Source organism: Lissotriton helveticus, chromosome 10 (genome assembly GCF_964261635.1).
Source record: "Lissotriton helveticus chromosome 10, aLisHel1.1, whole genome shotgun sequence".
Taxonomy (NCBI): domain Eukaryota; kingdom Metazoa; phylum Chordata; class Amphibia; order Caudata; family Salamandridae; genus Lissotriton; species Lissotriton helveticus.
The window spans coordinates 24,138,926-24,553,072 of record NC_136071.1 but is presented as its reverse complement, the minus strand read 5'-3'; the positions used below and the strand labels follow the sequence as shown (position 1 = coordinate 24,553,072).

General features: G+C 46.0%; 1 protein-coding gene across 3 annotated transcripts; it reads right to left on the bottom strand.

Moving 5' to 3' along the window:
* Positions 1 to 118,947: 118,947 nt before the first annotated feature.
* Positions 118,948 to 386,466, bottom strand: MECP2 (methyl-CpG binding protein 2). 3 transcript variants are annotated; one of them, XM_078664600.1, is made up of 3 exons: positions 386,416 to 386,466; positions 149,413 to 149,769; positions 118,948 to 125,411 (listed from the first exon to the last, which is right to left on the bottom strand). In XM_078664600.1, the coding sequence occupies exons 1-3, from the start codon at positions 386,445 to 386,447 to the stop codon at positions 124,352 to 124,354; spliced, it is 1,449 nt and encodes a 482-aa protein (XP_078520726.1). In that variant the 5' UTR covers positions 386,448 to 386,466; the 3' UTR covers positions 118,948 to 124,351. The 3 variants fall into 3 exon arrangements, with proteins under 3 accessions (XP_078520726.1, XP_078520727.1, XP_078520728.1); XM_078664601.1 differs by lacking the exon at positions 386,416 to 386,466 and adding an exon at positions 215,826 to 215,928; XM_078664602.1 differs by lacking the exon at positions 386,416 to 386,466 and adding an exon at positions 214,766 to 214,801.
* Between the last annotated feature and the right edge of the window lie 27,681 nt (positions 386,467 to 414,147).

Genomic DNA, 414,147 nt, shown 5'->3' with positions numbered 1-414,147 from the left:
TCTTGGTGTCTCCCCCCTACGCGTTTCCTTTACTTTGCGCATGCGTGTTTCTCTCTGCACATGTGGGTTCTGGTGTGCAGGTGCATATCATCCCATCTGTCCGCATGCTCACAAACCATGACCAATCACAGGTCTCACACACAGTGACATCATGTTCAACCCATCATCGTTCTCCAAAGCATTCATAAACGCCTAACCTTCTAGAACTTTTCCTCTTCAGCAGTCACAACCCTGCCGATAGTGTTCATTCCTCGCAGCGCATTGCTCATCGAGTGCCACTTGTTTTTCCAGTTCTTTTGTTACTCATCGAGTGCCACTTGTTTTTCAAGTTCTTTCGTTACTCATCGAGTGCCATTTGTTTTTCCAGTTCTTTGAAGGTGAGCATTTTACATTTATTGTTAGTGAAAATGTACATGTACCACCTTTTCCCTCTGTTGAGTCTGTTGCCCTGCACTGCCTGCCGGACTCCTAAATGCTGCCTCACTCGCATGTTAAATTTTTTCGAAGTGGCAAAAGCTAATATGAACCAATTTGTAATGTTACCAACGAATGCCCCCTTTAAGCTCCAACACGCTTTTTCTGTCCAAATGACGTAATTATCCTGTGGCCGAGTCTCGAGTCCAGTGCAACGTGCACTGCTGCGTCCCCTGCAAGTTAAGTTAATTTGATTTGCCAATTGTATTATGAATCTTAGTTTATTGTTACTTAAGAATACCTTCTTTATGCACCAAACGCTTTTTTTCTGGGTAAATCACGTAAGTTTCCTGCGGCCGAGTCTCTGGTCCAGTGCCACGTGGCCGATCACTTACTGCTGCGTCACGTGCATGTTAAAATAATGTGATGTGGCTAATGTAATATGAATCACATTTTATTCTGACTTAAGTATGCCTCCTTTAAGCACCAACCTGTTGTTACTGGGTAAATCACTTTTCCCTCCGTTGAGTCTGTTGCCATGCGCCTGCCCGACTTTTAAATGCTGCCTCACTCGCATGTTAAATTATTTCGTAGTGGCAAAAGCTAATATGAACCAATTTGTAATGTTACCAAAGAATGCCTCTTTTAAGCTCCTACATGCTTTTTTTGTCCAAATGATGTAATTATCCCTTGGCCGAGTCTCGAGTCCAGCGCCACGTGACATATCCCTAACTACTGCGTCACGTGCAAGTTAAGTTAATTTGATTTGCCAATTGTATTCTGAATCTTAGTTTATTGTTACTTAAGAATGCCTCCTTTATGCTCCAAACTCTTTTTTTTCTGGGCAAATCATGTAAGTTTCCTGCGGCAGAGTCTCTAGTCCAGTGCCACGTGGCCGATCACTTACTGCTGCGTCACGTGCATTGTATTATGAATCTTAGTTTATTGTTACTTAAAAATTCCTCCTTTATGCACCAAACGCTTTTTTCTGGGCAAATCACGTAAGTTTCCTGCGGCCGAGTCTCTAGTCCAGTGCCATGTGGCCGATCACTTACTGCTGCGTTATGTGCATGTTAAAATAATGAGATGTGGCTAATGTAATATGAATCACATTTTATTCTGACTTAAGTATGCCTCGTTTAAGCACCAACCTGTTGTTACTGAGTAAATCAAGTACTTTTCCCTCTGTTGAGTCTGTTGTCCTGCGCCGCCTGCCCGACTCCTAAATGCTGCCTTACTCGCATGTTAAATTATTTCGAAGTGGCAAAAGCTAATATGAACCAATTTTTAATGTTACCAAAGATTGCCTTTTTTAAGCTCCAACACGCTTTTTGTTGTCCAAATGACGTAATTATCCTGTGGCCGTGTCTCGAGTCCAGCACCACGTGGCATATCCCTAACTGCTGCATCACGTGCAAGTTAAGTTAATATGATTTGCCAAATGCAATATGAATCAAGCGCTTTTTCTGGGCAAATCACGTAAGTTTCCTGTGGCCGAGTTATATGGTGCAGACGAGTGTCATTGGCATATTGATAAACTGTGTTGTAGATATGCATCATACTCCCTAGTGTCTCCCTGCAGAAAACGAAACGTTCAGGACAAATAATTGTTCCTTGTGGTACTTGAAAGTTCTGTGGTAATGTTTCTGGTTTGTAAAACTCAGATTTTTCAAACTCTAGTTCCAATACTTTCTAATGCTTGAACTTATTATTGCATTTATAATTATTCCCATTCTGAAGGCCAGACTGGTTATGGCCATGATAGAGTTAGGGATTGGTTTAGAAGCTCAAAATAACCTGTGCTGCCCTCATCTTAAATATGTGGAACGCCATTGAGTATTTAACCCCTTCGACGCTCATGACGAGCTCAGCTCGTCATGAGGTACACCTCTCGTACGCTCATGACGAGCTGAGCTCGTCGTGAATCGCGGGTTTTTAAAAACTTCAGCGCACAGCGGGAAAATGCCCCGCACGCATGGAGTTAAACGGACTCTGTTCTGTGCTGCATTTGGGAAGAAAGGAAGCTTGAAAGGTGTATAACAGTTTGAAGTTGGAAAGGTGGTCTAGGATTTCTGTTGAGACATCTTTCCTAAGAATGGAAGCTTGGTAAGCAGTCTAATGTTCTAAAACTTCGACGAGAGGGGTAAGTATGGAACCCGCCACTGTATCCCAGTGACTTCAAGTTGTTCACCCCATCTCACACCCCAGCCCCCCACATTTTGCAGTTTCTATTGTGTCCATTAGTAAGTAATGCTCCGAGATAGCTGCTTGTTCTTCCGTTCTTTTCCTCAACGACCCCTGAGACCTGGCATCCGCATTCTGCAGTTTCTCTAACATACACCCATGACAGCCCATACACAACCAGACCACGGCACTCGCCGTGTTTGGGGCAAATCACTTAATCTCCCCCTGGCCGATTGTGAAATGCTGCACCACGTGGCCGTGCCATGTGTAGGCCTCGCTGCTGAAGCTGCCTGTTTTCACAGAAATCGTGTATGTCTGTGATGCATTTTTCTTTTTTGGGCTGGTGGTATCTAGCGCTGCTCCTGGTCCCTGTGGCTTATTGTGAAGTGCTGCACCACATGGCTGTCCATCGCTTAAAGTTCGTTGGCGGAGTGAGGGGTGAAGACGGGGGGACAGTTGTTATAGTACTCGTGTGTTCACTCACATATATAGTTATTTTTGGCTTTGTAAAACAATGTGAGTATGTAAAATTGCGTACTGCATATCTGACAGTATTTACTTTACATTCTTTTTTCCGTTTATCATTATTTTAAATAGAAATGGATGCCACTAAGTACCAAGAGCTTCTGGATTATGTAAGCCGTAATGTGTATCCTAAAGGTTTCAGTAAAGTCCAGAAGCATGGATTGCGTAGACTGTCTAAAAAATTCACCTTTGAAGGTACTATCATTTTCTAACTATTCTTTTTTCATTGCAATGTGTTCAGGCTGTTTGAGAAAACGCACGTTCTCAGTTCATGTAATTCTTTTTGACATGCATATTTACTTTTGCACATTCATAGTTACTAAAACACTTTTTTGTTTTCTCTTTGTTCTCTTTTTTGTTTTGTCAATAGATGGGAGCTTGTTCTACACTGGTAAAGAAAAGAACACTAAAGTTGTCATTGGTGCTGAAGCTGCCCAAAACATTTTTTCTGAATTTCATTCGTCTCTTATTGGTGGTCATTCCGGTATCAACAAAACGAAAAAAAGCATTTCCTCCCGATTTTATTGGCCAAATATGTCAGTTGAAATTGAACAATGGGTACGTTTGCATTTTTCTTTCTTCTCTAAATACCTTTTTTATTAAAATATCATTCTCCATTGTGCTAGTCTTATAGGCCATTGTTTTTTGAACCCATATATTTTTCATTTAAATGTCTCACGTTGTGAATGACATAATATTCTTTTGATCATGGGTCTGTTGTCCCATCCTATGATCTTAATAATGTTGATTAATTTATACGTTTATAAAGGATGTAGATTTAGAGAGATTCTTTAATAGTTTGTTTAATGTATCCATTGTGCCATTGTGTGGATAAACATAAAGACTGTTTTCAAAGATAGGTTACTTTAGAGGCTATGCTTTTTACATGTACTCCGTCTGCACTTGAGATACAACGTGAAAATGTTGTTATGAATTTGTTTTTTTTAAGACACGTCTTTAAATTTTCCTTGAGAGATCTTTATTTCTTTATTTTTAGATCAAAGAGTGTGATGTTTGCCAAAAGGAACAACCAGCCCTCCAGATTTGCTCAGAATTAAAACCAATCAAAGTATGTCCTAAATTTGTTACTTTTTGCTTTAACTGTCTGATCATTAGTTATGATTCTAAAAAATTAATTAAACATGTGACACTTGCATAAAATGATCCATTGTTATTGTATAATTATTTTTATTTTTATTTTTTAATATTTTTATTTGTGTATATTAACAGGTGGAAGAAGTTTGGGAACTTGTAGGAGTGGATTTGATGGGACCTTTACCTACCACTCCTACAGGATATAAATATATTCTGACTGCAACAGATTATTTTTCTAAATGGGTTGAGGCATTTCCCCTAAAATCGAACACTGCAGCCGAGGTTGCTTCAAGACTGTTGCAAATGTACTTACGCCATGGAAGTCCGAAAAGGGTTCTATCTGATCAAGGCCAGGAGTTTGTGAATGAAGTGAGTGACCAATCTTGGCCTAACAGAAAATGCAAGGATGATATTTTTTATTTTGCTTGCCAAATATATTTAAATATATATAGTATCTTTTTTTAATCAGTCACATTTGAAAGGTATATTTCACCAAAATTTATGAATTTAATATATATATATATATATTTTTTTCCAGGTTAATTCAGAGTTATCAAAGCTCTTAGAAAGAGAACGTTCTGTAAGTGCTGCCTATCATCCACAGACAAATGGTTTAGATGAGCGTACTAATGCTAGCATTGAAAGGTAATGATAATTCTTCTTTTTAAGTTTGTAAGTACTTGAGAGGTCTGACGTGGTCTGACGGTCATCTTTCGCTGCAGTCCAATTGTAAGGGGAAAAAACGTGATTAATATACTGCCAGTAACAGTCATGCCACATGTCAATCTTTTGTAATTTTACAGCACGTTGTCTCAGTACGTGAATGAGCATCAGAACGAGTGGGATCTATATTTGGACCAAGCATTGTTCGCTTTACGATCGAAGCCACATACCACAACAAAAGTTTCCCCCTTCCAACTTATGTACGGCCGAGAAGCAAGATTTCCTAGTGAGGTGGCGGATGTTCTGGTATGAAATTGAGGTTACTCCAATGTATATTTTAATCTACAAATTTATGTTATGTAATTATACATACATTTACTTGGTGGATACTTTTTAACTTTTTATAAACATTAAATCTATTTTTGCTGTGCTAATTTTCATGTTTTTTGCGTAACATTTATTTATAAAAATGATAGTTATTTTAATTTTGATTTAACCTCATAAGAGCGTCGAACGTTCAGCGCCCAGTGCTGAACGTTCGAATAACGAATGCTGGCCCGTCGGCCAATGGTCGTGCGCAGCACTGGGGAGGTAGTGCACACGACGACCGTTGGCCGACGGCAGCGCTTAAGGGGATAATATATATTTTTAAATGGTAAAAATTAGTGATTGAGTTTTATGTTTCCTTTATTAGCTTGAGTTTGTACTACCAACTGAAAGCGAATATGCAGGCATTATCGCAGAAAAGAAAATTAGAAAAGCAGACAAAGTAGAAGCAGACAAAGCAGAATATTGAGGTTGCCCAGGAAAAGCAGAAAGCAAAATATAAAAAGAGAGTTTCAAAGAAATATAAACTGTGTACCTTCAGAGAAGGAGAGTTAGTGCTTCTGAAAAATTGCAGGCGAACAACGAGAAAAGGAGGCATTTTGGAGCATAACTTTACTGGACCGTACCGTATTGCCGAAATGCAAGGGAAGTGTGTAAAGTTACTCAATGCTAGCAACATGCCTTTCATAGAACTTATAATCTCGACATATTGAGGCCTTATAATTCGAGCGTCAAGGGTAATCTATTGAAGGGTACCTTTTTTTTTAAAGTAATAGGACAACATTTGGATGTGTAGTGTAATGATGTTCCATCAGCCTGTGTAAATGTTTCCTTAATAGGTGAAAAGGTAGTAGGTTGAGCAAGAGAACGTGACTTCCAGTTTCTGCACATAATATGTTTTGTAAAGTACAGTATTTTACGAAAGGGATTCATGAATAGCTATTTTTGTTTGAGTAAGGTTTATGGTAGGATGTTTGAGTAGTCTGTTTTTTTTTAAATGATACATTTTGTAAACCGTCCAAAATTATTTTGCAGGAAGCATGACCAGTGATAAATCTCCAGCACCTCGTCCATCTCCAGCACCTCTTCCATCTCCAGCACTTCTCCCATCTCCAGCACCTCTCGCATCTCCAGCATCTCTTCCATCTAAATCCATGAAAAAAGTTTTGGATGTATGGAAGAAACCAGTGAAAAGACGCTTGGAAGCAATAGTGTAGAGCTTCAAGTTGTATGATTATTCGTTTTGTTCACTCAAAACGGACCAATGGATAATTGATGAGGTTGGTTCCTATAACATCTAAACTCAGTATAGTATGGATAATGGCGTAGGATGTACATGGTGGTTCCTCTAGTAAAGCTCATGTGTTTTCATATTTTTTGATAGGTAATCGATGCGTACCTTTCAAAAATATGTATGTCAAGACCAAATGTACGTATATTTTTTATCAATAACACAGACAGACCTAGCCAAAAATAATAATTCTTTGTGTGTAATGAAATCTTTTTATTTTAACCTTAGTGTTCAGCAATCTCCGCAACAGTGTCGTCCTGTATATTCCTGGGCAATTATCGTTCATCTGCTTTTCGGGTAAATATTCATATCTCTTATGTGACTTTTCACTGTTACTGGTTCTAAGGAACATTCAAAGTTACTGATTCATTGAATTAATGTCGGAGTGTAAAATAGACTTAGTGTAACGTTTTGAAGAGTATTAAAAATTTAACATGTCTTCCAAGTGAATATTGTTGAGTTGGAATTTTGATTGAATTGACATTCACCTCTTTCAATTTTTGTAAGTGTAAACGTATGGATGTTGGATGTCATGTAAAGTTATTCGTGATCACATTTTATACTCTACAGGTACCTTATGAAAAAATGGAAACTGTTCTTTGTCCGACAAATACTGGCGTTCATTGGATACTTTTGGTAAGTACAAGTTTTTTCAACATTTATTTATCAGTCAGTTTTTTAACTTATTGCTGAAAAATATAACTGGTTATAAGTGGTTAAAATTTGAAGTGCTGAATAAAAAAAAAATTGCTGTTATTCTGGTGTTCATTATGCCTCGAACCCTCCGAAGTAAAATTCCGCAGAGCGCTGAAAACATATCTCTTCCGCTCAGCTTTGGTATAGCCTCCCTGTCATGTCTTCTCACCTTCTCTCCTAGCGCGGGGACACGCCGGTGTGCGTAATGCCCTGCGCTTTATAAAATTCCAAAATAAATAAATAAATACTTTTGGTAAGTGCAAGTTCTTTAAACATTTATCAGTCAAGTTATTGTTAAAAAATATGACTGGTCGTAATAGTTTGAAGTGCCTAAATCTTTTTTAAAAACAATTTTAACTGTCATTTTTTTACATGATTTTGTTTTGCAATGTATCAAGAACAGACATCTCTAGCATAAAATTTAAAATTTCAATACTAAAAATCTAATTTCTTTTATATGATTTTTTCAGATATTGAAACCTTTTTCAAACACAACAATAGTTTGTGATTCACTGCTTATCAAACTTCAGACCTACCAAGACTTTTTACGAAATTGGAGGTACCCTTTCCCTAAAAAAGTTTCCATTATCTATTTAGTACTTTTTGTATTGCAGAAGTATAAAAATGTCAATATGAGTTTTCTTTTGGAAATTGAACATTATTACCGACAAACCTGTCAAATATTTATTGTTTAGTTCTCATAGAGAAACTGAAATATTTAACATAACCATTCGTATGTCTCTAAAAGGCTTCCTACAGGCACTGAAGCGTCCCGACTATGAGCTATGGCAGTTAATGGTAGAATCTAACCAAAAGCAACAGGACCGCTACAATTGTGGTGTTTTTTGCATGCTAGTAATGATACTTCCATAATGGTAATATAAACCTTAATTTGTTGAAGATACATTAATATATGTTAATTAATAGCTTACTTCTTTGGAATAGTTGCAAATAGTAAAGAGGGTTTTTAGGGATTACACTTGTGAACGCCAACCGAACGAGGCCATAGTGCCCATCGGAAGCATATTGGTATTCGCCTGTAATTTTGTCTGTGACCACTAGTATGGTCTTAACACGGTTGGTCCGAGACCTCTGATGATGGCTTTCCAACCCAAATCATATTGAGAACAATTGTTTTTATGTCCATTCAAGCTCAGCTTGGTCATTTGCATAACATATACATTCTTAACTCTGTTTTCAGTTTGCGGATTCTTACATAAGTCAGCATCCAGTTGCAAAGATTTTAATAAATGAAACATTTCTGGAGGAGTATAGATTCAAAATTGCAATGGACCTAATGGAGTCATCAGGGTTGATTTTAACATTTCATGATAGAAAATATGTTATACCCTAGTGTCGTCAGAAAGTTTGGATTATTTGGTAGCTATTTTTGTCTTTGAAAATTTTAATAAAAAGGCACAGCATAAATTTTGTACATAGTATTAAATATAGTAAGATATGGCAATTATGTTTGTGAATTTTAAAGTCTGTTTGTTGTCTTGCCATTAGAAATTGTTTTGAACAGTTGAGACTGTCCTATGTACTGAATTGGAATACACTTGGAGACATGTACGAAATATCCCAAATTAGGTTTACAATTTTTACCATTGCAGTTAAGATGCGCTAATGTTCATCTATTTTACATTTAGAGCCTGTTGAAAAGTTCTTGTGGTGTCTGCAAGCTTAAAACTTCAGAATTTTTAAGGAAAACTTTATGGTAAATACCCTCAATATGCCTCTAGTTGACTAAGTAAAATATAACTAATATAAGTACTTTAGGGGTTTGTGACGGCAGTAAATCTCCACTTCACACTTGTGCGTATGGGTCTGATTCAGGGTGGATCTAAGGATAACTGAGGGATTTGGAAGGGGCTTTACCAAGTTGCGTCCACCATGTTGGCTCGCTGGCCATGCACCCTTCCTAGTAATGTTGGTTCGCTGGCCATGCACCCTTCCTAGTAATGGTCTCATTACCATTTCAAGACAGTGCATTTTCCAAAAGTTTTTTTCAAATACTATGGAAACAAATTTAAGTTAGCACATCAAAAACCTATTGACCTGTATACAATCCGAGGAGAATAACATACTTTTTTTCACTCTCTTCCCAACAGGCACTATGTGAAGAATGCTGCCGATGGATCCACATTGAATGTATTGAAACAAATGCAACATCCTGGTTACCTAATGAAGGTTTCAAATGTACCGAATGTAATTATTGAGAAAGTTGTTTTCCTTGGTAAAGATGTTTTCGCATGTCCGCTGTAGATTTACATGCTCTGCATACTCCTGTCATCTAGTGTTGTGCCCGGATTATCATAAGTTGTATTTCTTTGAAGAAGTCTTTCAAGTCGCGAGTAAGGTCACTCCTCCTTTTGTAGTTAGTCTGCTTGGGCATCGAGCTCCATTGTTAGATTGTATTCCCACAAGAGGTTGAGAATGGAGTAAGTAAGTGTAATATAGAGTTGTCCATGCGTATGTAAAGTAAATACTTACATAAAACAACCACAGGTGTCGGGGGGGCAGAAGGGCACATGTGAATCAACAGCTCAACATTCCAAGAATAGATGCTGACACTGATAATGCCCCAGATAATGCCCCAGTTTGCAGATTCTTACATAATTCAACAGCCAGAACCTGATATTTTAATAAGTTCTACATTTTGGGAGGATTTTAGATTCAAAATTGCAGCCCTTTATTCACTCAGTTCTACAAACACTGCTAATGAAACAAGGGTGGGACACACTCCCTTCAGCTGTCAAGCCTTGCACAACCCATTTAGAGGTTGGCCATACATCGGATAACCTCCATACTTAACCAGCCCTTTGAAATCGAGCAACTTTTCGGCAAAGCTGTTGAAACCTTGCTTGAATTTCTCCTCCTCTTTCAAGGGGAAGGTTAATGCTAACTTTCGAATGGCTAAATGGAAACATGGTCATGTTTGGTGTAAAACACTTTGGAATGCTACCCCCCCGTCAGTCCTGGCTACGGGGGTAGAATTCCACCCTTCTAGAGGGAGAAGACATGTACACACTGACCTAACTGGTAATAGTCCTATGTACTGGATTGGAATGCACTTAGAAACATGTACCAAATTGCCCAAATTAGGGGGCCCATTATGATCGCGGACGGACTTTAGTCCGTCCGCGATCACCGAGGAGGAGGGAACCTCCGCATGGGCATGCGGAGTTCCCTCCTGTCCAATTAGGATGTGACCGCCACCCTGGCGGTCACATCCTCTATTTGTAACATTGCGGCGGGTGCGGCTTCAAGCTGCACCCGCGGCAATGTTACAAATGCATACATTGCATTTGTATGCAGAAAGCGTCAGGCACCGCGCGGTGCCTGCCAATTTCTGCATACAAACGCAGGGGGGTACCCCCCATGTGCACCACCCACCCCCCCTTCACCCAGGGGGCCCTCTACGGGCCCCCGAGGTGAAGAACCGCATGCTTTTCCTCGGCGGAGATGCCGCCGCGGAAAAGCATTTCTCCTCAGCCATCCTAATATGTCTGGCGGTGTCTGAGAGACACCGCCACCATATTAGGCCTTTCCCGCCGCGGTTGTAAGCCAACCGCGACGGACTGAAACCAGGACCCACCAGCCATCCTAATGTGGCGGTGGGTCTTTGGTGGGTCCGCAGAGGATTTTCCGCATCCTCCGGGCCGGCAGTGGCTTCTGCCGGCCCGGAGGATGCGGGAAATCCTCCATCGTAATCTGCCCCTAAATTTTAATTTTTTTCTTACAATTGCATTTAAGGCAAATGTCCGGCAGGGGAGGCCTGGACAATAGGTTTCCTGTCACAGTGTTGTGTAATCACCTCCTAGACAGACTTTAGTGTATTGGGGCTGGGTGGGTGCATTCTGAGAACACTTTACAGACAGTTCTGGGGGCATTCTGAGAACACTTTACAGACCGTGCTGGGGGCACACATGGTGTCCCTGTGCATACCCCACTCCCTCAAACTGAATGGGGAGAAGACTGAGGTGATGGTGTTTGGTGGGAACGAAAATATCTGGTCCTCCAGTTGGTGGCCTGACTCGCTAGGTGTATGTCCCTCCCCCACTACATCTGCAAAAAATCTTGGGGTGATGATAGACCCTGCCCTGGATATGGGCAGACAGGTGAGTAGGACCATCTCCACCTGTTGGGGCCTTATCCATACCCTGCGAAGGATCAGGAAATATCTTTCTGTGCAGTCCAGAAAGCAAATTGCGGTTGCGCTCATCGGTTCACGCCTGGACTACTGCAATGCGCTGTATGCGGGGCTAAATAAGACCCTCCTGCAGCGCTTGCAGGTTGTCCAGAATGCTGTGGCCAGATTTGTTCTGGATGTTCCCAGACGTTCCTCGGCCACTTTAGCCAGAAAAATGTTGCACTGGCTTCCTGTGGAGTACCGAGTACGGTTTAAAGTCCTGTGCATGACATATAGAGCCATCGCAGGGAACAGTGACTCTGGAGTGGGTTCTATCATCTCCCACTACATCCCCGGAAGGAATTTGCGTTCCTCCGGGAAATTGCTTCTCTCAGCCCCTCGTGTGCGAAAGGCTAGATGGGGTGGCAGGGCTTTCTCCACGTTAGCCCCCAAATGGTGGAATGATCTTCCTTTGGATCTTAGGTCCCTGCCTTCCCTGCAGACCTTTCGCGGTGCTTTAAAAACCCGCCTTTTCTTACAGGCCTATGTGTAATGATGATTGACTCAGACTTCTGATGTTATTGTTAGGCGCCTTGATACCTTCGGGTTACTGTCTTGCGCAATATAAATTTTTTATCAATCAATCACTTCAAATGGGGTGATGGGGTGTGACCATCCCTCTCGCCAGACCCTCCCATAGGTGGGTCCACAGAGTATGTCTAACCCCCTATCTTAGTACAAGTATCTTACTATAAGTACTATCTTAGTACAAGTATATCTTATATATCTAAGTATATAGTATAAGTATATACTATATATAAGTATATCTTATATATATCTAAGTATATCTTGGTATGTGATACGACATCCCACCAAGAATACCATTGCCGCCAGAGAGTCCTCCTCTGCCAGCTACTGCTCTAACGCCTCCTCCTCCACCTCAGCCTGGACCCGTGTCTCATGTACATTAAGTACAATCCTGATTGGTTACTCGGTTAACCTTGCGAGTCCCTAGTATATGGTACGTTAGGTACTAAGGGCATAGTTACCGCAGAGGCCTACCATGGAGATTCCGGAATGCCCACTAATAAGAGATGAATAAAATACACACAAAAAAAATTGGGCAGCTTCAGCACCAATGACAACTTTTGTGTTCTTTTCTTTAACATTGTAAAACAAGCTCCCATCAATTTACAAAACAAAAAGGAGAAAGCTAAAGAAGTGTTTCAGAATCTATACTCTGAAGCGACCTCTGACCCTGTTCGCAGGCAGGTCGCTCCCCACGCTGCTGCACGGCTCTGCCTGCATTGTTTTTCCATAATCTTGTATTTTCCCCCTGTGCCTAACTTGCTTTCTAGCCCAGACTAGTCTTTATTCTGCTGTGCCTGTACTTGCTTTCTTGCCCAGACTTGTTTTTTTCCCCTGTGCCTGTACTTGTTTTCTTGCCTACACTACAAACACGCCTCCACAACGCCAGGATCCAAGAGAAGGCCCTGGACTGGACCACCACCTCCTTCCTTCTCCGGCAGAACACAGAGCGTCCGTCTTCCCCCTTCCGCTCCGAAGCCACCGAGATCATCTGCGGCGTTCCCCAGGGCTCATCCCTCAGCCCAACTCTGTTTAATATCTACATGGCACCGCTCGCCCACGTCGCCCGTCGGCTCTACCTCAACATCATCTCCTCGCTGATGACACCCAGCTGATCCTCTCCCTCACCAAGGAACCCCACACCACCACGCCAAAACAAACCTTCACGAAGGAATGAAGGCGGTCGCTGAATGGATGAGGAACAGCCGACTGAAACTGAACTCGGAGAAGACAGAGGTCCTCATCCTCGGATCCACCCCTTCGGCCTGGGACGACTCCTGGTGGCCGACCACACTGAACCGCTCCAACACCCACCGACCACGCACACAACCTAGGGGTCATCCTCAACTCCACCCTCTCTATGACTAAACAGGTCAACGCCATCTCCTCCTCCTGCTTCAACTCCCTCCGCCTGCTCCGCAGGATCTACAAGTGGATCCCCACCGAAACAAGAAGAACGGTCACCCAGGCCCTAATCTGCAGCAGGTTGGACTAAGGAAACGCCCTCGACGCAGGAGCCTCGGCCAAACTCCTGAGATGGCTCAGACGCATCCAGAACGCCTCTGCACGCCTGATCCTCAACATCCCTTGCCGCAGACACCACACCCCACCTGAGAGACCTGCACTTGCTCCCGGTCAACAAGAGGATAACCTTCAAGCTCCTCACCCACGCACACAAGGCACTGCAAAACACCAAACCAATGTACCGCAACAGACTACTCAGACGAACTGGTCTAGCTACCTCTAAACAATCCATTTCTAGGTGAATTGTTTCATGTATTCCGCTGTGTTATCAAAAAGCAAACAAACCTTTATTTTGGTAAGCCTAGGATGCACTCTACTAGAAGTAAAACAGCTACTCTGGCTTCACTTCACAGTGGCTTCACCGCACAATGTCCCCGTTTCCGAAATCTGTAAGGCTGCTACTTGGAAGTCATCCCACCCATCTATTGACAAAACAAAAAGGAGAAAGCAAAAAAAGTGTGGCTGTTCTTTGATGCAGCCAGACCATAACTACAGTTAATGCTAACTTTAGAATGGATGTATGGAAACATGGTCATGTTTGGAATGCTACCCCCCCTCCCCCCCTGTCAGTCCTGGCGTCGGGGTAGAATTCCACCCTTTTAGCGTGAGAAGACATGTACACACTGACCTAACCGGTAATAGTCCTATGTACTGGATTGGAATGCACTTGGAAACATGTACCAAATTGCCCAAATTAAGTTTACACTTTTTACGATTGCAGTTGAGATGCGCTAATGTACATCATTTTTACATTTAGATTCTGTTGAAGACTTCTGCAGTGTCTGCAACCAAAAAACTTCAGACATTTTTAGGAAAACTATGTTTTAGAATGGCTGCATGGAAACATGGTCATGTTTGGTGTCAAACATTTTCGAATGCTACCCCCCCCTTCAGTCCTGGCGGCGGGGGTAGAATTCCACCCTTTTAGCGTGAGAAGGCATGTACACACTGACCTAACCGGTAATAGTTTAACAGAGCCCTACCATAAAAAAAATGGGAGATGCAGCCACAGATACGGGTCTGACCTCCTGCTGCTGGACAGCAATCTAGCAGGTGAGGCCTGGATAATAGGTTTCCTGTCACAGGGAGGGTACCTCTAATTTTGTAAAAAGTCTTGCTAGGTCCGAAGTTTGCTAATCAGTGAATCATAAACTATTATTGTCTTTGAAAAAGGTTTCAATATCTGAAAAAATCATATCAAAGAAATTAGATTTATAGTATTAAGAGTTAACATTTTATGCTAGAGATATCTGCTCTTGATACATTGCAAAACAAAATTATTTTTAAAAAATGACAGTTAAAATTGTTTAAAAAAATATTTAGGCACTTTAAACTATTACAACCAGTCATATTTTTCAACAATAACTTTCAAAACTGACTGATAAATGTTGAAAAAACTTGCACTTACCAAAAGTATCCAAGTATCCAATGAACACCAGTATGACAGTAAAAAATGTTTGTAAAAAATTTCAGCACTTCAAACTATTATAACCAGTTATATTTTTCAGCAATAAGTTAAACTCTAAATGATGAATAAATGTTGAAAAAACAGTCACTTACCAAAAGCATCCAATGAACGCCAGTATTTGTCTGACAAAGAACAGTTTCCATTTTCTCATAAGGTACGTGTAGAGTATAAAATTTAAACATGAATAGCTTTACATTACATCCAACTTCCATTCATTTACACTTACATAAATTCAAAGATGTGAATGTCAATTCAATCAAAATTCCAACTCAACAACGAACGATAATTGCCCAGGAATATACAGGGCGACACTGTTGCAGAGATTGCTAAACACTAAGGTTAAAATAAAAGGATTTAATTACACACATTGATAAATAATTATTATTTTTGGCTAGGTCTGTGTGTTATTGATAAAAATGTACATACATTTGGTCTTGACACATATTTTGGAAAAGTACACATCGATTACCTATAAAAAAAATATGAAAACACATGAGTTTTACTACAGGAACCATCATGTACCTCCTATGCCATTAGCCATACTAGACTGAGTATAGATGATATTGAAACCAACCTCATCAACTATCTATTGGTGCGTTTTGAGTGAACAAAAAGAAGAATCATACAATTTTATGCTGGACACTATTGCTTCCAAGCGTCCTTTCACTGGTTTCTTCCATACAGCCATAAGTTTTTTCAGGGGTTTAAATGCATAATCTTTCAGGTCTGTAGATCCATAAGTGAAACAAATTTAAAACAAGCAAACTTTCACTGGTTTCATTTTAACACTGACACATATAAATCTATCAGTCACTCCTATGGCAGGCCTTAACAATTGTGATGGCTGAGTGCTTGGTTTTGTGTGAGAGGGTGCCCATGCATGAACAGGACCCCTCAGCAGATTTCGGAATCTATTCTCTGATGCTGTTCTGTGATGCAGCCAGACCATATACTCTGAAGTGCATTATAACCTTGCGGTTCTAGAAACATGTCTTTTTTCCTGTCATACACTCTGGAATGCTACCACCCCACCAATCCTAGCGGTGGGGGTAGAATCCCATCCTTCTACAGAAAATAGAAATTGATGCCACTAAGTACCAAGAGCTTCTGGATTATGTAAGCCGTAATGTGTATCCTTAAGGTTTCATTAAAGTCCAAAAGCATGGATTGCGTAGACTGTCTAAATAATTCACCAAAGTATTATTGTATGGTGTCCCTGTGCATACCCCACTTCCAACAAGTTGCAGGGGCACTCAGCCCCTGATCTTGCATGAAACTGAACAAACGGAAAGGGGTGTGATCACCCCTCTCTAAAGACCCTCCCATAGGTGGATCCCCAGAGTATGTCCAACCCCCTATCTTAGTACAAGTATGGGACCCCAGTCAGATTACACCTGGACAAAGCTCTGCACAATATATCATGGAACTTCGACATTCTAGTTCGACTAGAAGACCGAAGAATCTCCCTTGGGGTTATACTCCCCATGGCTGAGTATGTCTTCATTAGCGCCACGTGGCCGATCCGTAACTGCTGCGCCACGTGTATTGTAAGTGAATTACATGTGGCTAATGTATTGTAATGCACACTTTAATTGATTTGACTGGAAATGTAATGTTCTTTGACGCGTTCGGCATTCTTACATATTTAAGCAAGGTTCGTCTGTATGCTCTTCAGCAACGCGGCCTGTGCTTCTCTTCGTGTTTTTGAATGGTAACTGCTGCGTCACGTGGAATCTCTATTGATTAGATGTGGCAAATCAATTGTTTAACAAAGTGTATGTATGAAGGATTGTTTCCTTTCAGCTGCAAGCTGCTTTTTCTGGGCAAATCACGTAATTTTGCAGCCGCTGAGTATGTCCCATTACTTAAACAAGCATTGGCATAGCCAAAAGGTTTCGCCTTTGGGACCTTATAAGTGTTTAGGCATGCAACAGTTAATGTTGTTGCACCAAGGAAACCTAAACACTTATAAGGTCCCAAAGGCGAGACCTTTTGGCTAAAAAAACCGAATAATGTGTGTTTGCACCGTCACATGAAAACAGTGTTCTGCCTATGGGTGTGTCACGTGCCAGTGAGCTGGGGCTGTACTCCGGAGGTGACTGCCCTTTTACAAGTGACCATCAATGGACACTGACAAGCCCACCCATTGGACTCAATTTGCTGTTGCGGAAATCCATCATAACGGTGGAATGTTCATATTACCAAATGGTTGGATGCCACGTCATGCCAACTGTACCCACCCAGAAATGTGGATGACTCCACGTCCGTGGCATTCAGAGTTTGTGAAGTATGTTTGTATAGCCGGCAAATTTTGCAGGCACCCAGCAGTGGCCCTGGATGCCCCAGGGATGAGGATTTCAAGTTTTAGTTTATCCCTTGGGGAAAAATAGTTTTTAAACCATCACCCTGCAGTTGACCTTGAGGCCACCAGATACAGCTTCAGCAGTCAGAACAACTTCCCTGGGTAATCAGTCATTAAAATGAGGCTACGATGCTCAGGAGACGTCCCTAGCCTGTGTATGCCCTGCTCATCCTCGGAGGCAGAACTAAATCAAGTGCACGCCCGTGTCATCCCCTCAGAGGAGGAGTAAGTGCGCGCCTGTCTCTCCCTCTCAGAGAGGAGTAGGTGCGTGCCCGTCTCACCCCCTCAGAGAGAAGTAAGGGTAGGTGCACGTCTGCCTCACCCCCACAGAGAGGAGTAAGGGTAAGTGCACATCCGCCTCACCCCCTCAAAGAGGAGTAAGTGCATGTCCGTCTCATTCGTCAGACAGTAGTAAGTGCAACCTGCTGCTGCGCGTCGGTCTCATCCTCTCAGACCGGAGTAAATACAGTCTACACATGCCCGTCTCACTCGTCAGACAGGTTTAAGTTCTGCCTGTGCATGCCCTTTTGTTGCCCTCAGACAGCAGTAAGTGCGGCCCGCTGCTGGGCGCCCGTCTCGTCCTCTCAGACAGGAGTAAGTGCAGGCTGCTGCTGTTTGAACTCTCGCTCCGTACCCCACAAGCGGGTCGGGGTGAAAGGGCACGGAGGCGCTGCTGCGGTCGCACACGCATGCCACTTAGTATGTGCTTATATTTAGACGACCAGCGCCTGCAGACGTACGGTGACAGCACAGTGATGGACACCCCGTGGAGATTGCAATTAAAAGGAGTCTCAGCCCTCTTAGCTTTCGTTACTCTTCGCTGTGCCCATTTACCGCTCCCAGGATGGGTCTGGCTTGGGGTTTCCAATGGCATTGCTGTCTTATTGACGTGCCGGTCCAGATGCACAGCTGTCTGAACATTCATCCTTCCCTCCTCGAGGCGCTGTGCATCCCAGGGGCCACACACACTGTGTGAATTGTAGGAGGTTGGACAGTTTCTCCACTGCGGAACCTGTGGAACGGACGGCGGGAGGGGGCGGGAGAGGACACGGACGGCGGGAGGGGGCGGGAGAGGACACGGACGGCGGGAGGGGGCGGGAGGGGGCGGGAGAGGACACGGACGGCGGGAGGGGGCGGGAGTGGACACGGACGGCGGGAGGGGGCGGGAGTGGACACGGACGGCGCAGTGGCCCTGGATGCCCCAGGGATGAGGATTTCAAGTTTTAGTTTATCCCTTGGGGAAAAATAGTTTTTAAACCATCACCCTGCAGTTGACCTTGAGGCCACCAGATACAGCTTCGGCAGTCAGAACAACTTCCCTGGGTAATCAGTCAATAAAATGAGGCTACGATGCTCAGGAGACGTCCCTAGCCTGTGTATGCCCTGCTCATCCTCGGAGGCAGAACTAAATCAAGTGCACGCCCGTGTCATCCCCTCAGAGGAGGAGTAAGTGCGCGCCTGTCTCTCCCTCTCAGAGAGGAGTAGGTGCGTGCCCGTCTCACCCCCTCAGAGAGAAGTAAGGGTAGGTGCACGTCTGCCTCACCCCCACAGAGAGGAGTAAGGGTAAGTGCACATCCGCCTCACCCCCTCAAAGAGGAGTAAGTGCATGTCCGTCTCATTCGTCAGACAGTAGTAAGTGCAACCTGCTGCTGCGCGTCGGTCTCATCCTCTCAGACCGGAGTAAATACAGTCTACACATGCCCGTCTCACTCGTCAGACAGGTTTAAGTTCTGCCTGTGCATGCCCTTTTGTTGCCCTCAGACAGCAGTAAGTGCGGCCCGCTGCTGGGCGCCCGTCTCGTCCTCTCAGACAGGAGTAAGTGCAGGCTGCTGCTGTTTGAACTCTCGCTCCGTACCCCACAAGCGGGTCGGGGTGAAAGGGCACGGAGGCGCTGCTGCGGTCGCACACGCATGCCACTTAGTATGTGCTTATATTTAGACGACCAGCGCCTGCAGACGTACGGTGACAGCACAGTGATGGACACCCCGTGGAGATTGCAATTAAAAGGAGTCTCAGCCCTCTTAGCTTTCGTTACTCTTCGCTGTGCCCATTAACCGCTCCCAGGATGGGTCTGGCTTGGGGTTTCCAATGGCATTGCTGTCTTATTGACGTGCCGGTCCAGATGCACAGCTGTCTGAACATTCATCCTTCCCTCCTCGAGGCGCTGTGCATCCCAGGGGCCACACACACTGTGTGAATTGTAGGAGGTTGGACAGTTTCTCCACTGCGGAACGGACGGCGGGAGAGGACACGGACGGCGGGAGGGGGCGGGAGAGGACACGGACGGCGGGAGGGGGCGGGAGGGGGCGGGAGAGGACACGGACGGCGGGAGGGGGCGGGAGTGGACACGGACGGCGGGAGGGGGCGGGAGTGGACACGGACGGCGGGAGGGGGCGGGAGAGGACACGGACGGCGGGAAACGTGCACAGGACAGCGAGGGGGCGGAAAGGCACACGGAGGGGGCGGGAGTGGACACGGACGCGGGAGGGGGCAGGAGAGGACACGGACAGCGGGAAACGTGCACAGGACAGCGAGGGGGGGGCGGAAAGGCACACGGAGGGGGCGGGAATGGACAGACTTTCAGTGAAAGGGGAGGGAACGGGAAAAAACGTAACTCCGCCCTGGGAAAAAATCTCGGGAACGCCCCCGAATCTGGTCCGGCCTTGACGGACAGATCTCTGTTCCAATGGCTAGCCTCCATTTATGGAGCTAGCCAATGGGACGGGGGGGCGTATTCCATTCTCCTTACTGGAAATCAAGAGATTTCTCTGGAGGCGGAGCTAAGAGCTCCGCCCTCCAGCGAAACCTAAAAAAGAGGTACCCTTGAATAGATTACCTTTCACGCTCGAATTATAAGGCCTCAACATGTCGAGATTATAAGTTCTACGTAACGGGAGGTTGCTAGCATTGAGTACCTTTACACGCTTTTCTAATTAGGCAACTTGCTTTCTAGATATAAAATATAGGTCCAGAATAAATGACTACATTTCAGACACATTGATTCCCAGGTGTACGGTTAGGGCCTGCCCTAAAACGGATTGACCGGAACAGCACCTTGGGCGGAAAGAAAATGTGGTGTTTGTTGAGGGTGCGGGAAGGATATTATGGTGTGACAGCAGGAGGTGTGAGGAAGATGGGAGGGGGGCAGGAAGTTTATGGGGTGGTAACAATTACGCTGAGGTACATTAATGGATGATTACAAAGTCTATAACGGAACCCCATTGAGACCTAGTGGGATGGGTGAGATGCTGTTTGTATGACATTAAGTCAGGCAGCTCCCTGCTGCGCCCCTCACAATATTGTTGCCCTTAGCTTGGCCCAACTCGCCCATGCACAAGGCCTGCGCTGTATAGTAAGCACGTTTCCCTGTTGCATTTACTTATATATATATATACATACACACACATAGGTACAACTATATTATCCTCGTAATAACTCTATTCTCACCATCTGCGTCCAAATATACTAACAATAGAGTCGATTCCCATGCAAAATATCATCGAAAGGAGGAGACAGCCTTACCACTTGACTAGATAGACTTCTTCGAAGAAAAACAACTTTCAAACATCCCAACACAACACAAGATGGCAGGACTATGGAAACCATGTGAATCGACAGCACTACATGCCAAGTAGAAATGCTTACTGTGTAAGTGATATTTTCCATCTGTAAGATGTAAGATCTGTCAGTAGTAAAGAAACATGTTCTCAGTGAAGTGAAAGGAGTTATTCTGATACATTGAAACTATTTTCACAACTTGTTTACTGTTATAACTGTGTTTGTGGTCCTCACGTGTAATATTTTGAGCTACACTCAAACTATTTTACAACTTCTTTACTGTAATATCGACGTTTGTGGTGCTCACCTAAAATATTTTTTTGATACATTGAAACGATTTTTACAATTTCTTTACTGCAATATTGGCGTTTGTGGTGCTTACTATAAAATGTATTTAATATTTATTTTTGAAATGAAGGAAGCAAGTTTGTACCTGAGTGGAAATTATTTTGAAAACATTCAATAAATAAATACGGTGTCACTATGCATTGTTTTAAGTGCTTTATTTAAAATATGCAGGAAGATGGTCCCTTTCATTGTCGTGACACACACAGCCAGACAAGAATGGACAGTGCAACTCAAGCGCATTACGGAACGGTAGCAAGCATGTAAATTGATGATTGGGTATTAGGAAATTAATGGAAATGGAAAGGAGTAAACTACATGTCTACAGATGTACTGGTATGTTCAGGGCACTAGATCAAGCACGGAAGAACGAAGTTTGGACATAAAAGAAGAAGATACACAAAAGAAGGCTGCACAAAAAGGATGGCGGATCTTGTACACAAACAGGTAAGTCAGCAAAAGAACAACAAGGGAACAAGTCTAAGAACACTGGAACGGACGCTGTGGAACAGATTGCGATAAGGGGTAGAAAGATACTGTAAAAATAGCAGAGTTCAAATAAAGAAAGAAGTTGGAAAAGATGTCATACATGGTGACAAAGATGCTGGGGTAACACTATCTGTTGTCCAACACAGAAAAGATCTTGCGGAAATCATCTATTAGAATGTTTACCGAGTTGCAAAGGGGGTACACAAACACCATCACCAAAACAACGGGGAGCAGAAATACTATCTGCTCTCCATCATTAGGGGAGAGGTGTGGCGCCGCGGCCAGGGCGACTGATGCTGGAATCTGGGGACCCCGGTTCGATCCCCGGCTCCGGCGGCAGGGTAGCCCAGCACCATGTGACTCTGGGCAATAGCTCGCTTAATCTTCCCGACGGCCCCCAGCGCCTAGAGACCCTTACGGGTGATTGTGCGCTTTACAAATGTGGACTTTACTTTTACATCCCCGCCAGCCAAACCCTAGTCCACGCACACCGCCAACCTAGAATAGGCCTATATAAGCTCCCTTCTGACATAGGGGGTACACAAAACAACGGGGAGCAGAAACAGTATCTGCTCTCCATCACCGCCAGCCAAACCCTAGTCAAAGCTCACTGCCAACCTAAACAAGCATTTGCAATGCAATAGGTCTCGCATTAGGAAAGTTTGAGCTATTGGTATTGTAAATGACACATTTTTTATTTATGTTTTGTTTTTGAAAATAGCAAAATTAATAGCTTTGTCATTTACAATGCCAATAGTTATAACTTTCGCAAATGTGACACCTATAGCATTTGTAATGCAATATGTGTTGTATTTACGTGACTTACATGTATTGATATTACAAATAACAATGGCTTTTAATTTTTTTAAATAATTAATACTTAAATAATAGTTATTGTAATTTATAATGGCAATAGCTTAAACGTTTGTAAATAACTTTTGTGAATATTATGTTTAGTGTATTTTATTGTGACGAAAATCCAAAGTAAAGTAAAGTCCACATTTGTAAAGCGCACAATCACCCGTAAGGGTCTCTAGGCGCTGGGGGCCGTCGGGAAGATTAAGCGAGCTATTGCCCAGAGTCACATGGTGCTGGGCTAACCTGCCGCCGGAGCCGGGGATCGAACCGTGGTCCCCAGATTCCAGCGTCAGTCGCCCTGGCCGCGGCGCCACACCTCTTCCTCAATGGCAATAGCTTAAACGTTTGTAAATAACTTTTGTGAAGATTATGTTTAGTGTATTTTATTGTGACGAAAATCCAAGAACAGAAGTGAAATATTAACATCTTTTTGTTACATTTGTAATAAAGCTTGAAACATTGAGAGAACATATTTGAACCAGGTGTTGTTGAATGGTTTCACAGATTGATTCTGTGGTGGCGCTGAGTGATGTGATGGCGAACGAGTGGTGCTGTGGCGTTCAGTGATGCTGTGGTAGCGCATAGTGATGTTGTGGTGCCCCTGAGTGATGCTGTGGTGGTGCTGTATGCTATGTTTTGTTTTGCTATCTTATGTTTTGTATTGTTATGCTATGTTTTGCTATCCTATGCTTTGATTTGTTATGCTATGCTGTGTTTTGTTATGCTATGCTATGTTTTGTTATGCTATGCTATGTTTTGCTATGCTGTGCTATGTTTTGTTATGCTAGGCTATGTTTGTTGTGTTTTATTATGCTATGCTTTGTTTTACTGTGCTATGTTTTGTTATGCTATGATATGCTATGTTTTGTTGTGTTTGGTATGCTATGTTTTGCTATGCTATTATGTTTTGTTTTGCTATGCTATGTTTTGTTGTGTTTTGTTAAGATATGCTATGTTTTGTTATGCTATGTGTTGTTGTGTTTTGTTATGCTATGTTTTGTTATGTTATGCTATGTTTTTTATGCTATGCTAAATTTTGTTTTGTCTATCCTATGCTTTGTTTTGTTATGCTGTTTAGTTTTGCTATCCTATGCTTTGTTTTGTTATGCTATGCTATGTTTTGTTGTGCTTTGTTATGCTATGCTATGTTTTGTTATACTAAGCTATGTTTTGTTGTATTTTATTATGCTATGCTTTGTTTTGCTATGCTATGTTTTGCAATGCTATGTTTTGTTATGCTATGCTTTGTTATGCTATGTTTTGTTATGCTATGCTAAATTTTGTTTTGTTATGCTATGCTTTGTTGTGTTTTGTTATGCTATGTTTTGTTGTGGTTTGTTATGCTTTGCTATGTTTTGTTGTGTTTTGTTATGCTATGTTTTGTTGTGTTTTGCTATGTTTTGTTATGGTTAGTTTTGTTATGTTATTCTATGTTTTGTTATGTTATGCTATGTTTTGTTCAGCTATGTTTTGTTGTGTTTTGTTATACTATTCTTTGTTTTGCTATGCTTTATGTTATGCTATGCTTTATTTTGTTATGCTATGCTGTGTTTTGTTGTGTTTTGTTATGTTATGCTATGCTATGCTTTGTTGTGTTTTGCTATGCTATGTTTTGTTATGCTATGTTTTGTTCAGCTATGTTTTGTTGTGTTTTGTTATACTATTCTATGTTTTGTTTTGCTATGCTTTATGTTATGCTATGCTTTATTTTGTTATGCTATGTTTTGTTATGCTATGCTATGTTTTGTTATGTTATGCTATGCTTTGTTGTGTTTTGCTATGCTATGTTTTGTTATGCTATGTTTTGTTTTGCTATCCTATGCTTTGTTTTGTTCTGCTATGCTATGTTTTGCTATCCTATGCTTTTTTTTGTTATGCTATGCTATGCTGTGTTTTGTTATGCTATGCTGGTGAGGGTGAGGGGGTGTGAGGGTGAGGGTATGTGAGGGTGAGAGGGTTGTGAGGGTGAGGGGGTGTGAGGGTGAGGGGGTGTGAGGGTGAGGGGGTGAGAGGGTTGTGAGGGTGAGAGGGTGGTGAGGGGGTGTGAGGGTATGGGGTGTGGGGGTGTGAGTCTGAGGGGGTGTGAGGGTGAGGGGGAGTGAGGGGGAGGGTGACGGGGGTGAGGGTGTGTGAGGGTGTGGGTGTGTGAGTGTGAGGTGGTGAGAGGGTGTGGGGTTGTGAGGGTGGGTGTGAGGGTGAGAGAGGGTGAGAATGAGGGTGGTGGGGGTGAGAGGGTGTGTGAGGGTGCGAGGGTGAGGGGGTGGGTGAGGGAGTGTGTGAGGGTGACGGTGTGTGAGGGGGAGGGGGTGTGAGGGTGAGGGGGTGTGAGGGGGGGTGAGGGTGGGTGAGAGGGTGTGAGGGTGAGGGTGAAAGGGAGTGAGAGGGTGAGTGAGGGTTAGGGAGGGTGAGGGGGTGTGCGGGTGAAAGGTGTGTGAGAGGGTGTGTGAGGGTGAGTGTGGGTGAGGGGGTGTGAGGGTGAGGGGCTGTGAGGGTGAGGGGGTGTGAGATTGAGGGGGTGAGGGGGTGTGAGGGTGTGTGAGGGTGAGGGGGTGTGATGGTGAGGGGGTATGGGGTGTGTGGGGGTGAGGGTGAGGGGGTGTGTGAGGGTGAGGGGGGTGAGGGTGAGGATGTGTGTGAGGGTAAGGGGGTGTGAGGATGGGTGAGGGGTGTGTGAGGGTGAAAGGGTGTGTGAGGGTGTGAAAGGGTGAGGGTGTGTGAGGGTGAGGATGTTTGAGGGTAAGGGTGTGAGGGTGAGGATGGGTGAGAGGGTGTGTGAGGGTGAAAGGGTGTGTGAGGGTGAGATGGTGGGTGAGGGCTAAGGCGGCCCATTGAGGGTAAAATCAGCCTTCCATGGGTGTTTTCTAGCTCAGGGTGGACATGGCCTGACAATTCATGTTATGCTGTTCATACTGAAGCAGGACCAATACAGATTTGCATATGGCTGCGGAGAACGGTTAATTAGAAAAATAAAATTGTGTGTTGAACATGGAAGGGATGCAAATGGAGTAAATGTATTGTATTTTCTTAATGACGTTTTAAACTTGCCAGAACAAGGCCTCAAGTGAGAGCAGTAAAGCAACAAGCTCTCTGCATTGCTGTGGTGGGGGCAGGGGAGCGCATTCCTTTGAAGTCTGAAGCTGGGGAGCACATTCCTTTGAAGTGTGATGCCGAGGCCGATGGTGTTTGATGTGCACACGCCTGGCTCACATGAACTGTACCAAATCCGCAGTTTGGGTAGACTTTTAGGAAGCCTGCTATAATCTCGCCGAACAATGCTTACGCATTGATTCAGCGAGACCTAAAAAGGCCTGTATGAGCTCCCATCTGACATAGGGGGTACACAAAACATAGGGGAGCAGAAATAGTATCTGCTCTCCATCACCTCCAGCCAAACCCTAATCAATGCACACCGCCAACCTACAAAATGCCTGTATAAGCTCCCGTCTGACATAGGGGGTACACAAAACAACGGGGAGCAGAAATAGTATCTGCTCTGCATCACCGCCAGCCAAACCCTAGTCAACGCACACTGCCAACCTAGAATAGGCCTGTATAAGCTCCCTTCTGACATAGGGGGTACACAAAACAACGGGGCGCAGAAATACTATCTGATCTTCATCACCACCAGCCAAACCCTATTCAACGCTCACTGCCAACCTACAAAAGGCCTCTATAAGCTCCCGTCTGACATAGCCTGTATTAACTCCTCTCTGCCGAAATGGGTGCACAGACCAACACGGGACTGGAAATAGCTAGAACATCTGTATTTTAATATCATTTATATCATATGATATATATATATATATATCTATACTAATATAATAAAGAGAGAGCCCAAACCTTTGAGGCGGGTAATCTCAGGAACCACAGCACCAGTCACAACACCCAATACAGCGTTGGAAAGGGCAGTTGCAGCAGAAGGACATAGGCTATGCAGACGCCCACCATATACATTTAAAAGGTAAGAGAACCGTGCCAGCAAAGTAGTCCCTTGTGGGCGTGTCTGCGTTGTGCTGTGGGCGTGTGCTGGGGGCGTGACAAACACTGGGGGTGTGCGGTACGTTCCGCTCTTCATGCCTTGTCTCATATCGTGTGCTGTGGGCGTGTGCTGGGGGTGTGGGCGTGTGCGGGGCACGGGATTACAGAGAAAAAAAAAGCGAGCGTTGTGCCCAATATTTCATTGTTTTTTCTTCCCAGGTTCTGTACATTCCAGCTCCGGGTGTCCACCCTGCTCCCTTTAAATACCCCTGCACCCCATAATCATAACCCACCCTTACTCCTTAAAATACCCCAACACCAACCCATCTTAACCCTATAAATATACCCTGTACCCCAAAACCAAACCTATCCCTAAACCCTAAAAATACCCCTGTACCCCAAAACCCAAACCTAGCCCTGAACCCTATAAATACCCCTGTACCTCAATAGCCAAACCTACCCCTGAACCCTAAAAATACCCCTGTACCCCAAAACCCAAACCTAGCCCTGAACCCTAAAAATACCCATGTAACCCAAACCTACCCCTGAACCCTAAAATACCCGTGTACCCCAAAACCCAAACCTAGCCCTGTACCATAAAAATACCACTGTACCCCCAAACCTAAACCTACCCCTGAACCCTAAAATACCCCTGTACCCCAAAACCCAAACCTAGCCCTAAACTATAAAAATACCCCTGTACCCCAAAACCCAAACCTAGCCCTGAACCCTTAAAATACCCCTGTACCCCAAAACCCAAACCTACCCCTGAACCCTAAAAATACCGCTATACCCCAAAACCCAAACCTAGCCCTGAACCCTAAAAATACCCCTGTACCCCAAAACCTATACCTATCCCTAAACCCTAAAAACAACCCCTGTACCCCATAACCCAAAACTATATCTGAACCCTTAAAATACCCAAACACCCCAAAACTATCTCTACTGATGAGGGAATCAATCCCGAAACACGAGCTAGGCTCGTGTCTGGAGATGATCATAATACAAGTACTTACTTGCACCGATTGAGGTGAAATACTTTGGAAATTTGAACTTTGAACTGTTCTTGAAAATACTTGAACTGCACAGACCATGATGCAGTGGGGCGATACGGCGGAAGAGGTCAGCGGTGTGCTCCCAACTCCGGAATCCCCTTTTTCTTGGCTCCTGGTAGCCATGTAAGCTGACGAGCTTGTTGGAGATGCACCTGCGCGCCAGAGGGGCAACGAGGCCCGTGACGGATGTTTGGCGACCTGTTCTGCAACCCCGAAACTATCTCTACTGATGAGGGAATCAATCCCGAAACACGAGCTAGGCTCGTGTCTGGAGATGATCATAATACAAGTACTTACTTGCACCGATTGAGGTGAAATACTTTGGAGATTTGAACTTTGAACTGTTCTTGAAAATACTTGAACTGCACAGACCATGATGCAGTGGGGCGATACGGCGGAAGAGGTCAGCGGTGTGCTCCCAACTCCGGAATCCCCTTTTTCTTGGCTCCTGGTAGCCATGTAAGCTGACGAGCTTGTTGGAGATGCACCTGCGCGCCAGAGGGGCAACGAGGCCTGTGACGGATGTTTGGCGACCTGTTCTGCAACCCCGAAACTATCTCTACTGATGAGGGAATCAATCCCGAAACACGAGCTAGGCTCGTGTCTAGAGATGATCATAATACAAGTACTTACTTGCACCGATTGAGGTGAAATACTTTGGAAATTTGAACTTTGAACTGTTCTTGAAAATACTTGAACTGCACAGACCATGATGCAGTGGGGCGATACGGCGGAAGAGGTCAGCGGTGTGCTCCCAACTCCGGAATTCCCCAAAACATATACCTCAGTACCCCAAAACGTATACCCCTATACCCATACTTACCTTATCCAAACATAAAAAAAAACATGCTTTTACCATTCATGCATTTACAACGAATTTCGTTGTAAATGTATGCGTGGTAAAGCATATAAAATGTAATGGCATAAAATGTAATGCCATGCGTTATGATGGCTTTGCGGAGTCATGGTACTTTCGTAATGAAAGTATGCGGAGTGATGGTATGCGGAAAGAAAGTTTCGGAATAATGGGTGTTTACCCTCCCCCGGTAAGTACATTGGTGGCACGGCGGCCCACATCTCCAGCAGCATACTCATATATTTTCACCACCGATTTGAAAAATGCACAGGTCTCTCTCATTGATGGCCAGCACCGACATACGCTTTTAGACACACCTCCCGCCACAAGTTCTAGAATTGCGAACTTTAGAGCTGGGGAGCTACATTCGAATCTCGGCATCAGCTCAACATCCTGTGATTCCAGGCAAATCGCTTTGTCTGCCCGTGCCTACCACAAATGAATGTGTTCTTCTGTAATGTAAATTGTGCTCATGCCATGTTGTCGAGTGTGCGCTATATAATATTGCAAGGAAAAATAAAGTAGGGAAACTCGAGTTCACACACTACTGAACGCGCACTCTTAAGTGCATCAGCAGTGCACTGTGAATCGGAGCGTTTCACGGGCCTGTCACAGATAAGAAATGCTATCAAAACGAAATCCTACAAAACAATATACTACTGTCCGGCAGCAATTCATACCCGGACAACGTCGGGACGGGCTGCTAGTGTATGTATATGCATATAAATCTATTTATAAACACATATATGTGAGTATATTTATAAAAAAATATATTATAAATTAAAAACAAAAAAAACTTGTTTTGACAACATTTAACTACTTAAAACACAAGGATTATGTAAATATGTGAAAACAAAATAAAAATAATTTCCTTTCAAACATGGATTTGCCAAGTTACCAAAATTAATTCAATTTATTGAAAATATTTGCTTGATATACTTATTTGGGACTCTTTACGCAGGCCACATAATTTTACTGTGAGGTGTAGTGAGAAAGCGCTGACGCGTGTAGGGAGCACAGACAGATAGGGGAGCAGCAGCAGACAGACGGAACCTGTCTATATCAGCTCCCCTCTGACGTAGGGGGGTACACAGATCGACGGGGGTCCACAGATAGATAGAATACCGGCGGTAGCATTTTTCCCCGCGATCACTTTCACTTTGGCCCCAGCGTGCCATCTGGTGCCAATACGCTTTACGGTTTTTTTTGGGCAGTCCCCCCGGGGCTCAAGCAGGCATCCACTTCTGTCTTTTTTGCTGCGATCAACGGTCCTGACAGAAGTGGATGACTGCTTGTGCCCCGGGGGAACTGACAAAAGGTTTCTTTCTTGACACTGCCACCATGCAGGAGCCAAGGGACGTGAGGGTGCTGAACTCGCCTGCGCCGGGCCGGCCTGCTCGCTAACTTCTCCCCCTGCCAACTCTGGAGCTGCAGCAGGTCAGGTCTGTCTCCAATCTGTGACAGAGACATTGCTCGCTGCTTTGCCTTTTTGCTTGCTAGAAAACCCCTCACAAAGGCTGTCCGCTGTTAATGGCCCCAATCTGTGATGGAGACATTGCTCTGGCTGGGAGGTTCCGGTTCGCTGTTTTAAGCAAACTTTGAGCCATTGTGATGTAGTTCTCTCATTGGTGCGAGTTGATGTTAGTGGAGTTTGCCACTGGAGGAACTTGTCGGCATTTATTCACGATCTCCCAGAATCTCTTCGCGTTCCTGGAGTTGCTTTCAAAGAAGATAGTTGCCCAAAACTTGTCATGGGCACTGAGAGGGAGTGTCCCAGCAAATCGAAAAAAGATTTAAAATGAATAGTAAAGGTATAAAGCAAAATTAGATAACAAACAATTAGCATACATTGTTGTTTATTCACAATGTAGACCCGTATTATATATCACAATAGTGAGTTGATAATATACTCCAACGATATTCAAAAAAGTGCCCCTGGAAGGGAAGGGAATGGTGTAGTGAAGGATAGTGCAAATGAAGTAGTGACATAAAAATGCTAAATAGCCACACTGTACTATGTATATTCAATTAAACATAGATAGAGCCATCATCAACACAAAGTTCCTTAAAAACACAAAGCATACTCCACATAATACATTTAATGTTATGTTCATGGGGTGGAGCTGAAAACAACAGAGAGCTGTCAAAAACTTGTCATGGTCATGGGCTAAACATCTGAATGCCCTATTTCTTTTTAGGTCGAGCTTAGAGCAGCGCATGCGATGCATGCTCGACATTTAGTAAAGGGTAAAAAAAAGTCCTACCTACCAAAGTTTTGCTGGCCTGAAGCTTGAGTGCACGTGCACGCGCGGAACAGCCATCTGTCTCCTCCGTCACGGGTCATTAAGCTGCTTTCTCCTCTGCCTCCGTCCGATCACTTTAACTTTCGCTTTCCTGGCTTGGCTTGTTTATACTGGTGGGGTGATGCAAAGCTCCTTATTTTTGCCCTTTGAAAAGCTTGCAATGTCCTCGTTTCCCTTGCCTTTGTAAAGTTTGTGTTTGCATTTTGAAATAACTGTCATTTTATTGCGAAATAATGTCCCACTCAGCCAAACTTCCGTCCCCTTTTCCCCTCTTTTTTGAAAGAAAAAATATACTCCAGGTCCAGCCTCTGTCCCTTGTTGCTAGTGCCAAAGTGAGGCGGCCAATCGTGCCACATCCACCAATCATGCCACGTCCACCACCACCACATCCACCGCCACCACCACGTCCACCACCACCACGTCCACCACTACCACGTCCACCAACACCCACACGTCCACCACTACCACGTCCACCACCACGTCCACAACCACATCCACCACCCCACGTCCACCACCACCACCACATCCACCACCACCACGTCCACCACCACCACTACCATGTCCACCAGCACCAGATCCACCACCACCACGTCCACCATCACCACTACCATGTCCACCACCACCACGTCCACCACCACCACCATGTCCATCACCACCATGTACACCACCACCATGTCCACCACCACATCCACCACCACTATGTCCACCACCACCATGTCCACCACTATGTCCACCACCACCATGTCCACCACCACCACATCCACCAACACCATGTCCACCACCACATCCACCACGACCCCCACATCCACCACCACCATGTTCACCACTACTACCACGTCCACCTCCACCACCACCACGTCCACCACCATGTCCACCACCATGTCCACCACCACATCCACCACCATGTCCACTACCACCATGTCCACCACGTCCACCACCACCACGTCTACCAGCACGTCCACCACCATGTCCACCACCACCTCCACCATGTCCACCACCACCCCCACATCCACCACCACCATGTCCACCACTACTACCACGTCCACCACCACCACGTTCACCACCATGTCTACCACCATGTCCACCACCACATCCACCAACATGTCCACCACCACCATGTCCACCACGTCCACCACCACCACCACTATGTCCACCACCACTATGTCCACCACCACCATGTCCACCACCACCACATCCACCAACACCATGTCCACCACCACCTCCACCACATCCACCACCACCATGTTCACCACTACTACCACGTCCACCTCCACCACCACCACGTCCACCACTATGTCCACCACCATGTCCACCACCACATCCACCACCATGTCCACTACCACCATGTCCACCACGTCTACCACCACCACGTCTACCAGCACGTCCACCACCATGTCCACCACCACCTCCACCACGTCCACCACCACCCCCACATCCACCACCACCATGTCCACCACTACTACCACGTCCACCTCCACCACCACCACGTCCACCACCATGTCTACCACCATGTCCACCACCACATCCACCAACATGTCCACCACCACCATGTCCACCACCACCACGTCTACCACCACGTCTACCAGCACGTCCACCACCATGTCCACCACCACGTTCACCACCAACACCAACACCACGTCCACCACCATCACCACCACCACCACCCGTGACGGGTAAACTGTCACTGGTGGGCAGGGGTAATAGGAGTGTCAACCCCGACTGTACATGGGACATTTAAGGATGCATTAGGTGCGAGAAGACGGGAATAGGGGCTAGAAGTATTACACCAGACCCAAGATGCATTTTGAAGAGGCGCAATGTCACAGGGGCTCCTGTAAAAGCACTCACAGTATCTCTACCTCACAGTGACATACCTGCACAAGCCACGCACTCAAAACAAGCATTGGCATAGCCAATAGGTCTAGCCTTTGGGACCTTATAAGTGTTTAACCTATGCAACACTTGATGTTGTTGAACCAAGGATATTGTGCTGGATAACTAAAGAGTTATAAGGTCCCAAATGCGAGACCTATTGGCTATGCCAATGCTTGTTTATGAATGTTCCTGGAGGTTGCGATTCTTGCGTATAGGCCCATCTCCACTGGATTGCTTTTAAGGCACTAATGCCTGTATTTTCTGAAAGCGAAACATTCATTGTTAATGTACCTCCATTAGGATTGGCTCTTTCTGCTGACCATATTTTTTTACTACAACATCTCTTGCTTCTGTCTAGATAGAATGGAGTCTATTCTCTTTGCTCTCATCTATGCCAATTTGATTATTCCAAGGATCAAATAAAACATGTAAGTTCGCCCTCTCCTTCCTTCATATTTCATACCTTCATATTATTACTGCAGGCACCATTTCCATATTTTTCTATACCTTCTGAGTTTTGTAGTTTTGCAGTTCTGCAGCAGCTATTTCCTTGTAGTCTGATTTGTGTTATCCGTCTGCTCTACAACATCTTCTCATGCTCCAAGTCTCATTCCAAATGGTCCAGATCCTCACAGATACAGTTATACCGTCAGTCAGTTAGTTTCATGCATATGTGTTTCAAAGTTATTTTTCCATTCCTAGGAGTATTTTGTGAATTAAACTGTTACTCATCCCAGAGATTACTGCTGAGCTTGTCAATTTGTCATGTGCTTGTATGTGTTTCATTGAATGTCATTGTCTACTTAATTAATAAAAACAACCAGATGCTGTTCCTCTAACCAGTTACCCTTCCCTTGTGTTTCATCAGTGAATTACAGCACTCCTTCTCAGGGTCTGTCATGGTCCCAATGTTCTTTGCATGTGAGAGCACGGTAAAACGCATTCTGTAGTATTTCACCTCAAAAGTTTAAAATTTCCAATTTGTAATTTCTTATCCTGTTCCAGTGGCATCTATGACCGGGTGCAGGTGTCTTTATGTGGTTTATCACCTGTTCAGGCTTGGGTAGGCTGTCCATCACTTGCAGTTTCTGCTTCCGATTAACAAGTTCTTATCCTACCTGCTACTGGCTCTGAGAATGAAGGGTGGCTAATGGGCCACAAATTTGTATATCCTGAGGAAACCCCTGTATCTAAATAGTCTGTGTATCAGAGTTGCTTCAGTCTTAATGGGGGGTCTCTTTAGTAATACCTGACCTCCAATCTTCTGTGGCTCTTCTCATTTAGTCTTCACCCATCATCAAGGATCGCTAATACGACATTGGCAAACCTAGTTTATGAGACATGAAGTTTAATTTCCTCACCTGCATCTGTTGTTATTTGTATCTACTTGTACTTGTTACCTCTTAATGTCTCCATGCCCCATTTTCAGGTCTCGCCTGACCCAGCGCTTGTGCTGCTCTGGCCAGACCTTAAGTAAGAAGGGCTTCAGAAAATGCTACCCCGGCTACAGCTTGCAGTGCATGTGCGCGGGCGCGCGCTTGAGCAGAGGCCCATATGGTGTAATTATTACTGCTGCGCGCGCACCACTCGCGCACATGCACTGCAAGCTGTGGCCGGTGGTAGCATTTTTCCCCGCAATCACTTTCACTTTGGCCCCAGCGTGCCATCTGGTGCCAATATGGTCAGGTCTGTCTCTAATCTGTGACGGAGACATTGCTCCCTGCCTTTGCCATTTTACTTGCTAGAAAACCCCTCACAAAGGCTGTCCTATGTTGATGGCCCCTCTCGCTGCCTTTGGGGTCCCACATGCTCACTATTAAAGAGCATGAAGTCCCTCTTGATATGCACTGTCACAGTTTCTTATCAGCACTGAAAAGTGCTTACTGCCCTGAGCACTGATCCTTCAGGTGGGGCACCAAGGCCAAGAAGAGACCGCAGGTAGCCAAGAACATGTATAAATAGGACGCTCGGTTTCATTGTTTTTATATTTTTTATATTCCCATCTGTAATTATCTTTATTTATTTTTCTCACAGCTTACTGGTATTCATACATATTTGGCGCATTGAAAAAATTAAGTTGCAACTAGCATACTTCAACATTTATGTAACTATGGGCAAATTTTGCGAATTCACAAAAAAATCTGCGAATTTGTAGATTTCCCCACGAAATCGCGGATTTTTTTGCAATTGCACTATACTCAACTGGAGTACTTTCTACTGGCTAATCAGTAAGTGCTACCTCGTTGGGTAAATGTATCGTGCTTTTCCTACACTACAGCTGCGTAAAGGCCCAGAAGAGTTGTCCAGTCACCACGTGTGTCTGTAACTTTGCCACCGCGCCCATAGGCGCCGAGGTCCCTCAAGTGAGCTGTCCATCACAGTGGGGGACAGGGCGGGAAGAGGTTGCATAGCCTAGTGTGTGTGGGGCCGGGCTTCTGTGCGAGTTCACATGCCTCTTGTCAGTCACCAGGTCTGTCTGTAACTTTGCCACCGCGCCCATAGGCGCCGAGGTCCCTCGAGTGAGCTGTCCATCACAGTGGGGGGGGGGAGGGCGGGAAGAGGTTGCATAGCCTAGTGTGTGTGGGGCCGGATTTCTGTGCGAGTTCACATGCCTCTTGTCAGTCACCAGGTGTGTCTGTAACTTTGCCACCGCGCCCATAGGCACCGAGGTCCCTCGAGTGGGCTGTCCATCACAGTGGGGGAAAGGGCAGGAAGAGGTTGCATAGCCTAGTGTGTGTGGGGCCGGGCTTCTGTGCGAGTTCACATGCCTCTTGTCAGTCACAAGGTGTGTCTGTAACTTTGCCAGCGCACCCATAGGCACCGAGGTCCCTCGAGTGAGCTGTCCATCACAGTGGGGGGAAAGGGCGGGAAGAGGTTACGTAGCCTAGTGTGTGTGGGGCCGGGCTTCTGTGCGAGTTCACATGCCTCTTGTTTATAAAGGGTCAGAGAGTGAGCCCGATCAGAGCAGCAGATGAGGAGAAAGTAGCCTCCTGGTCACTGGAAGTACAGGGGGATTGCGGTCGAGAAACTCGTGGATGCCTAGCCCTCCATCACGGATTACAGCTATTTGTAGATGGTAGATTTGGGGAGAAAGCACACCTGCCTAGCATCGACCATGCTCACTAGATTCTTGGGCTGATTATTATAATAATGCGTTACTGAATTTGAGCTTCAACTCAAGCACCTGCTTTATTTATATCTGTAAGTGCTTCCTGCTGAGGTTTAAATTTTGTGACAGGAGCCTCGTTGCCTAATTGTAACTATTCTCTGACCCTGCTTCGAGGGTCAGAGCAGGGTCAGAGAATAGTTGCAAGTAGGCAACGAGGCGCCGCTCAGGAAGCACTTACAGGGTTACAGCACGTGCCCAAGTTGAAGTTAATTTCTTTGTAACCCTTTTGTAAATGGTTACAAAGAAATTAGCTTCAACTTGGGCACCTGCTGTAACCCTGTAAGTGCTTCCTGAACAAAATTCATCCCGCTCGCGGATTCGGCCGCAATTTCGCGAGATTCGCGGATCGCGAAATTGCGGAAAATCCACAAATTCCGCGAGCGGAACGAAATTTTGGCCCATACTTACATTTATGTCCAGAATTATAGGGGTAACAGGAAATTTCACACCTGGCCTCTACTTCTGTTTTCGAAGTGCATTTTTCCGTAAGTGCTGAACGATTTCGAATTAAAGGTTTTTCACTATTTCTTTCAAACATGCATTTCAAGCTAAATATGTGGAACGTTCTATCCAGATTCTGGGGGAGTGTTTGTAATTGGCTGAATTAAAAAAACTGCTATCCAACTCTTGCAGCACCGTCCAAATATCAAATCTCAATCCATTGGAGGTCTTCTGTGGAATGGTTCCTTTTTCTTTAGAGCTAAGGTTCTGAGGTTAAATAGTGTGTTATCACTCAATGTACATATCCAATGTATAATTTGTAGCCAGCAAAGTATCCAGTGCAGTCTTGGCCTCACATGGCACCCACCCTTGGGGAAAGGGTTCTTAAAATTAGTGAGGCACTTTTCTGGGAAATTCCCCTTCGTATGGAGAACTGTGGCTTGAGAGGGTACTGGGGACATGTTATGCTAAATTAGGGGAACTCGTTCCATCGAATAGAGTTGACCCCCCTTCCCTCCCTTGCCAGTGTAAAGAAGAATTGAGGACTCTCGCCAGGAAACAGTTTGAGGCAGTAAAAAAAACAAGCATTGGCATAGCCACTAGGTCTCGCCTTTGGGATCTTATAAGTGTTTAGCCATGCAACAGTTGATGTTGTTGCACCAAGGATATTGTGCTGCATAAGTAAATACTTATAACGTCCAAAAAGCGAGACCTATTGGCTATGCCAATGCTTGTGTAAAATAATTCAGGGATATGCCTTTCAAACTTCCTCCCCTTGTTACCTGGCGAATAAACTGAAAATGTCTGGAGGCTTGGGACTTCTCGGAATGCGGAAAAAGTTTCTGCTTGAGCCCCCCTCCTTCAAAAGGAAATAAATCGATGGCTCAATCATTCTCAGGTAATGCAGTGAGAATCTGGAACTCGCTTCCGCCATTGCTCCGTGCCACCACCTCTATCCGGATCTTCAAAGCTGACTTCAAATCTCTTCTCTTCCAAAGACGCTTTCAGAACTAATACCTTCATTCTCAGACCGCTCTAGGAAGTTCGTTAGTCATTGTAAATTTGTAATATTTTCTTGTACATTCCTCACCCTTGCCTGCTGTGTTTGATATTGTGTTCTTGCCTTCTATGTTTTACCCTACCTCTTCTTGATTCCTGTGTTTGATATTGTGTTCTTGCCTTCTATGTTTTACCCTACCTTTTCTAGTCTCCTGCTATTTTTGTAACATTCTATTTTGTAACATTTCTCTCATGTAACGTAACTGGTTCTATTGTACAGTGCTCTGACACCTTCGGGTAAAGTCCGTGCTTTATAAAAATGCATTCAATAAATAAATATGTAGACCTGGTTTTAGACTAGATTAAATAGGCTACAAGTGCCATAATTCCAAGGCCTAGGTCTCTATAGTGTTCCACTTGACACACACACCCAACATTGCATCACAGTGTCAACATGCATGTTTTAATTGCACAAATAAATACAGTGGCCCAGTCAAGGCTGGTGTCTAGAACATTTACTATGCATACGTAAGAGAACTTGTCAGTACGTGTATTGATGATGCAGCCAAAGAAGTGAGTGCCCAACTAATACAGGAATGCCGATCCTCAGTTGTTGGACAATTCATCTTATGCAAACCAAGAATAGCCTTAAATGACATTCTAATCTTGGGTCGATCCCATGAACGATCTGACGCTTTCACTGTCACAATGGAATACTCGCTGGCGAGAGTGAAAGAAGAGGAGGCTTGGAAAACAGTCGAAGCTGAGATGGTAGGAGCAATTTGATACAGTCTCTAAAATAGACACCACAAATAGGCGATGGAAGCCCAGACGAACATTCCACGTGTGAACAATGCACAGGTGACAGACATCCGATAGGAGACCACCCTGCATAGGGTAGGACATTCTGTACCTGTGGATACCAAAACCACTTTGCCAGACTCTGCGATATGTAATGCAATTCCATGGGAAGGAGACATCACCCCGTACATGCTAATAAGAATACGAATTAGACATCTTCCTAAATATCAATAGTCAACAAAGACTTTGAAGGCAAATTGAAACCTCACAAAGGCAAAACGACCATTCAAGGTCCCAAAATGGACCTTGGAGAAGAACGTGAATTCTGTATCATCGGGGTGCTTGTTGCACCATAAGTCTACCAAGCCAAGGTCCTTTATCTCCCTCAGCAGGGTTGGTGACATCATGCCATGCAGGTAGAGGTCTTGTGGGCGTCGGTCCTGAAGAGCATTAGGAGCCAGATTGAAGTCGCCAACTCACAGCAAGCTAGATTATCCCATTCTCCAAGCAAGGTCATCATGTGGGCCAGAAACTTCCTGTCCCTGGTTGAGGGTGTATGTATTAAGGGTGGCACAATAATAATAATCTTTATTGCTTGATTAATTAAAATCATTGCAATCACAACATCTTATGTCGCCAAGAAAAACACATTTACATTTAAAACAAAAGAACTTCTCTTCACATAATACAAAAAACTGTCCCATAAATACTATTTAAAACCTTATCGCTAAGCCCAAATCTAGCCACCTTGCATCTTTAATCACAGAATATTATTGTACATTATGCATTTTAAAGTGACGGTGTGCTTTGCATACTATTTCCATGGACATCACAGAGAAATATTATCAACCAATAAACATTCATTTCCCCTTCCTTTCAAAGTGCTAATGTGCAAAAAGTGAATCATTATGATGCAATGGTAACCCAGCTGTTATTACATTTCAATAACATTTATAAGCTGTTAAAACTAATAGTACCAATGCCATAAAAATAGAGGGGATCTGCCCTATATTAGACATTTTTCTACTGTCATTACATTTTTTACCAGTTGACATAGTAATGAAACCAATTCAACAGACAATGACATGATTAATGCGTGTCGTGCAGATCTCACACCACTCATCAGAAAATAAGGTCTCAAAAATAAACTTCTAAGATTAATCAGCTTCCGGCATACACAAATTATATGTACAAGAGTTTCCTGTGGCCATCCGCAAAATCTACAATTAGAATCTGGCCACTGTTTGAGCCAAGATTGAGTGCCCTCCATTGTTGGGTTTTTACTAAGCATGGGCGTAAAATTCGTTCCGCTCGCGGATTTTGCTTATTTTCGGTAAATTCGCAATCCGCGAACTCTCGCGAACTTACCGAAAATTCGTAAATCCGTGCGAAGCGGATTTTTTTGCTTGGTCGCACTTGCCAACTAGAATACTATGCAATTTCGCGGGAGTAAACACTCGCGAAAACGTAGATGCGGCGGGCAGCGACAATCTCGCAATTGCGAGATTGCAAAATTTGCAATTTCGCACAAGAAATCCACCAGCAGGCAGCATAAACCTTGAAAATTATGATTTTTATTAGAATAACTCCTCAGGTTGACATTTGCCTGCACTTTTTTTTTTGCAAGGAGTCCATTTTGGGGTGGGGGGGGGGGTGGGAGGAAGGAAGTGCCCCACAGTCTCCAACTTCCTGTTCCTGTCCAGCAGGCTCCTCTCAGTGCTTTCTTCATGTGCTGGTCACTTTGATTTGGATCTTGACCTGGAAGCACTCAGCAAGTGCAAAAGTTCAAACTCATCATTAGTAACCATTCCATGTAGTGCTTCCTGAGGGGCCCCTCCAGAGTTCAGTTGCCTACTTGCAACTATTCTATGACCCTGCTCTGACCCTCACAGCAGGCTCAGCGAATAGCTACAAGTATACAACAAAGGTCCTGTTAAAAAAATTACACTGCAAAAGAAAGCAATTACAGATAAGGAAGCAGGTGCCAGGGATCTTGACCTGGAAGGATGACTTTTTGTGGATGCTGCTGGATATTTGGATTTTTGCAAAACTGAAAGCACTCAGCAGGTGCAAAAGTTCAATCTTATCATTAGTAACCATTCCCTGTAGTGCTTCCTGAGGGCCCCTCCAGAGTTCAGTTGCCTACTTGCAACTATTCTATGACCCTGCTCTGACCCTCACAGCAGGCTCAGAGAAAGCAATTACAGATAAGGAAGCAGGTTCCAGCCAGGAAGTTCAAATTCAGTAACATATTAATCAGCCCCTAATTCATTTATGTCAGTTGAGGCAGGGCAGGTGTGCTTTTCCATCCATAATCTACAGTGATGAACTAGAGGGTGGCATGGGTGAGCCAGAGGGTGGCATGGGTGAGCCAGAGGGTGGCAGTGGTGAAACAGAGGGTGGCAGTGGTGAAACAGAGGGTGCTGTGATGAACCAGATGTAGAAACAACATGTTCGCAACCGTTGCTACCCGAAAAGTAAGTTCGCGTTTGCGAACTGGTACAAAATCCTCGCGAACTGGCAGAAATCCTTGCGAACACAAAAAAAAATCCGCAAATTCGCAAGAGTTCGCGGATTTTGCAGATTGCGAATCCGTAAATACGCAATTTCGCGGATTGCCAATTCGCAAAATCCGCCCATGCTTAGTTTTTACCCATACGTAGCCTTAGAAACATTTTTTAAACTTTACAGAACAGAAAACATTTAAATATGGCTGAACACGCAGGGATTGATATGAGTGATCACGTACCATGCATAGTTTTTCTCAGCGAAAGCAATTTTATCTAATTTAAACGATTCAACTTTAATATGCTTTTTTAAAAATTATTTATAGTTGAGCATTTTCAGAGCTGGCAGTTCAATTTGCAGGCCGATATCTCGTAGGGATGTTAAAATATAAGCTCTCCGTTTCGCAGTGTAAGCAGATTTATCAATTTATTGCCAACAGATATTCCCTAAAGATGCAGGGGCTGATGTTGACAATGCAGCCATACATTTTAGGAAAGATCCTTTTAATAAGAGGCACTGTCTTTGGAGACCGAATTCCAATCTAATTGCTGCTTGACACACTGACCTGGCAATTCCAAAGGTTACTTTGAAAACCTTAACAATCAGTAAGTCAAGCACCTTCACATCTTTTCCTCTAGTAATCGGGGAACCATAAATGAGGGTAGGTTGTAACTTGGTTTTGATTACTTTAAGAATAAACTCATATGATTGACAGTTCAGTGATTTCTTTAACCCCTTCAGCGCGGCGCGAATTTTCGCGCTGTGCTGAAGGTTCTAATGAGCCTATGGGCTCATGACGGAACGGTTCCGTCATGAGCACAGCTCAACCGATACTCATGACGGAACCGTTCCGTCATGAGCGTCGAAGCGGTTAAACATTTAAAAGCATGGATCAATGTCACAGTCTTGGCCCTTAGATCTTTAAGGTGAAATTTAAAAGACATATGATTGTCAAATATCACCCCTAAGTATCTATACGTCTTAACCATATCAATTGTACCTGCTCTGGCTTTCCAGGGATTAAACTTCTGTTTAACTACACCAATTTTCATCACTTTAGTTTTTTAACATTCAGTTCAAGACCATTCTGCTGTATATAATCATCAAAGGCAGTAATAAGTCTTTGTAGGCCGATGGGGGTATGGCTCACAAGAATCGTATCATCAGCATACTGGAGGTAGCTAATTTGCACTCCCCCATCCTAGGAACATGCCCATGAACAACATCCAAGTGCTGTGAAAGATCTGATAAAAATAAATTAAATAAGCATGGGCATTAAGGGTGTTGCAAGGGAGTCACTGGTGCCTCCCCGCTAAGTAAACTAACAACCCTCTTTAGTGTCCCTAATCACTCTAGTTACCTCAAGTTGGAAATCCCTATGGATCCCAATAACTACTCCCTCCTTTTTTCTGCAGTGGTTGCAAAGTATTGTTTGGGGTAGAGTTTATGTCTCATCAGATGGATGTCCGCTGTTTTCAACACCTGGGTGTGCTTTCCTCACCTTCCTCCATATTTTATGGCACATAATGGGCGAGTTCAGCCCATTAATGTTCCTTGAAAAGACTTTGACCATGGTGTCGGTGAGGTAAATAGATCTAACGGTGCCCAAACATACCCTGAACCCTTCTTGCTGTGTGTGTATCCTTATCTATGATGTTATGCCTAATATACCTCCATCACTGCTCACTCTGACCCTTAACTATCAACAACCCATCCCCATTTCTCCCCTGTCCTCCTCCAAATATCTACCCCAACATCCGTCTTACAGGGGTAGGGATCAGATGCAAGCCTAATGCAATGATAAGTTGTGTTGTAACCTGCGTCAATCCACTGATACATCCCTACCGTGATGATGAGTTGCGTTGTAACCTGCTTTTGTCAGCTCCTGACCTCCCTTGGGCCGTAAAGTAAGTATACACAACACATTACGAGTTTCCGAAGCTGTTCCAGGGAAAACATCCATGGCATAGTTCAGCAGCATAGGGTCGGTAAGTTCACTGTGTCTAACGGATCTTTTCACTTCTGATTCGTTGGGCTCTGTAGTTTGGATTTCTACCATTTTTCTATTAGTTTCAATCTAGGATTGTCCTCCTCTTTTGCCAGGGATTATAGGCAATACAAACATGGGCACAAAATCTCTTGGGCCTCCTCCCCAGTGCACACCAATTGAGTTTTCTTGACTAACTGGAACCAGAGGGCGAGTGGGAATACCCATTTGTAGCTAATCTGTAACCCATGCATATCCACTGTCACTGGGGCTAAAGCGCTTTTTGATGAAGGCAGCCTGGAGGGATCCTGACTCAAATCTATGTTTTGGTTCCTGGTAGGTGATTGGGTCTAGATTCTTGGCTGTCTTCCACCTACGAGGAACCTGCTTTTGTGATAATGTCTCTTGGTCTTGCCCCAAGTGCAGACCTAGGGGCTCCCATTCTGTGGGCTCGGATAATTAGAATGTCAAACGCTGAGTTTTCTTTGAGGCTCTTACAGAATTAGACCACATCATATCCCTCCTTAGCTTACCGGACATTGTGGATGCGTATATTGTCTCAGCGTGACCTGTCCTCTAGATAGGCTGTCATGTGATCAAGGCAGAAGGAGCTGCCGAAACGCGTCATGGCGGCGTGCTTACAAATGCAATAAACAAAACTTAAGCACTTACTTGGGTCCACGCTCGTTTGTTTGATGGTAGAAGCGGGAGAACGAGAATTCTTCATATGTCCTCTAGATCAGTGCACTTCTCCCACAGCTGGTGGACCTTGTCCTCCAGTTTGGTACCAGAGTGCTGCATCTTCTCCATCTCCTGACTCATGGTAGTTATGTTGTCCTCATTAGTGGCCGCTCGTTCACCCTGGGCTTGAAGTTCTTTTGTTATGCTGGTGAGGCCAGTCACCAGATCAGATTTGAGGGCCTGGATCTGGGGGGTCACCATATTCAAAATGTTATCCTTCAGATCGCTTACACATGCCTGGAGGTCTTCTTTTGTGAATGGAGTTCTCCCCTGACCTTTCTTTGAGGTCATGGCACCTCCGTCCCACAGTGCAGCTGTAGGTTGGGTGGGGGTTAAAGCCAGCAGTTGCTCAGTGGTCACTGGCATTCCCTTCCCCACACACTCACAGAGAAGATTTTGTTGCTTTGATTTCCTGCTCATAAGTGCCTTGGAGAGGAAACATCCATTACAACACAAGCATTACAATGCAATACCTATACAACAGTTAATCAACGCAAGTTCCATTACAATACATGCCATTACAACGCATGCCATTACAACGCATATACCTCACTGACCAGCACCTTCCCTAAGGTAAGCACCCAGGGATGTTAGAATAGTAATTTTTGTTGTAATGGAACATGCGTTGTAATGGATTGTGTTGTAATAGCATGCATTGTAATGGAAGATGCTTTGTAAAAACTGCATTGTAAAGGTATTTGTTGTGATAGTTTGCGTTGCAATGTCATACATCCACCTTGGGGGAATAGTGGGAGGTGGCACCCCCTAAACCAGTTAGGTGCCAGTAAATTCAAGGGTCCGTAGTGCTGCTCCCAGGTCTAGGAGGGTCATTCTAGGGTAGGTATTGGGTGCAATGCCCCTGGCTGGCCTCCACTCAGGCTGGGTAATGTATGGGTAGATACCAGTCCTCAGTATAGATGGAGCCTCCCCAGCGGGTCCCTCGTTTGCTCCTCCATGTACCGGGTGGGCCACTGTGTGCTTCCTGATGCGGGCTCCAGCAGAGCTAACAGGCTCACCACGCCCTGCGGCTGTTGTCCTGGTGTCTGTCAGCGGCCCCTCTCTCCCTTTTGGGAAAGGATCACTCAAGGGTCAGCCTAGGTAGCTGGATTATTATGAGACAATGGTGTTGGTGCAGTTCCCGATGGAGCTGCTCTTCCCTCTGCTTTCCCTGGAATAAAGGCCTACTCGCTCTCCCTGAGCTGGCTGTGAATGATCAGTTCATATTATCTGGGAAAAAAGCAACCATGTTGTGTTCACTTACACACTCAAGCCTAAAGCTAATGTGCTTTTCCCTAAGCAGCAACCATTTGAATAAATACACTGAGGATATCATACTAAAATCCTACTATCAGAATGTTTGATAAATGTAACATACAATGAACGTAAATGTATTAATTATTGCAAACAAATATTGGCTTATATCACATGAGGACTCAATAAGCAAATGGGCAAAGGCATGAAACAGGAGGGCCCAGAGAAGACTGAAATGCAAATATATAACACCCCCAGAATGGCAGTAAGAATTGTAGAGCATATATTAATCATACAAAAGCAAATTATATGTTAGTATCGAGGAATGCATACTGATAAGTGATTAAGCAATACCTGCTGTTCCTGAGGAATCAGTCTCTTATTGGTCATGTGTAACAAATTCCCAGCATCAATTTGTACTGTTATGGTTTAGATTAAATCTCATACCCTGTATGCTGGGTTAGCCCTCTGGTATTTACCCGCAGCAAGCTTTGCCTTTTTAGGTCTCGGCCTAGCGTACACTGCGCAGCAGTGTCGCGCAGCCAAGATTTTATGTTTTCCTAGAGTGGGGCTTGAACCCGACCCTCTTCTCCATTGGCTGGCTTCCTAAACGGAGGCCAGTCATTGGAGGAGAGGGGCGTTACTCAATTCAAGACGGGATTCGGGGGGGTGTTTTTCGTGTTCTTTCTCTCCCTGACGTCATCATAACAAAGCACGCCCCTCATCACACTGCCTGCACGCTCAAGTCGGCTCTCTGATTGGTGTTCCTTATTAACCAATCAGAGGGCCGACTGGCACGTGCAGGCAACGTGAGCAGACTCTGCCTCGCTTTTCTTGTTTTCGTCGCTATGCCCTTCCTACCCAGACGTGCACCTCTGTTCTGCCCTGCAGCGCCATATTAATATTCGAGATTCAGCTCGGCTCCTCACCTGTTCAAACCCCGCGCCCCCATATTTCACGGCTGAGCATCCCCGCTGCAGCCCTCGCCTCTCCGTCCCATCTGTTCACCCCTCCCTCGGCATCGCAGCCCTCCTATCTCCACCCACCTCATCTCTCCATCTCTCCCCGACACTGCCAGCCGACAGCCTCCATTTTCTCCCTGGTAAGCGGGATTTTATTTTTTATTCTTTGCACGCGGCTTGGGAGGCTGTCACTCACTACTGCCCGGGTTGATCCTCCTGCTTGTCGTCCGCCTCCTCGCACTACTCGTCGTCCTCGTCCGACAAGGAGCTGGAAGTCGAGCAGCTGGAGCTGAACCCGAGCCCGGGCTTCAAGAGCATGTGCCCGGGCTCCTCGGCGCTCGACCGGGACCTGAAGATCACCGCACCGCCCTCCCCCCTGCCTCCGAGATGCCGGAGCCTGAGCTGGCTCGAGGGCCATTACGCTGTGCTCTGGGACGTCCTGCCACAGCACGGGGAGCCGACTCCCAGATGCAGGTCTGCCGGTTTCCCTTTCACCACTCCCTCCCTTCCGCTCCGTGGCAACACATCTCCCTCCCTCTCCCGCTCCTCAGGCCGGCTGCCATATTACGCACCGGCGAGGGAGTGAAAGGAGGAGGGGCAGCGAGTGCAGAATGCGTCCCTCTGGAGCTGGCTCTGAGTCTCTCCTGGTCGCGGCCCGCAGCTTGGATAACGCAGGTAAGGGGTTTGTGCTTGCTCGTTGTGCTTGCTTTACTGCCCCCTGGCTGTGCTTGCTCTCCTGCCCCCTGGCTGTGCTTGCTCTCCTGCCCCCTGGCTGTGCTTGCTCTCCTGCCCCCTGGCTGTGCTTGCTCTCCTGCCCCTTGGCTGTGCTTAGTGCAGCACGCGTCCCTCTGGAACCGGCGCTGAGTCTCTCCTGGTCGCGGCCCGCAGCTTGGATAACGCAGGTAAGGGGTTTGTGCTTGCTCGTTGTGCTTGCTTTACTGCCCCCCCTCGTTGTGCTTGCTCGCCTGCCCCCTCGTCCGTTGTGCTTGCTTTCCTGCCCCCTCGTTCGTTGTGCTTGCTTTCCTGCCCCCTTGGTCGTTGTGCTTGCTCTCCTGCCCCCTCGTTTGTTGTGCTTGCTTTCCTGCCCCCTCGTTCGTTGTGCTTGCTCTCCTGCCCCCTGGCTGTGCTTGCTCTCCTGCCCCCTTGCTGTGCTTGCTCTCCTGTCCCCTGGCTGTGCTTGCTCTCCTGCCCCCTGGCTGTGCTTGCTCTCCTTCACCCTGGCTGTGCTTGCTCTCCAGCCCCCTGGCTGTGCTTGCTCTCCTGCCCCCTGGCTGTGCTTGCTCTCCTGCCCCCCTGGCTGTGCTTAGTGCAGCACGCGTCCCTCTGGAGCCACGCGCTGAGTCTTTCCTGGTCGCAGCCCGCAGCTTGGATAACGCAGGTTAGGGGTTTGTGCTTGCTTGTTGTGCTTGCATTACTGCCCCCTGCCCCCCCTCGTTGTGCTTGCTCTCCTGCCCCCTCGTCCGTTGTGCTTGCTTTCCTGCCCCCTCGTTCGTTGTGCTTGCTTTCCTGCCCCCTCGTTCGTTGTGCTTGCTCTCCTGCCCCCTGGCTGTGCTTGCTCTCCTGCCCCCTGGCTGTGCTTGCTCTCCTGCCCCCTCGTTGTGAGCGTTTTTTCTGGCCTCTGTTCCCTGTGTGTGGCTGTGTGTGTGTGTGTGGCTCTCTGTGTGTGTGTGGCTCTGTGTGTGTGGCTCTCTGTGTGTGGGGGGGGCTCTGTGTGTGTGTGGGGGGGCTCTGTGTGTATGTGGGGGGGCTCTGTGTGTGTGGGGGGGGCTCTGTGTGTGTGTGGGGCTCTGTGTGTGTGTATGGGGCTCTGTGTGTGTGGGGCTCTGTGTGTGTGGGGCTCTGTGTGTGTGTGGGGCTCTGTGTGTGTGTGTGGCTCTGTGTGGGTGCAAATAGAATAGGTCTCGCATTTGCGAGTGATTAAGCTATTGGCATTGTAAACGACAATACCATTTATTTATGTTTTAAAAACAAAAACAAATAAAAATAATGTCATGAGCAATGCCAATAGCTCTAACTTTAACAATGCCGAGACCATTGCATTGTAAATGCTTGTTGCCCATGCGATGGAGATTCGACTCAACTGATCTTAATTTTCTCTTTTTTTGTAAACATTATGCACTTTATCGGAAACTTTTATTGTTCCAATTATGAGTAAATATAACTTTAGGCAATGTCAACCAGCCTTATATTTTCTGCAAATACTTCATGATCATGTTTGTTAGACGGTAGCATCTTTTTTTATGTCTATCGATAAAGGCAAAAAGGCTTATTAAGTAATTATGACATAGCTATTTTTAAGCATGTATTTTACCTGACTTATTTTACTCCTCTTTGTGGATGATTTCCTATCATAATTGTGTGCTCTGTTCTTTGATGATGTTTGTGTATTTTAGATAGAATAAAGTATTTTGACTTTTGATTAAGCAAGGCAATAGACTTATATCTAACTCACCCTTTTAGCATGGTGCAAATGCTCAATAAACAGTCAAGTATCAAAATGTGGAAGCAAAATATGGCTATATGCAAATAGCATCTGAATTTTGTTCTTTGGTTAAACAGAGTTTTTTGTCAGGGACAGGCCTGGACCATCCAAACCTGAAGCATCAAATGTCGATGTAATTACATTGGTGAGAAGCAAACCATGGAGACAATGGAATGAGTTGGAGATGATGCAGGAGATTCGGTTGTTGTTGGATCTGACAAAAATGACCAAAGATTTCATTAGAAAAAGCTGCTGCTGATAAGGCATCATATTAGGTACAGAGGAGCAGGACCTAATATGAAGGTTTGTGGTGCCATGACAGAAGCAAAAGTAGCTGAGCAGCCAGAAAGCACTGAGTATGCAGGAGAGTCAGCAACATTCTATACGTTGAAGGCATGTAAGGCAGAAGCGATGGTGGGCCATAAGAAGCAGATGCGATAATAAGTCCCACAGAGTGCACGATGAATGACCAGTGGGTGGTTAACTTCTCATCGATCCCCAGGAAGCACAGATGGATGTCCCAATGGAATGTTTACAACAATTGCATGAAAGTGTGGCACTGGGATCAAGGTGTCACTGCCGGTGGTATACGCTTATGAAAGCTCAAAGACCAGTATTCATTCAAGCTTGAGAGCAGCTTCACTCCCATGTAGAAATCAAATTCCTGATAACTGCTACTCAGATTGGTACAGAGAATTAATTGCAATGGGAGACTGACCAAAATAGCCATATCTGTAAGAAACAGAGCCATGGGAAATCCACCAGATTGGAAAATTGTAAGCCCAACAATACATGTACACTTCTGAGTATGGATTTGAAAATAGGTCATAGTCCTGAGCCTATTTACTTAAAAATGTTATGCCACTGCAGCGGCCGACGTCACGGCCACCACTGCATAAAGAAGCAGCCCCGGGCAGGCAGGACGTCTCATTCTTCCTGCACCGTATGTCCTGGAAGGATCAATACAGCTCCAGCGGGCCACTCCATCCCACCTCTTCACATACCTGGAGATGGATGACAAACTGCTGCAGTCCTCCAGGTCATCACTCTTTCCCACTGGGTTGGCAGAGCAGATAGCGTTCTAACCTATGTTGACTACTCCTATATCTATTGCCCAATCCAAGATGGCCACCTTATTATTATGCTCCAGGTTTCTCTTCCCAATCCAAGATGGCGTCTTTTGTTGTTCAGCTCTAGACTTTTATTTATTTATTTATTTATTTATTTAAGGGGTTATATAGCGCTTGAATCACTCCGCCAGGAGTATCTCTGCGCTTTTGACCGGTAATCAATGACATACTGTTGGGAGTGGTATTAGATTTCATTTTTGAATAAGATAGTCTTTAGAGATTTTCGGAATGTTAGGTGCTCGTTGCATTGTCTTAGAGCCAGGGGTAATTTGTTCCACAGCTTGGGACCCATAGTAGACAATGCTCTACCTCCATATCTGACTCTTTTGACATGGGGGACCACAAGGAGGAGATTATTACTTGATCTGAGGGATCGTGCTGGAACATAAGGAACAAATCTCCGCTCAAGATAGATAGGTCCCTGTCCGTTCAAACATTTATGAATCAGGCAGCATATTTTGAATTTTGCCCTTTGTCTAACTGGGAGCCAATGTCATTGATCAAGGAGGGGTTTGGAGGCAGTTCTTGGGGGAGCATTCAGAACCAGGCGAGCTGCCGTGTTCTGAATGACTTGTAGCTTATCCAGCACTCCTTCGTTGGCAGAGAGTAACAGACCGTTACAGTAATCGATCCGACTCAAGATCAGTGCTTGAACGAGAGTTTTTCTTACTAAGTTAGGTAGGAGTGGAAACATTTTGCGGAGCAAGCCTATGGTGTGGAAGCATATCCCTGAAATGTAGGCGGTATGTTGTTTTAGTGACAGGTCGTGATCGAGCCGAATTCCCAAATTCTTCACGACCTGTTTAGGTTCAGGGACTGCTCCTAGCTCTGATGGCCACCATTCCGGGGTCCACAGTATCTTAGCCTCCCCAAATAACATGATCTCCGTTTTACTAACGTTACATTGGAGATAGTTGGTAGACATCCATTTTGCCTTTAAAAGGCAGTCAATGCCTCTATTGCATGGCAAAGCTTCAAGTAGTGGTTTTCGTCATGTTCCTTGCTTCTGACCTTGCTTCTTGCCCTCCTTCTTACACCTGCCTTATCTCTGAATTTCTAGTCTCCCCATTCCTGCTCAGGCTGTTGGACCCTCCTTCAAGTGCTGGGAGTTAAAGTTCCACAACTTTCACCCAGCTAGCATCTCCAGAGCCCTTATCTCCAGTCATCAGGAGTTTTTTTCTTTTTGGGGCTTCTTCCGAAGGCACTTACTACTAGGTGCTTCTCTGTGTCAGAGGCACTTTGGCTTCTGCAAGGGGTTGCACTTACCTCTGGCAGACCAAGTCTATGAAGGTCAGGACACTCAGGCATAGAAGCACCTTCAGAGAATCTTCCAAGCATCAAACCCTTGACACCAGTGTTGTGTTAGAAGAGTAGAAGACAGCATCAAACAGGTCAGCAAAATGAGTTGGAAACTCATGGTCTGATTTAGAGTTTGGTGGACAGGTTACATTGTCACAAATGTGACGGATATACCTTGCACTTTACTACAAGTGCGCATTTGTTAGTGAGCCTTTTATCATGTTCTTTGTACACTGTGTCAAAGGCTTAGGAGCATTGAATGTGATGCCCTTGCATTTGGTTGTCTGGTTGGAGACAGTTCTGAGTCTCAGGACAAACAATCACATCAGCATTGCACCTTTGACACAGTGTGATTGGAACAGTGCTTTTATTATATAAACCACCTCTGAGTCAAATTCAGCAGAGGAGCACTCCTGCGGATTATCATGGAATGTTGTGCCTGTGACTGAGATGCAGCACTGTAAATTCTATTCTTTATCCTGCAAAGGATGGCAGTCTGCTCTACACTGGATCGGTTTCCTGATACATCATACACAGGTATGGGGGGTTGGGTTGACCAAGATGCCTGGCAGAGGGTACTTCCAGTATGCTCTCAATAGTGTAGGTAGTATTAGGTAGGAGTATAAATATAATCATAATCACCCTGTAATGTTATAATGGTTGAACTGTTTATTGTTTTTACCATTCTTGTAATGCTGGTTACAATGCTTTGTTTCACCCTACTAATAATAGCAGCTTGTGCTTTTTACACAAGAATACATTTGTTTCAATGTATGTTCGGAAAACCAATTTGTATCATTTGTGTGTCTCCCTTGGGCATGCATGAGTAACAACAAAAGGGTAGATCTGTTTCCACAATTTCCTTGAGGACTTACAGTAGTCATGTTCTGAGGTTGCAGATACCATTTGGTACCCTAGGAAGGTTATGGGGTTCAGATGGCGCACTAGGAGCTAGCTAGGAGTTGGGCCAACATACTCTGATGATATACGTGGACTCAGTTATGTGGTCCTAATACAAAGTCCTACTTGACTCGCAGGGACCGCATGACACCATAGGATATAATGTACTTGTAATAAGGCGGATGGGATATCTGCAACATTTGTGTGGGGCAACCCATCCATCAAACTCTAAAACAGGCCATTAATTTTTAAAAGATGGTGTGTCTCCACTTCAGAATGTGGTGTCTAAAGGCCAAATGTCTGTGCTGCAGAAGTTAAAGGAACTTCTCTTGTTTATGACTACTAAGAGCTTACTAATTCTATCATGGCACGTAGGGAGCAAATTAACCATTTGCCAGACAGGAACATCAGAAGCCCTTGCTGAAAGAGGATACAATTTCACCTCACAACATTTTATAGACTTGTCCACAGTAACTAGATAAACACCACCACAATAGAAAACATTAATACCGAAAAGATAGCTACCATTGTCAGGAAAAGCATGGTTTGAGGGAATAACAGATGCAGGGGCAGTCAGTAACTTGCAAGCAAGGTCAGGCTTCAAAACGTCACAAAAGCTGTATAATGTGACTGCGTTACATAACAGTGAATTCCGTAAAGGATTAGTACTTGAAGATGTGGTAAAAAAGACAGGAGTATCATTATGTAAGTAATTCAACTGAATTCCCCTTGATACAATAGGTAGCTATTTTATAGAGAGTTCATACAATCCTAAAGAGGTTTATCATGTACACCCATAAAAGTGAGAAGTGGTGATGGGCAGAGACCTAACTTAATGTATCAACCACACTATGAGGTCAATTAGGATGACGGACGGATCGCCACCGCCATGCAGGCGGTGGCGATCCATCCGCCATCCTTGCCCGTCCACCACCTATTTCCCCCGCCATATTACAATGGCGGGGGGACCGTGACGGACAGGAAGACCGTCCGCCGCTTTTCGACCGCGGCGGAAAAGCTCTAATATGGTGGCGGTGTCTATCAGGCACCGCCAGCCATATTAGGATGTGCTGGGGGCTATGCATTTCCGTGGCGGCAATGCCGCCACAAAAAGGCATACGGTCCTTGCTTTGGGGGCCCGTTGCGGGCCCCTAGGGTGAAGGGGGGGAGGTGGGGGGTGCCCATGGGGGGTACCTATGGTACCCCCCTGCATTTCAAAATACAACATGGCAGGCACCGCGCGGTGCCTGTCATGTTGTGCTTTGAAACGCACAACATGCATTTTTAACCCTGCGGCGGGCGTTGCTTTCAGCACCGCCCGCCGCAATGTTAAAAATGCGGGATGCACCCGCCACAGTGGCGGGTGCATCCTAATTGCAAGGATGGGACCTCCGCACCTGTGGCGGACGGTCCCGTCCTCAGACAGGATGGCGGACGGACTTTGTCCTTCCGCCATCCTAATTGACCTCTAAATTAGGAGAAAAAGGGGCCCTCCTATTTGTTGTATTGAGAGAATATGATAACCTGTTTCCTTTTCACACAGTATCGCTGACCCGAAGTGAGACTGTAGGGTGCAAAGAGTGAAGTTCCATCAAGGAGGGTCCAGGGACCCTATGTTATTTGGGAATTTGTAGAGTCCAAAACAAATGTGTAAGTCCAGATGTCAGAACTTGTTCTTGACGTAATTACTATAAGCTTTGTCTAACTAGTTTCAAAGCTAATGAAGTCATAGTAAATAGAAATAGTATAAACGTGTTTAGATAGTGTTGGAAATATCAGTGGCAGCTTCTTTGTCAGAATAAGCAGCATTCCCTTGCATCACAAAATACATGAAAACAGAAAAAACACTTTTTTTTTCTCCTTCAGCACCTTGACCTGCAATTTTAATTCCGGACATCCTGTATATTCATCAATTTTGTTCACAGAATGAAGGTCAAATGTCAACAACCATTATTGGCATAGCTTCTCAATGTTATGTGTGGTAACTGTAACTGGTGAATACCTAGGACCAGCTCTGTTTGCTAAAGAGCCAGAGGTCTTTGATAAGAATATTTGAGAACATGGATTGTTATAGATGATCCACAATTCTACTCCATTTAAAGCACATGATCACATATTAAATGTACAATGTTTAACCAATGTATTCATTTCATCATTGGACAAAGATCTTCCCCACTTTCAGCCTGGAACGTCTATGTAATTCGTTTGGTGAGCTAGTGGAATTTGTAAATCTTTAAGGGAAGCAAAACCCTGAGATGTAGTTTTTACAGAACAGTTTCACAGAGAAATGTAAAGTCTCTTGCATATAAATAGCCAGGAAATAATGTACCAAGGGCCAGATGTATCAAGCCTTTTTGCGTTCACAAATGGGCAGATTCGCAGAATGTGCCCGTTTGTGAACGCAAAATTAGCTTTTCCGATGTAGCAAACCTAAGTTACTAGGGGGTTGCAAATTGCAACCTACCCCATTAATATTAAAGTCTTTTGCTACACCCTTGGAATCGCAAAAGGTGTACCATACACCTTCATACATTGCATTTTGCGCTTCCCTAATTGCAAATCCTTGTGATTCGTAATTAGGGAATCACAAAATGCTATCTTGATACATCCGGCCCCAAATTCTTTAATTCATCACAAATCAGTGCGCCAAATAAATTTAATTGGAATTGTATTACGCCAGTACATAAAACCTTGTTCTAAACAGAATTCAAGAAGTTCAGGGGAATCCATAGCTTTATGTCTGGTGAGCAAAAGCTTTAGCAATAACTCAGGGTTGTGCAAATAAAAATAAGCAGACAAAGGCATTCTGAGGGCATTCTGCACTGCATGTGTATGTGTCTGAGAGTTCAAATTGCTATATATCAGAACTATACAGTAGGAAAGAAAAGAGTTTATTAGTGAATAACAGGGTGTTATCACTCTCTGATACTACAATTGAGTCAAGATTATTTTTTATATTGCCCTTCACTTTAATGGATATTGAGTAACCCTGGGCGGCCAACTACGCTACGCTTGCGAAGTTTGCGTAGTTTGTGCTACTGTGCGCTACGCAAATTGCACGTAGCACAGTGCAAAATCGCGTAGCGTAGTTGGCATTTTTTGCTCGCTCGCGGTCCTCACCGTCAAGTTGCCGACCAGGAGCGAGCAAAATGACATCCCGGCCTGACCTTTTCCTCATTTGCGATCAGCAACATCAAATTGGCGATCACGAACGAGGAAAATAAACCTCCCAGCGAGATTCTCAATGCGGGGAGGTCAGATTTCTTATTGCGAGTGGTCGCGTATGCCCGTGACCACTCGCGATGAAAAACTACCAGTCCGCGTTGAGAAAGGTGCTGCTCGAGTAAAAATCTACTTGAGCGGCAGAAAACGATAGAGTGCACTGTGCGAGATGCCGTTTTCAATGATTGCACAATGCTGACAGCCATCCGGCACTTTGCAATCATCGCGAACAGCGCACTACGCAGTTCACGCAGCGCTACGCGTATCTCGCGTAGTGCGAAGTGCACTTCACGTAGCGCAACTACGCGAACTACACCCAGGGTTAATATTGAACCTGCACCAATGGCTCACCTGGAAGAGGAATCACATGTGGCTCAGAGTCTTTTTCCCACCCAGTCTGGTTTATATACAACACAGGAGTTTGTTTCAAAGCCTACTCGAGAGCCAATTTGTCACTGAGATCCATTGACCGTCAGATCACAATAATTGGACCATTAGACCATGCTGGAAAAGGAAGGTGTAAATGAGATTCCTCATAGTGGGTTTCCACTATAATGGTAGCAATGAAAATATATTGGGGAACATAGGTTACGTGGCAATGTCAGGTCCTTAAATAAGAACATTCTAGTTGATTGCCACCCCCTATCTAAAGTTTTAGAGATTGCTGCCTAAGGTAATGCACATTAGTTCACTACTATTGACCTTGAGCACAACAGAATTGTTGATTGAGTGTTAGAAATATTAGGTATACATGGCATTACTGTGAAAATTAACAAATACAATTTCTTTTTTACTGAACAAGTCAAATGTTTTGGTGTTTGTTTGGCTCCAGAATGTGCTAAAACCAAAGGGGATTTATCTACAGTTATCAATGATGGTCCTAGTGTGTGCAAATATTTTTTTGAAGAGGTTTATGGTATTTACTGAACCTCTAAAGACATTATTGTGTAAGCTAATGACTTTTGAATGGGGGAGAGTGAATGTCCAGCATTTTAGAGTATTAAGCAACCAGTTACTACCCCCCATGTATGGACTGCAGATGATTTTGGAACCTATGTGTGGATAAGAAAAATTACTATCTGTGATGGCCACTAACCTCTGCAATATCTCTTAGATGAAAAAGGCATCTCCCTGCTTAGTGAGATTGTTATCAAGATTACAAGAATTTAATTTTCAAATATTGCATGGGTCCGGTAAAGACAATGCAAGGGCAGACATTTTATCTAAGTTTCCTGTGGTTAAAAGTGGTGAAAGGGGAGAGTCCAATGGAGAAAGCGAATTTGTGGTAGGAACAGTGGATGTGACTGAAAATTATAATTCTTATGTTACAGAGGATGAGTGAAAGAAATTTCCTCTTGATGAAAAGGTTCTATCTAAAGTCAGAACATTTTTGGTGAAAGAGTGGCCTAATGAATGCTGTCTCAGTGGAGAATTTCAGCAATTTTTCAAAGTTCAGTATGAGTTACGTAAGGAAGGGGATGTTATATTTAAAGGTTATAAAGTGGTACTACCTATATTTTTGCGGAATAAGTTAATACAAATAGGTCATCAGGGCATGAGTAGCGCCGGCCGCGACCTGCGTGCTGACGTCAGGAGCGCAGGGAGGAGCGGCGTCCAGGAGCGGCGGACTTGGCGCGGGGGAGGAGCGATGACGAGCGGTGAACAGGCGGTGAGGACCGGCGGACAGGCGGGAGGAGCGGTGACCAGCGGCGAGGAGCGGCAGAGCGGTGATCTGAGGAGCACGGGGGAGGAGCGGCGGCTGAGGTAAGGCTCTGGGGGACCCACGAACAATGTCGGGGCAGGCGGGGTCGGAGTAGGCGGGGGACAGGGCGGGCGGGGGCCCGGGCTGCTGGACAATGTCTGGGCGGGCGGGGGTCGGGCGGGGTCCCGGGCTGCTGGACAATGTCGGGGCGGGCGGGGGTCGGGGAAGCCTGATTGCTCCCGGGCAAGGTCGGGACGGGCTGCTAGTCTTTCAATGAAGCAAGAACTGTTTCTATATTCTTTAAAGATACCTGTATTGTTAAAGTTTTCAAGGGTTCTGTACAAGACAGTTCATGGTGAATTAAAAGATGTGTTACCAAAAGTGGAATGAAAGAAAGAATGACCCAAGTTTGTGATAAGGAAAGATTTCCTTATATTAAAAAAATGAGTGTTGAATCTGAGTGCACACACTTTCTTGTCCGAATTTTCAGGTGCCAGAATCTACATCTTCAAGTTGCTTGAATGAAAGTTAGACAAATGTTGGTCTGCGTGATTCAGATTTTCAAGTAGCATTAGGAAAGTAAGATCCGGATGGTTTTGCTTTACCTCAAATAATGGATCTGAAATTGGCATCAATATTGGTTCAAATTCTTGGGTAAGTACCAACTCATATTCTCTTATAATGAATGAAAGGCACTTTGAGGAGAACTCGACTTATCTTGTTGGTCGTTCAGACGTGGATAAAACAGATGTTAGAAGACTCAACAGAAGAGTGAGAGTTCTAAGGTATTTGAAGAATTGTATTTGTTGCTAATTTCAGGCATGTGCTTTATTTAGGTATGTGTTATGTTGTTAATAATACATTTAAGTGCTTATTAGTATGACGTTCCTCTTCTAATGCAACACAAAAAGGTGATAGGTGGAATGCTGAACATTGTCAACATTCACACTCATTCACAGATCTGGGCCTAAATCCATTGTTTTTTGCTCCCCATGCCATTTCAGTTTGGACCCAGGCATATGGAAATAAACCATGACACTGCTCCCCATTGGAACAGCCAAGCCAGGTCCTCCCTGGAATAGAAACAAGCATCCTGGAACCGGTTTCAGAGTATCACCCCACATCAGCCAGGGTAGCTTGAATCCAGTGGCGCAGTGAGCACGAGACACCCGTCTGGGCCTACCCTGCCAACTTAGGGTAAAAATTGGAATACAAAAAATACAACGGATGGAATGGTGAACATTGTCAAACCTGTTCTAATGAACGCATCGTGCCTCATGGAAGGAGCACTGGTACTGGTACGTCAGTGAGAGTGAGAGACTTTTAGGAGCAGAGAGATGGAAGGAGCTTCTTACGAGGCGCAGGTAGCAGGCATCTGTATCTTCCTGTAACCTGGGATAAAAGCCTAAAGACTTCATACAGCTTTTTTTGAGTTTATTGTAATAATATCACAGCATTGTTGCTATCCTATATTTCTCCATCATCGTGTTTGTCAATGGTGTGTTCATAGTTGTTGATCAATATTTTCTCAGCGGAACAGCATTTTGGCTAGTACACAAATCTCTAGTTGGCTGGCTACTGGCATCTTTGTAGACATATTGGCACATAGACTCAATTTCAGCGGTGAGAGTGTTCAGTGTAAATGACGGAGTGTTACCATATCACATGCGCCACTATATTTGGTAACATTTACTTCCTAATCCACCCCTGAATGCTATTTAGTAAAACTTGTTTCGGGGAACCTTACACCCACTGAAGGAGTCTGACTCGTTCACGAGTTCTATACTCTAGTAACAGCAATGTTTTCTAAAGGGAACAAAACATCCTTAATGAGCGACCACCACTGCCCAGCACCCGCACTCTGAAAACTGTTCCAGTATCACTGGCCAACGGCACATTCTAGAGTGACAGGTCCAGCACTCTACCTGGAGAAAGTTAACCATGGAATAGTAGCATCACTTGATTATTGTGCCAACAGCAGGATGCGGTCATCAGATGTGTGACCCCTGGCAATGAGCCCCTATTTTGGGGCAGTGTTGGACTGGCCTTTCTGGTAGTCTGGCATTACCAGATGGCCAGTTTGAAAGGATAAGTATGTGGGCTGTTTTTTGGTTCAGTCCCACACATAGGCCATTTCATGGTAATCCATCTGGCAGGTCCAGACTTGCTGAAAAGCAAGTGCAGCGCCCTTTTAGGAGTAAATTGCCCTTTAGGAGTACATTACCCTTTAGGAGTACATAGCCCTTTAGAAGCACATTGCCCTTTTGGGAGTACATTGCCCTTTAGGAGTACATTGCCCTTTTAGGAGTACATTGCTCTTTAGGAGTACATTGCCCTTTAGAGGCATATTGCCCTTTTAGGAGTAAATTGCCCTTTAGATGCACATTGCCCTTTTAGGAGTACATTGCTCTTTAGGAGTACATTGCCCTTTAGAGGCACATTGCCCTTTAGGAGTACATTGCCCTTTAGGAGCACATTGCCCTTTAGGAGTACATTGCCCTTTAGGAGCACATTGCCCTTTTAGGAGTACATTGCTCTTTAGGAGTACATTGCCCTTTAGGAGTACATTGCCCTTTAGGAGAACATTGCTGTTTAGGTGTACAATGCCCTTTTAGGAGTACATTGTCCTTCAGGAGCACATTGCCCTTTAGGAGTACAATGCCCTTTTAGGAGTACATTGCCCTTTAGAAGCACATTACCCTTTTAGGGGTACATTGCTTGTTAGGAGCACATTGCCCTTTTAGGAGTACATTACCCTTGAAGAGCACATTGCTGTTTAGTAGTACAAAGCCCTTTTAGGAGTACATTGCCTTTTAGGAGTACATTACCCTTTAGGAGTACATTGCCCTTTAGGAGTACAATGCCCTTTTAGGAGTACATTGCCCTTGACGAACACATTGCGGTTTAGGAGTACATTACCCTTTAGGAGTACATTGCCCTTTTAGGAGTGCATTGCCCTTTTAGGAGTACATTGCCCTCGAGGAACACATTGCTGTTTAGGTGTACAATGCCCTTTTAGGAGTACATTGTCCTTCAGGAGCACATTGCCCTTTAGGAGTAAAATGCCCTTTTAGGAGTACATTGCCCTTTAGGAGCATATTGCCAGTGACCATATTTGGAGGAGCATATTCACCAGGCAATCCTCAGGTGGAAGAATGTCCACATTGGTAGTCAGAATGTCCAACAGTCAAAATTCAGAAAAAGCCAGGCAAGCGTTAGGGGCTAGAACATTCTCTGAACAATTGTCTTACAGCGACTAGAGTACACATGTATGCCAACAATGATATTTGGATTTGAATGGATGTCGGAAACGTGGTATGTTCCTCTTACTGTTGTATTAATGCTAATGTTGCAAATATATCCTGTCTGTATATGGTGAGCAACCCAGTGTGCATACGTGCTACAGATCACCGTACTCAGTCAGACACTAGAGTGAGGAAGGACGTGTAAAGGATCCTATCCTGTCACACACGCGTGCTATCCTACTTTGTGTAGGTATATATGTGGCGTTTATATAGTGTGAACCTAACTGCAAGGCAGGAGAGCGCCCTGCAGGGTTGAAGGAGGATATACAACAAGTGAACACATCTAGTTGCGGGCTCCTGAGTTCTACGCAAGAGTGTGGAGAAGTTATTCTGTTATTCTGTCACACAGTACTCTTTGAAGAAGAATGCCCTTGGCTTTTTTCCAAGTTGGAGAAGAGCAGGGTTGGTCGTGATGGACAGGGGGACATCATTCCACAGTCTGAGTGTGTAGCTGGATGGGCCTGCTGCCTAGTTTGTGCTTTCTTACACTTCTTTGTCTCCAGTAGGATGGTGTTCTAACTGACGGTGTGCTGAGAATCGCTGGAGACGGTAAAGTCTAACCAGTTGCCAGATATGCGGGGGTGGTGGCCATGAAGGCTTTGGACGTGGTGTGGGCTGGCAAGTGGATCCAGTGCAGTTCTATCGGGGTTGGGTTGATGTCACCTTTCTTTAGACATGATTGAAGCCAAATTGGAAAAACATGCTGAACAACGTATGGGACTGCTAAAATATGATATAGGATTATTTTGAGTCCATGTTTACATTTGTGAAGGTTTTCACGATGATAGCCATGCGAGTTGGACTTGTACGCTAGGCTGCTTGCCAGTCTGCGACAAAGCTTCGAAAGCCTGCAGCCTCTCGGTTGGTGGAAGACCTTGGCTGAAACCAGTCGTCACTAATGGACAAGATTCAGAACACTGTTCTTAGGAAAATAGCCATTACCACTCAGGTCATTCACCAAGCAGGTAAGTACTTACTATAGGGTGTAACCTTTACCATACATCCTTTACCTTGCGGTTCTTTACCACCCAGGTAGGTGGTTTTTCTTCGTAAATAATAATTTTTTTATGTTATTTAAATAAAAAGAAGAGTTGTAAACTCACTCCCACCACACACAATGTTGTTATCATGATGTAATTTCAGATATTGCAGTGATGTTATCAAGGGTGTCATAGAACATGTCATGAGTGATGCAACATGGGAGGTAATTAGCTGTACATGGTGAGAGTATGAGTTTTAGTTACTTTAGGGCACGAGTTATAGCTATTTGAGACAACTATATGTGGAAGGAAGGGCGGAAATATGGCTTTGGAGGCTTTTCTGTTCTCTTAACCCCTTGGGGGGGAGGGGGGTGGGCCGCACAGCGCCCCGGTGCCCGTGACAGCACAGTGGCCGTGTGCTCATGACGAGCTGAGCTCGTCATGGCCACACCCGTTTCTGTAGAACACTCGCACAGCGGGGGAGTTAGCCCCGCGTGCGAGCGTTGCGGCTGTTATGACGAGCTGAGCTCATCATGAGCACCCATGTGGTTAATGGTGACTTTCATTGGGTTAAAGGTAGCACATGAAGCATGGACAAAGAGGAGTCTTTGTAAAGTCAGCCTTAAGAGTAGGCTATTGATTGTTCTGGGCCTTGATCTGAAAGTGATGTGAAACACTGAGGACTGATGAGATTCTGCTTTAATCTCCTCCTTTTTCTTAGGGCTCCGGAATGGTCGCTGCCAGAGTCCTCGGTGGAACCGAAAAACGTACGGGTAAGTATTAGCAATTTTCAAGGCAGTCTTTACTATCTCTAGGGAAGTGTCATCAGTCACCGGTGAAAGAACTGAGGCAAAGCAAGTTCCCACCAGGGAGAGAGATTCAGATGTAGTGTAAACTGTTTCAGTCAATTAAAGGTGTCGCTCTTTCAAATTCCCACCAACTGAGGAAGGTGCAATTGGCGTTCTCGTAGTGCACTTATAGTGGCTCTAGTTGATAGTACCCCATGATTTCAGCCCCTCTTATATTCTGCAGGTGAGCTGTAGTTTGGTGTAGAAAAAAAACCATACAGTACCATCATTACATAAAAAGAATACAATGTTGGGTTATACTGATAAGTGCCCCAAACTAAGTATATAGTGCTACCCTCCGCCCCTTTTCAGGAGGCTTTGCTCAAGTCACTCATCCAAGGGCCACAACTCTCCTGAGTTGTGGCGGCTAACACGCGGAGGCTCGCGGCGTCCACCAGTCTTCACTCAACACCTTTCAGTCCTCGTCCGTCTCCTCCTCTGTGTCTCAGTCTTCGTCAGACTAGTGCCGCTCCTCCAGGTTCTTCCCGTTCCTTCATGAGCTTACAACTTTGGTCTCCTTATCTTGGTCCGTCGCTTTGCTGTTGGCATCTTCCTGGAAAACGGGGGAACCTCCTTCATAGTCCCTCTTCTCTTCTAACTGCCCTGGCTCCTTCCGCTATCTCTGAAAAAGAGAGTCTGTTCTTTGTGTTGCCGTGGGGACGTGGATTTGAACTAGTCCTCCTTTCTAACTCTGCATTCCTTTCACTTTTTAGGTCTCGCTTACGACGAACGCGCTGAAAGCGCGTTCTCGCAAGCGAGAACTATAGTCGTCGTCTCAGCAGTCTGAGAGCGACGAAGGGAGACAAGACCTGGCTGCGCGCAGCGTTTCCCCATAGGATAACATTGTGCGCGCAGCCAGGTCTTGTCTCCACAGCATGCCAGCAGACCGGATCGCGTCGCGTACCTCTCTGGAATGCAGAGGAGTCTGCAGAGAGGGTTGCGCGGCGCTGTTCACGAGGCGCGCTGAGCTGATAAGCAGGCTAGTTCTTTGTGTGAGCATTCCACGAGAATGCATGTTCTTGTTTTAAATGCATACATATTCTTCAGGGCGCCCGTTTCCGGCACTCTCTAATGTCTGGTGAAAGTTTGAATTTCTTGCATGCAACAGTCTCAGCTTCTTTGATACTAGATTGTTATGGGGAGGAATGTGTACAAGTCACACGTGAGATGACGGCGTGGGATATGCATTCAAAAGAGGTAGAAAGGAACAGATGGCTGAGACTCGTCTGTGTATTGTCTTAAACTGCTCTTAGGACTGGCTACACTCCGAGGCAGCTGGAAAGAATTTAAATTGGTCACTTCCTTTCATCTGAAAAATCTGAATGCATTTATTTCCTCTCTCTGTTATCAGCGTTATAAACAGGACTTTGTGTTTTCATTTGTTTGTTCTCTAACTTTGTTGATATGTTATTTCAAAAAGACTCGTTGAAATTCTTTCACAGTCCCACCATTGCAGAATGAAATCATTGTCAGTACTATATATAACGAAGCCAAAGTTGTTGCTAATTTGATGTTATGCAAACTAACAACCATTGGCAAAGCCAATAGTCCTGACTTGTATGTGTAGTGTCACTTGTTATATTAAATATCTGAATGAGACGGTCGTCCCCCCAGGTTAGTCATCTCATTTAAAGCCCTGCGTAAAAGCCTATGGATTTACCTGGTGTTTTACAGACCAGGACCTATATTAAAAGTTGTCCCGGTCATTTCGGGGGCGGGAATTAACAGGGCCGCTCGTAAATAATCCCAAAGCGAAACGTCTGTACAGATTATTTATGGTGGCTCGCGCTGCGAGACGAACAGCAGATAAAGTTGGCCTACTGTCTGCTTTCTGTCAGCCAATATGCATCACTGTGTTTGATAGACACTCTCGCTTTTCTTTGTGTGCCCTAGTCCTGTGTTCTTCTGCAACTCGCCTTCTTACGCGCAGCGCCAACAAGCACATCATTTGTTAAAAGAGAACTCAGAGTTCTCTTTTAACAAATGATGTGCTTGTTGGCGCTGCGCGTAAGAAGGCGAGTTGCAGAAGAACACAGGGAGTAACCTGTCTGCATCCTTCAGGTCTGCAGCTGAGCTATATTCCTGTCCGCCTTGTCCCGTCTGTCGCCGGTGCAAATGCACTCCTCCCGCTGAATGCAGGCAGCCCCTCGCCAAAGCCCTGTGGGTGGCATTTCATTGCCAGGCTCGGGTCACTGACGTCGTCTCCTGCACGTGTCATTGACGGTGTCGCAGTAAAAATGAGAGAAGTTCCGGGAAATTAAACATATGCATTGCTTTCATAAATTGGTCGAGGCGGAAAACTTTGTCGTGCAATCTCTGGTCGTTGGAAGCCTGGGCCTTTTATGTTTGCTGGCAAGAGAGAAGAGACACATGCCGAATGGAAGTCATCGATGGAAAATGTCAGCTGGCAGCCAAGCATTTACAATGCAATGGGTCTCGCATTTTGTGAGTTTAAGCTATTAGCATTGTAAATGACAATGGCTTTTATATATGTTTTAAAAACAAACATAAAAGGCATTGCCATTTGCAATGTTAATAGCTCAAAATCGTGTAAATGCGAGACCTATTGCATTGCAAATGCTTGTTTTTAGGTTGTATTGGCAAAGAGCATCGTGTCGGCGGGGACCCGGCGCTTACTCCCAGGTAAGTTTTGCACCCTGCCAGGCCCCTTTTCACAGTATATCTGGTAAATTTCAGTGGCTTTGTTTGTTTACAATGGCATGTTTTAACTGACATTGTCACCCAACTATAACATATTTTTTCCCCCAGTGAACTTCTAAGAGTTTTTTAAATGTAAAGATACATATTATTACAATTCCGAACTATAACATCACTTAGGCATTTGTTTTCTTTTTAGTGAATTTTTATCTTTTGTTAAAATGTAAAGTAAGATGTCCATTGCCATGAGCTGCATGGGGTCGGGTGCAGGGCCTGGCCTGCTGCCAGGCCCTTAGCCCATACACCCACGCAGGCGCCAAACCCCCACCACCCTGCATGGCCTCTGGCTGTGCGTGGCGTTGTGTGCATGGCCTTTGGATGTGCGTGGCTTGGGGTTGGGTGCAGGGCCTTTGGCTGTGAGTGTCAGGGGGTTTGGTGTATGGCCTTTGGCTGTGTGTGACGTCGGGTTTGGGTGCATGGCCTTTGGCTGTGTCATGGGGTTGGGTGCATGGCCTTTGGCTGTGCGTGGCATGGGGTTGGGTGCATGACCTTTGGCTGTGAGTGCCATGGGGTTGAGTGCATGGCCTTTGGCTGTGCGTGGTGTTGTGTGCAGGGCCTTTGGCAGTGCGTGGTGTGGGGTTGGGTGCATGGCCTTCAGTTGTGCATGGACTTTGGTTGTGAGATCCATGGGGTTGGATGCATGGCCTTTGGCTGTGAGTGTCATGGGGTTGGGTGCATGGCCTTTGGCTGTGAGTGCCATGCGGTTGGGTGCATGGCCTTTGGCTGTGAGTGTCATGGGGTTGGGTGCATGGCCTTTGGCTGTGAGTGCCATGCGGTTGGGTGCATGGCCTTTAGCTGTGAGTGTCATGGGGTTGGGTGCATGGCCTTTGGCTTTGAGTGCCATGGAGTTGGGTGCATGGCCTTTAGCTGTGCATGGCCTTTGGCTGTGTGTTGCATGGGGTTGGGTGCATGGCCTTTGGCTGTGCGTGGCATGGAGTTGGGTGTATGGCCTTTGGCTGTGCGTGGCGTGGGGTTAGGTGCATGGCCTTTGGCTGTGTGTGGTGTGTGGTTGGGTGCATGTCCTTTGGTTGTGCGTGGCATGGGGTTGGGTGCATGGCCTTTGGTTGTGAGAGCCATGGGGTTGGGTGCATGGCCTTAAACTGTGCATGGCCTTTGGCCGTGTGAGGCATGGGGTTGGGTTGCATGGCCTTTGGCTGTGTGAGGCATGGGGTTGGGTTGCATGGCCTTTGGCTGTGCGTGGCGTGGGGTTGGGTGCATGGCCTTTGGCTGTGCATGCCTTGGGTGCATGGCCATTGGCTGTGAGTGGCGTTGGGTTCATGGCCTTCGGCTGTGTGTGGTGGGTTGGGTGCAAGGTATTTGGCTGTGTGTGGGGTTGGGTGCATGGCCTTTGGCTATGCGTGGTTTGGGGTTGGTTGCAGGGCCTTTGGCTGTGTGTGGCGTGGGGTTGGTTGCAGGCCCTTTGGTTGTGCGTGGCATTGGGTTGGGTGCTTGGCCTTTGGCTGTGCGTGGCATTGGGTTGGGTGCTTGGCCTTTGGCTGTGCGTGGCATCGGGTTGGGGGCATGGCGTTGGGTGCGGGGCCTTTGGCTGTATGTGGTGTTGGGTGCAGGGCCTTTGGCTGTACGTGGTGTTGGGTGTAGAGCCTTTGGCTGTACGTGTTGTGGCATTGGGTGCAGGGCCCTTGGCTGTGTGTTGCATGGAGTTGGGTGCATGGCCTTTGGCCGAGAGTGCCGTGGGGTTGGGTGCATGGCTTTTGGCTGCATTGCCATGGGGTTAGGTGCCTGGCCTTTGGCTGAGTGTGGCATCAAGTTGGGTGCATGGTCTTTGGCTGTGCGTGGTGGTGTGTACATGGCCTTTGGCTGTGCGTGGCGTTGGTTGCATGGACTTTGGCTGTGCGTGGCGTTGGGTGGATGTCCTTTGGCTGTGCATGACTTGGGTTTGGGTGCAGGACCTTTTTCTGTGGGTGGCATGGGGTTAGGTGCATGGCCTTTGTCTGAGCGTGGCATCAGGTTGGGTGCATGGCCTTTGGCTGAGTGTGGCGTTGGGTGCATGGCCTTTGGCTGTGCGTGGCATGGGGTTGGTTGCATGGCCTTTGACTGTGCGTAGTGTGGGTTTGGGTGCATGGCTTTGGCTGTGCATGGCGTTGGGTTAATGACCTTTGGCTGTGCATGGCTTGGGTTTGAGTGCAGGGCCTTTTTATGTGAGTGGCATGGGGTAAGTGCATGGCCTTTGGCGGTGAGTGCCATAGGGTTGGGTGCATCCCATTGTTTTAACTACCCAGATTGCCAGTGTAACCCATGCACCTGTGGAAGAATACAGCCCCCATGTTGTTGTGCTTTTCCTCGCCATGGCACCTGCCACAAGGGGGTTGCCGCAAATAGACAGTCAATAAAGTATCTTTGTTTGCAGTTCCACATTTCCCCATTCAACCATGCATCTCAAATGGGCAGCCCTACAGTACGGAAGAATGTAAGGTAATGCCAGTCCGCCTTGTTGGGATGGGCAAAATAATCTCCTAATCACTATATTTGGGGTTGTCCCCTGCCAGAAGAAAATATTAATCACCGACTGAATGTTTTCAAGACAGTGGTGGGGACAGCCTGAGGAACGGGTTGAAACACATAATAATATTCCGAAGAGTATATTTATTTTAACTGCAGCCACTCTGCTCAGTCAAGAGATGTATTGACATTCTGAGAAGCACTCCTGAGGCGGAAGCCGGGAGCAGGCATTTTAACTACTTGTGACTAAATTTTTATTGTGTATAATTGTGATTTTAACTCTGTGCACTTTAAAACGCTTTGCATCTCCTGACTAGAGCTTAGCAGCAGACTGCTTGTTGCTTCGCTCGGGGATCGCGGCTTGCCGCCACTTCCTGGTCGAGGGACCCGCCAGACACGCCCACCGCGGCTGGCCACGCCCCCCCCTCCCCAGTTCATATAAATTGCGCGCCAATCGCCAGCGCTTCATCTGACATTCTGAGAAGCACTCCTGAGGCGGAAGCCGGGAGCAGGCATTTTAACTACTTGTGACTAAATTTTTATTGTGTATAATTGTGATTTTAACTCTGTGCACTTCAAAACGCTTTGCATCTCCTGACTAGAGCTTAGCAGCAGACTGCTTGTTGCTTCGCTCGGGGATCGCGGCTTGCCGCCACTTCCTGGTCGAGGGACCCGCCAGACACGCCCACCGCGGCTGGCCACGCCCCCCCTCCCCAGTTCATATAAATTGCGCGCCAATCGCCAGCGCTTCATCTGACATTCTGAGAAGCACTCCTGAGGCGGAAGCCGGGAGCAGGCATTTTAACTACTTGTGACTAAATTTTTATTGTGTATAATTGTGATTTTAACTCTGTGCACTTCAAAACGCTTTACATCTCCTGACTAGAGCTTAGCAGCAGACTGCTTGTTGCTTCGCTCGGGGATCGCGGCTTGCCGCCACTTCCTGGTCGAGGGACCCGCCAGACACGCCCACCGCGGCTGGCCACGCCCCCCCCTCCTACGCACGACCTCTACTATATAACATGAGTCCCAACAGGAAGCGCAGCGGACGAGCGCAGCGGGCGCGACGATTGCGCGCCGAAGGCGCGCATAAGGCAAGCTCGTCTGCGCTCGTCCGCGCCTCAGCAGCGACTGGAGCGGATTAGGAAATTCTGGCCCGCCAATCCACCTCTGCCCATCCGCTACTAACTCGTGAGTCCTTACTCCGACTCAGAGACTTTGCTCACGAATGCCATCTATCCTTTTCAGATACTGCCTTCCCCCTGCATGACTTCGCTAGTAAAGGCTTGCTGTTGGGCGGCCTGCTGAACGTTAGGTCATTGCCTAAACACGCTAATGAAATCTCCCAGCTCATTGATAATCATCACCTCGATGCACTATTTCTTACCGAGACATGGACCCACTCCGACTGTAATATTGATTTGGACTGGGCCTGTCCACAAGATTTTAAAATACTGCATCTTCCCAGACCCAAGGGTCGAGGTGGGGGAGTCGGTATCATCTATAGAGCTTCTTGGTCCATAAAAATCCTCGACATGGACCCAGTTGCAGACACGGAAATACTCGGCCTCTCCATCAACTGTCACTCTGGAATCACCTTCACGGCCATGATATGCTACCGCCCCCCGGGAGCCTTCAACTCCATGCAGCAAAAGTCGCTTCTTACCACAATCACCAATATGGCTACCACTCACAACAAGCTGATTATTCTGGGCGACTTTAATCTCTGGCCAAATGGCAGCCTAGACTCTGCCCTTAATAATATTCTACTTTCTTGTGAAGGTATGGGACTCTCCCAACTAGTCAATAAACCCACACACACTGCTGGGCACCAGCTTGACCTGATTTTCTCTTCGCCCCAGCTAGTATTCCTGAGTGATATATTGCCCATGTGCTGGACCGATCATGCACTTATTAAATTCCACATAGCTGGCAGCAGAGCTAACAGGTCGCCACTTAGCCCCTCCCCTGATTCGCTGTATAGAGATTGGAAAGTTTTGGACAAGCTAAGATTGGCTGGCCCCGTATTCAATGTGGAGAACAGTTTTTCCACCTCGCAGTCGGTGGAGGACAACTATACGGCCCTCTGCACACTGATCTCCAACACCTCGGTTTCTCTTGTCCCCCAGAAAAAGAGTAAACCCAAGAGAAGAGTACCAACCCCCTGGTTTGATGACTCACTGAGAACCCTCAAATTAGCTTGTAGACAATCTGAGAGAAAATGGAGGCAAGGTTACGCTGATACCAATAAATCTATCTGGAAAGATAACCTCCGGGCATATAAAACTGCCATAGTGCAAAGTAAGGCAAATTACTTTTGCACTACCATCGCCAACGCCCCCAATAGCTCGAAAAGTATCTTTCAGATACTCAAAAACTTAACTCACCCAGAATGTGCCACAATGACTCAGCCTCCTACTCAAGCACTTTGTGACAGTCTTGCTGCTTTTTTCGTGGACAAAATTAACACCATTATCCACAACTTAAAGGCCCCCCCCTCGCTGGGATGCTCCAATAACCCGGGAGCCATCACCAGCTTCCAGGACTTGACTTCCTCAGGCCCCATTCCTATGGCTAGGTTACGGGAATTCCCCCCTATTCCTGAATCCGAGTTTGAAAGACTGGCGCTCGGAATTACCTCGGGATCTCCTCTCGACGCCCTTCCTCCCAAAATTTTGAAAAGCTTCGGATCAGAACTCTTCGGCACTTTGCGACGAATATGCAACTATTCTCTACACTGCGGATATGTACCAACCCCCTGGAAACAAGCGCTCGTTACCCCGCTCCTGAAGAAGCCCTCCATAAGCCCTGACTGTCTATCAAACTATCGACCCATCTCCCTCCTGCCTTTCCCTGCAAAAGTGGTCGAACGATGGGTAAGCTCTTGTCTCTCCATGCACCTAGAACAGAACAATCTCTTGGATAAACTCCAATTCGGTTTCCGCCCCGCTCACGGCACCGAAACAGCAGTCTTGACAGCCATGGAGGATCTTCGCATGCGTGCAGACAGGGGCCAGCCAGTAGCACTGATACTGCTGGACTTGTCTGCCGCATTCGATACGGTCAACCACGGGACGCTGTTGGACAGACTCAGCGAGGCAGGTGTGGAGGGCACGGCCCTGCTATGGTTTCATTCTTACTTGCAGGACAGAAGACAGGCTGTCTCCCTTCCTCCATTCCAATCCGCATTTGCACCAGTGCCCCAGGGAGTAGCTCAGGGCTCCTCCATCAGCCCCATTCTTTTTAACGTGTATCTTAAACCGTTGATCACGTTAATTAAGTCATTCAGGATAACAACGATCAACTATGCTGACGATACCCAGCTCATTCTCTCCTGGGAGGGAGAAGGCTCCATCCCCTTATCCTCCTTCCATGATTGCCTAAGAGAGACGGCTGGGTGGTTGCACAGGAACTCCCTACAATTTAACTCCTCCAAAACAGAGGTTCTGTACTGCGCGGGAAATTATATTTCTTGTCAGTTCCCGAGCGATTTCTGGCCTCCAGAATCTAGGGACAAACCACAGCCAGTAACCTCGGCCCGCAACCTGGGAGCCATGCTCAATAACAAACTGAATATGGAAACCCAGGTCGCCAAAACAGTGGGGACGTGCTCAGCTCTTTTACGTTCCCTGCGTAAAATTATGCCACTCCTCCCTTCACAAGCTCGTGCGTTGATAGTCAGGTGCACTATACTTAGTCGCCTCGACTATTGTAACGCTCTGCTACTTGAGTCTCCAATTACGCTGTTAGACCGGCTTCAAAGAATTCAGTCAGCCGCGGCTAAGCTGGCTCTCGGCTGGACGAGGAGATCCTCGGCCTCTGCGGCCTTGGCCGAGCTACACTGGCTACCTTTGAAGCAGCGGGTGGCGTTCAAGTCCCTCTGCATTGTCTTCAAGGCGCTGCATGGACTTGGACCCAGACCGCTGCAAGATCTGTTCTCATGGTACATTCCCACCAGAGCCCTGCGATCATCTTCAGCCTATCTGATAAAAGTGCCCAGATATAACAAAGAGAGAACGGGGGGCAGATCATTTAGGGTCGCAGCGGCCAAATTATGGAACAGTCTGCCTATCGACATACGCCAAATCTCTCAACTCCTCCCCTTTCGGAAACGGATTAAGACCTGGTTATTCCCTTAATTTTCCTCCCGCTTGTTACCCGCTATCGTTCATCCTCAGTTGAAGTATTCTCCAGCGCCAGGAAGCCTGCAAGGTATCAGCTGCGCTATAAAAATTCCAAAAATAATAAATAAATAATAATATTGCATTTGCCTAGACAAAAGGTAGTTTATGATTTCTGTTAATAAGCGTGCATGGTTCACTATTTGGGATGTGGTATGGGCTAGCTTGATACCCCTTTTACTAATACAGGTTGACGGAAAACAGTAGCCTGCTAGTATCCAGGACTAAAATTTCTGTCCAAACCCTGACCTTGCCAGAACCAGTAACACGTCCATAAACCCTACTAAACATTTTTTCAGTGCCTGGTGATAGCCGTGATAGCAGCTGGGTATTGCTCTGTGTTCTCTGAGCTCCTTCGATGATATGAACCGGTGTAGGAGTATCATCCGCACACTGGCGACTCACTATGAAGTCACGCTGTTGGGGGTCTATCATCGAGGACATAAGGGGAATGAGGCTCGCTACTAGTGTGCTGGTAACAATTTTAACGTCCAGGTTTAGGAGCGATAAGGATCTATAAGACAAACATAGGCTTTGATATTTGCCTGCCTTAGGCAAGACCAGTATCGCTGCCTCCTTCCTCATATCAGCTATCTCTCCCGATCCCCTAAAGCTGTTCAACAGTGTAGTCCGTGGGTAGTCGCAAAAATTTTCCCCGGGGCGAAAAGTTTGGTGTGACTCAGGACCGCACTAATGCAAGCAGGGTGGTGATGGGCGGGTGGGGGTGTAAAGTGAGTGTAGGGGAAGCGAAGCATGTACATCTAAGGCTGAACTGAATTGCACAAAGTGGAACTGGACAACCTGGGGTGCAGTACACCTTAGTTACTTCCTTTCTTTAACTGGAATGAACCTTTAAATAAATGCTTTGTTTATTTAACATTTTTTTTATGTTTGTGCTGAGTCCAGTAAACAGCGGCCCAATGCTGCTGTTACCCATGGGGCCACATGTAAGGTTCAGGAGGGCCGCATGCGGCCCCTGGGTTGTACTTTGAGTATCACTGGTCTAGTCAGTATTGGGCCAGTTTTGAGCAGAACATTCTATAGAATATAGCAGGGTGAACACCTGGTCCCGGGATTTTGCCAGGTGTGAGCTTGGTAATAGCAGTCAACAACCTCTTCCACCAAAATGGGTCCGTACAGTTGTTTCAGTCATCCTCTGGATGCTATTGTTTTGAAATTTGTGTCCACGCGTCTATGCTCACGAGGGCGACACTGCCACACCTGTATATAACGTTTCGTAGAAGAGGTCAAAGGTCTTGGCTATTTTCCCATCTTCAGTAACTAGATCACCCATGGGTGTGTAAATTGCAGATATCACAGTGTGGAAGAATTAGTTTTCACCCCAACTCTATTGAGTGTTTAATAGGTGGCCAGTTGGAAGAGACAAATGTCACCCAGCGAGTCTCTTAACAGATTGATGATTGTCCTCCGCTTTATTGGTGCATTAAGGCCTTTGACATTGAGGCTAATTAGATGCACCAATTTTATTTATTTTATTTACTTAAAGAGTTTTATATAGCGCTGGCTAGACCCGGAGGTATCAGAGCGCTTTACACGAGAATCAACAATGTAACAGAAAAAGTTCAACAATTACACAATAAATCCCCCCCCAAAAAAAGAATAGGCAATACAATTAGGAGAGGGGAGAAAGGAGAGAGAGAGAGGTAGTGGAGGGGGCAGGGGAGGTGAGAAAGGGAGGATAGGGGAAGAGACAATATGGAGAGACGAAAAGAGATCTGTCTAAGGACCGACAGGGTAAGCTGAAGACCAAGGAGAGTATCCACGGCCCATCGCACCTATAGCTAAACCAGGTAGCTCCATCAAGCATCAGACAAAAAAGGTTCAATCTCAATACATTGAGAGAAGGGAGAAGGAGAGACATAAAAAGAGAGAGGATGCGGGAGGAGACAGCAGGAAAGACGAAAGGAAGTGCAACAATGTGGTTTAACAGTATAACAGAAAAAGATCAACAATTATACCTTACAACGAACAGGTAGCAATACGTTAGGAGAGGAGAGAAAGGAGAGAGAAAAGAAGTGGGGGGGTAGGTGAGGTGAGAAAGTGAGGATAAGGGAAGAGACAACCATAGAGACGAGAGGAAGTCTGTCTAAAGACCGATTGGGTAGGTGACGACCAAGGAGGGAATCCACGGTCCGTCTCCCCTATAGCTAAACCAGGTAGCTCCATTGGGCATCAGACAAAGTAGTTCGGTCTCAGGTGTCGAGGGAAGAGGTTTGCAGGAAAACAGGATGGGAGGGAGATACAGCAGAAAGACGAAGGAAAGTCTGTCCAGAGACCGGTTGGGTAGGTGACGGTCGAGGGGGGAGTCCCAAAACCCATCTCCTCTATAGCTATCAGGTAGCTCCATCGAGCTTTGGCCAAATAGCTAGGTCTCAATAAGAGACAAATTAAGGAACATGGATGGCAAAATCAATAGAGCGTAGAAGGGAGGGGACAGGGAAGGTGAGAAAGTGAGGATAGGGGAAGCGACAACAAGGAGAGACGAAATGAAAACGGTCTGAAGGCCGACTGGGTACGTGACGACCAAGGAGGGAGTCCACAGCCCATCTCCCCTATAGCTAAACCAGGTAGCTCCATCGGACATCAGACAGAAAAGTTCAGTCTCAATACATTGAGAGAGAAGAGAAGTAGAGATAATAAATAGAGGGAGGAAGCGGGAAGAGACGACAGGAGAGACAAAAGGAAGTCTGGCTAAAGACCGACTGGGTAGGTGACGTCCAAGGAGGGAATCCCCGACCTTTCTCCCATACAGCTAAACCAGGTAGCTCCATCGGGAATCAAACAGAATAGCTAGCTCTCAAATGACGCGGGAAAATTCACAGGTAAACAGGGTGGGGACTAGGGTCAGGACAGGTAAGGGCAGAAATCAGTAGCAGGAAAGTGGAGAGGAGTAGAGCGGGGAGGGGAAGGGGGTAGGTAGTTCAGTAAAGTTACATGATTATAAACAGTTACTGGATGTCTTGGCTGAGGCCCTACCGAAGTTTTGTCTTAAAGTCCCTAAACATGCTCAGAAAAACGTCTTTAGTTAGGGCCATGTTGTCAGCTACCTCCACAGGGTTCGGCGAGGGGCGCTTGGCCCAGATCCTTTAGTTGCCCCTTCCCTCCTTTATCCCGTCTGCTTCGCATCGCTGCATCTAGAACTTGTTTCGTGAAGCCATGCCTTTGTTCCGGCAGCCGCCATTTTAAAGTCATTGCACCTACAATGCAATGTTATATTAATGTTCTGTTATCCATATATTAGTTGGGATCATCATGGTTCAAGAAAATGTGTGGAAGCTATGTGGAGTGACACCTGAGCTTCCACTCTTTATGTGTTTCTCCCTGTGTGCCTGGGATCTTGTCCCCTTGCACACTACATAACTGTGGTCCATGTCTCAATTCCTATCCCCTGTATGGTTGGATACCTCTTTGTCCCCTCTGATGTTCCATCTCTTTCCTAGGTATGATATAACTCCTATGAGTGAATCCGAATTCCCTTTATCCACAGGATTCTCCACACCCCTTCCTTTCCGCTCCCTAACCCAAAACCCCAAGTCTCTAATGCGGAACTTGGTCATGGTTATCATCACACTCGAGTGTCCTCAAAGGCCCATGCCACTCTTATAATCCCCCCGGGCAGTTTGGGGTGCCCCAATGTTGTTTCATACCACACTCTGGTTAGCCATCAACCTGTTTATCTGACCCTGAGCTTATGCCATTGTATCGTTGGGGTTTGCAGTTTTCCAAATTCTTCCAATGCTTCTTTTCTCGCTTTCTCAACTCCTTAGTTTGTGGGGCTCGGTCCCCTTTTGGAGGTGCGTACGGTTTGCCAGTGTCACCCCTGTGTGGATCTAGCCTGGCCTCTTCTATTCTCACTCTCCGAGGGTGAGTCCTCCTGCAAACCTAGGATCAGAAGGCCTTCCTCTATTGCGTTAACATTTTTGGTTCGTTCCACGTGAAAATTGGGTAAAAGGGATGTCCCCATTGGTTGCGATATTTCATTTGTATGAATGATCTGTCACTTGACGGAATTCTCTCCTTCTGTGCCGGGTTGCTGCTGCGAGTTCATGGTATAAGTTTGGTCTTTGACCCTCATATTCCACCACATCATTGGTTCTGAGCAAGATGTCTGCACCCCATGGCTGCAGACATCGGATTCTCAGTGTCCTGTTGTTCTGAATGCAGCTCTGTAGGATGGTGCTGGGTCCTGAGGGCCGTTGGCGGGGAGGACTCAAGGCCTAGAGTTTGGGTCCAGAAAGGCTTGAACCTTCGGTTACTTTCTGCCTTAACCAACATGCCCCCCATTCTCTCTATAATCTGTCAGTTTCCCAACTTTTAATGGTGGATTGGTTTCTGGATCGCTCCAAACTCTTCCAGGTCAAGCATGAATATTTAACTCAGCCAGTTACACTTGTTGCCTTTGGAATTCTCCTCCACTCTTCATCCCAGAGTCCCTAGTTTCTGTCTTTCCCAGCCTCTTGTTCCTTCCTTCCTTTTGTTCCTGCTCTTCCGCCCCTCTTCACTGCACTCTTCCATCTGTTGTGCCTTTGTTTTGCTTCCATGCTCCAGGAGTTTTTTTATACCACTTTTTTAGGTACTCTCCAGCTTCGTGTTTTAGTCACTTGCTGGCAAAGTGAAATCTTCAGATGATTATTCCACCTTCAAGGCATGGGCCAATCGATCAAGAATTCAATTTTCTCATCTAGCACTTGGGAGATTTTTGAGAACAGACAGAAGAGCACCCAATGGCAGTGAAACAAGTGTTGGTCAGACTGGAAAAGTACTTTATAACTTTATGCAAAGTTAAGTGTAAGTTTCTTGAGAAAGAGGTTGAGTATTTGGGCTAGACTATTTTAGCTGATGGCATGAGGCCAAAGGCAAGTTTGTAGAGGGCAATAAGACTAGCACTTACACTAGGAAAGAACCTTTGAGACAAAACAGCGTCCGTGATAATTCTGTCATGCAAGGTGAAATAGTCTGAGTGGGGAAAAGTGGTTCAGAGAAACTCCAAATGCATCACGGATGAGATTATAAATGAGAAAGTTTAATGTCCACAACAAAACGTATCTGACTTTGCTGCCTGTGCCCAGGGTGTAGGTCCTGCCTTGTCGCAAACGCACAATAGAAAAGACAGTTCCCATTGTATTTTGGTCTCCAACCTCAGCCGAGAGGAATTACTGGGTCATTAATGGGGAGTCATTGGGAGCAACGTTTTTTTATTTAGAACTTGAGTTTTGTGTTGCAAATTGATCATAAGCATTAGTGAAGGTGTTTCAGCCTTAAGGTGCAGGTAATGGGTCGCCGAGGTTGGTGAGACTCATGGTTAGGGTAAAGAATTTGTATACTCTATGCAATTCATTTCAAGTTGATGTAACCAACAGATGGAGAAGGTTACCAGTGAGAAGAGGATATTGCGGATGACGGTTAAGGGAGGCCGAAGGAGTTGTGGTCAGGTATAGAGGGTGCAATAGAAAGCTGTGATTGCAGTGACCAAGGAACTGTAGATTAAGGCAGATGGATGAGATGTTGTGATGGAGGATGTTCAGAAGTTGGTAAAGGTTTGTGTGCTAGTGAGATTTGGATGTGGGTTGAGGTATGGCCATATTTTAAAACTCTTTTCAAAGGAGGTGCGGTCATATATCTGGAATAGGGTTCTACCCCCTGAGAAAATTCAGAGTAACCTCACTAGGCAGGCACATCAGGGACATATACAAAAACAACGTGGTGAAGAAGAACTTTTGGTTAGGTGGCCACGTCTTGATAATCTGGAGTCAAGGTAGATGAAGCAGTGCATTAAAGACCCTGGCGGTTCTTGGAAGAAAATCTGTTGGGGCTGTTAACGCAACAGGGATGTATGACGTTACAACGCATACTTTTACCACGCCTACCATTACCACGCATTTTTTACAACGCAGGATCCATTACCACGCATGTATTTACAACGCAGTTACCTTTACAACGCATACAATTACAACGTAAGTATTGGTAAGTATATAATATTTTTTAATATTTAATTTAATTAAAATTAATATAATGTAATTTAATTTAATTTAATTTAATTAATTTAATTTAATTTAATGTAATTTAATTTAATTAATTTAATTTAATCAATTTAATTTAATTTAATTTAAATTTAATTATATTTAATTTTTACCCTGTACCCTTTTACCCAAAAACCCAAAACTGACCCTGAACCCAAAAAATACCCATTTACCCAAAAACCCAAAACTGACCCTGAACCCTAAAAATACCCCTTTATCCAAAAACTCAAAACTGACCCTAAACCCTAAAAATACCCCTTTACCCAAAAACCCAAAACTGACCCTGAACCCTAAAAATACCCCTTTACCCAAAAACCCAAAACTGACCCTGAACCCTAAAAATACCCCTTTACCCAAAAACTGAAAACTGACCCTGAACCCTAAAAATACCCCTTTACCCAAAAACTGAAAACTGACCCTGAACCCTAAAAATACCCCTTTACCCAAAAACTGAAAACTGACCCTAAACCCTAAAAATACCCCTTTACCCAAAAACTGAAAACTGACCCTAAACCCTAAAAATACCCATTTACCCAAAAACTGAAAACTGACCCTGAACCCTAAAAATACCCCTTTACCCAAAAACCCAAAACTGACCCTGAACCCTAAAAATACCCCTTTACCCAAAAACTGAAAACTGACCCTGAACCCTAAAAATACCCCTTTACCCAAAAACTGAAAACTGACCCTGAACCCTAAAAATATCCCTTTACCCAAAAACTGAAAACTGACCCTAAACCCTAAAAATACCCCTTTACCCAAAAACTGAAAACTGACCCTGAACCCTAAAAATACCCCTTTACCCAAAAACCCCAAACTGACCCTGAACCCTAAAAATACCCCTTTACCCAAAAACTCAAATAATATTTTTAATAAAAGAATATACTTACCAATACTTACGTTGTAATGGTATGCGTTGTAAAAGTACCTGCGTTGTAAATACATGCGTGGTAATGGTATGCGTTGTAATGGATCCTGCGTTGTAAAAAATGCGTGGTAATGGTAGGTCGTGGTAAAAGTTGCGTTGTAAAGGTTGTATACCACGCAACAGATATGCCAGATTGTGAGAACCTTGATGCAGTGGTTGTAGATGTGCAGCCCATGTAGTTCGAGGTGATGTTCCTCAGAAAATGTATCTCATTCAGCACTGTAAAGGTTTTAGTCTTGTTTTTGAAGGAAGGTTTTCTGACCCATTTGGAAACTGACAATGGTACACAACTAACATCACATAAAATCTGTTTTCCGATGATTGTGGTATGAAGCATAATAGGACATCAAATAACATGCTTGTGAGTGCCAGCAGGTTGATAAAGAGAGCAATACAAATGGCAATTATCAGTAGATTGGATGTATAAAGTGGTGTTGCGGACACTGTGTGGACATATGGCACGCCAATGAAGGCAACTACGGGCAAAGTGCAGTTTGTTTAATTGGGGGAGAGAAGTTGGGACAAACCTAGTTCCAGCTTGGTAGGTGTGATTGGTTAAAGGCTCATGAAAACTGAGTGAGCATGGAGAAGATAAATGGACAGCAAGAGTTGGTGACCAATGTAGAAACATTTGGGTGTAGGAAGGGGATCTGGTGAAGTTGGGACGTATTATCAGAGTGATAGTGGTGACTGTAGTAATGGAGTGTATAGAGTTGAGATTACACCTATACGTTTGGCAGGTTATGTATGTGGTAAACAGTCTCAGCCTCATCCTTTGGGTATATTTTTTATAATTTTACATGTGGGGGGACAGCCTAACTCTTTTAGCACATGGTTATCATTTCACAGGGGTTTTGTTAGATGTTCTTCATAATGCTACTTTTATTTATAGAATGAAGGAGAGGTATTGTGCCTCAAACGTGTTCCAAAGCTTTTCAAGGATCTGCATTCTTTGGGTTACATCTGTGTGAGGGTTGCAAGGTCAGTTGGTAAGTTGAATGGCACTAATCATACCATGCCTGGGTTGCAGTCTCAATACGTTCTTTGCTTCATCAATGCAATATCCGTCTCCTTTGCAGCAAATGTCTTCCAGTGCACTTATCGGATTATGCCGCTGTCCAATTTAGTTTGGATCTACCCTGGATTTGAGAAAATTCTTAGGACCCTAGAAAAGAAAGTACCTGCAAACCGTGTGATTTTTTTTAAGCTAGATCGTGGTTCCCGGTGGGATTACTGCAGAACCTTCCTCATAGAGGGACCGACTTAACTGATGCTCCATACCACCCAGGGAAAAGAAGAATTTCCTGATGGGGTCACAGGTTAGAGAAACATAGGAAGCGTCTTGAGTGGCTCAATACCAACTTTGCATGTACTGTAATGCTTCAGTGACACATCTACTTGCACACATCCTCCTCTGTACCTCCTAGATAAAGGACAGAGGACATTTGTAATACAAGGCAGGACCACCTGCAGCCGCAACCCCGACTTCAGTCCGGGAATAACCAGGTTCTCAGTAAGGAAGTACTGGCAACCGGCTAAGAGTACTGGTAAGTCTCTGGCAACCCAGGCAGCCTGAGCACTTGGAAGTGAATGAGTCGATGGGCAGCAGCTATGAAGCCAGAGGAGTGCTACGGGAGGAACATGCCAGCCAGGAAGGTTCTAAGCCTAACGGGTAAAGTTAGACAGCAGATGCAGGAGCAAGAAGCAAAATAAAGTAGACAGCTACAGAGAGAGGAAAGAAGGAAAACAGGGGGAAAGTAACAACGGTGAAGACAAGAAGTACACAATTGGCAAGACCTACAAGTTGGAGAGCCATACATCTAAGCAGTTGGAAAGTCAATGGCCAGAGTTTCTATATGGTGCCTACCTTCTCCTGGAAACTCCTGCCTTGCCTCTGGACTTCCCTCCGATTGGTCTCTTGTGGTACTGACATGGATGGCCTGCCCAATACCTTTGCGCCTCAGCTGCCACTGCCCAGCCCTCCAAATCCTCCAATCGCACTTCTTTCTGTTCTTTTGCCTGTAGTGTGTGCTCTTGTTGGTCTTGTGCATCTTAATTCCTCTGATCCTGACACTGTCACTGAGGGATTAACCGGGAGTCCCAGATTGTTTATAGGTTCTTTAGCTATTCTAGTATGGATATATGGTTTTGTATTCTGGTGAGACCTAATTACTTATAGTCATCTTAGACACTGGGAGCCTATATGGTTGGCATCTTGAGGTTCAAATATTTCTAACCGAGGTCATGGGCATCTTCTTTGCAAGTTTTACGGGATTGCAAGGAACAGCCAATTTTGATACAGCATTCAGGTTATGAAGAAAGATAACAAATGAGGTGGAAAAATTATAAAAATCTTTCCAAGAGACTTGCTGTGTCACACGTCTTTGCCCTAACTCCATTACGCGACCCCCAGCGTATATATATGTTGTATATATGTATATTTTGTGATGTGCTCTTCCTTGGATTAATTCTGTGTGCCACTTGTTCTTGTGATATGTTTATATGTCCATATAAATTTTGTTTAATTTGATTTGTTTACATTAAGTTGTAAAGAACAAGATAATTTAATTTTTCTTGGATCCAAATATTAAATGTGAAATGTATCCCTTTATACCGTTTTTTCTACTTTCTCATCTTTTTGATGACCCCTGCTCCGGTATGGGAGGGTGATGTGGGCAGAACCCCTTCAGTATAACCTACTAACTCCATGTCTGTCACAGATTAACTCTTCCAGCACGGGTGGGGAAGAAACAAGTGAGCGGCACTGTGGCTGTTACGGCGGCGACCATCACAACAAGGGACCTACCTAATGGTGGCCAGTCCACTGGCGCCGGCTGTCTAGCAGATTCTCATTTCCCTGGAAGCGACAGCTTCAGCGTGTCTCCCTTGGTTGCAGGCATGGTGTGTTCTTGCTCTTAGCAGGCCCTGGGAGTAACTGGAAGTTTAGTTCTTTCTAAAGCAAGATGGCAGAAGTTAAATGGAGAGAAAGGGTTTTCTTCCCAATCCAAGATGGCAGTGGGGGGGCGGGGGGTGGGAGTCTGTTCCTTCCCTATAGAAGGCATTTTCTGCCACATCTTTGGGCTGCAACGCTTTGGATATTCTTCGACATGTACTGTGATCTCTGGTCTCCAGGTATCCTTGGATGTTCCAGCTCTGTTCTAGTCCTTGCATCTGTCCGGCTCACAGGTTAACATGTCTTTGAAAGGGTTTGGCACCTACACAGTTCGCAGGTAGTCATGTGATGTTTACTTGCTACTAGGAGCTGAGCAGTACTCATAGCATGTTAATTTAGGTGACTTATCACAACTATTCACCAGAGGGTACATGTTAGGGATGCAATATTGCCAAGAAAATGGGTGAGATGGAAACCACTTCACAAAAAACAAACAACTTCATTATTTACACCAATCCTTCTTAGTTTACCCTGATCAAATTTGAAGAAAACACTTACAGCAATGTCTTGGAAGGAGGAGATGAAGGAGATGACAACACATGGACAAAACAATTCGGCCTTTATTTCATTGCACATATGTTTATAGGTACAAGTTTAACAAAGCACAGGATACAGTACTTACTAAGAAAAAATGCAAACTAATCACTCGTAAACGCATGCTGGGTACTTCAATTGCTTTAAATGTGTAGGATAAAAAATGTGCTGTTTTAAAATATTGAAAGATTTCTTTAAAAGCCCACTAGTTTTACAATGAGACAAAACAATTAAAGGATCTTCGAAATTGATAAGGCAAACTTTTTTATATAATAAATAGATTATAGGTTTTTTGAAACATACATTCAGACAGTTACTGAAATGATATAAAGTTTGTTAATAAATTGCTTCATTTTTAATATATTAGTGCTTTTAGTCATTTGGCTATTCGCAAAGAACATTCTTTATTCACGCTACAAAAGAGAAATCCTTTTCTTACAATCTCCTGTTTTTAAAGCAATTGTCAGAAAAACTAACACAAGATCCAAAATTCTCTGTGAAAGTGATTAAAGAATGTGTTACTATCACATACGAACCTTGGCAGAAGTAGCTACAGATTTCATGTGTGCCTGCTGCAAGACCCTTAACATATCCTTTCTAAAATTTCTAGTTAAATCCTCATTTAATGTCAATTATGATGGTCCCCTGTGCCACTGTTAGCCGACTGATGCTAAGCATTCCAATTTACAGTAAATGTAAAATGGAACACTGGAGTCTATAGAATGCTCTACCACTGTAGAACCCCCCACGGCAGCTGGAAAGGATTCCAAACCTAAAAAGCAATCAATCTGAAAGAGATGAAAGAGGAACCTGAAGTTTAACAAGGGAAAAAATAGTGAATCTCTTGAATCGTGAGGCAAACAATGGGACCGACTTACAGAAAGCTTTTACTCTTGCATGTGTCATCTAAAACCAGGAAGAACCGGCATAGAGTTGGGTATTTCTCATTTGAATTGGTACGTGGGAAGGACAAACAGAGAAAAGAGGCGAGGTGGGGTGGGGTAGGAAGGTAGCTTAGTGACCACGCAAAAGAATTGTGCTTGCACACCCACAAAGACGTAGTCTGTGGTTATTCACAAAACCTTTGCAAGTTGTTTTTCATACGCATGCACAGATAGACTTACAAGGAATAGGTTGTGTGAATTTTGGTGCTAACATACTCAATCACCCACATTTTACATGGGGCGTAACAGAAAATATTTATTGGCAGGGAAAATAATGTCCCTGCGGAGGATAAAAACAGTTACAAAGCAAATTGTAATGTTGGATTAAGCTTACCCAGCAGTAATTTCCATAGCTTAGCAATTCACCTGCCCTGAGCACGTGGTTTCCATTGTAATCATGGACGTCTATTGTCGGAGGAGAAATGGGAGTTTAAAATAAAACCACTGCTCAGACTGTGATGCATACCTTTGCGTCACTAGATGAGAACAATCATCTTAGGAAACCTGTTTTGGGGCTTTATTTAGATGTGGTTACTACCTTGGTTTCAGGAGGAAGAGGTACATCTAGAGAAAAATACACTACCGAAATTTTCTCCACAATAATATTTCTTTAGTCGAGGAAACTCCTTCAAATGGGTTCCTCTCATTTAGAACTCACTTTCTTCAGAAATCGAATGATTTTCCATTACCACTCCACTCCAAATAAGACCCTTTCTGTGTTCCAAGTGCAGCAATATATACAAGCATTAAATGCCTCCTTTAAGATCCAATTCACAAAGTGTGGCTTTCAAAAGTAAGAAACATACTCCTTTAGGGTTTATCCGACATTAGGAGCAGATTTCCTCATTTTAGGGGGATTCTCAAACCTCCTAATAAATAGTCCTGAAAATTTAAGACAGTCATAGATTCCCAATCCAAGAACACCTTAATGACCAATCTTTATCCATGCAGATTTTCTAGTGAGTAGAATAAATCAGGCAAAAATGTGCGCTCAAACCTTTTGTTCTCTCAGGTAAAACATTTTCCCCTCTATGGAAACCCCTTACCATAACTTCGAATTAAATGTAGGGGTGTTTCCCTCTGGAAACAGATACTCTATCCCTTTTTAAGGAAACTTGAAGAGTGTTTCCAGGGACACAATGACATACAAATACCCACATACATAGTTGAGTGCGTTCCATACATTTTCCATGGCCACCATCACTTGTAATTGCCACCAGCCATGTGCTGGTTGCAATGGTCATATTTTGCCAAGATTTAATATGGTATTATTGTACTACATAAATTCTTTCTTTTTCAGTAGTTGCCAACCAGAGTGGAACTATGTGGCGGAGAACGTGTACATCTGAAGTCTTCAGGAAGTTTAAACACAGTGTAGCTTGGACTGTAGGGTCTGAAAACAGTTTGGACTTTTCATATTTTAAGCATCAGTATAGCGCAGGACACTTTTGGGTTGTAGTATGCTCTTCAAATTTACAAATCAATCAATCCATTACACTCCTAAACCAACTGTCTTACTATGACTACCCATTGCCAAATGCGAGAAACACCAAAAGCAGGTAACACAGGAAGACACTGGAGGCAGCAGCCGATATTAAAGAAGCTTCTGAAAAATGGCATCCGAAAGAACTATTGCCCTTGAGGTAGCATCCAGTGATAAGTGCTACAGAAAGCAGGTAGGGTTGCTCAGTTAACTTCCTTTCATATTATTTTGAGTCTGTCTCTGAAAAGCAAACACATTTGCAGAAAGACTTCTTTACGGGAGGACTCTCTCTCCAAGTGGAATCCATCCCCACTTGAAAATGTATTTAGATAGGTAGACGGCAACCGTGGAACTAGTCAGTGCATCCTAACTCAGACTGCCTACTAGGAGCCATTTCTCCATTATCACCTAAGTCTGGGTAAAGCTCTAGAGGCCTTTGGCGATAAATGGGACAATTCCAGTGCTCCACACTTCCCAACTGTGTGATGCCTTCTGCCATGAAATCAAGTTGTCTGGGTAATTAGGTAACATGACTAACCCATGGTTTAAGTGTAAATCAGTAGGCACAATGCCAGTTTCTGCTAAAATGTTTGTTGTTCTGGAATGTCTTCAAACTTACATGACCGATGAAGTCTTAATGGGGTGGCAAAATGGCGGAACATAGTTAAGTGCTCTCTATGTTCAAGGAGGGCTTTGCATCTTATATTAAATGCCCCCATAATTGATGATGAAAGTTTTAGAATAAGAGCTATCAAGGGTTTTGATAGTGAACCAGGGTTCTTTCTACTAATTTCCTTTTTACCCGTGGTTCTTGCTAGAAACAAATAGTCTTTAGAAAAAACTTGCTACTGGGGTGTTGTCCAGTCCTGGTGTTTACAAATCATGGAATCTAACAGTCTCTGTACAAGTTGGTATATTAAACACTGGAACTGATAGAGACCGAGCAAATATCACAAAATGGGAAGCAGTCACGGAGAGATATCGGGTTAGGCAGATTCCTTTGTGTGACAATACTATCTTCTCTCTTGAAAGCACTGACGATCTAAAAATAATCATGGATGAATGAAATTAATTGGTACCAGAGGAAATATCATGGGATCCTAGACCTTGGGATGCACCAACAGGTAAGTGGAGCATCTGCATGGCTCAGAAAAGGGCCCACAAACAACAAGGAGACTTTCTTTTGTCTGGCACCAAGTCGGCCTGGATATCACGCCAGAGATAGTTGAATAAGCACTGATAGCAGAGTTTCAAACTCCTCTAGAATCTGCAAGCTGGAGATCTGTCATATATCTCATGAAGTTCTGGAGAGAACATAAGTTAAACTTTACTCATAATACACAGGATAAGAGGGCGTGCCAGCAAAGGAGGATGTACATACATGGCTTTAAATGTGAGCCTCCAAGGTCTCACACTTGCGTTGGCTTAGTCACAGTGAGAGGGGTGCTGAGCTCAGGTACCTTGTGCAGACATTAAATCAACACACATCCAGCTCCATAGGACTACAACACAATCAGTCATCACAGATTAATGGAAAAATGTAAAAGGCTTACAGCATGCAAAAGACACATGTTCGGGTGGGGCTAGTGGGTGAGGGAGGGCCAAACGTCCCTTCCATCTGACCAGGTGGATCTATAAGAACCTATGTACTCATTAGGTCGAATTATTCGCATGAGTTTACTATCTGATCAATGCTGAGGGATCATCTTTATTCAGGAACTTGTTGTTCTTCAAGTGTTGGAACAAATGAAAGTGAAACTGTTTCCTATGGATACTAGTGGGGCTGCCACCACTGCTCACCCAGTCAATACGACCAACACACATCAAGCCATCAAGCAAAAAAGGTACTAATAGATTGGAGGACAAAGAGCAGGAATGTGCCTTGAGGTTTATTTCCCTAGCCCCAAACCTTTTATACAAGACATATGCACACCTTTGAATTATAGATCTTATGTGCTCTCTGCATCCCATCTTTATTGAAATTGATGTGGAAGTTGGGCTTGATGGGAGGCCTTTTACTGGAGGCTATCCAAGTGGACTCTGGCATTATGAAAGTCACTATCCTACAATGAAAAAGAATCTTTACTTGTGGCTGCTAAGGCACGCCTTTCTGCTACCCGAAGGTTTGATTGGCAAGTATAAGAATTGGTGGTATTAAGTTGGCAAGATGGCTTAGTTAGTCAAATACTTACCGCAGTCATCTAATCAGACCTGAAGGTCGCAAGATTGAATCCCATCAACTCTGCCATCCATCTTTCCAAAGCCAATATAGTGGGGTACTTTTAATCTGGACGTACAATCCATTAGTAATAGAATTTACAGACAGTAAAACTTAGGTACAAAATACTAAACAAAAACATTATTATTTATAATAAAGTTCCTCTCTGAGATTTAATAAAAGGTGAGTTTCAGGCTCAGGAAAAGAGAGTTATGGGTTTCATTGAGGGTATTTTTACAGAGCAAACCTGGAATACGTGTGCATCATGCAGGGTAACAAAGAGCATGTGTGGACGTCTACAAATCTTGAGGAGAGGCGGTTACACAGTAATGCACTGGGTGACTGCAGACAAGCAGAACAGGAGTGAAGCAGGATGGGGGAAATCAGAAGAGCCATACTGTTATTCAGTGCCAGAGCATCCGAATACTGCTTCAATGTTCACATTGAGTGTTCCTGGGATTTCACATATTGTAAGGCAGGCTGTGCAACCAGTGATGGAGCCGTGGATCTTCCTTGCTGAGTAAGTCCGTGTATCTGTACTTTCGGATTTGTATTTCACCCGGTACCCTTGTAAAACATGAAGCCATTTTGTGGTTGAGGTGATGCGTCTGAATTAAATAGGCCATCCTATTTTAGGTGTAAAACTAATCCTATAATAACTGTGAAAACCCCACCGAAAGGGAAACGCCCCTCATCAATGTAAACATATAAACACTGATGCACACCCGCACAACCACAAACAAAACTGTCATTCAAGCCAAGAAAGTGAAATCGAATGAGTCATTTTAATTTCTTACTGAAGCGGCCAACTCAACATAACTTTGTTAAACTAAAGTAGCAGCAAGAAGGACTGGTCTAAGATTATTTTGAAAAACACTGAGAAAACTCCACTTAAAGTCACAAAAAATTAACACTAAATACAGGCCAACCTAATCATGATATTCCATTATGTAAGAGAGGCCGTCAGTGTGAAAGACGACGATGGGCTGGCTCGTAGAGCAGAGGTTAGACAGTTGAAGGAAAGGCTTGATTTTACCTACTATGCTAAGTTGGAACCGGGCTGCCATTGCGTTTTCTTCAAATAGTCCAAGGAAGAGCTGGGTGGCGTCAATAGGGCTCAGGTCACAAGGTAGCATCACAGCCTTCAAGGTCCATGTTATCAAGAAAAGCCTACACCTGAGGTAGGAGTAAGCTTCAATTGTTGATAACAAGCTCAGACTTGGCGGAGTTGAGTTTGATGGAAATGTCAGGCAACCAATCATGGCCTGAGCCTATCAATATTGCTCGCTGATGACACTTTGAAGTACTGTTGAATCCTAATTGGGTATTGTTGGAAGGAGATGGGCCTGATGACTCAATAATGCTCTTAGTGGCTCCATGTACTGGCTGAGTATCAAGCACTAGGGCATGCCACAGGTGATCACGAGAGGTGGTGAGCTGGGTAAATCCATTTGGACAAACATTTGCAGAGGAATTAAGTGAAACATTTTATGAGTGACTCAGTGATTCCACTAATATGGATAATGTCTCTTGCAGAAATAAAAGGTATTTTCAAATCAAAGAGTACCAGGAAGCAGGGGTTCATGTGGTAGGCAATCTTTAGGGTATTCCATACCACCTAGATTATTAATATTTCAAGGCTAATACTTGGATGAAACCCACGAAGCTGTTTCTGAACATAAAGGTGAACTTGGAACTGCTTGGCCCCTGTCCTCGTAAGTATTTGTCATAAGAAAGGCGGGTGAGTGAAAGGGGAATTGTTTGATATTTTCTCAGTTTCAAGCTTGGAATTTTTGAGGTGGGGAAGAATTGGCCTTTCTTTAGAGAGCAAAGGAAAATGTCTGGCAGGAGTGAGGTGTTATGTTGAGGAGGGGGGTTTGGCGCTTAGGGGGTAGGTTAGGAAGCTTTCAGCGGAGAAGGTAGATTTTTCAGGGTTTTTATTATACTGGACAGAGATCAGATGGGTCTGAGAACTACCGCCATATTTCGCTCTTACCAAGTTTGGTCAAGGTTTGCGAAAAGGTGGTCACATCTCAACTTACTAACTATGTTGAGGTATCAGGCTTACTCCATCCGGCACAATCTGGCTTTTGTGCTTCGTATAGCACAGAGTCAGCTGTGCTAGAGGTGTCGGAGGTGATTCGGGAGTGTTTGGATGCTGGCGGGAAAGCTGCGCTGGTTATGCTGGATCTCTCGGCGGCATTCAACACTGGGTATTAGAAAACGTGGAGTATTTGTGATACACTTTTATGTTAATGCTGGAGACGTCAATACTATGCCTGTGTTTACTTTTTTTAAAGTTCTTTATGTTACTCAATTTTTGAACTAAGTTAAGGATGGGGCGGGATGGGGCAGGGCTTTGCAGCCTTGGTCAGTGCCTTATTTGCTCTGCTTCAATAGGGACTTTCTTCGCCCTTCGCTGGATTTCAGGATGCATAGTAGGCGTCGTCATGCATGAGTCCTTTTGTAAGAAAACACCCTAATCAATCTAGAAGATACCAGTATTGTACGGCATATATTCAGGCCGGCATGTGCCATTTGTAAAGCACTGAAACACAACACACCCAAGAGAAGAACCTAAGATTATAAGGCAATTGAGGTATCTTCGGAATACTAAGAATCTCCAAATAGAAGCCAAATTAGAAGCAAGGCTTTCATTTTGGCTCACTTCTTCTCTGATTTCGCCTGCAAGATCTAAAATATACACACTGTGATAAGGCAATAGACCACCTTTACCTCTTTCAAAGCTGCACAACACCTCCGCCACATATCCTAACAGCAATGTTTGATCTGTGCTGTCTATTTCTGCAGAAACTGTCCCTCCTCTCGTGCGAGCACTTGATGTCCAGTATCGGTGATCAGGACAGTTACAAGCTATGTATATGAAACTGGCTGCATCGTACATACACAGCACTACCAAGTACCATGCATCAGACATTAGACTAACACATTTCAGTGTGGTGATCCGCATCACCGCACTTAAATGCAAAGTCACACATAATAGGCATAGCAACCGCCTCGGCTGTCAAGCCATTACAGCTAAGACTAAACTAAAGCTGGAGTGGAAGCACGCCGTGAGGTCCGCGCTGGTCTCGGCAGGCTTGGGGTCTGGCTGAGCTAGTAGTTGCTAACGCACTGGCTGCTTACAAAGTATCAATAGAAGGAATCGAGATTCCCGCTGCGGCGCGGCATCAGTGACTTTAATAGGCTGTGGGACGTCACGTCCTCCTGCTGCCAGCTGGAGTCAAAAGTTTGAGAGGCTGGCTAGGCTGCGGCTAATCATGGCAGCGCTGCTCACACCACAGCGCAGCAGTAAATTAAAATCAATGATGACCCGCCGGACCCAACCCCACAGACCACGGCGGCCGCTGGAGCCCACTCTGCAGCTCAGTTCTGAGCTGCACCTGTTGCTGAACATGAGCGAGTCTGATGCCAGGGTGGCACAAGTTTGCCATGCTAAGGAAGTGAGTTGTTGCAGCCAGACTCTGAGGAGGCGGGCAGCCAGCCCATGAACCGAATGCCATCGCTCACCTCGCAAGTAAGTGTTAGACAGACCGCCAGCCGAGTGTTAATCAACAATTGCTTTTTAGCGCTTTTCGTGCGATCCGCTGTCTTCTGGCCAGTGTTACTAGCTGATTACATACTGATACAATCGACTCTGCAGCTTTTCTGGATGCCCTGCACCTGGCCAACCTTTCCCAATGGGTTAAAGTCCCCACCCATCAAGGAGGTCACACATTGGATACTATCTGCTCTAATTTTAATGTATTGGTGGTGAGGCCAAGGCCGGTTGCCTAGTTTGATCAGTTTCCCATATTTTTTTCATGGGACATTAATCATTACCCACGACCGGTCAACTGTCATCGCCACCCTTCCACTAGGAAATTGGACCCGGCAACTTAGTAACTCTATGGCTGCCCCCCAGCCCCCCCTTCTGGGGGACCTGGAGGAAAGCTGAAAACATTGCTGTTTTAGTCTTTGATCTGTGTGAATTGGCCTCTTTCTGTAGTTAGCGCCGGGACACTTTCGAGTAGCTGTGCGTTGTATACATTAAATATAACATAACATTAAGTTCTACCCAGGCTGAGGCTCACTGAGGCTGCTGGCAGGCTGTGACCTTTAAGTGTGTGCCTCAGACTGAGGCTACCTTGCCCAAATTCAATGCCTGGTGTGTGCTGCCGGGCTCAGGGCTGTCGAGTGAGTCTGCCGCCGCGAGTACACGTGTGTAGTGTTGACCGACAGTGACTCCTCAGCGAGTCCACCTCTTCTTTTCCTTCCACCTTGGCTAGTTTTCACAATATAATACTTCACACCCCCTTGGCCAGCCAACAGTGAAATACATATCCAGTCTTCTTTAGTTCATTGCCAAAATGTGGTGTTGTCTTCCTCATAAATTCCACTTCAGACAGTGATTTCAGTGGAAAATACTTTATTAGAACCCAAACATTAAGCCAGCAAGCTCCAACTGTCATTTTAGGCAACTCAACTGTACCGCTGGCTATGGGGCTGGGCAGGTAGCGGTGCCCCAAACGGGGCAGACAACTTTGTGGTAATTTTTACTAGTGTTGAGAGTACTTTTTGAAATATAACACTACAGCACCCTGACTGCCAGCTGTGACCTATGTGAGACTGTATGTGCCTCTACCTGTCTGTGAGTCAGCTGACTGTGTTGACTCTTAACTAGGCATCTGAGAAGGGATCCGTGTTGTTCATCTTGGGGTCTCACATCCTTCTGTTGTAGGCCAGGTCCCAGGGGGGGGCAGAGAGACCCGGGAGTCCACACTGATGCTCTGCATCCTGATCTGATTGATTGATTGCCGGCAGCAGGGAGGACCCAGGAGGGCAGCATGGGCAAAGGCTGGCTAGGGCATCTGTGTTTTAGTAATTCAGATAACTTGCTATGGCTGCTATTAATAAATAAAATGAATGCTTCCATCATTCTGAGTTGCCTGCGCCCCAGGCCTGTTGTGTACCGAGTCTGAGAACAGTGCGGTCACGCAGTCTGAATCTGCTGTGTTCAGCTGCCTGCCGTTAGCGCACTTCATTGCTCAAATGGACGTAATTTCTGATATTTATATGTTTCCCTCGTCTTCATTGCTTGATTTTGCTGCGAGAAAGTGTCACTCATAGACGTTGAGATGGCACTCATAATTACACTGAAATTATGAAAATGTCACACATAGCAATCTGAAACCCATGAATACATCTGCTGCACTGTGATGGGTTGGGATCTATCTTGTGCAGAAATCATGGGGTGCAGGAGTCTGTTTAGAAATTGTAAATGTTTCAGTTTGTCGGTAATTGATGGAAACCAGCCTAGTTGTTTTGGTGTCTATTTGACACTGAATATCAGTCTCCTATTATTTTAAGGTCAGATTATCTACAGTAACACAACAATTAGTGCATGTTGAAAATAGTTTATTAGTCAACAAAAACCATAACAGTAACATAACAATTAGTGTATAACTGGTATAACCTAGAGACCCATCCTCTTATCTTCATGGAGCAGATCAGAAGTGTCACAGGGGCGAATTCCTATGTCTCTTGGGAACAACTGCCAAATATATTAATATGACCAAGGCGTTTACACTCTGAGCTTCTTGGAACCCGCTCCAGCATACAGAGGTGCCATTAGAGAACAATTATTCCACTATAGCCATCAAGCATGTTCAAGGCTGACCATAGCTGCTTTATTGACGCTACTTTATTGAAGACCAAGTAGTTGGCTACACACAAAGCTGTAGTGGATAGCGACTGTGCTGTATTAAAAAATGTTTTATGCGAGGGGCTGCAAACCCTCCCCTTGCATATGGTATTGTTAGTTCGTTTCATTGGAGAGAACTGCTTTAAAGTAGCCATGGTGAATATATGGAGTCAAGAACCCCAACTCTTGCTCCCAAGTAAAAGTACATGCCTTCGAGGAAGCTTCTATTGAGAGTCAGAGAATGGAGCTGTGGCTGTGTAATCTCTACACATTAGAGGCACCAGAGGAAAGGCATACAGACTGTCCAGATTTAAGCTGCCCCAACATTACTACATCACACTTAAGAACAATATATACAGATAGGTCCACTCCTATGAGAAAGGTGGATATAATATGCACGGAAGGTGTGGCCTAACTACAGTCACATTTCAGGACTCTGGGACCTCTGTAGGCTGTCCTGTTTCGGATGATTATTGTTTGTGGATTTCATTGGTGTTTTTTCAGTATTTTCCAAACGTCTCGAAATCAGTCTTAATTTAGCTGCCTAATCCGCAAAATAGACACAATTTTTAAAATTAACCTCCCTGAATTAGACACAAACGGTGTTTTAACAGTGTTTACAAAGTATGTTGGTTTTTTGCAGATTGGTACAAGCACATAATTAAAGGAGAAGTAATGTTGAGTATGTCGAGTCCTGGCTCGGCAGTTCGGGCTGGACTGTTCCCACAAGGCACAGGGTCAGACTGATTTGCATATAGCCATGTCTGAACTGGGGTGGTGGAGTGAACTAAAGAATGGTGATGGATTAAACCCAGATCAGTTGACTGGGGGTGAGTGTTTGATTTGTTCAAACGCTCCGTCCATCATCCCCTTTTGTATCGCTTTGAGTATGTTGAGTCCTTCCATTGGCAGTGTGTCCAATAAGCTTATCTCTACGGTTTTAAGCACGGAAAGTCTGTGTATTGCACCCTCACATCTGATTACCTTTCACACTCATTCGGTTTGGTTTATAAGACTATTAATGGATTAAAAATTAAGAGTGCTATAAACAAATTCCTGGATACAGTTGGGGGTCATTCACCTACTACTTACTGAAAATTATGACATGGTGGGGAAGTCAACCAGGCCATCCACATAACTTGTAAAACCTTAAAAATTTGGAACTACACCACATTAATTTGTAGCCCAGAATTCTATGGCAGTTGAAACCTGATGCTTTAAGCACGCTCCCAGCTGCTTGTCAGCACAGTTTGCCGGATTACATTAGGGTGGTGCAGGTGCTGCTTTCTGTGGATATTCATAGCTACCAATTGTCCCCATGGCAAACGTCCTATTTTAAGTCAGTCCTGACCTTTTAACAGACATCACCTTGTATCCTGGGACTTGACATTGTGCTGCAGACATCTTAATATGGGCTCAAAAACTCCAGCAGTAACGTGTAGTTAGGTAAAAACAAACAAAAAAGAAAAACAGGATTAGCTGAAGGTATCCCACATAATAAGACACCTTGCATCTATTGATTTTGCTGGTGTGTGGAAAGGCATGCGTCATGTTTTCACCATTATCTCATATGCATGGTGACAGTACTCCCTCTTTTCACAGGTACCTGCCACTGTAAGTTGCATTGAATGCCCAGGGTGCCTGGCAGGTGATCTGCTAACAATACTGACTTGTTAGGAAATGGTGCTGAAATATCAAAAGGTTTTACCAATTCTGTACCTGTGGGAAAATCTGATAGTACGAATTGGCCAAGTTTTTTATGAGGCAGCCATTTCATCAAGCAGTGGAAGAATTAAACACCTCCAAAAGATGAAATATGATTTTAATATTCCCATATTCTCTGCAGTGTATAAATATTTAGATAAGACCTAACACATGCTTGTAAACCCTGCACTTTTAATCTAAACACACACAATTGGAGGAAACAAAAGGAAGAAGAAACAATATTTTAGTGACATCCCTAAATAACAAAACGCTAGCAGAATAATCCTAGGCCAGTATTTCTTGCTGCTACCTTGTACAAAAGCTATATTATGTCACACTTCAGAAAGAAGTATGCTAAAGCTACTCTGTGTCACCCCCTCCAGAAATAAATAAAATGAGTCATTCTCTCTTCCTTTCCTTTGTTTGTGGTTGGGCAGGTGTTCATCAGTATTAAAATGTTTACACTCATGAGGGCTGTTTCCCTTTCAGTAGCTTTTTATCAGTTATCATAGGTTTAAATCTAAAACTGGACAGCCTATACACTTGATAGGAGGTGAGTGTAAGCCAGTCTGGCACAGTATATCCCGGGGCAGCTGAATAATAAAACCCATCTGTCCAAACTAAAATGACCTATTCCTGCTGCACCTAATCCTACACATTCAACATGCACTTCGCTTTTTCTAGGCTGCTCCACTTTTCCTTTCTTTCAACAGTAGGGTAGCTGTGGTCCAATGGCCGTGATAGTGGACTCCCCTTGAATGCCAGAGTTATTATGCGGACATCTATGTGAGGTTAGAAAGTGTATGACAGCCTGGTCACTAAGAGTGGTCTCAGTGACCTTAGCAAAGCCAAGGAAAAGTTAGCTAATGCAAGGACCCTTACTCCGTTGATGCTTCTGTAATGGAGAGTCCTACATGTCATTAAATAGTCAGAGATGTTTTGTATATATTTGGTACCTTGTGTCCATTAGACTGAATGAGTGGAATAGTGTTTTGAAGGATAAACATAATTCAAACTAAAGACAGAGAAGGGCTATCAAGATTGGCTTGGCATAGGGAGTCTTCTTTGTGCTCAAAATCAGCTTGAATCATGGGTTTCATATTCTTTCTTTGGTACCTGGTTTCTGTGATATTTAAGCAGTTAAGTTTTGTTTTCTGGCATTAAAGCAGAGGGCAGTTGTCATTTAAGTCTTTCTCACCATTGCATTTAAGAATCGACAGACACTGCTGTATGTTTGGCTGCAGATGTTAATGGATGTGGTATGATCTATGTGGAAATAGTTAGGAGAATAGGGTGAGGCGCTGATAAGTGATCTAGCCGCATCAAAGTAGCACTACTCGTGTGAATGCTCTTGTTTAAAGTGTTTATGAGCGAGATGGATCAGACTTCATACACCTTTGCTTTAAGTTAAAGGTTTGAGCTTTTGTCAGGAAGATGCATTGCACTGATTTGCATTGTAGTTCATTGCTTTGAAAGCTGATGTTTTTTTCTCAAAGGCTGCTTATGCATTAATTAGGGCCCAAAATTTGAAAAGTCTGCAGGCCAGGTCTGGACTTCTTTTGCCATTGGCCAGTTTTCCCTTCCAAGTTTTTGTCCATGTTGAGATTAAGGTGACTGGCAGTCATCCAGCCATTCACTGTGATCAGGCATGGTAACAATGTGAATATTGTGGTGTCACTAAGGTTCTCAAATATAAAGACCATCTGTGCGTTGTCAGCGTGGTTGTAACAAGACCCACCAAATGATTGAATCCGTTCGGGTTGAGGTAGATGTTGGTTGGTATCAAACTTTTGGGGTTTGTAGGTAAAAGGTGGTAGTTATGTATGTTTTGTGGCTCTTGTTTGGTTTGGTTTGGTAGGAAGGGTGCAATCCAATCCAATCCAAGGATGTCCTTTGATGCCCACATTCTCCTCTCTGGTCAGTGGTAGATCGTGTCAAAAGCAGTGGACTCTAGTAGGATCAGAGCAGCCACTCCAGTAGCATCGTTTCACGCTCCTAGTTTATCCAAAGTAGAGGCTAGGTTAGATTCTGGAAGCATAGGCCCATGCATTTAAATGACTGCTTTTTCTTCAGCAAATTCCCACATTTGGCTGTTGGCTCCCCTTTCAATTATTTTAACTGGATATTATCCAATTGCTATTGGTCTATGGATTGCAGAGTTGTTTGCACCAAGACCAGGCATCTTTAACAGAGGTTTTAAAAATGAGCATTTGAGCTCCTTTTTCCTGGTTATGATTGAACGATTAATGACACTAGCACGCCCTTCACCACTGTGATAGTTTGGGGGTGAAGGTGGCAGTGTTGAGTGCTCAGAGTGGAGGACCAAATGATCGGGCTGTGGTGACACTTGTCTTGCATTTGAGTATGATCTTGAGGCCAATGCTTGAAGACTCCCTTTCAGTTTTTGTTATGAAGAAAAGGCAATAGGTTACATTTTAAAGGACCTTAGGTCTTTATCCAATATGCAAGTTGTGCGGCGCCCCCATAAACTTGGAACCCTAGGCTACGACGTTCAATTATGTTGGTCTATGGTTTGAAAAATATATTAGAGAAGAGAATTGTGCTAGAACACAGCCTCGGAGCATGAACAGGTCATAGTGCTTTTCTAACTTATTGTTTTGTGTTCTGCCTGTTAAATAACACTAAAATGAAATGATACAGAACGTATTAAACATCTCCAAGTAATCGAACAGTGTCATATGAATCACTGACTATTGGCAGATCCAGTAGTATTAACCCTGCACAGTGTACCTGCTTCCAATAATTTCTCTCTCTGGTACCATAGTAAGAAACCTGATGAAGTATCATCATGCAAATGGTTCTCCAGAGAGTAAATTCTGACAGCATTCTATTTTTTGCTATGTGAGGTTATATTTTCATGGCTTGTTAGGCGTATCAACAAAGTTTTTGATCACACCTAGTTTCGATAATATTGGGGCTCTTAGTTTTGCAAAATGTACATTTTATACCTAATACAGTCAGGCATGGGTTCTGAAACTATTCTTTTGAGTAAGCACAAGTCCCACGGCATGGCAAGGTGTGGAGCACAACGGTCCGTCAATAGACCTAGTACTTCCTGGTAGAGAGTGGGGATCAGAATAAGGACAGAACATACTCTTAAGGTTCTTCCTCCAAGTGATTGGTCAGTCTAGGCTTTTCGAAGGAGGAATTACTCCATGTTTATGTCAACAAATAGAAGGACAAAGTAGGGATTGGTAGAATGACCCTGAGAGATGAAATCTGAGCTTCTTTCAGCTGGACTAAATTCAGCCCACCAAAGCGTTTTGTGAATGCTAACAGATACTCCAACGTGTTTTACAAGTGCAGCTGCTAATCTCCATCTTTTGAGACCTGGGTTGGTCTCAGAAACTGACAGTGCCTTGCTTAACCTCTTTGCCTGCCAATCAATGGCAAATGTATAAGGCTTAGAAGTCTGGTCCAGTGGCAGTTTTATTGAACCAATTCTATACCAAGATTATCAGGGTCAACAAATATAACAATGAAATCCTGTTACATAGCTAAATGTAATGGAATGGAAGACACCAAGCATGCAAGTGGGTGGGGGCCATATTGGACTAGACAGTGCCTCAAACTGTTCTCAAAAAGAAATATTTTTGCTAGTTCCTCTTGGACACCTCTATTTCTATAAAGCAGCAGCTTGCTTAACTGCAGGTGTTTGGCATCTCTTTTCTGCTTGTTCCCTATACAAAGTCTATTGACTTGGTCCTTGGCTCTGAATCAATTATCTGGGCCAAGCCACCCATTTCGACTTCACCTATAGATCTGGGGACTGAAGTGTAAGCATGATTAGTAGCTTAGCTGGGTGGGTGGTATACAGCTCTAGCACAGATTCTTTCACGCCTCTTCTTAAAGGAAGGATGCTAGCGTGTGTATGAGCATGTGACTCTCATTGTATCTTTGTAGATTTGTTGTTTGGATTAGAAAGCTCTCCATAAGAATCAACTATTGCACTTTGTGTCCAGACTCTCTCTGTCCCTAGAGGAAAGGGTGCTTTCAGAATCCACTAAATCTCACAGTTGGGCATCCCTGTCTCAGCGCTCAGGTTGCTATGTCTATCTGAAACTCTTTTACTTCGCATGCCACATTTTTTGCAGACTATTTCTGTTTAAGGAAAATACCAAAAGACCGTACCCTGTTAGTTTGTGTGTGTTAATGTTAGTTGAATATTTTATTATATAGGGGTTCTGATTTGTCCAAGCGTTCTTAATATTATTATGCTTAAATTTTAGGCTGGTTTAAATGCCTGTCAAGTTAAATTTGTTCCAAATCCTTTACTTTGCATTCAAAAAGTGCAAACAGAATAAATATACAGTTCAAGTGTGTGGCCAAAGAACATCTAGGAGGGACTTAAAGAGAATCTAAGACGGTATAGTTCCCTCCGAAGTAGATGCAAGCTAAGTTCAAATGTTTTGCAAAAAGGGAGGCATACGTAAACACAAAGGGGCATCATATTGCACAATAACATTTGGTGAAACTGCCCTTTCAGGTGTATAGGGAGAAATAACCACTTTAAGGATTAAGTGTTGAGGCCATACACTTTCTATTTATCTTAGAGACTAAGGTATTACTTCAGTCACTACTTCAGATAGCAATGCTTAATACTGATCAAGATTGTCTTTTAGGCATATACCATGGCTTGGCGTTAATGCCAGAACCAAGACACTTACTTGACGTTTTGAAAAAGGTTTGAAGGCGAGGGCCAGAATTCATAACTACCCAAAATCATTATGCCAGAGTAACGGCAGACACTGCCTTGGATCTTTAGTATACATGAATACTCTTAAAACAGACTGGAGCTTTCAGCTTTCCTTTTAAATGTTGACATAATCAGAAACAAACAGAATAAAAACGGGAGAATAAGAAAACAAACTTGAAAATGAATGCAGTGAAGTGAAACATTATCAACAAGCACTTGCAACGCCACTAGATCTCGCCTATGCGAGATCTATTGGCTTTGCCAATATTATTCTTTAATGCTGCTGCTGTGAAGCATGGTTGAAAGTAAAAAACAAACAAATAAGGGGTATGTGGTGGTCAATGCTTTGCAATGCTTGTTGTTTTTTCTAGTGGGAGGGGATGGGCCAAACAACAAATTGAAAGAAGGGGCGGTGCAAGCAACACGGGAGGAGGGTGGGTTATGATGCAAGCAATAACATGGGAGGGATGAGTCAAGCAACAACAACAACAGGACAACAACAAAGGGCAAGCAACAACAACACGTACTGGGAGGGGAGGGAAGCGGGAAACAACATGCAAACACATGCACAGTTGTAACCTTCCTATACAGTATTACAACTGAAATTAAAAACAGTACCTCTTCAAAGCACGCAAGCAGTGGAAGGACACTGGTGGTAAAAAGAAGCAGTACTTGGGCCATGCTCCAGGGGAGGGACAAACTCACGAAGAGGAAATGGAGCCAGCACATGTTGACCAAAGAGATGCAAGGAAATGAGTGACAGGACACAAATGAATGGTAAGCAAGGGGAGAGCTCTAAGCACACTGTAACCTAACAAAACGTCTTGCACGCGCTGTCTCAGGCAAGACCTAAAAACTGAGTGAGTAGGAAAACCATGCCCCTCTATCAATTGACAAAACATGTTAGTTTTTGAGGTTGTACACTGAAGCCTCCCCTTGGTATGAAAAAGAGCTAGAGGCAGCAATGCTGATAGATTCTATTCTTGAAAATCGTAGCCAAAAAGAGGACATTTTTCCATGTCCTATTTTGAGAAATAAGGGAAAATGCCTCATCAAGGAGATCTCTTGGCCTGTGGATGGAAGAAGGAAGCTCTAATTACCATAGTAACTGTAACTTGCAGTCTCAAATATTTCCAAATGAAATGTGTTGATCAACAAGCTGCCTGTAAACTGGCCCTGAAGAAGTCTACTGTGATTATGTTGTGCAGATTTGCAATTCTAGAGCCATTAACTTCAGCAACAGGAAAAGGAAACTCTTCAAGAGCCCTGACAGCGTCAATACTTTATTTAACTGGAGGACGAAGTTCCAAATGGTTTAACTCCACCTGCTCAATTATCTGACTTGGTCTTAGCTCAACAGTTTTGCTGTGTCTTCATAAGTTACCATGGCATTGAGTGGATGGAGCAGTGACACTGAAAGGCGTCAACAGAGACTGAAAAGGGTAAGAAAGAAAAGTGATTCCAACCTGCCACACTCAAGAGTATTTTGTATGCACCATTACAGTACGAGTCAAATCAATGTCATTCATCATAGTATGGAGTCTGGCAATGTAGAGATCTTAAGGTAAGAATGCCCTAATGTATGTGCTAATTAATGGGGATGTAAAGAACACATGCTGCAATGTGAGAGACTGAACATTATGCTATTTGCATAGATTAGATCTGAAGAAAATCAAAAATACTATCTACTTTTGGACACCCAAATATATCTACGTTGATGGCAGTAGAGCAAATTCTTGAACGATCTCTATTTCTGGGCTGCACATCAAATACACGATATTCCAAATCAAAGAGCTTAATGATGAGCAGGTATCCAGTCAGAAAGCTTCTCTACATGCAATGCTCGTTGACAGCCAGCGTTTTAACATTCTATAGATGGATCTGGAGAAGGGGATTACATAGTCTGTGTATCCTTCCTGTCCAGGTCAGATGCTGCTTTAAATAGGTCCGATATAAGAATTCTCCTGGGATTGGAAGGTAAAGTGCTCTTAGAGAGGATCTGCACCGAGGCTGGAACCAAAAGGCATCTAATAAATACCTATAAGATCTTACTTTCAGGACAAATACTAAGTAATACACTACTGTCTTTCCAACACTTTTCTGGGAAGTTCTATATTTATAAATAGGCTTTAAATCTTTTTAGCTTGGGTAGGGATTATGAAACATTGCACATTAGGGGAAAAAACAAGAAACAGACATAACATATAAACAAAACAAAGATAATGGTGTCAATTCACAAAAATACTTAGAAGTATGTCAAGTAATACTACAGTACTACTTCGCTTTCTCATTAATGCCTTTCCTAATTGGCTTCATACTGTTCAGTTAACTATTGTTAACAGTGTATCTACGGCACAGTCCCTTCTATTTGTACCTACTGTAAATTAATATTCCCTGACCTTTCCATTGTAGACATTTTGAGTCTACTTCACAAAGGCATTCACAAGTATATGAAGCAGTACTAAAGGAGTTCTACTTCATATACTAAAGAAGAACTACTTCATATACTAAAAGAGTACCACTTCAAATACTAAAGGAGTACTACTTCAAATGCGAAAGGAGTACTACTTCATATACTGAAGGAGTACTACTTTAAATACTAAAAGAGTACTACTTCATATACTAAAGGAGTACTACTTCATATACTAAAGGAGTACTACTTCATATACTAAAGGAGTACCACTTCAAATGCTAAAGGAGTACTACTTCAAATGCTAAAAGAGTACTACTTCAAATGCGAAAGGAGTACTACTTCAAATGCGAAAGGAGTACTACTTCATATGCTAAAGTAGTACTACTTCATATGCTAAAGGAGTACTACTTCATATGCTAAAGGAGTACTACTTCAAATGCTAAAGGAGTACTACTTCATATGCGAAAGGAGTACTACTTCATATACTAAAGAAGAACTACTTCATATACTAAAAGAGTATTACTTCATATACTAATGGAGTACTACTTCATATACTGAAGGAGTACTACTTCAAATACTAAAGGAGTACTGCTTCAAATACTGAAAGAGTACTACTTCAAATACTAAAGGAGTACTACTTCAAATACTAAAGGAGTACTACTTCGAATACTAACGGAGTACTACTTCAAATAGTAAAGGAGTACTACTTCATATACTAAAGAAGAACTACTTCATATACTAAAAGAGTACCACTTCAAATACTAAAGGAGTACTACTTCAAATGCTAAAATAGTACTACTTCAAATGCGAAAGGAGTACTACTTCATATACTGAAGGAGTACTACTTTAAATACTAAAGGAGTACTACTTCATATACGTAAGGAGTACTACTTCATATACTAAAGGAGTATCACTTCAAATGCTAAAGGAGTACTACTTCAAATGCTAAAAGAGTACTACTTCAAATGCGAAAGGAGTACTACTTCATATGCTAAAGGAGTACTACTTCATATGCTAAAGGAGTACTACTTCATATGCTAAAGGAGTACTACTTCAAATGCTAAAGGAGTACTACTTCATATGCGAAAGGAGTACTACTTCATATACTAAAGAAGAACTACTTCATATACTAAAAGAGTATTACTTCATATACTAAAGGAGTACTACTTCATATACTGAAGGAGTACTACTTAAAATACTAAAGGAGTACTGCTTCAAATACTGAAGGAGTACTACTTCAAATACTAAAGGAGTACTACTTCAAATACTAAAGGAGTACTACTTCGAATAGTAAAAGAGTACTACTTCAAATAGTAAAGGAGTACTACTTCATATGCTAAAGGAGTACTACTTCAAATGCTAAAGGAATACTACTACATATGCTAAAGGAGTACTACTTCAAATGCTAAAGGAGTACTACTTCAAATGCTAAAGGAGTACTACTTCATATGCTAAAGGATTACTACTTCAAGTACTAAAGGAGTACTATTTCAAATACTAAAGGAGTACTGCTTCAAATGCTAAAGGAGTACTGCTTCATATACTAAAGAAGTACTACTTCAAATAATAAAGGAGTACTACTTCAAATAATAAAGGAGTACTATTTCAACTATATACTAGTTGATGGTGGCTCAGCACTCACAATATTAATTACATTCAGTCAACTCACATGAGTTCGGCACACATCTCATTTCACTTGTGACAGTAATTATCAACAAAACATAACACATGGTTGGCACATGAAGAGACATCTGTAATCATTTATTCCTTATACATGTTCTTCTTAAAAACACGCCCATTGAGCAGTGATCAAAGTAGCCTTCATATACTAAAAGACTACTTCTTCAAATACTAAAGGAGCACTACTTCATATACTAAAGGAGTACTACTTCATATACTAAAGGAGTACTACATCAAATACTAAAGGACTACTTCCTCAAATACTAAAGGAGTACTACTTCATATGCTAATGAATGCCTTTCTGAATTGGCCCCTAGGTGTTGGGTCAGCTCTTCCTTTGAAATAAATATTCCTGTGTTCAGAGGACTGATTGGAAAGATTTGAAGACATTCAGACTCATCAAAACACTTAGCTCCTTTCCCTACATGATGCGCTCACTTTAATGTAGAACATTGGTGGAGAAGATGAATGCATTCTATCCGCTTGATTGACATTTGTAACATTCACAAATATTCAGAAAGGAAGTCCCAGCTCTTTTAGGTAAGAAGTGGAACTGGAGAGGATGCAGGTCTTGAAATATCCATGTGTAACTTTGATTCTACACAGTAGTTTTCAATGTGATGTGTGCACGAGAAAAAATTAAATAGAAAGAGACTGCATATTACAGAATAGTGACCAAGATTCTGGGCAAAGACCATGCTAGTTACCATTTCACGTTTAACAGACTCATAAAAATACAAAGCACATAGGATCCAAGCAGTAAATTTAGGGTATAGAAAATGTTGTTTACACTATTAAATGGAAAGCTCTTATTTAAGCAGCAGCATTTTCTATCAGTCAGATCACTTGCAACATGAGAATTTACCTTTCATTTGGATCTGCCTATAAAAAGCCCGAGCAAGTGCCTAACCAGGTGTTTGGTGGCAGCCATCATTCATATTCTTGTCCACCTCCATGTTGAACACTACAAGGGTAAACTCCCCTTTTGCCAACTCAAGTAGGGCCCTGGAATATTAGGAACTGGAGTGAGACAGTAACTGCTCTGAAATACAGGCATATTGAAATTCTATAATTTCGTGAGTCTGACATAGAAAAGGGATTCTAAGTTAATTTAACACAGGAAGTTCACTACATCACTAACGGCAGTGGTGACTGTTCCAAAGAATAATTACCCATTATATGCTTTTTTTTAATGATTTGCCCTATATTCACCAAAACTCTGCAAGGCTGTTCAACACTGCATTACTACAGGGTTGCCACCTAATCTGTCGGCCTCATTGCTTCTTGTCTTAACTCTTTCTGGTACTATCTTGTTGTATGTGCAGGTGAAAGTTACACCCTTGTGCTTGCCAAGCAACTTGTATTTATCGACCTAACCCCTCGGCTTCTCAACCACCCCTCACTCCCCTTGTTTAGCCACTTACTCTATCCATTTAGGGTGGCTGCCATAAGAAGCAGGCAGTCATGGTGGATGTGACAATGGTACCAAGCCAGCTTGGAACTCAACTGTGCTGAGGATTCTGCTGTGAATTATCTGTATGGATATTACACATTCATTTATTAGTTTGGAGATTTACTGAATAGTTTTGTGCACTTAAAATGGCAGTAAGTGTGGGGTAAATTAGCAGGCAATATGAATTGAGAAAAAACAGATCTGTTTAAAAAGCTTGGAATAGGTTTTCCTACTTTGTAAAGCCCTGAATTGCATACAAGAGTGAAAGAGGGTTGCTTCCTTCATTAGTTGGTGTGAAAGGGCTACCAAGTCCAAAAGAATGAGATCAAAGGCCGGCCTTGAATTCTGCAGAAAGAGAAGTGCGTGACTAGAAATTTCCAGAAGAAGGGTGACTCCTTTAAGGGAAAAGGTAAAAACACAAGGAACTGGAAACAATACCACCTCACAGATCTTTTGACTTTTGGCTAATGAATTAAACCTATTTTCCCCTATTTGTGATGATGTAAAAAGCCTGGCATGAGCTAAGTCTTGCCCTTTTAGATCTAACCAATCAGGAAAGGATTGTAGTCGTATGCTTATCGTCCATGAGCACTTCTAATTGGAAACAGTAATGAGGTAAATACTACCTCAGCCCTCTTTTTTCAGCTGTGGTTTGGGATCAATGGGTGTTTAATGTGTAGCTAACCGAACACGGTAGACTCAGCTCAATTTCAGGGACAAATGCACAGATCTACCAGCCCCTTCGGTACGCCAAAAGTGAAAGTTTCCCTTCTGAAAGCCAGATACAGAGGGTGTAGCTCACTCTTTGGCAAATGTAACTGCTACAAAGAGAGTGAGAGCAGTATATCATACAAGCAGTTTTGACACAACAGCCTCTATCATTGGATATTCTTTTTTAAAACTGAGCTTGGGATGTGTTTGAGGTAGAGTGCTGAGACTGCTTTTATGTGTATAAAATAGATCCACCTCAACTCTTTTAGCTACTGCTTGAAGGTGGTCAACTGGAACATGTTCGTAGTCAGTAGATGCTTTAACTCTACATTGTACATCTTACTCGGCCATCCAGACACCCCTCTATAGTTCACAAGTTTGCGGTCAAGAAACGTACACATGCAAAGTAATGGCCTAGACGTTATGCATTTTCCGCCTCATGGTCTTAACTCATAAGGAGGATTCAGTCAGTAAGATGCCTAGGAGCATGTACAGTGAGGTACTAAAAGGAGCCAAGGACACCCAACACAAAATAAAAATCACATTCCTTTTAAATGGGTATAGCAACTGTTACATTATTATTTTGTTTTATTTCTTAAGAGTGATGTGCAGAGGAATCATCTCACGATAACAGTTAGCAGTCCTTCACACTGAAAATGGGCTTCTTCTTTCATAGACGGCTATCACCTCTAACACAAAAAAGCAATCCCTTCTGCACGGCTATGAAGACAACGGATCATCATGATGAACAAAGACAATAGATTCCTTCTATAAACCCAAGACGTTTCCCATGGTCCACACCAAGTAATTACAAGGACAGTGCAGACAGAGAGAAACAATAGCATTTTGTAAAATACCAAGTTTACAAGCAACCCCGGTATTGCGACATTTCTGCATCAGAAAGATCATTAAAAGGTTTGAAGGTCTGTGATTCTGGCAGGTCCAGATGACAGAAGATGGTGCTATTGTTCATCAGAGTTTATGGGCATGATTTCACCTTTATTTTTTTTTAAAAGAGTCACAAAGCATTTCTCTCTGGAATAATTATTTTCAGTTTTCTATTTTTAACAATACTAGCTTCAGATAAAACACTTAAGCGTACTCATCAACGATTCTTTTTCCCCTCATCATGAGTTACACATAAATATTTAAATTTCGACACCACAGTTGAAAAGACCATCATAGAACTTCGTTATGAATACAAAATAACCTTAGAGGAAGCAAAGGAAGACTAGAAAAGAAAAACAACAGCATAGTTAACATATCCGAACTGTACAGTGAAAGCACTCAGCATACATTGAAATAACAGTCCTTGTATATTTGGTCATATGGTGATCACTACAATCGGTTAAAGCAAGGCCGTTTTAGAAGCGGCTGTTACCACTGACGGAAGCAGGTAAAGAGGGCCCCAACACCATGTGAAGGAAGAGGCTGCAGATCTTACAAATCTTACAAATCTGTAAGATCTTACAAAAATACCTTTAAGCAATCCCAATCCTTCCCCTCTTAAAGTGAATGCAGACAATCCAGCCACCCCACAGAAGGTTTAACAATATTTTCTTTTGTCCAAATTTGAGTTGTTGTCAGCAATGCAGTTACTTCACTTAACATTTCCTTGGAAATTCAGAGGACCTTCTCCATCCAGTTTTAAACATATCTTTCCATATCTTTCCATAAGTCTTTCCATAAGTAAAACATCGAGCAGGGACGTACCATATTAACCATTACTCTTACAACTGGCATCTTGCAGCTAATGTTTAAAATATACTGGTAAAATGTCTCTGGAACCTTTTTAGAGTTAATATACAAATTAAACATGCCCAACTATACCAGCAAAGATGCTGCAATTTATTGATGAGAGGAAAGTTGGTTTAATAAACGTTACGCGTATTACAGACTACATAAAACATTGTAAGTGCCTATGGACGTTATGAAGACTGGTTCCCCTCTTCAGAGTCTTAGAATGTTGAAGTACGGTGGTGCCAGCAGACAACAGTCCAAGAATATGCAGACTGAATAGAGGATCAGTGCTTAATTTGAGCCGGTGGTTTCTGGTGCTGGGCACCGGCACTTAATTGTCGGCAGCATTACTTATGACAGTCCACCACATTGTGGTGCTGTCTGTCCAATTTTTAAATGAGCACAACAACAGTTGTTTAATAATTATTTACACATTAAAATTGACTAATACCAGCTTGCCCAAGCCCTTCTTATAGCTTTGGGCCGCCCGGAATAATCCACATTTTCACCCTTGCAGAAGTGTCTTGGTTAGGTGTTGTTATAGTTAGCGAAGGCAGGGGCAATGGGTGGTAGAAGCTGCAGTGGCCTCCTGACAAAGGCTCTGGCACTTTTTTTTCAAACTAAGCACTGTACAGAATCAGTTAGTTCCATTATCAGTTAGTTCCATTGTTACCCAAAGTAGATAACGTTCTTCCAATGTATACTATACCCTCTGCAAATTATCGCAGAAAGATTTGCTCGGAATACATAACAATTTGGAGGGAGGGCATTGGAAAACTCAGAAAATTAATAGAAGGTGCCTAAAAATACGCTAAAAGATCTATTTTCGAACCAAAGGTACCATGGCATCTAATCCAGGCATTGTAATTCACAAAAGATCTTTTGTTTGCCTTACACATTTGCTGCAAAGGCATCCCTCTCAAGATAGCAGCAAGGCCACGATGTCCCTATTAAAGTGCACAATTAGCCCCCGAGGCATAACAACCACACCATTAGAAGCCTTTCTTATGATATAAAAAGTTGCTTGCCAATACCTGTCAGGATGTGCTCCATTCGTAAAGATCCTAAGAGGACATTAACCCATGTAGGCTCACATCAATGGTCAGTGCAGGTTTCCTACATTCTTGGAAACCAGCAGAGGCTGTTATAGCTTGTCAGGAGTATTTACATGCCTAAGAAGGCATGCATTGGAGAATGTAGAGAAAATGCAAAAGTGAATTTGCACTTTTAAATTCTTTCGTGCTCTCTTTCAATTTCCCCGTATCCTTGTCCTATCCATTCCAACTTGGATACGGACTTGCTTCGCCTCTGACAAAGGTACATCTTTGTCCGTCTATAGTATGAAAATGTGCTTGGAAAATGTCTGTTAGTACCTACTACCCTGCAAGGTTTCCCAGTCCTGAAATTCCAATAACCTGGCCTTTGAGCACACTTCCTCACATAGGAAATTCTGCCATACTTGTAAACCTTAAGGGTGAGAAAATCCATTTATGAAGGCAAACTCACGTTAAGTATCTGTTAAATGGGCAAATATCTTTGTGAAGCAATCCACCAAAGTCTAAAAGTCCTCTTTGAGTATGAACTATGTAGCCTGTCTCTGATGGATGTGGTGGAGAGAAGAAAGGTTGCAATAGGTGGATTGGTTCAAATGAAACCACCTTATGAAGGAACAAAGCGTGTAGCTCCAGTCTGTCGTAATCATCACTAGAAAAACGTCTAGAGGATATGGGTGCTCACATAGGGACAGGGTACGGACTGACAAAAAAGAAGCAAAATATACTGAGTTTTCTAAAATTTGGCTGGAGGGAAATTAATGCATTGGATTAGTTTAAATGGAGCTTCACTGAAAATGTTTGAATTGGGATCAGGATTAACCAGTTTGTTGTTGAAAAATGCCTTATCATATGTTACACTGTTTATAATTTAAAAGTAAGAAGAAATGTTTTATTTGCTTTGATCAGACTTAAACGTCCACATGGATTGTACGCCCCCATTATACACTAACAGGATAGGAGAAAAATAGAATCTGATGCGACGAAAATGCAAGGTGTGCATAACTGCATGTAGCCGAGCTTGGCCAATACCTAATTGTTATATTTGAGGTTTGACCATCTCTTTGCACATGCTTGTTTGCACATTTCTGAGCCTTATTTAAACCTGTATCTCTCAATCACTTTCAAAATGGTCTTCACTTTGTATGGAACTGCAGGTGCAATGGGCTTGATTGCAACTCATGGATCTCATCTTACTTTAAATAATGGTACGCGGCTGGAGCCTGACTCAGGAGTGGAGTGCCAAGAAACCCAATCGATGGTAAAGTGCTATAACAAAATCAAATCTCTCTGTTGAAATATTTTACATATGTACTGTACACCATAAACAACGACAGAGTAAACTACATAATCTGCCAGCACTGAATGGTTAAATATGAAAAATAATGAATGATTGTACAGTGACTTTGATTGGTAGATATGTATTAGTTTTATGATTTTAAATTGGTTTTGAATTCTTCCTTCTTATTGTGATGTATGCTTTCACATTGTTGTTTACGTTGTACGATACATATGTAAAATAATTCAACAGAGCGATTTGATTATAATAATAATATATTTATTTAATGTTGGTTTGCAAACCCTGTCCCCTTGATTACGGGTGGTACTCATTCATTACCAGTGGCAGCTCCTCGAGGGAGTGCTGCAGGGCGGCGGGCGGGGCAGGGGAGGGGCTGGTTGGGGGTAGTAAACTCCAGCATACGGCCAAACTGAGTTCAGTAAATAAATAAATACATAGGACAATTTGCATTGCGTGCACTGCAACAGCAACTCGACAATACAGCGCGCGCAATGTAAATTGTCCTGTTTATTTACTGAACTCTGTTCGGCCGTATGCCGGAGTTTACTACCGCCCACTCTTGCCCTCCCCCGCCCCACTGCCCGCAGCACTCCCTCAAGGAGCCGCCACTGTTCATTACTCAAGATGTCTCTGTGGCCTCCATCTCTCCCTCTCTCTCACACAAAGCCTTTGGATGACAGTGACCACTCCGGTCCTGGGCATGGGAATGCATTTTCCAAGGAACACATAGTAAATGAAGGCTCTGCATTGGCGAGTACACTCTCAGTCCCCCCACCAGATCCTGAATTATATATATGTATCACAAAAACCAACATCAGTGCAAAAAGCCTACCCGCTCTCCCCTCGTACCCTAAACCCCAGCATCATACAGGCTTTACTTCACATAGTGTGGGGCGGGGATGTGCCTTTATTATATACATATCAAAAACCAGAAGCACTGGAGAACCACGAGCACAGATCTGCTTGTAGAGACATGTGGTCTCACTGGCAGGGCATATTCCCCCTGTTCTAGACTACGGAAATTGGGATATTGTGAAGAAGCGACAGCTATAATTCCACCAGGCCCCTCTAGAGCTAGAAGCAAATGATTTTATTTTGAGATATACATACTTACATATATTAAAAGCATTTACTCTTTCACGTTCTCCAGTCGGTGCTTAAAAAACCCACAAACCTACTGCTCTCTGCAAACAACTAGACTTGAACATAAATGCGGCCTGTGATTGCTCGACGTGTTCGTGGATAGTTGTTCCAAATCTAGGAAAAAGTTCATTTGACAAAAAATCACCGGAGAAAGGCGACACTACTAAGCCGTGCTGTCTAAAGTAGGATTCCTTCATGGAGCAATGTCTGCAGGCACATCAGGTGACTCTCACACAGCAATCACAGACCTGCCAAGACAAAGGCTGTGAAACCCACTGTCACCTCCAACTGGAATGAAACCACTTGGCCTACTGCCCTGCCATTCCGATGGCCCCACTGCTCGAAGTTTCTCTCTTTAATTCTGCATGGAAGTTCATACAAATATTGGTATCTATTTTAATTTCGGCCACAGTATCCAACAGTTTATATAAAGATTGAGTTGGCCTAATCCCATCCCCCCCAATTACAGCTTTAAAGAAATGTCAAAAACAAAGCAGGAGGACGAGACACATGGGCACAAGTGCAAACATGGCAAACAGATCAGAAACAATGACTTCAACAGAGGCTGCCACATTCCAGACCATTGTGCAACACAAAGTTTTTCAGTAAACTGTGCAAAATTGTCCTCTGTGATTGTGCGCACAGGGAATTAGACAGTTCCATTTCACCTAGCAGTGCCTCTAGTTAATGAAACAATGTGAAATCAATTGCAAAGATGCAACCCTCTCCCTCCCCTCACAAAAAGGTGCTTGTAAGAAAAGCTGCTCTCTCGGACAGCAGTGGTCACTTGAGACACACCAACCAGGGGTCTACCTCTTAGGTGTCTGCGAGAAATAGGAAGAGTAAAAAACTAAACACAACTCTATTATCTGCAGGCTCAGTGCTCATGCTCAGAGACTTAACAGATGCCTTGTCTATTTATAGGAACATACCAAAAGTTCTACGTGCAACGGCGTAGCTACGAAGGCACAGACACATGGTTTGATTCAGACACACTCTCTATCAAGGCTAACGTTAACAACACAGTGTAATCCAAGGGCAAAGAAAGGCTTGTTAAATCTTGTCCCCAAAGGACGCCTTGAGGAAGGTTCCAACACGGGGCCTGTCCTGAGACTGAGGGACTGTATGAGGAGACTCATGGAGAGAATGTAAGATCGGGGACAAGACAAGGTGCCCCAGTGTAGAGCCAAGAGTTCATAAATACTGAGGTGCTTTCCCCTGGAGATGCCTTCTCAGATATTCCTGAGTGGCAAAATGAGTGAAGTGCTCCACCTGCACTGAGCCACTGCTTCTCATGGAGAAAAGAATCATGGGAGTGAGCGAAACATCACCATGCAGCAGGAAAAGGATCTCATGCACAAGAAATGGAGCATCTGGGAATAACAAAGGAAGTCAGGTATAAACTATGAGTATCTAAAAGGCCCATCTATGTATTCCTTCTCCCTATTTTGAATACAACTGCCATTTCCAGGGTTCAACATTCTCTACAGGAAGTAACCGGTTACAAAGACACTATACAGTAACAACTGTAAGGATAGATAGGTTCCATGTAAGGATTCCTATTGTAACATACATTCTCCATTTCCACAAGAAAGTCTCAGGAAGGCAGCCATCTTTGTGTGGGCAGGTCATCTCTTCCCCTTTTGTTGGTCTACATGACTCAAAGGCCTCCATCAGACATGGACTTGCCACTGTCAAATGAATTCATCTGCCCAATTATATGTGTTGATACCATAGCGCGCACGATGGAGTTGAAACAGTGGCGGTATGGCAAGACTACATTACATGTAAGTTAACCATTTGAGGGAAGCAGCTTCATTTTTTATTTGATAGGTGGCAGTAGGAAGATCCTTATGTTAAAAATATTATATATACTGAAAAGTAAATCTATGAAGTAAAATCAATTGTGCAGCAAGAATGCATCTTACGATACATCTTAGCTTTGTCCTTACATTTCGATGGACGTTAAAAGTGTTTGCGTAACATGCTTGCAGGCTGTACTACTGGCGGTGCAAAACCCAGGCCAAAGAAGTATTATTTGTACATCCAGACATAGTAACTTGCAATAAACAGGAAGAGTCTTCAAGAAGATATTGGAACAAATGCAGTAAAAGTGTTCATTTAAAGTGCAAATAATATCTTGTAATCAACCAAGCAACAACAAAAAGGCAATTTGTAAAAGAAAGGAAAAAAATCATCAAGGAAACAGGAGTGTTTTAAAGCAAACACTTATCAAGGGGAGGGGTGTTTGGGCTGAAGTTAAACAGGCAGTGAGAGGTAAAAATGCCTCATTTTTTGTGACTAAGCACAGCAATTATAAGGAAGCTCTTTTTTTGTTACATAAGTATTCACAGCCTGGTATCCAACCAACTACTTATCACTAGATGTCTGTGTTCTCTACTTCGGCAGGGCCCTAGGGAATCTCGGATGAGTGCGGTGTTCTGCATGGACACAAGCACAGTCGGAAACATGGCAGTGGGGGCATCCACATGTGCAATCAATCTCAACTGCACCAGAGAGAAGATAGAAACTCAAGTGAGTGCCAGAGGAGGACTGTGCTCCCAAAAAACAAACCAGATCTCTTAAGAGGCTAGGAGGGCAGGTTCCCAAATCACTAAGCAGTACACGACACTGTAAGGAAATGGATTCTACTGATCTTGGTTTCGAAGCCAAATTAGCGAAAGGAGACACAACATCAAAGCAACATCACTGCTCTACTGAGCTCAAAGTGTCTACAATAGCGAACAATGGACTAAAACATCTAAAATACCATAACATATATGAGCGGTGCAACAAACTTTTCAGGGCTCCGTGCTCGTTCTGCAAAGCGCTTATATAGATTTTGAAGCAAGCCTGTCCCATTTATTAGTGATAAGGCAATTAACATGACGGTGCTAGAAGACGGGGTTGCAGTGTTTTCTTTTTGTTTGGAAATTATATTTTTATAAACTTACAAATAGGTGCTCATTACATTTTTGACTCTAACCCTGCAAAAAATTCTGAGATGTCTGCTTACAAAATTCTTAAGAGGAAGCAGACCAGATGCCTCCTGTTACCAAGAGCTAGCTCAATACAAGCTATCCTAACTGATTTACCTGGCCAGAAATGGCCCTTCTTAAGAATACTAATGGAAGAAAGTCAGCACGAGAAAATGAACCATGTGGCAGACCGCATGGATTTTTGCTTTATTCCTGGAGCCCGGCTTCAGAACCTCCAGATGGCTGCAGCTGAAATGTCGCTCGTCAGAAACGTTTTACTGGAATTGAAGAACGGCTATCAAGATGAGTGTGTACCAGTTATCGGTCTATAGATTGGAAACAGCCAGTAACTTGCTTTTTCCCTTAAATATTTAGCTTTGTCAGAATCCTGGCTTATTTAGAAGAAATTACCAAACGTATGCACTAGTTGGATGAAAGCGGGAAGACTACAGTACACACTCTGAGCGAAAAATAAATGTATGCTTCACAATCTGTTTGCAACTTGATCACATTGATCAATGGTGCCTTGGGGAGCCGCCTGGGATGTTGCCATGAGCAGGCATTATTTTAGAATGTCACAGTACTTTAAAACCAGGGAGAGCGGCTATAACACCTTTAGGTTAAACTTAAGAGTATTCTGAAATAACCGTAAAGTGAACTGTGAACTAGATGGACCAATAGGCAAATCAGGTTTGCTGACCACAGGGGAAAAAATCAGCATGACCTAAAGCCTCAGATAAAATCTAATTGCCATTTGTGGCGCTAATAAAATACAAAGTCACCTAATATTATATGCCTTTGAAGGTGCGGGGGCTTCAGCTGTACTGCAGTCTCCTTGATCTGTATGCATGGCCAAGCAAAATCTCAAAGCTCTCAAACTTGCGCACTGAAATAAATGACACATGCTAAGCTGTCCGCTCACAGTACACCATGGGCTCAAAGGAATGATTTACATCTACTCAAAAAAGGATTAGATTCCTTAGCAGGAAAACAAAGATAGACATGACCATCAAAGTGTTCTTTGATACATATATTATTATATTAAGGTGAACACGTGCCTCTGCAAAAACCAACAGATAATACTTTTAGACAATTAAGATATATGGTTATTTGGCTCTTCTATTGCACATATTCGTCAATTAGTATGGTGCCAGAGAATCTGGTAGTCTGGAGATGACTTTCTATACTGTTCAGAGGGGCCCATTTCAAGGAAAAGAAGATAAAGAATTGAGTCAATAAGGTTTTTGGTATTTTGCTGAATTGAAAACACATTTGCAGCTTTGTGGAAGGCTAGGTAGTTTAAGAATAATCTAAATCTGCTGTGAAATAAGTTTCTAAGGTTGGAATGCAGGAATAAGGAAGAAATGGCCAAATGATTGTCACCTGTGAAATAAGGGAAATGAATAGAAGATGTGGATAGAAAAGCAAAGATTTCTGAAGGGTCCGCAGTGGTGGCATCTAGTTGTAATGAATAGTGGGTCTTGTTTGTGGTAAGGGGATAGAGGGTCTTAATTGATTGGTACAAGATAGACTACAGGGAGCCAGTTAAGAGCAGAAAAGACGTAGGTGGTGCAGTCACTTCTTCGAGATTAAGCAGTATATGGCTAGCAGCATTTTGAACACTGGGATCTGTGGATGAGGAACAAGAAAGTTAGAAGTAAACGTTTTGGTTGCTGATTGTGTTGAATTTCTAAAAAGACGATAACCTTTTGAAGAGTAACTTTAAGCCGGAAGTGATCTTTTAATATATTTCGGTGGCAATAATAGATCTTGGTCCACTCATATGTCAAACTTATAGAGGCTCGGGAAGAGTTTGGTGCGTGGGTTGAGATTAGATGGCCAGATGAGGAAATGCCAGTAAAGAGGGTAGGGCCTTATGAGTAGGATCTCGATTTTGCCTTCATCCACCACTGGACGGCCGTAATACATTAATAGAAACTGTTGGAGATGACGTCAGGGTTGTTATCTATCAGGACTAGAATCTAGGGACTGTCAGTCTATGAAGTGAACACTTGGCAGAACAAGCAAACCAGGAAGTCTAGGGGGGGGGGGGGGGTAGACGGATGATATAGAAGAGGAGGCAGCAAATGAAGACCAGCAGGACAAAAGTTCATGGCACAGCCCTACATCCATCGGAGAACGCCCACATGCTATCAGGGACTGGGATGATTACTAACTCAATGCCTGGCATAACGACATATGTTTAAGAACTAGTTCTGCACTGATGACCTTATTAGATCACTTACTGCTGACATGGGTAAGTGAATGTCTTTTAGTCCTGGAAATGTTCGACTAGGCATCTGAAGAAGCAATAAGTCATACAGTTGGCCAAAAAGAGTAAATCCATGGTCATGGCTGGCACAAGGGTCAAAAAATGGGGCAGGAAGGCAAACCCAACAAGGCAACGCAGAGCACAGTTGGGAAAGAGGCATCTCCTGGGGGTGGGGAAGCCTTCCCTTCTTGTTCACTGCAATGATCCTTCTGACGCATATGGTTGCCTCCCATTCTTCATGTTGGGTTCTTTTGGTTGAGAGTTGATTAATTTAGAATCCTTCAACCCTCAGTGTAGCTCACATCTGGAATAGGTGCAGTTTTAAAACTATGGATCTAAACAATTTTGACTGCTCCATCTGCGGACATTAAATATTTTTCCTGGCATGCCTACACTTTTTAAACACTGTTTGAAAAGTGTAGCACTCTGTGCTATTTATGTGTGATATACCCTTACCTGTATCTCTTTTTAAGTCTTGGGGCTAGTCAAATATATCAATAAAAATTATACAGACTATAAGTTGAACTACAAAAAGAGCTTTTAGCAAGGTACTGTCCCTACCCAATGCTCAGCTCGAGCACTGCGCGTATGCAATTAATGGACAAATCAGTTTTTCCTAGCTGAACTAGTCTACGTTCTCTTTGGAAAAAGCACAACGGTACAATTTAAGTTCAGTGTCTATCATGAAGAAAGCCATATTAAGAAATCCCTAACTTGGAAGACGGTGCCAACTCTGTACTGAGGAGAGTGTTCTAAGCGAGTTAAAAAACTGAGAACGGCCACGAGCACGCAGAGCATTCTATACTACTGATCTTTTCTAACACAAATAAAACATGTAGCTTTTGATTAATCTCACAATTAGAGATGTATGCCGGAACGACTGGACACCTGAATGCTTCTTCGGAATTAATGAGCTACGCCTCAGGTAAAGGCCATCTTCCAACACGGACACAGGCCTGGATTCCTAAGCTTATCATACTGTGTAAAAACAATGCACGGTCTCCGATTCAATTCCCATCATTGGTTTTCCTTTACTTTATTGACAGATGTACCAGGATCAATATTGTCTACTGGTGGCCTTTGGCATTTACAACTGCTACTTTCTTCCAGCTAACAGGGTCCCTTACTTTAAACAGGAAAGGTATCTTCATTACTGCTTAGCAAGCCCAACCCAGGTCGGATATTAGATTCTCAGATACAATGATTGTGACCGAGGTCATGCACCAGCAGTGAGAAACAAAGTGATTGTCATGAATTTTACCACACAAATATAAATTATGGGGTAAAGATCTTTTTTTCTACAGATCATACAACAAGTCTTATCTAAATAGGGAGGAAAATCCTTTCGTGTAAATAATCGCACTTAAAGTTAAAGTGGCGCTTCTCTACGGAAGGCTATTTACAAACGAGCCAAAGAAAGTGGGAGGTGCACGCAAAGGCCGGTCTCAAGGTTTGGTTCGTTTTTTTATATAACTGACAGATTTAGTTTAGTATTTCTTGACATTGAAGATTCTCAGCACTGCCACATCCCATAATATATATTTGTATGCACACATCATATCAAACTAAAGTCTCCAAGTGCAGACAATGCTCCTCTTGAGTTTGTTCACCTTTGTATTATCAACACGAATTTGAAAAGTTTGGTTACTTATACTTCAGTCCTATCAACCAAAGGCAGGCCAACTTTAAGTTTTTACAGTCAACTGTAATCACAGAGTATTCCATAATTATGGGACGCCAAAAAAAGCCATTAAGCAAAGAACAAAAGTAAGCCAACAAAACCAGATATTCTTCTGTTTCAAATTAGGCAAGGACTCTGCTAACCAGAGGTTGAAGTGGACAGAATGTATGGAGAACGACGTGCCAATACATTTAAACATTTTTTATTTTTTTTAAATGCTATAATTGTTTGTTAAAACATAACTGTCCCTGGAATTTAATCGCAACCTTAAGATGCCACCAGCTGAAAGCAAAGGGAGTGAGGTCTCCTGTGCTGTCAAGGTGAGGGAGTGACAGCGAGCTAAAGAAAAACAAGTCTTCTCCCCAGGGTGCCTGATGCCAGAAAGAAATGTAAAAGTGCAACTGAGCAATCAGCAAATATAAAGGCTCCCTGGGAGGCAGTTTAGGCTTTAATTGATGGAGTCATTTTATGTATCAAGGTGACAAAGATTCTTTCGTTTTGAGTGATAATGCAACGATCTTATCAGCTGAGTTCTGGAGTGCGTCCTTTTAATGGACACTTGCTACAGTTGCGTATTACAAAAAAATATATACCTTGAAAGCACTTGTTTTATCTTAAAAACATAATCTTTTTGCACAACCTATCTTACATGTATATGGAATACAATTTTAAAATAAGGAGTTACCTATTCGCAGTGGTTTCTGTCACAGAATGGGACTCATCAATCAATCAATCATTTTATTTGTAAAGCGCGCTACTTCAAGGCGCTGATGGGGGGAGCTGCTACCGTTCGAATAGCCAGGTCTTGAGGAGTCTCCTGAAGGTCAGTAGGTCCTGTGTCTGACGTAGGTGGAGGGGGAGGGTGTTCCATGTCTTGGTGGCGAGGTGGGAGAAGGACCTACCGCCGGTGGTTGCTCTTCGGATGCCGAGGACAGTGGCGAGGGCATGGTTGGCGGAGCGGAGCTGGCGGTGTAGAAGTTGAGGCGGCAGTTGAGGTACGCTGGTCCGGTGTTGTGGAGTGCTGTGTGTGCGTGGGTGAGGAGCTTGAAGGTTATCCTCTTGTTGACGGGGAGCCAGTGCAGGTCTTTCAGGTGGGGTGTGATGTGGCTGCGGCGCATGATGTCGAGTCTCAGACGTGCTGAAACGTTCTGGATGCGTTGGAGCCGTTTGAGGAGTTTCGTCGAGGCTCCGGCGTAGAGGGCGTTTCCGTAATCCAGTCTACTGCTGACGAGAGCCTGGGTGACCGTCCTTCTGGTTTCGGTAGGGATCCACTTGTAGATCCTGCGAAGCATACGGAGGGTGTTGAAGCAAGAGGAGGAGACGGCGTTGACCTGCTTTGTCATTGAGAGGGTGGAATCTAGGATGACCCCTAGGTTGCGTGTGTGGCCGGTGGGTGTGGGGGCTGTTCCGAGCGAGGAGGGCCACCAGGAGTCGTCCCAAGCCGAGGGGGTGGACCAAAGGATGAGGACCTCTGTTTTGTCTGAGTTCAGCTGCAGCCGGCTGTTTCTTATCCAGTCAGTGACGGCTGTCATTCCCTCGTGGAGGTTGGTTTTGGCTGTGTGAGGGTCTTTGGTGAGGGAGAGGACCAGCTGGGTGTCGTTGGCATAGGAGATGATGTTGAGGTTGTGCAGTCAGGCGATGCGGGGCCATGTAGACGTTGAACAGCGTGGGGCTGAGGGAAGAGCCCTGGGGTACGCCGCAGAGGATCTCGGTGGCTTCGGAGCAGAAGGGAGGAAGGCGGACGCTCTGTGTTCTACCAGAGAGGAAGGAGGTGGTCCAGTCCAGGGCCTTCTCTTGAATCCCTGCATTGTGGAGGCGAGCACGTAGAGTGTGGTGGCAGACCGCGTCAAAGGCGGCCGACAGGTCCAGGAGAATGAGGGCCGCGGTTTCACCGTTGTCTAGCAGGGTTCTGATGTCGTCGGTGGCGGCTAGGAGGGCTGTCTCGGTGCTGTGGTTGCGGCGAAATCCGGACTGGGACGAGTCCAGAATGCGGTTTTCCTCGAGGAACCTGGTTAGTTGTATGTTGATGGCCTTCTCGATGACCTTCGCTGGGAACGGGAGCAGGGAGATGGGTCGGAAGTTTTTAAGGACCTTGGGGTCAGCCGAGGGTTTCTTCAGTAGGGCGTTGATCTTGGCATGCTTCCAGTCCTCAGGGAAGGTCGCTGTCTCGAGGGAGCTGTTGATGGCCTTCCGGAGGTGGGGTGCGATGACGGTGCTGGCCCTGTTGAAGATTTGGTGAGGGCATGGATCTGTCGGGGATCCGGAGTGTACGGAGTTCATGATCTTGCTGATGAACTTGTTGTCTATGTTGGTGCGAGTGGTGGTCGTGGGTGTCTCGGCGGTTGCCGGGGCGGTCGCGGTGTTGAAGCTGTCGTGGATGTCCATGATCTTGCCGTGGAAGAAGGTGGCCAGTGAGTCGCAAAGTTTTTGCGAGGGTGGGATGTCGTTGGTGCTGGAGTTGGGGTTGGAGAGTTCTTTCGTGATGTTGAAGAGCTGTTGTGTGCGTTGTTGTCTAGGTGGTCTTTGAAGGATGCTCTCTTGGCGGATCTGATGAGGTGGTGGTGGTTGCGGGTTGCGTCCTTGTGAGCTGCGTAGCTCTCCGGGGTTCGATTGCGGGTCCAGTTCTTCTCTAACTTACAGCAGGTTTTCTTGGATGCCTGGAGGTCTTGGGAGAACCAGCTTGCTTTCTTCCTGGTGTGGCTGGCGGAGGGTTTCTTGATTGGGGCAAGGGTGTTGGCGCAGTCTTCGATCCATTGTCTGAGGTTGTGGTCTGCGCTGCTGGGTCGGTCGGGTCTGCGGGTGGGTATTGGGCGAGGGTGGTGGTTAGCTGGTCATCGGTGACTTTGCTCCAGCAGCGGCGTGGCATCTGTTGGGTGCGGTGGGGTGTGACGGGTTTCCGAAAGGTGAAGTGGATGCAGCGGTGGTCGGTCCAGTTGAGTTCGGTGGTGTGGTTGAACCAGACTTGGGTTCTTTCTGAGAAGATGGGGTTCAGCGTGTGGCTGGCGGAGTGGGTGGGCGTCGTGACGAATTGTCCGAGTCCGAGGTTGGTGATCAGGGTGGAGGAGTTGGGGTTGTTGTTGTTCTTGAGGTGGAAGTTCAGGTCCCCGAGGAGGATGTAGTCCGTGGAGGCGAGGTCGTGCGTGCTGACGAGGTCGGCGATGGAGTCGCAGAACTGTGGTCGGGGTCCGGGGGGTCTCTAGACGAGTGTTCCTTTGAGGGTGGTGTTGGGGTCGGTGTGGATCTGGAAGTGCAGGTGTTCGGCGGTGCAGAGGGTGTCCGCGTCATTAGTCGAGACGTTGAGGGTGTTCTTGTGGATTATGGTGATTCCTCCTCCTGCTCCGTAGGTGCGGTCCTTGTGGATGATCTTGTAGCCTTCCGGGACGGCTATGGTGATGTCGGGTGCTGAGGAGGAGTTCAGCCAGGTCTTGGTCAGGAATGAGACGTCAGGGGTGTGGGTGTCGAGTAGGTCCCAGAGTTCGACAGCGTGTTTCCTGGCGGAGCGGGTGTTTAGGAGGATGCAGCGAAGGTGATTGGATTGATTGGCGGATGGGTTGGCGGGCTGGATGCTGGTGTAGCTGCAGTTTCGGCAGGTGAAGGGTCCGTGGGTGCATTTCGGGGCGGCCAGATAGCAGGTGCTTGATCGTCCGGTGTTGAGTATGTGGAGGGTTCCGGTGGCGTAGTGGAGACGGGTGTTGTGGCGAAAGTCACTAATCCCCTCTGCACCAACCAGTATTCTATTCAATAACATTCTGATCACACACAGCTGCAGTGTACGCATTAACCAGCTAAGATTCCATTGCGTAAGAGAGTACATTTCCGACCGATTAATTTAACTTGCATTTATTTTTAATTTAAGGTGTGTGTTATTTTATATGCAGTTACCTGAAGGTAAAAGGCCAACAAAATAGTTACAGAATATTTTGTTTGTTTAAGCCATGAGCCACCCTCAAACTCACCGACCCTGCCTCATTGCACACAGAACCACAGTCCAATATTCTTCGTTATGCACTACAGCGCCTGCTGCTAACAGACAGACGTTCTGGCAGCTTTTCCTAAATACATAATGTTGAAGAAGAAATGTAATATATTGTTTAAACTCCTTTGCTGAACTTGATTACATTGCCAAGGCGATTACAGTTTGAGCAAGTTTCATAGTGCCTCTTTACTACAAAAAGGCAGCTCTGAGGACTGTGTACTTGCATGACTACTCTACATCCAGCTCGGCTTAAGACAATCTCGCTTTTCAAAACAGCAAGAGAGTATGATAAAGTAATGTTTATATGTAAACTGAGTAGCTCTAACATTGATTTGGTATCGGAATCTCAGACGGGCCCCACAGTGATCTTCTTGTAATTGAACTACGTAAGCAGCGCTTAAATTAGACACAGAACTGTGTTTTATGTAATCGTTGGAAAGGAGCACTATAAATGATTGTAATGTAAATGAATGTATATGACGAGAACATCTGACAATGCGGTCAGTGTTGTAAAACAAGCGAGAAGAAAATGTACCTTATGTCTTCTAAAGTTTTCCTGCACTCATCTCCTGCACAGATAAATCAGCATTCGGATGGGAGGGCAATCTGGCTGGGGTTGAGATGGGGCGGGTGGGACTGAGAAAAGGGCAACAGGGGATAGAGGACAGAGAGTAAAAACAAGAGCACTTGTGTGGAGGGCTTAAACAGAAAGAAAACAGTAACTCCTAAAACTTGAGCAGTGATAGACACAAGTGTTTGGTCCATGCTCTGGGGGAGGGCTAAACACAAGAAGAGGTGTGACGCATACATGCCATGGACAAATGGGAACAAAGGATATAGGAGTGATGATGGAGTGAGCAAATGATAAGCCTATGGCGGGCTGAAGCCCACAGATTGAAAAAAGTATGTCTCTTCGAGACGGTGCATGCACTGTCTAGCCGAGACCGAAAAACGGAAGTCAGATGCTATTTGGTTGAGGTGCCACAGAAGGCATGGCGGTCAGTGGGGTTTGTAGGAGCCAAGACTGCGACACATAAAGAAGAGGTTGGTAGGGACTCAGCAAGATGCAAAAAGGACAAATGTATTGAAGTCTTTAACTTCCAAGCGTTTTTTGGCTTACACTGCCTTTAAAAGTGATCAAGATGGTCTCAACTGACACATTGCCAGAAAGTGTGTGTTTGACTTTTAAATAAGGCATTTTAATGTATTTGATCACTTAACTGTAGCATAAAGAGAAGTAAAACAATTAGTCGGGAGGCAATCAGTAACAGCAGAGGCACTGCTGTAAGTTGGGAAAGATGCCCCTGCACAGTAGGTGACCGCTCACTCCACCTATCCCTCTTAGCTTTAACTCAAATTGATTTCTTGTTTAGTGAATGGATCTCAATATCTAATTTTTAGCCTCTTATTCGTTGACGATGGAGAACCTGAGAACTGGACCCATCCGACAGATTGCCAAGTAAATCTAGATGGGAAGAAAGGATGAGCAATTTGCGCTTCAAATTCAACAATCTTCGAAGCGCACAAAAACAAGGGTGGAAACAGAGCATAAGGGTTCACGTGCAATGGTCTCCATGAAGTCTGTTGAATGAATTCAGTTAGCAGATTGAGTGTTCGCATAGGGCCCACGCCAAGCCCCTTGGGCATCAAAGGTAACCCTGATCACATCTTCAACTGCTACCAAGCCTGTCCCTTGGGTGGTGCCTATTTATCAACTCCTCGTCTATTTTAGTGCGTGAAACGACAAATATCTCACATTTTTTGCAGAATAGGATGCCTATGCTTTCTTTATTCTAAATATCAAGCATTTAATTTACGCATGCCACAACAGACTATGGGATGGAACAAGAAGTCACCCTAGTAATACCCCGTCTGACTCAGGACAGCCTAAAGCAACCTCTTCTCCTTCATCTCCAGACTGTGGGCCACGACATACGTGCGAACGAGTGTTCAGTAGTGATCGCCATGCAGAGTCATAAAGGAATCCAGTTATTTGAGGAACAGCACGCTAGTTGTACACACGAAAACAGTCCAACAGAAGCTCTACTAGGGACTTGTGCTATATAGCGTAATGTTACAGTGCAATGTTAAAGGATGTGCCCAATCATCAGGGGAGAGAGCAAGAGAGAAGACAATCAGAAACGCGATGGGAGAACTTCCAGTACAAAAAGGAAAGTGCAGAGATAGGCAATGAACCTCTTTCAGCTGGTAGGGAAGGAAGCCTGGGGTGCATACTAAGGAGACTACACATCCTTGACAGCTGGGTACAGCAGCAGCTCAGAGTGCCTGTGCGTGCTGGTGGAAGCAGGGCCTTCCACCTTCTTTTTGCTGCTTTATGTAAGGTGCTTTTTTATTTTCCTCAACAGATATACTGTGCGTGAGGGAAAGACATCTCTGTAAACACAGACAATGGTTTATTTTTCTATCAAAGCAATGGCGAGGTGCAGGCAGAGATACTTTTAAAGCACAGGGTGAAGAGCACAAGCCAAAAAACAAGAAGCCCAACTCCTCCCATCCATGGCAGACTGATTCCTGCTAGCCACCACATCCTTGTATGGAGGAATTTATCCTTGGAAGCAGGGCGAGGACAGAATGGGACAACGCATGGTCTCCATCTGGGAAGGATCGGCTTCCACACGAGGTGTATTGTCCATCACAGACATACAGTCAGCTGCTGCTCGGCTTTGCCTCTAGCCATGAACCACTGGCTGCGATTCTGGGCTGCGATTCCCGAAGTGGAACCAGATGGCAAACAAAAGCAGCTAGGCCCTCAAACAGCTTCCTGGAGAGTGGCCGAAGACCTCTAAAACAGTGAAAGTTGTTGGGCACTGCTTGGATGGGAGGAGGTGTCTTGTACTCTACACGCTAGGCCAGAACCCAGCACAGGGCCATAGGTATATTGCTGCAAAGTGCCAGAAAACATGTTCGCTTGCTGCTCAAGCAACATCAAACATGAGGTCTTCTACAGGTACATCAGCGATGATCACTACATCGCTGAGGAGGAAAGTTCTTAAAAAGGTGAAGTGTTGGCTTAGAGTTTCGGGGCTTCATTGGACTCATGCAGAAGTATCCCCACTTTAAAACAAGCGCAGATATACCTCCGCACGCCCTCCCACAATCCCCAAGCTATTTCTGGAACAGAGAGAGTGTCTCTGGGAATACAATGTCAACTGTGTTGTACGTATGTAAATGGACAATAGTGCAAATGGTTACATTGGACAGTTACTTACATTAAAAAAACAAGAATTGGAAGAACACTCCCCTGCTCCTCTTAGCTGCAATTTTTCCAAAACTATAATGCCTCTTTTAGGACTGTCCAGAGGGTTAGCAATTATATTTATCTTTACAGAGTAAGCGGACGTGCCCATGAGACTTTCCTTCTCTATTGGTGAAAAAACAAAAATCGGTTTTATAAGGTACGCTGCAGCCAAGTTGAATTGTTTGCTAATGCGCCCTGCTCTTTTATATCAGGATACGTTCCTTAATGCAGTTGTGAAGAAGCACGTCTGGCGAAGTACATGATTTTTGTTAAGGGACGCCATCTGAATCTGTAGTAACAATCTCAGAATGCATTCTCCTGAAGGATTTTCTTTGGCCCCCATAAAGTAAAAACATAACAACAACCTCAGAGGATGCCAGTTCTGTGATGGGGACACACTGTGCCTATTCACAGATTCTGTCAAGTCTCCAAAGAGCTAGGGGAAACGAGATTTGGTGCAGCTAATAAACCAGGTAGAAAGCTGTTCTGGGTCAGTAGTATAGTACAGAAAGAACACATCTTTGAAAAAGGTGGAAGGGCTTGTACACCAGAGGACAGTGTTGACCTACCTCACAGCCTGCATCCACCTCACTCTGACTGTAAGAAACAGCTGAGTTTCCACCCATCTCCCCATTCTGAAGCCACGAAACTCTAAGTTACAGAAGATAAACATGATTTTCTTTTCCTATGTTTCAGTCTTGGGAAGCCTTGTTACAGCCCTACTCACAAAGAGAAACGACAACAGCTGCCTTGATTATTTTCCGCTTTTTGTTTTCTTTCTCCACTTGTTTAAAGTCAGCTAACCCTTTCTGTCACCGGCGTCCTGGTGTCCACAGGCTCATCCCTGCCTGGCCTCGGCATGCTTGAAGAAACCATGTCTTTCCTATCACACTGGTCTGTCAGCTGAGGTTTTGCAGCCTCCGTGGAGTGGCTGTCACTCTCAGGGCCACATCTCGGCAGCTTATCATCTCTGCAAGCTTTGCTGCTCAAGTCCTGAGGCTCATCAGCACTGCTGTCGTCCCTTGAGCTCTCTGGGTTAGGCCCGGTGCCCTTGGGCTCCGAGTGGTGATGGTGGTGGTGGTGATGATGGTGGTGGTGGTGATGGTGGTGCTCCTTTGAGCCGCTCTTTCCTTTCGGACTCCCTTCTTTACTTTTCCGAACTGGGCTCTTGGCGGACTTCTGTTCTTTGTTGCTGTTCTCCTCCACTGCGACAAAACTCTCCGGTGTTGTGGTCTCCTTGATCTCTTCGCTGACTGTCTCGCGGGTTTTGCGTTTTTTGATGGGCAGCACAGTCTCGCGGTTTGGCTGGCTAGCAGACTCTTTCACTGGCTTTTTTGTTGCAGCTTCTACAACGGCTGTGACTGTTGTAGCTGCTACTGTTGCAACAGCCGCAGCGGCCACCACTGCAGCATGAGTACTACCATGTGTACTACCGGGCTTCCTGCCCCTCTTCTTCGGAGCGGCTTGGTCGCCAGATTCAGATTTCCTTTTCCTTCCTGGTCGCTTGATTACCAGAACCTGTTCAGAAGTTGTTGCTCCTTCTTCTTCACTGGTCGAAAAAGGCAATTTGACCAGCAGCTTCCCGGGGCTTTTCTCAATAACTCGTTTGACTTGAACACCCTCTGATGCGAACTTCGGCTTGGCTTTCACACTCCCTTTTGGTCTTCCCCTCCCACGACCAGAGGCAGTAGCTTTTGGAATTTTTACTTTTTTGGGAGGTTTCTGCTCCCGCCGGGAGGGGCTGCCTCGCCCAGTGACAGTAAAGTCAAAATCATTGGGGTCAAGCGTCGTGTCTCCTACCTTTTGGAAGTAGGCAATAAGTTCAACTTTGGACCGAAAAGCTTTTCCTTGGGGACTGCAGAGAAGGGAAAAAGAAAGCAAATTAGTAATTTGAAGTTGAGAAATGTTAAGTCATGAACTATTCATTCTGAAATGTGTTAATTAAGCTGAGCTCATAGATACCAAGGCCATTCATGGCAGATCCCTTCCTGTCTGTTCATCTTCCTTTAGTACAACCCAAGCACTAATCCCATAATTTCCTCCTACTTCCTTTGTAGTTTCAATGCCATGGATCTGATCTAAGTGCTATAACATTCTATTGATGTATTGCTCCACTTGGAGGCAGTTTTCTCTATTCACTATCACACAGAGGATGGAGTTTTTAAAAAAGACCTGGACACATGCCTTCTGATCACTCTAGTAACCCTTTGATTAGTCACTAGAAAGCAGGAAAACAACTTGGTTGGAACTACAGTGGAATACTGAAGGCCTGCCAGTATCCAATACATCCTTTCCATGACAAACTACTTCCTCAACTATCACTATCAGTTATTCCAACTAGTTCTACCAACCATAAAAAGCTACGGCTAGGCTGGAAGGGTATGATGATGTCCTGCATACCTAACAGAGGCCAAGGCTTGAACCTTACTGCTTAGTTATATCGTCACTCGGGGTCCCACCATCTTCAATGCACATCTATACTCTGTTCTGGTGGACAGTGTGGATGAATGGAAATCTTTGCATTTATCAGAAAAGATTCTGGAGAACTGCTACTTTTATTTAGCTCAAAGTAGACCCTGGAAGGGCATCAGAGCGCTTTCTAAATGTTACATCAAATAGATAGAGTGAGAAACTAGGAACATGTATAACCTTAAAACATAAATGATGTCGGTGGCAATGCTTTTATCGGCCATGCTCTCAGAATCCACCAGAGGATAAATAAGTGAGAAGTTGTGATGTTACATCTACAGTCATCTTTCAATCTTGTTCCCAGAAGAAGAACATGCAACAGAAGTTATGTTGAAAAGCTGTGCCCTTTAGCCCTCCCCCTTAAATAGAAGCATCTTAGAATTCTTGATGGCATCCTTCTTGGCAATGCTGAGAGTATCTCCCATTTGTCTTGCTGAATGTCTTCTATTTTACCAAAGAACAGTAATAAAAAAGAAAGGATTCATGATGTGTAGTCCTGATTCTGCTTCTTAGACATCTTCCTTTAGAGCAGAACCAGTGGAATAATACACCGCTGCATGTGAGGACCCCAGAACACTTTATAGCCAAAATATATTTTAGTGATGTTGAAAAATGGAGCATATTTGCAAATGCAGAGGAGACACTTCAAAAGCATATTAAGGCCACGACTTTCTAAATTTGATACAAAACAAAAACCCTTTCTCAAAACAATATTACAGTAATTAGAGAACTCATGTCTAATATGTCTAAATAATGAGGAAAAGAGCAGCCGGGTTGGCATTACTATCATAAGAGTTAAAAAAGCTATGTCACTTTTAGAGTCTGAAAGGTTTCATTACCCATGATGTACCAGTTGCCCCTCAGAAAATGATTCTTTTTTGGAGAATACATTGAGATAGATAGAGAATAGTCACTTGATTAATTTTTTTAATCCTATATAGGAGAGCTAAAAAGCCAAAGAGGAAGGTAAGTCAGTTATGACTTAAATGAAGAGGTCTATGATGCAGAAAAACAAGTTACTTACCTGTACACTGTGGTTCTCCACTATTTATATCTTTTTTAGATTCACATGCTTGAATCTTCCCCGTCGTTATGGTGGGACTCCCACCATGACGATGGGGAAGATTCAAGCATTTGAATCCATAAAAGATACAATACTGGAGGACCAAAACTACAAGTAAGGAAGGAGTAGTTTCTGTCCTGTAACTCCAGTTCTGTAGTAGGGGTATCTCTGTTATAGTCATAATCTAGTGAATAGTCCCGCCCATGTGCGTGGACCCCGGAGCAATCAAAAATAATCTCTTACAGTGTCAAAAAATGCAGAAATGCATAGACACTTAAGAGAGAATTTAAAGACAGATAATGCAGCCAAAAAGGCTACACTGTCCAGTACTTCAACTAGAAATTCCACCACAAAATCCACAAAACAGCAAAGCCTGTACAGATTTCCCTTGCTTAACAGCAAAATCCCTCAGGAATGATAGAGAGAAGAACCTGGACAGACAAGCCCCATAGGCTGCCATTATGTGGCTTAAATAGGATACTGTGCCTTTAAGGAACCTTCCAGAACCTTCTCCCAGTATCCCAGAATGCATAGCAGGTCCAACTTAGTTTCAGTTCTTTTTGAAGGCGTAAACAACGCCAGACCTGTAGCATTATGTACCTGAACAAATCTCCACCGGGGAGGCGGGAGGGCGCTTATGACTATAACAGAGATACCCCTACTACAGAACTGGAGTTACAGGACAGAAACTACTCCTTCTGTAGTAGGGGATCTCTGTGTATAGTCATAATCTAGTGAATAGAATGGCAAGCCCATCCCCACATCAAGCGGCGGTGGAGAGTATGAAATTACGCCACTATTGTGCGAACAAATTCCGCAGCGAAGCCTGCCCAACCTGAGCGTCTGCCCTGGCATCAGTGTCCAGGCAGTAATGCTTAGCAAAGGTATGGACCGACTTCCAAGTGGCCGCCTTGCAGATCTCTGCAAAGGGAACATTACGAAGCATAGCTGTCGTGGCAGCTTTGCCTCTGGTGGAATGAGCCTTAGGTTTACCCCCTAAGGTCTTATTAGCTTTGCAGTAACACAATTGTATGCAGGACACAATCCACCTCAAGATGGACTGTTTAGAGGTAGCGAGACCTGTCCTGACTGAGCCATAATTAATGAACAATTGGTCTGACCTACGAATATCTTTAGTCTTATCAAGATAAAACTTCAGCACCCTCCTCACATCCATGGAATGTAAATACCTTTCCGCTGGAGATGACGGATTCTGAAAGAACGTAGGCAAAGTGATAGTCTGATTGATATGAAAATCAGAAACAACCTTGGGAAGAAATTTAGGGTGAGTACGCATAACAACCTTAGCAGCATGAAACACAGTATAAGGTTCTTGGCAACACAACGCCTGAATCTCACTCACCCTGCGGGCCGATGTAATGGCCACGAGGAACGCCGCCTTCCAGGACAAGTGCTGCAACGAAGCCTTATGAATGGGTTCAAAAGGCTCCTTCATCAATCTGGACAGCACCACATTCAAGTCCCACGAAGGCGAAGGAAGCCTGACAGGAGGGAACACTTTCTTCAAGCCTTCCAAAAAATCTTTGATCACAGGGATCTGGAAGAAGGAAGTCTGTGAAGGGCCTTTCCTGTAGGCAGTCAAAGCAGCCAGATGAACCTTAATGGAATGGACATTAAGGCCCGACTGCGCCAGATGTAGTAGATATGGAAGGATGACATCTTCCTTGCATGTCGTAGGGTCATAGTTCTTAGACTTGCACCAGATGCAAAACCTCTTCCACTTGTAAGCATAAGAAGTCCTAGTGGAAGGTCGCTTAGCCTCCTTCAGTATGTCCATACAATCCTCTGGGAGATTCAGATGGCCATATTGCACTATTTCAGGAGCCATGCCGCCAAACTCAAAGACGAGAGGTTGGGGTGAACCATCCGCCCCCCAAACTTCGTGAGAAGGTCCAGCCTGCACGGCAGCTTCATGTGAGGAAGGAGAGAGCGGTGAAGCAGGTCCGTGAACCACCACTGTCTGGGCCATTCCGGGGCAATCAGGATCATCCGTGCCCTGGACTGGGACAGCTTGATGAGAACCGCCGGAATCAGGGGAATTGGTGGAAAAGCGTACAGAAAGCTGTTCGACCAGTTGATCCATAACGCGTTCCCCAGCGTCCCCGGCTAGTAGTACCTGGAGGCGAAGCCTCGGCATTTGCTGTTTTCGGCGGTGGCGAACAGATCCACGTCTGGAGTCCCCCACCTTGCGAAGACTTCTCCTAGTACTTCGTCGTTTATGACCCATTCGTGGTTTTCCTGAATGAGTCTGCTCAGTTCGTCTGCCTGAACATTCTGCACACCTGGCAGATGGGTGGCTGTCATCGACAGTCCTCGAGCCAGAAGCCAGTGCCAGATCGCCTGCGCCTCCTGCGACAGAGTGCGCGATCTCGAGCCCCCCTGCTTGTTGAGGTAATACATCGTCGTCGTGTTGTCCGTCTGAACAAGCAGAGAGTTGGTCTGAAAGGACGGGTGAAAAGCCTTCAGTGCCAAGTGCACAGCCCTGAGTTCCAGGAAATTGATGTGGTACGTGGCCTCCGCCTGGGACCACGCCCCTTGAATCTGCAGGTCTCCGGAGTGCGCTCCCCAGCCCTGGAGAGAAGCATCCGTCACGATAGTCTGTGTGGGAATGTCCTTGTGGAAGGGAACCCGTCTGAGGAGATTCTCCTTCGAGCACCACCACTTCAGAGACTGAAGAGCATGTAGAGACAGTCGTATCTTGTCGTCCCAAGATCCTCTCCTCTGGTCCCATTGATCCTCCAAGCACTCCTGCAGCGGTCTCATGTGCAGCCGCACATGTGGCGTCAGGAAGATACACGAGGCCATCGATCCCAGCAGAGAAGACACCGTCCTCACTGTCGTGGATGGAGTAGACAGGAGAGTCTGAGCCTTCCGAAGGAGTGATAAACGTCGCTCCTCCGAAGGAGACACACTTGCTGACAGCGTGTTGATGGAGGCTCCCAAGTACTGGATGCACTGGACCGGAGTCGGGACAGACTTGGACATGTTGATGTGCAACCCCAGCTTGTTCAAGAGAACGCACGTCTTCTGGAAGTGTGCTTGAGCTTCCGAGAAGGAGGAGGCCTTGATCAACCAATCGTCCAGGTACGGGTAGACAAACACCTTGTTCTTCCGCAGGTGTGCCGCTACCACTGCCATGCATTTCGAGAATGTCCTGGGTGCAGACTTCAGCCCGAAGGGCAGCACCGTGTACTGATAGTGATTGGTGCCGACTTGAAAGCGCAGAAACTTCCTGTGTTTGCATGCAATGGGCACGTGGAAGTATGCGTCCTGTAGATCTATGGCACACATCCAATCTCCTCGTTGCAGCGGAGGGTAGATCTGATGCAACGACAGCATGCAAAACTTTTCTCTGCGAATCCATTTGTTTGCCTGTCGCAAATCCAGAATGGGCCTGAACTCGTTCTTGTCCTTCTTGCGGACAAGAAAGAACCGAGAGTAAAGACCTCTTCCCCGTTGAGACAGAGGTACGTCTTCTATCGCCCTTTTCCTTAGCAGAATGTCTGCCTCCGCCTGAAGCTCGCGCAGTTGATACTGCGAGCTGACGGGAGGAATCGATGGAGGAGGGCTGGTGAAACGCAGACTGTATCCATTGCAAACAATATTCAGCACCCACTTGTCCTGAGTAATTTTTCTCCACTCTGCCAGAAAAAATTGAACGCTTCCCCCCACCGGAGCGGGTAACGGACGAGGGGGAAGTAACCGCTCAGGGTCGAGACCCGGCCGGGCCCTTAGACGCGGTAGAGGACTGCTGTCCACCTCTACCCCTCTGACGCTTCTGGAAGAGGCGTCTGTATTGCTGCTGCTGTTGCTGCTGCTGATGTTGTCCGGTGGACTGCCCCCTTCCACGACCCTGCGACCCAAACCGCCGTTGGAACTGGCGGTAGGGTTTCTTTTCCTTGGGCTTCTCCAAGCCCACCGCCGTCAGTGTCTCCGCCTCGGCCTTCTTCCTGGCCATCTCGTCATCCGCGTGTTTTCCGAAGAGGGTATCTCCGGAAAACGGGAGATTCGCCACACGTTGTTGTGCTTCTGGCTTAAGAGACGTCAACCGGAGCCAAGCATGGCGCCTCTGGTTAATCCCGTGGCAGTATCCGTGCGCAGACAGCAAGGAAATATCCGCCGCGGCGCTAATGGCCTGGTTAGAGACCAGCATCCCCTCCTGGACGATCTCCATGAAGTCCTCTTTGCGGTCTCGAGGAACGAGGTCCGCAAACTGCTCCATTGAGTCCCACAGTGCACGGTCGTATCGTCCCAACAACGCCGAGTCACTGGCAGCCTTCATTGACGAGGAGGATGTACCACACGCTTTTCGCCCAGCAGAGTCGATCCAGCGGCTCTCCTTGTCCGGAGGCACCGTGGACGCAGGGGAGGTGGCATGAAGCTTCCGGGCCGCCGTCACAATGACCGAATCCGGCGCCGGGTCCTTTCTCAAGAAGGCTGGGTCCGAGTCCGGAGCTCTGTATTTCTTGAGGAGCCTGGAAGGCGCAGACTTCACAACCGCCGGCGTCAGGAAAAGCTGTTCAGTCGGCTCGAGGAGCCCCGGCACCAAAGGCAGTAGGGGGCGAGACAGGTGTTTCTTGTGTAACGTCTCAAAGATGACAGAAGTCGAAGGCGTAGGCGCTTCAACTTTGATCCCCAACTTCGCCGCTCCGCGCAGGAGAACCTCTTGGAATGTGCCGATATCGTCGATCGGGGACACCCTAGTCTCCGGCGAATCAGACAGCGTGGGCGAGTAAGAACGGGTCCCAGATGAGCGTGACCTGGACCGACGCCTCCTATGGCGATGCCTGGATCTCGATGAAGATCCGCGTCCACTCCTAGACTTGTCCCGTCTCCCCGAGCGAGACCTCGATCTCTTGGGCCTGGGACGGTCCGCCGGCCTCCCCGGTTCCGGAGTCCGAGGCTTCGGCTTCGATTTAGGAGTCTTCTTCGGCGGCGGCGGAAACTTGGGCATCGACACCGCCCGCGGTGGAACCGGGGGTGGGGGAGTCACTGGAAGCGGGGCCTGCGGAGCCGGTCGAGCAGGCAATGGAGGGGGGGGTCGGAGCCTTCAGAGGCGGACCCCTTGGTAAAGGAGGCAGTGAAGGAGGCGCTGAAGGCTTCTTCGGGGTATATACCTCGGAATACGCCGTTCCCGGCGAGCCATCATCCTGTCCGGAATGTGGGGAGCCCCCCACAGTCCTGGGCCTGTCTTTTCGACCTCCTGACGCCGAAGATCGGTGCCCAGACGGCGAGCCTGGGTCCCTAGACGTCGAACGGCCCTTCGGCGTCGACCGTCTCTCACTCCTCGACGTCGAACGGTGTCGACGTCTCGACGTCGACCCCGACCAGATGGACGAGCCACGGAATCTCGACGACGGGCGATGGTGCCTCGACGGCGACCTCGACCTCTTCGGACGTCTCGACGTCGACCTCTTGGATCGTCTCGACGTCGACCTCTTGGAACGTTTAGACGTCGATCTCTTTGAATGTCTCGACGTCGACGTCTTCAGCGCCGGAGACTTCTTCCGTCTCGACGGCGGCCTCGACGACGAGGATCCCCTCGACGACGATGTCCTCGACGGCGAACGGCGGTGTCGCCTCGACGGCGAGCGCCGACGCCGGGTCCTCCGATGTCGACCACTCGACGCCGACGACGAGGAGATCGACACCGGCTTCGACCGGAACACGTCCCTCGACGTCGACGGGCGACGTTTTCTCAACCCAGAGCCCTGGGGAGACCGGGAACTGGCCGTGGACCTTCCCCTCGACGGCGTGGTCATCGCAACTGACCCAGACGGAGATCTTGGGCGCGGGCTGGACTTCCTGCCCCTGGGGAGCCCCCCAGAGGCCTCAGCATGGGCAGAAGGAGCCCCTCCTGACCCACCTCGTGCCTTCAATCTTCTTTCTTCAAGTCCCTGAAGTCTGATTTTCCTCCTGTCCTTCAGGGTCCTTCCAGAGAAGCCTCTACAGATCACACACTCCTCAGGGATGTGGGAAGAGGGAAGGCAGAGGATACAGACCTCATGGGGGTCTGACTTGGCCTTCTTCCTGGAGCACTCCGGGCATTTGTCAAATAATGCTGGCATTATGGACAATAAAAGAGTGCAGGAACCCAAGAAGAAAGTCACTAAAGTACTTTAAAAGCACCACAAATCGAATTTAGTGTAAAAACATCAACAAAACCCTTGAAAAGGGAGAGCTCAATGCTCCAGGGTCCTGCTTGCAGGAGCCGGAAAAAAGAACTGAAACTAAGTTGGACCTGCTATGCATTCTGGGATACTGGGAGAAGGTTCTGGAAGGTTCCTTAAAGGCACATTATCCTATTTAAGCCACATAATGGCAGCCTATGGGGCTTGTCTGTCCAGGTTCTTCTCTCTATCATTCCTGAGGGATTTTGCTGTTAAGCAAGGGAAATCTGTACAGGCTTTGCTGTTTTGTGGATTTTGTGGTGGAATTTCTAGTTGAAGTACTGGACAGTGTAGCCTTTTTGGCTGCATTATCTGTCTTTAAATTCTCTCTTAAGTGTCTATGCATTTCTGCATTGTTTGACACTGTAAGAGATTATTTTTGATTGCTCCGGGGTCCACGCACATGGGCGGGACTATTCACTAGATTATGACTATACACAGAGATCCCCTACTACAGAACCATGTCTTATTATGTATTGCTGGATATTCTTTAATGTTCGAATAGAATAGCAAGCAATGACATCATCACCACCACCCTTGCTGCTCTCAGTGATAAACGATAAAAAAAATAACTTGCCTTACATACTAAAATAAAGTCCAAGGAGAGCCTCTTCCAAGAGGATTTCTTAGAGTACTTTGACCTTCATTAGGCCTTGCGCTCTCATATGAATCAAGACAAAAGTGTGGACTGATTTCCAAGTGGCCGACATATAGATATCTGTTTATGAAATGGTTTTCGGCCAGGCTGCAGTCAACTCGTTCCCTGGTGGAATGTATTCTAGGATTTCCTGCAGCAAGTTATTAGCCAATTGATAACAGACAGACATACAAGACCATAACAGGTTGGAGAGAAGCAGGAAAAGCATTGCAAAAGGCACCTCAATCATCGATACATACATGCCTGACATCTGCCTTCTTCCAAGAGTAACTGGAATGGACAGGAATGTCAGACTATTAAGAGAAGAAACATCACGTCAGGCAGAGGCAGATTTGCAAGACCCAATCAAAGTCACCAGGTACTGGTGGAGTCCCACTGAAGTAGGGAAAGAGGAAAACAAGGGGGAGGGGAAGGGGGCTGTTCCAAAAGTGTCACTGGAGGAGAACAACGTACGAGGAGTCTGTCTGGAGGAGTGGAGCTGGACGCCTTCATCATCCCAAGGCAAAGAAGATATTAAGAACCACAAACATGGGGGCGTGGCAAAGGCGGCGAACATGGCGGACGCGATCAAGAGAGCTCCGTCCCGCCGGCGCAATATCCTCACCTATATCCTGCATCGCCCTAGCCCACAACTGCCCTGGTGAGGAGTCTGACTGCTAGAGGCGAAGAGGGAGCTCCGGTGGCGATTTGGGCGGGACCTCAAGTTTGCCCGCGCCCGGCCAGAAATGAGCCGACGCGGCGGAGTGGGGTGTGCCGGATCCCACTCTTGGCGGCGGAAACCCTGAGGCTGCATGGAGACTTGCTGACGGCCACCGCGAGGGGATCCCAGCGCCGTCCTGGGGCCTGACTGTCATCGGAGGCCGGGTAAGCCGCCATCTCAGGCGGGCGACGCTGCGGGGGGAGGGGTAGTCCCCTCGGCTGGGACGGCTCCCACTCGGCGGCCTAATCGGACCGCGGGAGCCTGGTGACCCGGGTGCAGTGGGGAGCTCAATCCTCTTGCCCCCCCCGACCATCTCCCCTCCCCCCCGGCGGAGACCCGGGAGCCGGGCCGCGACCTGAGGGACCTGAAGGTGGGGGCGGCCAGCGGGCCCGGTCTGGGCCGTTGGCCTCTGCACACGCGGGGACGAATTTCTAGAGACGGTTGGCTGGCCGACGAAGTGTGAAATTGGCCGGGAGCTGGCGCTTTTGCCCCCTTGCTGTGCATCAGCGACGCTGGAAGCAATAACTTGCGTGCTAGTGCCTGTACCTGGGGATGGTGGGCGCTGCTGTGGCGCTGTGACTGTGTCCTCCTGAGTGGCTTGGTCGTACCTCTGTGGCGTCTGAATGGGACGGGGGGGCTGCTGCCGGAGGCCCACACCCGGTGTGAAGAAAGCGTTAATCCGCCGCCCCTGCGGCCAGCTTGGACTGTATAACTGTGCTAGTGGCTCACCATGACGAGGGGCGGCAATAGTGGCAGCACTGCGAAACAAGGCCCGATTGATAAGTTCACGGGGCCGAGTGGCGGAGCCGGTGCCGCAGGAAGTTCACAGGGACCAGGCCCGGACAACGCGGCCTTCATGGCTGCCATAACGTAATCCAGGGATATGCTTGATGCGAAAATTGGGGCCGTAGGGGCTGATGTCACCTTACTCCGGCAGGATCTGCGCAATGCAGTGGCCCGCATTACTGAAACTGAGACCAGAATCACGGAGGTTGAAGATTATGTGGTTATCCTTAAAAAGAAAGTGGCTACCATGGAGGGGATTCAGAAGGGTCTCGCGCTCAGGGTTGAAGACGCGGAAGGTCGGGCCCGGAGAAATAACCTAAGATTTGTGGGATTTCCGGAGGACAGTGAGAAAGGCGACATGGCGGCGTTCCTGACCCGTTGGTTGGAGGGGTGGCTCCCCCCGGAGTCCCTGTCGCGCTGCTTTGTGGTTGAGAGGGCGCACCGAGCACTTCTCCCGAAGCTGCCTGTAGGTGCTCGCCCTCGGCCAGTGATCGCCAAGCTGCTCAATTACCATGACCGGGACGTTATTCTGCGACAGGCTCGCGCGAAAGAACCCCTAATGTACGACAATCACAAGATCCTCATATTTCCCGACTATACTAAGCTAGTGCAGCAACAAAGACAATCCTTCACTGAGGCAAAGGCGCGTCTACGAGAACTTAAAATTCAATATGCCCTGCTGTACCCGGCCCGCCTCCGGGTGGTCTTCCAGTCCCGGACCCAGTTCTTTAATTCGCCGGAGGAGGTCTTTGCTTGGACAGATGAAACAGTCCGCATCAGGGTGCATACTCCTCCGGGTCGTGATTCTGACTCATCTTCTACGGGCGGACCTTCGAGAACTCCCCGGAGGTCGCGTAGCAGGAGCAACTGGCGATCGCGCTCTCAGAAGAGCCAACCTTCCCGCACTGGAGCGACGGGGGCAGCTGATGAGGCGGACAATCCAATGTCGGCGTCTTGAGGCCCCGCGCCTCTCCACAAATTCTTGACATGGGGCTCGGGGGTTTTCCTAATGGAGCATGGTTGTATCGGAGGCGAAGTTTCTACTTGTGACTCACCGCTAAACTGATTGCTTCATGATGCATATGCACAGGGAGGACGTGGGTTAGGAGATGCCTGAAGGAGGGCGGACGTACCCACGGGGTTATTAGGTTAGTTGGGTGAGGGGTAAGTAGAACTTGAGTGGGTTGTTGGTGGGGATCCATTGGCATAGTAGGTCCCTGGCCTCCCGTTGGGGGCTGGTGATACCCTATTCCGCGACAGGTACTTCAATGTTTGTGAGGTATGGGGTTGGGGGGTGGACGGGTAGTTGCGGGTTTGAACTGGGGCGTTGGAGGGGTGAAGATGCTGTTGGGGTGCCATGGGGGGATGGAGGGGCTGAAGGGGGAGATGGGGATGTTGGGGTAGCTTGTTCTGACACAGTGTCCACTCGAGTCCAATTAGAGTCCTATGTGTGCGTGTGGTCCATGACATCCAGGGCCTTGCTCTACTTGCCCCCCGATGGCGGGTGACACCCATGAAACAGGGCCCCCGCTGGCGTACTTGCGTGTAGTGAGCTGGAATGTGCGGGGGATGCTTGATAAAATCAAGAGGGGTGCAGTCTTGTGGATGGGAAAGAGGGAAAAGGCAGACGTACTACTCCTGCAGGAGACACACCTTCTGGGGACCAAAACTCTAAGCTTGCAGCGCTATGGTTATCAGCAGGTATATCATGCTGGTTTTGTGCGGGGGTCACTGGGGTTGCGATCCTTGTCCACCGCAGACTGTCCTATTCACATGAAGCGCAATGGGTTAATAGCCATGGCAGGTATGTTTTCATCAAAGGAAAGGAGGGAAACGAACCTATGGTCTTTGGGAGTGTGTATGCCCCACCTGCGCTGCAGGAAGCTCTCGTTGAAAAATTGTTTGATGTGTGGGCTGAAATTCCGAATGTGATGGCGATGGTGGGTGGTGACTGGAATGACGTGATGAATGGGAGTATGGATCGCTACAGGCCGGGAGGGGGCCAACTGGCGGATACCCCAACTAGATTGAAAAGCATGGTGCATGGGATGGGCTGGATAGAGGCATGGAGGTACCATCATGCGCATAGCCGCGAATACACGTATATCTCTGCAGTCCATGGGCCGTTCTCTAGACTTGACTACTTGTTCATCCCCCACGACTGGATAGGGCGGGTGGCCTCCACATCCATTCTCCCACGCGGTCTATCAGATCACTCCCCGATTACGATGGACCTGCACCTAGACAGGAGACGGCAGCCTTTTAGGTGGCGTCTCTCCACGTGGCATTTACAACAAGATAGCTATCAATCGCATATGAGGGAGGCAATAGCTCAATACTGGGACAACAATGACAGGCCAGAAACGGATGCTTTGACCCTCTGGGAAGCCTTAAAACCCGTGCTCCGGGGCGTAGATATTGCCTGGTGTGCCGCAGCCCGGGTGACCCGAAGGGAGGCTATAGTTGATGCGGCAAATAGGGTCCGGGACCTGGAGGTGGAGTGTGGGGCTGGATGTGCTGCTGATGTCATAGGACGGTTGCTCCTTATGCAACAATCATACACCTCTTTGCTGATGGACGAGGCTCGTCAACTCTGGTTGGCTACACAAAGTAGGATCTATCAGTGGGGGGACAAATCTAGTGCCATGCTATATCGGCTCTGCCAAAATACATTCCAGGCGCCATCCCTACCGGGCCACTGTGATGAGGCGTGAGACGCGGTGACGGCCCCGGCTGCTATAGCGGCCAGCTTTGCGCGCTACAATGCGACCCAGTATGCCCCTCGGGAATCTCTTCCGGTGGAGGATGTAGACAAATTTCTGGCGGACCTCCCGCCACGGGCACTTTCCGATGAGGGACGTGCCAACCTTGACCTTCCGCTGTCGGCCGAGGAGCTGGGCACGGCGCTAGGGGAACTGAACACTGGCAAGGCCCCTGGGCCCAACGGCTTCCCCTGTGAGTTCATGAAGACATTTCATCTCCAACTGGGAGTCTACTATAGGCGGGCGCTGGAGGCGGCCAGGGACTGTGGTCGCCTTCCGGCAGACTGGCGACACGCAGAAATTGTGGTTTTCTGTAAACCGGGGAGGTCTCCTGCACAACATGAGTCTTACAGGCCGATCTCGCTCCTGAATGTTGTGGCGAAGCTGCTGGCAAAGGCCCTGGCCAATCGTCTGCTCCCATACATAACGGATCTGGTCCATCCGGACCAGGCCGGGTTCATGCCCCATAGGGCGACACGACACAATATGAGGCGTGCACAGGTGGTGGTGGAGGCGGCTAGGGCGGCCGGGATTCCGGCGGCGCTTCTCCTGGCGGACATCGACAGGGCGTTTGACTCTTTGAGTTGGGTCTACCTACGTGCCCTCTTGTCTCGCCTGCACCTTGGGCCCCGATTTCTTTCCTATATACAGCTGTTGTACACCGATCTGACAGCATCTGTGAGAGTGGCGGGAGCAGTGTCCAGCCTCTTCCCTATAGGCCGGGGCACCCGTCAGGGCTGTCCCCTTTCGCCCTACTTATTTGCCCTGGCGATGGAACCGCTTGCAGCATGGGTGCGAATGGATGCACGACTGCGAGGTGTGGAATGGAGGGCGGTCCCTTCCGACAGAATAGCGCTCTACGCCGATGACGTCCTTTTCTTTCTTACAGACTTAAACAGATCGGGGCCAAGGGTCCTAGAAATCATGCGTATATTTGGTGAAGTGTCTGGCCTCTACCTAAACCTACGTAAGTCAACGTTGTAGACGCTGGGCGATCGCAGGGGCCTGGGGCCTTGGGCGGATGCATTGCAGGAGGCTGCTGGAGGCATTAAATACCTGGGGATATTCCTGACGGATGTCCCGGGGGTCTCATGGGCATGCAACGTACTGCCTGTTTGGGACCACGTGCGTTCTGACATGACGACATGGTCCAGAATGCCCCTGAACATCTATGGCCGTTCGGCCATATTCAAAATGGTGGCTCTCCCGCGTCTACTATACCAGCTGCAAAATCATCCATACCCTATTCCGCTGCAGTGGTTTCGTCGAGTGAACTCGGCGCTGGGCCAGTTCCTTTGGGCAGGTGGGTTGGCGAGAGTGGCGCTTCGTACATGCTTCCTCTCCACTTATTGTGGGGGATTGGCCACGTCGGACGTTCTGTCCTATTATCAGGCGTCTCATCTATTGATACTGAATGAATGGTGGTATGGAGATCGGAGCGATCCGGCCTATGCCCTTGAGAGGTATTTGATGGACCCGGACACGCTTCACACCATCTTATATTCAGCGGCGGTGCGGAAGAGGTTTCCGGTGGTCACACAGGTAGTCTTTCGGGTGTGGCGCGGAGCACTGCGCCGCATGGGATGGTGGAACAGATTGACGAGGGAGACTCCCCTATGGCAAAATGGGCGGTTTCCGGCGCTGGCATCCCTGCGGGGCTTTAGCGGCTGGGATGCTACAGGAATATCGGCCCTGGGCCATGTAATGAAAGGCACGACTCTTAAAACGTTCCAAGCCCTGCGAGAAGAATACGATATGCCCGGAACGCAGTTCTTCCGCTATCTGCAGCTCCGACACGCTCTATCTCCCTCATTGGTCGGTCTGGACTCCTTGCCCGAATTTAGCCCGTTGGAGGCTAAGGTCTTCATGGGTGAGATAGACACTAAGAAAATCTCAAGTATATATCAGACACTGGACACACACTGCTCCTCATCCCTAGATAACTTACGCTCTGCATGGGAAGGGGACATAGGAGACCTGGAAGAAGAGGACTGGAGAGAGGCCTTGGAGGCCCCGAGAGGGGCGGCAATTGCGGTTCGCCTGCGTTTTATCCAATTTAAATACTTACATAGAGCCTACCATACTAGGGACCGACTGTGGAGAGCGGGTCTGATAGCCTCCCCTGATTGCCTGCGGTGTGGTCATGAGGTGGGCACCTTTGTCCACACAGTGTGGGCGTGTGATAGGCTGCTGAGATTTTGGACTGGTGTCTGGGATTGCCTGTCTGAAGTGTTGGGTTGGGACCTCCTCCGCTCACCGAAATTGGGCCTCTTGCATGTTATGGAACAGGTGGGAGGTAACATCTACAAACGCCACCTACTACTCCTGGGCCTCACAGTAGCCAAACGTGATATCGCCCGAGCCTGGAAGGACCCAAGGGCTCCCTTGCTAGGGGTGTGGAAGAGGGGATTGGACTTCTGTATGGGGCTGGAGCGCCCAGTGTTTGTTGCCAGGGTCTGCCCCCAAAAGCACTTTAAAATTTGGAAGAGATGGGCGGACTATAGAGGGCTGTGGCTGGAGCCGCCAGCACATCGGGATATTGATGCAGGACACTCGCTTGTGGACCCGGGGTGAAATGGTACACGCACAGACTGTGTTACTGGATTGTACTGAATACTGGACCGCGTTGACACTGTGAGGGGCTGGGGGTGGGACCCGGGCGGGAGAATAATGGGACGGGAGGTGGGGCGAAGGGAGTTAGGGGATGTGTGTTCCTATTGAATGTTGCTTGTACTGATTGATGATGACGATTATTTCTTTGTACACTGCACATCTGGTGATCAGAGAGCAGTGCCCTCTCTGTACTGCTTCAAACACAAAATAAAACAATAAAAATTGTTCTGGAAAAAAAAAAAAAGAACCACAAACATGAGGGAGCTTCCAACTGCGATGTCATAAGTTAACTTGAAATGACTAACTCGCCCATCCTTCACAAGGAAAGCGATGCAGAGTTCCCGGATGCCACAGTACAAGAAACAGGATGTGACCTGAGGCAAGTGGCTGAAAGTGACAGGGACATCTCAGATCATAAAGAATGGGGTGCACCTAAAAGTGGGGGAAGGGATTGTATAACACTCAAGTGCCACAACATTCAGACTCCAGGATTCATAGATCAAACAGATATATTCTTTTGTAAGATTGAGAAAATAGGCGTTCAAATCAAAAGACCATCATCCATTTTGTTTTCACAAATGGTGAAACCCTGCCCTTAATATTGTTTTCTCATCTTAGTTTTTGCTTCTATTTCTTTCATTCAAGCAACATGCTTCCTCCTCTGTGCGGAAGACAGGTGGAGCCATGAAGATCTCATCCCCAGGAGCCTACTGAAGACACACTCATTTGAAAGTCATTTGTTTGCTTGAAGCAATACCAAATCAAAGAAAGTACAATTATTGAAATGAAGTATAGACTCAAATGTCCTTGAGATATACATCCTGTACAGATACCCAATCTAACAAGAGATAGATTGCTTTGAGGAAACGAAGCCTATGAGCATTGACTCACAGTGGATAAACAGTTGACTGGACTTTCATAATGGGTTTGTCTAAATAACATATAACACCCTCCTAACATCTAGCAAGTGCAAGGAACTCTCACCTGGAGTACATGGACATGTGAGAGTAGTAGCTTGTTTAATGTGGAATTCTGAAACCACCGATGTAAAAAAAAGTGGATAGGTCCTCAGTAGTTCCTTACTGGAGAGGAATATTGCACAGGATTCAACAGCCAAAGAGCACATATATCACTAACTTTGCAAGCGAATGTGATCGCCTCTACAAAGCTATCTTCTATGACAGATGCTACAATGAAATTCCAAATGGAGGACCCATTCATTTTAAAATAACTACATTGAGTTCACAAGGCTCTGAATGCACCCTTACAGGATGAAAACGTTCCTTTAGGCCTTCCAGGAAACGTATTATCAAAGGGACCTCACTGAAGAGGTCTCATGATGTCCTTTATATAAGCTTTTATCGCTGCAAGGTGGATTTTGAGTAAGGAAAATTGCAACTATGATTGAGCAAGATGTCACTAAAAAGGAAGAATGAAATCTTCTTGGTAGAAGACGGGATTAAGACCCTGCTGTTGGCACCATAAATTAAATATGTTACTTACCTGTAAATATAATTATCCAGATTTGGTTTCTTTCATAGATTCACATGCTTGAATCATTCCCCGTCGTCGAAGTTGGAGTCCCACTATTCCATAGTAAAGAAATATGTATAACTATCATAGGCTATAATGGCACTAGACCTTCAGTTTAATAGCATATCTATGTCCTTTTTTAAAAAAAGGCCCAACTCCCGCAACTCTAAGGACCTCTTCAGCATCATACAAGAATTCATCAAACTCCCCAGCGAAACCTCTGACGCCCCTCCCTCCCAGGACATCTGCAACAAACTCAGCTCCTACTTCCATCACAAAATTAGGACTCTCTACGATAACTTCGATGAACTGAACCAAGGCACCGACACTACACCCACCGCCGGCAATGCCACCCAGCCTACCAACAGAGCCTGGGTCCCTGTCACCATAGAAGACACAGCTAAGAACATGAGGAACATGCACTCAGGAGCTCCCACCGGCCCCTGCCCACCGCACCTCTTCCACTTCCGCTATAGCACCCGAACTAAGACGTACTATCAATTTCACCCTCAAAACAGGCACACTCCCCGACGACTGAAAATGCGCAGAAGTCAAGCCCCTTCTCAAGAAGCCCTCCGCAGATTCCGAGGAAGTGGCACAAGGGTAGGAATAAGGCATTGCTCCGCAAAGCGGTTATTACACCGCGGAGAAAACCCTTCGTTTTGCCACCTCATGAGGCACGCTAGAAGTGTCTAATCAAGACCACATCAGGTCAGATTTTTTCATGCTTCCCAAGGGCCCACTCAAGCCCGGAAGCTTAACTAGGTAGCCGATTTTTGCTACTCAGTTATAGGACTATAGTCATATACTCTTTAGACTTTAAAATTGAGTTAATTTTTCTTTGTAGGGACCATTAGAGGTCCTGATGAGTAAGTAGTAGGGGACTACTTACGAAACATGTCGACCAGGTAGTTAGCAACTCGCTCTACCTACACAAAACCCCTTTTTAATGTTCCCAGCTAGAGAACCTAATAAATTCTATTTTTTCTACCAGCCAGGGAATTTTTAAATTTTCTGCAATCACTTAAATAGGTCCCTACACTTCACTGATATCACTCTCACTGCACCACACATAGCCTATCGTCACAACTACTAGTGCTCCCACGTAGCTCGTAGGTCGTAGCCCGCCCCGCCCCGTAGAGGGACGGGAAGCCCCCGATGATGAAGCATGACACTAAGGGGTTTCTTAGTGTGTGAGGGGTATTTTAAAAGCACATAGTGCCCTCATCTTGTCATCACAAGAAAGGGCCATGCCTCACTTTTAGACCCACAATCACTAATATTAAGTCTATTCACTTGTACACATTGATAGAATCCTGTGGTTTATATAGATTAGTCAGGAGGGTGATTCTATCATTACCTCTACACTTCCTCTATTGTTGTTTTGGAGTACCAAGTATCTTCACTCATCCCCACACTCTTCAACATCTACATGGCCCACCACTCTACCATCGTCAGAAAACACGGAAAGACGAAAGACGTCGCATCCTGGATAAGCAGTAGCAGCCTGAAGCTCAACTCGGAAAAAAAGAGATGTCCTCGTTTTAGGATCCAACCCCACTACATGGGACAACACCTGGTGGCCCACCACCCTCTGCAACCCTCCAACACCCACGGACCACGCCCGCATCCTCGGTATCATACTCAACTCCTTCCTCACCATGAACCGACAGATCAACGCTATATCTTCTACGGCTTCAATACCCTCCGCATTCTCCTCAAAAGACCTTCAAATGGATCCCCGCTGAATCCAGAAAGACTGTTACCCACGCACTCATAACTAGCAGACTGGACTACGGGAACGCCCTCCACGCCGGGAAAAACAAATCTATATTCCTCATACTCCAGACCATCAGGAACACTCCAGCCACACTCGTCCTCGGCATCCCACGACAAGACCACATCACTCAGCACCTACGAGACTTCCACTGGTTCCCGGTCCAAAAGAGAGTGACCTTCAAGATGCTCACTCACCCCCTACAAATCCCTCCACAAAGCCAGACCCCAATGCCTCAACGAAATAATCTCCTTCTACGCTCCCAAGAGAAACCTCTGCTCCGCCAACAGTGCCCTGGCAGAAATCCCACACATCTGCAGAGCCAAAATGGTAGGAAAACCTTTTCCTACATCGCTGCCTATACCTGGAACGAACTCCACCCTCAACATTAGACGAATTCCCACACTGCAAGCATTCAAGCAGAGTTTCAAGACCTGACTCTTCGGATCAGAAAGAGCTGCTCGTATCCCCCTCCCCTCAGCGCCTTGAGACCCTCAGGGGTGAGTAGTGTGCTTCACAAATCCCTGATTGATTGACTTGAACCATGACCAATCAGGTGCACCCTCGAGAATACTCCCAAGAGAGACTGAGTTCCTCAGGTTTTCAAGCACAAGTGGGAATACCATCCATAAGGGGTGCTTCTCAGGGGAGGAGGGTGGGTTGCATGTCAATCTATGAAAGATACCAATACAGGATTATTTGCAGTCACAGGTAAGTAACTTATTTTCTTATCCAGTATTGGATCTTTCATAGATTCATATGCTTGAATCAGAATAGCAAGCAGCATTATAGGTAATTTAAGTACCCTTAGAGGATGGTGGGTGACAAATATATATATATATACATATGTATATATACACATGTTCTCATATTCATTCTATCTCTCTCTATTTCTCCCCCCTCCGATAACCAGTAGGTAGTTATAGTTAGGACCAATCTTCCCATAGGAAAAGCATTTTTTGTTTTGCCAGGTTTAGCTGCTGTGCTGAAAGCTCCAGGGTAATCTGTCAAGCGGAGGACGAGAAAAAAGGGGGTCCCAAATTTCCCCATGTTATGTCTATGGAGTATTTCAAAGCCCGAAATGCTGAACGCAATTACACCAGATCTGGCAGAAAGCAACATGTTGGTACAGAAACTTTGTATTCTGTGATTTGGTGTAAATCCGTTGAGTAGTTTTAGAGATATTTAAGTTGAAAAGATAGAGATATCTGGGGATGCGAGGCTGTGCAAAATTAAAAATGTCCTGCTCTTCTAGTGACTGGGTCCCGCAAGATATTTTCAATGGCAGAGCTGTAGCTGAATCCTAGACAATGTCAAAGTTTACATTATAACATTTAATCTGTAGCTTTTGACAGGCAAAGTTTCTCTGTCCTTGAGGGTTCCCCTGGACAGCTTCTTACAATGCTTACAGGTCTCTGGTGAATGAGAGTCAGGGAGACAGAGGATGGACACAGGAGGTGCATCAGACCTGGCCTTTTTCTTGGCACAGGAGGAGCAAGGGTCAAAAAGAGATGGCATTATGACAGAAAATAAATCACTTTCAGTCAACAAAGTTGTTGTACCTCACTCTAGAGCCTAAAAGATGTCGAGTGAAAGGTAGAAAACCACAATCAGAGAAGAATATTCTGACAAAAAAAGTCAAAAAAGACAGAGCTGTGAATTCCAGGGTCCTGACTGAAGAAGCGGGAAAGAACAACTGACCTAACTGTTACCCCTGAGGCATGATGGGAAGCTAGGGGTCATGGCTGCCTTGAAGGCATGGTGCCAGTTTTTATGTGCAATTGCTTTCATTTTCTATACTATTGATTTCCAATGCAACCTGTAGGCTAACAATGCATGCTCTTTTGAAGCTTTCTTTCACGACTCAGCTCATTAAAAGGAGTACCAGTTATACTTGCCTTCCTGTGGGGTATGTATGTATGAGTATATATACAAAAGATGTTATTTGTTTGTTTATTATTGCATTGTTTAGCCTCCTATATGGGGGCTGCATTTGGATGAGAAAAAAGGATATATATACATATGTTTTCATTTTTTTTAAATTATTTCCGGGGTCCCCGCACATGGGCGGGAATATTCAGTGCTTATGATTATTGATGAGGATCCCCTGAAAGAGAAGTTCATGTTACTTCAACTCAATCCTAAAAAATTAGGTTATCCCTTTATTAAAAAAACCTGAATGGGTTCCTCTAGGCAGAATATTGTATATAGGATGAAATCACAAACTGTAACCCGTTTCAGCCAATGTAAACTAAGAGGAGCAAAACATTTAACACATTCCCTCTTATTTAGAAAGCATTATGAATCTTTGCGCCCAAATTATATAAAACTAATGCTTAGATAAAGTCTCAGAAATAACACAGACCCCCAATATAAGTTAAAAGAGTAAAAAAAAAAAAGGAAGTGGAGTAGTGACATGTAACATTGATCGCCTAACCTCCAAAGCATTAGGAGTAAGGGTTATCAGCTTTAGATCAAATAATAGTAAGAAAAAACTTTTGAATGTTTTGCATGGCTTATCCAATAATATAAGAGAAGAGAAGGCGGATTAGTTGTAGTCACTGTATTGTCTGCAAGATCTGAAAAACGCTCATTCCTTAGGAGGCAGGAGATTACTCAAACTAAGGAATTTATGAAGCGGCATTAGGGAAAATTGTTATTTTCCTTTAATCCTAGTTCTTTTTCAAGGGAATTTTCACTATAGTCATACCAAGTGAACTGTCCCATCCACATGCGGGATTCCCAGAGCACTCAAGACAGAATCTGATGTCAACTTCAAAGGCTTTGATATCAAATCAGCTCCTCATGGTGATCATACTGTTACTGACCCTACCTTCAACGGCATGCACCTCGACGTCAAACGGGTGCGTTTTGGTTTCCCTCTCTGAGATCTTTCCCTGGATCTCGCTTGTGAGGAATGCTTGATAATAGTGGAAGGAGCTGTGGTGAGGGAGCACCCTTTCCGCATCCTTCAGATCTCGTGGACACTGTCTCTTCACACTTGTGCTGTTCTTTCTACAGCCTATGCAGTCGCATCTTTTTGCGCTTCAAAGTCCTCGTGGATAGCTTCAAGCAGAATAGATAGGAGTCTGGATGATGAGTGGCAGGTCGGCACAGGGTACAGGCAGCATGAAGGTCATTCGGGATCTTTTTCATGCACAAGGTAGACTCTTCACAAAAAGAGATGGCTTTTTTTAAGAAAACATTATTTCTTCCTGTCTGGAAACAGAAAAAAGTACTCTCTGTGCCTAATGATCTTGTGCAAAGCATCTTTTTAAAGGTTTGGAAAGGTTTTTTTTAAAAAAAACATTAAAAAGGTCAATTTCTTAGCTCCAGGATCACATCAGGAACAGCCAGGAAAGAACTCAACTGTTGGTTACCAGGGCCGATGGGGGTACTAATGATAAGCTATTTGTTAAAGCAGTAGTGGGGGTTTTCCCAGCCTGACAGTCCTCATCCAACTAGACCACATATACCTTATTTTCTCTCACCCTTCCTTAAAAAAAGGTTCATGAATGTTTCCTCATACCTGGATTGTTTCTTGTGACTATCTTTCTGCATTTAAAAGTTTTTTTCTGTAAAGTAAATAGACGAAAATTGGCAAATACAGCCTTCTATAAGCTGTTAAAAAATAGTTTTTTGACAAAAACCACTGACCACCACGCGTTGGTGGTGGTCAGTGGTGAACATATGCATGAATAAAAATCCTTAAGTAACAGCTTTGTTGGAGTGCGGTGTTTCCTTTCATATGAGGGAACCTTGGTGATTGAATCTATGCGAGGACAGGTCCGTCCTCGGCACCGGCACCCGCTACGAAAAGTGCGCTCTCCTTGGGGTCATTTGTGTATATATATATATATATATATTATATATATATATATATATATATATATATAGACACACTGCCTTGTGTAAACATAGGAACATCAAACTTTTAAAATAATTAGTAACCTTTGTCAGTGTTATTATTCTCTCAGCGCCGTGCATTTATCATAATACTAAGCAACCAAATTTACATTTTTCTAATTCCGGATTAGGATCCTATTGTTCTCATCATATATACGGTAAACAGCCTTTACAACGAAACTTTTACAACAAACTACCATTACAACGCAACTTTTACAACGCAAACCATTACAACGCATTGCTCTGGGGGGCGCTCTAGGATAGGGAATAGGTTAATTTACTATCCAATAACCTTCCCTAGTGTCCACGGGGACTGGAGTTGGAATAGTAAATTAAACTATTCACTATCCAGCACCCCAAAGCACTATGCCTTGTAATGGACTGCGGTGTAAAAACCGCGTTGTAAAGGCAGGCGTTGTAATAGCCTGCGTTGTAACGTCATACATCCCATATATACAATAATCTGTTTTCAGTTCTTGCGAAGATTTCTAGTTTTCTCTCCAAGTTCCCAAAACGCTTGCCTAATAAACAAGGCTGCGAGTTCATCTTGAATATTCTATTGAGAATTTAAATCAATGCCCGACCAAAGAGGTGAAGGATAGGGTACAGGTTGGAAAACCAAAATACACAACACAGGCCTTCTGCTTTTTATGAATGGCTACACCCATTAGAATAACTCAAACAATTTAGTTAATGGAATATGTAACCTGTATATATTCTGTTGTGCTGATTAAACATGACAAAAAGACATGATTAAAGCTATTTGGTGGCCAACGCCCTGCATATCTTCCAGTAGTGAGCAAAGCATTAAAGAAAAAGGGTTCCCTCACTAATGGGTAATTCTAGCCATGTAATGGAGAGTTTGGGGGCTGTGGACTTCAGCCAGTACATTTTACTTCAAATGAAAAAAATTACTCTTTTATGATTACTGAACTTTGTTTAAAACCCCAGCTAAAACAGTCTACGAAGCTGTTCTGGCTTTATGCAGTCAATAAAGCAACTTGACACTTTCAGTCTTTCACTGCTTGTAAATGTAATGCATTAGGGTTAGAGGCGAGATTCTCCATTTTTGCTAATTGTATTAATTTTTGTTGCCAAATGGATGACATTAAAATGGTATGGAGACTCAAAACCTCATCTCTGGCAGCTTAAACAAAAAAATAATCCTGGACACATGGGTAGTATAACAACACAAAAGATAAGGTTAGGGAATGGATAGGGGCAAATGGGGCTTCTCTTAAGAAGATTAGATATATTTCTGGTTTTAACAGAGTTCAAGAATGGTGAACAGAGCTTAAAAGTGCTCATAAAAAGGAGATCTCGAAAAGTGATCCCTATCTGCCATAAATGTGGATGAGCATGTGGTAATGAAATACTTTATTGAGCTGCTTTACTTACTTTATCAAGTAGACATCGAATTTTCCAGCAGAACGGCCAGACTTCCTTTGCTTGAGTTTCCTAGTCCAGCCTTCTGGAAGGGTGGGGTCACTGTACAAGGGCCCTCGGTCACGGATAATGGACCGCCGCTGCTTCGGGGAGGCGGCTGCTTCAGACACTGTGGGGGCACTAGCATCGCCTTCTGGGAGCTCTGCTTTGTCCACCTCAGGGACCTTTGTAGGCTGCTGAAGGGAAGGCTCTGGTGGTTCATCTTTCATGTCACCAGTCTCCTTATTGTTTTCTGAAGTCTCCTTCCTGAGTTTGGGTGGTGCCGTCTCATGTTCGCTCAAAAGTACTAGCACTCCTGGTTTTTCCTCCCTGTGGTACAAATAAATGTTATTAACTTTGATGTCAATATACAATGGCAATTTAATTTTAAATAACATATCTATATATGTTACTCTTAATTTTAGGTATTACATTATTTTAGCCGCTGTGCATGAAAACTGTTTCTCTACATTATTTGATTGTTGTGCTTAATCCCTAATCCTAGATGTATCACTCCTGCCAGATAAAAATAAAGAACGTAAAGGCAGGAAGAAAAAATGAGGAGAGGAAAAATTACCCTTCTTTAATACTCCTAGATGAATTAAGACTTTTTAAGAGTCGCAAGGGACCCAATTTGCAAAATTGGACCATTTGATACAGCAAAATGGCCTTTATGTAGGTACCAAACCAAAGTTGCAGTTCAGTAATACAATAAAAGATTGCAATTTGGATTTGCAGCTACATACCAAACCAACATTTGGAAGGGGCGTGTTTTGATTGTCCTTTCTAAATAGCGATTCTGAATGGGATGTATTAATGTTTTGCAACTGAAATCCAGACGCAAAAAAAATATTTTACTGGTTACTGAAATGTAGTCGTAAACCACTTGCAAACTGAAAGGGATCCTCACTGGACCTCTTTCCCTCTGTGATTGTTTACAAAAAGATTATTTAAGACAGCACTGCCTAGTGTTTAAAAGAATGTTTGTTAAACTTTTTGTTTTTTTAACACAGCTCATTTTCCTGAGAAAAAAATGGATTGTATTAAAAAAAATAAAAAAAAGACCCAGCAGTGAATTAGGTGTGCACCCTCAATATCGAGGACGAAACATCCGGGGGTGTTTGGGGGGATATCGACACCTAAGTCTAGATTTCCTATACCTAACTCCACACATTTGTACCTACACAGTACAATATATAAAAAAAGTATTTCCTCCCCTTCAGATCCAAAGAAATATTGCCCCATCTTGTGCTTGCCTCTTCCAGACAAAGTCTTGAATAAAGTATAAAACCTTCAGTTATCGGACTTCATTAATGCAAACAATCTACTCAATGCAGACCAATTTGTTTTTTGCAAAGAGCACAGTATCGAAACAGCCCTTATATTTGGCTGCAGACAACATAAGAACTATCATTGATCAAGGTGATAATGCTGCGATTTTACTGGATCTGTCTGCTGCTTTCGACACTGTCGGCCATAAGATCCTAATGAAACATCTGCACGATCTGGGCATCAGAGACACCGCTTTATCTCTCCTAGCCTCTTTCTGATCAGAGAGAGAATATGTCACCATAAATGGCTTTGTATCACAATCCTTCACCCAACCATGTAGCATCCCCTGGGGTAAATCTTTTAGTCCAACTCTTTTTTTTTATTCTGTTGTTATTTTTTTGCATATACAACTTTGGTAGGTAAATCAGAATGTACAGAGTCACATGGTACAGCTAATTTACATAACCGCTTTGAAAAATCAGCACTGTTTAAACATTATACTTAACACATCTCTCCTACACACTTCAGACATCATCATCAGAACTGTTGTCGTCATAGTCAGGTATTGGCTCACATATATTCCACCGGTATGTTCCATGCTTCCCATATTTTGGTCCATTTCTGAAGGCATCCCAGGATTATGTAAACCGTTCTTTCGGCCATCATAGCTAGGTCTATATCTTTGCACCAGGCCGCCAACTATTGTAATTCCACGGCTCCCCATTTTTGTGCTATATTACGCTTTGCCACCATGAGCCCCAGTGTAACCCACGTTTGCGCCAGGTGTGTGAGATCATTAGGTTCCCACATGTTTAGCAAGGCATCTTCGCGGCTCCGGAACCAGTGACACACCCATGGCCTGCGAAATCGTTCTCAGTACCCCACTCCAGTAGTCAGCTAACTTGGGACAGTCCCATAATGTATGAAAAAAGGATCCCTCCTCCCCACAGCCCCTAAGGCTAGTCCCACTCTTTTTAACCTCTATATTATACCATCAAGCAAACTTATTAGGAATTTTGGTTTCACAGTGGTTTTGTATGCAGACGACCCCCAAATCACTGTATGGAAAACATCCGCTTGTGGAAGAGTGAGAATTGCCTGATTCTTAAATCAGGCAAAACTGAAGTCCTGCTGTTTGGAAAAAACAGCCCTTTCTGCTCCCCAGACTGGTGGCCAATAAATCTTGGCTCTCTTCCAACACCAACAGAAAAAATTAGGAACCTTGGAGTAATCTTTAATAAAAGACTTACGTTTGAAAACCAAGTAAATCAAATCACATCTGCGGTGTGCTACCTTTTAAAAATCATTAGGAAAATCATGCCATTTATTCCAATTCACCTTAAAAAACTGGTGGTTACAGCACTTATGTTGTCTAAAGAAGACTATTGTAATGGGCTGTAGGTAAACCTACAACAGAAACTGTAGATGAAACTTCAAGCTTTACAAAATGCGGCAGCCCACCTTATTTTTAACATTCCTAAACATCAGTCAGCTTCTGGGGTCTTCCTGTGGAAAAGTAAATTTTGCCATGTTCTGTGTCCCTACGCCTCATCCATCATATGTTATGTGTGCATGACCAATATGCATATGTTATTCCCCATGTCCGATTAATGACGCAATTACAGTTGTGTCCACCTCTAGTATGCCAGTTTCCAGTCCTCGTGAATACTACGAATATCAGGCCTATGTAAAGTAATGTTGCCACGTTTCTCAGTGTGCACGTTATTCCATTATAAAGTCCCCGTTTCTAGGCCTCAAAAGGGCCCGGACATCAGATTCAGCTCCTGTCTCCTGAAAGCCTCGCTGAGGAGCGATACAGCCCCCACCTGTATCCTCGACCCTTCACTTACTTCCTGCCTCGCAGAGCCCGGTGCAGCTTGGCTCTGCCTCTGAGTCTGCCAAAAGTATGTTATGATTCCAGCTATCAGTTTAGTCCTCCTTCTCTGCATTCCTAAGCTACTGAACTGCATCAATAGTTTCCGTCATTGTCTAGCCTTCTCGTCTCCATGTTAGAGAAATACTGTATTAATGGTCATTTAATATTCTTCATCACGCACTACATGTAGAATAATGCATGGTCCAGTCTTAGAGTCAAGTTAGCTTTTCCCCTCATGACTTCTAGTTTATATCAACATGTTCCCTAAACATCAGATACCAGATAGGGCTTAGGTACATGTCGCTCCGACCCTCCAGACTCTAGTCTCTGCTCCTAGCATAGAGTTCGTAGCCCCCAGCTTCTCCTAGTAACACGTCATTGCCAGTTTACGCGCACCATTAGGTTAGAGGTCCCGGCTCCTTAGGTAGCCCCCTCCAAAGTTTCCGCCCATTCATGACATATTCTGTTACGTTTGCATCACATGTCTAAGTATACTCCCAGTTACACCTCTTTTTACTGTTATCTTTCGCGATTGCTATGCGTCACGCCTTCTGCTCCACCCACTGCTACGCCTACTGCAATGTAATGCTATGTGTTTGCGTTATGTATATAAGTCAATGTATTGTTATTAAAAGTTAGCGCGCTCATCCCAGACCAAGCCCCAGCAGCTGCTGGGTCATCCTATGCAGGTTGTCCTGATCCTGTCCTTATGCTGTAATAAACCTGCAAAAACTCCTACTACCTCGAATCTTGACTCTTATTTTATTGAGCTATCTGTTATTCATTCATTCATTCAAAAATAGATCCGGTATTATTTATTTATATACCACATAATGGCGCCCGAACAGGGACTTGCCCTTTCCCCACGCGTCGGTGAAGCCACGCCGACCCCCTGACCCTCTGCAGTCGTGACGGAACCATACCGTGCACTGGCAGATATTTCTGCTTCAAGTATCCCTCAGGCCCACGGAGGAGACGGAGGAGGCGGTCCAGCATCCGAACGAGACGGTGGAGGAACGCGGCGAGTCCCGACCAGAGCCCAAGCCAAGAGTCCAAGGTCCGAGGTATCCGGAGGCCCACCTGTAACTGAAGTCCGAAGTTCGTCGTCCGTCGTCCAGTCCAGTCCGAGGCCTTCCGTTCCGTGCTGCCCGGTGAGTACCATTGCTGGGGTAGTATCTAGACAGGACCAATCTAAATTGACTCCTGGTCCGTGGGTTGGTGGTACCCAGACTCACAAACGAAGTGTTCACCTAGGTGGATACGGGTCTTGATGCGTTCCTTTATGGGACCGGTATGTTCCGTACTGTTACAGCAGTGCATCCAGTAATTCTAGTCTGTTCTGTTCTCGAGAAATTCTGTTCTGTTTCTGTTCTCAGTATTTCAGGTGATATTCTGTTCGAACTGTTATTTATAATGTTCTTCATGTATTTTACTGTTGTGGTATGAGTGCGATGTGATTTCGTGTTTTTATTGTGTATTGTATTGTGTCCAGATTACAGTTCAGTCATGCCTATATTTTCCAAGTTACGTCAGTTAAAAACTAGAAAGGGTCTGTTAGAGGAAGCAGTTCCTGTCCCGCCCAGGGACAGTCCAGGTCATTTTATGTATCAGAAACATGGCATAAGCGCCATAATGTATCTAGATTTATGGGTAGAGTATACCAAACAGTTAGAAGAAAAGTATAGATGGCCCGTATCGGGTACATGGGATGCCGAATGTATCATGCGAGTAGAAGAAGCATTATGGAAAAAGAAAGCCAGACAGTCACAGAAAGATGCCATCGAGTTATGGCGTAAAGAAGCGCATAGAAGAACGGAAAAGGAAGTCAGAAAGTCAGAGTTAAGTAGAGAATCCCAGGAACGAGCCCAAGAAAGAGAATTAATCGAGATAGGTGAACAAGTCAAAGCCGAACAGTCAGACAGACAGAGGCATGCCCTTATTAAGGGTATGTATCCTCTCCTTGCCGAAGGTTTGCCAAAAGCGACCCCAGAGGCCTCCAGTAATTTCCCGCCACCATTAATTCCGACCAAGCTACGTCACAAACCGACCGCAGCTGATATTTTTATTTCGTCCTATCTGGACGACACAGTCCCCGAATACGCAAATCCTGTTCGCGCTCCGCCAGTCCCTGTAAACCAGGTAATTCATGCTCCTCCAGACACCGGGGTGCCCTTAACAGCTCCCCCGGCCCAGTCCGCCATACAAGTCCAGCCCACGTTACAATTACCGACCCTGCCAGGACGAAGAATGTCAGTTGACGATTCTAGTCTAGGGGCCGCAGGAGGAGGTCTTCCTCAAACCCCGCCGCCACACAAGCGTTTAACATTACTCGAATTACATGCTCAAGCGTTACAGCGCACGCCTAAACATCAGTCTGTTACAGAAATCAGGCAAACCCTTAACGAATGTGTCTATGATCCAGTTCCAGGCGAATATAATATGGTTTTATATTCCTTACGTGTAAGGAGAGTGACCGAGTATCTAGTCACCTTGCCGAATATGAAAGAAGATCTAGACAGAATATATCGTTTCATCCGTACAGGGGATGATCCAGAAAGTATTGGCGAGATTATGTCTCAAAGGAAAGCCGAGATTCAGCTCATGATATTAAAGTTCCTGATCAATTGTCTAATAAGAGAACAAGATTACCCGTCTAAAGATCCCGCCGAAATGAGAATCCTGACAAGGTGGAGTGATAATATAGCCGAGGGTAAGCACAAGACCGTCGGTGCCATGGAGAGTATGTACAAGAAAATTCGTAAAGAAATAATAAGGTTACACGACCAGCGTAAAGCAGCACAAGTAAGCGAGAAAGAAAGTATCTCTGATCCTGAGGAGGAAGACGAGAATTCCGCCAGAATAGCGTATGTAGGAAAATCTAGATTTCCAGATCGTCATTTACGTCTAGAACCCAAGTCTATTTTTCATCATCCAGCACCAGAACAAGGTTCTCTAGAACAAGTATTTCAAGCTACCGATCACATTCTGAAATCACGAATCGGTTATAGTGAGTTAAGTACCATGCATGAACAAGAACTAGCCCGATCAGCAGTCCGATGGATTACTGATTCTACCACTTTTCCAGACGAAATAGTGGCACAAATGTTTCTGAAAATGCCCCCAGCCGAGCAGCGACTGGTGGGTATGTATATGATCCAGCACCTCATTACTCTGTATGAGGGTCAACATTCTGATCCAGGTCCGTTGCATGATGTCCTGAACGAGTTACTCCAGTACAAATGGAGAGGTCTAGGTACCGATTTAATTAGTGTCATTCTAGAACAGCGCCACAAATATAGAACGTTTCTGAACCCGCATTTTGTTCATGTCTCACCCCCAGAAAGTAAATCATTTTACATAGACAGACAGAATCCGTTACGAGAAGTCCACCCAGTCCAAGGGGCGGGTGGCGTAATGCAACGAGTGTTTGTATACACTCCGATTTCAAAGATGGAACTTCTTGAAATGAAGAAATTAATTCCCTGTCATGACAAAGATCCAGCAGGGTTCCATAGAGAATTAAAAGACATGCTCCGTATGGGAGAATACACTTACCCAGACATCATTAAAATGTTAAAGGTCCTGTTACCCGCAGGGGTGTATGAAAAGCTAAAGGAAAAGGAATGGGAGGTGGGAGAGAAAAAGATCGATTGGGCAGTTCTAGAAGCTGAAGACAAGGCACGAGTACCAGGTACCGGTCTTGGAGATAAATGTAAAGAATTACCAGAATTACTGATTCAAGTTTTACCCAGATTATTGACAACGAGAAAAGAAGACTGGGATGCAATCTCAGCCTGTAAACAGAAACAAGATGAAGATATTAGTGATTTTTATTCTAGATTTGAAAAATGTTTTAGTATTAACAGTGGTCTCAAGACAAGTAGTGAGTCATACCCTCACCTTTTCGTTACTAAATTAGTCGAGAATTCAAGTCCACAAATTAAAAACCGAGTTTTGAAAGTCGAAAGCACCTGGCAAGCAAATACCCCGTCCCAGATGCTCCAGATGCTCCAGTACCACCAGAATAGAATCAGGGAAGAGCAAGAACACGAGAGAAAACGTATGAAAGACACGAAAATGAAAGTGCTAGTTGCACAATCTGTTCCTCAAGACAGTCAGAAGAGGGGTCCGAATCAAGCCAGTCATCCTGCAGCTCCCGTTAAAGGGAACTGCAATTATTGTAAACAGCCAGGTCATTTTATAAACGAGTGTGCAGTTCTGAAACATAACATAGCTACTGGTAAGACTAAAGAAAGACCACGTCCGCCGAGACAAGAACAAGTTACACAGACTCCTCAGTCACAGAATGCACCACAGACAGTTACAGCACCGCAGCCTATTGCTGCAACACAGCACGTTACATCACAGATGTATCAGTATGCACAGTCCGAGTATCCAGAGTACCAGTCATATTCATGAAACAGCCTAGAGAGGGAGGTAGGTTTGCCTCTCATCGAGATACCTGTAGATCAAGAAGGTCCCTATGTTCATAGTCAAGTATTAGGGAAAGACAGAAAGTTTTTGATCGATACAGGGGCAAGTAGGACCACAATTAGTCATGCCGAAGTTCCAGGGGCTCCGCTCTCAGGCTCAAGAAATGTTTCCCTTGGATTTTCAGGAAAGCCAATAGTTAATGAGATATCAAAGCCAGTCACTCTAGAAGTAGGTCCATTGTCCCGTACTACTGATCTGTTACTCACTAAGTCATGTCCAGAAAATCTGTTAGGCATTAAGACACTGAAAGAATTAGGTGCAGTTATTTGCTGTTCCCCAGAGGGAATACGATTGTTCCTACGTGACTTTAAGGGTCACTATGTATTACGAGATTTTGATTCGAGATTGTCTAATGTTCCGCAGCACTTATGGGCGCAAGGTCCAACTGATGTAGGTTACATGCAAATCACACCCCATCGTGTGACTCTCAAACCAGGTGTAGTGTTACCCCGAATCAGACAGTACAGATTGCCACCCGAGGCTGTAGCAGCCTTATCCAAAATTATTGACGAGCTCATGGCTCAAGGAGTAGTTGTAGAAACTGACTCCAATGTATGCAATTCTCCGATCATTCCAGTCATGAAACGTACTGATCCAAATGCACCCCCAGTATATCGATTAGTGATTGATTTACGAGAGCTTAATAAATGTATTATTCCTCAGTACCCAGTTGTCCCAGATATCTCTTCCCTATTAACAGCCATTGATTCCGAAGCCATGTTTTTCACTGTCATTGACCTCAAGAATGCATTTTTTAGTGTTCCTATTCATCCAGACAGCCAGTTTCTTTTCGGATTTTGTTTAAATGGAAGGAGCTATATGTTTACACGCGCTCCTCAAGGTTTCACAGAAAGCCCTAGTATTTACAGTCAAGCACTCAAGAGACAACTAGACAACATTCACATGCCAACTGACACTGCCCTACTCCAGTATGTCGATGATCTACTGATCACAGCCCGTTCTGAACGTGACTGCGAGCGAGCATCACTTACAGTCCTGTATTTCCTTGCCGAGATGGGGCACAAGGTGTCACCTTCGAAGCTTCAATTCTCTGTCCAGCAAGTGGTATACTTAGGACACTTACTGTCCAAGAGGGGTAGGCAGTTGACACCCGACCGTATCCAGTTAATAGCGAGTCTTCCCCAGCCCAGAACCCAGAAGGAGGTACGTGCCTTTATCGGCCTTACTTCTTATTGTAGACAATGGATTCCCCAGTATGCATTTCTAGCCAAGCCACTGATACAGTTAACGACACAGGAGGCAGCCGTATCGACTGTCCTCCCTTGGACATCTGACCATACACTTAGTTTCAATGAGTTAAAGAAAGCCCTATGTCAAGCTCCAGTTCTAGCCACACCGAACTACAGTAAGCCTTTTACACTTTTCGTTACTGAACGTGAAGGTACAGCATTATCTGTTCTCACACAAGATCAAGCAGGACAATACAAGCCCTGTGCTTATTTTTCGAGCACATTAGATCCAGTCGCCCAGGCGTTGCCTGCGTGCCTCAAGTCAGTTGCAGCCACAGCACTAGCTATCAGACAAAGTGATTCCATAGTTTTAGGACATTCCCTGACAGTACAAGTTCCACATTCCGTGGAAGTTCTTTTAAACCGAACACAAACTCAGCACTTGACAATTGCACGTTTAACAGGTTATGAATTGACACTGTTCCAGCCACACATAGAAATTAGACGCTGCAACGTTTTAAATCCTGCTACACTGTTACCATCAGTTAGTTCAAATCCTGACCCACATGACTGTGTGGAAGTAGTTAACATTACGACAAAGCCAAGACAAGACCTGACAGACATTCCGTTATCAGATCCTGACCTGACACTTTATGTGGATGGTTCATGTATGAGAACTAGTACAGGAGAACTAGTCGCCGCGTATGCAGTGACTACTGACACTGAAGTTATTGAAACCCACCGTATTGATACCCTGTCCGCTCAAGCAGCAGAGCTAGTCGCTCTGACACAAGCCTGTATACATGCCAAGAACCTGAAAGTTAATGTTTACACAGATTCACGTTACGCATTCGGAGTTGTACACGACTTCGGAGTGCTCTGGCAGGAGAGAGGTTTCATGACTTCTCATGGAACCAAGATTCAGCATGGTCTCCTTATTCAAGCCCTGTTAGATGCCATACATTTACCGACATCCATTGCTATCATGAAATGCAAAGCACATACGAAAGTTACAGACATTATTTCCCAAGGTAATGATCTAGCAGACCGCACAGCTAAGCTTACAGCACAGACTCCAGACATTCCAGTTAACATGACACATACTCCAGATCCGATTACATGCATGACAGTTAAGGACCCTACACAAGACGTCATAGATATCCAGTTACATGCTACCCCCGAGGAAATCAAGAAATGGTCTGAACAAGGAGGGGTCCAGACAGATCAAGGATGGTTAACGAAGGGTAGAGCCACATGGTTTCTCCCCGATTCTATGGTTCAAGTCATTATCAATACCGCACATAGTCCAGCACATTTAGGAGAAAAAGCTATGTTAGACAGTATCCAGAACATTTGGTTCAACAAGCATTTACGAGCTGCAGCCAAGCAGAAAGTCCGCACCTGTATGATATGTTGTCAGTTTAACCCAGGTAAAAGTGTCCCGGTGGAACAAGGTGGTTTCCAGCCCCCTGACCACCCTTTTGAGGTCCTCCAGATGGATTATATTCAGATGGAGCGATGTCGAGGTTTCAAGTATGTCCTTGTAGTTGTATGCGCTTTGTCCAGGTGGACAGAAGCATATCCAGTCCCAGATTACACAGCCGCGACCACTGCCAAGCAGTTGGTTCGTGAATTCTTCCCTAGATATGGACTCCCTAGAGTCGTATATTCTGATAATGGCCAGCCATTCTCCTCAGAGTTAATGAAGCACGTTTCCCTTTTGTTAGGGTACCAGTGGAAGTTCCATTGTGTACGCCATCCTGAAGCAGCCGGTCTCGTAGAGAGACATAATCAGACCCTGAAAATCCGTATTGCCAAAGTTTGTAAAGAAAAAGGTGTAGACTGGCTAGTAGCTCTGCCAGTCGCCCTGTTTTATATGCGCATGGTCGCACATTCTAGATCAGGTCTGTCCCCGTATGAGGTCGTATTCGGCCGCCCCCCTAACATGTGGGGTACTCCTAGACCCCGAAGTATTACCGATGTTTCATGTAATATGCTGACAGATTACCTAGCTTCCTTGATGTCTGCCCTCAACTCATGTCGTTCACAGGTTGCTGCCGCATTTCCAGACAATACCGAGGTGGCACCGCATGAAATCGTTCCAGGTTCCCTTGTGATGGTCCGAAATTTCGACAGATCAAGTCCGCTGGAGCCTCGTTGGAAGGAGCCACGTCAGGTCCTCTTGACCACCCGTACCGCCGTCAAGTTGGAAGGCAGAAAAGGATGGATCCACCTTTCTCATGTTAAACTTTTTAAAGGATTAAAATCCGTTTCTAAAAACCATTCCCAGGATTTTAAAAACTGTCAAGACATTGTTTTAAAGGACTGTCCCGCACAAGACATTACTACAACCCCTCCCTTGTTAGAGAAAACTCCGCAGCAGGAGTATAAGTTAAAGCTCAGGTCTAGTAAAATAAGTCAGTCAGTTTGATTGTATAAGTCCTCCCCTAGGTGAAACGGTTAGACTGTTTCTGACATGTATAAAATAGACCCCCATAGTGAGAGAGTCAGTAATAACTCAATTCAATGTATCGTTTTTCTGAGTTTCGTATTATTCATCAGCATAATGATTTCCTGCACCAGCTATGCGTTCTATTTGTATTTTCCAGTTCCTCATGTAAATATGTCTGCTAATGCTACAGTAGAGCACACGTTTAGTGATCTGCCTCCTCACGAATATTCATACCGCCTCGCTATGCGCAACAACACATTTATCCGTATGTTGCATTATTCACACCAGACCAGCAATGCCACTAATTGTTGGGTGTGTGGTCGACTCCCCCCTTTCCAGACCTCGAAGGGAGTTCTGCCACTCTTTCCTTATCCATTCTCACACAATGGTTCGTGTGGAGCATGGTCCACGTTAACGTCATCCTCAACAGATATGTCTTTTCTTAACAGTACATGTTTTCCAGACAAGCAAGGTTTCCCCCACAGAACAGGTTTAGATCTAGAAAATGAAGTTTATAATTTAGGTAATTATTCGTCGAATTTCATGGTCCTGAATGTTCAGTCTGATACTACTCCAGACTTACCTGCTATTTCAGTACTACCTGTCAAAGGCGAATTATGTGTCCGTAGTTATGGTTCCATACATGTAGGTCATAGTGATTGTACTACTGTTGTCCAGTATAGTGACAGTGGGAAATCTGTTTTCAAAGCTTCACGTCATTCTTATTTTATTTGTGGTCAAACTGCATATGTTCGTCTGCCCCTCGATTGGGAGGGAACCTGTTACATTGCTTTCTTACTGCCACCTGTTTTCCTAGCCCCATCTGATTATCACAGAAACACACATCTAGTACACATTAGACATAGAAGGGAGTCCCCAATTGTCGATTATACTGAAACTACTCTAGAACAGTATACAGATTTCAATAAAGGTTTCTTCTTCTTTGTAGGACCTGTCCAGAATAGTAAACTGATCCGTAGGTTAACAAGAACCCTTGAAGCTGTAGTAAATGAGACTGCCTCTGCTCTAGGTAACTTAACCGAAGAACAATCTGCTATGAGATTTGTCGTTTTGCAAAATCGTCTCGTCCTTGACGTCATACTGGCCGATAGGGGCGGGGCCTGTAGAGTCATCGGATCTAGTTGCTGCATTTTCATTCCAAATAACGCGCCGTCTGTTTATTCAGCTATAACCAGACTTCATAAAATTGCCCATCTGTTACATCAAGATCCAGGCACCTGGACATGGTCAGGTTGGTTCTGGAATATAATTTCCGCATGGGGATGGAAAGTCCTGTCCTTTCTAGGTATTGCAGTAGCGATCATATTTAGCTGCTGCCTCTGTATACAATGTGGCCCTGCGATTTGCAGCATGTGTGCTACCTCTTGTATTCCTAGTCCCAAGCCCCGTTCTAAATCCCGTTCCAAGACAATTCGAGACGAACAAATGGTACTGTATGAAATGATAGACGGTATCATGAATATTGATGTTTCCTGATGGAAACGTAGTGACAAGGAGGGAATGTGGAAAAGTAAATTTTGCCATGTTCTGTGTCCCTACGCCTCATCCATCATATGTTATGTGTGCATGACCAATATGCATATGTTATTCCCCATGTCCGATTAATGACGCAATTACAGTTGTGTCCACCTCTAGTATGCCAGTTTCCAGTCCTCGTGAATACTACGAATATCAGGCCTATGTAAAGTAATGTTGCCACGTTTCTCAGTGTGCACGTTATTCCATTATAAAGTCCCCGTTTCTAGGCCTCAAAAGGGCCCGGACATCAGATTCAGCTCCTGTCTCCTGAAAGCCTCGCTGAGGAGCGATACAGCCCCCACCTGTATCCTCGACCCTTCACTTACTTCCTGCCTCGCAGTGCCCGGTGCAGCTTGGCTCTGCCTCTGAGTCTGCCAAAAGTATGTTATGATTCCAGCTATCAGTTTAGTCCTCCTTCTCTGCATTCCTAAGCTACTGAACTGCATCAATAGTTTCCGTCATTGTCTAGCCTTCTCGTCTCCATGTTAGAGAAATACTGTATTAATGGTCATTTAATATTCTTCATCACGCACTACATGTAGAATAATGCATGGTCCAGTCTTAGAGTCAAGTTAGCTTTTCCCCTCATGACTTCTAGTTTATATCAACATGTTCCCTAAACATCAGATACCAGATAGGGCTTAGGTACATGTCGCTCCGACCCTCCAGACTCTAGTCTCTGCTCCTAGCATAGAGTTCGTAGCCCCCAGCTTCTCCTAGTAACACGTCATTGCCAGTTTACGCGCACCATTAGGTTAGAGGTCCCGGCTCCTTAGGTAGCCCCCTCCAAAGTTTCCGCCCATTCATGACATATTCTGTTACGTTTGCATCACATGTCTAAGTATACTCCCAGTTACACCTCTTTTTACTGTTATCTTTCGCGATTGCTATGCGTCACGCCTTCTGCTCCACCCACTGCTACGCCTACTGCAATGTAATGCTATGTGTTTGCGTTATGTATATAAGTCAATGTATTGTTATTAAAAGTTAGCGCGCTCATCCCAGACCAAGCCCCAGCAGCTGCTGGGTCATCCTATGCAGGTTGTCCTGATCCTGTCCTTATGCTGTAATAAACCTGCAAAAACTCCTACTACCTCGAATCTTGACTCTTATTTTATTGAGCTATCTGTTATTCATTCATTCATTCAAAAATAGATCCGGTATTATTTATTTATATACCACATTCCGGGAACTCCATTGGCTACCTATACAAAAACGAATTACCTTCAAAGCCCTATGCATCGCCTATAGGGCCCTGCACAATTCTGGACCAAACTTTTTTGTACAAATTTTCAACTGGTATTGACCCTCTGGAGCCCCTCGGTCCTATAATGCAAAAATATTGACAGTATCTACCTTCAAGAAAGCGTTGTGGCGGCAGGGGGATTAGAGTTTTGTGATTAGTATGGCAAAGATCTGGAATTCCCTTCCTTTTAATCTTAAAGTTTCACAAAATCTTCTTCAATTTCGAAAATCCCTGAAAACCTGTCTTTTCAATCATGTCTCAGGAAGTCCGCCCCACTTATCTGATCTCAATCTTTTCTCCAAGGCGTGCAAAGACACCTTGGGGTATTTGAGCGCTTTATAACACATTAAAATATATATGTCTTCGAGGTCCTTAGATGTGGGGCTAGGAATAGTAAATCGATACTTCCCTAAATGTACTTATCTTTCAAAATTTTCTCTCTCGATATTCTGGCCTCGATACTGTTGTACAAGGAGCCTGTTTTTTAAAAAATAAATTACTTTTTTTCATTTTATACCACGGAACAATCAGCAGTATGGAAGTCATACATGATACAGTAACGGAAGTAGAGGCAAATCGTTGCAAATATAATCATTGTACCAGGATACTGTTTGAGTCGATATTCAGTACTTGTGAATCATAGTGGGTGACAATTTAATATCTACCTCATGAAGTAGGCTGAATTGCGACCCACTATGATTCAGGATTTCACGAACCGACCTATCGGTACATAGGTCGGTTCGCAAAATACCACACTGGTTGCATAAATACCGGTCGCAACTTGAGAATAGTATTTAGTACATTCGGCTCATTCGTCATGGTCTCCCTCGTCCGCTACGGGCTGCTAACTAATTATATTTGTACTGCAGGAAAGAAAAGAAAGCTTTTCTAAAACAATAATTTCACTTAAAAACGGTTTAATAGAGTTCAATATGTGAGTATCTCATCTCCCTGTGAACTCCGCCGGGACCTGAGAGTTATCAACCTTTCCTCATCCACTTCCTAAATGTTATTTTTCTCACCTGCAATCTTGAAGCACGGTATACGCTCAGAGAAGATACCTGGCTGAGCGCTGTGAAGACATAAGAGAGCAGAGAGCGAAGACTAAGAATACTAGATTCACCCTGAAGGCAATTTCTCTTTACTCTGTCTACCTCTGCTTCCTCCTCAACTGGTTGGGAATCTCAATCTACAGCTTTAAATTCTGGCTGCAGGAAGGTGGTTAGTACTAGCCAGTTTCAAGCAAGGCCAAAAGTGTTGTGTGTTTTCTGGTTTAAGCTCCCAGTGAGTAATGCAGGCAAGCAGCATGCAAAGAGGCACGCATGGTTAACTAAATAAGGTAACTTTGAGGAAAGAGTCAGAAACTATTTAATCCAGTAGGCGTAAAAGATAACCACATATGACAGCCAACTAAGTATTATTAATAATACACTCTTTCAAAAACTAAAATTTGTATACATTTTTTTCTTTAATGTTCAATGCCACTTTAATGCCCGAAATCTCAGACGGCAGTCAAATCTTGCTTAGATGGAAAGAGATTTAAGAGACCTAAGACGAGACAAAACACAGTCTCAGTTTCAGGGAAAGGTATGATTGGGTGTGTTCAGGTAAGCACTAGTGTCCTAGAGATAATGTCTGAAAGAATCAATTAAGATTCAAGTAAGCTTTGAGTGGATTAACGTTGGCGTCAAAATAGTAGTAACTAAGCCATTTGCTTTGTACCGATTTATGGTGTATTAGTTTCTAACCGGGTGCACAAGGTGGATGCAATCTTCAGAGATGTCCAAGCTTTTTATGAAAAATGACTGAAGTTCTGCAATACAAAGTGAATGCAGGGGGTAGTTAAAATATTTTGAAGGGCAGGTTTGAGAGGATAAGAAAAACATCTAAACTAGTCCAGGAGGACAACCTTTCTCAAGGACTTCTTATATTTCCTCTGCTGGAGCCAAACTCTGGGCACAAATGTGCTTTTATATTTCTAATCATGGAAACCCACACTTCACTAAAATTGTTAGTAGAACTGATTTTCAACTGATGTGGAAAGTAATGGATTCTGATCCACTTAGTCACCACTGTAGTTTTCTTTTCCTTTAAAGGGGAAACAATCAGACGGATATTATTCCAGCGAGAACAGTCCTCTAGCAAGATGGCAAACAGAATGAGACTTTGTCCATCAGTTTGTTTAAGTAAACCACGACAGCAATTTAGTGTCTCAGAACACCCTCTGAGTAAAGAAAGGAAGGCTAAGAGACCCAAAAGCAAGGCCCTGGAGATGGTTCACTTGAACGGTGCTGTCCTGAGCTGATAAGACCGATGAGTTAGATAGTTTGGACGATCTGCTTTCCAGCTTTACTCTGATGAAACAGTGGCCACCATGATTTAAGGTATCCTGAGTCCATCAAAGAGACTCCACTACTTAATTTGGGATCCCCGACGTTTCGGACTGTGTTTCTCAGAGTGATTCAGTGTAGAGCCACACATGGCCAAATGTTGCTCTCTTCAACTGAGTCAAAGTGATAACATACCTTTGTGCCCAGTAGTGTGCATGAGCACTATGCTGACATTACAGGGTTAGTCGAGTACTGCTGAATATTCTGATCCGGAGCCGAAACTAGATTTGGAGATGGAAAAGGTAGACATAAAGAACAGTCTATTTATTAGTGCTGCTACAAATCAACGCCTTTGTGAAGGCACTAGTTTGAATGTTTTTAAATTGATTAAAAAGTGCAAGAGCCAGGGATATGGAAATGTATTATAAAAAAATATGCTTTTCCATGAGACTATTTGCTACAGAGCATGCCAGAGCTAGTGGTCAGGACTGCAGTAGAAATCCGATTATGTCGTCTTCCTAATAATCCCAGACTCGAAATAGGAGCTCTATTTATATCAGGGCTGTGGAGCGGTTCCTTTTATGCATGGCCTCGGTTTAGACCAGTATTTTCACCGCAGAAGATTCCTTTATTATGCCAACATAACTATACCATAGCTTTTTGTAACCTTAGTTTTTGAGCAAGGGTCTTGTCAGAAGGAACCGGAGCACTATAACAGGTTCAGCTGAGTAGAGAAAAGGTTGCTGTAAATAAACTTGAGTTGAATGGGACTGCCACAGTCTGCTCCTTCCCACCTGTCCACATAGTGTAATCTTGGGCAAATCCATTCCTCTCGATAAGACTTCGTTCTCTTGCTTGCCCAGATTATGAACAGTTACCATGCGTTCTGTCTGTCTGTACATCCGCTTTTATACTGACGCTCCAGCACTGGGTTCTTACTTAGTATTACTGAAATGCATTAAAAACATATTTCACTTACTAATACCTTTGGGTAAGAGTTAAAGAGGTCATAAGTTACACACGTTAGCCAAACGTTCTGCTGCATTTGCCAGTTTTTCAAGTTGCCAATATATGTTGCTACCTTTGATTTCTAAAGGAATCACTTATCTGGTATACGTTTGTGTACAGATATTCTATTCGTGACAGGTATGTTTTTTATAAACTGATTATTGAGGCTTTCAGAGAAAGGATGGATTCCAGCTGGAACAGACAGAGAATGTTCATGGTGTACTCGTGGCAAGGGCAAGCAAGGGCTTCTGGGAGAGACTGATGTACTTATTGAAGAGTGCTTGGTGAGCAGCAGCACCGGGCCGGTTTGGTGACCGTGCTGCAGGTCTTCCCTTTCATCACTGTACTGATAGCCAGAATATCACTGGCAGCCATCTTCAATCTTCCCATTGGCTTTGCATGCCTGTCGTTGTTCAGGCAGGCAGAAGTGGCAAGGGCTGAAGTGGGAGGCTGGAAATCGCTGCGGAATCATAATTAGCATTTCCTAAATCTGCTGATGATCAAGGGGCATCACTAGGGCATTCGCGGAGCCACAAATTAATACATTTTGCAAAAGCATTACACAATTTTCCTCTGAGCAAGTTGAGCTCATAGTAAATTGTATCTCTTTACAGCGCCTTCTTTAAAGCCTTTGCACTAATAAATCGTATTCTGAAGATTTTAAACTGCTTTTGCGGCCTCAAACCTCTGAGAGCTGAGCTATCCTATAAATAGGGCTCCCGGTACTATAGTATTTAATCTTTTGACATTTCCGTCCGTATTTATCCATATTTAGTTTTTGTCAACTTTATCTGTATTTAACCATATTTACAATGGGTTTTGTGAAGAAAATAAAGCTGAAACTGGTATATTTCCACATTTATTCAACCAATAAATATGCAATAATGCTTGAATGCCTGCCAGGATTCAGTGATATGAACACCTGCAGGGGATAAACCAATGCCCTTATATGAAATTATAAATATTACAGTATCAGACTTGTGCATATCTAATGCTTTTTAAGCCTTTAAACTAAAATTAATTTCTTTTTTAACCCCCTCAACTATCAAACCACACAGTTAGTGGCCTGGCAATCATGGCAAAGTGCATTTAGAATCAAAGAAAAAGCACCCAATTTCCGTTTTTATCCCTTTTTACTACACCGATCCCCTAAAACAAAAATTTCTAAACTCTCCCCTCTGACTCTTTCCCTCCAAAACTCATTTTTACTCATCCAAAAGCCTCTTCCTACACGCTAAGACTTAATAAAAAATAAAAATAAATACAAATATCCTTCACTCTTTTATCCCTCCACTATCCTTTTTCAATCAAAATTAACAGACTAACATGTTTCACTCCTCAAATTCCATATTCCATATTCAACTATACTAATATACTGCCCAAATAACTGAATAACATATCTACTACTCAAATTACTTCATATTTATACTATACTAATTTTCAACACTAATCCTTTATGGGTTGCGGAGTGGCGTGCTACTCGCCAGAAAAGTGCTTCAACACCCATCAGGGGTAACAAGTGCTATATGAATGCAAATCTTTCTTCCCCTTTTATCCCTCTTCTATCCTTCTCACTCCAAGTAACAGAATAATATCCACCACTGAAATTACCTCATATTTCACCATATTAATTCACCACTAATCCTTTATAGGCTCCGTGAATAGCGTGCGTCAACAAGCGAGCGATAAATAAATACAAACCTTTGTCCTCCTCTATCCTTCTGCTATCATTCCAAATCCAAATAACTGACTAACATATCCACCACTTAAAATGTACTTGCATGTTTCACTATACTAATTCAACACTAATCCTCTGTGGGTCCCGGAGTAGCGTGCTACCTGCCGAAAAAGCGCTTTGACGCCTCGTCAGGGGTAGTAAGCGCTATATAATTACAATACAATACAATACATTTAAAAATAAATACAGACCAGAAAATAATTGGCTTTCTGTCTGTATTTATCTGTAAAAATCTGTATAAACATAAAACAGGGAGCCTTACCTATAAATTACAAGGAGCTTGTAGCCTGAAGGTAGGGTAAGCAGAGCTATCCTCAGATGAGCGAGACCCCCAGGCCAGGGCCACTGAGAGCTGAGCAATCCTATAAATTACAAGGAGCTTGTAGTCTGAAGGTTGGGTAAGCAGAGCTATCCTCAGGTGAGCGAGACCCCCAGGCGCAGGGCATCTGACAGTACAGCTAACCCAAGAGCAGAGGATCTTAACCTTTGGGCCTCTTTGGACCCGACTGAATCACCACTGGAAGCCAGGCACCCCCCTCAGCAATAAATAGCTTTTATTTCAACCTGAAAACAATGCCCAAAAAAACAGAAACAAGTGTACATCAGGCAAATGCACACATTCAGAAATATTTGATAGAATTCACATAAAATACAAACATTGACGTTTTCATGGGAAGATCCGGGCTTTTCAAACTGGTTTTATTTGTAAAAGGCACAGCGGTATGATTTTAGCACATCACTGTGTCTTTCTGCTCCCAATAAATGTGCTTTTTGTTGGCACATACTAGTGCTTCCGTTGAGGCCACTGACTGCCTGGACTATATTCTGTTTGTTGTACGTTTGCTGCTCTCACCAATCGAACTAAAGACACCAACTTCATTTTAAGCCTCTGGTTTCAAATTCCATCGCATTCACAGACCCTTCAAAATGTTTCCATTTTACATTCTGCTTTTTATGTATATAAAATCGAATATTATTTCAGTTTCTAAACAGCTGCGGACACCAGGTTAAGAACCACTGCCCCAGAGTATATTGAGCTACAATGTAAGGTCTCGGGCACCGCAATCATTCAGTTTACGACGGTTACAAAACTCCGAGGAAAGCAATCGACAGGTGACACATATCATACATGATCCGGTATCTGACACAAGTCATGGGTCCAGTTTGCCACAGCAGAGCTATCCCCAAGGATAAACAGATCTTGAAGGCCCAGTCCTATGGTGGCATAGTTCAGACATCCTGCAGGAAATCTAACCCTCGTGTTTCAGAAATCTAACATGCCCTGGAACATGACAGCAAAACTATGTTGCAAGTTTTTTATCTGGACAACTATTCACATTTCTGTGAAACAAATGCTTACAGTTTTAATCTATCAACACCACACGACTTTATTCAATCTTTTTAAAACAGATCATAAAAGCACATAGTTAATCTAAATATTACAAGACAGGTTATATAACCATATATACAAAAGTTAAAAAGGCCAATATATCAAGTTAGCCATGTTAAAATAAATTAAAATCCTAAATATCTCTTAATACCAATTAGCCCCATGTTGCGTAGATGAGTCCAGTTCTATCCTAGGTGCTACTAATTAAGGCAACGACCCCCGCATTTTCCTCTTTCTAATACGAGCCCACAAAAATGAAGTTAGGGAAAAATAATGAAGCTAGGGAAAAACACACAAAGGGATCTGGGAGAGCATTTAACTACTTCCACGTGGGGCTAAATCCCCCGCGGTGCAGGGGTGGGGGGCGGGTGTGTGGTGAGGGGCCGCGCGCAGTGCCACGGTGCTCGTGACGAACCCAGCTCGTCATGCTGCACAGTGGAGCTGTGCTCATGACGAGCTGAGCTCGTGACGACTCCCCCCAGTCCGTCAGAACGCCCGCACAGGTGGGGAATTATCCCCGCGTGGGCCGTACGCGGCCGTTATGACAAGCTCAGCTCGTCACGAGCACAGCTCCACTGTGCCTCATGACGAGCTGAGCTCGCCATAGGCATGCAATGGGTAAAAAATACAGAGCCACCCTGCATTGTGTGAATTTATGGTACCTCAGAATTGGGAGAATAAATGCTTTTCTTTCATCAGTGTAGTACTTGAAGAAAAATGTTAAATGAAGGTCTAACTGTGCAGAATGATTATTACATGGGCAAGGTGATAAATCTGAGAGTTTGTATCTCTTTTCTCGCTGCCCTAACATTAGTGGGATCAGGTTCAGTCGAAAATGCAACAGAATTAATCTATGCTATGCACTAGTAATAAAAGAGAGGTAATAAAAACCTTCCCGTGTTCTTGGAGGAACGAGATCATATGCAAGGAAAGATTTTTGAAGGTGATTTTTTTCCCTTTGGGCGTAGTTTGCTCTCTGCATAAATAATTATGTTATCTTTTTTAATCCACTTTTGCAAGGCTGTAATGTGAAATCCAGTAGAGAGCAAGAAGATGGGACCCCCTCTAAAATTTACTTTAGGCCAGGGAAAAGAGAGGACAGTGTAAACAAGATTAAGAGAGATTCCCCTATGACCTTATATTTTCATGTTCGACATAGTTCAAACTATAATTCATATTGACAAAATCCCATTAGGCACCACAGATAACGAAAAAAATATTTTTTCATTGATTTCTTTTATTATTTTACTTTTTTACACATAGGTTACTTTCCTTTTTTTCCTTTTTTGTTGAATATTTTCGTCATATAAACATTTAATAAATACTGTACATAATTCAAATATCAAAAAAGACACAAACAATACTTTAGAAAAAGCCCTGTTATCCACACATACAATGACAATCACTCACTATTCATGCATACTTGATAATATTACCCGCTCAACATACAATCCAACCATACATATTCTGTGTTTGAGGTAGTCCAGATGGTTTGAATGACTAAATACGCCAGGTCTACGCGTTTCGGTGGAGTGTCACCACCTTCCTCAGGACCAACAGATTTTCTCCCTTTAATTCTTGTGGGGACAGGGTATCTATATCGTCTGGGAATAGATATTAGTCAGGGATACAGGTGTTGCTTGAAGATATCAATAAGGTCGATGGATAGAAGATAATTTATATCCTTGTATCAGGACGTCAGAGGCATCGCTTTCCAAGTACAAGCTCTATTTAAAGGTCTGTTTCTATTTCCTTTATTTTAAAGATGCAAGGACGAGAACTTTATCACCTCATCAGAAGGTCATTAGAGTGTCATGGGGAAATCGTAAAGGCGTTATCGTATTTATGGGTTAACGTCCTGTGTCCTCACCGTAGGGCTTTCTCAATAGAGCTGCATTCCCTCTATTATTTCTTCCCGTCCTATTCCTCTGGTTATTCAATTTAAAATCCTTTTAGTCGTCTTATCGCGAGTCGTCATGCTCCGAAACGTTCAGCAACACCCATCAGCTGCTCAGGGTGTTGCTGAACGTTTCGGAGCATGACGACTCGCGATAAGACGACTAAAAGGATTTTAAATTGAATAACCAGAGGAATAGGACGGGAAGACATAATAGAGGGAATGCAGCTCTATTGAGAAAGCCCTACGGTGAGGACACAGGACGTTAACCCATAAATACGATAACGCCTTTACGATCTCCCCATGACACTCTAATGACCTTCTGATGAGGTGATAAAGTTCTCGTCCTTGCATCTTTAAAATAAAGGAAATAGAAACAGACCTTTAAATAGAGCTTGTACTTGGAAAGCGATGCCTCTGACGTCCTGATACAAGGATATAAATTATCTTCTATCCATCGACCTTATTGATATCTTCAAGCAACACCTGTATCCCTGACTAATATCTATTCCCAGACGATATAGATACCCTGTCCCCACAAGAATTAAAGGGAGAAAATCTGTTGGTCCTGAGGAAGGTGGTGACACTCCACCGAAACGCGTAGACCTGGCGTATTTAGTCATTCAAACCATCTGGACTACCTCAAACACAGAATATGTATGGTTGGATTGTATGTTGAGCGGGTAATATTATCAAGTATGCATGAATAGTGAGTGATTGTCATTGTATGTGTGGATAACAGGGCTTTTTCTAAAGTATTGTTTGTGTCTTTTTTGATATTTGAATTATGTACAGTATTTATTAAATGTTTATATGACGAAAATATTCAACAAAAAAGGAAAAAAATGAAAGTAACCTATGTGTAAAAAAGTAAAATAATAAAAGAAATCAATGAAAAAATTTTTTTTTCGTTATCTGTGGTGCCTAATGGGATTTTGTCAATATGAATTATAGTTTGAACTATGTCGAACATGAAAATATAAGGTCATAGGGGATCTCTCCAAATCCAGTAGAGAGGCAAGATTTTGATGGCTTTTACTTTTCAGTGCCAAAAAAAAGATTTCTAAACAGATGAAATTCTGTTTTTAGCAGTTTCCATCATTACAACTGGTTAGAGATAAAGGAAAAGGGGGTATGGCTTGGAACCCAAGAGTAATGACAGCTTATCTCTGACCTGCGGTTGCTTTTCAGCTTAGGAGCCTTTCGCTGTCCATCTTCCACAGATCTGATCACAGATCCCGCTCTGGCAAGGCTTATGACGAGTTTCCAACCTACCGTCAGACTGGTTGCCGTTGGTCGGAGGAGTTGGAGAGCATGTGGCAGAGGTGTGCTGCGATGTGTCTGACCCTACCCTGGCGGCGCCGCTCCCCTAGCTCGCTGACAGCCTGCCCTGAAGTATCACCTGGGCCCCATGATGGTTGTAGCAACCACCACATCCGGGATAGAGATGAAGTAGCCTGGGACACTAGTTCTACGGATCAGTGGGAGCTTGCGAACCCAAGCGAGGTCAAGACGTGACGACCTGCTTGACTTCAACATGGCGGCGCAGTTCACTCAGTTCTTGATTGGCATGCCAGGGGCGCATGGCCTAGAGCCTTGGCTGACACAGCAATCTACTGCATTCTTTGTGGAGACGAGGTTCACCCCACCACGCACTGTTGAATAATAGTAATTCCTCATCGGGTAGAGATTAGATCTAGCTGCAGATTCCTTACGTTTGACTTATCCCCAGGTGCCAGACTGGATCCGAAAATTTTTCTACAGCAGTACCTCTGGCAGTGGGTAGAAGGCGTCAAATGAATTAGTAAAGTCGTCGTCCACTGGATGTGATGTCGTCAGAGTCCATATAAGCCCTCCCCTGACGCGCTGACGTCAGTTTGTTCCGTAACTACTTTCCACGCTAAAACACAGAGCCATTTATAGAAACTGATATGGAAACAATGTGCCCAAAAAAAATCCTCTTTTTGAAAGACGCTTATATAATAATCTTCTTTTTTTACCAACGAAAGGCACAAGAGTATATAGAAGGGATCTGGCAGAAAAAGAGAATCAGTTCGCAGAGCAGGGAGGAGGGGTGAGTCAATAAGGAACCTGCAGCTAGATCTAGTCTCTACCAGATAAGGTGTTACTGAAGGTAAGTAACTTATTCATCTGAAAGACATCTAGAAGCAGATTCATTACCTTTGAAGGAGATAAGCAAGCATTATCATGTCAGAGGTGTGTCTGCGAACCGATTACAAGAAAGATCCCAGACTAGGCTATCCGATCTGCATAAGAAAAAGAGAGAGAGTGACCAGACCGCTTACCAGGAAGGGAGGATGAGGAAGAAAACATCCCACCAGAAAACTCAGAGAGGACACCGAATCAGCACCTGTGCAAAAACACAGGAAAAAACACCATGGCAAGTGGGGAAAACACTCCATATAAACATAGCCCTACAACGGACCTGGAAGGTCAACCAGCACAAGAGACAGAGGCGGAAGGTTAAGGACAGCAGCTGAAACTACTGGGCCACAGCTCCTAGCCGTGGAAGTAGTTAATGCATAGAGGACCAACCAATAGCTGGAATAAAAAGCATTGCGCACAATAACAGCAATCATGACCACAGACCATGTGAGGTAGAGGAAACACTTAGAGAGAGAATGAAGCCCTCTGGGACTATGCAACGCAGAATCCCAAGAAAAGAGGTTATAAAACATATATAAATAGATAGGTTATATAGACATATATACATATTAACATATACAGAAAGCGCACTGTACAATTAAATGTGCCCAAGAAGGGTATATACAAACGGCCACAACAGCGTCCATGGGCCGAAAGTGAGACAACGGCGAGCTGGAAACCAGACACATGGCCGTCTAAATGGAGAAGGTAGGGTGGAATTCACACACCCTAGAAAACCAAGTGAGTAGACAGAAACAGCACTACCAACTGAACGGGTACGATTAGGCAGTCAAGAGGCAATTGAAAAGAAAACCTTAGGAGAGAAACAACCCCGCTACAATAGAGAAATAAAGACCACAATGAAGTACTGAAAAAAGGGTCGAGTTGAACAGGGCCAACACAGGGAAGGCCTATTCAGATAACTAGTTCTCATCATAAAAGAAAATAGTATTGGAAGACCAAAGCCTGAAAAGAAAGTCCAAACAGCCAGTGTAAAGAACTGAAGTAACTGATGAAGAGGCAGTGCTCACAATCTAACAAACATGAATGCCAGAATCAAAAGAAAATCCTTGTGTGAAGAGGACAACCTGTGCCCAGACAACCAGCCATGGAACAAAGTGAGTGAGGATTCAGTCGCCACCTAAGATCGTACTTGGTATGCTTATTAGTACAAGGGTAACAAACCCCCAAAGGGGTTGAAACTGCAACCGCGCTCGCAAGAAGTGGAGGAAACTCCCCTGGAAAGAGTCCCAAAGGATCACAAACATCCGTACGAGCCAACCTAGAGGGCACGGGTCAGGAACCCATGTCTGAGAAGAACGGAAGATAAAAGATAGCCATAAACCCCCAAAAATGGTAGAAGACACATCTGAAGAACAGCCAGGCCAATAACGAAACGTTGGGGTTGGTATTGGAGGTGTCATGGAAACGTCTCCAATCGAAAAGTAAAACAACTGCAGCTTTGTGGAAGGCAGAAGCAGAGGAAAAACAAGTCATGCAGAGGCATAGAACTGGTTGGGCGGCTGAGTATGCCACCCATGCTAGGGTATGGACAAGGTATGGCCTAAAGGAACCTAAAAGAGAAAAGAGAGCGGGCAGAAGCCCTTCTCGGCCGTGTTTAGCTAGAATTAGCTCAAAAAGTGCCAATGCCTGAAAAAAGAAAGAAGGAACACCACTTAGGGCAGGACAAGACAATGTACCTTAGGCCAAGAACCATGCCCCTTCTCTTGCGTCTGCTAGAAAAGAAAGGCACCAGACAGAGTGGAAGGAAAGAAACCGCTGGCCGGTGTGGAAAAACATTGAAAAATGGAGGAGGGGGGAAGACAAGAAGAATCCTAGTTCACCTCCATCGGAATCTTCGGTAGCATGGTGGGCGCTGAATTGACCCACACAGATATGTGATGCCAGAGCACTTTTTACGAAACATACATAAGACGTTTTCTTTTTGAATAGTCAATACAAAATAAAATGTTACAGGCCAATGACAGACTACTTTACAAACAAAATTTGTATTAAAAACGGAATGCTGATTGTGTCTGCCTACTTTGAACCCATTGTGCGTAAGTAGTAACACATATGCAGTTCAGTGATTTTTCAAAATACCCCACATGAAGGACTGTAAACAAAGTGAAGAACGTTCAGCTGCCTGCAATTATTTGTAAAAACCGTTAGATGGCGCCAACACTCTACATACGAAGCCACAAAAAGCGCAAGGCCCTCTGTAAAAGCCAATGAGAGGTGCCCTATGGAACATTCCTTCCCTTATTATCTCATTCGAGACTGAGCTCGTCCCCGCAACCCTGAGGAATGCACCCGCTCTCGCTCCTCTTAGCCATCCACCTCACCCTGGACCACGTCTACACTTCCAGGAATGATCTGCTTTAAATGGCGGAGTGGGCTGAAATGCTGACAAAAATCCTTGACCCCTATAATAATAGACCTCCGTGATCGGGAGGGGGGTCAGATTACTGAGCTGGCTGGGGTGGCACCTGGCTGCATTATGCACATTTGATTTGTAATTACGTCGGACCACAAGATAAACATCTGTTTCTGCATCTGTGGTCTTTCTCTTTCTGTATTCTCTGCGTCATGCGTGTGCTCGAGACGCGCGCGTGCACGTGTCTTTGCTCGTCTACGTACCGTTACTATACGAATAACGCCAAATACTAACTTGATGATCTATAGGCAAAATGGGTGGCCAGTGAGTTAAACATTTACAATTCACGTCTACTGGGAACACTACAAGTTTAAATTCGGAGAGGCCAACTCAGCCTTTCACCATTTTGGATGCAGTAAATGTAGGGTGACCAGATTCTCAAAACAAATAACGGGGACAGGTCATAGACATAGAAGTAGGACTATGGTTTGCAGTAACCATAGACATAAAAGTAGAACTATTTGACAGCTGTCATAGACATAGAAAAAGGACTACAGTGACAGCTCCCGCCACAGACTGAGATGAAGCATTACAGACAATAAATCCGAGGTCTTTTATTGGCACCCCTCTCCTTTACGCAGCAGCATTAGTACTTTTTATTACTTTTTATTACATTTACACCTCCTGCTATAGTGCTCAACTCAGTGACGACACACGACGTAAACAGTGCGAAGAGAGCATGCGCGCGCATGCTCAATCGGAAAAATGAAAAACAGGGACATTTCTGTGTTTAACCAGGACACTGTTTGAAAACAGGGACATTTGAGTCACTTGGAGAGAAGTGTCGGGACACTTCTCCAAAAACGGGGACCGCCCTGGGAAAACGGGGACGTCTGGTCACCCTACCTTATACGTGTCATATGTTTGTGTACTTAAATAATCACGAAGCATAGTTAGAGAGCAATATGGAGCAGATAGAGAGGTTCAGACGCTTATCTGGAGCAAAGCTAAATTTGGGGAAGTCACTGTTGTTCTCTTTAGAAGAAGAGATTGATGACCGGATGCAGCCCCTGATAAAATGCTTAGGGGCTCTTTAAGTTAATTGGGGGTACAGGTAACAATGTGCTGAGCACTAAGCTGCACTCTAAATATTGAAAAGGTGATTCAATTGCTAGGTTAGTTGAGTAACATTACCATTGGTGGCAGGAAGAGTAGAACTAACAAAGATGATCTTCCTACCAAAATGCTTGTACATGCATGGCGACCCAACCGAAGACAGTCTTTGATAGACTACACAAGAGGAGGTTCACTCTATAGAAAGATATTAACTGGCATCTCAGCTACAATCCATGGTAGAACGGTTGGCAGAAAGTGATGGCTTATATGAAAGTATGAAGTGGCAATCTGCCATGAAGGGCTCTCAAAAGTCTGCTGTTCGGAGACAGTCGTCACAGCCAGGCTTACGGCTACATTGTAGGACTGGGGAGACAACAATAGCTGCGCTTCTGCAAAAAGAAAAAAGACAACTCAGATGGCCTCGGCTATATCTATGCGCACTAGAAGCACCTCTATCGGAACTGCGGACATTTGACGAAGCACAAAGGGGTGCTAACGACACAATGGGGAGAAATGGTTGATTGGACTGCATAGGGCATTCATTTGCCGAAAATACCTTTTTGTACTTCCACGAAGTGAGACAGGGTGATTTGGGATCACCGACACAGTTTTTACAATATGGAAGAATTGAAAGCTGGACACAGTATGCAGAAGAGCCTGAACCCTGAAAGACATCACACATGATGGTGGGGGAAACACGGGTATCAGCCGCATCCAGGGGTGCAACTAGACACAAACCTCGGGGGGTGGGGGGGCTAACACTCCTAGCCAGGGCTAGCCCTAACACTGGTCGCAGATGAAACATTTTTTTGGCGCCCCCGCCCCCATTTCCTCCTTCTCCATGAATTCTCTCAGTACCACTCACCAACAATGCACCTCATCTCTCTATAGCACCTTTCTGACAAACATTCATCTTTTTATAGCGCTACTCATAGTTTTCTCTTACTCATGAGAAGTCACATTACAGATTAATACATACTTTTGTATTTATAACCCTATTTAGTGTCAAGACAAATTTTTTTGCAGGCTCTTTAAAACAACACATGGCTGGCATTTTTCTTTTGGCAACCCTACTTGATATTAATTTTCATGAAATGCATTCTCACACTACGGCAGTAAATGTAAAGTACAATGTAAGGAATAGGCAGAGAGGGCCCAGGGGGTACTGGAACCAGAAAAGAAAACGAAGCCTTGGTAACCAGTTTACAAAGGTATGTTAATATGCAAATGGTCTTTAACCCCTTCCATGCTCATGACGAGCTGAGCTCGTCATGAGTAGCGCCGCTCGCATGCTCATGACGAGCTCAGCTCGTCATGTAACGCAGCTTTTGAAAAAAAGCCGCACAGCGCAAAAATGACCGCAGCACGCATGTGGTTAACCCCTTGCCCGCGGCCGGAATTCCGCTCCTGTGCTGGAGCACTGTAATGCATGACGGACGGGAGCCGTCATCAGGACGCAAGGGGTTAAAGACCTGTGAAAACCTCGGGCATGCAGTAGATAAGACTCCAGACACTGCCCAGCCGAGCCCACAGCAGATCACACTGCAGCAGCCCGGGCTGAGACAAACAACGGGGAGGCTGAAGCCCAGGCGCTGCACGCCTAGCCGCATCTATGTGACAATAGGAGGTAATGCACCAAAAAAAACATTTGTTATAACACCAATACACTGTGTATGGGCAGTTTTGTCGTAGGCTACATCTCGTTAAAATCGGAATACGGTACACAGTCAAATGAACAATAAACACAATTATCTGCTACAGCTGGATACTTAACAAATGTCAAACGCACTCATAGTATCATTGTCACATAGAGAACAGTACATCACAGGTCGAGTTCACATTGCACATATTTTGACCTAAAACCACCCAAGATTCAATGAAATCTCGGCTTGACTAATTGGCAGCTTGTTTGCAGATAGCACCTTGTCTCTAATTTTCTAAGCCCATTGCAGAAAACGGGAAACGGCAAACTAAATCCGTTCCCTAGTATCACTTTTAAGATTCTTAGGTCCTCCCAATAACGGCCCACAACATTAGTGTTTAATCACCAACAAAGCTATGGGGGGTCAGCAACATTCTGGACAGGTCCGAGGCAGGATTTATCCCCAGTAGCGTGACTGAACTGGCCATCGGGTCAGTTCTTGACCTATGGAGACTGTTGGATAGAGTAGTAGTGAGGGCCTTTACCTCCTTGATCCTTTGGCTGCCTTGCATGTAATCAATCACTCCACACTAGCCTGCAGTATCCAATCGATCACTCCACACTAGCCTGCAGTATCTAATCGATCACTCCACACTAGCCTGTAGTATCCAATCGATCACTCCACACTAGCCTGCAGTATCCAATCGATCACTCCACACTAGCCTGCAGTATCCAATCGATCACTGCACACTAGCCTGCAGTATCCAATCGATCACTCCACACTAGTTTGCTGTATCCAGTCGGTCACTCCACACTAGTTTGCAGTATCCAATCGACCACTCCACACTGGTTTGCAGTATCCAATTGATCACTCCACACTGGTTTGCAGTATCCAATCGGTCTCTCCACACTAGTTTGCAGTATCCAATCGACCCCTCCACACTAGTATGCAGTATCCAATCGGTCACTCCACACTAGTTTGCAGTATCCAATCGATCCCTCCACACTAGTCTGCTGTATCCAATCGGTCACTCCACACTAGTCTGCAGTATCCAATCGATCACTCCACACTACTTTGCAGTATCCAATTGACCACTTCACACTAGTTTGCAGTATCTAATCGATCACTCCACACTAGTTTGTAGTATTCAATCGGTCACTCCACACTAGTCTGCAGTATCCAATCGGTCACTCCACACTAGTCTGCAGTATCCAATGGATCACTCTACACTAGTTTGAAGTATCCAATCGATCACTCTACAATAGTTTGCTGTATCCAATTGACCATTCCACACTAGTTTGAAGTATCCAAATCGATCACTCTACAATAGTTTGCAGTATCCAATCGATCACTTCAAACTAGTTTGCAGGATCCAATAGATCACTCTACACTAGTTTGCAGTATCCAATCGACCATTCCACACTAGTTTGCAGTATTCAATCGATCACTCCACACTAGTTTGCAGTATCCAATTGATAACTCCACACTAGTTTGCAGTGTCAAATCGATCACTCCACACTAGTTTGCAGTATCCAATCAATCACTCCACACTAGTTTGCAGTATCCAATTGATCACCCCACACTAATTTGCAGTATCAAATCGATCACTCCACACTAGTTTGCAGTATTCAATCGACCGTTCCACACTAGTTTGCATTATCCAATCGATCCCTCCACACTAGTTTGCAGTAGCCAATCGACCATTCCGCACTAGTTTTCATACTTTCGAACATCATCTTATCAAGAAGTAGTACTCCAATTACTGTCCACAAATCGTGACACCGTCACTGCTCAGAATCCAAAACCATCAGCAGCTGCATCCCTCAGGGGTCTTTATTATCACATCTCATATTTAATATCTGTTAAATCTAAGGTCAGGGGACAATCGATATTTGCCCGGCGGTATCGCCTCTTTAACCCACGAATTATTAATCAATGAAGAGGCAGGCGCTGGAGACGGGAAGGCAGGAAACAAGGTTTATTCTCTCCGGAGGAGAACACATCAGTTCAAACAGCAGGTATCGTTCTGAGGTGCTCTAACCGCATCTCTGAGGCCTGGCCTCTTATACACAGCTTTATTGCTTTATTACATATAACATATTCATGGCAAATGCTTTGATGTACGGAAAGACATTCTCGGAATCCCCGCTCCAAGCCCGTTCCCACACACATATACAGCAGAAGTCCCCACCCCGGTCACGACAGGTGATGATTATCGCGCAGCTGGACATTCCGCCGGTTCACGGAATGTGGGGGTTTGATCGGATCTCATAGGGTGGGGGCATCGATCAACTCGAGGGTCCTTTGATGAGGGAAGCTTTCTACTGTACGGGGAGGGGCAATAAACAGTATTGGCAGAGCTAGGTGTCGGCCTGGGAACGAGGAAGACAAACGGGCACACAGGAAAAGGGGTTTTGTATCAAAAAAGGGCCTGGGACCATAAAAGGAAGGAAGGGAGGTGTCGCGCTGGGGACAGGATGGGGTTCTGAGGCAGAGCTGCGCTGAAGAGGGGTTTATGACCCAAGGCATGTGCGAGCGGGGGTTGTCAGAGTGCGGGCTTTGTGAGGGAGGAGGGCTATGCCGGGGGCCAATGGCATGCAAAAAGGGTTGTTCTGATCGAGGCACCTAAAATGGCGGGTGCGCACGACAAAAAGTGTGGCATCAGGGAAAAAAGGCAAGATGGCGCAGATAATGTTTACCAGACCGTACTAATTTTCCACAGTCCTCCCTTTAACATATCCAAGACATCTTGCTGGCCTATTCCCAATTCATTTCGACTGTGGTGGTCATAGGAAAAGAAGTAGGTACCCAGGTAAAGGAGTTATAAACATTACATTTTAAAATCTTTCATCTTAGGAGGCGGGTCTATCGATAAAACTCGTTTGCAGGAAAGTCATAGTAATGCAATAACAGACAAAAATGATTCTGTAGTGAGAGCATTGGGTACATTTCACAGCTACTTATAGTCGTTTTGAATGTAAATTGATAGGTCATTACATATGTGAGTTCTGTTCATGTTTGGTTGGGGCATAATTAATACAATGGTGGCTGGGAGAGAAATGAGACGTAGCAAAAACGATGATTGAGGGTGTCAATGTTCGAAGTTAAATGAGTTCTCAGCATTCTTTGTCGTCTTTTGTTGGCGCTGTGGAGCACCGGCGGTGGAGCTAAGGGTCCGGCTCTGTTCTAGGTCCCGCGTTGCAGGGCACGACCTTTTCCTCGCGTTTCTGGTCAAAAAGGTCTTTTTCGCCCTGTGTCCTTTGAGTTGATTGTCAAAAAGGTTCAGATGGAAGAAATGTGCGTGTGAGCAGTCCTTTAGGGTAGGTCGGAAAAAAGGGGGATGGAGCAGGGCCAGATCGGGAACAGACTAGGGGGACGGAAAATTTCAGGTAGGCGGGCTCATGACCGAGTTTAGAGAGCGGGGACTTTTCGGCATACATTGAACATCGAGCAGGGGCATCAGGTCAGCCCTTTCCTCTTATTTTGTCGAAAACAGTGCCTCGTCCTGCAGCTCCTTACTGTCGCGGTCTCGCCTTGGCCAATGTCGCAGATGTTCCATAGTCTGTAGTCAGGCCACGTGCTCCCACATCCGGTCCTTCTTTCCTCCGACAGTCGTACCCTTAAATGAGTTTGAAAAGACAGTCTTTAGAGAATTGGCAGAGGAAGGTAATCACATAAGTCTATTTCTCTCCCAGCTCCCGGCAAAAATGGAAACGTCCGTCATATTAGGGTTCGCAAATAACATATAAATGATTGATGATGGGCCTGCTGGATTTACTATAACTTTCCTTCACAACCATTTCTTTGGTGTTTGTTGGTCGTGGGACGAGATCTGGTACCTTTTATTGCGTTACAGTTACGTCAGTTCCTCTGACGGAGACCCACCTTCCTAGTACGAGCCTTACAAAGCTATACCGTTCTCCTGGGCTTTATATCAAAAAAGCGCAATGTGCTATCACCATGGTCTGATAGGTATCTTTCTGAGAGATGAACATAGGCTAAACATTTTTCATTCTATCAATGCATCCTGCCTTTCAGCTAAACATTTTACTTTCAACAGGGTTCATTGCAACGACTTCTTCACTTCGGTCTAATCTTAATTTCGCAAACATCGTTCTAGTTTCTACATGGCCTCTTACAACCTGACTACTTAATTAAAAAACCGGGGTTTTATGGAAAACAACTAGGGACATAGAAAACTGTGGTAAGGGCGTAAATCGACCCATCTCTTACAACCGGGGGTGAGGGACAGTTTTATAACTCTCGTCTGGGGCAGCTGATACGAAACAGGGGGCGTTCCGGGAACATGAGGATGTTTCGATCACCTTTACTGTTTGGGTATTGCGACAATTCGGGACGGGGAAGGTCGCGTTATCTGAGGCATCTTTTTATAACACAGGAGCCGCTGACATGTAGTTCCCTTATTTCGGGTCAGATTAGGGAACCTCAGTCGTCTTACCTGTCCTTTCCCTAATGGCCAAATCTCGGTTTCATCAATTTTTTTTTTTTTTAGCAGAAAGGAGAGGTAGTGACACGGCGTCAGGGTGGTTTTTTATTTAGGATAAATTTCGAGCAAATACTTGTGGTATTTGGGGCCAATTGGTGGTGCACTAGGGGTGGCGGTTTGCCAATTTAGGTGCTAGTCGTTCGGAAGAGCGAGAGAGAGAGAGAGAGAGAGAGAGAGAGAGAGAGAGAGAGAGAGAGAGAGAGAGAGAGAGAGAGAGAGAGAGAGGGATGTGCAACAACAAGCTAAATAGTACACGTGCGACATGGGGAGTGGCCGTGCATTAAGATAGGCTATTCAGCGCATTATACAACATAAGACATTACGGGTCCGTGTTAGAATGTTGAAAGCATGCAGTTTGGGATGGACGAGCATTAGGCCGGGTACAGGGGACATGCATCGAGTAAAAAGGGCACCATTGTGTCGCATTTCTTACATTCTCGGTCCTTTAACCAGTTAAGTCAACGCGTCAGTCATACACAAACATCATCTCATAGTTTCAGACATACGTGACAGGTGTCCATTCACGCAACACGGATCAAGGGTGATCGCTTTCATCATGTCATACAATTTATTGGCTCTTCTGGTACAAGAGCAGTTTGTGGGTGTGTTTAGGTGCCACCAGGCAGTGTTAGTCCGCTTCGTGTATCAGACATGGCGAGGCTTCAGATCTTCACCATACCTTGGTCGTGATTCCGATGTGGCCTGCAGGGGGGAAAAAAGAGGGGAGGGGAGGGGGACAACATTCGAGCACATCAAAAGCACGGGTACGAAGGTCTTTTACTTACCTCATACTCGTCTTATCTCCTCGGGATAGAATCCCTGGGGTTGTGGTTTCTGGAGCCAAAAAAAGGGGGGGGGGCAGTGTGTCCTTATAGGCTGTGAGTAGGAAAACGTTAGAGAATCAGAAGCACTTAGCGCGAGGTTTCTAGTTGGCAGGTGGACTTAGCTATCGGGGTCCTTAAATCTCTTCCAACGCTGTGATGTTCTAAGGTTTATCAGCTCTTCGGTCAACTCTGTTCCCTAGTACCTTTGAGTGTCGTATCTTTATAATATTCTATCATTTACATCGTTTCGCTTTACCCATCCTTTATATTCCATCTTTTACACCGTTTCGTCTTACCCAACCCCAGAAATCGAGGTCTTTCTCCATGCGCGAGTCCCTGAGTCAGTCGCATATTTGACTGCAGAGTGTCGTGTCTTAGATTCGATCCTCCATCCGGGGCTGGGCAACCATCTTCTATTAACCTTAAAGAGAGAGCAGAGTAGGGTGCACAGAAAAAAACTCTCCCGCCGATCCCATATTTTAAATAAAGCATGCAATACCCGTTCATAGTTTCGAAAACCTTTATTTGCACAATCGTTCAGCATGTCGATAGGACAGTGTGATCGGGGTTGGCCGGATACGGCAATGGCTAAAGTGCGTACAGTAGAGGGGGGGGGGGGGGGGGGCTATCTTGTAGGATTAAAAACATGTTTAAAAAGGTTCATTCATTCATTTGCAGGGAACTAAAAACGTCTATCGAATAGTTGAGGGACCAAGGGGCATTCATTTCATAATTGGAAACACAGTTGGACTAGTTGTAATCAAATTCCTATAGGTATACCATGGGAGTGTGTCATAAGCGAGGTTACATGTCAGATATGATAATATCATAATGAATCGTACATTGAAAAACATTTTTCACGAGGTCCTTTTACATGTTCGTCGAGTGAATCCTTCCTTTTTTTCCGTCAAGTGTACAAAGGATCATATATATTTTTCAGAACATCGAGTCTTTTTAGCTAAAAAAAACACCACGAGGTGTTCGTGAGTTCCTATTGATACCGGCGCCATTTTGGGCGGGGCCGGGTTAGTCCGGAAGTAGCGTCAGGGAAAAATGTCTCCTACAACCGGCAGTTGGACCAGAGTACTTTTCGGTAGTTCGAGAATTCATGCTAACAGAAGGAGTGGCTATGTCATGCTTATTTCGTTAGCGACCAAGGCAGTTGTTCCTCACCGGAAGCCTGCAGGGGCCGAGGGCTCCTGGGACCTTTGTAGAATCTTCAAGGCTGTGGGGGTGCTGTTGGAGGTGGGGGCTCGTGCTCCGGTGGGCAAGCGCCCGAGTTACGTTGCTGTTCACAGTTACTCTAGCGGCCGAGACCCGCCTTCCAGGGGGCCCAGACGCCATTTTGAGGCCTGCAGCAGCCGCCCTTCGTCGAGTCTGCAAGAGTGGAGGAGACCCTTTGGAATGAACCCATGTCCAGTGCTGCGGAAGTATGGCCACCTGCGGTGCATGTTCGGTGCTGTGCAAGTATCGGCACCGTTGCATGTTCGGTGCTGCGCAAGTATCGGCACCGTTGCATGTTCGGTGCTGCGCAAGTACTGGGGCGCCACCATGGTATGTTCGGTGCTACGCAGGTATTGGCACCACCGCCTGGCTGGAGGAGTTCGGCGCTGGGCCGGGGGCTGGGAAACCTCCTATCCGTGGAGGTGGGAGAGGCTCGTCCGCGTCGCCTCTCCCTCCCAGCCCGACCTGGACTAATTTTCGCGGAGGTATGTACAAGACATCCCCCCTCCAGAGTTGTCGCAGCCATTATTCAAGAAAGAAGTGGTGCCTGGCGTGTTGCTGCCGCCATTACGGAGGAGAAAAGAAAGAAGTGGCGCCTGGCGCGTTGTCGCGGCCATTACGGAGGAGAAAAGGAAAAATGTCCCGTCCGTCTCTGGGCCGGGCTTCCGGTGGATGTCGGCCGGACGCCTCTTGCTCTGGCCCCATGAACGGGTTCCTTGGCTCATCGGCTGCAGCCGGATCCAGTTGGCCCCAGTCCCTGGCCATTGGTGGCCGGACCGGGAAGACATGTGGCGGGACTATCTGCAACTCTCACGTGCCACCGTGGCCGGACTGGGGGAGAGAGAGAGGGGGGGGTCGAGGACATAGACATTCCCCCCCCCCTACAACTCTCCGGTGTGGTCATGGTGATCCCCTGGCTGGGTCCCGCTGGCCCTTGTCTCTCCTCCGGCTCCACCCTATGTTACGATTTCCTGGCCGACTGTTGGCAGCAGGACCCGCCTTATATGGGTTGCTGCCGGTTGGGCGTAGCCGTAGCCCTGCCCTACTTTGGAAGGTTCCAGAATGGGGGGGGGCGAATGTTCTGCCGATTTTCATTTTCTAGTTTACCGTTCTTGTTTCAAACGTTTTCTGTTGTTAGGGCATTAATAGGTGTTATTATTACGTATTGTTATTTGTTTCTTGTTCGTTATGTTAAATAAAAGTTCAAGTTCATCAGTGGCCTACGGATTTCGTTTTCCCATTCCTTTCTTTCCAGGTTGTTCCATGCTAAAGCTTCTGTTTAACAGAAGTTTAAGTACCACGGTAACACAGGCAGAGGGATGACGCAGATTCATGCATCACGTACACACAAACTCAGACGGGGAGACAGTACAAATATTATATAAAAAGACCCAAGACAAACATAAAACAGTTATTGGCCATAATTATCTTATTTCTATATGCTGCGCATACTTTTTGTTAGAGCAATGGGGCAGGCTTTAGTTATATGCCTATAAGGATGCGGGAGAAAGGAGGTAGTAGGTTTTCAGACATTGGCAATATCCCTAGTCCTCTCAGCGAAGGATACTTGTGTAACCCTTACCTTGAAATACCCTAAACCTTTCCCTACTTGGCTAAACGTAAGGATGCTTGATCATGTGTGTACATTATTCTTTCTGTTTTCTTCGGGGTTTGTCGTCTGTCAATTTAGAGCTACACTGGGTTTTCCCGTCTTATCGTTGTTTGATCTATGAGGACTCGAACATGTCGCTGAAATCGGCTTGGCGAAATCTGTGCCATCGGGCGTAATCGAACGTGGTGGTTCTATCTGGCCTGTTCAAGTCAGTCTGATTCATCTTTGTCTCGCGCCTTTTCCCTTTCTGCCGGCCTGTTATTCCTGTCGGTCCTCTGCTCCTACTCACGTTCAGTAGAGTCGGGCATTGGGCTTTCCAGTGCCCGGCATATCTACAAAAAGCACATTGGTTTTGCCCTAAGTCTGGCCGTCCTGTGCGTAGTGTCGGGGGATTACTTTCGGGACGTTGTGTTCTGGGGTCGTCCTGTCGATATGTTCCTTTACCTGCTCTGTCCTCGTCTCTATTCTTTCGTTGCATTGCCTCTTTGCGCCACATACCGAGGCAGTCGAGCATAATAGGCGTTGTCTTATTATCACGAAGGGCTATTTCTAACGTTTCTATTTTATCAAGATCGAAGGATCCTATCAGTGGCCACTGTTTCTCTTAACTTTCTTTGGTATACCTGTGCCACAGTTTACTATAGGCTATGGTAACTAATCCATAGTTTATGAACATGTCTTTATTAGGGGTGCCTTCCAGCGGAGCTAGATGATCCACCTCTAATAAACGGTCCGGGCTGAACCAGCTATCGACCAGTGGGGAGAAGACAGACATGACAGCTCACAACGAGGGACAAAAGTCAGCACTGCCTATCTTATCACTGTGTGCAAAGACTAGACAGAATATTTCTATTCTACGTTGTTTGCAGGCAGTGAATACCTCATGAACCAATATCAAATGAACAAAAAGAGGACCAGTGGGAAGAATAAGTAGATTCGCAAAAGATCTGCGTCCTCTACCCTTTCACTATCTGCAAAGGGGAACCTGTTCTTTCCTGTTTGTAGACAGAGAATCTCCAGGAAACAATCCGCGAACAGTAGCTCGGGGTCAAAAACAGTTAATCAGTGGCCGTTAAGAAATAATCGATTCAGTGGGGGAGAAAGATAGGCGCGACGGCTGCGTTACCTATCCTTCGCTGTTTGCAAAGAGAAAGAGCCTACTGTTTCTTCGTGTGCAGACAGTGAATCTCCAAATAGGTCAACAAAGAGTAATACTAGTATTTTCTGAACAATTAAACAATTATTTCGTGTTTCGTCGTGTCTACACGACCTTACCCGGACCGTATGGACAGTTTCTTGTCTTCCGAATCCAGCGCCCGATCGTCCTCTTTTCTTTGTATTCCTCGCAGCACTCCTGATGGTTCCCAGTCAGGACCGTAGATCACTCGGGAGAGGTCTGTTCGGAACCAGTGAAGTTCGGATGATCGGCTGCCAGACGAGGGTCTATTGGGCAAGAGCTCTCCCGATCGTTGCAGTCGTTCACTCTGTCCTCAGGACCTCTCCCACTGGATCCACGAGTCGCTGATGGGCCCCACGCTTGGGACGCCAATTGTTAAATCTAAGGTCAGGGGACAATCGATATTTGCCCGGCGGTATCGCCTCTTTAACCCACAAATTATTAATCAATGAAGAGGCAGGCGCTGGAGACGGGAAGGCAGGAAACAAGGTTTATTCTCTCCGGAGGAGAACACATCAGTTCAAACAGCAGGTATCGTTCTGAGGTGCTCTAACCGCATCTCTGAGGCCTGGCCTCTTATACACAGCTTTATTGCTTTATTACATATAACATATTCATGGCAAATGCTTTGATGTACGGAAAGACATTCTCGGAATCCCCGCTCCAAGCCCGTTCCCACACACATATACAGCAGAAGTCCCCACCCCGGTCACGACAGGTGATGATTATCGCGCAGCTGGACATTCCGCCGGTTCACGGAATGTGGGGGTTTGATCGGATCTCATAGGGTGGGGGCATCGATCAACTCGAGGGTCCTTTGATGAGGGAAGCTTTCTACTGTACGGGGAGGGGCAATAAACAGTATTGGCAGAGCTAGGTGTCGGCCTGGGAACGAGGAAGACAAACGGGCACACAGGATAAGGGGTTTTGTATCAAAAAAGGGCCTGGGACCATAAAAGGAAGGAAGGGAGGTGTCGCGCTGGGGACAGGATGGGGTTCTGAGGCAGAGCTGCGCTGAAGAGGGGTTTATGACCCAAGGCATGTGCGAGCGGGGGTTGTCAGAGTGCGGGCTTTGTGAGGGAGGAGGGCTATGCCGGGGGCCAATGGCATGCAAAAAGGGTTGTTCTGATCGAGGCACCTAAAATGGCGGGTGCGCACGACAAAAAGTGTGGCATCAGGGAAAAAAGGCAAGATGGCGCAGATAATGTTTACCAGACCGTACTAATTTTCCACAGTTCTATATGCACCTTTGGGCGAAACTACTCCATCCATCACATGGGGTGAGGGGGGGTATTGTTACATATATGTCGATGACACAACTGATTCTTTTGTCCGGCCAACAAGCAAACATAGGCAAGTTCCATGTGAAACCATATGGCAGACTGCCTTTCAATCACTTAGTCGTGACTGGCTACTTTTATTTTAAATTAAATCTATCCAATCCTTGGACCAGCCTCCTCTCATGCACACTATACCACATGCTATTACTGTGGCCAGTCTCCGACACTCAATGCCACATGCCTCTACCATGAGCAGTATATAACCTCTGCATTTATACTAATGCCAATCAGTCTCTGAAATACTGTGAGAGCTGCTGTTCACAATACCTTAAAAAGTCTATTACTTCTTACCAACAACACGTTACCGTCTTAAATACCCAGGGACAATCAAGATTAGGTTATGGGAATGGCTTCATCTTAATTAGCTGCCACAGTAATGCCTTTTCACCAACATCAACGGGTGCCAAATGCCAATGCCTAATATGTTACCATTATAGCCAATTCTCCCAAGTTTTAGGCTTTTTCACCAACTTCAACGGGTGGCAAATGCCAATGCCTAATAGGTTACCATTATAGCCAATTCTCCCAAGTTTTCACACGTCTCTCTCCTGTGATGCTTCATTTACACTGACTACCCCACAAAATATGCTTTACCTTTAAATCAATGGTCATAGACCACAGGGCTATTTATAAATGATCCCCAAACATTTTACTTACAAACCTTCCCTGGTACACCCTGAACCGAGTACTGAGCTTTCACATCAGTTTCTGCTACCTGGTCCTAAAACTCGCACACTGAAGTAGTAAAAAAAAGTGATTGCTGGAAGGCTTGAATTAATTTCAGCCACTGTTAATAACTAGAGGCCGCAGCCCAGTCGATCATTATTTTGCACACCATGCCACCTAGGCTTGGACCCAGCATATGCAAATCAGTCTTGACCCTGCTGCAGTGGGAATAGTCCAGCCTGAACTGCCAGGTCAGATTCTTGCTGAACCAAAACACAAACACACCCAAGACTGGTTTTGCCCTTATTAGGACTCATCAGTTGTAGTTGTCTTCAAGCATTCAATCCCTCACTTTTTAGGTCTCACCCTGGCGATTACAGCGCGAAGCGCTGTCTCGCCGCGAGACCTATAGCTAACGGCTGTGCTTCCCAGGAGACAAGAGATGGGCACGCGCAGCATGCCGGAACCGGATCAGGTCACGCGCGTGAACACGCGCTCTGATTCCGGCATGCTGTTCAGGCACAATGGATCAGGACGCGCGCACGCACACACAGACACGCACGCCCACACACATGCACCCACACACACAGACACACACACACACACGCACACCCAGGCACACGCGCGCACACAGACACACGCGCACACACACAGACATGGGCGCGCACACACATCCCCCCACTCACCGGGCTCTTTCCGCGCGTCCCTCTCCCTCGGCAGCGGGTCAGTCTCGGCAGCAGGTGGGGCTCTCCACGAGCACGGGAGCCCCGCTAGCTCACACGCTGACTTCCGGCTGGCTTCACGGGCACAGGGGCGCGGGGTAGGCTCCAGTCTGCTTCCTGTCTTTTTGCAGCTCCGCTCCCGTCCCAACACAGGTTGCCTGGCTTCCTGTCCAAGCTGGGCTGCGGCGGTGAGTTTCTCAATACCTGACTTGTTGATACAATGACTTCATATGTGCTCATATATGAAAACTGTCGGACTCTAATTAATTCTTGTAAAATTCGATTGACATTCAAAAATATTAAATATATGTTTAAGTGGCCAGAATGAAGCACTATTTTTCTGCAAGTGTCTCAAATTGAGGTTTTGCGGTACCCTGTATAATGGTGCAGGTGTTTGCGATAGGAAAGATATGCCACAGCCACTCTTGGTTAAATATAATTTTTCCAAGTGCTCTATGTATTTTCCCCTGGAGCACAGTGTACTTGGGAAAGCAACAAATCTTTGGGTAAATTGCTACTTCCAAGTCATCAGGTCTGCATATCCCCTATAATAGTCATTCGAACATGGCTACGTTGAACCATGTTGTTCTTAGAACCATTTAAACATACCTCTCTGTTTATGCTAGCAAGTCGCTCTAGGTCCGTTTCTAGTCTGTTTTCAGTTTCTGCTGATTGAGAGGCATTGCAAAAGATTTCACACAAGCGGGGACCACCGGATTTAATGAATTCTTTCTCAAAGTAGTTCTGGGTGTCAGCTAGCTTTTCAGTGGGAAAGAGCTAGGTGTCAACTTGCAATAGAGATGGATACCAAGGCTTTCATCTAATGCTTGGGCATCAGAACTCTCCTCAGTCCAGGTCAGCCGGGCACATGCTTACCTAGTCAATTTACTTTGTAAAATAATGTGTTTCACAAATAAGTGCAAAGCATTTTCACAATATATATATATATCCAGCGAAAATCCCTGCTGATCATGCAGGAAAAACGAGCCACACTAGGTTGCAGATCGAAAGAGTTTTGCGGGTTTACTTGGCAAACAACAATATATATATATCGCCAAGGGACATATATGTGGAATGTTTACAATTGTAAAACTATAGCTGCTTACCCATACACGCCAGCATGGCCATTGAGCGTTTCCACCATGCTGGACAGCGGTGCCCTGCTGTGCTCCGGCCGTGTAGGCACGGCCTGGGCTCAAGCCTGTGCCTTCATTTCCGGTGTACCTTTAGCGGTGACCCCTTTACTTTGGGGGCATATGTTCAGTGCCGCTGGGGAAAAAACGCGACTGTGTCATTATGCAGTCATGGCCTTTCCCATCGAAATCTGGAATATTTTTTAGACACTCCTCATACAAGCCATCATTGTATTTCTGCATAATTTGCCGACTTTAACAAAACTATTTCTAGGTCTAAAGGATCAGGGGTTGTTTAAGGTGCGGCTCATGTTGATTACTGCAGAGAGGCATTTACAGAGGCGGCAGTGTTACCCAGATAGGGGTAGTAAGCTCCATATAAATACAAATAATCATCCCCACAATTCTTGTATTCTTGCAGAATGAGTTGAGCCTGCCACTTTGCTACAACCTATTTTCCAGTTATACTACCCTTGAAAATCAGTTAACCCTGGCTTTTAATGGTTCAGCCTACACACCCTCTGCCCTCTTTCAGACGATGCTGCCCTTCAGGAACATGCCACACTTTGCGCTCGGCAGGCAGTTCGTGTCTGTGATTGTTGAACTAGCCAGAGGCCCTTGAGGAGGGTCTGTCTGTTCATTCAAAGAGACGAGCCCTGATAGGACACCGTCCGTAAAGGGGCGTCCCCCCGCGAAAGTGTCACAGTGAGCGTATATGTCCTTTGATAATAGTTGGGAGGCGACTATTTCCACATACCCCCTACCCCCCAACCACGCATACCGTTGAAAAAGTTATTTTGGCGTGTCACCCATTGGTATGCACAGGCTCCATGTATCCTGGGAGGACGTGAGAGCGGAGGGATTGCACCCCCCGGAGAAAGAAGGTATATTTTTTGTAAATTATTGTGTTCAGGAAGTTGAACCCTGGGATGCCTTCTTGCCTAGCGTCTGATTTATTTCATCGCCCATTGTGCGCCAGTTTTTGAGCCGTGAATTCGGAATAGAGGTGCACAGAGCTGTTTCTCTGCTTTTTCTGCCTTCAGTCTATGACATTCCTGTCTGGGTTGATTGCTTGGCTGTAAGATAGCAGGCTGGATTAATGTTCCGGCTGCAGCGATCTCCGTGTCCTGGCGGTCGCAGGGTTCCACCTATCGCGCCCCCTCTTCTTCGGCAAGTAGGCAGTAAGAGAGCGCCGAGTGCAGCGCACTGAGGCAGGTCTGCTCCAGCACCTGGGAAATGTCGCACGTGGAATCGTGGCTGGTGAAGAAAGGGTCAGACTGAAGCGAGGAATGATGCACAGTGGCCAGACAGGTGCTGCCCAGCTCCGAGAACCCTGCCAGGACTGATCACTCTGCCAACTCCAGACACTGCCCTCCATGCGCTCTCTCAAACTGCCCAGCGGTGCTAACTCTGCCAGTGGGTGTAAACTCGCCTCGTGGCAGCCCTCCCCGTGAGTGCTTGCTGCTCGCTCTGCCCTCTCGTGCCACTTCCTCAGTCTGTTCACCCGGCCGTGCCAGTTTACACTGCCCACAAATGCCAGCCCTTCAACCTTTCCACCGGTGCCACCTCCTCAAGCTACCTGCTGGTACTAATCTACACTTCCCACCGGTGTACAATATCCCGTTGTTCCAGCTCTTCTTCCCACGGTCTACTGGTGCCAGCTTCACATACTGCCCACGCGGGCCCACTTCTTTACAGCGCCCACCAGTGCCATATGCGATCTTCTTACATCAACACTGCCACCGGTAGCAGCTCACCAGTATGCCCAGCAGTGTCCTTTTTGCACACCTGACTGTGCATACTTACCCAGCCCAACCATGCCAGCTCCTCGCCATCCACTAGTGACAGCCGCTGCCACCTTGTTTACTGGCACAAGACCGCACCCTGGTCCCTAGTGCCACCTTCCTACGCTGCCCACTTGTAACAACTTTTTACTCGGCCTACCGATTCCAGCATCCTGCTTTTCCCAGGTTTTCAAGTTGGTAGAGCTGTAAATCCCCGCTGCTGTTATCCCAGTTTATCGGTACTCGTTTTATTATTTCGAAACAGTGAAAAAGGTGAGTCGTCCCTGCTTGACTTGAAGTCCGTCCCTTTCAGTTTCACAGAACTTTGCAGCGGGTGCATTAACCTACTGTGCTGTCTTACCGAGTATCACATTTATTTATTTGTTTTAACATAAAAAGTAGTGAGTCCACAGAAGCACTAAATTCATAAGAGCAATTAACCACATTAGAAACTCGTAGGGCATAAAAATACCAAATACTTAAACCCTCCCCGTAACCCAAGAAGCTGTTATTAAATAGGTCCATTATCGAGGTCTCTCCAAACAGCAAATGCCATTAACTACGCATGCTAAGTGCTATAAGGAACTATTACAATGGTACAAAGTCCCTGGATATAGTTTTAAAAAGGACATTAAAAAACTCTTCAGGCAATAGCAAATGCTTGCAGATGGCGAATTACACATATAAATAAATAACACTTCCTCATATGGTTCACACAAGTGCGTTTTCCACATTGGAGCACTATGTTTAAGTCTCCAATGCCAGGCAAAAGAACAAAACAGGAAAACCATCCATGCAAGACAGAATTGACTACTTTGGGGCCCTTGTGCTCCTACAACCTTTGCCCAGGGGTTAACACCTAATGGAAACAAGCAAGATTTAAACTTCATATAGATGTTCTGAACCAAAGCTTCTTAAATGGCTTTTCAGTAAAATTGCACTGGGCCTTAAATAAGCTGCTGACAATTCATTTGTAACCTTGAGATCTGTCTACAGTGCTCTACATCACTTTAAAAACCTTTGGATGCCAATATCCCATTGCTCTTGTGTCTTGCTATCATGTATACATTTCGGTCAGGTGTACATAGAAAAGGTTAAGACTCCATTGATAGTTTTAATGCAGATCACAAGGACATATGGTTCTTACAAGCATAAAGTACCATTAGCTTTTAAATTGCTTTCAATCGAAGACCGAATTGCTCACGAAAATGACTAAAACAATAGAAAAAATGGATAAAGACTGGAAACAAAAGCAAAGTAACGTATTGGGCCATCAGCCCTTGTACTGAAATACACTTCGTTTTAGGTGGATATGCATATGTGATCAGGAACAATGCTGACACTCACGCAAAGAGAACCAGAGGCTGATGTAGGTTGACACATTATAATTTATGATTTGTATATTAAATTAGACTGATGAGAGAATTAGAAACTGTATCTAGGCCAGACTTAAAAAGATTGTAGATTGCTTCCCGGCTTGAAAGGTAATAGAATAATAAAAAATCGGAGACAGCAACCGGGGTTGGTAGAGTCAGCAATAAGTAAACTAGCATTTACAATGCAATAGGTCTCGCATTATTAAAGTTTGAGCTATTGGCATTGTAAATGACAATGCCTTTTATTCATTTGTTTTTAAAACCTGCAATCGGTGCATCAACACGCACTTTGAACGTATAGTCCTTGCTTACGATGAGCAAGGCTGGCAGTAAAAGAGACTGCCAGCCTTGCTTCTCATAAGCATGGACTATAAGTACAAAGTGCTTTTTTACGCACCGATGCAAAGGAATAAAAGGCATTGTCTTTTACAAGGCCAATAGCTCAAACTTTAATAATGCGAGACCTATTGCATTGTAAATGCTAGTTTGTACACCTAAAGCTCACAGTCATTGTCAGAGAAGGTGTATTCTTGATTGTTGAAGCAAAGACCTGGAATTCCGTGCCTCTGCACCTATGTCCTGAACGTGCACTATATGAGAAAAAAATCTGAAGTCCTATTGATTCAACCCTCAATAACATTTTCATTTCAACTGTGTTTTGTTACTGGTTCAGCGCCATGATGCTCCAGCAAGTGTGCACTTTATAAATAACTATCATAGACCATATCAGCCAAATCCACAACAACAGAATCTGATCGGAAGAACTTCCCCTTCTGGGTAAATGGAAGGTTTTTATGAAAAAGGACAATCCAGAAAGCAGGCCTGAACCTTTTATTTCACCACTGGTATGTTGGTCGACTTAGAAGGTGGAAGCAGTGCCAAGAATGACTCCATGAGTTGCACTGGAGATGGCATCATAGGCAGCACTGAAAGACCAAGGGCCAGCACCTTTGAAGACAGAAGCATCTCTGGAGGTAACACAAAGGCTATAGCCAGTGGAGGTATGGAGTTGGGTGGGGGGACCCAGAGGATCAAGTACACCCCTAGGTACTTGGCCAGACAGTTGCAAAGCCATCTTGATGGTTTCCAAAATGGACTGTTGAAAGGCCTCGACATGGGAAAAATCAGGCACTTCCATCTTTTTTTAGGATTGGATTTGGCACCAGCATCGAGGAAGAGGTCAGCATTAGTGGAAAGCTCCACCGAGTCCACAAATGGATGTGGAAGTGGGACTGTTTCCTCAAGGAAGACATGGAGTTCTCGTTTCTTTGTTGTTTTTTGTGTGGGATTCTTGCTGGAAGATCCTATGGGGGATCCTTCTCTGTCTAAATACTAATCTGAGGTAGAGGGCAGGGACCACTTAGAAGTGTCTTTGCATACTCTTGCCAAAAATAGCTTTGCATCCGCCTCCCTGAAGTCATTCTTGTGCAAAAAAGACCAAAAGTCACAGTCCAATAGGATATGGTCAGCCCCGAGACACCACATACAAATGCCACGTGGATCTGATAAGGATACCTTATTATGACATAGTTGACAGGATTTAAAGCCAAAAACCTTAGATAGCAACATCTAACCTAGTTTAGTTAATAAAATACTGAGATATGATCTTGATCAGGTGATCAAGATGAGGTGTAGAAAAATATGAACTGATACGAGTGTGCCAGGTGTCTTTACATCCGAAGTATATTGACCGCCAATTAAGGCCACATTGTGCCGCCTGGCAGGAGTGGAGTTATTGCTGGAGGAAAGTTTTCTGGATCTATTCTGGTGTCGCGATGATATTTATAAGGTGAGGAATCTGTGAGAAGTACTATCCCTCTGAACTTTTCCTTACATGCATTTTCTAAGAGCATTCACCCCTTACCATTCTTTAATCTGTACCAATTGTTCTGGGGAACAAATCTGCAACACGCCCAGTAAATGTGTTGAAAGGTGGGCAGAGGTCATTTATGGCTCCAATAAAGATTCCATATGGTGCAGAACCAGGACTACAAATAAGTAATCGCTTCTTCTACAACACAGGGTCTTCATTGATAGTCATAAATGTCTGAACAGATGGGCAAGTGGCAAGGTTTAAGAAAAAAAACAGTGACTGTTCAGCAGAAGGAAATTCAGTTAGCTACACTAAGTAAATAATTATTAATAATTACACACACATATATATGAATATGTGAATAATGTGGACATCCAAAACTATATTAGGTCGAAAAGAAGGAATTATCCTCATCACTACCATATTAGCATGACAAATTGTGTTGGGTTTTATAGAGGACAAGACTTTTATTTTGCTCAATCTGTAAATTGAAGTGATAGCAACTATGAAGGCTGTTTCCAAAAAGTTGCTTCAATGTAGCCATATGTATGTGCTCAAAAGAAGGTGCTGTTATCACTGATGTAGTAGATTAAGTTCTACAGGGGTTTCCTTAAATTAGTGGAAAACCTTTCTTCCAAAAAATCTTTAAGTGCCTCCACGACGCAGGGATCCGAGGCACTCTCCATGACCAAGCAAGTTAAAGCAGTCTCCTCCTCCTGCTTCAACACCCTCCGCATGCTCCGCAAGACCTACAGGTGGATCCCGACAGATACAAGAAGAACAGTCACCCAGGCCCTCCTCAGTAGCAGACTCAACTATGGAAACGCTCTCTAAGCGGGAGCCCCGGCCAAGCTCATCAAACGACTGCAATGCATTCAAACCGCCTCTGCACGCCTGATCCTTGACGTACCACGGCACAGCCACATCACCCCCCACCTGAGAAACCTGCACTGGCTCCCCGTCAACAAGAGGATTTCCTTCAAGCTCCTCATCCACACACACAAAGCACTCCACAAGACCGGCCCAGCCTACCTCAATAGATGACTCTTCTTCTACATCCCCAACCGCCAGCTCCGTTCCGCCGACCTTGCCCTAGCCACCGTCCCTCGCATCTGAACAACAACCACCGGCAGCAGATCCTTTTCCCACCTCACCGCCAAGACCTGGAACACCCTCCCACTGAGCCTACGACAGACCCAAGACCTGCTGACCTTCAGGAGGCTACTCAAGACCTGGCTGTTCGACCAGTAGCGCCCCCCCAACCCCCTGTTCCCCCAGCGCCTTGAGACCCTCACTGGTAAGTAGTGCGCTCTACTAATTCTTGATTGATTGACTGATTGATTTAATTGCAGTGAATTCAAAGAAAGAAACCCTCTTAGGCTGTTTTCTGTCAGCTGTAATGGTCGCTCAATGTACTTCTGTAGATGGAAACAGCAATTTGGATGGAATCAAATGAAGCAAATATGGCAGTGGAACCTCCTCTTGACAGGTAATTTGATGGTTGCTGTTGTTCTGACATCATATGCAAAAAAGCTTTCACTTCATGAATAGCAGCGTCTAGTGGAGGGACTTTTGGAATCTCTTAAAATTTCTATGCAGGCTGGAGTTCATCCTGCCCGTCCTGACTGACCTCAGGAGCCCTCCTGTCAAACTCAACAATATTAGGTTGAAGTGATAACCTTGGCCCTGAAGTCTCAACAACTGATTTAAGTGGAAGCTTCCTGTGTGGTTTGCTGAACATTTGAAGAAGATCCAGATACCACAAATGGCTTGGACAGTCCAGAGCAATCAGGATAATCTTCCCTAGAGATCTTCCCAATTTCAGGATTACCAATTGGATCAACAACAGTGGAGGGAACGTATACAGAAAACTATGTGACCAAGTCATCAAAAGGGCATTAACTTTTGCCCATTGATTGGATTGCCTGGATGTGAAATTTCGCATTTACTGGTTTGTGCCGTTGCAAAGAGGTTTATAGAAGGTGTAGCCCACTCTTTGAAGATGTTGTAAAGAACTGCCATCTAGCAGACATTTGTGGCTCTCTTTGTTGTGACTGCTTTGGAAATCTGCGTGAGAGTTCAATCTCTCTGGTATGTGTATTACTGTCAAAGATGGCCTTCTTGATTTGGCCCAGTGCCAGATCGTTTCCACTTCCAATTAGAGTGTTCCCAATTTGGTGCCCCTTGCTTGTTGATGTACAACAAGCTGCGAGTGTTCTTTGTTTGAATCCTGATTGTTGTATCAGTTTGTAGTTATGTTAGGAAAGGTCTGAGTGCACGGGGAATAGTTCTTAATTCCAACAAGTGTATGTGGAATGTCTTTTCCCTTCATTGACCCTGGATAGTGACAAGATGCAGGTGGGCCCCTAATCCGGTGAGAGAGGTATCTGTGATAGTTGTTGTTCAGGATTCTCTTTTAGAAAATGAACTCCATGTACCAAATTGTTTCTGGTGAATCACCAATTTAAGGACTGTCTTGCAGTTGATAGCGTCAGTTGATGTTTCAACGTGTTTTGTTTCGGACGCCATTGATCCTTCAGACACAGCTGGAGCAGTATTATCTGTAATCCTGCAATTGGGCTAATGCAGATCCAGAATGCCACAGAACATAGGAGCAATGTCCTCTCTTTTGAAGTTGGTTTGAGTGTTTTTTCCGAAATGTTGCACTTGTTCCATACGTATGGCACTCTCTCTCCTGCAAGATATACTCTTCCATCTACAGTGTATATCTTTGCTCCATTTTGGTGAAGCCTTTGCACTCATACCAATTTTTACTTCCAGTAGTTTACTTGAAGATCTCGGTTACTCAGAAGCCAGCAAGCTCATTCAAGGTTCTGTTTCACCTTTTTGATGGCTGGTTGCCTTCAGGATCCAGTCATCCAGATAGGAATGTATGTTAATTCTCTGCCTTAAATGAGATGCTATTACTGCCACGCGTTTTGACTTGAGGCCAAAGCCAAGGATAGTGTGTTGATATTGCTGGTGTCCGACTACAAATCTCAAGAGTTTCCTGTGATGTAGGTTCCTGGGATTGTGGAAGTATGTATCTTTGAGGTCTATGGAACACATCCAATAGTTCTGTTTAGACGGGCAATAATTTGATGTAATGTCAACATGCATAATTTTTCTCATCTGATATACTTGTTTAGAAATCACAACTCCAGAATTGGTATGAAGTATGCTTTGAGGCCCCTCACTTCCACTAAGAGAATCTGGAATACACACTTTGACCCTTTTGACTGTATAGGACCATTTCTATGGATTTTTTCAAATGGAGAGCAGATGTTTCTTTTCTTAGCATTTTGAGCTGGTATCCTGATGACTGGTTTGGAGGCACAGATAGTAAAATCTTCTTAAAATGAAGAACATATCCCTTCAAACTGAAGTAATAATAATACAATCTTGTTTTTAATAGTTTTTTTAGATAGTCCCGATTTTTATGCTGGACTTTATACTTTTTAAATAACATGGCCGTAGCGACCTTAACTGCTGCTGGTGTCAAAAACTTACCTTGCTCTATATTCAGTAGTCTGTATACTGAAGAACAAGGGCTTTGGCACTGCCCTTGTTTGAAGAGTCTCAAGAATGATAGAAACAGTTGGTGTGAAGTCGCCACAGGAATATTTAACGTATCTACCTCTAGCCAAGACCTCATGAAAGGTGTGCTATCATCCACAAGGAAGACATGTGAAAGGGAAGCTGCAGAACAGGTCGAAGTGTAGGAAGAGTGGGAATCATCCATATCAGAAAAGGATGATCTCGACCATAGTAAAGGGGCAGGTTCTCTTCTTTAAAAAGTTTGTCATGATTCCCTGTGAGATGAAGGAGGTCTCGGTGGAAGCAGACATGGAGGAGACATCAAGTTGGTCTTAGAGACCATCCTCCGAGGAGACAGCTGCAGAGAACAAAGAGGCTCTTGATGGCCTAAGTGGTTAAGGATGAGGATCTGGTGTTAAAAGTGTTCTCACTGAGGAGGTTTAGAAACTGACTGAGCAGTGGAATGCGACTGCCTTAGTAGTGGCAAACCCGCTGAACCTTGTAATGTAAATGTAAATGTAAATGTGTTTGTATTTACATAGCACACTTCTACCCAAAGGTCTCGTAGCGCTGTATTCATACCGCTGTGGAACCCTTCCTGGCTTTTCCTGTGAGATGTCCACTCCTGGGCATCCCCAAGGTGAAGCCAGGCATCCAAGCGCTGCTGGGGCCGTTGTGGAGATTGGGCAAGCTATTGCCCAGAGTCACAGAGTGGGACCCATGATTAGACTAGGCACCGAGGCGAGAATTATCAGGTCCGGGGAGATTGAGTCAAAGAGCCGCCGAGGCAGGAATTGAACCCTGGTCCCGGGCCAGACCTCTACATCAGGGTCTGCCACTCTAACCATTGAGCCACGCTTCTCCACGTGAACCTTACAGACCAGTCATAGGAGTGGTGTTTTGTGAAGAATGAACATAGGTTATTAAGAGCCTCACTAGAGAAGGAGACATTGAACCCTCCAAATTTGGTGTGGAAGAATGAAAAAGCTCTGCACTTAAATGTGGTGAAACCACTAGAAGCTCACAAGACTTGACGCATTTATTCGGGAGTACAAAAACACAACTCTTCTTAGCCAAAACACTGAGTTGATAATCAGAAGGATAACTTTCCTCAATTCATCATTTTATTTACTTCAAATCCGTTAATGATTAATTCCATTATTTCTTAGGAATACACAAAGCAATTGATCACATATATATAATCAACATTTCTAGAACTTCCACACAATTCTGTACGACATTGTGATCCCGATCACTCTGATCACCCTTGATCCCTTCATCACACATCAACATGGCACCAGAACATCCTTGTTCTTTTTTCTCCCTCTTTGCACACTCTCCCCCCTTCTGGTACAAATCCACATTACTCAAGTTCCACCTTTCTCCTCCTTCTATTACTGCAAAAAACGTCCATACATTTTCAACAAGAATAGGACCTCTAAATTTGCACAGCCCTCCTTTCATGCTCCCGGATTATATTTTGACCCAATCACCTACTCTAAACTTGACACAACTTGGTTGAATGAGATATTCACCTCCTGCGACAACCCATTCCTTTAACCATGCAGAAATAATCTAGTTCCCGGGGAATGTCCTCGCATTTGTTGGAATGGATATCTATGCATAGCACTATGACCAGTATTGCGATACAACTATAGCATATCAGCCCTGTGTTTCTTGATAGAACCTCCGTTGGAGAGTGCAAGTTGAATGGTCCCTTTGACTAATCTATTGGCCCTCTCAACAATACCATTTTCCCTAGGATTACAAAGGGACGTGCAAGAGTGTTTGAAATTGGAGCATTTCATTGGAGGTCAACTGGGTGCCAATATCTGTAAGTAATACATTAGGGATACCTTCTTCCTCAAACAATTTCTCTAAGGTTGCTGTGGTTGATTTGGTGTCAGATTTTTCATAAATTTCACAATCAACCACCTGGAATTGATATCTACTATCATTACAGCAAACCTCATCTCATATGGCATCTCAGACATGGGGCCCATAAAATCTAAACATATGGTGTGCCAAGGTACATGTGGATCTTCAATGTGTCCTCCCACACTTTGAATGCCAACTCTCAATCTCTTCTTACTTTCCTTGCAAAGGCTACAATGTTCTACCCATCTCGACTTCATCATCCAGTCCCAGCCATCAAAAATCTTTTTTAAGTCTCCTACTCGTCAGACCCTGTCCTACGTTACTCTCATGTGTCAACTTGAATATGTGAAATCTAACCCTAAAGCAGCACAAAGTGATCACTTCTCATGACAATGTCCCGGCCACTTACCAACGACTCCTCCAACACCTTCAAGAAAGGCCTACCTGACACAGAAATAGTATTCTCCCTCACAGCCCCCTTTTTAATCATATTCATCGCCTTCTTTTACACCTCATCTGAGCTCATCTCCTCCTCCCATTTCAACCTAGTGAAAGCACCTAAATCACTCTGTACCACATCCTGAACAGACTCTACTGCTACCTCGACATCCAAGTTTTTCACAGCTAGTCCATCTACTGCTTCCCAATCTAATTACATCCTCGACAATCAGCCTGCACATTCTTCCATCCATGTACAAACTCAACATCATAGAGATATTCTTGTAGTCTAGCTGCTAATCTATCAAGCCTTGACAATCTTTTTCAACCTCACCAGCAGACAAAATCTTGATCAGAAGCTATGATCCATTCTTAGTTTAAAGTCTGTTTTTATTTCACCCCCGAAGAAGGGAGTACACAAAGAAGGGTGACATATACACAGCGATAAGCCTACAACCCCAAAGGGGCCGGCCGCGTCAGAGAAAATGCAGTAAAACTAACTTGTAAAGTGTGTTTGCTTCTCAACATTATACATAGCGTTCCGCCTACAACCCAATAGGTCAGAAGATAGAAATAGCATTCAGTCATGCCCAATAGTCACTGCAATAAAACCTAGTCCCTAGGGCCAAGTATAGACCAGGAACCAAAACTACGAAAACTACCGGACCAGAGTGGTCCAACTTACAACCAAGTGCCTACGAGAAGGCAATAGGACAGCCAGGATAGCAGAAGAGAAGAAGAGGAAAGAGTCAGGAGGGAGGAGAGAAAGGACCTAGAGAACAGCGAAGGGACCGTTGGGAAAGGAGACTTCACAGACCCCGTAAGCAGCAGGAGCATCCACCACGTGCCACAGTACGGGCTCCAGGGCAATCACACCACAGGCCTGCGTGAGGTAGGAGGAAGTATAGCATCGTCCACTAGATGCAGCGCTCTCAGTCTAGGGGGCATGCTTCGCGCATGTTCAGATTTGCACAAATAGGTCACCAGAGGTTGCCATACCACCTTGAAGCGCATATTGCGAGACTGCAGTCTAGCGGAGAGTAACTCCATAGTAATGACATGCCAGAGTTTCACAATCCACGCAGCAATAGGGGGCGCCTCCGTTTTCTTCCAGTACAGGGCAATGAGTTGTCTGGCAGAGCCCAGCATCTGTAGCGCTAGTGTCCAGTCACTCCGGGTCAGAGCTAGCAGATTCGCAGGTTTGATTCTCAACAACAATGTACTAGCGGCATCAGGCAGAGAAAACCCCAGGACCCCCTTAATGTGACTCAGGACCTCCTTCCAGAAGACGGTAATCAAGGGGCAAGTCCACCAGATGTGTAGAAAATCCCCAGGCGCAGCTCGACACCTCCAGCAGTCGGGAGAGGAGGTCGGGAAAATTTTATGTAAACGCTGAGGCGTGTAGTACCACTGGGTCCTCATTTTATATGCGTTTTCCTGTTGCGGTATACTACGGTATACTTTAGGGATATCCCGCCACAGACGAAGCCACTGCGTTGGTGCAATCTCGGTCCCCAGCATCGTGTGCCACCGCTGTTGATAGGTCTGTGAAGGCGGCACCTGAGGATGTTGCAACATCTGGTATATCTTGGAGATCAAACCCTTCGCGTCGGCCCAAGAACGTGCCAGGTGCTCGAACGGGGTAAAGTCTCGGGTGGCCCCCGGGTACGTTGCATCCAACAGGACCCAGTGTCGCAGCTGGAGGTATTGCATCTCGGCCTCAGGCGGGAGTCGAAACTCCTCCCTGCAGTGGGCGAAAGACTTAAGGGTGCCTCCATCAAAGAGGTCTGTAAGGACCCTACAATCGCCTTGTGACCATCTACGAAAAGCTCTAGTACGGAAAGCTGGCGGGAACCACGGATTGCCCTCAATAGGGGTGTGCGGGGAAGGGAAGGTCGTGAGACCTCTACGTAGCGCTATCCTGTCCCATATTTCCAATACTGTCTTCGTGGGCACCGCCAAATAGGCGCTCAGAGAACGCCCTGCTTTATGGTTCCACGCCAGGTCCCAGATAGTATGGCCGGTTACAGCCCTATCCATGTGAAGCCACCCCTTTTCACTTTCTCTGATACTCCACTCAGCCACGAAGCGCAAATGGGCAGCCCAGTAATAGTCCACCAAATTAGGACACGCCAGCCCTCCACGGTCTCGTGGTGCCATAAGAAGCGCCTGGGAGAAGCGTGGCCTCTTTTCCCCCCAAATGAAGTTGGTTAATTCCTTCTGCAAATTCCGAATATTATGTAAGGGGATGGGTGTGGGTAGACACTGGCACAAATAAAGGAGCTTGGGTAGGACGGACATCTTTATTGCATTGAGTCTACCCAACCATGATGGTATTAGCGACTTTCATCTCCGTAGGTCCTCAAGGACCGATCTGCGGCAGTCTCTCCGATTAACAGGCGACCACCCATCTAACGAAGGGGTCAGGTGTAGGTCGAGATACCGAATGTGGCATTCTGTCCAACGGTACGGGCACAACTGCTCCAGTGGGAGGATTTCGGGTTTAGGGACGGTAAGGTTGAGTGCCCAAGATTTGCTGTGGTTAATCTTCAGACCAGAGACACGTTCAAAGAGGCAAAGCGTAGAATGGATTGCTGGCAAAGACTCCCGGGGCTCACTGAGGGTGAGGATGAGATCGTCTGCATAGAGCGCTACTTTATGGTCCCGTCCACCCAGCGGAATGCCGTGTATGTCCGGAGCCCGATGGATCATATCCGCCAGAGGCTCGATCGCTAAGGCGAACAGCAAAGGCGAGAGGGGACAGCCCTACCTGGTCCCTCTCCCTATGCTAAACGGTTCTGTTAGCTGTCCATTCACTCGGACCCTGGCCTTCGGGGCTACGTAGGGCGCCATGATTCGAGCGACCATCTTTGGGCCAAGTCCTATCTTACAGAGGACCGCCCGGAGGAATGACCAGTCCACACGGTCAAATGCTTTTTCAGCATCCAACGAGAGTAGACAGGCCGGAATCTGCCAGTGGTGCACCTTCCCCACCAGGTGGGCGACCCTGCGCACATTATCAGCCCCTTGACGGCCGCGTATAAATCCCACCTGGTCCGGGTCAATCAGGTCAGGCATATGGGGGTCCAACCGCTTCGCCAGCACCTTGGTGTATATTTTAAAATCTGTATTTAGTAGAGCAATTGGGCGGTATGATGAACAAAGTGTGGGGTCTTTCCCAGGCTTTGGGATTAAGGCAATTTCCGCCATTCCCATATCCGGAGAGGGACCCTGTCCGTCAGTGAAAGAATTGAAGAGCCGAAGAAGGTACGGTCCCAGCTGAGCCTGAAACAGGCGATAGAAGGAGAGCGGGAGCCCATCGGGACCCGGCGTTTTCCCCAGGTGGAGCTCACTAAGAGCCAAGGCCACCTCTTCCTGTGTTATCGACTCCTCCAAGAGCTCCGCCGAGTGGGGGCACAACGTCGTCCCACCGTACTGCTCCAAGACTTCTTCCACCAAGTCAAGAGGTGGCGTCTCCGCAGTGTATAGCGAAGCATAGTAATCCCGGAACGCCTGGCATTTATCCTTAGCCGTCGCCGCTCTGGACCCATTAGGTAGCTGAACATTCACTATATGGGACTTAGCAGCCCTAACCCGCAGTCTCCTCGCTAAGAGTCTTCCAACCTTATCTCCCCCCTCAAAATGTGTCTGTTTTAAATCCAAGAGGGAGCCTTCCGCCCTATTAGCACGCAACAACCGCAATTGGCCTCGAAGATTCGCCAGGTGGCGCCTCGTTTGCAGGGTAGAGGCTCCCTGGTCTTGCGCCTCCGCCTCCTTTAACTCCTTCACCAGGCCATCCTCCACTGCTCTCGCCTCTCGCGTCCTCGCGATCACAAGAGACGTAATATGACCCCGAATCGTGGCCTTAAAGGCGTCCCAGACCACCGGGAAAGGCGTCTCGGGCAAGTCGTTGTTCTCAAAGTAGGCGGTAATGGCCTCACGGATTTCCTCAACATTTGCTGTATCCCGAAGGATGCCTGGCGGCAAATACCATTTCCTTTCCCGAGGGGGGCACTCACCCGGGGCCCGAAAGAGCAATTCCACATGAGCATGGTCTGAGATTGAAATGTCAGACATCTCCACTCCCGCTACATCACGGACAAGGTCGTGGGACATAAACAGGTAATCGATGCGAGAGTAGGATCGGTGAGCACTCGAGTAAAAGGAGTACTCACGTTTATCTGGGGAGAAATACCGCCACGCATCAAATAATCCTAGATCACCGATCTGCTTACGAAGTGCCAGAGACATCGCTCCAGCCCCACTGAAGGAACCCTCGCTCCGATCCATCTTTAGGCACCACACCATGTTCAAGTCTCCCCCCAGAATTAGAGAGGGCCCGCCCTGAGGTATCTGATCCCGCAAGAGGTCCCCGAGGAAGCGACCCTGCGCCTGATTGGGGGCGTACACGTTGCATAGCGTTAAGCGGCGACGTCCCACCTCGACAGTCACCCTAAGAAAGCGGCCATCGCCACTCCGGAAGGGCCTGCCTTCCCCCCGCCTGATGCCAGCTCTGCACATAATCGCCACTCCTGCTGTTTTCGTGTCCGCCGCTGACCAGAACTGAAGAGGGTATCTAGGGTGAGTCATGCGCCCAGTGTCAGCCTGTAGAAGGTGGGTCTCCTGCAAGAAAATGATATCCGGATTGTGCCGCAGGAGATAGTGCCAGACCTGTTTGCGCTTGTTGGGCGAATTAAGACCCTTCACGTTGAGGGTCATGATTTTCAGAGGACTAGCCACATTCATAGCCACGCCAAGGTGTCGCAAAGCCTAGCCCGATCCACTCAACAGACACATCACACTCAGCCCGTCCGCCCGCAACCCAGAGCCGTACCTTCCTACCCCCCACCCGCAGTCTACCTCCCCTCCCCAGGCCCCCATAAGAAGAAAGGAAAAGACAAAGAAAGGGCAGTAGGAAACCAAGAAAGGCAGAAAAAGAGAGAAAAGAAGCTAAGAGCCACAAGGCCCTTCCATCAGGAAAAAACATTCGCGGCCAACCGGGCCGCAGTACACTGACCCACTAATCTTTTCTCTTTTCCCTAATTCGTTCATACACTTCTGAGATTCTTCAATGACTTTAGCAATGTCCACCGTCTCCTTCAAAGATGGATAAATCACAACCCATAACTTTTCTTGGATTTTTTTCTTTAGACACTTCACTATTAGTTGGTCACAGATCAGCTGCTTAGTCACATTGCCAAAGCGACACTTGCCTGACAGTTCTCGCAGTCTAGCCACAAACTCATCTATAGACTCATGTTCTGCTTGAGGTTGGGTATAAAATGTATATCTTGACATCACCAAGTTAACTTATATGGCAAATCTGGTTTCCAATCTCCTAAATGCTTTTTTTATAAACATTGTCCATAGGTTGACCATTAGATCCAACTGCCAACGGCAAGTACTTAAAAATGTGTTGTCCTTCGCTACCTAGTGGACTCAACAGCATGGTCTCTTTCCACGCAGATGAACATTTTTGGCCATCAAGTGCTTTTATGTAATTCTCTAACGTCTCCACCCAATCCTCCCAAGAAATAGCAGGTGTGCAAGGCTGTGGTAGAAATACAACAGGCGGCATAATTATATTACACTGCATAGCCATGGTAAAAGGTAAGTGAAACAACAATATGAATTATATGTACCACTGTGTGACAATAAAATATGTGAATGTGCAGAAAACCAAATACACTGTGGACTAGATCTTGGATGACTTTAAGAGTGAAAAATCACAATGGGTGAAGTAGAAAATCTTGTCATTGGTGTGTGAATCACCGATTTACTGCAAGATGTTGGTTAAAATAAAGGTGTGCGGATCACCGATATGAGAAGCTGCACCCGCTGTAACCTGGCAGGAACAAGTCAATGAAACAAACACCAATTCCAGAAATATGATATGGTGTACAGATGCGTGAAAACTGAACTGCACTCGCTGTCACCACACATCTCTTAAAGAGATGTGTTATGGTGTGAAGATCACCATGAAGAGAACTGCACAACAATGCGGGCTGGAGGTGAGCAGATCACCACAAAATGGTACTGCACTCGCCATTATCTGAATACATCCTGCTGATGAAGAAACTCCCATAACTATGCTGTGGTGTGTGCAGATCACCGTGCGAGTAACTGCACCAACTGCTGACACAAAGAAAAACCGGCTCCTCACCCAAAATGGCAGTACGTATACATAACGTAGTTGCAGGTCACTTCTGACATGCCAATGTTGAAGAATTAGAAAATGTGGGTTCCTCCTACCACACCCAAGATGGCGCAATGTTGCGTCAACAGCATATCGGTTCAATGACGGTAGTGCACAAGCCTCCCAACTGCAAGGTTGACATCACAGCTACTTCCTCGCGACAATGATCCGGCCTCTGTCTCAAGCCAATTCGCACCTGAATCTGCTTCTATACTAGCCAACACGCTGGGACTCAAGCACGTATTATGTGAGTGGTAAATACCTCCACACCTCCCACATGACTAAAAACAGTGCCTTGAGTCTTCTTAAGGACACGCCACCTGGGTTCACTCCAAGTGTGAGAGACGGCAGTGGAACAGGTCTGCCCTTCAGACTACACAACACATTCAGGAATCACCAGGTTGAGTCATCCAAGAGCCTAATCGTCGCCAAAATGTTGCAAGCTCGTATCGAGGGAAACACTGGACACTGGTTGAGGTTTCCAACTGAAGCTTTAATGGAGTACACAATTTGGCATCGATCCACTCCGAGGAGCCAGGGTAACTCACTACTATAGAGTGTTCTCAGTCTCACATTCTAGTACACTACAAGTACCAACATAACACTACTGATGTAGGCAAGCGTGTCAGCGCTCCATATAGGAGTAGTAAACGCTATATAAATGCTGTAATACAATGAACGTTTTCAACTCTGTGGTCAATAAGGGCAATTTCCCCATAATATATTGGGCAGGGTGTCATGTTCAAACTGGTTTAGTGTCAGGTTATTTTCCTTTTCTCCTCTGTCCTATTCAAGGGTGGTGCCGCTTTTCAATAAATGTTTCCTTCTAGCATTTATCCATTTCAGCGTCAGTATGGCTCCAATTAACAAGCACGTGCATTAATCCCTTCCCTGCAACCATCATGGTTAATAACAACTACATTACTTGAGGGCTAAAAGAAGGATCTCTTTATTTCCCATTCATTACTTGCGCCACGTTTAACCAATGTCACCCTCTTCTGTAGTTTGGGCCATTAAGTTGCAAATCCATAGAATTATGTTGGAGACTTTAAAATATAACCAAACATTGATTTTGCTGTTTTACAATCTGACAACCTACCTGTCTCCAAGTAATTCCCACATCTTTTTGCACTAGGCGTGTGAGGCTAGCACTATACTTCAACCCGATCATATTCCCCCAACTAAACACCTGCTATCACCCAACAGTTCCTAGAGGATAAGCTCCCAACAGTACTTGATACACCAGCAGTAAGCTGCTCATTCGCCACTCTGAGCAAGTGTACACCGGGGTCCACGAATGCAAGAGGGCTTCAAATAGTAGTGTTTTATAGAGTGCCTGGGTACCGAAAAGGTACAGATGTGCTTTATGGAGAACACTAACTATGAAGTGAGGAAAACCTAGAGAGACAGGAATGTTTGATGGAGGCGGTGAGAGCCTCAGGAGACGCAGAGGGAGATGGGGAGGAAGGTGGGAAACAACAGAGGTGAAGTTAAGGAGGAGGTAAGGAGAGGGGAGAGCGAAGGAGGCAGAAGCAGGGGAGAGTAGGAGGACTGAAGAGGGGGGAGGAGAGGTGGAGCAGAGGACAGGGCAAGGAGGTTGCAAGGGAAGCTAGTGAAAAGGGAGCAAAGAGACAAAGATAAGGAGACGAGGGGAAGACCAGGAGTGAGGGACAGGGGTTGGTAGGGAAAATGTCAGAAAGTGAAGGGTGGGGAATGCGGGAAAGAAGGGGGAGGGGGGAAGGTTGGGGCGGAATGGATGGTAGATGATGAGGGGAAGGTAGGTATAAGAGTGTATTGAAGCATAAGAGCGATCAGGGGTAGGGTGAAGGCAGTGTAATGGGAGGAGGAGAGGGAATGTACATATACAAGTTACCAGTTTAAAGGTGGACGGAGTCAGTGGGGTTAAGAACATCCACATCTACATTACAAAAGAATGAATGGATCAGTTGGGATCTAAAGAGACCCGTCTTTAGGAGACGTCGGATGTACAGAAGGGTGGATCATCATCTGGTCCTAATTCCCATAGGTGGACATCCAGTTTAAATCTGATTCTGGCCTCGCTAGGGAGCTAGTGTAGCTCAATTAGAATTGGAATTAAACAGCATGGGCACTAAGAAGAGATAAATGCCCTTTAAGGTGGTCATGAACTACAACACAAGGATTATGACATATTATTTCACGTCTTTCTCTGTATTATCCCAAGTCCAGTAGCAATAACCTACTGCGGGATAGTTTTGTATACGACATTCAAATGTACCTTCAATGGAAAATGACCACTTCCAGCGTGCGTCTCAACCTGCAATGCAGCACAGTATTGTGATTGTCTAATAGAAAGGTATAGCATCTGTACTATTGTACTACCATGACTGAATGAACTTTGTAGAGAGCTGATGATTCTTAGCAGGTGCAGAGGAAGAGGAGACTCCATTACAACAGCCACTACACAATGCGAGTATTCACATATATCGCATATACTGGTGCTCCAGTAGTATGGGGAAAAATGGATAGCGACATTGATGCCAGCAAACCACCTCAAACTGAACACATCAAAATCAGAAATGCTAACGTGGAGATGAGCAAATCTATGATCCATTAACAATCTGGCTTCACATGGGCAAAACCACTCATATTTGGACTATACCATGGATTCCCGCACTTTGCACAAGGCAGTGCTGAGTGCAGGCCCAAATGGAGTGTCATTGTAGAGAATCCTTAGAACTTGCCATGAAGCATCATAAGGGGTGCTGGGGCACGTGGCTTAATAACTGTGAGCTACATCCAAGTATTGCAAATCACTGTGTTCTCTTTTTACATTAATATATTTTAGTGATATAGGTTGTGTTTGGGCAAAAAAAGGCCTGCTTTACATGGGGCCCCCCAAACCTCCCAACCCCCGCCCCCACACACAGGCTGTCTAATATTCCGAAATGTCTAGGGTTAGGACCCAAATCGACAAAAAGTGTCGGGTTTCATTTAAAAAAAATATATATTGCCACATTGCATTGTGTGGGCTTTTCCTTTGTGGACTCTAGGCCCACCCATACAAGAGGGTTACTTTTTCTATTGAGAGACGAATGGTAGAACTTTTGTTATTACCAAACTCTCTCTGATGGACATAACTGTAGATTACTTAGGTAAATCGACCACTGAGGCAAACATTTACAGATAAAAAGGCTGTCACCAATTGCTATTTTCTTCTACTTATTATTAATATTATTTTTTTATTTCAATGATTAGCTTGTACGGGAAAACCATGAGACATCTACACAAATGACCCGTTGCTAAATTGTGAATTTCATCTAGTTTTCAGAAATGTACAGCTTTCTCAGTTCATCCATAGATTTCACACTTGTTTCCTCCACGAAATGCAAGTATGCTAAAACCTCAAAAAAGAGGAAAACTGGACTACCTGTTAGAAAAATGCAAAAACTGTGGTAAAATGGTTTTCTTTTACAATTCTACCTGTTACTGAAAGCTGGGATGATTGTGATCTTAGCACAGCAAATCTTTTGTTGACATTACTTTTTCAGAAAGAATATAAACTTTCATGCACAGCTGTTTTTTCAGGGGTAACAAGTGCTATATGAATGCTAATCTTTCTTCCCCTTTTATCCCTCCGCTATCCTTCTCACTCCAAGTAACAGACTAATATCCACCACTGAAATTACCTCATATTTCACCATATTAATTCACCACTAATCCTTTATAGGCTTCCGGAATAGCGTGCGTCAGCAAGCAATAAATAAATACAAACCTTTGTCCTCCTCTATCCTTCTGCTATCATTTCATATCCAAATAACTGACTAACCTATCCACCACATAAAATGTACTTGCATGTTTCACTATACTAATTCAACACTAATCCTCTATGGGTCCCGGAGTAGCGTGCTACCCGCCGAAAAAGCGCTTTGACGCCTCGTATGGGGTAGTAAGCGCTATATAAATGCAATAACAATACAATACAATACAAGCTGTGGTGATAAAAAAGACGCAAATTTGACATGGATACCTTTTGTGGGAAAAATGTAAGGTTTAAGCACAAAGTGGCCCAAACCTTAAAAAAGAGCTCAGTCTGGGCCAGAAAAAGAATCAGCAACTATCAGCCTGATTCATCATTCTCCCGTTTTGCGAGCCCCTAATAGCGATTCATAAGGAATCGCTATTAAGGACTTGCAAAACGGGATTCATGTAGAAATTGCATAAAGAAATGCGATTCCTACACATTCCTTAATTGCGATTAGCAATTAGCTAATCGCAAATAAGGATGCATTTCAAGGGTGCAGGGGTGTCCAAAGGACACCCTGTAGCACCCCTGAAATGTAATCTACATTGGTGTTGCGCACACACATGTCCTAAGGACATGTGTGTGTGTAACATGCAACTTAGAAAAATGCATTTAAATGCATTTTTCTAAGTATTCGCTATTTACCACGCGGTTTGACTTCGTGGTAAATAGCGGTCCTAAATTGCGAATTCGCAATTTTTTTAATGTTTCATGAATAGCATTTAAGGAATCTCTAATAGAGATTCCTTAAATGCTAATCCTCGCAATTTAGCGAATTCTTTATTAGCGATTTTTGCATTTGGGATGATGAATCCCAAATGCAAAAATTGTACTCGCAAAGGGCCAGATTCTCAGAATCTGGCCCTTTTGCGAGCGCATTTCGCTTGATGAATCAGGCTGTATATGGGTTAAAGGTGATCCTGCTAACAGAGGTTGAGGCACATTCTAGCTGTCTGAGAACAGTGGTTGAGGCATATTCTGGCTACTTGGTTTAGAAGTCTTTGGAGCCTGGGGGTGAGTTTGTTGATGAGACCAGAGTAGATAACACTGCTGTAGTCGAAGCGTGTCACGAGAAGGGCTCTCATCAGGTGTACAATGTGACCCAAAAATAATACTGCTGGATGTTCAAGCCATTTGTTAGTGTGTTAACTTGGTGAGTAAAAGTGAGATGAGCATAAAAAGCTCCAGATTCCTGCGAAAGCTCGCAGGAGCATGTGCTTTCAGTGGCTCTTTTGCTAAGGGATCCCAAAGACCATGTCATTTCAATTCGCATTTCAATTCGCAAATTGCTAAGCACCCATGAAAAAAAGTAGTAAATCTTGTCATCTTTTTTTAAGTTCAGACACAACCATAGGCGGTTCAATTTAAGGATAATCTGAAGCGTTTTTTAATTCCAAGTAAACATATGTTGTAATATGGCACAGGAACACACATACTTACTAGATGCATGAATATTTATGTAAATAGATTCAAGAGCTTGGTCAGTATCTTTATCATAACATTTCCCCATCCAGATTAGTCGGGTGTGTAATGAATTTTAAATAAAATAGGTCTTAGGGTCTTTGTAAAAGTTGACCTTACCATTATTACCCATTTTGAGGTGCAGGGGCACAGCAAGGATGCAATGTGCCCTAGTGCAAGCAAGAAAAATGGCCGCTACCCCTGTTTGGATGGAAAATGCAGCAATAACCAGGGTTCAGTCGCACCTCTGACCTCTCTGCGCCAGCGCATCATTTATAGATGCACCCCGGTTCAGATTGCCAATTAGGCACTAAGCTAGTGTCACAGGGGCATTTTACCTTTTAGGAGTGCTGAGGGCACGGATGTTCCCTTGTGTTGACACCACTTTGTTTTAATTAAGGAACATTTGACATGCCTGCTGATCTATTGCTTCCGAAATAAATATAAATTCTGAAATGTAAATATGCCAGTGGCCTTTAATCGCTTCTGAGTTGGCATGTGTAGCAGAACCTTGAGACTGGCACAGCACTCACAAACTTACACCTTACATGCTCAAGACCCTCAGTAATACGCAGGGCACAAGGGCACGCTGCCAGCGAGCACCGACACTACATAGCTGGGCGCACGTTAGTCTGAAAATACTGGTGGAATTCAGAAGCACAGGAACCAGGCCTCCGTCCGGGGGGCATCATACCATTGCCAGCCCAACTAGACATTAGAAGGTGCCCACAGACTATGGGGCAAACGCCTCGATGCCAGTTGTCGCTTCCTTTTCGAAGACTGCACACACCGACTGAAAGACACTCGAGTTTTTGCAGCCTGCGCCGGGTGCTGCGGTGGCATCCGCTGCCCACAGCCGCCGTTTCCTGAAGCAGCAGCGAGAAAAGGCAGAAATTCTGCATATTTTCTTGCGGCCTGCGTGCACCCCAATTGTGTCCTGCTAGGGTGTTTTCAGTTCAGTCACGTCAGATCCTTTCATCGCGACACAAGGCTGGCATCAGAATGTGATGCTGCAGCTTTCCAGAAGCATCGGTGTTTAATCCTTTCCTGCCGAAGGAAGGGTCGACAGAAAGGCACAGGGCTGGCAATCTGAGACATGATCACAAATACACACAGACGTACAAGGACAGACTCCACAGCGCAGCGCCCAGAGGCGCCCGGGCCCGCGGGAAGCACCTACCCGGCGCAGGAAGGCATGGTTGCCACTTGCTCGCTGCATGCAGTGACTCGGTGCCAGCCGGTGGGTGCTGCCAGCCACTGCTCGGTGACTCACTCGCCGTCAGTCCATTCACTGGCTTTCTAAAGAGCTGTCCCCGTGTCTGCGTCACCGAGGAGGCACCGGCTGCTGCCTGCTGCTGCCTGCTGCTGGCCCCATTTACAGGTTGGCCACTGGGCTCCGACATGCAGCACAGGCAGCCGTGCCAGCCCCCTGCCCATGCTAAGCCGGCTGTGAGGGAGGGATCCTGCCACTGGCATCTATGCTCACAATGACGTCATCACTTCCTGCCCACTGTCCTTCACAGAAGGCCTCCAGGAAAGGCCTGTCCAAGCAGCTCCGTACACTCAGGGGTGAAGAGCAGCGCTATGTGAGTGAGTGATTGATTGACTGACAGCAAAAGACAGCTGGGAGCAGAACATGTCGTCTTATTGTTAGGAGCCCCTTAGAGCGGGTTCGTCGAAGCAAAGCAGCGACCTGCAGGTTCCCGAGGGTGCCGAAGAGCAGGGCTTTAAGTGGGCCGGGTCTCACTGGTGCTGAAGCACCGGCAGTTTTTTAAAGGGGGCCTCGAAATGGGTCTCTATCGGGCTCTGTTTTGTGTCCGGGCACATGTGCGCTGCTCACACTGCTCACTTCTCACTTGTGGAGAAGTTACGGCATGACGTCATGCCAGGTGAACGTTGTAGGGGAAGGGAAATCCTTTAAAGAGAGTCAAGGCTGTATTTTAGCTCCTTTTTTATTTTCCTTATATATCAATAATTTGGACATGGAATTATGCAACCTAGGAGCGGACGTTCCGCTGACATGCAAGCACCAAAACAGAAACTGTGCATGACTTAAGGTTTTGGCTCTTAGGATTGGTATAGCCAGTCTTAATGCTGATGAGGAACAGAGCAGGCATGTGTCCCTTTCAAAGGCAAATAAGCCTGCTCCAGTGGCTAGGTGTTTTTGTGTGTGCAGCAAACCGGATAACAGAGAAGACCCAGCTGGGATCAACAGTGGCACTGAGGTTGGAGGAGAAGCTCTTTCAGGGGTCACAGTGTGGCATCCCTGCTCCTAAAAGCATGGCATAGTCAGGAAAGCATCTATAGCAGAAAGAGAAATCATCACTCTTGAATAGCTCAAGAAAAAGAGAGTTTCAGTTTGTGTCAACGGATAAGTTAGTCTCGCTTTCTAAGAACTCTGTAAATGCGACCATCAAAACAGAGCTTGGGAGGCTCCTGTGCCTGCAAGACTGTAGGAGGCGTAGAGAAGAGCAGACCAGAATCTAGCAAAAACCAACAGTTCTCGAAGAAAGCAACACGACGGCTCACACTGGGAAATACATTCAGCCAGTAGATCCTGCAGAAGGATTAATCAGGAAAATGTATCTTTCTCGAGATCATGTGAAATGAAGAAATGAGTTGCCTCACAAAATATAAACAAAGCCCATTACTTTTTCTGGTTACTTAAGAAGTTCAACAATGATGTACGTAAGTACTCATAAGAGGTTGCAGAAGGCATCTGAAAGCTCCCAGTCCAGACTTTTCCCCCTGTTTGGCAGTCTGGAGAAGATTTATTTGCATGGTCAAGGTAGATTCCATCTTGTCCAAGATGTCAGCCGATTCTTCTGTGACCCTAGAGAAATCCTTACCTGCATACCGAGGGGAAACGTGTAACTCCTGCATTACATAGGATTTACTCATTGAAAACATATAACTGAACTATGGCATGCAGAGCCTCTGCTGTCAGATGCACAGCATAGATTCCTGCATGGAAGGATCATTCCCTTATTCGTCAAGGCCAGAGAGTGGTGTCACTTTTGATAGTCTAAGGGCGGAGTCTTCGGCATCTAAGGGTGCAGTATGTGCCAAGCATAAAAACACAAAAGTAGACACCAGCACAGTCTAAAGCTGCACCTGTTTATTCTGGGCAACAAGCTGCTCAGTCCTCAACTTATGTTGAAAATGCTACAGAGGATCAAAATAAACCGATTTCTTTCAGCGCAAAGACAAACAACCATTATAATCATCATCTTCATCCAGTAACACCAAACTCCCAAAGAAATACTCCGAGGGAGTTGTGCTGGAGATCCCTTTTGAGGGAGCCATGCTGTTGTAGCGGATACTCTGGACTGTGTAGGTAGTCCCGCATGAAAAGCAAAGCAATTCTCAAGCATAATCCAAGACCTGTGAATTTATTACAGAATTTTACTGGTGCAAACAGATAGAAGCATTTTATGCTATTTTGCTGCGTGAAACAAAATTTGCATCAGTCTATTATACAAAAATAGTACAATGTTTGGCTAATAAATCATTTCACATAGGCACAATATTTTCAAAATTCTGGAAAATTAAATCTCAGCCCACGAATAAACAATTTTAACAAAAACAAAGAACCAGAGCAAACTGAACGTTCACCCTTTTTGCTACACAAGGAGAAATGACACTAATGAATATTGCACAAGCTCAGTTACATTTTCTCATTTCTCTAAATGTCTTGTTCTTGGGCCGTGGTTTGCCCTTTTGAAAATATTGTTTGCACTATTTTCTTTTACGCAAGTAATGCAAACGGCTCAAATGGATTAGCCCTCCTTTGTTTCTATTAAGTGCTTTCATATTCCTAACGGATTTTAACAAAGAAATCCTATTCCTCAAATAACACTTCTAATAATGAATAATATTAATATTGTAAACTGATTTTTATATCTACAGCTATTAATTAGAAACATTGGCAAAGCCATTCTGTCTCACCATTGTGACCTGTAGGAAAAAAAAGAAAAAAGGTGTAATGGCGCTGCCATGTTATTTCCTAGGCATGTGCACGGGTGATGACATGAGTGCACACATGTTTCACCACACATGTGCGCACTTAGGGAAATGACGTGAGCGCGTTCTTTATTTACCAATCCAAGATGATGGACAGGCATCACTTGGCTCAGTAATTAGGTAAAAAACAAAATGTTGAGGGATTTAATGAAGACAAAAGGCACCCTCGAAACCCCTTGGCTACAATATATCTCACCATGATGTTGGAGAATGGGGATGAGAAGACTCTGCGATAGTCCTGAGAAAATCCGAAAGTCTGAGGCTGCTGTACTCAAAACCAGGTATTGGGCCTTCCGGCATGACCAACAACTAACACCGGCTTCCTTCAGTCGTCTGACCGATCAGTTCTTTGAATTCACAACTAGCCCAAAGTTTAAAGTTTTTCTTGATAACATTTCTCCTCCCCGATCGGTTTGTGAGATTTCGGTAGGGTAGCCTGCCACTAAAAACCTTTGAGTAAGTGGACAAGAGAGCAAAATTCGGACAAATGCCCTGCCGGTGGGGAAGTTCCTGAGACGGAGGAACACATTTTGTTTTTCTGCCCAGACTACCATGGCCCGCATGAAATGGATGCACCCTGTCTGTTTAAACCTGAAGGTTAATTCTTATAAAATTGCACACAGAATGTTAAAAACCGACACCTCTGAAGCAATAGTCTATTCTGCAAGTCGGTTTTTAGCCAATGTTTGGCGCAAACGCTCTAAGGCTGTATTCTAGCGAGAGTGCACTACTTCCTTTTTAGAATTTAATTCTGATAGCTGGGGTTAGTGAGCGTGCAGTATTACATTCAATATCTAATTGGAGAGTCACACAAAGTTAAGTAAGGATACCTTAGTCCTCTGCTGGATTTTTCAGATTTGCTCAGACGTTATGTCAGAATATTACATCTGTACCTTTGGTATTTTATTTGATTCTTTCTTTGTGTTAAGATCATGAATGGCTTCCTCTACACACTTTACCTTTTACAGTGCATGAATTGTATTTTAGACTTTAAATTATGCTTTGAAGGTTTTTGGCAAACCGAATAAAGCTTATTTTAATTGAATAAAAACATATTTCAGTGATGTAAAACCTCTTTTTTATGATGGAGTAGCCCAGCTATCAATGGTAGCTGGCCCCCCTCACCTCCCAAAAGAATTTAAGTACTCCAAGGGGTTCAGTGAGCATTACAGGCATGGGTGGCGACAGCAGGTGTGGGAAAGCAACAGGGAGTGGGTCGAGGTGGCCACTGAGGCGCTTGGGGCTGGGCAAGAGGACGGTCAAAAAGGAAATTATTAAAAATCCAGACAGGGTTGGAGAAAGTAGAGGACGACCTTAGAGAGAGGGATGGAGGAACAACAGGGAGCACATAGAAGGGGGCGGCTGTTTGGGGGAGGAAAGCAGAACACGAGGAAAAGAACTAGTAAACACATGCATTTTCATGGATTTCTGAAAGAAAAAAAGTTGTTCCCGAAATGTCAACAACGGAAGGATACAATTAGCCAATCAAACGGATGGAAACAGGCTATGCTCCATGGGAGGAACAAAACAAGAAAAGGAAAGCAAGCCATCGAATAAGAGGCAAGCGAATGAGAATAACAATAAATCCAAACAATGATAAGAAATGGCCGGGCTTTAACCCCTTCGATGCTTGTGACGGAACCATTCCGTCATCAGTCACGGTTGAGCTGTGCTGATGACGGAATGGTTCCGTCACGACCACACCCTGTTCTGGAATGTCCAGCACCGGGGGAGAATCGGCGCCGCAGGCAAGGTGTTAAGCCAACTGTAACATTTACAGTATGCGCCACAAAAGGTTTTCACATACAGATAGCTAAAAGCAAAAAGCTATCTGGTAGGCGAGACCTAAAAAGACAATAACTGATTGTACGCGTGCAGCTTGACTACTACAGTTGCCGCTCTTGTAATTTTTAAATCACTTGCACTCTGCTTTTTAAAAATTTGTTTGTTGATATCACTTACTGCTCATTTATGCTTTGACCCGCATTCTGCCCAGAGGCCCCATTCCGACACGGCTGGTGCCGCTTGATCGGAGGGCTAGACCGGGAGCTTCCCCTCACCTCTGCACTTCCGGCGGATGCCGCAGGTAGCGCTCCAGTCTCTGGACGGCCCTAGAGTACATAGGGCAGAGAGCAGCTTGACTACTACAGTTACCGCTTGCTGCTCTTGTAATTTTTAAATCACTTGCACTCTGCTTTTTAAAAATGTGTTTGTTGATATCACTTACTGCTCATTTATGCTTTGACCCGCATGAGGCCCCGAGGCCCCGTTCCGACACGGCTGGTGCCGCTTGATCGGAGGGCTAGAACGGGAGCTTCCCCTCACCTCTCCACTTCCGGCGGATGCCGCAGGTAGTGCTCCAGTCTCTGGACGGCCCTAGAGTACATAGGGCAGAGAGCAGGGGCGATCTCAGTGGACGCGTGCAGCTTGACTACTACAGTTGCCGCTTGCTGCTCTTGTAATTTTTAAATCACCTGCACTTTGCTTTTAAAAAATGTGTTTGTTGATATCACTTACTGCTCATTTATGCTTTGACCCGCATTCTGCCCCGAGGCCCCGTTCCGACACGGCTGGTGCCGCTTGATCGGAGGGCTAGACCGGGAGCTTCCCCTCACCTCTCCACTTCCGGCGGATGCCGCAGGTAGCGCTCCAGTCTATGGACGGCCCTAGAGTACATAGGGCAGACAGCAAGCGCAAGCGCAGCGGACGCGCGCAGCGGGCGCGCCAAAGGCAAGCCCGTCTGCGCCCGGACCGAGCCGAGGGCCCCAACCCCTGGTGCTTCCAACTCAGTCGTCAAACACAGCTATTCAGGAGCGGCCCTTCTTAATCTACGCTCTTCAGTCAAATGCTTAGGTACCCGTTTTACATTTTATGAATCCTCATGCCTTCCTAAAACCTGCCCATTCTGTCCTTTCAAAATGCACCCCGCTTTAAGACCATGCTGCACCAACCCCTCTACAGTTGCCAGCAAACAAAAAGGGACCAACATTGCAGCAGCACTCATTAATGCAAGATCTCTGGGCAAACATAAAGAAGAAATAGCAGAACTCATCAGCACCCATAAACTTGATCTCCTTTTTATAACAGAGACATGGACCAGCCCTTCATCAGACCCAGACCTGTTAGTAGTCGTCCCAGAAGGCTATAACGTCCTCAAACAAGATAGAGTCACGAAATTAGGAGGCGGTATCGCCATAATATATCGCAGCCACCGCAAGACGTCTATAAACCTAGTCCCACTCTCTACATGTGAGGCGTTACAATTTTCCATCGCCATAGGCCCTTCTCAACGCTTCAAAGGTATTCTTCTCTACCGCCCACCAGGCAGCAAAGCACAATTCTTAGCTACTTTTGTCGATATGGTGGAGTCTCTAGCTACAGATAATTCCACTACTATCCTAGGCGACTTTAACTTTCCGTTGGAAAATCTTGAACACAAAGATACTAACACTCTTATTTCTGACCTAAATTCCCTGGGTCTCACACAACTAGTTACTAACAGTACCCATGAAGCTGGACATACTTTAGATGGTCTATTCTCTAAAGACAAAAACATTAAAATGACAGAGGTCCTACCTCTCGCATGGTCCGACCATCATGCAGTGATGTTCGAAATCTCATCGGACTCTTCCCCACAATCAGGGACTATCACTCTTGTGTCTGGCACGTTTAAGTCTTGGAAAGCTCTCGATAACCAACAACTTATGGAGACCTTGTCCTCCCTGCAGCCAAACTTCTCTAATGACCCTAAAATAGCTGCTGAAAAATACACACACTGGCTTACCACAGCCATGAACAAATTAGTCCCCACAAAATCAATTTCGAAAACTCGTAGGTCCCCCTCGGCACCCTGGTTCACTAATGTACTCAGACAGCAGAAACAGATATGGAGAAACCGTGAAAGACATTGGAGAAAGACATACTCCTGCGAAGAGAAAGCGCATTACAAAAATGAACTCACCAAATATAAAGCTATGATCCTTGAAGAAAAAAGTCACTACTATTCCTCTCAGATCGAGCAAGCCAAAAACTCCAATAAACAACTCTACCAGGTTGTAAATAAACGTTCACACCTACCCCCTCAATAGATTCCCACTCCTTCACAAGAGTTTTGCAACAACCTTGCTAGCTACTTCTTTGACAAAGTAAATAATATATATTCCAACTTTTCCGATAGAGTCATAGACGACCCTCTTCCCCAGCATCCTACCAAACCCCAATCCACTTTCAATCAGTTTAAAAATACTAACGTTACTTTTGTCACCAATGCAATCACCACCATTAAATCGGGCTCTGCCTATGACCCCTGTCCCCCAGCTATACTTCTCCCAATAGCTGACATTGTAGCTCCCCAACTTACACAAATCTTTAACTCCATGTTCCATACTGGGGTCTACCCCTCGCTCTGAAAAGACACTCTTCTCAAACCACACCTAGACGCCGAAGACACAAAAAACTACAGACCCATTGCTAGTCTACCATACGCAGCCAAATTGGTAGAAAAACTGATGAATGCTCAAATATCCCGGTACATTGAAGATCATCTCTTACTGGATGATACCCAGTTTGGCTTTCGTAAATATCACAGCACCGAGACAGCACTCATCAAAGCCACCGATGAGATAAGAACCATCCTGGATCAAGGAGGAGCGGCTGTGCTCATCCTGCTGGATTTGACCGCGGCCTTTGACACGGTCGATCATAACATTCTGATCGACCGTGTCGATGCCATTGGCATCCAGGCCGAAGCCAAAGATCTTCTCGCTTCATTTCTCTCCAATCGTACCCAGACGGTGCAGCTGGGCAATTTCAGCTCTGCCCAAATGACACTGCCCTGTGGCGTCCCTCAAGGCTCATCCCTCAGTCCCACGCTATTTAATATCTACGTGGCAGACTTAGCAAGAGTCATCAAGAACTGGGGGATGAGCCTAACTTCTTACGCTGACGACACCCAATTGGTGTTGGCCATAAAATACAATGGAGAGAAAATACCTGCTAATTTCCAGGATGGCATGCTGGCCATCAGTAACTGGATGACCACAAACTGCCTCAAACTAAATTCCGATAAAACGGAAGTAATGATCCTTGGCAAGCTCAGTCCTGCTTGGCCCGGATCCTGGTGGCCTGCCGAACTGGGCTCCCCTTCCACTCCAGTCACTAAGGTAAAAAACCTGGGAGTACTCCTAGATGATAAGTTAACATTTTCTGGTCACGCAAACTCCATTGTGTCCACATGTTTCTTTAAACTTAAATCTATAAAAAAGATTCTCCCTTTTCTTCCCCCTAACTCAGGTAAAACATTGGTCACAGCTTTCGTCATGTCCTCCCTGGACTACTGCAACGGACTTCTTGTCAACGCCCAGCACAAAGTCATCAACAAACTGCAGTCTGTACAGAACGCTGCAGCGCGAATGCTTTCGGGCACCCCCAAGTTCAAGCCCATTGCCCAAGTCATCAAAAGCTATCACTGGCTTAAGGTCAAAAACCGAATAAAGTTCAAAGCCCTTTGTATCGCCTATAAAGCCTCCCGCAAACAAGGGCCTCGCTTTCTTTTAGACTCTCTTGCATTCTATGTCCCCAACAGATCACTACGATCTACCAACGCTCTTCTAATGGCAGTGCCACGAACCAAAACTGCTTCCTGGGGCGACCGTCGATTCACCGTGTCAACAGCCAAACTCTGGAACTCCCTAGACCTTGACATAAGATCTTCCCCCACCTTAACCATCTTCAGGAGGAAAATAAAAACATGGCTGTTTGATCAATAATCTCTAGACCCCTCTTCTCTGCCTCGTCCACAGCGCCGAGACGCCCTTGGGCATTTGTTCGTGCTCTATAAATTGCATAAATAAATAAATTGGGCCACAAGCACAATCACCATCGGCTGAGACAGCTTGCCGGGCACACACAGCTGCACCCGAGTACTAACGAGGATTTGCTGCGTTTTCACCCCTTCTTAGAGCCCTGCATTTCCACTCTGCATATCGCTGGTAGAATCAGCTCCACCCCCCCCCCCCCCCCGAAATTTTTAGTACCCTCCCCCCGGAAATTTGGCTCTAGTTGCGCCTCTGGGTGCACACCCTATTTTCCCCTCCTAGGGAATGTCCCCCAGATCTCCAGTCTGAACTGCAACCCAAGTGCTGCAGCCAAAAGTTAACATTTCCTTTCACAGCCTATCCATCAAGCCCCATCCCTTGGTGAATTATCTATGCTTGCTTTCTTTTCCACTATTTCGGAGCAAAAATCATTGACCGCACTTAAAAGGGTTCAATCACCTGGGGTGGCTCCGTCTCCTTTCATTATCCCTGCGGTGCTTCTCTCCTTGCCATGCTGAAACGGTTTCACAGCAAAGAAGTCCTCCCTGAATCGGTGTTTATCAACCACAGTCACCAAAGATCAAGAAATTAGGTGGCCCTGGATTGCTATTGGCCCTCAAAAAGGGTTAGATCACTGGATTCATGGACATCTAGCTCAATGCTCCTAAAGGGTTGCCGCCATCTAGCCTCGACGGGTCTTTACTCCTCCCTGGCAAGACCCCATGCCATCTAGTGCCAGCACTGGGCACCACAGCCCTTGTTAACTGTGCCCATCCATGGAAAAACCTCGTCACCGATGTCGAGCCCAGAAATGGCACTAAAAACCTGTTACCCCACCCCCGAAGGGTTTTCACCCCATGCAATGGCTTCTTAAGGGGTTGCCACCACCGGACCTTGATCTAAGTTCCTAATGTTCGATGGGCGTCAACATACGCAGGTCTGATGCATTGCATTGGAAGCTATGCATGAAGCGCCATCGCAGTGGCGCTGAACTCTTGATTCTCCAGGGTGCCTGTTTCTCAAGCACCACTTTACCCAATCAGATTTCAAGATGACCCCCCTAGGGCTTGCCACCACTGCTTAAGATATGATCCTGCTCAGGAGTTCCGAAAGAGCGCCGCAATCTTGTCTCCGACCCCCATTAGCTACATTCAAAAGATTCAAAAAAAATTGTCTTGAAAAAAGTTGCACATTTACAACTGGAACATTTCTAATGATTGCAGTAATTGGTCACCTTTCTATCAATGGAACTAGTACACCTACAATTGTGAACAGAGTCTTAAATGCGTTACCTTCCCTTTTGGAGAGTTTCACATTTACAGCTGTCGAATATTTAATCTCCAGATAAATCCGTACAGTATTTCTGTTCACAAGTGTCATTAGGCAGCTATAATTTAACTGAAACGTGCTGACGAATTTGCTTCCTGGCAGACACACACAGTGCATTTCAAGTAACTGATTTAATGAGAGCTGTCTGCCACTTGAGGATGTAAGCATGGTCATACAATTATTCTGTTCAGTCTACCTCCATCACATCTGTTTCAGGAAGCGGTGAGCCACAAAATGGTGCTCACGGCTTATGCTATTGCCATTGAAATATCAGACACTGTATTTAAGGCTTGTACACAGTAACAACTACAAATCAAACCTAAAATCAATATTTCTGCTCAAGTTACCAAATGATTGAGTATATTGGTGCCTCCAATGACCAGGAAAAAAGTTAGGTTAAAAAAATATATTTGGGACCACAAATGGTGTATTTTATTTTAGTTATTTACAGGGTGTTTCCTTAGCCCCCCCCCCCCCCCCGACACAAGGCAGCATAGCGCTGAACACTGGTCAGGAGGACATGTTCAGTTATGTTAAAGTGACTTGTAAAACTGATGGCTACTATGTCAGGTTTTCCAGCACTGGCCTCCTCACCAATCTGTTAAATCATACTTTACGGATGAAACAACCAGATCTTAAAGTTCTGCTGAACATCATGCTATGCCAATAAAAACTGCCACGTCTTCAGTTTTTTCTGAAACACTGAGTGCGAATCACAGGCTCTCAGTGAAAGTGGTAGACCATTCCACAATTTAGGGCCAAGATATGCAAAAGACCGATCACCCTGCAGGGACTTCCTGATCCTGGGAATCATGGCCAGGTCTAAATGGCTTGAACACAGGGCGAAATTGGGAGCGTATTCAACACCAAAGATCTTCAGTAGGTAGGCCCTGTATTAGCAAGGCATTTATGCATATAGCATAAGGCCTTAAATTGGACCCACTGCTCAATAGGCAGCCAGTGCAAGGTACGAAGCAAACTAGCTGTAGAAGTCTACCTTGGAGGACGCAGAAGTATACGGGCAGCCACATTTTTAACAATTTGAAGCTGTTTGAGCAGAAATTTAGCCAAACCTAGATATAGAACGTTTCCATAATCCATTCTGGATATGCGCGGGTTACACATTCACAAATGGATGTGTACCACAGTGGTGGAGTATTTCCACCTCAAGAACAACAACGACGCCAAATCCGCCACCCTGATCGACAACCTCGCCAACCTCGGCCTCAGACAACTCGTCACCGCACCCTCCCACGCAGCTGGCCACACGCTGGACCCCATCTTCTCCACAGGCACCCACGTCGCCTTCGACCACACCACCGAACTCCACTGGACCGACCACCACTGCATCCATTTCACCTTCAACAAACCAACTACGCACCACCGCACCCAACAGCTGCCTCGCCGCTGCTGGAGCAAAGTCACCGAAGACCAGCTGATCACCGCCCTCGTCCAAAACCCGCCCACCAACCCCACCAACCCAGACACCGCAGCCCGCAACCTCAAACAGTGGATCAACGACTGCGCCAACACCCTCGCCCCACTCAAGAAACCCTCCAACAACCACGCCAGCAAGAGAGCTACCTGGCTCACCGATGAGCTGCAGACCTCCAAACGTGCCTGCCGGAAACTGGAGAAGAAATGGCTCCATGAACGCACTCCGGACAACCACGCAGTCCACAAGGACGCCACCCGCAGACATCACCACCTCATCAGATTAGCCAAGAGATCCTCCTTCAAGGACCGCCTGGATAACAACACACACGACAGCAAAGAGCTCTTCAGCATCATAAAGGAACTCGCCAACGCCAACGCCAATGACATACCGCCCTCACAAGAACTGTGCAACTCACTAGCCATCTTTTTCCACCGCAAGATCACTGACATCCATGACAGCTTCAACACCATGACCGCCCCGACCACACCAGACCCCACCTCCCCTGTGAACACCACCAGCGCCAACCGCCTGACCTCCTTTTCCAACGTCAACGAGACACGCAAGGTCATGAACTCCATCCACTCAGGATCTCCGTCAGACCCGTGCCCACACCACGTATTCAACAAAGCAGACGCTGCCATCGCACCCCAACTACGGAAGGTCATCAACATCTCCTTCGAAACAGCGACATTCCCGGAAAGCTGGAAACACGCCGAAATCAACGCCCTCCTCAAGAAGCCCAAAGCGGACCCCAAGGACCTCAAGAACTTCCGGCCCATCTCCCTGCTGCCGTTCCCGGGGAAGGTCATCGAGAAAATCGTCAACATGCAACTGGCCCGCCACCTGGGAGACAACTACATCTTGGACCCTTCTCAGTGGTAACAGTTAGTATGAGCGCTCAGCACAGTAAAGGTACAAGTGAGATCTAGAATCAAAGTAAATGTGGTGCTCAAAGAATGAGGGGGCTGGTTACCACAACCCCAAAGATAACCACAAGGGTACAAGCTGTAAATTGTCCATCCGAGCACTCGTTCAGTATCACAAAAGTCTTTTACGGTTTTCACCAGTCCATTTAATATCCAATTTCTTCAGTTGTATCACAAATCATAAGTCCCAGTTGTATTCCAAATCATAAATCCAACATATGAAACGATGCAGCCAACACGTGTTTCGTCTGGTCAGTAGGACCATTGACTTCCTCAGGGCTGCAACCCAAAATATCCACAATAAGTAACATTCTCTATATACATTATTTACAATTTAACCAAAGAATATCCTACTCTCTAATAGATTTCCTAGAGAGAGAAAAAGAGATACATCCACAAGCCGTAAGATACTTCATAGTGTGTGCGGAAAGAGAGGACATGTAAACCAAAGTCGTGTTTTCATCAGTAATGCCTTGTGTTCAGACATAAAGTAAAATTAACTTAGACAACTAACGTTATGTCATGATCAAAGTATCCTAACTAAGGGTCCCTGGTGATGCCACAGATGCTAGGTCCACGCCCAATGAGACTGAATATTACAAATAATAAGTCCTCACCCTAACTTAGCGCAACAACATGGCAATCCGTACTTCATCTAAAACCATGAATTTGAGGACTCTCACCTCCAAACTTTAGTATCCAGCACCGTATTCCAAACTGTGTTTTCGATATCTATTCACGTAACATCCTGCAAGTATTTCCAAAAATATATATATATATGTCTCAAATGTACGTACTGTAATACTCTCACATAACACAATATTGTATTTATATGCAAAGTTGATTATGACTTCATTGGTCTCTGTTAGACCACATAACGTTACAGAAACTTTAATTCTTACCTCCTAGTCTCGATTCAATATACTCCTTGTATTCCAATCCTATCTCTAATCACCACACGTGTACGTGTCTGTAAGTAAAATACACCATAATAAGATATATACTCTTATGTCCTTGATAACGTGAGAGCAACCCCTTTCTTTGGCTTACCGTTTGTATTAGTTCTCTCGCGTGTCAAATGGCGTTCTGCGCCAGCGCCATCTTGTAATGGCTTTTTATACTACGTTACTCCTCACGTCCTATCTCGCTGTTCACACTTATTATTCCTGTAATTACTATCCGTGTTTATTTAGACCGTATTTGAACACAAATACTAGTAAGTTCAGTTCAAAGTGAATCTCAGTAACTGAGCCGTGTTACTATACTCGTAATTCAAAAATCAACTCCGCACTCGTAATTTCAAAATCATAAATCTAATGCCTTTAGAGTGTTTAAAGTCCGCATCGTATTTTGGGTTGCAGCCCTGAGGAAGTCAATGGTCCTACTGACCAGACGAAACACGTGTTGGCTGCATCGTTTCATATGTTGGATTTATGATTTGGAATACAACTGGGACTTATGATTTGTGATACAACTGAAGAAATTGGATATTAAATGGACTGGTGAAAACCGTAAAAGACTTTTGTGATACTGAACGAGTGCTCGGATGGACAATTTACAACATCTTGGACCCGTCCCAGTCCGGGTTCAGACGAAACCACAGCACTGAGACAGCCCTCATCGCCGCCACAGACGACATTAGGCGCCAACTAGACAACGGCAAAACATCAGCCCTCATCCTCCTGGACCTGTCAGCCGCCTTCGACACGGTCTCCCATCGCACTCTAAAGACAAGCCTCCTAGAAGCCGGAATCCAAGAGAAGGCCCTTGACTGGACTACGTCCTTCCTCTCCGGCAGAACCCAGGGTGTCCGCCTCCTGCCCTTCCGATCCGAGGCCACTGACATCATCTGCGGCGCCCCCCAGGGCTTATCCCTCAGCCCGACGCTGTTCAACATCTACATGGCCCCCCTCGCACAAGTGGCCCGCCAACACGACCTCAACATCATCTCCTACACCAACGACACCCAGCTCATCCTCTCCCTCACCAAGGACCCGCACACCGCCAAAACCAACCTCCACGAGGGAATGAAGGCCGTCGCCGACTGGATGAGGAACAGCCGTCTGAAGCTGAACTCGGACAAGACGGAGGTACTCATCCTCGGACCCACCTCCTCAGCCCGGGACGACTCCTGGTGGCCGACCACACTGGGAACAGCACCGACACCCACAGACCATTCACGCAACCTAGGATTCATCCTCGACTCCTCCCTCTCCATGTCTAAACAGATCAACGCCGTCTCCTCCTCTTGCTACAACACCCTCCGCATGGTCCGCAGGATCTACAAGTGGATCCCGACCGAAACAATAAGAACGGTGACACAGGCCCTCATCAGCAGCAGACTGGTCTACGGCAACGCACTCTATGCAGGAATCCCAGCCAAACACCTACGAAGACTACAACGCATCCAAAACGCCTCCGCCCGACATCGCCAACGTACCCCTCCGCAGCCACATCACCCCGCACCTGAGAGACCTACACTGGCTCGCCGTCAACAAGAGGATCACCTTCAAGCTCCTCACCCACACACACAAAGCACTCGACAACGCCGGACCAGCCTACCTGAACGGCAGACTCCGCTTCTACACCCTGACCTACCAGCTCCGCACCGCCAGCCTCGCCCTCGCCGCTGTCCCCTGCATCCAACGAACAACCTCCGGCGGCAGATCCTTCTCCTACCTCGCCGCCAAGACCTGGAACACCCTCCCTACCCACCTACGGCAGACCCAAGACCTACTCGCCTTCAGAAGACTACTCAAGACCTGGCTCTTCGAGCAGTAGCGGCACCCCGTCGCCTCAGCGCCTTGAGACCCTCACGGGTAAGTAGCGCGCTTTACAAGTACTCTGATTGATTGATTGAATACCTAGAATATAAAACTCCTAAATAAATGTCTCCATGCACACATGAGGGGAGAGCAGCAGAGATAAGAACACTGAATATTCAAGGGCAAGAAGAAAGAAAGCAAGGCGAGACTGTGCCCAGATTCATTGGGGTTCTGTAGAGGGGTAGACAGAGGAAGGACAGTATTCCTATCTTTCCTGGCACACATCAGAGAAAGGTTTAGTTTCAGAATGAGCGGGTGTTTGTTCAACAGGGTGAGAGCAGAAGGCTAGAAGGAATGTCATTTTTTGCAATTACGTGAAATTTTGGCAGATGACCCTGGGACTCCAAGAACCTGTGGGATCATTTCTTGGACATCTAGCATTTTCCAAAGTTTGAGCCATTTTTAGTTGTATATATACGAGATTTAGATATGACATCTTACGTCTAAGAGGCTTTGCAAGTAATTGGTCAGCTTCAACCCCTCCCCCCCCTGACTGTTGCCCGAGATGTGTTTCAGAGAAGGAAACTAAGGCACATTGTTTATTTATTTATGCATGCGTTTTTATATAGCGCGGACTTTACCCGAAGGTGTCAGAGCGCTTCACAAGAGGAACAGAACTGATACATGAGAACATTACAAGTGAACAAATTAAAAAAGCAAACGTTACGTTACATGAGGCAAAAGTGAAAATCGTGAGCAAACAGAATACAAGAGGTAGCAAACGGTGCATTACAGGAGGAAAAAGTGAAATGTGTGCAGGTTACAAAAGCGTCTTTTCTTCTGTCCAGTATGTGGCTTGACCGAAAAAGAGGGTCATACACATATATCAATTGCTTCGAGTTGCACAGAATAAAGAGGCCTTGCGGATTGAAACCAGACATCATAAGTGCAATCGTTTTTTAGTCTGGTTTATTTTTTATAAACAACTTGCCACATATGAATAAAATGTTATTATGGAATGAATTGTTTGTATTTACAGATGTGAAATATTTCGGATCTTGTTGTATACTTTTTTATTCCTCTTTTAAACATGTATTTTAATCATGATGTGTTTAAGTTTTTGCTGTTTTATGGGGAATCTCTCCGAAACAAAAACATTTTTCACTCTTTTTTTCCCCAGGAACCTCCAGTACTACCAGGTTTCAGGATTCGAGGACGGCGAGAGTTTACAACAAGTAGTGTGATTTTTGTTGTTGTGGATGGCTTTTTAGATCATGCAGTTCCTTTTTTTTTTTTTTGAAGACGTTTATTAATGTTCAAAGGTGCAATACATATAGCAAAGCCTACAACCCTGCGGGCCGGCTGCAAATGAACGGTAAATCGTGAGGGTGCAAGTCTGCATAAGAGGGCGTATCATTGCGCCCCTTGTGTCCCCGGTACATTAGGTCATAGACGGTATAGTCACATTATCTTAAGTCAAGAAAAGAATAGGTCCATAAATGACGTCTTATTTTTCAGTTTTTCTAGAACTAAGCCATGAATTCAGCAAACTAAACAAAACAGTTCGTATCGGTATGTCCCAATGTTCCTATCGTGGCTACACCACATCAAGTCTGTCCCATTTGCACGGTGTCGATAGGAGTCACCTCTGACCAGTGTGGTATGTGTCGATGATGGTACAGTACAGCAGGGGGTCAGTGGTGTGCATGCGCAAGTGTTCTTAGACTTAAGGTGGGACAACTCCTTTGGGCCACGGTATTTCGCCGGTCGCCGGCCTGGTTAGTGGAGCATGTAGCAGTCAGGTGGAGTAGCCTCGCTGTCGGTGTATCAAGCGGCGTCTACGCCTGCAGTCGCCGCCTGGAGCGCCGTTGACTGCTTCCACCCACCGTATCATGGGGGGTTGGAGAGGCCACCGCCGGTGAGCAGGGGTCCGATACTACAAACATGTGAACATATATGAGGAATGGGGTTTGGGGGGGGGGGGGGTGGAGTGTACTTGCGGGGGCGATGTCTGCAGCTCTGCGCTGGGGGCGTGTTGCTGGGCAATGACTGCTGGTGGGCGCCCGCGTGGGCGTCGAGCCGTTTCTGAGGTCTGCGCGCTGGGTGATCCACGTCGGTGTCGGGGGGGGGGGGCGGCGCTGCGGGTGGTGGTTCCTGCAATAGGGCTGTAGCCTCTGTGGCCCACCTCCGGTGTCGCTTATTCTACGTGAGCCCCCTGACAGTGCCCTCCCCCTGCAGGGACCCCAGGATGCCATCCCAGAGCTGTGCGATCGGGAACTGCCTCAGACCCGCTATTTCTTCCCGGTGAAGCGCCGTGCCTTCCGCCCTGGCCCAGTTAGTAAAGGATGTGAACCAGTGTTTCGGGGTAGGCGGTTCTCGCCGTTTCCAATGCCTTGTGAGCAGCCGTTTGGCCGTGATGAGGCCCAGATCCCAGAACCGTGCCTGTGTTTTGTTCAGTTTGGTTCTTTTATAGAGTCCGAGAATGCACGCCTCCCACGTGTCTGGCAGACCCGGGCCCGTGCTGTGATTCAGGAGTGAAGTCACCTCCCCCCAGTACGCGGTCAGGGTTGGGCAGTGCCAAAGCATGTGTAGGATATCTGCACCCAGCAGGTCACATCTGGGACAAACGGCAGTGTCGATCGCGAAGTATCTGTTTATTCTATCTGGCGTTAGGTATGCCTGGTGCAATATGTACAGTTGAATGACACGGAAGCGGGAATTGCGGGGGACGTTCACGGGACTAGCTAGGACTAGGTTCCACTCCTTGTCTGTCCAATCCCTCCCTCGGTGCGCCGCCCATTTAGCCCTGATCTGCTGTGTGGGTTTTTGCGTGTGGATGAGAAGCGCCTGCGCTAACCAATGCGTGATGTGTGAGCCTCTGCCCATTACATGTAGATATTGGATCAGGTGGTGTATCGGCGGCTCATCCTGGACGTCTCCCCAGGAGTCAGTGTATGCCCGCAGTACCGACGCATGGAATAGGAATGGCCCAGCCGGCAGTCCCGTGGTTTCCGACAGTTCCGCAAATGGGAGCAGGGCCCCGTCAGCATACAGGTCACCCATGGTCTCTACTCCGGCCGTAACCCAGTGGTCCAGATTGCGCGGCGTAACCATCCCGCTCCTCCTGGGGGTGCCCAGCAGGGGGAGGGCAGGAGCATACGGTCTGACATTTTGTGTCAGTTTCAGGCTCCGGAGAAAGCATTTGCGGGCCACGGCCATATGCAAGGGTAGAGGACGGGGTCCTTTGGTTAATGGGTGAAACAGGGCGCAAACCTGGGGGTGGGTCCATTGGCAGTCCGCAGTGGCCGTATCGTCTAGATGCGTATCACTGAGCCAGTACGTCACCCATTGGAGCTGCGCAGCCAGGTAATACAGCTCCATGTTGGGGTCAGCCAATCCTCCCTCCGCAGTCGGGGAGTACAGTTTAGCCAGCGCCACTCGAGGTCGTCCCGCGTTCCAGATCAAGCCGCGAAGCATTGATTCCAGGTCGCGGAATATCCGTGCGGGGACATACGTAGGGATATTCGCGAAGTGATAGAGTAGCCTAGGGAGCGCTATCATTTTGGAAAGAGCTATTCGGCTGGGCACGTTCAGCGGCAGAGTTTTCCAGAAGGACATCTGGGCTCGCAGGGAGGAAATGGCGCGCACCAGGTTGCCCTCCAGTATGTCTTGTGGGTCTCTATAGATGTGCAGCCCTAGGTATTTAAACGTGGTCGGGTACCAAGCGAGCCGGGCCCCTCCAAGGTGCACATCACATTCCTCCTGGTCTCGGCTGAACGAGTATATTCCGGACTTGGCCCAGTTGACCCTGAGGCCCGAGACCTCCGCGAAGGTCTGGAAGATGTCAGATAGCTCGGCTGGTACCGCGGTGAGGTCCCGCACATAAAGCAGCAGGTCGTCTGCATAGAGTGAGACTGTGTGTGTTCCGTCAGCCAATGGGATCCCCCATTCCGCTCCTCTGACCCGCAGCAGAGCTGCCAGTGGTTCAATGGCTAAAGAGAAGAGGAGGGGCGACAGGGGGCAGCCTTGCCTGGTGCCTCTGCGCACCCTGATCCTCTCCGACAACAGCCCACCCGTCCTCACTCGGACACTGGGTCTCTGGTAGAGCAGTCCGACCATGTCAGCAAAGGCATCTCCCACCTCGAATCTGTCTAACACTGCTCCCAGGTATGGCCATTCTACTGAATCGAAGGCCTTCTCCAGGTCTAAGACCAGACACCCCGATCTAGGCCAATGCGTCAAAGCCGCTTCCTGAATCCGGAAGAGGCGGCGTAGGTTACGAGACGTGCTCCGCGCCGGCATGAAGCCGTTTTGATCCGCATGCACCAGAGTTGGTACCTCCAGGGCTAAGCGGCGGGCCAGGAGGGAGGTGAAGATTTTATAATCGGTATTCAGCATGGCCAACGGCTTATAGGACCCCATGAGTGCGCCATCCCTGCCTGGTTTCAATAGCGAGACCAGGTTTGCCTCGTTGAGCGAGTCTGGGAGTGCTGATTCCTCCATCGCAGTATGGTACAATTTGAGCAGCTCCGGAACCAGCGTGTCCGAACACGCCTTAAAGAATTCGGCGGGTAGTCCATCCGGGCCAGGTGATTTGCCGTTGGACAGTGCGAAGATGGCCTCGCGCATTTCTTCCGGGGAGAATGGCGCCCCCAGGGCGTCTTGCTGCGAGCCTATTAGGGAGGGCAGCGGGATGTCTGCCAGGTATTCTGCTATGTAGGCCGCGGAGACTCTCAGTTGCGATTTGTATAGGGCCTGATAGTGCCCCGCAAACGCCTGATGTATCCTGCTTTGGGTGTACACTAGCTCTCCCTCAGCCGTGCGGATGACGGATACTGGCTCCGTGCGTTCCTCCTGCCTGACTAACCAGGCCAATAGCCTACCGGGCTTGTCACCGTGTTGGTGCACCCGCGCCGAATGGGCCGCAAAGTTGACGTGTCGCAGCCGTTCCAGTAGTGTTTCGTGCTCCGCCCGGGCCGCCTGCAGCCGGTCTCCTGCGCCTCCCACCGCCTCCTGTTCCCTGCCGAGTAGGTCCGCTTCCACCTTGCGCAAGTCCTCCTCCAACTTCCACCGTATGCTCCCCTGAGTGCTCAAGCAGTGTCCCCTTACCACCACCTTGAATGCGTCCCACTCTACTCTTGGGGAGGATGCTGTATCGGAGTTGTCAGTGAAGTATTGTGCTACGCAGGTCTGCAGGGAGTCTCTAAAGGGGCCGTCTAGCAGTAATGCAGGTTGCAGTCGCCATGTGGGGATTGGTGGGCGCGGGCGTTCCCAAGCCATGTGGAGTGTATGGGGGTTGTGGTCCGAGTGTGTCCAACCCAGGTATTGGGAGTCAGTGATGTGCGGCAATATTTCCGTTGATACCATGTACCTGTCAAGGCGTACGTGTAACGTATGTGCTCCCGAGAAATAAGAGTACACCCTAGCGTCAGGATTGTGCGCACGCCATGCATCCCTCAGTTCCCACTGTGCCGCCCACTGTGTGGGTGCCCTCGTGGCCCCCTGGGATGTTGCCTCTGGCCTTGGCGGGACCGAGCGGTCCAGCACTGGGTCTAGTACCGTGTTGTAGTCGCCTCCCAGTATCCATGGAACGCCGTGCCAGGGCGCCAATTTCTCTGAGATGCGCGCCAGGAAGGTGCCCTGATCCGTGTTTGGAGCGTAAATGGACGCCAGGACCACTGGTTGCCCGTCTATGCGACCCTTCACTAGGACATACCTCCCCTCCGTATCTGTGTGAACTTCTGACATTACGAAGGGAGTTCCCGGCTTTACCCACAGCAGCGCTCCGCGGGCATATGAGGAGTATTCAGTGGCATACAGTTGTCCCCTCCATCTTCGCCTCAGCGCTGTCACCTCCGCCCCACTCAGGTGTGTTTCCTGCAATAGCGCGACTTGCACGTTTTGCCTTTTCAAGTAGGAGTATATTTGATACCTGCGCGCGGGTGTGTGCATACCTCTAATGTTCCATGTACATATTTTTATGGCAGACATTTTGGCAATATACATTCCTCCCTGACATTCCCAACAGCAGCGGCTCCACCAAAGGCCCCAGCAGTGGCCCTCCCAGCTCTCCCGTTCCCACCCCCCGCAGCACACTCAGCAAAGTTCGGGAAGACGTTAGGACAGGGAAAAAAAACAATGAATAACAACAACCAACAGCGGGCTATCCCCACTAAAATACCAAAAGGGCAGTGGCGAAACGGGCCACCGTCCATGCTCTCAAGGGAGAGGAACATTCTTACTTGTCTAAGGGGCAGTGTGTGCTAAGCACAAGTTCGGCAAAAAGGATATATAGTCAGTTAGGGGAAGCAGGTCACTTCCCTGAGCCACTCGATACAGGGTGTTAGTTGCCACCTACTACGGTCCAACGCTCCGAGTAACCCATCCCGTGAGCGGCCAGGTGCGGATGTGTGCTGAAAGACCACCCCGTCATTTCCCATCCTGCTTACCACTAGTGCCACTAGGGCATTACTCACTGTTCCAGGTGTCCACTATTCGGTCAGCTGGCAGGGGGGGGGGAGGGAGATGGCCCCAGCAGTGGCGGGCGCCAGTCGCGCATCATCGTCCAGTCGACCACCGCCAGCCCCCCCTTCGTTGCGGCAAGGCCAATGCAAACATCACCTCTAGAATCAGTGGATCAAGTCAGAGGTTTGCGGCGTGACTATAGGCAGTTCCACCGAGATCTGTGAGTTCGGGATCCCATATATGGCCTCGTCGTCGTCGCTTGGTACCGGCGGTTGGCCGTCCTCCTGGGCTGTCTCTTGGGAGGGTGAGTTACTCATTTGAGAAACCTTCTGTAATGCATTGCGTTGTTCTTGGAGCATCTGGTCTAGTGGGGGAGAGTGTCTCGCCCCCTCCTCCGCGTGTTGGGACTGTTGGGTCCTGTGTCTGCGGCGGCGTCGCGGTCCTCGTGGCCTGTTCCTCGTCTCGCCCCCGCGAGAGTGCTTGGGTGCCGTGTCCGTGCCCCCGTCCAGCCACTCACTGGCCTCCACAGGTGTGCTAAAGAAGTAAGTGTTGTCTCCCGCCACTACTCTCAGCTTGGCAGGGAATAGTAGGGAGTACTTGAGGCCCGCGGTGCGTAGCCTCCTCTTCACTTCCATGAAATCGTGCCTCTGGCGCTGTACCTGGATGGTGTAATCGGGGAAGAACATGATCGACGCATTGTCTATGCGTACCTCGCCCAATCGCCGGGCCTCTCGCAGCACCGTGTCTCTGTCTCTGTAGTTCAGTATCCTGAAGAGCAGTGGCCTCGGGTTGGCGCCGGTGGTGTAGGGCCTCGTTGGCACCCGATGTGCGCGCTCCACAACGAAGTGCGGTGACAGCGAGCCCTCGGGCAATAGTGTCCGCAGCCAGTCTTCCACATGTTGGGCCGGGCGGGCCCCCTCCCATTTTTCAGGAACCCCCACAAGTCTGATGTTATTGCGTCTCGCCCTCCCTTCCGCGTCCTCGGCCCTGTCCTCCAGGAACTCCACTCTGTTCAGGAGGTCCTGCATTTGCCTGTCTGTCTGAGTGACCTTGGGCTCGATCTCCTTCACTGCGCCTTCCAGGGTCTTGGTTCGGTCGGACAGTTTCCTGTGGTCGTCGCGCAGGAGGGTCAAGTCCACTGCGACCCCATCTATTTTGGACTCCAGGGAGGTTCTAGTTTGCTGGAGGGACTGTTCCATTCGTTCCATCGCTGCCAGCACGCTGTCGAGCCTCGCAGCCAGTTGCCCGGTGGCCATTTTGTGTATCGGTCTGCCCGTCTTCCCTTTCGGCGGGGCCCCACCAGTCCCGGTGCGGGTCCGCACTCCCCCGGACATGTGCGGGTGGCGTCTGTCCGGCAGGGTCGTCCCCGGTGCTGCTCCAGTGATGGTGTCCCCGGATGCGCTGCACTCCTGGGTGGGGAACTCTGCGAGTGCCAGCTATTCCCTCAGTTTAGGCCGTCGTTGTTGCCCCCGGGGGGGGGGGGGGGATTAGGGGGTCCACCAGGGGGTACTTCGCCTTATCGCCCCATGGCTGCGCCACACCGGCCCGAATGCTGCAATGGCCGAGGGGGCGTGTGTGACACGTGTGCCTGTGTGGTCTGGGCAGGTTGGTCTGGGCCAGGTCCTCTCTTCACTCATGCCACACTGTCTCTCTGGCAGCCGTCGCCTCCATGGGGGGGGGTCCGCAGGTGCGCCCCTCCGTGCGTCTACAGTGTGTGTGTGGGGGGGGGGGGCGGCCGCTCCGTTCCCGATGGTTACGCAGCCCCCCGGTCAGGGTTCCAGGCCCTCAGTGTCTGGCTCGGGGGCTGCTGCCTCCCGCCGGCCCCTCGGTGTCCGCTTCAGCGTGGTGGGCTCCCCGGGTGGCGCCGGTTGCTGTGTGGTCGCTCCGGGGGGGGCTGTCTGCTGTTGGGGCAGCCGCCGTCCCCTGCGTCCCCCCTGGGTCGACCACAGCCTCGCTATGCCTCACCTTGGTCCGGGGCAGGTCGTGCGTGGGGGCCGCGGCGCGAACGGGGGGCGCCTGTTCTCCCCGATGTCCGGGCTCGTCCCTGGCGGTCTGCAGCAGTTCAGGGTGTCTTCCGGACCACCGGCGGGTCCACCCGGCAAGGCAGTGGGCAGCTCGTGAGGTCCGGGCAGCTCGGTGAGGGTGGGCTGTCGGGCCTGTCCTCTGGGCCCAAGCCTCGGTCTCTCTTGGCTGTGCCGCCGGCCCGGGAGTGCCCTGCCCCGCAAGAGGGCTGTGGGAGAGGTCGGGGTCGGCCCCGTCGGAGCTCGGGAGCAAAAATTCGCCAGATGTGCCGTGGCGGGTTCCGGGGGGGTCCGCTCGAGGTTTCGGGTGGCTACGTTCAAAATTGCCGGATAATTGGCTCAGGGAAGGGGAGCCGGTAGCGGAGCTCTACCCAAGAGCGTCCGTCGCCATTGCGTGCTTAGCCACGCCCCTAGATCATGCAGTTCCTTGAGATTGATTTCCCGTTTGGGGGAGCGAATGAAGATTCAATTTGCGATCAGGCGAGCTGCAGCAGGTAAGGCAGCCATGAGCAGGGTGAGAGTATGGGAGTTTGGTCAGAAGGGCCTTACCATAGATCATGAAGAAGACCTGTGATTGTACTGTAGAGTGAAATGTGTCTGTTTGAACATGGGGCTTGATTCAGCCGTCTCTCTTTGTTAGTGCTCTTTGAAGGGGAGGAATATTTGGATAACAAGGGTCTTGGCAGTGTTGGCGAGAGTAGAGCAGAAGCCTTAGATACATTGAATTTAACAAATCTGCATTCAGGGTTTTAAATTTGCCACCGCTGGTTGGATTTAATTTAAGGTAGACTGCAAGCATGCATGTAATGCTTTAGGAGCTGCATATCAACTGGTAATTACTTCTTTTTTCATATGTGAGACTTCTTGGGTTATATGTTGGACCATGTATGAGCATTATTATAGAGCCATCTACCTTTATTATGACACTAAAGTGCCTTTTTAATCTGGAGGCCATCTCCGTACAGTTCCAGGAATTCAACTGTGCGGTCGTAAATGATTACATGGAAATTGGTGGAGCTGGAGGTTTGAAGGAAAATGTTACCTTGTTAGCAACCAGAATAGGTGTACAAACCATTTTAAGGGTCAAAATCAGGACTACCCGCATCAATGGAATGAACTGACCAAGACCTCTTTACTGGAGGAAACCAGGCCTAGATTAAGACCCGTAAGAAGGGAATTTGATATTTGATATTTATTTATTTGTATAGCGCTGAATCACCCATGAGGGTATCTTGGCGCTTCGGAGATCGGTCGACCTATGGTCAGAGAGTGAATCACGGAGAGGACCACAACCAAATGTCATGTTATACTATGTACAATTTATGTACCCATCACTATTACTATCCAAAACTGCTCTATGAGGGACCAGCTGTGGTGTGGAACATTTCTTAGATACATCGTGGGCCTGAAGGGTTTGCGCCCCTGGAATATTACAGGCATCTATAAGTTAGGCGACATCTGAGATGGTGATCATATCAGATCATCTGCACAGGTGACAGAGCCATACATCACAATTCTATCAATACCTACAGCTGCAGCGTGCTTGGGAAGCTCACAGGAGTAGCCTAGTTGTCCCTCCTAAAGTCCAACCCCTATTGAAGATTACAAAGTCAGAGCTGAGGACAAAAGGTATTTTCAGCTTGTATCCGTTGTTGGTGTCCAACACCCTGGCCCCCTTAACACATCTATGTGAAAGATGGGAGCAAGATGTGGTCCCCATAGAGGACGGAGAATGGAATAAGGCAAAGATGTCCCCTATGATCCTCACTGTGCCTATGTGGATGAGATTCATCCAAAAGAAAGTATACATCAAGTTTATTACAGCCTTCCTAGACTTAGCAGGATGAAGGGAGAGATGGGTCTACTTTAGGTGTGGGGCGGGGATGGCCCTTTTTTTCCATACGATATGAGAGTGCCCAGTCATACAACAATATTGGTCTACAATATACAATACACTGATTCAAATTGTGGGTAGACTAGTCATACTCGATCGTAAGATGGCACTACTGACTCTGAAGGATGAGTAGAGCACAAGCTAGACTTTTGGTGCCACTAGGTCTGCTAATTGCAAAGAGGGACATCACCATCACTAGTTGTCTGCTTGGACGCCCCCCATGGTAAAACGTACCTGTGGTATTTATTACTGTGCAAAGGCAGAGGAATGCATCTACAGGACAAGGGGTGTCCCCAGAAAGGTCACAGAGCGTGGGGAATGTAGTGGAAATGCCAGCAGGGTCAGGATCCTGGACTGCGGCTAGCAGGTGGAACCTCAAAATGTCAATTTCGGGCAAAGATCAGGACTGTATTTCATGTATCTGCTCTAAGCAGAGCTTCAGTTTGTCATGTTTGGCCCAAACGGCAACATTTAATAGCCCACAACATTAAGAAATTATCTTAGCAGGTTTTGTTAAATTTCGACTTAAACTTGCGATTCTCCTGAACTGAGGAGATGTCATCTGGAGCAGTCTTTCAGCAGAAGGAGGGCTGAGCAGCTAAGAGTCTATCAAGATCTATCTACATGTGGCATTTGATAACAGCAAGTTTGTTTTCATTAGTAGTTCTGTCGTCTCGAGAGGGACGGTTATTCTTTATTCTAATCTGAAATTAAAAGAGAGTTTCTGAACTTGCAGAACTTAAACCAAAGGCATCAGGCAAATGACCTTCGACCATATTTGCCAATTGATAAAAAGTCACTGGAGGTCTCTGGACCTTTGAATGTTCGGCCTCTATTTCATTTAAGAGATGCTTTGTATTGTAAAATCTAAACTTCCCTTATGATTTTTGGCTGGTACCAGTGACCGTTTCAGTGGATATATTCTTGCTAACATTAATATAGATTCATTTTTTTGTTTTATTAAACTTAAAGATGTTCTTTATAATTGATATATTAAAGTGACACATATCAAAAATAATTTACAAAGGAGACAATAAAAACTGCGCCTGTTTTGCATATTCAGGGGTAGTTCGATGCAAAGTCTCCCAGCTATGCTCAGTTCTGGTGATACAGATGTGTCGAGGACTGATTTCTTTACAGTGTCTAAGAACTATCAAGAGACACCTTAAATGACTGCTTCGTTTCTCACATAGCTGGTCGCCAGATAGTCGCAGTCTTTATCACTGTAAAATTACTTATGAAAGAGAACTACAATGAAGTGCCATTGGTGTACATTTTATTCACTGTAAATTAACTATGCCTGAACAGAATTTAACGTAATTACGCTGGATTAATCTAAGTAATTTAGCTAATTCCTTGTTACTTGTTGATGTGGAATTTCCGATAATAATGAGATTATGGCCGCTTTCATAATTAAAAGCAATCTAAGGGGGAAAAATCCGACCACAAGAACACATTTAGTTGCTGTTTGTGTTCTGTTTCAGTTAGCACTATTTTCTAGTGCAAAATGCGTCCTGGAGTCCATTTTGAATGTGAGGTTGCATTGTGCGTTAAGAAACTAGCACTACAGGCAGGGTGTAAGTAGGGAGAAAATCCTACACCAAGTGCACATTTAGCAAGCGTAAGAGGCAGCTTGGGCTCACTATTAATATTATGTTGCATTTAGCACTATTTCCTAAGGCAAAATGGACTCTAGGGTCCATTTTAGACATGAGGGCGCATTTTTTTGAGCTACAAAAATAGTGCTAAATGCAGGATTACTCTTCTCACTTAATTCCATGTAATCTCACAGAATGTTTGAGTAATTCCACATGATTACGCTACATATGATTATGCTACCCTGAATTACACAAGTTACATCCACTCCTAAAATTAACCTTTAACTTTCAATTCCATTTGAATTTTCAAAGCATAGTAAGACGCAAATAAGGGCATCCTTGTACTGAAGAAAAACGGAGAATAGGAGAATAAAAATGTTGAATTACAGCGTTTTAATGCTCTTTCAGATTTTCTTTTTTAAAGAGCAGTGTCCATTAACTGTGTCCATAACGAGACACTGGAGAATGTAAGAATCCTTTTAAAGTATTTAGGGACACTAAAACACTGATTAGACGCTAAAAAAGCCTCAGTTTGCGGATGAGCAGTAAGCTAGGAGCACTGAAAGCCAGTCAAGGTGCTGCAGTTGGAGAGAAGGGAGGTACCTAAAGAGAATTCAAAGTATTAAAACTAGTTAAGAAATACAATTGGCCAGGCCAGTGGATTTCTAGGATGAGCGCAGCTCCAAAAAGCCCTATGCCTTTAATCATCGTCACTGAGCCCTAGCTCAGTGTGGCATATTCTGAGCTGAACCAGGTATAAGATCTTCTCTCCTGAACTAAGTGAGTTTGAAAAATGTTTGGATCAGGACCGAGAGCCCTCTCTTCCTGCCACGCCCCAGCCCATGAGTTTATAGATTGCCCGATCCTCAGATGCTGTGACAAGGCTGGATTCCACAATGGTACCAGAAATGTCTGAGAGTAGAGTGTGAGGACACATTGCAGCTGGACCAGGGCTGAGATCTGCTCCTGGGCATCTAGCAGGTCTTATGACAGCAGAGGCACGCTGGCAGGTGATGGTTCTTTCCTGCCGATGTGATGAGGCTCATCTCATGGGGAGGGTGGAATTCAAGTGCTTGGCTTGAGAGTGGTGCACTTCTGTCCTTTGGACACCGCATGGGAATATCCCTGGCTTCATTTCACATGCAGGAGTTCGAAAGACTGTGGAGTGCACTTTATAGCACTGACTGGCTTGCACCAGGGCATTCTATTGCACTATGGAGCTAAGAAATAGATGGGAAAAAACTAAGCAATACGCTGGGGACTTCTTTAAGGCATATGGTTCCTCAGTGAAGGACAAAAGGAGGTTCAGAAGCAAGAAGATCTACAGAGGGAGTAAGAGTGCTCCTTAGGTCTCTCAATTTTCTCCACAGTGCCCCCACATCCAGATCAGAGGCCAGTGAACAGTCTGTGAAAGCCACTGAGTGAACCATGGGTCATCACAGAGCCCTGCTCATCTGTGAACCGTGAGCAGGACATCTTGGTGAACCCAACATTGTATAGTCACAATATGACAATTATACACTAATGTAAACACCAATTAGGTTATTCTTAGTAGCCTAGGTCACTGTGTATGGTGTATCAAAAATCTGATCCAACAACATAAATGTCCAGAGACAGCAATTTTCAGTTGCCCTCAAAGACCCACAGAAATTCCTTCAGAAGGTCGGAGCTTGGAAATAGACCACAATTTCTTCAGGATTCCCATAAATTGAGGTTAAAAGTGTAAAAGCCAGGGGTGGGTAGAGTCATAAGTGGTGGCGTCTGACAGTCCAATTATACATTCATGTTACTTTTATAAAACAACACCATAAAGAAATTAGCAAAACGGACAAGCGTGACAGTAAACTTGTTTTGGCTTACTTTATTAGCCACAAAGAGGCTGCAGAAATGTTTCTGTGACCAGCATTTTTCAGGAGATGATAATAACAGTAAGATAATTCAGGTGGTTAATGTACCTGCTAGAGAGAGCTGTGTTTTTTCGAGTCACACTTTTAACTCATCATAAAGTAGCATAGAGGATTAATGTTCCTGCTACTAAGCACAACATGTTACAGGCAGATCACAGATTTGTATTTTAGGTAGGTAACTTAGAGGGCTGCTGCTTTTCTCACAGAGATCCTTTTGTTACTTGCAATTATAGCACGGTGAGCAATGAAGCGGCATCAAGATGCTGCATGCAAACCGTAAGGCATAGGTTTAGAACCTTCTTGTTTTTCCCTCAAACTTTGTTATTCTGAAGTTGCTAAAAAGGGTTCTTCTGGTTAGGAATAAAGTCTTATTAGTAGAGACAACCCCGAGCCTGGGATTACGTTTTAAATCCCGACTTTGTATTTCTCCAGACCAAGCACTCATAATATATCATTCATATCAGTATGGAAGATTTGTGACTCATACACCATGTAACCCTAATAACTGTCTTATGTAACATTTCCTGTATATTGATTTACAGACTTGTATGATCCATTTTCTCTGTATAATGTGTGTGAGATGTACAGCCTTCAGAGATAATACATTCGTTTGAGTAGCATTCTAAAAGAAATTGTACAAAAACATCAATTACTAAGTGTTCTTTAACTCAATATTAGTGTAATTACTCATACAGACACAGCTGACATTATTACAGTGCCCATACATCTCGTGACATGCAGGAGTTCAACAAAGTCCAACCCTCTAAATCATACATTTTCTTACACACTTGTGAAGAGACAGGAAGCTACGTGCCTTTTATTTCACTCCATTGTATTGGCATCTAGGTGTTAGGCTCAGATAACTCCCAGCCAGGATAAGACTCCAACAAAAGGAGAACTGATGACCTTTTAAGTGAGGCCTTTGAGTTGACACCAGCTGGAAGTCAAAATAAGAAACCCACCTCACCTCCTGCAGGTTGCTGCTCCGAACGGAAAGCAGACAACATGGGAGCTCTGCTTAATATACGTCCCAGTGTGGGCATATTATATAGGAACGAATTCTGCATGTTTCACTGGGGCCAGCTTGGGTCCTCGATCCGACTTACTAATAGCTGGATCCCTTTCACTTGCTGCAATCGTTGGAGGCCTTACTTATTATTTGATTCAAGAGGAAGCTGTTTGCCTACTGAGTCTTTGTATCTCTTTGAACTCAAGCTGCACTTTAACTCCTTAACCACGGTGCGAATTCTGCTGCGATGCGGGAGTTCTAATGAGTGGGCGGGGCTGCGTCGGCCAACGGAAGTGCAGCACTAGCGAGGCAGTGCTTGCGACGGCCGTTGGCTGACGGGAGCACGGAAAGGGTTAATGCATTAATTTATTTATTTGCAGATATGTACAGCACAATCATGGCCCAGGGGCATTAGTGCACTTTACAAGGGAAACATTTCAAGCAGTGGTCCAAAACATACATATAAGCAAAGCAATGAAAAAGTGACATAAGCCAAGGGTACTGGAACGTTAAACAAGAGGAATAGTTTCAAACAACCCCCTTTGACTATTATGAGCAAACCTAAGCAGTTAGAGAGGGATATAAACAGATAGAGATGGGGCCAGGGGATCTTGAAGTAAGTAGGTGATCCGAATCGTATCCAAACTCTCTTTCGAGTAGAAGGGTTGTAAATTCCTTTTTACTGGCAGGCTAGGGGATCGAGCGGAGGAGTGGAGCAAAGCCGTTTCATATATCCATCCCCTTGTGTAGAGGGAAGGTGTTTTTGGAGAGTTTAACAGGAGGTCCATCTTAGGAGGGTTAAGTTTGAGACGATGGATGAACAGCGATTTTTGAATTCTTGTCAGTGTTGGAGAGTGCGCTTGATCTTCAACTAGATCTGGGGATCATAAGTGTATAGGTAGTAAACCATACCGAACCTCTGAGAATCTCACACAGTGGCTCTCAATATATGTTGAACAGGGTCAGTGAGAGGATCGGGCGCTGAGGAATCCCTCATAGAAGGCTGGCACTGTGGAAGTAAGATCAGTTAGCACTATTTGTGGCAGGTTTGTCATCCATGAGATGAACCACTCAAGGGCAATGCCCTCGATACCCATTCATTCTTTTAGGGAGTTGATCAGGGCGAGGTGGTTGACTGAACCAAAGACATTTGAGAGATGAAGGAAGAGCAGTACACAGGAACTACTGTAGTAGCGATGTGGAGGGATTCATCAACAATTTGCTAAAGCATATTTGTCCAGGCATGTTTAGCAAACAGCATCCTCAGGTAGTTGCGCTGTGCTATTACACATTTATTGGTGCACTTGTTAAGGGGATGAAACCCACTTACAGCTCGAACCTACAATCTCTACGATTTCTTCAATGGATCAAAGCCCTCTGGCTGCCCAAAGCAAAATAGCCACACAAGTTCATAAATGGCTTCATAAAACACACTTTTCTGCTCTGCCTGCAGGAAAGAGCATCATTTTAATGCCAAGGTCGAAAGCTGCCATGTCACAGAAATGAGAAGAAAGTCTCACACAAGTGTCTACACTTTTCCTTTCAAATTTCCAGGGGGCCCCTCCAAACCTTAAGGGGGGGCAGGTTAGCATGTTCTCAACTGACCAGACTCCTCTGATCTTCAAGAGTGGCACAGGAAGGGAAATGCGCCTATAGGCTGGTGTGTTCAACAGGAAAATACCAGCCAAATACTTAAGGACATACCAGTCCATCCTCATACAATGAAACATGCATACTTAACACATACCACAAGCAGCTCCCATGTATGTCTCAAACACGATAAAAATCAAATGACCCCAGTTATAGGAGAGTGAGCAGACTTTTGACTGAGGTGAGTTGGTAGGCAAATTTCCCATAGGTTTACCCTAGACAATACATAATGCTGCCAACACGGTCAGTCCTCTCAAAGCTCAGGTAAAGAGGGCAGTAGCCACCGTCATCAACAGGCGTACGCATTGGGCGCCCTTCATTGGCACACAGAACCGATTACTGAAAACAGAAAGACAGCATGACTGTTAAGTCCACTAGGAAATAGATGCACAATGCTGTCCAGAATGTACCCAAAGGCATGCCTGCACAGCTTCACAAAGCACCGCACAGGACATTCGGCCCAACAAAAAGAATAATGCAATCTGTCAAAGTTTAGGAATCAAGCCAATTACCGATTTTACAATTTTGTGCTGTCAAAAATAACTGCATATCATATTTTCATTTAATGACACATTCTAAAGCCATAAGATTCCGGAATTAAATATAGATTTTTCTGATCAATTTGTAACACGCTGCAGACAAAGCTACACCTAGACTCACTCACAGGACTTGGGTGTGTATAGAAGCAGAAAAGAGACACGGAGATCACTAGTGAAATTACATCCGTCTTTACTAAAATCTATCAATATGGGCAAAAGCCAAACAATAGAAGCATTGGCAAAGCCAATAGGTCACGTGTTTGGGAACGATTGGCTTTGACACTGGTTTTAGTTATGCTGTACAGTACAACATGGGTACTCAAACATTTTCCTAGGAGTCAAAAAGTAAGATTTGTGGTGCAGCCGTGGGCCGCATTGAAGCCAGCACGGTGGGTGACAGGTGGATGTAAGATGGGTGTAGGTGGAGTGAATGGTGTACATGATATGGACATATCATAGTGTTATTTTGAGGGTTCATTCCATGCTGCCCTCTAAATTCTGCCCCTAGTCTGTAGAACAGATACAGATTTGACAATACTGTGCTATTCTGTATCCGAGTCGCTATCTCTCTGCCACAACCTGGGGTAAGCCTTCTCTGCTTACTATTGCTACCTTGAGCGAGTCAGGTTTGCAGAGGAAGTAACTTCGTTATTGAACTTAAATAAAATAGAACCTTAGGCCTCACAATCGCCTTGTTTTTGGGTCTGTAATCTGTAAATATTAGAAATTAGAAATGCTCAGAAACAGTCTCAGGTAACCTAAACTTGCACTTATAGTGTAGCTGATAAAAGGAGCCTATTGGATGGTTTTTCTGATAGTCGTTTGTAAAGTCTGAGCACATCCTTCCTTTATTGCTCTTGATTATATCACTGTGTAGTTTTAGATACTAGGATTACTCTGGGCAGAAAAGAAAGGAGGGTTCTTAAGGATACTTCGTTTTGTTGGAAAACCAGATACGGGTCCTTTGAACATAGGACTTGAAGTTTTCTCACCCTTCTGACAACAACATTTGACTGATGTTATAGCTTTAAAAATAGGGCCTATCAATTAAGCAAGGATAATACTAACCTTACAAAGACGAAACAACCTCTTTACGGAGGACAAACTATCTTCTGGCCCTCTAAAAACGTTTCTCAATAGTATGTTCAAACAAGCATTTACAATGCAACGGTTTTGCCTTTGTTAAAGTTTGAGCTATTGGCATTGCTCTTGAAAATATTTTTATTTATGTTTTTTTTAACATAAATAAATAGCATTGTCATTTACAATGCCACTAGCTTGATCTCTCGCAAATGACACCCACAAACACCCACAGAGAGCCCCCCCAATACACACTCAGAGGCCTCCCCACACACACCCACACAGAGCCCCCCACACACACACCCACACACTGCAAGCCCCCAACACACTGCAAGCCCCCCAACACACTGCAAGCCCTCACACACTGCGAGCCCCCCCGCACACTGCGAGCCCCCCAACACACTGCAAGCCCCCCAACACACTGCAAGCCCCCCCCACACACTGCAAGCCCCCCCCACACACTGCGAGCCCCCCCAACACACTGCAAGCCCCCAACACACTGCAAGCCCCCACACACACTAACATCAAATCAAACCACATCTTCAGCTGTTTTGTGAGCATGGAATATTCACCACCAAGAATTATGACAGGTCTCCACTCTTCTTTGCCTTCACCTTTCTTCGAGAATATCAAAATTACTTTCTCCGTCTACTGCAGTTGTGAACACATTCCTTTTTTTATTGTTCAAAAGTGTTCTGGTGCCCATGTGCTGAAGTTTGCGCTACAGAAATACATTAAATAAATGTGAGCTGCAATCTAACACATGAACTCCAAATTGCACTTTACTTCTGAAAGTTTGTGTCGCATCACAAACACACAGCAGTACTTTGCTGTTACGGAAACGTGTGCTTTAAGACACACAGTTTCTAAATGCAGTTTAAGTGGAGTTAAGGCCATCCAAAAAGTGCTGTCCAAAGTTCACCGGTGTATAATTCTTTTATAACATAGTAGTATTACATTAGGGTTCAGATCTACAAAATTAAACCCTGATGCATAGCAAGATGCACAATTCCACCCAATACTGTAAGCACAGAACAGCAGGTACAAAAGGAGAGTACTGGAGAGTGTTTTCGAAGTCACAGGACACTCCATCACCGAGTCAAACAAATTATGAAAGGGAAGGGGTACACCAGAGGCCATCACATGACCTTACCTGTCATCCTCGCCATCGACCAGAGGTAACGACTTCAATGCAAGAAGCTGACCAGGACCCGCTAGACTGCCACCACTCCCTTCCAAGGAAGATGAACCGCCTATTCCTGAAATGCCTTCCGCGATGATTGACTGCGGCAAACCGGCCACCGAGTGCTCCATGAGACGCCTTGCATCTGCGATCTGATTTGCCACTGACTGGATGAGCGATGGCGCAAAGAACTGAGCAGAACTTAGAGGTATCTGGTGTGGCATGTGCTGGGACACCGGTACACTGGCAGGATGGTGAGCAACACCCTGAGCCCCGTTGTGTGCAGTGGGGGGCTGGGACATGACAGGTGCAGGGCCCAGACCAGCAGAAGCTGTCAAGTTGATCTGGCTAACAGGCAAGGGGAATTGGGCTGACGGCCGGGATCTGCTGATTACTCATTCCTTGAAGCACGGGTTCCAATCCTTGACCCTGGGGTTTTGCGGAAACGGGGGCATTCTGCGCTGCCATGACCAATTGCTGAGGAAGACCCTGAGGGCCCATCGGCACCCCCTGGGGCTGAAGCGGCTGCAGGAGAGGTGTAGCCAGAGTGGGGGCACTCTGCTGCATAACGGAGGGAATTCCTTGGTTAATAGCTGTTGGTGCTTGCTGCGCCGTGGAGGGCAGATTCAAGTGCTGACCCACTGCCACATTATGACTGGACTGCGACACAGTGGGCAGATTTAAGGATTGACCCAAGCTGTGACTGACAGGCGTTGCGGGGGGAAGATTTATTTGCTGGGCCACACTCTGACTGCTGGCCACTGACGTGGGCATCATCGTGGGTGCATGTGCAGCAGTCATAGCAGAGGCTGTGGATTGTGCAGCTGTGGATTGCATGTGTGCCGACAGATTGTGACCGGGGGCCGCTAGCCCTGGCTGTCCTGACACTACCGTGGTCTGCAGCTTATGGGGGTGCTGCAAGTAATCAGCCACGCTCCCTGTAACAGTAGTCTGAGCAGCCGACATGGCATGGCTCTGAGGGATGAGGGCGGAGGGAATCTGCTGCTGGGCTGCATAGTGGAGCTGCTGGGGTAGAGTCTGCACAGGCTGTGAATAGGGGGGCTGTTGGTGCAGTGAAGGCACGGCCCCCATACTATGACCAGCCGAAGGGTTCAATGGAGGTTGGTAGCTCTGCTTTTGCTGTCCATAGCCGCCTTCAGGCGGGTGCGATTGTGCTGGCAAGTTGGCACACTGAGCCCCGGGCTCCGAGTACCCCTGCTGCAGGCCGGTGCCTTCACCACTGCCAGCGCTCTCCGTATAGTGGCTCAGAGTGCTGCTGGCCGAGCTCTCGCTGGTGCTGTCCCTCTCCTCGGCCGCCTGCCTCACACTCTCCACCACCCTGTGAGGGGCCTCCACAGGCTGCTCCCGCTCGTAGTACTCGGTGCAAGTCCAGCGGCCCTTGCGGAAGGGCTCAGAGCTAGAGTCCAGCTTCACCACCCGGAACCGTGATGTGGCCGCCGCCGTGGCGGCAGCTGCGGGGGGAGGGGGCTGAGTCTGCGGCTGCTGCCCCACGGCCGAGCCCAGCGCGGCGGCCGCCACCGCCTGCGCCACCTGTGCGATGGAGCCTTTGTCAAATGAGGATTTTGCCGCTGCCTTAGGCACGTGGATGGTGGACCTCAGTGACCGTCTCTGATCCTTAGGCAAAGCCAGAGACTTTAGAAAAATAAACGTGCGGGCCCAGCAGCGGCTCGTCCAAGCTCAGCTGGCCACCCGAGGCGGCTCCCGCGGCGCTGCCCCTCCTGGGCACTGCGGGCGCCGGCTGCGCCATCTTCCTCACCTCAGGTGGGGCCTCGGGCTGCTGCTGCATTGTGTCCCGGAGAGGGCGGGTCGCCCCTGCACTAAGAGGCCGCAGTAGGCTGCGGGCGGCCGGGGCACAGGGAAAGAGCCGAGGTCCGGCTGGGGGAGATGTTCAGGCGCGACGGGGCGGCACAGCAGAGCAGGTCCATCACTGGTGGCCGGGCGGCGGCAGCTGCATGTTGCCGTGCCTCGGGTTCCGCTCCCGGGCTCTCTCCTGCTGCTGGTCAGGCACGGGGATGCTGGGTCACCGGCAGCCGGGCAGCTAGGAGGAGGGGCGAGCAAGATGGCGGGCGCGCATGCGGTGTCCTACCTCTGCCGGGGCCTGGGCTCTCTTCTCGGGTGCCGCGGGCGGGGCTCTCCTGCACCGGGGCCTCGCTGGCAGCTGCACTCCTTTCTCCTGGCATAGAAAGACCGGCGCCGACTTCCCGCTTGCCTGCGGCCCGGCCGGACCAGATTCGGGGGCGTTCCCGGCTTTCGGCTGACATCGCGTGACGTCGGCAAAAGCCAAAGAATGTCGGGAACGCCCCCGAATCTGGTCCGGCATTGACGGACAGGCCCCTCGTCCAATGGCTAGGCTCCATTTATGGAGCCAGCCAATGAATGACGAGGGCCGAACCAAAGCCACACTACAGTTCTCATCAGGATTTCGCCTGCGCGAAAAAGATGCGCAGAGCGCATATTTTCGCCAGGCAAAACCTAAAAAGCATAGGCAATGCCAATAGGTGTGGTTCTAACGATATGCTGTATGGTAATGTGAAGCATTACAACTAAATAGCATGGACATTAATATGTCTTTGTGTGGAAGTGAAGAATTGTAGAATAGTATTGGTGTAGGTTAAAAGGTCAGGCGACAATTGCACTGTCAAGCCAGACCTAAAACTCCATGTTGGTTAATGACTGCTCTCCTCCCATTTGTGCTGCTGCTAGAGAAAGACACTATACATTATCTCCTTATCTAAGACACTCTAACAGCATTCCAGTGTCATGTGTGTTGCCCTGAAAGTCAAGCTCAGGCAGCTGGATAAATAAAATTATTTCAGCGTTGTGAAGAGCAAGCACTTTTTTTTTTAATAGAAGCACACAACTTCTGCCCAATCAAAACTTGTACTCCTGGTTCCCAACATGTAGGTGTTTCCACCTGCTTGAGAAACTACACTCCAGAGGTCTACTTCCAGCAACTGGATGGTCTTTTGCTTCCTTCAATTTCATCATGCAGTCATCTGGAAGATTCACGTGTCCATACTGTAAGTACTTAGGAGTCAGGCAGTCAAGCATAGCGAGCACAGGCTGCGATAAGAAGTCCTGCCTGACATCCTGAGCAGAAGGTCCAGTTTGAACAGAAGTATCCCGTGAAATGAAGTAACAAGTGATATCACTGCTGCCTTAACTTGCCTGGCAGTGAGCATGATCGTCATTTTCCACTGCATCATTTTGATGATGACTTGCGGCAGCAAATATGTAGACGAAAGCCCTCGGAAAGTCTATCAAAAACACTGCTCTTGCATCTGGGCTCTAGGAACCTGGACGCAAAGGCATGGGATTTTGTGTTTTCTTCTGTGGTGAACAACTCGACATTTAGAGAGGCAAGTAATGAAAGAAGTTTTCAAGTATTACGCCATCTAGTACCCCTTTGTGATGTTCTAGGAGATGCCTGCTAAGCTTGTCTGCTCTCCTGTTTTGTAAATCAGGCAAGTATTGCTGTCAGAGGGATGTTCCATGCAAACACTTGATCTTGTTCACCCTTGCATGTCCATATAATGTATGGTGGTTGTGTGTTCCGTTTGAATGAACACCGTATTGTAGCTATGGCTGTGAGAAAAGACTTCAGAGCAAGATGAACAGCTCTCAACTCGAATATGTTGATGTGGTACAGTTTCTATGCAGGCTATATGCCTTGAGAGGAAAGACCTCCTATGCTACAATTTGTCACTCTGGTTGGATAGGTTCTAAGTGTGCTTGGGACGCTGAGCACTTTTTCAGCTGTATTACAATATAAATATACTATTTGCATTAACAATAAACAGCCCATATATTGTGGTCTGTGTAATTAATTGGCCCTCTCTTTCAACATTCGTATACCAATAGTAACTGCCTTTGTGCACAGTTAGTATTAAGTATCTTGTACATTGTCCACATGAACGGTTGACTCTCTCTAACATATTAATTGTCCTGGTTCCTTGTGAGTAGGGTTGCCCTTGTTCCTTGCATACGACACATCTGAACAAAGGCATATTGCAGATACTTGAATATCCACCGGGGCTTAATTTACACCAAGTGGCCAAGACACTTCCGTTGTACTGCTTATAACTTCATTTACGAGGGGTTGAGACATAAACAGAGTGATAACTTATTATTTGTTGTAAGAATCTTGCAACTTATTTTTAAATTGAAAGAATACACATCAGTAGTGTTAGTGACAGTTTTTACCAAAGCTCTCCTGATTCCAGACAGTCAATGAAACCTATCTACAGCCTCAAATTCCACATTGCTTCTCAACGAATTTGACTGAAACCCCGATTTATGACAGTCTTTATGGCTTTTTCCTTCAAAGCTGCTGAACTTCATCAGCGTGATGCTTTGCGGTAGCAGTGGCACCTTATTTATTTGACCCTAATTCTAACCAGTATGCAAACCCCGATGTCATCAGAAACTCGGTAGCACCTAAATCAGGATAATTGGTGCGCTTACAGCACAAGCCACCCGTTTTTAGGTGTCGCTGAGCTAGCGCATGCGCGAGACATTTAGTGTACGTGTTTTCAAAGTGCTGCCACAGGCTTTTGGTGGCCTAAAGCTTGAAGGCACGTGAGCGTGCACGCGCGCAGCCGCCATCTGTCTTTCAGAACACAACTCCCGCTTCTCTTGATCGCGATCACTTTCACTTTCGGGGGCCGCGTGTCCGTGCCACTTTCACGGCCGCGCAGCCAATGCTTGTTCACTTTGGTTTATGACAGATTCACTTTTTACTTGCAGTAACCTTCGAGTTGCAACAGCAGTCCTATCTGGCTCAATATTAAAAGCATGTGATGTGGCAAAGTGAACCACTGTGGATGCGGTGGCAGACTGCAATATTTTGCAGCAATTTTAGGTCTCCCCCCTTAGACAACGCTTGTCCAGGTGTCATTCCACTGCTTATTTTCTAGGTGCTACCTTTTTTCTTCGTTTAAGCACGCTACTAGGGTAGGTCTTTTTCATCCAGCTCCCGCGTGTAACCCCCCATGCTACTTCCACCGCCCTCATCAGTGTTACTTGCCCGCACCCTCCTTCCTTTGTCCGTGTTTCTTGCCTGCACCCTTCCTCATGCTTGTTTTTTTCCCACCCACACCAGGCCTCGCTTGTGTGGGTGGGTGGGTGGGTGCGTGCAACCTGGCGTGCCCCCTACCGCCCTCTGATGTGCGTGCTTCCTCCATGCGTGCGCTGGCTGTCCCCTCCCATGACCTTAAGTTGAAGTATGTGCTCTTGTATCATCAGTGCAGTACGCTTTAGCTAAAAGTTAGAGGCCTGGCGTCTCCAGTGCTCCTTTCTCCCAAGTTATCAGGCACTTGAAAGAGTCGGGCTGAGCAGGTTGTGCATTAACATCTGTGTACATTAAACATGTGTAATACTGTATCCAGGCACAAGACGTCACCCTGGCAACAGAAATGTATTGCTTCTAGTAATATGTGCTTTTGTGTATTTATTTGTTTTTACAGAATGGCAAAGAAGTACAAGATGAAACTTGTGTACAAAAAGACATTTCGAGAATTCTATGAAGAAAGGATTGTAGTTAAAGAGCACATAAATCTGTTGGTGCACATAGTGACGTGCTAGTGGAACTAATGTCAGCATAACACTACACCCTTCAACACTATACTCCATATAATACAAAACACAACATGCAAATCCATAGCACACCATACCACTCACCTCAAATCAACACCAAATGATACAAACGACTCAATAAGGAGATCCACACTAATTTATAACAAGCATTGGCATAGCCAATAGGTCTCGCCTTATAAGTGTTTAGCCATGCAACAGTTGATGTTGTTGCACCAAGGATATTGTGCTGCATAACTAAATACTTATAAGGTTCCAAAAGCGAGACTTATTGGCTCTGCCAATGCTTGTTGCCTTTGCAATTTTGGTTAAATGTGGTGAAAAACATTTCTGCACTCTGTGTAAATTCCAGTTTTATACACCATATAACAGGGGAAACAAACTTTATTAGTTGTTATCCTAGATTCCAGGCAGCAAAACTAGGAAAGGAGTACAAACTTCGAACCGGCTGAATCCCACACCACATTATACTCGGCGCACACAATTTGAGCGCAAATTAACAGGCAACTATGAATCAGGCGTTCATGAGTCGCCCCCAAGTCTCTTGTCTTTTTTTATGAAGTTTCCTGCTCTTAGGTGTTCGTCTTGTCATCATCCAATGTCAAAAACCTTTTTTTACACCATATTGATATGCTGCTTTAGTTAGTAAATGGATTCTTCATTTTAAAAAATGAGGTAAAAAGGGGCACGCAGAACAAAGATTCACATTAAATACAGGCAGCTAGACTTAAAATGCATTTATACAGTTCAAAGTGCAAATGTAAAGTGAAAGATGCAATTTGTAAGACGCAAACAGAAAAAATGCCAAAAAGTACATTAAAAACACAGTAGAATTTGCTAAAAGTGCCAAAGTTGAATTTGCTAAAAGTGCCAAATGCATTAGACACAGTACGCTAATTGTGCCTAATGTACTGAATTAGTTTAATAGATTCATATGTGCAATGCGTAGGAGCATCAACCCATGAAAATAACAAGCGAGGAACATTTGATAGGAAGTAGGGTCTTCGGCAGGCAGGATTACACCAGCGAGTGGGTTGGTCTGTGCCGGTATTGTGTTCTTTTGTACAGCTATTTGTACATGCCAAGGAAGCAAGAACACATTTGAAAATTATGTAAGTTTGTGCCAAGACAGGGTTATGGGATGAAACTAGTGGCAACCGAAAGCATTATGCTTTATTAAAGTAAGGACTCGTATGTTACTAAAAATGTAGATATTGAACAACCTATCGGTCTCCAAAATGAATTAAACTTAACTTTAGTTAGAGACCGCTGTCAAACTGGGCTTAAGTGGAGCTAACTTGGCACTTACAGGGCTCTATTGACAGTAAATATTAGAGAACCTGCAAACGTTTATTCAAGGTCACACGAAATGAAGAAATAAATCATTTTGAGCTGGTGCATAGCCACAAAAGAAGTGCACGTTTGCCCTCCTAACTTAGAATATGGCCTGCAACTGGGTGTGCTTCTACATCACAGAAAAAGAGGTAGCAATCTTAAATCCAGCAGATCATGGAACTGTGAAATTCAGGTCCGCGACCCCTGTGCATCACAACGCAAAACTAGTAGCAAAGGCTGCAAACGCACAATTTACAAGCGCTGCATCCTTAAAAGATATAGGGATAGCGCTCAAAACGAGTAGACACAAAACGTGCAAATTCACCAGTTGTTTGAATTAAATTAGAAAAATAAGCTATATTCTCTTTTGTCAATAACAAACAAGCACTGGAAAAGTCAATAGATATGTCCCTGCCGGCCAGCCTTTTAGCTTTGTCAATGTTTGTTCCATTTTGTCATTGTTTTTGCAACACTTTATAACAGGGAGAGCTGCCAGACACCCTCCAATGTAAAAACAACATTGTCCAGAATCAAAAACGTTTTTTGTTTCAAGAAGCACACATTGCAATACTAGTTCCTGTTGCTAATGTGAACTCCTGTGTGTGCGTAAGTGTTGCTTCTGAAACAACAGAATACCGTCCCCAACAGTGAATTAGTCGATAACTGGAGTGCCCCATGCTGCAGGGGGCTGAAGGAAGTGTGAAGGACTACAAATGACTAATGCTACAGAGGGCTGGCTGAAAGCCCCATATATAAGTATATTATACATAAAGCAGGGGTGGCTCTAGGCTCATGGTGGCCCTGGGCAGGGAGTGTAGGTAGGGGGCCCCGGAAGAGGGTGGTCCGGGCGGGGCAGAGCACCCCGGGGCGCAGGAAGGGGGTCAGGGTGTTTGGAAGTGGAACAGAGCCGGAGGCCGCCAAATCCCTGCCACTGGGGACAAATATGTATCCATCCTCGGAGGATTATTATATTAAGGATATATATTGGCGTGGCGGCCCCTGGGGTTTGGCGGCCCTGTGCAGGTGCACAGCTTGCACATGCCTAAGGCCAGCCCTGCATAAAGTATTACTAACATCAAAACGCGTTGGCTAATGCCAGACCCAAATAAAATGACCTCCTTTCCTTTGCAAACCCACTTACTGTTCTGCACTGCTGGGATAGTTCCCATCATGCTTTGTCAGCGCTTGCTCGATTTCTCCAAGGTAGTTGCACTAAGGGCTTCCCCAAAGGCAAACACTCTCCCTTCCGTTGGAGGCACGTAAATAACACACATAAACAGAACATTTATCTTGAAACAACTGCATACTAATGAGATCTGGAGTTGCTAATGAGAATCACTCCGCTTTCAAACAACTTGCTAAATTCAGACATCTGACATCCCACCCATTGCCAATGCTCTGCCGTGCGCCCACTTCCCATCAGCACTCTACACCCCTGTCTGCCTCTCTCTTCCTTTGTCTCGTGCCTTAAGCTCAGAGGAAATGGTTAGGTAAAAAGCATTGCCAAAGCCAATACGTCTCGCCCAAGGAAGCTATAGGCTTTGCAAATGTTTTGCAGCCGTGACTACCGTACAGCAGCGCTGATGCTTTGCAGAGTGGCAAAACTAACTTTAAAAAGTGATTTGGCACAATCAGGGCTAATGCACGTTTAAAGCACACTAGTGCTAGGCACGTCATAGCTTTTTTAAAATTATTTTAGCCATGCTGCACGGCAGCCACACTACTATGCATCAGGGCTACAAATGACTGCCAAAGTCAACAAAGGCCATGCTGTACAGCATGAATGAAAGGCACTCAAACCTGCGGTCTATTGGCTTTGCCAATGCTTGTTTTATAGGGGTAGGGGTTAGGGAGGAGGGTTTATTGTGGTATTAGAAGCCATTTGTAAAAAACATAAATTTTTAATATGCTCTACCTGTTGTAATTTATTTTGTGTTGCTTTTTTGTCACTTTTTTGGGGGAAGACTTTGCCTTTGTGAGTTAATTGGATGTGGATGTTGGAAAGATGGCTGAAAATGAGCAGCTGTATATTAATCCGAATAGAAAATAGATATGGCAATATAAATCAAAAGAAAGCAGAAGATGTTAGTTATTATTACTGAATTGTGATCAGAGGTCTATCAGTCAATGGTGAAGCAAGTGCAATGCCCCGAGACCTAGCTATGTATCAAAGGTTAATGATGAACTTGAACCTTGTCCATGTAGAGGGTTTAAGTGTAAGTTCCTGTATTAAGCATTGTGTGGTTAGTTGAAAGAAAGAATTAATTTGGAGGATATGTGGCTTAATGGACAAACCAGTCCACTCTGGATCGGGGAACCTGTTTCGGCTCCGGGCGCCAGCACAAAACCCTGTGACTCTGAGCTAGCCTGGCTGATGAGGGGCAATACCCTAAAACTGGTCCCAGGATGCTTGTTTACGTCCAGGGAGGACCTGGCCTGGCAGTTCGGGCTGGACTGTTTCCATGAGGAACAGGGTCAAGACTGATTTGCATATGGCTGGGTCTAAACTGGGGTTGCATAGTGAGCAAAGGAATAATGGATTTAACCCAGATCTCTTGACTGGGGGTGAATGTATGATTTATTCAGCATTCCGTCCATCATTTGTTTGCGTTGCACACAATCGCAAAGTTGATGAGAATAGCAGCTGGTAGAAGAAAAAGGTGCAGAATTACAACTTCTGAAGTGGGGTAAAAAGATTTTGTTTGGAACAGTAAAAACAAGCATTTGCAATGCAATAGCTCTCGCAATTACATTATTTTGAGCTATTGGCATTGTAAATGTCATTTTTTTCTTCCCTTTGTGAAGCATTAATCAATTGGTGTAATGCAAAATGGCAATAGCTCACTTTGTTGTAATTGCACTTCTTGGGTACAGCCCCAATCTACCACACATTGAAACAGTTATGCATTACACGTTGTACAGCTATAAAATAGAAGCCTTGTCAATCATAATGCCCATGCGCTCTGCTTCCTACGAGATTTGGGAACTGAAATTGTCTTTATTGTCTATATAAATATATTGTGTATAATTGTGTCTGTGTATCTTCTGTTCTTGAGCGTGTATGATTTTTTGTGTGTGTTCTATAATTATTTCGATGCGTGTTTTAATATGTGTGAGAGTCTTTGCTTTGTGTGTTATTAAGTATGTATTTATCTGTGTGTCTATGTGTTCACGCTGCCTGCAAATGAGTGAAGGTAGGATGCAGGCCAGGGGACTCCCATCCACCCACCCCTCCCTCCCATGTCCGAACAGGCTGTGTGCTGCGGTGAAGTCCCTGCACTACAGGATATTGAGCCATACCTTCCTGAGTCTGGGGCCGGGATCCTGCCTGGCAGCTGCCCTCTGTTAGCGCGTCCCGGATCTTTGGTGGGCCCAGAACCGGCGCATGTTATTGCCCCTTGCAGCCTATTGCGGCTCCCTGGTGCCAAGTGCGTGCCAGCAAGGCTACCTCCCTTCTGCTCTGTCTGACAAGGGTTGCGAGCGGCGAATTCCTGCAATGGGCGAGGCAGGGACACTGGTCTCTGCCATCAGTTCTTCAGCCTTATGACGAGGGCATTGGAGACTACCTGCACAGCACTCCATTCCTGTCCAAGTGGCTCCGCTGTGATGCAGGCATAAGCTAGAGCCCCGTGATTGATTGAAAGGAGGGGGGTGGGAGAGCAGTGGGGTGTAGGAGGGTAAATACGAGAAAGAAAGCAAAACCAGCGTGGCGCTCATGAAAGGGCGCACTCTGATTGAAATACCTCATACAGCAGCACAACACCCCCCACCCCACCCCCCTCTGTGACCGAGGGGGGAGTGAAAGCAGACTGTTGAGGTGCATAGGAATCACACATTAAAAGCAAAAAAGTTGCACTGTTTTTGGGATCCCATCAGTATAATTTTTACCAGATGCACCTCCCTGTAGCAGGCCATCACACGCTTACTTTAAAACACCGAAGGAAGAGATTATGGCCTTACAGCCAAACCTGCCAATTTTAAAGCGAAGGAACCCGCTTCACGACTGGGTGTGCGATCCACATCAGTGATTCAGGGCCAAGCACTTAATCTCCCCGTGCCAAACCAAAAATAAGCTGTTCGGCAGTACACGCCTCCTAAAGATAAGAAATTGCTTCACGACAGCCGAAAAGCAGATGATCCAGTCCGGATGGGCCGGTCGAAAGGGGTACAGGGCGGAAACCAAAAAGCCTCAGTTTCAATCAGAGGCCACCGTTTTACATAAACGATTACGTCAGCCAATGAAAATGAGGGGAGGGGCTTCAAGTCCTCTTCTGAAATCTCCTCATCCACAATATGTCTCGCAGAGCGAGCAGCGCATGCGCACTGCAACGCTAGACGAGACCTAAAACCCTGGAGGAAGCATACAAACGTAATTCGTGTGGGCAGCACGTTCTGAAAGAGACTGGTCCTAACAGATGAAGATACCCTTATGGTGACTCTTAACTTTTAGTTTAGGTTTAACTTTCTGTATATCCTACTGGCACTGCATACCCAATCATATGTCAAGTACACTGGGAAAGGGTCGGACACCCTTTACCTGCCAGACAAAATCCCTTCTTTGGGGCAGGTGTTCACTCCAAAGGGGTATGGACCCTTGATTTCCCCATTAAATAACAGTTCAACAAAGCGTAGGAGTGTTTTCACATCAGAAATCAGCTAAACTCATGCCAGTATATTCTTATCTCCACTTTTATAATTAGAATAATAGATCCATATCCAAGAACAGCCAACACGTGTTTCACCCCCATGGGGCTATTTAGCCTGGGGTTTTCTCAAACCTTCCAATTTTACACAGATTAATCTCTTCATGTCCCGAGTCATTGTTGTATCACAATTGTATTTATATCTGTCTCATTGGAATAAATCCCATCTCTGATTTGGCTGGCGTTGTGAAATGTGTGTTGGCTGTTCTTGAATATGGGTCCAATATTCTGTTAATAAAGGTGGAGATATGAACATACTGGCATGAATTTGACTGATTTTAGATGGGGAAAGACTCCTGCGTTGTTACCCAGTCATGTATGGCGCTCCGGTCTTCGCTCTGTGTATGTGCGCCCTCACTAATTTCCTTCTTAAAAAAAAGAGTACAGATTGGATTGCTCCCTGCACAAAGAACTGTATGCTTGACCTTGGGGTAAGGAAGTTGCTGAGCAGAAAGTGAATAGTCCAGGAACCTCATTCATTCCGCCGCCAAGACCATACACCCTTGTATGTCCATGTGCCGGCTATTGTAGTTTGAAACTTTGGACCTTTAACCAGGCCCAGAAAAAGACACTGACCTCCTTCTTATTGAGAAGATCTTGCCCGCTGCCACAACAACATGCAGCACTTTTGGATGGTCAAAGCTAAATTACTGAGTGCCATCAAAGCAGTAGTGACTAGACTATCTCCTCTCTCCAGTTTGTGAAGAGCTTCCAGCCATCCAATGTTACTGGGTCCTTTCTATAGAAAATCCTGCCGGAGCCTTAGGAAGAGGGCAGTTTACGGTGCACCCTGTGTCCCATCTATTTCCAACATGGCAGAAAGTCCAGAGGTGCAGATCATCGTCATTGGTCGTGCGCACATCACGCCTGTGAAGATCCAACTTAAGGTGGGATTCCATAGTGTGCGCCTTTCACAGAATAATGCTTAACAGGCCGCAAAGTTCCAACATCTCTGCAAATAAAGCATCCACTTCCAAAGGGAAGCGCAAAGGCCATGTCTTTCCCCAACCCGTTCTTTTGCTGCAGGGCTACTTGGACTACATGCCCGACTTAAACAACTAGCAGCCAGTTATGAATCCTACATATGACGACACTAGCATTTTAAAATGCATCCCTCTCTTTTTCTAACCCACTGACTCTTCTAATGGTGAATCTAAACTTCATTGATGTGACATTAAGAACACGATTATCGATATAAACTCTAAACAGCCGAGGATTTTGAAAAGCAGGGAGTGGGGCCCTCCAAATACATTAACCTCTACGCGGTTGAAATTTAGCTATGGACATGACGGATTCCGCAATTGCAACAAACTAAAGCAAACACACGTGTGATTACGCTTTCGGACTATGGCAGCTTTAAGGAGTTGCAATGTACTCTATCTGATCTTATACATGTTTTATGAAAATGAGACGTGCACTGCTATACAGAGGTACATTCTTCAATCCCCATGTATCAAAAGAGTTTGTGCAAAAATGTACTGTGAAGCCCCACTATTCCTTAAAAGTCTATAAATTGAAAGACAGATGTGTGGTTACGATGCGAGTAGAAATTCCCCACAGCTTTTCCTGGCAATGACTGCCAACACTGTGGGCAGGCCTTTGACGTGCATTCATTCCACACATGCTTACGACTTCAAAGGGGTCAAAAATAAAGGCAGCCTCTTTCCATGAGACTCAGATTGGGTGACACATTCTAGGATAACGTGGGCTGCTGGAAACAGACATTAAATGTCAGTTCATGGGCTGAGGATTGATAATATGGGACAGGTAAGTGCACTGGCACAGCACACTCCGATCATTTGTTTCGGTCCCAAAAGGTCTTTTGTAATGGGGACACCTTGGAAGGTTTGGCATTCTCGTCAATCGAAGTCAAAGTGGCCTGCCGATGCGGTGCTGGGTCCGTGCCATATAGTTAAGTGTGACTCTTACTGGAGAGTATCAATCTGCTGGTTACGGATAAGAGCATGTTGGATAGCCTGCTGGTGCGGGATAAGAGCATGTTGGATAGACTGCTGGTGCGGGATAAGAGCATGTTGGATAGACTGCTGGTGCGGGATAAGAACATGTTGGATGTCCGGCTGGTGAGGGATAAGAGCATGTTGGATATCCTGCTGGTGAGGGATACGAGCATGTTGGATAGCCTGCTGGTGCGGGATAAGAGCATGTTGGATAGACTGCTGGTGCGGGATAAGAACATGTTGGATGTCCGGCTGGTGAGGGATAAGAGCATGTTGGATATCCTGCTGGTGAGGGATACGAGCATGTTGGATAGCCTGCTGGTTAGGAAAAAGAGCATGTTGGATATCCTGCTGGTTAGGGATGAGAGCATGTTGGATAGACTGCTGGTTAGGGATAACAGCATGTTGGATAGCCTGCTGGTGAGGGATAAGAGCATGTTGGATAACCTGCTGGTTAGGGATAAGAGCATGTTGGATAGCCTGCTGGTTAGGTAAAAGAGCATGTTGGATATCCTGCTGGTTAGGGATGAGAGCATGTTGGATAGCCTGCTGGTGAGGGATAAGAGCATGTTGGATAGCCTGATGGTTAGGAAAGAGTATGTTGGATATCCTGCTGGTTAGGGATAAGAGCATGTTGGATAGCCTGCTGGTGAGGGATAAGAGCATGTTGGATAGCCTGCTGGTGAGGGATAAGAGCATATTGGATAGCCTGCTGGTGAGGGATAAGAGCATGTTGGATAGCCTGCTGGTTAGGGATAAGGGCATGCTGGATAGCCTGCTGGTTAGGAAAAAGAGCATGTTGGATAGCCTGCTGGTTAGGAAAAAGAGCATGTTGGATAGCCTGCTGGTGAGGGATAAGAGCATGTTGGATAGCCTGCTGGTGAGAGATAAGAGCATGTTGGATAGCCTGCTGGTGAGGGATAAGAGCATGTTGGATATCCGGCTGGTGCGGGATAAGAGCATGTTGGATAGCCTGCTAGTTAGGGATGAGAGCATGTTGGATAGCCTGCTGGTGAGGGATAAGAGCATGTTGGATAGCCTGCTGGTTAGGGATGAGAGCATGTTGGATAGCCTGCTGGTGAGGGATAAGAGCATGTTGGATAGCCTGCTAGTTAGGAATGGGAGCATGTGCATAGCCTGCTGGTTAGGGATAAGAGCATGTTGGATAGCCTGCTGGTGAGGGATAAGAGCATGTTGGATATCCTGCTAGTGAGGGATAAGAGCATGTTGGACAGCCTGCTCATGAGGGATAAGAGCATGTTGGATATCCTGCTGGTGAGGGATAAGAGCATGTTGGATAGCCTGCTGGTGAGGGATAAGAGCATGTTGGATAGCCTGCTAGTTAGGGATAAGAGCATATTGGATGTCCTGCTGGTTAGGGATAAGAGCATGTTGGATAACCTGCTGGTGCGGGATAAGAGCATGTTGGATAGACTGCTGGTGCGGGATAAGAACATGTTGGATGTCCGGCTGGTGAGGGATAAGAGCATGTTGGATATCCTGCTGGTGAGGGATACGAGCATGTTGGATAGCCTGCTGGTGAGGGATAACAGCATGTTGGATATCCTGCTGGTTAGAGATAACAGCATGTTGGATAGCCTGCTGGTGAGGGATAAGAGCATGTTGGATATCCTGCTGGTGAGGGATACGAGCATGTTGGATAGCCTGCTGGTAAGGGATAAGCGCATGTTGGATAGACTGCTGGTTAGAGATAACAGCATGTTGGATAGCCTGCTGGTGAGGGATAAGATCATGTTGGATAGCCTGCTGGTTAGGGATATGAGCATGTTGGATAGCCTGCTGGTTAGGAAAAAGAGCATGTTGGATATCCTGCTGGTTAGGGATGAGAGCATGTTGGATAGCCTGCTGGTGAGGGATAAGAGCATGTTGGATAGCCTGCTGGTTAGGAAAAAGAGCATGTTGGATATCCTGCTGGGTAGGGATAAGAGCATGTTGCATAGCCTGCTGGTGAGGGATAAGAGCATGTTGAATAGCCTGCTGGTTAGGAAAAGGAGCATGTTGGATAGCCTGCTGGTGAGGGATAAGAGCATGTTGGATAGCCTGCTGGTGAGGGATAAGGGCATGTTGGATAGCCTGCTGGTTAGGAAAAAGAGCATGTTGGATATCCTGCTGGTTAGGGATAAGAGCATGTTGGATAGACTGCTGGTTAGGGATAACAGCATGTTGGATAGCCTGCTGGTGAGGGATAAGAGCATGTTGGATAGCCTGCTGGTTAGGGATAAGAGCATGTTGGATAGCCTGCTGGTTAGGTAAAAGAGCATGTTGGATATCCTGCTGGTTAGGGATGAGAGCATGTTGGATAGCCTGCTGGTGAGGGATAAGAGCATGTTGGATAGCCTGATGGTTAGGAAAGAGTATGTTGGATATCCTGCTGGTTAGGGATAAGAGCATGTTGGATAGCCTGCTGGTGAGGGATAAGAGCATGTTGGATAGCCTGCTGGTGAGGGATAAGAGCATATTGGATAGCCTGCTGGTGAGGGATAAGAGCATGTTGGATAGCCTGCTGGTTAGGGATAAGGGCATGCTGAATAGCCTGCTGGTTAGGAAAAAGAGCATGTTGGATAGCCTGCTGGTGAGGGATAAGAGCATGTTGGATAGCCTGCTGGTGAGAGATAAGAGCATGTTGGATAGCCTGCTGGTGAGGGATAAGAGCATGTTGGATATCCGGCTGGTGCGGGATAAGAGCATGTTGGATAGCCTGCTAGTTAGAGATGAGAGCATGTTGGATAGCCTGCTGGTGAGGGATAAGAGCATGTTGGATAGCCTGCTGGTTAGGGATGAGAGCATGTTGGATAGCCTGCTGGTGAGGGATAAGAGCATGTTGGATAGCCTGCTAGTTAGGGATGGGAGCATGTGCATAGCCTGCTGGTTAGGGATAAGAGCATGTTGGATAGCCTGCTGGTGAGGGATAAGAGCATGTTGGATATCCTGCTAGTGAGGGATAAGAGCATGTTGGACAGCCTGCTCATGAGGGATAAGAGCATGTTGGATATCCTGCTGGTGAGGGATAAGAGCATGTTGGATAGCCTGCTAGTTAAGGATGAGGGCATGTTGGACAGCCTGCTGGTGAGGGATAAGAGCATGTTGGATATCCTGCTGGTGAGGGATAAGTGCATGTTGGACAGCCTGCTGGTGAGGGATAAGAGCATGTTGGATAGCCTGCTGGTTAGGGATAAGAGCATGTTGGATAGCCTACTGGTGAGGGATAAGAGCATGTTGGATATCCTGCTAGTTAGGGATAAGAGCATGTTGGACAGCCCGCTGGTGAGGGATAAGAGCATGTTGGATATCATGCTGGTGAGGGATAAGAGCATGTTGGATAGCCTGCTGGTGAGGGATAAGAGCATGTTAGATGGCCTGCTGGTTAGGGATGAGAGCATGTTGGATAGCCTGCTGGTGAGGGATAAGAGCATGTTGGATAGCCTGCTAGTTAGGGATGGGAGCATGTGGATAGCCTGCTGGTTAGGGATAAGAGCATGTTGGATAGCCTGCTGGTGAGGGATAAGAGCATGTTGGATATCCTGCAAGTGAGGGATAAGAGCATGTTGGACAGCCTGCTGGTGAGGGATAAGAGCATGTTGGATATCCTGCTGGTTAGGGATAAGAGCATGTTGGATAGCCTGCTGGTTAGGGATAAGAGCATTAATAACCGAAAGAAGACTTCCAAGTAATGATACACATGAACATACTTATAAGATCAAATATATTTAGTCATGCAAGTCATACAGTAAAAAGGTAAACCATAATGGAGGAGGGAAGACAGAGGCTCACCTTATTGAAAAAGATTGCGAAGCACAGCCTGTCCCACTGCAGTATCTGCTTTGTTGATGGCACCCAGGCAGTAGTGTTTCGTACACGTGTGCCTGCTGGACCACGTGGCTGCTCCGCAGATCTGATGCAGCGGCACACCGGCGAACAGGGCAGTTGAAGACAACATCACCCTGGTGGAATGGGCCCTCACTGAAGACTGTAGAGGCTTGCCTGCCTGTTGATAGCAGAAAGCGATGGGCGAGGAAACCCAACGAGCAATAGTAGGTTTGGTAACTGGACGCCCTTTTGTGGAAACGTCCATAAGCTATAAACAGTTGATGAGCTTTGCGAAAAGGGGCTGTTCTGCTGATGTAAAACTTCATGCACCTTTTAATGTCCAAGGAGTGCAAGCGCTGCTCCGCTGGAGACTGTGGATTAGCAAAGAAAGTCTTTAAGAAAACAGGTTAGTTGATGTGGAAATACGAAGGCACCTTAGGTAGGAAGGTGGGATTAGTGCAAAGCACTACACAGTCCGGCTGAAATTGCAGAAAAGGAGGATTTATAGTGAAGGCATGAATATCACTTACGCGACGTGAAGATGTCAGCGCAAGGAGAAGAGCAACCTCTCAAGTGAGAAACTTCAAGTCTGCCTTGTGTATAGGTTCGAATGGTGCTTTCATAAGTTGTGCCAACACGATGTTAAGGTGCCAAGTAGGAGGAGGGCGCCAATTCGGTGGGAATTTGCGGAAAAATCCTTAGAAAAATTGGCGTATTATCCTGGAAGAACAGAGTGAGGTGACGCTATGCTGGCGGAAGCGGGAAATTGCCGCCAGAAAAACTCTCAAAGTTGAATGCGAGAGTCCAGACTGAGAAAGTTGCAAAAAGAATGGAAGGAGCTGCGCAGGCGTGGAATGAATGGGATGGACCCCAGCAGCTGCGCACCAAGTTGACGGAGCTCTGGCCTGAGCGAGAATGTCTCTACAGTCTGGCGGAATGGCTAGATGAGCTCAGGTGCTCAGGTTCCAAGCTCACAAATTCAGAGAGGAGGTGTCTGGATGGCAAATCTGACCCTTGTCCATCGTGAGGAGGTCCACCCGAGGATGAAGATGGATGGGCTTGCACTGGGATAGAAGAAGCAGCTCTGAGAACCATGCTTGACGAGGCCATCTGGGGGCGATCAGAAGAATGTGGCAAGGCTGTCTCCGCATCTTCCACAATACCCGAGGCACCAGAGGGATTGGAGGAAAAGCGTAAGCAAACAGATAGCACCAATTCATCAAAAGGGCATTGCCCTGTGACCCTCGGTGGGAATGCCAGCTTGCATAAGATGGGCATTTCCGGTTCTGTGGTGTGGCAAAGAGATCCAGCGGCGGACGCCCCCATCTCAGAAAAATCAGCTCGAGTGATGGTTGATGCAACTCCCACTCGTGGGTCGATGGCGTGGACCTCCTGAGGGAATCCGCTAGGATGTTGGAGACTCCTGGGAGATGGACTGCAGTGAGAGTGACGTGGTGACTTAGAGCCCAGTCCCAGATCGACTGCGCCAGATGAGACAAGATTGGAGACTCTGTTCCGCCCTGCTTGTTTATATAATGAATGCTGGTTGTGTTGTCCGTTTGAATAAGGACTGACTCTCCTTGGATCAAGAGATGAAAGGACTTGAGCGCCAGAAAAATGGCCATCAGCTCCAGCCTGTTGATGTGCCAGGCTCTCTGAGGCAAAGCCCACTTGCCCTTTATGGACAGGCCTTAAAGATGAGCACTCCATCCTTCCAATGAGGCGTCCGTCGTCAGAGTAAGTTCCGGAGTTATGGAAAGGAACGACGACCCTGTCGAAAGATTGGATGGCCGCGCCCATCATTTGAGGGCTGCTCTCATGCGGGTGGTGACACAGACTATGTCGTTGAAGGAACGGTAACCTGACGCCACTGTCCATCCAGTTCCTCTTGAATGGGGCGTGTCCGTAGTCAGAAATTTGGGATCAATGCAATGCACGATGACGCCATCCCTAGAAATTACTTTAATAGTCGGACTGAAACTGACTGTTTTGTCCGTAGAAGAGACACCAATTGAAGAATCTTTTGTTGACGCTCCTGAGATACAAATGCTTTTGCAAGAGTTGTATTCAACGTGGCCCCTAGAAAGTTCTTGCAGGGCGCTGGATGCAATTGGGACTTGGCGATGTTGATGGAAAGACCGAGGGAGCGAAACACCTCCTGACAAAGGCGAATGTCCTGAAGCAGCTGCGTGCGAGACTGTGATTTTAGTAGACAGTCGTCCAGTTAAGGAAAAATCTGGACACCCTGAAGACCCAGATAAGCTACCACAGGAGCTAACACCTTCGTAAAGACGCGAGGGGCTGAACGTAGGCCGAAAGACAGTACTCTGAACTGGAAATCCCTCCGTCCCACGCGGAAACGCAAGTACTTCCGATGGCGCGGAAGAATAGGGACATGGAAGTAGGCGTCCTGGAGGTTGATAGTTGCCATGAAATCCCCCAGAGTAATCGTAAGATCTCCACCAGCGTTAACATGCGGAAGGACTGGCACTTGAGATATTTGTTGAGTGCTTGCAAGTCCAATATCGGCCGCCAATCCAGCGTCTTCTTGATGACAAGGAAAAAGCAGGAATAAAATCCCTTCCCCCTTTGAGACTTGGGCACCACTTCGACGGCACCCTTCTGTATCATAAAGCGAACTTGATGTAATAGTTCCTTGATGTGTGCTGGTGGTAGGCCGGAAGGTGGAGTGGGCGGAGGAAGTTTGATGAACTCTAAAGCATGGCCCTTCTCTACGATGTCCAGAACCCAACGGTCCGAGGTGATGGAGGACCATTGAGAACAGAACAGGGAGATTCGACCTCCAACTTTTTGGGGTAAAGGCAAGTCATTGTCGCTTGGGAGCAGATCCTCTGTAAGAAGATTTCCCTCTATAGGTTTTAGAAGACTGCTGTCGGGAAGACTGTTGCTGGGTGTTGGCTAGCCGTGGTGGTGAGGGATGAGAGCATGTTGGATAGCTGTGGTGGTGAATGCTGCAATGGACTGGAGCGGCACATGATGCCCATGGATGTGTGAGTCCAAAAGAGCACTGAACCAGAGATGCTAAACAGACTCCTTTGTGGTCCAGAGCCCGGAGAGACCCTAGGCCTTTAGGACCATTACACCGAGTACAAGGGAGAATGGGTGGACAAGCATTCTGTTGAGTGCAGTGGAGGATCACTTTCTGGTACAGCGTGGGAATACAACCATTCTTAAATAGACACAAACTCAACAGATGATGGAGCAACATCTAATAAGATGCTACTGTGGGTATCATAGCAGTTCTTTTATGCATTTCCGTATAGCTAGAAAATAAAATTGGTTTCATTGTTTGTAAAACAGCAGCAGCATCCGGCTGCTCCACGATCAAAAATGAAACAAATATATGGTTGTACAGCTGATGACATGTTCGCATGCACTCAAATAAGTCAGTAGCACAATTGTGCTCCTATTTGTGGAGGAAATTAAGTGCTGTTTTAAATCATGAACTCCTTGAACCGAACATAATTAGAACACTCTTACAAGCAATACTACCAAATCTGTTCCTCTCCCAAATGTGCCCCTCGGATGCGTGGCATTCATCCATTCATACACTCACTCACTCACTCTCGTGCAGCAGCCCGAGGTAGGACCAGAACAAAGATCCGTCTCAGTTAAAGGTGTAAGGCCCTGCTGGCTGCTGCTCTACTGAGCTTCTCTCCCTTTATTTTGTTTTATTTAATGCAATTTTATATAGCGCAAACATTACCCGAAGGTGTCAGAGCGCTTTACAAAAGAACCAGTTGTGTTACATAAGAACTTTCGATTTTATGAGTTAAATAAAAAATATATATATTGTAAATGTACAAGTGGAGCGAAAGGAGGGAAACATTGCAAATGTACAAGTTGTAATGTCACTCAAGGAAGAGAGTACATGAGTTACACAAAAGATACAGACAGAACAACTCTAAAATCGCTAAAGAACAGTAGTCAGTACATACACCTACCACAGATACTAGAGGTCAGAGTTGCATATGTACGAGTTGAAGATTAATAAGTAAATACGTCCACTACAGATTCTAGTGGTTAGAATTACATATATACAAATTGCACAACACAAGATTACATTTCAAAAGCGATTAGGGTTGGACAATTATAAGTTACAAATGTACAGGGCATGGCATTTACAAGAGTATCAGCGAGAAACAAGTAAGAAAAGCAGATAGGGACAGGAAAGAGAGAGAGAAAACGGAGATCGGACCATAAGTATAAACAATAGTCACAAACAGGGAACAGACCCCTCCCTCAGTTCAAGGCAGCGAGTGCAGCACCTCCCGGAAAACTTGAGCAGCGATGGCTTATGCCAAGAATCCCTGTGTGTGGGCCTACAGCATACACTTGTACTTGCCTTACACACTACTGCAGCTATGTGCTAATCTTTAATTGATCCCAGTACTGTATTCATATAATCCACTGTATTTATATTTATATGTGTTTATATGCCATTACCTATATTTGATCTGTAAAGTGCTCTGATACCCGCAAGGGTCTTGTTCGCGCTATACATAACCGCCAAAATAAAAATAAAAATAAATAAAATAAATACCAAAGCACCAGCACTCTCGAGGGACCCGGCCCCCTAAAGCAGCTACCGTACACCCTACCGGCTCTGCGCATCCCACAGAACACGACGAGCCCCTAAACAAACCTGCTGCTGAACCCCTACTGTGACCCAGGCAGGTGTCTGTGAACTGCGCCCTTTCACTACATAATGTAAGTGCGGGCCCTCGCCAGCCGAGCGGTTCATCCGCTACGGTTCAGCCAAGTAACAACGTGGAGGGGGTGCCGGAAGCCGGGGTCACGCTGACCTGCAGGCGAGGGCCGGCGCTAGCTCTTTCACGCTGACATCAATAAGAAGTCTTTGAAATCGGATCTCTTGGCTTTTAACAAGGAAGAGCAGCGTCGCATTTCCTGCTAAAGAACCGGTCTTCTGCTGGTGACGAACAGCAACAGGCCCCAAACAAGTCTGGAACCAGCAGTACATGTAAATCAAAATTAAAGGAAATAAAATGACTTGAAATGAGAAGAGTTACAGTTGTCCAAGGTGCAGAGTATGCACAAGCTAGCATCGATGCCAACCATGATCAGGCATGAATCTGGAGCAATAATCAGAATATTCTTGGGGTGATGACATGGCCGAGCCATTTAATGTCATGCACATGACCACTCTGAAGTTCAGCACAGTACAAGGACCCTGGAACACGAGCAATAGCAGATGTGCAAAAAGGACTAGAAAATAAGTGACAGCTAAGATGGCTAATAAAAGAGCAATTAAACAGGCAGGGGATGGAAGAGCAACAAGCAGACTCTTCCTCTTACAGAAGTGGTCCCCGGATTGGAGGTGTCATGAGGACCATGTTCGATTGGAAAGCCCCATCGCCGCTCTCTGCATCAAGTACCAGAGTCAATAAAACATAGAATGGGAGGTACATGCAATTCAAGGTATTTATTTATAACGTTTTAGTCAGCGCGAACAAGATCCGAAGGATATCAGAGCGCTTTATAGTAGGAAGGAAGGACATAAATGCAATATCTACATCAAGTAGGAGTAAAAACAGGAATGATCGCAGATTACAAGACAATTGCAACATGGAGGGTTATAATAAGCAGGTGTAAATGGGCGACGAAGTGGGTCTGACAGAGTTTTGTTAGTATAAGAGGCCCATGCACTAACACTTGTTTTGCCAAAGATAGTAATAGCCACAATCAGTTACCAGATGAAACTTCACAATTCCTAGATCAAATTAACATCAGTTTTGCATTGGGTTTAAAAAAAGGAAAAACAGAAAAGCACAAATAAACGGAAATGAATATTGATACAAGTCAAGTCAAATATACTTTTATTTGATTCGTTAAAAATCATAAAAGGATGGAGAACCATCATGAAACACAATACTTTGTGTACATTTTTAAAACGTAAAAAGACCTACCAGTGTGTCAGTAAGAGGTAATAAGTGGAAACTATAATTATGAGTTTGGATGAAGTAAAGAAAACAGACAGTTACTGGGAGTATAAGGTATCGGAGTAATGTGAAGAGCATGGGCCTAGGCACAAAAGGAAGCTCGCCTTGCACTATCTGTCCTTTACCAGGATTTCCAGGCTACATGCCCAAGGCAGTCACAATTCAGTAAAGTTGGTTGTTGGGGATGCAAGGGCCGAAGCCACAACATCATAGATGAAGGTGGAAGTTTTGGAGAATCAAGTTTTGGGTAGGCCCTAGATAAATGATCTACCCAATCTTGTGCATAAGGGTAAAGGAGGAGGGAGCCAGGACAATGAAGGCAGAGCACATCCGATGGAAGCCAGACCTGCAAGGCTCATGGACACAGGGCCCAAATACCCAAAATACTTTACAAGGCACACTACAATTTACAAAGCACTATTGTTATCATACATTGTCAGATGCACTGGCATGTTTGCATCTGGGACATTCGGACTGTGGCTTCACCGCCTTTGAATGTACCTTTCCCGGGTAAGTCCTCTTCCACCTAACCATCAGTCCAAGATGGGAAAAATAAGTTATAAAGGAAACAGGGAAACGAGTATGTTCCCTTGGATGAAGGATAAAGGATTAAGGCTCGGAACTACAAAAATGCTTTCAGTCCCATAAGGCAAAGAATGGGCATGTGACTCAATCTGGAGCTGGGGGCAAAGGCTGATTCTCGAGGACACAAGATTCATTAAGTATAAGAGGCAAAACACATCAGATAGGTAGATTGCACAGCCACTTTACAAAGCTATGTTATTATCGCACCACCCCAGGAGCATTGGCTTGGTTCCACCTGGAGCTCAAGCACACCTCTCCCAGCCAGTGCTCTTCCACCTGGGGAAGCACTGCTTAAATGTCACCTCTGTGCATTCCCAATCAACACTGACATATAGAACATACCAAATGCATTGCTGATCAAAGGGTTTGAGTAAACTCTGAACGTTAACTACCTGACACTTAGCTTCTCTTGAGGTATCTGGCTGTGCCTCCTCTGTCCGAGACAAGCAGCTATTCCTGGACAAACAAGAAATCCCACAGGCCAAATCACGTGCGTTTGTCCTGCGACTGACGAAGCCTTTATGAATTGTTTATTGCTCTCTAAGCATTAGTTGAAAAACACGAAACGCTCTTTAGACACTCCCTCGTGTACATAAGAAAGAACAATTTCACAGCCATTGGCCAGAAAAGTAGGACTTGAATATGCAACCACTGGTTTTACTTTTAACGTACGCAGATCGAAGCTGTTCAGGCTCATGTGTGTTTGTAGTTAGTCACTGAGGATGTTCACTTTTCACATGCCATGGCTACAGATGTGTCAGTGCAGCCAGTGAGAGGCACCCCGAGCCACAGGCATGCTGCAGACACAGATTCATGACTAATGCTAATGAACAGGTGGGCGAGGGCGCCACACTGACAGAATGTGATCTGCGCAGGGTCACACGGCGAGTATCAAGTACCTGAACTGAGCCCTTTCCTGGACAGCCCAAATGCTGATCCGGGGCTTTCACACTGGGTGTCACCAGATGGCGAGCGCTTCTAGGTTTCTGTAAGCTCTCAAACACCACAGTGGATGCTGCTGGCTAAGGAATCGAAAATGTATAGGCAAAGAAAAATGATCGCACAATTAATTCAGCATAAAGAGAAAAGTTTGAAATAAAGCTGGATTTAAATACCTGTAGAAGAACCTCAGCACTTCAACCTCACTTAGGGCTAGATGTAGGTAATTGAAATTTACCGATTCGAAAATACTGATTTTTACCGATTCGGTATTTTCGAATCGGTAAATGCTATGTAGATAAAAAAAAAATCGGTAAAAATTACCGAATCGTTAAGATTCAGTATTTACCGAATCGGTATTTACCGATTCGGTAATTGCCATTCATTCATATGGGCCTGGAGGTCCATAGGAATGAATGTCAATTACCGAATCGGTAAATACTGATTCGGTAAAATAGGGAAAGAGTCCAGGGTGGCAGGGTGTCACATTGACACCCTGTTGTACCCCTGAATAGTGCTTGTGTGCACATGTGGCACACATACATGCCCTAAGGGCATGTATGTCTGCCACATGGCACTGGTGTAAATGCACAGATTTGCATTTACAGAGGTATTCGTTATTTACCACCAACTTATAGTTGGTGGTAAATAACGAATCCTGAAAGCACAGAAGCACTCTTCAAAGTGCTTCCTACATGTCATTTACAGATTCGGTAAATACCGAATCTGTAAATTGCACACCTACATCACAAAAGCCTATTACCGGTTGGTAACGGCCGAAATTCGTTAATTTCGGCCGTTACCGACCGGTAATAGCCTTCCTACATCTGGCCCTAAGTGTTAGGTCTGAAAGTGTAACCGATCTGAAAGAGTAAACCCTGCGGGCTCTAAGCATATAGTTAGTTATCATTATCAATGCCCAGCCTTGTAGAGTATTTAACTCACATAAAAGTTTTAACTGCCCCACGAGCTGCCCGGTGAACTCAGGAAGCGTCCTTTCGAATAATGACACAAAACGACTTTAACAAATGAGCCATTTAGTATGAACGGGTCATCAGAAAATCCCTCGCCATCTTTTCCAGTCAGAGCTGTGCACGAAAAGAAATCAGATTACAAGAAACCGTGACTCATCGCTCGGGTCTAGGAATGGATCTGAGGACATGATGAGAACAAAAATGGTCAGGAGTTTTTTGTTTTTACTCCAGACCTCAAAAGGAAAATTGTTATTCAGGCCCTCATTATGTCCAGATTGGACTATGCCAATGTTCTGTATCTGGGCCTTCCGGAGCTCTTATTAAACAGAATGCAGGTGGTGCAGAACGCGGCAGCCAGGGCTATTCTGAGTCTTGGGCTTAGAGACCGGATCTCCCATCATATCAGGAACTTGTACTGGCTGCCTGTTCGCAGTAGAATTTGTTTTAAGGTGCTGGTCCTGGCCTTTAAGGTTCTGCAGGGCATTGGAGCAAAGTACATCTGCAGAAGAGTATCTGGTTATGTACCGGTCAGATCTCTTAGATCCGCCCAACAACATCTTATAGTCATCCCGAAGTATTGCAGGGTCCGCAAAGGGGGCCGCTCTTTTCAAGTGCAAGTGGCAGGACTGTGGAATAAGCTTCCCCTTTCACTTAGGCAAACCACTGATGTGTTGACTTTCCGGAAGCAACTGAAGACATGGCTGTTTCAACAAACAACCTAATTTGTCTTCTGCTGCTTTTTTTCTTCCGTTTCTCTCCTCTCACTTTTTCCTGTGCTTTCAGCTTTGGGTTTTCTTCTGTCTTAGCGCCGGGATACTCTTTGAGTAGCTGTGCGCTCTAAAAGACAATTTTTAACATAACATTACATAACATGAGCACATCAGGGAACATAACCGAAATCCAGGCATGGAGTCATTTCTTCCAGTGGAAGGCCAAGATGGACCCATGGCGCAGTTAAGCTTTGGCAAAGCCAACCTTTCAATCTTTTTGTTATGGGGGAATGTTTAGTATTAATTGGGAGACGTTGTACGCGTTGTTCCAGCTTCCTTAGGAAACATCGCAGAACACATCAACATGTTACGCAATCTGGGAGTAGGGCCAATTTGCAGAACACACCGCATTAGTAAAGTTAAGCTGTACCGTCGAAGAAGAGTGTTTTGAAAAGGAGTTAGGCAATGAAAATTGGGGTTCAAGGGGTGAGCTAGCAAGATGTACAAAGTAAAATAGAAGTAAAAGGGACTGTGTTTTTGTAGCATCTTTAAGAACGCTTAGGAGCATGCGTGTCTGCCTTGCAAACAAATAAGCAGTAAATCCAATGCTCTCACGGCAGCAAAGTAAAGCAAATGAACATGCAAGAAATCAGCTACTAGCAAGGCGTCACTATGACAGTCTTCAGCAGCCAAATAGAACATGCTTCCCAAATAAAAATAAAATAAAAAAACCAAAACAGAAATTAAAATGTCATCTTGTTAGCATAATATATCAATATAAAAGAGCACACTCTAGTCTAACAAGAGGATTTTTTCATATTGCATCACTAAAGTCAAATGTAAGCACAAACTGGACAACAACCACCAGAGAAAGTCGTGTCCTGCTGGACCATCCATGCACGCAAGGAAACGTGGTGAAAAACACATGCACGCTAATAGGTGAAGAAGGTTGACCCAAAATGCACTTATTACTGTACTTTTATCTTGAAGAACTGAGGATATTGTAGTGTTGCGCTCTAGTCCTTGCGGTCGCGTGATGTCGCAACACGCAAGGACGTGAGAGCGGGCGTAGTGCGCATGCGCGAGGGGCGATGCGCGCATGTGCGAGCGAACGGAGCGCGGAGATAGTAAGACGCTCGGCGCTCTTCTTGCAGTGTAATTATCTAAATAAACAGACGATTCCCCCCCAAACCGTAAGCGTCTGTGTCTCATTGAATGGGTGAAGACTACAACATCACAGTGGCGACGAGGAGTGGGATTCCCCACACGGAGGACATCCAGTTAAAAAAAAAAAGAGACACTCACACAGAGGAGCAGCAGAAAACAGAGAACGCTGCACTGCACAGGTCAGCTGACAAGGGGAGAAGAAGTACAGTGGCAGAGATATCGCAAGAGGAGCGTGGCAGAGGAGCAAAGAAGTGGGAAGCTCCCACTACGTGCACCAGAGCCGGAAACCGAAGCGACCAAGGAGGTGAAGCACGGTAGAAGGGTGGCAGTACCCCCACAGAGGCCCTGGCAGAACGGGGAGTCCGCGGAGAAAGGGGAGAAGGAGAACCCCGACCCAAAACGGCACAAGGCGGGAACGCAAGCGCGCCAGGCAGCCCTTGAAGCCAAGGAGGGGAACCAGAAGAACAGGCCAGAATGAGCGCCCAAGCATCTTCGCTTACAGCGCCGATTCCGTTTCTGCCCAAACCAGGCGAACCCCAGATGGAATGGGAAGACTGGAGGGAATATTTCAAAAATTATCTAGAAGCCTTGGAGGATGAAAATGGCGAGGTATTTCCCAGCACGAGGAGAAGAAGGATACTCTTACATAACCTAGGCCCGGAGGGGATAAGAGTGTTCACAAATCTAGTGCCCACACCCAGACCGGCAGCGGACGTCAACGTCTTCAAACATGCCTTAGAGGATCTGGATAATCACTACCGTCTAGCAGTGTGTGTCTCCATTGATCGTTTCAACTTCCAACAGAGAAAGCAAGAAGCGGGAGAATCCATAGATGGCTACGTCGCTGCCTTGAGAAGTTTGGCGATTACATGCAAGTACGGGGCACTCCAAGACGACTTCATAAAGGATCAAATTGTAATGCACACCACCAACAAGACAGTACAAGATAAGTTGTGGGCACACGGAGAAGCGACGCTGAAGGAAGTTATCGCAATGGTGAAGAAGGCGGAACTATCGAAGCGATGTGCTGACGCAGCAAAAAGGGAGAACGCCCAGAGGTCCATGGTGAACAGGGTAGATGATGCAGAGCCCTCAGGAAGAAATAGAACAACGCCCGGAGACAATAAAGGAGCTCACAGATGGGCGGGGAAGCCAGGACAAACAGGGAAACAGTCCATGGCAAGCAAGACCACATGCTACAGGTGCGGAAGTGCGACCCACGCAGCCCAAGATAAGCGCTGCCCGGCGTTCCGGGCGAAATGCATGTTCTGTGGCCTAATTGGACACTACGAAAAGGTATGTCACAGGAAAGGGAAGAGGTCAGTAGTGAAGTATATAGCACAGGACCAACCAGAAGGAGAAGAAGAGGAACTAGATGAGGAAGACCTAGTATTGTGTATCGAGGAGCAAGTATTGGGAATAGAAGACAAGCGCTCTCGCAAACCACGTGCTGACATGCTGATAGGGGGAGTGAAGATCAGGATTGCGATAGATTCAGGATCCCCACACACCATAGTCCAAAGATCAGTATGGGAGGAAGAGTTCATGCCCAGCCTTGGACCCAAGTTGGAACCACCAGACATTCGGCCGGTGTCGTACACGAGCAATCCGATCCCCATGGTGGGCTACAGGATCCAGAAGTTTGAATTCAGGGGAAGAACAGCGGAGTGCAAACTGTATGTGGCAGAGAAGGGCCCCTCGGTGTTAGGATGGATGGATCAAGGGGACCTAGGAATAAAACTGGACCCGGGAGGAGATGTGCAAGTGCTTCTGACAGACTGTGAGTGCTGGCCGGAGCCGGAAAAAGTAAAAAGGGACTTCCCGTAGGTGTTCGACGGAAAAGGTTGGCAAACTGGAGAAATTCACGCACAAAATCCTGCTCAAGGAAAACTCTCATCCAGTGTCCCACAAGGTCCGGAATGTGCCTATAGCAGTGAAGGAAGCTGTGCAACAGGAACTGCGCAGACTGGAAGAGCAAGGAATAATTGAGCCCATTGACAGCTCGGAGTGGCTAGCACCCTTAGTTGTGGCAAGAAAACCCAATGGCAAAGTGCGTCTATGTGTGGACCTTCGAGAGCTAAACAAGTGTCTGATAGTGGAGAAATTTCCGTTGCCCCGGATAGAAGAAATGCTAGCCAGAACAAGGGGAGTAAAGTGGTTCTCCACCATCGACCTCGCATCCGCCTATCATCATATAGACCTGCACCCATCAAGCCGGAAATGCACGTCCTTCATAACACCCTTTGGATGCTATCAATTCCGCAGAATGCCCTTCTGGTTGGCATCGGCCGCTGCAGTGTTCCAAAAGCTAATGCACCGCCTGTTCAAGGACATAGAAGGCATCCAATATTTTCAAGACGACATCCTAGTGATGGGGATGGACCAAGAGGACCACGACAGGAAATTAAACAAGGTGCTGAGAGTGCTGCAAGAGAAGGGCCTGACAGCTGAATGGGATAAATGTCGGCTGGGTATGACATCTGTCACCTACCTCGGACATGAGATAGGAGGACACGGGATCACATCTAAGAGAGAGAACGTGAGGGCAATCTGCGAAGCCAGAGCTCCCGTCAGCAAAGAGGAGGTGAGATCCTTCCTGGGGATGGCCGAATATTATAGCAAATTCGTTCAACACTTTGCCACAAAGACACATCAATTGAGACAACTCATAAGGGACAAGACGGCGTTCCGTTGGGATGAAGAAGCACAAAGAGAATTTGATGAGTTAAAGAGAAACATAAGTCAAGCGGTGCCGTTGTATGGACATGATCCCCAGGGGCGGACCATACGGACCACGGATGCCAGCGAGAAGGGGTTAGGAGCAGTCCTCGCGCAAGAGAGAGATGATGGTACTGTGGAGACTCTCAGCTTCGCATCCAGAGCGTTATCTCCCACAGAACAGAAATTCAGCGTGATTGAGAAGGAAATGCTGGCGGTGGTATGGGCTATGGGGAAGTTCAGGCAGTTCCTGTGGGGCACAAGATTTCGTCTACAGATGGACCACAAACCGCTGGTCAAGGTGCTCACCTCGAGTGGACATGCAACCGCCACCCCACGCATAGCCAAGATGACGCTGAAGTTATTGGAGTAGAGGTACGATGTGGGGTACATTCCGGGGACACGCAACAAGGTGGCCGACTACCTAAGTCGAGCCTCAGCCATGGAAGAAGCGCCAAACCCCTCGTCGGAGAATGAAGAAATGATTGCGGTGATGGAGGACTCAGAAAGAGTGATCAGCAAACAAGAATGGGCTCAGGCGTATGAGGAGGACGTGGACATAAAAGAGGTCAAAGAATGCCTAATCAGTGGTTGGCCCGAGAAGAGGCGGTTGAAAGAAGTGCTCCGGAAATTTTATGAAGTGCGAGAGGAACTATCGATGAGCGACTCCGGAATCTTTTTGTATCGGGGTGACAAAGTGGTGCCCCCCACGAGATTGATCCCGCTCCTGATGAGCCAGCTACATGAAGGACACCTCGGCATTGTGAAGACCAAACTGCGGGTGAAGCAAATGTACTGGTGGCCGGGACTGGACAAACAAGTGGAAAGGCACGTGAGAGACTGTGATCAGTGCCAAGGGGCGGACAAGATATTGAAGCCGCTAAGACCAGCTTTGGGAAAATTTGATCAGCCTTGCAACCCCTGGGAAGATGTATCGGTCGATATCCTAGGACCTGTGTTGGATAACCAAGGAATGCCAAAGTACCTGTGTGTTTTGGTGGATAAGTACTCAAAATGGCCGGAAGTTAATGTTCAGGAAGAAATGGACGCTGATACAGTGATAAAGTTTCTCACCTCAGTTTTCCTGAGAGAAGGGATCCCGAGAACGATCCTGAGTGACAGTGGCCCACAATTCACATCTGAGAAGTGGTACAAGTATGCAGAAAGAAAGGGAATCAAACCCAAACACACTTCAGTGTACCATCCATCGAGCAACGGACAGGTGGAAAGATTCAATCGTGTCCTCATGGGGTCCATACAGGCCGCCATCATGAAGGGCAAGGACTGGGAAAAAGAGGTCCAGAGTAGGATATGGGTGTACAGGATTACCCCCACCTCTACAGGGTACAGCCCCTTCCAAATCTTAAAAGGCAGGCATCCCTTTACGAAGGACAATGTAGTCTGGAGGGAGAAGACCGTTATCAGCAAATGGTCACCTGCTGTAGTCCAGCATAATCTAGAGAAGGCCCAGAAAGTGTACACGGAACATTATAACAGGAGAAGACAAGTGAAGGAAGCAGCCCTTGAAAGAAGGGAGTGGGTGAGAGTCAAGCTGACAGTACTTAGAAAGAAAGGAGAAAGCAAGTACAGCCCACCCATGCAAGTGGAAGAAGTATATGATAGAGCGGCGTTACTCAGTGACGGAAATGTGTGGTCCCAAGACCGCATGGCTAAAATCAACAAGATCCTACAGTGGCCCGTAGAGGGAGAGAAAGACCGACAAGTTCAAGGACCGAGAGGCAGCGAAGAAAGAATGAATACAGAAAGTGAATGTCAAGTGGAAGGAGAATCGCACGTTGAGGCAGAAGATCTGGGAGTGCCAGGTGTGGAGGAAGTACAGGCCGAAAAGGGCATGACACCCAAGAGAAATGAACTGAGTCAGCAGAGGGACAGAATGGTGAGCCCTGCAGAAGATGGTGCCCGAGAAGCCTCTACGCCGGTAAGACGCACACGTGCTGGGAGAACGGTGGTCAGGCCTGCTCATTTCAGAGACTTTGAACTGGGGGAATGTTAAACCCTGTGGACTCATAGCACACCTTTGTATGTGTATAAAAAAGGGAGATATGTAGTGTTGCGCTCTAGTCCTTGCGGTCGCGTGATGACGCAACACGCAAGGACGTGAGAGCGGGCGTAGTGCGCATGCGCGAGGGGCGATGTGCGAGCGACCGGAGCGCGGAGATAGTACGACACTCGGCGCTCTTCTTGCAGTGTAATTATCTAAATAAACAGACGATTCCCCCCCAAACCGTAAGCGTCTGTGTCTCATTGAATGGGTGAAGACTACAACATCACAGATATGAGGTTACCAGATAACTTAAGGCATATCTAAAATGAAGAGCTCGTAGCTATATCTAAATTGAAGCTACATCTATAAATGGCTGCAGAAGGCAGACCCAACACGCACTCTCTCTGTGTACTTATGACTGAACCTTTTTGGAAGAATTGATGACATGACGTTAACAAATAAATAAAGCAGTGAAGCCATATCTTAAAATGAAGGGCTTGCATTCAAGAGGGGAAACACACCATTGAGCATCTTACTTGGATACTAAACAATGGTTTATTGCCAGGGATTTCCCATTTTGCAATACTAAAAGCAGAACATAAACAAAAACATTCTTACCATTCTTCAATATGAGAGAGACACATATCTACAAAATCATGGAGCGGGAGACGATGCATTCATTTTCTTCTCCTAGAGCACTATTAATTCCTAGAATCCTCAGCGCGCTGCACAGCACTCAACGCCGTTTCCACAGATTATTATTATTTTGAGTTTTATATAGCACTAGTTAGACCTGAAGGTATCAGAGCGCTTTACATGTTATGTGATAACGTTTACAAGAGGTACACGAGGGGATTCATAACAGTCATAGTTGAACAATACAGCATTAAGTGGTTATAAAGTCCCTCCACATACATAACACTAGCACTTACAAATCCATGTTCAACTTGAAAAGAGCACCAACACTTTTGCGAAACTCTCACGGCGCCGCCTGCTTTTCACTCATATCCACTTTTATTTAAAGCAAACAGTTGAGGTCAAGTAATCAGCAAAGCACACCCCTTCCTGTGGTCTGTCTTACAACATACTCTGCAGTGATTGGCAAATTAACATTTCATGTTAGAACCGCACACATCCCGTTATTAGAGACCACACACTTGATAACCCCAACACGCCTCAATGCAACAATTTCCCATTGTTCTTTCTTACAGCATGCTTCAAATACATAAATAAAAAGTGCTTTCTAAAAATATTTCAAGTTGTGCAAGATAACATACAAGCAGTGGCAAAGTCAATAGTTGTGACATTTGTACAGTGTGCTATTAGGTGTGCCAATGCATGTTTGTGCACTAAAGAGGAAGCACATACAAAAGCATCTAAAAACTGTATGCTGCAGAAAATAAAGCAAACCCTTTTCCCCCCAGTGGGATCCATTTGCCAGTGCGTGCCCCCCAGTGCTACTGGGTCACTTGCTGACTGTAAAATAGTCCCTGTTGCGTTACAATGGAGGTGGAAAGACGCACACAAAGACAACCGAAAAACAGCAGGCCTCGAGAAATCTACTCACCCACTCTGCGGGGAGCCGGATTTTATCAGAGCGAGCTATTTTTAGGGACTGGCCTGGTCTGGCAAGAGATTCCAGCTCTCAAAGAACAGGTGTTCTTTTAATTCAGAAAGTGACTGAGCAATGAAGATGCCTTTAAATCTGGGTACATTTGCTTTGTATTTAAAGACAGAGGTCTGATGTCAGCTTATGTCTTCGTACAAATTGCTCCTTATTTTATCCTGGAGCTCCTGTTTGCAAAATTCTCTAATTTTGCTGTCAGAGAAAGAAAAGTAAAATGAACTCTGACAATGGTGCTGCGTGAAATTAAAGAGTATAGGATGGCATTTATTTTCTAACATTTAAATAACTGGTAAATGAACCATACAAATATTAAAAAATATATTTTGGTAGTTGGCAAACCAATTTTTTCTTTTATTCTAAAGTGGGAAGGAAACAAAGTTTTCAATGGTATAAAACAAAACAAATAAGAACTTTACTTAGTGATGTGCAAATGATAAATACTTTCCGACACCCGATTTCCACATTATAGTTCCTACACTATATCATTTTATCAGTAAAACTGCATGTTTGGGAGCATTTCAATGGAAGTGTGCCATCTGTAAATGGCAGTGCACTACCACATCATACTTTAGCAATATAATTATCAAAAGTGAGTTTTAAAACATGAACTGAAAAACATGAACTGAGAAACATTCCTGTCCCCACCCTGATAATGCTATTAGTGAAGAAAGAGATAAGTCAGGGGTCACGTGTACCCTATAAGTGGGCGAGATTTTTATTCTACATGAAGCAAAAGTTTAGCCTATTAACACCTTCGAGTCTCCATGAGCCATGAGCTCGTGTGCTCGTCATGATCGTTAGAACGCTCGCATGCTGGGCAAATTCCCCTGCTCTGCGAGCGTTCTAAAGAAACGGGTGTGGTCATGACGAGCTCAGCTCGTCATGAGCACACGACCACCGAGGCTCATAACGAGCTGAGCTCGTCATGAGCACGGGGGCGCTGTGTGCGCCGCCCAGCACAGCAGGGGAATCTGCCCAGCTGTGAAGGGGTTAAATAACAAGAGTTTTTTTTGTCAGACATTCCAAACTAATATATTTGAAGGTGCTTCCATATTTGATAATGAAGAAGGCGGCTCAATGAAATAAAATATTTACCTAGGATTTACACAATTCAAGACCTGTTTATGGATCAAGGCCATTACAGTTAGGTCGAGTAGATTATTCGAGTCTAGGTCTGGTAACATTTTTATGATTTTTCGTGGCCTGAACAGTGAGACTGAAATACTCCTGTAGGTTGAGCACACACAGCAAACTTGTGAATGACAAAGTCTCCAGCCAACAGCTCAAGGTTTTGGAGGAACAAATATAGTGGCCGAAGGAGGCTGACTAAAATTCTATAAATAGAAAGTATAGAAAACAATAACTTTTCCAGGCATGGTCCAAGTGCCATACATCTCAACATAAAAAAAAGGCTACGGGCCTTTCAAAGACAACATAAGGACCAGAGACTTCAATGCCCTTATACAAATCTCATTGTTTCAATGTCTACTTTAACAGGAAACTTCAGCACTTACTTTTTATACAAATCCCCATGTCGCAACCTCCCGAGACATATTTTATCAGGTTTTGACATTCTGAGGAGGCAAGAAGAACTACACAAGTTAGCCATGAACAAAGACAAGCTGAAAGTGGTCAATGCACCTAAGCCTTGTGTGTTTCCAGCAACACCACCACACAGTCATCACAGTTAAAAACATGCACAGAGGGCAGGAATAGCATGGTGCTCATCTCTAAGCCTTCCTTATGACAAACAAAACACTATTTGAAAAACGTTGTGTGGATTAAAATGTAGTTATTGTACTCTACTGTCAACTACCAACTTCCACGCCTCCAAAAGCATGCATGTTAATTTACCAATAGCCAGGACCCTGGAATATCAAGGACATTTTGGTTATAAATACAAATATAGCACATTATCTTCTTTATAATTCTATTAAGTCCATGTCTGCTATGTGGTTCAGGACTGCCTAGAAAAATTGATCTAAGACTTTTTTAAAGAAAAAAACAAAACCTTACCCTAAGGAATACAAAAGCTGATTTTCAGCATTTAAAAACAATTCTGGATAGTTTATTTACACTAATCATTTATGGTTGTTAGGATGTGCACCATGACATGTTTAACATACTTCTCTTGGCCTATTTCAAGAACACATTTCTTACCTACTGTATTGCTCGTTCTGACAGAGACAACAGTTCCAGCCTATTCCTTAACTGAATACCCTTCCCAGGCACAAGCCTTGATCTGAAAACTTTTTCACAGCTATACCCTTCACCAACATCAGATAGTGTCATCTGATGTCACGGTTTGGGTATAACGACCACATCGGAAGGGATAGAAAACCAATGCAGAGGGTCACCACCATACGTGACACTAGTGCTGTCTTCTATACTTTTCACACCCCAAACAACAAATAAAGAAAACAAAGTGCTTCAAATGGAGAGATGTGAGGGTCAGAAAGAATCTGTGGGAACTAAGGTACCTATCAGATAGAATGTTGCAAAAAGAAAGCAACTTGTTCTTCTAATTGCTACCTGTACCTATGGCTTACTTCGCGGAATCATAGCAACTAAGTAGAGTTGAGGAATCTTATCAATAACCTCTTACAGCTGAAAAGTCTGCAACATAATTTTATCGAATTTAGATTGCTCCCATTCCTTCAAAACCAAAAATAGTGCTTTCTGAATGGGTGAATTAGAAACCAAGCGACTCTACAAAAAGTCTGAACCACTACGCCTCTCAAGAGGCAACCGTGTTCACCAGGTCCCTGGGAGACTAAGCACAGGCCCAATCAGATGCCTCTTTTCCATCCACCTTACAATGAAGAACTGCCAAGAATAACCTCCTAGAAAACATCTGCTTCTGAGTAGCCTTACAAAGCTTAGGTCCTTAAAGAGCATAAGCAAAATGATTATTGAATGAACAGAACGGCTCGATGGCTGGATGAATCTTGAGTGGGGTGAAACGATGGAAATGAAATAACCTGTGAAACAAGAAACTCTTTAATCATTTTAGCAAGAAAAGTAGGCTTAAGTCTGGACTCTATATTATCTTTAGAAAAAGCCAAGAAGAGAGAAGAAGCAGACACTGCCTGCATCTCACCCAGCTGGACAAAATAATAGCAAGTAAAATGCAATCAAATAGTGGACCACAACGAGCAATCTGATTCAAGAGACCAGGTAAGTAGAGAGTAAACATGGCAACATAGGTGCCAGATACTGCTTCGCAGTACCCAAACTCCTACTCCTACTCCTGCCATCCAACCAAATTGTGAAAATTCAAATGTGGGACAATTGCACCTTGAGACGATCTAGAGATCTATTACGACATCAAAAGAAAAGTAAAACTACCTAGTGTAAATAAAAACCTTTGTTGAAGGGCTTGTAGCAGAAAAGAACTTCTGTAAACTTCTAAAAAAATATATAATTTTAGAGTTACTGTCTTTAATACCAAGCATATAAATTTACATATTTGTGAACGGAATGTAAAATCTCTTCTCTGGTCTGAGATGGGAATTCAATCGGAAGAGGAATCCAAATGGGGACACAGACTGAGCTGTACCAGATCCTATGTTTCCTGGTCCTCCAGATGAGTGTTTCAGCATTACCATAGAACAATGGGATGGCATCGTCTGAATGACTATTTGTAGACCAGGAACCAGATGAAAAGCATAATGCAACTAGAAATTCCTATCCAACTTGGGAATGCCCTCTTAAGCATCCTGAAGGGGAAATGAGGTGGAGCAGTTTAGAGCCATTTACAGTTGGAAAGCACAGCACACAGATCTACCTCTGATAACTGCTGCTTCTGAAACATCAGAGGCAGTAATTCCAAGTGGCTCTCCAATTTGTAATTTGCTGTCAACGTCCTGCTGTCAAACTGTCCTTCCCTACTACTGCTGAAAGAAAGATTCCTTTCCTGTGGCTCAGTGCCAGAGGCCTGTGGTCTCTTAGGAATAGAGGAAGTGAACCAACATTCACTTCACTATTGAGGTAACACATCAGATTGGTACTCTCTGTAAGGATCTGTGTCTCCTTCCCGCAACAGATGGGAGGAGGACTCTGAAGGCCAACTTCATTGCCTTCAAATTGAGAAGTTTTATACAAACCCCAACCTTGAAAGGAGGCATCAGTCACTAAGGTTTCTGAAAATGTTTCCCTGTTAACAGATTATGTAACACTGAAGACTTTTCAGCAATCCAAGTACTGGCAAAACTCTGTTGCTCAACTAACCATGCAACTCATTCCATCGAGGACAAAGCTACCACTTCAGACGGCTCATCAATTCTGCATACAAGCCCGAGCGATCAAGAAAATGAAAGAAGCCACAGTAACCATCAGCCTCAGCACGCCTAGTGCGGACCAGTTGACCCGGATATGAACCACGACACCATAGTAGGAAAACTTACCAGCTATTCTCTTGAGCCGGGACCATATGGGATTTCTAATAATTTACTGAAAAACCCAAAAGAAGCAAAACTGTGACTGTAACTGAAAACCTCAATAGAACATTCTGTTAGTTTGCATTTAGCAATAAATTGTCTAAATAAGAATAGCGATGAATGCCTCTCCAGTGAAAAGGGGCCACACACTCAGTCATTGTGTTGTTGAATATTTGTTGAGCTGATCCCAACTAGAAAGGAAAAACGGGAAATAGGAAAAACAATTTCATAAAGTGAACCTCACATACCTCCTCTGACAATGTTGCATTGACGTATAGACGTATAGAAATAAGGGTGTTGCAGATCCAATAAGACTAACCAATCCTGAATATGAAGAGCAGAAAGAATAATGACCATTGTGGATTTCTGCTTCCCAAAACACTTGTTAATATCAGATCCAAACAAGCATTTACAATGCAACGGTTTCGCCTTTGCAAAAGTTAGAGCTATTGGCATTGTAAAGGACAACATTTTTATTTATGTATTGGTTTTGAAAACAGATAAATAAATGGCATTGTCATTTACAATGCCAATAACTTAATCTCTCGCAAATGCCACACACCCATAGAGAGCCCCCCATACACAGCCCCACCCACACACACAGAGCCCCCCACACACACCCACACAGAGCCGCCCACACACACCCACACAGAGCCCCCACACACCCACACAGAGCCCCCCCACACCCACTCAGAGCCGCCCCCCGACACCCACACAGAGCCCCCCCACACCCACACAGAGCCCCACCCACACACACGCCTCAACGGGGTGCAGCCAGAAAGGTAGACCCCCTGGGAATCTCAGGGCAACCATTCAAGCACACAAGGAATACTTGCCTCAGAACGCCGCTCTGTGATTGCCTCACAGCGTGCGCTTGTTAGCAGCATGCGTCGCCCAGCGGGCATCTCGCTGGCGCAGTAATGTTTGTTTTTTAGTCCAATTATTCCGTTTTTTAACCCCCCCCCGTTGCCATTTTAAAGTGACAGGTGATGTCCTTAAATATGGACAGTGAAATTTTAGTCCTATAATCTGTTTATAAATTGCGAACTAGAAAACAACACTTTTGCAGTTTTGTTTTTCCCATAGAAGTTTAAAAGCCTGTTTCACATTAGCGATTCTGATAGATAAATAAAAAAGACGAAGGAATTCAACTCGAGTCATGTGAATAGCTAGTTGTAGAAATCACATTGAAGCGCCCAGACACTTGATATATTTTCAGTGCTAAATATATTCGAAGAATGCTCCGAGTATCGCAAAAGATTTCGAGATCTAAGCCCGGCGGGGTGACCAATCAAAGAGCTCGGAACATGGCTGAGCTGGGTCGGAGCCCCAGTTTTGTGGTGGTTTATAAAACTAATGGGGCATGCGAAGTTTGCAACGAAAAAACAAATTAAAAGGCGGTATTTAAACTAAACAACCTTAAAGGCTGTAAGAGTGGTTTTCTTGGTCAGGGACGAGAACACGTTCACATCCGACAATTTATATCACAATGAATAAATAAGGTGGGGCTCGTGTTTGAACAAAACAATTTGTCACACATGGTTTGTCAAACATGAGCAGCAAAAACAACGAACAAACAGGAAACCGCCCATGAAAGAGCGGGGTTCAGACACCCCGAGCACGTTCGCGCCACAAGATACATAAAGTCGGAATGGTGTTGCCTGCAAACTGAACAATTAAACAACTTGCGAGGGGGCAAATAAGACATCTTATAAAGGTAAACGAAATGGCGTTTGGGAAATGAATCATTTGCCAGTATTACCTTCTAAAGTTACTGTGCCCCGTATAATGGTTAAGCATATGCAACATTTTGACAGGTATCATTTTTCTAAGTTTAGGAAATAGAAGTTTATTAAAATGATATGCATATAGGATACAAAGAGAAAAACACATCAACACAAAATATCCCTACAGATATGATATAGTGATCACTTTAAATATGTTCGTTTCTAATCTAGTTTGAATTCGTTTTTAAGGTATTTTAGATTTCAAACTACATTTAAAACTTCTTTTGCAACTGATTTGGTTTATTAATTAGTGACCTCATCGCTGGCATAATTAAACACTAACGGACCTCTGGGGTTAAGTGGCAGTTACTGTTTATTATGGTTCGTCAGGGGAGAGACGGACGTTTACATATAACGTGTGGCATTAACCGTCTCCACTAACGATAAAGCCACCCGTCAATAAGTAGGGTTATTTTAACATCGATTTATAGCGCTCCAGACCACGAAGTGGTTCTTTCGTATTCGAGGCACTATTAGCTCATAACGTGGGGCACAGCAGACCTGCCTGGCTGCGCAGAACGAGACATGGAGGTGCAGTGCAGGTAGCCGAGGGTGCTTCTTGGCGCAGTAAGAGTACAACCTTCCAGGTCTACACAAATCAACACCTAACACCATCAGAGAGGAGCAAATCTCAGGTGCGGTGTAAACGCAACAATGATGAAAGTAATCCTAATTTACTTTTCCAGGTGGTTTTGTTTAATGTTGCAATTGTTGCTCTGCGGGGCGTCTGTGGTGGGGAGGGCTGTCATGACACAGGAAGCAGCTTGCAAACACTGTGGGTGCGGTAAACAAGCCTTGGTGAAGGACACTGTCGCTCGCACACTTGCTTTCTTGCAGCCTCATCTGAGAGCCGTGCGGACACTCCAGGGGGTTGTGTTAGTGCACAGCATCAGGTCGGGTCTGGGCCTAGTTAAGGAGAAGCAGAAGAGACCAGTCCGTGCTAAAAGCTGCAAGTAAAAATTGGTAAACTGGAAAAATACAAAAGGGGAATTAACTGTAAATGTGATAAACGCACCAAAGAACAAAAAGTCGGTGTGTAATTACTGATAATATCTGTGCATTAACTTGTATTGTTTGTGGGCCCGAAGCAGGAGGGGCTTTGTATGAATTGGTCACAGTCAAACAGCCTTGAAAATACCAAATATTCTTATGAACCTGCGTCTCGGCTTCGTACATGTCCGTAACATAAATGTGAACGAGCCATGCTAGCCACAGGCCATCACGGGGAGTCGGACGAGTTTCCTGCACGGTGTCTTGGCTCTGGTCTGATGAGAACTGTCTCTTCGGTCGTTTACTGACCCGAGCACTGTGTATGGGGTCGTGGGCAAGCCGATTGCGTCCCCCCATGCCGCCGTTTAACATCGAAAAATACCAATTACACGCTGGAACTTATTGTACCAGATAGTCGTGCAATATGTTTGGTGATTTTTTTTACACAAGAAGTAAAGTTGGGCTGACCTTGCTTAGTCGTGCAATATGTTTGGTGATTATTTTTACACAAGAATTAAAGTTGGGCTGACCTTGCTTGGTTATGAATGGCATAGGCGGACATTAGCTTACTTTCGTGGTTCACGTTGGAAGAAAATGCAGCAGGCCTATGAGGGGGTCATGAAGTTTTTCTCCGAGAAACTGCTGGCATCGTTATTAAATAAACAACGTGCCTCCTAGGGTTTCTGCACTCTGCTTTCGGTAGTGAGGTCAACAGAGCAGGAAATCAGCCTGCCTGACTTGGGGTTACCAGACTGCGGTCTCGGTTCCCTCGTTCACTGTGCAGAAACTCCGAATGAAGGATGCGGCGGAGAGGAGACACCGAGTCAGCGATTCCGCTTTAGGAGAAATGCCAACCTACTCGCGCGAGCAGGACCGTCTTTTGGAGGATTTCTTGAAACCTGTGGTTTTCACAAATTGACAAAACACGGAATGCACGACAGAAAGGCTTTTAAGAGCGAAACATGAAGAATTTTGTGACTTGCAAATCAATCGACTGTTGCATGCAGGATTCTGGTATTTGATACTAGACAGCATGCAACATGGAGTGCTTCCCAGATTATTGATGTGCGTTGTGGAAAGGGTAAGAAATGATTATCCGAGCTCACTTGATAAACGCTGCATCTTGCATAGTTAGTTAGGTGTAAGACTGTTCTCATTGATTTAGATGGCCATTTAACGTCACATATACGTTCATTTAAGACACCGAATTATTTTTTCTGTATGTTCAATAGGAGTCAAGAACAAGTCAGGTCCCGGGCCGGCCAGCCAATCACAGCGCGGCCCGGGAATGACGTCACGGGGGTGTCCCGGGCCGGCAGCCAATCGCAGCGCGGCCCGGGACAAAGGGGCGGGGCTTAAAAAAAGCACCAGAAACGCCCCCGAATCGCGTTTTCGAGAGAAAACGCGATTGACAGCCTCTGCCTCCCAATGGCTAGCCTCCATTTATGGAGCTAGCCAATGATAGGCAGAGGCGGGTCATCACCCCAGATAGAAATCAAGAGGTTTTGCTAGCGCATGCGTACTTCGTACGCATGGCTAAGGCAAAACCTAAAAAGTAATCAGAAACAAACAAATTGGTAAATATTGAAAATAAATGTCCATTCTGTGAAAGCAAGGTACATTCTTGTATACCACTTACACTCAGAGTTCCCCCATCTATTTCCTTGTGACGTTTATACAGGGGAAGAGGACTGAATGGGTGGAACAGTAGGTGGCTTCTTTATGAATGGCTGAGAATAACCCTTGGATATTATTTGGAGAACCTTTTAGCCTAAGGTTATCACTTGCTACTGGTCCAGATACCAAGCCTACTCACAATAAGCATATGACACTGTAATCCCGAAGAGTCAAAGAGGCCAAGCAGGTGGTGTCAAGCAAGAAGAGAATGTCCCATTCTGCTCCTAGTCTTCCTTTGATCATCTGTCTCTGGAAAGCAAGACGGCTGCTGCTATTATTGCAGAAGCATTTGCTTCCTATCAAGTTAATGACATGCCCCAGATCTTCGAGCGTTCCAATACTGCACCACTCTTGCTTTACTTTATTGTAATCTTTTATGAGAAGCATGAACCCTTTCTCCAAATAAATGTTATGTCCAATAACAGGGACTGCATACACAAAGAGAAACCGTTGTATGCTTTCAAGAATGCCTAGGGAGAACTAAAGCTGAACCCGTAGAATGGCAACCAATTATCAGTACTTAGAAAGATTTGCACTGACTGTCTGGACATGTCCATGTCATTTCGGCGGAAGACAGTAAGACATCCTTGCGTGCTGGGGAATGGTAGGAGCAGCTAGAGCTACCAGAGCCTAAAGAGCATCCTTACACATAGCTAGGACATAACTAGCACTAAAGATTTACAGAATTTAGAAATCTGGTGTCCCTCAACTAATCCAATTTCTTAGATCCCCTCTCAGTTAACACTGAACAAATAATAACAGATGTAAGTTTGGATGCAGAAGCCTGTGTAGCTAGGATTTCCAAGCTGGGGAGTGAATCTGGGCACAAAGGATGTGACGGAGGGAGTCTGTTCCTCCGTGAAGTAGGCCTAGGAGCTTGAAGGTTTTGAATGTGGCTTGTTGCAATACTATGACACAGGAACCATAGGTAACCATGCTTGTTTTATGTTTAAACTTCTACTATCTGATAAAAACCCACCAAAAGGCAGATAACCCGTAGCACTGTAAACACAATCATTGAAAAACTGCACATCCACAAACTGAAAAGTCATTCAAAGAAAATAAAGTGAGAGAGAATGTGTCATTTTTATTTCTTCCTGAAAGAGCTAAGACAATGTGCCCTTTTCAATTTAAGGCAGCAGCAACAAAGAGTGATCTAAATTTAGCCTGCGTGCCTTTTTTTGTTAGCAATGTACCACAAATATTTTTCTGTTTCCTGTTGTTTCTTTCAGTTTTGTGTTCTTAGATTAAAGGTGCAGGGTTTAAAAACACTTTGTTTGTCAGGTCTGATCTGATCTAATTATTGTATACAATGCATAGAAAAGGGGATTAGTGAAATGATATCTGATCTTTTGCCAGTGTTTAATTCGGTCACTGACTTGTGAAATGGCTGGATCATAGGAACCTTGGTTTATATGGATCATCACACTTTGGCCGGACACAAAATGGGGAAAGCACTTTGATACGTCAGGCCCATTTGCTCACAAGTCCTTACTGCTAGCAGGGTCAACTGCCAAACATACCAGGCTTTCCATATTAAAAGTGTGCTGGTGCCATGTGCATGGGACCGAGGTGAAAGTATGACAAGACTTTTCACATGCCAAGGCAGCGTAACAACAACAACAAATCAAAGCTGCAAGGTGTTCTGTTGTCTTGTGTGACACGTGTGGCTAATTCTGGCTTGCAAACAAACTTCATTTTAATGCTGGGGTTCTTGAACCCATACTTATAACGTTAACAGCAACATTTCAAGTCCCAGAATACAATGCGATGCGTGTTAGAAAGTCGGGACTGACAAAGTTTGACATGTGACATGGAGACATTTGGCAGCTATCAATCACCACAAAACAGTAGGACCACTTTCATATATTCACACAGAGTGTAGAAAAACAGTGGCAAACATGCTGAAAGAATCGGGTTTAAGGAGTTTTAAAATACAGGGCTACACATTAATCTGGTGTAATTGAACCTTTTAGAAGTTGCACAAGGTGCTGTTGGCAGGGTTAACAAACCCTACAATGTCATAACATTTAATAAGGAGTAGGTGAATGATCCTGTCTTTAACCTCCAACTGCGTCAAGGAATTTACTTAAAAAATGTCAGTACAACACTTTACTAAACCACTAATAGTCTTGTAAACCAGACAGTGTTACGAAAGACTGAGTGTGAGACATAATGAGATGTAAGAGAGAGCATGTGAGTCTGTAAGTGGGAGTGCAATACGCAGATGTCTATGCTTAGCACAACCTAGCATATGTCCACTAGACACATTGCAAGTAGGAACTCACTTCATACCCTGCAAATTATTCGTGTGTTGTGACCATCACGGCAAAAAACCGACATGTTTGTAGACATTGGCGAGACACAGTTTTTGTTTATTTTAGGGGCTAGGCAGCTAAATAAACACTGATAAACTCGGATTTCAAAAAGTTTGGAAAATACCACTGCTGTGTGGGTTTCCTATTCCTGACGACCCACTGGTGACAGTACTAGGCAGGGGCCCACACAATGGGAAGGACTTGCACAGTGAGACAGTTATTTTCCACATACTGCTGGCCGTAAACCCTAAACTGGCGGCCAACTGGAAAAAAATGACATGCTGCGAACATTATGCACCAGACATTATGCATTGCTCCAGACTACTTCGGTGACTTATGGCATAGGAAAGACCAATTCATGATCTGAATTCGAGACATTGTTTTGCACCCCATGGAAGCATTTACAAAGCTCTGTTCCAGCCATGTCATGTACATAGACGATTCAGGCATTGAAACTGATCGCCACCCAGGGTCATGAGGGATGTAAATTATGACCATGCAGTCGCTCTCTTCTTGTTTCTAACGGAGGACCATGATGTCGTGCTCAAAGGGATGGGTGCGGATTGAAGAGACAGGGCGGTTCAATTGCCACTGCCCTTGCGAAGGGATGGGGATCCCAGAAAGGGGTTGTGTTTCCGTTACCTTATTTGAAAATCAATTAAAGTTTAAATAAACGCTGAAAACAGGAACGCCCAGCCAGAAGTGCTTCATTAAAATGAAGAACTAGCTCGGATGTATGTTCCTATGCCATGTCAACAATTTGGATTCAGGCTCCATTGTATGCATTTCATTTTCGAGCCCCTCTGCACCTGAGCCCTGGCACATGACCTTCCAGAACTGGAGTTCCATCACCAGTGTAGTACATGACCTACCAGCATATTGTAGATCTGCAAGTTAAACAGTGTAGGAGTCCAAAGCAGGAAGGACATTATAACTCTGTAAAAAAATAGAAACGAGTAAAAAATGTCTCTGCCATGACTGAAAGTCAGGACAATCCAACCAAAACTGCCATTGCCATCTCGAGTTGTGACAAAAGAAACCTTGAAGCAGACAAGACAACAGCCCACAAAACCGATGGGGTCACAACCACCGGGGTCACAAATAACTCAGGCTTCACCAACTTTGCCGATGGCAGAAGCAGGCACATCCGAGGAGTCCTTGGCAAAAAACCCAAGATGGCATATGTCGTGTTCTGCTCGTGCGCCGGGAGGTAACATCATACACGGGACACAGTTTCGTTTCATACTCCTTTATTTGCACTGCTCATTACAGCGGGTTAGCATCTGGTCAGCTGCTGGTCAGCACATCCGTCCCCGTCCACGTCCTAGCCATTGTGTGTTCCCCTTCCTGTCCCCGTCACCGGATCTGGTGTCCGGTGACTTGGTCACTCTGCCTGAGGCCCCACAGGGTCCTAATGCCCTACTGTCCATTGCCCACACTGTCGGGTCACGACACCTCCCCCCTTGTTGCAAACAAATGTTCGTGACACATTTACCATAGTCCTCATTCACAATTATATGGATGGGGGTGAACGAACGAGAGAGAGAGAGAGAGAGAGAGAGAGAGTACTTGTCATTCTGCATTTCTTCATGAATCTAGTGTCTCCATCGCTTTCTTGTCCTCTATCTTCCACCGTCCATGTGGCTGCCGTTGTCGCTGCCATTTCTTCTTCCTCCGCCTTCTTTGTCCTTGAAATGCTATCTGTTTCTTGTTATTCGTTGTTGTTCGTCTGCAGCCGTTATCATCTATCCTTTCACTTTCGTCACCGCCAGTGACTCTTTGGAGAACTTGTTGTCTTATCACCTATATTATTTCTGTCTCAACACCTTTGGTCCTGGCCCTGAGGTGCCTCTTGCCTTTATTTCCTTGGTGGCGCTTGTCCGCTCTGCTCATTGCATGTCTTTGTCCTTTCTTTTTTTTTTTTGCTGCTCTTTCTCCTGCGGTATGTCTTTTCGTGTTGCTCCTTTTTACCCCTTTTTTCTAGGCTCTCCTTGTCCTTTTCGCCTTTTCTAGGCTCTCCTTGTCCTTTTCTCTTGTGTCCCTTTTGTGTCCTTTTTTCTTTTTTTTCTTCTTCTTCTTCTGTTATTCTCCTTTTCTTTTAGCCTTTTCTGGGCTCTCCTTGTCCTTTTAGCCTTTTCTAGGCTCTCCTTGTCCTTTTAGCCTTTTCTAGGCTCTCCTTGTCCTTTTAGCCTTTTCTAGGCTCTCCTTGTCCTTTTAGCCTTTTCTGGGCTCTCCTTGTCCTTTTCTCTTGTGTCCCTTTTGTGTCCTTTTTTTCTTCTTCTTCTTCTGTTATTCTCCTTTTCTTTTCGCCTTTTCTAGGCTCTCCTTGTCCTTTTCGCCTTTTCTAGGCTCTCCTTGTCCTTTTCTCTTGTGTCCCTTTTGTGTCCTTTTTTCTTCTTCTGTTTTTCTCCTTTTCTTTTAGCCTTTTCTGGGCTCTCCTTGTCCTTTTAGCCTTTTCTAGGCTCTCCTTGTCCTTTTAGCCTTTTCTAGGCTCTCCGTGTCCTTTTCTCTTGTGTCCCTTTTGTGTCCTTTTTTTTTCTTCTTCTTCTGTTATTCTCCTTTTCTTGTAGCCTTTTCTAGGCTCTCCTTTTCTTTTTCCTGTTTCTTTGGTCCCTTCTTTCCTCGTTATTTTACTCCTCTTTCTTCTTTCTTCTTTTCTTTATTGCCTTGTAACTTCTCCTTTGCTCTTTATTTGTCCTTGTGTAATCTTTGTCCTTTTGTTTCTCTTTGTTGTTCTACTTTCTTTCCTTTTTGTTTTCTTTTTGTCTGTGGTATTGTGTACTTGGTCTCGTTTCACCCATGTTGCTTTCCTCTTCTCCTTTCCTTTTATGTTCTTCTTTTCTATTTCTAGTGCTTGTTCACTGACTCTTCGTACTTTCTGTCATTTATCTTTGTCCTTTTGCTCTTTTTGGCCCTTATTTTCTTCCTTTGTTTTACTTTATTTCGCCTCTTCTGGGCTTTCTTAGTCCTTTTTCCTTATATTTTATTTCGCCTCTTCTGGGCTTTCTTAGGCCTTTTTCCTTATATTCTCCTTTTCTCTTTGTGATCTTTTGTCCCTTTTCCTTCCTTTGTTTTACTTTATTTCGCCTCTTCTGGGCTTTCTTAGTCCTTTTTCCTTATATTCTGCTTTTCTCTTTGTGATCTTTTGTCCCTTTTCCTTCCTTTGTTTTACTTTATTTCGCCTCTTCTGGGCTTTCTTAGTCCTTTTTCCTTGTATTTTTTTTCTTTTCTTGTGTGCACTTGTATTATTTCTTTGTCTTCTCTTCTTTGCTCTTTATTTTCTCTTTGTTATCTGTGCTTGTTCCCTTGACTTCCTTTTGTCCTTCTTAGACATCCTTTAGGGTCCTCTTCCGGTTCTTTTGTGTCCGTTGTACCTCCTTGTTTTCCTTTTATTTTCTTTGTGTCCTTTCTCTTTCTTTCCGGCAATTGTGTTTGTTGCCTCTATATTTCTTTTGTCTCAGTTTGTTTTGTAATGTTCTTGTTGTTCTCTCTTCTTATTTCATTCTTTATTTTGTTGTATTTCTTGTTGTGGGGATCTTTCTCTGTCCTTGTCCCTTTTTATTTCTTTATTTCTCTTTGTTTGCTGTGTTTTACGTTTTGCCTGCCCTTAAAATGGTTGTCCTGTGGCTCCTATTGCTGTTTTCCTTTAATGTCCCACTTAAGATGGCCGCCCTTGTTCCCGCGAGACTTCGCGATCGAAATCTCGCTTCTCCTGACTCTAAGATGGCCGCCGCGTTGCCCTGTCATTCCTATAGGCTGCATTTGCCTGTCCCTAAAATGGCCGCCGATATTTTCGCCTCTCGCGAGACTTCGCTCTTCAAGTTTCAAACGCGAGAGCTTCACGCTTCTTGCCCTGCATTGGCGCTTCTTCCCGGTGCTCCTTACCGCGCTGTGTCGTTTTCATAGGTGGACGCTGATCGGGGTGGGCTCCCGTGTAGCTCCTTGTTGTCGGCGATCTCTTCTTTCACACAACGCGATCCTCATGCGTGTGGGGTCGTCACCGTCCTTCGTCGCCAGTTGTCGTGTTCTGCTCGTGCGCCGGGAGGTAACATCATACACGGGACACAGTTTCGTTTCATACTCCTTTATTTGCACTGCTCATTACAGCGGGTTAGCATCTGGTCAGCTGCTGGTCAGCACGTCCGTCCCCGTCCACGTCCTAGCCATTGTGTGTTCCCCTTTCTGTCCCCGTCACCGGATCTGGTGTCCGGTGACTTGGTCACTCTGCCTGAGGCCCCACAGGGTCCTAATGCCCTACTGTCCATTGCCCACACTGTCGGGTCACGACAGCATACTGAAAGACCTGAACCTGTTTAAACAGAGGTGGCAGAAGGGTTTAGCAAGAGACTTTATAACAAGAACCAGTTTAGAGTCCTCTTTCTTTTCTTAGCGCATCAAGACAGGACCTTTAACGTGCCTTGTTATGTTTTTTATGCTTCCTTGAAGAATCTCTCCACATAAGGGCAGGAGTCTGTACTGTAGCCAGAGATCTTGAGCTACCACTCACAAATTGCCGTACAAAGCTTGAGGGCAACAAGAGCAGAATGCAGCAACATGGGAGCTACCAAGACAATGCAAGCACTCCAGACAGGGATCCCTGGCCTACATCAAATGACACCATTTGGAAAAGAGCATGAAGACCAAAGATTTTGAAGGGAACAGTATCCCAAATAAAGCTTTGACAAGTGTCAAATGAAACTTCGGAAACCTCTGTGGCTCCAGACCTGATGAAGGCATGTAAAAAAGGGATGAGGACCAATACCTGGGCACCATCCTAAGGGAAGTACTTTATTTTGTAAGACCCTGACTGTAAGATTGTATGGCACAGCCTGATACTAGGACTTGATTAACTGTGAACGTGTACATTATCAGATCGAGACCAGTGTCTGGGAAGGGGCTCAGATAAGGAAGACGCAGAAACAGTCCCAACTCGTTAGCAGATGAGAACACAATTCAGGATCCCAAATTTGAGGAAATGAATCATGAAATCCAAAAAGCATACAAAAGAATGAAGGTTTAGTGAATGATCAGAATGGCCAACTGTCTTAGTCAGTAGCCACAAATACTGCCCATTACACGCCCTGCCCTAAGATGGAATTTCCCTTATTTAGTGCCATTATGGTGCTATATGGCTCCAAAAAAGACCAAAATGGAAGGGTCCGAGGGGCACTGTTGGGTGACCCTGAGAAGGCACAAGGCAACCATGAAGACGTTCATTCATGGATGTTCTTGAGTGATTATGGACCTGTTTTCATTCCTACTTGATGTAGATATTGCATTTATGTCCTTCCTTTCATCCTTCGGGATCTTGTTTGCGCGATATAAAACTTTATAAATAAATAAATAAAATAAAAGTAAAATATGACCCAAAAACAATAGCCTCCAGGGTCAATGCCAAGAGATACGATTCAACATGGTCAAAAGCCTTTTTGGTTTCCAAGGAGAACATAGCTGGGCAGACTGACAAATATCAGGGAAGATCGAGGTGGGAAGAGATTAAATAAAAAGCAACTAAAATTGTACGGAGTCATCCCTGTACCCATACAAATTACCTATATACATGACATAAATGTTAGTTTAGAAAGCTGACAGTTACCAGCCCCGATAAATCTAGAAGCAGGAACGAACATTTCACTTGACCTGATCCTTGATTTCAAAGCACTAATGAAGCTTGTACTTTTACATCTGCACACACATTTACACAGGTCACAGCCCAAATATAAACAAATAACATCCATGGATGTATAGCAGCGAGCACATTCGGATAGACTATGGGTACCTACAAGGAGGGCACTTGATTTGTTGTGAATATTTCAACCCTTCGTTATATTAACGACTTTCATGACCTCTTGGTATCCAGCACATGGATTTCCATGAGCTGCTACTTTTGCTAAATCCCTACAGGGAGAGTAAGGGAGGTTCCCCCTCAAGTATATCCTCCAAAAGCTGTAGAACACAAGAGACTTGATGGTGTTTGAGGCCAATTGGGTCTGATTAGGTTTATTTGGCTTCTCCAGGTTGTGGGTCATCAAAAGATTTTTGAGAGGTCGTCTCACCCTCAACTTATCGAGGCATGCATCATCATTTGACGACCTCTCACACCGGGTTAGGAGAAATGTCAACCAGGCGGACTTGACGAGGGAAGCTAATCTAGTCCTGGGAGTTCTTATAAATCCAAGTTTAGGACGGTACAATCGGTCCTTTTTAGGTCTCGCGACCTATCAATGCGCGCAAGCGCATTGAGCGGAGCAAGAATTCAAGTGCTCGAAATCCTCGTCAAACCAAGGGCTTCTTGGTGTGGTTTTCTTTAAGTTCACGTGAATCACGTGATTAAACAAGTACGCGCATCAGCCTCCCTCCCTCCCTCCTAGTTGCATTTTTTCACGGCCGCACAGCACATCAAAGGGCTTCTCCCAGCGTGTGCTGTGCGGCTTCTCCTCCCCTAATTATTCATGGCTGGCCGGCCGGCCGGCCGTACTTTCAGTTTCCCGGCCGCTCATCTTCTCGCTTGTTTTTTTTAATTTTCATTCCCGTTCGCCAATGCTTGTTTATTTTTATGTATGCTTTATAGAATTTGCGAACACATGCATAACTTTTCTCTGGCGCCGTGCTCCATGTTTCAGCACAGCGCCTGCTCCGTCGTCAGCTTTATGTGACTCCATCAATTAACTGCTGATAAGAAGGCTTGTCGATTCTTTAGCTTCCATTCCCCACCCTCTCATTCTCCATGTTGCTTTCATTGCCGCTGCCTCTGCAGGTCACATTTTTGCTTGCAGAATGGCAAAGAACTGGCCAGCCGATCTCATGAAATCCACTCGAGCATACTGCCCACTAGCCTTGCAGGCCAGCGCACCTTTTCGACCGTACAAGCCATACCTCACCCCACTGCCTGCGTCTCACCAGCTGAGCTACTCTTTATCTGCAGAATGGCAAAGAACTGGCCAGCCGATCTCATGAAATCCACTCGAGCATACTGCCCACTAGCCTTGCAGGCCAGCGCACCTTTTCGACTGTACAAGCCATACCTCACCCCACTGCCTGCGTCTCACCAGCGGAGCTACTCTTTATCTGCAGAATGGCAAAGAACTGGCCAGCCGATCTCATGAAATCCACTCGAGCATACTGCCCACTAGCCTTGCAGGCCAGCGCACCTTTTCGACCGTACAAGCCATACCTCACCCCACTGCCTGCGTCTCACCAGCTGAGCTACTCTTTATTATATCTCTTTTGCCGTACACAAGTCAGACCTGTCGCTGCTGAAGCATGAATTTCTCCACCGCTGAGCAAGAATGAAAGTGCTGCCTGAGAAATATGTTCTTTATAAAAAAGCCCTCAGGTCTGTAGAGCAGGCCAAAGTATGTCGGAGAAACCACGTCCAGTTTCTTCTTTCAGCGCGATGCTATTTTATACAGCCTCATCCGAGTCACAATAAAAATTTGAGTGATTTTGAAATCCTGGTTTAGTAATATTAAATTATATGCATCCCAATCTTTAATTCCTGCTCGATAGGCTTTTAACTGTACGTGCCATTGAGTGTGGGCAGGCCAAAGTATGTCGGAGAAACCACGTCCAGTTTCTTCTTTCAGCGCGATGCTATTTTATACAGCCTCATCCGAGTCACAATAAAAATTTGAGTGATTTTGAAATCCTGGTTTAGTAATATTAAATTATATGCATCCCAATCTTTAATTCCTGCTTGATAGGCTTTTAACTGTACGTGCCATTGAGTGTGGGTAGCAACTCTTTCCATTACTAACGATATTGAAACACCTCCCTCTTTCCAACAGTCTCGCCACATGATGTCTCCCTGCCCTCCGACTCCCAATCATCATCTCTCCACACCTGAAGCTCTCTCGACATCTACCCCCTCCTCTCCCTCTGTGCACGTGGTGTTCCCCTCTCTTCCTGCCCATTCTGCCTTCTCACTAGGATTTGTTTTCCTCTCGTTTGGGTTGCCCGTTTGCTCGAGCGAATGTACCCTTAATTCAGCTGTAAAGAATATCACACAATGCTTTGTTTTCGTCATTGTATTTTTACCGCGGCTCCTTTGATGTGCGTACATTTGCCATCAGCCACTTAGCCACTTTGTGTGCGCGTGCCGCCTCTGCTGCCAGGCTTCAGCACACCAGGCTGCACACCCCCTCACCCCCAGTCACTTCATCCGCGCCCACTTCGCACGCGCTCTGCAGGTCATAAACAGGACCATCTGCTCCACTCCCAGCGCTGCATGACCGTCTTCAAAGCAAGCTTGTAACACGAGCTGCCCTCAGACGTTCCAAGACACACACTTTTCATGCTTCTTAGGTCGATAACATGAGCCCCGTTGCATTGACACACACTGCCCTCACACACACAAGTTACTGTCACACACACAATGCTCTCAGACACACAGGCTGCTCACACACACAGGCACTGTTCACACACAGGCACTGTTCACACACACACAGACACTGCTCACACACACAGACGATGCTCACACACACAGGCACTGCGCACACACACAGGCACTGCGCGCACACACCGGCACTGCGCGCACACACAGCCAAGGGTGCCAGGGAAAACGTATAAATAGGGATGGTTTTAAAAGAAATTTGCACTTGTTGTGCCTTTCTGCCCTCTGCATCACCACATCATCACTCAGCACCACCACATTATCACTCAGCACCACCACATCATCACTCAGCGCTACCCCAGCATCATTCAGCATCACCACATCATCACTCAGCACCACCACATTATCACTCAGCACCACCACATTATCACTCAGCACCACCACATTATCACTCAGCACCACCACATCATCACTCAGTGCTACCCCAGCATCATTCAGCATCACCACATCATCACTCAGCACCACCACATTATCACTCAGCACCACCACAGCATCACTCAGCGCTACCCCAGCATCATTCAGCACCACCACATTATCACTCAGCACCACCACATTATCACTCAGCACCACCACATTATCACTCAGCAGCACAACATCACTCAGCACCACCACAGCACCACCCCAGCATCACTCAGCACCATCCCAGTATCACTCAGCACCACCACAGCATCACTCAGCACCACCACAGCATCACGCAGCACCACCACATTATCACTCAGCTCCACCACAGCACCACTCAGCACCACCACAGCATCACTCAGCACCACCACAGCATCACTCAGCACCACCACAGCACCACTCAGCACCACCACAGCACCACTCGGCACCACCCCAGCATCACTCAGCATCACCACAGCACCACTCAGCACCACCACAGCACCACTCAGCCCCACCCCAGCATCAATCTGCGCAACCATTCAACAAAAACTGGTTCAAATATGTTCAAGCTTTATTACAAATGTCACAAAAAGATGTTAATATTTCACTTCTGTTCTTGTTTTTTTTGTAAGCACAGTGAGCAGTTTTCAGTAAGACCAGCTACCTCATACAAAATTGTATATCGTCTTCTCTCTTTGCAGCGGTCAGATTTAGTAGTTCGCTCCTGGTCCATTTCTGTATTTTTAAATAAGAATTCTTATGCTTGCTTGAACCCAAAATTTGGTGACCATTGTACACATAACACTACCTCTCTCTCTACCCCTCTCTCTCTACCTCTCTACACCCCTCTCTCTACACCCACCTCTCTCTACACACCTCTCTCACTCTCTCTATACACACCTCTCTCTCTCTCACTCTACACACCTCTCTCTCTACACACACGCACCCCCCTCTCTCTCTACACACCCCTCTCTCTCTCTCTCTCTCCACACATCTCCCTCTCTCTCTCTCTCTCTCTCTCTCCACACCTCTCTCTCTCTCTCTCCACACCTCTCTCTCTACACATTTCTCTCGCTCTCTCTCTCTCTACACATCTTTCTCTCTCTCTACACACCTCTCATTCTCTATACACACCTCTCTCTCTACCTCTAAGTGGCAGCTGGAGCCTGATAGCACTGCTTGTCCTTTTAATAAAAAAACAAGCATTGGCATAGCCAATAGGTCTCGCCCTTGGGGCCTTATAAGTGTTTAACCATGCAACAGTTAATGTTGTTGCACCAAGGATGTTGTGCTGCATAAATAAATACTTATAAGGTCCCAAAAGCGAGACCTATTGGCTATGCCAATGCTTGTTTTATGTGTAGGGTGAGTATAAAATATACCTAGAGGTCCAACTAATGTTCTCAGTATTTATGAATTTCTGATTTCACAATACTACATCCATTCAAATACTCTAACAGTTGGTCGTTTTTCTATACTCCAATTTGTCCTCAATATTTACAAAAAATATTATAAATTCAGAAACAACCTCGAGAAATTAGTATACTTAACTAAATCTTTATTAAAGATCCCAAATGAATAGTATTATCTTAAATGTAGCATCTAACATATTTCGCTCATGAACATCATCTCATAGTCCCTTTTGAATTCCCTGTTTATCCAATCTAGTCCCAAAAATGTTTCCGTAGCATCAATCCCTAACCAAAATGGCACACAGGCACCTAGTCAAACGACCACATTCCAACTTTGAATCACGTGCTAGGATTTGTTCTAAGATGTACTCATAGAGACCGCTTATGATTTTTAATGTAATTGCAGGTCTGGCTAAACTTAAAATCAAATCCCCAATGTTCACAATATACCAACGTATTGCAACAATGTAATTATACTGTTACAACTCATCACTCAAAGATGGCTGCTAATAATCAATGTGATAAGGAGGACTTCAAGGCAAGTCTCTTTTTTATTTAAAATGGCGCTCCGGCACAACACCGTTTCATCTTTACTCGACTAGGCAAGGGATTATAGCCAGGACTTGTGGCGTTCTGACTAAAAAATATAAGTAGATAAGACAATACACGTTCCTTCTTTATGGCAAGACTGCTCGATACCTTCACTTATCATTATATGAAATAATTGAAATCTGAATCATACTGGCTGACTGAAACGGTTTACACTTGTGATATTCCTGTAACTAACGAGCCCTAACATGGAGATAGTACCCTTAACTCAATCACTCTCAAAACCTCGCTTATAAGATGCCAAGTATCCCTACCCTGGCATATTAGAGCAACAAGAGCTTGAACTAGTCTGTCATAGATAAAAAATAGATCAGTCGCCTTCTAGTGTTTATCTATGCAACTAATGTAATATTCTTTTTTCTTCTTTTATCCCGATCTTTGTTTCCCCTGATGTTTTTTGATGCAACATACTGTCAAATACTATGCTATATGCTCAAACCTGTTGTTTCAAATTTAAACGATACTTCTTTTTAGGTAATCCAAAGCTCCTTTCTACTTACTAAATACAAAATAGTAATCAGAAATCAGAAAATAATTACACTATTTTCTTTTTTCTTTCTGTAATAGTAATTTCCCTTTTTAGTTTATTGTAATTCTAGAGCCACACAATAACTGCACTTAAAAAATAAAAAAATAAAAGCATGGTACACATAACAACAAGAAAAGGGCTTGACCGATATTACCAACTTATTTCATCATCCATGCAATGACTATTAAGCATTGTCTTATGCTTTAAGTTTATCTTTTATTGCCAGCACTTAAGAAGTCTGTCTTCATTTTTTTAAAATCTCTTTACTAAACCAAAGAACAAGCTTCAGATACAAGCAAATCCCAATATACAATTTATGTTGAAACAAAGCAGTTACCAGACAATGCAGCACGCAGGTAAGTTTTACACATTTCTGCACACCGCCAGATTGAATTAGTCTCTTAAATCTCACAGCTATCTTCATTTTTTTTTGTCAAATTGTTCTCATTTATTTTTCTAATTTTTATATAATCTTAAATATTTATCCCATTCACTTTTATCACAACAAATTCTATTGCCTATTCACCAACTATTTTTCACCTTTCTGATTCTTCAGAATCAGCACTTCGTTTGAATTGTTTCACTTCTGTCACACAGCACTGGATGGTGACTATAACTGGTTCTTAGTTTCATTGTCTATCATATTTATTTCAGTCTTGAGAAAGCCCTGGTCCAAATGACTGCTAAAGGGCGAAACACGTGTTGGATGTTGAATGTTTAAATAAAACTGGCTGTTGAACGTTAAAATAAAACTATTTATGTAAACCTTTGGAGAATGATGACAATCTATGAACCAGGATCTAAACTTGAAGCATAAAAGCAGAAATTAAAAATTGTTTGGAACTTAGAATTTTTACAGATCGGAAGAATGTTAATATTTACTAGGGAGGAGTATGCACTCATTTGTTTTTACAAATTACCAGCGCCCTTTCTTAGGCTATATGTAACTGAGCACTTAGTCACTTTTTTCACAAAGCCACCATTTCTGCATTATACGAATTTTTAAATATGTGAGGATTATCTGTGAATACATTTAGTGATGAGGGAATTTATAGGCTAACTCTTTCAAACGAAACTACAGTTTTTGCTTTGAGAGGACAATACTGGACTAATTGCATACAACACATGTTTTTGCCAAAATAAACCGAAGCAGCAAGACTAGAAGTTCATACACCCAGCATGGCTAACTCAGCAATGTTTATAGGGTGGTCAATAATTTGAGTGTCAACTCCAGACTTCCAAGAGCTGAAAAGTGATCGGAAGTAAACATGCTGTCACTCTGGAAAAGTAATAAATGAGTAACCCTACAGCTTACATATCTTAAGACAAAGTATCATATTATGGACAATAACCAAATATTTATGTTATGTTCAGATTTACATGCTGAAAATGATATTGAAGAAAAGCCGCTGTACAACTTCTGACCAATAAAAATGAGGCCCTGATCAGTCAAGGCGCTGGGCTTAGCAAGGGATTGGTAGGTGAAAGGGGAATTGCCCCTGTCACATTTGGATTCTGGTAAGTGAGCCCGTTACCAGGGTGAGGAGCAGAGCCACCAGGAATACTTAAACCTCATTCATTCTACTCTGGGACCCTAGTTCCTGGTACAACGCAGGGGAATACAAAGTCCACTATGTGAGTCCCACACCAAGGCAGCATCTTGTAGTGGGGGCGAAGACCTTCCCAATTCCACATGTCTTCTGGTGGGAACCGTGCACATCACTTCAGAGGTGCTTCTCATAAACATACCTGCCTCTTTATCCTCAGCCTATGGTGAACAAGCATTTACAATGCAATAGGTCTCGCATTATTAAAGTTTGAGCTATCGGCATTGTAAATGACAATGCCTTTTATTCATTTGCATCGGTGAGTAAACAAGCACTTTGTACTTATAGTCCATGCTTTTGAGAAGCAAGGCTGGCAGTCTCTTTTACTGCCAGCCTTGCTCATCGGACGCAAGGACTATATGTTCAAAGTGCGTGTTTATGCACCGATTGCAGGTTTTAAAAACAAATTAATAAAAGGCATTGTCATTTACAATGCCAATAGCTCAAACTCTTGCAAATGCGAGACCTATTGCATTGCAAATGCTTGTTTCCTCTACTGTTCATGCTGTACAACATGAACAAAAACATTGGTAGAGCCAGCATGTCTCTAAGGCCAGACCTACTTACTGTCTTTGCTAGTTCTTTTTTTATGCTCATCACTCTCGCTCATTGGCCACAGCAATTCCGGATTGAAAGACCCCGTCATTCACTCACTCAAAGCAAAGCACACAGTGCACATTAGGAAAGATAACTAATTTGAAATAAAAGGACTTTGGGCATAAGTTGGTGGATGGATGCGTGAGTGGGTAAGGATGAGAGAATGAATAGGTGGACGGACAGGTTAAAGGTTGGCAGAGTAAATGGAAATCTGAGATGATGGATGATAGATGAATGAAAGTTACTGATGGATGGGTAAGTGAAAGGATGCATGCATGCATAGATAATGAATGCTTGAATAGGTGGATTATTGAAATGGTGAAAGATTGAATGATGGATAAAAGAATGAATGGATGCCAGAATAATAACATGCCTGTGGATGAAAACGCTGTATATTGTACAATACTACAAGTTACCTTTGTACATTCCCGAAGGCTGGTGTTTATCAGGGTCTTTTAGAGCCAAGCACAACCACAACTACAACTAGGACTGCAGATCGTCATTGGGCAGCGGCCTCACTGCTGTAGATGGTGTTTGCCGTACACAGCCCATTATTCAAGACTCGCCTACTCTTCCCCCTTTTCCATCCAACATTGGTTGGGGACGGTCTGTGATGACCTGGGGTATGCATATCTATGGGAGTGCAAGCAGCTCCAGTGTATGCACGATCATGGGAGTGCAGGCAGCTCCGGTGTATGCACGATCATGGGAGTGCAGGCAGCTCCGGTGTATGCACGATCATGGGAGTGCAGGCAGTTCCGGTGAATGCACGATCATGGGAGTGCAGGCAGCTCCGGTGTGTGCACTATCATGGGAGTGCAGGCAGCTCCGGTACGGACAGTGGAGCAGCTCTGTTGCAGTCGGTGATTGCTGCTTCTGTGTTTCTTCCTTGAATCTGTAACTACCCCCACCAAGACAAAGCTAGGAGCCCACCCCAGTTGTAAAGGTGGACCACGAGATGTCGGATGTCTGTGAACGGTGGGGGGGGGGGGAGGGGGGGATTTCCTTTCTTTTTGGCAGAGCTCAGCGCATTGCTACTGCCAACTGTGGTTGTAAGTTGATAATCATCCTTCTCTTCTAGGTGCCAGATTCTTGTAGTGGGTTCACCAACTGAACACTTTGTGAATCTTCTGGAAGGCCCCTAGACCCTGGCACTTCCATGCTGTACATGCACTCAGGTCACTTGGACCTCACCTACCGTCATGAGGTCTCCCTCGGCTGCAGCGGCCATTATAGTTCATCAAATCCTCTGCTATGTCCTTTGCCTTTGCTGCCTTTCAACAAAGGCAACTCCAGTACCATGCTCAGCTTTCTGGCAGCTCCTTCCTTCAAGGTCAGTTCTCGAAGCAACATCTCCTGGCAGGCTGTGTAACTTCACCCGATTCTGGGCCCAACCCTGTCGAAAGGGGAGCTGGCTGTGGTACCCCAACCCTGGACCACAGATGAGGTTCTGGGTCATTACTGGTGCGGGACCTGGATTCTGGTAGAGAAATATTGACACACTGACTGCAAGTTTCTTCCCCATCCTTGTACTAAAATTGCAGAGAGTAATTGTGTATTGCAACAGTCGATTTTAAGCACATCTCTTTTGTCAGTAGAATCCCAAAAAGGGTATGAAAGAAAGAGAAACTGACCTCCTGCTAACCTGTTGTAAGTAATTCATGTTCGAAAAATTAAAATCATTACAGGTCTAGAACTACACATTGTAATTACGCATAAAATAAAACAAGAAATAATACAGCCGGCATAGTATTGATAGAGATTTTAAAGAAATACAGACAATGGTATTTCATGGGTAGAGTTCTAAGCCAAGTTAACAGAAGCAGTTAAAACAAGGTCAAAGTTATTTAAATGATTTTTTCCATTTACAGCAAGAGGAGAACCTTCTGGGGTTGTGGAGGAAAGAGAATAAAATGGAAAGTGCAGAGTGTAAAATATTGAGGCCTCGTCCTGCTTGGGGCTCAAGCAAAATCCTGCTACTATGTTTGGGGGATGGATAATGAGCCAGAAAAGGATATGGAAAACTCCCTAATTTTCAAAGGGACCCCTCTTTCTTCTCTCCAACCAAACGTCTTATTCATTACAAAAGATCCCTGGAATGTCCCGAAGGAGCTTTGCAGATGGGGTAGGTATTAAAGTCTGATTTGCCACTCTAAAAGGTTTACCACTGTCAGTCCTTTGCGTCCCAGTGAGCCGATAGCACTCAAACTTGATAAGGAGTATGCACATGATGCGCCTCCCAGAAGCCACTCTGGGCCTCAATCCATGTTACAACGAGACCCAATGGCTATGCCAATGCTTGTTCTCTAGATGATACCAACTGGAAGAGGAGGCGTGTTTTCTCTCCAAGTGCTCTGTATTTCTTCTTTAATATTTGATCCAGGCGCTGGGGAATGTCCTCTGGGGTTGACCACACTACTCGGGGTATTCACTAAGTTACGCAGAGCGGACCCAGCTGCACTCTGTTGTGAGGGTCCAGTTCTATGAATGAACTTTCCTACTCTCTGGTTGCACGTGGCCGCTACTGTACACAACTGAACGAAAAAGGCGCTGTTCCTACAGATATCCACCAGGCCATGATTGAGTGATTGCACTGCGAACAATAAAAGGGCATTGCCTCCAAACAGATTTCACGCCTACATGTGTCAGCTGAGCATCAACTAGGTGATATGGCAATTTTTAAATGTATTAATGTGAGGTTTAATTTGGTATTGAAGAATAATGCTGTCACCAAGAACATTATAAAAATAAAAGCATGGAAAACATCAGCACACGTTTTCAAACTCCCTTTAAAAGAAAGGAGGGCTGCGCACACTTGCTACAACCTTTTCTTGTGGGGTGCTCTGAAGAGCAAAGTCATGTGTGCTATTAAGGTGGAAAGTCCACCCCACGTGCTGTTATGGTATGCTGCTCGGTGAGTTAAACTCCATCCGTGATAAATTGTCGACAGGTTTCTAGTTGGGTCCCGTAAGATGCCGGGCCAGTCTTTCAGTCTTCCGAGGTCGATAAATTGAGCACCATTAAATTGGGTATTAAAAGAATGTTAATTCCGGCTTCGAACGCTGCGGACGTGAAGCATGGCAAGGTTGTACTAGGCGTGCGTAGTGCGATGTGCAGCTGGTTGGGAACTGGCAAGGTTGGTATCGTAAATGACAACTGAAGTAGTAAGGCTGGCACGGTGGGGACTCGGATGGCACGCTGCAGATCCAACCTTCTCTGCCACCACCAACCTTGTGCCCTCAGAGCCCCTGCAAGCATTCGTTATCAGTTTCCTTCTTTTCAGATCTCGCCTCACCTGCTACGACGTTACGCAGTTGGCACACTAGATAGACCGCATGTTGGTCAATGCGGCTTCGAGGCGCTGGGTGCCTCATGATGATGTCAGCTGGGGGAGTTGCTGCATTGTTGAAAAATGCAAAGCGCTGCTTATTTTCACTTCTTTGTGCAGTTATCACAGAACAGAGCTAAAGCAGTATGCGGCCCAGGCAAGCTGGTTATTTATAGTAAAGATTGAGGAATTTAGCAATGAGTCAGAGGCAAAGAACGGGAGACGCAATACAAACAAGCAGCACTCAAAGCGATCGCTTTCGCGATCGATATTGTAAAAAAAAAAAAAAAGCCTGCGAGTGGTTCGCGCGCGCGCCACTGCGAATCATATGTTTTCAATTATCGGGCCCGTGTCTGGGCACGATAATTGAAAACATATGGGCTTTGGTGCGCGTAACAGACACAAATAGGCCATAGGCGGAGATACGCAACCGCCTATGGCCTATTGCGTGTTCTGTTAAATAACAGCACGCACGCAAAGCCCAATCAAAATGGACCATAGGAAATGAACACGCACAAGCGTGTGGAATTTCCAGGTCCATTTTGAAAACCCCTACAAAACGGCTCGCCTGCGCGAGCACTGCTGGGCAGTGCATCACGAGGGGCGAGCCCTAACAAAACTGCTCGCCTGCGCGAGCACTGCTGCGCAGTGCATCACGAGGGGCGAGCCCTAAAAAAGGCCTCATTCTCAATTCTAAAACTCTCGACACCCCCAATAGGTACTACGCTTCAAGCTTCTCAAGATTTATGTAACTCTCTGGCTACATTTTTTAAGGACAAGGTGACTTGCATCTACTCTGACTAATCTAGACCAGCCAACATTTAAAAACTTCTCCAATACGTCCTCTTCTGCTGTGTTTTCAGAATTCACTCAGGTCTCCTCTGAGCAGGTACACAAACTTCTCCTTTCAATTAAATCCGATTCCTCCTTAGACCCTTTGCCACCTTCAATTCTTAAATTAATTCCGGACCCCATTGTTACCATTCTTAGTGACATTTTTAACTCTATGTTCAACACTGGGGTCTATCCAACATTCTGGGAAAAGGCCATCATCAAACCTTTACTTAAGAAATCCAACTCGGACCCGTTGGATCCTAAAAATTACCGTCCTATAGCATGTCTCCCTCTCCCATCAAAAATCATAGAAAAAATCATAAATACTCAACTTACCCAATACATCGACATTAATGACCTTCACGATGATACACAATTTGGGTTTAGGAAGGCGCATGGGCCAGAGACAGCTCTTATTAAGGCCTCCGACGACATCAGGATGATTCTGGATAAGGGTGGAGCAGCGGTCCTTATCCTGCTGGATCTGTCCGCTGCGTTTGACACGGTCAACCACACCATCTTGATCGACCGTGTCTCTGCCACTGACTGATGCCAATCGGCCAGGTCCTTACTCACTTCTTTTCTTGAAAACCAGACACAGTCTGTCAAGCAGGGCGACTTCCAATCTCCGGTCTTTTCCCTCCCATGTGGTGTGCCTCGTGGATCTTCCCTAAGTCCGACCCTATTTAATATATATGTATCGAACCTGGCTAGTATCATCAAAACCCATGGGATGGGTCTGACCTCTTATGCCGACGACACCCAGCTTGTACTTGCTATCCATAATGATGGAGTAGAAGTGGCAGCCAAATTTCTGGAAGGAATGCGTGACATCAGTCTCTGGATGTCTCACAACTGCCTGAAATTAAACTCCGATAAAACAGAGGTAATGACTTTCGGAAATTTAGTCCCAAGTTGGTCCCCAACCTGGTGGCCAACCGAAATGGGTCCTCCCCCACTTCCTGTAACAAAGGTTAGGAATTTGGGAGTGATGTTCGATGATAGACTTTCGTTTATACATCATGCTAATGCTCTTTCACTCTCAAAATGATCAGAAAACTCCTTCCTTCTCTTCCACCGAGTGCAGGAAAAACTCTGATGTGCACTCTGATCTTATTTAAGATCGACTATTGTAATGGTCTTTTTTTAAATGCTCAGGAAAAAGGTCTGAACAAATTGCAGCTAATTCAAAATTCAGCAGCTAGAATCCTATCAGGCACACCCAAGTTCAAATCGATTTCCCCGGTAATACGCCAGCTTAACTGGCTGCCAGTTAGGAATCGAATTAAATTTAAAGCTCTCTGTATAGCATACAGAGCGATTAACAATTCAGGACCTAAGTTCCTAAGAAGGTCACTAGGGCGTTATACCCCCAGTAGACTACTGTGCTTCTCCTCAGCTGGCCTTTTAACCATCACTCATACAAAGAAATCGTCATGGGGAGACAGATGTTTCTCAATTGCCACAGCAAAACTATGGAACACCCTGCCCCCCCACATCAGGGCTAGCCCCTCCCTCCTTATCTTTAGAAAGTTAGTAAAAACGTGGCTTTTCAACCAGTAAACATGATCTCTATCCGCTCTGTATTACTGTTTTTCAGCGCCGAGACACCTCCGGGTATTTGTGCGCTATATAAATTGCATGAATAAATAAATTGAGCGTTTCACCTTCTGGTGATCCTGGCTGATTTAACTGCAAAGGCAGAGTAGGGTCAGGAGCTATCATGCACAAATAATGCACTGTGTAACAATACTGGACACAAATCTGAATAGGGCATTTGAAGAATCTAAGATGAGAACTGCTTCTACATAATATAAATGAAAAGCTCGGACTTCACACGGAAAAAAAGATATTTCTAAAGTTAAGATTACATTTAAGAACTTTAACCGCATGCGTGTGGCCGTTTTTCCCGCTGTGCGCTGGAATTTCAGAATCACCATGTTGAGTGACGAGTTCACCTTGTCATCCGCACAGGGTAGGTAATGCTGATGACGAGCTGAGCATGGAAGGGGTTAATAAGTTCCAAAAGAAAAACACACACTGTAAAAGCAAATACGCCTGGCCTTAGCAATTGTGCGATATTATTTTCTTCTATTTATTGTTTTTTGCAAACATATAGAATATGCACGAAAGTTTAACATAATGAAAAGTAAAAATTCTGCCATGGCATGCATTGTAGTGTCTTGACAGACACTTCATGTATATTTCAGGAGCTTTATTCTGACACTCCTACCTCGTCCCTGTCCCTACTCTAACTAACTTATTTCCTGTCCAGGCCCCTCCTCTTCCTCCAACCCCGTAACTCCTCCCATCCCAACTACTAGACTGTTCACATCATCACATCTCCCCCTTTGTTAACAAAAGAAACAAACTGACTTGATTATAGTTCTTCAATCAGTCTTTTGGGCTTGTGTATGTCTCTTCGAGGTCGGAGACTCACTCCAATATCTGCAGACGCAGCTTCTGTCTGATGATCAGGTCTCTGTGTTGTACCCAGTTGACTAAGTCCTTCTGCATCTCATTGGTCCGTGTCTCTGTCAAGGACCTCTTTCATGGCTGGGGTACATTTTTGAAAATGGGACACATTTCGGGTGATCCGTCTGTTCTCAGACTCTGCAGTAATAATGGTACCCTTTTGCTGAGTGATAGTCAAAGGTTCATCTTTGAATCTACAGTCCGTTTTCTTTGACTGTTCTTGTTTGACCACCACACAGTCTCCTGTATGAAGAGATGGAGACTTTGCTTTCCGTCGAGTGTCTGCATACGATTTCATTTTGCTCTTGCCAGCTTGATCAGCCACCGCTAGTTCTTGATGGACACGTGTCGGAGACACCGGTCGTAGAGCTCCTTCCCATGTCGGGATCCGTGTTCTGATGGGTCGCCCCAACATGAGAGTGGCAGGACATTTTCCGGTAGTAGCATGTGGTGTTGTTCGATAGGCTCTTAGGACCTCATTGAGAGCCACTTGTAAGTCTCTTTTTTCCAAGGTGGCTTGTTGAAATGTCTTCTTCAAGGTGGCCATGAACCGTTCAATGGTGCCATTGGCTTGTGGCCACAGAGGCGTGACCTTGCGATGTCGAAAGTTGAGATGTTTTGCGAATTCACTAAACTCATGTCCGTTAAAGGGGGGACCATTGTCTGTTTTGAGTTCTTTGGGAACACCCCATGGGGCAAACACTTCGTCTAGTATGCCGATCGTGCTGGAGGCGTTGGTAGAAGACACCACCTGGGCTATTGGGAATCTCGAGTATTCATCCATGATAGCCAATACGTATTTGCCTGACTGGAGTTGTCCATAAAAGTCCATGGCAAGTTCCTGCCATACCCCACTGGGTAGTTTAGTCATTTGAAGAGGAGCTGGGGAATCTCCATGCTTCACTAGTTGACACTGGGGGCAGTCCTTTAAGGTGAGCTCCACCATTTGGTCAAGTAGTGGGAACCATACTCGCTCCCGGAGAGCTCTCTTTGTTGCAACAACTCCACGATGACCCTCATGGGCGAGGTTAATCACACCTTGACGTAACTGCCTCGGGATGACAATCCGATGATCTCTCAGTAGGAGACCCTCTGAGGTAGCGGACAACTCTTCACTGACATGTCGGAAAGCTTGCATTTCTTGACGGATTTGAGGATCACTCTTTTCTGGTGGTCCGTAATCATGGTGAAATGTTTGCCGTAGATGAACACATGAAAATGCTCGCAAGCCCATACAACCGCGAGACTCTCTTTCTCGGGCTGGGAATAAGCCTTCTCGGTGTCTGATAGGCTGCGACTGGCATAAGCCACAATGTGTCATCGATCAGTGTCATTATCGTACTAAGCCAGGATTGCACCCAACCCCACTGGACTGGCATCCACCGTTATCTCCGTCTTCCTCTTGGGGTTAAAGTAGGCTAGATTGTCCGCCGATTCCACCGCCTGTCTAATTTCTTGGAACGCCCGCTCACACTGAGGGCTCCACACAAACGGTAGTCCTTGCTTGGTGAGGGCACGGAGTGGGTGACTGATGGTGGCGTAGTCCTTTATATATCTGGCGCAATAGCTCGCCATGCCCAGAAACGATCGAATGTCACTCACATCTTTAGGGCTCTTGGTGGTATTGAGCGCTGTCACTTTCTCAGGGTCGGGCTTCATCCCAGCCCCCGAGAACACATGTCCGAAGAACTTAAGAGTGGATTGATGGAACTCACACTTGTCCTTTATTGAGAGTTAGATTAGCTTCTAGGAGAGCATGGCATACTCGATCCAAAGCTTTGTCATGTTCCTGTGTGTTCGACCCATACACCAGAATATAATCACTATAGTTCAGTGAATTTGGTATGTGTCTGATAGTCTGACGGATGACCTCTTGGAATATTTCCGCCGCAGAGGAGATACCGAAACTCAGCCGTTTGTATCGAAACAAACCCAGATGAGTGGCAAATGTCGTTATGTACCTTGATTTTTCGTGTAATTCCAGCTGATGGTATCCCTTATTTAGATCAAGTTTGGAAAATACCCTGGCTCCATTCAATGCTGATATCATATCACTCAGGTGAGGCCCTGGGTGACGCTCTCTTTCTATGGCTGTATTGGGAAGCCTCATGTCCACACATAAGCGTACCTTTCCAGGGGTGCCCTTCTTTGGAACGATGACAACTGGTGACACCCATGGTGTGGGACCATCCGTTTTCTCAATAATGTCAGCTTGTAACAGTTCCTGGATTTCATCCTCTACGGCTTGCTGAAGATGAAAAAGGCACTCACCAGGCATGTTGAGCCACAGGGCGCACTTGATCATTGATGTGCAAGCGAATCAGACATTTGTTCATTTTTCCGCGCCCAGTGAATAACTTGGGGAACTTACAGACAATGTCTGGATTATCACTGACTCGGTATAAGATCTCAACCAGTCGGAGGCGCTCCGATGTAGGCAGACTAAGGAGACAATCAGCCTCCGGGCCCTCGATGGCGTGAATGTACGCCGACACTGAAGTAGATTCATGCTTAAGTGTTGTTGCGAATTTGCCCAGGCACGGAAGTGGTTTTTTCGCCATCCAGGTGAACACCCTGACATGTGCTGGACTCAGGAGGGGTGGTGGCTTAATTTTGTTATATTCGGTCACGGGCATGTAATTCAATGACGCCCCACTGTCTAAAACAAACTTGGTTGCATGTGTCCCCACTTTGATGTCTAATGGAGGATATTTCTTTAGCTGGTCCGGGTCGGCCACCATGCAAATATATTCATCCGTGTATACTGACTCGTGAGATGTCGACCTCGATTCTCTCGACGATGACCGTCTCGGCGACCTTCTTGTCCATTGGGATCTGCGAGACTCCCTGCTGGAATGTGACGAACCAGAGGATGATATTGCTCTGTCCTGTATGGCTTTTGCATGATGTCGCTTGTTATCTGGGCGAAACGACTTTGTTGTCTCACTCCTTCTTTCTTTGCTATATACTCCGCACATCACCTCAAAGTGTTTTTTCCGTCCATATTTTCGGCATTGTTGACCCATTGCTGGACATACATCTGTATGTGGGAAATCATACCCACATCGATAGCAGTTCCGTGAGCGCTCTGGCTTTCTGGCATGATTTGATTTCTTGTCTCTCCTTCCAGATTCATAGCATCGACGACCTTTGTGTTGATGACGGGACGCTGGTCTAGACCTTTTCTGTCGCTCGTTTGATCTTCTCCGAGTGCTGTTGTTTTGCATCCAATATGCTTGCTCCCTTCTCTCACTACGCCCTGTCTCCATGCTCTTGGCATGCTCCTCCGCTTGGTCATACACCCTAGTCATTTCCTCTATTTCGTCGAGATTATGACTTTTCCTTAGCAGCCGCCTTCGGAGTGTCTCTGAGTGACAGCCCTCGATGACTCTTAGTCGGATGGCATCCTCCGTCGAGAACGCGTCAAAGTTGCAATACTGAGACAGTCGGCGTAGTCTGGATATGAATGTGCTCATCATTTCTTCCTTGTCTTGATGGGCTTGATGGAATACATATCTCTCGTAGTCCACATTTCTTTTGAGCACAAACTTTCTGTTTAATGTATCTTGCACCTTGTCATAGGTTCCTTTCTCATCTGTCGGCAACTCTTTGATCAATTTGCAAACCTCTTTTCCGACGAGATTGTGTAGTGCAATTAGCTTGTCTCTGTCTGCCGTGACTTTTGATCCTTCAAGATAGTCCTCGAAATCCTCCAGCCACTCCTGCCATCTGGGGCCCATGCTTAAGCCAGGCACCAGGGTCAGTGATTCCGGGGGGCGCAGATGTGAAACTCCAGGCATGACAGGGGCAGCCGCCGCTGCACCGCCACCATTCCGGTTCGGTGAGTTCGACATTTCTGGACTGATGTATCAATGTCACGTTTTTACACTTGCTGGTGCTTGTTTGCTTGCTGTTCGCCGTTGTCAGTGCTTGCTTGCAGTGACCAATGTTTGTAGGGCATTTATCAATGCCTGTCTTGTATTTACTAGTGCTTGTTTTTCAAATTACCAATGCTTGTTGGGCAATTGCCAATGCTTGTATTGCAATTTCCAATGCTGGTTTTTTGCAATTACTCGTGCTTGTTTTGCAATCTCCAATGCTTGTTTTTGCAATTACCAATGTTTATTTTGCTTAGGCCTTGTGCTGCCTGACTTCAAAATGGCCGCTTGTACTCCACACATAGAGGTCGTCCTGATGGTTGCCTGGTTCTAAGATGGCCGCCGTTCTTGAGCTCTCGGTTCACACAAGACTTCACTTTCATTCATTCCTTCGAGGCATGTTCATTCTCCATGACTCACCGGCAGCCGGTCCCAGAAACAGCAGGATCTCTTCAGTGTCTCTTATGCTCCCGAGCTGCCACAGCGTCCAGGTAAGATCGGAGTGGGCTCCCGACTTTTCCTTTCAGTCGCGATCACCTTCGGCGGCCGAATGCCAAGTACCACGCATCGGGGTGGGCTCCCGATTTTGGCGCGAAGCAGCGCTAATCTTCAGTTGGCTCCGGCGCTCAACGGCGCACGTCAGGCAGGGCTCCACGCGATCGCGGAGCTGAGGCAAATACCGCTGGCCTGAGTCTTTAGGCGGCGATTTCTTCGGGGGCACACATGTCGCGACGGCGACCACGTTTCTCGTGCTGCCCTGGTCAGGGACGTTTTCTGGTGCATGCAGGGATGGCAGGTCACTTCATCCCACCCTCGTCGCCAGCTGTAGTGTCTTGAATGTAAAGATGACAGACACTTCATGTATATTTCAGGAGCTTTATTCTGACACTCCTACCTCGGCCCTGTCCCTACTCTAACTAACTTCTTTCCTGCCCAGGCCCCTCCTCTTCCTCCAACCCCGTAACTCCTCCCATCCCAACTACTAGACTGTTCACATCATCACATGCATGTTTGCGAAAATTTATCACAATCAAAAAATAAATAAAACATTGGCAAAATCAGAAAGGGAAAGCGGGGAGAGGCATGGCATGAACGCTTAAGACGATGGACACACTCTACTGAGTTCCAGATGGCTTTCACTAAATCCTGCAAAATTCTTACAACAAAGCCAACCAGCCAATCTGTGGTAGTGCTGCCGGTTGCCGGTGAAGGCAGGATCCCCGAGACCGTGGAGGTGACGTGCTGGGGTCCTGGGCTGCTCGTGCTCTTCTCACTGCTGCTTGCGCTTGGCGCAGGCAAGGTCGAGAGCAGACACCGGAGCGGCACGAGCGGAGACAATGGACCCTCTCCGGGGAATAGGGTGCTGACCACTGTTCTCAGGCCGCTGATGGCTCCCATTATGCCCGGACAGTGACGCTATCCTGGCCAAACAACAGCAAAGAAAGCAATATCTCCTCAGACGAGCTGCCCAATCCGGCTCCAACCCCCACAATGGCATCAAACTGAACAGGCTTTGTGGGCATGGAAACTAATGTAAGATGGAGGAAAGGTACAGCAGTGGTTACCTTGGCTGCTGAGAACCGGGGTGGCCTGTCCGCAAGTGGTTGAGGCCTTTTATGGGGTCTACTCAAATCTCCAGCTACGGCAGAGTCCACAGTGGCCAGTCCGGTCTTCTGTGCGAACTGCTGTTAAAGGCCCCGGGTCCCAGGGGTCCAACAGGTCCTCTCCGGAGGTTGCTGCCTCCCTCCCATTTTCGTCCCTGAACCTGCTGCTGGCTTTACCAACCCACCTGAAGTGCCCTCCTATCCTGACCTGGTGCTTAGGGGAGAATGAAGTAAGAGGCTATGGCAGCATCCAGTAGGGTGAACGCAGCCAGATGATAAAGAGTGGATACCTTCCCACGCCTCAAATGCAGACGGGGATGAGAGAATGCATGGATTGGCCCAACACTGGCCCTATAAGCTGCTGGATATTGAGTCCCTTGCACTCCTTCGCGGTGGACAGTCTTTCTGCTGCTTTCAGTAGCTGGTGCCCACACGGGTGGGGAAAGCACCTCACCACCCAATATATGAATATATATTGGCAGTGGCACACCAGTGGATCCTCCCTGAAGCCTCGCCTACTGTTACTATGGGTGTAATAAAGGGGTATCATGCCATGTCTCCACTCCACAGAGTAAACAGCATGGGAAAGGTTAAACGTCAACTAACCAAAAGCAAGGGAAAATAAATAAGGGGCAGTACGTGTTAATCACAGGCACACTGGAGGAGAAACCATGGACCTTGATCAGTGTAAACGAACCCCCACATCTGCTGAGACCTTACTGATCTTTTAGCATATACCCCATGTGAATGCTGCTATGTATGGGCAGTTGGAAGCAGGAAGCTCCTACTCACAGTGGGATCACAGAGCCAATGTCCAATCTAACTGGGGCTCGGTAGAGGGATTGTGCAACACGTAGGAGGCTCGGCACACCCAGCAGAGTGTTTATGCAATACTCTCAGCGGGCCATCAACATTTCTTGGTTTCTAGATTATTCTTTCTTCTGGCAACAGACTTGAAATGGGTGGGGAGGGTCCTGCATTCTCCCAAGAGGCCTCTCCATTCATCCCCAGTTGAGTTGCAACTAGGCCACAGGCATGGAGGGAGAGATTGTACCTGGCACCTAACTGAATGGTGGCTTATAGATAGGAACTCACAGTTTTTTGGGGAAGAACTGAAGTCTTATTTCAAGCTCAATAAATGATCTATCCATTTGGCTAGCGCGCTAAGGGACACTCAACACTTTGAGGCAATGTAAAATCACACTTTTATCATAAATCCAGGGAGCGAGGAGGAGAGTAAACATCTCTGAAGACAAAATTCCTCAATCTGGAACATGGCTTATTCTTCACCGGCAAGGCAGAGGGATTACATGAGCTGACACAATGGACTATGTTCAAGTTTAGGCATTGTAATGTTACTATTTTTATGTTGTACTGAAGAAACTAGAGCAATCTTATTAAACGTCCATTATTTCCACGGTAATAAATGGGCTTCTCTTGGTGGTCCACATTTATCTTACTAATGTTTGATGACGTCAGAATAAACACATGCCCCTTGACACATGGAAAGGGAGGACGTATTCTGTAGTTCTCTAGTACATTAATATGAAGGCCATCTTGTTACCTCCTAAATTCAGTGTTCTGAGCCTTTACTGGTTGATATCGGCATTGGAGGTTGGCGTGCTATCTACATTTGGAGAGACTTATCAAGGTCTCTCTCTGGTTGCGTGCGTATAGATACTGAAGAGGGACCTCCACTCAGCAATAGCACTAAACAGACTAAACATATTGTAACCGCTGTCCATTAAGTGCAACGATTAGTTGAAGACTCTCCACACAGATTGAACCCTGAGGAGAGGAATTCTGGTTAGTGGTCTACTTCACGACCGGCAATGAGGAGCCACACTTTGGTGGACATAGGTCGACTTATAAAGGTGGACTATGAATCAAATATCCGTCTACGAATTTACATTCCTTGCCTTGAAAAAGTCTCCATGAGACGAAACACGTGTCGGCGGTGTGAGCTGTGAAGTTTTTATATGCCTATGGATACACAATAAAGATTTGGAAGAATACGAATTGGCTTGGATCTCTGAATTTGGAGTTTGTGTGAAATATTGGACATTATATATTGTGGATGAGCATAAGATATATTACTTGGTTTCGATACATTCTGAACACTAATCTAGGCTTTCCTAGATCAATCAGTAATTGAACATTAGCGGGAGTGCTGTGTGGCCTGCTCTCATTTTCTTTTTGATATTAGGCACTTCGTGCTGTTTGACACCCCTGGTGGTGGGTGTGCACCAGGCCACAAGAGCACCTCTTTGAGGCGGACTAATACTTATTATGTAATATACTTCACGTTTATAATTATTTCTGTGAGAAGTATTAATTTTATGTGCGGATGTTTTCCCTTTTGGTAGGGGAACACTACCACCAATCCTCTTTTGTGAATAGCATTTATCTTACCAATGTTTGATGACGTCAGAATAAACACATGCCCCTTGACACATGGAAAGGGAGGACGTATTCTGTAGTTCTCTAGTACATTATTATGAAGGCCATCTTGTTACCTCCTAAATTCAGTGTTCTGAGCCTTTACTTGCTAATGTACCTAGATGAGACAGTACTAGCACAAACGTTTATCACTTTAAAGAGATCTCAATGGGGAGTGGCCAAGATGGCGAGCGGGTGAGACATGTTTTCCTTCGTGTCCCTGCTCCTGGGAGCCCAATTCTAGTACCCCAGAGTGCGCTTTGACCCCATTTCTAATCTAGCTCAGAAACGTAAGACAATCTTACCTCCAGCCCTGCCGTAGCTTTGTACTCGGGGGTAAGGCAGCTCGGGCCGGACTGTGCAGCTAATCTTCAGGTGGCGAGCTGCAACGTGGAGGGCTAAAATGGCGGCCGGGCCTGGCCCATCTCGAGACAGAGCCTGAGGAGAGCTGTGGATGTTGCTGGTGACGGGCCTCCAAGCCGGACGCTATCGATAACCCCACGCTGGTGGGCAGCGGTGTTCGGCGCAGCTTACTGCGGACGTATAGGCGGAGTCTCCGGAGGCGGGAGAGGAAGGCCGGCGGCCGGTGACAGCACGGACACCCAGCAGACCAAGCGGACTCTGCATCTCCTGTGGGCAGAGAGGAGCGCGTGTGGCGCGGCCCGGCAGAGGATGACCTGGAGAAGACTGGCTGCGGCCAGGGCATAGACTGACTTGCTCCCCTATCAGAGGGCCCCTCAGCGGTAAGAGCGGCAGGGAGGCAGCGGTGGGAGGCCGAGCGAGGTGAGAGGGGCATTGTGGTATTCCTATTGTGAATATTCCTTTATAGAATGTTATTATTCTTTCTGGTCGTACATTCTATTGGTGGGAGTTGAGGACTGAAGGGTTGGAATTCAGCAAGCGTGGTTGTTTAAGCTGTCTTGCAAGAAAAAATACTTTTTCTCTTGAACCTGCGTTTCCTGTTTACTACATAATTTGGTGACGATCGGGATTTTCGACAGACAGACAGCGTTCACTTTTCAACAAAACAGGTCCTAAGTTTATCCTAATTTTGTTTTTTGATTGCACCAGCGGGCGTTTTACCAGTATTGTGCCCTGATGGCACCAGCGGCTGTTAACTGGATAAACGTTTCCGTATAGTGTGGATTTTGTTTGGATACGGCCGTCTCTTCTCGTAAAATTGAATATTGATTTCATTCTTCGTTTTTCAAGAAAAGACCCTATTTAATTAGCTGGATGTTTTCGTTTACTTTACTACAAGGAGAGTACTTTTCACTGAACTGAAGTCCTACGGACAAGAAACGTAATTCCACTCGTAATTTTTTTGAAGTACTTTCTGCTGTTTTATTGGCTATTCGTGTCAAGTGTGAGCTAGTGACTACTGAACTGTGACTTTTGCAGCTATTTCTTTTTCTCTCATTTATCAAGATTTCTGCCTTCAACTTGTGTAGAAATAGTGCTTTACCTTGCTGTTGTTCAGTTTCTTATTTCTTCGTTACACGGTCCTACTCAACGGTGCTTCCTTGCCGCATTGTTCGAGCGGCGATGCTGTTCCATAAGCAAGCTGATCTTCCTACGCATGCCTCACGTCAATGTTTTGACTGCGTATTATGTTTCAAGATTTGTTTTGTTTCCACAGAGATACGCTTGACGATATACGTTCCATGTCATGTCATCACATCGACGTCACGCGATGTTGAATATCTCCATTTTGTTCTGGGAATCAGCGCGTTAATGCAGCAACGAGTTATCATAATATTTTCTATAACTATTTTAAGGAATTCAAGGTACTTTCTCTAATTAACTTTTGAACTGCAATTTTCATCGGTGATGTGCACACTGCATATCACGATCAGTCCTATTTCTACACAGTAATTTTATGCTGTTTATTGCTAACGATAATTTTTCTTTCACACAACAAGGTGTTGCAACTTTAAGGATTGTAATTTTCATCTAGAAACAGTCAGACTTTGGTGACTGCATTTATTATTTTAGCTTAATAATTTTGTAACCATATTTTTGTGTGTTTTTTTTCCATTTCAGGCTCTACACACGTTGTACAATCTGAACTATTACCATTTGGGGTTTTCTTACTGAACTTGAACTGAACTTTCTTTTTCTATCTTTAACAATTAATGTCATGTCTAATATGTACCCCCACATTTTCTGACAGTTGCTGGTGAACCCAAAATGGAGTGGGATTTATGGTATCCAATGTTTTAGCGTATGTTGATGTTTTAGAAGAGGATGGTTGTTCTCCCAAAAGAAAATGTTATCTCTTAAGGAACTGTTTAGGGGCGGGAATAATTTTTTTAGTTCTCCAGAATCAAAGATATCTCTGCCTAGAATACTATACCAGGCACATGAATCTATTAGCATGGACATTTCTATACCATTTACTAATATTTTGCCCCTGGGGAAACCTTTGCAATTGGTATTGCCAACAAACAAAAGACTTAATCTCTGGAGGATATTCAGTCTCTGCATGTGACATGAAGTTAATTTTTTTAGAAGACTTACAAACTTTGCTAGTGTACGGGTTTCTTACACTTGATACATATTTTGTTCCATGCAGGACACCCTCTGTAACTTCCAACATGGTCAAAACCACCGCACCAATAGCAAACAACTTGAGATTTTTTCCCAAAAGATGTGTGGTCTTTTTCCTATTGTGTCTTTCTAAGGAGGAAAAGCGGCGAATTTTTGGGAAGTGGATTGGTCCTTTACTATCGATACTTCAGGAACAATTTCCTTGACTTTGACGACTTGACCCCTAATTTCACTGACAAATGTTTCAGATTGTTCAATCCCTTTGGCTATATTCACTACAGCACTACAGATTCAGTGCCCATCCAAAGACGTTCTTGAATTTTCTTGCTCTTAGTTTTCATCATTATTTGGTCTCTTAAGACTTGTTCAAAATTGATAGTCTCAAAAGCACAAGATCCGGCTAATATGCGTAATACAGCTACATAATCCTCTATAGATTCATCCTCTTTTTGGGCACGAGAATAACATTTGAACCTTTCCAAAACAGTATTAATTTTTCTGCCAAATCGAGTACTCATTTGTTGAATTGTAACTTCAAAAACATTAGTATCCCCAGAGCCTTCAACGGGTGGTAAATTTGCTAATTCTTTTAAACCTGCACTCCCTAAAAAGTTCCTTAAGAGAGCAAGTTTTCTTTTGGGAGAACAACCATCCTCTTCTAAAACATCAACATACGCTAAAAACATCGGATACCATAAATCCCACTCCATTTTGGGTTCACCAGCAACTGGCAGAAAATGTGGGGGTACAACAATTTTAGACATGGCATAAATTGTTAAAGAAAGTTCAGTTCAAGTTCAGTAAGAAATTAAGCTGTCTTGCAAGAATAAACTACTTTTTCTCTTGAACCTGCGTTTCCTGTTTACTACAGGCATCGGCCAGACTCCTCGGCTGACGCCCTCTAGTAATTGCGGCACGCACTCGGAACCGGCTCAGGGGGCAAATCACAGCGCGACCTGAGCACCAGAGCCGCTTCGCAGCACGCCGCCAGGGGACTGAGTCAAGTGGCACGCAGGCCCACAACACGAGTAATCGTTTAACGGTGTAGGGCCTGGCTGTAAGGAGCATGGGACGGCGCCTATGCTGAGGGCGCGGGAAGACTAGCTCCTGATTATTAATAAGGCCATTCACACCCATGTCTGGGTGTACTGAAATCAGCAGCTTCATAGCGCAAGATCTCCTATAGCGGGCCCCGGGCAGGGAGCCCTCTGGCGCCCCCTCTGTCTGGTGGAGTGGTGGTTGGCCGTGGGGCGCAATGGGGTGGCCCTGCGGCAGCAGAGCAGTGGTGTGGCCAGGGGAGGCCGCCGCCTGCGGTGCAGGACGGCATCGGCCAGACAAATCGGCTGGCGTCCACACACAGCTGTGCCAGGCCTCTCGAGGTTTGCTCCAGTGGTAGGGGGGCCTCTAGTTCCATAGTGTGACTCTAGCGGCGGGACTCCCAGCTCCTGCAGCGCACGACTGACCCGGCGCTGGCGGGCGCGTCGGACCCGTGCTCGATCGGAGCGGAGGAGGAGCGGGGCCTGGCAGCTAGAGACAAGCAATTAAGTGGTGGGAGCACTGGTCCTGGAGGGGCTTCGGCCAGGGGGACCGACTGGTGCCCGTCCTGCCTAGGGGTGTGGCTGTCATCCCAGCACAGCGTACGCTTACCCACACAATTGCAAGCGCTACACCTCAGGTATGCAGAAGATTGGACTCTCGGGGTCGCTAGCCACAGTGACTCACTGGACATACGCTCATCCGCCGCGGCCCCTCCGAAGCTGTGGAAAGGTGTGGTGGGCCCTAATTCGGGGCATATCCAGGAGCGGAGCAGCGAATCTCGGGGGACTGTGGTCGACAGGGTGGCGCTCCCCCCATTGGCGTACACGGAGCTAGACGTAGGCTTTCATCAAGACTGGGGAGTGCCCTCAGCAGAGATCTTGCCTTGCCCACTGCCGCCATGGCGACGCAACGGACCAAGAAGAACCGCACATTGAAAGATATGCTCACTAAACCCACGCCAACGGGTTCTGAGACGGAGGGGGAGGAGGGACCGATAACCTGTGCCTTTCTAGAGACATTATTTAATACTCTGCAAGACGATTTTCAAACCCTAAAAAGCGAGGTGGCGGGGGAAGTGAGGGCGACCCGCCAGGAGGTGGACACCCTGCGAGACCAGGTGGCAGCGATCGAAGACCAAGAGCAAACTCAGGAGGAAAAGGTGACAACTCCAGCAGGAGGTGATCCGTTTGAGGGAGCAGCAAATTGACCTCCAGGCCCACACAGAGGATCTTGAAAACCGCGGATTAACATACGGGTGCGGGGAGTCCCTTTGGACGCTGAGGGCTCGGACATGGCCCACTACTTGCAAACCCTGTTCCGGGATATTCTTGGGGCATCAGCAAAACTGGAAATCTGCATTGATAGGGCCAATAGAGTGGGTCTACGTAGGAGGACCCCGGCACCACCACCAGATATCCTCGCTTTCTTGCCGGACTACCCTCTGGAGGAGCGCATTCTAAGGGAGGCCAGTTCTTGAGTTAAGGGAGGCCTGTTCTTGAGTTAAGGGAGGCCAGTTCTTGATAGTTCTTGAGTGACACAGGGACTGATAACTTCTGCAGTGCAGTGGGGGAGGGGGGGGGGGGAGATTTTATCACTTTGGTCATGGGATGTCCCTGTTCACTCTTTTCAGTCACCAGAGGCGTGCAACTAAGCCCAGCGGGCTCTGGACATTGGGGGAACTCAGTTGGGGATGGGGGGGGGGAAATCTGGTGTGCTAACGGGGGGTCCACGCAGGCGAAGGCGATATAGGCAGGTAGCTGGGGGGGAGGGGAAGCACAGGTTTACAGAAGGAGCGGGCCCAAAGGCGGATACAGCGGAGAGCAACCCCTTTTTCCCTATGACACACTCCGAGGTACACATTCTAACCCTTAATGTACGCGACCTGAATAGTCCTAGCAAACGGAAATCCATACTGTCCTATCTCGAGAGCTATGGGGCTGATGTATGTCTTTTACGGGAGACCCATCTGCTGTCCAAAGACTGGTTCAGGTTGCGGTCCCGGGCATTTCCCTAACAGTTTTTCTCCTCTACCCAGGAAGAGAAGGCAGGGGTGGACATACTGGTGGCTAAAAGCTTCGCAGGGAAAGTGGGTGATAAAGTAGCGGACAGCAGAGGCCGGCTTCTAGCATACAAACTATGGGTGGGAGGTTCACCCTTGGTAGTGGGATCTCTTTATGTACCCAACACTGGTCAGGAGAAGTTCCTACAGGCGGCTTTGTCCGAGGTTTTGGGGTCTCAGGAGAGGTGGGCGCTTGTGGGAGGGGAACTGAATTTAGTCATGGATACGTCAGTGGACAGGTCTGGCCAGAGGTACGCTCAGACAGGAGCAATTTCTGAGGAGGGCCGGCGGTGGCTTCAAGATCAGAGGCTCATAGATTTATGGAGGGTAGCTCATCCACACACCTCGCAATTTTCTTACTACTCTCACACACATCACATGTATGCCCGTTTGGATCACTTGCTGGGTACAGCAGAGGTGCACACCTTGGTGAAAGACGACATCATAACACCGGTGGCCTTATCTGACGATGCCGCGGTTCAAGTGACCTTGGGGGGGCCACAACCACGTAGGCCGGGTGGGGGGAGGGGTAGATTGAGAGAGTGCATGTTACATAGACCAGCCGTGCAGGAACAGATCCTCAAATGCATCAAAGACTATCTTGTCAAGAACGATTCCCCGGAGGTCTCTAGGTCCACCTTATGGGGGGCTCTTAAAGCAGTAGTTCGGGGGGAGCAAATTGCGATTTCTTTAGCTGAAAACAGGGAGCGTAAGGCGAAACGTGAACAGCTCACAGCCCAGGTCCTGGAATTGGAGAGGGCTCACAGCAGGACTGGGGCACCAAGGCTATGGCGCTAACTGAAAGTGGCACAAGCCCAACTGGCGGGTCTCGATCTTGACAGGGCCGAATATGCGGCGCTTAGGCTTAAATACTCTTACTACATAGGAGGCGATAAGACAGGGTGCATGCTTGCGAACAAATTGCGAGCCCGCACCGTACACTCGAAGGTACACAAGCTCACGATGACCGCGGGGACCACAGTTGACAAAGACGAGGAGATAGCTCAGGTCTTTCAATCATTCTATGCTAAGCTTTATTGCCGGGCGACCCCTTCACCCGGCCAAATCGACGCCTATCTTGAGGGGGCCCACGTGACTGCCCTAACTTCAGCCAATGTAGATGGGTTAGATGCGCCTATTCGTGTGGGATCGGTCATAGGTGCGATCTTGCGTCTTAAGCTTCAGAAGTCGCCGGGACTGGACGTTTTTTCGGCCGGGTTTTATAAAACAATTCTGCACAGTGCTGGCCCCAGTGCTGTAAAAACTTTTTAACTCATTCACGGGCCCAGGGATGATTCCCTCGGACATGCTGGCGGCTTCCATAGTCTTACTGCCGAAGCCTGGGAAAGATAAGTCCCGGTGCGGATGCTACCGTCCGGTGTCGCTGCTTAACGTGGACCTGAAGTTGTTCACGGGCATCCTAGCTGCGACGCTGGGGCCCTTATGCTGGGTATCATCGAACCCGATCAGTCCGGTTTTATTCAAAACCGACAAAGCAGTGACAATACCAAATGCCTATTCCACCTTATTGATAAAGCTCACCGCACGGATATGGATGCCCTTCTGTTATTGGTGGACGCCGAGAAGGCGTTCGACCGTGTGGACTGGGACTTTTTGGATCGCAACTTGGTTTGTTTTGGGCTCGGTGAGAGGTTTTGGGCCTGGGTCACAAGTTGCTACAGGAAGCCCACGGCGACTATAAGAGTAAATGGAGTTACATCCCGACCATTTGAGATACAATGGGGAACTCGGCAGGGGTGCCCGATGTGGCCTCTTCTTTTTGCCCTCTACGTTGAGCCGCTTGCTCAGAAGATCAGGAAGAACCCTTGCATATTGGGCATTTCGTTTGGTGGTGAGAGGCATACAATAAGTCTTTATGCGGATGACATTATTGCCTCCCTGGAAACTCCAGCACGGTCGGTTCTGGCGTTTCTACAGGAGCTTAAGGCCTTTGGCAGGGTCTCGGGGTTCCGGGTTATTATTGGGAATCGGTGATCCTATGGCTGAACCGAACAAGCTAACTAGCAAGGATGACAAAATGAGCAATGAATCGAGACTTGGAGAAGTCACATGATATATAGAGGCCAAGAAGGAGGAAAAATTTAAGGCATTATGGGACAAATGCACCAACTTTAGAGAACTGCTACCATGCAGACAATATGAGGTTCCGAAATATGAGAGAAAACGAAAAGAGGTTGGATGCTGTTCAGTATTGCCAACAATTGTCTTCCTTTTTCTTGAAAAAGGATCAATTCTTTCAAATTCCTATCACACATGGCCAAAGTGTGGCAGCCTACAGGAAAGCATGCATAGACTGTCCCGGAGACCTTAGAGGTGCAACCCTGAAAACCTACCAGCTACTGGTGTGCTGACTGACAGGTTTTAATAAGTCTGCCACCACAGACTAGTTTCTGGAACCGCCCCCCAATTTTAGGATCTCAGCGACAGATTTACGTTCACTTCCCACAGAAAGTGGTCATATAGGGGGCGGAGTGACCCCTGGGGTAAGTAACCCATTGGCTAATATCCTACACATCCCTAACTCCTCTAAATTCAGTATTTTAGGGGAGCCCCTGGCACCAAAAAAGAAGATCCTGATGACCTACAAAGAAGGAGGACACTGAAGAGATGCAAAAGACTGAAGAAAGGCAACTGACTTGGTAGCAGCCTTGCCGTCCTGTTTGCTCTTCCCCGAAGAACATGCACCAAAGACGTCTCAAACTGCAGCGGTCGGGCCTCCAAAGCCAAGGAGGATGTCCTGCCTTCAATAAAGACTCCAGGACACCTGTGGAGGAGCAGAGCTGCTACCTTGCATTCTGCAGGCCCCCCAGGAAGATTCATGAGGATTTCGGAACCACCAAAACCCAACGCCAAGCACCACTGCACCCGAGCCAAGCACCACTACACCTGAGCCCCTCAGTCATGTCTATGTGGGGCAACGGTGTCAGCGTCGTCCTCAAGCCCTCAACAGACTGAGTTCACTTTGGGTTCACTGCTTGTGAACTCCCCGTCGCCTGCAGCCTCTGTTTGCAGGCCCCCTCTACTGCGAGTGCTCCCAGACAAAGAAAACCGACACCATAAGACCCTCTGCACCCAGCCCAAGCAGAAGAAGACCACAGGTGTCCCCATGTCCCCTTGCATCTCAAGATTTGAGCCATTGGTGTTGTTCAACCCAACTGGCCTCCCAGTCAAAACCTGCAGCCTCTTTTCACAAAGATCGATCCCCATTGACTAACATTGGGCATCTGACGCTGTACCGCACCACTGCACCTGGGCACTCTAGTGCCGCTGGAGGTGACCTGCTGGTGCAGCCTTAGACCTTGCCTGATACTCATCTTAAGTCCCGGAGATTGGTCTTGTAGGTCACTGTACTGTACCTGATTGACTGTCTTGTTTTTCCTCCCATAGGATAACCTTGTAGCTTCTGAAAAATGCACTGTAACGACTTTTTAAAACGCAACATATTTCTTTTGCAAAATATACTTACCTGACCGTATTGATTCTCGTGCCTAAACATATATAAAGATATGGTAAATATCTTAATATGTATATATGAATTGGTGTGGATCTCCTTTTTGAGTTGTGTGCATCATTTATGGACTATTGTGCTGAATTGCAGATGTCTAACACCTCTCTCTGATAAGCCTAATGCTGCTCCACCACACTACCCCCTAGAAGAGCACCTAGGGATTGCAACAGCAAGCCCCCATCCACTCATAAGGGAATCAGTGGACTCTTTGCATGATACACCTCATTTTTGTATATCATATAAAAAGCCAGCTTCTCACAATCGCCATATAAAGACAGGATAATGAGGGAATCCAGGAAACTAGACACTGTCATTGTGCAAGATCACACTGTTGATATTTTCCTGGATGTATTGCAGAGTACTTTGAAAAAACCTCCAGATGCCTGCACTGATAACTACAAAACTACGACAGAGGCAGATTTGATACAGATGGCCGTTGCTGTCCACTTTATAGTTCCAGATGGACTGTAAGTCCAACGTAGTCCGCACCCTAGAAGGAGGACAGGAGATCATAGGTCCAGACAATGAAAATCCATGCACAGTGACCAACAAGGGAGAAAGGCGCATGACGAAGCCTAGAGAAAAATGGCAAAAGACAAGAAACTCAAGCTGAACAATCCCTAAATTAGAACTAAGAAACAAAGTTCTTGATTGAAAAGATGTGACACTGATGATACCTGCAGGCTGTTAAGAGGAGAAAAATGTCATCTTTTTGGAGAATGAGTAGTGAAGTGAAAATAGGTGCAATATCCAAGATATAAGGCTTTTCACCATCGTGCGCATCAGCCATGGAAAATTGGAGTATGATCATCATACTTGGATTATACTGGCAGTTTCTTTTAGGTCTTCGCTCTTTTAAATTAAAAAAATAGGAAGATTGGCTAGAGCAGAATAGGAGTATGAAGGGGGACCACTGGTTAGGGGGGATGTAAGAGACTACCATGTGCTTCACCACCACGTGTACGGGATCTATCCCAGTTCCTGCTGAAAGCAGCAGTATGTCTGTGAGGGAGTGGGACTGAGAAGGGTTGTAGGTGGTAGTTTGGGGGAGATTGGGAGTACAGGCTCAGAAAATATTGGTTTGGTTGTATATGGATATTAGGACTAAACATGGGTACTATGGCATTGTTAGCCCACTGTGACAGCCTCAACTTATCCAAGCTTCATAGGGAGTATTATCACAGAATGTGCATGGTCTGAATTCATCTGTTACGTGACATTAAATTTGGAGGGAGGTATTCCTTGATGTGGTGTGGAAACCCATTTGCGATCCTTGGGTGTTCATCTGATGTGAAATAAACTCTATCCCACACTGTATTTTGCAGCCACAAAGAGGAAAAATAGGAGAGGTCATGATAGAAATACATATACATTTCCTATTGAAAAATGTCAACATGGAATTGGATTTGAGAGGGCTGTTTTAACCATTTGGAAGGAAATTATCACAAGCAACACTTTCATTTTCTTAACATTTGTGCCCTGAACACAGTCCTTGCTGAATAAACTGAAAAATCTAGACCTCACTGATATTTGGAGAGACACAAATCCCTCTCATAAAGAGTACACCTAATTTTCCTCTGTTCACAGATCATAGTCAATACTTACTTCTGCATGATGTACCTAAAGGATAGTGGAAAACACTCTGACAATAACCCACGGATAGCAATATCAGAACATTCAATGCTATTGTGGGAGGATGAACAGATTAACCGAACACTGGATCGGGGCAAATCGTAAATTCAATAGAGCCCAGCTTAGGGACAAACTCACCTCTCAATCTCTATGGGAATCCATTAACAATTATTTTGTAGAAAACACTGGCGAAGGCCTCCAGGCATACCATGGGATGCCTTTAAGGCCATTACAAGGGGCCAATGAATAGCGGAAAGAACACAGCAGCTTTGCATACATAAATTCTACGTCAGGACTGGAGGCGAGGATTATGCCTTCTTTCTTCACTTTATTGGCACATAGCAGCAACAAGAAATAACACAAGACTACATTTCCCATGATCCAAAGGGAAAGAGTAGTCAAATCAAAACATTTGTTTTCAACCAATCAGAACCAAGGTAATAGTGTCCAATCAGGGTCGTCCAATAACTCTATAGCCGCTTGCTAGTGTCCTTTCCTCCTCTTTCTTCGCTGCTACGCAGCCCGATAAGTGCACTTCAGTTTTCTAGTGCTTTGTGCTTTGTCTGGTTTTGCTTACTTTCACTGCTGTTGTCACTAGTGCGAGAGCGCTACATGTTCTTTAATGTACTGCTTGTACCGGTTATTGCTGCGTGTGTGCGCGCAAGGCGTCTTTGCTGTGTGACAGTTTATTTTGCCTAACACAGTGCATTTCGGCACGTCGTCCACATTGTTCTTTTCTCACGTTTTGCCTAGAAACAATTGATTTACGGTGCAAGTGCGTTTGTTTACTTAGGCGCGCCACCTCGCTTTGATTCTTCTCAGGTTTAGCGCCTCCTGGCGCTCTGTACTTTGGTTTGCTTTGATCGCCGTGGCGTACTGCTGGTGATTGCCCTGACGCCCTCCCACCGCACAGAGTCGCCTTTGAAGTCACATAGCGCCGCCGGAGCCTCTATGGCAGTGCGGGCGGCGCGCGCGACTTCTGTCAGGAGCCTGGTCTGAGGCGAACGCCTTTGGTGGTCTGTAGGCAGCAGCGTCTTCAATTTTGAAGCGTTGCTGATTTATTTGATTCACGCTCGGTCCTCTGCAGAACTTATATGAGTTGAGTAGAGAGTCTGTATTTACCGCTTGACGCCTCTTTGACGTCCTGTACTGGCCATTAGGCCCACAAAAAAGGGGACATTCATAGACCAGAGTTGTTCCCGGCGGGGGACAGTGTGTGCTTTTGATTTCTCTTTACCAGCAGTGGTCCCCTGGGGCTAGTACCCTGTGAATTTGTGATTTTCGGCCATCCCAATTTTACACTGACACCCAGTGCTGCACATACATTTTCCCTAGACTGGGGAGTATATTCGATTTTGTCTTGGGGCCTACCTAACTCGCCGACACAATGGAATACTATGAGGAGTACCAGGAGGAGGACCCTTTGGCAGACATGCCTTGGTGGGACGCCTTTTATTAGGCGGTTGACACCTCTATTTACAAGGCGGTAGACCTAGCCATATCGCCTCTAGAGAACCAGCTAGATTGAGCAGGCATTTGAACGCCTAGAACGTAAAGTGGCTGCCCCCTCACAAGCCCCTTCCACGACGGCCCAAGATCCTGCGAGTTCCCCCCCCTGCTAAACACCCCAGGGAACCTGGCGTGGATGCGGATGCCTTCGAGCATTTAAAGAAGGCTTTCCTGGATAGTAAGCCTGCGGGGCCTTCCAATACTCATAGGTCTTCGACGCCTGCCCTCCCACCGGCCTTACCGAGCCCCTCGGGTGACCCCGACTCTGCGTCAGCCCGCCTAGACCCTGGCTCCAATCCCGCCATTCACAACATCCCCAGACTGCCCCCCTGGTGCCTGACATGCTAGATCCCATTGAGATTGTGCACCCCCGTTCGTCTGAGAAAGTGGCCACGTACGTTGCGGAACACATTCGCCGCCCCCTAGAGAAAGAAGCCCGTAACTGCCTTCGGGCGGAGTGTACCCACCCCTCCTTGGATGGAAAAGTTGCGTTCACTCCCGAAATGGAACCTAGAAGGTCAACATTCCTTCAGAAGTTTATAAGAGACCAGAAGAAGGGCATTGATAGATCCTGGAGGGCGTGCCAGGATAAGCTCCTGGATGCCCTCAGTCCCGCCACTAAGATTCTGGATATGGCCAAGGAGGGCAAGGCATCCGGTTCACTCATTTCCCCTGAGACTTTGTCTGGTTGAGTGCAGAGGGTAGTGATTTCTCTAGGCAACGCTAATTGTGCCCTCTGCACCGAGCGCCGCCGGTCCCTCCTGATTAAGATCGATCCGAAACTAGGAGACCTAGCGGATTCGGAGGCCGGCGCTCAAGGTGGTTTGTTTGGGGAGCCTTTTATAAAAGAACTAGGAAAGTTTGTAAACACTTTTACGTCCTTGGACAGGGTTCAGTCTACCATTAAAAAAAGTGTTCCCTCGTGTTTTTCGGGGGGTCCGGTCGAGGCAGGGGCCGGTCGACCGGTTGTCAAAATCATCAGACCAACCAAAGAGGCTCCGGACACTACCAAGACCAATCCAAGTTTGGACATTTTTACCCCACACAAGGACGGCGTAGAAAAAGCAGAGGCTTCAGAGCAGGAGCATCTAACTCCAATTCCGGTGAGCTTTCACCCTTCTTCCCCTCAAAGCATAGGGGGCGGTTGGCAAACTGTTACCAGGCCTGGCTAGCCATTACCCGGGATGCTTGGGTTCTAAAGACTGTGAGGAGTTTTCATATAGAGTTCGTTGGGCTTCCCGTTCAAAAGGTGGCACCATGTCCCATTCAATTCTCGGCCCAAGATGCTGCCCTAGTGGACGAGGAGGTTTCCTCACTCCTCCACAAGGGAGCCATTGCCCTCACGTCACTTCACCCTCAAGGGTTTCTGAGCAATATTTCTTTGGTCGACAAGACCGACGGCGGCAAGAGGTCAGTGATCAACCTGAGCGAATTCAACGAATGGCTGGTGTACCACCATTTCAAAATGGAGGGGATACACCTCCTGCAGGGCGTCCTCCGTCCTTCCGATTGGATGGTCTGCTTGGACCGCAAGGAGGCTTACCAGGTGATCCCGATTTTTGCGCCCCATCGCCGTTTCCTCCAACTCGCTTGGCGTCAGCAGGTCTTCGAGTTCACGGCCCTTCCTTTCGGGCTCTCTTCGGCGCCCTGGTGTTTCACCAAGGTGCTCAGGCCGGTGGTGGAATTCCTGAGAGCTCGGGCAGTCAGGATGATTGTGTATCTAGACGATCTCCTCCTAATGGCCTCATGTCCCCGTCAACTGACGGAGCATCTTTGGATGGCAGTGACTCTGCTCCAGGACCTCGGCTTTGTAATCAACGAGAAGAAATCGCTGTTACTTCCAACCCAGTCGATTACATTCTTGGGGTTCGTCATCGACTCCTCGTCTTCCACACACAGCCTACCAGCCTGAAAGGTGGCAAAAATTTGTCACGAGTTATGGCGGGTCCTGTCCAAACAACAGGTGTCCCCGTGACAACTGGCTTGAGTGGTTGGTCTTCTATCGGCCTCGATTCAGACATCTTCCCGGGCCCTCTACACTACAGAGCCCTGCAGCGCCTCAAGGCTTTCTTTCTTCAGAACGGTTACCCTTACTCCCACAAGGTAGATTTGTCCGCCGAAGCGAAGGCAGAAATCCTTTGGTGGTTGGATCATATGGAAGCCTGGAACGGCAGGGCGATCTTCAGGTCGGCCCCGGACCTCGTCATAGAGTCAGACGCCAGCAGGCTCGGTTGGGGGGCACGCTGCAGAAGAACAGAAGTTACATATAAATTGTCTGGAACTCCTGGCGGGTTCTTTTGCCGTGCGGTGCTGGACGAAAGATTCAGTACAGTCCTGAGTTCTCTTAAAAATGGACAATGTCTCAGCAGTCCGCTATATAAATCACCTGGGGGGCACCAGGTCGAAAGCTCTCTCGGATCTCACGGTGAGCTTCTGGCAGTATTGCCTGGACAGTCAGGTCTCGGTGACTGCAGAGTACCTTCCAGGTGGGGACAATCTGACAGCGGACTTCCATTACCGTCACTTCAGGGACTCCAGTCTGTGGAAACTGAGTCAGGAGGTCTTTGCGTCCCTCAACGACCATTGGGGTCCATTCACGATGGACCTCTTTGCTTCCAAGCTGGACCACCAGCTCCTGAGATTCTGCAGTTGGAGGCCTGACCCTCTGGTGGTGGCCACGGACGCCTTTCTCCAAGACTGGAACTTGGAACGGGGGTATGCTTTATCCCCCTTCGCAATGATAACACGGTCAACCGCTCAGGTCCGCAGGCAAGCTGCGGACATGGTCCTAATCACCCCTCTCTGGAGGTCTCAAGTGTGGTTTCCGGTTCTTCTGGAACTTTCTTGGGATTTTCCAATCCTACTCCCCCAGTTTCCTACTCCTCTGACAGACCCAAAGGGAACTCCTTATCCGCCGGTGACGAGCTCGTTGTCTCTCATGGTGTGGAGGATTTCAGGGGCAGATGGCAAACCGCAGGCCTTTCGCGAGAAGCTGAAATCCTCATCTCCAAGGCTTGGGAGGACAGTACCGTCAAGAGGTACAAATCCGCATGGGGCAGATGGTCCCATTGGTGTGTGCGACAGGGTGTCGATCCCTTGGTCGCGAACGTGGTCCATGTTGTACATTTTTTGGCCCATCTTGCCTCAGATGGTCTGGCCTACCGGTCGATTAATACCTTCAGATCCGCCATTTCCTCTGGTCACGTTCCGGTCAACGGCTCTCCGGTGGGGTAGCATCCAACAGTCTGCAGACTCTTACGAGGTATCCAGCTTTCTTTACCACCGGAACCACGCTATTCCGCTTTATGGGATGTCAATTTGGTACTGAATCTTTTTCAATCCTGGCAACCTAATCGGTTTCTCTCCAGGAAGGAACTGTCTGCAAAGTTAGCAATGCTTTTGTGCCTGGTATCCTGTAGAAGGGTTTCGGATGTTTGGGCCCTGGATGTTACTGGCCGAGTGTTCACTCCTAATGGGGTTACTTTCACCTTACTCAGATGCACTAAGTGCCACACTAGGGTCGTATCTTACCCGGAATTTCCGGATTCCCCTAAACTCTGCGTGGTTCGTTGCCTCAAGGCGTATGAGGAGATGACGGAGGAATTTCGCCCTCCGGGGGAATGCCAACTCCTGATCGCACTGCGTAAACCTTTCAAGGCAGTGTCCTCTCCTACCATCGCCAGATGGGTGATGCAGGAAGCAGGCATCAGTCTCAGTCAGTTTGAAACTCACTCGGCAAGAGGTGCCATGGCTTCCAAGGCGTTCGGCTTTGGGTGCCCGCCTGGAAGATATACTCAATGCAGCTGAGTGGTCCTCTGATTCTTTTAAGAGGTTCTACTTCAAGCCAACCAATACTTGATATGGCTCAGTTGGTTGTGGGCAAGCTTTAAACAAGCATAATCCTCGCCTCCAGTCCTGACATAGAATGAAAAATTTCCTAGCTAACGTAGCGGAAAGTTTCAATTCTATTAAGGACTCGGAGGTGAGGATTATCCCGCCCATTGTTCCTGGAGGAGTTCCCCCCCCGTACAGTAGTAAGTATCTGTTTTACATTAAGTTACCATTGTATTGATGGTTGATGTTCTTGTGTCAGAATTCACATCATGCTTACCTTGTAGGGTGATGGTTTTGTACCTCCGGTAACGCCTCTCTGATCTTTTCAGGTTCGGATTCCAATAAACAGAACGCCTGAAGAGGAGGTTTGGGCTGTCTTCGCGCTTCGAAAGAGGAGGAAAGGACACTAGCAAGAAGCTATAGAGTTACTGGACAACCCTGATTGGACACTATTCCCTTGGTTCTGATTGGTTAAAAACAAATGTTTTGATTGGACTACTCTTTCCCTTTGTATCATGGGAAATAAAGTCTTGTGTTATTTCTTGTTGCTGCTATGTGCCAATAAAGTGAAGAAAGAAGGCATAATCCTTGCCTTCGAGTCCTTAATAGAATTGAAACTTTCCGTTGCGTTAGCTAGGAAATTTTTCATTCTTTTGCAAAACACTGGAGGCTGAACTTCGTATGGCAGAGAAGGAACATAAAACGACAGGCTCCCAACGCTTCCTTAGAAATTTGACTAGGTTGAGGGGCCAGATTGGCTGCCTGGCCATGGAAGGAAAAAAGTCATAAAGAGCACTGTTATGTCTAAAGCAAAAGATATAATGAGCCAGTAAACAAATCAGATTCAGTTTTGGCTAGGAGGCTAAAACAGACAATAGTGGCCAATCAAATTTCTACATTATGAGACGAGGAATCTCTCAATCGGGAGGCAGAGAAGACATTTATAAAACATAACTCTACACCTTACTAGGAAGACCCTGTGAATTTAGAGTAGGCGGATGACTTTGATGAAGCCCATACACAAATACAATACAAAAAGTGCTATTCACTGTACAATGTATACAACTGTCTGTACAATGTTCTAACTCACTAATGGCCAGACACCAAACTTTTAGAAATTCTGCTAGGAATGCAGAACCCTCAGAGGTAACTATTAAACTCCAAGGAGCATAACTGTGGAATGCCTTTTCAATGAAAGGCATAGTAAACCTCAGTTTACTATCTTCTAGGAAACACATTACAACTCACATATTCTTGTAAGAATTCACTTGATACTTTCTTGTACCTGTATTGATATGGGGTAGGCGTAACTCGCCTAATTTGCTGTAGCATAAATACACATTACAGCAAACTTGTGTGAGAATATGTGGAACTATACAAGGTGCATAACCCAAAATATAGAGCCATTTTCTTGAGGCAAAATGCATCCAAATTTGACCAGAGGATGCTTTTTGCGCTAAGAAAATCGCTGTAAATGCAACAGAACTCAAACAGCAGCAGCAGCTCGCACTTGCTAAGTTCGTAGTTCTTTTGTTCCTGCAAATTACTCATAATTACGCAAACTGTCAGAATTGCGTAATTTTACAAAGTTTACATCTAAAGAGCAACGTAAAATTACTCAGATTACGAATTTTGCTTAGGCCTACTATTGAAATCGATACAGCACTTGCAACTGTCCTTTCTACCCACTAAATATTGTTTCTCCCTGACAGTCTTTGGAGACATATTGGCTAAAGTGCTATACACCGATATTTAAATGTAACACCATTGCCACTTACTTTCAGACTTGCTTTGTTCTGAGTTGCAATGTGGTAAACTGTAGTCCAAACAAAGCTTTATTCAAAATGTTACCAGCAAAAAGACAACAGTGGCTTTTTTTAATGAGTGCTCATTAAAAGAACACATTTCACAGCTTCGCTGGTAACAAACACCCTTGCAATACCTCTCAAAAAACAAATCTTTGGCATCATGCAGCCACAATACTGGCTTCCAATCAGCCTTTACTTTTACAGATTAATCAGTGTCACACATTTATATTTCTTTGAGGCAGCAGGTGCAGCCTGGCAAGAAGGCGTGTTTCTTGTTTAGCTGTCTGACCCCCGTTGGCTTCAAAGCACGGAAGACTGCCTAGCTTGCATTTCAGTTCAGGTATCTGAACTGTCGGAATTAACCTTGGTGAAGGGTGTCTTATAACAAACAAGCATTTGCAATGAAATGGGTCTTGCCATTGGGACCTTATATGTATTTAGCTATGCAGCACATTCGCCTGGGTGCTGAAACATCTACTGGTCTTTAACATGGAGGGAAAGTAAGCACCAAACTGCGTGACACGCCAGGTATGGGAACACATGGAGAGAAATATTGCCTTTCAGCAGTGTAACCGGGAGGAGGGGCTCCCCCCCCTGCACCCCGGTCTGAGCCCATAACCTGTGACCCCCCCCCCCTCTTCTCTCAACAGGCGTCAGAGACCTCAGGATGGACCCCAGGAGCCGTCCAGTATAGCTGCGACGAGGAGGAATACGAGCACGGCCCCTTTAACTGGCCCAGCGCGGAAGAAGAGGAGGAGGGGCTGGTCTTCCCTACAAGAGACGCCCAGAACACGGATCAGGTGTGTCTATTCACCGGAGGAGCGGTCAGAGAGGAAGAGAGTGGCGGAGTGGCGTGGAGCAGCGGAAGCGAAGAGAAGAGGAGAGCGGAGCAAGAGGAAATCGAGGAGTGGAGAGAAGGAGAAGACTGGAAGAGAGGACAGGCTTGGAGAGCGAGAGAGGAGCGGAGCGGCAGATCAGCTGGGACCTCGGACGGAGCTTGGATCGGTACCGGACCAGAGGAAGCGGTAAAGCACCAGGGCGGCGGCGCCTCAGGACGGAGAGTATCCGGAGGAAAGGAGGAGGAAACGGGAAGCAGACAGCGAGGAGCCGCTTGGAGACCTGCGGCAGCGACGGACCCAGGAGGGCAACGGACCCACGCTTCTCCCAGCCACTCCCCCGGAGGGGCGTGGCTAACAGAGGTACGGGGTCGGGTTACTGGGTGGTTGAGGTTTTTTTTTTTTTTTTTTTTTTGGTGCAAGACTTTTATTTCACATCGTCACAGAGTTAATATACACTTTCTACGCCTACAACCTGGCAAGGCCGGCATTGCATTGGTTGGTGTCATCAAACATTGCTCTGTACTTACACAGCCCATCAGCCGACAACCAAGGGTCCGGCGGCGTGTCGATATATGCACTATCAAGTGTGTAATTAGACAATGTGTGACGTTGGTACTATGGCATTGATGGTCTCACATTTTGTTCAGTTTTTTTTTTCCTAAACCTTTACAGTTGCAACCCCCGTAACCTGGAGGAACATTTCAACTCAACCCCCCAGAAGAAAAATATTTTTAAAAAAATAAAAATAAAAAATAATAATAATAAGAACATATATATCACTGCATCACAGCATTCTCCTCCCTCCATCACTTCATCGATTAAACTCCCCTACCAACGTTCGGTCTATGTCAATTCGGCACCGCTTGCGGTTCTTGGTCTGCCAAGGTTGACGCCAGGTATTGTCTAAAGGGCTGCCAATAGTCTCTGGGGCGCGAGCCCGCCGGCAACTCCTCTTCGTATGTGGCTAGTGTGTCACAGCAATACGCCAAGTCCTCCAACCAGTTTTTAACTTTAGGCCGTAGTTTGCTGCTCCAGTGTAATGACACTCTCCTTTTTGCCATGAGTAAGGCAATCACGCACAGTCTTCTCCTTTGCGCTTTCAGCTGCGGCACCAACCCCAGCAGACATACTTTGGCTGTGCATGGCAGCTCCGCACCCAGCATGTCATTGAGGGCTTGGATCACCTGTACCCAATATCGCGCAATCATGTTACAGTTCCACGCTAAGTGCATAAAATCAGCATTATCCTGTCCACATCGTACACAGTTGGAGTCATCCCTCAAACCATACCGGTGCAGCCTGTTGGGTGTGTGATACACTTGATGCAGGTACTTATAGTGTATAAGTCTCAGATTGCCATTCGGTGTCAGCATTCCTGTCATTACACAGGATGTCTCCCATTCCTCATCTGTCAGTGTATCCTCTAGTGAGGTGCACCACCTCTCCCGGGCCCGTGTAGCTGTACTCCCTATGTGTGCCTGCGCGCTGCTGTAGAGTCTAGAGACCAAGTGTGATGCGGGTGGTTGAGGTTTGGGAAGGGAGGACCCGCTGTCCCTTAGGGTAACTTACACCCCCCCCCAGCACTCACCTCACGGAGTGAAACAGCCTGGTAGCACAGTATATCCCTCACCCCCTTCCCTGTTACTGTCAGTAGGAATTGACGTGACACTAAGACCTCCTCTGTGTTTTTGTCACCCCCCCTTCGGTGGAGTCTGGGCAAGACGGAGCCCGAAGAGCCAGGGAGAAGGAGTCCGATCCGGCGGCGAGAGCAGGATGGCACCCGAAAAACAAGGAGGGAGAGAAGCCGGTCACCCCGTCCTGTACGCGTTCGTACTACTTGTACCGACAGACTGTTCCACTCAATAAAACCTTCTTTGAATCCCACCAAGACTCGTCTATTGCCTATTCCCACTGAACCGGCCACAAGCAGGAAATGGTATAGTCCAAAGCTCTGTTTTCAACATAAAATCAGTGGTCATATCACTGAAAATACAAGATTTGAAAAAAATATTATTGTCTACAGGTGCTGGTGGAAGACAATTTCTATGGACTGGAATCTAGAGAATGCTAAAGTGATTCTGGTATTTTACTGATATCTGCTGGTTGTTTTCTATCAAAAAAGTTAAATGGAGGCAGTTGCCAGAAAAATGTAAAAAAGAAAGTCTGTCAGCAGAAAGAAATTCTGGTATTTTACTGACCTCTGCTGGTCGTTTTCTATCAAGACAGTTAAATAGAGGCAGTTGAACAAGCAGAAAGCAATTCTGGTATTTTACTGACCTCTACTGGACGTTTCCTACCAAGACAGTTAAATAGAGGCAGTTGAACAGAAAAAGAAGGCCCTAAGCGGAAGCAGACAAGTCCTGGGGCTGATCTCCAGAGCCCACAAAGTACATACACATAAGTATGTACTAAAATATATACAGGAGGTCTTGACTGCTCGACCTAAAAAGGCGAACTGCTTTTGTGTATATATATATATATATAAATAAATATATATATATATATATATATATATATATATATATATATACACAGCGTGCCCCAGAGATCTCATTCACTTCAACCTCTGATTTCAGGTCACTTAGTATGTTCAGGACCAAAGAACTTGTTGATTTAAAAAAAGTACAGTACATTTTGGTTTACAGTTAAAACAATCGCTACTTTTTAGGTTTCACTGACTGCGTCATATCGCTTTTTTTCTGCTGTGCAGTGTATCTAAAATAAATATTGACAAGGCCAATAGATATAGCATAAGCAAATCCTATTGCCTTTGTCAATGCTTCTTCCTGTACACATAATCGCTAGAGCAGGGCTCTCCAACTTTTCAGTAATGGAAGCAACTTTTGTTCAATGAAAATAATCCCAAGCTATTAGTATTAGTGTTGTAATGGTGATGACATAAGCCCAGTGGCGGTCAGCACGGATCAGAGGTAGGGAGGTGAGGTGGGAGGCAGAGTGAGGGAGGACACAGGGAAAGCGGGTTTTAAAAAACTACAAATAAAAACGTACCTTCTCGCCATACCTCTCCTCCGTAGTCCTCCCTCGCTAGCCTGAACAGGAAGCACAACCAGTCAGCCAATCACAACACTGTCGTAGCACTGTTGTGTTTGGTCTGAGCGCCATGTTTCAGGCTCAGACACTGACTAGGAGCCTGGGCATGTTCTCCAAGCAGGCTGTAATGCAGCCTGCATGGAGAACAAGCGAAGTGCTCAAGACTGTTTGGCCGACCCAAGAGGGCCAGCCAAGCAGTCATTGCTCACTTAGGAGGGTGTTGCCACTCCTCCTCTGCCCCCGCATGCAAAGCTGCGGGGGTAGGAGAAAGTAAAATGATAATAATACAAGTTATTATCATTCTATTTTCCCTTTATTTCACTGCTAAAAAGCGATGGGGCGATGCTCCTTGGCCGCAACAGCATAATAAAAGATTACGTTAGTGGTCACCCTATGCAAGATTACCAGCAGTGATCAGATTAGTGTATCAGGAGGGTTTCAAGCAGTAATGTAAAAAGGCTCTGTCAATTTAAATTCCTTGGCATGGGTAACACATAACAACCATAGCTGCAGTGCCCAAGCCTTCAGGGTAATAATGTAAGCAATACGTCCTCCCATCACCATGTGATTTTCACTTAATTATCAGCATTAAATGCATTTTGAAAATTCAACCATTTTTCTCCAAACATCAGCTTATAAATTTTCAAAATGCACACATTTTCGGTTCAAATACACTCTTTAAATTGTGTAATCCGTTGATGAATTCAACCAAACAAAAGCATCTTATTTAGGAAGCTGGGCTGTACACAGGAGAGCTACTTACAGGTATCTGGAGAGCTACCAGTAGCTCACGAGATACTCGTTGGAAAAGCCTGCGCTAGAGGTTTGCTTAAAGACACACCCATTTTACAGTCTATGTGCATCTTACGTCACTGCCCTTTTCCTTCAGCTTTTGAAGCCTCAGGGAAAATTAAACGAAAGAAAAGTGAGAGCTCGCCAGCGGTCGCCTGTCTTACATCTCACGTTCAGTTAGTGAGAAAAGACAGGAGAGCAGAGAGCAGTCGGCGCCCTCTGCGGCATTGCCACATACCTAATCGCCTGTAACAAATCACTGCAGGCAAACTGAGAGGATGTTTCTTATGACAAGCAAGCTACGACTTCAAAATTTGCGGGTAGTAGGAACATTTATCAGGACTTCATATAACGACATTGCACTTTCCACGGTATTATAATAATATCGAAGCGTTCACGAAGGCCTGAAACTGAATTGTTCCAGCTTGCATACAGCTTGATTTCACATATAGGAGGCAGTGCTTCAAGATGCAGAATAGTACATTTTTGCTGCTGGTTTAAAGATACACAATTTTCTGTCACATAAATGAAGAATTTGAGTTGTATCACTCATACACAGGCATTTGAGTGCATTCTAGGAATAAGACACGGTGTTATCCGCTCAAGCCACACAACCTTGGATTACCATGGGCTCTGTTTTTCAGATAAGCCCAGGGTTTGCAAGGATATCTAGGCGGCAGCAGACTCAAACATTGGAGCCATTATCAGTGAAAAGCGAGAGATGATCCGGTGTTTCTTTTGCATAACTCCGATATTCAGGTGGCATCTGAGTAGGCATGTTTGCGAGACCCATACAGGCCCCAACACCAAGATTCTTCTGGGTCTCTATTTTTCAGAAATGTCTGTGGCTGGTGGGCTTCTCTGGCTGCCAGACAATCCCAGGCCCAAATACCGCCACAACTCACATCCCCAGAATGACTGGATTTAAACATGAAAATCTACACTATTTCCAGGGTCTGATTTGGGCCTTTCCTGACCCAGGCAATAGACACAGACATAAAAGAAGGGTAAAATTTTTAGGAGGCGAAGTGTGGGAACACCGGGTGGTAGGACTTTTGTTGATCCCTGCAGATTTGTGAACTTTCACTCACAGGACTGTGGGACAATTCTGTTCTTTTAGTGAACGTTTCATGTTCATTCTGGGTAATAAAAAGTAATGGGATTTGGGCAAGCCGCAACACCCTGGACTGACCAAGGTGTCTAATATCTAGGACGGTCACGTTACCCTGACCGATGACCAACCCCAGCACCAACTTTTTTGTATAGCGCTGCCTGGACCCAAGGGTATCAGAGCGCTTCACAGCATGTACAATTATGAGAAACATTTTTGGGGCAAAGACTAGAATAGAGAAAAGAAAAAGAAAAATAATCTGCAATTTACCAACTCACGGGCAATATGGACAAAGTTACAGTACATATGTTCAGTCTGCGGGGTTTCAAGAAGAGGAGTTAGTTGACCTTCCTAAAGTTTTTTGGGTGGATTTCTCGTTACGGTTTAGCGCGCTCTAGGAAGAGGGCTTTGAGTAGTATCTTGAATTTCGGGAAGGAGGAAGTCATTCTGATGTGGGGGGGGTGGGGGGGGGTGGAGTTCCAAATCTTAGGTGTATTTCCCGCAAAGGATGTATTTGCGGTTTTGTGTTTCCATGATTTAATTGGGATGAGTAGAAGCATGTTGGAACTTCTGAGGTTCCTGGACTGACCGGCCCTTTTGAGTTTGGCTGCCAGATATTCAGGTTTACCTGTGTGCAAGACTTTGTGAGTGGGACCGGCTGTGCGGAAGCTGGTTCGTTGATCAATAGGGAGCCACTTCAGTTGCTTGAGTGAGTCAAGAGGTTGACAGGTAGGCATTTGCCATTGAAGACAGCTTCTGCCAAGCCAGATGGACAGCACCCCGTAGTTCGGTAACATACACATTCCTGTAAAGGGCACAATGGCATACAACATAAGAGCCACGCTTACAACCCTAGTTTGAGTTAAAACCCCTCCAAGTGGGTCAGCACTACATTCTTTAACAATCTGCAATGTCTCAAAATCCTCACCGAAGTTCTGGAAATAAACATCCACACCATAAAAACGTCCTTGCTACATAGAATTTGTCCATGGCATTATTTTACAATGAACAAGGGCAAGAACTCAGATATCCACTGGTGGATAATCTTTTGTAAACAGAAACTATGACCTTTCTCACAGATTTTTGGGAACAGGATTTGCCTTTTAAGGCACAACCTACTATGAAACATACCTCTGCAACCCACGTCAGGTGAGCTCAGTCGTTTTACCTTGTTTAGCATGGAGTACTTCTTCTCCCCAAACTTATAACAGATCCTTCTCTGGGATGGCGCCCAGAATTTGTAATACCTTACCCCCAGAAACCAGACTTAACCCGTCCACTACCTCTTTTAAAAAGGATGTAAAATCCATCCTCATGGCCAAATTCACACGAGTATGGTCTATTGAAACCCTGTAACAAGATGCACATGCTCTCCCAACCACAAGACATTTTTTGATGTTACATCTTACTATGCAGTTTTTACAATATGCTTTGTACATATGTTTGGATTTCTGTAGAAGTAACTTTTATTGTTTGTATAGTGCTCTGATATCCGTCAGGATCTTGTTCGCGCTATATAAAACTTTCAAAATAAATAAATATATCTTTCAATATACACAAGCGCGCTTGGCTCCAAAACTGACACGATTTCCATGCTATGGACTAACAGGAGAACACACATGGTGTCTATGACTATGCGGTCATCAAGTCATTCAACATGTCACAAGTGATGTAACAAGGGAGGTCTTAAGGAGTGCATGGTGGGAATGCAAGTCATAGTTAGCTCAGAAAACTATAGCTGGTGAATGTCATGGTTAAAGTTAGTTCAGTAAACTATAACTGGTGAATTTCATGTTTCTCCATCAACGATCTCACTTTAACCTTTGGTTTTGTAGTATATATATATATATATATATATATATATATATATATATATATATATATATATATATATATATATATATATATATATATATATATATATATATATATTCAGGCTCACGCTTGGCTTCCAGTTAACTTGAGGTGCACTCCGGCTTCAATTCGGGATTCCAAGCTTCAATCCCCTTTAAACAGTATGGAGAACGCCAGCCAGCTCCCCTTTCACAGTTCCAGTGCCATTCTGCCGACGCGTTTCGAAATTCTTTCTCATCTAGAGTCGCCCATCAGAGGGCGCGCTAATTTTGTCATAAATAAGGAGACAGTCTCGGGAATGTGCTGAACTCTTTTGCCACAAGCCCTGGAAGAAGAAAGAATTTCGAAACGCGTCGGCAGAATGGCACTGGAACTGTGAAAGGGGAGCTGGCTGGCGTTCTCCATACTGTTTAAAGGGGATTGAAGCTTGGAATCCCGAATTGAAGCCGGAGTGCACCTCAAGTTAACTGGAAGCCAAGCGTGAGCCTGAATATTTGGCGGGGTCCGTACGGCCGAGGTGCACCACTCTAATAACTTTGGGACCACGGGGGCTTGTATCCTACAGCCTCTGCAGTGGGGCTTCTTTGCTGGATTAGGGGGACGTCCAGTCAGCCGGAGCTCATCTGGGGGCTCTAAATAGACCAGCAGAAAAATGCACGCAAGAAAATGTAAAATTCTCGACACTGCATCTCCCACAATGCATAGCGCATCTCATCTAGAGTCGCCCATCAGAGGGCGCGCTAATTTTGTCATAAATAAGGACACAGTCTCGGGAATGTGCTGAACTCTTTTGCCACAAGCCCTGGAAGAAGAAAGAATTTCGAAACGCGTCAGCAGAATGGCACTGGAACTGTGAAAGGGGAGCTGGCTGGCGTTCTCCATACTGTTTAAAGGGGATTGAAGCTTGGAATCCCGAATTGAAGCCGGAGTGCACCTCAAGTTAACTGGAAGCCATGCGTGAGCCTGAATATATGTATATATAAATATATATATATAAATATATAAACACATGCGCACACAAATAATTGTAGTGCATTAAGACGATGCTTGCTAACACCAGACCAAAAAAGTGCTCAGTACTAGGGAATCCTGAGCACTTAAGGGGTTAATGTCTTTCCCTATTGAGTCTTTACAAAAATATAATGTTTGCTTTATTTCTGGTTCTGTGGGAGAGGAGACTTCAAGATGGCAATATTTCTCACTCATACTACAAGTGTATTGCTAGTGCGTAATTACTTCTGATTAAGGCTGATACTTTCTCTTTAGCTTAACAGGTTTCGGATGTCCTAAGCAACAGTCAAGAGCTACCCTAAGACTACTAAATGGAAATGTACTTTTTCTTATTATAGGTTTGTTAAATGTAACTGGCTGACATTGTTACTCATTCTGCCAAACCTCCTGCAAGACTGAAAGGCGTAATTCAAACTCAAACATGCAGACAAATCTTAGAAAACATAGCTTAATCCACTGAGCAATGCACCGAGAAATCAAAACTGACAGAAAAGCAGAAAATATTAGAAGCTTATCAAAATGGAGAGGATAAAAGTAAAGCTTAAAATCTTTTTTATCAGAGGCGTGGCTTGGCCAGCGTACATGGCGGTCGTGTAGAGCCGGAGCTCCGACAAGCCGCTAAATATCCTTACCTAATATCCTAGCCCTGGTCATCTCTCACAGTTCCCTGCGATCCCATTTGGTGCCCGGTCCTGGAGGCATCGGACGGTGGCGCCTCGGGACTCCCGACTCCGCTCCTGAGGCCGAAAGACGCTCCGGAGGGCGGCCGCGAGAGGGACTGTCCGGAGCGGCCTGTAAAGCCGGGGCCTCGATTTTGGGGCGATCCGATAGGTAGCGCCGAGTGTTGGGGACGCGCCAGCCCAGCGATTATCGCGGGGACCTGGGTCCCGTGAGCTGTTATCCCCGCCAGGTGGTACAGCTGAGGCCGCAGCGGCGAGGTGAGCCTGGGAGGCGCCGAGGACGAGGACGGCCAAGGAGAGCGACCGCCATCTTGGTTGGCGAGAGGTTGGCGCCGTCCGGAGGGGGGCCGAGTCAAACGGCGGCCCGAGTCCAACGGGCGGCTTCCCCGTGTCAAGGTCAGTGCGGCGCCCTGCAGTGGGACGGGCAGGGTTGCGGTGCCAAGTCGATTTTCGGGGGACAGATCGGGCTTCGGGCTTGCACCACCCTGGGAGCGGACGGGCCCGTCACTGCCCCGGGGGCCTAGCATCACGAGGAGGGGGGCCGCGACGGAACGCGCGAGCGGCTGCCGCAAGTCCAGGTTGGCCCTGCAGTGAGAGGTGTGGGGTGGCTGCAGGGTGTTACAGCCCCGCTCACCGAGGTCATCATGACGCGGGGTGGAGGTGGAAGTCAGGGCAAACAGGGCCCGATAGACAAATTTACTGAAGCTGCTGGCTCGAAGGGTCCACAGGCTCCGGTACCAGACAATGCTGCGCTATTGGCTGCGATCACGCAGTCCAGGGATGCCATGGACGCTAAGATCGGGGCTGTGGGCTCGGATGTAATGCTCCTTCAACAGGACTTGAGAAACGCCGTGGAACGCATTTCAGGCGCGGAAACGTGCATATCTGCGGTGGAGGATGACATGGCCACCTTGAAAAAGAAGGTTGTGGCCCTGGAGAGAATTCAGAAGGGTCTGGTGTTGCGAGCTGAGGATGCGGAGGGGCGCGCGAGGCGCAGCAACCTTCGCTTCCTGGGATTTCCAGAAGATTGCGAGAAGGGCAATGCGGAGCGTTTCCTGACACAATGGCTGGAGAGCTGGATGCCGGCCGACACTCTCTCGCGCTGCTTCGTGGTGGAAAGGGCCCACTGATCGCTGACGCAGAAACCTCCGGTGGGAGAGCGCCCTCGCCCCATGATCGCCAAGCTCTTGAATTATGCAGACAGAGACGCTGTCCTGAAACAGGCGAGATTGAAGGGCCAGCTCATGTATGAGAACTCTAACATTCTTATTTTTCCGGATTACACGAAGCTGGTCCAGCGGCAGCGACAATCGTTCACCGCGGCCAAGGCGCGCCTTCGGGACCTAAAATGACTGTATGCTCTACTCTATCCGGCGAGGCTGCGGGTCATCTTTCAATCCCGCACCTTCTTCTTCGACACTCCGAAAGGACGTCTTTCGGTGGACAGATGAGACCGTGAAGGTTCGTGTCAACACAGCAAAAGGTGGGGAGTCTGACTCTTCAACCGGGGGCCCATCTGGTAGGGGCCCTGAGAGACAGCGCCGTGGCAGATCACGCTCGAGCCGCAGCTCGCACTCGAGATCAAAGTCTCGTCGAGATCAGGACTCGCAGGAGGTCCAAGAGGATGTGCCCGGACTTCAGAGGGAACTGACATTTGCTTTACTACACGTTTAATAACTGTGACCAGGGCGCTGTGGCACTGGCTGGTGGTCACGCTTGGTCCAGGGTAGGGAGGGAACGACAGCCTAGTTTCACATGGGCTGCTGTATGGGGATCCATTGGAGGGGGTGGTCCTTGGCTCCCAGTTGGGGCCGAGACCACTCTCCGACCACGACAGGTGCTTCCATGTTTGGGAGGTGCGGGGTGGTGGGGGGGTGTTGTTGGGGTTGGGGCTGGTTTGGGAAAGGAGGGGGGGACTGCGCGTGATATGCTGCTTCCGATCTGTGGTGGGAACTGCCGCAGCTGCCTACAGTGGGGTGTGTACAAATTGCATTCTTCTGTACAAATGTTGTTTGATAGGGGGGGGCACGGGTAGGCCCTAGCGGGACACGTCTCATGAGTTGGAATGTGCGGGGACTGCTTGATAAGGTTAAGAGGGGTGCTGTGTTTGCCTGGGCAAAGAAAAGGGGAACTGACATACTGTTGCTGCAAGAAACTCATCTGGTGGGTACCAAAGCGGTTTGCCTTCAACGGAATGGCTTCACTCAGGCCTACCACTCCGATTTCAAGAGGGGGTCGCGAGGAGTGGCCATTCTTATTCATCGTAGGGTCCCCTTTACTCATAGACGCACATGGTTGGATGCGCAGGGTCGATATGTGTTTGTACAGGGAGAGATTGGGGGCGAGGTAGTGGTCATAGGTAGTGTGTATGCACCGCCCCCCTTAAAGTGGGCCCTGGTAGAGAGGCTGATGTCTATATGGGTGGACATGCCCTCCGCCATGTCAATCGTGGGAGGGGACTGGAACGATGTCATGGAGATCTCATGCGACAGATGGCGGAGCATCCCCGGTGTTGGCTCGGTGGTGGGGGATGAGGGGCGGGCCACCAGGTTGAAGGCGATGGTTGCGGGGCTAGATTGGGTTGATGCATGGAGACACAAACATGGGGCGCGTAGAGACTTCATGTACTTTTCCTCAGCGCGGGACTCGTTCTCGCGCCTAGACTATATCTTTGTTCCAAGAGTGATGGCCCATAGGGTCCTGTCCGCTGAGATACTACCACGAGCACTGTCCGATCACTCGCCGGTCTATGTCATTATCGACAATGGTCGCACTAGGCAGCCATTCCGGGGGCGTATGTCACCGTGGCACTTGACGCAGGCTCCATACCGCACACATATGACCCGTGAACTTGCGCACTTTCTGTCTACAAACGCGGGCACAGTGGTATCCCCAGCGACGCTGTGGGAGGCAATGAAGCCCACGCTGCGGGGGATCAACATCTCGTGGTGCGCGGCGGCGCGTACGGAGAGGCGCAGGGACCTTGTGCGGCGCGAGGCGGAATTGGAGGAGCTGGAGCGTAGAGGGCGCGGGGACGACGGTAGACAGGCGAGACGTCAGCTGGTATTGGCGCAACAGCAGTATGCATCGGTGCTGCTCGATGAAGCCCGACAAGCCTGGCTAGCTACACATAGCCGCATATATCAGTGGGGCGATAAGTCCTGCAAGATGCTTCACCGCCTATGTCAGGGCATCATGCACGCCCAACCATTGCCCCGCATAGTGACCCCAGATGGGGAGCCGCTCCTGGAGCCGGCTGTGATAGCTGGTAGCTTTGCCTCGTACTATGAGACCTTGTATGCACCCCGGGAGTGCTTGGATGCAGGGGTTGTGCAGCGGTTCATAGATGACCTTCCTCCGAGGGCCGTCACGGACGAGGTTCGGGAGGTGCTGGACCGCCCATTGACAGATGACGAGCTGGCCACGGCGCTTGGCGAATTGAACCCGGGCAAGGCACCGGGCCCTAATGGGTTCCCGAGCGAATTCTTTCGAGACTTTGCAACGCAGCTGACTGCCCACTTCCGACCTGTCATTGAAGAGGCGCGCGAGGGTGGTACACTGCCCCCAGACTCGAGGCATGTGGAGGTAGTTGTATTCCTGAAGCCAGGGCGGCCTCCGGAGAGACATGAATCTTACCGTCCGATCTCCTTGCTTAATATCGAGGCCAAGGTACTTGCAAAGGCCCTCGCGAATAGACTCAAGCCCCATATCACAGACCTGGTCCACCCAGACCAGGCTGGATTTATGCCACAACGCGCCACTCGCCATAACATCAGGCGGGCTCAGGTTGCGATCTCGGCCTGGCGAGGACTGGGAGAACGGGCCGCTTTGCTACTGGCGGACATGGATAGGGCGTTTGACTCCCTGAGCTTGACATACTTATTTGCTCTATTGGGGCGTTTGAACCTTGGGCCACGTTTTCTGGCTTATATAAGGCTATTGTACACGGACCTCACGGCAGCGGTGCGAGTGGGCGGAGGATTATCCCGCTCCTTTCCCATCCAGCGGGGGACGAGATAGGGATGCCCCCTTTCCCCATATTTATTTGCACTAGCGATGGAACCCCTCGCGGCGTGGGTGCGGATCGACGCTCAGCTAAAGGGATTTCAGTGGTCGGCCGATGTGGCTGATAGGATAGCCCTCTACGCGGACGACGTGCTGTTCTTCCTTACTGATTTGGAGCGTTCGGGGCCTCGCATCCTGCGAATCCTCCAAATTTTTGGCGAAACATCGGGCCTCTACATGAACCCTGGGAAGTCTACCCTCTGGATTCTGGGGGGTCCGCAGCCGGTTGGAGAGTGGGCGAAGGGGATCCGGGTGGCAGCGGATGGCGTGAAGTACCTGGGGGTATTCCTCACGGAGAACGCGACCGTAGCCCGTGAACGCAATATCGCCCCAGTGTGGGAGCGCACTCGAGAGGACCTCAAGGTGTGGGCCAGGATGCCGCTCTCCATTCATGGCAGATCTGCCATCTTTAAAATGGTGGCGCTCCCGCGGTTACTATATCAACTGCAAAATCATCCGGTGCTGGTCCCACAAAGCTGGTTTCGGCGCCTTAACACGGCGTTAAGTGGCTTCCTATGGGAGGGGGGCGCCGTGCGGGTTGCCTTGCGAACTTGCTTTCGCTCCACTTATACTGGGGGGCTGGCCACGTCAGACGTCCTTTCATACTATCAGGCGTCCCACCTCCTGGTCCTGAACGAGTGGTGGTATGCAGACAGGCGAGATCCCGCATATGCAGTAGAACGGGCTTTGATGGGCACTGCTTCCTTGCACACTTTGCTATATTCGGCTCCCCTCCGGAGGTCCCTGCCGTCCAACACACAGGTGGTCTTCCACATATGGCGACAGGCCCTGCGCAGGATGGGGTGGTGGAATGTCCTAACTCTAGAGACCCCATTGTGGCAGAATGGTAGATTGCCTCAGCTTGCTGCCCTGGTGGGCTTCCGGGGTTTGGGTTGCGATTGGCATCTCTGCTCTGGGGGATGTTATGTCCGGGTGTGTACTCAAATCCTTTGACGCTCTACGAGTGGAATTTGACATGCCACGTACCCAATTATTTAAGTATCTCCAATTCCGACACGCCCTTACTCCGTATCTTGAAGGGGTGGAGGACCTGCCGGATTTCAGTCCCATCGAGGCGAAGGTCTTTATGGGGGAATTGCCTGATAAGAAGATATCCTGCATCTACCAAACCCTAGTGCGGCATTGCTCCACGGACCTACTGCACCTTAGGACCACGTGGGAGAGGGATGTTGGGGATCTCGATGAGGAGGACTGGGTGGAGGCACTAGAGGGACCCAGGGGAGCAGCTATATCCACGCACTTGCGACTAATTCAATTTCGGTACCTTCATCGTACGTACTACACTAGGCAGTGCTTATGGAGGGCAGGCATGATAGCTTCCCCAGATTGCCTTAGGTGTGGGACGGAGGAGGGCACGCTGATGCATACAGTGTGGGACTTCAGGGTCATAAGGAAGTTCTGGGATGGGGTGTTCAGATGTTTGAATGGGGCCCTGGCCTGGGTGCTTCAGAATGACCCTAGGCTGGCTCTCCTTCATGTACTAGCTGGAGTTGGGGGCAACCGGTATAAGCGCCACTTACTGCTGCTAGGGCCAACCCTGGCTAAAAGGGACATTGCACGATCCTGGGGGCCCCATCGCTCACCGCATGGCAGAATGGAATGGACTTTTGCATGGGCCTGGAACAGCCTGTGTACGTGGCCAGGGGCTGTGCTCAAAAACACTATAAGATATGGAAGAGGTGGGCAGACTATCGGGGACTGGATTTGGAACCACGACCCGAGGACAGTGCTATCCAGTCCCCTTGACAGCCCCACAGCCAGAACTACACACGGACACTGAGGCACGTTTGGCAGGTGCAATACTAAACGAATAACATACAGGTGGAGCAGGCAGCGGCGCGGGGGGGAGGTGGGTTGGTGGGTAGTTGGGAGGGGGGTGGGCATTATCTCATCATTGTACAGTTCTACTACATTTATCTGTTTCTTTACCTAAGAAATTGCATGTGATTTGCGATTGATAATTTGCTTCTGGTGATTGTCTCTGGTTGTCAGATAATTACTCGATATATGTCTACTATGCAATCAATAAAATCTGTTTTAAAAAAAAAAATCTTTTTTATCGGTCTTCAAAACGGTGGGGGGTGGGACAAGAACCTTTAACGCCACATTTTTATTTTAACAAAAGAAATGCGCTCCACAGACTCATTAAAAGCTACGCACCTAATAATTTAACATACAGATAAACACTCCTACTTAACACGAGACACTCGTTATTTTTACAGTTAAAAATTATTCTATTTCAGCTTTTTCTTGAGTATAAATTAATGCTATCCAATACAAGTACACATACATTAAAAGTAAATTAAATTCCACCTTCAACTTGTGCGTTTCCAAAAGGTGGTATGTACAAGTTAGTTTCCTTGAAAAATTCCAACAAGATGGTCCTTATCTGTCCAATAAAGATGTTTCACATGCAGGCACGGTGTACATTTGTAAAGTGCAGTGCTTAAAGGAAAACAGATGAGTCTATTCAGAGTTTCCAAAAGGGCAGCATTTCCAGTAAGCCGGATTTTTTTTTGGGAAGTACAAGTCCCTAAAGGTTTATGAATAGAAACGAAAACACAAGAGAAGCGTACGAATCACAAACCTCTTAAGCCACAGAAGACGACTGGGATGTGGCAATGCGAGACACAAAGTAAAGCCCAATTTTAAGTGTTTACTACCTTTTAGGTGTAGAAACGGATGCTGCTTGCTCTTGACCTGGTTGGTGACAAAAGCTCGCTTCCGAATTACTTCAAATACTTTTGGCCCAATTAAAAATGCATGTACACATAATCCTAGATGTGAACCCTAAAGGTTACATACACCTTTTAGTTTTTCCCAAAATGCAACAAGAAAATACACGTAAACGTATATTTCCAGGCAAGGACCCAGCCATCATCCATATGACAGTCAATCCACTGGAAAATACAAAGTTGGAATGTGCAACAGAGCATTTTTATAGATTTTTAAATCAATTTCTGCTACGTTCAGACCCTAGCAAAGTACTTCAGCATACTGCAAAAACACATCTGATGGGATTCCCATATTACGAAATGTCTGACCACCAAACTCTACAAATACCAACTTACAAGTTTGTTGGTGCAGGGCGACCCCTATGTGCATTGAGTAGCCACTATCCACCACTACAACTGAGACTATCCGCCTTATCAAAATACTGTTCGCAATCCTAGGCCCAGTTTGAGAAAGAAATGCTTTCTAGCCACTTAAGGTGAAAGTGTCTATACTACGGTATGAACTTTAAAAAATACAAAACACAAACTACGTTTTTCAAGCTGTATTCTCAATCAGAAAAAGGCACTAGCAAAAACCAATCCGCGCAAACTTCTGGCCTTGCCAGTGTTTTATTTTCTTTTGTCCCTAGAGGCCGTAGTGAACAAGAAACATTACAGAATGCCTAGTGTACTGCCCAGCATGTGGGTACACGCTCGGCTACCATCTTGTTAATATGGAAGAGGCAGCGAGGGTTGGCAGAACAGCAGAGAGATTGCCAGAGGGCTTTATTAAAACACCAGGGAACCTTACATAACATGGCTTTAAGGACAGCCCACTCAGCCAATGGCAGAATGGGGTGAGCTGTCTGCAGGTGTGTATTGGTAATATGAGATCTTGACAATGAGCACGAGCAGCCTTTAAAAGGACTAGCGTTGCACTTCCACTTGCTAAACTTACTCTAGATCAAAAGGAGATTAGCTCCATCCAGTCTTTACAATACATGACATTATAACAAGTTGGATTTCACTCACAATTTAAAAACCATATCTGTAAATTACGTGTAAGGGCTTTTCCAAACACACACGTTTTAAATTGTACATACATCCAAGAATGTTACATTTACAGGTGTGGGGGGAAAGCTGGAGAGAAGGGAGGCCACTCATTAATTCACAAAATGGGAGGAGCGTAGGGTATGGCCTGTATATTCAATAGGAAGCTTCTTGCTAGTTGACACCACAGCTCATTAAGCATAGGCAAAGCCAATAGGTCTCGCCTTTAGGCTGCCAATACAGACCCTTTGACTTTGTCAATGTTTTTGCTGACGCTCTGCTGCAAAGAAAGCACAATAGAGTGTATACGTGCATATGCATCATGATGTTACGGTGGTCAGGCCCGATGATGAGTCAATGCTCAAGCTACACCACACATGCATGTACATGGCATGATAAAACCTCAATTTAGTTACTTTATTTACGGTTCCAAGATTATGGATTAGAGTAGTAAGTTGTAAAAAAAATTAGTTATGCTACACAAAAACTGCTGGCATTAAAACAATGTGTTTAAAAAAAACACGAATGAAGAGAGTGGTGGGAGAACTTCAGAGAGTAGGTGAGGAGAGAAATCAGCGCCAGCGGAGAAAGGGGAGCAACAGGGAGTAGGGGGGCAATAGATGAGCTTGCGGGTAGGTGGAAGGGAAGAACAATAGTTACTTACCTGTAATCTGTGGTTCTCCAGTATTGGTGTCTTTCATAGATTCACATGCCTGAATCATTCCCCGTCGTCGGAGTGGGAGTCCCACGGTACATAAAAAAGCAATATAATGCCATAAATATGTAGTAATACCAATAGAAATGAACCAGGAAGTAAAACAGCCAATGGTACAGTAGGCAAAAAACTTCCACATCTATGACTCTCATAGTCATTATGTATGTCCAAACTGCAGCCAATCAGGCGCCAGCACCCACCAGAATGTTCTCCCCAGAGGCTCAGGCTCTCAGATTTTCTCGCAAGGAGTGAAGGTAAACCATAATAGCCTAAAAAGCCTCTGAGGGGAGGTGGGCGGGTTGCATGTGAATCTATGAAAGACACCAATACTGGAGAACCACAGATTACAGGTAAGTAACTATTGTTCTTCTCCAGTATTAGGGGTGTCTTTCATAGATTCACATGCCTGAATCAGAGTAGCTAGCAGTACATATCTTTGCTGAACAGACGCTCATAACACCCAGCTTGTCAGCTAGTAATGCAAATAACCATGCAGAGTGAATATACACATATCGTATAAAGCATAACACAATGCAATCATGGAAATATGTGAAAACATAACATAAGAAGCGTCTGACAGCAGAAAACAAGGAGGTGGGAAACAGAGGCTCACCTTAATGAAACAGATTCCGTAGAACAGCTCGACCCACAGAAGTATCAGCCTCGCTGATGGACTCTAGACAGTAATGTCTGGTAAAGGTATGGCGACTCGCCCAAGTAGCCGCTTTGCAGATCTGCTGAAGAGGGACTCCAGCAAATAAGGCCGTAGATGAGGAGACTGCTCTTGTAGAGTGCGCTCTGGGCGCAGATGGTAAAGGTCTCCCAGCCTGTGCATGGCAAAAGGCAATGGCAGCAGATATCCATCTTGCAATAGTCTGTTTAGATACTGCCTGCCCCTTACGAATCGCACCGTAGGTAATGAACAACTGGTCAGAGGTGCGTACAGTAGACGTTCTTTGTAGATAGAATTTGAGACATCTTCTAATGTCAAGCGAGTGTAAAGCTCTTTCCGCAGGAGTTTGCGGGTCTGGAAAAAACGATTTAAGAACAACAGGTTCGTTCAGATGGAAATCCGAAGGTACTTTAGGAATGTATTTGGGATTTGTGCGAAGTATGACAGAATCGCTTGTGAATTGAAGGAAAGGATGATGTACAGTGAAAGCTTGGATATCACTAACTCTCTTGGCGGATGTTAAGGCTAAAAGCAGTGATACCTTCCACGAAAGATACTTCAAGTCAGCTCTATGGATGGGCTCAAATGGGTGACGCATGAGTTGACCCAGGACCACATTCAGATGCCACAAAGGAGGTGGACGACGTACAGGAGGGAACATTCTAAAGAGGCCTTTAAAGAACTGTTGGATAATTCTTGCTGAGTACAGAGAATTGGACCCATCCTGTCGATATCTGGATATTGCAGCCAGAAATACTTTTAAAGTAGCATGGGACAGACCTGTTCGTGCCAACTGCAAGAAAAAAGGAATAATTTCCTCAGGCTTTGCTAAAAAAGGGTGAACGCCTGCTGAACGGCACCAGATACAGAAGCGTTTCCATTTCAGACTGTATGTTTTGATGGTAGCGGGTGCTCTAGCTTTGGCCAACACCTCTTTACAGTCTGCCGGGATGTTCAGGTGTGCAAACTCATGGTGTTCAGGAGCCAAGCCGCTAATCTCAGCGATGCTGGGTCCGGATGGAAGACTTGACCTTCCTGAACACTGAGCAAGTTCGGGATTGGATGTAACTGAATTGGCTTGCTCTCTGATAGTAGGAGGAGCTCCGTAAACCAATACTGGCGCGGACATCTGGGCGCAATCAGGATCAGTCGGCAAGGTTCCTTCTTCATCTTCCGCAGAACCTTGGGGACTAACGGAATCGGTGGGAAAGCGTACGCAAACGTCAGGGACCAATCGATGGAGAACGCATTCCCCAGAGAATTCTTGTGGGGGTGCCAGCTGGCGAAGCGCAGGCATTTGCTGTTGGTACTTGTCGCAAATAGATCCAGGTCTGGCCAACCCCACTGATGAAAGATGTGGTCCACTGTTTCCTGGTGAAGCTCCCATTCGTGGGTGGTGATCGTTGTCCTGCTGAGCGCGTCCGCAAGGACGTTTTCCGTTCCCGGAACATGCACCGCATGTAACTGTACATTGTGGTGAAGAGCCCATGTCCATAATTCCTGCGCCTCTTGAGACAGGAGAAGAGATCGAGTTCCCCCCTGTTTGTTGACGTAGTGCATACTTGTTGTGTTGTCTGTTCTTATCAACACATTGGTGTTCTGAATGATGGCACAAAACGCCTTGAGGGCAAGAAAGATGGCTCTCAGTTCCAAACGATTGATGTGCCATAGTTTTTGTTGCGCAGTCCATTTGCCGCTGATCGTGAGGCCTTGTAGATGAGCCCCCCAGCCCTCGAGGGATGCATCTGTAGTGATGGTGAGACTTGGTGTTTCTTGAAGGAACGCATGACCCTGACTCAGATGACACCTCTGTGTCCACCACAGAAGAGACTCCTTCATGAGTGGTGTGATTTGAATGAGGTCCTCGAAAGTGCCTGAAACCTGTTGCCACTGCAAGGTTAGTTCCTCCTGAAGCGGCCTCATTTGAAATCGGCAATTTGGAAGTAATGGAATACAAGCCGATGCCATCCCTAGAAAGGATTTGTATAGTCGGACAGAAACTGACTTTCTTTGCATGAGATCTTGTGCTAGCCGACTTATTTTTATTTGTCTCTCCTTGGAGACGAAAGCTTTGCATTTGTGAGTGTCCAACATCGCTCCTAAGAATGCTATTCTTTGAGACGATTGCATTTGGTGAAATTTATTGTCAGGCCTAGAGATTGAAACAGGTGGAGACACTGTTGAAGGTGACGTTGAACGGTTCCATGAGAATTGGCCTTTATAAGGCAATCGTCCAGATATGGGAAAATTTGTATTCCCTCCAGCCGGAGGTGCGCAGCTACTGGAGCTAAAACTTTCGTAAAAACTCTTGGAGCTGACCGTAGTCCAAAGGGAAGGACTTTGAACTGGTAGTCCCTGCCAGCCACCCTGAAGCGAAGGAATTTCCTGTGGTGAGGTAGGATGGGGATGTGGAAATAGGCATCCTGGAGTAAAGACACAAATGAAGTTAGAAGTAAGAAACTGAGCAGAGCTCAGGGAGACTTCCTTCACACGACGTGCGGTAGAAAATCTGAGAGCCTGAGCCTCTGGGGAGAACATTCTGGTGGGTGCTGGCGCCTGATTGGCTGCAGTTTGGACTATACATAATGACTATGAGAGTCATAGATGTGGAAGTTTTTTGCCTACTGTACCATTGGCTGTTTTACTTCCTGGTTCATTTCTATTGGTATTACTACATATTTATGGCATTATATTGCTTTTTTATGTACCGTGGGACTCCCACTCCGACGACGGGGAATGATTCAGGCATGTGAATCTATGAAAGACACCCCTAATACTGGAGAAACAAGCATTTGCAATACAAAAGGTTTTGCATTTGTGAGAGTTTGATCTATTGGTATTGTAAATGGCAAAGCCTTTTATTTCTGTTTTGATAATTAACACATAAATAAAAGGTATTGTCATTTACAATGCCAATAGCTCAAACTTTTGTAAATGCTAGCTCTATTTCACTTCAAAGAAGAGGCCGCCATTGTCCTGGGCTGCTGGGAAAGTGAAAGGCTGTATGTCACGCTAAATGTTGCAGCAAAGAATGTCATGCCTGCAGTAGGAGAAACTCATTACAGAAAATAGTGCTTACAGACCAAATAAGACCTACCGTGTAACAACCGAAAGAAAAAGGGCCAGTCCTCATGGGAGGTTACAAATGAAGACAAGATGGTTCTAAGGAGGGACTAACAAGCCTATTAACAAATCAGAAGCAATCATTTACGAAGAACAATGACACAAGCCTATGACAAATGTGGGCAGGGAGTAGGTGCAGCTTCAAGTCCATACTCCAATACAGCATGTCTCGCAGAATAGCACATGCGCCTCCAAGGCACGGCCTGAAAAAACAGCTGGACAGGAAGGAACAGCTGAAGCAATGGATGAGTTGAGGTGGGCCCAACTCGAAGCACATGGGACAGGTATTTGAGGGGAAAGCAGAAAATGAGGGAGAGCAAAAAACACATGCACTCTGGTGGAGTGCGGAAAGAAAATGAAAAAAAGGTAGTTCTTTGAATGTGAGCACCATAAGGATACAAATCATCAAATCATCAAATCAAGGGATGGTAAAGAAACTACACGCTATGTGAGGAGCAAACAAAAGCTAAAGAATGAAAGCCACAGAAGAGGCAAACAAGCACATTAGATCGACAGGAAAGCCAGCAAACGGTAAGCAACGGCCTGCCCTACAGCCCATGGTAAGTGTTGCTATTTTCCACTATAGGTCTTCAAAAACAGATAGCTAAAAGCTGTCTGTAGGAGAGAACTATACACTTAGTAGATAGGGCTTGTTGTTTTAAAGAGCAGGCGGAGGTCTCAATCTCCTTATGTACTTAAATAATAGTCGCAGGAGATGTCCTTGAGCATGCTGTACACTGACTTATTAATTCATTCACAATGAGGTACTTGAAAAGGCACTCACTTTGTCTACATCACTTCACTAACAGGACATTCATATTTATTTAAAACACTGTACTGTCTTACACACACATGTACACACATTTAATTAGGCCCCCAGAATGACAATCATATTTTTTCACTATTCTATAAAACTGGCAGCTCTAAACATATTTAGGAGGTCGAACAATGCAGTTCTGCTCAGTTATTCCTTTTTAAACTTAAATCAAATACATGGGCCCCAACATGCTATAGTTAGACAGGCCGGCCTCCCGAAAGTGTAAAATTACTCAGAGTGATCCTTGATCAGAAATGGGGTGAGGGTGAAATCTCTAGGGCTTTTGGCCAGGATATATGTAACAAAACATGTTATGATGGCCGACAGCAGAACCAATGGTGAATGAACAAAATCCTTTAAAAATATAGATAATAGGGAGATGGAGGGGGTTTATTTGTTCATTGTTTACCTTTTTTAAGTGCAGTCCTGTTGAAGGACCACACTCCGAATGTACAACATTTGCTTGTATTGTGTTTGTTATTTAACTGAATGAAGCCAATAAAAGAAATCTAAACTTAAAAATATGGATAAGTAACAGCACCGCGTTAAAACATTATTCCCAGAGAGGAACATATATCATCGGAATTAACTCAATTATAAGCAGAGGCTAGGCTATTATTTTTAGCAAACATCAACAATGGGAAAAAAAATGAATTCACAAGTTGAGGAAATCACTGATAACGTTCTGCATGATAAGTATCGATTAATGCCTCATAGCTTAGACTAGGCACAGATAAGGTATCTTTCAAGTAAGCCACTGACTTCCAGGACTTGTGGTGATAACACCCATGTGAGTGCATAGTTCACTAGGCCCCAAAATGTAGCGACAGAGAACAAAGTCATGAAAAGCCCTCTGCCAAGGAGAGCCCCTATACTTGTAGAATTGGTTGAGAGAAGGTCAATGTAGTTTGAGTCCCAGAGGGTCCATTATTGTCTGTAAGTTGGGACATGGGCCCCATCTTACACTTAAAAGCATAATTATTCACCAATTTGACGACAATACCCAACTCTTTTTGAAAGTCTCCTCTGCAACAGATAACCAACACCTCAAAAGCTGACTGCACCGCATTCAAACCTGGGTGTCCAGCGCCCACCCAAGCTCAATCCTACCAATACAGAATTTCTGTTATATACCAAGAAAAACCAGCAAGAAATAGTACAAACCTGGCCTGATGACATTAACCTTGACTGTGTCAAACTCCAACTTTTCCCGAATGCAAAGTCACTTAGATTCACCCTGGACACCAACCTCACTTTTAAGAAATACTCTGCCAAAAAACAAAGAGGGGCTTGGAACCACCTTGCTCTACTAAAAAAAGTGAAACTAGTTTTTCCACAAAGCAACTTAGAAATGAGTGCTTAATCCCCCATACTCTAGATGGTGGTAACAGCGATGCATGACCTCCCAAACCCCGTAAGTGCCACCTAGCTCCTTATTCAAGGGCGTACTACACACTGATGCACATCCAGAGCCCAAAATAAATATGAACAAATCACCACCCACCTGAAGGGAACTCTGTTGGCTAGCCTGGCAGATCTGCACCATCTTCAACACCAACTGCATCACTTACAAAACCACCACCCACACCTGTCTAATAGATAAGCGACTCATCTCTGGTGACTCTCAACACACCTGCAGCCAGAAAATCAGACTGCAGCCAAACAATCAGCCTGAAGACTAAAAAGAATAAAAAAGAAAAGAACAAGACAATGGCCATTTTCAATCTATGCACCCAGGATAGAGAATAACCCCCCCCAAGTCTTTTAGGAAAGACCCAACACTGCTCCTATTTAGGAAAGTGTTGAAGACTACACCATAATGTAGTAACAGTGAAATTCTTACAGTTACCTCTCCTATCACTCATTTACTGTATGCTTGCTTTTGACCCTATACAGTATTCTGGTGTGTTTTGGTTAAGCTTGTACTATATCCGAGTGCAATTAAAGAATCAGAGTGAAGAAGTTTTTTTGCCGGGATGTAGCATGATTTATTTGTAAGCCTGAGATAGTTCCAATTATTTTATGGAACAAATCTCTTTTATTAGACATTTGAAAGGTGACTCATTAGTTGTACACAGCCTTCAACCTACAACCACATGGGCCGTGCTTGCAAGGCTATACAGTAGGCGCTATAACAGGGGCCATCAACCAGGAGGCAGACATCAAATAGAAGCAAGGCTAATTAGACAAGCTGCCTGTATCTTCAGTGAGTCTGTGTGGCCCAGAACAAGAGAGTCAAGCGAGGTGGGAGACGACAATGAAGAGAAAAAGAGAACTCCCACCCACCCAAAGCAGAAAACCAAAGAAAAAAACAGGGGAGGACTCCGTATCTAACAGTCTAGAGCGATAGAGAAACCGTATTCCACTAACCCACCCGCTCTCGCTGTTTAGGTGTCTGCGCTGTTCGCTGGAGGAGGGATTAAATGCAAGAATTGCAGAAGTTTGGGGCAGGTGACCTCACGGAGATCTTTCTATAACAATGTAATAAATGGAGCCCAAAGTTCGGCATATTTCTCACCTTTCTGAGTTTGAATTAGTGAGAGCCGTTCCATTGCTAAAGTCATCCAGAGCCTGTGGAGCCACGCTGAGTGATCAGGGACCGTCTGAGAGCCCCAGTGTAGTAGGATCGCCTGACGCGCTGCAAGGAGAGCCAATGCTATTTGCCTACCGCGCAGTGACCGCAAAGGGAAGGTAATGGGGTTTGATAGCCCTAAAAGTGCGTAGGCAGGTAAGCGGGGTATCTTGGTGTCGAAGGCTGCATCAAAAGATTTTTTTTTAAATACTTCTGGCGACGTTAGAGACGAACATTATTGTATAAAAGAAAATCGATGTAGACAAATGGTTTAGGAAAGAGTTTCCTTAAGAACTCCATTATTAATTCATATTCAGCACAGTGAGGTTACTAAGAGCAAATACCATATATTTGAGAATAACTCATTAATGCACAAGTTACTACTTGCGTAACGATATATCTGTAAGAGACATTAGTAATAGATTCCTTACCTTAGAATATCCCCAGGCGTCAGACTGGATCCGGAAAGTTTTGCTTAGCAGTACCCCTGCACGTCAGTAGGTGGCGTCCTGCGGCTCCACTTCCGTCACTGGCGTCATCAGCGCCGAGATGACGTCACGGAGAGTACTTAAGAGCCACCCATGCGCGCTGACATCAGTTCTGTACACGACTATCCGCGCCAGGAACGCAGAGCCATGCAAGATACTGACCATTGGTGCATAAAACTAGGGCCCTAAAAGGGATGACATTAACCCTAGTAATCAGTTCACAGAACAGGGAGGATGGGAGGGGCGGTAAGGAATCTATCATTAACTAATGTCCCTTACAGATATATCGTTACACAATTAGTAACTTGTGCATCTGAAAGAGACACATTAGGGATAGATTCCTTACCTTAGAATAGATATCCCAGCAATACCAACCCCGGTGGTGGGTCTGCGAACAAAATTACACCAGGAAGTCACGGAGAACAGAGCGGCCAAAGAAGCCTTCTCTCCGAACCTGAATGTCAAGGCAGTAGTGCTTTGTAAACGTGTGCAGCGAGGCCCGCGTAGCTGCCTGACATATGTCCTGCAAGGAGACGCCGCGTCCCAAGGCAGTAGTGGCTGCCATTGCCCTGGTGGAATGGGCACACAGACCCAGAGGAGGCTCCTTCTTGGTAAGGAGTAACATGCTTTGATGCACAGAATGACCCACCGGGAGATGGTCCGTTTGTGCACGGCCCGACCTTTTTGGCGCCCACGTAGCCAACAAAGAGCTGATCATCCACCCGGAACTGTTGCGTACGCTGCAGATAGAAGGCGAGCGCACGTTTTGGGTCCAGACGGTGGAGCCTCTCCTCTTCCCTGGAAGGATGCGGAAAGAAGGTGGGTAAAGTGATGGTCTGCCCGATGTGGAAGGGCGTGACAACCTTTGGCAAGAAAGAAGGACGGGTCCTTAGAACCACCTTTTCCGGATGAACTGAAAGGAAAGGAGGTTTGGAAGAAAGAGCCTGGAGCTCACTCACTCTTCTGGCAGAGGTGATAGCTATCAGGAAAGCCGTCTTTAAGGTGAGGAGACGTAAGTGACAGTTATGAAGGGGCTCAAAGGGAGCGCACATCAGGTAAGTCAAGACAAGATTTAAGTCCCACTGAGGCATTATGAAGGGTACGGGTGTAAATGTGTGCGTAATGCCTTTAAGGAAACGCTTAACAACCGGGACTTAAAAAGAGAAGGCTGATCTGGAAGCCGCAGAAAGGCAGAGATGGCCAAAAGATAACCTTTGATAGTGCCCAGAGCAGAGCCCTGCTGGGCCAAAGATAGATGGAACAGAAGGACCTCAGAAAGAGGGGCAGAAAGGGGATCCACAGCCTTTGCTGTGCACCATGCCACAAACCTGTTCCACCTGCAGGCGTATACCGTTTTGGTGGAGGGTCGCCTGCCTGCCAGAATAATATCACAGACTTCGGGAAGAAGATCGAAAGGTGTCAACTGTCGCAGCTCAATCTCCACGCATGGAGGTGGAGGCTGGACAGGTTCGGGTGGAGAACCATCCCCTGCTGCTGCGACAGAAGATCCTCCCAAAGAGGCAGACGGATCGGGGGATCGATGCTCATACTGAGTAGCTCGGGATACCATACTCTTCGAGCCCAGTCCGGAGCCACAAGAATGACCTGGGCCCGGTTGCGCCTGATCTTCTTCAGCACTTTGGGCAGAAGTGGTATAGGCGGAAAGGCGTATAACAGACCGCAACTCCACTCCCAAAGAAAAGCGTCTCAGAGCGAGTGCCGTCTTGGAAATTACAACGCGCAGAATTTATGACATTGCGCGTTCTCTTCGGTGGCGAATAGATCTAACCAAGGATCTCCCCACTGCAGAAAGAGACCTTACGCCACGTCCGAGTGCAGACGCCATTCGTGATCCATCAAGCACCGGCGGCTGGGTTTGTCTGCCCTGGCGTTCAGAGAACCTGTCAGGTGTTGAACCACCAAGGTGATGCCTTGATGTTCCAGCCATGTCCAGAGGCGTAGAGCCTCTTGACAAAGGGTCCAGGACCCCACCCCGCCCTGCTAGTCGCAATACCACATGGCGGTGGTGTTGTCCGTGAACACCTGCACTACACTTCCCCGGACAGAGGGAAGGAATGCCTTCAGTGCAAGTAGGATTACCCGCAGCTCCAGGAGGTTGATATGGAGCCGGGACTCCGCCGGAGACCAGAGGCCTCTGATCTCCGCTTCTTCCAAGTGGCCTCCCCTTCCCAGGAGGGACGCATCAGTCATCACAGTGTGCTCCGGTTGGGGAAGGGAGAGGGATCTGCCACTGACCCAATCGCGATTCGTGAGCCCCCACTGTAATTGTTGTGCAGCGCCCTCCTGGATCTGAACATGATCGGAGAGGTTGTCCTGATGTTGCACCCACTGGAACTTCAGGTCCCACTGCAGAGCCCACATATGCCATCTGGCATGCGTCACCTGCAGGATGCAGAAGGCCATCAGGCCCAGTAGCCGGACGGTCATCCTGACCGAAACCCAGGATAGAGGCTGAAAGACTAGAATCATAGCCTGAATATCCCATACTCGCTGCTCGGAAGGATAAACCCAAAACAGCGTTGAATCCAGAACCGCTCCGATGAAGGGGAGCTTCTGAGAGGGACTCAGGTGCGACTTCTGTACATTGATGGAGAACTCCAGCAAATGCAGGAGGTCGGCCGTAGTCTGAAGGTGGGTGACAACTGCTTGGGGCGAGCCCGCCTTCAACAACCAGTCGTCGAGGTACGGGAAGACTGAAAGGGAAGTGAGTAACCATGGCAGATTATCTGCAGCACCCACTTGTCCGATGTAATTTATTTTTTATTTTATTTATTTTAGAATTTATTAAGCGCAAACAATTGCCCGCAGGCGTCTCGGCGCTGTATTGTATTACTCACCTATTTGATACTGAGGATGTTTTTCAGAGGTTAAACAGCCAGGTTTTCAGTTTCTTCCTGAAGGACATTAGGTTCGGACATGATCTTATGATTTGTGGGAGAGAATTCCACAATCTTGGGGCGGCAACTAGGAAACGTCTGTCTCCCCAGTTGACCAGCCTAGTCCGAGGCACTGCCAAGTCATTCTGTCCTGCTGATCGTAGCATTCGAGTGGGAATGTATGGGACAAGATGGTCGCGCAGGAATTGAGGTGCTTGTTGATGTAAAGCCTTGTAGACGATACAAAGTGTCTTAAATTTAATTCGGTTCCTGACCGGGAGCCAGTGAAGACTCCTCAGGGATTCTTGTATTGGCTTAAATTTAGGAATGTTCAGGAGAAGTCTGGCTGCCGCATTCTGGATTGTTTGCAGTTTCTTTATTATCCTGACTTGTGCGTTTGCAAACAAGCCATTGCAATAGTCCAGTGCTGACAATACCAGAGCGCTGACCAATGTCTTTCCCACATTAGTAGGAAGAAAAGGAAGAATCTTCCTAACCAGACGTAGTTTGTAGAACGCCGTAGAGGCCGTCTGATTAGCATGAGCCATAAAATTTAGCTTGTCATCGAAGATGACACCCAAATTTCTTACTTTCGTAACTGGTTTGGGTACTGCCCCAAAAGATGATGGCCACCAGGTTGGGGACCAGCTAGGACTGAGGTGGCCAAAGGTGACCACCTCAGTTTTATCAGAATTTAATTTCAGACAGTTTGCTGACATCCATTTTCCAATGGCCAGCATACCTGTCTTGAAATTTTCCGCCACTGTTTCCCCATTGTTCCTGACAGCCAGTATCAGCTGTGTATCATCCGCATATGAGGTAAGGTTCATCCCGTGCGCTTTGATGGTATTAGCGAGGTCCGACACATATATGTTGAATAGTGTCGGACTAAGGGATGAACCTTGAGGCACCCCACATGGCAGCGATAGCTCAGCGGATTCAAACTGGCCCAGTATAACTGCCTGGGATCTCTCTGCTAGAAAAGACGCTAGCAGATCTTTTGCTAGGCCTTGTACGCCCATCTTTTCGACACGGTTGACCAGGATTTTATGGTCAACCGTGTCGAAAGCAGCAGATAAATCTAAGAGTACCAACAGTGCAGTGCCACCTTGGTCTCTGATGAGTCGAATGTCATCTGCAGCTTTGATGAGTGCTGTTTCCGTTCCATGATATTTGCGGAATCCAAATTGTGTTTCGTCGAGCAGGTGGTATTGCTCGATGAATTCCGTAAGTTGAATATTCATAGTTTTTTCAACTATTTTAGCAAGGAAAGGTAAATTCGCTATAGGCCGATAGTTTTTAAGTTCTGCTTTGTCCAAGCCAGGTTTTTTCAAAAGGGGTTTGAGTAAAGTTTTTTTTAACTGGTTTGGAAAGATGCCTGTGCGGAACATGAGGTTAATTATTTGGGTAATGGCTGGGATAACCGTATCCAGTATTGAACGGAGGGTGTTTGAGGGACATGGATCCAGGGCTGATCCAGATTTAATTGTTTTAATAATGTCTAATAATTGTTTTAATAATTTCACACCAGTGGTGGAGGTGGTGGCAGACCCTGCCACCCACCGGCGTGGGGTGCTCCCTGAAGCTCGGATTAGGAAGGCTTGGAGGTGGAAACAGCGGGGGAAGAGGTGGACTGACCCGCACGCTAGTTCCCAGACCCGCCCCTGTGGAAGCCGCGGCCGCGCTGAGGCTGGTTCTGCACAGGCTTGTTGGAGGAGCGTGCCTGGGTGCCCCTGCCCTGGCCACGAAAGGAACGAAACCCAGGTGTAGCAGGGTTCTTCGTAGAAAGACCCATGGACTTGGCTGTGGCCCGTGAGTCTTTAAAGCGCTCCAGTGCACTGTCGGCCTTATCGCAAAAGAGGCGGGAGCCATCAAAGGGCATGTCCACGTTCGCGCCCTGGACATCGAGCGAGAACCCAGTCGAACGCAACAAGGCGTGGCGCAGCTACGCCATACTCGTGAAAATTACCCTGCCCAACGAATCAGCGGTGTCCAAACCACACCTGATGGCAAACTTAGCCGCATTCTTACCTTCAGCAATCGTTTGGGAAAGGACAGCCTGGACCTCCTCTGAATACTGAGGCAAGACCTGAGCAACGGAATCCCACACTGCATGGGAGTAACTGCCCAACAAGCAGGCGGAGTTAACAGACCGCAGCCCTAAGCTCGCAGAGGAGAACAACCTCTTACCAAATTGTTCCAGCCTTTTAGAGTCCTTATCCGGTGGAGCCGTGGGAAAGGCACTCTGCGACGTCGAGGCCTGAATGACCAGGCTCTCAGGCGTAGGGTGAGTGGTCAGGAAGGCGGGATCACCAGGCACCGGGCGGTGACGTTTTTATCTACCGGCACCCGTGTGGCCGGCCGCAACCAAGTTCCCAAGTTACTTCCGTAAGGGCCTCTTGAAAGGAAGTAGCAGCGCCGACGATGTACATGCCGTCTGGAGCCCTTCCGTAAAGAGGTTAGTTTTCAGGGCCACTGTGGGGAGATCGAGAGCCTCCGCAGCCCGACGGAGCAACACGGTGTAAGAAGCACCCTCCTCCTTGTAGGCGAAGAGACAAACCCCGGGTCAGAAGAAACATCGAGTTCGCCAGCGTCTTCTAGGTTGACCACCCAATCTTGCTTGGAATCACATTGCGTCGTCGTATGCCTCGGGCGTAGAGGAGGCCGGTCGCGGCGGCAGAGCCAGAGACGGGACTAACGGCGTCGGCCGGGACCGGGCCGGAGCCGCTTCCTACTGCGGATCCCAGGCCGGAACAAAATGGTCCTGGAACCGGGGCAGGGGTGGGATAAACTGCACCCAGTGCGGCGCCGGGGGTGGAGCTGAGGGCGGCGCCGGAGCCGGCAGCGCTGCACCTCGGGGCACCGGGCCAGAGCCAGCCGCGCAGGACATTGTGGCGCAGGAGCCAGTGGCGGAGCCGCTGGGCCAACAGGATCTGGACACGGGCCCGAAGTCGCGACGGCGGGAGCCCGGGGCCTAAAAAGGCGGTCCATGGCAGCAAGAAACTCTTGCACCTGTTTGGGAGTCGCCGACTGACCCGGGTGTGGCGGGTAGGCCGCGGGACTCCCAGGCTCCAGAGGAGCCGCAGTGGCGGAGCCCCTGTCCCCCTCGTCCGCCTCCGAGGAGCGACGGGGGGACGTCGGTGAGCGAATTCGCTTCTTCGACTTCTTTTTATGGCGTCGCTTACCGGAATCCGAAGGTGAAGACTAGGAGCCCGAGGCGCGACGGCTCCGGTCCTGCGAGCAGTCGCGGGAACGGCACTTGGACACAGAGCGGCAGTGTGACGAATGCCGAACTTCCAGCAATTTCCGGCGCCGCTCCCGCAAGGCTTTCGGGGCCATGGCTCGACAGTCCCGGCAGGCCCGGGAGTCGTGATCTGTCTCCAGGCAGTAGAGGCACACATCGTGGGTGTCCGCCACCGACATATTACAGCGGCATGACCTACAAGACTTAAAGCTGGGCATCCCTACGTGCACCAGAAAAAAAAAGGGGGTAGACAAAATTCTCAAAAGAGTAGTCAAAAAGTGACTACGGTACATGCTCAATCCGGATCTGCGCTTGCTGGTGCAGAAAAAGAAAGAACTGAAGTCAGGGCGCATGGGTGGCACCCAAGTACTCTCCGTGACGTCATCTTAGCGCCGACAATACCAGGGACGGACGCGGAGCCGCAGGACGCCACCTACTGATGCGCAAGGGTACTCCTAAGCAAAACTTTCCAGATCCAGTTTGACGCCTGGGGATATTCTAAGGTAAGGAATCTATCACTAACGTGTCTCTTTCAGATAGGCCTCTATTCAAGGCAAATGTGTATTTCAGTCATAGCCTGCAAAAAAAGAAACAAGAAAAACCTGCAAAAATAAAGCAATTCCCACCACGCCATCAGGGTTCTTAGAAAATGCACATTGGTTAAAATGATGTGCCTGAGATCAAAGGTAGATTTCTTGGTACAAAAGCACAGACCACATGACCAAGTAGGGCAACGAAAGCTTACCTCTTAAATTTGATCACCAAATCTACTTATGAGGAAATGCTTACATATTTTATGATACCAAAACAAAAAAGAGAATTCAGACTTGCATTGTTTTCTTCCACCTATGCGAACTCCACCTGGCAAGAAGAATTATACTTTCTAAAATTCAACAATTTTTTCCTGAGCACGGTCATCTATTTCAAGAAGGAATCCAGAACAAAGCTTTACCCTCAAAGGAGTGCATAATAGTAAGTCTAACCTCATAGCACTGCTTTGAGCGTAAAAGATGACGGACACTGGGCATGCATGTGTATGAAAGGTTATACTGCAATTTGTTTCTAAGAAACATGGTGAAGATCATGCATAAGAGTAGTCTGAACTAGGACTCAAAGAGGAGAATTAAGTTTTTATCTGTATAGAAGTCAAGCAGAGAGTAGTGTGATTAAGGGCAAATCTCATGAGGATGGGCAGACAGCTTGAAGAGTGAAAGACAAGAGCCTTGTTGGAGGCCACATACAGAAGATCTAGCTGCTCTCTTTAAGGGCAGCTGGTCAAACAAGCATTGTTAAAGCCAATAGGTGTTGCCAATGCAAAACTATTTGCCATTGTCAATGTTTTAATGATTTTGCACAGCAGCACAACCTAAAGAGGACTAGATGCAGCTCAGAGTCATGCTTGGTAGCCCAACCACAAGATATGGAAGTAGGATGGAATGGTCAACAGCCAAAAGTTGGCAACAAACGAATGAACAGTAAAGTGCAGACTGCACATTGAAACCATCCTCACTGGGCAGAGGTTTACAAGGACAGAGACTAGAAATGAGACAGCTCCCAGCACCGACAGCTGTCTTACCTTGTACACAATTTTTCCAAATGAAAATACCAACCTTAAAAGTAAGCTCAGACTCCTCAAGGCCAGATTGTGTGCAAGGAAGAAGTGTTATTACCAGGTGCACAATGCCCATTGCTCACAGAGGTGCACAATACACATTCCTCACATGTACGATACGGTGTCAACACAGAACTTCATAAAATGCTAGGATATGCTATCATCATATGTTAACTACACATAAAGGAGGTGAATTCTTCATATATGTTTGTCGTGATGCAGAATAAAGAACGGGGATAGATGAGGTGACAAAGAGGAAAGCATAAGGAGCAGTCAAAAGGTGATAGTGCTGTGCAATAACTCACTGGTCCAAATCTGCTCACAGGAAGACCAAGAACTGAACGTAGGTCTCCGGCGTCTATGGCTGGAGGTACATGATGTGACTAAAGATGACAATCCTTCAACAACTGTCCCTGATGAGATGTCATAACATTCATCTTGCTCACACACTAATGTATGTTTATCATATGAGACTTTCAAGAAACAGCAATAAGCACGAATAGGGATCTGCTCAGCATGATCCAAGTCGCTCAGCACTCCCCTCTGCATTGAGAGACCACCATCAAAGACGAGGGAATCAGAGGGGCACTTTGTTTTAAAAGACTCTGTAGCAGACAAGCGTGCGGAAAGCTGCAGGAAGTAAAACCACTAGTAGTTTGCAACGTTTCTGTCTTTGGGTCTAATGTATACACCTAACTGGGTTGTCTTTCTGTAGCTTTCATATTGTTAATGTTTGTTGAGAGTCCGAGACCGAATCAATGACAATCCACGTATACCCTTCTAAAATGTCTTGTTCTATTTTAAACCTTGGCATGTAACTGAAAGGGAGACGCGTGTACACCGCTAGCTATGTTTGTATGCAGAGTACACATATAAGCACAAGGATAGAAGCCCTTCAAGTATTGTAGAAACACGCTGCCAATAACATCCTTAATGGAGGGTTCCCCTAGGATCCTGCACGCTGAGTCTCCGAGGGCTCCTGCGACTTAAATCAATAATTGTGCGTTTCATACAGCTTGCTTCCTTCCTCAGTTGAAAGGCAGGGTCAATAATAAAGTCTCCCCGGTCGCTATTACAACTAGAACCACAGACACAGGTTAGATAGCCATGTGCTTCACAAATGACATATGTGCGCATTAGTGACAGTCTTGTTAGCGTAAGAAGGCTCATGCACCAACACTTGTTTTGCCAAAGATAGTAATAGCCGCAATCAGTCACCAGATGAAACTTCACAATTCCTAGCTCAAATTAACATCACGGTTTTGCATTGGGAAAAAAAAAAAACAGAACAGCACAAAAAAACGGAAATTAATATTGATACAAAAACTAACAAACATTGGAAATGCCATTAAGCCTGGCTGGAAACGAATGTTGTATAGTAATGTAAAGCATTACAAGTAGATAGCGTGGGAATGGCTATGTATTTGTGTGGAAGCAAAGCACTAGAGAATAATATTGGTGTAGGTTAAAAAGTCAGGTGACAGTGGCACTGTCAAGCCAGACCAAATATCCAAGTACATTAATGATCGTTCTCCGTCCATCTGTGCTGTTGCAAATGATCTAGTTATCAATGACACTTTAATAGTAACACAGTGTAACATGTGTGCCCCTGCAAATTCAAGCTCAGGCAGCTGGATATATAAACAAAATAATCACAGCTGTGTGGAGAGCAAGCACGTGTTTGTGGTAGCACACAACTTCTGCCCAATCAAAACGTACTTCTGGCTCCCAAAATGTGGGCGGAGCCAAAGCCACTCTCCTGGTTATTCTCACATAATTGCCTTGCAAAAGCTCTTCTGTCAATCCAGACCATAAAAACTGGAATTACTTGATACTTCTGAGAAAATTCAAGGTACCACTGCAGAAAAGAGATTATTAACAGCAAACACATCTATGACACAAAAAGCATTACTTAAAACTATTCTTTCCGATTTACCCAAAGATTGTGCTTGGTAGACTGGAATGAATCACTGCAGCCTGAGCAGTGCCAAAAGTGCCTGGCACCCATCATATTTACCTCGACATTGCAACTGTTCCACTGCATCACACATGCAAAGGAAAATGATATCAACTGCAGATTTTGATGTGGGACCTGTGCAAAAAAAAATATCTAAGGAACATTTTGTGGTATGCGCTTCAACTGGCCCTGAAATCCAGGTGGCTATAGATAACACCTGCACCCACAATTAGAAAAAGAGACGGAGGGAGAACATTTGGCTGTAATCCATAAAATGAGACTTAAAGTTATGGGATACAATAAATAATTACAAAATCAATTGCAAACAAAGTATGGATTGAAACAAAAAATTACCAGTACATGCAATCTCTATCTAACTCAAAGTGTATATGGGTACACACACAGTCCATCTACCTGCATTTGGCAATACTGATACAACAGTGTAGCAAACACTCAATTCTAAAGGTGCACAGACATATGAGGGGGTGGTACGCTCTGGAATTCCATTGTTGAGTGTGCGGAGGGGCCCTAACTCACTACAGCAGTTTACCAAACTATGGGTAATGACCTGATTTTTGGTGAATCGCAATAGTCAAAGCAATAAAGATTCCATTAAATGCGGTGTTTAACTTGTCACATCTGTGGTGATTTTTAAGACAGGGGTCAAACGTCAGGATTCTTTATTCTTTTAACATGGGGACTGGTGTTTACTTTTATTTCTCAGAACGCAAAGTGAATGGAGTTTTCAAAGTGAATTGTGTGACAATGGAGGATGTCGTTTTCTGCAATATACAACAAAATGTAAATATCTGTAGATAAACTGTATGCATCCAGCAGTTAGGAAACCAAAAACGTAGCTTTTTTTTTGTAATTCTGAAGAGTTCTGTAAACCGAGATTTTAATGGCATCAAAACAAATCAAGACACTTGTTGATGCACAAATGATACATATTTACAGAAACCCGAGTTTCACACATTAACATTGGTGTGTTACACAGTTATATAAGTAAACTGTAGGTCTGTGCAAATTTAGTGGCCATTTCAATTGAAAATGTGCGGTCTCCAAATGACAACGTGCTACCACATGATGCTCTAGTTACATTCAAAAAACACCTGCCTCATGTCCATTAAGGTAGGTGGATCACGTGTTTGTTTTAAACCTGGGTGTGGTTCTAACACATTTGGAAAGCACTGCACAACAGGCAAAGTGTGAGGGACCCTAAGGCCCCTTCCTGCCTAAACAATGGTAAAAAATAGCTTTCTCTGGCCAGAGCAGCCTATATGATTTATGCTATGCTGTTGTTCCTATGTAGAAGCTATAAACTAAATTGTGTATCTGAAATCACAACACAAGAACTGGACTTCACAGAATTCTGCCACACTTCATATTCATGTGTATTCACTTACTGGTGTGGTCACTAGCCAGACACCAAAGACTTGCCTATTATAATGCACAGATCTTAACCTTAAAGCCTTACACCTCCCCATCGTAGGCATTCCCAGACACTGCCCTGTTGAAATTACTGATCACTTTCAATGTATGCTCCCGCCCCTATGACTTATCTGAGGCAACAACTTGTCTCCAACTTCTAACTCCTCCAAGCACCGAAGGTGGCAAACAGCACTGTGGCTGGAGTGCTTAAAAGAAACTAAAATACACAAAGGGTGAAACCTGCGATGTACAAAATATCTTAAGCAAAGGCCACTATTCTCTTCAGAAAAGTGACAGAGCATGGAACTTGCAAGATAATAAACAGAGATTTCTCAAATTATATTGTACTGTGGTAACATGGAATTACACATTGCATCTTAATGCAATTAATACATTTCTTAGTATAGAGCCTTCAAATTACACTTTCTTGATCCATATTTTTTTTATTTTTTAATATTTTATTCAGGTTTCAAAGGTAAAGTAATACACATATTTCAGCCACAACCACATAATCGGGTATCGTATCATAGTATCATATACACATTCAATTATGCCAAAACCACAGGTACACATTTGTATCGCCATCTGGATGGGACTTCGTTGAGTGAGCTTTGAGTCCTTACTCATTCCTCAGAATCGTCACTATCATCATTTTGGTCCGGAGGTGGTTCACAGATGTTCCCTCTATACTCGTTCCATGCACCCCATATTTTGGACCATTTTTTGGGGCATCCCCTGTTGCTTAGCACCGCCTTTCTGCTATCATGGCAGCATCCATGTCTCTACACCATACTGTTAAAGTGGGCTGTTCTGCACTGCCCCATTTCTGTGCGATGTTGCGTTTGGCTATCATCATTCCCATTGTAACCCAGCTCTGCCCTGCGCGTGAGGTCGTTTGGCTCCCAGACATTTAGCAGACAGCGCCTGGGTTCTGGTAGTAGTAACCCCTTCTGACTGTGACATCGTCCTCAGCACCCGGCTGATCCATATTTATTTTTAATGGCATTTTCAAGTTTCCCAAACAATAGTGAGAGTCCAACAACGAAGTCACTAGCCGTATGTTATGTTATGTTATGTTATTTGTAGTTTTGTATAGCGCAACGGTTACTCAAAAAGAGTGTCCCGGCGCTTTAGGTAAGGGGAAGTAATGCAGAGTAACATAACACAGTTTAAAAGAAATGAACAGCACAGAGACAATAAAAAAAGGAACAACCTGGAGGCCTACTGGGAGAACAGCCAGGTTTTGAGCCCTTTCCTAAACTCAAGAAGAGTGGTAGCCCCCCGAAGTGGGAGCGGCAACGAATTCCACATCTGTGGGGCCAACAAACTAAAGGAACGGCCACCCAGGCGGGCCCTCTTAACACGAGGGACCGCCGCCAAAAGTAGAGATTCAGACCTCAACGACCGAGCCGGATGGTAAAAGGCCAGTCTCTTTTGGAGATACTTCGCCCCCACCGCATGGAGCGCCTTATAGGCCAAGGTCATAGCCTTAAAGGCAATCCGTTTGCGGATGGGTAGCCAATGTAGCGCCAGCAGTAGCCCAGAGACGCTGCTGCGTCTATTTAGACCAAAAATGGCCCTGGCCGCCGCATTCTGCGCAACTTGGAGCCGCTGTAGCAGGTACTCTGGTAGGCCCAGGTAAAGAATGTTGGCATAATCCAACCTGGAGCCTATCAGAGCCTGCACAGTCAGCCTCCTATGCTCCTCTGACAGAAGAGGCAGAAACCTCCGCAGCATTTTTAATAGGCCAAAGCAGGTGCCGGTCACCCCAAGAATCTGGGCTTTCATCGACAACCCCTTGTCCATCTTAACCCCCAAGTTTTTAGCCATAGGGGAGGAGTCGGACGGTGGGAACATGTCGACGGGCCACCAGGCCTGCCAGCTGGGCTCTATATCGCACCCGAAGAAGAGTACCTCCGATTTATCGGAATTGCACTTGAGGCTGTTCAGTTGGAACCATGTGAACACCGCCCCAAGGCAATTCCGGATACTCTCCCCGTCAAAGTCAGCCCCCCTCTCGCAAGAGAAGAGGAGCTGGGTGTCGTCGGCATACGACACGATCCGGGCACCAAATGACTCCGCCACCGCCGCCAGTGGGGTCATAAAGATGTTAAAAAGGGTCGGGCTCAGAATAGAGCCCTGAGGGACCCCGACTCCCAATGGCGGCATCACGGCGGAGTCAGGTGGTGTCCAGACCGTCTGCCGGCGGCCGGCTAAAAAAGACGAAAACCATTTGAGCACCGTCCCCCGAAGACCAATCTCAAAGAGTCTTGCGAGAAGGCCATCATGGGGGACGGTGTCAAAAGCCGCCGACAAGTCCAACAACACCAGCATGACTTTGCCCCCGGTATCCAACACCCCTTTGATGGTTTCAGAAACCTCAAGGAGCGCGGTCTCGGTGCTACGATTAGAGCGAAAGCCTGACTGAGAGTCATGCAGAATCTCGTGGGACTCCAAAAAATTGGAGAGCACCGACTGAACGTGCTTCTCCAAGATTTTTACAAAGGCCGGCAGCAGCGAAATCGGCCTATAGTTAGCTGGAACCTTTGGGTCAAGGCCAGGTTTTTTAAGTAGCGGAATGACCATGGCCTTCTTCCACTCTGACGGAACCACTCCCAAACTCAACGATAGGTTGAGGAGAGGGTTCGCCAATGGGTTGATTACCTCCGCCAATTTACCCAAAAGTTTAGCTGGGCAAGGGTTCAACGGAGAACCAGATTTTAAATTGCCCATAAGCGCTAGAGAGGCGGGGGCTGACAAAGATGGAAACTCGGCCAGCATAACGCCCCGCGCAGCCGAGGAAAACATACCAACCTCGGACACCGGCGGCCTAACAGGTCCTACAGATGAAAAAGAGTCCTGTATAAGTTTTATCTTGCTAGTAAAAAAACAGGCAAGATCCGCCGCCCAGGAGCCTAAGGGCACCTCTTCCGATGTGATGGTCCGAGGGGAAATGAATTCTCTTACGATGGTAAAAATCTCCTTGCTGGAATTCCCGGCCGCTTCAATTCTCCCCGCGAGATAGGCCTTCTTTGCGAGGCGGATGTCCCGGTGGTAGACCTTAACCACAGCCTTATAGGCAGACCTGTCCAAGCTGTCATAGTGAGCCCGCCAGGCCCTTTCGGCTACCTTGCACTGCTGCCGCATAGCCCACAGTACAGGAGTAAACCAAGGGGCCGACACCCGCTTTGATGTCAAGCGGGGGGGCTGCATCGGGACCAGGTCATTAAGCCTCTCCGTAAGCCAATCTTGCAAGGACTCCAAGTCCCTCTCCAGCTCACCTGAGAGAGGACAAGGGTGAATCAAAGCCGCCTGAGCCAGCATCTCAGGGGTCACTCTACTAAATGCTCTAAAAGCTCGTCCCCGTTGCTGTGGGACAGGGGTGGACAACCTGGCAGTGCCACTGATCACAAATTTGGCAAGCCAGTGATCCGACCACAAGACCGGGAAAATTTCTTTCACCACCAGAGGGGATGTAGAAAAGACCTGGTCAAGGGTATGCCCCTTAGCATGAGTCGGCCCCTGCAGGTGAGGTATGAGGCCCAGTGGAATCATGGCTTCAGAGAGCTTTATGGCAGCAGGGTCAGACGGATCATCCATCCGGATGTTAAAATCCCCCGCCACTAAGCAGTGTTCTGCTCTCAGAGCCAGACCCAACAGCACCGAATCGAGGTCGGCAAAAAAAGTTCCGAGCGGGCCAGGGGGTCGATAAACCAACAGCCCCTTCACTGACTGGTGCGGCGCTAGCATGAGTGAAAAAGCCAGCGATTCCGATCCACGGATATCCTCCGTGGGCAAGACGGTGCACAACGTGCCCTTCCTCACCACCAGAGCGACCCCACCGCCCCTGCCCCTCGCTCTGTCCTTCCTGAAGATGTTGTACTCAGGCGGGATAGCCATTGCCACATCAGGGTTGGAGGATTCTCCCCACCAAGTCTCCGTCAACATTAAACAGAGTGGCTTCTCTGTCTCGAGAAGCTCAAAGATGTCTTGCGCATGACTGCACGCTGATCTGGTATTTAGCAGCATGCAGGCATACTCTGCGCCAGCTATGATACTAGCCGGGGTTGAAGACAAAGCCCGGTTAGGACGCCAGCCACAACCCGGGCAACGAGACTTACCCCTATGGCGGCCCGGAAAGACAGAACAGCAACAACTCTCTCTATAATTCAAAGAGCGCAACTCCTCACATGTGTACCGCACCAAAAGTGCGCCAGATTTACACATACTAGAAGAACAGAGCCCCACCCGCCGCCCGAAACGGTGGGGGGCACAATTAAGGTGCAGGAATGAGGGCGCTAACGCGCTATTAAAAACAGGTAAGAACCTGATTAACCCCTTCAGCGCTAATGACAAGGGTAACTCGTCATGGACTTTCCATTGATTTCAATGGAAAGTCAATGAAGCTCATCGACCACCCTTAGCAGCCAAGTGGTTAAAAAACACCCAATGTACACAACAATACAAAACGAGTAAAAAAATGCAAATTTTAAAGCGCTGCGCGCCTGCAGCAGCGTGAGGAGAAGGCGCCAAAGCAAGGAAAGGTATCCCCTTACCATGAAGGTCGAGCAGCTCCCACCAGCTCGCCTTAAATACAGCCTCCTCGTTCTCCCCTCGGAGAACTAGAGCGCTGAGTGGATTGGCACGCTGCAAGGCAGCAGCCCCAATATGGCGGCCCTACTTCCTGTCCAGAAACCCTAATGCCCGGTGACAGCGCTCCGCTTCTGCAAGCGGTGGGGGGCACAATTAAGGTGCAGGAATAAGGGCGCTAACGCGCTATTAAAAACAGGTAAGAACCTGATTAAAAAACACCCAATGTACACAACAATACAAAACGAGTAAAAAAATGCAAATTTTAAAGCGCTGCGCGCCTGCAGCAGCATGAGGAGAAGGCGCCAAAGCAAGAAAAGGTATCCCCTTACCATAAAGGATATGAGGATGCGTTCAGAACAATGCCTTACAAACTTTAGAACCACAACCCACTTTTTAGAACGACAAACTTTTGTGATCCACCTATCTTTAATGGTCATGAGGCAGGCAATATCTTTAATGTAACTAAAGCATTGAGCGGCAGCACAACGTCATTTACAGACCACACATTTTCTATTGAAATAGCCACTAAATTTGTAGACATAGTGTGACTGGTTAAACTATACACATGCTAATATGTGGAAATTGGGTTTCAATTGATTTTTATAATTAGTGCATCACCAAGTAAAGTGTCTTGCTTTGATCCGATTAAAATCTTTGCTACCATCACACTGCAGAACTAGAAAAAAACGTGCTTGGTTCTGAACGTGAACAGTTAATTTACAGGTGTTTAAATGTTGTTGCACTACAATAAACATACAGCTTTTTTGTTCACATACTCTGTACTTCAGCAAGCAAGATTGTCACATAATTTACCTTACTTTTCTTTCTCATATTGCAAAGTTAGTTTATAAACACCAATGTGTTCGATCAGCAATTATCAGAAGACGTATCCTGACATTTGACCGATCTTTGAAGTGCAGCAAATGTAACGAATTACATACAGAGTTTAAAGGCATCTTTATGTATTTCTTGTACTTTCACTAACTACCAAAAAGGCGAGTAGCAATTCAGTTTGGAAAACACTGCCTTCGACGAGTGACCATATCACACCGGAAGTGCACTGAGCGACTAAGTTTAATGACTTAATTGTGGCAGACATTTTACATCAGCACAAAACGGCTACGGTAAAAGAAAAATTGAAGCTGTCATTTTCTTCCCTAAGTGGCATCTCCCACCTTACGTGTCTCTTTCATCACCATTAGGAAGAAGGTGCCACCACTTTAATTAATCCCATTAAACTGGATCACAGTAACACTTGCCTTTTAAAGTTCTCATCTTGATGAAAACAGAATGTGAATTCCTCCAATCTTTACTCGCTCTCCTACTCTTTACTATCATTACAATGAGTCAGACACATTTCTTGCAATGCATGTATTTGCAATATAACCTTAAGGCAAGGCGGAGAGTCCCTGTGCATTTACAAAGCAAGTGTATGTAAACTAATTGAATTGGCTTCCGACATAGGTTTGAAACACACATGGCATCTCATCCGCCCTCCTGGAAAGGTTCCCAGTTGCCTTTATGTGCACTTTGAAAACTGTTTAGAGTGCTGCTCGGCCGGAGACTAGCAGGCTATATTTTTCCCTAGGAAGTATTTTTTGGTTTGCAAATCGCTCTTAAACATTTTATTCTTGCTGTAATGTGTATGTACTGCTTTTTAAGATATTTTTATATCGAAATAAAGCCAATTTGACTGACTGACTTAAACATTGTGATTTTGTTATTTACGCGCAGGCTTCAGTCCCCAACAAGCTTTCATTAGGTAGTTACAATAAGTCACTGTAAATGTCCAAAGAAACTACTAGAACACTTCGCCTGTGATTGAACAAGAGGGACTTAAGAGAAGGCAGAACTGAAGTTGTAAAAGGAGCTAGCAGATCTCTGGGTCGATTCCTGTAGCCCTGAAGGTGGACACAATAACACACTTGCAGCATGTGGTGTGAGAAATGCAACTGACGCACAATGTTCACTGAAAACATCCGAACATAGTTAGCAATAGATCTACCAGGTACTCGCCTTTCTAAAGAATCTATTCCCCATAACTTGACACAACAGAATTATCAGGATTGAAAACGTGACAGCGCCTTATCTTCTCAATGTATAGTGCAGTGAAGGGTTTATTTAACAATGGTCGATCTGATGGTTACAGTGAACTGGGGTGATGATAAAGGAAGACTGTCAGAATATTGTATAAACAAAGTAAACTTTTAAGCTAGCAGTCCTATTACAGGGGTTTTCGTTTATTGGAGTTTCACTCTAAGATATACGAACAAACATAAAAACATTAGAGCGAATGACTTTAATCAAATGTTTAAGCCCTTGACACATGCAAATGCGGAAAGCGTCACGTGGGTAGCAATTCTGGGCCAAAGAATTGAAAATGTTGGGCTCGTATAAACGTGTAGAAATGGTTAAGATATGCAGACACTGAGCACAGTCATCATCAGAAAACACAGCGATTTGAGGGATTGAAAGCGTGGGAAGCCAACATTCTGCAGTTTGAAGGAACAGATGTGCACAGATGTTCAGGGGAATGATATATTGCAGCAAAGTAAGGAGGCGGTGAGCGGACTGATCTTTAGAAACACTGTTTTGTGGGACTGTTGAAGCAAGTGACAAGAGGAAAAGTTCAGGGGTGTTCTGCATCGCCTGTGAAGCGAAGCGTGATCGATCAGAAGGAGGGAAGTACTGAAAGGCTCTGAGAAGTTGCATGTGTTCCCACTGAGGGTTTCCCAAATTGCAGCAAAATAAGCAAATCCAGTCCAAGGACCATTGGCGTACTGGCACTTTCACAAAGTACACCCTAAAAACTAATTCTGTATAGGGCGCACACTTTCACAGCTACAATTTACAAACAGGATGGCAAGATAAGCTTGACCTTGGCGTGAAGACCCTAAAAGTGTCCACATGACGGGCAGCTCTGACAGATGCGCCTCTGTGCTGAGGCACACGTTTACACACACGGACACACATGATTTTGACACATTTGTGATTAAAAAGACATAAATACAAGGCTGCGGGTGGCGTGAAGCCTACGCCCTCCCCTTACATGGTGATGTGGAGGCAGCAGGCGCCGCGGGCGGCCCGGCAATAACAAGTGCGTGTGGGCTGCAGCAGGCCGCCGGCTGCTCCCCGCGCCGCTCGGGGGGTGGGTGGCTGGGTGTCCGCATGACGCACTGAGGAAATACCCCGGCCCCCCAAAGGCGCGGTGAAACAGCCCAGACCCCCGACATTAACCAACCCCCTCCTTATTTAATATTTCCATCGCCACCCCATCATAGTTAGAATTTTTTTTAAATTTAGTACAGGTTCTCCTCAGTGCGCGAAGCGGGCCGCAAGCAGGCTGCCAAGCGAAAAGCTCAACCGAAAAAAAAAAATGGAAATTAAAAAAAAATTGTTTTTATTTTTGGTCCCCCACTCACAGTCGCTCTTCTCCGTTCGGCGCGGCGGCCATTTTCAAAACGGCTACCACAGGAACTGAGGGAGGGAGGAGAGCGGCAGGGGCGGGCGGGAGAGGGGGCGGCGCGCGACCGCAGCGGCGAAGGGGAGGGAACCGCGGAGGCTCGCGCTCGCTAGCTCGCGCGCGGGCCATGCCGAGGCGCCGCCTAACGGGCACGGCAGCCAAGGGGCGCGCGAGGCGCTCGGCCAGGGCGTCACGTGCCCGGACGCTGACTGACAGGAGGGCGAAAGGAGGGGGTGGGCACTCGCGTGGCCACAGGCGACGTCACCAGAGGAGTCTAACCCTTCAGAGGCAGGGGCAGACTTCCGAGCGGGCGGGGCTCCCGGGAGAGGGAGGAGGCGGGGCGCGAATGTGATCGGCGAGCACATTAAACCGTTAGGACGGTCTGAGGTGGTCTCGAGCTAGCGGGAAGCGGGTGCTTCAACTGACCATGCAGTACGACACGGGGGCGGGGCTTGCTTGCGTTGTTATTGAGCTCGCTCCGCCCTGTTTTTGTCTGCGCCAGCTGTTGGCTTCTCGCGGCTCGCACGTTTGGCAGACTGGCGTCTGATTGGACTCATTGAGACATTCTTACAATTAGAATATGCTCCGTCACACTGCGCAGGTTCTAGTGCGTCCAATCCGAAGCTGGGCGGGCTCCGTGGTCATAATAGCAAAATAATTTTCAGCTGGCCAGTTCATGCTGCGCTCTGATTGGGACCTTAAACTGCCCGTCAAGGCGATGTTGGATGCTTATTGGAGGGGGCGGGGAATATGTATGAGCGTTTATGAAGTCAGCTGTTTCTGTTTAGTGTTGGCTTTTAAAAATACAAAGCTAAAGTTTGACACACAGAAGCCTCATTTTTTGATTGTGACAAAAGTGGGATTTTTTAGGTTTGAGAACCAGTATCAACTACAGGAGTTTTTTCTTAGTGATGACGCTACAGGAAATTATATGCACCCACATTGGTGAAATATGGCTTTAAACACAAATGACACCTTTAGAAATACGCAACATAATAATACTTGCCCATATTTAGAAACAGCTGTGAGGGAGATTTAGCTTTGCACTGGAGCGGAGGATATTTTAAAACACTCAAAACAATATTAACAATATTGAATAAATGCCTAAATGGAGAAATGAGCAAGATCAAGCTTCATTACTATGTAAACTCTGCAATGCAGCATCGCCCACCTGGGATTTCCATACAACGCCCAGGCTATGATCTCTTTTGTACTAAGAATACAGTCCCGGGCACTCGTAGTGAGGATAAAACAATGGTATAAATGTCTCAGATGGATCCAATTGCTGCAGCCGACACCAGTATATTGCTCAAAGTTATTTAATGATGCAACAACAAAACAAAAACAACCAGCTGACACGTGTTTCGTCACAAGAGGGGGTTATCCCGTGCCTCTTCAGGGCTGTATGGCGTTGTTTAGGGAGAAGAAGGTCCCACGTGACCAGGGTAAATCCAACTCGGCCGAGGGATCGAGAAGGACCAAGTGGTCACGCAAGTAGTGGAGTGCAGTGGGATCTCTTGAGAAAAGTGTACACGTCTCTGGTGCAACGTGTAGAAAGGTGGCGGAAACAGGAAAGTATGAGCCGCTACAGAAGGAGGGAAAAGTAAGGTGAGTTGAGGAGGAATGACTGCAGGGAGACCGCACACGCATAAGAGGACAGATCTTACCCTCGGGGGGGGGGGGGAAGCGTAGTTATGAGTCCAGTGTCTGTGTAGACAGCAGGGGCGGGTGCACCAGACTGCAGGAGAACATCAGTGGCCTAGGTGCACGGTGATCTGGACCATCCAGTGTCTTGAGGAGTACGAGTAGGTGGGTGCGATGTACTGCGTAACAATCATCAGAAGCTGGAGGGGCTGAAGCGTAGGATGGCGACGCAAGGCAACAGTGGGCAGATAAGATCATAGTAAGTGGGGATGGATCTTAGCCTGGGTATGTGGCGAACATGTCCATTCACGATCTAGCAGGGCGCGAGAGGGCGGGTGCGCCGTGCTGCTGAGGTCCGTAGAGTGAAGGTAAAAAGACACTGGTCACCGTCTCAATTTCCGGATGCCTCTACCACAGATCGTCTTTATCAACTACGAAAATACTACAATGAATTCAGAACTCTGCTGCCATACTACTCTTACATGTATAGCCAGAAGCACATATCTCTCCTGCCTTAAGGGCCCTATATGGTTACCTTCAAGATGCTTTGTATAACCCACAAAGCAATAAATGTAATAAGATCACTTCTCATCATGGATAAAATCATCAAATACCAGGGTAAAAGTCGAGGGTACACACGGGTATACATCGTCTGCCTACTTTTCACAGTGTGGACACCATCTACCCACCCAAGTAGTTGGGTCCCACCGAAATATGCAAAACATGTCCTGGTGTAATACATTTTTAGACACCGGGAACACATGACATGACACATGAGCACTTGGATGGACGAAAATTGCCTGAAGCTGAATACATCAAAAACCAAGGTCATTATCTTCGGCAATAAACCCTCCCTCTGGACGCCAGATTGGTGGCCTCCAGAATAGGATGCATTACCTAATCCCCCTAGCAAAGTAAAGGATCTAGGTATCACCATAGACAAGGATCTCAAATTTAAAGCACAAATCAGCGAAATTACCACTGCTTTCTTCTGTTCTATAAGGCTTATCAATAAAATTAAAAAATATATACCAGCTGAACTGCTGAAAACAGTTACCTTGCCAATGGTCATAACACAGATTGACTACTGCAACAGCCTTTATCTTACCCTCAATTTAGGATTGGTGAATAGGCTCCAGATCATACAAAATGCGTCAGCTCGTCTAATTTTTAAAATCCCAAAAATTGCATCTGCGAGAGAAGCTTTAAAACAACTGCATTGGCTACCAGTTAGACAGAGATGTAAGTTTAAAGCCCTCTGCCTATCTTTCAAATCACTGCACGGTTTGGGACCAGCACAGTTTGGAAACAAACTGAAGTGGTACCCTCCAAACAGGACCTTACGGTCAGGTCTGGCCAAGAACATGGTAGTCACCCCTTTTAAGAAAGCCAACTGGGGAGGTAGGAGTTTTTTCAGATCAACAGCACAGCTTTGGAATGACTTACCTATCACTTTAAAATCAGCCCCCGTCCCTGCTGAGCTTCAGAAAAAGTCTAAAAACTTGCTTATTTACACAAACTGCATAACATAGGAACATTTATTTTCTGCTCTGTTTTCAGTACTGGTTGTCCCTTGTGTCTTATTTGTTCTTTGTTTTGATAGCGCCAAGACACCTTCGGGCAATAGTCTCGCTTTATAAATTTAATTTACATTAGATACGGCAGCGCCTGCACGTTGTCTGCTTTTGTTCCCAGAAGCAACTCGCAGGCGAGAGGGGTTTGTTAATTTACATTTAAGCTGGGCCCAAAACAAAAACCGAATTTAAGAGGCCATTAGGCATCATTTTGTTGAAGTATCCTGGCTGGGAGCTATCTGGAGCCTCACACCTAGACGCAATTGCAATGGAGGGGAAAAAAGACACACTGCTTATCACTTTATAGATACTTAAGAGAGGCATGCTTTTGACTTTTTTCAGTCCCTGTATATAAGAGATATGCATGTACTGTAAGAATGTCAGATGTTGGTCTGTCACAGTATTTACACAAACAACAATTTAAATAATACTTTTGTTTTATTTCTTTTATAGCTCTACTTATCCCAATGCAGGGTGTCAGAGCGCCTTACATCACACGTGCACATTATAGATTGATAAACATTTGTGTGTAAATCGATTTACAACATGTGTTACATAAGACAGTGATGGTTACAAGGTCTAGGAGTCACATGTCCTCCATAGCTCACTGTGCTAAAGTAAAAGGATTACAATTTATGAACTGCAAGTAACAGTAGGATCTCTGTGTTAAAAACAGTAACCCACTTACCAATTTCCATAAAATAGAAATCTGTCAACTGTATGTTATATGATGTGCTTTGCAGGAGACATCTTAAGCCTGCCTTTATGCAACTTTGATTCAAAACTGAGACTAGACAAAACAAAAAACTCTCCATCAAATATGTTCACCTCCAGAGTTATTTTACCATTATTATTATTCCCTGATAATTACTCAGCACACAAAGATATCTGCAGCTTGTCTGAACCCCATCAGATATTTTAAAAGGCAGACTTTGCTACCAATTAAGCAGAACAGATTTACTGCCACGTTTCACCTTGCTGCCAATTTCTTTGTGACAGGGTTTAAAAAATAAATGTATAAGTTGAGGCCCAGATTTTGCATCAGGTTTGAGTCATTTTTTTGCACAACCTGACTCTAAAATCTAATTTGTTAAATATTGTAATGCGCTTAAATGTACTCATGATAGACCTGCTAAATATATGTGTGAGGTCTTAATATCTGATGTCACTTCTTGTGATGTCAATTCCTGTAAGGTAATGGGTGATGTCACGCACTGATAACCTGGTTAGTGCCCCAATTCGTTTTTTATGACTTGTCCCCCATTAAATACATACAACAAAGGAACTTCCATACCAGAATGGTACCCCGCCTCAAAACCCCAGCATACAAGAAAAAAAACGTGGGTGGTACATCTTCCTCTCTTCAAGCATACAGAATATGGAATTCATTATCCCCAAACATAAGATCCACAGATAACTATCTCATCTTCAGAAAACTACTCAAGAGTTGGCTCTTTCCTCCGTGACCACCATACTCAAACACAAATGTACAGTATATGCCTGTGTGTGTAAACATTTATAATTTGATTGTATGTTTCTATTTAGATATGTGCATTTCTTTGTGCAAATATATATACTACTTATGGTTTTAAAATATATAGATATTCTTTAGGTCTGCTTAACAAATGTGTATATTATGTATAGTTTATATATATATAAATAACATTCTATGCGCATGTATATAGGTCACTGCATAGTTTTCATATAAGTTCTTTGATTAGATGCTTATGGCTCTCTGTTTTATTTTTTATCTAGCACAATATGTAAATATGATCATAACAATTGTATCTATAAATGCTTCACTATTTGAATATTGAGGAAAATATCAAACTAAAGTAAATACATTATTTTGAATACAAATACACAAATAACTTAGTTTCATGTACAACACTTAAAAGTCTGAGGGCCAGATGTAGGAAGCCTAATTCCGGTCAGTAACGGCCGCAATTACCGAATTTCGGCCGTTACCAACCGGAATTAAGCTTTTAAGATGTAGGTGGCCAAATTGTAAGATTCGGTAATTTACCGAATCAGTAATTTAAGGAATCTGTAAATTACCGAATTCTTAACATACCGATTCGGTAAATTACCGAATCCTTAATGTAGAGAGCACTCAAGTGAGTGCTTTTTACATTTAAGGATTCGTTATTTACCACCAACTATTAGTTGGTGGTAAATAACGAATTCCTTTGAAAATGCAAATCTGTGCATTTTCAACAGTGCCATGTTATGTTATGTTATGTTATGTTATAGGTGTTTATATAGCGCACGGCTGCCCCAGCCAAGGGGCGTCCCGGCGCTAGCTGTCTGAGTCCAGAGGGGGTTGCTGAAGATGCAGACCAAGATGATATAACATAACTAACAAAAAAGATGAGTTTTAAGAGCTTTCCTGAAGGGTAACAGATCCTTCATTCCACGAATCTGAGCTGGGAGTTCATTCCAAAGTTTTGCCGCAAGATATGTAAATGAGCGACCGCCCATCCGGCTCAGTTTGATGTGGGGTATTGTGACCAAATTCTGTTCCTCCGACCGTAGATAGCGTCGAGGAACGTAGGGTGAGAGGAGCGGGTACTGCATGGGGGGGGACCCAAGTTTCAGGATTTTAAAAGCAAGGCATAGGGTTTTAAAATGAATCCTCTTTTCTACCGGGAGCCAATGTAGATTCCTGAGGGTAGTAGTGACAGATTTGTGGCGGGGGAGACCAGTCAGGGCTCTTGCGGCGGCATTTTGAACTCGTTGCAGTCTGGCTTTCTCGGCTACGTTAGCTCCTAGCAGCAAGGAGCCAGCGTAGTCCAGCCGCGAGAGAATAGCTGATTGTACCACCACTTGGCGAGTATGGTGGTCAAAATATTTTAAAATGGGTCGTAGGTTTCGTAGGATGCCAAAGCAGGTGGCCGCTACTTTTTTAGTATGGTGGACAAAGTTCAGAGCGAATCTATCCATACTCCCAAATTTTTTACCACATTTTTTGGCACAGGAGGTTGGTCCAGGATCTCAGGCCACCAATTATTCCCCCAGGCCGTTGTGTCTTTACCTAATAGCAAGACTTCCGTTTTGCCGGCGTTAAGTTGGAGGTAATTTAATGACATCCAGCTAGTGATATCACATAATGCGGGTGAGGTATTGGGATTTTTTACAGTTTTTTTAGCACTGAGCTCTTTCAAAATTCTAAAAATAGTTTTGGAAGCGTTCTGGCTATTGTGGATTTCAGTGGCGTAATATGCTGCCCTGATCCTACATATATTGCGGTGGTAACTTTTTTGAAGCTGGACATATACAATTTTGAACGCAGGGTCATAGTCCCTTCTCCATTTACGTTCTGCTATTTTTAACTCCTTTCTTTGAAGAGTAAGCTCATCGTTAAACCATGGGCTAGATTCATGAAGTCGCGACTTTATCCATTTTGCTGGAATTAGAGTATCTAAAGCTCTGTTAATCCAATCGCACAGACTATCATACCCTAAATTAGGGTCCTCACTGAGAATGGGGGGTTCATACTCAGGAGAGCGTGGCGTTCCTCAAGACGGAGCTTTTTCCATGGTCTTTTCCTAACCTGCTGAGTAGGATTAATGTGTGAGTCTCCTCCAATGGACAGAACCATGATCACTAAGTAGTGGTCTGTCCACGTCATAGGAATAGGCGATTCTACAATCATGTCGGTAAGGTTAGAGAAGATCGGGTCTAAAAGGTGCTTGCCACTATGCGTGGGGCCATTCACCAGTTGGCAGAGCTGTAAGGCGGCTAGGTCAGCTAATAAGGTATTGATCTTATTTTCAGTGGTACTATCAAGATGAATGTTCAGGTCACCAATATTAGAGAAATTGGCAGTTCCAGTAACCATGGAACATACGTTCTCAAGAAGAGATAGAATAAAGTTTGCGTTAGCTCCCGGAGGTCTATAGATCAAAAGACCTACCAGGGTAAGTTGGGGATTAATTTTAATGTTGTAACGGGCGCATTCACAATCTTCAATTTCCAATTTAGTGAAGGTGCAGGTGAGATGGGATTTAACCATCATCGCTATTCCGCCACCTCTGGTGTGTCTATTTAGGGTATACGTTGTGTAGCCCTTGGGGGTGGCTAGATTGACCACTGAATCCATTTCATCCTTCAGCCAGGTTTCTGTTAAGAATAAAATGTCTAGGGAGTAATTGGACAATAGGTCATGAATTTCCTGATAGTGTTTCTGCATGGACCTAACATTCAGTTGGGCCATCCTAATATGTTGCATTGGGGCTCTAGTACAGGACGATGTTAATAGGGGCGCAGATAAAGTAAAGCCACAGGAACAGCCAAGGTAGGTTTCGCTCCGTGAAAGGTTAAATTTAGGGCAGCTACTTGCCAGACAATTGAGAGCTAGTAAATCATGTCTAGTGTACCTATAATCCCTTTTCTTGGTTTCTCCAGGGGCCTGGGCGCAGGGCGACGAACAGGCGCGGACGGGCGCAGACGGGCAGGACTCTAGCGCGACTCCGGCGCAGGTCCGGCGCGTCAGCTGCACGCGTCCGCTACGCGGAGGCATGCCTGTTTCTTTTATGCGCTGTGGACTAAAGCGCTGCTGCTTGAAACTACCCTCAAGATGGCGGCCGCTGTGCTCCGGGTCCGTGTGACTCAGCTCCCAAATCGAGGCGAGGTGGTCCTGGGTCAGGCGGAGGTGGGTCGGGAGGGAGTTCCATGTCTTGGCGGCGAGGTAGGAGAAGGACCGTCCCCCTGTGGTGGCTCTTCGGATGCGGGGGACGGCGGCAAGGGCGTGGCCGGTCGATCGAAGCTGGCGTTTGGGAGCGTAGAAGTTGAGGCGGCTGTTGAGGTATCCTGGGCCTTGGTTGTGTAGGGCTTTGTGTGCGTGGGTGAGGAGTCGGAAGGTGATTCTCTTGTTGACCGGGAGCCAGTGCAGGTCTCTCAGGTGTCCGGAGATGTGGCTGCGACGGGGGATGTCCAGGATGAGACGTGCTGAGGCGTTCTGGATCCGCTGGAGTTTCTTCTGGAGCTTGGCGGTGGTTCCGGCGTAGAGGGAGTTGCCGTAGTCCAGACGGCTGGTGACGAGGGCCTGGGTGACCGTCTTCCTGGTCTCGGTGGGGATCCACCGGAAGATCTTACGTAGCATGCGCAGGATGTTGAAGCACGACGAGGAGACAGCGTTGGCTTGTCTGGTCATGGAGAGGGAGGAGTCCAGGATGAAGCCTAGGTTGCGTGCGTGGTCTGTTGGTTTGGGTGCGCTGCCTAGGGCGGGGGGCCACCAGGAGTCGTCCCAGGTGGAGGGTGAGGATCCCAGGATGAGGACTTCCGTCTTGTCCGAGTTCAGTTTCAGGTGGCTGTTCTTCATCCATTCGGATACCTCTTTCATCCCTTCGTGAAGGTTGGCTCTGGTGGTGGCGGGGTCGTTGGTGAGGGAGAGAATCAGCTGGGTGTCGTCGGCGTAGGAGATGATGTTGAGGTTGTGCTGGCGTGCGATGTCTGCGAGGGGGCTCATGTAGATGTTGAAGAGGGTTGGACTGAGCGAGGAGCCTTGAGGAACGCCGCAGATGACTTCGCTGGCTTCAGATCTGAACGGGGGGAGGCGGACTCTCTGTGTCCTTCCGGCGAGGAAGGAGATGATCCACTCCAGTGCCTTCTCCTGGATTCCGACGTTGCTGAGTCGCTGCACTAGTGTACGGTGGCAGACAGTGTCGAAGGCCGCGGAGAGGTCTAGGAGGATGAGGGCTGCTGTTTCTCCGCTGTCAAGCAGTGCTCGGATGTCATCGGTGGCTGCGATCAGGGCGGTCTCGGTGCTGTGGTTGGCCCGGAAGCCGGACTGCGAGGGGTCGAGGGATCCGTTCGTCTCGAGGAAGGCGGCCAGCTGCTTGTTGACGGTCTTCTCGGCGACTTTAGCAGGGAACGGGAGCAGCGAGATGGGGCGGTAGTTCTTGAGGTCGGTGGGGTCGGCTGATGGTTTCTTTAGTAGAGCGCTGAGTTCGGCGTGCTTCCAGCTCTCCGGGAAGGTAGCGGTGTCGAAGGAGGTGTTGATGATGTCCCGCAGGTGGGGTGCGATGAGAGCGTCGGCCTTGTTGAAGATGTGGTGAGGGCAGGGGTCGGTAGGAGATCCGGAGTGGATGGAGTTCATCGTGCAGACGGTGTCTTCGGTGCTGATCGGGGTCCAGGCGTGGAGGGTGGTGGTGGGGGGCGGTGGTTCAGTCGTGGCGTGCGTCGGTTGAGTGCTGAAGCTGTTGTGTATGTCCGCGATCTTGTTGTGGAAGTAGGAGGCGAGGGAGTTGCAGAGGTCTTGCGAAGGGGTGATGTCGTTGTTTCCGGCGTTGGGGTTGGAGAGCTCTTTAACGATGTTGAAGAGTTCCTTGCTGTTGTGTGCGTTGTTGTCCAGTCGTACCTTGAATGCGGTTTTCTTGGTGGCGTGGATGAGTTGGTGGTGTTTTCGGGTGGCGAGCTTGAGGGCAGTCATGTTGTCCGGTGTAGGGTCTCTGCGCCATGTTCTCTCGAGGGCTCGGCAGTTCTTCTTGGAGCTCTTGAGTTCGTCGGTGAACCATGGGGCTTTCTTGCTACCGGGTCTGCTAGGCGGGGTCTTCAGAGGGGCGAGGTAATATACCTCTATGTTTACTTTGTATGCTTTTGTAACCTGCACACGTCACTTTTTCCTCCTGTAATGCACCGGTTGCTACGCTCACGATTGTCACTTTTGTTGTGCACCGTTTGCTACCTCTTGTATTATTTTGGCTCACGATTGTCATTTTTGCTTTTGCTTCATTTAATGTAACGTTTGCTTTTGTTTTTTGCTCACTTGTAATGTTCTCATGTTCTCATCCGCCGCTCCCCGCTCCTTAATAAATAAATAACCTACCTCATCCGCCGCTCCTCACCGCATGTCCGCCGCTCCTCACCGCTCCTCCCCGCCTGTCCGCCGCTCCTCACCGCTCCTTCCAGCCTGTCCGCCGCTCCTCCCCGCGCTGATGTCAGCCGCTCCTCTTCCGCTCCTGCACGCCGTTCCTCCCCGCGCTCCTGATGTCACCACGCAGGTCGCGACCGGCGCTACTTGCAAGGGACTACTTTTTTTTATCGTCAATTTATTAAATAACGTATATTTTTTGTATTTATATAGCCTATGTCCATCTGCACACCCTGACGATTCCAATCATGTATCGGGTGTGTGGATTGGCGCTGTGGTTCCCGAGTTTACCCGCCTCAAAGGTCCAAAGTTTTTGCTTTATAATAGTAGTATAGATTTGAATCCTACTTTTGAAAGAAACATTTTCGACTGTCCTTCAATGCCCAACTCTGTCTCATCCTATACCTTATTTTACTACTATGATCTCCCTTCTTTCTTTCTAGAATCTTCCAGCCTCTATCGCTCCTTTGACTCATCCCAAATCTGATCTTACTACTATTATCTCCCAAATAACACTTTCTAGACTCTTCCCTCCTCGATCTCTCCATTATCCTATTCGATCATACAAACAGATTCGCATGTCCACTGCTCAAATTAACAACATATATTTTGCTATACTTTTCCATCACTAATCCTTTTTGGGTTCCTGAGTAGCGTGCTACTTATAAAAATGTGCTTCGACACTTCTTTAGGAGTACTAAGCGCTATATAAATACGATTACCATTTTACGTAAAAAGAAAGATTATGATATAGGTAGCGTTTGTTGAGTTGTATTAATATGAGTCATTTTTTAGTACGTAGGCTGAATTTAATGCAAACAAACCATATATTTAAATGTTTTGTAAAGTGTTAGTATCTGACAGGAGCTATTCTATAGCACTATTGTAGACAGACCCGCCTTGCACCACCACCCACAGAATCAAGACAGAGCAGTCAGACTGTCTATCATGTCCATATCCAGGCCCATAAGGCTGTCTGAGTTGAGTTACATTACCTCTACATCCCTCATCCCAGACCCAGTACTCACCTATGAGGTTGGTCATCCAATCCCAGGACCAGAAAACAAAACAGGAAATGCTACCTAACCTCACCCCCCTGCACCGGATACTACAAGGAGTAGCATTCTCTCGGCTCTTCCTGTTTTGTTTCCTGTCCTGAGAACGAGAGCCAGGGAATATTGAAGTCTTTGCTAGGCTTTGACTTCCACCATTGTGGGTAGAGTTTCTCTTCCTGCTGAGCTTGGTGAGCTAGTTCTTACCTACGTGGGAGCTATGCCGATTGTGGAAGATGGCATGGATCCCCAGGCATTTCCAAATGACCGGTGAGCACGTTTTATGCTGGTTGGCAGCCTGTTCTGGTAGTGGTGTTTGATTGGTAGCACGTCTGGTAGGAGACTCCCGTTCCGATTTGTTTCTTGGATAAGGGTAAGCGTTGCTATTTTGAGTGCACATATCTGTTGATCAGAGTCCTTCGGAGTGAGCGATTAGGAAGATTGCTATGATTTTAATTATGTATTTGAGTTCAGCCACCTTGGGAAGCTCTTTCGAGGAGCTGTGCATGCTCTTTTGCTATTTTTGTGGTGTCCCTTGCACATGAGCAGTGATTTGCAAGTGTCTGAGGCTCACTCATGTGTTCTCAGTCTCGTGAATGCCATGTAGGGTTATGTTGCGAGCGCTTCCGGGTCCTCAACTCAAACCTATTATTTTCTTTATAAACTCACATAAGACAGAGGTAGGTGCACTAGTTAGTGCTGTTTCTCCACTTGCTGATGCCTGTTCCTGTAGTGACTCAAGCATTATGGGGAAACATTCTCCATCCCTTAGATCTTTATCCATCTGGTTGGTTTCTTTCTCACCTCCTCCTAGGAAGAGCAGAGATTCACCTGATGAGGACCATTCGAGGAAGCTGATCCTTGAGACTTTAGTATCCTTAAAAAAAGTGGAAGAAAGATGCTGAGGACAGTGCTGGCCATGAAAGCATACATTCGGCCTTCTCAGACCTGTCCTTTCTGATGGTGCTTACCCTTCTCCTACGGATCGAAGAGGGAAATATATTTCCAAAGAGAGTCTCTCAGAGTTACTGTCGCATTCCAAAAATGATATGGGTGTCCCTGAGGAAGCGAAGCCTAAATGGTCTAGAGATGCGGTTCTGCAACAATTTAAGAGGCCTGTTAGAACTGGCATTCCAATTCATATGCATGTTCTTGATGTGATCCTTAAAAAGTGGAAGGATCTGGACAAGATTAATATTCCTAGGTTCATGTTCAGACTTTATACGTTGGAGAGGATGTAGGAAAAATTCCTGGAGTCGGTTCATGTGGACTCAATGGTGGGCAGTCTTATTGGGCGAGCCTCAATAGTGGAGGAAAACATCTTAAAAGACTCTGCTGATAGATTGCGGGGATTGTGCCAAATACCTGCAGCAGGACTGCCTGGATGTCTCCTGCGGCCCGCCTCGACGCCCACGGCCCCACTGGCAACAGTAAAAACGGAACTGGTGTGCGTTTTGTCGTGGGCCGTGACACAACTGGCCCCAATTACAGCTTACCTGCCAACATTCTACTGTGGATCATGGAATGAGCTGCAGCTGACCACTAAGGGAACACAGTGAGGGCGCACGGAGCACTGGGGCAACCGATCGCTGCCTCGAACTGGCGCAAAATTCAGAAACTTGCGGGGCGTCTGGCCCCGATTGGCGCCCGGGAGCAGTGGGGCCTGCCTGCAGGCTGTGAGCACTGTGACTGCCAGCGTAGCCTGAGGCAAGACCTGGAGGGCTGCGGAGCTCCTTGCTACTGACTGGCGCATGAAAACGGCGGGGCCTGCAGACGGATGGACAGGCCCGCGCTCATTGCCTACGCTCGGCATGGCGCCCCGTAGGACACCTGAGGGCTCCCCTGCGATCATCATCCTCACGTCTAGAGTCCTGCCTGAGAGAAGCGAGCACCTGTGGCTGCAGGAACCGATTTCCGACTGCCGTGGGGCCCTGAATATGACGAATAACCCTGATCCCTGTCATCACCTGTGGGTTGCTGGTGCACTGGGCGGGGCCTCTACCTAATACTGCTTTATTCCACATGAACGCGTACTGGCCTGGCTGGCTCTGCCCTATGCTGAACACGGACCATGCCTCTGGGTCTTGTCAGCGGGCATTGAGTGACACTAGGCCATTGGTAAATGTAAATGTAAAATGTAAATTGATACTTGTATAGCGCACTACTCACCCGCAAGGGTCTCAAGGCGCTTGTACGAATACCGCTGTGGAACCCATCCTGGCTTTCCCTGTGAGGTGTCCACTCCTGGGCACCCCCAAGGTGGAGGCCAGGCATCCTTAGCGTTGTGGGGGCCGTTGTGGAGATTAAGCAAGCTATTGCCCAGAGTTGCAGAGTGGGACTCCATGATTGGAATAGGCACCGAGGCGAGAATTATCAGGTCCGTGGAATTTTTTAGCTCAAGACCCGCCTAGGCGGGGAATTGAACCCTGGTCCCGGGCTAGACCTCTGCATCAGGGTCTGCCACTCTAACCATTGAGCCACACTTCTCCACCCATTGAGCCACACTTCTCCACTGGTGACTGGATCCTAGCAGCGGGTCACCCTCAGACACCTCTGCCCTCTCCCGCAGTATCTGTGTGGTGCGGGCATGCCCGTGGACACTCTCCTCCTCGCCCCTGTTCACACGCAGCTCTGCAGTGCCTCAACGCAGGACGCATGGTGGTACCCCCTTACCAAACCGCAGGTCTTAAGTGCTGCAACGCGGGTGCCGCCCTTGATTGGGGCCGGATGGGCCCTCGGTTGTAGGACGATGGTCACTCGGAGGCTGGGCCTACCTGACAGGGGGACGGCTGTTGGTCCACAACCAGCCCTGAATTGAAGACTGAGCCGAACAGCAGGGATTGTCTACCATGGCTTACTCATGGGGTCCCAAAGACCTGGGTGATTCCAAACCCTGGTACAAACCAGGAGTACCCTGGATGGCAGCTTGTCTGTGACCTTCTGTTGTGGGACTTCACGCCCTTGACCAACCGCTCGGACGCTGCATTGTGCTTGACCCACTGGCTGGGCCATCTTGCTGACCCTGCACCAAGGAATGAAGCTTAATCCACACCCCACAAAGCTCCCCAGGCTGGCCCGCACCAGCCCACGGACATGGTGAAACCCAAAGGTGCCAAAACGCAGCACACGGCAGGTGGCTACACCGAAATGGACCCGGCACAAGAGGACAGCACCCTCAATAGCCTTCAACAACTTGAAAAGAACCTCCACACTCACTCCACACAGTCTGACAAAGTGCTTCAGGTTATTTTGGAGGCTCGTATTGACTCAGTCTCAGTGGAGGTAAACCTCGTCCGAGCCGAGCTGTTCACTGCAAGTGGACAGATGGAGTGGAGGAAACTGAGTCCATGCTGGCCATCCTACCTCCTTCGACACAGGAACTGCAAGAGCGCTTAAAGAAAATGGAGGCAGAGGTCACCCTCTTACACCGCAGAGCGGAGGACGCTGAGGGCAGGTCTAGGCACAACAACATTCGCCTGCTGGGCTTTCCCGAGTGCTCAGAGGGCCCCAATGCAAAGATGTTCTTTGAGGAATGGCTAATGAAGAATGTCCTCGATGGCAAGGCACTGAATTTTTTCCCTGTCCGAAGGAGGCATTGCAACCCAGGCCATCCTCCCACCTGGGGGCTCCTCCGTGCCACAGCATAGCGTGTCTCCTCACCTACAGTGACTGTGACCTGCTCCTGCTTCCGCACCAAAGGACCATAGACTTACGAAAAAACTCAGATATCAGCATACCCCGGTTTTACCATGGAAGTGCAGCATGGTCGTGGGTCATTTACCTGAGTCAAACAATATCTTCACTAACTGAACTTCAAATATGCTCTCTTATTCCCTGCCAAACTAAGCATTGGACACAGGGGCAAAACTCATATTTTCCAATTACCAGAGGACGTCTATATGTGGCTCTATGCAAAGGATTTGATGCAATTGTCACCCCCAGAGTGAGCTGGGGATGACTGGCTAGTTCCCAAACAGCGACGCTGCAGATGCCGTCCTTCTGGGCTGCGCCCCACCGAGGATCAAGCAGCATAGGAGCAGGCCCGTGAAGTGGTGGAAGCTTCTTTTCATAGAGTGAACTCCTTCGCACCTCTGCAGGACAGGCACCCTTCGGAGTCGGGATCAGATTTCACTATTTACAGGGGCATGAGACAGGGGTGCCCTCTTCCCCCCGTATCTTTTCCATTGCCATGGAGCCCCTGGCCTGTCAGCTCCACCAGTAAGTGTAAACTGGGGCATACACGAGCGGGACATATATAACATAATTTCACTATACGCTGACTACGCCTTGCTCTTCCTACAGGACGTAGGGTCCTTCTTCTCAGACCTAATGCTGATCCTGGATGACTTCGGTACAATCTCCAGCTTACAGGTAAACTGGCCTAAGTTGTGCGTGTTCTCCCTGGTACATGTACCGATCACAGTATTCCCGGAATTGCACCTGCATTGGTGTTACGACACCTTCAAATATCTTGGTATACAGATATATCACTCTGAACTGGACCTTAAGGAGGGCAACCTGGATAGGGTCATCGGCTCCATTCGTCGCTCGCCTGTTTTTTGGCAATCGCTTCCCTTATCCCGCAATCTCTAACATGATTGTACTCCCCAACTGCTATATTGTTTCACTGCCTTACCCATTGTGCTCCCTAAGAGCTTTTTTCATGACCTACACAGGTAGATGCTAGAATTGATCTGCAGCACAGGTCGCCGCCAGCTATCACTGACCGTTTTGCAGCACCCACTCACTGAGGGCGGCCTAGGGGCACCCAATTTTGAACTTTACTGCACTGCGGCACAACTACAGTGGCCCATGGCCTGGCTGGGTAACCTGAACCACCCTGAATCATCGCTCATTAAAGCAACACTACGGGGAACGAGTGTCTACACCTGGTTGTCTGACCCCACAATCCACCCAGTGCACAAATTCCAACCAATGACGGTAACCCATTCCTGTTGGTGTAGGTATCTGCATCCGAAGGGCCCAACCCTTCCCTACTCTTCCTCGATCCCCATCTGGTACCTGCCCTTGCTACTGCGGACACCGAGGCGCATTGACTCGGTTCCATGGTGTTGCAATCACACAGGCGGGCGATTTCTACGAGGGCACATTTATGCCATTCCAGGAAATGGTCGGGATGTACATACTATGCTGGTCAGTTTTTAATATATCACATCATACAACAGGTGGTCCGAGAGACATGGGGCACTGGGAAGATCGAACCACCAACATCACCGGCTTTAAATACGTAGCTGACAGCTAACAGCACATGACAAGCCTTCACACTCTTATACTATGCCCTTAACACCCCCCCCACCCAAATAGTGGGATGCAGTGCTCCAACACCCACTCACTGATGCAGCCTGGGCTTGTGAGCTACAGATGACCAAGAACGTCTCCCGCAACCCCAGGTTGTACTTTACGCAGTTCAACTATATTCATCACACTTATCTTTCCCCTGGGCGTATTCAAAGCATGTTTCCATTGCTCTCCCTGGAATGTCTGTGATGAAAATTGCAAAATGCAGATTTCATGCACATGGTATGGGCATTCTCGCCATTATCACTGGCATGGAAAGAAGTCACCTTGACTGTGACAGAGCTGTCTACGCACACTCTCACGACCACTCGCGAATCATGCCTATTGGGATTATGACCCCAGGCGTAGTGGAACAAACACTTGCATCGCTTTATTGACTTGGCCTTCATTCTGTTTAAACAGAACATAGCCATGGCTTGGAAGTCCCCTGCTCCTCCGGAGATTTGGGGGTGGCTCCATGTACTACTGACATTGTGGTTCTTCAAAATCCGGACCCTGTTGTCTTCCCGATATCGAGGTCCAATACCCGTGTCACAAAACCTCAACGCACCAAGACGAATTTGGTATCTATGAACCGATAATAATTAGGACATCATTCCTATGTATTTACGTCACAATCGAGGGTTGCCAACACCCCAAAATCGTAGTTTCCGTCCCCATCCCTTAAACTCCATTTTGTGAACGGCATCCATCTTGCATCTTGCCCTCATGATAAGTCAATTAAAGGTCGAGCTTGATCCAAAAGGACACGTCCACCTTTCGTGACTTCCCCCTGACCCGTCCCAACTGACTCCACTGTCTTCGGCCAAACCTGTTTGGGCAGCCCCTCGCCCAGTGGCCGAATACGATAGCATCAATGCATAACATTCCACAAACCATTCACTACATACAGACCATGCTTTCTGCAAACATGCACCTGTCCACGTTCCTTGTTTATGGCCAGTTTTATGACTGGGTTGTACCTTTCTTTATTGAGGTTTCATCGATATCTGATGGGAGTTCCAGGCCTAACTGGGTAATCTATCAACAAACTGGACATCTAAAATATGGGCTTGCTTACATGACTTCGCTCTTTGTATTATTGTAGAAATATGTGTATAGCCATATCATAAACACAGGAATTCTTGCTTGCAGCTATTATTTTCGTATATAAGGAGACGGCTGGTTCTGTAAAAACGAACAGTCTCCCGAGAACCTACTCTCCGTGCGGTGTACTTCTGGGACACATGTTACTTGGTAGCTACCAATAAAACTTGATCTTTGACTGCGACTAGAAGACTCAGTGTTTCTGTGGTCCGGAACAAGGGAGAACTTAGAGGCCTTCGGGTGCTACCCCCTGGCACCACCGGGTTCCTAAAAACCCGGCACCTCAGTTGGCGCCCAACTCGGGGCGATATCAAGCGGCGACGGTCCAAGCCAGATGTTCGTGAGGAGCTTCGTGTGAAAATTCCGGAGGACGGCCAGCCACTTCAGCGACCCCTGTATGTCGACGTGGTTCCGAAGGTCTTTGCTGCGACGTTCCCCGCGTCCCGACGGCTACGAAGGACTGCTGCCCTGACTATCGCCTTGTTTTGGACCCAGTGATCCTTGGTAGAGCGAAACGATAGACGAGTCTTCTAGCGACGTCACAGATCTTCAAATACTTCAGTTAAGTATAAGTGGAGCGTCTCCTAGTCCTTAGTTTGTCCTTAGTTTTTGGTATCCTTGAGATACGCTTTGATTTGGTACTTGCAAGCCCCAAAGCCGAAGGACTCGTGTATTCACGAGAAATATCGTAACAGATAATCCTTTGAAGTTTGAAGCTAGACTAGTGAGCGAAGATGCCTGGTTTTAGCAGACTTGGAAACTTGTTTTGTCTTGGTTGTAGTAAGGACTCCCGATTAGAGGATTCTTGTCCGGTTCCTCCAATTGGAACTCCAACGTATGAGCTCTATGTAAAGCACGGCGTAGGTCCTATAACATATAACGAAGTATGGATAAAATACACCCGCAAGGATGGTGTTTTAAAATGGCCCCAATATGGTAGTTTCGACTCAGAAGTTTTAGATAACCTAGAGGTCAAACTATTCAAGAAGAAAGCCCGACCGGCGATGTTTGACTCTTTCCGTTTATGGCGTAAAGAGGCCAAACAGAAGGAAATTAAATTAGAAAAGAAGAATAAGAGGGAAAGAGGTATTTCAGTGATGCAAGCCGCGATAAAATTTAAAGACAATGAAGAGGATCAAATAAGTGAGCAGTTGCACAGGCAACGTAAAATGGCAATAGATAAATGCTATCCTGTTTTGCCATCTCTTCGGCAAGAGACAGTAAAAGAGCGTGAAAAAGATCCATTAATGGCTCATTTGCTAAGTTCGCCACCACCCTATGCACAAAATGCCACAGCACCTCCGCAACCTTTAGTTGCACCTCTGGTAGCTGTTATACAAACTCCTTTACCGCACTCACCGGCTACTCTTCAGCTGGCTCCTGTTTCTCTGGCGCAGCCTCCTCAAGGCTCACCGATCACATCTACTTCTCCTACTGTTGCTTCTAAAATTTCGCCTAGCGCACCTTCTAGTCTCTCTGATACTCGTTCTACGAACATTTCCGTCTCTACTTTGCGTGACTCTGTTCTACCACCAGTTATTCCTCCACTTTCACCTTCCGTCTGGCATAAAATGGCCAGCATTGTTACTAACTTTCCTTCACCACTTTTTCGGTCGCCTGAAACGACCACTAACACGGAACGAAGACAATTACGAAGCCAAATGCCCGATTATCAGGAAAGGGAATCATTGAATAAGTTAGCACGAAATTGGGCTATGGACACAGCAAGATATGATGTAGAGTCTGTCATGAACGTTTTCCGTCAATGGGATGAACCAACGCAAAGATACGTCTTTTTGCAGATGTGTGTTTTCCTGTGTGAGGATTTGGAAGATAATGGTCAGAAGACCAACGAGCAAGAGTTGTGTAGTGTACGATTTAAATTTGGGGAGGGTATGATTGTGGGTCCCGACGTTGAAAAAGCAGTTGAGATATTATTATCGCATCGAAGTACGGGTGGTAATTCTGGGTCATCCTCTGACAGTGGTACATCTAACAGGAAAAGAGCGAGACAGTACCCCATGAGAGAGGTTCCTCCGGTCTGGAGGGAAGGTGACCCAACTGCAGTTCCACCGGTCCTGCGTCATTTCCAGCGTGTATGGGTACATGTCCCCTGGAAAAGATCCGAAGTTTTAGCACTCAAGCAGACACTACCCGATCCCCGTAAAAACCCGACTGGGTATTATAAGGAGTTGTCCCAAACTGCAAGCTCATGTATAATGAATTTAGCGGATATAGACATGTTGTTTGGGAACGTTGTTCCACATCCTTTATGGAGTAAGATACGTCATACAGATCATGACCAAGAATTAGGTGACTCGTGGGCGAACATTGCGACTACAGATGCTAGACAAGTCGGTGGTTTCAAGCCTGAGCCGCTAATAGCTGAACTCCCTGGTAGAATTATTGCGTACATGAAGACAATTATGCCTGAAGTACGCGTAAACTGGGACAAGCTATCCGCGTGCAAGCAGAAGAAAGACGAGAATGTGTCTGACTTTTTCACAAGATTTGAGGAAACTTTCACTGACCATAGTGGTCAGGATATGGCTACCGAGGGTGGCCAAAGATTGTTTGTAGACAAGTTTGTACACAATCTGCTTCCCGAACTGTGTGCTAAACTGAAAGATTCAGAGAGTGCTTGGGCTGTCTCTACGTCAGCGCAGATTCTAGCAACAGCTCAGTACTACGAAAACAGGCGCAAAGACGAGCTAGACAAGGTAGACAAAAAGACGAAAGATTTAAAAACTAAAGTTCTTCTCCAACAGGCCTATCCGCCTCGTATGGCTAGCCAGCCCAATTATCAACAGAATAAGCAGTATTCCAGAGACGCGCAAGGAAACGAGTTTTCCCATCAGCGTGTTTCGTATGGCCCGAATCAATGTGCGTATTGCAAAGAAGAGGGTCATTTTAAAGGTAACTGTCCGGCTCTTGCGCGACGCTTAAACGGTGTTTCAGGTGTAAGAGGGAGAGGTGTTCAACATGCCCCCAGAGGTAGGGGCCGTGGAAATTTCTCCGAGAACACAGTTTCTTTTCCGCCTCAGAATTCCATGAATAGCTTTGACCAACAGAATAACGCATCGTCTAGGTCAACTCAGTACTATGCTGACGACTATTACACCGAACACGACAATGAGGGTAACGATCGCTAGGACAGCCATGGACAAAGAGAGGGAGTTGTTTCAGTTCCAGTAGATCAGGATGGACCTTATGTCGAGGTAATTACCTCAGGAGTGTCAGAGCCATTTCTGCTGGATACTGGTGCTACAAAAAGTTCTATTATGCACTCAAAACTTCCTGGCGCACCTTTGTCTGGCGAAATGAATGTCTCAGTAGGCTTCTCTGGCGCCCCTGTTAGAAACCCGATCTCTAGTCCTGTATCCCTTTCTGTTGGCCCCTGTGAATTGGAAGCACCCCTCATTCTTACAACAGGTTGCGGCGAAAATTTGTTAGGATTGGATTTGCTAAAGAGGTTGTATGCGACTTTGTACTGTTCTCCCTCGGGAGTACAACTTACTTTAGGGAAAAAAGTCATTTCTCCAATGTATTTATCAAAAGAAGATATTCCAACTGAATTGTCATCACTTCCTGATATACTGTGGGCTAATGGTTCTAATGATGTAGGTCATTTGGAGATAGCACCGTACGTTATAACTTTGAAAGCCAACGTTAGGTTGCCACGTATTCCCCAATACAAAATATCCAGCGAATGCGAAAGAGCGTTGTTAACGATCGTTTATGATTTGATCGATAAAGATGTTATCGAAGAAACAACAGGTAACGTTTGTAACAGTTCAGTTTTACCGGTCTTAAAACGTACTGATCCTTCACAGCCCCCTGTGTATAGGTTTGTGATTGACCTCCGAGAAGTAAATAGGGTAGTTATCCCGCAGTTTCCAGTCGTCCCCGACATTACTGCTTTATTGACAATGGTTCCAGCTTCAGCAGCCTGGTTCTCGGTGATTGACCTGAAGAACGCTTTCTTCAGCATCCCGATCGCCGAAGAGAGTAGAGACCTTTTCGGCTTCAATTTAGGAGGACGAAGCTTCCGCTTCAAATGCGCTCCTCAAGGCTACTGCGAAAGCCCATCAATATTCAGTCAGGCTCTGAAAACACAACTAGACACGATTGTGCTGCCAGATGGGTCAACTTTGATCCAGTACGTAGACGATCTACTGATCGCTGCAGACACTGGAGAGATTTGCAAGGAAGCTACGTTGTCGCTATTGCGTCACTTGTGTGACATGAAGCACAAAGTCTCCCTTTCAAAACTGCAATTTTGTCGACAAGAAGTAACCTACCTAGGTCACATCTTATCGAAGGAGGGAAGGAGACTGACACCAGAAAGAATACAGGCAATTACAGAACTAAATGCCCCAAGGACACAGAGAGAGGTTCGAGCCTTCTTGGGCATTACATCGTACTGTAGACAATGGATACCAAATTTTTCACTACTAGCCAAACCCCTGCTGGCACTACTCCGCAAAGACACGCCTAATCCTATGCCTTGGTCTGAAGATTGTCAGATGAGTTTCCACAAGTTGCGTGATGCATTGTGTTCGGCTCCTGTGTTGGGAAACCCCAACTACAGTAAGCCTTTTACATTACATGTCCACGAAAAAGAAGGTTGTGCATTATCAGTCTTAACGCAACTCTTTGGGGACAAACAGCGCCCATGCGCGTATTTTTCGGCAACTCTGGATCCAGTGGCTAAGGCATTGCCAAGTTGTCTGAGAGCAACCGCCGCAGCAGCTGTCTGCATTCGACAGTCTGCTGGATTAGTCATGAATAACACTTTGATCGTTATGGTTCCGCATGCAGTAGACATTTTACTAAATAGGACAAAGACACAACATCTTACTAGCGCTCGACTATCCAGTTACGAACTTACGCTGCTAGCAAGTCACATCCACATAAAGAGGTGTGATACACTCAACCCCGCTATGTTATTACCCATCCCGACAGAGACAGACAAGATTGACAAACATGACTGCTGTTTCAGGACAGAAGAAGAGACAAAAGGGAGAGTAGACTCACAGGACACTCCCCTTCCCGAATGCAATGATACTTTATGGGTTGATGGTTCATGTTTCAAGTTGCCGAATGGTGATACGACTACAGCATATGCCGTAACGACATTACACACCATTGTAGAGACTGCACGCATTTCCCACAGTTCTGCACAAGCTGCAGAGTTGATTGCGCTTACTAGAGCATGTGTGTTGGCGAAAGGAAAGCGAGTGAATGTGTACACTGACAGCCAATATGCCTTTGGTGTGGCTCACAGTTTTGGGAGATTATGGCGTGAACGTGGGTTCCTTACGTCCCATGGTGCAAAGATACAACATGGCCAGCTAGTCAATGAGCTCCTTGAGTCACTCACCTTGCCCCTACAAGTCGCCATTATAAAATGCAGTGCACACAAAAAGATTCAGGATGATGTTGGCCGCGGAAATGCATTTGCAGATGAGGTTGCGAAAGAAACTGCAAGGAACACAATGAGTCGGATGTATGTTATGGGTCCCGCTAGATGGATTGCTGATACAGGAATGTGTGAGGACACCATTGAAAGCGTAAAATCGATACAAGCCGAGGCCACTGAGAACGAGATGAATGAATGGAGAGAAAGCACAGGTAGATTGGATGCGAATGGTTGTTGGGTCGAACTATCAGAACACCAGCGATGGCTATTACCTAATGCATACGTACTTGCAGTAGTAACGATGGCTCACGGAATTGAGCACATCAGTTCGAAAGGAATATGTAAACTATTGGCCCCAGTATGGCAGAATAGCAATATCCCAAAATATGCAAAGAATGTGGTCAAAAAGTGTATGGTGTGTTTGAAGTACAATCCCGGTAGGGGAACCCCAACTCCAGCTGGACACTTTGCACCTCCAACGTACCCGTTCGAGGTTTTGCAGCTCGACTTCATCCACATGGAGAGGTGCAACAACCTAAAGTATGTGCTCGTTGTTGTTTGCGCCTTTTCAAGGTGGGTGGAAGCGTACCCCCTTAAGGACAACACCGCCTTATCAACTGCCAAAGCCCTTGTCAAAGAGTTCTTCCCGAGGTTCGGTATGCCTAGAATTGTCTGGAGTGATAACGGAAGTGAATTCGTAGGATGCGTGATGAAGAGAGTGTGTGAGTGTTTACGCATCCACCAAAAATTCCACGCTGCAAATCACCCCCAATCAGCTGGATTAGTAGAGTGCTACAATGGCACTCTAAAACTCAAACTAGCCAAGATCCAAGCCAGTACAGGTCTTAAATGGCCTGACGCCCTGCCTCTAGCGCTTTTGTCAACCAGGATGACTGTCCACTCCAGATTAGGACTTAGCCCCCATGAGATCGTGTTTGGCCGTCCAGCCAACGTCTGGGGCGTGCCAAGACCCAAGAAACTAAGTGAGATAGAACACCCAGTACTGCTTGACTATTTGTGCGAATTGACAACTAAATTGCGTGTTTTACACCAACAGGTTCACAATTCCTCTCCACCAGCCTCTGACGATCCAGGTCACCTCATCGAACCCGGCTCGTGGGTTTTGGTGCGAAATTTCCAGCGCACCAACAACGGACAGCCGAGGTGGACCGGACCATACCTGGTGTTGCTTTCAACGAGATCTGCTGTTCGGGTTGAAGGCAAGAAGAACTGGGTACATGGGACCCACTGTAAACGGGTCCCTCTACCCCTTCCATACGACCGGTGGGTCAACAAAGGACTTGCCGACTCTGAGAAAGAATCCGTACCTCGCTTCATCCCTTTCAGCGATGCACGTTTGAAAGAAACTAGTACCGAAAAGGAGAGTGACCGTATTCTACAAGGACTTGTGCCACCGTCTATGCAATTGGACACTACCGAGCCTGAGACGCTATTTGAAGATCACACCATACCTGGGAAACGACGGTACGACCTGCGGTCTGAACAAAGAGACTAATAAACGATTGACTTAATGTGATTTTCCTTTTCCCCCAAGAACTATTTTTTTCAGACTCTTCAGCTCTCTCGTCCCAAGGGAACTAGCTCATTTTTGATTTTTCGAACCGCCATCCGGTTCTGCTGCTAGGGTCGCGGTTGAAGTCTGGGGAGTGCAACTGGGAAGTTCTAGGTCTACGGTTCTGATTGGTCCACGGGAGTTACCCCGGACTGAGCAGAGCGCACTCCCTGGGAGAATCAATCAACCACCGCGGGCAGCAACTAGAGGATGGAGTTTCCAAGGGTAGAGAGACCTATCAGACTCACGAACTTCAGAAAACAGTTATGCACAATACTGTCCAAAAGAAGATTCCAGATACTATGTGTTTTAATGTTATGTAGCATACTTGTGTTTTTTACTGGTTATACACTATTCGTATTTAAGGTTACCTTTTCGAATGACACCCAGCCACCACCTCCTCCCACTATTTCTCCACACTACTTTCACCCTCTACCTGAACACGAGTCTGCCCGAAGACTCGAATTTGTAAACAATTCTTTCATTCAGCTCCTACACCAACACCAGTCCATAATGAACACGTCAAACTGTTGGATATGCTGACTTATGCCACACACAACCGATAAGGGGATCCCATACTTCATTTTGCCATTCAGCTACTATGGTTCTCTCTGGGCTTTCCAGACCATGTTCCTATTCGCCCTAGAACCATACCCGACCCGTTCCACTGCGAGCGATTCCAGTAACAAGGCACTAATCGCAGGGATAAGAAACATGAGTAGGGATATCGACACATATCTGACAATCCCCAAAGATGAACTCAGTCCCTACACCCGTTGGAACGTGACCAAACATGGGGTTTACCTGGTCAAGAGCCAGACAGCAAAGAAATCCCGCCCAGTTTGGATAGTGCCCCACCGAGGTCACTTATGCTTACAGGGTATTGGTAGGAACCCCACAGCACAGTTAGGAAAGAGCATTTGCACGGAAACATATGTATTTGCTTCCCGAACTTCCCCTATACTCTTGGCAGCCAAAGGCACGTATTTCGTTTGCCACGACCAAGCCTACACGTGGTTGCCCCCTGATTTCTCAGGTACATGTTTCATCTCATTTCTGCTGCCTCCCACCTACACGGCCAGAGCAGATTACCATCGGACAAGGACAGCTAGGGGTGTCGTGAGTAAAGACGACACCGCGGGTCAGGAATTCGCGGACTTTGCAAAGGGTTTTCTGCCATTTTGGGGGCCTATGGTGAACAGCAGAAATATTCGCCAGTTATCGAGGATAGTTGAATCCGCCGTGACTACGACGGCCGGAGCACTTGGCAATCTGACAACCGAGCTTCAGTCGGATCGACTTATGACCCTTCAGAACCGAATTGCCTTAGACATCATACTCGCCGATCGTGGTGGTGTGTGTAGAGTCATCCAATCCAGTTGTTGCATATTCATCCCTGATAACGCACCGACAGTGTACCAGGCCATCTCCAAACTACACGAAATATCTGGTTCCCTTCACGTTGAGAAAGGGGATTGGTCCCTGCTGGGGTGGTTCTGGGAACTGATCACTGCCTGGGGATGGAAAACCTTGATCTTCATTGGGATGATCTTGGCACTTCTGTTCATGTTTTGCTTGTGTATACAGTGTGCTCCTGCACTATGTGGCCTCTGTGCTACCTCGTGTGTACGGAAGCCTGTGTCACAGGACGAGCTGAGTAACAGAATGATGCTATAGCAACATCTCCACGAATTTCTCCATACCGATTTGGACTCAGATTAGCATGAGTTATTGCCTTATATGAGGGCAAAAGGAGGGTCTGTGGTTCTTCAAAATCCGGACCCTGTTGTCTTCCCGATATCGAGGTCCAATACCCGTGTCACAAAACCTCAACGCACCAAGACGATTTTGGTATCTATGAACCGATAATAATTAGGACATCATTCATATGTATTTACGTCACAATCGAGGGTTGCCAACACCCCAAAATCGTAGTTTCCGTCCCCATCCCTTAAACTCCATTTTGTGAACGGCATCCATCTTGCATCTTGCCCTCATGATAAGTCAATTAAAGGTCGAGCTTGATCCAAAAGGACACGTCCACCTTTCGTGACTTCCCCCTGACCCGTCCCAACTGACTCCACTGTCTTCGGCCAAACCTGTTTGGGCAGCCCCTCGCCCAGTGGCCGAATACGATAGCATCAATGCATAACATTCCACAAACCATTCACTACATGCAGACCATGCTTTCTGCAAACATGCACCTGTCCACGTTCCTTGTTTATGGCCAGTTTTATGACTGGGTTGTACCTTTCTTTATTGAGGTTTCATCGATATCTGATGGGAGTTCCAGGCCTAACTGGGTAATCTATCAACAAACTGGACATCTAAAATATGGGCTTGCTTACATGACTTCGCTCTTTGTATTATTGTAGAAATATGTGTATAGCCATATCATAAACACAGGAATTCTTGCTTGCAGCTATTATTTTCGTATATAAGGAGACGGCTGGTTCTGTAAAAACGAACAGTCTCCCGAGAACCTACTCTCCGTGCGGTGTACTTCTGGGACACATGTTACTTGGTAGCTACCAATAAAACTTGATCTTTGACTGCGACTAGAAGACCCAGTGTTTCTGTGGTCCGGAACAAGGGAGAACTTAGAGGTCTTCGGGTGCTACCCCCTGGCACCACCGGGTTCCTAAAAACCCGGCACCTCAACATGGACCAGAGCTGAGGTGCACACGCTCAGAATACTTCGGATGAGGGTCGATACCCGCACGGTGGGTGAAGATTGGAAGATGTATTTGATTGCACTTGAAGCTAAAACCGATGCATGACCACCTTGAAAACACTGTGCAAAACACACACACACTCACCCATGACACTCCAACAGACTGCATCATAATGATCACACCGGCATTCTCCCTACACGTAATGTCCCCTGACCCTCACGCCAAAAAGCATCCTCCACCATACCCTCTCTCCCTTATATATGACCACCTGGTCGCACATCCCTTCTCCACTGACCCAGACATCCCTCCACTTTCCTCCCTGTTATGTTAAATGTTATGTTAAAAATATTTATACCGCGCTCGGTCACCAGACGGTTTCATGGCGCTCCCTGTGGCAAGCGTATGACTGCCGAACCCGCATATCTAATGTCACCTAGTCGTGGTGAACACTCCAACAGACTGCATCATAATG

What these genes read in the sequence shown, in the direction of transcription:
- MECP2 (XM_078664600.1), bottom strand. Translation starts at nt 386,447, where the DNA reads ATGGCCGCCGCGCCGAACGGAGAAGAGCGACT. An exon ending in CCGAACGGAGAAGAGCGACT is followed by an intron (nt 149,770 to 386,415) that starts GTGAGTGGGGGA and finishes TTTGTACCACAG; the next exon opens with GGAGGAAAAACCAGGAGTGC. An exon ending in TTCGATGTCTACTTGATAAA is followed by an intron (nt 125,412 to 149,412) that starts GTAAGTAAAGCA and finishes CCTTCTCTGCAG; the next exon opens with TCCCCAAGGAAAAGCTTTTC.